This window comes from Dermatophagoides farinae, chromosome 1, assembly GCF_024713945.1.
Source record: "Dermatophagoides farinae isolate YC_2012a chromosome 1, ASM2471394v1, whole genome shotgun sequence".
Lineage (NCBI taxonomy): Eukaryota > Metazoa > Arthropoda > Arachnida > Sarcoptiformes > Pyroglyphidae > Dermatophagoides > Dermatophagoides farinae.
Genome location: NC_134677.1, coordinates 6270420 through 6843507, shown reverse-complemented (window position 1 = coordinate 6843507; position 573088 = coordinate 6270420). Strand labels below are relative to the sequence as shown.

At 29.9% G+C, this 573088-nt stretch overlaps 85 protein-coding genes across 137 annotated transcripts in view; 38 read left to right on the top strand and 47 right to left on the bottom strand.

The window, feature by feature from the left end:
• Positions 1-10544, bottom strand: part of Cals (calsyntenin 1) — a 22241-nt gene extending 11697 nt beyond the window's left edge. The window contains exons 1-2 of one of the 2 annotated variants that reach the window (XM_047054300.2): positions 10211-10544; positions 9356-10096 (exon numbers count right to left, since the gene is read on the bottom strand). In XM_047054300.2, the coding sequence (XP_046910256.2) occupies positions 9356-9503 (148 nt within the window). In that variant the 5' untranslated portion in view covers positions 9504-10096; positions 10211-10544. Of the gene's footprint in view, positions 1-9355 lie in introns of both variants that reach the window. The other variant, XM_047054299.2, reaches the window with a different exon arrangement.
• Positions 10545-11029: 485 nt separating this feature from the next.
• On the bottom strand, positions 11030-15741 carry LOC124491623 (cationic amino acid transporter 2). The gene is made up of 8 exons (XM_047054302.2): positions 13629-15741; positions 13479-13574; positions 13305-13403; positions 13193-13246; positions 12940-13095; positions 12646-12867; positions 11871-12584; positions 11030-11782 (listed from the first exon to the last, which is right to left on the bottom strand). Exons 1-8 carry the CDS (start codon positions 13744-13746, stop codon positions 11421-11423), a joined length of 1821 nt encoding a protein of 606 aa, XP_046910258.1. The 5' UTR covers positions 13747-15741; the 3' UTR covers positions 11030-11420.
• A 2-nt stretch (positions 15742-15743) lies between these two features.
• On the bottom strand, positions 15744-16934 carry Tpi (triose phosphate isomerase). Its single transcript, XM_047054305.2, has 4 exons — positions 16668-16934; positions 16406-16614; positions 16218-16350; positions 15744-16141 (listed from the first exon to the last, which is right to left on the bottom strand). The coding sequence occupies exons 1-4, from the start codon at positions 16774-16776 to the stop codon at positions 15849-15851; spliced, it is 744 nt and encodes a 247-aa protein (XP_046910261.1). The 5' UTR covers positions 16777-16934; the 3' UTR covers positions 15744-15848.
• Positions 16935-17101: 167 nt separating this feature from the next.
• LOC124491626 (gamma-glutamylcyclotransferase) lies at positions 17102-18119 on the bottom strand. Its single transcript, XM_047054306.2, has 3 exons — positions 17820-18119; positions 17578-17753; positions 17102-17517 (listed from the first exon to the last, which is right to left on the bottom strand). Exons 1-3 carry the CDS (start codon positions 17833-17835, stop codon positions 17179-17181), a joined length of 531 nt encoding a protein of 176 aa, XP_046910262.1. The 5' UTR covers positions 17836-18119; the 3' UTR covers positions 17102-17178.
• Positions 18120-18594: 475 nt separating this feature from the next.
• On the bottom strand, positions 18595-23429 carry LOC124491624 (uncharacterized). 2 transcript variants are annotated; one of them, XM_075728900.1, is made up of 6 exons: positions 21991-23429; positions 21709-21771; positions 21258-21583; positions 20378-20714; positions 20175-20329; positions 18595-20064 (listed from the first exon to the last, which is right to left on the bottom strand). In XM_075728900.1, exons 3-6 carry the CDS (start codon positions 21475-21477, stop codon positions 19496-19498), a joined length of 1281 nt encoding a protein of 426 aa, XP_075585015.1. In that variant the 5' UTR covers positions 21478-21583; positions 21709-21771; positions 21991-23429; the 3' UTR covers positions 18595-19495. The 2 variants fall into 2 exon arrangements, with proteins under 2 accessions (XP_075585015.1, XP_046910259.2); XM_047054303.2 differs by having other exon boundaries at positions 21258-21435; positions 21709-23429.
• A 324-nt stretch (positions 23430-23753) lies between these two features.
• Pcif1 (Phosphorylated CTD-interacting factor 1) lies at positions 23754-28839 on the bottom strand. The gene is made up of 7 exons (XM_075728884.1): positions 28504-28839; positions 28255-28364; positions 25599-27720; positions 25281-25540; positions 25039-25217; positions 24537-24945; positions 23754-24480 (listed from the first exon to the last, which is right to left on the bottom strand). Exons 3-7 carry the CDS (start codon positions 27718-27720, stop codon positions 24328-24330), a joined length of 3123 nt encoding a protein of 1040 aa, XP_075584999.1. The 5' UTR covers positions 28255-28364; positions 28504-28839; the 3' UTR covers positions 23754-24327.
• Positions 28840-28946: 107 nt separating this feature from the next.
• Positions 28947-33313, bottom strand: LOC124491484 (uncharacterized). The gene is made up of 3 exons (XM_075728892.1): positions 30641-33313; positions 30365-30557; positions 28947-30291 (listed from the first exon to the last, which is right to left on the bottom strand). Exons 1-3 carry the CDS (start codon positions 30900-30902, stop codon positions 29055-29057), a joined length of 1692 nt encoding a protein of 563 aa, XP_075585007.1. The 5' UTR covers positions 30903-33313; the 3' UTR covers positions 28947-29054.
• Positions 33314-33323: 10 nt separating this feature from the next.
• On the bottom strand, positions 33324-39754 carry LOC124492283 (alpha-Mannosidase class II b). 3 transcript variants are annotated; one of them, XM_075728879.1, is made up of 4 exons: positions 37827-39754; positions 36852-37024; positions 36274-36703; positions 33324-36162 (listed from the first exon to the last, which is right to left on the bottom strand). In XM_075728879.1, exons 1-4 carry the CDS (start codon positions 38226-38228, stop codon positions 33721-33723), a joined length of 3447 nt encoding a protein of 1148 aa, XP_075584994.1. In that variant the 5' UTR covers positions 38229-39754; the 3' UTR covers positions 33324-33720. The 3 variants fall into 3 exon arrangements, with proteins under 3 accessions (XP_075584994.1, XP_075584995.1, XP_046911096.2); XM_075728880.1 differs by having other exon boundaries at positions 33324-36703; positions 37827-37983; positions 38110-39754; XM_047055140.2 differs by having other exon boundaries at positions 33324-36703.
• Positions 39755-40201: 447 nt separating this feature from the next.
• Positions 40202-50498, bottom strand: Phb2 (prohibitin 2). The gene is made up of 9 exons (XM_047055148.2): positions 50264-50498; positions 50120-50201; positions 49559-50057; positions 49001-49152; positions 41412-41555; positions 41234-41340; positions 41124-41148; positions 40847-41058; positions 40202-40760 (listed from the first exon to the last, which is right to left on the bottom strand). Exons 1-9 carry the CDS (start codon positions 50391-50393, stop codon positions 40426-40428), a joined length of 1686 nt encoding a protein of 561 aa, XP_046911104.2. The 5' UTR covers positions 50394-50498; the 3' UTR covers positions 40202-40425.
• LOC124492281 (nonsense-mediated mRNA decay factor SMG8) lies at positions 41814-45754 on the bottom strand. Its single transcript, XM_047055139.2, has 6 exons — positions 45566-45754; positions 45324-45510; positions 45142-45267; positions 42997-45079; positions 42762-42939; positions 41814-42696 (listed from the first exon to the last, which is right to left on the bottom strand). Exons 1-6 carry the CDS (start codon positions 45703-45705, stop codon positions 42369-42371), a joined length of 3042 nt encoding a protein of 1013 aa, XP_046911095.2. The 5' UTR covers positions 45706-45754; the 3' UTR covers positions 41814-42368.
• Positions 46198-49196, top strand: LOC124492284 (kelch-like protein 17). The gene is made up of 4 exons (XM_047055141.2): positions 46198-46924; positions 46975-47943; positions 48008-48189; positions 48258-49196. The coding sequence occupies exons 1-4, from the start codon at positions 46705-46707 to the stop codon at positions 48750-48752; spliced, it is 1866 nt and encodes a 621-aa protein (XP_046911097.1). The 5' UTR covers positions 46198-46704; the 3' UTR covers positions 48753-49196.
• A 16-nt stretch (positions 50499-50514) lies between the features above and the next one.
• Rpn7 (regulatory particle non-ATPase 7) lies at positions 50515-54926 on the top strand. Of its 2 annotated transcripts, XM_047055150.2 has the most exons (3): positions 50515-50795; positions 50852-51378; positions 54175-54926. In XM_047055150.2, exons 1-3 carry the CDS (start codon positions 50585-50587, stop codon positions 54862-54864), a joined length of 1428 nt encoding a protein of 475 aa, XP_046911106.2. In that variant the 5' UTR covers positions 50515-50584; the 3' UTR covers positions 54865-54926. The 2 variants fall into 2 exon arrangements, with proteins under 2 accessions (XP_046911106.2, XP_046911103.1); XM_047055147.2 differs by lacking the exons at positions 50515-50795; positions 50852-51378 and adding an exon at positions 53529-53802 and having other exon boundaries at positions 53863-54926.
• On the bottom strand, positions 51475-53444 carry RanBPM (Ran-binding protein M). Of its 2 annotated transcripts, XM_047055143.2 has the most exons (2): positions 53304-53421; positions 51475-53234 (listed from the first exon to the last, which is right to left on the bottom strand). In XM_047055143.2, the coding sequence occupies exon 2, from the start codon at positions 53218-53220 to the stop codon at positions 51721-51723; it is 1500 nt and encodes a 499-aa protein (XP_046911099.1). In that variant the 5' UTR covers positions 53221-53234; positions 53304-53421; the 3' UTR covers positions 51475-51720. The 2 variants fall into 2 exon arrangements, with proteins under 2 accessions (XP_046911099.1, XP_046911098.1); XM_047055142.2 differs by having other exon boundaries at positions 51475-53444.
• Positions 54918-56810, bottom strand: LOC124492286 (uncharacterized). Its single transcript, XM_047055145.2, has 3 exons — positions 56584-56810; positions 55798-56496; positions 54918-55727 (listed from the first exon to the last, which is right to left on the bottom strand). The coding sequence occupies exons 2-3, from the start codon at positions 56408-56410 to the stop codon at positions 55105-55107; spliced, it is 1236 nt and encodes a 411-aa protein (XP_046911101.2). The 5' UTR covers positions 56411-56496; positions 56584-56810; the 3' UTR covers positions 54918-55104.
• A 123-nt stretch (positions 56811-56933) lies between these two features.
• Positions 56934-58963, top strand: Rai1 (Rat1 Interacting Protein 1). Its single transcript, XM_047054279.2, has 2 exons — positions 56934-57366; positions 57416-58963. Exons 1-2 carry the CDS (start codon positions 57351-57353, stop codon positions 58597-58599), a joined length of 1200 nt encoding a protein of 399 aa, XP_046910235.2. The 5' UTR covers positions 56934-57350; the 3' UTR covers positions 58600-58963.
• On the bottom strand, positions 57634-61989 carry LOC124491603 (alkaline phosphatase, germ cell type). 2 transcript variants are annotated; one of them, XM_075728810.1, is made up of 6 exons: positions 61877-61989; positions 60071-60321; positions 59834-60014; positions 58982-59779; positions 58852-58920; positions 57634-58767 (listed from the first exon to the last, which is right to left on the bottom strand). In XM_075728810.1, the coding sequence occupies exons 2-6, from the start codon at positions 60176-60178 to the stop codon at positions 58568-58570; spliced, it is 1356 nt and encodes a 451-aa protein (XP_075584925.1). In that variant the 5' UTR covers positions 60179-60321; positions 61877-61989; the 3' UTR covers positions 57634-58567. The 2 variants fall into 2 exon arrangements, with proteins under 2 accessions (XP_075584925.1, XP_046910234.2); XM_047054278.2 differs by lacking the exon at positions 61877-61989 and having other exon boundaries at positions 58487-58767; positions 60071-60403.
• LOC124491605 (carbohydrate sulfotransferase 1) lies at positions 60821-62154 on the top strand. Its single transcript, XM_047054280.2, has 2 exons — positions 60821-61547; positions 61612-62154. Exons 1-2 carry the CDS (start codon positions 60944-60946, stop codon positions 62151-62153), a joined length of 1146 nt encoding a protein of 381 aa, XP_046910236.2. The 5' UTR covers positions 60821-60943; the 3' UTR covers position 62154.
• A 242-nt stretch (positions 62155-62396) lies between these two features.
• LOC124492735 (uncharacterized) lies at positions 62397-63782 on the top strand. The gene is made up of 4 exons (XM_047055714.2): positions 62397-62817; positions 62877-63018; positions 63090-63365; positions 63431-63782. Exons 1-4 carry the CDS (start codon positions 62760-62762, stop codon positions 63669-63671), a joined length of 717 nt encoding a protein of 238 aa, XP_046911670.1. The 5' UTR covers positions 62397-62759; the 3' UTR covers positions 63672-63782.
• On the bottom strand, positions 63724-65955 carry LOC124492732 (uncharacterized). The gene is given in 7 exon segments (XM_047055711.2): positions 63724-64324; positions 64378-64587; positions 64649-64831; positions 64895-65194; positions 65253-65634; positions 65636-65698; positions 65750-65955. Coding segments are annotated over 7 exon segments (1635 nt in total). The 5' UTR covers positions 65768-65955; the 3' UTR covers positions 63724-63845.
• Positions 65956-66027: 72 nt separating this feature from the next.
• LOC124492736 (uncharacterized) lies at positions 66028-67385 on the top strand. Its single transcript, XM_047055715.2, has 4 exons — positions 66028-66189; positions 66243-66386; positions 66434-66605; positions 66673-67385. Exons 1-4 carry the CDS (start codon positions 66175-66177, stop codon positions 66882-66884), a joined length of 543 nt encoding a protein of 180 aa, XP_046911671.2. The 5' UTR covers positions 66028-66174; the 3' UTR covers positions 66885-67385.
• A 163-nt stretch (positions 67386-67548) lies between these two features.
• sesB (stress-sensitive B) lies at positions 67549-69400 on the top strand. The gene is made up of 4 exons (XM_075728861.1): positions 67549-67891; positions 68139-68324; positions 68390-68779; positions 68845-69400. The coding sequence occupies exons 2-4, from the start codon at positions 68168-68170 to the stop codon at positions 69195-69197; spliced, it is 900 nt and encodes a 299-aa protein (XP_075584976.1). The 5' UTR covers positions 67549-67891; positions 68139-68167; the 3' UTR covers positions 69198-69400.
• On the bottom strand, positions 69322-73321 carry LOC124492731 (S phase cyclin A-associated protein in the endoplasmic reticulum). Its single transcript, XM_047055710.2, has 8 exons — positions 72911-73321; positions 72693-72849; positions 70799-72638; positions 70555-70739; positions 70091-70490; positions 69885-70037; positions 69532-69784; positions 69322-69464 (listed from the first exon to the last, which is right to left on the bottom strand). The coding sequence occupies exons 1-8, from the start codon at positions 73251-73253 to the stop codon at positions 69382-69384; spliced, it is 3414 nt and encodes a 1137-aa protein (XP_046911666.1). The 5' UTR covers positions 73254-73321; the 3' UTR covers positions 69322-69381.
• Positions 73322-73470: 149 nt separating this feature from the next.
• Positions 73471-76734, bottom strand: LOC124492733 (succinyl-CoA:acetate/propanoyl-CoA:succinate CoA transferase). The gene is made up of 4 exons (XM_047055712.2): positions 76132-76734; positions 74491-75180; positions 74173-74418; positions 73471-74085 (listed from the first exon to the last, which is right to left on the bottom strand). Exons 1-4 carry the CDS (start codon positions 76307-76309, stop codon positions 73769-73771), a joined length of 1431 nt encoding a protein of 476 aa, XP_046911668.1. The 5' UTR covers positions 76310-76734; the 3' UTR covers positions 73471-73768.
• A 4527-nt stretch (positions 76735-81261) lies between these two features.
• Positions 81262-84463, top strand: LOC124491461 (uncharacterized). The gene has a single exon (XM_047054100.2). It carries the CDS (start codon positions 81659-81661, stop codon positions 84200-84202), a length of 2544 nt encoding a protein of 847 aa, XP_046910056.2. The 5' UTR covers positions 81262-81658; the 3' UTR covers positions 84203-84463.
• Positions 84464-85810: 1347 nt separating this feature from the next.
• On the top strand, positions 85811-87907 carry LOC124491474 (uncharacterized). Its single transcript, XM_047054117.2, has 2 exons — positions 85811-86875; positions 86940-87907. Exons 1-2 carry the CDS (start codon positions 86414-86416, stop codon positions 87312-87314), a joined length of 837 nt encoding a protein of 278 aa, XP_046910073.1. The 5' UTR covers positions 85811-86413; the 3' UTR covers positions 87315-87907.
• On the bottom strand, positions 87851-90431 carry LOC124491471 (mitochondrial intermediate peptidase). The gene is made up of 3 exons (XM_047054115.2): positions 90277-90431; positions 88742-90213; positions 87851-88687 (listed from the first exon to the last, which is right to left on the bottom strand). The coding sequence occupies exons 2-3, from the start codon at positions 90066-90068 to the stop codon at positions 87939-87941; spliced, it is 2076 nt and encodes a 691-aa protein (XP_046910071.1). The 5' UTR covers positions 90069-90213; positions 90277-90431; the 3' UTR covers positions 87851-87938.
• Positions 90432-90500: 69 nt separating this feature from the next.
• LOC124491473 (uncharacterized) lies at positions 90501-93252 on the bottom strand. Its single transcript, XM_047054116.2, has 5 exons — positions 92490-93252; positions 92259-92417; positions 91981-92181; positions 91618-91920; positions 90501-91554 (listed from the first exon to the last, which is right to left on the bottom strand). The coding sequence occupies exons 1-5, from the start codon at positions 92676-92678 to the stop codon at positions 90700-90702; spliced, it is 1707 nt and encodes a 568-aa protein (XP_046910072.1). The 5' UTR covers positions 92679-93252; the 3' UTR covers positions 90501-90699.
• A 432-nt stretch (positions 93253-93684) lies between these two features.
• LOC124491892 (uncharacterized) lies at positions 93685-102875 on the bottom strand. Of its 2 annotated transcripts, none has more exons than XM_047054606.2 (8): positions 102327-102875; positions 95643-102264; positions 95454-95575; positions 95233-95408; positions 95008-95174; positions 94724-94942; positions 94573-94659; positions 93685-94492 (listed from the first exon to the last, which is right to left on the bottom strand). In XM_047054606.2, exons 2-8 carry the CDS (start codon positions 100101-100103, stop codon positions 94442-94444), a joined length of 5283 nt encoding a protein of 1760 aa, XP_046910562.2. In that variant the 5' UTR covers positions 100104-102264; positions 102327-102875; the 3' UTR covers positions 93685-94441. The 2 variants fall into 2 exon arrangements, with proteins under 2 accessions (XP_046910562.2, XP_046910563.2); XM_047054607.2 differs by having other exon boundaries at positions 95233-95393.
• Positions 102876-106028: 3153 nt separating this feature from the next.
• Positions 106029-121770, top strand: LOC124491717 (serine/threonine-protein kinase BRSK2). Of its 2 annotated transcripts, none has more exons than XM_047054412.2 (17): positions 106029-107246; positions 112255-112349; positions 112423-112508; positions 112572-112712; positions 112828-112978; positions 114146-114173; positions 114357-114397; positions 114682-114828; positions 116156-116190; positions 116431-116482; positions 118137-118249; positions 118651-118757; positions 119081-119183; positions 119269-119664; positions 119728-119923; positions 119981-120203; positions 120267-121770. In XM_047054412.2, exons 1-17 carry the CDS (start codon positions 107150-107152, stop codon positions 120689-120691), a joined length of 2436 nt encoding a protein of 811 aa, XP_046910368.1. In that variant the 5' UTR covers positions 106029-107149; the 3' UTR covers positions 120692-121770. The 2 variants fall into 2 exon arrangements, with proteins under 2 accessions (XP_046910368.1, XP_075584846.1); XM_075728731.1 differs by lacking the exon at positions 106029-107246 and adding an exon at positions 111973-112119.
• LOC124493134 (cysteine and glycine-rich protein 2) lies at positions 121741-123703 on the bottom strand. 3 transcript variants are annotated; one of them, XM_075728738.1, is made up of 7 exons: positions 123489-123662; positions 123072-123220; positions 122756-122888; positions 122582-122690; positions 122326-122519; positions 122118-122252; positions 121741-122036 (listed from the first exon to the last, which is right to left on the bottom strand). In XM_075728738.1, exons 3-7 carry the CDS (start codon positions 122847-122849, stop codon positions 121930-121932), a joined length of 639 nt encoding a protein of 212 aa, XP_075584853.1. In that variant the 5' UTR covers positions 122850-122888; positions 123072-123220; positions 123489-123662; the 3' UTR covers positions 121741-121929. The 3 variants fall into 3 exon arrangements, with proteins under 3 accessions (XP_075584853.1, XP_046912164.1, XP_046912165.1); XM_047056208.2 differs by lacking the exon at positions 123072-123220 and having other exon boundaries at positions 123489-123703; XM_047056209.2 differs by lacking the exon at positions 123489-123662 and having other exon boundaries at positions 123072-123451.
• Positions 123704-123786: 83 nt separating this feature from the next.
• LOC124493178 (uncharacterized) lies at positions 123787-127238 on the bottom strand. The gene is made up of 2 exons (XM_047056256.2): positions 126192-127238; positions 123787-126128 (listed from the first exon to the last, which is right to left on the bottom strand). The coding sequence occupies exons 1-2, from the start codon at positions 127236-127238 to the stop codon at positions 123840-123842; spliced, it is 3336 nt and encodes a 1111-aa protein (XP_046912212.2). The 3' UTR covers positions 123787-123839.
• A 203-nt stretch (positions 127239-127441) lies between these two features.
• On the top strand, positions 127442-138867 carry LOC124492956 (uncharacterized). Of its 8 annotated transcripts, XM_075728707.1 has the most exons (8): positions 135933-135998; positions 136057-136105; positions 136568-136670; positions 136733-136956; positions 137034-137482; positions 137589-137683; positions 137790-137823; positions 137901-138867. In XM_075728707.1, exons 5-8 carry the CDS (start codon positions 137067-137069, stop codon positions 138289-138291), a joined length of 936 nt encoding a protein of 311 aa, XP_075584822.1. In that variant the 5' UTR covers positions 135933-135998; positions 136057-136105; positions 136568-136670; positions 136733-136956; positions 137034-137066; the 3' UTR covers positions 138292-138867. The 8 variants fall into 8 exon arrangements, with proteins under 8 accessions (XP_075584833.1, XP_075584821.1, XP_075584830.1 ...); XM_075728718.1 differs by lacking the exons at positions 135933-135998; positions 136057-136105 and adding an exon at positions 127442-128012 and having other exon boundaries at positions 136568-136661; XM_075728706.1 differs by lacking the exons at positions 135933-135998; positions 136057-136105 and adding an exon at positions 127442-128012.
• A 2940-nt stretch (positions 138868-141807) lies between these two features.
• Positions 141808-144304, top strand: LOC124491596 (uncharacterized). The gene is made up of 3 exons (XM_047054270.2): positions 141808-142333; positions 142436-142559; positions 142673-144304. The coding sequence occupies exons 1-3, from the start codon at positions 141936-141938 to the stop codon at positions 143135-143137; spliced, it is 987 nt and encodes a 328-aa protein (XP_046910226.2). The 5' UTR covers positions 141808-141935; the 3' UTR covers positions 143138-144304.
• Positions 144305-147667: 3363 nt separating this feature from the next.
• On the bottom strand, positions 147668-153219 carry LOC124491597 (LIM domain only protein 3). The gene is made up of 3 exons (XM_047054271.2): positions 152785-153219; positions 149141-149266; positions 147668-148203 (listed from the first exon to the last, which is right to left on the bottom strand). The coding sequence occupies exons 1-3, from the start codon at positions 153045-153047 to the stop codon at positions 147828-147830; spliced, it is 765 nt and encodes a 254-aa protein (XP_046910227.1). The 5' UTR covers positions 153048-153219; the 3' UTR covers positions 147668-147827.
• A 4643-nt stretch (positions 153220-157862) lies between these two features.
• Positions 157863-160975, top strand: IntS11 (integrator complex subunit 11). Its single transcript, XM_075728691.1, has 6 exons — positions 157863-158147; positions 158612-158811; positions 158873-158970; positions 159030-159215; positions 159267-160703; positions 160773-160975. Exons 2-6 carry the CDS (start codon positions 158784-158786, stop codon positions 160842-160844), a joined length of 1821 nt encoding a protein of 606 aa, XP_075584806.1. The 5' UTR covers positions 157863-158147; positions 158612-158783; the 3' UTR covers positions 160845-160975.
• Positions 160755-163051, bottom strand: LOC124491792 (uncharacterized). Its single transcript, XM_047054490.2, has 6 exons — positions 162535-163051; positions 162227-162481; positions 162099-162173; positions 161887-162029; positions 161656-161824; positions 160755-161595 (listed from the first exon to the last, which is right to left on the bottom strand). The coding sequence occupies exons 1-6, from the start codon at positions 162599-162601 to the stop codon at positions 160943-160945; spliced, it is 1362 nt and encodes a 453-aa protein (XP_046910446.2). The 5' UTR covers positions 162602-163051; the 3' UTR covers positions 160755-160942.
• A 147-nt stretch (positions 163052-163198) lies between these two features.
• On the bottom strand, positions 163199-173807 carry LOC124491362 (uncharacterized). 3 transcript variants are annotated; one of them, XM_075728686.1, is made up of 3 exons: positions 173100-173485; positions 171958-172626; positions 163199-168959 (listed from the first exon to the last, which is right to left on the bottom strand). In XM_075728686.1, the coding sequence occupies exon 3, from the start codon at positions 168840-168842 to the stop codon at positions 164622-164624; it is 4221 nt and encodes a 1406-aa protein (XP_075584801.1). In that variant the 5' UTR covers positions 168843-168959; positions 171958-172626; positions 173100-173485; the 3' UTR covers positions 163199-164621. The 3 variants fall into 3 exon arrangements, with proteins under 3 accessions (XP_075584801.1, XP_075584799.1, XP_075584802.1); XM_075728684.1 differs by having other exon boundaries at positions 171958-173807; XM_075728687.1 differs by lacking the exons at positions 171958-172626; positions 173100-173485 and adding an exon at positions 169025-169337.
• A 706-nt stretch (positions 173808-174513) lies between these two features.
• Positions 174514-177381, bottom strand: MAN1 (LEM domain-containing inner nuclear membrane protein MAN1). Its single transcript, XM_047056145.2, has 2 exons — positions 176770-177381; positions 174514-176703 (listed from the first exon to the last, which is right to left on the bottom strand). Exons 1-2 carry the CDS (start codon positions 177202-177204, stop codon positions 174679-174681), a joined length of 2460 nt encoding a protein of 819 aa, XP_046912101.1. The 5' UTR covers positions 177205-177381; the 3' UTR covers positions 174514-174678.
• A 237-nt stretch (positions 177382-177618) lies between these two features.
• On the bottom strand, positions 177619-178921 carry LOC124491421 (alpha-2-macroglobulin receptor-associated protein). The gene is made up of 2 exons (XM_047054055.2): positions 178683-178921; positions 177619-178626 (listed from the first exon to the last, which is right to left on the bottom strand). The coding sequence occupies exons 1-2, from the start codon at positions 178842-178844 to the stop codon at positions 177748-177750; spliced, it is 1041 nt and encodes a 346-aa protein (XP_046910011.2). The 5' UTR covers positions 178845-178921; the 3' UTR covers positions 177619-177747.
• Positions 178922-178990: 69 nt separating this feature from the next.
• Positions 178991-182252, bottom strand: l(3)80Fg (dnaJ homolog subfamily C member 16 l(3)80Fg). 2 transcript variants are annotated; one of them, XM_047055945.2, is made up of 7 exons: positions 181774-182252; positions 181652-181718; positions 180122-181593; positions 179986-180060; positions 179769-179930; positions 179507-179708; positions 178991-179439 (listed from the first exon to the last, which is right to left on the bottom strand). In XM_047055945.2, exons 1-7 carry the CDS (start codon positions 181920-181922, stop codon positions 179161-179163), a joined length of 2406 nt encoding a protein of 801 aa, XP_046911901.1. In that variant the 5' UTR covers positions 181923-182252; the 3' UTR covers positions 178991-179160. The 2 variants fall into 2 exon arrangements, with proteins under 2 accessions (XP_046911901.1, XP_075584769.1); XM_075728654.1 differs by having other exon boundaries at positions 179769-179927; positions 181774-181928.
• A 36-nt stretch (positions 182253-182288) lies between these two features.
• tun (N-terminal glutamine amidase tungus) lies at positions 182289-183094 on the top strand. Its single transcript, XM_047055949.2, has 3 exons — positions 182289-182361; positions 182418-182517; positions 182582-183094. Exons 1-3 carry the CDS (start codon positions 182303-182305, stop codon positions 183026-183028), a joined length of 606 nt encoding a protein of 201 aa, XP_046911905.1. The 5' UTR covers positions 182289-182302; the 3' UTR covers positions 183029-183094.
• LOC124492926 (mitochondrial import receptor subunit TOM40 homolog 1) lies at positions 183005-184523 on the bottom strand. The gene is made up of 3 exons (XM_047055947.2): positions 184092-184523; positions 183449-184032; positions 183005-183385 (listed from the first exon to the last, which is right to left on the bottom strand). Exons 1-3 carry the CDS (start codon positions 184258-184260, stop codon positions 183149-183151), a joined length of 990 nt encoding a protein of 329 aa, XP_046911903.1. The 5' UTR covers positions 184261-184523; the 3' UTR covers positions 183005-183148.
• A 1316-nt stretch (positions 184524-185839) lies between these two features.
• tsr (Cofilin/actin-depolymerizing factor homolog tsr) lies at positions 185840-188245 on the top strand. 2 transcript variants are annotated; one of them, XM_047055953.2, is made up of 4 exons: positions 185840-186243; positions 187240-187341; positions 187409-187587; positions 187649-188245. In XM_047055953.2, exons 1-4 carry the CDS (start codon positions 186241-186243, stop codon positions 187809-187811), a joined length of 447 nt encoding a protein of 148 aa, XP_046911909.1. In that variant the 5' UTR covers positions 185840-186240; the 3' UTR covers positions 187812-188245. The 2 variants fall into 2 exon arrangements, with proteins under 2 accessions (XP_046911909.1, XP_046911910.1); XM_047055954.2 differs by lacking the exon at positions 185840-186243 and adding an exon at positions 186493-186635.
• On the bottom strand, positions 187648-189741 carry LOC124492925 (MYG1 protein C27H6.8). The gene is made up of 2 exons (XM_047055946.2): positions 188908-189741; positions 187648-188843 (listed from the first exon to the last, which is right to left on the bottom strand). Exons 1-2 carry the CDS (start codon positions 189479-189481, stop codon positions 188248-188250), a joined length of 1170 nt encoding a protein of 389 aa, XP_046911902.1. The 5' UTR covers positions 189482-189741; the 3' UTR covers positions 187648-188247.
• A 647-nt stretch (positions 189742-190388) lies between these two features.
• On the top strand, positions 190389-196978 carry wdb (serine/threonine-protein phosphatase regulatory subunit widerborst). Of its 3 annotated transcripts, XM_075734191.1 has the most exons (10): positions 190389-191567; positions 192909-193346; positions 193428-193747; positions 193815-194011; positions 194087-194281; positions 194344-194534; positions 194596-194704; positions 194764-194988; positions 195047-195276; positions 195339-196978. In XM_075734191.1, exons 3-10 carry the CDS (start codon positions 193594-193596, stop codon positions 195703-195705), a joined length of 1668 nt encoding a protein of 555 aa, XP_075590306.1. In that variant the 5' UTR covers positions 190389-191567; positions 192909-193346; positions 193428-193593; the 3' UTR covers positions 195706-196978. The 3 variants fall into 3 exon arrangements, with proteins under 3 accessions (XP_075590306.1, XP_075590299.1, XP_075590290.1); XM_075734184.1 differs by lacking the exon at positions 190389-191567 and adding an exon at positions 191647-192695 and having other exon boundaries at positions 192909-193747; XM_075734175.1 differs by lacking the exon at positions 190389-191567 and adding an exon at positions 192568-192673 and having other exon boundaries at positions 192909-193747.
• A 1151-nt stretch (positions 196979-198129) lies between these two features.
• On the bottom strand, positions 198130-215945 carry LOC124491589 (uncharacterized). The gene is made up of 7 exons (XM_047054262.2): positions 215811-215945; positions 215675-215746; positions 209881-210828; positions 202231-202498; positions 201026-201149; positions 199242-199425; positions 198130-199148 (listed from the first exon to the last, which is right to left on the bottom strand). Exons 1-7 carry the CDS (start codon positions 215887-215889, stop codon positions 198355-198357), a joined length of 2469 nt encoding a protein of 822 aa, XP_046910218.2. The 5' UTR covers positions 215890-215945; the 3' UTR covers positions 198130-198354.
• ND-SGDH (NADH dehydrogenase (ubiquinone) SGDH subunit) lies at positions 215125-216882 on the top strand. The gene is made up of 3 exons (XM_047054265.2): positions 215125-216158; positions 216217-216428; positions 216488-216882. Exons 1-3 carry the CDS (start codon positions 216095-216097, stop codon positions 216758-216760), a joined length of 549 nt encoding a protein of 182 aa, XP_046910221.1. The 5' UTR covers positions 215125-216094; the 3' UTR covers positions 216761-216882.
• A 10909-nt stretch (positions 216883-227791) lies between these two features.
• LOC124492307 (uncharacterized) lies at positions 227792-238993 on the top strand. The gene is made up of 5 exons (XM_075735138.1): positions 227792-229121; positions 233688-233858; positions 234435-234889; positions 237825-237942; positions 238033-238993. The coding sequence occupies exons 1-5, from the start codon at positions 228197-228199 to the stop codon at positions 238680-238682; spliced, it is 2319 nt and encodes a 772-aa protein (XP_075591253.1). The 5' UTR covers positions 227792-228196; the 3' UTR covers positions 238683-238993.
• Positions 238994-244587: 5594 nt separating this feature from the next.
• Positions 244588-245649, top strand: LOC124492305 (casein kinase I). The gene is made up of 2 exons (XM_047055168.2): positions 244588-245061; positions 245127-245649. Exons 1-2 carry the CDS (start codon positions 244598-244600, stop codon positions 245647-245649), a joined length of 987 nt encoding a protein of 328 aa, XP_046911124.1. The 5' UTR covers positions 244588-244597.
• Positions 245019-247046, bottom strand: stas (Transmembrane protein stas). The gene is made up of 5 exons (XM_047055169.2): positions 246606-247046; positions 246418-246546; positions 246270-246363; positions 245968-246211; positions 245019-245906 (listed from the first exon to the last, which is right to left on the bottom strand). The coding sequence occupies exons 1-5, from the start codon at positions 246755-246757 to the stop codon at positions 245731-245733; spliced, it is 795 nt and encodes a 264-aa protein (XP_046911125.1). The 5' UTR covers positions 246758-247046; the 3' UTR covers positions 245019-245730.
• On the bottom strand, positions 247029-251495 carry LOC124492301 (1-phosphatidylinositol 4,5-bisphosphate phosphodiesterase gamma-1). The gene is made up of 10 exons (XM_047055162.2): positions 250937-251495; positions 250728-250875; positions 250102-250670; positions 248729-250032; positions 248375-248668; positions 248222-248324; positions 247793-248157; positions 247626-247740; positions 247320-247573; positions 247029-247248 (listed from the first exon to the last, which is right to left on the bottom strand). Exons 1-10 carry the CDS (start codon positions 251268-251270, stop codon positions 247174-247176), a joined length of 3561 nt encoding a protein of 1186 aa, XP_046911118.2. The 5' UTR covers positions 251271-251495; the 3' UTR covers positions 247029-247173.
• Vps52 (vacuolar protein sorting 52) lies at positions 247380-253916 on the top strand. Of its 2 annotated transcripts, none has more exons than XM_075732458.1 (3): positions 247380-247511; positions 251754-253207; positions 253266-253916. In XM_075732458.1, the coding sequence occupies exons 1-3, from the start codon at positions 247499-247501 to the stop codon at positions 253815-253817; spliced, it is 2019 nt and encodes a 672-aa protein (XP_075588573.1). In that variant the 5' UTR covers positions 247380-247498; the 3' UTR covers positions 253818-253916. The 2 variants fall into 2 exon arrangements, with proteins under 2 accessions (XP_075588573.1, XP_046911122.2); XM_047055166.2 differs by lacking the exon at positions 247380-247511 and adding an exon at positions 251591-251697.
• On the bottom strand, positions 253822-262556 carry LOC124492303 (uncharacterized). 2 transcript variants are annotated; one of them, XM_047055165.2, is made up of 6 exons: positions 261310-262556; positions 255606-255883; positions 255283-255540; positions 254821-255211; positions 254383-254751; positions 253822-254325 (listed from the first exon to the last, which is right to left on the bottom strand). In XM_047055165.2, exons 1-6 carry the CDS (start codon positions 261917-261919, stop codon positions 253994-253996), a joined length of 2238 nt encoding a protein of 745 aa, XP_046911121.2. In that variant the 5' UTR covers positions 261920-262556; the 3' UTR covers positions 253822-253993. The 2 variants fall into 2 exon arrangements, with proteins under 2 accessions (XP_046911121.2, XP_046911119.2); XM_047055163.2 differs by lacking the exon at positions 261310-262556 and adding an exon at positions 257428-258899.
• Positions 262557-263107: 551 nt separating this feature from the next.
• LOC124491922 (uncharacterized protein KIAA0513) lies at positions 263108-265650 on the top strand. Its single transcript, XM_047054645.2, has 4 exons — positions 263108-263843; positions 263918-265048; positions 265119-265213; positions 265297-265650. Exons 2-4 carry the CDS (start codon positions 264018-264020, stop codon positions 265359-265361), a joined length of 1191 nt encoding a protein of 396 aa, XP_046910601.2. The 5' UTR covers positions 263108-263843; positions 263918-264017; the 3' UTR covers positions 265362-265650.
• LOC124491923 (calcium and integrin-binding family member 2) lies at positions 265575-266924 on the bottom strand. 2 transcript variants are annotated; one of them, XM_047054646.2, is made up of 6 exons: positions 266776-266924; positions 266419-266489; positions 266328-266362; positions 266008-266273; positions 265753-265948; positions 265575-265672 (listed from the first exon to the last, which is right to left on the bottom strand). In XM_047054646.2, the coding sequence occupies exons 2-6, from the start codon at positions 266467-266469 to the stop codon at positions 265651-265653; spliced, it is 570 nt and encodes a 189-aa protein (XP_046910602.1). In that variant the 5' UTR covers positions 266470-266489; positions 266776-266924; the 3' UTR covers positions 265575-265650. The 2 variants fall into 2 exon arrangements, with proteins under 2 accessions (XP_046910602.1, XP_075591458.1); XM_075735343.1 differs by having other exon boundaries at positions 266419-266923.
• A 183-nt stretch (positions 266925-267107) lies between these two features.
• Positions 267108-288306, top strand: kis (chromodomain helicase DNA binding protein kismet). Of its 2 annotated transcripts, XM_047054636.2 has the most exons (11): positions 267108-268232; positions 268401-268428; positions 273256-273730; positions 273786-279558; positions 279620-279808; positions 279871-280345; positions 280516-282182; positions 282375-285732; positions 285790-285933; positions 285995-286108; positions 286172-288306. In XM_047054636.2, exons 3-11 carry the CDS (start codon positions 273697-273699, stop codon positions 287504-287506), a joined length of 13089 nt encoding a protein of 4362 aa, XP_046910592.2. In that variant the 5' UTR covers positions 267108-268232; positions 268401-268428; positions 273256-273696; the 3' UTR covers positions 287507-288306. The 2 variants fall into 2 exon arrangements, with proteins under 2 accessions (XP_046910592.2, XP_046910591.2); XM_047054635.2 differs by having other exon boundaries at positions 267108-268428.
• Positions 288281-291558, bottom strand: sbm (L-type amino acid transporter sobremesa). The gene is made up of 12 exons (XM_047054642.2): positions 291178-291558; positions 290889-291110; positions 290730-290831; positions 290425-290667; positions 290133-290358; positions 289900-290068; positions 289742-289817; positions 289629-289656; positions 289461-289570; positions 289267-289409; positions 289029-289200; positions 288281-288952 (listed from the first exon to the last, which is right to left on the bottom strand). The coding sequence occupies exons 2-12, from the start codon at positions 290893-290895 to the stop codon at positions 288840-288842; spliced, it is 1389 nt and encodes a 462-aa protein (XP_046910598.1). The 5' UTR covers positions 290896-291110; positions 291178-291558; the 3' UTR covers positions 288281-288839.
• An 8-nt stretch (positions 291559-291566) lies between these two features.
• On the top strand, positions 291567-293503 carry pasi1 (septate junction component pasiflora 1). Of its 2 annotated transcripts, XM_047054648.2 has the most exons (4): positions 291567-291630; positions 291766-292974; positions 293044-293145; positions 293208-293503. In XM_047054648.2, the coding sequence occupies exons 2-4, from the start codon at positions 292696-292698 to the stop codon at positions 293340-293342; spliced, it is 516 nt and encodes a 171-aa protein (XP_046910604.1). In that variant the 5' UTR covers positions 291567-291630; positions 291766-292695; the 3' UTR covers positions 293343-293503. The 2 variants fall into 2 exon arrangements, with proteins under 2 accessions (XP_046910604.1, XP_046910603.1); XM_047054647.2 differs by lacking the exon at positions 291567-291630 and having other exon boundaries at positions 291691-292974.
• Positions 293504-293527: 24 nt separating this feature from the next.
• Positions 293528-295270, top strand: Wwox (WW domain-containing oxidoreductase). The gene is made up of 8 exons (XM_047054644.2): positions 293528-293640; positions 293696-293740; positions 293797-293922; positions 293981-294278; positions 294341-294429; positions 294481-294705; positions 294767-294974; positions 295037-295270. The coding sequence occupies exons 1-8, from the start codon at positions 293591-293593 to the stop codon at positions 295223-295225; spliced, it is 1230 nt and encodes a 409-aa protein (XP_046910600.2). The 5' UTR covers positions 293528-293590; the 3' UTR covers positions 295226-295270.
• Positions 295271-295331: 61 nt separating this feature from the next.
• Rbbp5 (retinoblastoma binding protein 5) lies at positions 295332-297050 on the top strand. 2 transcript variants are annotated; one of them, XM_047054641.2, is made up of 3 exons: positions 295332-295764; positions 295825-296641; positions 296704-297050. In XM_047054641.2, exons 1-3 carry the CDS (start codon positions 295332-295334, stop codon positions 296924-296926), a joined length of 1473 nt encoding a protein of 490 aa, XP_046910597.1. In that variant the 3' UTR covers positions 296927-297050. The 2 variants fall into 2 exon arrangements, with proteins under 2 accessions (XP_046910597.1, XP_075588109.1); XM_075731994.1 differs by having other exon boundaries at positions 295332-296641.
• A 6880-nt stretch (positions 297051-303930) lies between these two features.
• LOC124491917 (uncharacterized) lies at positions 303931-310640 on the bottom strand. Of its 4 annotated transcripts, XM_075731944.1 has the most exons (3): positions 309958-310640; positions 304508-306269; positions 303931-304429 (listed from the first exon to the last, which is right to left on the bottom strand). In XM_075731944.1, the coding sequence occupies exons 1-3, from the start codon at positions 309973-309975 to the stop codon at positions 304425-304427; spliced, it is 1785 nt and encodes a 594-aa protein (XP_075588059.1). In that variant the 5' UTR covers positions 309976-310640; the 3' UTR covers positions 303931-304424. The 4 variants fall into 4 exon arrangements, with proteins under 4 accessions (XP_075588059.1, XP_046910593.1, XP_046910594.1 ...); XM_047054637.2 differs by having other exon boundaries at positions 303982-306269; XM_047054638.2 differs by lacking the exon at positions 309958-310640 and adding an exon at positions 308789-309201 and having other exon boundaries at positions 303982-306269.
• Positions 310641-320288: 9648 nt separating this feature from the next.
• On the bottom strand, positions 320289-341688 carry LOC124491610 (uncharacterized). 4 transcript variants are annotated; one of them, XM_075731538.1, is made up of 13 exons: positions 340719-341688; positions 340124-340384; positions 334883-336034; positions 329911-330101; positions 329709-329841; positions 328668-328777; positions 323295-325584; positions 322648-323235; positions 322377-322584; positions 322221-322314; positions 321369-322162; positions 321117-321293; positions 320289-321063 (listed from the first exon to the last, which is right to left on the bottom strand). In XM_075731538.1, the coding sequence occupies exons 3-12, from the start codon at positions 335889-335891 to the stop codon at positions 321170-321172; spliced, it is 5541 nt and encodes a 1846-aa protein (XP_075587653.1). In that variant the 5' UTR covers positions 335892-336034; positions 340124-340384; positions 340719-341688; the 3' UTR covers positions 320289-321063; positions 321117-321169. The 4 variants fall into 4 exon arrangements, with proteins under 4 accessions (XP_075587653.1, XP_075587610.1, XP_075587698.1 ...); XM_075731495.1 differs by having other exon boundaries at positions 340124-341268; positions 341453-341670; XM_075731583.1 differs by lacking the exon at positions 340124-340384 and having other exon boundaries at positions 341128-341688.
• A 7904-nt stretch (positions 341689-349592) lies between these two features.
• CYLD (ubiquitin carboxyl-terminal hydrolase CYLD) lies at positions 349593-359914 on the bottom strand. 3 transcript variants are annotated; one of them, XM_075730995.1, is made up of 6 exons: positions 359663-359914; positions 358591-359351; positions 357058-358516; positions 356906-356985; positions 356768-356819; positions 356220-356635 (listed from the first exon to the last, which is right to left on the bottom strand). In XM_075730995.1, the coding sequence occupies exons 2-6, from the start codon at positions 359300-359302 to the stop codon at positions 356500-356502; spliced, it is 2439 nt and encodes an 812-aa protein (XP_075587110.1). In that variant the 5' UTR covers positions 359303-359351; positions 359663-359914; the 3' UTR covers positions 356220-356499. The 3 variants fall into 3 exon arrangements, with proteins under 3 accessions (XP_075587172.1, XP_075587110.1, XP_046910733.2); XM_075731057.1 differs by lacking the exons at positions 356220-356635; positions 359663-359914 and adding an exon at positions 349593-350743 and having other exon boundaries at positions 358591-359651; XM_047054777.2 differs by lacking the exon at positions 359663-359914 and having other exon boundaries at positions 358591-359651.
• On the top strand, positions 351167-356255 carry Maf1 (repressor of RNA polymerase III transcription Maf1). 2 transcript variants are annotated; one of them, XM_075731298.1, is made up of 7 exons: positions 351172-351359; positions 351419-352151; positions 352281-352412; positions 354089-354251; positions 354976-355103; positions 355178-355294; positions 355378-356255. In XM_075731298.1, the coding sequence occupies exons 2-7, from the start codon at positions 352069-352071 to the stop codon at positions 355454-355456; spliced, it is 702 nt and encodes a 233-aa protein (XP_075587413.1). In that variant the 5' UTR covers positions 351172-351359; positions 351419-352068; the 3' UTR covers positions 355457-356255. The 2 variants fall into 2 exon arrangements, with proteins under 2 accessions (XP_046910739.1, XP_075587413.1); XM_047054783.2 differs by having other exon boundaries at positions 351167-352151.
• A 107-nt stretch (positions 359915-360021) lies between the features above and the next one.
• Positions 360022-360868, bottom strand: LOC124492025 (superoxide dismutase [Cu-Zn] A). The gene has a single exon (XM_047054784.2). It carries the CDS (start codon positions 360866-360868, stop codon positions 360173-360175), a length of 696 nt encoding a protein of 231 aa, XP_046910740.1. The 3' UTR covers positions 360022-360172.
• A 422-nt stretch (positions 360869-361290) lies between these two features.
• S1P (membrane-bound transcription factor site-1 protease) lies at positions 361291-365198 on the top strand. The gene is made up of 3 exons (XM_047054776.2): positions 361291-361621; positions 361675-363448; positions 363505-365198. Exons 1-3 carry the CDS (start codon positions 361468-361470, stop codon positions 364787-364789), a joined length of 3213 nt encoding a protein of 1070 aa, XP_046910732.2. The 5' UTR covers positions 361291-361467; the 3' UTR covers positions 364790-365198.
• A 1405-nt stretch (positions 365199-366603) lies between these two features.
• Fhos (Formin homology 2 domain containing) lies at positions 366604-401626 on the top strand. Of its 2 annotated transcripts, XM_047054771.2 has the most exons (14): positions 366604-366871; positions 367876-370606; positions 370757-370987; positions 388041-388168; positions 392739-392797; positions 396825-396892; positions 396949-397054; positions 397125-397219; positions 397294-397405; positions 397472-399309; positions 399503-399511; positions 399587-400597; positions 400658-401000; positions 401073-401626. In XM_047054771.2, the coding sequence occupies exons 2-14, from the start codon at positions 367925-367927 to the stop codon at positions 401144-401146; spliced, it is 6756 nt and encodes a 2251-aa protein (XP_046910727.2). In that variant the 5' UTR covers positions 366604-366871; positions 367876-367924; the 3' UTR covers positions 401147-401626. The 2 variants fall into 2 exon arrangements, with proteins under 2 accessions (XP_046910727.2, XP_046910728.2); XM_047054772.2 differs by lacking the exon at positions 399503-399511.
• Positions 401627-401727: 101 nt separating this feature from the next.
• LOC124492022 (uncharacterized) lies at positions 401728-404899 on the top strand. 2 transcript variants are annotated; one of them, XM_075731181.1, is made up of 5 exons: positions 401728-401959; positions 402026-402056; positions 402112-403656; positions 403723-403982; positions 404046-404899. In XM_075731181.1, exons 1-5 carry the CDS (start codon positions 401828-401830, stop codon positions 404178-404180), a joined length of 2103 nt encoding a protein of 700 aa, XP_075587296.1. In that variant the 5' UTR covers positions 401728-401827; the 3' UTR covers positions 404181-404899. The 2 variants fall into 2 exon arrangements, with proteins under 2 accessions (XP_075587296.1, XP_046910736.1); XM_047054780.2 differs by having other exon boundaries at positions 403714-403982.
• Positions 404820-407129, bottom strand: Cyt-b5 (Cytochrome b5). Its single transcript, XM_047054785.2, has 5 exons — positions 406579-407129; positions 406385-406514; positions 406199-406327; positions 406095-406124; positions 404820-405281 (listed from the first exon to the last, which is right to left on the bottom strand). The coding sequence occupies exons 2-5, from the start codon at positions 406499-406501 to the stop codon at positions 405147-405149; spliced, it is 411 nt and encodes a 136-aa protein (XP_046910741.1). The 5' UTR covers positions 406502-406514; positions 406579-407129; the 3' UTR covers positions 404820-405146.
• A 269-nt stretch (positions 407130-407398) lies between these two features.
• Positions 407399-409418, bottom strand: LOC124492023 (uncharacterized). The gene is made up of 5 exons (XM_075735236.1): positions 409169-409418; positions 408769-409100; positions 408507-408706; positions 408365-408448; positions 407399-408303 (listed from the first exon to the last, which is right to left on the bottom strand). The coding sequence occupies exons 1-5, from the start codon at positions 409196-409198 to the stop codon at positions 407606-407608; spliced, it is 1344 nt and encodes a 447-aa protein (XP_075591351.1). The 5' UTR covers positions 409199-409418; the 3' UTR covers positions 407399-407605.
• A 246-nt stretch (positions 409419-409664) lies between these two features.
• On the top strand, positions 409665-414020 carry LOC124493072 (major facilitator superfamily domain-containing protein 6). Its single transcript, XM_047056130.2, has 7 exons — positions 409665-409798; positions 409849-410188; positions 410253-410632; positions 410702-411058; positions 411121-412110; positions 412169-412330; positions 412397-414020. The coding sequence occupies exons 3-7, from the start codon at positions 410260-410262 to the stop codon at positions 412741-412743; spliced, it is 2229 nt and encodes a 742-aa protein (XP_046912086.1). The 5' UTR covers positions 409665-409798; positions 409849-410188; positions 410253-410259; the 3' UTR covers positions 412744-414020.
• A 787-nt stretch (positions 414021-414807) lies between these two features.
• LOC124491791 (low choriolytic enzyme) lies at positions 414808-417370 on the top strand. Its single transcript, XM_047054489.2, has 4 exons — positions 414808-415482; positions 415900-416111; positions 416202-416565; positions 416627-417370. Exons 1-4 carry the CDS (start codon positions 415413-415415, stop codon positions 417187-417189), a joined length of 1209 nt encoding a protein of 402 aa, XP_046910445.2. The 5' UTR covers positions 414808-415412; the 3' UTR covers positions 417190-417370.
• Positions 417371-419108: 1738 nt separating this feature from the next.
• LOC124493209 (hydroxylysine kinase) lies at positions 419109-421536 on the top strand. Its single transcript, XM_047056288.2, has 2 exons — positions 419109-419710; positions 419831-421536. Exon 2 carries the CDS (start codon positions 419854-419856, stop codon positions 420991-420993), a length of 1140 nt encoding a protein of 379 aa, XP_046912244.2. The 5' UTR covers positions 419109-419710; positions 419831-419853; the 3' UTR covers positions 420994-421536.
• Positions 421537-424727: 3191 nt separating this feature from the next.
• LOC124492151 (uncharacterized) lies at positions 424728-447660 on the top strand. Of its 6 annotated transcripts, none has more exons than XM_075730447.1 (23): positions 424728-425057; positions 430602-431031; positions 431110-432692; positions 432782-432983; positions 433042-433256; positions 433307-433902; positions 434042-434434; positions 434518-434912; positions 434989-435149; positions 435231-435690; positions 435754-436446; positions 436540-436871; positions 436974-437036; positions 438955-439197; positions 439278-439679; positions 440093-440555; positions 440802-441002; positions 441096-441276; positions 441343-441435; positions 441523-443531; positions 443587-445550; positions 445612-445770; positions 445848-447660. In XM_075730447.1, exons 2-23 carry the CDS (start codon positions 430602-430604, stop codon positions 447279-447281), a joined length of 12672 nt encoding a protein of 4223 aa, XP_075586562.1. In that variant the 5' UTR covers positions 424728-425057; the 3' UTR covers positions 447282-447660. The 6 variants fall into 6 exon arrangements, with proteins under 6 accessions (XP_075586562.1, XP_075586557.1, XP_075586552.1 ...); XM_075730442.1 differs by lacking the exon at positions 424728-425057 and adding an exon at positions 425746-425904; XM_075730437.1 differs by lacking the exon at positions 424728-425057 and adding an exon at positions 425746-425904 and having other exon boundaries at positions 430480-431031.
• Positions 447661-447907: 247 nt separating this feature from the next.
• Positions 447908-450157, top strand: Tpst (tyrosylprotein sulfotransferase). Its single transcript, XM_047054967.2, has 4 exons — positions 447908-448643; positions 448718-449227; positions 449284-449459; positions 449520-450157. The coding sequence occupies exons 1-4, from the start codon at positions 448503-448505 to the stop codon at positions 449887-449889; spliced, it is 1197 nt and encodes a 398-aa protein (XP_046910923.1). The 5' UTR covers positions 447908-448502; the 3' UTR covers positions 449890-450157.
• A 145-nt stretch (positions 450158-450302) lies between these two features.
• Med (Smad/Smad4 homolog Medea) lies at positions 450303-453039 on the top strand. 2 transcript variants are annotated; one of them, XM_047054965.2, is made up of 5 exons: positions 450303-451254; positions 451330-451485; positions 451550-452281; positions 452339-452602; positions 452665-453039. In XM_047054965.2, exons 1-5 carry the CDS (start codon positions 450627-450629, stop codon positions 452877-452879), a joined length of 1995 nt encoding a protein of 664 aa, XP_046910921.1. In that variant the 5' UTR covers positions 450303-450626; the 3' UTR covers positions 452880-453039. The 2 variants fall into 2 exon arrangements, with proteins under 2 accessions (XP_046910921.1, XP_075586612.1); XM_075730497.1 differs by having other exon boundaries at positions 450519-451485.
• A 100-nt stretch (positions 453040-453139) lies between these two features.
• Positions 453140-453873, top strand: LOC124492160 (cytidine deaminase). Its single transcript, XM_047054970.2, has 3 exons — positions 453140-453366; positions 453430-453599; positions 453673-453873. Exons 1-3 carry the CDS (start codon positions 453231-453233, stop codon positions 453817-453819), a joined length of 453 nt encoding a protein of 150 aa, XP_046910926.1. The 5' UTR covers positions 453140-453230; the 3' UTR covers positions 453820-453873.
• Positions 453874-454469: 596 nt separating this feature from the next.
• eEF5 (eukaryotic translation elongation factor 5) lies at positions 454470-455822 on the top strand. Of its 3 annotated transcripts, none has more exons than XM_075730537.1 (4): positions 454470-454745; positions 454816-455168; positions 455231-455362; positions 455470-455822. In XM_075730537.1, exons 2-4 carry the CDS (start codon positions 454899-454901, stop codon positions 455530-455532), a joined length of 465 nt encoding a protein of 154 aa, XP_075586652.1. In that variant the 5' UTR covers positions 454470-454745; positions 454816-454898; the 3' UTR covers positions 455533-455822. The 3 variants fall into 3 exon arrangements, with proteins under 3 accessions (XP_075586652.1, XP_046910925.1, XP_046910924.1); XM_047054969.2 differs by having other exon boundaries at positions 454474-454745; positions 454835-455168; positions 455231-455368; XM_047054968.2 differs by having other exon boundaries at positions 454476-454745; positions 455231-455368.
• Positions 455823-455946: 124 nt separating this feature from the next.
• On the top strand, positions 455947-459898 carry LOC124492154 (arf-GAP with coiled-coil, ANK repeat and PH domain-containing protein 2). Of its 3 annotated transcripts, none has more exons than XM_047054963.2 (10): positions 455947-456295; positions 456367-456445; positions 456909-457005; positions 457064-457121; positions 457183-457241; positions 457304-457706; positions 457759-457854; positions 457908-459415; positions 459473-459583; positions 459648-459898. In XM_047054963.2, the coding sequence occupies exons 3-10, from the start codon at positions 456953-456955 to the stop codon at positions 459793-459795; spliced, it is 2436 nt and encodes an 811-aa protein (XP_046910919.1). In that variant the 5' UTR covers positions 455947-456295; positions 456367-456445; positions 456909-456952; the 3' UTR covers positions 459796-459898. The 3 variants fall into 3 exon arrangements, with proteins under 3 accessions (XP_046910919.1, XP_046910918.1, XP_075586601.1); XM_047054962.2 differs by having other exon boundaries at positions 456636-457005; XM_075730486.1 differs by having other exon boundaries at positions 456571-457005.
• Positions 459891-460238, bottom strand: LOC124491787 (E3 ubiquitin-protein ligase RNF180). Its single transcript, XM_047054486.1, has one exon. The coding sequence runs from the start codon at positions 460236-460238 to the stop codon at positions 459891-459893; it is 348 nt and encodes a 115-aa protein (XP_046910442.1).
• An 800-nt stretch (positions 460239-461038) lies between these two features.
• LOC142597484 (uncharacterized) lies at positions 461039-462387 on the bottom strand. Its single transcript, XM_075730516.1, has 2 exons — positions 462088-462387; positions 461039-462022 (listed from the first exon to the last, which is right to left on the bottom strand). The coding sequence occupies exons 1-2, from the start codon at positions 462116-462118 to the stop codon at positions 461109-461111; spliced, it is 945 nt and encodes a 314-aa protein (XP_075586631.1). The 5' UTR covers positions 462119-462387; the 3' UTR covers positions 461039-461108.
• An 86-nt stretch (positions 462388-462473) lies between these two features.
• mio (GATOR complex protein mio) lies at positions 462474-466054 on the bottom strand. The gene is made up of 9 exons (XM_047054961.2): positions 465683-466054; positions 465384-465611; positions 465003-465329; positions 464714-464942; positions 464401-464663; positions 464088-464350; positions 463491-464031; positions 463363-463428; positions 462474-463300 (listed from the first exon to the last, which is right to left on the bottom strand). Exons 1-9 carry the CDS (start codon positions 465914-465916, stop codon positions 462548-462550), a joined length of 2904 nt encoding a protein of 967 aa, XP_046910917.1. The 5' UTR covers positions 465917-466054; the 3' UTR covers positions 462474-462547.
• A 13-nt stretch (positions 466055-466067) lies between these two features.
• LOC124492157 (uncharacterized) lies at positions 466068-469029 on the bottom strand. Its single transcript, XM_047054966.2, has 3 exons — positions 467938-469029; positions 467823-467885; positions 466068-467759 (listed from the first exon to the last, which is right to left on the bottom strand). The coding sequence occupies exons 1-3, from the start codon at positions 468023-468025 to the stop codon at positions 466180-466182; spliced, it is 1731 nt and encodes a 576-aa protein (XP_046910922.1). The 5' UTR covers positions 468026-469029; the 3' UTR covers positions 466068-466179.
• Positions 469030-469328: 299 nt separating this feature from the next.
• LOC124492155 (uncharacterized) lies at positions 469329-484943 on the bottom strand. 2 transcript variants are annotated; one of them, XM_075730489.1, is made up of 3 exons: positions 483938-484943; positions 480382-481604; positions 469329-471060 (listed from the first exon to the last, which is right to left on the bottom strand). In XM_075730489.1, the coding sequence occupies exons 2-3, from the start codon at positions 481169-481171 to the stop codon at positions 469580-469582; spliced, it is 2271 nt and encodes a 756-aa protein (XP_075586604.1). In that variant the 5' UTR covers positions 481172-481604; positions 483938-484943; the 3' UTR covers positions 469329-469579. The 2 variants fall into 2 exon arrangements, with proteins under 2 accessions (XP_075586604.1, XP_075586609.1); XM_075730494.1 differs by having other exon boundaries at positions 480382-481256.
• A 337-nt stretch (positions 484944-485280) lies between these two features.
• Eph (Eph receptor tyrosine kinase) lies at positions 485281-564348 on the bottom strand. Its single transcript, XM_047054124.2, has 19 exons — positions 562977-564348; positions 500428-500507; positions 500164-500344; positions 499935-500083; positions 499322-499652; positions 498593-498748; positions 498216-498518; positions 496946-496996; positions 494454-494704; positions 493758-493839; positions 492161-492275; positions 491115-491197; positions 489662-489706; positions 488804-489213; positions 486959-487057; positions 486773-486883; positions 486513-486707; positions 486290-486438; positions 485281-486220 (listed from the first exon to the last, which is right to left on the bottom strand). The coding sequence occupies exons 1-19, from the start codon at positions 563575-563577 to the stop codon at positions 485950-485952; spliced, it is 3663 nt and encodes a 1220-aa protein (XP_046910080.1). The 5' UTR covers positions 563578-564348; the 3' UTR covers positions 485281-485949.
• Between the last annotated feature and the right edge of the window lie 8740 nt (positions 564349-573088).

Here is a 573088-nt window from a genome sequence, read left to right as displayed (position 1 = left end):
GTGTGTGTGTGTGTGTCGATGATCAAGTCATCGATATATATCAAATTCTAATAGGATCATAATCATTGTAAAGAAAGAATAAATGAATGAAAAAATATAGAGAAAATAAGATGATTTTGTTGTTTGTTGAAAATCAAGCAGAATTTCTACAGAAAAAAAAAGATTGAAAGTAACAATGAGATTATTTTTAAACGAAAGAATTCAGTCAGTTCATACCATAAGGATCATCATCATCGTAATCATCAACTATAAATAATAATAAAAAATTATTATTATTATTATCAAAATGAACTCTGTAACACAACAATGATGATGAGGTCAAATGTAATCATAATAATAATGATGGTAATAATAAAAATAAAAATTCAACATCAAAACCAATAGAGTGGAATATTGTGATGATGATGATGATCAAAATTAATCGAATTAAATGCATGATGATAATAAAAAAAAAATAGCGACATCAACATCATCATCATCATCAACAACATCACCGTCATTATTATCATAATCATCATTGTTAAAGTGCAATTTAAGTTGATTTTTCTATCTCTCATTTTGGTTATTATGTGCTGTTTTTTTTGTCTTGATTATTAAAAATGACGAATGCAGCAGCAATACATATGTAGATAACGGAATTTGGTATTCGAAATGTAAATGAAAATAGGGGTGAACAAAAAGAAACCGCGTTTCTAATAGACTTTTATTTTTATTCTTATTATTTAAAGTCACATTTCTTTTTTTTGTTGTTGTTGTTCATTTGGTTTTCAAAATTTGGTTTCCATCATTTGATGATAATGATGGCTGACAGTGAGACAGCATTTCATTCATTATGGATTCTATTATTCTAAAATTCAAATAAATATTAGTACAATATTGTATGGCATCCTATCTTATTCTATTTTTTTTTCAACACATATATATGATTTAAATAATCAACATCAATAATATTTGTATGTGTGTGTGTGTGTGTATGCGTGTATATAGCCATTAAAAGAGGCCAAACGAATTTATTTGTTTTCAAGATGATGACGATGATGATAACAAGAAAACAAAAAAACTAAACTAACCGACAAGAATATCGAATACAATAGAATATAGAAATATGATATGTGTATTGTTATTATGATTCAGTGAAACCATCATCATCAATGTGGAAAAATAAAAAGACACACGCAATTTCGAGAATGAAATGAAAAAGAATTGACAATAGTAATGGCCCTATGACTTTCACATTGAGAATAATTTTTCATTCATTCATTCATTTTTTTTTTTTTTTGATTCCGTATGTATGTATGTTTTTTTTCTATCTATTTTTTTTGGTTTTAATTTCATCATCATCATTATTCTCATTGAAAATTGTATTTCTATTATAGTGAATAGGTCATCTAATTGTAATGAGATTGAACACACACACACATACACACAAAGAGAGAGAGAGAGAGCCCAAAAAAAGACACCATGACCATATAATAACCAAGTACCAGAATTGATGTGTGTGTGTGTGTGTGTGTGTGTGGTAATCATTATGTGTATAAATTGTGAAAATGGAACAATTCCATGAGATATTTTTTTTTTCGTTTATTTGACAATACAACACGCTATCCAGACACTACTCATTCTAACAACACATACATATGACATATCACAGGAAAAATAAAAGAAGAACGAATATGGATAGAAAAGGATGTGCCTTATTCTCAATTTTAATTGGATCTTTGCCGAACATACACACACACACACACACATACACAATATCCCAATCGGCTGCATTTCAACAACAACAACAACAGCAATAATAAAAACAACTTTTTTTTTGGTACGAAAGTCATCGCCATTCATTTTATAGAGAATAGATTGATTATGATGATGATGATGATGATGATGATGATGATGATGATGATGAACTCGAACCAAAAACAAAAAAAAAATTGTCCGGCATTTCTCAAATACCAATCTTCATTTATTCTATTGAAAACATATTGAATGGTGAAAAAATTCCAATCGAGATTCTTTGCAAACAAACAAACAAACAAATACACTCATACACATACACACACACACACACACTTGGAATTGAATTACAAAGTTGTCATTGCTCTTTTTTTTCTGTTAATCAATGATATTCTCATTATTATTATCATCATTGAATTTGATGTTGTTGTTGTTGTTGATAATGTAGTTTGCTGTTTTATTTTTTTTCATTGGAATTAATTTTTCATTTGCCATCATTCAAACATATATAACACAAAAACATTGAACCAAATAAATATATAATAATCATATGGGCCAATGTGTTTTTGGTTTTTCTTTCAAAAAAAAAAAAAAAAACAAAAAATGTGCTAACTAACTAAAATTCCATTGAATTCAGATAAAATTCACACTAATAATTCGTTTTTTTTCACAAACTAATAATAAGGATAAGTGTTTAGTAATGATGATGATGATAATGATGATATCGTAGTGATGATTGCATCAATTGTTGCAATGAAATGTGAAACTATTTATCTGGAAAATAACGAGAGATAGAGAGAGAGAGAGAGAGAGAGAGAGAGAATAATAATTCTTTGACTTTTCTTTTTTTTCTAAAATAAATTGTCTGATTCTTTTGCGATTCTTATTGTTGTTGTTGTTGTTGCTATACAGAATCTTGTTCTATTGTATCTGTTACAATTTTTTTTCAAGAGAAAAAAGAAAAAAGGATTCTATAATAATGTTCAAGCCAAATTCAACACAATATATTGATGTCAATGATGTATGTATGTGTGTGCGTGGGTGGCGGTGGTTTCAGATGAGTTGATGTTACATATTCTAAAGTTTATATGAAATAGCAATGGAATATTATTATTATTTTTTTTAAAAAAAGCAATAAAAAAACGATTCATAACATATGTTGTGTAATAAGGATCACATATAAAATCTGAAGCCATGTAAAAAGTCACGAAATTGTTATCGATTTAATTATCCATTATTATTAATATATATGATGAAAAATGGTTCCTCTATCAATACAAGTAGTATATCGAAACAACACACACACACACACACACACACAACTTGTAATGATGATAATTTTCCGTTTTTTTTTTTGTTAGTTTTCGTATCCTCTTCTTCTTCATATTCTTCATTCATTCGATCGTCAACAATCAACCAAGATGATAATCTGATCTTATCATTATATTATCCTCATTATCGATTGTTTTATTATAGATATATGTAACAACAGGCCTGATATTATGATCATAAGGCTATTTGCCAATAGCAAAAAAAAAAAACAACAATAACAAATTATTGATGTGAAAACAAATTCTATTTGGATTGAAGTTGAATTCTGGTGCTATTGAAATTCTTGCATACACCTTTGGGATAGAAAGTACAAATAATATTTGCTTGATGATGATGATGATACTGATGATATTGCTGTTATCATATTAATCTACCAATTAATTATTATTTTCCATTCATTCATTCATTCATTCACTTTTTTTTGTTTAATTTCAGAGTGATTATGATTGTGATGAAGAAATGAATGCCACACACACACACACACACACACACACACACACCCATACAAGGATTATTTACTTTTTTTTGTTGTATATATGCATCATTATACACTTAATCCTGAAGCACAATTGTTTTTTTTATTCTTTTTTTGTCTTTTTTTTCTCCGATTCTTTTTTTCATTTATTTTTTTTCTCCTTCCATATTCAATGATTATGATCACAATAATCAAAAACAAAATGAGAGAGAGAGAGAGAGAGAGAGAGAGAGAGAGAGAGAGAGAGAGAGAGAGAGAGAATAATTCATTCATCGTACTTTCTTACATTTTTTTATTGTTACGCAAACATATTATAAATTTTTTTTCTGTTTTTTTTGTCTGCAATTCTAACCCGAAAAAAAACAATGACGCAAATGAGAAAAAAAATATGAACTGGAAAAAGATAATTGTGTGCGTGTGTGTGTGTATTATATTCAATTCATTTTCCAAAATTTGTCTCCTGGATTCATAATAATAATAATAATAATATCACATGACAATGGCAACTGGAATTGTGTGATAAACAAAATAAATGACTGGATTAAATGGAGGAAGACCTCACAAACTTCCAATATGATCAAATAAATAACTCCGTTTTAATTATCAATAATTATCTATATTGATTTGCATCTGGCACCATCAATATGACTTTGCCATCAAAGGAAAAATTATTGATTGATTCATGATCCATTATAAATATAAATACTAAGAATCTAGTAAAATAAACAATGTGGTTTATTATTTGTGTTTGTTCACACTTTATTTATTCGTGGCTATATATCTCTATTCAATCTTAAACGAAAAGAAATTCATAAAATTCAGGAAATCATCATAGGAAATGGGCCACAATATGAACAAATACAACATTTAGAATATACAAAGAATAATGAATAAATAGACAAATACTAACCGAACGACAACGAAAAAAAACAACAGCAAAAAACAAATCAAAAGAGAAAAAAAATGATTTAGCCATTATCATCATGATAATCAAATGGTTTTTTATGTATAAAGATTGTATCCAATTTTGAATATTTATATATGAAAAGACATAAGATTTTATGGGCAACAAAAAAAATGACTATCATAATCATCATCATCAAACAACAATAGCAGCTATAACATTTCCTGTATAACAATGATAATAAATAAAACAAAATAAACGACAAACAATAAGCCTGAACCATATCTTCTTGTTTTTTTTTTTGAATAAAGCCTACTACTACTACTACCACTATTCTTGACTAAAAAACATTTAGGTATCTAGATTCATAGAGAAAAAAAAATTAAAACCAACCTCTATAGCCACAACAAACGCAAACTACACAAATTTTGATTAAATACTTGATTGCCAACTATGAATGAAAAACTTGTGTGTATGTGTGTGTGTGTTCCAAACCCAATATGACGCCCAATATATGATAAAAAAGAACTAACCAAACCAAAATAGTGTTTAGACAATTCGTTTGACACAAATGTGTATGTAGGGGAATAATAATCAAAAAAAATGGAGGGAGAAAAAAGTTTTTTTTTTGATTAACAATCATCAAAAAAAGAACATTACCGAAAAAAAAGTTTTTAAACATTTTCTAATAAAAAAAAAACATAAGGAATTTTTTTTTTCTAATTTTGGTACAAATATTCTGCACATTCTGGTGTCCGGCATTATTCATAACTGGTAATTAATTAATTTATCAATCGAGTTGATTATATTCGGTCGATTTCCAGATGAAATTATTTTTGTTTCCAAATTTTCCAAATATAATATTATTCATGATATTAACAAAAATTTTAAATTTTGAAAGAAAAAAAAAATAACTAAAATGATCAAATTATTGTTATATATACACTGTATAATTAAAACAGAAGCTAAATTGTTAGAAAAACATTTCATTTAATTAAATTCCAAAAATGAAAGTAATTGTTTGTGATTACCAGTTACCAGAAGATGATGAAAATGATGATGATAGGGCAATGGGCAACATGTGTACACACGATATATTAATACAATCGATATTGTAAGTGCATTCCATCAAATGGAAAACATAGAAAAGAATCACACACACACACACACACAACACACACACACACACACACACAAAAAAAACTATTTAAAAGTTGAATTTTTTTTTTGTTTCATTCTTTTACCACTGTGTAAATCGAAATAAAATGGCCACCTTTATATCTATTGAGAAGTTTTTTTTTAAAAAAAAGAAAAAAGAAAATTCTTTTCCAAATGAAAAGTCAAAGCTTGTAATTCTTGCCACAAGTTTTTATCACTTTTTTTTCATTTATTCACTTGACACTTGAACACACACACACACACATATATATATATAAATTTGAGCTTTTGGAACAAGAAAAAAAAACTTTTATTTTTTTTTCGATTCATTCATTCATTCACATTCATTATACATCTCAAAAAAGTAATGATTGTCAGGCTGTGTGTATGTGAAAATATTAGAAAAGGGACCAAAATCTATTGAAAAGTTTTTTCCCTTCACCCTCATACATATCACTATCAATTCAATTCAGTTTCATAATTCAATGTTGTCACCATAAACAATGCAAAAAAAAAGAATAGAGAAAAAAAATTAGACACATGTGATTTCCAAATTGAGGATCAAAAAAAAAAAACATTGAAACTGAAAACTTAAGGGAAAAAAATAAGTATATGAAAGCCATTTGTTTCTTTTCATTCATTCATTTGGATCGTAAATAATAAACGAAACGAAACAAACAAAAAATAAATAAATAAATAAGAATCGAATGAATGATTCCGAATGAAACAACGAAAACTAAAGAAAAAAAAATAATTTCAAATAATGAAAAACAACAACAACAACAACAACAATAACAACAAAGACAATGAATGAATGAAATGAAATCTGAACCCATCAGCCGAAATCAAAATCAATTTAGGTGTACAATTTATTATTAGAATGTGTTATTGTTCAATGAAAAAAAAATTTTTTCTTTCATACACATAGCTAAATGGGAATTATTTGAAGAATCAATGACTACGTCAACAGAAATTTTTTTTTTTAATTTTGAAACTTATAGATTCTAGGCAATTTTTTTTTTCATCATCTTCATGAATAGTTAATATACAAACACAGGCACAAATACAGAGGAAAAGTGAATGAATGAAATACAAAGAACAAATATAACCATCGATGGTTTGAATGGAGCAATCCAAAAAAGAAAAAAAAATAATTCAAGATAACTATTTATCTATGTTTAATATATATTTATCGATTCTACGATCAAACCTACAGGGCCTTCTACTGACACACACACATACAGTGGAAACATTTGTGCTCTACATCATCATATTTGAAAGCTTTTTTTTCCGTATGATCAAATGATTTTCAATTTATATAATTAATTCAATTATATAATTCAGGCTCCTAAGTCACAAACACACCCATACGAAACATAGTAGGGGGAAAAAAATTGTTTTGAATTGAAAAAAACAACAAAAATCAATATTTTGTGTTTGAAAAATAGTTAGTTATAATAACAATAACAATACACACATATAGCTATCATATGACGATAATGATATATATGAGCCCCATGAAATAAAATTGACACAAACACACACACACACACATATGGAAAACGATTCTTCTTCCAAGTTTTTTTTATAACATATGGATATAAAGAATTTATTTTCAACAAAATCACAGCCGTTCCAATCAGAAAAAAAAGATATAGAAAGATTTATTATTATTATTGTTATTATCGCCAATAGGTCGTCAATTCTTTCAATACAAACACAAGACACACACAGAGAAAAACAACGATAAAAGTCGTTGATTGAAAAAAATGAGAATTCCGTATCTCACACAACGGTAAACTATAAACATACAAAGCTAGTAAACGTAAATGTAATAGTAAAAAAAAGAAGAAAAAACTGCCTCAAGTTATCATTTTTTTTTTGGTATAAATATATTCACTTTTTATCCAAACACAACGCCTAGAAAAAAAAATTCAGAAAAAAAGTCAACAACAGAAAAAAACGTCATTATATAATTTGTTGGATCAAAACAAAAAAAAACCAAATATACCAAATAAGAAATTCATTAGCAACTTATATATACACACACACCTCTCTTCAAGAAAAGAAAAGATTTTGGGATAAAAGTTTTTTTTTCCAGTTTTCGTAATTCAACACCTGAATTCAACACATTAATGGGTCATATATATTCGGCGAAATGTCTATTTTTATGTTAATGGATTAACCAAAAAAAAAAAAAAAAAAATTCCAATAATATTTGTATTGCCTTGAAGTCATTGACAATGAAAAACAAACAAATAACAAGCAGAAAATATTGTTTTCCAAAAAAAAAAAAAAATCGTCGTCATCATCATCATCATGGTTGGAATTATTAAATGTAACATATCTATACTAATGAAAGAATCGAACACATCTGCAAAAACAGCAAAAAAAAAAATAAACGAAATGAAATTCTTGTTTTATTTTTAAGCTAATGTAGAAATATTTTCACTTAACTTCACATTCATAGTCATTTTATTCTAAACAAAAATTCATTGCAACCAAATGATTTAGGTGAAAACGACAAACTTCATGACGAATCATTGGCTAAACACATAAAAATAATGTTCTAACATTAACTAGATAAAAATGGCAACTAAACAAATTTTCAAACGAATGACAATTCTATTATAGTGACATTCAACTCTGACTTTGACAACGAATGAGGAATGAATTCGATGTACCAAAATAATTTTTTTTTTCTCTCTCTCTCTCTTTATTCTCATTCATACATGTGTGTATGATTTTTATGGTTTTATTTAGTGTTGTTTCTAATAATGAATGAATAAATCAACGACGACAATAATGATAATGAAGATGGTAACAACGACAACAGCAAAAGCAACGTAAATAACCGAAAGGACATTGTTGAGTGATGATGATGATGATGATGATGAAAAAGCAAAAAAAAAAACAAATGAAAATGACAACAACAACAAAAAAAACCACGAATTAAGCAAAGAAAAACGGAATAAGAATCTTTAATCTTTTGAATTTCAAATGTTTTCCATTTAATTCAATGGTTAACAACAACAATAAAACAGAACCGTTTATCATCGATTCAATCGATCAATTTGATTTTGATCGTATCCGATCATCATCATCATCGAAATCTGTTATTTATCGATAAATTTGATTATCAATTGAATGAAAAAAAAAGTTTTTTTTCCATTTATATATGTGTGTGTGTGCGTGTGTGTGGGTTGCGTTCCATTTCAAATCGATTCAAAATGATATGATGATGATCAATTCATTTTTCCGGTCTCTATGGATATTGTCTGAAAAATGTTGTTGTTGTCGTTGTGTGATAGTAAAAAAAAAACTATAATGCCCAAAAAAATGAAGAAAAAAATGGTTACCATCGAAACAATGAAATATGAGTTAAGAAAGGAAAAAAAACCGCAGACCAAATATAATAATAATCAAGCTAACAAGAAATAATAATTCAAACAAGCTCATCATATTATATGGGGGAAGCAAAAAAAAAAAAAAAAAATAGCATGCCATATATGTTCAAATAACGAAATGGAAATGATTTAAAGAGAATGGATTTCCATTAACGGTAAATTCCATTGTTGAAGAAATTGTCATGTTCATGTTCATGTTCAAAAAATTTCTGTAATCAACAATAATAACAACAAAAAAAGGGATAAAGATTTTATGATTTTGTGTTCATTTGATTCGAATGTTTATTTTTTTTTTATATAAAAGAATAATGAAACCGATAGAAAATTAACAACAACAACACTTACCCTTGTTGAAGGCTAACGAAGATTCCACAAAGATAAGTGAAATGATAGCAAGGCATTTAGTTATCATTAGCCAATTTCTGCCACCATGATGATGATGATGATGATGATGGCTATAATCATCACGATGAATATGATGATATGATTTCATCTTGGATCGATTATTATTGTTATCTTGATTTGATGTTACCAATACATATACGTATATGAATTATGACTCTTCTCAAAAAAAAAAAAAAATGATGATAATGAATAATAATGATAATCACAGGCTTATTCACAAATTCGGAAAATGTTGAAAGCCCGTGAATCCCCCAAATCAAAAAAAAAAAAAAGATGTCAATTGATGATATTGATATTCAGACAAAATGTTGTAAAACAAAAAGTAATCATGTATCAATCAAAAAACGGTCAGTTAGAAAAAAAGAGCGATTATTCTAATCATCATAGATTATCATATGGAACAATGTTGAATCAGTCATCACCAAAAAAAAAAAAAAATAAAAAATAAAAACGGATGATTCTCTAAAAAAAGGGATTAACCACACACATAAACATACACACACACAACACACACACAACGATGAAGTGAAGAACAAACGAGTGAAACAAACATAAAATAGGAATAATATTATGGCCACTATAGTGGGCACGATCGAAACAGTGAAAAGAAAAACCGATGATAAAAGTGATGAATATTTTGTAGATTTATTTTTTCGGGCGAGAAGGTTCCAATTTATCAAGCTAGCCAATATAAATGCATAAAACACTTTTTTTATAGAGGAATACAAACGAACACATAAACGAATACTCAATGAGCCATCGTTTAAGTTAAAATCTAAATAGATCATAACATACCTATTACATTTACCACTTACACAGACACAAAAACATACAGTCAATCTATCGGGTCCTAGGACCAATCCAAAGAAGAGGCAAACAAACAATGAATGGAAACCGAATTTTATTGGATCGGTAATGGATCGGTTTGAGAATGTAAGCTATATGCATGTGTTTTGTGTTTATGTGTGTGTGTATGTTTTGGTCGATGAATCCGAAAAACCGAAATTTTGAAGCCAAGCGCAATCTCCGAAAAGAACAAGTTGGCCATAGAAGATCGTGATGAATGAAAAAATAGAACCGAAAGAGCGAATTTCAGCGGAATTTTTTTCTCTGGCATCTCTCACTCACTGTTTTCCATGTCTTTTTCTTGATGTAATCATCTCCCCCGCATTTTTTTTCGGTATATACACAAAACATTCATTCCGATAAAAAAAAATATGATGCTCGTATGTGTGTTACTCCTCCCATATTCCCACCCATTCATATTATTTTATACATCAATCGAATTTAACCATCGATGCCACATTGATTTGAAACTTGTGTATATATATATGTGTTATGTGTAATAAATTTTAGCCCCTATTTTTTCCCGTAAGCTATAGACACAGGCAAATAATAAAGAGAGATAGATAGATAGATAGAGCTAGTCCAAGTTGTCAGTCGAGGTTGTTTGAATTTTTTTTTCTTCTTCCTACTCTCGCCCTGGCTGATACTACCATGCATGGCAAGACGGTGTTGTGTGTGTGTGTGTGTGGGTGCTGATTTGAATTCAAATTCGGATCACCGTATTTGTTATCAATGCGCGAGCGTAAAGCTTTTTTTTCAAAAAAAAAGTTTTTTCAGTTTGCAAATTTTTATTTATATATATATGGTGGTTCCAACATTAGTGTCAATATTTCTTTAGCTTGGTTTACCTTATTTTTTTCCAAATCAAAAATAATACCACACTGATGACCTCTGATGTTCATTAAATGAAATTCTATATTGACCTAAGTCATCAGTTTTGTTTTTTGTTTTTGAAAAATTCATTAATTCTTTGATAGATAAAAAATGAATTATAAAATTTGTTTGACAATCATAAAGAACAACATTTCATAGAATTGATCAAATTTTTTTTTTTGGATAAATTTCATTTGTTTTTTTTTTGGTTGATTAATTAATTAATTAATTTTTTCTTTATTTAATCTTCTTTCGGTGGATGACTTGAACTTGTGTTTGAATGGATTTAATTCGCTGAATTCTGTCGAGCTTCATAACGTCTGGATCGTTCATTACTGTGCCATATACCATAGAAAAAATAGATAGATAATCCTATGGCCATCCAAATTGCAAATCGAATCCATGTTGTTGTTGACAATTTGAACATAAGATAAAAATTAACAAACATACTCAATATCGGTATCAATGGAACCCATGGAACCTGGAAAGAAAGTTTTTTTGTCGATCTTGGTTGCATGGCCAATGAAATAATTGAAAATACAAGCACAATGAATATGGCCAATATAATTATAAATGAATTTGTTTCCAATTCGACCAGACGATCTTCCAGGTATACCAACAATGCATCAAATATGATTAATACAGTTGCTATGTTAAAATATAAAATCGAGAACAAATGAAAATCATTAATCAAATTTTTTCATCAAATCAAATCAAACAAATGTTGAACACTTACTTATGAACATGACTAAATTAGTTGATATTCGTGATGTTTGAGCGCTAGCTTCTTTCATTCGATCTGTATTGAATAATTTAGCACACCATGATCGATTGTCAAATTTTTCATCTGAATTTTGATATTTTGATCGTAATGGTTTCATTTCGACTGTTATATTTCGATTGATATCATCATCGATATTATCGATTTCATGACTAAATCGTAAGATCAATACAGATATTGAGACCAATGTGTATGCTAACAATGTACCAATGGACATCATATCGGCTAGTTCTTTAACATCGAATAAAGCTGCCATCGCTCCAGCAAATATTCCGGAAATAAGTGTGGCTAAAATAGGTGTTTTAGTTCGTGGATTAATATCGGCAAATGATCGGAATATTACGCCATCACTGGCCATCGAATAAAGAACTCGTGGTAATGGAAACATTGCACCAAGTAAACTTGTTGAAAGACCTGTCAATGCTCCAATCGAAATGATCCATTTAGCTACTGGCCATCCTACATATTCAAAAACATATGGTAATGGTGCGCCTTTGGTTATCTCTTCAGTTTGAAGATAATAAGGTAACATCAAAGTTTGTACGGCCGAAATGCCAAAATAAGCCAAAAAGACGAATAACAATGACAAAACAATGCTTATTGGAATGGAACGTTGAGGATTTTTGGCTTCTTCACCAGTTGTGGCAATTACGTCAAATCCAATAAATGCTATTAAAATGTGAAATATTATCAACCTTGAACCAGAAATGTCATGTCATTGAAATCATACCATAAAAACAGGTGGCAGCTCCGGACATCATACCAGAAAATCCATAAGGCATAAATCCACCTTTGCCAGCATTTTCCGGGACTTCATCTTTTGATAGATTCCAGTTATGAAAATCGATATGAAAAGAACCAGCGATGACGACAAACAAGACAACCAATAGATTGATGCCAGTGAAAACAGAATTGAAACGTGTTGATTCTTTTACACCAATAACAAGCATAACTGTCATAATTAAATGTTACAATTATGAATGTCAATGTCAATCAATAACAATAATAATAAGGAAGAAATTACTTGTCAATGAGAATGTGATCAAAAATGCCAAAAAATCCGGATATGCTGAAAGTCCTGGAACATCGATCGGCATATAATAACGGAGATTGGCCTGTACAGTACCATTTACCAATGAATCGACATAATTGCTGTAACCTCGAGCCACAGAAGCCGTTCCTATTATTTCGTTTCCAGAATTTCCAATGAGAACAATGAAAAACATGTGTCATTTAATGATAATTTATTTTTTCATTTTCATAAGAAATATTATTACCGATCACATATTCGAGAACCAAATTCCAGCCAATAACGAATGCCATAAATTCGCCTTGAGAAAAAAAAACCAAAAATTACAATTAAAATAGCAAACCAATTTTAGTACATACCGACAGTCACATACGAATAAACATATGCAGAACCAGCTTTGGGAACTCTAGCACCGAATTCTGCATAACAAAGACCGGCAAAAACTGAGGCAATTGCAGCTAAAAGTCAAGAATAAAAATTATTATTTATTAATTCCATAAAAACAATGATAATGAATTACAAAGGCAACTTACCAATAAAAAATGAAATAGTAACAGCTGGACCAGATGTTCGGCTAGCAACATCGCCGGCCAACACATAGATTCCAAGACCAAGTGTACTACCGATTCCTTTGAAAAAAAAGAAAAAGAAATAAAATCAAATCAAATCAAATGATCACTTACCCAAAGCGGAAAGATCCAATGTGGTCAAACATCGGTCTAATCTTGTATTACTTATTTGCGATGAATCGATACGTTTACGTCGAAGTAATGATTTAATGAAATTTCTTAAGAAAATCATCTTGTCACACACATATACAGATAAATGGCGTTCTTGAATCCAAATGGTAAATGGACGCGCCAAATATTTTTTTTTTTTTTTGAATAAAAAACAACGAAAACGAGGACAGGAAATGATAATGATAAAATCAACAAGAGAAAAAACAAACAGCAACAAAACTATGAATGTGTGTGTGTGTTTGTGTGTAAGGCACAATCAGCAATTTGGGCGTATTCAAACGATATATATCAAATGAGAGTGATTGTCCAATAAAAATGATGGCATTTAATAAAGTTGATTGAAGCTTCTCTTTTTAGAAATTAGATTGCCAATTTTGATTCGATTTGAATTATGACAAAATTAAAATCACAATCTGATTCGATTCGTGTCAAATGAAATGCCTGAATGAACAAAACACGTAGTCATAGATTCGAATAATTCGTATGTGTATAATGATGATAATGATGATGGTGGTGGTAATGATGGTAACGATGTATAAGAGATCAGAATCTTGTTTGTGTAATCAAACAAAAACAAAAAAAAGTTGATCGGATACAAAATCTCAAACAATTTCGAAAAAATTTTCTATACCAAGAAAAAAAAATTTGACTGACACATAAACACAGTCTGCTAACAACTCATTACCATGGCAAAAAAAAAATGAATAAGTGATTGAATGAATTCAAAGTATTGATAGTAATAATATAAAAAAAGCATTTGTATGGGCGTCGTTTGTGTCATAAAATATAATAATAATTCATATATCGTTCGAAATGAACAACAGGTAACACTAATTTTTTTTTCACAATTTAAAACAGCGGTGTTATGGTATATGCACAAAATGAATGAATGAATGAAATGGATGGTTTTTTTTTAAAAAAAATATTGAAATAATGTTTGGCGCGTTCTTGATACTATGGTTCTTCTTTTTTTTATGAACAGGTGGTGGTGATGGTGGTGATAATGGTGGTGGCCGCCCAACTTTTCACAACAATGGCAGCGTGAATAAAAACAACGATTATAATATGGTCATGATGATAATGATCTTGATGATGATGATGATGATTATATCAGAAAATGCTTGCTATATTTCTGAAGAAAAAAAAATTGTTAATTCACTGCACAGAAGAGAGAAAAATAAACTATTCATTCATTTTTTTTTTAATATTAATGCTGACAAGTAGCCAATGGATTTATATACACACGCATACATAAACACACACACACATACACACAAAGAAAAAATTTACAGATGGCCCATTGATGAAATGGACCTTGAGACAAATTATTTAAATTGTTTAATTGAATATATAGTTTACTATAATAACATAGATAGATGTATATAATATCATGGACTAAAGAGATTCAGATCACAATCGGGTAATATGGGCAGAAAATAATTTAACTTTATAGCTTTGGATGATGATTTGGATGATGATATTTCGTTTTTTAAATATATTATTAATTTTATGATGATGATCATTATCATCATCATCTCATCGGACTAAATATATTAGATCTAAATTGTAAATTGCAATCTTCTAAGAATGAATATGCGTGTACAGCCATGTGCTCATTCCATCCATCTCATCATCATCATCATCATAACTACATTTGTCTATATACCATCATCATTCTTGGAAAAAAAAATATATTACCAACAACACTAACCCGAACAAAATACGAACACAACACGTTTATTTCATGCTTGTCGAATGTTTTTTTTTTTTTAGTTCTAGTCTTGCGCGTCGTTCATTCTTTGGTGTTTATTCAAATATAATAACAATAACAACAATAATAAATGGCTGATGCAATTCTGGATGAATAGGAAATCATACAATTAAATTGGGACGGCAAAAATTGAGCAAGCGTACAATTTATAAATTCAAATTTCATTTACACACGTCCGATTATACCACATTGTTCTATATATGGTTCGTTTGCAATTCGGGAATTTGCACTCAAACAAACAATATAGAATTTTTTTACATTAGACAGATTTTCGAATTTTTCTAATGTTTTTATATATTTCACACACTAAACTAAAAGTGGATTTTTATTAATAATTCTTAATAATCGATTTCAATGGATTATTGGATATGAAAAAATTGAATTTTTATAAATTATTGACGAGCGTTAACAATTTGGACAAATTCCGGTTTCAATGATGCACCACCAACAAGAAAACCATCAACATCTGCTTGTGATGCCAATTCTTTGGCATTATTTGCCGTTACTGAACCACCATAAATGATTCGAATTGTTTCGGCAATTTGTGGTGAAACATTTTCAGAAAACCATTGTCGAAGTTTTTGATGAACTTCTTGTGCTTGTTGTGGACTGGCTGTTTTACCAGTACCAATGGCCCAAACCGGTTCATATGCAAGCACTACTTTAGACCAATCCTTGACATGTTCTGTTTAGTTTGGATCAAATAATTTAATTAAAATCATTTGTTTTTATTGAAAAAAAAGACAATCATATAATATTACTTGAAATAACTTGTGTTTGACGGAATACAACTTCAGTCGTCTTTCCGGCTTCCCTTTCCTCGAGAAGTTCACCAATACAAGCGATTACATGCAATCCTTCTTGAAGAGCGTGTTCAACTTTTTCACCAATCAACTATCATAAAATCGTTATATATTGATTATTGTGTTTAATTTTTATTTGAAATTACCTGATCACTTTCACCAAAAACATTTCGACGTTCACTGTGACCAAGAATGACCCATTCTGCTCCAACATCTTTGATCATGGCTGGACTTATTTCGCCAGTGAAAGCACCTTTAGGTACTTTATAACAATTTTGTGCAGCAACACCGATAGTCTTTGGCAATTTTTGTCGAACTTCGGCCATATAGATGCTTGGTACACCGACGACAACATCTATTAAACGAGAACATCAATGATAATCATAAGAAAAAACAACTACAACTAACCAGTATTCGGATCTAACGGTCCGTTTGACAATGTTTTTATGAGATCTTCGTTGGTCGCACGAGATCCATTCATTTTCCAATTACCACCGACGAAAAATTTTCGAACCATCTTTGACCGGTTGCTTTTTGATTGTTTAGCTGACTAATATAAAAATTTAATTGAAGTAAAAAAAATTAGCGACTTCAGTAACACCAAAAAAATAACAATCAGCTCGAATGATTAGCGCCGGCGTTTGACATTGAACGCATTGACTCATATCATCAATGTTTATAATTCTATGAATGGGAACTGCAGCGCCACATGGTTATCCGAAATACAAACCTTCGACGATTGATATTGGCCAGATTGATGGCACTTTGTCTTTTTGGAACTACTATTTGCCATTTTTTCCAAGTAAAGCATCTCCTACTTATATGAAGATTAAAATGCTTAATTCTTCTAAAACACGGGGAAAAAATTTGCCTTTTTATTTTCTAACAACAAAATTATTTGCTTAAAAATTTATTAATTCTAATTCTTGAGAAATTCATTCAATCCAGACGGGCCACATTCAATAATTCCATTATCCTTGAATGTTTTGATAACATTTTCGATATAATGTTCGGGTAAATTATTCTCTTTGGCACCCTTGATGATAATTTCTTTATATAGTCGACTTGGAATCGGTTCGTTTCCGTTGACATTGGCATAATTAGATTTCTGTACATACGTACGACATGTTATCATTGGTTGATCATTGGTTTCATATAGTTTTACTATGACTTCTATAGGATCATAGCCACATTCTTGTCGATCTAGATTATCAATGTCATCTTTGTCAAGTGTATAGACAGCACCATAAACGACACTCTTTGAATAAATATAAATTAATTAACATGATTTAAATAAATTGAAAGCAATAAGACATACATTCGAATCCTGTACAATATTAGCCGTTGCACCCTTCCATAATTGAGAATTACCAGCGAATGAAAGTTTAAATCCGGTCAATAATCCATTGGCATGTTTAGTTGCACTTTTATTGTTGATTCTCATTCGTTGAATGAGCAGATTCGAACCATAACAAAAATAGTAGACAAAATGTTCTTTTTTATGGAAAAAAAATTGCAAAGAATCCAGTAGAAATATTAAATAATCAATTCGAGACTTACTTGCGGCAGTTGGCATGTTTTTAAATAATTTAAAAAAATTCAATTATCCTACTCATTTGATGCCGTAATTTCTTAATTTTGTTTCGATCCTTTTCTGTTGTTTTCGTATTATCAATAAGATTGTTTTTTTTTGTATATTTGACATATAAAATTGAAAAGGACATTTGACAAACTAACCAGCTGTCAATCGATTTTTTTCTCCATTCACTTCAAATATTTTATGAGCTTTGAGATCCAGAAATTATAATGGAAATATGATATGATATTTGTCCTATTTTGACATCATTACATTGAATTACGCTTGAAATATCCTCATGAGGATTCTTTTGGCGTTTGCGCATAACGAATATATATGGTATTTATACATGTATATTACGATCATTTTCATGATCAAGTTTTTTTTCCGAATTTTCCAAACTTGAAAAAAGAATATCATTTCAATGACAATCATCATCATTTATATATAATACACACAGAAAATGTTAATTAAATTGATGTTTTTTCATCTGTGAATTAAAGTTTTATATCATAATAAATAATGGCTCCGGTTTGTTTGAAAGTTTTTTTTTTGGATCATTATTTTGATGGCCATTAGTTTTCATTTCATTCATTTGACTCAATTAAATTCAATGATGATGATGATTTTGTTATGTGGATCGATTGAAACATAAAAGTGCGAAAAGAAAAGAGAATTATATTTGATTAAGATCAACATTATCAACTGAATTATAATGAATATATAATATATAATATTATTCAGATGAGAATGGAAACAGATCTAGAAAACTTTTTTTTTCTTCTTTTGTTATAGAATAAATAAGTATATATCGAGAGTATAGTGAACTCTGAAAATGATGATAATGACAACGATAATAATAAACGTTTTTAACGTGCCACTAAAAACAAAGATTATTATTATTATTATTGTCAAAGATGTCATATATATAGAGTTGTCATTGAATTGAATGTAGTGTAATAAACAAAAAAAAAAATAGAAATAGCCAAAAAAAAAATTCAACATGTAAAAACAATAATAAAATGTGTAATGTCCATTTACATACATTTTTTTTTGAATTGTTATTTGATCATTTTTCTAAATATACAATAATAACAACAACAATAATAATAATGATGATGATAGGGTTGAACCAACCCTTTTCAGAGTAGGAAAAAAAATGTGTATTATATAATATGATGATGATGATGATGATTGAATTGACAGAGAAGAGAAAAAAAAACATTTTCTGTCATTATTTTCTGTTGATATTAATTACCTTTTGTGAATGAATGAGTTAATGTATAATGTGTGTGTGTGTGTATATATGATGTGGATAAAATAATTTGATTGCCTAAGTGTTTTATCATTATTTTTGAGTTTATGATTGGACAATTGAAAAAAATTGATTTGATTGATTGACTACAGATTATGAATTATGCTGTGAAAAAAAAATAGTGGAGAGGAGAGAAAGAAGAAAAAAAATTTTCAAGCTATAATTTCTTGACAATATAATTTATAGATTTATAATGACGAATTTTAATATTAGATTATAGCTATTTAATATGATGAAAAAAAAAAATTTTTTTTTGCTTCCTCCCTTTTTTCTCATTTTTTTTTCAAACAGCAGAAATGAATTGTGGACAAAAATGGAAAGAAAAATTTTTTTTTTTTTGGTCATTTATAGAACTGAAGTTGATGTGGACGGGACATTGTTGTTCACCTGGACAACCAATGATTTTAAATCTTCTGCACTTTTAACTTTTCTTGGCATATTTGGCTCTGGATATAATGAATTACGATGATATGGATTACCAACAAATACTGAATTCAATCTTGGCCTATATGCTGGATGATGATAGGTTGTTCCAGATGCACATTGATATAATTGACCACTTTCAATCATACGATTATGATGAAACATTATATCACGTTCAGGTATTAGACTACCACGGCTTTCTAATGAAATCATATTCGGTGGAACCGATGTACATGTATTCATTCGTGATGTTTTTGGATGTAATGAATGTATAGAATTGGGAAATGATTCTTTATATTGTGGTTGATATGGTTCAAGCATTCGTATCTTGCCCCATTTATTAAAAAAAATAAATATACAACCAATCCATGCGGCAATAACGATGACAACAATGACCACTTCATCTTCACGTACCATCATACCATCGGTCATTTCATCCGGATATGTGTGTATCGGACGATTTATGAACTTACGATGTGATCTACGTGTTTCTATTGAAATTTATTTGGAAAATTAAATCAAAAAACATCATCAATTGATAAGATATGAATTCATAAGGTGCTTAAAAAAGCAATAAAAGATTCCCATTTACATAACATACCATTATCGGGAGAAACAAATTGTACTAATCTACTTTGATTTGTTTGGCCTGTTTCGGATACTGCGTTTATTCTCAATGAATATTCTGTGCCCGGTTGTAGACGATCCAATGTTAGATTGGAAAAAAATGGCGGCACTTCTTGAATCACTCGATATCTGTTAAAAATGGCAGATAAATAAATGTTCAATTCATATTGAATGTACCTTGATCTAGATGGATGATAAATAATCTGAAATGATTGTAAGTGGCAATTTTTCAATGCTCGTCTATCATAACTCCAATGTATTCGAACTTCAGGTGGATACCATTGAATCAATACAACAGACATGTTAACAGGTCGTGGTAATACTATGATTTTTTTATCAACATTATCATCATCATCGGTTATATTCTTTGAAGGCAGTATTTGTGTGGATGTATGATTCATATTCAATCTTCTCGATGAATGATAATTATAATGATCATACCAATTTGAAAATTCTCCCAAATCATAGCTCAAATTGGTCGTTGATGTCGTCATCATTGTCGTTGCTATTGGAACTGTATCAAAGAAAGTGAAAAAAAAAATTTCCATCATAAATCAAATGGGTAAAAAAAAAATTTCAAACGAAAATAAAAAAAAATTAGAGTTAGTTTAAACGATAATTATTTCCAGACAATCGCAATCGGAATCACTTTTTTAGAATTCTCTATAAATGGTCATTTTCACACATGAACAAACGATGATCACATTAATTAATAACAATGAAACATATGAAGAATTATGTCCTCGAATGGCAATTCAATGGGTAAATAGAATGTTTAGAAGAATTTCATTTATGTAAAACTATTATGCAAACTACTTTATTCAATTTGGTTCATTTTTTTTTAATATTCTTAATGATTAATTTATAACATTGAAATGAATTGCATCCATGTGTGGCCATCTATATTAGTGAATGAAACAATTTTAAAAATTATATATATTTTTTTTCGCAGCATTCAAACACCATACTAATGAAAAACCAAAATAAATTATTCATTGAATAAAAAATGAACAAAAAAAAAATTTTTTTTTTTCATGCAAATTGTCCGAAATCAAACCTTGTGATTGTGCCAGATCAAATGTTGCCAATATTGAAACAATTATGAATAATAATTGTATTTTGAACAACATAATGATCGTTATGATCGATGAACGCGTCAATGTTAAACTGCCTAATAATGATGATATCCATGATGATGATGATGATGATAATATTATCGTTGATGGTGACATCACCTGATAATGACAATAACCAAACATAACGGTGAATTCATTCATTATAATTTCAGATTAAATCTTTTCTTCAGATTATGATGATTATAATAATTATTATTATATAGTTGGAAATCCATTAATATCTTTTCAAAAATTGAATTGTTTGTCACTGGGACAAAAAGAAAAAAAAATTCTTTTCTCATATATGATAAACAAAACAATAATAGGTCCAGGAAAAAAAACAAGGACATTTCATATCATAAAATGTATTTGATAATCATCAAATATTCATACTTGGCCACATTTAACACCATAAACAAACATATACACAAAATATTCATTCACAGTATAATAGAACTGACAAAAAAATAATGAGAAAGAGAGAGAGTGAAAATAATTTAGAATAATTGGCTTGACACATCGGCACATTCGAACAATGAGAATGAAAATCATCAAAAATTGATGATTATAATCATAATCATATATATATATTGTTCGTGCGTGCTCTACAGACTATAAATGATCATCATCATTATTCTTATATATGGCTATAATTGAAACATGATGAAAAATTACTTAAAGATTCTTAACAATAATAATAATAATAATAATCTATGATTATCTTAAATAATTGTAATAGTATAATAAACGTGATTGATTTGAAATTGATTTGATTGTAGTATAGTGTAGGTGTCTATTTTATTGATTAATGTTGATTTCCTTTTTTTTTGTTTTCATTTCTACAATAGAAATGATAGCGAGGCAATTTTTAAGGATGAACAAACAAACAAACAAAAGAATGAATCACGGATGAAAATGTAATGAAAAATGTATGATCAATCAATCAATTATTGTATGACGGTAATTTCAATCATGGCGATTTTTTTTATATTGGTGATTAAGATGTTTGTCGGTTTTTTTCGTGATTGTATATGATGGCAGTTTGATTGTACTCAATTCTCGATGCCATAATTCTTCAGATGTTTTCTTTTTGTTGTTGTCCATTACGTCTTAATCTTTTCATTGTCTTTTTTCATTTTCTATTACACACACACAAACGGAGAGAATCAGAGAATGTAACTAGATATTAGAAATAAAAACCCGAAACAAACACAAACACATATACACACACACACACATGCAATTCTTGTTTCTGACATTCGAATATATTCTAGGTCCTTTTTAATGATGAAGATGATGGTTGGTTGGTTAGTTAGTGGTAGGCCGATGGCATATACTACCACCGTACATAACGGTCGGTGGTATCAAATGCGATTGTCGATTGTTTTGTATGATAAAGAGAAATAAATGAAAAAGAGGATGGATATAGAGAATCAAATGATGGGATTCAAATTCTATTGGACGCGCGCGCATCATATTATTAATACACCCATACACCCATGTGCAAAACACAAACAAATTCATAAACGATCCGGATAGAATCATATAGGCCATTCGTCGTCGTCGTCGTCGTCATCATCATCATCATAATCAATCGTTAAATGTTTGCGACGACTTTCATAGTTGAATCTTTTATTTTTTCTATAGATTTTTGATGATTTTAATGAAACAAACTCCCGCGTTCCACATTTTATTTTAATTTTATATTCTCAACGACGGGCGACAACATTAACTACTACTTTTACTACTACTACTACTGCATTCATTGAATTCTATCCAAAAACTTTGGAAAACTTTATTTGATTTTCCAATCTTAATACAGACAAACATACATAAACAATTTTTGGCCCAAAATTACAATTGAAACAAAAAACCTAAAAAAGTCAGTCATCGTTTGTGTATATAAGCTTAAATGAAAAAATATAAAGCACAACTTTTGTGCAAAACTTGTATATATATCTTATTCATGTTTTGTTCATTTCTTTTCTTGATACAATATACATATTTGCATTGTATATGATTGTATAACAAACAAGTGAAATTTGAAATTTTTTTTTTGTTTGTTTGTCATTATGTCAAAGAAAATGGAATCACAGAATCACAGAGAGATTTATTCCGGTGAAATTATTATTATTATTATTAATGGAAAATGGCCCGAAAAAAAAATTAAATGGATAACTTTTGAGCATTTAAATTTTTGAAATCGAAAATAAAAAAATTACTACAATAATTGTGCATACCAAATGTATAATTGTGTTTGGAAATTTCACTCCCTCCCGAACAACAACTGAATGATCAAACATGATCAAAAATAATGGAAAAAATTTATGATTTATAGCGTGAATAATATGAATCATATTCAATATCGATCATTAAGATTCTAGTTCAATCAATTTTTTTTTCTCCTTTTATCGGCATGACGATCAATTACAATGATATGAAAAATTCTCCATTTTTTTTTATTATATTGTTATTATTATAAATGTACAAAATGAACAAAAAAAATTACATTAGTGGAGCATTTCAATGGAAAAAAAACAATGTTTACAGAAGTTTCATTATTAAAGAAGAGATTTCTTTTTTTTTCACGAAATTACAATTGTGATTTCAATAATAATAAATACAATAAGAAATGAAATGAAATGAATGAATGCAAAACAAAAAAAAAATTCAATGAAAATGGCCATATTTATAATATATAGTTGCAACCAAATGAAAATAGCTTTGAATTTAGATATGAAAAAAAAATCTTTTGAATTCCAGAATATATGATAATTATAATTGCGTGATGGAAAAAAAATACATAAGGCATATTTTACATAATGAAAACTAATCTATAAAAAAAATATATATCAGTTAAAATTGTGCCAACATGTTTGGGATGATGATGATGATGATGGAAAAAAAATCCAATAAACAATTGCCGTTTTGATATTATATTCACTTATTATCATCGATGAATAATATTGAAAACAGCAAAATAACAATAGAAAAAAAAACAACAAAACGAATTCAAATACCATTTGGACGAATTTCCGTTTCTGATTTTGGCTGTAATGCCATTGGTGGCTGTTGCTGTGTTTGTTGTGGATTTTGTTGTTGCTGCTGCTGCTGCTGTGTAGGATTAATATTGGTCGATGTAAATGATGGTGATACGATTGACAGCTGTAATTGTAAATGTTGTCAATAATTATAGAAATGAAATTATTGAAAATTATTACCTCTTTGTCACGGTCAAGTTTAAACGATTCGACAAGCTCTTCAACGCGTTCGGGTGTTGGGCCCCATTTTAGGAATCCCGCATCGTTTTGTAGAAAATAAACGATGGTATTATAAAGTGATTTTACATGAATTTCGTTTTGATTGCTGACATGCTGAAAACCATGCCTATATTCGTGTTCCGATGCTTGTACAGTCAAATGCATTCGTTTAAATTTATTGCTCTCTAGCCTGGAGATTATTTTCTCCGATATTTCCGGTTTTTCCTGAATGAATATGATAAAAGATAGTGGTTCCATTGAATTTTCCAATAATTTTTCAAAATGAGTTATAGTAGCATTGATCAAATCTTCCGAATCAGGAGGATTTGCTTGGAATGAACCAGAAATTGGATAAAAGTTGAGTATCGATCTGCAATATAACAAAAAAAAATTCAATAAAAAACAGGAAATCGGAACACAATCAATCAATCAATTAACAATAATAACATTATAAACAACTTACCCTCTTGAACCAAAATAACCATCAGTATCGGGAAAAATTGAACAATATTGTCGAAAATAACAATTCAAGGGTGATGCAAAACATTCAAAAGTTACACCAAAATGTTTGTTTAAAGCCCCAAAAACGGATAATGCAAGAGAATTCTGTGAGGGAAGGCCTTCATTCTTGTCGTAAAAACTCTATAATGGTAACAATTTATAATCAATCAAATTATGAATAAATTGAATTTAATCGTTTATCACCTGATATCGTTTTAAAAGACACCAAACACGTGTTAAGAAATAGTTAAATTTTCGGTCATCGCGACAATTGAAATAATATAACATTTCTAATTTTTGCAGATAATTGGTGTTCAGTCGTAAAATTTCAGCATTCTTACCACAACGAAGAATAACACTTTCTTTTTCGGTGATCATTAGTGTAGGAGGTAGTTTTGGACAAGGATACATAAGATAAGCTGAATAGCATGCAATCTTTTTATTGTTCATTCTCATGGAAAATTCTGTGAATAAGAAATAGAAATAGAATTAAAACAAATTCATAATAGTGTAATAATATACCTCTAAGATCTTCTTTTTTAGCCAATTCAAGATTCATTTCTCTTATTCGGCGAGCATATTCAGCCGAAACATGATATATTTTCAAACAAATCGCTTCAACAGATGATTTAGCCGCACCGACGATATGGGGTTGACATTGCCTCTTTAGATGTTCCAATCGTTCGATATAATCTTCAAATGTTGCATTTAATGTTTTCCTTATCCAATCGAATGCATCTTCTACATTCCATTTGACAATTTTTCGACTTTGACCCGAAACTGGATGTGCTTCGATTATTTTTTTTGCAGCTTCGGCATATTTAGATAATTGTTTACGAGCTTCACCACTGAATTTAGGTCGAACCAATTTGATTGGAATATCGCTCATGATTTCTCGATATAGTGAATTAGATAACTCATTTATACAATCTGATGGTAATATAGGATCACATCCTTTGTCGATAATTTTGCGTTCGAGAATCCATTTCGTAAAAGAATCTTTTGGAGGATCAATTGTCTGCCGAGTTCGACACAGCTCCCAATATTGTTGTCGTAGTTTGTGAACGCAATTATACCTGGCTAATTCAATGTCCGGATGAGGATGAAAATAGTAGAAAAACGATCCCTCCCAAATGTAACAATTGGGCTCAATTTCGAAATCAAATGGTCCGATCATAGTCTTCTTGTCATTGCTCATCACATCATTTTTATATTGAGCAAATGGAGTGAATGCAGGGTTAAGCGTTTGATAGATGGGTGGTGCTAAATGATCGGAATGAATTGGTGGCTGAAATTGACTGATTGGTGGATTATTAGCTGATTGTATTCCCAATGGATCGGTCATTGGATCATAAATGTTAGACAATTTAGGCATTTCCCAGATTGATTGATTTGTGTTTTTGTTATAGAAATAAAATCGTCCTTCACGTTTACTCCACACTTTTCGCCAACCTTGATGTAGTAATTCATTTGGTAAATCATGAGAAGGATCGTTAGCTAGGGTTGCTGCTGCTGACGCATTGTTTTGATTTTGTGGTGGTGAAAGCAATGATTGGTGGCCATGATGATGAAGTTGTGGCGTTGGTGGAACAGGGCCTGTTGGTGTCGTCGGAGAAACGGGTATATTGGCTAATGATGTTGGCCCACTGTTTATCTCATTAGCCATTGCATGGCCATGATGTTGCAAATGAGATGAAGTCGTATTGTAACTGGGCAACGATGTTGTCAAATGATTTGTACCGAATTGATTGTGTTGTATAGCTGTCGATACCGATGAAAATGCTGATGTGGATGATGATGAAATTAGATTCATATTGTTATTGTACAATGAACCGAGATAATTTTGTTCATTAGAATGATCAAAATGATAAGGAGCAGAATGATGATGATGATGATGATCATAGGATGATGATTTGGCAAGTGTAATTGGATTCTCTTCAAGCTTATTTAATGTTTCACCACTAATTTTATCAAATCCATATGTTAAGGAAATATCACTGGTGGCTTCGATACTTGTTTTTTTTACAGGTACTTGGATAATGGTGTTTAACATTTCATCATCTTTAGGTTCATCATAATTTTCATCAGCCAAATTATCCTCTTCCTCCGTTTCATCATCTTCAAACACTTGTTTTGCTTTTGGTCGGATTGTTTTCTTCTTTGAATTGGATTCCTTATCTTTATCCTTTTCTACATCTTTCAATTTGGGTTTTCTGCCACGTTTAGTGGTGGCAGATGATGGTTTCGAAACTTTTTGTGCTTTTTTTGGCTTTGATTTATTGGCTATCGAGGTTTTTCTATTATTCGTAGCGGTAATTTCATTTTTAACAAGTTTTTCTTCATTTTTATTATTAATCGATGTTTTTTTAGATTTTGATTCCGTTACTGTTTTGGATGTTTTGTTAGTTTTGACATTTGATTTGTTGGCTTTGGTCGTGTTTATTATGGGTGATGTTAATATATTAGCAGATTCATTCGATGATTTCGTCAATGTTTTTTCAATTATTTTTGTCGCTTTTGTTGCCGTCGTTGATGGACGACCTCTTCCACGGCCTTTTGATTTGGTAACATTGATTTTTTTATTGTTCGTCGTAGTCTTTCTAGGTTTTGGACTTGTTTCAGTTTTTCGACCCCTTTTAGCCATCTTTAGATAGTATGATCATGTCGAAAAAAATAGGAAAGAGAGAAAAAAAATTAGAATTTACAAATAAATTAAAACAATTAATTAATACATAAATAAATTATTATAAAATCGTAAAATACGATGCTATATTGTAGCGCATACACTTGTTGTTTATCATATTCGTCGACAACTTGTATTTCCTATGTCTATGTTTGTGTATCTATCTATGTATGCATGTGTGTGTGTGTGTGTGGCAATGTCCTTCGCAATACGAAAACAAAACCATTTTCATTTTGGCGCCATAAAATTTTTTTCACTTTTTTAAATTTAATAATTTTGATTTTTTTTCTGATATTTATATTGAAATGAATGCTGCCATCTATCATAGCTATAATCATTGATATGTAGATTTTTTTCATTTTAAATCTTAGATTCTATATATATTTTGACACATTGCTTTCATTAGAACAAATGATAATAGATAGAATTTGTGGATGACATTTTGAATTTTAATCAAAAAAAAAAAAAAAAAAAAATTTATATAATCAAACTTACCACTGAATTTTATTCATTTAATCAATTATAAAATGAAAGATGAAAAAGCCAACAAAAAAACATTTTAATTAATTTATTCAATTATTTTATTGCCAAGAAAATTTGGTTGCCTTAAAATGTTTTGATGGGAGAAATTTTTTTAAACAAAAAACCAAAATGAATCCCAAGATGGAAACAAAACACATATAGAATATATATGAAAACAAAAAGATAATTCTTGAATCAAAAAACGTACACATACAAAATTACCAATTTTCTTTTCGGATGTTTATTTATTATTTACTGTTTGTTTGTTTGTTTGTTGTGATGTTTATGTTCGATGTGATATTATGGCATACATCTTCATGTTGAGTAATCCACTATCATCAATGTATTATCATTATTATATCCAACAAGAAGCATATATAAATAATATATATAGCAGTATGGCGTCCATTGATTTCCATTGATTTCTTGAATTTGTATACATCAAATGCTCCTAGCAAATAAACACACAAAAAAAAACAAAGACAGTGTTTGTGTGACTCACGCGCATCACTCATCATTCCAACAGACACAAGGATGGATCCACGATTCTTTTTTGACTATCATGAAAATATTAATGAATATGCAACGTCATCTAGTGATAGATAATCGAATTGTTTAAATTAAAAAAAAAAAATTTTCATTTTTTAATTCAATTCATTTTGTTAAAATTTCTGTTCATAAAAAAATATATAGAAAAATTTGATTTTAAAAAAACCGAAAAAACATTTACAAAAGATTTGAGAGATTTAGTTTCTGTGCCATTTTTAGCCGCATTAATATCGTATTCTTGATGTTTTAGCCGATAGCCGTCTTCGTCCGGTAATAAATGTATTATCCGATGCTAATAATTTTGGCTGTTCATCGGCACAAACTGGACAACATTCACCTCTGATAAGAATTTTTTGACATCCTGGTGGTGATGGTTTACATTTTAATCGTTGACATTTATGTAGTCCATCTTTGCAACGACATTTTATGCAACTAATTTCACCATATGGATCAACTGCTGGATTCCATTCGTCACCATTTGCATAAATTTTTCCCCTGAAACGACAACTTCCTGTTGCAAGAGCTTGTTCAATATTATCATCATTCGATGCTTGGTCACTCATTGATTCCATTGATCTAGTCGATGCACGACATTTTTTACAACAGTCCATTGGATTTTCTCGATAAGCATCACGTTCTGCACATGGTAATGGTGGACATTCATTACGTTTGCATTCGATTTGTGCTAATTTAGTGCACATACATACTGTACATCGATCAAAACCAAATGGAGGTATGTATGGATGCCATCTTGATCCAATAAGATGAGATCGTTTTTCACCTTCAAAATAACATGATTGATTCCTTTTCGACGAATAATGAGCTAATTTGTTTTTACAAATGGGACAACATTGTCCAGGAACACGAATTTGTTCTTTACATCTGAGTTTTAGACAGATTTCGCTCTCACATTTAACACGACCACGTTGACAGAAACACATTTCACAATCATCATTGTGATTTTTCCATTGAGCACCTTCATCGTAGATCTGAGCTTCATAATAACATTTGTAATTGGAATTAATTGAATTCATCGATGGATATGCTGATTGATCCATCATTGCTTTACGATCTAATGAATTACGATCTTCATATGAAACAAATGAAGTTGCATTCAACATGTTTTGGAATATTTTATTCTTTCCAAATTCTCCTGATTCTAATAGTTCATAATAGAGATTTTGATCGTTCCACATTTCCTGTATAGCAGAATTGGCTGTATTATGTTTTCGTATCACACCGACCAATGAGGATTTCATATTAAAATCTTTGTTAAATGAAATTGAAATTTTCAGATGTCTATTACGAATCATGGCACGATATGGTTTTGGAACTTTTTTCCAAGAACCAAAAACAACATATTGATTATTTGATCCATTGCTTTTGTTACCGAGAACAATATATTCTTCAATGATTGTATCATCGAGATCTTGAAATCGTATATAAGTCGGTTTATGATGGCTAAAATTGTCATTAGGGAATTTCAATTAGACAAAAAAAATCAATCAATACAATGGTTTCATAGTATACTAACCTTGTAGTTTTAATAATGAACGCTAGCCGTTGTTTATTCAAATGGAAAAATGCTCTCGTTGTTGCAGTCATATTTGTCGGCGCTGTTGATGATTTTGATGAAAGAAGTGCATAGAATTTTTTACGAAAATTTTTCATAAGCAATGCTTCTTCCATTTTTTGACTAGCAATTAAATCTTCAATATTGTTAACATCTGATTAAGCGAAAAAAATGGAATTATTTGTCAGTTGGACTCATTATTATTATTGACAATAAACAATCGAAATTAATACAAACCTCCAGGACATGATTTACAGCAACGTTCAGGCAATAATACTGGATTGTTACAAGTAGGCTTTGGGCAATCATTTTTGAAATTTCTACAATGTACTTTGGCAACCACACGATTGTCACCTTCATTATTTTTTCTTTGCACAGCTATACATTCACAAAGAATACAATAATATACGCCGAATGGTTCGATGGTTGGTTTCCATTTTTCTCCAATCTCATAAACGTCTTTATCGAATACACATTCTATAAATGTGTTCATGATCATGATCACATAACAAACAAAAACATAGATTAACTAGGAATTAGTTTCTTATATTTTTTGTTAGTTTTTTTTATTGCATGAAACATAGGTACATTGACCTAACAACAAGTGTCAAACTGTGTGTGTGTGTGTGTGTGTGTGTGTTTGTGTTTGGTTGTCACAGATGCAACAGGTTAAAAAAAAAACATTTATTACTTACGAGTTTGTTGTGAAACTTTTGGTGCTACCACATAATCTTCCATTAACGGTAATTTAGCAGCAACATATTCTATATATTGATTTGACCATAAGATAGTTAACAGATAAATTTTTAATAACAAATTTATGAATAAAAATGCCATGTTTGTCTGGATTAAAATTTTTACGAATTCAGTAATCAAGTTCTTGAATGATGAATGGATTGATTTTTTTTTCGAAAAATTACACTTTTAATTCTGAAGCAAGAATTGAAATTTTCTCATGGATTGAGAATTTGTTTTTTTTAGTACAAGAAAAAATCCAAAATTGAATGTGGCAATACTTGTATAACTGTTGACCATTATCAATAACACTTTAGTCATCATATAAATTAGTACACTGACCATGTGGTGGTGGTGTTTATACATGATATATTCAAAACGAATGATCCATAAAAAAAACAGTAGTATTTTGTTAACATATTGGCCGATTACATTTGTCAGAAAAAAAACAGTAGCACACACACACACACAAGGTTCTAAATTAAAAAGGTCTTGTGTTTTGTTTCAAATTATCGTATTGTCGTTGTACGAACAAAAAAAAAAAAAAAAAAGAAAACAAGAAAAACTGATGAAAATCTATTCCAGATGACAATTGAATGAACAAAAAAAAAATGATGATTATTTACGCGGTTCAAACTAGATTCAAAAAATCAGATCTATTCCAAATAAAATGTAATATAAACGAAACCAAGTGTAATCAATGAATGCCACAAGTAAACTGAAAAAATGAAATGAACAACAACAAAACTGAACCGAAAATATTCAACAGGTATCAGAAATGTTAGTCATTGCTTACTTACGTTGACGATAATTTTCTTGGGTTGAATCATTGTTGTACACACACACACACACACACATTTATACACACACTTATGTACATATGACACACATATATACAGAATTATAGCTATAGTGTTTTCTGTAATGTTATAACGATTTAATCTTTAAATATGAATGGTAAAACACCATATATATTGTACAATATTATTTACCAATAATATCCAGCTTCGTATGAAAAGCGCGGATGGACCAAACGAAGAACCAAACAAATGGTAAATTTTTGGATGGTCCAAATGATATTATTATTGGCCCACAAGTTGGTAGTTTCAACCACCAAAAAAAAAAAAAAAAAAAAAAAAAAAAAAAAAAAAAGAAAAGCAGAAAAAAAGATTATTGCCCACAAAACTAACGATGAACATTAAGATCAATCGTCATTTCAATATAGGCGACTCAATCACTCTATACATTTATTTTGTGTTTAATATTTATTTACCGAAATCATTTTATTCGCGGTACCGGATGACGGAAACAATGGTTTCTCTCTCTCTCTCTCTCTCTTACCCTCTTTTTATTCAAAGAATTCTGATGACGGTCTCATAAAATTATTTGCTTAGAGCAAGCAAAACAAACGAAAAGATCACAAGTGAAGAAGAAAAAAAACTTGCGGTAACGATTAGAATGTTGACACAAGTAATTCAAAAAAAAAGAAGTTTTTTTGCAAATATAAAAAAGGGGTTCCGATTTTTTAAATTTTTCCTTTCAAATTCAAAAAAAAAAGAAAAATGGAAAAGTAGATCAACAAACAACGGGAGAAGTATGTGGTCAGATTCAGGAAAAAAAATTTATTTAATAAAAAAAAATTCAAACAAAAAAAACGTTGACCATCAAATTTTTTTTCCGTTCGTCTTTCCGGTCAAAATGTTCTAATGTGCATTACTTTTTGGCAGCAACAACAGCATTGGTGATTGTCACCTTTGTCCGATACATCATTCACACACACACACACCTGTGTGTGATTGTATGTAATTACAACTCATTAACCTACCTGATAGTTTAAGGCTGTGATTACGCGCAACTTTTTTTTCCTTTTTTTATTTTTCTTTTTAGAAACATGACACATTAACACACAAACCGAATGACCAAATTTTTTTTTTCAATGACCATTCGGTGTGTGTTTGTGTAATACATGTCGTTAGTCAAGAAGAAAATTTTTGCGCAGGTGTTCAATCAATTCTGTGTTTGTGTTTGTATATATGCATGGACAAGTGTGTTTTTGTGAATTCTTTGGTAGGTAAATGAAGAGAAAAAAAAATGTGTCAAACAACGAATAACGAATAATGCATTAACGAGTTGGTGAAACAACAACAATACCATCAGGAAAAAAATTGTTTTTTTTCAAATTGAATTTTTTTTCAAACTTTGTTTTATTATATTATTATTAAAAGAAGAAGAAAAAATATAGATATATTTAAAATCATTACATTACAACGACAATAAAAAAAACAGAGAGAGAGAGAAAGAGAAAAGTAGAAAACATGTGTTGATGACAAATCAATTAATATATGAGATCATTGGTGTATTGAATCAAAATATATATAAATATTTATGGTTATAATTGGTCAATATTTTAAAAAAAATCAACATAATTGATTAATAATGAGAATAATCTTATGGTACATTTTTTTTCTTGTTATATAATTATTATCACATTATTGAAGTCAAATAAGGCAGTTACTGTGTTAGTTAATGTAATATTATGGTTATTATGTAGTAGATATTTATATTCTTTTTATGCTTCATTACTAAAATGTTACATTATATGATTCCAATTGAAATGGTAGAATATTCATTTCCGAAATTGAGCTTATCATTTTATTTGAACATTTCATACCAGATAATAATGTTTTATGCATTGATGTTATACGTACATCATTGAATAGATGTGTTATTGATGATGATTTTGTTGGCAACAGGTTGTTGATAGTGCCAGATGATGATATAATCAATGGTGAATCGTGATCATCATAATTGTTATTGTTGTGATAATCACCACAAATATTATTGGGAATATAATCATCTAATGATGGCTCAATTGATGATTGTAACGAAACTCTATTGTGTAGTATCATTAAACTTGATTGTGATGGATGATTAAAATTATCATTGATTGGTAATGTACGTAAATTTAGAAGGAAATATCGACATAAACTATTCGGTGCGATTAAATAGCGATTTCGATAATATTTTTTTGTCGAACGTTTAGTCACCTCTTGTTCACTACGATATGAATACATTGTGATGGATGGATAATTTAGATATAACAATAATGAATCAGCTAATCGAGATAAAACTGGTGGTGATATTTTTCCGTTTGATGATGATGATGGACCATTGTTATGGTGAACATGTTCAAATACTAGCCAAAAATTTGATTGTGCAGGAATATTGTCCATTACGCCTTCACTAAGTCCTCGTTTATCATCATATAAAATACGACGATCAAGCATTATTTCAATTATTCCATTTTGTGGAGAAGTTACGCCATGTGAATGCGATGATAGTATGGAAAATCGACGTATTTCATCTTCAATAAATACGGCCGAAGTCATTGGATAATAATTGCCCTCGATGCCGATTGAATCAATGAAATGTCTTTCAAGCATCTGAAAACCATTCGAATCAACATAAAATGTACGATTGTACAAGGTTTTGTTTATTGTTTTCCTTTTTTCATCAAATCTATTGTCATAATTATCGTTGTTATTATTATTATTAATATGCGTACCAAGACGAATGACTATTTCTTGATTTTCATAATTAGCTTTATCTTCCAAATCAATCAACAGTTTCATTTCAATGGCGGCACCAATGTCGGATTTAATGTTGTACAATTTAATCGAATATGCAATATCAGTATAATTCACAATTATGGTCGAGCTTAGATGTCCTTTAAATAGATTAATGATTGGTGTTTGTGAAAAAAATAAATCTGGATATGGATTTTGATGAACAAATTTCAACAAATAAGCACCACTTCTTTTTGGCACTGAATTGTAAGCAATGAATGACATGTCAAAATATTCTGTCAAATTCTTTTGTTTAAAATGTATCTTTTCAATATACCCTCTGGCATTTAATGTGACCAACAGATAGTCATTTTCCAAATGAAAATTTTTAGTTGTTTCGAATAAAAATGCTTGATCATTTGAATGATTGATTCGTCCTGAATGATGTTTGAAAATGGTAACTTTTGGATCAAGGCTATCTTCATTTGTCAATATTTTATAATTTTTCACTGACAATGGATATAATTGATCGTAAAATTCAATTTCAAAAATTTTTGATGAAAATTTCGAACCATTTATGAATACTGGATTAATTTGAAATGGAATTTTTCTTTTATTTTCAATGTCTATAATCTGTATGAATGGATCATCAGCAAATATTTTGATTGATTCCGTTACTAATTGTGTATGTGAATTCAATACCAACAATCGTAGTCCATCCTGATCGGAGGGAACTTTAAGCACCAGTTGCTTGGTTATTGTACGCCAATTTGATCGATAAGATGTAGTGAAAATGAACTGTTCAGTATTATTGACATCGTTAAATGAATCGATATCTAAATTTAAATACTGCACTATTTTGGCCAAAGTAATCATCGTACTGTTGATAGAATGACTCAAACGTCTACCATAGTCTTCCATAACATAGTCTTTTGAAGTTCCTGTAATGCCATCATGATGTTGAAAGAGAGCCAAATTTTGTCTAGCATTAGAAATAATATTATATTCTCGATCAAGCAAAACATTTAAATAATTGGTTTTCCAACGTTGACGTAGAAAGTTTCTCGTAAGACTATAGAAAATCTCTGTCGACCGTAACAAATGTTGTAGTTCGCGACTCAATGATTTAAAATACGGACGTGTAGTAAAATAACCCGTCCAATAACTGGATATAGAATCCACATAAACATCGGCATAGGGCATAAAATCACCTTCCACTATCGGATAATTGTTTTGGTTGATGGGTAATCGGTCGTTGACAGTGGTAAAATAATCTTCAATCGTACCAAAAGTAATTTCCGTATCATTGAATTTTTTTCCATTCGAATTGATGTAGTCCATAAGTAGCATATAATTTTTATATTGTTGCTGCCATTCAATGTCGAAATTGTAGCGAAAATCATCACCAAGTAATACCAGAGCTACATTATGTGAAAATAACGATCCTAGTTTAGAATACTGTTTGATTATTTTTTTAGCTTTTGTTTCTAAATTGGTAGCATTTAATGGTGTTGCTGTAGATTCAGAATTTTCGCCATAAATTTTACGAAAATCAAATTCTAAACATACTTTATAATCTGGACCGCATGCATATTTGAAGCTATATAAATGTAATGGTGACATATGACATAATGGGAGACGATCGTTTTTATTTTGAAATGGTTGTTTCCAGAAAAAATTCAAATATTGTTGCTCTGATAGATATTTTTTCCATGCATGATGTGTTCGTTGAATGTAGATGTTTGAGATGCCAGATTTTTGTAATAAATAAGAAAATGTTGTCGAATGACCGAAAGGATCGACAGAAAAAGAGTTACGTAATGGAGTGTCAATTTTCAATTCAGTGCGAATAAATTGATGACCTTCAATCAATTGATCTATCATGTCGAAATAATGTGTGGTAGCTTCGTCGTTCATTACCCAACCACCAGTGACTATCTCCAATCGACTTTCATTCAATAATTTTCGTAAACTTTCTTTCATTTTGTTTGATGATAATCTAAAAAACCAAAAAGAGAGATAAATAAGTTCGTTGAATAAGGGAAAAAATATCAAGACTTCAATATAAATAAAAATCATCAATCAAATCAAAAAAAAAAAAAAAAAAACATTCATGCGAAAGAAAAAAAAAGAAAAATTTTGATTACCTATCCCACCAACGGGAAAAGAAAGACATTTCTGCCCACACAAATGTCATGTTTGGATATTTGTTTAGATTTTTAACCAGATTGTCTAATACATAGTATGTATAATGATAAAAATATTGATCATAGGTATTTAACCATCCTGGATCATTATGTGAATGTGGTACAATGATCACCTGTTGTTCGAAACAAAAAAAAAAAAAAAAAAATTTCAACATGATTTATTATTCATAATATTCATAATCATCTAGGATGCATCATAAATCAATAATATAATATATGTCGTCCATAATGATTATAAACAATAAAATAAGATATATATTAAATTCTATTCATAAATTTATATTTAGATATATGGCCTACGTTTTTATGTGCATGTTTATTAATAGAAATTATGAAAAAAAAATTATTGTGTCCATTTCTAGGCCGAAACATTGTTTTTTTTTTGTTTCGGTCGAGATTTTATCATCATCATCATTATTATCACGACATTATGATTATGCATTTTTATTTCATCATAGTTTTTTTTTCTAAATAGATATGAATATAAATTGAGCCTTTATTATAAATAGCTTAGAAAGCCAACAAAATTAAAATATTCGTATATATATTGTATATGCAGATAATTTGTTTCTTCACAATACAAAAAAATAAACATTCATGAGATTCGAAACAGAAAACATCTCATTTATACATCGAATACACTTGTACTTTACAATCAAATTGTATGATAATAAGGAAATGGAGCATCATTATAAAGCCAACTAAGACTATTAACTACAGACTAGTGTAGTGATGTATTCATTATTTATTTCTGGAAATAATTTCCATCTCCATGCTAATCATCATCATCATCATCATCATCATATTTTTCATATCATTATGACCTTGAGCGAATCAAGGTCACAAAAAAAATGAAAAAACTAAATAATATTGTAAAAGAAAAGAATTGCAAACACACACAAAAATTAAACATACCTTCAATGGGAATCGAGGATGTTGACTATTGAAACGTTGCTCCAATGTTTCGCTCCAGGTTTCATTATCATCATTGGATAATTGATTTAAAAGTATGGCAAATTCTTTATTTGTTTTGAGTACATCTTGCGAAAAATTTCGATTCAAAACATTCGGGCTATATTTATTATAATTATCATCATTTTGAGAAATATCATTTTTTATCACAAATGTATGATTATCATTGTTGTTGTTATTTTTATTATTATCTGTTACAATAGTTGGTGAATAATTTTGACCATACCTGCTATATGGTTGATTGATTGTTGAAAATTTAGCAAATATAAACGAATATATGAATATGATAAATATGGCCGGGAATAGTAGATATAAGAATATTATTCTTGGATTGCTTCGAGCCATTTTTTCGATATATATCAAAATCGATTATAACGGTAATCATTGACAAAGAAAATGAACGGTAAAATAAATTTAGCTGTTCATTGGCATCTATATCAATCGATAACGGGATTTTATCGTGTCACACAAAATATATTGATTTTCTATTTTTATTTGATTGTTCGAATTTTCGAATACAACGAAAACCAATTCGTAATGAACATGATGATTCAGCAGCTAATATATTTATTGAAACATTTGGCAAAATATATAAGTACACAGAAATTTAATAGTTTAACAAATGAACTAAATTGATCGTTGAATCGATTGAAAAGAAAAAAACGTGATGATTGTCGCCGTGATAGTCGTTGATTGGATACATGAATGATCATCATCAACATCATCGTAAATTTATAAATAAATCATCCACATTCATAAGCACATAAATTTGAACAGTCAATTGATGGTTATTGCAGCTAATCATTCATTCATTCATTCATTCAGAAAGATATAACAAAATAGTTTCGCGTTCAATATTGAATCCCCAAATAAAAAAAAAACTCATTTGAGGACGGAAAACAAATATACACATACATCCACGAAAACGAACAAAGCATACAACAACAACAACAACAAGTGCAACAACGACGAAATAATAATGAACAGAAAAAAAATGGATACGAGTACACCTATATATTTTTTTTATATGTATTGTTTAATGATTTTATCGAAGAGTCTTCAAACAATATAATGAATGAAATGAATGGCAAAAATTTTCTTTCAGGTTGGATTAGGATATGCTTTACCGTTATTTTTATTATGTTGGATTTTTTCTTTTTTTTTTAATGTTACCAACATCATCACAATCACATCACCATAATTGAACCATTATCATAGATTTATAGTTATCTCTCAATGATTTTGGATATCATATCACACAAACATTGATGACGATTATTATTTCAAGTGCATGAAAACATTATTATCATCTCCAATGGCTACTATTCACAGTTGTTCATTTAGAAAGACATCATCACATGCACAGGCACATTTGATTCCATAACTATATATGATCATGATGTTGATAATGATGACAAACTGATGAACAAAAAAAAAAAGATTCGGAAGAGAGTTAATGAAACATGATCACAATAACATTCATGATTAAAATGATAATGATATTATCAACACCGTGTATTTTAACATAAATAGATGTTATGCCAAGATGTTCAAACAAACAATGAAAAAAAACATCCAATGATTGATTCGTTATGGACAAAATCATCATCATATATAAAGGTGACCCGAAATATATTTTTTTTCTTCACTATTCAAATATTATTTCCTCACACATAAACACAAACAAACACACACACACACACACATGATCCACGAGGAAAATTCAACCAACCACCATGATGGACATAAAATCACACTAAATGCTGTTTATATTATGCTGAAACTTTTACGACGACGCTCAACAAACAACCACAGTATAGAAAAAAAAAATAAAGTCCAAAGAAATCGATTTCCATGAGAACTGGAATCTCTATACATTTAACAGACATATAACAATATGATGATGATCAAGCTTGAACATGCACATTTCGGGTTATCGTGATCTTCGTTTTATATATTTTTTCTTTTCTGGTTTTTTTTTTGGTTGGTTTAATAGTTTCTCTCTCTCTCTCTATCCCACTAACACACACACACACACACAATAGCAATATACAATGGCATTTTTAAATGTTTCATTATTGTAGGTGGAAATTTATTCGTTTCCTTGTTTGTGTGTATGTCAAAAATGCAAAATGTCAGTGGCCAAAATAAAAAATGAAAAACCAGATTTCAAATGGAAGAGATTTTATTTGTTTTTTATATATATAATGGATTTGTATTATTCATATCAGGTTTTTATTCAACATGCATATGTGACATTTAAAATGATTTTCGTTTTTTATTTTTTCTTTTATGATCAAAAAAAAAAAAAAAAAGAATTTAAACAACAATAATAATTTTATTCATTATGAAAGTACATCCATTTTGATATTATTGATGAAAAAAAAATACTGGATACAATTCACATTTGACACTAGAAATTTTTTTCTCTTATGAAACTATCGTTTACAAATTTTTTTTTTTTGCTTCAATCAATAACAAACAAACAAAATAAAATCTAACTCTTAACCAAAGAAAAAAAAACTTCAATATTATATAATAGTCAATATGGTGACACATCATTCAATTCGGAATCAGAAAGCATTACAAAATCTGAATCCGTTGATTCGGATGATTCATCAAAATGATTCTCATTGGTTTCATCGTCATTAATCATAAAACCTGATAATAAATTCTTTTTCGATGCCGTTGAACTTGATAATTCAAGGTTATTATCGTCCAAACTATTAGAATATTCGGTGGAAGAAACATTTAATGGCTGTTGTCCTTGTGTTGTTTGTTGATGTTCGTCGTCGCCAATATTGAATACAATTATTGCCAATGTATTTTTAGGTACAATGTGTGCCAAAAATCCGGGTGTTAAAAATAGTATTATAGCTGTTTACATATATGTATTTGACAATTGACAAACAATAAAGATGTAAATATAACATAATTTATTTAAAAAAAAAATTAAATCTTACCTGTTAAATATGTAATCAAAACGCCGGGAATAAAATGGCCAATATAATAGAAACAAAGAAAAAAGAACACTGAATAACAACAAAAAACTCCATGAGATTTTCTCCTAAACTCAATGATTCGATCAATGACATTTGTCATATATTGTTTTATTCTTGCAAAACATGATTTAATTTCCGGAGCACTCATTACATTAGGATTGACCGTCGTCCAGCTGATAATGATAATTATCAATGTGATTATTCGATAAACATTTTTTAAATAAATATCTACACACACCTTTCTTTAATTGGAACCGTAGGAGCTTTTTGTATTTGTAAATGAAAAAAAAATTTGATAAATTAGAAATAACCAAAGCAAAAAAAATGTGTATATAACACAAAACTTACCACGAATTTCTGGCCAAACATAACGGATCCACATTTCATAAAAATGATAACAGAATGCTAAAGTTGCCAATACCGATAATAAACGTGGTTGCCATAATACAACGATCCTTTCAGATGAAATATGATTGATTAAATGATTGACAACAACAACAACAAAAAAATTATTCAATATTTTTACCAATAAAAACAGGTAAAGGTGATCAATGCTAGAATTGAATCGCGTGGCTTCTCCCATATTAAAATACCTTGCAATGCGATTAATTGAGATTCGAAATTCGAGATCAAACTGAATGATGAAGATTGTGAATTTTGATTTTCATCACCATTATGCAATGATGGAATACGATTGCGAAATGAATTAACATTAAAAAATGATTGTACACGATTAACATCGATTCTATGAATAAGATTTTCAATTTTTTCATTAATAAAATTCTTTACATCCATGGTTGAAATTTAATAATATCTTGATGGGACTAGATGGACTTAAAAATTCACATTGCTAATCCAGACGAATTACATTGAATGAACTTGATAATGATGACGATCAAAAAAAAACAACAACAACAAACAACAAAAATTTCATTTGGCAGCAACAAAAAAAAAATATTTTTATTTATTATTTGTTCATTCAGCATAAAAATTATGGCAAATGTTTTGATCTTGTTGTTGACAATGTCTTTTAATTTTTTTGTTTATTGTTTCATGATATTTTGTCATTATCATTTAGTGATAGTGCGCATTTCTAATTCTTGATAATCAACATCATAAACAAAAAAAAAACAGAGCAAGAGTAAAAAGCAAGTTCCACACATACAATACTCTCGTGCTGACAACAATATTTTGTTCAAGGCAAAATCATATGATTCACACCAACGCAATTACATACATCACGCACACATGTACTTTGAGAGATTTTTTCCAAACGCGGGATTGCCTCTTAAAAAAAACGTCGTCACATGAATATATGGCAACATATACGATGTTCTCGATTTCACATAGGCCCATCTATATATTGATTTTGATATCGATGTCATAATCATATATATATAGAAAAATTTTGCGCGCAAATCACAAGTCCAAAAAACAAATCAAATGACAAAGTTCAAACATTTCTAAAGCGATTCATATATGATTATTTATGATAACGATGATGATGATGATTATGATGGCCAACAATTTGATCAGCAATACTATAACAACCTTTCAAAAGGCGACAATATGGTAATGGTTCTTTAGGAAAACTGAATGGTCCATCAATATCGGTACCATAAATCATTGGTAAACGTAATACCCAATATGTTGATTGAGTCAATCGAATTGGTTCTTTGTTTCCCGGATAAAACAAAAGACTTGCATTAGGTGTCACTTGAATCATAGGATTTAATGTCACATTAATTGGAGCTTTTGGTGTGACAATATGGATTCGCATCAACTGTGCAACACATGGTTTCGTTGAACGACTAGAAATATAAGAAACAGATTATCTTAGGTTTCATTTTTCAAATGGATTAGATTAGAGACAAACCTGCAAACACAATGCATATATAATGGCATATCATTCTTTGCAATTGATTCGGCCGTTTCTTTAAATTTGTATGTATTAGTCTTAAGGATTTGATCCGGTTTCGATGCAATAAATCGATGACCATTAAAACATTCGTACTCAACACCGATGAAAATTTTCACGGTGAATTGTGTTCCATCTATAAACATAAAAATGTAATTATTTTTTAATTTAACAATTGAGTTGGATTAAATACCTCTAACGGTTTTCTTATGTTTGATGCCGGGTGGACGTTTACCTTCCCAAAGAGGTGGCATATTTTTCCAATGTTGCAAAATAACTGTGACATTCCATGGTAACAAATAATGAGAACCCTTGACGAATCCTTGTTGATCTTGTATACCAAGATTATGTGAATAAATACTGGACGAACCGAAACAAACCAATGACCAAGAGGCATAACGAGATGGTAAATTATTATCTACACCCAACAATGTATGGATCATTGTTGGCAATGTTTTCAAGTCAAGTATCTCTTTAGTTGAAGATGAAGTTGTCGGAGAATGTTGCTCTTCGTTTAGGAATTCTTCATCATCATCATCTTCGTCGTCGTCGTCACTGAGGAATTCTTTTTCATTGGAAAATTCTTCGTCTTCTGCTATATCATCAGACGATTCTTCAGATTCACCATATTGTGAACTATCATTTTTATTATCGGTCGATTTTTCATTTGATTCATCATTTTCATTGGATCTTGAATTCTTAACATCATCGATGGCACTAAAGTCATTTTCATCGTTATTGAATGAAATAGAATCACCATTATTTGAAAGATTATCTATACTCAGTAGGATATCATTCTGTTGAGTTTCGCCAGAATCTTCCACATCTGCATCGTTCTTTTCATCAATATCCTCATATTCTACTTGAGATAGTACGGCATCGTTGAACGTTTTCATAAGTGGACTATCACGTAAATTTTCACTTTTAGTTCCAGTCATGTTCTGACTGGAACTTAAATTCTCTATCTCGACATTTGAGTCGTAGACATGAAATTTATATCTTGCTATATTACGACATGTGTGACATTTGTATCGCATTTTAAGATAAAAATCATAATTTGCCGCTTTGATTGTAAATGGATCTTCGCGATTTCCCTGACGGCGACCACAATCGCAAGCAGAAATCATTTTTATCATACTGTTATGCGGCATCACAGGAGCATTACTGCTGTTTTGGCTGGATTCGGCTACCGATCCTTCTGTTTCTGATGAAGGCTGGTCAGTGCAATAGTCATCATGTGGTAATCGATGAATTTTATTGGTACAATAATTTCCGGTAAGGCTCATTTCTTCACACATTTTATGGCCGTTGGTCCAATATGATGTACATTCATTTTGAATCATTTTGATGTACTTGTAAATGGCAGGACCTCTTGATTGCATTGTAAAATGTTGTAGAGTTAATAATAGTTTTCGTTCATGAGTTTCACGAGTATAATGTGACGGCAAATTGTCTTTGTAATAAATGACAGCATTCGCAACCATTTTGGAACATCTACCCTCAGAAAAACGATTATCGATGTCCAATGTTGAGTGGAGAGAATCTAAAATCTTTTGCAGATTCTTTGTTTTCTCGCTACTAATGCCTGGATATGTTTGCTTGAATAAAAGCTCTTTGAATGCTATGAATAATTTGAAAAATATCTTCACTTTGATGACCAATTCATTAGATTTCACAGAATCTTTTGAATTTTTCATAAGTAAATTAATGTGAGGCAAAATAAAATTTGAAAATGACAAATTTTCCTGTGCCATTTGCCGATATTGAGTTGAACAGTTTTCATCAATACCAAAATTATCATTCGAACAACGATTAAAAATTTTTTCAAAGAAATATTCATCATGATTGATTATTGTTGATGTTTTGGTTACGATAAAGACAAACGAATTCAATGATGGAATCGTAAACAACGAATTGATCAACCGAGTTTTACGAAATAGTTTGACAATCTGTTCTTCAAGTTGTTTGACATAGAATTTGATATTTGAATCATTTATGTAATCATATCCATTATACGCTTCAAAAATGAACAAGAGTTGTGGCATAAACATGTTTTTCATCATATTGCTTGAAACCTTATTGAAAGAGCTTAACATCTCTGAAACAAATGGCTGTAATTTGATTCTAGTCGAATCAATTATTCTCAACATGTTAATGCAACCAATGTCAAATCGAGGGGAAGGGTTCGTTATCATGACGATATTACTGACGTAGAAAATCATAAGTATTGATTTGAACAAATCGGTCAGCAGATTAGGCCACATAGTAAGAAAACCCTGAATAAGGCAATTTATTCTATTGGTAAGAATGTTGAAAATACGAATTCATTTTCATTTACCTTTTCGATGAATTGTTTTTCCAGGTCTTCAAAAATATCAAGTACGGCACATGTATCAAAAACTGAAGTCAAATGAAGAAGAATCATTCGGTTGTTTACATCATAGTATCCATCAATTTGTACGAACTATTGAAAAGGTAATTATCAATTAAAAATGATAGATAATGTTAGAAATAACTTACATCATCTTTCAATAATAAGCTTTTATCAAGAAGTTTAGAATTGAATAAATTTTGTTCAATCCATTCGGGAATACAGGCGGCTTTGGCATTGCAAGAATGTAGAGCAGATTTTCCAATGATTGAAACGATAGAAACACGATCTGATTTATCAGAAGTCGATTGATCTTCAATAAATTTCATAACATTTCTAATAAAATTTAAATAAATTAAAAACTTGAATTTATTATTCATCTCACACTTACTTTAAACTGGAATCTTCAACGGAGAAGAGAGAAAAATTTCTAGTAGAAGCAACGTATTTTTGCTTCGAATCATCATCATCTAAATTAAGTTGCGAATTCATCAAAGAATCTAAAAACTTAATTTCCGATTCGGACTTCATGTTGATGATTTGTTGATAAATATTGGATATTCTGCATGCAAAATAAAACACTATTGGAACCCAATGAATCCGATCGAGTTATTACAGAAATTTCATTGCACATGAGCTTTTTTGGCGCTTAAAACTTATATGGCAATAAAGTTTGACAAGGCCATTTATCTATTCATATCAAGGTTGTTTGAGCTAACATTTGTAGATAATGATAACGGAAATAATTCCTTGTTCGTTGTTGGGAAAAAAATGAACCAAATATCTACTATTTAAGAGTAGAGAATTAATGAGTTCCATTTTTAGATTGTCTGGAAATTTTATGATGATATATTAGTCACATGATCCATAACTTGTAATAGATGATGCTATATATTTTAATAATTTGTCTCGGAATCAAAATGGCATTGAAAAAAAACGACAGGCTATATATCATTGAATAAGTTGTGATACAATGTTTCGATATTGCATACACACAAAGATTTACCCAATTTGGGTGCTACTGGGGGCATTCACCTTGAATTCTAATGTAAAAGTGTATACTGTATTTGTTGATTCATTTGGTTGTTGTGTTGGATATTTGAAACTAAAATTGAATTCCCTATAGCTATAAAATCTAGACACCGCCTAGCCACGGTTTCTTTGTTGGTACTCACTCACTTTATGATGGGAATCATTCTGGTTCTATGGATATAAAGGCCTGGTTGTAATATAATGAATGCAAGAATAAATGTCGAGAATAATATGAGATAGTTGGAGAGACTCTTTATATAACAAGCATGTTGTAGAGAATTGTTGTCCTATAGAAAAAGATGTTTTACGTTACCATGGAGAAAATAAAATCATGCAGCCAGTCTTGAATCATCGAACCACGACATTCGAATTCATTTAACTTCGTGATATTTAAAGTAGCACGTTTTCTCATTTCTATTTCAACATTGACTAAAAAATTTTAAGTCCAAATAAAATACTGCCAACACCAATGATAATCATCGATAATAATCGATTTAAATGATGGAAAACTTGACCGGAAGTAGGGACAATATTTGCCATAATACTCAGATGAACTTTGAAGATACTAGTCACATATTCACGATTTTCACTGCAATGAACGAAATGCGAAAGATTGGTCAACTGTGTGATATCACTTTGGAAGTTGCTGGAACGAAAATCCTGGCTCATAAAGTGGTTCTGGCTGCTAACAGCGCATATTTCAATGCAATGTTTAACTGTAAGTAATGAATGAAAAAATTTACTTATCCTAAATTTAGTTATATTTAGCGGAAATGATAGAGAAAAGTATGTCTCATATTGAAATCCGTGAAATTGATCCGAACGCATTGAAATTATTGATCGAATTCATCTATACGGGTCAATTGACCATAACCGAAGCGAATGTTTTGAACTTACTACCGGCTTCAAGTTTATTACAATTAATGATTATTCGTGAAACATGCTGCCGATTCCTACTCAACCAATTGCATCCGTCTAATTGTTTAGGTATAAGAAAATTTGCTGATACTCACAGTTGTCAGGAACTTCAAGTTTGCTCGCTTAAATATGCTCTCGATAACTTCCAAGAAGTCTCATTGACTGAAGAATTTTTATCGCTTTCATATGAAGGCATAATTAGTCTAATTTCCGATAATCATTTAAATGTGGCCGACGAAGAAACTGTTTACGATGCGACCATTCGATGGATTAAACATGATTCTAAATCAAGAGAAATACATTTTCCCACCCTTCTAAGTCATGTTAGATTGCCATTGATTGAACGAAATTTTTTGATCAACCAAATACTAGCAGAACCATTTGTTCGTGAAAATAATCAAGCTAAAGATTTAGTCATTGAAGCCATGAAATATCATCTTAGTTTTGAAAATCGTTCAGGCAATTCTCCTCGAACTCAACATCGAAAACCGGATGGTTTGACTGAATTTATTTTTGCGATTGGAGGTGGTTCACTTTTTACCACTCATAATGAATGTGAATTTTTTGATCCTAGGGATAATACTTGGCTCGAATTCACGCCCACTAATCAACGAAGATCTCGAGCTGGTGTTACTTGTTTGCATAGATATATTTATGTCATTGGAGGATATAATAATGGATCAAAGACATTGTCTTCTGCAGAGTTTTTTGACCCTTTAACAAATGTTTGGACCGATACTACTGCAATGGGAACCAAACGTAGTTGTCATGGAGTTGCCGAACTCAACAACATTATTTATGCAGTCGGTGGATATGATGGTAGCTGTAATTTCCAAATACACAATTATTTTATAAAAAAATGAATTTTTTTCTTTAAATCTAGGAATCAATTGTTTGAGCAGTGCAGAACGATTTGATCCTTTAATATCAGCTTGGTTTTCGGTCAATTCATTGGAAATCAAACGTCGTTATACCAGATTATTGGCATTGAATGGCAGTTTATACGTGGTTGGAGGATTTGATGGAGCTAATCATTTGGCTTCAGTAGAACGTTATGATCCCAGGGTATTACATTATTGAATTATAAATTTAGATTGATGCTAAAATCCATCCTTCCTTTATTGTTTCTATAGGAAGGAAAATGGATAGCAGTTGCACCGATGTTAAGCCGACGAAGTAGTTGTGGTGCAACTGTCATGGATAACAAGATTTATGTTGCCGGTGGCAATGATGGAACATTGTGCATGTCCAGTGCCCAACGATATGATCCAGTGCGAAATGCTTGGGAGAATATATCATCAATGCAAAATCGACGAAGCACTCATGAATTAGTCGAAATCAATGGATTACTTTATGCTCTAGGCGGAAATGATGGCAGCAATAGTTTGAATACAGTTGAATTCTACACACCCGAAGATAACAAATGGTCAATGAATAATTCAATGATTTTACGACGAAGTGGCCTAGGAGCTGTTAAACTTGAATGTTGTGATCTACGAAATTCATTAACCGATTCATCAAATCTGGAAAAGTCTTCGCCATATTCTTCCCTCATTTCGACAAAATCTTTGGATCTTAATTTCAAAGAAAGTAATGTTAGTAACAGTGATGATAATAAACCAATTTAATGACAACCATTAGTTAGATAAAATGATGAGAAATGCACAAATTACGAAGTAAAAAAATCAAAATTAGATTTTTTATTAATATTTTTGTTGTAGAAAAAAAAATCTAACACATTATTTTTGTAGCTAATGATTCAGACAATGAATAGAACTGATATTTTTTCATTTCATTATTTTGCAAAAAATATTTAATTGAATTCTGACTAATTTGATTTGTTTATTTTTTGCCCTGAATTTCTGACGGTTTAATATCGAAATCTTTGCTTGCAATGTTCAATAACAATGATTGAGCATCCAGATAAACTCGGTTCTGTGATTGTGAAATCGTCTCGGCAATGTGTTGGGCGGCACGAATTTTTCTCAATTTGAGATAACCAGGATTCTTGGAAATTGCTTCACCTAAGTAAAATCGGAAAAAAATAGAGCTCAGGAAAATAAAAAGAAAAATTGGAATGATTTGATTGATTCTATTGCAAACATGGTCATCAGATTACTAAAGAATTAAAGAATCATTTTTGATTAATTTTTTTCCTATCTAAATGTTTATCAATCTTATTGAACCATAGCTAGAATGCTTCATAAATAACTATATGTACTCATTCTAACAGAACCATTTGGTTCAGATTGATGATAAATTGTAGTCTGCCCTTTACAGCATCAAAATTGATTAAATCCTACGGTTTTGACGCCAAGATATCAGACCTCAAATCAGAAAGATGAGCTATGAAAAAATGCCATTAAAGTTCATCATTAAAGACCATTATAGTAAATAAAATCATTAAAAATCGTAATAATTGTGAAAAGGATATCATTCGAGCGGCTTCGGCTTCACCCTCAGCTTGTACAATCTTTTGTTGTTTTTCCTGTATCGCTTTTTCTACTAAAAATTGGGCACGTTGAGCTTCTTGTTGGGCAACTTGTTTAGCTTCGACAGCATGTGAATATTCTTTTCCAAAACTCAATTCGGTAAGAGAAACATCATCCAGAATAATATGGAAATCTTTTGCACGATCAATTAATTGTTTTCGAACCAGAAGGGATACTTGTTGACGTTGAGTGATCAATTGTGAGGCATTGAATTTGGCCACAACACTTTTCAAAACTTCATTACAAATCGAAGGCAAAACACGTTCATCAAAATCAGTGCCCAAAACCCGATATATATGTGGAAGTTTTAAAGCATCCGGACGAGCCAGAACACGCAATGAAATATTAACCATCTGCAAATCTTTACTACCAGTCGGTGAAGAATATTGTTGTGGCTTTGATCGAATATCATAAATGATAGGCCATTGAAACCAAGGAATGCTATTGGTTAAAAAAAATTATTTTAGCTTGTGTATAAAATTTTTTAATATTTTAAAATTTACCGAAAATGCAATCCTTCAGAGTAAACACCCTGTTGAACACCACCTAGACGGCTGAAAATTATCGCTCGATGACCACCATCAACTAATCAGAATGATAAAATTTTAAATTAAATCAACGAAACAAAAAAATTGAATTAGCCAAACCTGTATAAACGGATTGAGTTGCAGCATAACCAAGGCCACCAGCGGCTAACAATAATTTGGCACCAAGGCCAAGACCGGATGGGGTTTTACCGCCAAATTTTCCCATGAAATCACCAAGTTTTTCAGCCATAATTAGTGAAGATCAATAATTAAAAAGAAAACGAGCAAAAAAATTGTCAAAGGACAGAATGTGAAATGCTTCAAGATGTGATGAAATTGGGAACATGTGTTCATCAAATAATGTTCAAATAGAACGTATCCCGAAGGGGGACATGCCTTTCTTTTGAACCAAAATAACAATTTTTGCTAATTTACAAAAAAATGGCATCCTTATTAAAAATACGATTTTTGATTCAAAGAAAATTTTTGAATTCAACCGCAAAATTTCTGAGCAGTAAATCTTCTGCTGTTGCAAGTACATCCGGACAAGAATCTGCCGATTTGATGGAATTAAGTTCGGAAGAAATAAATAAACGATTAATGACTTTTTTTGATCTTCCCGACAATTGGATTAAAGAAGAGGTTAAATCTGGTAATCAAATGAATCGTTATCAATCGATTTAAATAATTAATTATTCATTTGAATAGGTCGAGGTTGGCGAATCGAAGAACTTCGTATCAAAAGTAATAGTGATTTACATAAATTATGGTACATATTATATAAAGAACGAAACATGTTAATGACAATGGAACAGGCTGCTAAAGATGAAGTGGAAAACATGGTTAGTCCAGAAAGATTGGTTAAAGTTGAAGATAGTATGAAGAATATTGAAGAAGTCATAAAAGAAAGAAATCGAGCTTACTGGCAGCTTGAAGTTGGTGACAGTAGCCCGGTTGAAAGGCGTCGAGTTTTTCGTCGCGATATATTTGGTCGTTGGAGAATGATTGCCTGTTCGGAACATTTAATACCATATTGGATGAACAGTGAATGGAGAAAATTCAATGCTCCTGGTTTCGGTGCCGATGTTATCAATTTTAATCGACGTTTCAATGAGATTCAACTAAATCGTCGAATGTCACAGTTATTGAAACAACAATTCTATTGTCGACAATTACTGAAACGATTTCCAAATATTGATCTGGATCATCTACAGGAACGATTTCCCGATATCGATATTAAGCATATAAAAGATAATAACGATGAATATACTCTTCAAAATCGAATTTCGCGATTTAATCAAATTTTTTATCATAAAAAGAAAGATATTTAAGTAACTTTGATTTTTTTTCATTTAATATTCAAACTTCTGTATAATTATTACATATTGTGTAATATTAATTTTATCAATAGAAATATTGAGATGATTTTTTTTAATTACAAAAAAGAATCCCAGTTTGTTTACACTGAGAGTAATTAAAAGCAAAATGTCAAAAAAAAAGAAAAAAATTTTTTGCAAATGATTACAAAAGACTATCGACGATGATTATGATGATGATGATGATGATTACAAAGCTGATCAAATATTATCCATAATCCAAGCACCACAATAATTATTCAAACCTATTAATGCTTTTGTATGCTTTATCACTGTTTCGATTGCTACTTTTTGCGTACCCGAATTAAGATTGACTATGGCATTGTTTAATCTTTGACAGACGGTTTCACGATCTAAATGATTCAAGTATTTAGTAGCTTCATTGGGATCAGAGAATGCAATAAAAAACCATGCCTCTTCTAACATTTTCTTATTGATCTCTTTCGATGCTGAATCGGCATCCAATTTTTGTGCCAAAGAATTCAATTCTTTACCAAACATTAGAATCATTTTGAAACGATCAATATTATCATTGGACGAGTGAATATTATTCGATGTGTGATTTACATCATTATTATGCACCAAATTATCCTCTGATTGATTGTTGAAATTATTAACTGGTAGATCTTCATTATCATCAGAATTCATGTCTAATTCCATTTTCATTTCCGAGTTTCCATTACAATCATTGCCATTGGCTGAAAAGGGAAGATCATCGTTTCCACATACAAATTCGATAAATTGTCGACATTTCAAGGCGAATAAAAGATTATGATTATCTTGCAACACTGTTGGATAAAGTCGATTTGTTGTTTGAATAGCCTCGCCGATCTTACCACTCAATACTAATTGTTGTATTTTGAGCCTTTGTTTTACGTTCTGAATGTTTTCATTAAACGGTATTTTGGTATATTCCGAAAAGACTTGTGCTGTAGAACAATAACCATTATGTATGAGCCATGATTGTACCAAATGATGGATCATCGGTTGCCATTCAGTGTGATTTACTGGGAAAAGATTTATACAAGATGTTACTTTATTTCTTAACTTGAATATGTCTTGTTCGATATCATAACAAAATGGCTTGATACCGAAATTTGCTTCCAATTCTTCACCAGGCGTTTGAAGGCCAACTGTTGGAAACAATGATACTTGAGGCAAATCCACAAAAGCAACTCCAAGATTTTGGCCATTTTTAGTGTAGAAACAAAGATTTTCGATTAGATTATAGCCACAACCGATTGTATCACCTGTGGTGAATGTGGGTCCATAAGGTTGACCAGTACCGGAGCTATTGAACGAATGTCCATCATCACCATGATAACCATATGACTGTTTGTCCCAACCAGGTAAACGATGCATATTAACACCTTGAGCTGCCAGACCAATACCCATGTATCCATCACGACCCTTTGAAATGATTTTGACTTCATAATAATAAAGTAGACATGATAGAGGTACAGGATTTGAAGCTCGAATAGCAGCCGCATCTTTATGAGTTTTGCCCACACCCTTATAAAGAACTTTGAGACCATCTTCCGACAATGTTATATAATTGGCTTTATCTTTGGAAGACCATTGTTTCGGTATCTGATCTAGATCAGTATATGGATAAAGTTTTTTCAGCCGACCAATCTGTTCAGCATTAAGATGATTGGGCAGATTGACGGGCGATGATGATCTAGATGATGATGAATCCATGACCAACTCTCGCACTAAAGGATTATTCGACATTAAATCTATTAGATTATTATTCAAAGATTTTTTTTTTAAAATTAAACAACCGAAACGCTGATGATGTAACTATTATTTATTGTTTTAAAATTCCAAATTATAATAAATATAAAATACACTTATTATAACGAGATCACAAACAACAAGAAGCGTAGCTGTCTATTGTTCCGAGTATTTTTCTTTTGTTGACTGCTACTTTATTGCAATAATGATGTCGTTGCTGGTGATTTTTGGTGAATATGTGCATATAGATTTTATGAACAGCTTCCATTTATCAAACTTCGCTGAATCATTTTCGATTGAGTCTTTTAATTTTATTTTTTTTTTTTTTTTTTTGATTTATTTTTTTATAAATTCTTGTTCAAAAGCGATCCATAAGTATAAACAAAAATGCCAGCCGAAAATCTAGAAGATGAAAGCTTAGCTAAAAATCCAAATTTGGAACTATCACAATGGCTTTTCTTATTAACCATTGAAGATAATGCATCAATTCGACAAAATCTTATGGATGCTATCACTCAAAATGACATGGCACCTTTCTATAAAATGGTCAGTTTTTTAACCAGTTTTATCTTACATAATTTTATCTGATTACTTTTTTATTAAAAGGTTTGTGAAACTTTAAAATGGCCAATTAACGAAGAACTTTACGAAAAAATGAAAAAGAAGAATGATGAAAAAATTAAAGAATTTGATTTTGCTATTGAAGATGCGGAAAAAAATCTGGGTGAAATGGAAGTTCGTGAAGCTAATCTGGCCAAAGCCGAATACTATAGTATGATTGGCGATAAAGAAAATACAATGTCTGCTTTTCGAAAAACCTACGATAAAACAGTGTCGTTGGGCCATCGTTTAGATTTATTGTTTCACATTATCCGTATTGGTCTTTTTTATTTGGATCATAAATTGATTTCTATCAACATTGAAAAAGCAAAAGAACTCATTGAAGAAGGTGGTGATTGGGATCGTCGAAATCGATTACGTGTCTATCAAGGTTTCTATTGCATCACCATTCGTGATTTTCAACAAGCTGCATCACTTTTTTTGGACACAATTTCAACGTTCACTTGCTATGAACTTTGTGATTACAAAACGTTTGTAGCCTATACTGTTATTACGGCCATGATTTCTTTGCCTAGAGTTCAACTCCGAAAAAATGTCATAAAAGGTGCTGAAATTTTGGAAGTACTTCACGGAAATCCCGAACTTCGCGAATTTCTATTTTCGCTATACGAATGCAATTACAGTAAATTTTTTGAGAAACTTTGCTGGATCGAATACTTTATGAAAAAAGATCGATTGTTTCAGCCACATTATCGTTTTTATATTCGTGAAATGCGTATTCTTGCCTATAATCAATTATTGGAATCGTATCGAAGTTTGGAACTAAAATATATGGCCGATGCTTTTGGTGTCACTGTCAATTTCATCGATCAGGAATTGGCTCGTTTTATTGCTGCTGGAAGACTTTTCTGTAAGATCGATAAGGTGAACGGTATTGTCGAGACCAATCGGCCGGATGCCAAAAATCATCAGTATCAGGCATGTATCAAACATGGCGATATTCTATTAAATCGTATTCAAAAACTTAGCCGTGTCATCAATATATGAAAATGACACAGAAAATTTTATCTAAATAATAATAATAAAATAAAATATATAAATTTTCCAAAGATATACAATTTTTATTATATCCATTCATGGAGAGAAAAAAAAGAAACAATCTTTGAATAAAGTCATGTATCACAGTGGTGATTTTCAAGAAGAAAAGAATTGAAGTTTGGCCAGCTTTGAAATAAAATGTTTTGGCTATTCTTCAATACCAACAACATAAGAAATTTATGCTAATTTTTACTGATAACTGTTTCTTTTGATAATCTGGACGGTTCTGTTCTGATCATTAGATTGTTGAATATTTGAATTGTTGTTGTTGGCTTTTTTCAAAGCTTTTAAGGCCCTATTTACAATGAAACAATCTTTAAGCCATTCTTTTGCTTGATCCGGATCGGATTTTTCTTTCGTTACTGTTGTTGTTAGAGCTGATGATGATGGTTCAGCAATTGTAGTTAAGAATTCATTCATATCATATTGATAGCCATTCGTATGAATTTCCATTGATTGTTGATTTTGCTTGTTATTATTGCTATCATTAGAATCCACACATTTTGACAATAGTACTTGTTGTTGGATGGTTTGATCAACCGATGTCGAATGCACCAAACTAGATTGTGGTTGTTGTTGCTGTTGCAGGATACTAACCTGATTAGTACCATTATGAACAATACCAATTATCTGACAATTATTATTAATCAAATGAGTAGGCTGATGATTTAGAATGGTTTCGTTTTGATCAGTCATCGCTATTCCTGTAAGTACGGTCTGTGCACTGATGTTATTGTCCAAGGCAATGATTTCGCATTCTTGCTCTTCCTGAGGTTGTTGTTGTGGAACTTCTTCATATTCAACATTAGTAGCTATGTAATAATTAATATAAGAATTTTATTATACAATTTATTTCAGTTATTTTAATTTTTTTTAGCTTACCTTCATATGAAGAGTCAATTGGAGAGGTATAGAATAGTTGATGATTATTTGAAGATGCAACCTGTAAGCTTAGATTAGGTTGACAAATATTCTGTGAATTTTGTTGTTGTGGTATTAATATGCATTCATTTTGATTGGCTATCAATATTGTCGACGGTACTAATACGCTGACATTTGGAAAAGTTGCGGCAGCTACCTGATAAGAGCCAACAAGATCGTTGTTTGTGGGCAAAATCATTTGTACAGGTTCGGCAACTGTCGTTTTTTGTACAAGGGTTGATGTATGATGTTCATTAATGAAACCATTTGATACTTGTAAATTTTGTGTCGGTAATAAAACAATTTGTGCAGTCTGCGACATTGTATTATTTAGTTGATCTCGTTGTTGATGATTATTGTGAAATCCAACATCCAAATGATTCTCTTGGCTATGATTCACAGGATTAGCGGCAATCAAAGTGATTCCATAAGGATCAGCAATTGTCGCTGTTGTATGAATATCGTTGTTTTGTTGTCGTTGATGAATGTGATGTCGTTGTTGTTGATTATGATTTTGGTGATGACGATGATAATGATGATGATGATGATGGCCAATATAACGATTATTGGGCATAGTATAATTTAATTAAAAAAAATTGATCGACGACTTTATTGTTGTCGATATATTCCACATGAACAGGTATTCATTCATTGGTAAATCTAAATTGAATAAAAAAATCATAAAGACCTTATAATAACTATATATATTATATGGTTAATGAAAATTCAGAATCATTCGAGTCATACCGTATACATTTGAATGATTAAATCAATTTTTTCATAACAAAAACAATAGAATTGCAAGCCAAGAATATATCAATTATAATTCAAGTATATCAAATAATATACACCCACCACCAATACAATAAACATGACATAGCTTTGTATTCGAATTTTTGTTTATTAAATATATTTTTGTTTAGATGTGATATATGAATTACATGATGACTTGTAAACAATTAATTTTTTGTCTTTTCTTACACACACACACACACACTATATATATCACCAAAATATTGGTATATTTATTTTTTTCTGCTAGCACACACACTGTTTATATATATATATATTGAGAGAGAAAGGGGGGAATATAGATTTTTTTTTGTTGTATATAATGCGTGTGATGAAATGAGCGAGAATGCCAGAAAAAATGAGCAATGTAATTGAATATATATACAAACTAGACACCGACTCTTTAATATTTTTCACTCATTTCTTCAGCCATTTGAATAGCTGCTAAGTGGAAAAATTTTCGTATTGTATACCAATACTGTCTCTCTATATACAGAGATATCCTTAATGGACATTAAATGATGATTCCACATGCTGGTTTATACAAATATGCTTCTTCTTTTTTTTCAAATTTTGATTTCATTTTTTTTTCGCCACAATAATCAAAATCGTGGACAATAAAGACTCTCTTGGAAAAAATAATATCTTTTTTCGGTGTTGATTAAAATTCGATAATAATAATTTATAAGAATAAGAACGTAAAGATATAACAATAAAAAAAAATGTCACCACTTAAAGGTAATAAATTTATTCTTATTTCAATTATCAATACTTACAATGATTCCAGAATTACAAGATACAAATTATGAAGATTTACCAAATCTTGAGCCAAATTTTATTGATTACCGTGTGAATAGCGCTTCGTTTCGAAAACCAGAAAAAATTGGCCATTTTTCCTCTGATTTGTATAAAAAAAATCGAACTAGAGAAATGCGATTCGATGAATCAAATTTGTCATATCTGGATCTTCCTCAGTCACTAGACTACCTTCAATTAGATTTGACCGAAGGATATGATCGTTTTAAACATATCAACTGGGCGAACCCTAGTATTGATAAATTGGATGAAATGCTTAAATGGATTTTAAAAAATCGTCATTTAATCGAAAGCGGTAATCAAGCTAAACCGCTGGATTTTGATTTCATCACTCAAAGAGGAGTATTTACAAGGATCATGTGTACGCCGATTGTGAGTGATGAATGGCATATTGGATTTTCTAAATTTAAAGGAACAATTTATATATGTCCATTTTTCAATGATCATGATGAAAATGAAAGCAATTTTGAGCGTTTAAATATGGCTTCTTATGGTGGTTATCGATTTGAGCATTATATAACCAAATCCAAACATCAAGATACAAGAATGTATGACAATAATTTTTCTCCTACATTACATGAATATTCTGCTTTGCTCAAATCAAAAATCCATTCTATGGCCAATCGGAACGGATATCATTCATTATTATATGTGGCCGAAATAGACTGTCTGGAAGACAAAGAACAAGATTCCACGCGTATGGAAAATTTTGTTGAAATAAAAACGACATCCAAAATTAATAGTCACATACAAGACGAAAATTTCCATCGTTATAAATCATGCAAATGGTGGGCTCAAAGTAAATTGGTAGCAATCGATCGAATAATTTGTGGATACAAAGAAAACAATCTTACCACAGTTACATCAATCGAAACATTGTATGTCGATGACATTGCAAGACGGGCCTTTCGAATTTGGGATTATAGAGATTGTTGGAATTTTCTAGACCATTTCCTAACATACGTACAGAATTTATTGAAAAATGAAAATGACCCTTCTAAGGTTTATCTGTTTAGCAAAGAACGAAATTCATCAACGATTACATGTAAAAAAGTGCTTTATTCTGGCAATCTTCTCATCATTCCTGATTGGTATGTCAATGCTTTCAAATGTGTAAATGATGTCAGAAAGAAAAACGAATCAAATGTGAAATGAATACGATCATAATAATTAGTGTCGAACATATCAACATTTTACATCCTGAACAATGTGGTTCATGTTCATAATCACCAATACAAGACGCAAATTCCATCAAATGAGCTATGTATGTTTGTTCTTGACTTCCTCTCAGTAAATTAGATCCTGGTCCTGTTGCATAAGCGGCTATTATACAAATTTCATAAAATAATTTACATATTCATTATTTTTGTATATATAAAAATGTATCATTGGAAAATTTTCATTTACCAACATCATCGCCTCCATGAGTAGCACTGTCCAATGGTACGGCCGATATTTGAGCAAAGTCAATTTGTTCTATGAATGTTATATAAATAATAAATTAAAAAATAATTTCATATTGAATTCTTAATCATACTGATTTCTTCTTCCGCATAATTTCTCGATTCTTTATATCCAGGTCCAGTTGAATAAATCAATGAGGTAAAATTTTTTCCATCTCTATCTGTATAATCACTAAATCCAAAAAGATCATTTGTCATTAACGAGCTGCCACTATGAGTAAAACTATGTGAATGATCTGCTGTGACAATGATTAACGTTTCTTTAAGATTGACCATTGATTGCGCTTTGATAATTGCCTTTTCAAATGCCAATAGATCATGTAATGAATAAAATGCTTGATTTGTATGATGAGCTTTATCGATTTTGGCACCTTCGACCATTAAAAAGAATCCATTTTTGTTCTTTTTTAGAATTTGCAATGCTGCTACAGTCATCTCTTCTATTGTCGGTTCAGTTTCGCTGGTATCGTTTTTTAATTCTTTATCGAATTTCATATGATTTTCACAAAATGATCCAAGCAAATAGTCAACTTTGTCATAATCGATCTCTGACAATTCTTGTTTTGTCGAAACAAATTCATAATGATGATGATTCGTTTGATTTCCCAATTTATATTGCCATTCTTCGAACAAATCACGATTATCTTCTCTTTTGCCAACTTCTTTTCCTTTTGGAAGAAAGTTTTTTCTTCCACCACCAAGCATTACTCGATATTCTGTATGATCTTCAATCAATTGTAGAGCAATATCTTTGCATTTATCATCATTTAAAGAAGATGAAGATTCATCATAACGACTTGAGACATGTGCATAGGTTGCCGCCGGTGTAGCATCGGTAATACTGGCCGTCGTAACAAATCCAACACTTTTACCTGTTGATTATTATTTCGAATGTTAGATGATTATAAATCGCTTTGAATAATTACCTGATTTGGCAGCTTTTTCAAAAACCGTTTCAACAATGTTTTCTTGTAACAATTCGCAATTTGTATCTTTATAATTAACGTTTCCATTCACACCGATCGTACCACGATTTGTTTTCACTCCAGTACAAAAAGCCGTTCCTGTTCCTGCCGAATCCGGAACTGCATAATCTATGTTGTATGTCTTTGATTCAAAAGTTTAGGCTTTGGTTACATTAATAAATTAATTGACAAACTCACCTGAATCAATGCCGTATGATCGAATTGTTCAAAAACTAGATGGTCATCATTTTTATTGGTAATTTGTCGTTTTAGTAATCGAGCTGCAGATATGGATGGCATACCCATTCCATCACCAAGGAAGATAATAACATTTTTAGCTTGTTTGATGTTGTCATCCGAAAGAAACGTTTTCGAATGGTACAATGCATTTCTACTCAATTCTCGCCAATATACAGGGTCCTTGTGATTTGAACAAGAAATCCAATTGACTAGAAAAAAACATAGATAAAAAAATAATGAAAAATTCATCATTAATTTGTTAATAATGATTAAATTACGTAAAAAAATGATTTAAAATCACCGAAGATTACCTATGAATTTATATATGTAAATATTTGATGAAAATGATAGCAATTAAATAATTAATATTATCATAAATAGTTATCAAAATAAAAAAAAATGATTTATATTTCATCACAGTGCTTAAAATAAAATGCGATACAATTTAATTCAATTAGATTTGATCAATTAAATGGTCATAAAATAATCAAAATTAAGATTCAAGAATTTTTTTTCTGGATCTGATTTAAAATTTTCAAAAATTATATTAATTTATACATGTAATAAAATAGTAATTAACGTAATCAAGCATTGAAAAAAATAATTGGTTTATTAAAAAAAATGTTACAATTTTTATTATCAAATAATACGTCGTCAATTTTTTTTTATTGTGCAATCAATTAATTCATATGAAATTCTGGTCGAATATCCAAGGTATGCTGATCAAATATTCAAAAAAAAAAATTGGATACAGTTGTTCAAACAACGAGCAATTATAATTTGCGACCTTGAAAATTTCAAAACCATTTTCGATCTAGTTATTGATCAAAAATGTTATGTTTTAGAGATAACTTTATACTTTCTGGTCGAAAATGTTTCAAATTAATTTTCGCTATTCCTATTTGTCTTTATTTGATGTACAGATTTCTTATGATTGAAAAACATGATGATAATCCAATCAAAAAATGTTTTGAACATTCAAATAATCCAGTCGACATTGATTTTAACCATAGTAAATTGGCAATGGATGGACTCAAAACTAATCATATGAAATTATTATTAATTTCTGAGGCACGAAGCGGTTCAACTTTTTTAGGTGATTTATTACACCATGCAATTGAATCCAGTTACTATAGTTTTGAACCACTTGTTGGCGTCCAACGCAATCCATACAACTATGAACAAATCATTGAAGATATTTTCAGCTGTCGATTTGATCTACGTTCATATCTAAAACCGCTGTACTGGAAGATTCAATATATGAAATGGAATCATTTGCTACTAAAAGCAATTGGTACAGATCAACATGAAAATAATATTCATTTGTTCAACAAGACCATTCATCAAATAACATGTCAATACAGTTCGGCAATAATTATCAAAACCATACGTTTTACAATGAAACATTTGTCTTCTTTAATGCTCTCTAAATCAAGTATGATAATTTATTTCGTATTACTAATTATTTAATAATTTTTTTTATATCAATTTTTTCATAGTGACTAATATAAAGGTAATCTTTCTCGTAAGAGATCCTAGAGCTGTAATGAGTTCTAGATATAAATTATCATGGTGTCATCATAGTGAAAATTGTACCGATTCTCGTGTATTATGTGATCGTATTCAGGCTAATATAGAGTCTTTGAAAATGATGAAAAATTTAATGAATAACATATCAATCGTATTAGTACGTTATGAAGATTTAATTGGTGATATTTGGCAAGCAACAGGTAAATTACTCAAATTCTTAGAAATCGTTCCTACCTATTCACTTGATCAATGGATAAAAAAACATACATCAACTGATGATGTACTACTAAATCCACATTCAACTTATAGAAATATCAAATCACAGCAGAAAATTGGATGGAGAGAAAATCTTTCATATGAAGATATAATTGACATACAATACGATTGTTCAGATGTAATGAATGATTTAGGCTATCGACTAACCAATTATCGTTCAATCAAATCGAAATTCCAAACCATTTTCGAGGTAGTTAAATTTGATTTTCCATTGAAAATTTATTCACTGCAATAAGAAAAATAAATTAACGAATGAAATAAATTGATGGATGATGGACTCATGCTGATGATATGACGACGGTATGTGTGATGTTGATGGCGGCGGCCAGTTTTCAGTTGCGTTTCCTTAAAATAAACCTGTTTAAAAGAAAATGAAATCATGGCAAACACCCTATAATGTATACTTTTCTTTCTACATATGCTTGTATATATGAAATACTTAAATGTCAATATTCTTTTAAATACCAATTCAAGTTTATTATCAACATGGTTTCCAGTTACGAATGAATGAAACAAAAACAAATATTTGTTGTAACAAAAAAAAAATTCAACTCATTTGATTCGACCAACAACAAGATTGAAAAAGAGTTAGTTAGAAATGATGATTTCGATGATTGTTTTTTTCCAACAAATTTCAAATTAAAATCTATTATTATTATCACCTTTTTCAATGTCGATTCTCAAGGAAATCGATTAATTATAATACGATTAAATATCAATAAGTTGTCAAAAGTGGAATAAAAACGACAAAGACAACAATTCACTATTTAAAGTTTGCTTTGTGATTAATTTTTTTTTGTTTCAACGCTGTGTTGTCTTACCTTTGATTTTCTCAACGAATATGACGAAATTTTATTGGACCATTTCATTGGTCATAATCTTGGCATTGATTTTGCATGGTAAATTGTTGATCTTTTTTTCCTTGAAATATCTTTCATTCTTATGTCATTGGTTTAAGTTCATGGCCATAGAGAGAAGAAAAGCTATGAAGAAGAATGTGAAAATGAAGAGGAAATGGTCGAAATATGTGGCCGAGATTTTCTCATTTATACAAATGAAACAATGGCATCAACAGAAGCTGAAATGGATACATTTTGCCGGTTGTTATCAATAATGTTTTCTTGGTTCTAAATCTTATTGACATTTTTTTCTATATTGTAATTAAAAATAGAATCTACAAAGAAAAAGAAAGATGCCTTCGTGACCATTCTAACAAATGCCTTTCTCATTCGGCTAATCAAGCAATCATGGAATTAATTCGAACCATATCGAACAAGAATAGGATAATTTGTTCAAGTAAACAACGACGAAATGTACAGATTCGTGCCAATCATTGTTTAAATCAACAACGTTTACAGCGACCAAATTTTTGTTACAATGGCTTTGTTCAACGAATTCATGGTATTCATCAATATAGTCAAGAGGAAAAGATTCCAATCATTTGTTGGTAAGAATTTCGAAAGGATAAGAATCAAAATTTTTAAAATAATCTCTTAATAATTTTATCATTAGCAACTATCATGAATTTTTGACCTGTCTACGAAATCAGCTAAAATCATGCGCTCATAACTTGATCAATAATTTATTGAAATTGATACAAAATTATTCTGGTGAAACGTTAAACTATGTTTGTCGTGAATATCGAAATTCAAACAAATGTCAGAATAATGGCATGATCAACGACGATAATGTCATAAATGAAGCTAGACCAAAGACATTTTTTTCATTATTGGTAAAAATTTATCTATCTTAGTTAATTATCAATTTAATGGCTTGAAAATGGTATATAATGGCATATTAAAATGTGTGTATTTTTGATTTATTATATAATAATAATCTTATTTTACAAGAAAAAAAATAAAAACGCCAAAGAGGAGGAAAGAATGATTCAGATAAATGTTTCGATAAAAAAAATTCATTTAGCAAATCAATTCATTTTCCTTCGTTTGAACCGAGAAGATCTAGTATGATTTGCTATTCCTTCTTTTACATCATCATTATTATCATCATCATCATAGTTTTTTTCATTATCATCATCATGTTCACAGTGATTGGAATTGACATGTTCATTGATATTAGTATCGTTAATATTATTCTCGGATTCATCTGTGGTAGCATGTTTGACGGTAGATAATTCTGCTGGATAATCTCCTTCATCCACATCCTCTTCATCGTCATCGTCATCATCATCATCTTCTTTCAAATGTTGAGATTCATCTTCATAATAATCGCCATCCTCATTATTGGTAGACGATTTTTGTGTTGATCGCGTCATCTCGATATTTATACGGGATTTAACATCATCAGGTATATCTTCGCATTTATATAGAAGATGTAATCGAAATTTAGTGACATTTTTGGAAGAATAAAGTTTTTTGCAATAATTGCATTCGTATTGTTGACGCCCTATTTTTCGAAAATAATTATGAAAATGATTAGCAATATTAGATAATACTCACCTTGAAATGTGATCATTGAGAAATGCTTCCAAATTGGTATTTTGATTTGTGTCCAAGTTTTTAATGGGGATTCATAAAACGAATTGTTAATTTTGTGCCTTATATTTAACGGTATTTTATCACATCTTTCAAGAAGATGTTCTCGGCATTTGGTGGCATTTTTGTTGGCATAATTCATACAACAATAGATACATTGTATGACAGTTTTGTCTTGAACGAATAATAATTATGTTAAATTTTTATTTTACATATATAACCAAAAATTATTTACCATCGTCGTTAATGATGCAAAAATGTTCCCAGATCGTAGAACGTTTTTGTTTGTTGTAAGATTCAATATATTCTTGACTGAATGTCGATCGCATTTTGATTCGTACGTCCTCATCTATCTTACGACATTTGAATGCTAAATGTTCTCGACATTTGGTTGCATTTCGTGACGAATATTCAATACCTGATGTTCAATATCAGATTTTAATGAAATTATAACGAATTGAATTGCATAAATAATACTTACCACAAAAGATGCAATTGATTGTGGTTTTACCATCTTTTTCAGAATTAACGAAATAATTCCAAACAGTATATTTTGAACCACTTGGCGGAGAATTGTAACGTCGAGCCTTTGTGGTTTTGATTTCATCGGGTGCCTTGTCACATTTTTCATTAATATGTTCCCGACATTTGTGTGCATTCATGCATTCATAAACGAAACATTTTCCGCAAAAATTACATTCAATATTCTTTTCTCCATCAGTATCTACCAATATGGTAAAATGGTTCCAAATGGCAGCTCGTTTTTCGACTTTTGAAGGAACTTTTTTGGAAAAAAAAGAATGAATTTTGAGTTTAAAATGTTTTCGCTTTTGTATTACCAGGATCGTCAGTGACAATCAACACTCTTCGTCGTTTATTGGACAGTTCGTTAAATTTTATATTACATTCGTCGACAAGATTGTAACATAGTTGTATTTTTCGTTGCAAATCATCCATCTCTCGTTTGTCTGGTTCATCAACGGATTTTACCATATCAAGTCGTAATATTAATTCAATCAATTTAGCCTGATGTTGTACTTGCGATTGTAAAATGGAAAATTTTTCCTGAGTTGCAGTCAATTCTTTTTTGAGATTTTCATTTTCAGCGATCAGATTATGTGAATCTTTTAAAAATTCATCATCATCTTGTACTATGCGATTGTAATATCCTAACTGTATATTCGAATTATCATCAATGGCTATGATTTCATCATTGTTTTCCACTGATGACAATGTTTTCTTCAATACCATCTTCATTTTGGTTGCTAAATTCTTCGACTTTTATCTGAAAAAAAATCTATTGCATTAGAAACCTCAATATATATCTTATCATTACCGTAATATTTTTATCCATGTTAACGTTATCTGATGAAAATTTTAATTCATTGCTAGTAACAAAATAAAATGACAATAATTTATTTTCGTAGTTTTAATTGTAACGATTGTATGGTGAATAAGAAACTTGACCAGAATCGAATTCCCGCTATTTGAAAAAATTCAATTAAACTTCTGAGATGTTTCCGAAAAATTTTGGTGTGGAAAGGTTCGCGTGAAAACTGCTCAAAAAAAAATCACAAACATTGCTCTGGCAAAAAAGTGTTGTAGCTTTTGGCAATAGAATTTTTTTCGTCTATACAAAAATGACGTGTCTGGATGAATATTTTATTCGAATTTTAGAATTAAATTTTTTTAAAAAATAATTAATTGTTTTCTTTCTGAAATTATTTAAAGTGTAATAAAAAAAATTAACATATTTATCCAATGGAATCACAACAGGTATTTATAACAATGAATTGATTTTCTATTATTCTAGTTTGTTTTTTTTCAAGGAATCAAATTTTGATTATATTATCCAAAAATTTATCTCTATTCTTCGCCAAAATGATCATTCATCATATATTTGTCCTCAAAAAGAATTGGTTTGTTTCTGTGAACGTAATTTCCATATGACAGACTTAGATGTGATTGAACCGGTAAGTGTCATCCTTTTCTGTTATTTTATCTCATTATTTCTCATTAGTTTATTCGTCAAATGAATTATTATTCCCATATTGATATCGATGCGGAAACTGATGAAAATGAAATATCACAAAGACTGTCATCTTTTAATCTGGATGATAATTTCAAACAGGCAATTGTAAAGAATTTATTGGCCATGAAATTAGATAAAAAACACCTACAAAAGTCACAAGGTAATTAATTTTGCTACTAGTTCACTGCCACAATTCTATCTCTTTCTTATTTTTTTATCATCAACAGAACTGATCACTACAGTCAAACATGTTGAATGTGAACGTCTAGAAACGCAAGATAATCCATTCCGAATTAATTTCCATACATACAATCCTAATGATGATGGTAATTCTGAATCAAATGGACAACTGTCTTTTGTTATGAATCGAGAACAAATGACGAGTATCTGTAATGAAATGGACAAAATTCGTCAGCAATTATTCCATTCGGTGGGATAAAAAAAAATGATCATGCTCTTTTTTAACATGATTGACTTGTTTGATCGGGTTGTTTGCTTTGTCACTAACACACACAGACAGATATTATACGATATAATCATCATCTTTACATCATGAATTACACACATTCTATCCATCCATATGAATTCTTTACAATTACTATTCAATTGTTAAATATCCGATTACTTTCTAGTCGGTTGGTAAATGTCATGCCACACATTTTTATACGCAAGTTCTGACATTCAAAACGGAATAAGGGCTAAGTTTATTTTTAAAATCTTTTTCCTTTTGATTTCCTCAACAAATCATTTTTCAAGACTTCCCAATTGGATAGTGGCCAGAAAGCTTCATACACAATACATTATATACTATCAAGACAAAAAAAACAATTAGGTCATGATCATTTTATCAATTAAAAGAAAAAAAAATTCAAATGAAAAATGTTTAAAAGAATTACATTTTTTCTGATATGACAAAATAAATTCAAAAATTAAAACCATGATGACTTTAATTTCATCAATTTTTTTTTACTCATTAACTTTGCATAACTAAGATGCATTATGATAAATGCCAATGAATCAAATCAGTATTAGAAGACTTTAATTTTTTATTTTAGTGTTGAAATTGGTAAAATTTTCATTTCCATGCCCGATTGATACGATATTTCTGATGGCGCATGATCGACATTGATTCAATGGTCTTGTGGTGGTATTGAAGGTGGTGGTGGTGGTTGGTTTGGTTTGGTTTGTTTCACGAGCTATCCGTTCGCATGTGTGTGTGTGTGTATGGTATGGCTATGAGATGAAAGCATGCATCACATTGTGAATGACACTGAATGCCCTTCAACGTACTTTTTTTTTAAATGCAACTCACCAGAAAAAAAAAATTTCTTTACAAATCAGTTAGTGTTCATTCAGTATCGCCTTCTGTCCTTTCCGTCGCCGGTTGGTCTTTTATTTGTGTGTGTGTCTGTGTGTGTATATATTGTGTTTTTTTTTTATTTGAAGGTAAAATAAAGACAAACTCTTTTTTAATAAACATCATTCAATTGCCTTAAATTATACGAGTCATATCGACATTCACATCCATACCCTAAACTCATTCAGATATACACACACACACACACCGCCACTAACATTCACATTTTCCCATTCATTTTGTAGCCATACAAAACACATTAGCACTATCAGTGATTGTTAAATTTAAAAAATTTCCGCTCATATTTCGTTCCAAATTTTTCTTCTTGATTTATAGTTTAAAATATACCGATTGAATAATTCAAAATGCCATTCGACGCTACATCATTTGCCAAGGATTTTATTGCCGGTGGTGTTTCGGCCGCTATCTCAAAAACTGCAGTAGCCCCAATCGAACGTGTTAAGCTTTTGCTTCAAGTTCAACATGCATCCAAGCAAATCACTGAAGAGCAACGTTATAAAGGTATGATAATGATGAAACTTTTGATTTCTTTTGTTAATAAAATATTTTAACCCTTTAAAAATCAGGTATCATTGATGCTTTCGTTCGAATCCCAAAAGAACAAGGATTCCTTTCACTGTGGAGAGGCAACTTGGCCAACGTCATTCGATATTTCCCCACACAAGCTTTGAACTTTGCGTTCAAGGATAAATTCAAGCAAATGTTCTTGGATGGTGTCGATAAGAAAAAACAATTCTGGCGATATTTTGCCGGCAATTTAGCTTCTGGTGGTGCAGCTGGCGCTTCTTCACTTTGCTTTGTATATCCACTTGACTTTGCTCGTACTCGTCTTGCTGCCGATATCGGCAAGGGACCAAACGAACGACAATTCAAAGGTCTTGGCGATTGTCTCATCAAAGTCTTCAAAAGTGATGGTTTGATTGGTTTATATCGAGGATTCGGCGTCTCTGTTCAAGGTGATTTTCGGCTATAAATAGGCTTAATTATTGTAGCCAATGTACTCATTTTTTTCAATTTTTAGGTATCATTATCTACCGAGCTGCATACTTCGGTTTCTTCGATACTGCTAAAGGAATGTTGCCAGATCCGAAGAACACACCAATCGTTATTTCCTGGATGATTGCTCAGGCTGTAACAACCGTTTCTGGTATTATTTCCTATCCATTCGATACTGTACGACGACGTATGATGATGCAATCAGGTCTTTCGGCTAAAGAAAGAATGTACAAAAATACTGCTCACTGTTGGGTGACAATTGCCAAAACTGAAGGCTCAAAAGCTTTCTTCAAAGGCGCTTTGTCAAACGTTTTCCGTGGTACGGGTGGTGCATTCGTCCTTGTGCTTTATGATGAAATCAAAGCTCTTATTGTCTAAAATCAACTGGATGGATTGGTCTGTATGGAATCGTGGGCAAATGTTTAATTTTGTGCGAAAATAGTGAACAACCTGTTTAGTTTTTTTTTAAAGAAAGATTCATTTAGGAACACCATCTCTATAATTTCCTCATTTAAATTATTTTAAATTTTAATAAATTCCGAAAAAAATATACAAATAAAAATTATCTAAAACGTTCGAAATATGATTTTGCTTCGATCCATTTGTGTTTAGGAAATCGTATCGTTAATGACCATTTTTTGCTGACTAGATTTTAAAACATCCAATATGTAGCATTATTAGATGAGGAAAAAATATTAAATGCCATGCTTACTTATATTATTCTCTCGCCGATCACTATCCAATTGATCCAATTGATTGTTCACAATTTCCTGATCGATAAATTTCGACAACATTGTCGTAGACATTTCCTGTTTCAAAATGTTCAGATTATCATTATTGTTATAACAGCACACGATCAACGTGGGAAAAAGAATCTGTTTCAAACGATTATCGCTAAAATAGTCGAATGGCAGTGAACATAATTGTTGTACTACCGTAGGCCTTTGTCCCGATTGCAGCAATGTCTAATATATTTAATGAAATAAATGATTGATTGATAAATAAATAAAATAAAATGTCGTCATCGCTAAATGATCATGCATAATGCACATGAGATACACTCACTTGATTATCATTATTAAGAACGACAAAATTTCCAATCAACAAAATGACTTCATTGAGCAAATCTGAATTGCTTAGATGATGTGAACAGTACCATATCAAATAGCTACAAATGTGTCGTATTTGCAGCGATAGTCCTTCACTTCCTAAAATCGACTGAGATAATATCAACATTTTAGATTAGTGGAATAAGATTTTCTGATCTATACCTGAATCAAATTAATATCAAGTAATATTAAGTAGTTGAAAAAACGAATTATTTCCAACGTAACATTCAACGTATGATCTGGAACAATTGGAGGCACATTTTCATCACGAACAGGGGCACCAGAATGTAATAGAAATCCATACAGTAACGATACGGTACCACAAAGTTGAGTGACTTTAAGCGTTAACATGAATTGTGTTCCATCGTGTTGCAAATTGACGCCATACGCAATCGCATGGAAATCGTCTGATGATGATAAGTTGAGCAATTTGGCCAAAGAACTAGAAAATGTGATTATCTGTTTAATAAACAATGATTGTTGTGGCAATTCATTGATCGAACCACGAAATGATGTTAAAATCATGGAAAGTTTGTCCACGACTCCTATGAGCACCAGATAACTATGCATTTATATAAAATGGAAAAATAACAAATTACGATTATCATGTAATGAATCAAATTTACTTAATTATTTCTTTGAGATGTGTTCGAATAAATCGTGTTGTTTCATCATCATTATCATAGTTGCATGAATAATAGGCAAAAATCTGATCAAAGGATGTAGAGAATAGTTCGCATAATGAACCGACCACAGAATCATAAGGAAACGACATCACATTGGAATTATTATTGTTGCTGTTAACGCATAGCTAGAAAAAATTTAGGCATGATAAAATCGTTTATTGTATAAGATAAGATAATTGCTTACATTGATACGATGATAAAAAATCTCTTGAACGGTGATAATATTTTGTGATCGGAAAAAATACCTGCAGATTCTAAAATCTGATTGACATAGTCGTCTATATAAAGCGATCAATTTGTTATTGGCATTGTCAGTCAATGATGTTGGTCGTTCAGCAGAACTGTTCAATATCCGTGAAAGAATTTTGGTGAATAACAAAAGTCCACCACTTCTATAAAAATAAAGAATATGTGATGAATCCTTCTTGAATAATTTATCTAATTCGAATAAGAATCGCTCAAAACTACGAATCATATCTATGGGCCATTGACCACTGATCCTGTCATTCGAATTCAATGCACCAAGATCTTTGATTATTTTGGCTAATTTTTGTTTTGAATCTTTCGAAATATTTTCAACTTCAGAAATGCGAACATCCTTTTCAAGATCAAATGTCTTCTCAAAGTCCATAGCTCTATTTGCCAATTTTTGTTTGAGTTTTTTTGATTTTTTCTTCGCTTGTTTCAATTTTTCGCTATCACAATCTTGGAATGATTTCAGAAAATCATCATTGCCATCACCAAGAGTTTGAGCATCAATTATAAATTTTAAATTGAAATTTTCCAATTCCTCTGGACTGGGAATTTTTCCCTCATTTTGTTCGATAATAGCATCATTGTGTCGTTTACCCCTCAAATGTCCAAACAGATAAACTTCCGATTTGATAATTATCTTGCAGAGGGCACACATTTTAACCGTATCATAAGGCACACAGACTAATGCCTCATCACTGGTACTTGAAGATTTTTTTACCGATAGTTCTAATGCTTTCTGACGAATCTGTTCCATATTTTCTTCATGTCTACGTTTGCTTTCCTCTTGTTTGGCCAGAATCTTTTTCTGTAGTTCTTCTTTTTCGGCAGCATGCAATGCATTTAACGCTGATATCTTGGATTTCCGATCCAACTCTTTTTGAAACGCTAATTCAAGACGTTCTTTCTCCTTTTCCTGAAATTGACGTTGGATTTTCATTACTTTAAGTTTCCTTTGTTCTTTAAGCTTTTCAATTCTGGCCTGTTTTTCGGCTTCAATTGCTTTTCGTCTTTCTTCGAATGCTTTTTCTTTCGATGCTTTTTCTTCCAATTTCCTTTGTCGTTCTTCTTGTAAATCTTGTAATCTGGATTCATAGACTTTTTCTTTGCTAAAAATTTCGTGCTTTTTCGTATCCGCTTCCAATGAATTTATGAACAATATCTCACTAACTTTTTCATCTTCATCATGAGCTTTTCGAACAATTTTATTTATCTGTTCTTGTCGTTTTTTACCCGCTCTTTGTAATCTCATCTCCATGGATAATCTCAGCTGCATTTGTTGTTCTTCTTTTTGTGCTTTAATTTCTTCCACTTTTTTGAATATATCTTTGAATTTTTCGGCTCTTTTTTCCAATAACTTTTCCCTTGCTTCTTGTGCTTTTGCTTGCTTTTCTTCTTGCTTTTTCAACGTATCACCAACAGGTCGACGCCGTGATGGTGATGAGAATTTTTCATGAAGCTTAAGAACACGACATGGTGCGCGATTATCGCCGATCATATTACCACTGTCCATTCGATCGTTATGATGAACGAACAAATTAGCATTATGTTTACTTGTTGAGTTATCATTATGATCAATTATTTTCAATTCAGTGACCTTGTTTCGTTGTCGATAACGGACAACTTGAAAGCCATCATCATCGAGTTTTGATGAACTAATATTGGGCATACTATAGCGATGATTTTGGCCAGTATTGGAAACTGTATCTTTTTTAATCACGTGTTTCATATCACTTTGATTGTCCGAATGAACACTGGACATAAGGCCATTGCTAAAAAAGACATTTTTAAAAACAAGGCTTTTTATAATAAACAAAGAATAATACCCATTGTCATAATTAGAAAGTAACGTTTCAAAAGTATCGGATTTGGTGAGCAAACTCTCATCAATCTGGGAATGTGATATCGTATCCTCATCATTATTATTTTTAACAGCATCAATTTTTTCCTTAAGCTCTTCATTATTCTGGTTAAATCCTTTAGCTGATTTGAATAGTTTTGTTTTTTTTGTTAGAAAAAGATTTTGTCACAATTTTCAACTTACTTTTTTCGTCATTCAGATAACATGAAAAGAGCGATTTTTCGGGTAACCGTTTACGTACTTCCCATGAAACTGAACTTGGTCGCTGTGGTGTAGATTCAAGATCTTTGTTCAATTTTAACCATTCAATCAATGATTCAAAATCACGAATATGATTCTGTAGATTGAGAATCACTTCACGACATTCATCAATGGATTCATCCTCTTCACAATTCTGATATATTTCATCAATAATACGATTTAGATGATCAAATAAAAATGTCCAATAACGTGAACGACGTTCAAAATTTCTTGTTCGTCCTAATGATGCCGAACGTGTACGATTGATCGATTCCAATTTTACCATTATGATTAAAGAATTTGAAATTTATTTACAGATCATTCTGTGATCAGCTGATTATATATGACAACAGAAGGACGTGGCGCTATAGTTCGCGAACAATGCATAAACATGTACATTGAATTTTTTCTTGTGAAAATTTTTAATCAATTCAATAATCGATGGATTTTGTTTTCAATTTAATAATCATAGAATTAATATAATATATTATATAGATAGATTATTTTCTCTTGTTTATAAATTTTACATTTTTAATTAAGATAAATATCAAAATCAGATCAGATTTTTATTTTTTTTTTAACGGGATGAAAACAGAGGCAGACAAATTGCACAATTCATTTTTGTTTTTCTTTTTCGTTAGTTGTTTTGACATGTTAAAATTACTAAAATACTGTACACATATAGTTAGTTAACGTGAGAATTCAAAAATGTACTAAACATTATAATAAATGTAACGGATCTGTTTTCAAATGTAATTTTTCCAACGTTGACCTGCTCAATTCCTTGAAATTTTTTTTTGTTTAATCTGGCGATGGCATACATTTGAGTCGTTCGAATGCACCACGTTCTAGGGCTTCACGATGATCCGGATGTGCAATCTGTATGAGGGCATGGGCACGTTGTCGATAATTCTTACCAAAGAGATGAGCTATGCCATATTCCGTGACCAAATAATGCATATGAGCACGAGTGGTTACAATACTAGCACCAGGTTTTAGGTTAATGCAGATTTTTGATTCATTTTTTCTAGTAACCGAAGACATAGCAAGAATAGCTTTTCCTTTACCATCTAAACCTTTGGCAGCACCACGTAAAAAGTCAACTTGACCTCCAAAACCTAAATGAATGCGATATAAAAACACATACATTGATGGCGAAAATTATTCAATAATTTATCATTATCACTTCTGATTAATTTTGATACCTGAATATACACGTGTGCCGATGGAATCAGCACAAACCTGACCAAGGATATCGACTTCAATACACGAATTGATGGCAGTCACTTTGGGATTTTGGGCAATGTTGAATTCATCATTAACATAATCGATTCCCATCATCACAACGAAAGGATTGTTATCCACAAATTGGTATAATTTTTTCGATCCAATCAGAAACGATGCCGTTATTCGTCCAGTTTGTAATTTCTTTTCAGAATTAGTAATTACGCCTATTATTATGTTCAAATAAAGGATTGAGCAACAAGTGTTATTGAGTTTATACAATTGAGTTTCAATTATACCTTTGTTACATAGATCGACAACGCCATCAGAAAACATTTCTGAATGGATGCCAAGATTTTTGTGATTGACCAAATCGGCTAGTACAGCGTCCGGAATGGCACCGATACCCATCTGCATAGTAGCACCATCTTCCACAAGATTAGCGGCAATTAATTGTCCAATTTTTTTCTCTGTATCTGTCAAGTTTTTCGGTGCATGATCCGGCAATGGAATCGGTCCATCAACCAAAGAATCGAAATGTGATGTATGTACGATTGAATGGCCAAATGTTCGTGGCATATGTTTGTTCACCTGACCGATAATATGTTTTGAATGCATCAATGCAGCACGTGCAACATCGCATGAAGTTCCCAATGAATGATAGCCATGTTCATCAGCCGGTGAAATAGATACCATAGCAACATCAGGTTGGATTATACCTCGATAAAAAAGTTTTGGAATTTCACCCAGAAAAATTGGAGTGAAATCAGCACGGCCAGAATTGATCGCCTCACGTGAATTAGCACCAGTGAATAATGAATTGGAACGGAATATTCCTTCAAATTCAGGAGCATTGTATTCGCCAGCACCTTCTGTATGTATATGATGGACACGAACATCTTTCAATTTATTCTTTTTACCATGTTCAGCCAATGCAGGTACAAGTGCTCTTGGTGTTGCAGCAGCACCATGGATAAATACATGATCACCTATATAATTTTTATGATGAATATTGATGATTGTTTCAAAATTAAAAACAACAAAAAAAAATTTGAATGAAAATTAAGTTTTCACAATTTCATATCATTTCATTATTCATGTCATTTATCACCATTTTTATTTTTATTACTATTATAATACTCTCATTGATGATTATTATTATAACGACAATTCAAGGGCTTTCAAGTTAGATTTATTTCTCAAGCCAACAATATGTGGTCATATAATGATTGTGTGGCAATTTAAAACATGGTTAATCGTGTGCAGAATGTAACAAGTTTTGCCTCAATTTTTTCAATCAAAATTTATATTAAAAAAGGAAAAAAACGAAAATTCGTAGGTAGGGGTTAATGTGCATTAGGTCATTCGCAATATGAAAAACATTTTTATTTTTTTCCATCTAAGAAATAAATATAGTTGATGATGATGCTAGGTGAACTATTTTCCTTATACAAACAGAGTAAAATGATCATCATTAGCAGGAAGAGTTTCATTCGAATTATTTCGTATTCTCAATGTGTTCGAAGGTCGAAACGTTGATTCAACCTGCTGCTAAGTTTACCGTTAAGGATCGATTACATGGCAATATATTCATGGCATATAAAAAATAAACGTTCTTTTTTTTGAAAGTCACGAACATTATTTTATGAGTAAATTAGAGCAATGGAATTTGGCATAAAATTGTATTCGAAATAAAAAAAAACTAAATAAGAACCAAATGTTTGAGAATGATTGATCATTTTTGTTGTTCATGTTCCATTCATATAAATGGCCTTGATCATCATCATCATTCATATCATCACAAAAATGATGCTAAATACGTATGAATGAAATACAGAAGACAAGAACATAATAAAATTAATTAAAAACCCTAAACATATTTTATGGACATTTAAATACGAATTGAAACTATGATTGCATTAATGGATGTTTATACGTACCAGATTTAACAACGGATACAGCTTCATCGGCGGTCATCATTTTCGGATGCCGTCCAGGTATCGGATGTGTAGGTTCATTTGTATAGCTATGAAATTGACATCGGTTCATCATCAATGGCATCCATTGTGATTTTTGATGTTGTTGTTGTAGACGAATAAAATGTCTCAAAAATGTCATTTTAATAATTTGACTACACTAAAGCATTGAAGAAAATTTGAAAATTTTCAATTAGAGGACAGCGGTCGTTCTGTTGTTGCCTATTGGATGTTTGTACTTGAATTTTTTGTTTTCTATTTCAGGCGTCGTTTACTAACATACGTTGTTAGTTGTACGTAACATTAAACGAAAATGTTCAGAGAATTAAGAGCAGCAAATCAACGATACAATCAAAATATTATCAATTAAGCCTGCGCAGACATGTTTTTCACATAAATAACGTTACCGAATTAAATTAAAAAACCAAAAAAAAAAAATTTATACTTATACATCGAACTTTGAAGATAATACAAGTAAAGAAAATATGCCGATATCATCGCTATTATCGTCTTTTCATATCATACAAGTATATTTTTTCATCAGAAAATCAACTTGTCGTCTCCATGGATAAATGTTTTGTCCACAGATCAATCAATCAATCAATCAATTGATTGATTGATTGATGATTCGATCTTTGATCTATTAATCAATGACAAGCATTTTTTGTCATTTATCCATCATAAATGATTTGTTATTCATTCAGGTTTTTTTTCCTGAGAATAGAAGTGCAAAAATATTTGAAAATTTTGATCTGGAATTAAGATGCAAATTTGGTTATTTATTTCCGGATATGTTTTACATCACCACAATATAATTATTAACACTTCTGGGCAATTTATGGGAAAATCATCATCAAATGAAATTGACAATTAAGGAACTTGATATTTTTTTTTTTTTTTTTTTGAAAATTTCAAATGTTGAAGATGCTGACGTTTGGAAAATATTTCCTGTTATTCATCTGAAATGTTTAAATGGGGAGGAGAAATAAAATATAAAAAAAACAATTTTATTTTACTTGTTGACATGTATGTTTAATTTTTCATGAAAATTATGAATGATATTGGAATTTTTTTTTTTCGTTTCTTTTTACATTTAATTTAATATATATATAGGAAAACATCAATACACAAAAGACATTCGAATCGGATTTTGTTCAATCGCTAATCATCATCGATCGATTTGATTATTGATCATTCACATTGCCTTTGGCTTTCGGATTGATTTAATGTTAATTAACTTTTTTTTAATCATTTTACTTTTGGATTTTTTTTTGTGTGTTAACCCTGCTAATGCTGTTCCAGTAATGATAAATGAAAAAGAAATTTTTTTTTTTTTGAATACAAGAAAACAATCTAGTCCGTCTTGGACATAATGGAACGGCATTGGAATTATTCAAAATATTAAGTAAAGATATTAATCCTTTTCTGATGAGAATCTATTTTCAATTTTATACATTGTTGTTCTTTTTTTTTACTTGTTAATTTCGTTGTTAAAATTGAAAAATATATTGTTTTTGAAGCTTATAAATCAAGGATTTCGGATGGGTTTTTTCATATTTCTTTTCAATTGATTGCATTGATTTTTTAGTTTTCAACAAAAAAGATTAATTAATTATTAAAATATGATATGATAACAGATTTTTTCCCACCATCATTCATTTTCAATGTATTTTTTTTTCTTCAAAGTTCATCGGTCATTTTTGCACAAACAACCGACAAAAATTCAATCAGCCTTTCATGATTGTTTATTGATTGATTTAAATTAGATTTCAACATCAAGAAAAAAAAAACATTTCGTTATCCTTACAAGTGATCCAATATTGATCTAGTTTAATCAGGTCGTGCAGATAAAATGAATGCAATAAAAAAACAAAACTTTTATTTTCAAGATAAAAAAAAACAATTTAATTGAAAAAAAAGGAAAATCAATTTATTCAATATACTTGTATGATCATATATAATCAATTGTATCAATAATAAAACGTTAAAACAGAGCAATAATAACAACTTTGTGTAATTTTTCTTGATTTTTGATTATCAGTTTTTTTTGGAGGGGGGGAATGAAACGAAACAGATGAGGACATATAGGGATCTTTTATAAATTTTCTTACAAAATCAAATTGAAAACAAAAAACAACAAATAAAAAATTTGTTGTTTTCTGTTTGAAATATGAAAATTTCGAAAAATAGTTACATTATTCAAATTTTTTTTTATTTTACTGCTTTTCAATAGAAATAGCAACAACAACAACAACAACAATAACAACAAGGATAGAAAGGTCAATAAATTTATGACAATTTCAATTAAAATGAAATTGTTGATTTATCTTTTTTGTTGTGGCTGTTGTTATCTTGGTCATGAGAGGAAATGTCATAACTGTGTGTACAAAAGTATTTTTTTTTTTATTAGAAAAAAATTATAATTTTTGTTCGTCGACATTGCAGATTGTCAAAGTAATTTTTTTTTCGTATGTAAAAACATTTCATTTCATTATAATTTTTTGTTTGATTGATTCATTTATCACCATTTATTCTATATTGATATATTGATAATGATCAACATTAACATCATCATCATTATCATCGTCGTCATATTGCTAAGGTTAATTATCATTGTTGTTTAGTTATAGTCAAAACTGTTGCTGTGGAAAACGTGTATTTTCCAAAGCTCGATCGTATCGTATAAGTTTGGATTGTTTTTGATTTTTGATTTTTTTTTTTTTGATGGACAATATAGAAGCATGGTTGTCTTGTTGTTGTATGACATACACCAAGAGAAGAAGAGAAAAATCCAATACAAGACTGATGATCCGAATCCTGTCCATCAAAAAAAAAACGAAAAAAAAATCGCCATGATGATGAACTAGGTCAGATGATCCAAAAACAAAAACAAAAAAAAATTAAACTAGAGTAGGATTTTTTTTGTTTTGTTTTTTTTTATTTTTATTTCTCGCTGTTGTGTTGTGTTGGATCAGGATTTATTCATTCATTCATAATAAAAAGAATTTGTTTTTCATGATGATGTTTTTGTTGGCATTTTATTTTTTAAATTTTGTATTTTTTTTGGATTTGTTTGTGATTCAATAATCACGCGCTTATAATAAATTGTAATTCATTTATTTTGTTTCGCACATTTAAGCCAATTAATTTTTTTTTTTTGCTACAAGGTGTTGATTTTCGACAAAATAAATTGGTATTGAACAAATTAATTGATCATGAAAATTATCAGATAGATAGTCAATGTTATCACGAATAGATATATTCTTCATGATAATTTTAATTTTTGGAGAAAACAAAATATCAGTTAATGTTCATTAATTATGATGATGATCATTGTGTAATCACAATGATTTCGCAAACAATAATTACAATTTAACCAAAAATGGAAAACAAAAATTCATATAATTAACAATAACGACATTCGACAATCCTTGCAATTGAATTCATCATCATCATCATCATCATCCATGGTCAACCAAAATAAATCAGATCAGAAACAAACAAACAAAAAAAAATAATGGGATCAAAACATAATGATGAGCTATCGATGTATCGTTTTTTTTACATTTGAATTTTTCACAAAAGAGAAAAAAAAACAACGACAACAACGAAAAAAAAATTGATGGATCACGGAGTAACAAATGTCGAAGTAAATAAATTTATCAAGACATCAATCGATATCAATCTTTGTATATCATAGTTATTGTCATGTTGTTACCATTATTATAAATAATGTTCGTTAAGTTTCTCGTTTTCTGTGTGTGTGTGTGAAGCTATTAATTATAATTATGTTCAAAAATGAATTAAGAGGATGGCATACATCTTTTTTTTTCTTTTGACTAGCCATTGTTGCTAATAATATTCTATACACATTTACATCGGTATTTGTTGTTGTTGTTGTTGTTCTCACCATTTTTTTTTAATTCTCTTTTTTTTATAAAATTTTTTTTTTCAATGAGAAAATTTTTGTACTGAATCGAATCAAATCAGTGATGATCGAAAAGGTAAAAAAAACGTTACCATTTTGCACAAATGTCTGTTTGGGCATGATGATGATGATGATGATGATAATGAAAGATGGATGAATGAATGAATGAATTGGCAGCTTGAAGAGACTTGGAAATTTTTTTTTTTTTTTTTGTATTTTGAAACATGCAGACTGATTTATTTTCTCTTACAAGAGAAAAAAAGAAATGAATGAATGGATGGATACTTATATGAAGTTGATAATATGAAATAAATTTACAAAAGTTTCGCCATTCGCACAATAATAAATTAGCAAAAAAAAAAAAAAATAAAAAATAAGTTAATCTACATTTTTCATTTGATTCCATTACATCTTTTTTGGACTTTTTTTTCTCTCTCTCATAATATTCATCTGTCTTTTTTGTTTTGTTTTGTTTGTTAAACGATGGTGATGGTGATGGTGGTTATGATATTCACATTGATTTAGTTTTGTTTTTTTTTCGAATTTTTATTTTCTTCTCCCCCCACCCACAACACCACTGAATTCCATATTGTTTTATCATCAAATGAAAAATCAATCAAAATTAAAAAAAAATTTTGTTTTGCTCTCATTTTTTTTTCTCCGATTTCGAAACTAACTTTTATATTCGACAATTCGTAGCCATTCTATTGGATCTATGTGTGTGTGTGTTCAATGTGATCATTATTCATACTTGTGAAGATTTGTTCGTTTTATTCGTTGCTAAAGACCATCATTCAGAGGGAAAAAAAAGATCTTGAATATAAATGAAAAGAGATAATCTTGAAACAAGACAACAAACAAGATGAAAATTATTTCGTTTTTGTCATCGTAATGAACAAAAAAGGAAAAAACATCACTATCATTTTATTTTATTTTTTTTTCGTCCTGTTTATATTAAATTATAAATTATTATGAATTTTTGTTTTCATCCATTTCCTCTCACGATGGTGATCTTTTAAAATAACAGTTCGATCGTTTTTCAATAATTTATTCGACAATCATAAAAAGTGTGTGTGTGTGTGTGTGTGTGTGTGTGTATGTGTATCATTGATGAAATAATCCTCTCTTTCCATTGATCATAGAACAAGGAGAGAGAGAGTGAGAGTGAGAGGGAAAGGAAGAAAGAAAAATTTACGAAGAAAAATTTTGTGATTTTTCATACCGAATACCTTGCTCTTGAATCGATTCAAATTACATCGTGTGTAGTGGATTATTCGTTTTTTTTTGTTTATGATCAATGAAGAAATGTTTTTTTTTCTGTGACAAAATTGAATCAAATTTAATGAAATAATTTTTTTTTCATATTCACATTAACGATTCTTTGTGAACAATCAATGTTCAATGTCAATGTAATTTATATTGATTGTGATTGTTTCTGCACAATTATCAGCCATACTTTGCTATTATTTCAATAATTAATCGACTAGTCTAAAGTGAATCGATTATTTATTATTACAATTTGTTATTTTTCTATGAAATATTTTTTGATCATTTGCCAACAAAATGTCCAACATTCACCATCCATTTTATTATAATGACAAATTCGTAATGATATTTTGTTTGTTATTATTGTCATCATGCAAAAATGGACTGTCACAATCATTTACAGCATTTGATGCAAATCGAACTTTACCGCTTTTATCATCGCCAACATTCACATCATCATTTAATTCCAACCGAACATCTTCACCACAGTTTCAATTACCAACAACATTACCAATATCAGAATCACAACCATTGTCAAAATCGAATGCCATTGAATATTTTCAATCATTATTTCAAAAGGCTATTCCGTTAAATCTAAATCGTGAACAAACGAAAATATTTTTAATAGCTCCTGCAAATAATACGACAAACGACTCGAATGTGCCATTATCAGCTTCAAATGATAATATTCTATTCGAGGGGATCGGTCAACCGATTGAAAGAAAAAAATCTTACTATTTTTTGATTCCAAACGAGCAGATTACAGGACGAAGTGTAACCGGCGGTGATCAATCAGCCGCACCACAAATAGTATCTGATAAAATAGCTCATAACTATCAATTAGAAACTTTGGACAATAGTTTATCGCAAAATTTTACCGGTACAGAGTTAAATTCGAATCGTAATTTCTCTTTGTTAACCGAAGAAAGTCGTACAAGTGGCAATGATTCACATCCCATATCTAATCCATTTGCATCAGCCCCATATCGAAGTTCTAACGATGTTATTGAAAGTTTAATTCAAAATATATTCAGTGATTTAACTCTTCAATCGTTGCCACCCGAAGAGGTTTTATTTGGCAAACTTCCCGAACGTGATCCACAAAAACAACTTGATCCAGCGATAATATTTGGAAATAGAACACAACCAGAGCAACAGCCACCAATTGAATTCAATCAACCACGGCAAGTCGAACCTGAATCACAGTTTCAAACGCAGCCTTCACCACAATTACCACTTCAACCTGCTTCTCAATTCCATCCACAACCGGAAACACAATTACAACCACAACCTGAATCACAGTTCCAAAAACAGCTTTCACCACAATTACCACTTCAACCTGCTTCTCAATTCCATCCACAACCGGAAACACAATTACAACCACAACCTGTACCACAGTTCCAAACACAGCCTTCATCACAATTACCACTTCAACCTGCTTATCAATTCAATCAACAACCGGCAACACAATTACAACCACAACCTGCACCACAGTTTCAAACACAATTGCCATCACCACCACCACCACCACAGCTGCAAGAAGTTGACTTCCGCCAACCACCAACAACACCAATACTTACAAATTATAGCCTTGGAAATTTGGACATTAACAATCGAAGTCTCAATAATACTTTAACTGTGAATCAACAAGGATTCATCAGCAGCAACGACATCTTCAATAACAATTATACCTTAAATCAAGGTTATAATCGTAATTTTAAGCCTAATCATGGCAATTACACTTTTGATCGAGAAAATTTTACTTTTGTTCGGAATGTTAACAATTTGCCATCTCTTCAACAACATAATGGCTTTACAAACAATTTCACATTGAATAACAATTACAATTTAACCAATTCAAATAATTACAAATCATTCGAACCGGTTCGACACGCAACTGTTTCATTTAATTTATCCTCATTTCAATTTCCACCGATTCCTCCCCGATATCAAGCTGGTGTTGAATATAGTGAAACTGATGAAATGCCCAATGTGACGGATCAAGATTTATTCGTAGAACTGAATCGAATTCAGGAGCCATCTGTATCAGTCACGAAACCAGAACCAATATCTAGGTTCGCTACAACGGATGTTCCACGAACCATTCCCACCACATTTAATGATGAAATTAAAGCAACAACATTACCGATAGATTATGATCAATTGCAAAACAATCAACAACAACAACAACAATTAGTAACAGGAAAAATTCAAGCACAAACATTTTTCCCATCAACGCCTATTCCTCGTGGACAAACAGTTCAATTTCATAGCCAAAGAGTGACACATGTTGCTCCAGCATCACATTCAAAAGAAATTTCAAATGGAAATTTAGCTTATCAAAAGCTGAATATAAGCCGTTACAATAATTATTTCAATAACAATTACTATGCTCCATATGAAAATACAAATTATCCAATTTACAATTCGCCAACTGTTTCCGGTTCCACGAATGAATACTACAAGTATAATATATCTGGTAATAATTTTGTCAAAACATATCCGACCACATTACAACATCGATCATCGATATCAACAATGCAAACGAATCGACCATCGACAACAACATTAGTTCCAAAAAATCCATTTCTAAACAAACAACAATCAACACAACAGCAATCAACAGGTTCACTAACGACATATAGATATAGTTCCATTTCACAGCGATCCAAATCACGACCAACAATGGGAATAAATCCAACAACAACAAAACCAGAGCCACCATCATTACGAACTGTGGCTGTACCGATGGTTATGATACCAACCGAAATAGCCGATAGACTTGTCAATATAATTTCATTGCCAAATTATAAATTTTATCTTGGTAAAAAAACTGGTTGATCTGTTTGCTATAAATTCAAGAGAAAAACAAAATCATCACCATTCATTAATTATTTTCATTTCCAATATTTTATCTTGATATTCATATATACAATTATTTTCAGCAAAAAAAAAAAAATATAAAAAAAAATTTCTATATTGCAAAATGTACAAGAAAAAAAATCACAATAATAATAATTTATATATGTTTCTCATTATCATCATTGTGGCAATCACAATGAAATTGAAACTTTCGAAATTCATTTCAAAAAAAAAAAAAACAAAATCATGGATGTACACCACACACACACACACCACAAATAATATATAATAATAGTCATCATAATTATCATCAGTTTGACCATAATCAACATACAATAGAAAAATTTTTAGTCACCCAATGATTTATATCTCTATTTATTGGCTTGTATGCAAATATATTTTTAGAATGGTCAAAAAAAACAAAATGAATTAATTAATTAATCCATCCACCATATTTTCTAGGCTATTGTTATTTTTTAAATGAGCAAAACAACCGATCTCAATGATAGGTAAAAATCAATGATAATTGATTTCGACCACTATTGTAAATTAGAATGGATGGTCACTTGTAAGGTCAATGTATTTTTTTGACAGGTAGTTTGACTTGTTCATATATTTTGTTGCATATGTGTATTCAAAGGGGAGAATGATTGAATTTTTAATCGTGAAAAGATTGCATGACACTTTATACTCTTATGATGATGATGCCATAGATTGAACACGTCATCTTCCATCTATATTAGTGTGTGTGTGTGTGTGATGATTACATATATTGTGGTATAAATTGCATTTTTAATATTTGAATCAATGCAATATATTCGTCATTTCTTTTCGGTTATATTAAATTGAAAATGCAGCTGTTGCTAAGTGTGTGGTGGTGTCTTTGTATTTTGTTTGTGAATTGAATTATATTGTATATGGCAAGAAAAAAAAATTTAGTATCGCAACTGACTGATTGTCAAGTATAGGATTTTCATTTTTTTTTCCTGTTGGATCAGGTAATCATAATACCAGACAAGACCAGACTAGGCCATGCATGGAAAAACCAGAAAATGATGATGTTACAATAATAATGAAACGACGATTTGGCGCGCATAAGCAAGCGCGGTTTTTTCTGCTGCAGCATTCGTTTATTTTTTTTTTTTTATCAAAGAATGAAAAACAATTGCATCAAAGATTGAAAAATAGAGGTGGAGTTGCCTTCATCGTAGTGGTGATCATGAGAATCAACTAAAAAAAAAATCTCTATAGTCACAATAAACAAAACGTTAATTTAATCATATCGTTTTCATCATGTTTTTATGATATAGGTGGTATGCTTTAATAAAATCTTTCTCATTGTGACTATAACATTAACTCTTATAAACATTAATGCCACTACTACAACACAACAACAATTCACAATTTCGCATTATTACAAAAAGGAAAAAAATTTGTAAAGCGTAAGTAGCACAAATTTTAAAGGGGAAGCATTTGATGTTAGTTTGAAAATAAAATTCTCACTTTCACTGTACATTTCTCACCCTCGAATGAGGAGGCTATTTTTCTCTGTGTGTAATGTATACAAAACTAAAAGGAAAATAAATTAGATGATGATGATGATGAATAACTCGAACTACCCCAACCAACCACAAATGAACTGAATAAAACGAAAAAAAAATACGACCGTTTTACGGTATACCGCCACCAATTACCACCTCCATGCACAATTTCCATTGAAAACGTACTAATATCAGCAAATGAACAACAGCGTCAGCATTATCCAGACCAAAGAATAATAGTTGTACCACGAAGCTGATTTTTCTGATATTTTTATGTGTATTGTCGCCGTTATCGACTATTTTCATCTTTAATTTGATTCTAATTTTGTATTTTTATGTTTATTTATTGTTGTCACTGAAATATAACCATTTTGTGACAAAAATCAATTCGTTGAATCGGTCATTATTATTATTTAACGATTATTTGAAAGTTTTTTCAGTTGCATCTGATAACAATAATAATAATAAATTTCAATCATCAATACAATTACCATTGTAGTGGCAAAAGATTTCTAACGAGCTTGAATCACATCATCACCATTCTTTATATCTTCATTTTTTTTTTGTTTAAATTTTTTGTTAACCCGTGTGTCACTATTAAAACCGGTCCAAAATTAATCCCCAAGCGATCGCAGAAATTGAAGCACTCATGGAACTATCAGCGGTGGGAGAACGGGTCTTCGCCGCGGAGTGTATCTTGAAAAAACGAACAAGAAAGAATAGGGTTGAATATCTTGTCAAATGGCGAGGATGGTCACAAAAATACAATACATGGGAACCAACAGAAAATATATTAGATCATCGATTAATCGATTCATTCAATAAAGCACAGAAAAGACGGGCAAACAAAGCCAATCGTCGTGGTAAATCATCAAGCACCACATCGACAGCAAATGAAACGAATCCTTCATCGGCTAGCGCTGAGACCAACCATAAAAATAGCCAGGATGGATCCTCTCGCAAAAGCTCGACAGCAAAAGAGACGACATATAATAAGAGAAAATCATTATCGGATAAGTCTTCCACACAAGCAAAAGTATCCAAATTGAAAAGTGATCGAACAATCGACAATAGTGATCAAGTAGATTCTACAGATGCCGATTATGATGATGTAAGTATAATTACAATTCCTGAATATGTTTAAAATAGTAATCAATTTCAATGTTTTATAATAGTCAAATTCTGGTGAAACGTCATTTGATAAACAGGATAATAACAATAAAAATGAAATCAGCAAACAGCAACCAACAAAAATTATCAAAGAAAATGATGATGAACCTCCAGAGTGTCCAAACCAAACCAATAACGTTAAAGAACAACAAGTGCCCAAATCAAATTTTTCGATTGGACCGCCACCGGAATTTTGGCGCCGGCAAAATAAGATCGTTGATCACATTATGGTAACCGATGTAACAGAAAATGATTGTACTATAACCGTTCGTGAATGCAGAACTCCTCAAGGATTTTTTAAAGAAAGAACAGAAATGAAAAGCATCGCTGTATCAACAACAGATTCGATAACCAGTCTAAAATCGGCAAATATTCATTGAAAAAGACAAAAATTCAGCTTGGATTTATCATTGGCTTTCATCTGGTTTATTGTAACTTTACCAACTAAATAATGAGAAGGGAGTATTCAATTTTTTCTCATTATTTAATTTAATTCACATTCACAATTGTTCATAATTCGATTTATATTCATTTAAATATCACAGAGATTTAGTCAAAAAAAAATCTCTATTTTTGTAAAATATTCACTAAAAAAATGGAATCGCCAAAATACTATAATGATAATTACTATTTTCCTGTTCTAGAATTCTGGATAGATCTATATCTAAAACCGATTAGTTATTCTGGGTTATTTCATTTTACATAAATACACAGGCGAAAAAAACATTATCGGTATTTAATTATTGAATTTTAATTTTGCACACACACACACACACACATGCATACATATTCTAAAATTTGTTATTTCCTGTCAATCAATTATTCAATTTTGCATTCATTGACTTTGTTGATAATACATGCAAGCCTGATCACATACTCAAGCGAGAAAAAAAATCTATTTAATTACGAGCATTGATTATGATAATTGTAAAATAATAAAATTCAGATAATGTTTTATTTTTTAAAAAAGAAATAATCGTTCTTATTGTTACTACTATATAAATTTAACACAATTCATTCGATTCAATATTATTAATCAATGATTTAGCTAAGTAATTTGCACTTATCGTTTCATTTAAAATGGATTCAACAATCTCTTTTGGGGGTTTACCGCCACCATGTGCAAGGACTTGATCATGATAAGTTTGACCCGCAATAGAGGAAAATGGATCGTTTATAAACAGTTTGTTCCAAATAGAATTTGCGACAGCTTTCGATACAAGATAGGAATAGTATTTAGCTCCATAACCAATCAAATGACCAAATCGCAATTGCCATGATGTGTTCGATATGTTTGGTATGCCGTAGTATTGATTCTGTATCATATTCAGAACATCGGTCGTATTATTACAGCCTTTTATTGGATTCTCACTGTGATATAATTGATCTAAGGCCGAGTAGAAAACCTGCAATTGTAAATCACTTGAATTGAACAAATGTTTGGAAGTGATCCAGCTGCGTAAAAGATTCTCTGGAATAGATTTTCCGGTTTGATAATGCTTGGCGAATTTAGATACAACACGTGGATCATTAGCGAAATGCTCCATTAATATTGAGGGTACTTCAGCTAAATCTGTTGAACATCTTGTTCCGGTAATATGTTGATATGGTGTCCTGGCCAACATTGAATGCATGGCATGACCCATTTCATGAAATAAATTATCGACCATTGATGGTGATAACAATGTAGGCGATGATGTGGTAGCGTTGGGAAAATTTAGAAACACTACGACTATCGGCAATTGATATTCTCCTGAAATAATTAAAGGATTATTAATCTATGACAAAACTTTTTAGATAAGCTTACCATTTGGCAGATCACATCCACCTTGAATAGTAAAATGACAATCGTTATATGGTTTATTGGGTCGCACGAAGAAATCACAATAAATATGACCCAAAGTTTTGCTGGTCTTTTGATCGTTAACTGCCAATTTGATCACCGATGGATGCCACAAATCTTCTTGAGTAGTGTCACTAATTTTTAATTCTACATTGAATATTGATTGAAAAATCAAATCTAAACCTTCCATGCAACTGCCTATCGAAAAATACGGACTAGATTGAGTGATATCATGGCCAAACTTTTTAATCTTATGATTTTGCGTATAATAAGGCACATCCCATTGCATCAACTGAGCTGATGGATCACCAGTTTCTTCTGACTTTAATTTAAGCATATAATTGAAATCAGCTTCGGATTTATGGCGTATTATTGTATTGACAGTATCAATTAGATTCCAGACAATCTCCGGGCTTCCCGCAATGCTACCATTAATAGCTCTATGAGCGAATGAATTAAATCCACAAATCTTAGCCAATTTAAGCCGAGAGTAAATCAATTCCATTAAAAGTTGTTCTTGATGATCGTCATATTGAAGGAATTGTTTGAACGAAATTTCACGAAGTTGAGCGTCATTCGATTCATTTTGCAGACCTGAGATGACTATCTTATTGTTATCAATAGGAAAATATTTCCACAAGTGCTCTGGAATTTCTTTTTTGAAAACGATTCGTGGTTTAGTCGTACCGTACATGAAATATGTTCCAACGTGAAGAATATGTTCATTTAAACGGACAACTTCATTACGAACATTTTCGTCCAAATGTATACCACATTGTTCAAAGTCAAAAAGAAAAAGTTTAGTCACATAATCATCGGTAGGCGTTGTCGGTACGATATCACCATTTTGAACAACATTTGATAACGAGTTATAGAGTATTCGATTCGTATTCAATCTTTCAACTTCAGCATTAATTTCGATGCTAGCTTGTTCAGCTGCATTGGTATAGTTACGGTCAGGATGTGCAATTCGAATAAACTCGGCAAGATCAGCAACCTTACAAAGTGAATTAGATAATTCATCAAATATATGCACCATTTTTCGGTTTCGTTTATCGGAAGTGGCTTCATTCACTAAACTTTGGGCTCGTGTAATGGCATTTTGGCGGAAAATATAGAATCCATTAAAGTCGGCCAAAACTTGATGGCCAAAAAGACCTTTATGATATTTTATCTGTGGTACAACCTTTGAATGTTGAGTTAAATTATTAAGTTGATTGCTTAATGAAGTGAAATTGGATACATGACGATTGTTAACTATGAAATTTGACCAGCGATTCAAACGTATCATTGCTTCGATTTTTGATAGATTTCAGCTATTTCTACTAAAGTTTGTTTAGGATTTTTTGTTCTCTTTAATGAATCTTTAATTTGTTGTCGTTCTTCCCCTTTGGGCGAATATGGGCAAATACCAAAAAATTTACGAAGGTCATATACTTGATTCCAAAAATTAGTACAGCTTTTGTAATTGGCAATTTCTTGTTCGCAATGATCTTTACCTTTGGATTCTTGACACTTTAGGGAAATGAGCGATTCGTCATAGCAAGGATTTAGATCACGAAGTCGTTGAGAAGCACGGTTTTTTTTCTTAATTGTTTCCATGAAATAAAATTATCAACTATTCCTATTATTTTTATAATTATATTCAATCATCATATCATCATATGTTTTATTATTCATACAGACAACTTAAAATCAAAGACAACCATTCAAAACAAACGTATTAGAATTTACAACAGAATTTTTATTTATTTATTTTTTGTTTAAAAAATCGTAAAAATGAATACCAAAGGGAATCATTCGCAATCATCATCATTTTTATGGTTTGAGCAATACCAACTTTCTGTTTTAGATGTAGATATATATTACACTTCATTTTCATCGTAAAATTATGATTTCAAAGCAAATGTAGCACTTGGTCCTTATGGTTGTTGCTGTTGTTGATTGCTAATATTCGGATTGTAATGATTACGATTCATTCCATTTCCACGGTCGTTTGAACCACGATATGAACCACGACCACCACCATTTTGGCGAATTAATGGTCGATTTGTTCCATTGTAATTATTCACTGGATTAACTTGATGTCCACCGCCGCCACCACCGTTAAAATAGCCACCGAAATTTTTAGGATTATTTGGACGACCACCTCGGAAAGATGAACCTCCTCTTCCGCCACTACCACCTCGACCGCGATAATTTGATCGTTTCTGGTAACCGCCATGACCGTTGATTATTTGAGATGAATCGACATTCGTGTTCATTTTGTTGATGGAATCATTATCTTGCTGACTAGTTGTGTCTCCACCATTCAAATTTTCAGGTTTTTCCACATTTTCCGATTGCTCAATTTTTCCGTTCATTGGACCATTGAATTTATTAGTGGAATCTTGATGATCTTGAGGATGTTGTTCAGCTGAATTACAAGCCATCATATCTGTAAATGAAACCTGGTTACTGGAAACCACAGGAACAGCCTGATCGAAAATTGGAACTTTGTTAGAAATGAAGTAGTTCTGATTACTAAATGTTTGTGAAGGGATCGATCCAACGGCTTGGTGGATAAGTAAAGGTGAATATTCTATTGCTGTATTGTTTGCAGGGAGAAAATTAACAGGACAATTTCCATTCGTAAAAGGTGGATAAGCGAATCCGGATGCGATAACAGCAGGATCTTTTTGCAAATCAGTTTCAACTTGTGGTTTAGCTGATCCGGTGGATGATGATCGGATCGGATTTTCGGCATTCACATCTGTTACTTGTAGTTTGTCGTTGGTCTTGCAAGAAAAATGATACATAATGAAATAATGAAACGTTTTTTAATCTGGAAAAATAGTTACCTTTGATTGAGATTCGTTATTAGAGACATCAGCAACCTTAACATCAGAACAATCAACATTGTTTGAATCAACTGTCGGTTCGTCTGATATTTCCAGTTTCGGTGTAGATTGAATGTTTTCGAGATATTTATTCTCGATAATTTTGATACAAAATTCCTTCATTTCCAAATGAGTGATACCATTCGAGAATTCTTTCTTACTACCGTCTAGTATCAGATGAACTTTTTCGGCATATTCGTCAAGATCAGCATTCGAATCGTTTGCCAAATTTTCTAAGGCATCAACATGTTTATCATCCAACCGCTAAATTGTATCATGAAAAATTACAAATCAAACACACAAATGAACAAAAGTAAATCTTACCATAGTAGTGGTGACATTATCATTATCACCGCTACTCGATGATGAATCCTCTTGTTTGTTATGTTGTTTGAGATATGTGACACAAGGCAAAATTTTCTGAATACGAAGAAATAACTTGATTCGTTCCAATTCAGCTTGGTTTCTTTCGATCAATTTGTCCTGTTGTTCCTTTTTTTGCTGTTTCTTTTGTTGTTTGGCATACTATGAAAAAAATTAATAAATCAAATTAGTAAATAAACGAATAAAATGAAATTTTTCTTAATGTCATGATTCATTACATCATTGAGACTATCGGAAATGTTTTTATTGATTTCTTTAAGCATGTCAATCATTTCGACAACGGAATCGAGTTTTTTCAAGGCTTCAATTTGATCCTTTTGTAAAAGTTCTTTTTCTTCTTGTTTTTCAGCCAAAACTTTGAGTTCGAGCAAACGAGACTTTTATTCGAAAATTAAAAAAAAGAAAAATATTAGAAATTAGGAAAAAAATCAAATATAGTGATTGTTCACCTTTCGTTTTTCCAGATTACGAATCTTTTTCTCGATTATGGTATTAGCAATTTTGGTAGGATCTTGAGCAGCATTAACATTATTATTGTTGCTGCTATTGTTTGCGACAATCTTGCTGTTCTGCTGTGGTTGTTGTTGATCACCACCAGATCCAACATTGATCCGTTCAACTTTGGCAGCGGCAGGCATTATTATGGGTGATAATTACGATTACGATATGAATTGTTTTCAGAAAATGATAATCAAATTTTTCGGTTAAAATTGCCAAATGAAAGTGTACAGTACTCTATAAAACTGACAGAATAACTTTTGTTTTGTTATCAATAATAAGTGGTGGAATTTTTATTTTGTTACAAAAGCAAATTGTTTGATGAATGAACGAAAGATTGGGCTTATTGTAATGATGATGAAATGTAACAAGAAAAAATCAGAAGCAAAAGACGAACAAAAAAGTTTAGAATTGATATTTTTTTATAAGGATGGATTTAACAATTTTGTTTTTCAATAAATTTTTAATTTAGAACTTGAATTTATATAAATATTGATTATTGTTTCGATCTTATAAAACGATAAATGACGAAATATGACGAACAAAAAGTGATAACTACATGAGAAATGTGAGTCTTTCTATTCTTTTGTTGAGGTGTTGGTTGATTCAATGGTGTGTTTTTTAGTGAAATGAAAAACGACAACGACGACGACGATGAAACGACAACGAAAATGATGATAATAATAGTGATCGGCGAGACTAACAACCAAATAGGAGACCAAATACACACACCTGACATAGAGACAAACACGCATACATTTTCACTCATTGATAATCAGACTGTTCGAACAAATCCATGTATTTACTTTGATAAATGCCACTAGTAAATGAAATGATTTTTTTTTTCATCATCCATTTCTATTAGAATGATGATGATGATGAGATATATAAAAAGGCAACGTGTTTTATAGCTACCATTGATGTGAATAGATGTCGCTACTTATTTTTTTTTGAAAAACTTTCATAAATTCGACATATTAGAATTTTGAATTGATTGAAATAGAAACATATTTTTTTTATCAATCTATATTTAGTTCGTGGGCGTTTCCTTTATCTCACAAATACAACATACCTAAATCATATTTTTAATGGTCATGAGTGTAATCGCATTTCCATCAATAATGATGATGATGATGATGAATGAAATTTCAAAGAAAAAAAAATTTATTGTTTGCTCAGTTTTTTTTAATGAAATCATCAAAATGATGAAACAAAAGCAACAAGTATATATGTAACAAAGCATATAGATTATATATGTGATCATTGTTGTATATACGATATATAATATGTAATCTATTTATATACGAAACAAATACAAAAAAAAATTCTATATAGAATGATTGTGTGTGTGTATGTGTGGGTGGGGTATGTGTTTGTGATCAAATCAATTAATTACAAAATCATAATAATTATTAATAAAATCGAATTTCAAATATAGATTTGACATTGATGATGAGATTTGCACATGCACCTGGCTCTAATATATAAATGTTATAATTCTCTCTATAAAATGATGATGATGATCGGTATACACAAAATATGGCTGTTTTTTTATAGAGCTATTTACAAGAATTAATTCTTTGAATATTTTTTGCATATAGAAAAAGTATTCTTATGTAATATAGAAAAAAAACAAGTTGTCGTTGTAAGAAATTGTATACCTGTAAATGAAGAGTGTTCGAGATGAAATTTTGGTTTTAGAACAATTGATCGGATATTATCGATTTCTTATGAAGCCAGTTTATGACAACAAATTGGTATATATCAGTGATAATTGAATTGAATGAATAAGGCATATGCTGGAATATGACTATAAAAAGGGTCACCTCAATAAAAGTTGAACAAACTAGCCTAAAGTGACATGTTGCCAGGTTCTTTAATTTGGGAAGAAGCGGTCAAGCGTTCAACATTGACTGTCACAAGTATAGAGTAAAGTTTCAAGCTCTTGAAACATCTAAATTATCAATAGAAAGAATATTTAAAAAGAGATTAAAAATTTCTTTAAATTTGTTCAAAAAAAAAATCAATACAAACTTTTTTCATCCAAACATTATCTTGAAGGCATTCGTGTAGAATTATATGTGATTCTTTATTGGCATCCTTGCTTTGAATTTCCTCAACCTGTTATTGAATTTCAAGATTATCACAAGTGAATATAATGAAGTAAATTTAGGAAAATGCTTACTTTTGCTTTGCATAACAGGAAAAAATTCAATCTATGATGATATAATTTGGAATAAAGGAAAATTTTCTCTGTACAACTATCACATGCAGCAATTTTAACTTTTTTATTATCGGCAGCTGCAGCAACGATAGTATCATGAGATAATTTTTCTAAAGTATCACGATTATATGGTTCACCATCAAAATACAGTATTTTGGTACTCCAATTGTCGTGGCATGACTGTTTTTTAAATAAAAGAAATTCAATATTGTATAAAAAACACTAATCACAACTAAATGACATACACGACATCGAAGGTCTCCAACATTATTCTGCTTATTGATCTGTATGTTGGAATATGTTTCGAAATTCTTAAGTATAACACTATCCCATTTGATTTTGGCGATAAAACGTGACCTTCGTGTATGACAAACTTCTTCGATTGTCTGCATATGTGATAGGAAATATTCATCTGTTTATGAAGAAGATAAGATTGGTATTAATAATAAAAATCAAGCAGAAATCATTACCATTTTCTTTGACAATTTCGGCAATGAAATTCGGATCCAATGCCTGACTGATCAATGTCTGAATTAAAACTTCAAAATTTTCCACATAAGTGGTAACGTTCGATGGTGATGAATCCGTTGGCAACGAATTGTTCTCCTTTTCATTAAAACTTGAAGCATCTCTGTGAAGAGAATGACTAAAAATTATTATTGTTTGAAATTAAATTTCTTGTTTCAATTACCTTTCATTTTTGTTTCTAGTGAGACCTATTTTTTCTACCACAATTCTTGTTCGATTACATCCCATAATTCTCACATCTAGGCCTAAATATTTTTGTCTCACTGTAGGATTCCATGCAGAATACTTGGTAATTGAAAAAAATGAGAATTAAATTCAATATAAGAGATAAGAAATTTAATTTAATTTTTACCGATGAAGTATTAATATAGATGGTGATTCCATTCTGTTCTGATGGTTCGAATCTTTGCAAAAGACTTTTGCCTTCTATACGCCAAATGACGGGCAATTCCAAGTGTGATTCTTCTTCAGCGACAACAAAATCACCTGTTCGCATCAAACCTTCGCGGATAGTTGAAATCTTTTTATCTTGAGATCTTCGACGGGATGAATTCGGGCTACAACCGGTCGCTGTAGTTGTCGTGTTACTAGTAGTCGAACTGGCAACACTTTGCGTATTCAAAGCTATGAAAGACTGGGCTGTTAATGATGGAATCGGAGTAGGATTTGCTGGATGTATCGAAATCAAAACAGCGTTGGTCATAGGAGACACTTGATATGGTTGAACAGAATGACCTTGATTGACAATCAATGTTGGAGCCACATTTGTCAATGTCGTGGGATTCACAGCCGAAGGTTTAGCTGCATTCAAACATTGAGAAGCGTTGAAAAGATTTGGCGATAGCAATGCTTGCTGCTGATTGGCATTGTTTGTGACCAATGATACTCTGGGTTTAGTTGTAATAGCTTGCGCTAGGTTCGATAGATCATTCTTCACTTTTGCAGCTACAGGTGTTGTCGCCATTTTATTTGCAGATGTTGATGACGGTGAAGGTAATAACGGTTTATTTTCTGATGATTGATTTTTCAATAGTTTTTTGTTTGACAAATCTTTTTTGTTGCAATTATTTTTCGGTTTCAATTGTGGCTGCTGATGTGAAATGGGAAGTTTTTTAGTGTTAATACTAGTCATTTTTAAAGAGTTTTGAATATTAGATATAATTTGATTCGATATGTCTTTAGGAGCTATTGGAATTGATTTGTCATTTATTGTTTTTGATGATAAAGAGGAAAAAGAATCTGAAGATAATATAGGCAATGATTTTAATGCGGTCATCGTTGTGGATGCTGTTGTTGGGATATTTTTGTTACAATTTTCTTTCACTTCAGAACATGATGAAATTTTTGGTTTATTATCCAACGATGGAAGTGGCTTTACATTATTTTTAGCCAGTTTCTTATCAGTTTTACCACTTTTAACAGATTTTTTATCTTCATTTTTAGATAGCGTAATCAAATTTTTGTCATTAACTTCAAAGTTAGAGCATTCTTTTTTCTTATTGTTGCCATTCTGAGTGCTGGTAAATTTTTTCTTTTCGTTCTTATTCTTCGAAAGACTATTTTTCGTGGTAGACATTATTGACGATAACACAGGGAGAATGAGACCAAGCGATTGATTTTCATTAGCGAGATTGATGATTGATTTGGTGCTATCATCATAATTTGTTGAGGATATTTTTTGTGTATTGACTGTTCTGGCTTTTTTCGATTTCAACACTATATTATCTTGTTTATCTTTATCTGTAGCCGATGGTGGACAATTACCATTCGAATTTAACTCAACAGGACTATTTTTATTTTTTTCCGTTTTTTTCGATTTTCGGTCATTCAAGTGGCTACGAGATTTAGATTTATTATTGATGTCGGGCAAATTTTCTTTTTTTGATTTTTTCTTAATGTTTGCATCATCTTTATTATTATGATTATTATTTTCTGCATCTAATTTACGTTTATTTGTCAAAGTTTTAGGTTTTTGCCGTTGTTTTGTCTCATTCGATTGATTTTCGGGGCAACCTTTTGTGGTGGAATCTAAATGAGTATTTGTCGAAGAGGATTTGGATGATGATTTTCGAGATTGTGAATTTGATGTGGACGTTTTCAGCGAAGATGGCAATGCTGATAAAACTTTTGACGTAGAAAGTTGATCTTTTGGTACCTGTTGAATAGATGAATCTTGATCGATTTGTTTCGAAGAATGAGCGACTGGAACAGCAGAGATGACTTTTCCTTCAATAAATTCATTTTTACAATCCGCACTTATTGAAGCATCAGCCTGATGATTGACTGGAGATTCTTTAAAGTTACTCTTGAGAAATTCATCAACATCTCTGAATTGATTGTCAGGATCTTCATCCGTGCCTGAAATAGTCATTGATGGTTGTGAAGATGGAGATTTATTCGATTGATGATGAAACTCAACCGTTGGCAATGAATGATCATCAAAAAGGCTCTTTTGTATTTTATCGAACGTTGTACCATTAGCAACATCAGCGTGTTCTTGTACGGTCGTTTCTAACGATTGATTCGAAGATTTAAATGTAGATTCCATCAAGGCAATTTTCGAATTGTCATTCATTAAAGGTGCCAGATCGGATAGGAAGCTATCAGCATTACTATTACCATGTTGATGATGGTGATGATCATCGCTTGTCAACGTTGTATTTCTGTCAGTCGTTTGTACAACTTCAAGTGGCATCAATTCCGTTTCAGTATCACCAGATTTATCCACTGTCGGCAAATGACATTCAGTTTTTGGTAATGAATCTATTAATGATTCGATTGAGTTACCACAGTTCATGACAACATTAGTTGCAGGTGCCACAGTTGTTGATCCTGATTCATTGTCAATTACTCGGCTATCGGTTATAGTATCATGACTAGATTCTTGATAGGTCATGGTAGTAATCTGCTGCTGCTGATTTCCATAGTTATCACTACTTTTATCATTTTGTATTACAACTACTGCTGCTGATGTTGATGTTGTCGGGGTTGTCGATGTTGTAGCTGGAATGAAATTCAATTCATCCATTGTAGTTTCGAATGAAACAGCTTCTGGTTCCAAAGTATTATTCATGTTCATAGTTTGGACAATATTTGATGGTTGCTGTTGCTTTGAATGTGGCGATGGCCGCTGTTGGTGCAGTTCACCGTCATATAGATCAACATTATCGACGATTGGTTGTATCACAGATTCGAAGCTTAAATTGAAATTATCTTTTTCACTATCATCCTCATCATCATCATCTTCGTCATCATCATCGTCTTCATCATCGACAACACCATCATCATCATTTTGGTGCTGTAAATATTCCCTATTTTTATTATTTTCATGGCATATCAGAAGAGAATTATTCGATGATTGTCGATGTCGGACATCCGGTTCTTTTGAACAAGAGGATATTTCCGTTTTGGATGTTTCCGGATATGAATTATGACCAAATGAATTCTCAGAATTTGATTCTGAATAATTAGTAAAATCATAAGAAGTTAGTGTAGATGTTTGATCATCCATCTGAAGCTTTATTGTTGATGATGTTTGATTGGTTGTTGATGCCAATTGTCCAACGACTGTCGTCGAATCTTTATTGGAATCAACATAATTCGTATAACTAGTCGTTTCAACTGAATCATTAGAAGACATCGATGTTACGGATGTTCCATTATTTATGGAATAATACTGTGGAGATTTATAAGCATTATTATCCAACACATTTGAAGTATACAAATTTGGAGAGCTTTGTTGTTGTCGTTGACTTGAATTAGTTTGCTGTTGAGATGCTTGCTGTGCTGCAGCGGCCACCATGCAGGAACTGAAATTCGGTAAACTGTCCGACATATTATTAGTACCATCAATATTATTGTTAACTTGTTTAGGTGATATTTGTGAACCACAAGAACTTGTCGATTTATTGTAATCATTTCGTCCATACGATTGATGGCTCATATTACTCGACATGGAATTATTTGAAAATGGTGATAATTCTTCATTCGAATTGCAACGAGAATTCGAATGACCAACACTACTTGGTGGCGTTGGATAACCAGGTGTCGGTGTAGGAGTTTGTGAAACATTTCCCATCGTCGTTGTCGTTGTCTGAAATGGCGGTGCTGAATTTGGTGTTCCATAATTTGAATATTCTGGACCAGTACCACCACCATTAGTAGCATTATTTTGAATATTTTGTGAACCATTTGTTGTTGTTGTACTTAGAGCACATGAAGAATTAATGCTGGAATGACTAGAATTGGACGTACTCGACCGGGTTTGTTGAAAAGGTGAGTGTACAGAAAGATTTGTTGTAACTGGACTTGGATAATTATAATTGTATGTATCATTCGTTACGATCGATGGCTGTTGTTGTTGACCATGGCCACTATGAGTACTGGCCACCGATGAACAACGTGAATGTGATGTGCCATTATTATTATTGCATAAAATTGTATTGTTATTACTATTGGTATTTGTTTGGCTAGCCAAACAGCAATTATTTCCATTGATATTGGCCACTGGCGTTGGTGTGCAAGAATTTGTCGAACTGGCTACAAATTCTGGTTGATATAAATCGTTTAATTTATTATTGTTGACTTTTTGCGATAATGTACTTTTTCGTGTTTTCGATGATGATTTACTCGATGTGGATGATGATGTATGTTGTGGTTGTGGCTGTTGCTGCTGATGATTAGGATAAACATTGTTGGTTTCAGAAATACATGGAGAATAGACATCATCATTAAAGAATAAGTTCGAATGATGATGCGTTTTGAATGGATTAGAATTCATTGGAAAATCATCTGCATGATGAGGATGTGTCATCGATGAAATAAATATGATGACGGATAATTGAGAAAACTCTGTTGATGATGATTTGTTGATCCCCGCTTGAAGTTTGTTGCAGTTTGTGTTGGATAATCTGAAGATTGATGATAACAATTGCTACCATTATGATGATGATGATTATGTGCAGCTGCTGCGGCAGCTGCATAAGCATTGTTCATCGCGGTCGAAGACATGTATTGCTGATGATGAGCATGAGATGCGGTTGAATCTGGTTTATGATTCACATTATTCGCTGTATGTAGCTGCTGTTGTTGCTGTTGCGATGAATGATTATAATGGTGATGTTGTTGCTGTTGGAACGCTGCATATTCAGTATTCTGCTGCTGATGATGATGGTGGATAGCCTGAGCGGCCGCTAAACAAGCTGCTGTATAATGATCATGAGCTTGAGCTGCTGCTTGAGCAAACTTGGCGCCCAAATCAGATGGATCAACAAGCGAATTCTGGTGTTTATGATGATAATTGTGACTATTACGATGCGTAGAATTCATCGATGATGATAGATTTTGCATTAGATCATATTTTGATTGAAGAGGAGCTTGAGGGTGAATATTAGGAAACGAATGTGATAATGCTGCCGTTGATGATGAATTACCATTTTGGTATGTTTGTTGATGATTATTTGTATTTAGTGAATTGGTAGTACTATTATTCATATTCTGATTATTAGCACTTTTATTATTATTATTGTGATGAGATTTGTTCGATGACAAATGTTGATTAGATGTTGTTGACAAATTGACTTTATTCGTATTTGAAGGACAGGTGGGCAAACCATGTGGAGTCATACAGTTGGATAACGATGGGTTTAGATTCTTTGAATAAACGCGCGATGAACTTGTATCAATCACATTGTCTGGCGTTACTGCACCATTCATCATGTGGCCATGTTGTTGCTGTTGTTGTTGTTGTTGTTGTTGATGATGATGATGATGATCAAACACATGTCCATTGTTATTTGGAAAATTTTGTGCATGGTGCCATCCATTTGTTGGCGGTTGTAATGAATGTGGGCAGAAAAATCCATTATGATAATCTCTTAATGAAGGTGCACTATCCATACAGGAATCAGTGGATGTTGCATGCATATTATTCATTCCTTTGGCCGTTGTTTTCGTGGATTGTAGTTGTTCGACAGGCGTTGATCCATTGACACCACTTTTATAATTGGACGAATTGTCAGCGACATTTGACTTGTTATTCATTGTCATAGCAGTATGATCCATGAATCCCAAATCCGAAGCCATCGATGATAAATATTGATTTGCTGTGGATTTTGACGTTTGTGATTGTTGATGGGCAGCAAACGATGCAGCGGCGGCCGCTGCTGCGGCAAAATTGGGATCATAAACTCCTGAATGATGATGTGGGGGTGGCAAATGACCTGTAGAAACAAATGGATTTGAATTGAATGATGGCACATTCGAAGCTGCATTATCTGTATGGCCATTTATATCATATGAAGATGATGATGAAGAATTGTCAACATGATTTGTGTACTGCTGCTGCCTTGAATTTGGAAACAACCATGGGGAACAATTTGAAGATCTATAATGATGGCTATTTATAAATGATTGATGATTATGATCAACACAGGTTGCTGAATTCATTGTTTTTGTTCCATATTGATTCATTTGATGTTGTTGTTTTTGGCTTGTTTTGGTCGTATTACAGATATTTAGATTTTTAGCCGGCTGCTGTTGACAATTATTTGATGGAAGCGTATTAACACTGGCGGCGGCAACGGCAGCAGCAGCCATGTGATGATGCAGACCATTTCTGTTTTGAGTCATCATCTGTTGTGATTGACAAACAGCATTATTCATCAATTGTTGATTTCTTGTCGCCGTCGTTGTTGATGATGCCACTTGTCGTAGATGACTATAAGGATCCATCCATCTAGATGGATCCATGATCGATATTGTTCCGATTGATTGGATGTTTCAATCAAATTGGAACAAAGTGATTATTTATTATGATGATGATGATGATGATAATGATCTTTTTGCCAAATCGTTTTTGTTTGGCTTTGTTTTCAAATCATTCATTTCTGGTGAAATCTTGTTTATTATATTCTTATTATTATTGTTGTTGTTTGCTCTGTTGTTAACGATATATTCTTGTTGTCAATAGTCAGCTGTTCAACAGGCAAAAATATAAAACAATAAATTAATCTCATAAAATAAATTTTAAACTTACTGATGATGATTTAAATATATGATAAAAATTGATAATTGATAAATAACAAATCAATTGATTGATTTAAATATAAACGAATTATAATGGAAAATTGATGATATCGATTCGTTGTCACACATACACATTTAGCAGATGCATGTTGATGCAAAAAAAAATCAACAAATCATTCAAGATATGCAATGTCCGTATGGGGACGAAAAAAAACAATTTAATTGACAATGACGAATTGAATGAATGAATGAATTTTAAGATATATAAAAAAAATTAATTTATTTTTTTTCTGAATCAGAAAAACAAGAATCAAAATTGGTCGAATGATAAGATAATGATTTTGTTTCCTTTTTTCTTATATAAAATATTCGATATATTTTGGATACACTACAAATAAAAAAAACATATCATCAATAATCATCATAATCAATAATAATAAACAACAAATATCGAGTGTAATAAAAATATTCAATGTCGAAGACCAATTCACCATCCAATTATATTATATATTGGTGCATATATAAACACTGTGTATGTGATGATGATGATGATAACAACAATTGCCTTATGTCTGTGTGTATAAAGTGAGAATTCGGCAGTGATTGCCCTCCCCTATTTTATTATCAATTCTATTACGGTCACAATCAATTACGTTGATCAATGTATTATTCTAGTTGATGGATAATATTATGGAAACCAATGATGATTCATTCAACATAAATATGAACGTCTTCCTTTTAACGTGGAATATTATTTTTTTACAATGTGACTAAAACATTTTTTCGTACGTCGAGGAAGAGAAAAATATATGAATCAATATACGAAACTTTGGAGAGGGAGAGTGGATACTCGCGATACTCGCTCAAGTCGAAACAAGACGACAACCAACAGGGATGACTTATATCGAATGAAATGAAATGTGAAAAAGAGGAGAGAGAGCCCGCGTCAACAACAATAATCGGCAATATTCACATAGTATGTAATTACTAATTGTGTATGTGTGTGTGTTTTGTATGAGCATCCACAATCAGATAGCTTCCTTTTCAATTTTCCTTTATGTTTGTGTACAAAAATTCCCAATATATAATAAATATAAATAAATATTGGACCTCAATTGCAATTTCGTTGTCATCATCAACAACAACAACAACAGAGCACAAAACATAAAAGATAAAAGATCCTGTGGTATAGTGGAACATGGATGCTATGCTTTTGTGAATGAGCGAAAAAAAAAGATTTTGTTTTTCATTTTCATCATTATATTTTTTTTTTCTTTGCGCCTTCTACCAATTTTCTGGTTTTTTTTTCTATAGACACACACACAAACACATTACGCATCATATTTTCACATCATCATCATATCACATTTTGTCGCGACGGTGAAATTTTATGTTCACCATGTCGACACAAAAAATACATAATAATAATAATGAAATGATGATGATAATAAAGTATATACTAAATACACGAGCCATGACACGCGTCATCAAAATGGAGGGAATGATAAGATGAGTGAGGGTGGGACGTAGTTGGAGGATGCACGGTAAGAATGAGAGAGGGGTGATGGTTGCAATTCCATTGGTGTTAGGTAACAAATAAATAAATATCACATCTCGCATCCTCTTACAGCAAGAAAAAAACGAAACAAAAAAAAAGATGCTCACTCTCAGGATTCTTACTGCATTGCTCCTTTGCTCATTATTGATCTATATGCTGTCTTGTAAAAAAAAAATCTGGCTTTTACATTCGATTTCATTTTCGTTGTTCGATTCTATTTTTTTCAATTTAATTTTCAATCGTGAAATGAATTGAATTTCATTTTCTTTTCTGTTTGTTGGCTTGCGCATTTTTTTCCTTTTTAATTTTGGATTTTTTTCCGGATTCTTTTCAAAATTTTGTTCATAGTGGTTCTTTGTCCTTACAAAATAAAAATCCCAAACTCAATAATAAATAAATAAGAAAAAAAACTAGACATGGTGATGACCACAAATTACATTGATGAGTAACAAACTTTTGAACAATATTCCATTCGTATCAATCAAATCTAATGGCGCATGACAGCAAATTCTTGTTGAATAAATTAATGAATGAATGTGGAAGGATCAAAAGAAATAGAAAAAAAATCTTACGAGACAGATTCATTCATTCATTCATTTATGAATAAAAAGATTTTTACTGAATAAAAAGGTCAGCAACAACAGCAGGATATCGTCGCTTCTTTTTTTTATCCTACACTTATTCCTGTCTCATTATTATTTGTGTATGTGTAAATGATTTGATGGTTGATTTGTTGTTGTTTAAGATTGAGAAGTTCAACACAGGTCAGGACATTATTATACACAATAATCGAACGAATGGTCATTCATAAGAAGCCTCACCCGCCCGCCCTCGCGATTATAATTAAATACAATTTTTGATTCTTAAATCGCCATAGCCAAAGAACTGGTTTTTTTCTACATCAGGAATTCTTCATTCAGATCTTGAAAAATGATTGATATGTGATATTTGATGATTATGATATGATGGAATAATAATAGTAGTAGTAGTAGAGTAGTAGTAAAGATGCAAACAGGTCATCTTTTATTATTAAAAAAAAACAAGAACATCCGATTGCAAATTTGTACAAATCTAATATTTCCGAAATATTAATCAAAAAAAAAATGGTAATGATGATGTATAATGGAAAATCAAGTTTTTTTTTCATTATTAATCAAATAATAGAAATTTTTTCCAAATCACAAAGATAGATGGCGTACATGTTGTCAACGATAGAATTGATGGAATTTGGAATTTTGAAAAATTATTTTCATCATATTGGCACCACCACTTCCTTATAGTTGTGGTGGTCGCAATCGTCATCATATTTGTTGTTGTTGTTGTTGCTGTTGTTATGCACATTCAATTTGAATTTAGGAATTTGGGCGTGTTCATTCTTGTTTTTTTTCTTGATGGTTCCAAAATAGAATAATATGCCAACTAAGTATCAACTGACATTCAATATTCTGATCCATGAAAGTGTTGACCATGAACAACTGCTATCAGTTTAAGCTATATATATCATGTGTGTGTGTTTGTGTTTGTCATGCAGCCTTGGTTTTAACGGTAACAATTCTTTTTTTTTGGAACTCAAACATGTTTGACGTGTAGCCCAATATATTCATTGGAACACACATGAAGAGAAAGAATAAGGACCGGGAAGGGAAAGTAAATCGAGAATATCATACAGAATGTGGTAGTGGTCGTGGAAGATATTGATTTTTTTTTTTTTGTTTTGCTTTACCACTTATGTTGTCCATTCACAATATTGCTTTCATTTGGTTGGTTTCGACCTCAAAAAAAAAACATTGAAAAAAATTATAGTATACTATGATCATGAACGATCTGTATTCGTTTGAAACGTTCTTATTCTGTATGTCTGTGTATTCTAATATTAGGGATGACATTTGGAAAAAGATGAAAAAATTCCAAATTCAGAATACGGGACGCATCAATATTACATATACACACACACACACACACACACACACATTGATTGAATCCTTATCAAAACTGCTACCACAATCATCACCACCGCTACCGCCACAACTACATTAAGAATAGTTTTTTTTTGGAACACCCGAATAACATTTTTCTATTCTACTTCTCGATTCTTTTTCGATTTCAATTCGGAAAAAAAGAATTGTTCTTTTTTACCTCTAAACACGGCGACACTGATGATGACGACAGCAACAACAACAACAACAACAACAATGACACAATGATGAGTTTTAATATTTTTTTTATTTGTCCGGTATTCGTGTGGACAATCTACACTAGACAACAAATACAAATAGAGGAAGAAGAATCAAGAAATAAAGAAAAAAAATTACATGCTACACCTTCTCTTCTTTGCTCTTTCGATGACCGAAAAAAAATTTGAAGAAAACGCGAAAACCATGATAACTAACTGTACACATACAAAGGCTCAAGTCTTATAATAAAATTAAATGTGAGAACAAAAATCAAAGACTAAACGGTCAATACGAATGTTTGTCATCATCATTAAATCGTGAAATAAATAGTGTGATCAAATCATCGTCATCATCATCATCAAATCTCAAATCAATATTTGTAAGATTTGCCACCCATTTTCATTTCTCATTTCTTGGAATAATTTCTCAGATCAATCATCCATGTCAACTACATTTTTTTATGTCATTTCAATCATCTTCGGTCGATGATTTTCCGTCATTTGTGATGATAATAATAATGATGATGATGATGATTAAAATGTTCAATGTGTGAATATTATGACATAATGCTCAAATAAACAAACAAAACAAAACAAAACAAAACGAAAAAGTAATTGACACCAAAGAATTCTATTTTTATTATTAAAAACTGTATCTGTAGACAAAATAAATAATGAATGTATTGGAAATATTTTCGAAATTCAAACATGAATACAACAACAGCGATTGAATGTCAACATCATTTAATTCATCATCATCATGGTGATGATTTCTTCGTTTCTCATCATTATTCAATTTATCGATTCATATTGATTACATCTTTGACCAATAAGAAACAGGAAAAAAATTGAATATTCTTCACATCTTGCTTGCTCTTGTTTTTTTTCTCTCGAATAATTCATATTGAAAACAACAGAAAAAAAATCGAATGATCAGCATATAGTGAGCTTGTGTGCAATGCCCTCACAGTTGTGATTATTTTTATTTTTTTTGTAAAAAAAAGAAATATTTTTCCTCTCCCATTATTCCTCTCAAATCGAATTCAAATTGAGAATATTCGCCAAAACAAAAAAAAAATCAAACAAACAAACGAAAGCTAAAATGTCGACCAGAGATGCCAATACTCAAGATCATCATCATGTCTATCAATATGTTGGGCCATATCGGTTGGAAAAAACATTGGGCAAAGGACAGACAGGCAAGTTTGAATCGGAAACAATTTTCGAAATTCTATTTGATTTCAAATACTTTTTCTTTAAATTCATTTTTCTGTTTGTTTTGTTTGATGATGTTGATCGACATCATCATTTTCATAAGAAATAAATGAATTGATGAAATGGTTTTGCAAATTTTCCATGGTTCATTCTCGAAATTCTAATTTAATTTTATCAATACACCATCACACAAAAAAAATGTGTTTGCCTGAAGCTCTTTTTTAGACCTTCGGGACATTTTTTCTCACTATCCATTTCTTTCTTATTAACTAGCAACCATAGTTTGGTATATAACAATTAGAATTCAAACAGTTCGAGCGATAAATTTAATCTTTTTATTCTTTTAGAAAATTCTATTATTTCGGGCAATATATATAGTTCATCTTTCATCTCTTCAATCTAAAAATTCAATTTTGATCGATCCATGTTATCATTTTCATTGAGATAGACAGATTACTGTTATAGCTGAAATATTTGATTCTGAAAAAAATGATCAATACATGTAATAATCCTATAAAGAGAGTTCAACTAAAAAAAAAAATTTCGTTCATTGTCATAATTCGTATAATGATGACAATGATAAAATCCCATGTTGAAACAAAGACAATTTAACAAACTATTCCAATGAATACATTAACACAATGTAATGAACAATGGCTAGATTGAATTTTTCGGACAAAAATAAATAGAAATTACTGGAAAATAATCAAATTACTAAAACTATGGCCGGAGCCAATTTGACCAAAACGACCATAGACCATAGAATTGAAATGATGACGATGAAAGCATCATTGTTGTTGTTTTTGTAGAATTACTTTATGACACGAAATCTTGACATTTATTCTGGGAAATTTTTTTCGTTTTTGAAATTCACAATAGAATGTGAGATTTTTTCTTTACTCTGAATATACCGTGTTATGGCATGCATACACAATTTACAATAAATTCTTAATTTCTTTTCAATCATAAATAGTAAAATTAAGAATTTTCCATCGTTTTTTTACAATGGTTAAATTTTTACTTAATAAATAAAGATATTAATCCCATCAATTTCATTTGAAATAGCTGTCCATTAAATTCTTATATTAAACCAATCTTCAAGTTTTCTTTTCTTTTCTTTTTTTTTGGTGTGAATTTGGCATGTGTATGTATTCAATTGTAATCTATCCATTCTCATTTAATTCAACAGCGATCACACGCACACTTACATCCATCCTTACATCCTTACATTATGAACAAAAAAAACAAAAACGCATACAAATTCGAATATCAATACAAGTTTTCTAGCTAAAAATAATAAGATCATCCATAGGCTTAATAATTATATTAAACTAAAAGCAACATCAACAACAACAATGGAAAAAAAGGCAAGAATAGTGTATTAACCCAGAAACAAAACAAAACAAAACAAAAAAAAGTTCAATACAAATTCTCTTGAGAAATTCAATTTGTTTTTGTCAAGTATGAGCTACTAATTCTGTATATATGGTCACTATATATTCGTACATTTGAAAAGGATTTTTATTAGGATCGATTGTCGTCAAAACATAACAAAAAACATACACATTCACATTGAATGGTTGTGACATTTTTTTTTTTGGCCATTTATGTGCCTCCTTTTTGGATTTCAAATCTACAATATATCCTTATCATCATTTGAAATGAAAATAAAATGAAAAAGAAAATTATTTTTATCCCAATAACAAACAAACAAACAGGACGATGATGAAAAAAAAAGTTTGACATGATCAACATTTGATCAGTTTATACTTTTCTTTTTCTTTTTTTTTTTTGCTGGTGATAGACGATTCTATTATTCGATTGAAATTTTATCCATTTCTGATGATGATGGATTTTACATTTTTTTTGTTCATGTTTTTTTTCACTGTTATTCAAAAAAAAAAAAAAATTCAACATTGTCTCTTGAGGTTGAATATATGGATGGAGAAAAAAAACAAATTATAATGTAGAAATGACATTCACTAAAGTTGGTGTGTCTTTGGTCTTAATCACAGCCATTTTCTTTGTTGTGTGTGCGTTTGTGCGGTTATAAAATATTAATCAGGTATAAAAAAGCTTAATAAAAAGCTTCGTATATGTCATCGATATGTTATTATATAATGATGAGCAGCAGCATTGAGAGTTGAAAAAAAGCATTGAATGAATGAATGTGAATGAAAATCAAATTTGGCCAATCAGCTTTTTTTCTGATTACGATGATGAGAATGAAATTTTTATTCGTTATGTCTGGTTGTTGTTGTTGTTATTTTATTATTAAAATTCTGAATCAACGTTGCGAGAAACAACACAACATAAAAGTAATACGGAATATAAGTATACAGTATAACCACCCCATTATTCATGTTCCTTTGCCCTTCCAAAATAAAAAAAAAACCAAAAATGATACCATTAATCGAGCTCACAAATCCCGTTCTTGTTTTTGTCTTTCTTATTTTCTGGCCTGTTAATTAATTGAGCACGCAAAAACACTGGGATTTTTTTTGCTGTTGTTTCCAAAGCATTCAATGGCTGTCGTAATCATCATCATCATACGGATGCCCATCATTGGATCATGGATGAATCCATGAACGAATGTTCTATCACGGAAATTTGATAACCTAGGTGATTGTGGTGGTGGCAGTGGCAGTGTTGTCCATGTTGCCCATAGTGTCATAAAAATTGAATTTTTTTTTTCATTCTCGCTGATTCTTAATATCTGAGAAATTGGAAGCAAAAAAAAACAAAATGATTTCTCATCATCCGACAATCATGATGAGAAATAATGATGAAAGATAACAAACAAATAAACAAACCGACTATGATTAACAAAATTGAGTAATATCAAGTGGAAAAAAAATGAAATTTTCTTTTTTGTTGTTGTTGGTATCTTATTTCAATTATTGTATAATATTATCCACAGGAAATGATTTCTTCCTTTTGTTGTCGTTGTTGTTTTTTTGTTGTATACAGAAAAGTTGATGCCAACAACAACAAAAAAATTTTTGAAGCATAAAAAAAACATCTCCTTTATGCATAAATCCGAATGGTTGAAGAAATCTATTTTCTTCCAAATAGATGGAATCTAACAATGTTTAAAAACTTTTTCTTTACGATTTTCGCTTGGTTTCATATTCTATGTGCGTGCATGTGTGTGTGTAGTGTTTGCGAGTTGACGAGTGATTTTATACATAAAGGAAAAGGTGTTTTTGATGGACATACAGATATACATGCACTCATTTTATATAATTCCATATAATTGTATTTGTTATGTTTGTATTGTTCTATAGAAACAAAAAAAAATGTAGAAAAAAATAATGAATAAAACTTGCCTGACAATGTTACCATTGCCATTGCCAAGGCCCGTATTCTTTTTTCCATTTTCATTTATAAATTTCGCTGATGTTTGCTTGATTACTTTTTTTTGCCTTCATCATCATCATCATCATCATCATCATCGTTGATTCAAATTCTCTAATCATAATTATTACAATCATCACAATATTGTTAATGTTTGAATTTTTCTTTTCTAGCTTTATTAGAAAATACCGTGTGAAATATACTATTTTTGTAATTAATTAAATACATCGTTTCGTTTTAATACGCTTCAAAAGAGTTGTATTCGATGTAGAGAAAAAAAATTATATTTTCTATCCATGCTGGCCTTTTAATTCAAATACACTGAGTATTAGGCGCCGGCGTTCAAAAATGATGATCATGATGATGATGATGAAGATCCAAATTTTGGTTTTCTCCCATAGTCTTTTTTTGTTGTTTGATATCATTGATGTTATTTCACATGCATCACATTCTCATATTCTGATCAATCTTGGTGTGGTTCATTTTTTTTCTTTTTTTTTTTTTGCTTGACTATGCTCGAAGCTTTATTCTCGAATCGATTTTCTTCTTTTTTTTTTCTTTCCTTCTGTTGTTGCCTCCCTTTCTCTCTTGATTATTCTGGATCGTGATCTTTTTTTTTGTCTTCACTATCACAATTGATGTAGATGTGGATGTGTGTGTATATATGCCTGTATATATTTGTGAATGAACTGAATGAAGCAAACTGATCCAATAATATAAACATTGATATAAATTATAATTTTCATGTTGACACTATACATACACACATACACACACACAAGAAGAGAACCAGTGAGAAAAGAGTGTCCAAAAGATCCAACAACAACAACAACAACAATATAATGTGAAAAAAAGTTAGCGATAGTCATTCACTACGATTACTGATTAATGGATTCGGCCCAATCTTCTTTCAAAGATTCTTGTTTTTCATTTGGTTGTTGGCGAACCAAAAAAAAAAAAAAAAAGAATAAAAATAAAAATAAATAAATAAAATGACAATCAAGTTAAAGTTAGCCACCCGTTTTAAATATAGAATAGAATAGATAGCCCAAACTCATCACATAGATTTGATAAGAGGACACACACACACACATATTGAAAAAAAAACTCATATTGTCCATACTGATAGTTGGTTGTGGTCTTAATAATAATAACAATGATGATGATAATAATAATCATCGACACCATTTAGACACCCAAAAAAACTATCATTTGAAAAAGAATTGGTAGAAAAAAAAGATCGATTTGATAATGAATTATTAAAAAGTTATTGATTTTCAATGGTGTAGACCAATTTTTTTTTATTTCTCGGTTCATTCAACAAAACACACACAACATTACTGACACAATCAAAGAGTAGTAGAGACAGGCAAGAAAAAAATCGAAATAAAGTTTCGCTTAAATTGAACAAAACTATTTTTTTTTCTTTATTGTAACTCATTATCAAGTTATTGAATTAGATTCTAGTTTGTGTCTGTGTAGTAGTAGTAGTAGTAGTAGGTAGTTTCAATTCTGTTTTACCCATAATTACTTAATGAAGAATTTGGGTTTTTTTATTCTCGTATTGATTGAAAATTTTTTTTAATCAATTTCGTGTTTTTGTTCTATTTTCTGATTTTATTCTATTCATTCTAGGTCTAGTCAAATTGGGCGTTCATTGTGTGACGGGTAAAAAAGTAGCCATCAAAATTGTTAATCGGGAAAAACTTTCCGAAAGTGTCCTACAAAAGGTTTGTTCATCATTCATTCATTCATTCATTCATTCATTTATGACTGATTAATTTGCATTCGTTTTATATTTAGGTGGAAAGAGAAATTGCCATCATGAAATTGATTGAACATCCACATGTTCTTCATTTATATGATGTATATGAGAATAAAAAATATTTGTAAGTTTTTCACAAAATTTTGCCATTTATTTATCAATAATTAGAATATGTCATATATATTAGATATTTGATGTTGGAACATGTCAGTGGTGGTGAACTATTCGACTATCTTGTCAAAAAAGGACGCCTTACACCGAAAGAGGCTCGAAGATTTTTTCGTCAAATCATTTCGGCACTTGATTTCTGTCATAGTCATTTAATCTGGTATGTTTTCATTATTTTTGTTCTGATGAAAAAAAATAGAGAAAAAACTCAATTTAATAACAATTTTTTTTATTTTATTTTTACTTTATTTTTTCAATTCTCATTGCACACATAGCCACAGAGATTTAAAACCTGAAAATCTATTATTGGATGAAAAGAATAACATTAAAATTGCCGATTTCGGTATGGCATCATTACAAATCGATGGTTCAATGTTGGAAACATCTTGTGGAAGTCCTCATTATGCTTCGCCTGAAATCATAAGGGTTTGTATTATTATTATTATAACCATTATGATTATAACAATAGAAACAATTCCGTACAAAACTGAAAATGAAATGAACCAACACATTATCATCCTTTTCTTATTTTTTATACTAAAAAAATTCTTAATACCATATATTCTCATTCGATTGGCGTTCTTATAATAGTAATAGTAGTTGGTCTGTATATCAGGAAAAAAATAAATGTTATTACAATTGATGATGTTGCCTTCTTTTTTTTCCCCGAAACACATCGAAATCCATCCATATTGATGCATTTCGATGTGTGTGTGTGTATGTCCACCCTAATGGTAATATCTTTCTTTTGCTCCCCCCATACACACACACGACCTTAATAGCCTTTTCTAGGCATCTAAGCCACCATCAATGATTATTATTATTTTGGATCATTGTGGATCATGCTAGCCACACATTGACATTATGATTATTTTTTTTTTTTTTTTTGTATATAAAATGATACGGTCAGATTGGCCCCATACAAAAGCTAAATGTTTATATTTACGATGTTGTTGTTTTTTTTTTTTTTTTTTTTTTTGTTTGATGATGTCAAAACAATTAATTATGACGAATCATACCATCGGCATTAATGAAATGTCAATAGTTTTTTTTCGTGGTTATTGTTGTTGTTGTTGTTTTTCGATAGAATTACATTACACTATACTTTTCATCATATGAATCATTGAACCATAACTAAATACAACGACAACAACAACAACAACAAAACGGAAATAAAATACAATAAAGAAAAAGAAATAAATAGAAAAAAAATTCAAATAATTTATCTAAATGTTCATGAAAGAAAATGAAAAAAAATGATTTAAATTGAAGAATAAAAAAAATTCCGATCACGATATATGAAAATGGTGATCCATTTTTGTGATCACAATATATGCATGTGATATAATATGCCTCGTTATTCGAATGAATAAATGAATCATTTGTACAATGATGATGATGACGACGACAACAACAACAAAACGCCCATTTTATTGTCCAATAGCAGATGAGAGTGAGAGAAAGAAAAAAAACACCAATTATCAAATACAATGACCAACTAAACTGAACGAAACCGAACAAAACTGTTGTCCAAAGTCAAACTGGCCCATTAATAATTTCTTTCTTTTCATTTTCTCATTTTTTTCCCTATAGGGTGAAAAATATGACGGAAGGCAAGCAGGTGAGTGTTTTCAATGTTCAATATATGTTAATTTAGTACATGAATGTGTGTTTGTGTGTGTGTGGTGACGATTATGTAGTTGTCGTATAGAATTTTTGTTTTTTTTTTCGTTACATAATTGGAATAACTGATCATTTCATTCATTCATTTTATATTCTTTGTTTCATTTTGTCATCATCATAGATGTATGGTCAGTCGGAGTCATTCTATATGCTCTTCTTGTGGTAATGATAATTTTTTTTTTGTTTCTTTCTCACTGATGATAATAATGATGATTGCATTTTTTGTTTCTTCATCTGATTCTGATAAATTTTCATATACATGTTTTTGATTCGACAACGACAACGACAATAACTATCAACATTCATCGGGCATGCAATTGACATCTGTTTAATTCTCAATTTTCCATTCACTCTATTCCTGTCATTTCATTTCATTTTTTTTCATTTTTCATCATCATCACCATCATCATGGTTTTTGTTCAATAATATCTTCCGTTAAAACACAGGGTGCCTTACCATTTGATGATGATAATCTACGACAACTATTAGAAAAAGTTAAACGTGGAACATTTCATATACCACACTTTGTGCCTCCCGAATGCCAAGATTTGCTTCGACGAATGATTGAAGTAGACGCCAACAAACGTATTACGGTAAGTGATTGTTATTATATTTGTTTGTTTGTCTGTTTCTCTTGTTTTTTTTTCTCGATTCCAATAACTGCACATGTGTCATTCGTTCCAAAAAGAATTATTTCTTTTCTGATGATGATAATAATAATGCTATTCGTCGGATTTTTTTTTTAATTTTTTTTTTTTTTTTGCTGACAACAAGAATCCGAATAGTAGTTAAGATAGACGATAAACATGTACATTGAATGTGAATGGTCGTTGAGTTTTATACATAACGACAACAACAACAACAACAACAACAACAACAACAGCATACAAGAGAGAATGATGAAGGAAATGACAATAATAATGATGATTGTATGAATACATACCATGTGTGAATGTATAGATAAAAACAATCACATTAATTAACATAACATTTCTTCGCTTAATTTGGTTTGGACAATGGTCATATATAAAGTAATGTTCTTGAATCAAATCGAACATACAGTAGTAGATCAATATATAATGGTCAATGAACAGAACATTTGTCTAACATGACAATAGCAACAACAATATATTCACTTTTCTTATATCCATTCTAATGGTATTATTGTTTGGCCTTTGGACAAGAGCATTTTTTTTTGAACAGATCAGATTCTTTTTTCCTAGTTATTCTTGTTCAATTAATTGTTTGGATTCCATCTTATTCCACAATCACAATGTGTGTATCTGTGTTTAGATTTAAATAGTGAGTAAGTGGAAAAAAAACACTGAATACCTTAAATTCCAGATATAATTCAAACAAATTTATTCTATAGGAATTTAACAGGAATCAATTGTGTAAATTTTTTTTTTGTTGTTTGTTTGTTTAGAAAGTGTTGGCAGTTTATTGACCAAATATTTTATTTTCTTCATCATCGTTATATATATTTTTTTCCGGTTAGATTTATCTTGAATTACGAATTTTGTACAAATAAATAAACGAAACTGAACAATAACGAAAAAAGAGAGAGAAAGAAATAGAGAAATTGAAATAATAATAGAAAAAAAAACAAGAATTATAGCCAAGCTTACTCAATGATCATTAGAACAAAAAAAAACTAGAATTGTCTATAGTAAACAAACAAATGTAAAAAAAAGAAATGAATAAATAAATAAAAAAAAAAACGCTGACATTTGCACACGATAATTGTTTTTCATTCGGTTCAAAAAACTTTGAATTAAAATTCGGTGGTACCACAGCAAAAAAAAAATCCGTGCGTCAGTATATATATTCCATTTCAATTCGATTCGAACATTAATCATGTCATTCATTTTATTGATTTTTTTTCACACATTTTCTTTTTTAAATATTTGATTTACACAGCTTTCCGAAGTGATACGCCATCCTTGGGTTACAGCGTAAGTGTTTTTTGTTTGTCAATAAATATAAATGTTAATGTTAATAATAACCATTTGTCATAATGATGTTAATAATAATCTATTTTTTCGATCAATGTTTACTATCGATTCAATTTTCTTCATTTTTTTGATGATATTTAATCACTTGAATTATCAATAAATTTGATTCATTTATAATGACGGCTAAATTCCATGCTTGCAAACATCATCATCATCATCATTATCATTGGCAAAAAAAAGTGGCAGCAAAAATGAGCTTGAATTAGAATTACCAATGAAAGAAATCGTTCAGGTATGTGTACCAATTATTTTTATTTCTATGTATGTGTATGTATGAAAGAAAAATCAATGTTACTTCACATCAAATTTTCAGTCTCTGTATGTTTACATTGGAGATTATGAATGAATCAGTTAATACAAAAGAAAAGTTTTTTTTTCCCCATTCTAAACCCTTTTGGTGATTGAAAATCCTTTTTTTTCTATCGTTACCATCAATTAAAAGATTGTCTGCTTTTTTTTTGTTTAAAAAATGGTGGTTTGTTTCTATTTTCTATAAAATATGTAATACTATTACATAAAAATTCTATTGAAAAGATTAAAAATTATGAAAATGGATCAAACATAAACCTCCTCTCGAGTTTGTCATTCATTCATTTTTTTTTAATAATTCAACAACAACAACAAAAACAACACATTTACTATATATGAAAATATAGTGAAAAGCTACTTTTTCTATTTTATATTTATATAACTTGTTTCCAGGATCGAAATGGGCCAAATTTTCAGTTTCGCCAATGCCTAGTCACACAGACACACACACACACACACAAACACATTACCACTCAACGAAAGTGAAAAAAAAAGAAAAGAAAATCGAATCGAATCCCAATGTGCTTTCAGAAAAAAAGTGACTAAACAAAAAATTTGTTTTTTTTTATTTTATTTCATTTCAAAGTCATGAAATTTATTTTTTTTCAGAATATAGAATTTCATCATTATATATTTTTTTTTCATTCATATATGAATGATGATATATGGTGAAAAAAAAAACATTAAAAAAAAGAAGAAGCAAGCCGAAGAACAGTTTATTTTGTTTGTATATACAATATATATTGATATAGTAATTTCTTCGTTTCTATTATTTGATGATGATCTTGGATCGTGTTGAATTTAGTGATTTAGTCAGTCGTCTTTTTTTTCATTTTTTTTCAAAAAAAAAAAAAAAAAATATTAATATATCGTATACATTGCATGGCATAGACGATTATGATGATGAGAGCTTATGCAAATTTATAAATGAATTTTTTTTTCGCCGTTGTGTGTGCAATATACACGCTTTAGGATATAAAATGAATATTTGAAAAGAATTTTTTTTTTACAATAGTCATCCATCTTTAATGGTTGCGATCGAATATATAAAGTATCGAAAAAATTATAACCAATAATAGACACGACCAGATTAAAACCTTTAAAAATGATCCATAATTTTGTATGTGTTTAGAATGAATTATCGTTATGTAAGGAGAAATTTTTACCAAAATTTGATTCTTTTCATTGAATATTGAAATACATTATATATATAGTGTAATGGAATTTGTGTGATTCATTCAATGAATATTCTCAATGCTTTTTAATTTTTTCAATTTGAAATGGATAAACATCTATTTCTGGGTCGAAAGAAAGAGAAATTCATTATCGTTATTTTTTATTTCTGGAAATGTTTTAATAAATTAAAAAGAATCACGTTCAAGAATATCTTTGAATGTGAAAAAAAAGCGATTCGAATTTGTATAATTGGAATAATTAATGGATTTTTTTTTTTTGCTTTATTTCTTTTCACGTTTCCTGCCAACCACATTATTTTCTTCGTTGATCTTGAAATCAAATCCTATTGACAACAAACAAACAAAAAAAAAACAACCACTACATCGATAACAATCACATAGACACATATAACAACTTCGGTGGAAGAATTGGATCCCGATGTATTGAACAATATGACTTCACTTGGCTGTTTCAAAGACAAGGAAAAGCTTTTAAGAGAGCTACTCAGTATTAAGTATGAAAATCACCGCCCATGTTTTCTTTATATTTTGCCTTTTTCCCATTTCCCTATATATTGAATTGAAATCGGACAAAAATGTGAATGAACTAGAATCTTGGTTAGTTTTGAATGAATGAATGAATGAATATAATTACAAAACAATGAAAAAAAAATAGATAGATAAAAAGAACCTGTCCATTTTTCAACACCATGCCAACAACAACAGCCAAGAATTTATCATAAACCCTGTACCACCATATTATCCACAACAAACAAATGTTGGATAATAATTCATCTATAAAATATATTTCTTTTATTTACTAACCAAAAAAAAAATTCCATTTTTTTTTCTATGCTTGTATGGTTCTTGTCACGATGCTAATAATAATAATAATAATAACAACAAAATCTTATAGCCATAACACCGAAAAAGTAATATATTTCCTTTTGTTGGATCGTAAACGACGAAAACCATCATATGAAGATGAGACTGAATGCATTATCAGGAATCGTTCCGAATCAGGTACGTTGATGTTGTTGAAAGAATTTTTTTTCCATCTTTTACACTTTGTTCGTTATGTTATGTTTTTTCATAACAATGTCATTCAGTCCTTTAGTGATTGAATTTTTCGTGTTTGTGTGTGTGTGTGTGTTTTGTATGTTTGTGCCGATGTTTGTCATGGCACCCATTTTTTATGTAATTCATACATACATATAGAGACTTTATGTGTGCTCACTCATTAATCACCATTCATTTTGTTTCTTATTTTTTCGACATTTTTTTTTACGCCGTTGCTTTTATGTTGACCGGTTCTATTTTTTTGCAAATACTACATAAAACGATAGCCGATCCACCAAGAAAAAGAGTAGATACACGTCCTAGTAAGTCATATCGAACAGAAATGTTGGCTAATGGATCACCGATTGCGCCACGACGATTTCCATACGGGTATGTTGTTGTATATATGCTTATCATCATTGCATTTATTTCGATTTTTTTCTTACTTTTTTTTCTCTGGATATGGATTCTTTAGAATCAATAGTTATTCAAGTACCAAAGTGTATATTAATTGTACACCGAATAGAAGTTTTAATCGACGTAATGGCAACATGACTACCGCTAACGATCCTATGATTACTAATAATAATAATAACACTACTACTACTAATAATAATAATACTAATCACCATACACCACATCGTCATCCATCACATCATCCGGGTGTACATCCGCCGCATCATGATTCGACAAACAATTTACTAGTGTCACCATTAAATTGTCCCAAAACACCACATCATATTAACAACAACAACAACAACAATAGTAACGATGAATTGGGTGTCAATACATCACCAGTGTCGCCGATATCACAGCCTTATTGGAAATCACGCCTGAATACACTAAAGAATAGTTTCCTTGGTACACCAAGGTTTGATTCGATTCATCATTTCACTACTTTCAGAATATCTAATAACTTTTTTTATTCTTATAGATTTCATCGACGTGCGAAAATGCAAATTCCACTATACGAAGATGTTGCATTGGCAACTGAGCCTACACCTGATATGACTAAAAAATCTTGGTTCGGTAATTTAATGGGCAACGAACGAGAAGAAACACATGTTTTGCTGATAAAAGATAAACCATTGTCGGTTATCAAAGCTGATCTTATTCACACCTTTCTTTCGGTTAGTATCTATACATTAATTAAATTATTCAATTTTCTTTCAATTTCGTATATTCAGGTACCAGATTTAAGTCATACAGTATTATCACCCATGTCATTTCGCTTGGATTATCGTCGACCAGGTGGCACGACATCAATGTTTCAAAGAAATATTCGAATCCAAGTTGATATTGCATGTGCCACACCTCCATCCAATGATGGTTCAATTCCATCGCCAAATTTCGATACTAGCGCCATTGAAAGGCCGACAATTTATTGTATTACATTCACGTTAATATCCGGTAAGTTTTTATGAATATTTTTTTTTTATTCAAATTTAATTTGAAAATCTGATTGCAAAACAGGGCCAGTGAGAAGGTTTAGGAGAATATGTGAACATATATCAAGCTATATTCTTGGCCGTCGATCGACATCAGCACCACGATCACCAAGAATGAGTCGTCGACCCACACGTGAACTCAGTGATACAAGTTCCTGTGGATCATGTGCATCGGACAGTCTGTCACCAACGCCAACACATCTTCATATATCGGAAGATACAATAAGTCTAGCAGCAGCTGTTGTCAATAGCAGTACTAATAATTTAACGGGAGCCTTATCCAGATGTAAATCGGATCAAGATGCCAATAAGGACTTATTCAAACGTGAAGTTAAATTGTTGGAACGACGAGCAACACAAACAGATAGTACAGGAGTTCCAAGAATAATAAACATTGCCAATGGAAGACGATTGTCATTGGAACCCAAACTACATACTGATAATGTGTAGCTTGCCTGCCTAATCAATGATCCGTAATAGATGAGAAATGAAAAATTTATCGACCAATTCTTTTTGAATTCATACATTCCATTCACTCATTCACATTCTCTTTCTCATATAAGAAAAAAAAAGAATCTCTCGTCTGTTATATATATATATCGATTTCAATTTACGTACAACGTATATATGTCTAATAAATAAATCAACCATGTGCTTTTGAATCCAGACAAAAAAAAATGCCTCTCACATATATACATACACGAAAACACAAACACATTTACACACACAAACACACACACAAAATTCAAAAACAAACTAGAAGAAATTTCTAATTTAGTCCATCGATTTTGATTGAATATGATTATAAATAGAATGCAAAAAAAATAACGAAAAGACCATCATCATCATCATCATCAGCTATTTCAAACCACATATTTCAGAATCAATACCCCGCCTTGCCAATACTAAATGTTGAAAATGGAATATTATCATGAATTATTTTGAAAAAAAAGTGATACCTATTGTAATATTTACATTCCATTGCAAAGATAAAAATTCATCACATAACCGAACAAAAACCACAAACTGATTTTAAAATCAAAAAAAAAAATTTGCAATTCAATTTTTTTTGAATGAGCATAGTATATGTGTGTGTGTGTGTTATCTTTATCTTTATAATAATTTGATTCTTAATCGTAATAATATATAAAAGTGACCGACCGAATGATGAAAACATAACGGAGAAAAAAATTTTGTCAAATCATTCTGTGTCAACATTTTGTCAAATTATCATCATCATGAACTTTGGAACAACTTACAGTTTGCAAACTCAGAATCAAACATCTGATTTATTGCGAAAAAAGCGATTTTTTTTTTTGTTTTTTTTTCTTAATTCATTGTTACACACACGTCGTCTAATCTACTTTTTCGTCATCATTAATGAAATTATAATGTCTCTCTCTCTCTTTGTGTACAACCTACCTACTTACCTGGAAATTGTATTTTTTCAAATTTTGTGCAAAAATATAATAATAATAATAATAATAAAATGAAAAAAATTTTTCTTTCTGAAAATTTTATGGCAAAAATATTAATGGTCAAATTCAGTTATGTAAACTCGTTAATAACATTTCAATGGCAAAATATGTAAATTTGGCAAAAAAAATTTTTTTTTTTTTTGATCATATATTTACTTTATCCATATATGGGGATTTTTCAACCATCTATATAATATTGGTGAAATTCCATTATACCGTTTGTTGACTATCGGTTGTAGCTGCTGCTGCTGCCTCTATCGGTGCCGTTATATGGCCATGTCCATAATATTTTGGACCATAAAGTTTGGCATAACAAGCTGGAATGAAAATTGAAAATTTAGTAATTGAATTGGATGTTTTTTTTAATATAAAGGAAAAAATAAATTGATTGAACTAACTTTTACAATAGATATCACTTTCACGTTCACATAGAGTGGTTGTATCCAAACGTTTATTGCATTCTTTACAGGTAAAACAGGTACTTTTATGCCATGCATAACCACCTCCCATCATTTTTTCGGCCATATAAACGGCTATTTTTTGAATGGAATTTTTTTTTTCATTTAAAAAGTTTTCTAAATGTAACCAAATCCTAAATATAAGTACCTTTGTTACAACGTGGACAAATGTCTGCACCACCGAATTTAAATACTTTTCCACCACCATTACTTTGTGAAATTGGAGCTGCTTTTTTTGGAGCGACGAATGCCTGAGCAGTCGATGGAATGTTTGATGTTGGCGGTTCATTAGTACATTTCTCTCCAGTGAACATTGACAGTGTTCCAGAACCTTGACCGTACCTTTAAAAATTAGATTTGGAATAAAAATAGTAGTAAAAGAATAATAAATATAGTAACCATACCCATATCCTTTGGGTCCAAACAAACGGCCATAACATTGTTTACAATATATTTCACTATCATGTTCAGTCAAACTTCCACTGTCCAATCTTCTTTTACATTCTTTGTTGGCTAAAAAAAAGACATTCATTAATAACAGAGTTAGGAGGGGTATAGGGTTTCATATTTCCGCTTACCACATACGAAACAAGAATTATGGAAACTTTTTCCAATTGCTTTTTTCTCTTCGTTGAAATATACAGTCTTGCTACAACGGGCACAGATCGCCATTTTGTATATTTTTGATGTTTATTTGGTTATTGGCCTGAGCTATTCACGATCAAATGACAATGCAATAATATATAATAATTAATATGGTTAATAAATAATAAAAATATATGATGATATTTGTGTGGTGACAAATCAGAAAATATACAATGATTTCTATAGAAAATATTGGAAAAATGTGAATTCTGATAACAAATCAGTAAAGATGAGCGCAAAGTTACTAACAAATCACTGTCGATATGATAGCTATTGAAAACGACTTCAAACAATGAAATAGACCGTCGTGGCAATATTTGATGATCGTTAACAATGATGATGGGTATAGCCGTCAAAAAAAAAGCCAAATAAGGAGGATATACGATGATGATTCCAATCTGTAAAAAAAAAGCCACAACTGATCACTATCTCTAGATAGCATATATGCAAACAAAAACAATTAATAATGGCAGACAATTCCTACACGTTAATGATATTTTTCTTTCCGCATAAAAACAATTTTTTTTCTGGCTAATTATATTCATTTAAATCATAAGTGTAACAAACAAAATGTCAAAATGGATTTATCAATTAATAGAAATCATATCAAACAGGTGGTTTGTCGAATCATTTAATCTACAAAATTTTTGATAATTTTAAACCTACTTTTGTTGATGATAAAATAATATATATACGATGAAGATGAGAGGTAGAAGTAACACACAAACACACACTCAAAGAAAAAACCAGGAACTCCAATGACAAAATCGAAATTTTTGAGTGAAAAAAAAACCTTGAAAAAAATTGCGAATTCGTTGGATACTCGTCGTCGCGTGGATGGGCGAGTTTATACCCAAAACAAATACACACCACTTGTTATAATGCAATTTCGAAATTCCATATTTTCGCGACATCTATCGAAATTCGATTGAAATTAATACAATTCACAACTTTTGGCACAAAATTTTTTAAAATCATCATCATTTTTATTTAATTTTCTTTTTTTTTAAAATTGAATCAATTGGATTCAATGCTTTTCAATTTGTTTACAAATTGTTTATTGATTTGACGTCGAAAATTTTTCGGCAATGAATTGATGGCTTGTAAAATATCGGTTTTAATATTTTCCGATGTTTTCAATGAAAATATATCGATGACCATCAATACTTGGATGTACAAATTAATAATCTTGATTTCGTTTTGTTGAGATTTTTTCAACGTTTCCAACAATTCACGTTGATATTTTTCACCAAATTCAATTAATCGTGACTCTGTTTTTTGATCATCACTAATACGTTTCAAAATTCCTTCAAGTATATCTAAGGCAATACAACGTTTGAATGGCCGTACTTTGTCGTCGGAAGAAAATTGATTAATAATTTCAAAAAATGAACTGTCAAAAAAGTTTTCTCGGTATAATTGTGGTATGATTGTTTTAAAAACTTCAGGCTTGATTTCATTATGGGCACGCTTAAAGAAATTAAGTAAATTTCGTTCTATGTGTTCATGGAAAAATTCCAGATCATTTTCGGACAAATGGTTTCGAGATAAAGACAAGAGCCATGATGTTAATGCGATAAACGATTTTTGCAGATCCATATTTTTACATTTGCATTGTAATTCTAGTAACACTGTTAGTAAATTTTCAAAATCATCTTTTGCAATTTTTTCGTTTTCAATGAAGACTGGATTAGTTTTAGAAATTTGTTGTAGCAATTGCTGACATTTATTGTTCAATGCAGTCAAATTCTTCGATGAATGATTGGATTTGAGAAAATTGAAAATATTCGTCAAAATTGTGAATACGATTTCAACTGAAAGTTTAGGATGATGGTCGATTAATATTTTAATAAGATCTAACACACGAAGTTTGAATGATTTGATCATTGAAGCTTTTTCCGCTTGTCGTTTTTTTTCGCCATATTTTTGCTTGAAAACCTGAGCTAAAGATTCATCCAATTTGAACATTTCACTATCACTCAAAACTTCATCGGAATCATCTCCATCATCGTCATGTTCAGCCGCTGAACCCAATGCTTTGAGGACATTCTTTTTGAATTCATCATCAACTGGCTCTGTATCATCTTCCAATACGTCATCATCTTCATCGTCATCCTCATCAGTATCAACAATCTGATCAGTAGTTTCCATTTCACCATCACCATCATCATCATCATCGTCTTCCTCATCATCCATATCTTCATCTTCAAACTCAATCGTTCCATCATTTACAAATGCTTCATTAAGACTTTGTATTCCAATTGGACTTATGAATGGAACCAGATATTTGAATGTCATTAGGATAATATTTTTTGTAGATTTTGATTTAGTAATCAAAGAGATTAAAAGGTCAACAAGTACATCCGACCAAAGAGGATCGCTTGATTTTTCTTTTGGATTTTTGTCGGAAAATGCTCGATTAAAGCATTCATTGAAATCAGGCAAAATGGTTTGTATATCGGATAAATTTTCAAATGATTCGATTAGGAAATGAAGATAAAATAAACGAAAAACGTAGCATTTATTTTCTTCGGTTTTGATGGAGTCGAATTTTTCGTTGATTTCCAATAATACCTCTCGGAATTTTTTCATTGAAATTTGTTTGTTTACTAATTCCAATTTTTTATCTTTAATCAAAACCATTATAAAATCTTTTAGTTGAGTCAGCATTTCTATTTGGTTTGCAAGTTTGTTTTTGAAAGTAATGGAACCAGAATTGGTTGACACAGTAGATGATATGGCATATAAATGAACAATAACATTTTGAAATGAACTTTTAAACTGTCGGCGAAGTTTTTCACTTATTGGATATTTGAATCTTTTCAATTTTTCTCCACTATCATTGTCCAATATTAAATCTTCCGAAAATCGTTCAAAATATGTAAAGACAAGAAAAATTTTGCAATTTTTCATTAAAAATTCATCATCACCCGTATAACATTTCAATAGGTGTGTTATTTGTTGTAGACAACGTACACGATAAAAATCACTGGCCACAACGTTGTCCTGTTTGATCATCAAATCCATTAGAATCGATATCCATTCTTTGATCGAATCATTACTAAAATTTTTCAGAATATTAAACAATAATTTTGATCGCGATAATTCATCAAAATTTATCGATCCAGGTTTTTCAATAAAACATCGGGCAAATTCAATCTGCAAACTAGTTTGATCTTTGATTTTCAATGAATAATTTTCAAGTCGATTACAAAAAACCAATGCAGCTTTGTTCAATGGGTGTTGTTTATTCGATAACGTTTGAATAAGAAGTCGAATCACGGTGGGCGATAGAATAGTTTTGATCTGTAATTTTAATTTTTTCAATATGATAAATTTTTAAAAGAAACAAATTCAACAAACACTTACCTGAGAATGGTGTGATACATTGTCCAGCATGATTGGAATAATGTCAAATCCTAATGATGTCTTTACCATGTCAACTTTGAAAATTCCCTCAATCAATTTGGCAAAATATTCATCCAAATTGTTGCCGTCGATTTGTTTGATTAAGACAGTAAATAATTCTATGATTGGATGAATATTTGGCTGAAATTTACTCGTTTCTTTAATCAATTTGATTATGTTCGTGAAATCTTTGCTATTGGATTTGTAGACGTTTTTCACTATATATTCTTTAGACAATTTAAATCTTTGAAAACATAACAGTATAAGATAGGTTTTGAATAGCATATTGCCATGTTCATCCATTTTCATGAGCCGATCAACCACGATTTCTTGAAACAATTCCTTGTCATCAGAAAATATTTCGTAAAAGCTATTCATCAATGAACAAACAATAATTTCGACATAATCTTTCTTGCAGCCAATCAAGAATAAATTTTCAAAGAGTTTCGTAATTATTTCTTTATCTGTGTCATTAGTGATTCGTTTGCTTTTCAACAAACAACTAATGAACAAAGTCCAGGCTATTGTTAGCTCAGAATCGAAATCACTTTTGAAATGGCCAAATTCTTTTTCAGCAATCTTGATAACATCGGCTACATCGGTATGTTCAGGAAAATGTTGCAATAATTCTGTTAATAAAATACAGAATCCGTGTCGAGAAAATTCACGGCTTGATGTAAGACCACGAATCAGACGATCCAAACAATATGATAAATCATTATATTGATTATTGGAAATTTGTTTGGTTAAATTCTGAACAATTATTTGAACGCTACGACAACGACGTTCTTCGGACGATCCGGATAGATGCCAAAAATGATCAAGAATAATCTGATTACAATTGGCATTGGATTTTCGGCCATCTGAATCATTTTTTTTCTTGACAAGTTTCATAATTATAACAAATTTTAAAAAATATTTATATATTTCGAATCCAATTCTTGAAAATATCACACACACGTGTGTTGGGATACAATCGATATTATCGTATTCGTGGATGGTTGCCATCTATCGATAAAAAAATACATTATTCATTGGTGAAAAATTCCTGCTTTGTTATTCTCATCACTATCAATCTTTCGATTTTTTTTTTGGACTGACTCTGTTGCTCTCTCACTTTCTCTCACTACACAATTGTATATGGTACAAATGATATATATTGGAAAAATTTAATTGAACAAAAAGGAAGACGTATTGTTCATCGGATAGTTAGTCGTGATTGGACTATGGTCGTGTTTGGTTCATCAGATGTGTGTGTGTGTGTATGCGTTCTCTTATCGGTTTTTTTTCCGAAAAAGTAACGGCGAAGTTTTCAAACACAACTAACGTAACGAAAATTATTTGTTCGGTCGGAATCTAATTAGTTTGAATGAAGCACTTTGATGAAACAAATTTTGTGTTTACACAACAATCCCGATTAATTGGTTTGAACATCATTCAATGTCTCTGGTTTATACTTATATGTATTGTTGCTATGTGTTTGTATTGAAGTCTGTCTGTGTATGTCATCATCATCATTATTTTAATGATCATCAACCATACGAACAAAACAACAACAGCCAAAGACATCTTGAAATTTTTTACAATATATGTTACTAAAATGAAACATTTGTTTACTGATTATGATCCAGAATCTGGTGAAATTTCATTATTATATAAAAAAAAACAAAATTATAATTGTAGAAATATTCATTTTGACAACGACAACAATCTTGACATAATCATCATCATCATCATATTCTCTTTGTTGCCATCGAATTATCATCATTTTGAATTAAATAGGCAAGTGAAATTTTTTTTAATTAAAATTTTTATCCCATTTTTTTGCAAACAAATTGACTAACACACACACACAGACACAGACAAACAAATGAATTATTCGATTTCCGTCATTGAATGAAAAATGCACGCTGATTAATTTGAAAATAGTTAACGGGAAATTGATTAAATAATTTTTTTTATTTTTTTTTTTGTTTGACAAATTACAAATGTCTAGTTTTTTTTCGAGAAATATTGAACCCAAGGTCGATGCAATGATTATCGATCATCATCATCATTATTTGACAAATTTTTTCTGTTATTGTCATTGTTTTGGAGAAAGTTTCCTTTTCCTTCTTTTTTTTGAATTTGTAAAAAACAAGTTTGTTTCCCATATAATGATGATGATTATTATTAATTTGTGAAATAATTTTTTCATTATTATGAATTGCAAATAGGTATTGTTAATGAAAAAAAAACTAATCATAATTTCTTGTCAAAATCAGCTAGTACATACATATATAGAAATTAATCAAAGTGACAATTGTTTGCCATTTTTTACACCTCATCTAATTCATTTGAAATGACACAATACACACACACACACACATTTAGATAAATGGATAGATAATACCTATAGAATTTTTTTTTCCTTTTCCATAGCTTTATTTTCGTCGTTATTATGTATTTCCGAACATCTTTTATCTGTTCATGTGCGTGTGTAATATAAAATACCCGAATGACGCCAGTCATCCGAATATACATAACATTTCAGTAAAGTTGGAAAAGAAAAAAAAAGTTAATTAAGATTCACACACATACACACACACACACAAAAACATACCAAAGCAAATTTTTTTTTCTCATTACTTTTCTTCATATGATTTGATAGTGTTTTTTTTTTCTTTTGGTCGTAATTGAAAAAAAATTGCAATTATTTGCTGATTTGCATAATTGAATATAATATATATTTTCGTTATTATTTTCGGTAGTTGTTTGTTTGTTATTATAATTGTCATTGTCGTTATTCGATAGTAAATGTCAATGTCGATGTTGGTTTTCACCGTCGTCGTCGTCGTCGTCGTTGTTGTTGTTGTTGTTGATCAGGCTACCATTGATAAATTGCATTGGATAATATCGTCTAGAAAAGAAAAACTAAGAATGGTGACAAAAAAAATGCCATATAATGGAATTAAATTTTACTCATCATCTTTGTATAATATATCAAAAGTAATCTATTTAATATATCCAATTACCGATTTGTATTCGTGAATGTCTTTTTTTTGTCATTTTATTTTTCTTACTTAACTGTCAATCAATAAATTTGTCACATAATTTTTTTTTCTTCTTAATTCACCAAATTCCAAATGTTTCATTCATTTTAGGCAAATTCATCATTATAATCATATTGTCTTGATTATGCAGAATGAAATTTTCGTCTATTTCATTATGGATTTCCATCATCATCATCATTATGTTTCGAGTTTCATTTTTTTCTACTTTTTTTCCTTTTGTCTATGTGTGTGTGTGTGGTAGTTATTTTTGGGCAAATTAATTGACATTTTTTTTTTGAATTGTCGTTATACAACTGTTATCAATGTATATTTATGAACCAAATGAATTATTGATTCATTCATGCAAAATTACTTTTATGTTCATAATAATAATCATCATCATCGTCATTTGTTTTTGTTTTGGGGGTGGGAAGGTGGAGGAGATAGAAGGAAAAGTTGAGTGATATACTGAAGTTGAAACATCTTATTTCTTGAGCTTGAATATTATGAAAGAAATGGAACCACACATTTGTTTTCGATTCTTGTTTTTCAAAAACTATGAAAAAGTTTTTTTGCTGATATGATGTTGAAGTTTACGATTTTTTTATATGAGCCCTAAAACGCACTAATTAATTAAGGTTGTACTTGTTCTTTACTTCTCTTTTTTTTTTGATTCTTTTCATTTATTCGTTTCATATGATCATCATCATTTTAATGATAATAATGATTTTTTTTTTGGCTAGTACAGTGATACAGTGATCATGATATGAACTTGTTCAATCACTTTTTGAATGATGATAATATTTTTTTTCCTCTTACCATTGAATAAGGAAAATTTAATTGCCACTTTATTATATATAATATGATCTGGAAGAAAGTCAACGTCAACGTCGATGCTGTCATCGTCATTCTAACACACACACACACACACACACACATGTACCAAATACATCTGGAAGCTTAATTGAATCCATAATTGTCCAATTATTGATCCAAAAGTAGGAAAAAAAACGAAACTTTCTTGGTCTCTACGTCGGTTTCTATGTGAGTGTTTACTTAATAATCTATTATTATTATATCTACCATCCTCATGTTAATAATTGAATATAAAATGTACGTATCAAATTCACTATTCATTTGTACGACAATATAATATTATAATAGAAATAACAATTGTGAAGAAAGTTGGATTTTTTTTCCCTGTTTTCTTCTGTTCTGTTTAGGACATTCACAATTTGTCGTCATTTATATTTATCGGTTGACAATGGTGGGCAACAACTCTGCTAATTTATATTACTACTGTTACTATTATTATCTTTGTTATATTATATTCACATTCATTTTTTTTTTCGTTTCAATGTTTGTATTTGTTAAATATTTGTTGTTGTTGTTGTTTCTCAGCTTTGTAGCTGTGTGTGTGTGTGTGTGTGTGGAAAACAAAGAGAAAATAAAAAAAAAAATTCTATTACATTACAAATTGGACTTTCGATCATAGATATCATTTTGGATGACAGAAATTGAAATGAAATTAGTAGATGAAAAAAAAATGACACACCTTTGGGCAAAATAAAAACAAAAAGATGACATTGACACTTGTGAATAATAATAGTAAATGAATGGTTCCATTATTTTTTTTGGTTATTACTTGAAAAAAAAAAATTTTTTTTTGGCATTTCAATTCGATTCGTACATCATTCTTAATTTTATGAAATTCTAACATACAGATTACAATACTCCCACACACACACACACACACACACACACACACAGATAAAGTTACAAACAATTCGAATATATGAACATGATGATGAATATAAAAAATTCAACAATGAATCAATATAAATGCCATGAAAAAACAAAATTGAATTGATTGGTTTGTTTTTTTTTTCTTTTGTTTTCGATTCAAATATATATATACGGTATTTATATTTATATAAATATAAATAAATTCATGTGCATGTTTCGTTTTGATAAATTGACAGTTTGTGCAAAAGAATAAAAAAAAACATATAAAAACAGTGCTAAATTTGAATTTGGTACATTTCTCTGACAATCAAAATGGATCAAATAATAGTGGATAAATATTGAAAAAAATTTTATGCACACACACACACACGCACACACACATTTAAGGCATAATCTTTATATATATGAAACATTGAAATTTTCTTTTTCCTTTTTTTTGTATGATAATAATAAATATTCTGGATCAATTCTGTTCGATTACCGATTCGAATTTGTGTACACAACCCATATATATTATATACACATTTTATTTTGTGTATTCAATTTTGGGTATTATTTCAATTATTTCTCTTTTTTCTTTGGTGAAAACGGAAACAAGAATTTTTAAAATTCCTATTATCATTGGATTGGATCTAAAATAAGCCCTCAAAAAAAAATTCAAATTCTGTCATTCTGTTTTTAATCCATCGATTGCCATTATTGTACAATAAGTCAGTTTTGAATTTATATTTGAATAACGTACATTTCTTGTTTCGCCAAAATTTCAACTATTAATAATAATAATAATAATGAAAAAAAATCATGATAAAAAATTGATAAAACATATGATTAATCATTCTGTTCATTGTGAAAGAGAGAAAAAAAAGAGACCATAGATGAATATTCATTCATTTCTTTTTAATGTTTATGTCATGTCTAATGTTTCATTTTCATATTGTCATTGTGTGTGTGTGTGTGGAGGAGTTTTTTTTTGGGAAAAAAAATTATTGAAAACGAAAATTATAATCACATTAACCAACCAACCAACCAACCAAACGAATGTGAATGACTTTTTTTTCCTTCCTTTTATATTATATATATACATCCAGTGATTCATTGCAATTTTTTTTCTCTGTTTCGTTCGTTTGTTTGTTTGGTCCCCGAAAATCCCCCCCCCCCCGAATGCTGATCATAAAGTGATTGAGAAAGAGAAAGAGAGAGAGATAATCGAAGCTAATCTAGCATGTCAATTCTATAGAGCAAGCTATAACTTGAATAAATTGAATGAATGAATGAACGAACGAACGAATGTGATCGGATTCGATCCAGCCTGTTTGCACACACACACACACACACACACACACACGTGTTTGGTATATGATCATTTTTGGTTGTTTGATTTTCCCATTTTCCTCTTCATTATGTGTGTGTGTTTGTTTGTTCCAGACTTATTTTTCAATTAAAATGCTATATATAAAAAAAATGTCGAATAATAACAGAACATTGTGTGTATGTATAAGTGAAATTTGAGAACCAAAACGAGCTAGTTGGAATTTTCTTTTTTTTTTTTGTTTGAAACAATTAATTTCAATTCATCTCATTCAATGATCTCATAGTCTGTGTATGTGTTTTTTTTTCATTTCAGAAAAAAAATTGACCGATATGATCAGTTTTTCTCTTCTGATAAGAAAAATTTATCCCATATGACACACACACACACTGTGTGTATAGTTTATAATTTGTGATAATTTTTCAATCGATATCGAGCCCTAAAATTTGGTAAGTAATTTGAGCCACTGAAAAATGAATTAACCCAAAGAAAAATCAATTCTAAATGAATGACAGATAAAATTGACCGATTGTATTTGAAAAAAAAACTTGAATTGGTCAATTGACGAACATGATGAACATCACACATTGCCATCATCTCATAAACTTATAGGTCTTATATATTAGAGTTTAATGTCTTTTGGTGAAATGTTTTGTACAATATTTCATTCAGGCATTATATAATATATATTCTTTCAGATATGAATCAACTGTTATATTATAACTTTCAAAATATAATGAAAAATATTTCTGAATAACATAAACGTATATATAGATTTTTTTTGTTTGCTCCATCACATGTTCGAATATGATGGCGGCAGCGGTGATGATTGTTGTTGTTGTTGTTATAATCTACTTAATGATGCGTGAAATTAGTGAAATTGGTCTCTTGATGTGAACATCATGGCACAATAACCAATGATGATGATGATGATGATGGAAAAGTGCCTTCCATTTTTATTTGGCCTCATAGGAACCGGAGCCAGTTTTTCTTCTTTCATATACTATGGCAATGAAAGTTATGGACTTTTTTTTACATTTTTCCACATCATCATCATCAAAGTTATTGAATTTTATTTTAATTTTTTTTCACATTTCATTAAATATAAATTTTTTTTCCACTAATCATCATCATCATCATCATCATTATAATCATAGTAAAGTTATATGTAATTTCATTTCCGTCCATCTTCAAATGTTTGTTTTATACTGACAAACTGAAAGCACAAAGATGGCTCATTTGTTTCATTTATTTTTTTATATTTATGCATATTATATGAATTTAACTGGCATTTTTGATTTCTCTCCACGGACAATATATTTACTATACTATATTGGATAGATGATATTTTTTTTTTTGAATCTAACCAACCAGAACTATACAAAACTACACAACATACAACGTCCAAACATTAAGTATTAAAAATTCATACACACATATACACACACACACATTGAATAAACACACGACGACTTTTCAATCTATTTCAAAAAAAAAACACACACACAGTATTAAATAGTGCGAAAGAATTTAATATCTTTCTAACGATGTGCATTTGACAGCCAACTTTTTTTTCATCCATATTTACCAAAAAAAAAAAAAACTAGAATTCATAACATCATGACCATCAATGTGTTGGAAACATCATATATATATAATAATATAATATTCGACTCAACCACTTTACAATCATCGTTACTTCAATATGAAACGAAACATAACATAAAGAATGTATAGTAGTAATAGTAAACTCATAGAGATTCACTTCAATCATTCTTATCAGAGATTCATGTTGGTCTAGTTTCTTTTTTTTTCACCATTCAATTTTTGGCATTCGATATATATTTTTCAAATGTTTTGTTAGATTATATTGTATTATTATTATTGCCGTTGTTATGGCCAACAAAATGCTCGAATTTGTTCAAAGAAATGAAAAATGAGAAAAAAAACGAATGAAGAATGGATGAATGAATTCTTAATCGATTTCTTGTTTGTTTGTCTGCTGTCTCGAATAGAATAAAATTCGATTCAATTCAAAAAATTCTTCAACAGCGACGACATCCTAATTCGATTTTAAAAACTCAATCTCATCATCGTCGTTGTTGGTTGTTGTCGTTGGTGAACTTTTTTTTCCACTTCTACCCTCCATAATATATATATAGATGAAATTAATTTTGTTTTTTTTCCGTTTTATTCTTGACGATACACAACTTATTACTTACTGCAATTGGACAACGATGGATAGTAATTTGTGAAAAAAAAATAATAATATCAATATCAATATCAAATAATATATGTTGAAGTGTGAGTAAAGAATATATATACGGAATAAGAGAAAACAATCACAATGGCCATAAATGATATGCCAAAAACATACGGTCCAGAATCATTCAACCATTATTATTATTATTATTATAACCAAAATTCACCAATGTCATGAAAGACAATTTATATTGTTTTTATAATATTGAACAAAACAAAAAATATTGGATTATTATTGTTCATGTTCTTTACTCGTGGTGTTTGTGTTTTATGAATGTGCATGTACTGATGAAACATTGGAAACGGTTTTTTTTTTTTTTTTTTTTTTTTGATTGACATGAACAAAAACGCAACACACACACTCACACACGATTCTGTCATTTTCTATCGATTGGTGAATTTTTTTTTCTGTCCTCGATTCTTTTATTCCAAGAAAAAAAATGAACGAAACTTTTATATATATAATTCACATTTGGAATCATTTGTGTTTTTTCTTTTTCAAAATTGCATAATTCTGACACTTAATGTTTTGGAAAAAACAATTCAAATCAAATCAAAGCACGCAATAATTTGAAGAAAACAAATTGAAAAAATAACAGTAAAAGTAAATCAAGATGAAAAAAAAACTTGAACATTAATTTAATAATAATAGAATAGAATGTATATATTAGAATCAATGGAAAGAAGAAGGAGAAGAAAAAAAGAAAAACTAGGGGTGAATGCGTATTGAATATTTTTTTTTTCAAGGCGTTAAAAATGACTATATGGGTATTATTAAAATAATATTAAAACAGTGAAAATGAATGAAACATGGGATGGGAAATTGTGCTCAAAAATGAAATGTATGTATGTATGTATGAATGAATGAATGAATGAAAATTAATTTAGAAAAAAAAATATTAGAAAGATTAGATTGAATGTTGTTATATATATTGTGTGTATGTGTCAGTAAAGCAAAAGTGATTGTGCCAATCTTTTTTTTTCATATATACGATGATATGATCTTCATTCATATAGTGATGATGATGATGATGCTATTAAATGATGAAGATGATGATGATGCCTAATCTGATTACAAATTCTCTTCTTTTCTTTCGTTTTTTATTTATTTATTATATGGGTTTTAGTGTATGATGAGATTTTTTTTTGTTCCCTGTTCACCATGATGAACAAAAAACTTTTCAACCATTCATGGCCAATGATGCTCTTTTGGTCGCCTAAAATGCGATTAAGTGTGAAAATAAAAGAAAAAGAAAATTGTATTGAAATTTGTTTGCTTCCACATGACGCGTTGATTCATTTAATGTTTTACTATTATTATTATATAGTGTAAATCTTTTCAAATCTTTTCTTTTTTTTCCCTTAAAATGAATGAATTGATCATAAAAGTTATATGTAGTATGTGATGATATAATAATGGTATGATGATATAACTTTTGATTTTGTTTTCACTTATTCTAAAATTTCACATTTACAGTATCATTGACTTGTTATATATTGTGTGTGTGGGAACATCCTTTGTAAAAGTAATTTGATTGCTTTCATTATCATCATCACCATCATCATAATCATTATAGTATCGGATTTGATTGGATTGAATCACGTTTTCTGGATCCAAAATTCTTTTTTTTTTGCCACTGCCTTTTTCAATATATATCGATTATGTTGCTATTATTTTATTTGATTTTTTTCTATCGTTCATTCGTGTTTTTCAATTTTGATATTATGACCAGACCGACACTTATTTTTGATTTAATCAATAATAATATGTGTTTTGGGGTGTAAGGCCTAAAAGTTTGAAAAAAAATAATAATAAGATCTTACTATTGAACCGTTTCAGGATCGCCAATGTGTGTGTGTGTGTGTATCGGATTATTGTTTGCCTCTTTTTTTTTCTCTTCCAATTTCATTATATTCTTTTTGCCTGTATTGTAAGATGGCCATAATAATAATAATGAATGTGTATTTTTTTTCTTGTTCAATAACAGCAGCAGATTTTCTCGGATTTTCTTTTCATTTCATCACTGTGTAACATTACAATACCTCGACAAAGACAACGACAATTTTCATTCATTACATTTTGTAAATTAAGTAAAAAAAATAATGAATTGTCATCCACTTTATTCATTCATTTTCATTTATTTTCGTAACAGTAAGAAACTGATGACGTTCAAATCAAATTGTATCGAAAAAATACGTGCAAATTACTTTAGGATGATTGGTTTTGTATTTGTCGCTGGATTTGAAATTGCCATTTTTTCTTCTGTCGTGTCTATCTATATGTGCCCATCAATTTTTTCCAATTTGTTCAATTCTACAATTGACTACGTATTGTTCTATATTGGATCTAATTAAAAATAGTTTACTTCACTAACTTGTGAGTATTGTCTGTGTGTAACGTTTGAATGAATAAAATAATGAATGATTGAATTTGATTCCAATTAAAATGAATAGAATAGAATTTCATCACATTGGATTTATTATTTGATGGAAATAAAATCATCATCAAACATGGGCTTTCATCATCATCACCATCATCATCATCATCAAAATAATTCCAACTCACAACATAATCATAATCATCGTTCATCGAATCATCGAATAATGACGAATTCGTTGATTAGTACGAACAATAGCAACAATCATAACAATACGGTAGTGGCCGCCAATAATAATAATATTGGTTCGACGACGACAAATAATTGCCAATTATTGATGCCGATGGGATCCAATTGTGCTGCATGCCATAAACCAATACGTGAACGTTTCCTTCTCAAAGCACTCGATCAATTATGGCATGAAGATTGTCTCAAATGTTCCTGTTGTGATTGTCGTCTTGGTGAAGTTGGTTCAACATTATTCACAAAAGCTAATCTAATATTGTGCAAACGTGATTACCTGAGGTAAACATAATTGCCATTTTCTATTGTGGTATTATATGCTTTCTATGTCCATTTGCAAAAAAGCTTATTCATTAATTCGATGATGATTCATTTCATTCAATTTTAGATTATTTGGAGCGACAGGAATGTGTTCAGCATGTAACAAAATTATACCAGCATTCGAAATGGTCATGAGAGTCCATGGTGATCGAGTTTATCATCGTTAGTATAATAATAAATGAAATTATTTTTCTATTTTCTTTCTCTATCCAATCCACAAACATTAATCATCGTTTCCATTTTCTGATTCATATATATATATTTGCAGTTGAATGTTTTCAATGTAGCCAATGCAATCATCGGTAATTGTTGTTTTGATAATATTATGGATATATTCTAATTTCCATTATCATTATTATTATTATTATTATCCATCTAGATTCTGTATTGGAGATCGTTTTCATCTTTATGATAATCGTATACTTTGTGAATATGATTTCGAAGAAATGCTAGTGTTTGGTGGCGGTAATAATGGCAATGCAACGGCCACTAGCAATAGCAATAAAATATCCATAAATAATAATCATATAGATAAATTGGTTAAACAAACGGAATCAACATTGGCATCATTTTCATCATCATCATCGTCAACCGCAGGTTCAGTAGTATCAACTTCGGGTCCAGTAGCTATTGCCGGAACATCGACAACACAATCAAATCAAACAGCACAAGTAGCAGCTCAACAAGCGATTAATCCATCTTCAAATCATGCTGATGATGGTTCCAGTGGTTATGGAAGTCCTGATTCTTTACTCAGTGATGGAAGATGAATGGATGAATTTTTCTTTTGATAATAAAAACCCAAATTGAAATTATCCATAGATCTTTTATCTGTTGAATGTTATGAAAAAAAAATATCCTGCAATTGATTTCAACTATAATGAATAGAAAAAAATTATTCTTTGAAATATATCAGCGCCATCTCTCTGTCAGGAAACAAAGAACTTATATTTGAAATTTTTTTTTATCCAAAATGCGCGCTTCATTTTCCTCAAACAAAATGAATCTACTAATATTTATTAAGAATATTGGTACGATATTTTTGAAAAACATAAAATTCTACAACACAAACAAAAATTAAATTCGGTAAATTTTATTATTATTACTTTATTATTGAAACACACACACAAAAATACCGTTGCACGCCAATCAAATTAATCACATACAAAATGAATGAAAAAAAACGAGAAAAAACAACTAAAAAATGGCACATTCATGTTCATGGAATTCATTCATTCATTTGATGATCATCAGATTCATTTACAATGAACTGACTCTTGATGAAACAAAAAATAATAATAATAATCTTTTGCTAATTAAAATAAAACTTTAAAATGAGTAGCAAACATACAGTGGAAAAAAGGCACGAATGTAATGAAAAACCGGGGTTAGAAAGGATACATTCATACAAAAACACCCAATCACCTTTATTTGGGTGTTGTGTGAATGTGTTTAATGTATGTGTGTCTGTGTGTCTGTGTGCTTTTTCCAATTTTTAATCATGTCCTTTTGTCGATTGTTCTGGTCTTGGCCATCATCATCTAGTTTCAGCATCATCAACAACAAAAGGGACGTGCGCCAAAATTCACATTGGACTAGGCGAAAAGAAAGAAAAATTTCACATATGAACTATTTCTCGCATTTTTTACATTAAAAAATTTTTGCCCCTTTTTCTTCATTCAATCCCTATTTTCTATTTTTTTTTTTTTTCGTATCGTTCGTCGTTAGCATTACAAACTCACACTTCAGTGATAAATGCTGTTCAAAACTTAATTAACAAAAGTTTATTATGTAATTTAATTAACAATATTTTTAATTAAGTTTTTTTCCCCCCACTGTTTTTTGCTTTATTCCAATTCTCATCATCATCATCATCATCATCCTCATGTGCATCCGTTTCAACCAATTTTTGCCATAAAATTAAATCCAAATCTAAATTAACTATTTTTTAAATATCAATTTATTTTGTTCTTTGTCTTTTGCTCTCACACTATCTCACACACACATTATATGTGGTGAATGACAGCCAATTTTTTTACTTTTGTTTTTTTTCACAGCCATAAATATTGTTTGTTAATGTTGTTGGCCGTTTTTTTTTTCGTTTTTCCGTTATTTTTTGCACGATTATTGATTAAAACACACACACACACACACAGACGCACGAATAAACGAATGAAATGAACGAACGAACCGACAGGAAGAAAAAAAACATCAACTATAGTAGGACATGGAAAAATTAATAATCGAGGGTAGCAAAAAGGATTCTTTCAATTCAATTTCACTATTTTTTGGTTTTATATTTATTCATTCATTAATTCAATCAATAGACGTCATCGTCATTATCATCATCATTATCGCCTTTTTGGTTCGATTAATAATAGATTGTAAATTAATTTCGAATTGTTAACCGATGAATGATGAAGGAAGAGAAGGAGAATGAAAAAAAACGAACGAAATCGATATTTTCAATATTCTTTTCATGATTCATTCGATTCTATGGTGATACTGAAAAAAATGAGTGTGTGTGTGAGAGAAAAAGAGAGGGATAAAGACTCACATGTCGATGATGATGATGATACACACACATACACATTAAAGGATGGACAGAATTTTTTTCACTAATGGTATTACACACACACATTAACAAACAAAACAAAAAAGAATTTTTTTTCTCCCTTAAAAATGACTGATAAATTTTTTTTTTCTTGATCAAATAAAATGAAGAGAAACAAGAGAATAAAAAAAAAATTGAGCTGATAAGAGCACATACCACATCTGTGTATAGATGAATGGATGTCGTGTGACAATATTTAAAGTAATGGGAAAATTATGCGACAATTTTTTTTCTTGCACATTTATTCACATCATCATCATCATCATTATGATTATTATTATTATATTGAAGAATAATAAACGATCGGTATATGATCTGTCCATTGTTATTCACCCCATCATCATCATCAGCATCGGTTTGTGGCTTTCAATCTTTGAGATTCTGCTTTTTATTTTTCTTTTTCTTTTTTATTCTACACACAAAACAGTAACAGTAGAATTATTAGAATAATAATGATTACAGTTATTGATTTGGCCATCATCTAGCGGTATTAATTCTTATCGTCATTTTTTTTCGAACCATTCATTCATTTATTCATTCATCCATCTAACGATTCATTGTCATATATTCTGAATTAATATGATGATGATAATAATGATAAAAAAAATAGTAATGCATATAGAATGTTTTTAAAAATTGTTAAATATCGTCCATTTAACGATGCATCATTTTTATCGATTTGAATCTAAAAGCATAGAATGAATATATATGAATCATAAATGACATAAATATTAATAAATTCCACAATATGTTGATTTCAAAGCAATGGACAATGTACCAAATAACGAAAAAAAAAGAGAGACAAAAATCAATGGACCAAAGCAGATAAATAATTATCCCACATCGATGATGATGATGATGATTACTGAAAATGAATTCATAATCTGACAATGCACTGAATGAAAAATTATGAAATCAAATATATAAAAATAAAGCTCACTCACTGGATTTTTTCTAACACCCCCGTCGTATACCCTCATCAACCGACAACACAAAAAAAAATTATTATTTGTTCATTCTTTTTTGTCCTATTCATTTATTTATTCATCAGTTTTTAACTAGCAAAAAAAAAAGCTTTATCTCCAAGTTTTAGCCTCATTAACTCATTGTTTTTTTTCATTTGTTCATTTGTGCAATTTTTTTTTATTCTTCATCATCATAATGCCGTTGCTTTTCTGTACAAAGTGTCAAATCCTGTGTAGTTTCATCATCATAGTAATTAGCCCAATAGCCCATTTGGCCAGCAGCAGCATCATCATCAGCATCAGCATTGGCCATTCGGTTTTAATTATACAAAAAATACTTTTAGCAAAATTGATTTAATACTGCTGCTGTTTTTTTTTCACTTTGCATTACAACCAATGGACACCGAACAACAACAACAACATCAAGAAAAACTAACGACAACCATGTAGATTCACCACCCCTCTACCACCCCTTTGATAGAATGACAGTGGTATTTTAATTTTCCAATTATTAATACTACTGAGATATCAGCGACAACCAGAACCCAGCAAAAGAGAATGAGAGGGAGAGAGACAGTGAAAAAAAATCATCGGTATTAGAGAAGCGCCGGCGCATCGGAACTATATCTGTTGTATTCCAGAATTCAATGTATCCTTTAGATTTTTGTTGCCTATAAATAAGGCAACATTTTTGAATTCTATATTTCATTCGTATGCACAAGGTCCACGTGTGGTCCATACACACAAACACACACACACACACATTACGATAATTTTGGTCATTTCGGTCTGTTGCGTTCTTTAATGAATTTTTTTCTATAATTACAATCGATCTATGATACAAATACCAAAAATGACATCAAATGAACATTTTACCGGCAGTGGATCATCGTCATCATCATCATCATCATCACGAAATAGATCATCATCAACACAACAGCAGAATGGTTCAAATACTTCAAGTAGTTCATCATCAAACATATCAACCAATTCGGGAACAAAATCATCGAAATTTATTACAAATCATCAACAACAACAACAACCTAAATCATCACCACCAAAATGTTATGGATGTCATAAACCAATATTGGATAGATATTTTCTCAAAGCTCTAGATCAAATATGGCATGAAGATTGTCTTAAATGTTCGTGTTGTAATTGTCGTCTAGGAGAAATTGGTTCAACATTATTCACTAAAGCTGATCTTATTCTATGTAAACGAGATTATCTTAGGTAAGTTGAATGAATAAAAAAAAATTCCAAACATTTTTCTGATAATCTTATCATAAATAATCATGATCTTATCGAATCTAAATATAATTTATTTTTAAAAAGAATGTTTGGCGCCACTGGATTCTGTTCATTATGTAATAAACAAATTCCAGCATTCGAAATGGTCATGCGAGCAAGAGGTAATGTTTATCATCTGGAATGTTTCAAATGTGAAGCCTGTAATCATGTATGTATTCAATTTTCCAAAGATTATTGATCTATTTGTTTGGTTTATATTGAAAAAAAACGAATCAAAAATTCTTTTTTGTTATATTATTTTTTTATTTTCAATATCTATAGAGATTTTGTGTTGGTGATCGATTCTATTTGCATGATAATAAAATATTATGTGAATATGATTATGAAGAGCAGATGGCATTGAATCAAATTCATCAACAACAACAACAGCAGCAACAACAACAACAAATACATCCATATTATCATACCTTAACGAATATAACAGCAACCGAATTACACCCACCATTGCAACAACAACAACCACCACCATCATCATTTCCATCAATTTTATCAAAATCTCCTGCTCATCATCATCAACATCAACATCATCATCATCATCGTCAACATCAGCCAATGCAACATGATCCATCAATATTAAATCAATCTACACTTCTTGATTTATCGGATTGTAAGATGAAAATTAAAAATTATTTAACACCATCACCACCATCACAACAACCTCTACCATCAGCATCAACGGTTGGCTCATCAACAACGATGCTAAATAATGGACCAAATGGATTCTAAGACAACATAATAATAATCATTGTTTTTGAATCAATCCTTCTTTTTTTCATTATAGTTGTTGTTGTTGTTTTTATTCATCATTCAACTTGAATCCTACGGACTTTGAATGGGGAAAAAAATCATAATGAACCCTTTAACATAACATTTATTTTGGCCGGAATAAACCGGGTTTCTTTTTTTTTGGCTTCAATCTCATTTTTTCCTTTTAAATTGAATATAGAAAAATGTTCGAAATAAACGTTTATATCATTTTAGAAATAATTTGATGATGACTTTATCATCCTAATGTTCTGTAACGTGTGTCAGTCGGTTGGTCAATTGAATTTTTTTTTTTTTTTTTGATATTCTATGTGTTGTGTGCGTGTGTACATCGTATACATCGTATTCAATGAAAAACACTTGAATTTTTTGTCTTGTATCCAACCACATTATTTAATCAAATAAGCGTAAAGATAAAACTTGAATTTGGTCATTTTGTAAACTTGATTCCGGTTGGTTTGTTTCAAAAATGAAAAAAAAAATTGTTCTATAACTGATTCTATAAGTCAATCTATGCATTACGCACAATGATCTACCATTTATTTTCAGTGTCCTTTTTGGTATTTTTTTTTCTTCGCAGTCAGATTGGAACATCAATGGAAAATGAGAAACAAATTTTTCTGTTTTTTTCCCCCTGAAAAAATGGAACATGTCCACTCAGATTAAATATTATTATGAAGTAAGCGAAATATAAACGAAAAACAAAGTAATACAGTGAATGAAAACATTTTCAAAGCTTTTCAAAATTATTTGTCCTCATCGTTTATTATTATTATTATTATTATCTTTTACATCATTTTTCGATCATTTCAAAGTAAAACGATCATTTTTACGTACCTATTCAGTCGACACATTATAGTGTTTTCAAATAAAAAAATGGAGAAAAAAAAATTTAATGCATTATTTGTGTTCGATTTAGAAACAATTAACCAGAATCAAAAGTAAAATACATGGATACACAAACATGCATCATGATTTAACATCCATTGTCAATGAATGTTAAATGATAATTATTTAATACGTTAAAATATCAATGTTGAATTGAGACAACAACAACAACAACTACAAAAAAAAATTGGATTGAATAAATAAGAAGAACAAAGCAGGAAAAAAATTTCAACAACAAAATTTAAGTAAAAATCGATGTTAAAGTAGAGAGAGAGAGAAAAAAAAAATTAAACAAAGCTTTCTCTTTTGATTTAGCTATTTTTTTTCCCATTTCATCGTCATCGGTATTAATTTGTTCCTGAAACCAGAAAAAAAAGCTAAAAAACTTTCTTCTCACATACAAATGATTGGTTGGTTATCACTCATCTAGGTTATGTGTTTCCGTTCATATGTTTTTTGTATGTGTCGAATATCATTGCGATTGGTGCTTATTCGCTGTCAGCTTATTACATGATCTTTCCATTTGTTTCAGAAAAAAAAAAATTTTCGTTGCTCATCTTCATTGAGCTTTTTTCTCGTCTTTTATTCGGAAACATTTGGATAGGCAGAAAATGAAAATTCTTTACACTCAACAAACAGTAAATGTGTCTGGGTTTGTAGGTGAAAGCCAATCTCTTAATTCAGTTTCTTTGTTTTTTTTTTTTTTTTTTTTTTTTTGGTGCCATTAACGACAATGGAGAACAATAATAAATTCAGTAAAAAAAAGTATTGAAAGTAAGAATTGAAGAATAAAAAACTTCTACAGCACTATCAAAAACTAAAGAATAGCGTGATTGAATGGTTTTTTTTTGAATTTACAATTTGAATCAAAGAATAATCGACCCAAATGAAAATTTTTTTCTTTAAACAGTATCTATGACTGAAAAATATCCAGGATTCTTACCGCCTTCTTGATGATTCTCAAATGTAATGAATTTGATTACAGTGATTAAAGTTAATTATCATAATGTTCATTATTTAATTAAATATATCCATCTATTCTTTATTGTATACTGTATATATATATTGTTATTAATAACACAAATGGATGAGAACGTTTGCTAATCCACTAAAACAGTGATTTTCAACTGTTGGTCTTGGGGAAGAATCTTTGATAATCATGATAATAATAAATAATATCGTTCAAGACATTCGATTCGATTAATATTGAACATCAATCTTCTAATTGCTTGTACCACCACCAACAATAACAACAAAAGTAACAAAAAAAAAATGATGGTAAAAATTAATGAATGTTTTACCCTCATATAAACATGCAAAAAAAAGACCTTTATGGACAACATAGACATAAATGGAGATATATACAAAGGGGGACATCATCATCATCATCATCATCATCATCATAAATGATGATTTTATGCGCGTATGTATTCATGGTTTATGTTTATATAAATTAAATTTATTTAATCACAAATCAGAATATATATGTTATACATACACACACACACACACATATTGCCGCTTTTGATATCTTCTTGCTATATCTATGTATTTTTTTTACATTCTTCTTCGTCTTCTTTAGGTTTCTGATGAATTCGTGTGGCCGTCATTATTATGAAAGATTCCGATCCAAATTCTCTATTTCTTTGGGGTTTTTTTTCATCCAAAAAAAAAAGAAATCCATTTTTATGATTAAATTTTTTTTTCATTTGCCTGTTGTTCTCTTTGTATTATTATTGTTTTTTTTTTGTACTGCCCAGAATGATTGTTCGTAATGTTGTTGTTGTTGTTGTTGTTGTAAAAAAAATCACTCATTATTGAATGGGATAGATAGATGGATTTTTTTTTGTTGGCATTTTGAGTTCAAACAACAACAACGACAACAGTTCATTTTTAAATAGACTTCATCTTAATGCTTATCATTGATTGGGAAAAAGGTGTGTGCGTGTTTTTACTTAATTTATCTTTAATAAAAATAAATAAAATCCAATATAAATAATCGTTGCTAATTCGTTTTCTGTTTAGATTTCCCCATTAACAAGACAAACGCAAGAATAATTTATCCAATTTCTAATTATATACTATTTATATGTGAATAGTTTTTTTTTATCAACTTTTTCTTCATTCATATATATATACAATGTGTCAATTTTTTATCATAAATTTTTTTTTTCATTTGTTAAGGATCCACCAACATCAAACATCAATATCTGATAAAGAGAAACGACAATCAAAAAAAAAAAAAAAAAAAAAAAAAAAAAACGAAATCATCATGAATGAAAAAGAAATTGTCATGTAATGGTCAAAATATTATATACAAGTGTTTGTTATTGTTATTATTATCGGTGTAATGATAAAAAAAAACTATTGCATTGACGATGATTTCTTAATATATAAACTCTAAATGTTTAGATGATGATGTCATTCATACATACAATATACACTTATTCCATTCTATTCATTCATTCATTCACTTATTCCAACAACAGTATCAAACATTGAATGAAATGAATCAATGAATGGGAAAAAAATATAGTCCAACAACAACAAAACGAGATAAGAGTTTTATGGTCTTTTTTTTTTTTTTTTTTTTTTGGTTATATGGTGTATGAATCGATGTCATTTTGGTGAATCGACGACAAAAAATCATGAAAATCAACAAAAAAAAAGGAAAGAAATAACATTGGATAACACAACTAGATATATGGGCACCAAACTTTTAAATACACACACACACACACACACACACCATCGAAGGAGAACAATTAGAATCGTATCATTGAATGTTTTTTTTTCTTTTTCCAGTGCATTGTATATATTTCGATATATCAATTGACATGCATTTGTTGAAGAAGCGACCAAACATTAACGACATCAAAATCGACATAGACATCATAATCATCATCATCATCATCATCATTTAGGGTTTAGCTCTTATCGCAAACGAACGCGGCATTTATTTCCATTCCTTTGTTCATTCATATCATTTTAAAAAAAAAAACTATTGGCTCCTTATGAGTGAATATGATGATGAAGGCGAATTGCCGCCGGACGCGTGCTTAATCGGATGTGGTGAGCTTTTTAGTTTCCGCCATAAGGTTAATGATTAAATTTTGAGATAAATTCTCTCTCTCTCTCTTTCTCTTATGGTTTATGTATCAAACATTGGATTTTTGTTTGCCCATTATATATGCGATACAGTTTATTTTCCCTCTTTCTCTCTCTCTCTCTCTCTCTCTCTCTCTCTCTTTCTCCTTTTTTCACGGAGTTTGCGATCGATTTTGTTCATTCATTTTCATTTGCCCCACATTAAATAGAAATTCGATTCGATTCATTTTATTTTCAAAACATTTGATTCGGGTCAGTTTTTCGGGAATAAATGGTTATAGCTGTTTATTATCAATGATTGGAAATGTATCATCATTTGTGACTTTATTCCGGTTCATTTCAAACATTATTCATTAAATTGACGGCCGATAAGATAAGCGTAAATGTCTATAATAATGACCAATGTCCACTAAATATATGATGGCTATTCATTTATATATATCAAGAATTAAGTTTAGAAAAAAAAAGTTCAGAAAAAACGATAATGAACAACAATTTTAGATATCCAGTTTTATTTTTTTTTTATTATTGTCAATAATGATTTTTTTTAGTGGATTAAAAAAAGATCAACAACAACTTTAGTAATTGAAAAAAAAAATTCTTTGATGATTGTGCATAGCATTAAGAAAAGAGAATTTTGAATAATACAACCATATCAATGATCGAATGGTGAATCTCCACTTCCGTAACCGCTACTTGCATCACATAATTCACCATCCATTTTGTTAGGGTGTTGTTGTTGTTGTTGCGGTGGTGGTGGTGGTGGCTGTTGATGATGATGATTGTGTGTAATATTCATATTATTATTATGATAAGGATGAGCTTGTTGTAGTTGTTGTTGTTGATGATGAGATGTTGTCGATGTTGGCTGTAATGATGATGATGATTGAATCGTTTGCTGTTGATGCCGTTGCATTAAATCATTTAAATGATTACTTCGTGATAGATTGGCAAATAACATTCTTTCTTCATAATCATATTCGCATAGAATTTTATTCTCATATAAATAGAATCGATCACCAACACAGAATCTGTGTGAATTTTGTAATATATATGAAAAAAAAACAAAGAAAGAGAAATCAAGAAAAGAATGAATGAAGGAATATTGGCAAACACAAACAATTATTATCATTATTACATAATCATAACTATTGATATATAAGGTCAGAATATCCAAAAAAATAAAAATATAACAGGCATACAATACTAAAATTATTATTTTCCAAAAGTGTATTCAATCATTTTTTTAGTTCATCTTGACATTTTATCTTTCTTGTCATCATCATAATATTTTAATGTGTGTGTGTGTGTATGCATACGATATATTAGTTTATTATATATATATAATGCAATGTAATTCATTTATATTGGATTCGAATGAAGACAAAGCCAAAACATACACAAAAAATAGACACGAATAGAAAGAATCCAATATACTTGATTGACGATTTCGATAATAGGGATATATTGTTCCATTATAAACACTTAGACACATATATACACAACATGTACACGACATCTACACTTTAATTCTTTAATATACATCAAACCATATCCTCATCATCATCATCATCATCGTCGTCGTCGTCGTTTTACATTTTTTTTTCTATAATTTGATTGAGTTTGACAATATATCAAAGCTTTTGGTTTTGTAGGGTTGGCCTTTATGATGATGATGATGATAATGATAATATAGACGTAGTGGCCAGGCAATATACGCTAATTGATTTGCTCTACATTATTATTTTTTTTTTCATAGATTGATATATATTATTATATATTATATATATAGTTTTTATGTCTTGTTTGTTCGTTTATTTCGAATGTATTAGAAAAAAAAAAATAATAATTATAATCGACTATATGGTAAAATCAATTAGTGGATTCATTTTTTTTTCTTGTATATCCATTTTTTATGAGAAATAAATTACATCATATCATATCATAATATAAATATTCTATACTTACTTTTGATGACATTGAAAACAGGAAAAACATTCCAAATGATAAACATTGGATTTAGCTCTCATGACCATCTCAAAACCGGGTATTGTTTTATTACATGCTGAACAAAAACCAGTGTTTCCAAATAATCTAAAATAAGAATAATAATGAGAAAATGATGAAAAATTTTTTTGAACAAGAAAAAAAAATTATACATTTTGGAATCTATAGAATTGGGAAACAAACAATTTAAATTGTTACCAATTACTCGGGAATAAAATGCAAAAACTTTGAAAAAAAAATTCTGGATGAATGAACAAGGCAAGAAAAGGGAAGAGAAAGAGAAAAAGCAAGAGAGGATATCAAGAAGAGAATAATATTTCATTTATTTTCGATTAATAAAAAAAAATAATAATAATAGATAAATAGAAAAAAAAATTATTCTGTTATTCTGAATGAATGGGTCATTTCCATATATATATTCTAATTTTAATTTTGTGTTCGTCGTACACAAATTATAATGAATGTGAAAAAAAAGAGACTGAGAGAGATGATTATATATTATTATTATTATTACTGGTATAAGTATGCATTTATATAATCATGCAATAAATATATACTCTTCATGATTATATCACAAATACATATGATATACACACACACACTTATCCCTTTTTTTTACATATCAGTTAGTTTGTTGTGTGCAATTTTAATTAAATTAATTATTAATAGTTTCATTTGAATATATAGCTATACAGCTAAATAAATTTTTTGAACAAATGAGAATGAATGATTGCCACTAAATGTGAATATGAGGCTTCCGAACACACATACACACACACAACAAAAATAGGAAAATGGAATAAAAACCACACACGGATATAGAAAGAGAATAGAACGGGAATTTTTTTTTTTTTTTTTTTTTGAAGCAATCAGTATCAGTGCACACAACCGCGTGGACCCAGGGTCTAAATGAGTATTTTTTTTTCGTTCATTGTTTGTTATCGTATTATATATTTGTATATATATAAATGGGAACCATAGTCAGAATTATTAATTGTCATGCTGCATATATATAAGGATGATGATGATGATGATTATGTTGCTGTTGCTGTCAAAAATAATTAGCGATATGGTTGGTGGCCATGGTAGTAGTGGTGGTGGTGGTGGTTGGGGGGCAATCGGTGTCGGTATATGAAAGATATTTAATAGGAGAAAAAAAAATCCTGTTATTCGCATAGTTTCAAGAAAAAAAAAATTCATTTCAATGTTGATGATTATAATGATTATAATGGGCTCCTCTATAGTCTTTCTGTCCCCCCCCCATCACACACACACACACATATATATATAAAAACAAAAAAAAAACAGCAGCAAATAGATTATGCACTATGGCCATATAGATATTATATTATATTATACGAGTCTAATTGTCTTGTAAAAAAAATCGAGTAAACGAAACTATTTTCAATGTACTAAATGTGTCCTGGTATTCTGGTTCACTATTTTTTTTCTCTCTCTCTCTCTCTCTCTAGTTGGTCGGTTATTCATTCTCATTACCGTTTTAGTTGTCGTGAGTATTCATTCATTCGTCGTTGTCAAATTAGAATTATTATCATCATTATTATTATTAGTATTATTTGGACGAAGAAAATTATGAATTATTATTAGTAGAAGAAGAAGAAGAAGCAAATTTAATTATGAATCCCCGAGACACATACACTGATGATGATGATGATGGTTCTGTAGTTTTACGACAAGCCTAATTTAATGCCCTTTTTGGTTCTGTTATATTTTTTTTTTTTAGTTTGAATTGGCGTACATATGATGACTTTTATCTTTATTATCATTTGATAATGATAGTGATGGTGATCATTTTGTAAAGTTTATTCTGATATTTATTCAAAAAAAAATTTTTTTTTTGTCGAATTTAATCGAAAGTCTAGACTTTGAATCGATTAATTCGTTTATTATAATTATATAATCAAGTAAATTTGAACAACTGAATAATGAATTCGTCTTCTTGGTAACATAATAGAAAAGCGTCCGCACACGTTTAACAATATATTTTCTCATGCCACGTGTTCAGTATATATTACGTGTGCAGCGGTTTTTGTTTGAATTCCTTAGCCACTATAGAAAATTAATTTCAATTTTACAAAGTGCAATCGATTTTCCACACACACACACACACACACACAAAAAAAATGGCAGATGTCCTGATCCAATGGCAACCGATATGCTCATATTGATGGAAATACAAATTCAATTTTTATTTTATTTTTTTTCCCCATTCAATACAATACACTCATTCAATTAATCTAATTGAATGTTGAATTGATTCATTCACTCTAGATGAAAAAAAATAACAGAATCACATCATGGATTATGAATTCTGGATCGTTTTTCATTCAACGAATAATTTATTTTTTTTATAAATGAATGGCTCATTTATTCAAAAAAAAAAAATTTCAAATTTTTAATACCACTTTAAAAAAAACAAAAATAATTTTCTCAAATAGATGGAAATGATTTTCAAATATAGAAAAAAAAATTTCAGATTCGATTAAATTTTTTTTTTGTTCCAACACTGTGCATAACAACAATTTGCATCATGTCACATGTTGTTGAAACTTATAATTAATCAAAAGTTGAATATAATTCTACACTCCACCTCTTTATATTATTATATAATGGAATGAAGTAGTAGTTTTTTTTTGTTTTGTTTCACTGGTAGAATCCATCGAAAACTTGTTTTAAATTTTTGCCCATTACACTTTTTTTTCTTGATCATCATCATCATCATCATCATTGCTCCGCATCTATCCTATGTTCATATATCTATTCATTTGGTATCCTATATATATATTCATATTATTAAACTAATTAAAAGTTTAATCAAGCCAAAACTAATTATAACTAACCAACAAAGTCAATTCTATCTATGCTTGCAAGATTGCTTTAGTAGTATTTTACAAGAATAACAAGAATCATAGCATGATAAAAGAAGAAGAGAGGGATAAAAAAAAACGCTGATGTCCAAACGCTATGAGATCAGACACACACTGGATGAATTGAATGAAGAGTTTCAATTAAAATTTGAAAAAAAGTTTGCTTTTCTTTTCACTCAATATGTGTGTGTGTATCTGTGTCTGAGTGTGTGTGTGTGTGTGTGTGTGTTGGTGTCATGTATATGGCACACTAATTAAAATAAAGTCAAACTTGAATACTTGAATATATATTCACATTGTGCTATAATAATAAAGAATGAATGAATTGCCAGATTGAGTCACGGGAATACTACGCTTTTCACTATTTCGTGCTCTTTTTTTTGGTCCGTTATTATCATCATAACGTTTAATTAAATAGAAAGCATTTTTTTTTTCTATAGCTGGATTTGTAACTGATTCAAAAAGATGTATGATGATGATACAAATGAAATGAATGTGTGTCTGTGTGTGTGTGTGTGTGCGTGTGTATAAGTTTAGAGGATACAATGAATTCATTATGATTCTTTCGCTACAACATGTTTATACATAATCTATGTTTCATAGTTCATCATTTCTCTTTTATTCATTCTTTTTATGGCAGTGAATTTAAATGAAAATTAACAAAATTTGCAATGTGGATGATAAAAAGTAAAAAAAAAATAAAAATATTTCTCTTACCTTAGATAATCTCGTTTACATAGAATTAGATTTGCTTTAGTGAATAATGTTGATCCAACTTCACCAAGTCGACAATCACAGCAAGAACATTTAAGACAATCTTCATGCCAATATTGATCCAATGCTTTAAGTAGATATCGTTCACGTATCGGTTTATGACAATTAAAACATTCAGCTGGTGTAGATGATGATGATTGTGTCGTATTATTGTTAACAATATTAACCGATCGTGACACTTGTTTCTGTTTACTATTACCAGCCATTTTTTTTTTGCAGAAAAAAAACAAATTAAATCACCAAAATACAAGAATAAATTGAATAGAATGAATAATAATATGATATAAACAATAAATAACGTTTGGCGCGCGTAAAAATTTCCAATACGATCTGCTTTATAACGAACTGGGTTAGATGTTCTATGGCCAATGAGATTCTGGCTGTTCACTTTTTTTTCATATGCATGATGAAAATACAATCCGAATATTTAAAAAAAAAATTCCATCTGCTACTGCTAGTGGTATTGAATATTATGTGCAACAACAAAAATTTGAAGATTTACGGAAGTGGCATATCATTAATAGAAATGGGTCCTAGCATGCTTGGCGCATTAAAATCAATCGCATAGACGCATATTGTTGTGTAGATGAAAATTTTTTTTTTTCATTTCATGGATTCTGTTTATATATAGAAAACATTCGGGACATTATACCAGATATACTAATATCATAAACAAGAAGAAAAAGTTTTTATTTCAATTAGATTATTATATTAGACCATTATTTGTAGTATGTGTGTGTGTGTGTATCTGTAGCGTTATAAGTGGCAATCATCTTGATTACTATTTATATGCAGTGAATTTTCTTTTTTTTTGTTCCCTTTTTCAAATATAGAAAAATTCTTCATTTAGAAATGTATGTAATGTTATAGAAAGAGAGAGAGAGAAAAAAAGCGGCAACGTCTCCTTGTTTCATGATCCATTACAAATTATTATTATATTAAATTGGATTGGATTGGATTGTATCCAATGGATGAATGAAATCTATCTATGTATGTATGATTTAAAGAAATTGCATAAGTATATGAATGGATAAAGAAAAGGAAACATGGTTCATTTCATGTTTGTATTATTAACAGTCACGGATATACTACTTGACGTATGCGGAACCAAATATCTACACATACACACACACACACACACACACACATTGAATATGAATATATCAAATCGACCAATCAATTTTTTTTTTTGAATCCAATGATATTGATTTGCCTTCCAGTGGTAAATATATCCAAACAATCGAAAAAAAATTGATGAACAGAATCTATACTACTATATATTGTATTATATAATAGCAAACACTACATATAATAATAAAACATTTTTTCTTTTGGATATATATCATATGAATTGAAACCATCATATTAACAATCCATATTTTTTTTTTATTATTGCCCTCCACATTATTGTGCATATAGTTGATGCGTTGTTGTATCCGATTCTACAAATTTTTTTTCTTTTTTTCAACAGATCTGCATTCAATTGTTGTTGTTGTTGTTGTTATTATTATCGTTATTATATTGACCCTTAACAAGCTCATTTGTTCATATTATTTTTTTGGATTTTTTATTCTTCTGGTTTCTGGCCAACACTAACGATCCGTAGGATTTTTTTTTCTTTTTCCTCAATGAAACTTTGACATATATTATATCAACTAACGAATGGACAGAACAAAAAAAAATTCCAAAAAATTATTTGAACTAAAAGCTTGATACAACCAAATTAATTATTATGATTATCATTGAGTAATTGAGCTTCTTTCTCGATATCACTTCAGAAAAACATCCTAATAATTATTATTATTATACCAGTTATGATGAAAATGGCCCCGATGTAGAATAAATCTCAAACAAACAAAAAAAAAATCCATTTCCTAAATAAAACAATTCAAAAAAGGGCAATACAAATGGAAAAAAAATGTCAATTTACAAATTAAACTCGATTGATGATTCTATGTACTAGAAGAAGAAGAGAAAAATTCCCTTCTATATTAATACAAAGTTTAATTTGAATTATTCTTTTAGTAGTCATCATCGCCATCATCATCATCATCATCATTATAATCATCATCGGTTGAATTGAATACAGAACAGAATCCAAACCGAATACGAGTCAATTTGATAACGAAGCAATTTGTAATTTTAGTTATTGTCCCTAATCAAGCTAAATAGGCTTGTTGTTGTTGTTGTTATTGTTGTTGTCTGTATTCACAGTCACTATTTCGTTTGTCCCGTTGTTATATAACATCTTAAACAAATTATTACCATGTGTGTGTGTTTTTTTTGTATGTTGGTCGTTGCCATACAGCCATTGTATTATACAATATTGTATTGTATTTATCAAAAGCTATAACTGGCCACAAAATGCATTACTATAATTAACTGAGGCCCATATACTGATATATGAGTCCTAGCTATTATTATTATGGATGTCTGAGTGTGTGTGTGTTCTATCGGTCGATCCGTTATAACCTTTTTTGTCGTTGTCATTATTCGTCATCACTGACATTCAACTCCTCAATCTATTTGTATGAATAAATAAATGGAAAAGAAAAATACATGAGATCCCATTATTGACTAGACCATTTTTTTTTTGTTTTGTTTAATCCATTTGGGATAATTTGGTTTCACATTCATTCATTCATTCTGTGTTTGATTTGAATTCACTATTTTTTTTTTGTTGTAGAAGCAATACATTTGAACCAAGTGTATGAATATATCAACACAAGTTTAATTAAAATCAAATTTTCATTTCACTATTTCCAAAAAAAAGAAGGAAAAAAAAGTTCACCTTAAACTTATCAACAACCAACAAAACAATGTTATTTGACAATAGTGAAAATATTACAATCAATTTATTATTATTATTATTGCGAATTTTTCCATAACAACAAATTTGATTGGTTTTGGCATTTTTTTTTCTCATTTGATGTAATATGAAGCATTAACATCATTATTATTGGGATAATAATAATCGAATTTGTGATTAGCCAATCAATTATTAACATATATCCAATATATAGTAGCATTGAATTGTCAAAGTGATAATAATGGTCATTGAAAGCATAAGATAACAGTATAAGTTATTTATTATACAAGAAAAGTGAATCAAATCAAAGTCATAAGATTTAGCATAGATTTTAGTTTAAATGTTAATTTATCAATACACACACATGTCCGGTTACAATTTGCAATTCTATTTTACCCGGGCTAAAAAAACAACGAAAAAAAAACTTGAACAAACACAAGGGCCATTAGTAGAAAAAGGTCCCGAAAAAAAAGGTTCATTGCTTATATATGCATGCATGTAATGTGTGAATATTTGGATATCAGTTTATTATACAAGTTTTTTTTAATACAAATATACTTTTTATACTATATATGTATGTATATTTGAAATGCATTACATTTAGAATTTTTTTTTATATAATCAGTATACTATGGAATAGGGAGCAAAAAAAAGCATCAATAAAGACAAATCAAACGCGAAAAGCATTCGACAACGACGACGACGACGACGACCCAAGCAATGATGATGATGACGAGAATACACATTTATCTAATAAAGCAACGACGAAATGCACTTAAATTGAAATAAAATCTTTTTAATGTACTTTGGGCCAAACATTTGTTGTTGTTGGTGATGATGATGATGATGATGCTTTTGCTTTCATTTGTCGAATGTCGATGGGTGTGTGTGTGTATGTGTGTCTATGTCAATCCTTCGTCCAGAAAGAAAAAAAAAATAAAAGAGAAAAGGCATGAAAGATGCATTTAGGAATAATATGGTAATCTGTTTTATTATTTATCATCTTGGAACAAAACACACACTTTCACTTACACCATCATAACATAAACAGACCACACATAGTATGGTAACGAGAGAGAAAAAAAAACTTTATTTTGGATCAGTTTTTTTTTTTGGCAATGATGCCATTATAAGTTAAAATTAGAATGAAAAAATGCTGATGGACATAACATACGGGTATTATTGATTGGTATCATCATCATAAAATCATCATCATCATCATAAAATCATCATCATCATCATAAAATCATTACAATTAATCGATCGAATGGATAAATGATTCGAATAATTAAATCAATCATTAATGTATTGATCATAGAGGAACTATAATTATAAAAAAAAAATATTGATCAATCGATTGGCAGAGACACACACACACACGCACACAAACGGCAACGGGATGGTTATTTGCGAATGACAAATTAGATTTATTAGAAATTGAATATCACCATTATCGGTGATATTATCTTTTTCGAAAAATTTTTCAGGTTTCTATTCGAGCTATTTATAAAAATTACGCCCAATGTAATATCAATTTATAAAATTAAATTTTTCCAATTTTTCACATAATATATATACATTTTCAAGAATTGAATAAACGAATAAATAATGAACGAATAAAAAAAAAAATATCCATGAAAACGGCGGAGACAACATTTCAATTTAATAACGTTTTTTTTTTATTCAAGAATCAAAATTGTTGAAACCGATTAATAATCGTAGTAGCTTTTTCCATTGATGATTGTATATATTCAAATGCATATAATAATGTGAATATATTGGAAAAATGAAAATATCGTCAACCAAAAAAAAAAAAAAAAAATTATTATTGTTTGGCATGTGTGTAGAGCAGTTAGATTAAATTTTTTTTTCACTTTTTTTTTGTTGATGATGATTATTATGATGATTATGATGACAAAAAACATTGAATACAAAAAAAAATAGAATTGATGGTAAAAGCAATTTTCGAATGAATTGTTGGGCGCCATTTGTGTGGATATCATCATCATCATCATCATCATCATAATTCACAATCAAACATTATTGATTATTACAAATTTATTCGTTCCATAAAACGTTCGATTTATTTATTATATATAGCGAAAACTAGAATGAAAAATAAAGAAAAAAAACTTTTAGATTTTTTTTTGTTCTTGATACAACGTCATCGAAATTAATCCATATTCAAAGACAATGTATTATTAAATGAAATTTACATTTAACTTTAAACGAACATCGATACTCCATTTATACATTGTTGTTCAGATATATTTTCATATATAAATCAAAGTTTGCCACAATTTAGTGTGGCTAATGTTGCCAGAATTTTTTTTTTTGTTTTGTTTGCAAACGAATCGTATTGATGAAACGAAAATAACATGAATGAAAAAAAATAACAAAATTTTTGCCACTCTGGAATTTTTTTTCTTTGTTTCTTCAATAAATTTTGATTATATTGAATGTGTATTGAAGAAAAACATCAAACATAAATGGAATGGTAATGTATATTGAGATAAGTTAATAAATGGGCAAATCATGCCATTACCATTAAAACAATAAAAAAAAGAGAATACATTACGATTGTCATCGTTGTAGGTGTGTGTTTGTGAATGATGTGGAACAATGATTCAGTATTCCAAATAGTGCAAATAGATCCATGATTTCTAAAAAAGCCGATATAGCTTTTTTTTATTACACCTTGATATGGTGCTAACACATTTTATCGTCATTTTCTTCGAACAATATTATTATGATGGTTAATTTTATAAATAATAAACATTTCAACAATATATGATCATTAGCCTCATATGTTCGAAAATCGTATCGAATATGAAATTGCTTATCTTTTTCAAGCAAAAAAAAAAACAGAATATTAAACACTTGAGGCCATATTTTCATTCCATCGTTCATTAACTATCCGATAGAATCTATTCATACATCGCGCTAATGTCTTTTCTTCAGTTAATATTCGAATTTGGAATGTGAACAAGGCTCATTTTTATACGCTATCGCGATACAATCGATACCGAAATATCAAAACAAAGCCAAACATTTTGCCGGTCATAGAATCTGAATTATTATTGTTTATATATTTTTTGGACATGAATTGAGCTTGGAATTTGAAAACCCAATAATGTCAGACATAAAGATCACGCCATTGGGTATGTTGATGATTTATAAATCTAATTAATTCGATTCTAAACGATATTATTTCCCATCCAGGTGCTGGTCAAGATGTTGGAAGAAGTTGTATTTTGGTCACAATCGGTTCTCAAAGAGTCATGTTGGACTGTGGAATGCACATGGGATACAATGATCAGGTTTTTTACGAAAAATTCCTTTGAAAAATTTTGTAATTATCGTTGTTTTTTTTGAATAGCGACGATTTCCCGATTTTTCCTATGTCAGTAATGAAGAAAGTTTGGATTCTTATCTTGATTGTGTTATAATTTCACATTTTCACTTGGATCATTGTGGTGCTTTACCATACATGACAGAAATGGTTGGATATAAAGGACCAATCTATATGACTCATCCAACAAAAGCTATTTGTCCAATTTTATTGGTCAGTTATCAAACTTATACAATTTATAAGCTCTAATTTTTTAAATTTTAGGAAGATTTCCGTAAAATCACGGTTGAACGGAAAGGAGAAACAAATTTCTTCACATCACAAATGATTAAAGATTGCATGCGAAAAGTTATTCCTGTGAATCTTCATGAAACTGTCAAAGTAAATGATGAATTGGAAATTAAAGCATATTATGCTGGCCATGTTTTAGGAGCTGCAATGTTTCATATAAAATCTGGACAGCATTCCTTAGTCTATACTGGAGATTATAACATGACCCCTGATCGTCATTTAGGTAGTGCTTGGATTGATAAATGTCGACCAGATGTCCTTATAACAGAAAGCACTTATGCAACCACTATTCGTGATTCCAAAAGATGTCGTGAAAGAGATTTTTTGATGAAAGTTCATGAATGCATCGAACGTGGTGGCAAAGTTTTAATTCCTGTATTTGCTCTTGGACGAGCTCAAGAATTGTGTATTCTATTGGAAACTTATTGGGACCGAATGAATCTTAAGACACCAATATATTTCGCAGTTGGTCTTACTGAAAAAGCAACAAATTATTACAAGCTTTTTATTCCTTGGACTAATCAAAAGATTAAGAAAACTTTTGTTAAACGTAATATGTTTGAATTTCGACATATCAAACCATTCGATAGGGCATATGCAGATAATAAAGAACCGATGGTTGTATTTGCTACGCCTGGAATGTTACATGCTGGCCTGTCTTTGCAATTGTTTCGAAAATGGGCTCCTGATCCAAATAACATGGTCATAATGCCTGGTTATTGTGTAGCTGGCACTGTTGGTTATCGTTTGTTGAATGGCGCCAAAAAAATTGAATTTGAAAACAAACAATTTGTCGACGTTAAATTACAGGTTCGTTATATGTCATTCAGTGCTCATGCCGATGCAAAAGGTATAATGACATTGATCAATCAATGTGAACCAAAAAATGTCGTACTGGTTCATGGTGAAGCTTCTAAAATGGCCTTCTTACATGGAAAGATCAAAAATGAATTCCATATTGATTGCTACTATCCAGCGAATGGTGAAACAATAAATATTGATATTCCGATCTCACAGGCTGTTGATGTAGATGTTAACTTTCTAAAACGAACAATTACTTCTGGAATTTCTGATCCGAAAAGACAGAAATTAATGCATGGAACATTAAAAATTGATAGCAATAATTCTACTCTCTTATGTAGTAAAGATGAATTCGAACAATATGGAATTAAACCATTTAATATAACATTTAAAACTTATATTAAGTTGGAAAAAGAACAATCCGATTTGCTATCAACTGAAGAAATAACACAGGTTATCTATGAAAAATTGAAAAGCAAACTTAGTGATCAACATGTGATAAACAAACCTAACGAAACTGAAGTACTAATTTCTCAAGTTTTAATTCAAGTTCAACCAAACGAATACAATCAAAGTAATAAAGACATCATCATTAAATGGCCAGAAGAGGTATGGTTTTTTTTCTCATTAAAAGTATAATAATTATATTAATTTTAATTCTTTTTCATTATAATACAGGACGAAGCATTGGGAAGTTTTCTTTTGAATTACATACAAGGATTAAATCGATGTTTTTACAGTACCAAGTGATTCATTGATTCTTTTTCATCATCATTATATTGAACACAAGTTGATAAAAATTTGACTTTTACATGTCAAAATATGTTTTAATCATTATAATAAAATCATTATGCTTCACTTGTTGAGCTGTCATCATTCAAGATTTTTCTTTGATTATATCGATTTAATTCTTTACGAATTTCTTTAACAATTGATTGCGTTTCTTCGCTTAGTTTTATTTCCAAAATATTTGGATGTTTGTGCGTCTCTTGGATTGTTTCACGGCTATGAATATAACTGATTCGATCATAATCAGAATTATGGCGACCAGTTACATTGCTATTATAATGGACCGGTATGAATTGCTGTTTAACGTTATTTGATACTGATGATGATGATGATATACGTTTGGGAAAAGTTTGCCAAGTCTTGGTTGCTGACTGTAATGTCGAATAATCATATTGGCTGCTTTTATCGATTTTTTTGATTTCTGTACCAGAAAATGATGCTGCAAGATCATCAGTGCTTGATGCAACACTATTCCAATTAATGTGTTCATTTAATCTTTGTACTGATGAACTATTGGCAGGCAATGATCTGCTAATCTCTTGATTAATGTTTTCAATCCAATCTTCACGATCTTTTCTACACATACAAAAATAAAGACAAAATGTACAAAACAGTAGTAGTAATAATAAGCCAAGAATAATCAACATGGATGTCAAATTAATCCAATTGATTTGAGCTGTATTTGCTTCAGATGTATTCTTCACATTGTAGGCTGAAAAAAAAATTAAAATAAAGATTAAACAATGTGAAAATGGTGATGATACAATTTTACCTTCGACTTTAGTTATAACAGGAAACCCTGTTAAATTATGAATGAGATCGGCCGGTATTAACGTCATCAAATTGTTGACGTCTTCGTATGACATCAAAGTTCCATTCTTTCTTAGATTATAAATAATTTCGATTGTTTCCTTTTTTTCATCGATTATTATATGTTGAATCTTTTTTTTTACGGGCAAAATAATTTATTAAAAGATTTCAATGGATATGCAATTATACATACATTAAGCTCAAGAAAATCCTGTTCAAAATTGTCTTGTTTCTGTAATCCGTATTCATAGACTTTTATCAATTTATTTTGAAAATGTTTGGTTAAATTTTCTTTGGTTATATTCAATGATGATGATTTATCCAGATAATGCAAGCCTAATTTATAATTTGAATTTTTTTTTATTATTATTATACAGTTTATGGTAAAAAAATTATTCAATTTACTTGTTTTAATAAGATAAGGTTCCGCTTCCGTAATATTTATCGAATTATTTTCATCTTTCGTACAATTAGCTGATTCTATAAAAGAAATCCGTTAAGTTATAGAAGTAATAAAAGTAAAAATTTTTCACCTGTTCGATTATGGATTATATTTGAAGTAGTCACCGATGAAGGTAAAATTGTTGTTAAATTTGGTATAGTTTGAATGATGCTAGGTGTAGTTAGTGTTGATTCTGATGGAAATTGATTAAATACTGAATATGGAAAATCGATAAAAGAGCCATTTTCGGAAAAAGAATGATTCGGTTGATCATAGTAAAATTCAAAATCCAATTTTGGCCATTTACGGCGAAAATTTTCCACACAATTTCCTGTACAGTTTGACTCTAAATTGATTGTAATAAGGTATCATTAGTTGAAAAATTTTATTATAGCTTACCATACGAATAGGTGTAGAATGAAAAAATAATTAAAAACTTCAACAGAGAAATATAATAATAAAGCATATTTATTGTTTAAAAATGGCCAAAAAAAATGATGATCAAAATAAAATTTTATTTATATTCGAACACAATGAATAAATCCATGCGATTGTAGGATGCTTTTTGATGATTGCGATGAAATGCTCGTTGTTCAACATGTCACATTCATGACAATTGTTTAACCGACAGGTGATTATCATAATAAATAAATATGAATCCTGAAAAGATAACGTTGGCATTGGGTGCTCTATTGTCATCATTATCAACCAGTTTTTATGGATGAATTCGGATGAATGACTTGAGTAACACAGCCACACCATCAATAGAGTAAATACGTTCGACGGAACCAAAATTCAACTATGAATCATCTATAGATGGTTAAACCTAAATGTAAACAAAATCGGACTTTATTATAATTCACACATAGTGCACACCTGTGCACGTTTTTTTTTTTTTGGATTTTCGGAGATTCATTGTTTTGTTTTGTTTTTTTTTTTTTGTCAATCGAAATGAATACTATGGAAACAAGAATTTATTTATAACACGGGCGTTGCGCTAATAAAATTATTGGTTAGAAATTTTTTCTAATGAATGAATACACTCGATTCGATTGAAATGGATTGAATGAAAAAAAATTCAATTTTATTAATTGATTATTATTAAAATTAAATTAATTTGAAATATTGATACAAACTAATTTGATTCATTTTATTTTATGAAAAAAAAATTTTTTCAATGGGTGTGTCTGTTTATTTGTTTGTTTTCATTCTATCATGACCAACAACAACAACAACAACAACGGCAACAGCAATAACAACGAGAACAATCATAAATTAGAAAAAAAAAACTCAGATCATCATTTAGGTTGACACCTTTATTATCATTATTATCATTATTATCATCATCATCATCATCATTATGTACAAAACAGGAAAAAGAAAAAACATCAAATGTTCAACAATGAGAATTGAATTGCAACAAAAAAAAACTTTTTTTTTGTGTTCATTCGAACATTCGATCAAATTTTTTTTTTTTTTTGGCAACAACAGCGATAACGTGTTGGATCGATCATCACAATGTGTGTGTGTGTTTGTTTGTGTATCTTTGCGGGGGGTTTAGTTTCATGATGATAAAAGAGAAAATGTCTTTTTTGTTTGTTTGTTCCGATTGACAAATGTCAATCCGAAAATTTGAAATATTCCGGCATGTTGAAATGAAATTATTTGTTTTCTCAATAAAACTTAAACTTTATATAATAAACTACAGCCAATACATTTCGAGTATGTATGCATATAATGGATGTGTGTGTGTGTGTGTATGTTTTGTCATTATCGAAAAAGATACGAATGAAAAAGAAATTCATAATAATAATCATTAACAATTTTATCACGTGATGAACAATGAGTTTTACATCGATTGATTATAACTATATAGGAATCATCATCATCATCATTGTATGTAAGTTTGAATGGATGTGTGTAATTAATTTGTCCTAACTAATCGATGTGAATATAGAGTACAATTGTAGCGATAGAAGAGAAAGAAAAAAAAACTCAACGACAACAAATGAATGAAAACAAAACAAAATTCTGGTGAAAAAAAAAGAAAACACTAATCATCGTCATTTAGATGAAACATTATCATTATCAATTATATTAATAATTTTTTTTTGCAGACAAAAAGAAAGAAACGAGAGCAAAAAAATATCAAAGATATTTTATATCAAAGAGATTCTAAGATTCTGAAAAAAAGTTAGAGACTTAGATTTGCATTTTATTTTTTTTTTTGTGATGAGAAGAAAAGGTGTGTTTGTTGTGAGAGAGAGAGAGAAAGAGAGATAATGGTGGGCGATCATATTAAAACTGACAGCAGAAAAAATAAATCACAATTTTTGTTTTTTAGAAAAAAAAGAGAATGAATGACCAATACTGAAAAGCACATCAAACACACAACCATTCGCCATACATTTCGAGCTTATTTTGAAAATCATATTCAATTATTTTATACTCATTATATTTATATTTATTTATGGCAAAAAATTTGTTTAAACATTCAAAGAATAATAAACTACATCAGTATTGGATTTATTCTCCGATGAATTGACTAGGTTTGTTTTGCTAGAATCGAGATGTTGTTTTTTAGTGGACAACATCGATTCATTAGCATTTATTGTACTCTGGTTGTTATGATTGTTAGTAATAGGATGATTTGGTGAAAATGCTGCTTGCTGATGTTGTTGTTGTTGTTGAGGCACACGTTTTGATTCATCATGATTCTGTTGTGTCGATTGAGCACGCGAAGCAATCTGAACATGTTGAGCGATCAATTTAGGCTGATGCAAAGAATTTGTTTGTTGTTGATGTTGTTGTTGTTGTTGTTGTTGTTGCTGCTGCTGCTGCTGTCTTTCCATCGTTTTTTGCAGATGAAGTTTTAATTGATCACGAGAAAATGCTACAGCAGGACCATTTAACATGCTTGCATCAATTATTCGTACAATTTCATGCTGTGTGGCTGTTGGGCCACCAATTTCCGGTGCACCACCAGTGTGTATGGCAATCTTTTGTGCTTGAGACAGTTGTCGAGGAAGTGTCTGTGATTTAACTTGTATTTGTGCAATGTTTGCTTGTTGCGCATTTAGAATATTCTTGTTATTGTTTGGTGTGACATGCATATCGTCGATTTTCTTTACAATAGAAATCATATGCGGATGCTGTGATGGATTATTTGCATGATTGATTTGCATGAATTGAGGATGTTGTTGTAGATTTTTTGGTAGTGTAGAGCAAGATGCTATCGTTGCTGGTTTCTCTACATAGATCGGATGATTAGTCACTTGACGAATGGTTGCATTGTTTGACGTCGTATTCAATCCGGATTGTGTTTTTACATTAAGTTGTTTAATGATTTCATTAGATTGGCCAAATTTTGGTCGTATTCCTCTAACTGATGGACGTCGAGCAAATCCAAATGTTGGATCATCATCTTCAGTGAACGAATATCGTTTCTTTATCCTTTCAGTGCGTTGATGTTCTTGCTGAACAAACGCCTCTAATTCATCTTTTTCTTCGGCTGATTGATCACAATTTTCATTTATTTTGTTTTGATTTGAACGTGTATCATCTTTTCTGATCAATACTTGTGGATAAGCATAAAGGCCATCACGACGACGAATCTCACTTGGATCAGGGAATTGAGTATGATGATTTTGTTGAATATTATCACCACTAGCAAAATGATGTGCACGTATCGTTTGACGAATTTGTACGTTTGGTGGTGCCGCGTAGGCCATCACTGTTGGATGTTTTTGTTGTACATAACAATGGTATGGTGGAACTGGAGGTTGTTTATGTTGAGGATGATGTAGTTGCATGATTCGTGGTGCCAATAAAGTCGCACCTTGTGGTACAATTATACGACGAACAGGTACGGTATTGGGTTGTGTAGCATCTATAGATGAATTCGGTACGACTATTTGAGCTTGCTGTATGATAGTTGCTGTTGTTGGTTTTGGTATGACGTTGATTGTTTGGTTGGTATTGTTGTTAGATAGAGATGATGAATTTGTTACCATTGATGATGCGGATGATGATGATGATGTTGTGGATGAACCGGATGGTGAGGAACCAGAAACATTCGATGATGACGGCGGTGGTGGCTGTACCGATGAGATCGTATAACTGCCTAATTGATTACTGACTAACAACTTTGGATTATAAATGATCGATGCTGTGCTATTGGTTCCTCCATTCGCAGTATTTGCAGATGTTGGAGCAGCTTGAACAATATATTGAACAGGACGAATAGTGCTCACTCCGTTCATTCCTGGTTGGATCACTGCATATGGATAACGATAGATGACTTGACCCGGTCGTAATGTTGTTGTTCCTGGATTGTTGACAATGCAAATATGCTGCTGGCCGGTGGCCATACGTGGAGAAACATTGTTGGCATGATCAACAGGGTGACCGGATATGTTCGAATAAGTAGCGTTCATGTTTACATTAGATTCGTTTGGAGAAAAATTAACACTATTAGAACTTTTATTGTTATCTGGAATCGAAATATGAATCTGCTGGACTGTTGTTGATGATGGATTTGGCGAATTGGAATTTTTTGAAACAGTTCCAAACTGTTCGTGATTCATTAAATTGGTTGTGGATGATGATGATGACGAAGAAACTGGAGAATTTGAGTTGGGCGATGTTTGTGATTTGATCTGTTGAATGTTGGCCGAAGTGGATATCAACAATGGTAATGTTTGAGAATTTTGTTGAGCTGTAGGACATGAAACCGTTGGTGGCACCAATGATGACGATGATGATGATGCGCTCGACAACGATGATGATGATGATGTTCGATTCGTTTCTAATATGGCATAACAGGGCAGAGGCATCAAATTGTTTGATGATATAACGGCATGCTGTTGCTGCAGAATCGGACCACCGCCATTAGTAATACCAATAAATTTGTTGCCGGCTGTCATTGGTGGTGCATTGACTTGCATGTTTACTGTAACAGAATTGGCAACTTCATTTTGATTAAATGTTTGGTTTTTGTTATTATAGTTTGGAAGATTTTGTTGTTGCTGTTGTTCCATTATTTTTTCGTAGAACAAAATATTTTGTTTGAAATTCTGTTGTCTATTTTCTGTTGTTGTCGAAGGCGTTGCATTTATGGTTTGATTATCATTATCATTATTATTATTATTATTGTTATTGTTGTTACTTGTACTATTGGAAAATTCATTATCACTGTTTTTACTATCTTCTGAACTTGATGTACTTAAACGATTTTCGAAATTCTTTACTTGATTTGCAACCAATGAATTGCCATTTATTTTGTTCGAAAGCAATTCGCCCGTGTTTTCATATAATGCTTCATTGATTAAATTATTATTTTTGCTGTTATTTTGATTTTTTACCGAATCTTGAGAATCTGAACCAGATGATGAACTGTTGTTATTTGTTGTAACAGTAGAAGATAACGGTGAAGCACCACAGTTGACCATCTGGGTGATTACGCTGATCTCTCTGTGACAAGGCTGTAAATTTTCATAAATGTTTTCATTATTTGTAATGGAGTTATCGTTCGGTGGTGTTTGTTTGACTGATTCAAGATGAAAAGTTTTGTTTTGATTAATCAAAATTATAGTATCTTGTGAGGTAATACTCGAATCACTGGCAAGATCCTGTAGAGATCCATTGGGACTAGAATCAACGCAACAAACTTCATCATCATCTTCATTAATATTGCCTGCTGAATCAAGAAAATATGAATTGAGATGATGAACAGGAAAATCTGCCGAACTGAGATTTTCTTCATAATTATTGACTGTATCGAATTCATTTTCTTCATCATTGCCATTTGTTGGCCGCGAACCATTATTAGATTGAGATTCGGGTAATGTTACTTGACTGCCGATAGCTTGAAGAATATCATCCTCTTTTAGTACACCAATAATTTGTTCTTCTTCTAAACTATCAAGATTATTATTCAATATCATCGATTGCCATTTAGAATTTTGATTCTGATCAAATGCATGATTATTCAATTTATTCCCAGAATAAATTTCCGAATTTCTAATGCTGTCTTTGGAATCATTTTCACTATCATCATCGTCGTCAATAAAATCAAAAGTGACTTCATTACGAAATACGTTTAATGAATTGGCAATGAAATCCCTATAATCGGGCGGTGGTTCGAATGTCAGCAAATCTTGATATTCAGCTGGAGGATCATACATAAACGATTGAAATTCCATTAAATTCACATCTGGTTTTAGTGCTATAATCTGTGGCATTTGATTATCTGGCATTTCATAGCAAAACACCTGCATCGTTTCGCTAAATTTCACTCGTTTATTATGTGATTTGATAAAATCTTGTGTTGGATCAATTTTCTTTTTTAGAAGTGATTTGAGTGATCTTTTACCATCACTTAAATCACTTTTGACATCGATACCCGAAGTTGATAATGTTGTATTTTTGGTAGATGAGCTCGTTGATGATGATGTCGTTGTCGTAACCGAATGATCACTTTGATCATCACTATTTTCACTATTTTTCTGTGAGCAAGACATTTTTGTAGTTTGCTGTTTTGAATTGATTTCAATAATGGTCAATTCATTATCGTTACAATTATTATTTTTTGATTGGCAACAACGTTGTTGGCCATTCGTTTCATTATTTTCACATTGATTTGTTGTTGTCAAAGATGTTGTTGAAGATGATGTCAAATTGTTGCTATGACATGGATGATCAGTCATCGTTTTCTGATGATGATCAATTCATTCCTGGAATTATATTCACACAACTTTTGACATATATTATTTTAGGCCAACTACGATGTCATGACCAAGGGAAAATTTTCGTCGGAAAAAAACCTGAAATCAAACAGAAAAAGAAAATATTTAATTACTATTGAAAACTGCATCACTCAATCACTCACACGCACACCAACAAACGAAAGCCCTACAAAGCATGTGATATAATTTCGATAATGATGACAGGTAATTTCTAATGATGATCATCAGACGGATATCTAAATTGAACTATTTTCGGACGATGATATGAAATCAAATTTCACGCTTTCTCTTTTTTGAAAATTGTAAATTGGTTGTCCCACATTTTTCAAATGATGTCCGATCGGATCATAGGCTGACTCTTCTTTTTTTTTTAATTTTTGTGTGTGTGTGTGATCACTCTTTCTTCGTTCTAATTTATAAATTATCATGGAATTCAGAATGGTAAATGAAAGTACATTGAATGATTGAAAATGATGAACACTGAAAAAATTGAAATTTAGCACATAAGAGAAAAAAAAACTTTTCAAACTATTTAATCGATTCTATTGTCTTGAATATCGAAGCATCGATTGAAAAAAAAGTGAGCGCACATGCAAATGTACTCATTTAGAAAATTTAGAAAAAAAAACGAAAAAAAAATTTACAGTGTATTTGCCGGCAAAGGTTATTTTTATATGTAAAATTGCTATGCTATCAATTTTTTTTTTGGTAACGGTAATAATGTAATGGAAAAAAAACTAATCAATAGTCCTATAGTCGAGGTAATATTTTCGAAAGAAAAAGAAAATATTATATAACCTCTAATACTTTTCTGACACACTATATATTGAATATTGAAACAAAATGAAAAGAGAACGATCAACAAGTTGAATGAATCGTTTGTTTCTATATGATGATAATCATTTTCACAGTTTGAATGTGTAATAAACAGATTGATGATGATCTACTTTGTTGAATCTTTTTTCATTAAGATTCGCATTTTTGTTGTTGTCATTTTTGTTTTTCACGGTATAAATGGAAAAATTGGATCAAAAATGAAAGAAAAGGAATGATTGACTAATGATGATCAAAATATAACTAGAGGTAAATTGAAAATTGTAATAACATTTATATTTAAGAAAAAGGTGATCGAATGAATGAATGAATGAACAAATGGAATGCATTCATTCGAATAGAAACAAATAAAACAAAAGTTTCCGGTCATATTTTGTTTCATTTATACAATGACCACCGGAAACCGGTAGACATCAAATTAGTATTGTAATAAACATTTACAAATAAACACTTTTCTACTTTAATCATCATATATAAATATAATAGTAAAAAGGGAAAAAAAATCTAAAAATTTTTTTTTCTTTTTGACAAAATACGACATCTGTTTAATAATAATTTTGTTGTTCATTATTCAGATGACAAATGTGTCCATACATGCATGGCGAAACCACATTGATTAATGTCATTCAAGGTGGACAGTCAGTATTTCATTCATTCACATTATCTATTTCAGTTATTTATTTATTTTAATATATCTATTGTGGTGGCGTGATAGATTTTTTTTCCAGTCTCGAATTTTATCATTTAGAAAATGATATGTTATATATGTGTATTGTGCAACAAAAAAAAAATTTTTTTCTTTCTTTTTCAGAAACATCACCTGAATGAAGTTTGAATGATTGAATTGTATTGAATTCAATACTGAATGAAATGAAATGTAAAGAGAATTTAACGGCACATGACCGTGTTTGTTGGAGAGATTTGAAAATGACAACATTTCTCATTTCTGAATAAATTGACTAAGATGAGAAAGAAAAGGAAATAATAATAATTTTAAATTGGTGCCAAAAATCCAGCCAGAAAAAAAATATTTGAAAATATGGCGAATAAAAAAAGTGAGTAAATTTTTTTCTTTCTTTCGAATCTCTTTTATCGTCATATGTTTTAGTCTGATTTTTTTTTTCGTTGAATTTAAATGTGAAAATAAACGGGTTACGATTTTTTTTGTCTGTTTGAGGCGGCAGGTGTTTCTCGTTTTTTTCATTCATTCATTCAATTCCGCCCCATTATAAAGGTGTACGAACACAACTTTTTGCCAATTGATTCGTATTATTTTGTTTTGTTCATTCATATCGTAATCATTATTATCATCATTATGATTAAGCTAAAAAAATAACCATTGATGATGATGATGCGGACTTAATGAATGAATGAATATATGATTCGCACGAAAAATAATTACACAGACAACAACAACTAACGGCAGTAATAGTAATATTTAAAAAAAAAACAAACCAAAACACTGACATTGCAACGCAGAAAACACATTTCTGGAATGATGAACAAATTTAACATGCTAAATAGAGAATTGAAAAAAAATAATTCAACAAAAAAAAACAACCACATCATGGACAGCCTGAATATATTTGCGAGATATATAATAATGATGATAATGGATAATGGAAAAAACAACATTTTGTGTTTTTTTTTCTCTCATTTAACTGATCACGCAATTCTGTTTCGATTATTGAATTTCATGATCATCATAGAAATTGTTATTTTTTTTATATATAAAAAAAATCTGTCTCATTTGTCTATTTTTTTTGGATACATCATACATCGGCATATCCGTCAGTCAAATGGAAAAAAAACAATGGTTTTGTTTGATGTTTTTTTTTTCATGCGTTCAAAAAATGACGACAAAAGAAATTTTGATCAAATGGCTTTTATTGTTATTATTATTATTCGCCGACAAGAAAAAATAAAAAAAAAAATTTTTTTTTCTTTCTTTCTTTTCATTTTGTGGTTTTATTTACACGCTGCTAACATGATCATGTTTCATGTGTATATACATTCTTGATTTGTACTTTGTATTTACGATCATAATGTCATTGTATACAAAGAAACCTTTTTCACAATTTATTTTTTTTTTTTTGCTTCGAAGAAAGCTCTTTTTTTTCTTGATCGGAAGTTATAATAGATACGAATTTATCACATTGAAATAGATAAGACGAGAGCTTTGTCTGTATTGTTATTTGAGTGAGTTTTTTTTTGTTCAATGAAAAAAAAAACAATAACTTACCTGATGATTTGAATGAAAATAGAATTTGGAAGACACTTGGAATGATGTAAAAAAAAAATTATTCTTTTTTTTCGTTTGCTATTATAATATAACACAGAATTTAAGAATGGCAAGAAATTTTTATCGTATTTTGGGACAATGGGATAATGGAGGGGTGATGGTGGTGGGAATATTGAGTGTTGGCGTTTTCTTTTTTTTTTTTTTTGATGATGATGAAAACCAGAAAAGGAAGTAGAATCGATGTCGAAATAAAAGTATTTGAAAAGAAATATTGCTTTGGTGGTTCGAAAAACACTTTTGAGAATGGAATATTATATTATATTATCGGGAGAAATTTGTGAATAAATTTATAAGAATAATCATCATTTTTTTTTCGTAGTGGTCATAACATTAGATTGGCCAATTGGAAAAAACAAAGCAAAAAAAAACAAACAATTGTCCAACAATAAAACAACAACAACGATAATAATGATAATGATAATAATAATGGCAAAGACGATATAGAATTCAACAAATAATGGATAGAATCGATGTGTTCGAATTGAGTTTTCTAATCACGTAAATGAATATAGTGATGTATTATTATTATTATTAGTAAACACAATGACAATGATGATAAGAAATAAAGAAGATGATGATAACGAAGAAGAATTTAATAATTTGATGATTCTAACCAATGATGGGTGGATTTAACGATTTTGGAATATATAATATTGATGTTGATTAAATGATATTGTTGTTGTAATAACAAACATTATATATTTCAAATATAAGAAAAATTTATGAAACAAATAGCCAAATATTTATAAAATCAAGAATAGAATAATAGAATAATATTTGGAATGATGTGATATTTATGTTGGTGATAATAAACGATCGTTTGTTTGTTTGTTTGATTGATTGATTGATTGATAGATTGTTCATCAATGAATGAATTGAATTTCGATATCAAATCATCAAACACACAAATAAATAAACAAATTGTATAAATGTGAATGAATAAACGAGCCGGGAAAATTGAATTATTTTTTTTTGCTTTGATCAACATGAGAGAACAAGAACATTCAGCCATCCATTCATTCATTCATTTATTCAATAAACCAAACAAGACTGATTAATGCAGAGAAAAACAAAATTCTCACAAGGGGGTCATATAGAGGAAGACATGAATCTTCAAAATGATGATGATCGATTCACATTTAAAAAACATTGAATTTGACATTACACTTTATTGAACAAAAGAATGGGCGAGATGCAAAAAAAAAAATCTAAACACAATCAATCCAAACGTGCATTATACACACACACACGAGAAAATAAGAACGAAATGAAAAAAAAGAGTAAAAACGGATGATGATGATGGTAAAGGTGGTTAAAGACTTGGCTTCAAAATTTTTCGAGTTTCTCTCTTTTTCGGTGTTTTTTTTTCTTGTTCATCTATGATCTCTTATCATTGAATTGTTGGCTGAATAGGCCAACAAATAACAATACAATCAACATCATCAACATCTTTGTGAATGAATTCTTGTATATTTCTTCATAATGACAACAGCAGTAACAACAACAACAAAAAAAATACACACATACTTGGAGCTCAGAGCCCGAGCCAAAAAAAAAAAGTTCATAGTGAGAAAGAGAAACCATTTCTAGCTTTCGTCTGATATTTTTGGAGACATACAAACACACACACACACACACACACGTAAAGAATCTTCGGCAACATCGGTGTATAAGCAACATACCAAACACTCATATCTTTATGGCGGTTAGTGGCCGAACGATATTTTTTGGTTGATTTTTTTTTTTTTTTTTTTGGAACACACACACCACCACATATAATATTCGTCAATGAATATCGTGCGAATACCACTTCTACTTCGATGATGAATGAAGATGGTGGAAGCAGAAAATACTTCGACATATGCACACACACACACACACCATTGATGGCATGTGTGTGTGTTCGTATTTATATATATTTCTAGTATTAGTGTATAGAGACAAGCAAGTTCCTCGGTCCGGGTTGTATTTATATGTGCATTTATATATTTGTATATTAATGTAAAGGTCGCTATCTCCATCATCGTCTATCTAATCTGGTTTGGTTTAGCTTCGTCGACTGGTTGAGATGATAATGGTCGACGAACAAAATTGCCTACATCACAGAATCGATGATGATGTCTGCATCTTTCGGCAAATTGTAGCAATCCAATGTTCGTATAAGCATCAGGTCGTGAGGTGCGCATGAATCACTGAAGCCATAACAACTACCAATAAATGCCGTCATCATTGGTAATAGCATATAATATTGAATGTGCATTACATCAATTTATAATTTCCGAACACACACACACACACACAAAAAAACCAAGAACATCGATCTCAATCCTCCTACGATGAATTTGTCGTATCTTTATTCTCGATCTGTCGATTGAGAATTTCTTCGGTCATGCACTCAATACACGCTTGCGCTTTATCATTCTTCCTTGTGGTTATGTAATAGACTTAAAATGAAATCCAAATTAATACTCATTTGCATCAAACATACCAAATACATTTACACATTTTCAAAAATATTTATTAAGATTAAAGTGAATATAATGATTGTGTTCAAGAAGAAACAGCTAAGCCAACTGATGATGGGTATAATAAAAAGGAGAATTTATGTGGATTATTACACCTGATGTTTAATCGTCAAAATCCTTTATCGTGGTCGTATATTCATTCAATTGATGTGATTTGTAATGGCGTATCCATATATCGGGCATGAGGAAATCGTTGATAGTATCGATCTTCTTTAAGGAATTTTACACTGACCAATTTCTTTTCGCACCACCATCCATGTAATGCATGGAAAGCATTTGTAGCTCCAATCATTGAGCCACATTTAAGAAATACCAAACCTTCATTGGTACTATCATCGATTTCAATGTGAACAATATCATGTTGACCATTTTCAGAAGTAGTAGCCGTTTTTTCCAATATGGTATTCTTAACTTTTTTGCTCCAATTCGAATCGACGTATTGAGCTTCTTTTTCGAAAATGTTTCTAATCTTCAAAAAACGGGTCAATGCCTGAAAATTTTTGTTTCGATTAATATCGGGAAAATGTGATAGTTCCATGGATTCATTATTCGACGATTGATTAGCTTTATTGTTGGAGAAAGCAAACGCTTGTCCTTGCCATTCAACGCCACCAATTTTCTGTGTTTGTGAAGAAGCAGGAGCCGGAAAGTCGCCGTCATTTTCACTATCAGTAACATACGGACTATTGGTTGTCGCAATCCATTTCCACGCTTTGAATTCTTCACCATCGATTTCCTTGAACACAACTTTGACGCGAGAATCCGAATTTTCAATTTGCTTTACAACTTTATCCCAAACTCGTTTATATTTAGAGCTTTTCTTTTCAGCTGGCGATAATAACGTGTCACGGATATGTAACACAGGCATTGATTGTGGCTCGTCTGGTGATTGCAATAGTTCTACAGATTTTTCAATCAAATCGTACACGAGTTCTTGTTCTTGAAGTTCAAGATTTTTGCTATAACGATAATAGAGAAGAAATATGGCGCCAAATAAACTAGTAGCCAATGTTGAAATTATGATCCAAAAGTTCGAGTTCCAGAAAAATTTTAATGAACATTGAATTGGCAAATTTACATTATAATTTGGCATCAATTTTAGTTCGAACGGGAAATGATCGTCAACTTGGATGTTCCATGCCGTATTAAGTTTGATCAATTTGAATGCATTGGACATATCATACGTGAACAACTCTTTTGCATTCATTTGACGCTGACTTTCATCACGTGGAATCGATGAAGACAACGAGTCAATCTTTGTTTGTATATCTTTTTCAAAATCACTTTTCTTGAATGTGAAACTGGTTATTTCTGGCAGGACTCTTTTGTTTGATGATGATTCACAATAAGACTCATAAACATGTTTGTCAATAAAGCTTTTGATTTCTTTGATTATATTTAATGCGGGCTTTTTATCACTTTCATACGATAGGCAATTTACTTTAGGATCGTCATCGTTTTGATTACAAATAGGCGCCAATAATTTACTTTTGTCTTCGATGAATGCATAATCGGTCAAATCCAAATTATATCTTGAAGTGTGGGTGAATTTTGAGTAGAAATAAATGGAGAAAATAACAACAAAAAAGATGATAACAAACATCAATAAAGCCCAAGAGATGTAATTAGATGATGTTGAAAAATTCGCCGTAACGTCTTTTTTTTGAGATGGCCACAATTTACGTTTCATGTTCTGGAACAATGATGTGAATACCCATGTGAATGAACGTTTGTTTGCAGTATGTCGGGCACGTCCCAATCCTGGACGATGATTCAACAACACTTGACATATCTTATCTTTTTTGTATGATTGTTCTGTATCAGATTCGCTGTCGCTATAGTTTAACAATGATGTATTACTTTTATGAATGTCGAATAAGGTTGATTTGGTTGTGACGGTTGAACGACGAATTGGTGCTCGACTTAAACTTGAAATCGGTCGATAGGTTTGATTCTCTGTTACTCTAGGCATTGTGATACCAGAAATTTTATATGAATTCGGAGTATTTAGAGTAGGCTTGACCATTTCATTTGTATCATCATTGTCATCCGAACTTTCAGAGGAGAGGTCATTTAGGCTAGAATTTGTAGAGTGTGAAATTCCAAAACTTTTTGTAGATTTCTTATTTAAGGATGGCTGTTTTAAAGTTTTCTGTACTTCCTATTGAATAGAAATAAAAAATTAACTTTTAATTAGGGTCTCACCAATGAATGATGTAATCATTACCTTGAATGTTTCGATGGCTTCAATCTCTTCGTCACTGATTATTTGTCGTCGTGGTGAATTAGGTTGAGGAGATTGTTTTCGTGTTGTCGATCTTCTAATTTCCATAGTCGGTCGAATGGTTTCAACTGAAGAAATGTCTTCATCGCGAATATTTGAAACATCTCGAACATGATCATTACGATGATTGTCACCATTCATGATGCCCGAATATTCATGTTGATCATCGTTCATTGAACCATTATTGAATGTACCATTTGTTTCATTCGAATTATTGGTGGACCTCTCATTCTCTAATTTTATAAGCATTTTCAAAAGAATACGTCGGGTTTGTGTTGTTACCGGACCACATTGAACATTGTGATCATTGATAAGCCGACGGCGAATCTCTTCGTCGGATATATTCATATCAATTGATGGTGGTAGTTCGTTGGCCATTACTGGACACGATGATTTTAATCGATGAAAATAAAAAATCAGCAAAAAACGAATTTGGTGAAAGGTGTTGACAAAAGAAAAATGTACTTCCACTAACCATCAAAAAGCACAATCACAATGCTTATTGGTCATTGTTGAAAAGCAACGAATAAACAAGAGGCTTTTTTGTTACCCATTACAGTCACAATTATAATCTTTACCTATATTTATACTTTTCAGTTAAAAGTAGTAGAATTAAAACATGATACACAATAAATGTAGTAGAAGCATTGTTTGAATGAAAAAAGAATCCATTTAGTTATGTATTGTGACTGATGCTGAGTTTTCAAAAGATTTGTAATGTCCAAAAATGTCAGTACAAATAATATATTTTCATTTTAGCCGGTGACTGGATTAATTTTCATATTGATATAATTGCGAAATGGTTCGAATATATTTTATTTTTGAAAAAAAAATTTTACCAATAAGAAATACATAGAAAAAAAATATTAATTAACACATTAATCAACACATTCAATGACTTTGATTTTAGATTTCTGATGATTATAATTCGGAATGTTTATTCAGAATTGTTTCCTCCAGTTGTTGATGCAATTTTTTAACATGACCATCCAATTCTTTCACTCGATTTTCGATATGTTTGTCTAGATTTTTTTCGGAAGAATTTTCATCCCTTTCATCGACATTTTTGTTTTGTTTTTTAAGATTGCGCGTTTGTAGTTGACCGGAAAAATAGTTTAATTTTTTGATTCGATTTTGAAAATGTAACAATTTTTCTTTCAATTCAGTTAATTCATTTGTATTGAATTCGGATTTAAGAGCCAATTGCCATAATTTGGCAGCTTGTATTTCATCAAATTCTCCTTTGAATTTGATATCTTTATCATAAACCATGTTGCTAATACGTTTATATTCCTCTTTGAGTTCTAAATGTTTTTGCTGAATTTTTTCATTCATTTCTTCATTTTGAGATTGCCTGGCAATTGGATTCATTGGATCAATATGATTATCGAGGACATCGTCATGGTATAAATGATTTTCTCGTTTTTCAAGATTCTGGTCGATTAGTCGATGATATTCATGTAATTGATTTTCAAAACTTTTCAATTCTTCTTTCAGAATTGTCAATTCTTGTTCATTCAGATCCAATTTGTGAACTTTTTTCCAAAGATCTTCGAGTTTTTTATCTGAAAACACTTGTTTATTTTCTACAGTAGATGATGTAGTAGTGTCATTTATCGACATGGAATCGGTTTCCAGACCATATTTGTTCAAAATCATTCGCAATTGACGTCGAACTTCGGCCTCCTTTATTCCATCTGGATCTCGATTTTCTGCTTTTATTTTTTTCAATTCTATTTCCGATATATCCTGATGTTTCAGATCATCCATAAGTTTTGATAATTCTATCGTTTCAAGTTTCTAAAAAATTTTAAATTATAATAAATTTAAAATCATTATTATTTGTTAAAACTTACTTGATTAGCTTGATTCCAAAGAATATTCAATTTTTGCATTCGAAATGGTTTATCTGATCTATAACCATCATTATTAGCTTCTTTAGAATATTTATTATTCATAGCCATAATGGTCATAGAACAAGATAAAATTATGATGAATTTTGCTTGTAAATAATTCATTTTTTTTTTGTTAAATTAATCGAATGTTATCAACAAAATCTAATCATGTGTTGCAGCTTCAACAAGCCAAAATTGTATGGATTGATTGACACGAACTATTTGAGAGGGAAACAATAAATTGGAATGTGAAAAAATTATCAAGATGATTTCGATTTTATTTTATTTTTATTTTTTTTAAATCTAAAATCAATCAATACAATAATACAACAAACTTTAAATGCAATAAATATGATAATAATAATATTTACAAGATTAAATTCATTCATAAGTAATCAATGAAATATGATACAACAACAATAGATAATTGTGTTTCATTTTATTTCATATGTTCAGGCCAAAAATTTATATAATAACGTGTAGTACTTCCATCAAATAATTTATCCAACCAATTTGGTAGGCCATTTAGCAGATTATTTTCAAAAATAACATCATCATTTTCATTATTAATCGATGATAGATCCGATACGTTATTACTATTATTATTGGTAGGATTGTGATTTCGCACCAACATACCAGATTCAACATCAGATTCTTCACCCGAATTTTCATTTGCTTCATTTAAGCCAAGAAATTCTCCATTTTCTTCCATTCGTCGCTATCAACGATAAAAATCAAGTAAATTAAAAAATCAAATATTAGTAGCTATATAAAATTTATATTACCAATGCAATATTATTTTCCGGATGTTTTGCATGAAAGACGCAAAAATATTTTCGAAATCCATTAATCGAAATAACTGTTCCGATACAATTTTTAGGATTGATATTCAATTCTCGTTCACCACCAAGTGTTTGTAATAAAAGTTTTTTGTACCAATCAATATTTTTTTCCACCAAAAGAAAGGCAAACATTAGAGTTTTGTTCCTAGATAAATAAAAAAAAAGTTGAAAAAACCCGAAAAAACAAAGTACAAAAACTACATACTTCCTGTATGGATATACAGCTTTATAAAATTGCGGTAACAATTTAGATTTCGAAGAATTATCACAAAGAAGCACAATAGTTCGACATCCAGGCTTAAGCAAACGAATCATACCATTATACGTTTCTCCTCTCAATTCGTGAATACTTAATTTGCAATCACTCCTTTAAAAGGGAACATATGGATAAAAATTTCTCAAAATTAATGCATTGAAAATACCTAGGTTTTGATGATCCAGGAACTTGACGGCCCATTTTTCGATATTTTTCTCTTATGGATTCTTCTTCAATTTTCCTATGAAGTAAACATATTGAAACGTTTTGAGTTGTACTAGAAAACATATTTAAATACATACATGAAATATGTCATAACATAGCCGATGAATATGATAAAGATGATGGAAAAAACGACAGATAAAATTGGTGTCGGATCGGTTCGTGAAATATTGTCGCTTAAATTCTCGGTTACCAATAGTAATCTTTTAACTATACGTGCAAACAGACTTTTTGCAGATTCATCAGTTAGTGAATTGATTTTAGCACTATAAGTAAATTGGGCGGCATTTTGCGATAATCGAGTCATAAGAAGATTCAATTTTTGTTTCGTTTCATTAATATAAGTCGAATCGACAAAGTCCCATTCATTGTTTAACCATTCATAAAAGGCTTGATTTGATTCTTTTCGCCATAAAATGACCACATGAATACCACGATTAATATTGACTTTTTTGCTTAAGCCAATATTCGTCAATGATTTGATCAATTCAGCTTGTTTCTCCCGATAAATGTACATGAAACGGAATCGGTCTTTAGGGAAATCGTTTTCCTTCATGAATGCTCTCATTGCATGAAATTTTCGTTTATTATCTTCTTTTTCACCCGATACAAGCATCACACAAAGTTTTGCACGTGATGGCAAACTAGCCACTGGACATAAATGATCGAATACAGTTTGAGAGGTGACTCTGGGTAGAAATAAGTATTTGTTTGAATCCAATACATCTTTCATGATTTGAGTTTTCAGCTCAGAAACGGAAAGACTAGCAGTTGGACTATTAATATCTTCATTAAATACGAGCATCGAATTCATCTTCGGATCAATATGATAACGTCTCAATACTTCATTGGTATTAGCATCATCCGTCTTTACATGACCGAAAGCGATTCGTTCATGGAAATAGAATGCGATTAGAACATAACGAAGTCGAATAATACGATCAGGATTGGCGAACAATACCCGTACTTTGTTATCTTTCCAACCGCTTAAAAATTCGTAGTAATTATTATTATTTATTTCGATAATCAAATCTTTTGGTAAAGATCTTTTGATAAAACCAATCATTGTAGACAGGGAAATTTCCGATTCTCTAAATGGTCTTATATCACCATCTATTAACGATATAATATAAGGCAATGATCGAACGCCAATCTTTCGGGTTAAAGCAATTTCATGTTGTGAATGGACTGTACAGAAACCGACTCCCACTGCCTCTAATTCGCCCACCAATCTTCGAAGCACTTGTTCTACTTGAATACAAGGAACACATAGATCACCATAAAAGACTAGAATGTAAGGTGTAGTGTAACTTTGCGGTAAAATTGTGTTTTCATATGCTCGATGAGTTATTGAATGTTTGCGAAAATAACTACCACTATTGAATGTAAATCGGAAATTTCGGCCATCATTGGAATCGAAAAAAGTGTCGAATGTATCAAAATCAAAACGATTGAAACCACTACGATAATCAGATTTATGTTTGAAATTTGGCGAATCTTCCGTTTGTCCGGTTCGATCATAAAGACGTTTTCTTTCCGGATCCATGAGGATCTGATTAATACAAAACTTGATTACTAATACGTCGCTTCATATATAATTTTCCACTTACCTCATAAGCTTTGTTGAGTTCTATAAATTTTTCTTGGGCATCATTATTTTGGTTTTTATCAGGATGGCTATGAGAAATTTGAAATTAATTGACATTATCGACAAGCATGAAAAATTACTAACTATTTTTTAGCCAAATTTTTGAATGATTTTTTAATCTCAGCTATCGTTGCTGATTTAGGTACTTCGAGAACACGATATGGATTTAAGGCAAGACATATCGTCAATAAACAATAAATAATTGTTAATGTAAACCAAATAAATTGATTCATCTTTTAAAAGGATCTAATGATGAGATGAAATCCAGAAAGAAGCTATAAAGACAAAATTAAGAAAATTATTATTGATCGCTAGTTTGATTGTCTAGAAATCAAATGGTTTAGGGTCCAAACCAACTACTACAGGACTAGCAAAACATTTTTTACAATCATGGTAAATAAGTGTTTCGTTATATACTAAAACAAAATCGGGTCGATCTTTTTCAGCTCTAATAATAATCTCGAATTGCACAGAATCGAAAATAAAAAGTGTCTATAGAATTTTATTTGCAAATCAGACTAAACGAAAATTGAAAACTTTTTATATTCTATCGACATTGTCATGTGGAAATAGGATTCTCGTTATTTGTATAAAAACGGTTGAAGCCAAGAATATGATGGATTTATTCAAATTTTTAGACTACAAACAGTTAATTTATACACCTTTTTATTGGTAAAAATTTTAATAGAAAAATTCTATTTTTTAAATTTAATTTTTTTAATCATTAGTGAGGAGAATATTTGGAAATTATGCGAACATATTCAACAGAAAGAACCCGAATTATTAAAAAATTGCTTTGTAGTTTTCATATCAAACGATATCGAAAAAGTATGATCCATGGATATGATGAATTCAAGTTATATGATTGATTAAAGCAATTTATTATTTACAGGTATTACTATGGGCACAGAAAATTGGAAATCCTGATCACAATTATCACGTAATCTGGGACTATCATGTAATTTTAATTTACTATAACACGGACGATGATGATGATGATATGGCTGTTGTTTTTGATTATGATACCATTTTGCCGTTTCCATGTTCATTCAATGATTATCAAAACAGTGTACTTCGACGTTATGATTATATAAATTCCAAGTATGATTGTAAATTTCGAATTATAATGGCCGAACAATATTTAAGAACATTTTCATCTGATCGATCTCGAATGAAAGATTCGAATGGAAAATTTATTCAACCACCTCCCGAATATCCTTGCATACAAACATCCACTGAATCGAACAATCTTAATGATTTCATATCGATGAATATGCAAACATTTTGCATTGGACAAGTAATGGATTTGGATCAGTTACGAAAAAAATTCTCTAAATGATTTATTTTGTTTCAGAAAAAAATAATCCTAATAATCGATTCATAATAAATGTTACAATTGTGTTAATGTTTCCAACTGTTAATGGGTTTTTCCAATGATAAATTCGTAACAAAAAAAAAATTATCCAACATAAAGACCAAGACCGACGCGTGTTTGTGCTTTGACATGATTGATCATACCGCTAAACATCAATGTAAATGGCAATGGCAGTAGCTTTTTCTCAAACACACAGCCAACATTCCAATTTGTATCGACAAGTCCTCTGAAGACAAAATTTGATTTAGGCAAATCGATTTGGTAACCAAATGATGCTGTACTATCCGGTTCAGCTAGATTTGTTTCCACTTGGACGCCAACCTTGTGTTTGTTTGATTATGATATTATTTAGTGATAATCAATTAAAATAAAGTTATATTTTACCTGCAAATATTCATTCTTTTTTTGATAATAACACAATTGAACACTGTTATTGTTGATTGTTCCACTGACAATATAATTGTTTGGTGATGTATAACGGCCAGCAACAGACAATATCGAATGGGCTAAATTAGAATTATATTGACAGACCATTTCAGCTCCCATCGAAAGTTTACTGGTTACGTTATGTAAATAGCTGAAAACAGTCAAACCGGAATTTCTAACAGGATCAATATTGCTCAATGCCATTGAGGCAGTATATTCTGGTGCAAGATAATCAGTTATCAATTGTGATGCAACACATTTTGAATTTTGAAATTGAGCCGCAACATTAAGTCGTAAACGTTCACCCAACAAATGTATGATACGAGAGTTTAGATTGCCATTTGGATCGATTTCACCAAAAAATATTGGAAAAGCTTCCGATGGAGAAATTTGTTTTGTTCCAATATATGTAGCACCGAAACGGTAACCAGGTGGTTGAATACTACCTGTGCTCATTATAATATTGTGACTGATTTGAAAATGATTGCTCAACATTTTGTTGACCACAACTTTGCTACCATCGAATGTCATTGGAAAGACATCTAATCGAGAATATCGTTATCAATAAGATGAATGAAATAAATAAAATAAAACATTTAACCTTTGCATTTCCTATGAAGTTCTTCCATTGATCCAGGATTATTATTATTGAGAACATTTTTAATAGATTGATTATTGGTCTCAGATAATTGTTTAGGATCGGGAATAATTTCGGTTTGTCCAGGTGATACTGGTGGTAAAGGCATTGATGATGCAAAAACATTACCCATGATGATTAAATTATTTGACAAAAGATAATAGGAATCGAATGATTAACACAAATGGACATAGAAACCAAATCAGACGTATTTCACAAAGATCACATGTGTGCACATAGGAAAAAAGCTATCGATGGTGAGTGTGTGTGGGAGAAAAAATACGCTTGCTAAAATATGGTTGTGTATGTGTGTGTGTATATAAATGTGCTTTCTGGTGTTCATAATGGACGATACAAATATATGGTATTGTATCCAATGACGAAAGTCATTGATGAATTGTGATCATCATACAATTATTCATCATCATAGACGATTTGTTCGCTAAGTTTTTTCGTGACATAAGCAAAAAAAAAAAAAACAAAACATACAGACACAATAGGTCATTCCATTGATGATTCATGATCATCATTATAATAGAAAAATTGAATTTAATCGAATTTTATTTATCAATTCATGAATTATTTAGAAATAATCAATACATTTTGCATCATTATTTCATCAACAAGTATTATATTTACCCGGTGTACTTGAAAAAAAAATATCCGCGCGATAATTTCAAACAAACCACACACAAATACACGTACACGGACATCAAGGATGTAAAGGCAATGTCTAAAGAAATATATGAAACATGTTACGGTAATATCCAATTACCGCTACTGATTTTTTTTTTGCCATTCAGCAGTATGGTAAGAACAAATACATATATTATTATGATGATGATTGGCTGCAATGAGGAATGAGTATAAAGAAAAAAATTATTACCTTAAATAGCAATATATTGGTTTGTCTTGTATCCTTTATTCTTTATAGTGTTTTTTATAAACAAACCAGAAAAAAAACACATCATTGAACATCAATAGAAAAACAAATCAACCACCATTATCATTGTTGATTAATTGTAACACATTGTAAAGATTCGATAAAGATCCGGGTTATATATTTTTGGAACAATGGAATTAATTAATTAATTTGAATTAATTAAAAATGATTACAATCGTATTTTGGATAAATAAATAATTTATTTAATAATCCATATATGGAAATTGAAAAAAAAACAAAATAATTTTACAATCATTGATTAATCATTTTCATAATCATGTTGTATATATCCAATCGAATCGAATCCAATTATAATTGATTGCAATTTTGTATTTGTTTTTTTTTTTTTTTTTTTTTTGATAAAAAAAAATTCTAATACGTCATATCAGTTAGGGCCAACGTTTCATTATAAACAAAAAAAAAATAATCAACAAAAAGGATGGATGACAATTCATAATTTTCATACGCATGTGTGGATTGGGTGGTTACGCCCGCACTAAGTATTTTTTTTTTATTTTGCCGGTATATCTTGCTACAGTGCTGCCCCTTTAGTGAATTATATTCTATCATCATCATCATCATCATCACCTTTGTTTAGTTTATACAAAAAAAATGACTAATTTAGATTGCTAGACGTTCAAAGCGAAAGCACATTTCTATTTGGTGATTCAACCAAATGGTTACAACGATAAAGGCAAGCCAATTGAAATCACCACCACCACCACCACCACAACCACCACCAGCAGCAGCAGCACAAATATTATTACATTAGTCAGAATACACATATATATAATCACACACATCCAAAAAATCCATCTTTGTGTTGTTTTTTTTCTCATTTTTCTATTAACCACCCTAATCAGCAATTGTATATCGTTCGTTGTCGTTGATATATTAATTTTCATTGGATTTTTTCGTTTTATTTTTTATTTTTGTCATCGCTTTGTTCGAAAAGATTCTTTTCGATTTTTTCATTCTGTTTGTTTGTTTGTGTGTGTATGTGTGTGTGTTTTTCCGGATAAAAGCCAAATTCGGCATTCTTGTTTGTCTTTTTTTCAACGTTTGTACGTTTTCAGCTTTTTATTTTCTTTGACAAGTTTAAATTTCCGAATTCATCTTTAATTTGAATTTTTTTTTCGTGAATATTAATAAGACAAAGAAAAATCAAAAATGGTAAGTGTTTTTTTTCTGATAAAATATAACAATTGTCAATGATTATAAATTTATGTTTCTGGATCGTCAATGATGATGATGATTATGATTTGAAATTCGAATTTGATTGACATTAACCCAACACACACAATACACACGCACGTATGCAAAGATAGCAGCCACGGTCTCTATATCACATATAATTCAGTATAGCACTCAATTATTAGCTTGTTATGTGTATTATCCACCAAATGGTTTGGCCAATATTGCCGACGCCCTCAGTACATTAGTCGTTTATAATTTTGCGGCTGTTTCTGTATCTTTTGCCTCTTTTCATTTTTGTTTATCGTCAATTTCCACATTTTTTCATCATTATTTGAATTGCTGAATTTTTTTTATATCAGAAAAAAATGGTAGGCAATATTTTTCAATCCTTTGTAAATTATCAGAGAATTTAAATTGATCGATTTATTGTATCTTATAAAATTCTTTTTCCCTTCGATATAAAAAAAATATCCAATGACGATTGTGATGTCACCATTGTGTGTGTTACCATGAAGAATAATTATTACATTTTTACATACCAACAAACTTGATATGTAATGCAAAGTTTGTTCGTTTTTTGTGTGTTTGCTGCTTATATGAAAAGAATTTAACTTTATTTGCAGCAAGAATCTTGCTCTAATTATTATTATTTATACGCCTTAATCCATCCCACTCGGATTGATTTGTTTTGCCATTCTAAATTTGGATATGTGTGTAATATATAATCGGGCCAAGATCGTGGTTAAAACATCGCGGCAAAAAAAGCAAAATATTTACATTGAATAGGAGTGCCTGACATATTCAAATACCATACGGCAACAATCATGGAATCGATTGCTTCAACATGTTAAATTGGGCGCATGTTTCAAATGACAGTTACATTTACGCATACACTTTTTCTTTTTTTTTTGTATTGTTGCACGTGTTGATATTAATTCTATCTTTTTTTCATTTCATTCAATTATCATTTAGGCATCCGGAGTTACTGTCGCAACGGAAGCAAAAACGCTTTATGAAGAAGTGAAAAAAGATAAAAAATATCGTTACATCATCTATCACATCAAAGATGAACGAGTATGTATCTTTATATAATTGATTTTTTAAAATTATTATAATAAGGACTAATTGAATTTCTATTTAGGTTATTGAAGTTGAAACTACTGGCCCTCGTGATGCCACTTACAGTGATTTTGTAGCAAAATTGCAAGACTATAAAAATGAATGTCGTTATTGTGTGTTTGATTTTCCGGCCAACATTCCGGTCGAAGGTGGTGGAGAAAAAAGTAACATGAGTGTCGATCGTTTGGTATTGATGACCTGGTATGATATTCATATTTCATCATTGAACAAAGAATTAAAATCCACTAAATTTTTCTTTTAGGTGTCCGGAAAGTGCTAAAATAAAGCAAAAAATGCTTTACTCAAGTAGTTACGATGCATTGAAAAAAGCTCTTGTCGGTGTTTATAAATATGTCCAAGCTTGCGATTATGAAGAAGCATCGGAAGAAGCTATTGCTGAAGCTTTTCGAAAAGGTGGCAAATAGATGAATACACACAATCGAAAAATTGAAAATAATTCATCTCAATCTTCCCATAATAATAAAATTTTAATCTCTCAGCCACAACCAAACAGCCAACGACCATTGTGAAAAGCCGTTGTGATTTTGGATTTCTATTCTCTATATATTTTTCAACACTACTTATATACTATTTATATTTGAAACATAAATTTAGGCAAAAACATCGCTATAATCAAAGACCCTTTATTCGAATTTATTGTAATTCGAATCTAAATGTGCCCATCATTTCTGTTCGAACATTTAAGAATTTGGGTTGATAATAAAAAAAAACACCACCAAACATACATACATTGAATACAACAATCTAAATCCATTTACCACCATTTACATCTAAATTTCTAATAAAAAAAACAACGTGGCCGAAAAGTCATTAAATTTGAAATTTTTTAAAATAAAAATTTTAATTGTCAGAATTTTTCATTTTTTTACATTGTAAACTTTCGCGTGCCATTTGTAATGCTCCATCAATAGTTTGATTACCGCCAATAAATCCGGTTGAATGGACAAATGTACAACCCTCTATTTTGGAAATACGGCATATATCTGCAGATGGCAAACCTCTCCATTCGGCTTTGAGTGGATTACGTAATTCAAAACTTGATTCAGATATGGGTACGGCACGTATACGCCAACCATCATGATCCGGAAAGATGGCAAATGCTATCTGACCATCAACATTATTTTCTGATTCAATCTGAATTAAATGCTGTATCCACGGCAGACCAACATTGAGTACGACAATACGACCACTAGGATCATGTTCAAATCGTTTATTGAATGCTTCCATTACGATTTGTCGGGCTGGATACCAAGCATGTCCATAATAATTTACACATTCAACAAATTCTTGTCCACAAAGATCTACAGCTTTCAAGAAACGTTCATAAAGAATTTCGTGCGTTTCTTTTTCATTCCAATGAGGTTTAAGATTTGCAACACGTTGTGATAGATGAGTATGAATATGATAGACGGGTTCACCTTGGTACATATTAATGCCTATGATATAATATAAATAAATTATTATTATAAACAATTCATAATAATTATACCAATTAGTTACCATTATCAATTGCATCGACTTCTTTCACAAAATTTTCATAAACCATGTCAAAAATGATATCAGTTCGTTGTTCATCTTTGTTCCAATCTAATATGCGAGCCAAAATTTCGTGACCATAATGAGCGTAAATCAAACCAGCTGAACTTAGTTTAATATTGCCAATTTTGGGATTTTTCGCAGGAAATATATCCACTAAAGTCTTATCAAATGTTTTTTGATGATGATCAAATCGTTTAGAATTAGGATCATAAATACCGCCAACATCGACAACAATATCACATGAATTCAGTTCATTTGTTTCACGTGATCGAATGATTATGCCATTCTCAAATGATGGTAATTTCTTGATCATAAAACATGCTAACGATTCATCACAATGAAATGTACCATTATGAGTGCCTATTTTTATTATTTTCATACTGTTATCGGCAATGGTTGACATGACTACAAATGACTTTTGGTTGATTAATACAGGATTCAGTAATCGATGGGTAGTGAATAGGCCAAAAACCTCATGAGCATTTGACAGAGTTTTGAATGTTCGGTAGAATGCTTTACACGTGTTTAACCTCATTGCTATTTCTTCCAATGCTTGAATCAAGTTCCGAATTCGAGTACTTGCACCATATATACAAGATAGTTATTATTTCTATCAGTCTATAGTGCTTGGTTTTCCAGTGAATTGAAATTGTCAATCAATTCTGAAAATTTAAATAAATGAAATTAAGACTATAATTTAGCACTGATCAATCGTAAATACAATGATGATTGATTAACATTCATTTTTTTGTGTGGCCATTAATTTTTATATCCATTTATTGCCACATGTTGTTTACAAATTCATCAAACTATTTTACTGTATATATGAGAAATTCTATAGAAAATGTATTTACATACTTAAACTATCAAAAAAAAAAACAAATGATAATTTATCTCTATATCAAATTTTGAAGCAGAGGTTTTATTTTTTATTTATTTTTTTTTTGTATATTTTTATACAATTTGAATTCAATTCTTTAGTATTCTTTATTCATCATTCGTAATGTGGCTACTTGGATTTATTACATAATGTAATGGCTATAATGATATAACATGATTAGTAAAACTATCCATCAATCAGATTCACATATATATACCTCTACCATAAAACGTAAAGTGTGTAGAATTATAGAACCGCTTACACACACTAATCATATATATGATGATGATGATGATGATGATATTGAATATATGGATGGCCTATCCATGCCATGGCAATATTGTTTGAGTAAAAAATATATCTATCTTTGCCAAAGTATAATGTGTGTGTGGTGTGTGTGTGTGTGTGTGTGTGTGTAGAACGAAATGGAGGATGATGAGACGACCGATGATGCCGCCACCACACTAAACCATTTTCATACAATTTTTTTTTGCAGACACTTATACCGAGTGTGTGTTTGTATGTGTTATGTATTTTTTTGCCTGTGTGTGTGTGTGTGTGTGAATGTGAATGACAAAAGTGAAAGATTGTTAAAGAAAAAATAGTGTTAAGAGGGAGCCATCAAAAAATAAAAAAAGATAAAGAAACAGAGAAAGGGGGAGGCTTTATTATTATTATTATTATTCCCTATCATCATCATCATCATCATCATCATCATCATTATTATCATTATTTTTATTATTATCATCATTTTTTTCAATCATTTTTCATCACTATTCCACACTTCTCTGTTTGAGATTTTGATTGTTTTTGTTTTTTGTTTCTAATGAATTCCATCATTGATAAGAATAGAATTCAAGAATTTTAATCATGGATAAAAGACAATAACATTTCTGTCATCATCATCATGATTATCACCGATCCAGATACCTACCAATTCAATTGAAAACAAAAAAAAATACTACAAACAAATATTCAAGAATCGAAAAATTTTTTACAATGCACACATGGATTTATAAGCTATCCCTGTAGCTCAACCAATAATCATCAACAATCATCAGCTAATGATATTATTATTCTTTAACTCCAACAAGGAGAAAAAAATCCCAAATCCATCCAACCAACCAACCACCACCACCACCAACAACAACAACATTAACAACCGAAGCACTCTTACTCGATTTTATCATCATCATTACCAATATAGACACATTACAACCACCATACATTTGATTACATCCTCCTCGATCGTCATCCTTTCAATGTTATAAATTGAGAAACAAAAAAAAATTATTTTTATTTGTTTCCAACAAATTTCATTGTTGTTGTTGTGGTGATGATGATTATTATGATGATGATGATGATGATTGTTGTTGTTGTTGTACGTGTGTGATTAATCTATTTTAGCCTATTACATCTTTGGAATTTCGGTTTTGATTCATTAATTTTTTTTTTCGTCTGTTTGTGCGTATCGATTTCATGTGATTCACATTCTCATCTTCATCAACATCATCAGAATGATTACATATTGATGATATTGAAATTAAATTAATATTTTTTTTCGGTTCCGGCAAATTGAAATGCATCATTACTTCGTCATATCATCATCATCGTGGTAGCGTAATTTTTTTGCTACTGAATTTTATTCTCTTGGTTTTCATCATGTTTATAATATTATTACAATGGATTTTTGTAAATTGTTAAAAATTGTTTAGTGTTTTTTTTTTATTTCTACATTCAGGTAAACTCTTATTCTAAGTGAATTAATCCATTTTTTCCCTATATTTTCAGATTATATATGATTAACAGTTATAATGGTATTTTCTTTTTTTTTGAATTCGCACACGCACACATCGCATTTGATTTTATACGCCCGTCAAAAATTCACGATTCATCAATGATGACGAAATTATGATGACAGCATTTAATTTGATTTGATATTTACACCTTTTTATCGATTTCGATAATTTTTTTCCTTGTCATGTCGACAACAAATAATCCAACGATGAATGAAACAAATAAAGTGATGATGACAAATTAATGTGGTAAAAAAAATGTCATCAAATTTATTTTTACTGGCTTTGTTGTTGTTATCAATCGATCATAACACTATTCGATAATAACCACAATGTTAAGAATCTGAAAAAAAATCTGAAATTTAGTAAAAAAAAAAAAAGAAAATATTCTTGTAATTCAAACTGGTGTGTGTGTGTGTATGTTGTGGGAAATTATTCTTTCATATTTAATCATAATCATAATAATAAAAAAAGATATTTGTCACCGTTGCAATGAATGGAACTTTGGCTTCTTTTTTTGTTGCCTCTGCTTTTTTTTGCAGTTGCTCGTTTTTTTACATATTTTTTCTCATTTAGATTCAGGATTTTATAAACACATACATATATGCATGAATAAAACCAAAAACTTAATTTTTTATTTCTTGATGAATATCTCTTTTGAAAATACCAGAATCTTGAATCGATTTAACATGTCATTTATTGAATTGTAAAATCGATTCTTATGTGAACATTATGCCCAAAGCCAAAGTTTTACCGTTATCAATTTGGAAAAGAGAATAAAATGATAGGCAAACCTTTGATTCTTGTAATTCTGATTTATGCATTATTCTTTCACAAATAACCTAATTATTGGAATTTACTATTTAGTCTTTATGTTGAATTTTTCGTTCTTCTGTTTTGTGTGTGGGCCTGAATATGTTTGCTAAAGATTCTGGTTATTTTTGTATTGTGTGTTTGTATGTGGTTGAGAACTATGTATAGAACATGAAAATATCAAACAATCTACGGCAATGATTCTTGATGAATTTTGATGATGATGATGATAGCGGTGGTAAGAAGAAGCAGAATCTATTGTGAGTGTTTGTGTGTGTGTGTGTGTGTATGTTTGCATGTTTGATTCATTGAAAAAACACGCACACTTTTTATCACTCATTTTTTGTGTTTGTAAAAGAGTGTATATTCCCTTTGAATGTATATCAATGATAATATAGAGAAGAAAATAATTCCATTTCTGTTCCAAATTTCTAATCTGAGTTTTTTTTTGTTTTATTGAATTTTTTTTTTAGATTACGTTTGGATCTACGCATTATCATAATCATGATATATTCTTGAGTGACGAATTCAAATAAAACCGAATTGTTCAAAATATTTAAACAAAGAAGAATTCATCAAAATTTTCCTTGAAATAAAAAAGGAATGAAATCTTTCGACCAAATTGAAGAAATCGAAACCGGCCATTATTGAATTTTACTATTATCATCATCTTTGTACATCTGTGGAATGTGTGCTTTTTCTTCATTTTTTTTACAAATTAATTCCTTGAACATTTTGATTGAAAAATTACTGACCATCTCGAATCATCTATGATGATTCCGACGATGAAGATGTTGATAAAAACTTGAATTTTTTTTCGGAATTTTCATATTTTATCCAGTGTAAAATTGTATAGTGATTGAAAAAGAAAATCAGTTCATTAATCAAATACCGCTGTTTCTGTTGCTTCGGTATATTTCCACTTTTTCATTAATTTTTAATATATACCATTCATAATTTGAATTATCATCTAATTTGTTCATATTGAACAGAAAAGAAACGATATTGAAATTCTGCCATTTTCGAAAGAAAAAAACAAAACAACACAACATTTGCCTTACTTTTTACTGGATAAAAAATTGTGTATCCTGTCACATTTTTTTCATTAAAATTGAATATTTCATAAAACCAAACAACAACAACAACAAAAAAAGAAATATGGCTTCACATGCATCACTTTCACCGGCATTTGTCGACAAGATTGATCCATTCAAAAAAGGATCATTGAAAAGAAAACAAAAACGATCACAAGGCTCATCGCGATATCGTATAACTAGCGAGATTGAGTTGCAGCCATTACCTCTGTTAAAAGGTATGTTTGTATATGTTTCAAATAAAATTCAAATTAATTGATCCAATTTTTTAAACATTTAAAACAGATGTCGGTCCAGCCGAACAAGAAAGTTTATTCATTCGTAAATTAAGACAATGTTGTGTGGCCTTTGATTTCATGGATCCAGTTTCAGATCTAAAAGGAAAAGAAATCAAACGCGCAACATTGAATGAACTTGTTGATTATATTAGTGCCGGTAGAGGTGTTCTTACAGAGCCAGTCTATCCAGAAATAATTAAAATGGTAACGTTTTTTTTTCATATTTAATAATTTTTTTTAATTGCTGCTTATTAATAAAAAAAAATTACATAAAAATAGATATCTTGTAACTTGTTTCGGACGTTACCGCCTAGCGAGAATCCAGATTTCGATCCAGAAGAAGATGATCCTACATTAGAAGCAGCTTGGCCTCATCTACAGCTTGTCTATGAATTTGTATTGAGGTTTTTCGAATCACCTGATTTTCAACCGACGATAGGCAAAAAAGTTATCGATCAAAAATTTGTTCTACAAGTATGTAATTAAGTTAGATTTATTGGTTCCTGGAATTTATATTGATTTTATATTCGAAACAGCTTCTAGAATTGTTTGATAGTGAAGATCCGCGTGAAAGAGATTTCCTTAAGACTGTGTTACATAGAATTTATGGGAAATTTCTTGGGCTTCGCGCATTTATTCGTAAACAAATCAACAATATCTTCCTGAGGTTTATCTATGAAACCGAACATTTTAACGGTGTTGGAGAATTGCTTGAAATCTTGGGCAGGTATGATATTGATTACTGTTTTATTTTTTATTTTTATTTGACTAATAAATTTTTTGATTAGTATCATCAATGGCTTCGCGTTGCCTTTGAAAGCTGAACATAAACAGTTTTTGATCAAAGTTCTCATTCCGTTACATAAACCCAAATGTCTAGCATTATATCACGCTCAAGTAAGAATTCTCTGTTCTCTATTTCAATTGTAATAATTGGATATTTTTTCCCTCTATAGTTGGCTTATTGTGTTGTGCAATTTCTTGAAAAAGATTCATCATTAACAGAAAGCGTCATCAATGGTCTGCTTAAGTTTTGGCCAAAAACTTGTAGTCAAAAAGAAGTCATGTTTCTTGGCGAAATAGAAGAAATTCTCGATGTGATAGATCTTGTTCAATTCGACAAAATTCAAGTACCATTATTCAAGCAAATAGCAAAATGTGTTTCAAGTCCACATTTTCAAGTAAGATATTTTTTTTATTTTCTTAACAAACATTCCAATTTAAAAATAATTCACATAGGTTGCTGAACGAGCATTATTCTTCTGGAATAATGATTATATTATGAGCCTGATCGAAGAGAATACAAACGTTATCATGCCAATAATGTTTCCAGCATTATATCGTATTTCCAAAGAACATTGGAATCAGACAATTATCGCACTTGTATATAATGTTTTGAAAACTTTCATGGAACTAAATTCCAAATTGTTCGATGAGCTTACGGCCTCATATAAAGTTGAAAGACAAAAGTAAGTCTCATGTTCAATCGTTTTGTATTCATATCAAAATTTTATGGTCATTTATTTTATAGGGAAAAGATGAAAGAAAAAGAACGTGATGAATTATGGAAACGTTTAGAAGAATTAGAGCTGACTCATAAACAACAACGGCAACAGTCAGCACCACAAAATAATAATCAATCAATGGCCAATGATAATTCTTTATCTTCTTCTTTAACGTCAACATTATCAACGTATACATCAACGGCGACAACCAATAATCAAATATTAGTAAAATCTCCTATATTCTCTTCAACTTCTTTGCCATATTCTGCATCTTCATTATCGGCAACGACATCATCATCAACATCAAATAACAATAATTCTTCATCATCGAACCCTTTGAATTCATCGACAACACTTTCGAATTCTAACTCGAGTCATATGCAAGCTGCTTAATTATATATATAAATAATACACATCCACCACCCAACCAAACTCACATAAATTTTTTTTCGGTTGTTTCTATTTGTCTATTTGTAGACCCGTTTCTTTTTATGCTTCATTATTAATTATTGTTGGTCGAACATAACGCCATCAATTCATTGATGGTAGTATGAATGAAATAATTTTTGTATAAAAAACGTTTCACTATTATCAATTATTATTCATTTTATTATTTGATGAATTTATTCTTAACACACACATAACCGTTATAACAGAAAAATTCTTTAACATGCCCGTAACGTAACATCAAGATGTCAGAACTTTACTCAGCCAGTCAAGTCACAAACAATCATTCTATCAACCAACCAATCAATCACTCACTCAATTAGTCGGTCAGTGTTTTGAGTATTTTATGTTTTCTAAAATTTTGCATGATCGATAATTTCTTGTATTGATTTTTTTTTTAGTTTTTTTCTAAGAAATATTTTACCATCTGATCCGAAAAAAAATGAGAATCGTTTCATTTCAATTTTATGTAATTTTTTTCTCGTTTCCTATATTTTTTCCTCTTCTTTGTATGTCTCTAATTTAATAATACACAACCCATATTTTCTTCAGCCCCCACATATACTACCTACATACTCAAAACTTATGATCTGACATTTAAAGAATCTATAAATGTTTCTTGGTCACAACCAAAAGAAAAACGTGCATCAATTTTTTTCGATGATGATCATTTTCATTTTAAATCATGAATTGAATTATTTGACCACATACGGGCACGTGTTTTATCCTTCCCTCTTCCTTTTTCCTTCTTTCCCCCCCCCCAAAAAAAAGTTCAACATACACACACACACACACATACATTCACTTGCTCTCATACAAAGTGATATTAATTACACACCTACTTCCACCTTTTTGACAAACACATCACATCACAACTATATACATACAAACACATATATACCATATAAAATCAAAGAAAATGTAATGTCTCTGATTTCGTTCACTTGATTTCTCTCTTAATAATTTTTCTTTCTCGCTCTCGCTATACATATTGTGAATTTTATTCTTAATTTATACCTCTTTTTCTCACATTCATTCAAACACACACAGACAAACACAATCTTCGCTCCATTTCGATGATCATGCTCGCTGTCTCTATATATTTTATTATTATTATTATGAATAATTATGATTATTAGAAATCGTCGTTATTATTACATTTTTATCTGGATATAAATACAACAACAATAATAATAAAAATAAAAATAAGTGAAAGAAATTCAATTTTGTTTTAAAAATGAATTTTTTCAAAAAGAAAAAAAAATCATGCCAATGGATTCCACCGTCCATAGATGGCAGCTCTGTTTTTATCGATTAAAATAGCATTTTTTTTTTTGAATAATAAAAAAGTTTTTATCATTATCATCAGTCATTTATGGGTTTTGTAATATATCGGCCGAATAAAAACCAAATTATTTTGTTTTATATCCGAAATTGAAGTTATTTATTTATGATTTATTTTTTTTTGTCGCCTTTAAATGATAATGAAGGTTTCAGAATGATGATGATGATGATGATGATAGTTGACCTGTTTTGTAAATGGGAAAAAATCCCATTTGGGAATTTATTATTTGGTGATTCTCATCATTATATCATTGTAGTTTCATGATTGTCTGTAGGTGTGTGAAATGTGTTAACAGCTGTCATGATATTTTTTTTCAATTTCATTTATATCCCAATAGAGATCATAATAATGGGTGAAATAAAATAAACTGAATTCTATCATCATAAAAACCGGTCCTCTGATGATGATGACTTGTAGAATTTCCCTTGTTTTATTTTTGTCAAATTGAAAATCATTCTCCATGGAGTCATGCATTATGCCGAACTGATTCCACCAACAGTTTTTTTTTTGTTTTGTTTCTTTTTATTCTTCCTCCCCTCGTTTCACCGTTTTTACACCGATTACAACGTAACAAACTAAATGTGTTAATTTGTTAAATGTATCATTAATCACATCCCATTCGTGGTGGTAAACTACTATGTCAATGAAAATTTTCCGCTAAAATCATCATCATCATCACCTTTCTGTATTACATTCATTTCTCTTTCAACAACAACCATATGAAACAGAAAACCCGGTGAACCAAACAATTTGAAAACTTGCTAAACAATCATCAACATATATAAAATGAACAAAAAAAAAATTTCATTCGGGATTTGAATTAATTAATAATTGATAAAATGATGATTACATTTAAACAAATGCTTCAATGTCCAAATTATTATATACCATCAAAATGAAAAAGTAAAACAACAACAACAACAACATTCACATTGGAATTATAAAACACAATATACTATTATTATTTGTGTGGTCATCATAAATTAATTTACTTAATTAAATTAGCTTCAAATAGTGCCGAAAAAAGTACCAATATAAACCCAAACAATCAAACAAACAAACTATCAAAAAAAAAGAAAAAAGAAAATTCATTCGATTTACATCAAATATTTTTTTTTTGTTATCTTCATCATTGTTATGTATGTATACCTGGCGATTACTATTTTGATCAATGTAAATAAGTATTCTGGTTCTATCAATTCAGTTGACATTCAATATTTAGAATGTATAATTTTATACACTAAAATCAATCAACTTAAACTTGAAGCTCCTAAATTGTTACAAACAGAATTATTATTATTATTATTATTATTATTGATTGTATCTGTTTGATGACGAGAATTTGTTCTTGCTATAGAATTGAAATGATTATGAAGATTGTGATGATGATGACCACTCGACAAACCAATCATCATTGATTCATTAACCGTACGAATTGTTTGTTGTCCGCCCAATGATTCTGCACGACATTTAGCATATAAATCGATAAAATTCAATTGACTCGATGTTGGTACTTGTTGTTGTTGTTGTTGTGATGATGATGATTCAACAATATGATGGTGATTGCCGATTGAATTTACGTTCCATTTGTTTCGATGATGTTGTTCATTTTGTTGTTGTTGTTGGTGTTGCTGTGATCGATGATTATGATTCTCTCTACGTTGTTTTGTTGATTTGATTATTGTATCAGAATTTCTTTGACGTTTATTATTGCACTTTATCGATGACGATGAACTTTTGCCTACGACTTCAATCACTGATGATGTTGATGATGGTGATGATGGTGGCGATTTTCCATCACAAAAATTCAAACGAGATGATGATATTTGTCCACTAATGTTGTTAAGTTTATGTGGCGATGATCTAGGTGTATTTGGCCTACTTGTATCGCCACAAGAAATGTTACCACCATCACGAAGAAATTCACGATTACTATTTCCACCTCTACCATCGATATCATTATCATCATCATCGTCGTCGTCATCCGTTATATGGCCATAATCTTTGAGTTTATCGGCCGCTTCCAATGATTTTCGATGCATTCCTTTATAAATAAATGAATCGAATTTTAAAAATAATTTGTTATTCACGATGGTGTTAAATTTAATAAATAATGAGTAAAAAAAATGATACTTGCCTAGAAGCCATGGTGCACATGAATTACTTTCCTCACTATCACGGCTAGATTTCAATATACTTTCTGGCAATGGAAGTGAATGACGAACCATAGCACCATATAGACCATATTCGGCCATAATCGTGCTTTTACCCCAACATTTTTCAGTTTTCCTCCATTTGGCACGCCGATTTTGAAACCAAACCTAATAGATTCGAATAAATAACTTTGGTTACAAATCGTTTATGAATTTGATTTTTTTTCTATTTTTTTTTTTTTTTTGGATCCACCATGCATCAATGATCACCCAATGATGATGATGATGATCAAAACGAATTTAACGATCTAAGAGTTGAATCACTGAACATTTGTTGATGAAGTTGAAAGAGGATTAATAGCTTTGGTTGAATAAGAAAAAAAAATCCAAACTATACATGGAATTGTATACAATTTCATTGAGTATAGAGATTCTTTACCCCAAAACAAAATGTCGTTGAAAGCTAGACTAGGATGTGATTCGAATGTCAAATAAATATAATGTGCTTTTAATCTAATAATGAACCCAATGTTCATCGGTTGAAATATAAATATCAATTATGGGAGTATTTTTTTTTTCGTCTGTTGTGTTCCAACAAATGCCGAATATACTTTAGTGTTGAGCTTCATTTTTGCAAAAACTAATTTGCGATAGTTACGATCATTCATTCATTCATTGTGTATATTTTTTTTTTTGTTGAAACATTTGTTGTTTTGTTCGCGTATTCATTTCATTTCAACGATATACAATGAAAATTGTATTCCGATGACTAAATTGGTTTGACATTTATGGAGATAAACCATGCTTATAAACTATTAGGACAAACGTCAATTCAATTTATCATTGATGATAACATTAAATGACGAAAACTGACATTCAATGTGTAGAAAAACAAAAATTAATAATATTTTCATCTTCATTGAATGGATGAAAATTTTCTATGTGTTTTATTTGATCTTTTTATGTTTTCTAACCACAATGATCATAATAAATTTTTTGTTTGTTTGTATCGATCAATATTTTCCATTCTTTTTTTCATAACTGAAAAATATAATAAATTCTAATTTCCTTTTCAATTTATTGAATTTTTTTTTTTTTTGGTGATGATAATTTCTACTAATATCCATGAATTTTGTTTATTAAATTGATAATTGTAATTGAATTAACATTGTACTAACAGTTATTCTCATTATTTAATGGGTAGATTTAGAGGATTTAACCGTCTAACCACCAAACAAAAAAAACATTACAACTATAATCAACTGAACATCTTTGATTCGCATACTCAACAGAACAAATTCAAGCGCTATTTGTTTTTCACATAATCTCTTTTACATTTAGGTTTTTTTTTCTATTATTGTTGGTTTTATATATCATCATGATCATCATTGAAAGTCATCCATTTGAATCAAAATCGGCCCTTTCACTACTACTTATAGTAATATATTGTTACGAAAATAATAGCTTCATTTTTGGATCATTAAACAAACCACAATCAAATCAACTTTATCTGGTTTTTTTCAGAGCTAAACATCATCATGATGATGATTATTATTATTATTATTATCAACTACCCTTGTCTATCTTTCATATTTCGATTCTATCTTTGGTTGACAAATGGTTTTTTTTGACTAAATAAATCCAACAACACAATTGATCCATTGCATTTTAAGATTTTTCAAAAAATATCATTTTTTCCTCCTATCATTAAAGTGTTTATCGATTATTATGGATGAAAAGATTTAAGAAAATTATGAACAATGAATACCTGAATACGATCTTCGGGTAGATCCGTTTTTAACGATAACATTTCACGAGCATATACATCAGGATAATGTGCATCTTTGAATGCTTTTTCCAATTCTTCCAATTGATAACTAGTGAATATAGTGCTAGAAAATTTAATAAATAAATAAAATAAAATAAAATTACAAAGTTTTCAAAATGGTTGTTGTCGTTGTTGTAATTGGAACATATTGTGAATGATGATAAAAAAACGTGGTATAATTCTAGAATCAATAGATTCTTCTGAATTCTGTGTGTTATTATTGATCAAATAATTAGTGATTGTCTTCGAACTATGTTTTTTTTTGTTGTTCGTCTATCATTAATCTTTTATTCAATAGATGCCTTATGGCCAAACATTGTTATACAAATCAATGAATGATGATGATGATGATGATGATAGCTTCTACATTGACTTGTAGTTCCAAGTTAATTATTACGAGCAAATGATGCGGGTGTATACAGCACACCATTGTCATACACAGGCGTGTGCATTGTATGTGTCGCGTGTCCTGAGACATACAATTTTGGACAATAGTATGTTCGGGAACAATATGCTCTTATTATTATCATCATTATCATTATCATTGAAAAAAAGCTATCGATATTTCTTTCACATTATTTCTTTTTTTTTGAATGAATATAACAATGACAGCGTTATTCACTATCTGACAAGAATTTTTTTTTTGTTCAATTTCAACTGAATATTTGAAATCAGCTATGGTGCGGGTAGTAGGTGTCAGCCATTCACAATCAACCGATCTGAATTCATTCTATACATTATTGACAATAGATGTGTGTTTGTGTGTGTGTGTGTGTTCGGGGAACCCATTGTCACTTTAATCTTGTTTTTTTTCGATGATTGACAGTTTTAATTAGTGCTTTTTTTTGTAATATCATGATTTTTTTTGCATGCTCTTTCTTTCCATTGACTTGTTTGCTCATCATCATCATTATTATTAGGTTCGGCTACAGTGGATTGCAATGTTTTTCAATTTTTTGTACGTTCAATTAAACTAATTACTTATTACTTTATTCATTCATTTAATCATTTGAATGAACAATTGACTTTAGCCAACTAAAGTGAAATATAAATCAATTAATTAGATTACTAGATGCCAATATGAAAAAATGGAATTTTTTTGTTATATATGGTTGTGCGAAAATTTCTCTGCGAAAAACACTTACCGATGTCGGCGTTTTTTCTTCTTTTTTTTGCTACCATTACTACTGCCACCATTACCATTAACAACACCGGAAGCACTACCACTATTAGAAATAGCCACTGCTGCTGCTGCTGCTGCGGCTGCAGCTTGTAATTGAAGATGACCATTTGATTTAGAAACTACTACATCCAATGTTGAATGTTGATTTTGTTGTTGTTGATGATGATGATGATGATGATGTTGGTTAGCACTCGATGCTAAACGGGTAGCAAATTCATTGATAAAATTTCCTGTATAAAATATCATAGAAATAAAAGAAAAAATGTTAAAAAATAATCATAATAACTGTGTAATGAAAGACAATTGTTGTGAATTCTTTCCATTTCATTCATATATGAACCATAACGAATTTTTTAAATTCAAACTCTCTCTTTCTCTCTCCCTTTTTTTTCTAACTTGCAAACAAAAGAAATTGAATTTAATAAGTTCCTGTCTTTTCTCTTGTATTGGTTAGTGTTCATTTCGTTCATAGTCGTTTGATCGGTCGGAAGATTTTGCTATGAAAACAAAACAAAAAAAAAACAAGGCAAACAAATTCATTGGAATTTTTCCTGAATTAAATTCTATGATGCTTTGTATGTTTTAATTTTCATTAGAATTTTACCAATCCCGTCAAGAATGCTGCCAATGATGCTATTCGGCCAATCGTCGTATAATGGATATATAAAATGAATAAATAACCAATATATAAACCAAGTTAATGTGTTGAGCATTTTTTTTTTTTGGCCAAATAAAATAATTCCGAGATAGGAATTTTTATATGGGTGTGAGTGTACCACAATGAATTCAATCTAGGCAAAGAAAAAAATATATTCATAACGATTGGTGGTGGTGGTGGTGGTGGTGGCAGTGATGGGTGATAATTCAGTTAATATATTTAAACTTGGCTTTATTTTTTTTCCTGGTCCATCCACAATGTTTATTTGATGTGTGTGATGGCTGGGTTTTATTTTCTCTATAGTTTTTTTTTTAATAAGCGTACTTTATTATATCTAAGTCTAAACATTCCATTCCAAACACCACTATCATCATCATCATTGATCCAAATGTGAGATGCATGTGATTTATACAACATTAGCCTCTTATTTTATTGTTGTTGTTTGTTTGTTTTGCTCAATATGACATATTCATATTATATTATTATGATGACGTTCCATATTTTCATTTGATTACTCACATTACTATCACTACTGGCCGTCGATAATGGCCAAGTATTTTTTTTTTCTACTTCAATTTTATTTTGTTTTTTTTTCATTCGGACGGCGTCGAAAAAAAATTCCAACTATGCAACTTTCGTTTCTATATGGATTCACATAATCGTTTTGGCGTACTTGACAATACACATTCTTCATCGGCATTCACCATTAGATTTTATTCATACTTTTTATTCAATGAATATATGTTTTGATAAAAAAATATGAATGTGTTTATGTGATCATTTCAAGAGAAATCTTCGCTTTCTAACAACAACAACAAAAAAAATTTCGAACGCAATATCCGATGTTCATGGAACGATGATGATGATGATGATGATGATGATCAGAGAAATGCGTTTGCTTTGCATGACATAATGCGTTCCCTCTCAAATAGCTATTATAATTTATGATGTTTTAATAGCAAAATCTAAACTAATTTTCTTCGACAGATATAAATATATGTTTAACAAACTAATAAGTGATAATGATTGGAATTCAATTGATGGCCATCATCTTGTATTCGTGTGTGTTCCATTTGGAACTTTACCATATAACAAACAAATGAATATAATGATGTACAATCAGGCAATAAATATTCATACATTTTAAGGTGTGTACGGTGTTTTCGTTTTCATTTCATTTTTGGCTACTAAAAATTAATTATTTCGATCAAATCGATCGATAATCACGAATTTGCTGTTATATAATATTAATATTATACAAAAACAAAAAGTCAAATGTGTGCAAAAAGTCATTAGTTTTTTTTGCCTGCTCTTCTTTTAATATAGCCGGAAAATAGAAAAAAAAACCCACACTCATAACCATGACCAGACAGCTGATTCAGAATCTGTTTGATGATAGAAAAAAAACCTATTCGCCGTTCGATTCACAGTATTATTAGCATTATTCTTACACATGAACCAGGAATGAAATTTTCTTTTGCAAATCATACATTGAAATATTCATTGGTTTCTCCAACAACAACAACAACAGCAACAAAAATTAATATTAGCCACGAAAGTCATGAATGATTATTAATAGTCGTTTAAGAACACACACTAAAAATATTATTATTCTCTTTTATTCTAATAATGGACAAAAAAAAATTCCAATCTATCAAACTGACAAGCTATGGATGAAAACAGAATTCAGCTTAGTCTAATATGCGTGATATGATTTGGTTTGGTGGAACAATTTTTTTTTCTTGATAAAATCAATTCCAAAACCTAAAGAACCGAATATAACGATTAATGCGGTTAAACGGGCTAAAAACACATACAAACACACACACACACACACACACACAAATATATATCGTCGATCCGCTCGAGTGGATATAATCCGAATCGAATATAAAGCAACAACAAAAACTGAATGAATATTATTATCATAGATTGAACAATCATGATTATAATCATCATCATTATTTTATAAGCATTAAATCCGATTTGTTGTTGACCAACCAATAACGACACAAAAAAATGGAAAGAATGATAAAAAAAAATGTGAATAGTAAATTGAATTTTCACACAAACACAAAATAGTCATGCAATGGATAGTAAAATTATAACAAAACGATGCCATGATTGGTTATTATTATTAGACTTTCCAGGAACGTTACACGAAACTAAAATCCTATGTTTGCCATTTTATCATAATGTTCATATATATATATTGTCAAGCTAATAGTTCAATTTAATTTGTAATAATCAGCCAATTGTTCTATTTTTTTTTGTTGGGGAGAATTTGAAAGGAAAAGAGGGATTCTTGATAATCTATTTTTTTGAAGCTAACTATAATAAGAATTACAGTATGATTACGCCTTTGAATACAATTTAAATTGTTAATTCGGGCTTTAATAAATGGCAATGATCGATCATATCTGTGCACGCAAAATCAATTTATATATAGATTTATGTTTTTCTTGTTTTTTATCCTTGAATCTCATTCAATTTACATTGCTGACAATGTGTATATATTAATGATTATTTTTCATCTTCATTCAGCTAACTTGTTCAACATTTAGTGCATACATTCGGAATCAATTAGGTGTGTTTGTAGTACTTTACATACTTAAATACCTGTTCTATTTTGAATGTACACACACACACACACAAAAAAAAATTTTTATTTAGAATTCATGCATTTTGCATGCCTGAATTGGCTGCCAATCAAATTTATTTCATTGATGGAAATGATGAAAAAAAATACACTTGAATCGAATCAAATAAAAAAAAAAATTTTATTTACATCAACATCATAACCAATATTATTAAGGTAAAGTTATTAATCTACAGGTAACAAAAAAAACTGAAGATGACTGAATAAAACTAAATAAAACGATATTGAAACATGTTTAAATGAAACATTTCTCTCTCCTTCTCTCTTTTCCGTTTCTTTATTACCTGTTCATCGAACCATACTCATCGAATTGAGAGAAAAATGATGTTTCAAGTGTGTGTGTGTGTGTGTGTATGTGTGTGTTGATTTTCCACATAGTTTGCAATTCATTCATTCAAAATAATAATAATTATAAAAAAACGAGATAGAATCAAAAAAAAAGGCCAAAAAGTAACAAAACAACAACATCAAAGTTTTCAAAATTTCATCACTTGAAAAATCACCAATCAACGTGTGTGCATCTTAACACATCTCATTTCTCATTTCTCATTCACCATTTTGTTGTCATTCTAATTCATTCATTTATTATATCCATTCTTATGAGTAATGCACATCTCAAGAGATTTGAATTTGGTTGGTTGGTTGGTTGGTTGGCAAGCTTTATGAAATTAATTTCTATCAATGCATAACACATTACAATTCCTTGCTCTTGTTAAATTCATTATTCGTTACTCTCTGTCACTGTGTGTGTTAATGCCATGGTAAATATTTACACAAAATGTCTGCCAATTTTTTTTGTTTTGTTTTCTTTACCACTTGTTCACTATTGTCTTTATACGAACACTTTTTGTGTTTATGTATGTATGTTTCATTTTTTTTTCTTTCATTTATTTATTCATTTCATTTATTATCATTTTTTTCTCTGTAATCTGAAATGAACAGGCCATCAAAAAAAAAAAATTCAATTTAAAATCATTGACTTTACAATTGGACAAAACATATATATTATTGTTGGATGGATTAATATAAAAGAAAAAAATTGAAGTACAATTAACTAAATAACCAATCTAATAATTGTTGTCGATTGTATTGTATTGTATTGTAATCAATCAATCAATCAATTTCATTTTATTGATCGAATCAAAAAAAAAATGATTTCATCCGGGTATTTGATTACTAATTGATAATCTATGAAGATCGAACTTAATCATTGTTGTTGTTGTTATTGTTGTTGTTGTTTTTCACACATACAACAGTGGTCAAATTGAATTGGATTTTTTTTATTTTAGTTTTACAATTGTGAAAATGCATCCAATTCATATATGATCATTATGATCAAATAAAAAAAAAGAAAAGAAAAAGAATCAAGATGGCTTTTAGATGTCTATTGTTTAAAATTTTTATAATGAAAAACAAAAACTTTTGACAGAAAAGAGACCATTAAAAAAAAATCTTTTGATTTCATTTTCACAGAATTAAATGACATCGTCATCATCATCATCCGTTATTGTTCTTTCTCTCTTAGTGTGTGTGCGAGTATAATGACTCGAAAAACAAAACAAAAAAACTGTAAAAAAAAATGTTCAACCAAATTCTTAATGGATGATTTTTCAATTTTTTTCTTTTTTTTTACATCGGATAACTTTAGTTTTAGTTTTCATTCCAAATATAATGATGATGATGATGATGATGATGACTGAAAACCGTTTTCTTAATTGACCGATCATTGAATGATGGAACAAAAATAGTGTACAATGTAGACATTATTTATTATTGACTCGTTATATTGTCGTTGAGCATCACTTTTTTTTTCTTCATTTTCCATTCTAAAAGCATCTTTCTCTCTGTCTCTCTCTCATTTTCATTAATTGGATTGTTTCATCAATGGCCTATGGTCTTTTGTCTATTGTCATGATGATGGAAAGCATTCGTTTTTTAAAGAAAAATTTTTTCCATGCAAAAAAAATCAATAATTTAATTAATTTTTTTGTTTTGTTTTCAGTCTTTTATCATTTATATTAAATTCACTGCCATATGTATAAGAATTATCATCTTAGCCATATCAAGAGTGTAATTAATAAAGTAATTAATTAATTGAACACACACACACACACGAAATAAAATATAAGCCAAATAACAGCCAATAAAAGGTTAAAATGATTGTTATTCGTGTGCTATCACCATTATAACAGTAGCCATTATTATTATTATCACCATGAAAGTTGAAAATTTGCCAATTAATCAATTATTTTACAAAAAAAAATAAAATAATCGATCAATTGATTGATTGGTTGATACAAATTTGACAGGCGTATTATTGTAGTGAATGCGAATAGAATTTCGTTCAAAAGGCAAAGAATTTTTTTTTCTTCGCCCACAACTTCGCCATCGAGTGTACGCTAACAAAAAAAAAAATAACAAATCATTGTGTGTGTGTGTGTGTCGTGTATGTGTCAATCAGTAGTTGGTCGGTGATGATGGCCAATGTCAATAATAACAATAACATAACAATTGATTCAAATTATAACCGATCTTAACGAGAACAAGTCACTTAAAAGTCGATGAAGTTGATCGACAATAGAATTTTGTGAGTAAAATGAAAAAAAAGGAAAAAAAAATGTAAACATTGCTTGCCTCTACTGACATTCAGAGTTTCGATATTCAGCAGTCATTTTTATCATTATTATCATGATTATTATTTCGTGGTGATTGGCCGATATATAGTTTAGATCAATAGATAGATAGTTACTAAAGAATGACTATGATTTGACACCCGAATTTCAGTTAGATACACAGGCGCGTGTATATTTATAATAAAAAAAAAAATTGTACATCATGACCATCAGACTCTCATAGTGCGTATATGTGTGCCTTATCATTCAAATTCATCATCATTAAGAAAAATTCCGTATTTTGTATATTGAAAATTATAATTGACTAATAACTACTATACTAAAGAGTGTATGCAGCATTATTTTTTTTTCTCTTTCTTTTTTTCGTTCCAATTGAAGTGTGTGTGTGTGTTTGTGTGTGTACATGCCACATACTGTGTCATAGCATATTTTGGAATATTTGCTTTTGTCACTTGACTTGTATATACCATCATCATCATCATCATCATCTGTTCCATTCTATATATTTTCGAAAAATATAGCAGACAATGAACAGAATGATGAATTCAATGGAGTTCACACTTGCAAATTAGAAAAAAAAATATTTGAAAGCAGCTTGCAAATTAGACGCATAATCTTTCATTTTTTTTTCTTTGAATAAGACAAATTAATAATTTATATTTTGATAACGAATTTGAAATTGCCCAATCACCAATTGTGTGTCTGACATATTAATGGTTTATCATATTGACTACCGGTCATCATCATCATCATCATCAGTATTGATCATCATCATCAAAAATTATGACATGATGGTCACATGATTGTCAATGTCACTGTCCTTGTCATATTTATTTTTTTTTTTATTTGTATTGTTTGATTGTCTTGTCATACAACAAAGGCGTGCTATTGCTTTGGCCTTTTGTTGTTGTCGATGGATGAACTCAATGCACCAAGGACTTTATTTCTTGAATTCAACATAGGGCAAAAGAAACGAGATTCAAAAACACACGAGTTGACAAAGTTGAACAAAAAAACAACAACAATTTTGATTTGAATCAAATGTGACATTTATTCATTCATTCATTCATTCTATCTAGTAAATGTTCATTGATTTGCTATTTCACATTTATTCTATTGACTTTGACACGATTACTTGACTAAATTGTGAGTAAAGAGCGACACATTTAACTTAATTTGGATTGAATAGGTATTTAAATGATATTCAATCGAATGGTTTTGTTCAATATAAATTGAATATAAAATGAGTGAATGATCGAATTGAACAAAGAAAAAAAACATGTCATTTTCATTTTCATATTTGATTTCTTTTTTTTCTGAATATTAAACGGTGATGATGGTATTTTTTTTCCATTAACCATTCATTCAAAATGAATAAATGTTTTTGTCACCTTTTTTTCAAATCATCAATTTATAAAATGATTGAGGAAACAATGGAAAAGATAACAAAAAAAAAACATGAATACACTACAACAGAATGAATATCCTGTATTTAATAATATTCAAATAAATTTTAGATTTAGATCTAAATACAATGTTCATTGTACAAGTAAAGAAGCATTTATTTATGTTTCGGTTTACAAAAAAAAAATAATGATTGTCCACAAGTTTTTTTGTCACCATTAATTTTTAAGACCATCATCATCATATTATTAAACTTACCCGTGGAACAATTTTTGTCACCAAATTTTCCAATTTCATTTGTACCAAATGGATTGAATAGTGAAGTTGTACTGCTGTTGTTACCGATTCCTGCAAAAGAATTTTTAGTATTAGAAATTGCATTCGTTTGTTGATGTTGCTGTTGTTGTGGTTGCGATTGTTGTTGTTGTTGTTGTTGTTGTTGTTGCTGATGATGATGATGATGTTGATGAAATTGATGACCAACATGAGCCGACATGAATGCAGCAGCAGCGGCTGTTGAAGAATTAAAATATGATGGAATCGATGTTCCACGTTGAATTGTGGCTGATGATATTGGATGATCATTGATCGATTGACATACGGCAGCAACAGCAGCAGCAGTTGTAGCTGCAGCATCATTGTTACCAAAACAATTTGTTGTAGAATTTGCCACTGATGATGATGGCGGTGGTTGTGTTGACGTAACTGTTGATGACAATGATGATGAATGATGATGGCGCGAGGTTGGAAAATATATGGAGGAAAAATTCGTAGCCGAAACATTGGTCGTATTGACCAAATTATTCACATTAAATGATGAGGAACTATTATTATTTGTTGCTTGTAGTATCGATATCGATGATGTTGTCGGTGGAAAAATTCCTAACAATTTTGATGATGAAACAGCCGTACTATGTGAACCAACGGATATGCTACTATTGCTATGACTACTATGATTACTATGGCTACTTGCATGACTTGTATTCGATATTCTTGAATTATCATCTTCATCGTCATCATCATATTCATCTTCAGCATCGATATCATCATCTGTATGTGTATCCGATATTGTTGTCGATGTGTTTGTTGGACTACAAAGTTTTGACTTGGTTATTATTGATCCATTTCGATTATTAGTTTTGGTCGTAGTGGACAAACCAAGTAATTGATGTATAGCAAACGGTGATTGTTGGTATTGTTGTATAGCTCGTGATGATGATGATGATGAGGTGTTTATATTATTGCCTAATAATGATTTTGTTGTCGTTTCAATGGCAATGGTGTCTGTTGTAGTTGTAGTTTTTACCAATACGACTATTATTTGATGAATTCAGCATTTTTTACTGGATAATTTGTTATTCGTCGATTGTTTTCAATGTCGAGTGATTAACATCACAATTAAAATTAGGAACAGATTCCAATTCTTGGTTTGATAGTTAAGTAGCAATTAAGATCTCGTTCATACTCTTATGATAACAATAAGAAATAGGAAAAGATTTTTTTTTTTCGTTTTGTCGTGATCAATTCCGTTGAATAATGAGTAAATGGAAAAAATTGATTTCAAATGTTGGTTCGTCAGTTAATCAGTAAGATGGTTGTGATCAGCTAATGAGATCTATTTTTTTTTTTTTTTTTTGATCCATCTTCATCAAAAACTACTATTTCTATGATGTCCATGATGGTGGCTACAAATGAATGCTTGAAACAACTAGAAACAAACAATGAACAAAAAATGAAGAGTAGGCGAGTCATCATAATTGCCGCCTCTTGGGTGCTTGTTCGCATGTTCAAGATGAAACCAACACAACATACACAGTTAGTGAGAAAAAAAAAGAGAAAAAATAAATAGATAGAAATGAATGAAAGTAACGACAAAAAAAAAATCGTTCCAAATGATGATCTCGATCAAGTCGAACCAAAACCGAACAAGACAACAATCAACACTGTCAAATTGGCAACATGCTGTGTGAATGTGATGTGATGGAATAACAAAACAGAAAAAAAAGAGCTAAACACAAATACATAGCAACGCTAATTGAAATAGTGTTATACTGAACCAAAAAAAAAATAAATGAAAGAATCGAAGATTGAAATCATCGATTCAGTTAGTAAAAGCCCCCAAAAAAAAGTATCGCGCGCGTTTGTATTTTGAAATACAGTCAGAAAAAAAGGAATGCAAAAAAAGTAAGAAATGATGCGCACGATTGTTCAGTTTATGTAATAAAAAAATATAATTCACGAGTTGATGGATCGAAATTGGTTGTTTTTGATATTCATTCAAAGTTATTCGATCAAAAAAAAAATTTTTTTTTTTGTTTGAAAAATAAAATCAGTCAACGCACGCGTCTCAAAAACTAATATTGATTTGAATGGAAAGCTAGTGAAAGCTTAATTAAATTGAAAATCAACTAGATGATGAAAAATTTCATGCCATCGTCATCATTTTTAACAATGAGAAAAAGATTATAAAAAAAATTCTTCTGTAAAAGAATTTTAATTAAATAATAAATGAAATTTTCCAAAAAAAAAAAATTATGTTCATCATAAAAAAAGGGATAATGTTATGTGTAATGTGGGGTGATATGGCCACACAAAAATATCGAGTTAAATAAGGCTATAATTAATTATGGCCAAAAAAAAATCAACACCCAATTTTGATCCATAATAATAATAATAACAAATTTTTCTACAGTCGATTAATTGTGAGTTATTTACACATTTTCATTAATAGATGAAAATTATTTTTGATACAAATTTCAAATTCATTTTACTCCTATTAGTTGAAATTCTTTGTTTTTTTTTAAAAAAAAAATCATTTCATCGATATCTTTGGTTCAAATATTTTTCTTGTGATAATTTAATAATTATTTAATAGTTTTTTCTCCATTTTCATTCGTATATTTTAAACTACAAACGATGTAACAATGTTTGGCAAATACGAATTCGTCATCGATATTGGAATTGCTGTGGTATTTTTTTTTTTTAAATTGCCAATAATGTCCAACAATGTTTTTTTTTCGACTAGTTAGTTGGCTTACTGGTTGTTCATCATTTTGGCTGATAGCACCCATCACTTGTTTGGTCGAGAATCGAATAAAAAATTAGCCATTCATCGACCAATATATATGCATTTTTTCTGAATGGTTTTTTTTTTTTTGGTCATTGTATTGCCAATCATTGGGCGGGATTCCGTGATACAAAGGCGGAGCATGGCAATAAAATTGTTTATTTTTACTTGCTGCTAGCCATTGTATGTTTGCCTGTATTATAGTGTCAGAAGATTTCTCTTCAATTTTTTTTTTTGCTTTTGTGAATGATATTCAGTTCAGTTCAGCAACAAAAAAAAGGATACATGTGCAATAAATAAATGGTATATATATATATGTTGTCAACAAACATTGATTGTGCTAAAAGTAAAAAAAAAAAAATTTTTTTCATCATGCAAAAAGGAAATGCCATCATTTTTTTCAACTTCACGGCTGAAACACATAAATGTTCCAAAATTGAGCCAGAAGCATTATATATTATTATTATAACCAAGAACAATTCAATTTTTGTCGTTTATGGAGAAAAAAATTAGCACAAAAAAAAGAAATAGAGAATGTGTTGACTCAGTTTTTTTCCCCTGGTACACATACATATTCTTGTTGAAACGTTCCAATGCTAATGACGTTGGTGTTTGGACCATTTTGGTTGGCCATTGAATGTAATTTAAATTTTATTGAAAAATGCATCTCAAATTAAATGATTATTATTATTATTAGCGAAAGAAAAACACGTTCATCGTCATCTTTAATAATTCAATTTTTTTTATCATCATCATTTTTCCACCAAATTCAAATACATTCACAATATAACGTCATTGACATTGTGGATAACAATAATAGATGGAAAAAGGCGGAGTAAGGACAAAAAAAAAAAATGAATCTATCCATAATTTCAAAATTAATAATTACATCTAGTATAGCTTCGAGGATGAGTGGTAAATTTTTTTTCCCATTCTAATTATCGCCAATTTTCATTCTTCATACCATGTTTCGTTCTATTATATATATGGAGAGTGTCGAATGGTTGGAAGAAAAAAAAATTGATCGACGATATATATAAACGTTTTTTCGATTCAATCAATTCTGATTAAGCCCATGAAATGACAACTAATGCGAAGAAAGAGATAAAAAAAAATGACTGAATTTCATTGGTTGCCGTAGCCGTTATCAGCAATTCGCCTAATCGGATCTTCAAACTGTCAACATAACGGGGGCTTCAGCCAATATTAACAACAACAACAAACTATATGGCGACAGAGGTGATGAAACAACCAATGGTTGTTGCCTGCTTTTAGATGGCTGCTATAGCTACGTTGTTGTCATCCTACGAGGTTTTTTTTTTGTTGTATGCATGTCTTTAAATGACAATAGCTCAAATTAAATCTGACAATTCAACGTACGAAAACGATTATTATCATTGTGTTGAGTGAGAATAAAAGTGCTAAATTCTATGAAATTTTCCACAAAAGCACATATTTAGATAGTTTTATTATTTTGTTAAATCGTTCCCAATTTAAAACCATGGAGAAAAAGAACACACACACACACATGCACATATATAGTGAGAGATGATGGAGCAATGATTAAATATTTCATATATAAAGAGGTGATTGAAATTTCCGTTTCCTTGTGCTTTGTTTTAATGGTCTTGGTAGTGGAAAGCAATGGTATCCGGAAACAAAAATTAATTTATCATTTTGTTATATTTTGAAATGAATTATAATGACTGGATTCAATTAATGTTTTTTTTTGATGTAAATAGAATGAAATAAATAGAATGGAATGCTGTACAAAATGCTTGATGCTTAATAAGTAATTAATTATTTAAATAGACAACATTAGGTGTTAAGAAATCTTCGTGGAAACACAAACACAATTACAACAAATTATGCTACAACTTAATGATAATATAATCCCTAAAGTAATTAATTTGTATACTAATTAACGAACAAATTGTGTTATCATGTTATGTGTTTGAAATGAATTCGACCGTTAGATCGATTGATTGTTGTTTATATGTTTACATATGAAAATGATGATTAAATGGAAACTTTTCAATAATTGTTGATTTTATTTTTTTCATTTATAATTCTTCAAAATATCGTTAAATTATTTTTTCGTAAATTTTCAATATAAAAATTAATGATGATCATGATCTATAGATACACAACATTATCGCCATCTCATTTCTAAATTCAACACTAAATAGTATCCAATTTATGATGATGATGATGAATTGATACAATTTTTTAATTTTTTATTCTTATTATCATTTAAGATTTGTTCAATGGATCGTTGATCACGTTTGTTTGAGCTGGGAACTATTTATTTATTTATTTAAAACGTTGTAATTAGTATTTTTTCAAATTATAAATGGAAATATCTTTTTCTTACCCATGCCAAATTGTTGATTTGGTGTCGTAATTTTTGCTGCAGCTTCACCAACATCTAAACCAATTATATTAGCATATTTAAGCGTATAGCTTGTATTTGGTTCTGGATTTTTTCTTTTTTTTACATTCTTATCGTTATCAGTTTTGTTTTGCTCTAATTTCTGTAATTGAGAACGATATTTTTTGATAAATGAAAAAACTCATTACAAAATTCCATAAATTACCATTTTTTCATGTAATTCTTTAAGTTTTCTGTCATATACATCTTCACCATTACGAAGACAATCCAATTCTTCTTCAGTTGGTTTGAATTCTTTTTTATAGACAACACAGTGTCTATCAACATCTTCAACGCCGAATGAGTATACTATCAAATCATGTTTATCGGCAATATTGTGACTTTTTTTAAAAAAAAGAATCATTTTAGATCAAACATGAATCATTTGAATCAGACAACAAATTACTCACACAATAGTTCGATGTATTTTTGGCATAGTCTCAAATTCTATCTTTTCCATGTTACAATCATTGACAAATTTGATTAATCGTTGTTCGATCTATATTGAATAAATTAATCAAAATTAACTTTCATAACATATTGGCTATTAATACAAACATTAGAGCTAATCTTTTTTAATTTTTCTTTTTCCATTTCATTTATTTTCCTCAAAGTTTCTTGTTGTTCTAAAAAGAAAAAATTGAGTAAAAAAGATGATTTCATTATTTTTTTTTAATGTTCATAACAAACTTTTGATTAGAATCTCCTGTTTTGAACTAGTTTGTGGTGGCTTTTCCATTGAGTCAAGAATCGATCCAAGAAGATCCATTTTTTTTAAATTGTCTGTTAGACTTGAAAAAAAATTCACCAAAAATTATAATCCTGAACAATAAAACCGAAAATTTGTTAAAATCGCCAAAATAAAAATAATGAACCGATCAAGTCGAAATAGTGACTCTTAAATGTGACTTTTGCTGATTCTAGAATTTCAAGTCGCTCAATTAAATTTTATTGTTTTATCTTGGTAAATAAAGATGACCCTATTGAGTACTCTCAAAGTTTTGGCCAGAAATGGTGTGATTCGAGATTGTCAAAAAAGTAAGCAACAACTTTTATTTTAATAGTTATGTTGACAACCTTTTCTTTTTGACGATAGTATCGGTTCGATTCAGTGGTCATGGCCATAAAATGCACATTCAGCCATCACGATTTGTTTGGTCTACATTCAAAGATTATCTTCACTTCTATTTCATGCTTGGCGCAATCCCGTTAACTTTAATCACTGCTTATGCTAACATTGTTGTCGGAGATGCTGAATTAACCGATATTCCCGAAGGATATACACCCCATCATTGGGAATATTATAAGGTTGCTAAAATAATCAAAGTTAAATTATCATTAACATATTTTAAATTTGTCATTTATAGCATCCAATCACAAGATTTTTCGCCAAGTATTGTTTCCTAGATCGTGCACTTGCATACGAATCTAGTGTTTCAAAATTGGCCGAAGAATCAGAAAAAATTTTAATTCATAGAGTCAAACAACAACTAAAAATGATGATGGCCGAAAAAGCCGACAACAAAGCATGGTACTATACGGAAGTAGATCCAGCACAGAATCGTTGGTTGTTGGATAAATTTCGTACCATTGCATTTAAAACAGAGGGCATAAGCGATAGAGGTGAACTTGATGATTAAATTTTGTTTTAGATCAATTTATTATGAAAAAAATTCTGATTTTTTAAATTGTGAATGTAAATAAAGTAGATTTATCTGCTCATCCACTAGATGGCAGTTAATATGAGAAACGAAACGAAAAATGAATTATTTCCTCTTCGAATCCAATCATTCTCGATGAATTGCAAAACGACGAATGATTAATCCATGTGTTTATATAATGAATAATGAAGATGATGTGATTAATAAGGCTATCATCATCATCAAGTCATGATATAATTAATTATGGCCAATGAATAACCAAACAAGTTGAGATGAATTCAATTTTCGGTTTCGATGTAGCAACAAGACATAATATGTGTGTGTGTGTGTGTATATATAAAAATCAAATAATAATCAATGTCTTGGATAAGATGAAATTAATAATAAATAAGAATTTTAGCAAATAGTGATGAAACTAAATGAAAAAAAAATTGATGATCACAATCATGTTTTTTGTTATGAAATTAATTTTCATTTCACCAAAATAATTTTTCATTTGATAAAATGATGATGAGCACATTTTTTTTTGTAATTGTAACCATGGCTTATATTCATTGCATATACCTGTATGATGATAGCACGTATTTATCATGTATACTAAAATAGAATAAAACAAAAAAAAAATGATTCTCGTTTGGTTAATTGCAAATTCTGATCATGATTGCTTTGGTTTTTTTTGTTTTGTTTTTTGTTTTGTTTTCCCATGTTGTTATTCACTCATCATCATCATGAATATGATAAAGCTAAGAAGATAAATTACTAATTATTACATGGCTTTACATTGTAAATATTTAATTATACAAAATCTAACAAACAAACGAGAAAAAAAACCAAATCAAAAAAAAAAATCGCAAGGTAAATGAATATGATGATGAAAATTAATTAATTATCATCATCACAGTTATTTATTTGACCAAAAATAAAAAAAAAATAAAACATTGATAAAACGAAAGATCATCATCATCATCATTGTTGTTGTTGTGTTGCTTGCCAGTAGTAGTTAGGTTTTTAAGGTAGCTATGATGATTATGATTATGATCAAGAAAAAGGCAATGATGACCACACAGAACAAATCACAATAATGATAGTGAATGATGATGATGATCATCAATTCATTTTTTTTTCTTTGTTATATGAATAAGTTTAATATATATTTTCCTTCTCCTTGTCATAGTCAGTCCATTATCCAAACACACACACACACACCTCTATTTGAAAAAGCTTTACATTTGATTGGAAATATTCATTCACATGTGTGTGTAGGATCGATGTAATGATCGAATCAAACAACAATTTTTTCAACAAACAAACAAACAAATATTATTTTTTGAAAAATAATAAATTCAATGGCAATTATTTGACTCAATTTATTTTAAATGATTCATTGATTGAGTAATTTGTTCGTTCGTTTGTTTTTTTTTCAAAAAATTTCATCGTTTTGAATTCATTCATTCATCATCATCATCATCATAATTGAAACTAAACATATGTGGGCATATGAATGTAAATTTGTTTTTCATCATCATCATCATTATCATCATTGTTGAAAATGCCTTTTTTTATATAAAAAAAATGCACAGATAATTGTTTCGATTCAAAGTTTCTAAGTAGATTGTTTGATTTTATTCCCGAAGCTTTAGGTCTTTCTTCAACACACTATTAATAACAATTATCTGTAACATTATATCTGATGGCTCACCAAAAAAAAAAAAAAAAAATAAAAAAATGAAAATGAAAATGAAACACAAGGAAAATGTCCATAAAAAAAAGAGACCGAAGTGATCCAAAGCTACTTGTCGAGAGGAGCAAACGATTAAGTCAAATACTTAAATACATGTTTCAAAAACTATCCATCAATGTGTGTGTGTGTGTGTGTGTTTGAATGAATTTTTAAAAGTCCATTATGATGATGATGATGATGGCAATATAGCTTTTTTTTCTTGTTCATCATCATTGAAGTCTTCATTTTTTTTTTGTTTCTGTAATATATTCTGTTTAAAAACAAAAAAATAAAAAATAAAAATTATCTCTCTCCTAAATAAAGACATTATTTAGTGGCAATTATTCAAGTTGTCGATAGCAATTAACTTGCTGTTTTTTCTTTTCTTTTCTTTTTTTTCTTTCTCTCATAATCATGATATATAAAATGATGAATATTGTCGCCTATTCTATACATTCATTTTCATTTCACAGTACATGAATTCATTATAACAAACAACAACAACAGATTCGTCTTCTGATTTGATTATATATCAGAAAACATTTTTTTTTTCGGTCACAGTTGTTACAATCATTGTTGTATATATGAATCTAAAATGTATATGAGAGAAAGAGAGAGAAAGAAAACGATCCACTCACTAATCAAGTCAACACACACACACAGAATAATCGTTTAGTAATCAAATGGTTTAATACGTATACTTATATATAAAAAATAGAGAGAGAGAGTATGACTTACAAATTATCATGATGATGATGATCATCATTATTTTAACAATAAGTAAGTAGGATGATACACATAAAGCTTTGTATATATGTGTGTGTGTGTGTGTGTTTTTTTTTGCTACTGTTGTACGTATTTTGTACATTTCAACATCATGGTAAGTTTTTTTTTCTTGAATCTCCATGATGATGATGATGATGATGATATTGGATTTAAAATAACAACATTCATATAATTTTTTTTTTATTTTGAATTAATTAATGTCATTTTTTTTGTTATTTTAATTCCCCCGTCTACATGATTGATTTATGGTCATTTGAAAATATCATGACTTTTAAAACTATTATTATTCAAAGTTCTCAAGAATTTTTTTTTTGTTCTGTTCATATTCATTATTGGGAAAACAAAATTCATATACAAAACGGTATAATCCATTGTTTCTTCATTAATATCAATGTTTTCATTTGTAATTTATCATTTCTGGCTGATATCATCATTTTTTCTAATGATATTATAACGCCTACTATATTTAATATGTGAAAAAAATGAAAATTTTTCAGTGACCAAAAAAAACAACAACAACCTGTTGTTATAATTAGTCTAATTATCATTATTATCGTTCAGATTTTTTTTTCTCTTTCATTTTCGGTTACTGACATCAGAATGGTCACATCAAGTTGATGATTATCTAACATTATTATTAAATAAATTAAATCAAACAAGTGATGTTCATGTCTGTGATCATGTTTGTAATTTGTGTGTAAAAACTAACTACATTTGAAGACAAATAAACAACATTGACTAAACATTTGACAAGTTATCTTGTTGACAACATTGTTTCCAATAGTTGTTTCCAACATTTCGGTTATCCACATTGTAATGTGTTGTTGTTCTTGTTTCTTTTGTGTTTGTTCCAAATCGATACACATTCGATTGCAGAAAAAAAATGATTTATTCAAGGATTAATTGATTGTAATCATGATTTGATTTACCATTGACGATGTACGACAAAAAAAAACACACATACACACGATAACAAAAACCAAATCGGTCGATATTGGATCGGTTGTTTCCGTCAAGATTTGTCGGTTTGTTGTTGGGTGTCGATTATATTTGCATTTAAATGTTAGGACCCCAAATGATGATCTTCATGGCTTTTTTCATTCATTTGTATTTGGGGGTAGTCTATTGTTGGTGACAATTCATTTTTCCATCCCAATGTTACCGGTGACGACAAATGCTCTTCCATATAATAATAATAATAATAATAATGACACTAACACATTTAATGTGAACATTTTGACAATTCACGAGCCTCTTTCCTTTTCATTTTATGTTATGTATGTATGGTGTCAGCCACACACACACACAATTTTGATTGTGATTGCTGTTTTTGTTAGGAGGGTATTCTTCCACGTATATCAATTGAATTTGAAATGAATTGAATCACATTTGCTGCTTAAATGTGTGTGTGTGTGGGCAACCAAACAACACACAATTGTGATTTAAATTAGAATAAATGAATGAATGAATGAACAACAATGGTAAATGATCGTTTTTTTTTTTTGGTGAAAGGTTATTTTCATTTAATAATAATAATAATGATCATGATCAATGATTTTTTTTTTCATCACCATTATAAATGGACCATTATTATTTTTCCGCACATTACAGAAAAAAAAATTGATTGATGGTAACCAAGAAAAAAAGAAAAAAAAATGCTCGAAGGTGAATTATAATAATCAAACAAATATGATACAATAATAATAAATTGGTAACATTTGATCATCATTTGCCCATATATTGCCAATTCGGTATTATTGTTGAAATTTTTTCTTTTTTTTTCATGTTGAGATACATACATCGAATTGAACAAATACAATTACCTTGTTGTTTGTTATTGTTGTGGTGGTTGTTGTAATTGTTATTGGAACACACACACATTCAATCTGTTCATGAATCTTATTTTCTTTTCTTTTTTTTTCGTTATCATTATATTGTATTATTGTAGTTTTTTTTGTGATATAACAACCAAATAAACAAACTGGAAAAAAACCAATTACAAAACTAATTTTTCACCTTTGATCAAAATTCAATTCAATTAATTAAATGAAAAAAAAAATCACAAATAAACAACATTAGGATTTTTTTTAATCAAAAAAGATTTTATATAAAAAAATAAAATAAAGCCAGTATAATATACGTTTGTTGATTGAATTTTTTTATTTGTTTTTCATTCAGTTAAATTGAATTTATTATTTGAAAATTTTCTGTGGGCTTCTTAATGACCATAATAATCACCACCACCACCACCACCACCACTACATCGTTTAAAACCAAAAGCAACATTTAGTTAATATATATATAGATCCCGAGACAAGAATCAAATGTCCAAATCGGTCATGGGAACAACGACAATAACCAAATAAAAACTACAACCAGCAATGATTTTTTTTCTCTTTCAAACGATTATCCTTTTTTTTGCTGTTTTGTTTGTGAATGTAATCTGGTGCAGACTGTCGTAATCAGGTTATAAAATAAAAGTCAAATGATTTATTTGGTTATTATTATTATTATTACAAATTTTTTTTTCGGCACAATAAGAGTCTATCTTCATACATTCTTGCCATCAATCGTTAATATATTATTATTATTATATAAAATCTCATTGAATTTTTTTTTTGTCTGTTTCAAATATATGATGACCACAAATGTTCAAGACAAGTTCATGTGATCGTCATATTCCGTCGACGATTTTTTTTACCGCCCCTTTTTTTTGTTCAAAACGATAAACCAGAAAAAAATTAGACTTTTCATTTACAACACCATTTGACACACACACACACACACATATTTACAATCCCATAAATATAATCTGATACTCAATCAGTTCCATTGGAAAAATTGACATGAAAAAGGAATTTAGTGTGGCTGTCAAATTTCAAATTGTGAATTACTTATTATGTTACCAAAAAAAAAAAAAAAAATACCAAGCAGGTTTGAAGAGAGTGAGAATTTAGTAAATTCATGTGTTGTATACAAAAATACGTGTGTGTAACACGGTCGTTTCCTTTTTGGATTTTTCAATTAGGGAGAAAAAAATAAAGTCGTCGTCGTCGTCGTCATCATCGTCATCATTGTCGATCTAAATTAATTTGCCATGAAATTGGCCTCGATTCACATTGATATTGTATCATTATCGGGTTCGGTCGATAGTTTGGTTGGATTTATCAACGATAATAATATCCACCATGTCACCGTTTTTTTTTCTTTGCTCTTGAAAATTCATTTCGTCATGCTTTCGGTCAATGGATCCTAAAGAACAAAAAAGAAAATTTGGTACATGTTTTTCATGTGTTTGTGTGTGTGTGTGATTATTGTCCAATTGTTCATTGGTTTTATCTTTATCACCGTTTTAGTTTTAGTTTGATTTCAGTCAGTGTGAATATGATTTCTGAATCGATTTGAATCAAATTGATTGACCATGATATAACCCCGTACAAGATTTTTTTTGTTGTTGTCCTATCATTTTGGGCCGCTACAATTTGTCAATCGTAATGTCTTGATCTAATAATAATGATGATGATTATAATGCGATTATAACCACAATGAATGCATTTTTTTTTCTCTTTCCATCTGGATATGATACATTTTTGTGTATACTAATCTGACATTTTTATTGTCATTATTGCATATTGAACTCTCTCTATTATTTCATTTTTTTTTTCTTTTTAATTCTGATTTCATCATTATCAATTGTATACATGTTCAATTCATGAAAAAAAAAATGTTTTATTCAAACTCGTTCGTTGTTGTTGGTTGTTGCAAATAATGATGATAACTTAAAAAAAATTGAATGATGATAATGTAATTAAAAAAACACTAATTTTTTTTTCTCTCTAATAGAAAATCAACTTTTGTAATAAACATTATATTATATATATATAGTGTTAATGATAGCCATAGATAGTGAGTTGTTTTGATAATTGTTCAATCGTAGTAAATGGCCACGATGAAAAGAAAAAACGTGAGATGTTGAAGATGGCGATGAAAAAAAAATGTGAGGTGGGGAGGAAGAGAATATAATAATAATAAAATGAATGAGAAAATAATATTATCCTTTATGGTAATGGATAATCTAGTGATGTGATGATGAGTAGCATTAATGAATGAATGAATGGATTCAACATTTCATCACCATGCACACATACACACACACACATCCCAATGGATCACACTTTGGATATTATCATCATCATTGAATAAATGTAGCTCGACTAATTTATTATGGATCTATGCTAATGTTTTATAACACTTCTTTTTGGCCCATCATCATCATCATCATTGTTTTGGCATATCGAACACACCTTATTTTTTTTCTTCTTCTATTTTTGTTTTTCTTTAGAAAAAGTCTTCATTTTTTACATTCAAGAACACTTAATGCATATAAAAATTCAAATCAAGCAACAACAACAACAACAACATCGTTATAATGAACATGATGCTCATCTTCCTATTGCATTTATGAAGCTAATAATAATATAATCTAATCTAATATTTGAAATATTAGAGCAAAAAAAAAAATAAAATAAAATAATGCATACACACTCATTAATATAAAGATTTGTTTTTTCTTGTTTTTTTGTTTTTAAAAAAATTAGGATAATCTCACATTCAATATGGCAGAGAATATTCTCTCGGTTCAATTCATAAGTGTTCAAGATTTGCGAAATTTTTTTTTTTGCATATACATCTATCATTATGCTATATAGTAATTATGTTATAATCATTAATGATTATATTTTGAAAAAAGTAAAAAAAAAAAAATTTTTTCATCGTATTCAAGTAATTAACGCATGATATTTTTGGCGATGATAAAAAAAAATGATGATGGTGATGATGATCGTGAAATTTTTTTTGTTTTGTTTCACAACAAAATATAAAAACATTTCGTTTGAAATTGCTTAACAAATTAAATTAACACCAAAATTGATTAGCATTTAATCTTTTCATTCACATCGCTGAAATGGTTTCAGGTTTTGGATTTCCATCATCATCATCATCATCATCATCATCATCGTGTTTACGTCTATTTTTTTTAAGTTGTATATCATTTTTATCCATAAATTCATCTATTATTGTTATGTAAAAAAAAATAAATTATATACATGAATGAAATGAAACAAACAAATATAATAGGAAAAAAAACTGAAAAATTGATTGAAAGAAACAAATGAAAGATGAAAATGGATCAACACAAAACAACAACAACAATAGTGAACTCTGAAATGAACAACAAAGCGACAATCTAATATCAACAACAACAACAACAACAAAAAATGAACCAGTGAATTGTATTGTAAATTGAATTTATAAATGAACAAATGGATGGAAAATGAATTGAATTGAATGGAATTCATATACTACACCACCATGCATACACACACACACACAATAGTGTAAAGCACATAATGTAAGCTCAATGCAAATGAGCAGCATATGAATTGGAATAATAATAATAATAAAAAAACGATGGTCGACAGACAAATAGACAAAACGAAAAATTCATTCATACAAAAAAAAATGATACTAGATTTCTTTTTGTTGTTTGTTATTATTGTTTGTTGTTTGTTGTTGTTGTTGTTGTTGTTCGGTTGATCCATTGTTGTCGTTATTATTATCATTATTATTACAATATAGATATGCAAATTTGATATCCCTGTCAGTGTGTGTCTGTGTGTGTGTATGTTGACATAACCACAAAAATGATGATGATGATGATTATAATAATGGCAATAATAATTGCATATATGATGATGATGATGATGATGATGGACACAGATTGACAATTTCCATCTTTTGTATAATTTTTTTTTTATACTTCTTAGATTTCCACATATGTCTTTTCAATATATTTATGTGTGACAACAAAAACTCGTTTGTTTCATGAATCAAATGGTGGAAATTCATTTCAGAATCAATGTTTGAAATTAACACAACGGCCAAAATGATGGTATTCATCATCGACAATGATTTCCACCTTCGATATAATGATGATTGAAATTTCTTTTTTTCTTTCTACCCCCTTTTAGGTACACAAGAATAATATTCTTTCATGTTTTTAAGTTTTTCCTTTATTTGAATGACAAGTTCACTGATAGATGATCGATAAATTTATCCAATTTACCGAGTACATTTTTTTTCTTTCTTTTTTTTGGCTTTGTTATTCTTTTTTTTCAATTGTGAAATTCCAATAAAAATTAATTGCTTGTAAAGCCATTAAATTATTCTATGGCTATGGTCATGCTATATTGACCAATCAACCAGCGACAACCAGCTGAATCCAAAAGAGAGAGAGAGAGAGAGAGAGAGAGAGAGAGAGAGAGAGAGAGAGAGAGAGAGAGAGAGAGAGAGAGAGAGAGAGAGAGAGAGAGAGAGAGAGAGAGAGAGAGAGAGAGAGAGAGAGAGAGAGAGAGAGAGAGAGAGAGAGAGAGAGAGAGGAAAAAATCAAATTTCTATTGACCGATAAACAGTGGAAAAAAAAGTTATTGGGTTTATTCGGACGGTCGATTCTTTCGGTTGTCATCATCATCATCATCATAGTATCTGCAATTGACTGATGAAGTTTGCAATGATATGAGCAAGCACCATACACACACACACACACAATACAGAATATTTGATTCTTGTCATTTATATTGATGTTCAATATGTGTGTGTGTGTGTGTGTGTTTGCATGTGTATTTGAGAGTTGTTATTTGGTTGTTGTTGTTATTATTATTATTATTATTATTGTTGAAACCAATTGGGCCCATACACGTATCATAGATTTTTTTTTTAGTTTGTTCGGACAATCTTTATCATCATCATCATCATCATCATCTCCATCATGTTCACATCGTTTCAGCTCAATAACTTGCTTCATACAAATATATAGCCTGATCAGTGTCAAACACAGCTGACGCCAATTTTTTCGTTTTATTTTCGACATTCTTCGTTTTTTTTCCATCATCATCATCATCATCATATATATTTTCATTCGTTTCGTTTGAGATTTTTTTTTCTTTTTTTTTGTCGGGTTTCAATATACGGTCTCATTTATGTGTTCTTAATAATATTATTATTATTATTATGTGAATAATATAACTGTATTCTGTGCCTCTGCTTGAGTAAATTGATATAAGTATTATATCAAGCACAAACAATGTTTGGCTGTCGGGTTTTTTTTTCGATGTCGTATACAGTTGTTGTGCAAGGAAAAAGAAGAAGAAAAAAATAATTTCAAACATTCTGGTCTCTTTATTATATACCATAAATACATTGATCGGTGTTAAGATGAAATCATTTCTCTCTATCTGGACCATAACAATCTTTTTATTGATAATCATTATCTTTATATGATGTCCAATTCATTTTTTTTTCTTTTCTTTTCTTTTCTTATTGTCATTATTATTACATAATAATAATAACAATATTATTATCATCATTACTGTGAAAAACCAACATTGAATTGATCATTCACAAAAATTATTGAATGAAGAAGAATTCTATCTTTCATTCATTCATTCATTCATTCATTGATGCAAAAATGTAGTCAACAGCTGTGGAATTCTTTTTGTTATTTTTCGATGCTATTTTTTTCGTTATCCATTTTTTTCGCAAACTTTTCTTCATTCAAAACTGATTGATATTTTTATTTATTTTATAAACACGAATATAAATGGATTATCGACTGGAATATTTGTTATGGGTAAAATGAGAAAAAAAATGGCAATTACATCCAAAAAAAAAACAGTTTGATTAGCATATAAATTAATCGTAATTTAATTAAGTGATTAATTCATTGATTCACTGATTAATGGCATCATCATCAAATTTGTTTTTTTTTCTCTGCATTATTATTATTATTATTCTGAACGTTTTGTGGTTTATTAATAATGAAAGGATTTTTTTTTTCATTCATGTTCATATGATGATGATGATGATGATTATTATTATGCTCATGAACTAACTTATTCTTGTAGTATTTAGATTCATTGATATAGAATGAATGAATGAATGAATGGAATGGAATGACATGAATAAGTTACATTTCATGCACCATTATTATTATGGGGAAAAAAATATATATATTATATGTTTGATTTAAATATAATGGATGTGAATTATCACATTTATATGAATGTAATAAAAGCCAAATAGGCGCATATATCACACACACACACACACACACATACAAACAGGAATCCATAATAATAAAAGACGCGCACGTCACACGCCTTACTGATTTTCTCCAGCCTTGTATATTCAACGTTATTTTTTTTTGTTTCCCGTATATACTACTATTATTATTATTATTATTTGTACATGGTATATCTCAACTCTTGAACATTTTCAAATATCGTTGCTCCTGATTGGCTACCAAATGAATGTTGTAGGCCGATCTTGACTTTGTTTGGCGGGACTCTTTTTTTTCCAGTTTTTCTGTCTCGCTATATTTTTCTTGTTCATTCAATTCATTCACTCGATTCACAACTGCAATTATTATCATCATCATCATCATCATCATTGTAGTTTGGATACAATTGGCTACAGATGATGATGTTGTTGCTGGTCATGTTTGATGGTTGGTGGCTTTTTTTTCAATCGTTCATTTTATTCAGTCGTTAATTCAGATGAATGAATGTTGTTTTTTTTTGGAATCGAATTAGATGATGGATAAATTTTCGATGGATTTTTTTTAACGGCTTTTACTGTCACTGTTGATTTCGATGTGTAAATATTTTGTGTGTGTGTGTGTTTGCGTGTGTAATCAATGATATGTCTTGTGTTGATAATTAAATCTTAATAAATTATCCTTACGTTCACATTATTGATGATTAATAAATTTTACCACCCAAACAATCAATTTCCTTAACCAATATTATTTATCAAACAACAATAATAATAAAAAAAAACAAAACAAAAAAGTTATGGCTATGTTTCCACAATTTTTTACCCATCCATCTTTGTATCAAAATTTTTTCCGTGCAACATCATCAACAAATAATAATAATAATAATAATAATTCTTCATCACCAACAACAACATCATCTTCAGCAGCGGCTGCAACAGCGGCCAGTCTAAGTTTATCATCACAACTTGCATTATTAAGCAATTCTGGTGCTTTCACATCAAATGCATTCAATTCAACAGCATCAGCAGCTGCGGCTGCACATCTATTGTCGAATGCCGCGGCTGCCGCTGCCGCATCACATAATTCACAATTCTTTGTGGAGAATTTAATTCGTGATAGAGCGGCGGCAGCGGCTGCTGCTGCAGCTGTTGCTGCTGCAGTATCCAATAATTGTTCATCACCACCAAATCCAAATGTTCACCATTCTCATCCTCCACCACCTCATCATCATCATCTTCATCCACATCATCATAGAAATCCATTTGGTTTACGTTCAACAGATTTGAATCATCATCGGTTATTGTTAGCCAGTAATAATAATAATAAACATCAATCATTACAATCAACTAGTGAATATTCTCCAACAACGGGTAAATCCTATACAAATGATGAAATCAATGATGATTGTGATGATTTAGAATGTTGTGGTGATTATCATTCGGATGATCATTCAAATCTTTCATCACCTTCTATTATTAGTAATAATAATATCACCGCAGCAAATAATAATTCTTCAAAACAATTAAAATTCGGTGTTAATGCTATACTTGCATCCGATTGTAAATCATCATCTACAACCCCATCATCATCATCATCATCGTTGTCGACAACAACAACAACAACAACAACTATGACTTCTTCATCATCAACAACAACAACATCATCATCATCATCATTGGAAACAAAACATCATAATAAAAATATCAATACAAATAATAAAGGTAAGAAACAGACTACAATAATACAGGATAATGTAGAGAAAAGAGAGAGAAGAAAAAACCATTTAAGAAAATTAATTCATTTCACTTTGTAATAACTAAATTATTGAATCAAGCTGAATGAAAAAGAAAATTATCGTTTCTCTTATCTTATATTTAATCGATCGATATATTAATAGATGAGATAAAGACATTAACTCTAGCTGCCTACATGATTGACTGAACGATACGATGATGATGATGATGATGAAAAGAAGAAAATAATTTGTTTAATATTCATTACAAATAATTGTTATGGATTATTTTATTATCCAAAAATCCAATGGCACTAATCATCAATCGGTTATGATTACCAGTATGAGTAATCTGTATTATAATCTGACAAGTAAAATATCATGTCTGGTCTTGATTTTATTGAAGATTGTAGGTTGTTGATTCACTTGAATTGAAAGAATATATCGAAATTATTAGATGTTGAAAGTAATAATGAATGATTCATTTCTTTCATTTAATGTTACATCAACACACAAACACACACACACAAACTAATAATTACATTTAAATGTGGTGAAATTACGAATGATAAGAGAAAAGAGAAAAAAATGATTTAGAGGTAATGATTATATTATTATATCATGATGATCATCGTTATGTATTATTTAGAATGAGGCGTTGTTCAGTTGGTTTTTTTTTCTCGCCATCTATATTTACTGATTGGTGCCAATGATTTTTTTTTACCTCCAGTTTCTTTGTTTTAATAACATGAATATTAAATCATTTTCATTTGTTATTTGTCAATATTTTACCTTTTTTCAAACATGATAATCAATCAACAATTTGTAATGGATTCTGTTTCCATTTTTTTTTTAAATTTTGTTAGAATAATTTCCCCTTATTTAATATATAGTCATTATATTCATGAATGTTTTTTTTTTGTTTTGTTTTGTTTTATTCTATATAGTTGAAACAAACAATTTGTTTTTTTTCTGATTTGATTGCTTGATTGATTGATTGATTCATTTGGATAAAGAAAAAAAAACACGCCCACTTTTCTATAGAAATTTTTTTTCAAAAAAAAAATTTCCGATAATGATTATGATCATGATGATTATATATTTTGTTGTACATAATAATAATGATTATTATTATCATTATGAGCACCTTATGTATATATTAATGGTGAATTTTTTTTTGTTTCTCTTGTTTTGTTTCAATATTTTATATTCAAAAGCAATCAAGATCATTTTATTGATACAATTATGAATTGTGAATTATAAGCAATCATTTTTATTGTATTGTAATAATTGTATTATCTCTCTATACACACGCACATAATAATATGCATTTGATTTGATTTTCTGTGAAGTTTTTTTTTGTTGTTGTTGTATATATAAATGCTCATCATCATCATCATTATAACCGATTAGAAGCAATTAAAAGTCATTGGCTTTTTTGTTTCTTTGCATACCAAAAAAAAAAAAAAAAAAATTCATTCAGTCTTTGATTAATGTGTTTGAATGGCGGCAACAACACGATTTAGCTTAGCGAACTGAATTGACTGTACCTGCAATAGCAAACAACAGCAACAACAATCACATTTAAGCCATGTGCATCACCAATCTTACCGTAGTTAAGCTTTGGAGAAAAAAAAACTTTTTTTTTCACTCAACACAAACACACACACATCATATAACCTATAATTAAATGCTAATAAGCCAGCCAATGATGGTGACTTTTTTTTCTACTACAAAAAAAAAAATTTCAAATGATACTGGATAAAAAAAACACAAACACACTACTACAACCACATCACTATGCAACAGGCAAGTCAAATTAAGTCATTATATATATATACCCAGCATATACACACACAAAACATGCATATAAAGTTGTTTCAAGACTTGTCTATGTTGCTGCCATAAAAAAAAGCGTGCCATCAACCTAAACACACACACACACACACAACTAAACTACCCATCCAGATTTTGGGTAGATTAGATTGAATAGAATAGAAAATTTTCGTTTTTTTTTTCATTCTCCCATTATATTTTCACTAAACTTTACTTTGCTCTGCTATGCCAAAATCTGAAAAAAATTAAAAAAAAAATATTTTTCGCACGCAAGAATTTTTGATTTTTTTTTTGTTTTTCTCGTCTTCTCATCACTATCCTTTGTTCCGTTCTTGTTGTTGTTGTTTGAAACAAGAACCAAAAACAAAACAAAACAAAAAAATTTATTCAAGGTACCAGGTGAATGAAGAAAAAAAAAATGATGGTGATGAGAAAAACGATGAAATTTTTTTTCTTGCTTAGAAAAAAAAAGAGAAACAACAACAAAAATCTGACTAATTATCCCAATGCAAAAAAATGGTCGAAAGAAAAAAAATTGCAACAAAGACGATGACTATTTAGTATGGCCATGAAAGTGAACAAAATGCAAATATTCAAAAAATAGGAAACACCACCATCTCTTGATTTGATATATTCATTTATATATTGTTGAATTAGCAAATTATATTCAAATAATAATTGCGAGTGTGTGTGTGTGTTTGTGTCATATGAACAAGTTAATTTCAATATAATAAAATTATATAAAAAGGGAGAAAATACATTACAATCATCATATGGTCATATAATTCACCAGCTAAATCTGATCCCCCACCATTATCCTTATTGTTGTCTGAATGTGATTAATTAATGTTGAACAAGGAAAGAAAAACATCATCATCATCACCATCATCATTATACACATTAAATGATTAATCGATCAGACTAGGTAGATTTTACCTTTAGGCAGGTTTTTTTACATATCAACAACAACAACAGCAACAAAAAACAAACTATTGAAACCCAATATTGTCAACAATATTTGTAAACAACATCATGTAAAGTATTTATATGCAAAAAATGATCGACATATGATTACATTACAATAGTTGAAAAAAAATCGAAAACAAAACAAAACAAAACAAAACAAAACAAAAAATCGGCGGCAGGCTTTTAATGAATGAACGTGATCAAATCATCATCATCATCATCATCATCAACATCATAATCGATGATTAAAATTGTATTGTTTTAAACATTGTTTTCTTCTCTTTCCATTTTCTACATCATGTATGGATGGATGGATGATAATCATTTGCCAAATATTAACTACTATTACTACTACTACTACTATTATTTTTATATTAATTATGTTCTAAAATTTTTTTTTATGAGCATATAATGTCTATATTGAAACCATCGATTGGATTTTTCTCCCAATCATCATCATCATCATCAACAACAATAACATTATCGTGATCGTGATGCACGTTTTCATTCTGTTTATTATTGTTGATTCATATTGAGATTTATCTATCTATCTATCCAGTGGCGTTTTTTTTCTGACCATTTTGGCTTTAATCATTTTTTTTCTATATAAGTTTATAAGATACAAAACGATGACATGAAAATAAAACAAAAAAAAGCTTTGTTTTTCTTTTTGTTTTTTTCAATAATCAACCAAAAAGAAAAAAAACCATTTCATTTTGTTCGTTTGATGATCGTTTGATGAAAGATACCAATTAGAAGACAATATAGATGAACCATATGATGATGAGATTAATTAATGAGATTTTTTTTTTTGCTGTTTTTGTTTCGGATATATTTTTATGTTTTTTTTTTGTTTCCCTCATGATGTTCATGATTATGATCATCAATTCAATTGAAAAAAGCCTTCTGCTGCTGTTAAATGATCATCATCATCATCATCATGTTCTAATTGACTATTAATTATGATCATATCGAATATCGTCAGAAAAAAAATTAGAAATATGCGTGTCTAATTCGACAATGTATTTGATGAATCGTTAAGTTTTTTTTTCTTGTTTATCGACGAATATGATCAATGATGATGATGATGATGATGACAGACACATACATCTTTGTGTATTGTGTGATACAACACAAAAAAAATCGTTACATGCATTGCAAACATTTAATGTTTCAATGTTATAATAATAATATATGATGATGAAGCTCGATACATTTATTGATGCTCAAATCTTTTATTCAGTTGAGCGAAAAAAAACAAAAACAAAAAAAACAAACGATAATATCTATTCTTTTCCTTTCTATTGTTTGAACAATTATTGTTTTTCTTTTCCGTCAAATCACATGATCTAATTGTTGTAAAATGACGGGAATTTAACTTGTTGAACATCCAATACAATATATAAGTGTGTGTGTGTGTGTGTTTATGCTCGTGTTGTTCATTCATTAATTAGCTGTCATTTTTTGTTTTGTTTTGATGATTCAATTTTCAAGACACACACACATGATAGAAATACACATAATGGAAACCTCATATATTTTTTTCATTGATCGTGACAAGAACACTATAAAAAAAGAATCTTGAAAAGAAAAATTTACCTTTGCAGTTAGAATAATAATAAAATCGTTTATCGCTAATAATAATCTAAACTAAAATAAAATACACACACACACACAAGAATGATATTATATCGATTAATAAATGGCAATTTCTTTCTTTTTTTCACACACATACACACACAAACACACACAGATCGAAATGGATTGAAATCGAATGTCCCATCGTTTTATGCAAATGGCCTAAACAATAATAATAAATCATCACAATCATCACCCGTTTCAATCGTTTCATCAACAAATAATGCACACCGTCCTTTGATTGATTTTCATAATTTTTTCTCATCAAGATCATCATATTTAGTTGGTAAGTAATTTTTTTCCAATGTAAATAATGATAATAACAATAATAATAATATAATTCTCACAACATAAATCTGTAAAGAATTTTAATAAATAAAATGCAACTAGTATTTTACAATTCAATTGTCATTTAAATTTTTCTTACACAAACAAATTATCATCAAAAATTGAAATCTCTTCAAAAATAATTTTGCAATACATTTTTTTTTTTTTTTTTGGTCCATATTAGCAAACACAAAAACGTAAAACGAACACTTAATACGAAATGAATCTAATTTGCATTTTTATTACTTATCATTATTATTATCCTTTTTGCAATTGGCAATTAGAATAAATTGTAACGGTTAATATCAGTGTGTATATGTATGGAATAAATAAAAAAAAATTTTTTTTTTTAAACATTCAATGGTTTAAGTTTAATTGAATATACAATCAGTTTTTCAATGTTTGTTTGTCCTTCACGTGTCAAGGATCAATCACGCACAGCACACACACACACATACACAACTGTTATTTAGTTAATAATGTTAAATCTAAAGAATAATATTTTCATTTCCATTCATGCTGTCGTTGACAATAGGTTCAAATGCTGGTGGTGGTGGTGGTGGTGGATCATCAAGCACTTCGTCATCAAATGTGACGAGTACGGCCGTACAACAGCCGCCTCCATCATCCATATTAAATACGGTTACTGTAAATTCATCAACCAATGTCAGTCATCATCATCATCATCATCATCATCAAACATCAGCACAAAATGTTCTTGCAACAGCCGTACCATCATCATCATCAGTAACAGCAGCAGCATCAGTAACCAATCCATCATCAGTAGGTTTACGGCCATTGGCAAGCTTATCATTTGCTGCCGGTTTTCCATGGGCAACCCGAGGTAAACCACGAAGAGGAATGATGCGTCGTGCCGTATTTTCTGATGCCCAACGACAAGGCCTAGAGAAACGTTTTCAAATGCAAAAATATATTAGTAAACCAGATAGGAAAAAATTGGCCGAAAAACTTGGTTTAAAAGATTCACAAGTAAGTTTTTTTCGTCATTTTCATAGATTTATCAAAATATTTATACAATATGAACATGATCATCATCATCATATACGACATAATAATTACAATTAAGTTTTTTTTAAATCAAGTTTCAGTGCTTATTATTAAAAAGGATAGAGTTGAACAAAAAAAATTTCAAGCGAAAAAAACTAGTCCCAAATGAAAAAAATGAATCTTTAACATATAGTAGTATTGCACTTGCACATACAATACAGTGTACTAAAATTCTAAAGATTCAATACAAGTGATAATGTGATGCCTTTTGTGTTCTTTTTTTCATTTGATTTTTTTTTTCAATGGGCACTTGTGGCCTTGATATTTAACCAACATCTGGTGCCATCATCTGGAACACCACACACACATACAACATACACAATACCTATCATCACTATTCATCTGAAAGAATTCAAACTGCTGCCAAACTTAATCCAGTTTCTATTTTATTTATCTTTATATATATATATGAGTAAACAGTGTGAATGAAAATCGTATTTATATATATCCATTGTAAAATGATAATTTTTGTTGTTATTGTTTGGTACCACACACATACACACACATTTTTGATCTTTATAGATGTGTGGTAACATAATTTCGTAATGCCGCAGAAAAGATATCATACATTGATGATTACAGCGAAAAAAAAAATTTTTTTTTTTTTCGTTATCGATTGTTGAATTAGAATAATGGCAATAAAATGATAGAAAAAGAGAACTCGACAAGTTTTCATCTGAATCATCATCATCATCATCATCATCATCATCAACAACAACATCAACATCATCGAGTAATCGAATTCAATTTTAAACATAAAATCATTTAATCTAAATCTGTGTGCGTGTGTGATGATGATGATGATGATGATTCGTGTACAATTTATTCAATTCATTTCCATAGAAAACCATTACCTAATGCCATATTATTACGTTTTTATTTTCATTTTTTTTCTCTTCTATTTGATTTAAATATTCGATACAATATATGATGATGATGATGATGATGATGATGAACGAACCAAATGTCCTTATACCCAAACAAAAGAATCTAATGTTGATGATTTTTATTCGATTTTTGTAAGCAACACATGTACACACACACACACACACATCCCGCATACAGGATAGATAGATATATCTGAATAATAAAATGATTGTTCACATTACACACACACACACATACAAAAAAAAAGTACAACAACAAGAACGAAAAACAAGATGACAACGACAAGAACGGAATACTGAAAAAAAAACGAATCTAAATATGAATCTGAATTGAAATGAGAGAGAGAGAGAGAATTTGTTAGTCATACATACATACATTCAATTTAAGGCGTGATGTATGCATTTTTATAAATTGTACATGATTGTTTCTAAAAATCATTGCATTCATTGAATCAATTTCATCAATATTTTTCAATTGATGATCAAATCACATAATCATCATCATCATCTTTGTTTTTGATAATGATGATGGTGATTATGTAATTGATACGAATTTTTACATGATGATGATCTATATATATATATATAGTTTGATAATGTATGAATTATGCATCATCATAATCATTGAATTGATTCGAAATCAAAATTTTTTTTATTTTTATTTTTTGTACAATAATTTAGATGAATGATAATGATGTTAATAATGGCATGAAAATCATAGTTTGAAATTAAACTCGATACTAATTGAAGTCAATCACCATTTGACATTTAAATCATCATCATGTTCGCTGATAAAATGTCGAGCCAAATTTAATCTCTTTTTAATCGCTCAATTACACACACACACACACACACACATACACACACACACATGCATACAGACATTTATACTTTTAGTGTGCGTGATGCACATTCCAATTCTATAAAGATGAAGAAAAAAACCCAAAGACCCAAACCAAAAAAAAAAAAAAAAAAAAGACAAGCAACAGAAAAAAATAAGATTGATGGATGACAACAACATCAAGAAAAAACAACAACTGCGATGATGATGATGATGACGATGATGATGATAATATCATCGCACATCAAATCACACATTATAGATCCAATAAAATAAGTACAGAATGGAGAATGTGCAATAATTTCAACATTAAAATCATTTCCTATTCCATTTATCTCTATATATGAAAAATATATTAGATATTCTATATGTTTGCCAAAATAAATCGATTAGTTGATCGTTGCAACAACAACAACAACAAAAAATGGCTACATTAAACCACACAAAGACTGAAGAAAAAATTGGCAAAACAAAGAAGAAAAAAAAATTTTTTTTTTTTCATCAAAATTCTAGTTAACATCAAACATACAATGGATAGATAAAACTAGGCAATTGAAAAGAAATCAAAGTTTGACGTTAATTTTGTGGGTGTTATTTTATCATTGCTATTAAAGTGACGGTTACAGAATCATTGGTTCACAGAAAAAGAAGCATATTAAATATTTACTTGTGAAGCAAAAAAAAAAAAACGTTTCAAAGCTTTAGAGGAAAAAAATCCAATGACTCTTCTGGTACACTAAAATGTTATGTTATGTTTGTACACACATAAACACATAAATGGATGATGATGGACAATCATTGATGGTGAATGAATGTAAGAATGTCTACCATATGCTACATGGGTAATTTGATCCAAATATTCGTTTAACAAAAAAAAAATGGCAATATTGTAATTGTGTAAATTGTTTCTTATTGACTTTTATCTATCTTGAATTGCTTAAATTGATTTTTTTTTCTCAAAACTCTTATATGTCTCTCTTTTATATAGAATGACAAATGTTCTGTCGAGAATTTTTACTCTCTCTCTCGCTCTTCCGAATAAATCAATTTATTTTTGATATTGAAAGAGATCTTCAATAGTTATTATTGTAATGTTATTTTGTTTTTCATTTATTCCATTAAATTTTAGGTCAAAATATGGTTTCAAAATCGTCGTATGAAATGGCGAAATTCAAAAGAACGAGAACTTTTATCCAACGGTGGAACTAGAGAACAAACATTGCCAACAAAAAATAATCCAAATCCAGGTTGGTTTGTTATGATGATGTGATTATATTTTTTTTAAAATTCTAATTAAATGAATATCGTTACTGTTATTTTTCGAAAAATAAATCTAGATCTCAGCGATCCAATTTGTACAAAATCTGCATCATCCGTTTATGGTCGTGTTGGTTTGTATACGAATAGTAATTCATCATCATCAACATCTCATACGAAAAGTAGTAAATCAACAATGATATCATCAGCTATTCATAATGGTATAACGAATGATAAGAATTCTTCATCGCTCAAATCATCTGCATTCAAATCATCTTCTTCATCAACATCGATGACAAAAACAACAGTAACGAATACAAATTCTTTCTGTGATAGTATCAACAACAATAAAAAGAGTCATAATTTGTATTATAATATAGAAAACTATGCAAATAATAAGCCTAAATTATTCAGTATTAATAATCTGAATGAACATAGAAAATCACATTCGATGAACATACATCATCAGACATCAAGCGATAATAATAAAAATATTGATGACATACGTCATACGAATTCCGGCACAGAAGATTCAGAACATGATGATGAATATGATGAAAAATTAAGCAATTTTGAAGATAATCAAGATGAAATGGATGATGAAATGGATTATCATAGTGATGATGATGATGATCATCATCATCATCTTAATAATAATATCCATGATATCAATGATAATGATGATGATGATGACGATGACGAAGATTCGGAAATCAAAGTTGAAGATTGATCAATCAATAGAGCTTTCAAGCGTCACTAATTTCCGGATGTATTCCAAACAGACAGACACACACACACACACACACATTGCAAACTATAATTTGATCATCTAGTGATCTCTAATTTTTTTTTCTCACATCTATTCATTCAATTGTCATTAATATATATTATATAATCTCAACATTTATATTCAAATTTTCTTCCCAAAAAAAAAAAAAAATTATCAAGTAATAGAAATAATAATAATGATGATGATGATGATAATGAAAAAAAAAAAAAATCACGCGAATCATTATAATTAAAATATAAATTTGATCCTAATCATTATCATTGGGTGTTTCAAGTTTTTTCTTTTCCAATTTCTCCTCCTTCTTTTTCTTTTTTTTTTTGTATATAAACATCATTCATATGTGTATGCGTGTTTGTGTGTGTGTATTATGTATTTATAACGAATCACATTTCACAGAGAAACAAAAAAAACAATTGAAGAAACCAAACACATAATAATAATAATAATAATAATAATAATAATAATAATAATAATAATAATCAACAACCAAAACAAAATCAAGCCAAATTAATTCCATTATCGACACATGATCTGAATAAATTAATTTTGCTAAAGAACAAACATTGCTAAAAAAAAAAAGAACTACAAATACACATTAACAATGTAGTTTCCGACGTACACACACACACATACTATCAGACTCTATTAATTTCAATAGCTGATGATGATGATGATGATGAAAAATGGTCTGTAGTTAATTGTTAATGGAAACAACAACAGTACGGTATAGTCTTGAAGAACATTTGTGTGTGTGTGTGTTTAGTCGACCATCATCTAGTCGATAGTATAGAATCGACTTGAACCAAAAAGATTCGGGACGCAGACATATTCGAGGAAGGGAAAGGCATATGAAAAAAAAAAACGATACGCATGGTAACAGCTGTGTATTTCCTCTGTTGACTATTACCATCTTGATTACACACATCAGAATCAGTAGAAAAAAAAACATCGCAACTCGCAAACTCAATCGTTTTTTTTTCGTTGGTCGGTGATTCTTGCAATGGTGTTTTTTTTTCATCATCTTCATAATGATGATGATGATGATGATGATGTGTTCGTGGAAAAAAAAACTTCGAAGCAGTTATTTGCTAATTTTGTTTTTAAAAATTTCAATCTTTTTTTTACAGGGTTTGAAAACCAGAAAAAAAGTTGAAGTTGAGTGATGTGTGTTTATGTGATAATAACCAACAAGCATGATGTGTGAATTCAAAATTTATACACAAATATTTTCTTTTTTTCTGTTCAGAATTCTTTCTGAAATGATGATGATGATGATGATGGTGATGGTGATCAAGGTGGAATAACTTGACTAACACCACTATATTCATTGGTTTAAATTTGTTTTTTTTTCACAATTTTCGTCCTGTTTTTTTTTGGTTGAAAAATTTGTTTAAAAGTTTTTCATAAATATAATGCAATTGACACCAGAGTGTATACACACATATATGCACAGTATGTTATGGTAAAAGTCTAATGATTATAATGCATGAAAATTATTATTTTTTCATCGTTGAATATATCAAAAGTAATTAAATTTATTAAATATGCAACCAATGAAAAACCACAAGGTCTTGGCAGCCGTTACATTTTCATTTCATTCCATTCCATTCCATTCAATTCATTCATTCAAATATTCATTTTATTCACATTTTTATTATTATTAATATTAATAATAGTGGCTGTTTTTTTTTATCGGGTTGTACCCACTATTCTTGACAACGATGGTAACAAATTGAAATTGAATATATATGAATTCAAATCATTGGAATACAAATGCATTTACACACACACACTCACACACACATACACACACACCCGATATTTGAACCGAAACCAAAGGATTTTCAAATGAATGCAAGTTGAGGAGAGAGAGAGAAAGAGAAAAAAAAATTGAAAAAAAATTTTTCGCTTCGATTTTTTTTGCACACATATATTTTTTTGGGAAAAAACAAGAGGCGCGAAAGGATCATTGAATCAATCATTGACAACAAACATGACTTACTCACTTTTACACCAACGAAAAAAAAATCTATTAATATCCGGATTCTGTCATTCACTTTTGGCATTCACAATTGCTGATATTAATGGTTTCTTAAAGAGCGTTACGAGGGTTGTTCAATGTGTTGGCACACGTTTTTCACATGATTCAATCGAATATATTTATCGTTGATTTTTTTCGTTTTTCTGAATCGCCCGATAGTATTATAGCCACAAAAAAAATCGATACCGAAAAAAGGGTTTGAACTAAAATTGTGTCCCCCATCATCATCAAAGAAAAAAAAAAGAACGACACGCGTATATTTGTCAACTATTAGCGGTTTTTTTTCATCCGTTTCGATCCGATAAAACTTCACGCAGAATCCAATTAAATTCAAATCAACTTGGAGTTTTTTTTTTTTGATTTTTTTCTGGTTAAGTTCCGTATTCAAGTTGAAAATGCCATGCACACACACATACACACAAATATTTAAATGGAAAAAGATTGCTAATGGAAACAAGAATACAAAAAAAAAGTTCATCGATTCATTCATTTATTATATACAGTATGCCGGCAATATTTCATCATTCAAATTCAGTTCATACGAATTTTTTCGTTTTTGTTTTAATTATTTTATACGCAAACATTAATCTATGATTATTATTAACTATGTGAATCAGATTTTTTTTCCTCTAATATTAAAAAGACAATAAATGATTCAATGGTTCATATGATGATGATGATGATGGTTTTTATGGTATGATGAATTTTTTTTTCGGTATAAATTCCATTCACGAATCAAATGCATATGGATAGATAAAATAGCAATAATGATATATTTAAAAAATCAAACAATCTAAGCAATTTATGAGAAAAGATGGAAAAAAAGTGTCAACAATACGAGAATGAATGAATGAATGAATGAATAGACGAATGAATTGAATGAATCGATAATAATTTTATATTATAGATTTTTTTCTGGCTTCTCTTCCAATGAAATACGGAACATGTGTTTCCTATTATGATGATGATGGTGGTGATGAGCGAAAAAAAAAATTGCAAGGCAGCATTTGTTCACGACATTCAATGAGGCCATTATCACCACCACCAACGATTTGATCATCATCGTTTGTTTTTTGTTGTTATTGTTCATTGTCCATTGTCCATAACTATGTTATTGTTATTGTTATAGTTGGTTTTAATGATCAAAAATTGATGATCGTTTTTTTTTTTTTTTTTTTTTTTGGTTGTTGGGTACCATAAGAATCTCATTCATAAATGTAAAATACATTTACCAAAACAATAATGATTGTTCACCATATGTCAAATGTGTGCCATTAATCGATAATTGCCGTGTGTATGTGTGTGTTTTTATTTTATAAATAAAGAATGGCGACAAACATCATCATCATTGCTTGTAATAATCATTTTTATTCTGTAGTTATAATAATAATTTCCATTTTATCAAAATGATTATGATGATTGAATTATATGATCATCATCATGTATTGATAATTTAATAGAGCTAAGAAAAGAAAAGAAAGAAAAAATTCAATCAAATCAAAACTCATTCAACGATTATATTTCTTTATTATTATCATCATTATAATGGAATTTTGAGGTAAGAATGGAATGTATGAGAAAAAAAAAATTCAATTCTTTTCTCAATCATCGTATAATGAAATTATGGACCACATTACATTATCAAATTTCAAGAAAATCTTCATTCCCTAAAAACACTCATACACACACAGCCAGTGGCACCGTTGTGTTTTCAACATACGCACAAACACACACACACACACACGACCATTGAATATAACGGAATAAAAAAAAAGTAAAAAAAAAACTTTCATACCTGTCATAAGCACATGACGCACAATGTATTCACTATGTGGATCGCAATTGAAACTCGACTGAAACTATGAACGGTCGATCCAAAAATGTTTGAGAATTTTTTTTTCCATTGAGATTCGATTGTAAAAAAAAACACAAGCACCATCACAAGTTTGCATGTGATGTTGGGTACACTAGTTTTTTTTCTCTCAATCGCTATCAATCTATTCATTCATCGTATAATCGACTATTTATCCATATAAAGCCAATATAACAGTCATATAACCAGAAACTTGATATTATTGGTTTTTTTTATACATCGTTACATTGGAAATAATATCAGAAAAAAAATTTGGCTATCATGAAAAGAAAAGAAAATAAAAACAGAATCAATTCGATCGAATCAATTTCCAATCGATAGCAATCATTTTTTTTTTAATAATATTGTCACACATTATAATATTACAACAGGTCTTTTATTCTGGATTGATTTGTATCAAAAAAAGCAAAAAATTCATCTGAATTTTTTTTTTATTTTTGAAAAAAAATTCAATCCAGCTTAGTAAAGTAAAATAAAATTTTTTACATACACACACACATACAAAGAAAGAGGGAGAGAGAGAGAGAGAATTTATGATTTGACAGCCAGAATTTTATTTTATATGAAAATGTGAAATGACAAACACGACATGTGTTCTAGACATCATGATCATTGAATTCAGGAATTCAAGATTGGCAATTTCCTTTGTTTGTTTCAATTTGATATCGATTCGACATTATTCTTATTTTGGATTGTGATTAATAATAAATGTTTCAAAATGACCAAAACAAAAATAATAACAACAACAACAAAAAAACTCGTTTTACGATCCATTGATTTCATGTATCAAAATCAAACGAGTTTAGATATATATTAATTATTATTGTCAATTTAATAAATATAAATCGAGTTTTTTTTCTGTATTCGATTTCTGTTTTGTGTGTGTGTGGGCTATTTTCTCTTTCTGATTGTCTTCAGGGTCCAAGAATTTCATCATTGATACATACATGCAGACACACACACACACACACTCAAACTGGGCGGGCGGAAAAAGTAAATTAGTTTTGTCACCGAATAATGGAAGCACAATGCATATACTCTTAAATACGAATGGCAAACACACACACACACAATGTACAGATAGAAAGTCCAAAATCAAATCTGTCACTTGCAGATTTGGCCAAACAAACATTTTTTTTCCTCATTCTATTTATGAAAAAAAAAACAAAAATATGGAAACACTTTTGTGGATCGTTTGTTTTGCTTCGATTCTTTTTTTTCATCAGAAAAAAAAGAATCATTGATGACGATGATGATGATGATGATGATTATTATTATTATTGTGATAAGAGCCAGACGGCACTCATAACCATTCGGTTGTTTTATTTTTCATAAATGTGCATGCAACTAATACAATGGTTTATTAATGTTTATTATTTAACAACATTAGAAAATATGTTATTATTCCGGTTTTCTTTTTTCTTTTTTTTATTATGAGCTAAATGCTCAATAGAGACATATAACTTTTGTTCCAACTAATAATAATAATAATAATATCAATAACAATATTATTATAATAATAAACAGCGAAAAAAATGCAGCTACAATCATTCATTCAAGTATCGAAAATGAAAATCAACTCAAGAATCATGATCGTTTTTTTTTATTTTGGAACAACATACAACACACACACACCACCCGATCAGTATAACCACCGATGATTAATTAATGGACAGCTTGTTTAAACATATCTGTCGACAACATATATATATAAAAAAAATCGTCATCATAATATTACAACAATGGCGATCAATTTATTTCCAAGTAGCAGTCATAATGTTATCAAGTTTTATTGATTAATTTGTTATATGATGAAATAAATAGAGAATTCGATTCTATTCGATTATTATTTGGTTTATTAATAATCGTATTGGGTGTTATTTAAAACTTGATTTTTTTTCTATCGTAACAATTGTTAATGCGATCGGCAATAGTTTTACAATGTCTATGTCTTATGATTCAAATTCATGGTTGGAAGACGATTATGAACCGGTTAAGGTTGCCAATGGACAAGATATAAAACCAGACACAATAATTGGTGGTAATTTTAAAACTTTAGAAAAATTAGGATCAGGTTCATTTGGTCAAATTTTTCTTGGTCAAAACATTGATGGCCGTTCACCAAAAGTGGCGATAAAATTCGAGCCAAGCAAAGATCGAGGAGCACAATTGTCAAATGAATTGAAGATATATAAACTTCTACATGGCAAAGATGATCAAGTTATAGGCTTTCCAAAAGTGTTTTGGTTTGGTCAATGGTTTAGATACAATGTACTAGTTATCGAACTTTTGGGAAAAAATCTGGATGAAGTATTTCAATCATGCGGACAGAATTTCACAATCAAAACAATTTTATATCTGGTTTTACAATTATTAAATCGGTTTGAATTTATTCATAGCAAAAAGTAAGAGATAAAATTACAACAACTTTGAATATAAATAATGATTCTTCTAATATAAAAAAAACTAGTATTGCATACAGAGATGTAAAACCGGAAAATTTCCTTCTAGGTTATCCAGGATTAGCCAATCGTAATATTGTACATGTTGTAGATTTTGGTTTATCTAAAGAATTCATCGATCCCAATACTGGTCAGCATATTCCATTTCGGGAGGGAAAAAATTTGACTGGTACGGCTCGATATATGAGCATCAATGCACATTTTGGTATTGAACAATCAAGACGTGATGATCTTGAATCTTTGGGTCATTTGTTCATGTATTTTCTGCGTAAAGGTAAATTACCATGGTCTGGTTTGAAAGCATCCACTTTGAAAGAACGTTATCGTAAAATTGGCCATATAAAACAGACGACACCTCCGGAAAATCTATCCGAAGGTTATCCACGAGAGTTTGCCAATTTTTTGACATATACAAGATCTTTACGATTTGACCAACAACCAGATTATGATGAATGGAAAAAGAATTTTGGGAATCTATTCCGGAAATACAATGATGGTGTGAAATATGAATGGGAAGGGAAAATTGTTTAACTATGAAAAATGATCATCAAACAAAAATAAAATTATTTAGAAAATAAATACAAAAAATTAAATGTGTTCATGTTGAATGAGTTAAGGCTTTTTGAATTTATCAGCAAATATTCGTTTCAGAATGATGGGCGTCAAAGAAAGTAATGAGAATGCTAACAACATCATCATAGATTGAAAAGATATTATATTCGATGATGATGTTAGCTGGTATAAAGTTGTACCGGCATGGACGGCAATGAATGAAGGAGGTGCAACACCTATTAATGATTAAAAATTAAAAAATATTCGAATGCTTGATAAAATTACCATTGAACATACCTAAAAATGTTCCAATAAAAAATGTAGATAATGGAACATCAACAATGGGGGATGTTATATTTATAAACCAATTCGGTAAAAATGGCGTGATTCGCAGAAAAATCATATAGTAAAAGAGATGACTACGATGTTGATCGATTATGTTGGACAAAACGTTTGCTTTATCTGGCCAATATTTAATTATAAATGGTCTGCCACAGAGACATGAAAGTAAATAACATATCGATGCACCAACAGCAGAACACTGAAAATAAGAATGATTATTGTAAAATCTAGTCAAGAATTTTTTTAAAATTGCTTACGAAACAAACGGACAATAAAGCCAATGGTAATGGAAATAAATAACCAGACATAACACTCAAGAAAATTGAACCAGGAATGGCGAATGATTGCAAGCTTTATATTAATAAAATAAATTTTAAATAATTCAGGTTATAAATCAAAACTTACAAAATATAAGTGACAATGAAACCGAAAAGAACGACGTAAAAATATCGATCTTTGTACCCAGATAAAACGTTTCCCAAATTTTTGGCATCATCAATGTTCATAGGCAACTTGAAATGCTGCTTTTCATGACTGAAACAAGTGTGGATTAATAAATATTTTTAAATATTTAATCGATGCAAACAACTTACGGCTCTAGTTTGGGAAAATTAAGATAAACAATAAATAAAGACAAAGTTGATATCAAAATGATGGATAAAAGAAGAAGGCTAGAATTCTGTAACGAATCTTTACGATTTTGTGTTTCAGGACTTTGAACCGATGATGGTGATACATCGACCATGATTAAAATAATAATAATTCAGTATAATATCACAGTAGATTTTCTAAATAATAATAAAATTCTTTACTGACTATAAAACATAAATTAATAAATAAAAAATGAGCATTGTGATTTGATTCAAGAAACATAACAACACATGACCATAACAATTTGAATGCAGAACAATTCGTATTTAGAATTCTTGTCTGATATTCGCCGTTATATATGATAATTGCTTGAAAAGAATAAAAAATACTGAAAAGGGAAATAAAAAAGAAGAATCTAAACCCAATTTTCATAAAAAAAGATAAAATCAATTTTATTTTTCATAAAGGACGTGCAAAAGGTTGCAGGAATATTTTTTTCCGAAAAATTTTCCAATTAGATGAATTTGAATGAGAAATCACATTTCCAAGGCGGTATCATTTGTAATATGTTCATCGTGTTAGCAATTCATTTTCCAACCGTGATAAAAGTTCAATCGAATGATTTAGCTTTTCGACGCCTTCATCCTATGATTAATGATAAAAATTAATTTAATTAAAAATTGAATTAAAATTAATCTGATTTGTATCGTTTGTACTTTGACCGGAAAACTTTCGATATGAGCTAACAAAGTGGCCAGCTCAAGGTGTTCACTGTATTCATTTTTCAATCTTATACTTCGTAGTCCTTGTCGGATACAGGAAACAGGAAACGTAGCCTGACCTACCAAACTGCTTTCATCAAAATTATCTCGATGATAAACGACAAATCGTAATAATGAAATTTCCGGGTAAGTTATATGGAAAATAAATTGATTTCCATTTGTCCATGTTGGACATAAGCCATTATCGTCTGTAATTTATTTTGATTAATTGTTGATGATAATAATGATGATGATACTTACAAATTATATTTGTCGCATATTTTCTACAATCAAAATCGGCACCAATAACTTCGACTTCTACCGAAGGACTCAATATGTCTTTGATTAATTTTCTCAGATTTTTTGCACAAATTATCTACCATATTAATTTTATAATTAGAATAATAAAATATTAATGATAATCGTACTTTAACAGTGAGTACAATAGGTGAACAGCAATCGAGATCAACAGGTTTTACAAATGGATTATAGCTTTCACTTTTCATATACGATGGCATCAGAACATAACCACATTGACCGTTTTGTAAGAATTTTGCATGATTCAATTGCATCGGCTTATCTTTTGTCTGATAATTTAATGCAACCATTTGTATGCCACAATTCCACATCTGTATAGGATTATAATTAGATGAATATATCCGTGTTCCTTCTGGATAGACACGCATTAATCGATGGCGTGTAAAATTTATAATATTTTTATATTGGCTGCTGTTTAGATGTTTTTCAATTTTTGATTCACGAATCGAACACATCTCTCTGTAATTCGTAGTCTCTATGGAAAATTCATACTCGTTTTTTTAATCTATAGTTATGACATTTATTCAATTCATACATACTTCCATCATATCCAATTGAACAACAATATATGATTAAATCATTTAATTCAGGAGCGATCTTAAGAATTTGTCGTTTTGATGATTCTTTGTTTGAATTATTATTCTGATAAAGAGAAAAGCTGATTATTTGAATATTAATCCTATATTACTTACTTTAACTTTTTTATTAAGAATTTCTTGAATTTTTATCATCCAATCCTGACATTCGATTTCATCCTGTGCCATAAATATCATTGATCCAACTTTGAATGAATTCAATTCAGCTGGATACACTGATACGGTAACATTTTGATCAAGCTCAATCGAACACCAAGTTTCGATTTCATCCTGATTTTGATCATCCTCATTTTCTTCTTTCATTTCGTTATCAAAATATTGCAAATCTTTTGGCTCTTCCGTTGGAATGAGGCCATGTTCCATGTAGCTACTTTGAGATTCTGTTGGTTCCTGTTTGTGTTTTTAAAAAAAAAACACGTTAATATTCAAAATATCACTATCGTAACTTACTCCTCCTAGTATTCGAACATTTTCTTGTGTAGCTGGAAACAAAAGTTTTGTCTTCTTATAAAGCGGATGTTCCTCATAGAATTCAATTAGTTCAGTTAGACTTTCAAATTCTTCATTTCCAATCATATATAATCGGCCTTCTTTTTTGATTCGACAATGTTTAATAATGTTTTCAGCTCGAAATGAAATTGAAAATTGATTATCCTGTTGCTCGCTATGTCGGACAAGAAATGCACCATTATGTCGTAATCGTTTTAGAATATCTTCAGCTTCTTCTTTAGATAAATCCTTATAAAACCATGATCTATTTTCATGAGTATTTTCTTGTGGAGCAAAGTTACGTAAAAACAATTCTTGAAATTTGTCACTTTTCAATGGTTTTGTCTGATAGTAATCGATTAATTCGTACAGCGTATTGAAACTTATCAGATTATTTAGTCGAAAAGTTTTGATTTCATTATCAAGACAATCCAATTTGATTCTACTATGATGTACTTTGTTGTCGAATAAAAATGATAAAGTATAATCACCTGGATGTGTTTCACTTTCCCGTACTAAAAATGTTCCATCACCAAGATCTAAATGTTTTAAGAGAATTTTTTCGGCTTCTGATCTACCACCTTTTAGCTTACCATGAAACCAAGGTTCACCATAATGAAGTTCACTTTTGGGCGATCCACGTTTTGCTGAATAATTGTTTTCTTTGTTTCCTATTGTTCCGTATGATGTTTCATCATCACTTTCCTCTTCCTCTTCATCTTGATCATCATTTGTATCGAGAATATAATTTAATTTTTTATTTGTCAAAATGACAAAATGTTTCTTGAATCTTTTCTCATCGGCAGAGAATACAAGCAAATTTCCATATTTAATAGAATTACTGTATTCATTATAGTCATTTTCATTACGTTCTTTGAGTGATTTGATGGAACCAGCTTCACCAGGCACTTTGATTGAATTATTGAGGCTGCTTAATTCTTTTGTAGTATCAGAATCTAGTCTTCTTTTCTTATGTTTTATGATTATTTTTCGTTTTAATCGTTCAGGTGATGGTAAACAGGTTTCATTCAAATCTAATGGTTTTTTCAGCAAATAATCACCAAGAATTTCTTGTAGACATTGTGCCATAAATTTTTGTTGCTTTATACTACAATGATTCTCAATGGATAATATTACAGGATATGGCGAAACTTCGAATGCATGATCTCGAATGCTTTTAATGACATCGATAAATTGTATTCGCGTTGTTAATGTTCTGCCATGATAAATCAATGGTTTACCATCGGGTCCATCCCAACAATCCACTTGAGCATATGAAAATAATAATAATAATGTTATTGTTTAATGATTTTTTTCCAAAAATAAACACTCACATTCAATACATCGACAACCAAAACGCAAACATCGAATATAACATTCGACTGAAGATTCACTTTTGAATTGATCACCAGTCAAATATGTATTATGTGATGAAGCAATAAAATAATGATTAAGTGGTTGATTCATATCATGTGTAACATCACTGCAGAATTCATTCCAGACAGAATTTTCTTTCGAAAATAGATAATCAATAAATTCAATTCGAGTAAAATATGCTTGTGTTTCATAATGACGTAGTGCATCCAAAGAATTTCGAAAAACAATGTCGCTAATCTGTTGAAACGATATTTTGATCTTTTGTTCTTTGATGAAAAATTCTTTTAGCTCTTCGATGCTGATTTTTTTCGAATCATTTGAATATGATTGCAATAATAAATCCAGATATGATGAATCGAGAGAGGTTTGAATGTTATTAATTTTATTGTACAGTGTAACATATCCATCGTATTCCAGACAGCCAGTAAAATTTTGATCCACATCATAGAATAACTTTTTCAATTGACTGCTTGATAATTTCAGATGATGACGAGTGATGCAATGTTTTAAATCTTTTAGATAGATACTGAAAAAATTTATTGATAAAATCAAAATTGATTTTCTCTCCAATGGTTAATCTTACCCTTTACAATGTTGACATTGTGAAGAATATTCATCGAATTCTCGCTGTAATAGAATGTCAACTTGAACTCTAAACGGTGCCCATTCTGCAATGTTTTTTATATATTTAAACAAATTGCGAATTCTTTCTGGACAAATGTCGGCATCAGCTGCTCATACAGAAAAGTTCGTATCTATCAAAATGATATAAGAAACAATTCAACAACTTACCAATGCAATACAATTTTCGAAGGCAGAACTTTTTCCCATATAGAATGGCAAATGTTTTATTCTCAGACTTTTCACCATTTTCTTCGATAATGCGGACTTCTTGGATGTCTCTAAAATCGATACAACCTTCGAACTCTTCATATCCTGACATTGGTTTATACCATTCAAGTCGACACATCTCGAATCGAATGCAAAATTTTCGCTTTTCTAATCGTGATGATTTGCCTTCGATTTTTCTGCATGAAAAACCTTCACTTAGTCGACGAATTAATTCATGATCCAAGTGGCAATCATTTTTTGCAAACAAATAATCCTTGAAGACTGAACGATTCATGCTATTATCGTTTCACGTAATAATAACAAACATGATTTTTTTTCTCGATGTTGTTTTGACCATCTGTTTTGCTTGTATTTGATTTTGCTCATTTCCAGGGAATTTTCTAGCCAACCTATCGTACAAAGGCTGTTTTTATCTATTTCCGGTCGTTGTAGCTGACGATTCATCCTGTTGATCATTGTACAAGCTCAATAACAATCAGACTAGATTTAGGAACAAATTCAAATAACAGCAGCATTCATTTTAGTTACAGCCGCCTCATTTCGCGTTACTTGAGCTATGGATCAAAGTATCCAATTGTCTATCATATTGCGCACACTCCAGAAATGAGTGGATTCATGGATGTTTTTCTTGTCAAATGAATTTGGTCAAAACTTCCAACTAAACAACGAATAAATATTCAAAATGAATCTGGAGACTATTGGTAATTTTTTTTGTAACTAAATTTCTGTTTAAATACCATTTTTTAATCCATTATAGAACCAGCCATCGATTGTGATGAGGAAACGGTGAAAGAAATTCTTAATTCCAATATTGATTTAAGAGAATATTCTGCCAATGTTGAAAAATCTTTATCCGAATTGGAAAATAATACTATTGCTGGTTACATCAAGGAAGCTGATAACATTTCTGAATTGCATTTACAAATCACTGATAGTGATAAAATCTTGGAAAGATTAGAGGGAATGTTATGTGCTTTTCAGGCCGATCTTAGCAATATTTGTCAGGAGATATTATCATTGCAAGAATTGTCAGCTTCGTTGAATATACGTTTGAAGAACAAACAAGCCATTCGTAATCAAATGAGCGAATTCATTGATGATATAATTATTCCTGAATCCGTGATTAAACATATTGTCGATACTCCAGTTTGTGAGAAAGAATTCCTTGAACAATTGATCATTTTGGATCATAAAATTGCATTCGTCAAGGAGCAATCATTTCGTGAAGCAAAAGCTTGTGTTGATGTGATGGAAATATTGAACAATCTTAAATCGAAAGCTATTATCAAGATACGTGAATATATTCTGAAAAAGATTTCATCATGCAAAAAACCAATGACCAATTATCATATTGTTCAAAATGCTCTATTGAAGAATAAATTCTTTTTCAAATTTTTAGCTACACACGAAAGAGATATAGCAAGAGAAATACAAAATGAATACATCGATACGATGAGCAAAATTTACTTTTCATACTTCAAAGAATTTATTCATAAATCTACAAAAATGATGTATGAAGATCTACCCGATAAAGATGACTTAATGGGAAATGATGATTCTCATAAGGCCAATAAAATTTCAATATTTAACCTCAAATCCAATGTTGTTAAGCATCGGCCTAATATTTTTTCTTTGGGTGATAGAGAATCGTTGTTGACAATTGAACTTGAATCGCCATTGATTGTCGTGCATGCTGCAACTAAAAACGATATGAAATATCCATTGGAAAATGTTTTTCGTGAAATACAATACGCTTTTTTTGATCATGCTTGTCGTGAATATTTATTTATGAATGAATTTTTTATGGTCAATTCTAAAACATCACATGATTTATTTTATACGATTTTTGGAAAAACTTTGGATCTACTTTATAAGAATATTGATAGTCTCTTCTCTCAAAGTTATGATGCCATAGCGTTATTTGTTTGTTTGCACATAATTTATCGTTATCGAATATTATCGTTGAAACGTAACGTAATCGTATTGAGTCATTATTGGGAACGTGTTGTCAAGACTATATGGCCACAATTTGAACAAGTATTTTTGATGCACATTGAAAGCATAAAATTCTGTGATTTAATCAAGATAGCCACAATCGATATGAGACCTCATTATATTACCAGACGATTTGCTGAATTTTCCGCTGCTATTGTCACAATCAATGATACGTTTCCAGATGTTCGTGTTACTAATTTATTATCCATATTACAGGTAATGTTTATTCATTTTTTTAGGTATGAAATACTAATGTTTATTTTTATTTATATAGAACGAAGTTATGAATTTAATATTACGAATGTCAACCAAATTTTGTAAACCAAAAGAACAGTATGTTTTCATCATCAATAATTATGACACAATCTTGGGCGTCCTTTTGGAACGTAAAAAAGATGGATCAAATGAAGCCGAAACGATGAGAGAACAATTGAATAAAAAAATAATGGATTTTATTGAAGAAATGTTATATCCTCATTTTGGAGCTATGATTTCATTCGTTAAAGAATCCGAAGTGTTAACAGAAAAAAACGATACAGAATCGTTGAAACGATTGGAACCAAGAGTTGGGGATTTGATACAAAATTTCAACAATAATTGGCGACGATCATTGGAACAGGTTTCCAAAGATATAATGGCATCATTCACTAATTTCCGTAATGGAAATAACATTCAACAGATTGCCTTGACACAATTAGTGCAATATTATCATAAATTTCAGAAAATTGTCAGTCAACCACCATTCAGCAATAATCCTTTAAGAAGCGAACTGATCAATATTCATCAATTAATGGTTGAAGTGAAAAAATATAAAACGAATTTCTAATATCTTTATTGTTGGCTTTTTTCTTTTTCTATCCCAGCCCATTTCCGATATATTTTATTTATTTCGAAAATAAAATAAAGAATTCATATTCTGTAAAAATAATTCTAAGTTAATTTAGTATTTTGTAAATTTTTTACACAATTTTATACAAAACAAAAAAATCAGATTCATCATTCTTAGAATGGGTTGATTTCCGTATCGGTTATTTCACTTTTGAATGTTTGCACCGGTGGCGGTGGTGCGGATCGTAGATCATCTGTATTAATTAGACCAGATTGTTCTTGCCTGTTTATTTGCTGCATAATGTTTTCCACTTGTCCCAACATTTGTGCTCCATTAGCCATTGTTGGCTGATTTGATGATAATGGTGATTGTATTTGGGGAGCTTGTTGCTGTCCAAGACTGGATTGTTGTCTATTTTCACTTGGTTCTTGTGACATAATAACATTCACCACTTGAGACATGTTGGAAACCATATTGCTCATATTTGGCTCAGGGAATGTTTGCCCTTCAAATGGATCATTTGTTAATACACATTATTCGACATATAAAATAGATAACTTACTAGGATAAGCACCCTGCCATAGATGATTCCTTTGCCATTGTAATGGATCTGTTGGAGGAGGTGGAGGAAGATTGTTTTGAGCTGAATTGATATTTGATGCAGCCGGTGTTGTCGGAGCTAGATTAGTCGAACTGCTTAAAAGCATCTCCTGGATCAAATGATCGATGCTTAGTTTTCCTAATGCCTTGGCGAATTGTATCTGTTCAATCAATTGCCATGTGATACTCTGCAAAGATGGAAGTATCAACAAAAGCTCACCGAAACGTCCCCTTGAATTATATTGGCGATCGTTCACATAATCTTCCAGACAGATTTGTATTTGATGACGAACAATTTTTACTCTAGCTGAATCTTTTAAATTTTTCACAGCTTCTCACATCGAAAATAATTTCATTCAATATAAATAATATACAGTAAAAAAAATGTTGTAGTACTTACCAGGATCAAAAAATACAATTGCTTTTAAGCAAGCAAATTCATTGTCATCGATATTTACATCTTTCATAACTGCAACGATTTCGTCCAATATTCGACAACCTATTCGTGTGATCTCTTGATCTGGTGTAAGTCTAGGAATGATATGATCGTTTCCGAGTAGAAGAACATCTTTGAGTACTAATGATCGTTTCGAAAGGCCCAAAAGTAAATGTTCACCAGCATGAGCTTTCAACAGGGCAACCTGATCATCAATGTTTAGCTCAGTGAATGCCGGTATACATTTTGCCCATTCAACCAGTATCAATAATTGTTGTGTCATAGAATTTCCAATATCTTCAATGTTGGCTATTTTTTTCGATTGAAAATTTGTATCTGTTGGTGGAGAACAATTCTGCGGATTATTTGGACAAATGCGCATAATTTATTTTATTAATAGAATAAACTCGAATTATTATCCTTCACCTTCCTTGATGACATTTCAGCTTTGAGCAAAACAGCCAATGATGTTCCCGATGTTGTTTTGGTATCTTCATAACTAGGCCTACGGCAAGTAATTCGATCCCGTTCATTTTGAACCGCCTCTTTACGCATATCGGCACGAAAACATTTTTTCAAGCGACAATATCGACATTGGTTACGTTTATCTTTGTCAATGACACAATTGCGATTGAAACGGCATGTATACAGATGATTTTTTCTAACACTACGTCGAAAAAATCCCTAAAATTTATAATATAGTATATCAATTTAGACATTGTATTGTCAATATTGAACTTTAATTTTACCTTACAGCCATCACAGCTGAATGCTCCATAATGTTTTCCGGTAGCACGATCACCACAAATGGCGCATATCTGTGAATTTTGTATATGTTGTTGGCCGGAATTGTTGTTGTTATTATTATTTTCATTATTTGTCGTTGGTTGATTATTACCATTTCCATTACCATTCATATTGGCCATGTTGTTGCTCTGGTTGTTATCCGTCGAAGTTAAACCATTCGTATTCGTTGTCATATTGTTATTATTGTTAGCATTGCTATTGATAGAATCACATGTTGAATCTATATATGCAATAATGAACATTCAAATGGGGAAAAAAGAAAAAGAAAAAATGAAAGACAACATCAATGATAATGGTGATTATGATGTGATATTATAATAAACAACGAAACAAACAAAAAAAAATTTTGTTGCGGTGTTGGTCAAAGTTTTTTTCTATCCTTTTTTTCTGATATGTACGGATAATAATCGAGTTCTACGATAAAATTCTAGTCAATGTATTTGATAATGTACGACATGGAACATGTTTGTTTATGTTTTGTTTAATTTTTTTTTTTTGCTTTCTCTCCTTTCTGGCAGCATTTGTGATAAACCTAGATGATTACACGATACAGACCGAATTCTTTTCAGGTATTATATGAGAAAGTGATTAAAAAAAATTAACCTTCCGACAATCATAGACACACTCACTTATCCTTCTTTTTTTTCTACCAATGATGATGATGATGATGATAATAATAATAATAAGGCCAGACATAACAAAGTCAACGAAAATTTTCTTTCTCATCATCATCATCATCATCATCGAGGTTATTCTAACAATAAATTATATAAGCGGTAAATTAGTTTTATTTTTTTGTTTTGTTTGCAAACTACAACTTGAAAATTCTACCGGATAAATACTTTTGAATAATATTTCGTTCTCGGTTAAAACTTTGATTCAAGACAAAAAAAAACAAGAACAGAAGAAAAAAATTTTAAAAACAATATTAAACAGTTTCTTGAACTCCATGATTTGGAAATAAGAGGGTGGATTGTTTTTTTTTTTTGAATCTATAAAAAATTGATTTTTGACCGATCTTTCACTCTCACATTCAATTTTATTCGTCGATTTGAATTGGGAAATCCAAATTCTAATGCGTAATTATGAGTGAACAAAAAAAAACATAAACATTTTTACAAGAAATCTTCAAACCGTCGTCTTCTTCGTTTTCTTGAACAAGGACCTCAAAAAATTGTCGATCAAAACAATGCACATTCATTATTCGTGAACAACTTGTTTGATCTTCTGATCGTTAAAATAAATGAAAAGAATGGAATCATCATAAGATTTTTATATATGACAATCACCTTCATTATCATGTACCTAATGTTGCAATCATAATAATCATGAAATATGAAAAAAAATGATCGAAATTATTTATGCCAATTCAATTTTTATATTATATCAATAATGTGTTAATAATCAAACTTTCAACGCTGTAAATGTACTTATGTAGATGATTTTTTGAAAGAAAAAGGACAGAAAATTTCTTTTGCGGATCATTACGAACGATGATGTCGATAGCAAAACGGAACGGATTGATGTTGCAATTATCATATCAAATGAATTGTGGCTATCATTATTATTATTATTATTATCATCATCATAATCATCATCATCATCATAAAAATCGATGATCGTCACATGCTATAAAGTGGTTGCAAAGGTGGTGCACAACTAGATCTTTCGTTCTAATGATAATACGTTTTTCATTATTTTCACACACACACACACACACATAAAACTGAAAATTCCTTAAAAATAAGATTTAGAGATCAATACCGATATAATTATTTCTTATTTCATCTTTAATCTTTTGTTGTTGAATCATTCGAGCATTGTCCATTTTTTCACAGCCAGAAATATCATTTTTCTTATTATTATTATTGTTGCCAACCGAATCGACAATATCCATACAATCATCATTATTGTTGACAGAAACGGTGGATAATGATGGATTATTCCATATATCTTCATTTGATAAATTATAATAGATAGGGCCGCTATTGTAATCACTATTATTATTAGTAGCGTTGGCCATATATTCTGGTGAACTTTGCGATGAAACCATTGCATCATCATGTTCATTAATCGATTCCATTGATGAATTAATAGTTGAATTTAAATTGTTAAGACCGGAATAATCTACAGGACCGTTGCAGAAAAAATTTCCAGTCGTATCAGATAAATCTTGTTGTGGTGAACGAAACATTAGTGATGGGGGTTGTGGTGCATTAAAGTCTATTGGAAAATAATTATATGGTGATTGACTATTATTTCCACTGTATGTAGCGTTTGTTGACGCATACATAAACCGACACGCTGGTCCTTGCGTATGGGTCAACATTTTGATCCTTTGTACCACATTTGATTAAATTCGATCTGTTTCGAGGATTTTAAATGTATACACAGAAAAAAAAATGCACGATATAAATTCAATGTTGATTTTTGCCAAATGATATGTTGTTGTTCATAAAAACACACATATACCCACAAAACACTGAAATAAGATATGCAAAAGAATTACTTTAAATTGACAAAAAAAAATTTCACTTTTTTATAAAAATTAAAATAATATAGGAATAGGAATATATCTACTGAATGAGTATTGTTCAAATTGTGTCCAGATTGAATGTAGTCATCAAGAATCGATATTGGCTTAATATAGCCAATGATTTTGTTTCAATTGATTGACCAAATTTTGTGCCCATTAAGAAAATGTTGATGATGGAATGAAAAATTAAATATGTTTCAAAAAATCAATATACAAGATAAATTGACGATGACAGAGAAAAGAAGATATAGCTCAAATTTTCTTTTATTATTATTTTTTTTTTGATTTAGTCGACAAAAAAAAAATTTTTTTTTTCATTGATGTCGATTATTTCGTGCTTATCAAATCAATTGATGATGAGCATTTGAAAAACTTGAAGAAATTGAGCCATAATTTATATACGCATCCAATATAAATACAAATTCAAATATGATGATGATGATGATGGTAGGTGATGTTTAGATTGATGGATTGATGATGATGATGATGCGACCAACTCGCATTCGCTGACAATTGACGATGACGACGAAGAAGAATAACACTAAATTGCAATAGCTAAACTTCGCATCATACAAAGTAAATTATCGAGCTGCTGGTATTTTTTTTTTCTTTCTTTCTTTCGTTGTTTTGGTTTTGGATGTATGGCTACCAAAGCTGATAATAATAATATCTTCTCTTTCGTTTTATTTTCTTATTCAATAATATATAAATTTTATTTTAGCATATACTTATATATGTTGGTTTAAGATCGATGATAACTGGTCGACTTTAAATCACTGATGATGATGATAATGGTGATTTTGATAACGGTAAGCAACAGCGACGATAATATCGACAGCAATAATGATGATGATGAGTACGAGGGGAACAATTTATTTTAAAATGATGATGATGATGAACACTTTATAGTTTTGGATTACTAATTTTTTTTTTGTTACCGTATTATGAGAATTGATTTTTCTTTTCCATTTGGTTTTAATAATGATAATTAATTCTAATTTTTATTAATGGATTCGTTTTTTAATATTTGATTTTGGATTTTTTTCTTTCGAAAGAAAAACCTAACCCATGTTCAAGTACAAATGGACGCATTTCATTGATTTCATGGTTCATAATAGAACCTTGGAATCCTAGGAAAAAAAATAAGCAATAACACAAATTATTATCAAATACGATGTCGAATTCATAGTTCAAGTAAGTTTCCACATTATAAAAACACAACACATATTTATAGGATATCCATTGAAACTTGTTGAACAGTTTTAGTTCTATTTTTTTTTAAACTTTTAGCAACCATAAGCTGCTGGTGGATGGGTGAATGTACACCAATGAAACAAAGAATGGATGTGTCTGGATATGTTAGCCGTTCAAATGGCAGTCTATACACACACACACACACATCTATGACAGCCAATGGCTAAGTGAACACAACCTGTTTGTTGTAATGATGATGATGTTTGAGAATTTTTCTGTTTTTTTTTTTGTATTTTTTTTTATTCACTTTACTTCACAATCATTCAACTTTCGTTATAGAGCCAGATTCTTCTATTTTATATTTGTATGTATGGAATAGTTTTCGAATGAATGAATGAATGAATGAATGAATCGAAAATAAAAGAAACGAAAATTTCCATTTTGGATTTCATATCTACATAAGAAAAAAAAACTAAAATATGATTATTCATTGACAAGAAAACGTTTGAATTGGTGGTGGTCAAAACTGGTCAGATAAAATATACTTTAAATGCGATAGGCTAATCAAAGACCATATTTTTTCACTGATAATAAGCTAAGGTAAACAATCTTATATGATCAATAACTTATTTGACCATAGTCAATATGTATGCATGTATGTATGTATGTATTGTGCATATAAACATTAGGCGACGACGATGAACAAATTTACATAGCGACAATGTTGATAATATTTTTTTCTTGTTGTTGTTTTTTTTGGATGTTTGGTCAATACAGTGTGATATCGTTTGGTGGCCATACTGGTCAACAACATTCTAACAGATTTGACCGTCTTGATTATCATCAATCAATATTGGCCGCCTAAATTGTTCATTTATTATTAAAAAAAAAAAAAAAAATACAATGATCCTTGAAACGACTGTTACTGTTACTATTGTTGTATATTATTATTATCAAAGAAATTGTGGTGACGTGTGATATATTATATTAAAATGAAAACTCATAAATCGACCAAGTTCTTTGCCGATTGTTGTAAAAACAAAAATTAGACTTTAATTGAAATTATTAAAATTATTATATTATGACACACGCACGAATTATGGCTCAAATTTTTCTTTTTTTTTACAACATTGAACATTATTATCATCAGAAAATTAAATCAGGTGATGATGATCCGGATTTTTTTTTTACCATAATAATGATGAGGATTATAATAAAATTATTAAACCAATTTATAAAGCTAATAAAAAAAAGAATGTCAACGAAAAAAAAAATTGAATGCCAAGGATATGTAACGATGATTTGCATCCAAATATATTATTATTATTATTACTCTGACGATGACATTTTATCTTTATTTATATGTATCCATTAAGAATAAACACAGGGGATGGTTGGTGGTGGGGGGAAAAAAACACAGTTTTTCATTTCAAATGAAACTACAAAATAATCAACTTGTTTTGTTCACCACTGGTCCCCTTTTTTTTATTTTATTATTTTGTTTTTTTTTTCTTCGATGCAATCCGTGATTCCCTTTAATTAGTGATCGGTTCAATAGAAATTGGTTCGTTATCACTAAACCAATCAATTCATCATTCGATTTAATTTTTTGTTGTCGTTGTTGTTGTCGTTGTTGTTGATCGATTGATAAGTAATGATGACAATAATAAGCAAAATGTTTGCCAAAAAAAAAACTTGTAAGAGTATATAGCTTTTTTTGTTGATATTCACTATTTCTTTCGTGATACTTGATTTTTTTCTATCAATCAAAATTCACTCAAAATCAAAATCAAGATTTTTTTTCAAACACTTTTTGCATAAAGGAGCCACCTGGTGTTGGCCAATATAATTTTAAGTATCGCTTTTTTTTAGGAAAAAAAATGATCCCATATTTTTAGAGATGATAAGATACTCACGTTGTGACGATGATTGTGATGAAATGATTGATGAAGAATTCTGTTGTACAATCACTCCATGTATTTGTGATTGTGATTGTTGTATACCTGATGTTTGATGATGGATTAATGATTGTTGTTGTTGTTGTTGTTGTTGTTGATGATGATGATGTTGTTGTAGATTCTGAATATTATTATTATTATGATTAGCGCCAATATTCGTTGTCGTTGATGATGATTGATTGGTAATTTTATCAATCGATGATATTTGTTGCTGTTGTTGTTGATGATGTACATTGATTGGATTTGTATTTGTAATTATTGTTGTAGATTGCAGATTATTATTATTATTATTATTATTACGAAACTTAACATCATTCACGTTATTGGATCGTTGCTGTACAATTTGACAAATAGAAGTAGATAATGTTTGTGGTATTGCATTATGATAAGAATGAAGATGATATTGGTGTTGATTATTATTATTTAAAATTCTATCATTCTGTTGTTGTGATTGTGATTGATGAATAACGGCACCGGTTGATGTAATTGTTATGAATGTTGATGATGTTGAAGATGTCGATGATGATGGTGATGTTGGTGATGATGATGATGAAGTATCAATGTTCATTTCATTAGTTTTGACAATTTATTGGTTGAATATGGTTGGATGATTGTGTGGATAAAGATTGTCAATTTTCAAACAAAACAACAACAACAACAACAATCAGTCAATATATAATTCTAAATCGTCTGTAATCTATCCAAACACACTTTGTATTTTTCGTTTGATTAATTCAAATTAATGGTTCAAAGGTACATCTTACACAGACAAATACATGTAAACAAATTTCAAAGATATTGGTTGAATACAACGTGTAAAATGTCTTATTGATGATATTAGAATTATTTAAATGTATAAAATGTCAAATCAAAGCATGGATGGCGAGAATTCTTTTTTCATGAATTTTTTAAAAAATAATATTCGTGATTAAACTTGAATAGAAAATTTAGCACATTAATATGTCTTTTTCTTTTGTCATTCACTGATATATATTAAACGCCATGGCCACGCTGGTACAAACATCTAATATTTTAAATGATGTTGATGATGGTAATGATACTTGATACTATGATGGCGTCTGATGTTTATTCGTGGACGAAAATTTTTATTTTTTTTCCCTCATGATTGTGAAGATGTTTGGAAAGAAAGAAAAAAAATATGAAATCCATATATATCAATATAATCAATATCACTATCGATATCGTTGTCAACTTGGCGACTCATTTTGTTTCCGATTTCATTTTTTTTTTTCATTAATGATCGATCTGATGAGTGCCAATATTCTATATCAATTTTATCATAGAAATTATCATCATTCAATGTACTTTTTGTTTAACCTAATCTTTAAAAAAAAAATAATAATCGTAATCATCATAAACATTTTTTTTTCTCTGTGTCTTTGATCTCCCGATACGTTCTTTAAAAAAAACTATTACCAAAGAAAAAAAAAGAAAGCATCCAAGTTTTTTCTTCTTTTATCTTAATAATAATAGTTTTAATTGATAAAAAATTTCATTTGGGTTTTTTTCAAGTTTTTAACGATCAGATTATCTGTTACAAGATGGCGTAACTAGAGTTACATTGGTTGAATTTTTTTTTCTATATATCAACATTGGATACGAAAATTTTTTTTTTTCAATGTTTTTCTATGTTTACAATTTATATCCATTGGATACCGCGAAGAAAGAAGCAATTCGCGCATATTCAGATCAATATACACAATTGGATACAATATTTATCGATCGATCACGTATTACAGAAATACTCAACCTAACCACCCACACACACACACACACACACAATATACACGCGTTGACCTTTTTCATATGTCAGGAAGGAAATTTTGTTCATTTACTATAGTCGAAGGAAATGTAAAAAAAAAACGACACATATAGCCGGCGTTTAAATTGAATGTGACGTCAAAATCGTATATCCTTTAAATGAAAACGAAAAATGAAATTTTAGGAAATCCATCCATCCAAATGTACTAGATTCATATTTTTTTTCTCACATCACATAAAAATACACATTGCTCTGAATTCATGCTCTTCGATCTTTGATTTTGTTCCACAGTATTTAGGCCTAACCGAAACAAAATGATGGCAAATTTTTCTTGAAAATTTCATTTTCATCATTCTATAATTTCAGAGTGTGTTATACAAACCGTTCAGTGATACGAAATTTTGTGTTCTGTTTATTGCTATTACATCTCCGTGACGGATCAATTTTATTTTTTCTCGGCCAAAATTCTGCTCTATGTTTGATGGATTTTTCCATTCAATAAAAATTGTAATTTTGACATAAAAAATCATAGCCATCATGTTGATTTGTCAAACACCTGCATATATACCATCCTCGAGATCAACTTGATGATAAATAATTAAATTGAATTATAATTTTATTCACATAACGAAAAAACATACACCACTTTGAAATTGATTGAATGGATGATCACTAAGAGCCATTCAAAAACTCAACGACATTCAATCAGGTTAGATGAATGAATTTTTAAACAAAAAATTTTATATTCAATTTAATTCTATGAAATTGTTTATTTTCAAACAGTATATTAAACAAAACAAAAAAAATCAGTATCCAATGTCTTCCATATTTATAAATCATTCGAAAACATTTCTTTTGTGATTCAAGTGCATTCACCATAATAATGGATCGCCATAAATTACTTGATTCTTCAACGAATAAATTGAAAACATTTAAGGAAAATATTTTACATGGAATTTCTACTAAATGGGATTCCACATTCAATGAAAATGTTCAAAACAACCTGCAAAATAGCAATCGACGATTGAAAAAAAATCGTTCAATATATGGACAACCACAAATAAATTTGAATCAGTCAACAACAACGAATATGCAAAATTCACATCATTGGAAAAGTTTAGATTCATTGGATTTCAGTGAATGTAATCATAGTAGTATTGGTAGTAATTCAACATCATTATCCGATTTACGTACATTAGATTGTCAAAAAAATCAAGATTGGATTGTAAGTGATCTTGGTACCAGTGTTGAATCATTTGAAAATGATCAAGAACCATTCAGACGATGTTCATCAATGAATTCAAGCTCATCGGGATGTAGTGTAACCACAGAAAACCATGATGAATTATCTCGAGAGGCCAAATATTTTATGAAACAATTTGTGGAGAAAATTTTCACCAAATGTTCATCGATTAGTTTGGATGAAAAAGCTAAATTTGGTTATTATTCGCGAATGGAAAATGGTAGACTTTGGTTTGCTCGATTTATCAATAGAAAACGTAATGATAATAAATGTGTCCAAGAATCGACATTCTACAGTTTGGCCCAATATTTTGCCATCATTTTATTTGAATGTGCTGAATCTGATGATTTTACTCCAGCTAAAATATTGATGAATATGTGTTTCACTTATTATCATTATCAACCAAAAGCAACATCTACAATGGCCAATAATCGATGGTCAAGACATTCATCATTATCATCATCATCAGTTTCAATGCAAAACAACAAACAATATCTTTGTACTGTTTTACGTGATCAGCCAATTTGGAAATTGAAACGTTTCTGGAACGCTGCTTTCTTTGATGCAATCCAATGTGAACGAGCAAATTTCTATGAAAATAATCGTGAACAGCCAAATCATAAATATTATGATTGGCAATTTCATGCAAATTTAACTTTCGGTCAATTAGGGTAAGCAATTTATATTCATTCGATTTTATTTTTGATTTTGAAAATTTTTATTTTACTCATTAAAATTCAGCACCTTCACGCATAATATGAATTCATTTGGCCTATCTAAAGAATTTTGTTTAGAATTTCTACGAAAACAGAGTACAATTGCCAATATAACCGCTGGTAAGATTTTAGAAAAAAAATTCATCGATAGTACAGAATAGTAAATTTATAATGACTATTTATTTATTTTTTTAATTCTATAGAACAATTTAAGCTTCTACAGGATAATATTGAATCAATGTATAATGCTCAAAATACACGACGATGACCGGCAAATGCCTTAAAGGATTGAAGATTCTGAATTTCTTCTTATATTCATCATTCATGGATTAAATGTTAATTTCAAACATAAAGCGTTTTAGTTATAATCTCGAACGCTAGATGTCAGATTTTGTAGGAAAAATTTTTGAATCAAATGTATTTTCAGATATATTTATTATATTTATTTAAAAATTGAAATTTATACTATTTGTTAATCAACATTAGATTATTCTATTTTTATGTTATTAAATATGAATTGAATAAATCATCCAATAAAAATAAATAATCGATATGAATTAGATTCGCATATGGAATGTACTGTAAACAAACCGAAAGAAAAGTAAAGAATTAATTGATTGATACAGGAATAATATAATGCTATACTATATTTGACTCACTTGAGAAATTCTGGAGCTCTGCTGATGACATGTCGAAATTCAGAAAAAGAAATACATTTATCATCATCGATATCAGCCTCTTCGAGAACTTTTTCTCTTACAATGGATATTTCATCTTGGTTTAATTCATTTCGAGTTAATGCCTGTACGACTTGTTCAACATCATCACCATTGATCAATTGATCACCATTAAAATCTAATGTTAAATATTCAATCAATCAATCACTTATTCAATAAATTTCGATCAAATCAAACCGTATATTTTAAATGCATAGTAAAGTTTATTATCACGACTGGCATTTTCACTGAAAACGGAAAGCATATCGATAAAATCATCAAATGTTAGATTTCCAGTTCCATCATGTGAGAATACTTTGCAGATTCTTTCTTTGAATGGATTCTCTTTCAATTCGGCCATTTTGATAATTTTTTCCATTGGAATCGATATGGTATGAGGTTCATCTTTGGTCATAACGGCTGGTACAATTTTTGGATCTAATTCTCGAAATCGTTTATATACACTAATATTGTGCAATTGAAATCAAAGAATTTTGAAAAATTTTGAATAAACTTACGTGAGGATCTCTTGCCGTGTGAAATATGTACAATCCTATTGAAAATGTTTGATTCTTAATTTAAAAATGGATAGAAAAAAATAGTGAATACCTGATAGTTTTCCAATTGTTGGTCAGTAAATACGGCTACTTTGTTTCCCATTTTCTTCCTCAACTAACTAACTAAACGATTCCAAAAAAAATTTTTGATAAAAAAAACATTATCATTATCTACATTTTCCTTATATTATCATCATAATATTTAATAACAGAATTCGGATACAACGCCCATCATGGTGAAAATCATTTTTTTTTTTCGGAGTGAGAAAATAATCAGCAACTAAATCCTGAGCAATCTCTGTATGTATTTATATTATTCTGGCTAATATGCTAGATTCCTATGAAGTGGGGTTAGCATTTTGATCCTTAGTTTTTCATTGAAATTAATAATATAACAAAGCCAACACACTTTTGGACAATTTTTAGATTTGGAAAAATCCCCAAAATTAACTGAAGCGAATAAAACAAACAGAATCGTATTGAAAATAATCGAATGCGCGATAGATGATGGACCAAACGCAATGATGGATTCTCAATCATTCATTCTGAATTTGAATGAAACATGCGCCATTTTTTTCCATTCATCTTATCCACATCCAATTTCATTGCATTAAAACTAATAATAATAATAATCAGAATCAGAATATAATTCTGAATAAAAAAATTTTTTATTTAGAACTTGAAAAAAGTTGTCATTGCATTTGCCGCCAGTCAATAGCTTGTGTTTAAAGGTGAATGAATAGAGGAGGATGAGGAGAGGTAGGTGGGATAATTATTAATATCATGAACATTTCAGATTAGTGCTACTACCTAACTGTGTAGTAGTAGTATGAATGAGTGATACATTGAAATTAGAATTGATAGTGGTAGTAGTGGCGGTCGATGTATCATTTAAAGTCAAGTCCATTGTCCTGCTGCATAGGATGTAGCTGTATCCAATGATGATGATGATGATGATGATGACCGCAGCTGCAAAATAGCAGAGACAAAAGTAGATGGAGATGGCAGCACACATAAAAAGTGCCTTTGCTTGCTTCTTTCCGTGTGTATTGTAGAATGAACGAACAAATGATGCTGAGTCGTGTCGTGAGTCCAATGTTGTTTGTTCCAGAGTATGTTTGTAAAAACTTTAGTCGACTTGAACATGGCGGCTGGAACAAAAAAAAAAGCTGGCATTGTAGTAATCAATATAATAATAATAGTGAGTAAGCGAGAGAGACAATGACGACGACAATGATGATGACGTCTGGTTTGATGGTGTTGGTGCTTAATGCTTATGTTCTGCAGATGATGATGTTGATGTCGTTGATGATGATGACCACCACCATCGTCACCACAAATCTTTTTTAGATGATGAATTTTTTTTTTCGGTGTTACCCGAAATTTATAGTGAAGAAAAGACTAAATATTTGCGGAAGAAGTTTCAGAATTTAATTTGAATCTATTTCCAATTCGATTCAAGGATTGTTCATCATCATCATCATTCATCGATAAATTGCCAATATTGATTGATTGGTATATCATTTTCTATCAATGAATCCTGTATTGGACATTCAACATTGACAACAATCTAATCAGCAAATAATTGTCACATCATTTAATCATCAGATTATTAATGAAAAAAAATTTTCAAACAAAAAAATCAACGTGTTTTGTGTTTATTTTTGTGTTCGTTTACGTATTAAAACGATTATAGTAACATCATCATCATCATCAACTCAACGTTGAACCATCTTATTTCTTATTATCATCATTAAATTGAATTCAAGTGTGATATTTGGTCCAATCTTAATGCGAATAGGGATTTATACCCATTTCATACAATTTTTTTTTTAATTCGTGATTTGGTGTTGCCATTTTTAATGAGTACGTTTTTTTTCGTCATTCATTTATATATTTACCGGCAGCTGATAATTTAACATTCACGAGGTTGAAAGCAACGAACCTTGCCACAAATTATTTTCCTTATCACACTGTACTTTATTCTAATTCGTGTATTTAGCCAACATCATTGTTTTTTTTTTTTTGAATTAGGTGTTTGATAAATTGAAAATTTCTCTAGGTAGGTGTATTTTTATGTGTTTCTTGTTGAAAAAAACAATGGTTAATTCGTGTTTGTGTGCATCGGTGTATTCATCAAGAAGACTATACATAATGATCAGTGTGTCACTCAAGTACTCTGTCAATTTGATTGAATTTTTCTTTGATGTAATTCTTAACTGAGTGTGTAATTGTGTTTTGATTGCCTAATCAACATGTGCTCTTATATGTGTGATATGATTTTCATTTCAATCAATCATCAATAATTATCATCATCTATTTGATACTCATACAATCTTCATATTATCTAATAAAAATAAATGTCTAGTATCTGGTCTAGTGTTGATGTCTATTTTTATATTGGAAATCTCACGTCAAAATTGTGTTTTCATTGTTATTGCAATGTTTATGTTGAACTTTATCGATTCTTGAAACAATTTTTTGTTTGTTTCGATTATTTGAAAATAGTGTATGACTTAATCATCGAATTCATTTTATAAAATTCATGTCTGTGTGTGTGTGTGTATGTCTATTTTCAAGAAATCAATTTCTATTCTAATATATCCAAAGCCATTCGAAATCATGAGATTCCATTGATCCAGAAAATTTTAAGCAAAACCAGACGGCGAGATACAAAAAAAAATCATTGTGTTAATCCTAAAATGCCAATACAATATGATGTGGGCGATTCCTGTTAATATGGATTGAAAATAGGAATATTAATCTATCGATTGATGTGAAAAGGAGCTAGTATAAATGGCCAAAAGTATTCTGATGATCTGATGGTTATATTCTCTTTATGTATGGCCTTAAAATATGAATCGTCATACATTCACTCACCGTTTCAATCAAACATTCGAATATGTAAGATGGGAATAAATTGGCACTAAAGAAAGAGACAAAAAATAAAATAAAATAAACATGAATGTTAAAAAGATAAATCTATGTGTTTTGTATGCGATATATTCTTTTATTCTTTAACTTGTTGTAATAAAAACGCATAGAAAAAAAAATTGAGAACCATCATTTACTGAATAATCATCTATCGATACATAAACGTGTGAGAGTATTCTATAGCAGCCATTGTGGTGGTTTCCTATCTTGGGTTTTTTTTGCGATTCTGTTTGTATTTAAAAAACAAATCTTTCGTTTCTGGTTGTTGTGTGTTTGAAATATTTTTGAGTTTGTCGCCGGGCACTCTTGTCTTTTTGTATGTATATGAATGTGTGTGTGTGTTTTTGTGTGTTGTTGGCTGGTTGGTTGGTTGGTTGATCTATCGCTGGATCCAAGGCTATCTATAGATTCTTTATAATAATTTCTATATACAATGGAAAAAATAAACGATATGCTCGTTTTCTTTTTTTTTCTCCCATTCTTCTCATCCGTAGCTCCTATTTTCCGGTACATTTTGATTCGGTTTAATTTTTTTTTTCTCACACACTCGTGCCCTTTTTGTTTCTGAACACTATTCACACACAAATTCTTACATATATCACAAATAAGTAATCATTGAAGAGATGGCAAAAGAGAATTGAGAAATATAAAAAAAAATGGAGACAATAACGGTGTGTGTGTGGAAGAAACGTACCGATTTCAAATGAATACCAAGTAAGAATTATATTTATAGGAAAAAGTCGAAATAGTGAATCACCTATGATGGGTAAACCAAATCTAGAATATGGTATTATTATCTTTTTTTTATTTTTCATATCTAAAACATTTGACATTGACCATGAATATGATTTGCTGTGTGAATCAATAATTTTACCTGAATTTTTTTTGAATTGCAAAGCAAACTTGTGTTTAAGAGAATGAGAGAGAGAAAGAGAAAGAAAATCATTGGATGGAAGCCCCTTTTTTTCAATCGAATTGAATTAATTTCAAATCATCATCAATAAAAAGGATATGGAAGTTTGTTTTTTTTAATGATAAAAATGCTAGGTGTTGTATATATATGCAACGAAAGGAGTAGTATTCATAAATGAGACATGCATACACACACACACGGCAACCAACAACATTCTTTTCTTCTGTGTTGTTGTTGTCCAATAATCTTTTATTATTATTATCATTATTATTTTGGCTATATTTATTTCAATTCGAATTGAAGACAAAAAATATACAAAAAAAAATGAAATTGGCATTGTATGTCTATGTGGTGTGATCGTCGTGAGTTGTGATCCTCTCTTCCTTTGTCTTTTTTTTTCGTTTTCGTCTTCAATGATGATGATGATGATTTCCATTATATTCGTGTGCATGCGTGGCACATATTAAAAACTCTTCTTACGACATACGAATATACAACAACATACACACACACACACACACATATAACCAACAAACCGACCAGTAATTTTTTTTTTGTTCGTACAAACTTGCTTTTTCCGTTTGGTGTCGATCGTATTTTTTTTCTCAATGTATTTTTCTGTATGTATGTATGTGTGTTTGCTGAATGCACAATTGTCCTGAATGGTTGGTTGGTATGCTGGTTTTTTTTTGGTTAGTCTTTGTATACGGTTTTTTGTGTGTTTGTTTGTTGTGGACTCCCTATATGCTAAACGTATACGTGTATGTATGTTATATATTGAATGAGGTTGCTAGCTTGCTCATCACTCTTTTCTATGCTTATTCTATTGATGAGCTGTTTTATGTTGATTGTGTGATTGTTTTGTATTTCTTTTTAGGTATTTTATTTTTATTGGAAAAAAATGAATAGATCAAAAAAAATTTGATTTGAATTTAGACGACAATGATGATGTTGATGAAAAAAATGATGTGAAATTTTTTTTCCACACTATCTAAAACTTGATATTTGAGACTAATGGAATAGAGAAAGATGGAGAGGACAAAATATTTATCAAAAAAAAAAAAGAATTATTCCACAAATATCGCTTGTTTTCTTGAACGGTAATAAAATTCTATAATAATTATGGCAAAAAGATTTATAAATAAACGGTAAATTTAAAAAAAAATAATAAAGACACACATGCATACATATAGTTATTCCACTTCCGTGTTGTTGTTATTCACTTTTCGTCAATTTACTTCATCATAAAAACTGGATTATTATTACCTGGATGGCTGGATGGATGAATGGCTTGTTTAATTAATTTGTTGATTTGATTTAAATACGAATTTCTTTTGTCTATGTTTTTTGTTTTGTTGAACCAGATTCTTGTTGCCTTATTCTTTATGATGATTATGATTAGGAAATATATTTAATAGAAAATAAGGTATTGATTGTATCAAATAAATTTATATTGCACAATTGCACAATTTTTTTTTTGTTGTTGTTGTTGTAAAAATCCAAAAATCTATCCATCCTGACTGGATTGTCCATGATGATGAGGCCAGTATTTCCACTTTTATTTTAGAGCGAATTTATTGTGTGTGTGTGTGTAATGTAACAATGATTTCTTCTATTATATCTGGTTTAGGTTTCCATACAACAACCTCATTCATTTGCCATATTTTAATCGTACACATAGAATGATTCGATGATGATGATGATGGTCACCCCGTCATCAATATATATTATCTATCTCTTTATGTATATTATAATCTACAAAACACATTCAACAGACATCCATCCATTGTGTTGTGTGGAAAGATGTGTATGTATACACACACTCCCTGTCACATTCAGCAATTGAGCAAAATAAAAAAGTTATTATATATGATTAAAATGAATGAATTGAAAAGAGTGCAAATGTGAAATGATAGAAATTATTAAAAAAAAAAAAAATAAAGATATGAAATCACTCACATATTGATGGGAATTCGATTTTGTGATTTCATTGACACCATTAAACATTGATTATTAAACATTAATGTTTTCTCATTGTCATTTGAAATTCATATCTGATGATGAGTCAAAACATTGACAGCATTTCAAATTGGTCATTTTTAGAAAGAAAAATTTTTTTGTTTGTATATATTTTCTTTATTGTCAATCATTAATGATTGATAGAGGAAGTCGGAAAAAATTTATTTTTTTAACAACCCAAAAAAAAAAAAAATTTCGACACTAGATACTATACCACCACCAGCATACACCATCCAGATTTTTTTTTCAGACATCAACCACAGCTTGTTTTCAATCATGTATATTCAACCAAATTCTCAATGAATTGTAGCCAGGTAGCCACAATCAAGCCGCCACTATTCGTTAAGGTTCAATCATTTTTTCTTCGTTCATTCTCCTTTCTTAGTCTTTGTATTGAAAAGAAGGATACATAGATTTTTTTTTCTATGGCTGTCTTTTTTTCGTTCATTCGAATACTTAAAGAAGTCGATCTGGTTTGATCTTATTTGATGATGATGATGATGATGGTATTGATCATATAACCATTCTAATTGTAAGAATAATATCACAGAGTGACTGAGAGAAATTCTAAATAGTATATGGGTGTTGTAGCAGCAGCCACTGATGATCACCAATTCAAATCGAATTGTCCGTTGTCGCCGAATGGTAGTAGAATACTATCAAAATACGTTAGAAATTTTTTTTTTATTTTATTTTTCTTACCATATTGGCCATTTTTAACCCGAACAACTAAATGGCAAAAAAAACAACAACTACACATAGCCCAATGAAGAACGACCATATTTTTTCTTGTTGTTGTTGTTGTTGTTGTATCCGCAAATAAAACAGAAGACCAGGCAAATGGATAGATTTAGATTGTATGTGTGTATGTGTGTGTGAGAGAGAGAGATGCGCACATCACGGATGCTTTTATGGGATAGAATCTTGAATTTTCTCTCTATTAGTTTGTTGTTGTATATGTGGTTGCTCATCATTTTTTTTTTATTTATTTATTTTATATCCATCATTTTCTTAATTTTTTAGGTTCACTGAATTTTTCCTGGAATATGATAATATTGAATCCTTAATGGAAGTATTAATCAACGATAATATGGCCACATTTTATTAAAAAGTGAAGAATTTGAAATCATTTTTTTGCTACAATCACATGAATTATTTCAAAGCTATCAAATGACACGTTGACAAACATTATAAATCGCATTTTTTCCGAAATTTTTTTTCAATCAACAATTCATAATTCGAATTTTAATTCGAAAATAATAGATTTATGAAATTTATCGAAATGAATGATGAATTAATTTCTTCAAGTGCTCCATAATAAGCTTTTTATTTTTATTCTTCAGTGCAAAACAAGCCGGATAAAATTTAGGAATATAATTTTGGACACTTCAAGTTTTTTTGTTGTTTCGCTTGACCAACAACGATTGTTGGTCACTTTTTCAACCATAAATATCAATATCAATAATGGCCGACTATCAACTTCTTGGTGATACCTTTGGTAAGTGGATAATATTCTCATGTTAATTGATTGTGAACTAACTTATTATTTACAGGTTATCACCCTGGTTATGCTGCTGCAAATGCAGTTCAGAATCCAAGTCAACCACCAGGTCCTGGACAACCACCACCTGGATTAGGTTTAATGCCGCCTGGTAGTGTCGGACCAGTTCCAGGTCAACCGCCATACCATTCATTGCAAACACCGTCTGGATCTCAGCCCAGACCTGGTTATCCACAAACCAGTGATCCATTATCAATGTCAAACAAGCTACATCAAAGCTATCCTGGTTATGGTTCAGCAGCAACCCCTGCATCGATTAGTTCACAGTATTCACAAAGTTACATGCCACCCCCACCACCACATGGAGCGATGGATTCATATCCAGGTTTATCAATGAGTCAGGCTTCACATCTGGCAGCTTCAAGTGGTCACCATTCATTGGGCGGTTCGTACGGGCCACCACCCCCACATCAAGCGGCTATGATGGCAGCCCACCAATATACCGGTCAAAGATTACATTCACCTAGTTCGTTACATACGAGTGCTCGTCATCCGACAATGCCTTCACAATATTCACCTTACGCTTCATCATTACCTAATTCTTCATCTAGTTTTCATGGTGGCAGTAGTACGAGTGATTTGTGGTCGTCATCTGGTCAGACTCCAATGTCATCGCATTTGCAGCAATTTACTAATTTTCAAAGTCCATCACAGACTACCCCCGGAACAACGAACAACTCAGCACCGACCTCATCAACACTCAATTCGTTACATTCTAGTAGTTCGAGAAGTTCACAATTCACCGCTGGCAGTGATTATGGTACTTCCAGTTCAAGTAACCCTTACTTCCCTAACCACATGTCCAATGATCCATCATCAGCTTATTCTACTAGTTATGGAGCTGGAGCTACAGCTTCCGGCTCTCAATCTCAGCCACAACCACCACCACCATCATCTAGTTCGCGAAGTTCAAGTTCATCCAGAAGCCAACACCAGCAATATGGTAGCCAGCTTGGTTCCTACAACAATAGTTCGCAATCGACAACATCATCTCAACAATCGATCCAAACAACTATAGCTAATCCGGTAGCGGCAGCATCAGCTGTGAGCAATTCAGCTGCTTCGAGGTTCTCACACTATTCTTCATATGCTCCAAGTATATCATCTTACGATCCAGCAAGTCAAGCTCGATTGTCACCGTATTCTACGCCACCAACTAGTAGCAGTACGTCACAGACTCCGAACAGTCCACAATATCGTTCGGCCAGTGGTGGTGGTTATCAAACGGGCTCAACATCAACAGCACCTCAATTGCCGGTGAATAGTCCACGACGAACAACTGCCACATCACCATCAGGATCACCAATGCCGCCAACATCTCATACACCCGGTCCACCATCAGTTGGATCAAGTTCAACACAAAGTTCGAATCAAGGCTCTTCAGCATTTTCAACAAATCCTTCTAGCTCGAGCCATCATCTACCGAATTCGATTGGTTCAACGAGCGCTGGAAAACCATCCAGTCTTCAACAATTGGAACAAATGGTCATGCCCCATTTAGTTTCAGGAACCAGCAGCAATACTTCAACGACGACATCAAAATCGACAAACAGTTCTTCAAATAATTCGAATACGTTCTATTCATCGAATGCAAATTCATCACCAATATCACCATCTCAGTCACAATCTCAAAGTAAATTGTTTTCCCATTATTCATCATCCCCGTCGGCACCAAGCTCGCAATTTCCTTACCATCAATATTCACAACCAACTCCAACCCAACCAGGTGCAGGCAGTTGGCCACCGACCGCATCAGGTAGTCCTATGGCAGCTTCAAATACTCATACATTAAAATCAGTTGGACCTGGTGGTATGATGCAACCATCGTTAGTCCACAGTGCTCAACATTTATCGTCATCATCTGCATCGAATAAGTCACACTCGACGAGTGCTAACGATGGCAGTTTAATTACGCCACCATATTCATCATATAACAATTCAACATCAACAAATAAAGGATCAAATGATCTACCGGCCGAGAACAATGAATATTCGCAATCAACATATAACTCATCATCATCAAATTCACATTCATCATCATCATCATCATCGATACCCCATTCCATAACTCAAAGTAGTTACATGAATAGTTCCCTACCACCACCACCACCACCATCTTCGTATGATTCTATGTCCAGTCAACAATCAAAACAATCATCTTTAAAAAATGAAACATCATCAATGTATGATCATAATAAAAGCTCCCGTTCAGTGATTGATCCATTGTCAGGGGATCAATCACAAATCTCGAATTCCTATCATTCAATGATGCAATCATCAGCGTATGGCAGTCAATCAATGCCATATCCTAATCATTCTCGCTATGATCAACCACCACCTCATTCAATGCAATCAAGTCAATATGGTATCTCATCGGAGCTTTCAAATTCTTCATACAATACAGCCGATCATGATTCAGCTATGCTTTATGATCCGTACAATATTGATAATGGTCTCGGTATGCCTCCACATCAAACCATGTCCGAGTATCGAGAATCTCAAGCCAATCTACAACAATCTGGTGGCGTTCCACCGGACTATCCACCAGCCGATCCATATGCTGCCAATTTCGATGATTATGAAACAACCAGCAAAAGAAAGGGCAAAGGTCGGCCCAAAAAAGATAATGCAACTCCAAAAAAGGAACGCAAACCACGACAACCAAGATCTCAGTCAACACGAGGACGTGGTCGCGGTCGAGGTAGCAAAGCTATGATGGATCATATACCGTTACCTGGAATTATGTCTCATGAATATGGTGGATCACCGGTCAATTATGGTGGACCACCACCACCACCTTCATTAGGTACTGGTCCAGGTGTAAATGATTCAGTCGACATGTATGCTTCCAGCAATATGGACATGTATAGTGCACATCCATCAGTTCTAAGTTCTTCAGCATCCAAGGTGCCTTCGAATTCTATGTTACCTGTTACGCCGCCAACAATCAATTCATCAGTATTACCACATCAGCATCCACCACCGAATTCTGAATTAATATCCTCACCATATGGTTCTAAACCTACATCTATGCCAACAGTTCCATCATTGCCTCCAGTAAATCAAAACAGTAGTCATCATATGGCTACACCGCCATCATCAAACTCCATGAGTAGTCGATCGCCCATTCTACCAGTGTCATCAACTACAATACCACCATCGTCATTGCCACCACCACCACCACCACCACTACCACTACCACCACCTCCTCCTTCGTCGATATCTACTAATCGAACGAATTATGATTCTGTTCCAATGGCAGATAATTCATCATCATCATCATATAATTATGTTAATGATGAGCCTAAGGTGCCTACTGTTTCAAGTGATCAACAATTGTCTGGTCTGAATTGTTCATCAAGTCTACCCATTGTTTGTGATAATAAAGATTTGGTGAGCACTAATAGTAACAAAAATGAACAAACGATAAAATCGATAGTTTCAACTCATTATGAGGATTCCAATTTTTCAATTGATTCTGGATCGTCGACGTCTGATATGAATAAAGACAATATCATCAACCAATCTTCAGACCAGACTAGCCAAATAGCTTCTGTTCCAGTCGCCTCGTCGTCACTGCCAGCAGTTTCACTGGACTCCATAGACCGTAATGATATAGAAAAGCAAATGCCTCTTCCATCATTGCCACCGGTATCAATTCCTATGAATAATCATAATTCGTCTCAATCATCATCGATAGAAAATAATTATACTTCAGCAATGGCATCATCAACCGTTCCGTCGTCATCGGAAACAATGTGTACGTCTAGTTTTGAAAATGTTACAAAAGAACATGAAACTATAGCCACATCTAATGATCAACTTTCATCAGCAAGCAACAATTTCGATTCTAGTTATTCGTCAATTAAAACTTCAAACACAATGCATTCTATTCCAACGAATTCGAACCAGGTTGATCTTGACACTTCCATAAACAGTTTCACTGATGAAACAAGTATGCCGCATGATAACTATACATCATCAACACCGCTTCCTGAAAAACCAAAAAAGAAGAGGAAACCTAAGAAAACAGAAATTACTGACGATACGATTGATACAATTGACAATGAAAATGCCGATGGTGAACCAAAAACAAAAATAAAAAAGAAACGATCTAAAAAAATAAAACCTGAACAATCGATTGATGAAAATACATTGGTTTCGACGGATCTAGATGAAAAAACTCAATTCTCAACCTCAAATTTTGATATGAATAATTCAATCACAGATAATGAAGTCAAACCACCAAAACGAATACGACCAAAGAAAAAGAAATCACCCAAAATTGAAGAAAAATCCGATGTTACTGCAGTGGAAAACGAATCGCTTGTTTTGACTGATATCAATGGTGGTGAATCAACCAATGCCGACATAACACAAGTAGCAAGTACTGAAGAAGAAGTAATCAAAAAGCCTAAAGTCAAGAACAGGGCACCAAAAAGAAAGCTACCGAAATTGGCATTAAAACTTAAACACAGCAAAAAACGTCGACGCGGATTCGGATCACCAGACAATTCTGATTTAGAAAAGACACCACCACCTTCGCCTGGTCCTGAAGATGAATCAGCTATTCATAAGAGGAGATCAGCTCGTAACACGAAACGTCAACGATATAATGATGATATCGATTTGGATTTATCCGATGAGGAATTTATGCAAAAATCTAAAAACGATGATCAAAGTCAGGTGATGAATGTACAACTCACTGAAGACACAATGGTTGTGGAAAAAATATTGTCTAGTCGTATGGCCAAACGTGAACTGGAACTAGAACCTGGTGAAATGAATGATGCAGAAAGCAAAGAGCCAGTTTTTGTAGATGTGGAAGAATTTTATGTCAAATACAAAAATCTTTCATACTTGCATTGCGATTGGAAGACTGAAGAAGAATTGGAAAAAGGTGACAGGCGTATCATTCAGAAACTACGTCGTTATAAACAAAAGAAAGATATAAATGTTTTTGATTTTCTCGATGAAGAACCATTTAATCCTGATTATGTAGAAGTTGATCGAATCTTAGATGTAAACGAAATCGAAGAAATCATAGAAGAAGAAATCAATGTTCCACAAGAGGAATTAGCAGATAATGATGAACAAAAAAATGAACCGAAACCTGACTTAAGTGTCAATAATGAAAAAATGGATGTCGATGAGAAACCATCTGATTCTGAGGTCAAGAGCGATGATAAAGTTACATCAGATTCATCAATCAAAGAAGAAAAATTAGTTTCAGAAGTTGTTGTTGATGAGAACAAATCAAATGATGAATCAGTTAAAAACAAGGACGAAGTCGACAATAAAGAATCGATCCCGGATGTTGAAGTTGAAAATATGGAAACTAACGAAATCGAATCTAAACCAAATGAAATTAAAGAATCTCAGGAATCGTCTGAAGAAATATCCGAATCAATTAATTCAAAAGAAGAAGAAAAAGAAAATAAGCTGGTAACGAACGAACCAAAAAAGGAACGTAAACGAATCATCAAGAAAACGAAAATTGTTCGCCACTATTTGGTCAAATGGAGAGGATTGTCATATGAAGAAAGTACCTGGGAATTGGAAGACGATATCGATGATCGAGCAAAGATTGAACAATTCTGGAAATTTCGTGAACCACCACCAAAAAGTGAATGGAAAATCAAAAAGAAGCCCAAAGCCAGTGAATGGAAGAAAGTGGAACAATCTCCAACTTATAAAAATGGTAACACTCTTCGAGAATATCAATTAGAAGGTGTCAATTGGCTAAGTTTTTGTTGGCACAATGGGTATGTACAAATTTAGACAATACACATAAATCAAAATCTGATCGATTAAAATCCAATTTAGACAAAACTGTATCTTAGCCGATGAGATGGGTCTTGGAAAAACCATTCAATCCATTACCTTTATCCAAGAAATGGTTCGCTATGGAGTTCCATATCCATATTTGGTCATTGCACCATTATCGACAATCGGCAATTGGCAAAGAGAATTTGAAACTTGGACAGATTTAAATGTTGTCACCTATCATGGAAGGTATGATCATAAATTTTAAGCGATTCAATTCTATAAATTTCTAACAATTTTTTTCACAATAGTTCTCCTAGCCGTAATATGCTTCAAGATTATGAAATGTATTACAAAAATGAAAAAAATGAACGCATACCTAATGTATACAAATTTCAAGTGATGATCACCACATTCGAAGTGATTTTGACAGATTGCCTTGAATTGAGCAGCATCAAATGGGTTGCATGCATCATTGATGAAGCCCATCGACTTAAAAATCGCAATTGTAAACTTTTAGAAGGATTACTTATGTTGGCAATTGATCATCGTGTCCTTTTGACTGGTACACCATTGCAAAACAATGTCGAAGAATTGTTTAGCCTTCTTCATTTCCTTGAGCCATCACAATTCACTTCGAATGAAAATTTTATGGCTGAATTCGGTGATCTCAAGACAGAAGCTCAGGTAGATAAACTCAAAGCTATTCTTAAACCAATGATGCTTCGTAGACTAAAAGAAGACGTGGAAAAATCTTTGGCGCCTAAAGAAGAAACAATCATTGAGGTATGTATCTATTTGAAAATCTCTTAAATTATAATAATCATCTGATGTCTCAAAAGTAAACGTTCGGATTAATTTTTGATGAGATTTATTTTCTGATTATTAATCATAATAACAAGATAATGAAAAGAATTCGTGAAAAACCTTCTAATTTGTGTTCTTTTTCCTTTTAGGTCGAATTGACAAACGTACAGAAAAAATATTATCGCGCCATTTTAGAACGGAATTTTCAATTTCTTAGCAAAGGTGGTACCTATGCTAACATTCCTAATCTTATGAATACAGTGATGGAACTACGAAAATGTTGCATTCATCCGTTTTTGATCAATGGTGCTGAAGAGCAAATATTGCAAGAATTTCGCAGTACTCATGCTGATGAATCAACATTGAATGCAATCATACAAGCATCTGGTAAATTAGTTCTTATCGATAAGTTGCTTCCTCGACTCAAAGAAAATGGCCACCGCGTGTTAATTTTTTCACAAATGGTTCGTTGTTTGGACATCCTCGAAGATTATCTCTGTCAAAAACGTTATCCATTTGAACGAATTGATGGAAGGGTTCGCGGTAATTTACGTCAAGCTGCCATTGATCGATTCAGCAAACCCGATTCAGACAGATTCGTGTTTCTATTATGTACGCGAGCTGGTGGTTTGGGTATCAACTTGACAGCCGCCGATACTGTCATCATTTTTGATTCAGATTGGAATCCTCAAAATGATCTTCAAGCACAAGCTCGTTGTCATCGTATTGGCCAGAAAAAATCGGTTAAAGTTTATAGATTGATTTGTCGAAACACTTATGAACGAGAAATGTTTGACCGCGCCAGCCTGAAGCTTGGTCTTGATAAAGCTGTATTGCAATCAATCAATGCTCAGAAAAATCTGACTGCAGAAAATCAATTGAGCAAAAAAGAAATTGAAGATCTACTCCGTAAAGGTGCCTACGGTGCTTTGATGGAAGACGATGCAGCTGGCGACAAATTCTGTGAAGAAGATATCGACATGATACTGCAAAGACGGACTACCAAGATTGTTATCGAAAGCGAAGGAAAGGGTTCCACTTTCTCTAAAGCTTCATTCGCTACTTCTGATAATCGAACCGACATTGAAATTGACGATCCTAATTTCTGGGAGAAATGGGCCAAAAAAGCCAATTTTGATGTAGATGAATTGAAGACCCGGAATGAATTGATTGTTCAAGAACCTCGAAGAAGAACACAAACTAAACGTTTTGGTGCTGATGATGCTGTACTGGATATTTCCGAGCTTGACACTTCGACCGATGAAGAAGAGGCTATATCATCTAGAACACGTGGAAGTCGTAACCGAGTACCTAGTGGCAAAAAGAAACGCAAAGGTCGATTTTATGATCCAGAACACGATGAAGATTATGCTCAAGAAATAGGATTCGGATGGACACGCTCAGAATTCTTCAAAGTGGAAAAAGGTCTTCTTACATTTGGTTGGGGAAGATGGGATGAATGTGTCATGCTAGCGAAATTCAAACGAAATCTATCACAAGTTGATGTTGAAGATATTTCTAGAGTGATATTGTTATTTTCCCTCCAAAATTACAAAGGTGATGAAAAAGTTAAATCATTCATTTTGGATCTTATTACTCCACCATCAGAAAAGAGTGAGTCGTCTGATTCGAATACTAAACCATCGTCAGAAAATGAATTATGCAAAAGTCGACGATCGAAAAAGAACAAAGGAATAATTAAACCGATTTGTGAAGAATTGGAAACTTTAGATTGGGCCAAAAGTGAAAAATATAATCCAGACATTCAAATGATTGATGAAACATATCGAAAACATTTGTTACGACATGCTAATAAGTAAGTAATTTTCATTTAATTTAACCACAATCCGATTTGATATAGGATGAATTTTGCCATGCTAATACTGAGGCATTTTGGTATGCTAAATGAGTACAACTTTTTCTCATTTTTACTGATTTTTCTATCTTTTTAACAAAATCATCATTCCAAACATTCAAAACATCTAATTTTTGTTCTCATTTTTTCCAGAATTCTTTTACGTGTGCGACTATTGTCCTACATCAAAAGTGAAATTATTGGCGATCTTCATGAAAAAGTATTCAACAGTCTTCATGTTAGAGATATACCGCTTCCATATTGTCAACCTGATTGTGATCCACCTGCGCCCTGGTGGAACGAAGAAGCTGATAAATCTTTGATTATTGGTGTTTACAAACATGGTTATGATCGTTACAATTTAATGCGACAAGATCAAGCTTTGTGTTTTTTGGTACTTTGTGGTCCACCTGATGGTGCAGCCTTATTAGCAGAAATTACATCTGAAGATGATGTGGTAAAAATGGACGATGATGATGAACCAGATACTCCAGCTACTCCTGCTACACCGGCTCAAGAACCCAAAGATGATAAAACTGATAAAATCAAGGAAAGTGATGATGCTAAAGAGAAAGATTCCAAAGAACCACAACAAACGCAACAACAACAGCTGCAACAACAACCAGAACAAAATTATCTACCATTTCCAACATCTTCTGAAATGAATAATCGTCTCCGTCGTTTGGTCACTTGTTATCAACGAAGTTTCAAGAAAGAAGAAGCCCGAATCGCTCAAAAAGCTCGACATATGCAACGTTTGGAAAGATTGGAAAAGTTTGAAGCTGCCATTAGAGAACGTGAAAATAAAAAACGTGAACAAGCTCAAAAGAAATGGTCTCGAAGAGAAGAATCAGATTTCTATCGGGTTGTCTCTTCTTTTGGTATCGAATATAACAAAAAGACTGATGCATTTGATTGGACTCGATTCCGGATGTATGCCAAATTGGAAAAGAAATTGGATGAAACTTTGACGGAATACTTTAAAGCTTTCCACGCTATGTGTAAAAAAGTAGTTGGTCGACGATTGACAGAAGATGAAGAAAATCTACCAATCAGTGTTGATCCCATTACTGAAGAACGAGCCAATCGATGTCTGGCTAGAATCGAACTTTTGAACAAAGTTCGAGATGAAATTCTCAGTCATCCAGAATTGAATGAACGACTCAAACTTTGTCAAACACAATTAGATTTGCCCGAATGGTGGGTCTGTGGCAAACACGATAAAGATTTATTGATAGGTGCCGCCAAATATGGACTTAATCGTTTGGACTATAATCTAATGAATGATACCGAACTTTCATTCATTGAGATCGTTAGAAATTTTGAAGCACAGACAGCAGCCGAAGAAAAAGCTGCCAATGAAAAAGCCGGATTTGAAATGGAAATACGATCCATCCTAAATAATGTGATTGATAAAATTTCAAAACAATTTGAAGATCAGGAATCTACATCTGAAGTAGATTTGGAAAAAAGTGAATTGAAAGAAATAAAGCCACTTATTACATCATCAGAATCTGACATATCTTCGACGTATATTCGTCCTCAATTGAAATGGCCCCGAGATCGTGTGTTGCAAATTCGATTGGAAAATGTTTGCTTAGCGGTTGAAAAGAATGAATGGCCAACATTTAGAAGCATTGCTACTGTGATGCCTCATTCAAACAATACGCCAAGTATAACAACAGCCGATAGCTCACCACGGCCAAGTACACCATGTAGTTTATCCAGTGCTAGCCAAGAGCCGACACCACATCCAACACCTGATCATACACCTCGTCATGAAACGCAATCTCCATTTACTCCAAGTGAATATTTTTATCCACCAAACACCGCCGCACCACCAGGACAAATGATCAATAATTTTGATGATTCCAATAAAAAACGAAGACGTCGCCGCAGACGTTTCGAAATGGACAACGAAAAAACAAAATTGCATAGCTTGCTCAATGCAAATTTGGATCAGACTCATAACCAATCAACATCGAATATCAATAATAGCAAAATGAATCCACTAATGATAACGTCCAGTTCACATATTCCACCTATACAAAATAATCCGAATACTTTTGCTTCATCATTGTTCAAAAATACTAAAACGACTAATTCATTATTGAATAACATACCATCACAATTTTTGACGCCATTGCTCAATAATTTGCCATTCAATATTCGTTCAACGCTTCGTGAGGAACTGTTAAATGATGAAAAAGCCGCATCGATTTTATTTGGACCATCATTCCAATCGACTTTAGCAGCAGCAGTGGCCAATGTTTCCAAAGCACAAGCCGCCAAATCTAATGTTTCTGGAAATGCTGTCATTGCTGGACTAGAAACAACTTCAACAACATCAAAAGGAGGCATCCTTCAATCTGGACCTCCTCCGGCGCATCAAAGTTCATCCAGAAATGCTCTTTCATTAGGATCATTAGATTTAACATCAAAATTCAAATCAGCAACGAGTGCAGTTTTGGAAAAAACAAGTGTCCAATCAAATCGTCCTAATATACCTGCTCCATATCCAGCTCATAAACAACCTCTTAAGAATCCTAATGAAAAAGCTGATGTTCTTGATTTGAGTTCAGTTCCATGTAAAAGTGGACCAAGTAATAACAGATCCAGCTCGATGGCTAATTTGCTAAGCCAGACATTGAAGAAATCAAATTTTCCAGATACACCAGCAGCATCAGTTGCTAATCCTAGTAATCTACCCGTTAGTACTGGTAAAAAGAGAGGAAAGACTGGAAGTAGAATCGATGCCCTGGCTTTAAATTTACAAGCCAAAAAAATGATGGAAGAAGTTAAACATGTGGACAATCCTGCCGGATCCAATAGAGCGTCTGCATTGTCAAATAAATTTTCAACACAACAACAACAACAACAGTCCACGTCTACTGCTGTCACTTCCTCTGTTCATACTCCATCAACTAGTAATTTATCTAGGAATTTGTTCAATGAAAAAGACTTGTTGGCTGCATTCACTAGTCTTTCATCTCAACAGCAGCATGATAAACGCCAATCGAATACTTTGTTTGATGAATTGTCAAAATCACCATTATTCCATTCGGTTAAGAAAAATACTTTGGCTAATCTGACTCAACAAACCTCATCTGCAACATCTTCAAGTGTTTCATCTAGCGTCAACACTATGGGAACAAAAAAACCATTGGCAGCTAGTGATGTCAGCAAAGCATATTACAACATGATGGAATCATTTAAATTATTGAGCAAACAACCTCCGCCATCAAAGCAAATACCATCAACATCATCATCATCATCCGGAAGCGATAAGAATCCTTTGCTTGACCCCAAAGCCAATATGATGAAACAGAATCTCAAAGCTCTTCTGGAAGAAAATCCCGAACTTTTATCTCAAAGTTCTACATTTCTTTCGATTTTCAATAACCCACTGTTTGCTCAAAGTTTGTCACAAGGATCCAATCAATCGGCATTGAATTCTGCCGCCAATGTAACACAACAGTCACATTTGCCTCCACCACCACCAATTCCTAGTGTAAGTATCATTAGAATAAGGTAATGAAACATATTCAAAACTTGTCCCATTTTCTAGGTTGATGACAAAACAAAGAATACACGATCCAGTAAGCGGACTCGTGCTCAATTCGAAGCTCAATCTTCACCATCAACATCTTCACATAACAATGGCGGTGATGAATTAATGGCCAAACGATCGCTAATGAATGTTTCTGGCATGGTATGTCTTTTTTCTTTTTCTTATTTATTTTTTTACCAATAATTTCCGTTTTATATCCTAGTCATCATTAATTGATCCCAAAAAGTATCTTTCATCATTATTGGAAAAAAATAATGCTGATTTAAAGAATCTTATGAAAGATAAGTCTACTACTCAAGCACCATTTAAAACACCGGTAAATGTTTTTTTATTCACCTTGTATTCGCTTATTAATTTTTTGGTTATTATTGTATTACAGTCAGTATCACCCAGTAGTTCATCGTCGATTCGTACTCGTACAAGCGACAAACGTGCTTCACAGACACCTAGTTCTTCAACGTCAACTAGAACCAGTAATCCCAGTTTTGCTAACATGAATGCATCAAATCTGTTGAATAATCTTTCATTGACTGCTGCTGCAGCCGCTACAACCGGATCATCAAGCAAACAGCATCAGCAAGCAGCTTCTTCACTTCTGGCCAACACCTATGTCAATGCTTTGAATGCGACCGGCAAGTCCAATCCTAATTTTGCAAATTTCGCCAATTTGGGTTTCAACAATAACATGCTTTCTGGACTTCCATCAATGAAAATGTTTTTGGATGCTGCTGCGGCCGCCGCTGCAGCAGTTTCAAAAGCAACTTCCTCAACAAATACAACAAGCACAAGCAGTACAGTGACCTGCACTACTCCAGCATCCACAACAACGTCAACAACACCATCATTATCTTCATTTGCCAATCTATTTGGCATAAATAATCCATTGTTTAATTTTTCAAATTTTTCCAATCTGGCCAATCTCAACCAATCTGCTAATAAGAAAGATGGACCACTAGGCAATGTTGATTTCGCATCTTTTGCAAACAGTTTAGCATCTTCTGCTTCCACTAATTTGAATACTGGTGTGACAGATGATAAGGCAAAATCATCTGGTAAAAATTCGTCAACTTCTGGTAACAACAGTAAGGGTAACAAAAACCCTTTGAATTCGACGGCAGCTAACATGCTCGGTTCATCTGGCTTACCTTCGGCATCATTGCCGTTTTTGTACTCGAATCCAAATTTCCCAATGCCTTCTTTGTATCCAATGAATTTTGGTCTCACATCTCCCTTTCTCAATAATCCCAACTTGATGAATGGTTTGGCCAATTTTTCCAACGTATTCACATCAACAACCAGCACACCGACATCAAGTTCTAATGTAAATCCAAAAAGCAAGCTCTCATCATCGTTAACGAATAAAGGAAACAGTAAATCTTCAATGAAATCGTCAAACACATCCGGTACATCTGGACACTCGTTAGCCAGTGGTCTTTTGACAAGTCCAGCTGGTGTACATTCTACCAGCGCTGCAGCGGCAGCTGCTACTATGGATTCCGATGATGAAAGCCTCAAATCATTAATGGCTAATGAAGATGAGGAAGATCTTAATGGCGAATTCGAAAGAGATACACCAGAAAAGAATATCGCTAAGACCAGAAACGCTAGCAAACGTAATCGATCGGCAAAACAATCTTCGACATCATTATCCAATACAACGGTATCATCAAAAGATTATAAAAGTAATCGCAAATCAGCTGCTACCTCAAAATGAACCATATTGCACTATACATGAACATGGATAATTTGACTGAACTATTGATCTTAATTCGTATTTATTGAAACAAAAATTATATTACTGCATATTTTGTAAACATCAAATTCAATTGTGATATTTTCGGCATGATTTTTTTTTATTAATTCATCCCTCTTTCATACATAGTTGAGATTGTCTATTACATTACACATTTATTATTCAAATTAGCGAGATTTGTTTTGTGATATCTGCTGAGCCAATTCTGACAAATACAAAAAAAACAAAGATGATTGTATTTAAAAAAATAATATTATAAAGATCCTGACAAGATCTTATCTTTGACTGGAAATATTTCATACACCCTGACCCCCCATCCTCATTACACAACAACACAGCCCTAATTTAGCATAAATTTTCACCATTAAAAAAAAGTATCATCATCAATCATCATACCGATTTGTAAAAAAAAAATCAATTCACCTTGCATGGCAACCTCACGTTTATTATCATAATGATCACCTCGTTTTCAGAAACAAAAATCACATATTCTCATCGAGCCATGAAAATTTGTAGTATTTCAATTCGTGTTTTTAAATTTTTAAATTTGTAAATATAATTCATGTAATGCACATTGATTTAAAATAATAATAATTTGATGATCCAATCAATTTCAAATCACAAGATTTCTTTATAAACAAAAACAATTGATGAATACAGAAAAAAAAATACAAACAAACATTTATAAAAGTATATATCACTTTCATAAATATTATATTATTGATTATTGATATTATTAAATGATAATTATTATTATGAAACAATCAATTTCTTGAAATTTAATTGAAGCACTTTTTTTATTTAAAAAAAATGAAGTTTTTTTTTAATAAAAAAAAACTCATTTCAAACAAAATTGGATAGAATTTGAAAATATTGTTTTCACACTCAATGTCTGCCCACTTCCATTTTTATTTTATTTTCGATCATTGTCATTGTATTAATTTTTTTTTTATTTCATCGATTGTGACAAATTATTAATGATTTTTATTATTAAAATTTATACGATAAGATACGATTCGTTTTTTAGTTTTTTGTCTGTCTGAATGAATGAATACAAAAAAAAAAATCTTATTATATTCAACGAAAAATAATATATATTCGAGAAAAGTGATAAATATTTTGTTCTTTATGAAATGAAAATAAAAACACAAAGAAATAATTTCGGATCTTCTTTTTTTTCAAAATGGACAACAGCAATATTTTTGTTTTGGATCGATTGATTGATAACAAAAAAAAATAATCGATTATCATATTGAAAATAAAATGTTGCTAAAAATACATTTTCATTTTTTTTTCATTCTTCCGGTTGATTTGATTCTTGTAATTCTTCTTCGTCAGGTGAACTTTCTGGAACATATTCACATGGGACAGCTTTGAAAATCAATTGAGTCGTCCATGTAATGATATCTAAAAAGTATCGAAAAAAAATTGTTAATAATAATGAAATGACAATAATGTGATTAGGAATAATGTTACAACTCACTAAGTAAACGTTGACATTTAACTTTATATTTTACAAATGGAACATAGACCAACAATCCTGAAACGATATATAACGTTGCATATAGATATTCTATTTGTGGATTCTGTATAATTGGCCCAATAACTAAATATATCGATATCAGGAAAACAATTATTGGCAATGATAAGTGCACCTGTATATGTAACAAAATAAATGATAACAACACCAATAACAATATTTTCAAATATATATATTCTACCTTATAAGGACGAAATTTTTCTTTATATGGAGATTTATAGCGAAGAATGATCAAAGCTAACATGGTTGCACCATAAAATAACCAAGCAGTAAAGCTGAAAAAATCTATCAAACTCTCAATATTGCTAGGCAGGATTAAAAGAACTTTGAATGGAATATAAATAATCGAACAATTAATTATCATTATCATCTTACTAGAAAGAAATGCATTGAAAACCAGAGCAGGTGATGGAGTGTATCGTTTCATATCGATATAAGATAGGACATCAATTAAATGTCCTTCTCGTGCTGCTGCGAATGCTAGTCTGATAAACGAAAATAAAATTATTGAGTAAAAATAGATTAATTTTTTGGCGTGAATACCTTCCACTAGTGAAACAAGAACCATTGCCTAAAAAAATGAATTTAAAAAAAAGAATTTTAAAATTTTTTTTATTAAAAATTAATTAAATTAATTAATTAATTAAATTATTTGCCTGCTCCAAATGAAGAAAATGCTACTGAAATCGGTATAATGATTGATGCGAATCCAAGAATTTGATTTCCCCATGTCTTTTTGTGTTTTTTTTTTTAATAAAATAATAAATTAGACGATATAATTTAGTCAAAAAAAAAAAAAAAAAATGATACTTGCCACAGCAACAGCATCCGACATCAATATATCCTCAGTCGACATAACACTCATGTAAGATATGTTTACCAATACATAACATAAAGTTACAATTGGTATCCCACAAATGATTGCCAACGGTAAATTGCGGTATGGATTAATCAATTCTTCAGTAACATAATTTAGGTTATTCCTATTGAAACAAAAGTGATAGATCAATGAGATTCAATAATCATATTTAACAAAAAAAAACGAACCATCCATCATATGCCCAAAGACCGCTATAAAATGCTGTAGCAATATCCGAAATTTCATATTTTGAGCCTTCAAAACCTTTGGAAATGTATTCAGTATGTCCTTGGAATATATGGACAATTCCGCCACAAATAATGATGATGATTGCTAATAATTTGGCAGCAGTGAATATGTTCTGAGTGCTTGTGGCCAAATTAACGCTATAACAATTTACGTATGTTATGGTTACTACATATTTAGTAATTATTGCAATGAAATTATTTTGATTGATCATATTTATTATATAAAACATACCAATAAAAAATATTGCTATCAATTTGATAGCAAAGTTATTGGGCTGACATTCTGGAAAGAAAGGCTGAACAACATATTCGCTAAGGGTCAGACAAATGATTGACAACATTGATGGCTTTAGAACAAAAACTGATATCCAGGAAAACAGAAATGCTAATAAACCACCAAACGATTCGAGAATATATGAATATTCTGCACCAGATTTCGTGATCAATGTACCAAGTTCGGCATAGCAAAGGGCTCCTGAAAAATTTAAAGTTTTTCAAAAATATTATTTGTTTGACAAAGTTCACTAAATAATTTACCAAGTAAAGAAATCAGACCAGAACCAATCCATACGATTAGACTCATTCCAACTGAACCAGATCGTTCAAGTACTCCTTTTGGTGATACAAATATACCGCTTCCTAGTTAGGATTTAGAATCAATAATCCAGTTAATGAATTATTTGCATGATAAAATACCAATCATGGTGCCCACAATGAGGGCTGTTCCACTGATAAATCCAACTCGACGTTTGAGACCGACGATCGATACATCTCCTTCCGAAAAATTTCTAGCATTGCTAAGAAATGATCCAAAATGATTGTTGTTTTTCACCGTTTTATTTTTTTCATCTGCAATTTTAATTTTTTCTTTGTTCGATGTCGTGGGATGAGCATGACCGAGATCTCCATTTGAAGCCACTACATAATATGAGTCAAAAATAAACAATTTTTAACTGATTATATTATAACCGTTGCACGCACTTACGGTTATTTTTTATTGTAGGAAAAAAAATTTCAACACAATTTAATGAAAGAAATAAAGACAAAAACAAAACTTGTACGCAAAACGAAGCAAATACGTTTTTTTTCACTCAAAAGGACAATTCAAATGTGTCGAATTCGGACAATAATCAATAATTTATTTGTTTTGTTTTTTTTCTTGATTGAAGTATGAAAAAACGTGCGCAAAGCGAATTGAATGAAATAACCTAAAGCACTCAACGTGTTCTGAATCGAATGAAATGAAACAACCATTTAATGTAACGTTAGAATTGTGATGATGTTTAATATTATCATCATCATCATCATCATCAGAATCGTAGTCATAGTTTTTCTGGACTCCATTAAGGATAGTAGCAGCTCATACAATAAAAGCTCCTCCAATCTATTTCCTAACGGAATATTCTCATGCGCAAATTTATGTTTGCCATCACTTTCTGTATGTCGTTGGTATAGTCCATGAGAAATTCTATATTTCAAATACAAGTACAAAAAAAATCACAACATAGACATTGCCTTGATCGCATAGTTTATTTTTTGATTTTTATTTTTTTCCATTCATTCTCTTTTACAGAATCTTTTTTCTTATCATAGCATTCATGTGACGTGAATCCATGAGATATATGACGCCCAAGACAGAATGTTGCCTATTTCATCAGGTTGATTGAATTACCAGAATTCAATAGCAAACGCTACAAGTTTTTTTCTCTGAAAATGACAGGCCAATTTTTCTTTTAAAATACCAATTTTTAAATGTAAAAAAGGAATAAAATTCCAATGTATTTTATTTTTATTATTTCTATTGTTCAAAATGTCTTTTTGGTCATAATGTCTCGGTGCTTTTGTGTGTATATGATATGTTTAAATTGTGTATTACGTGATCATCGTCACAGAAGTATGAATATTTTTGAGCCGGTTATCGAAGATTCGCGCGTTCAATCTCATGTATTTCTCAATGCCAAATATTCGATGGAAAATTGCATTGAAATATCATTGAATGTGCCTCGCCTTTACTTTTAGTTGAATTTTTGATTTTTTCCCCATTCTTCACAAACACACGCACAGGCATCTACCGAAACTTGTTCTCTTTCGATTCGTGGGGCAACCCATTTTAGCTATTATTATTTCCATGGTAGCGAGAGCGCGAGGCCAATCCACGACGACAACAACAACAACAACAAATACAAATACAAATACACAAACACACATAAGGCTTATACGATACCCTTTGGTAAACTTTTATTGCAAATGTCCAATAGCACAGGGTGAAATGTGAAAACTTTTTTGATTTTCATAGCTAGAACCATGATCTTTTATGCAACAATTGTGTTTATTCATTTGATTATTTTATCATATAAATCATCGATCAGATCGATCCATCAACTTTTTTAAACTTTTATTCAAGTTTTAAATTGTTATTTCGCACGAACAAAGTGTAAATTTGAATAGTGGCAATATTTTTTTGATCATATCGATTTGTTGATTACTACAACATCAACCAACAATGTTAAAACGGTGTTGGGCACCTTGTTTTACGCTCAATTCTGGATATCTTGCTCTTGAAAAAGGATCCAAATTAATTACATATTATACGGCAACGATACATATCTTGTTCTTATTCTATGGCATCTATTTACTGATGGGAGGCCAATCCGATGCATTTTTTTCACCATTCTTCGAATTTAGCCGTAAAGATACTAATATTTTGGCATTCCTATTCATCGCTTATTGCATTTTCTATCTGATATTCTGTTCGATTGGATTGATTCATGCAATTCACACGGTAATTAATCATTTGTATGAGAAAAAATAGAAATGAAAATGATTTTCTAAATAAAATTTCATTCCTTAGGAGACACGTTTCTTCTTTCTTCCATGGCTTTATTTTTCGTTATTCGAGATTCTATTTTTAGCTTCATTTGGCTCATTTCTACTTTATCGTTACTATCATAATGTTAGTTACATTAGTTTTTTACGCCAATACTAATTACATTTCATTTTTTTTATTGCAAACAGGAATGGTCATTATTTGCATTCATCATTATTTGGGCCGTTGTTGGATATCATTCCTATTTATATACCATTATCCTGTCATTGTATTATTATATCAAAAAACTTCAGGAACCTAATTTTATCGAAATATACAACTAAAAAAAAATAATCATGTCCATTCATTTAATATTTTGATTCCATTATTACCTCTAATCATTTCGGCGCCATTTTTTTATACAAACACTAATTTTATTTTATTTAATTTATACTCAACATTATTTTTACATCTGATTTTCGAATAAATTCTTTTCAAAACAAAATACCTAGTCTAGCCATATTGGGTGGATATAGAATGGAATGCTGAATGTTTGATCTGAATTTGTATTTACAGAATTTTATATTCAATCATGAATTCACTACTTCCAGACAGTGATAGTGAAGATGACTTGCCACAAGGGTAGATGTTTTGTTATTTATTGATAATATAATTTCTCATCATTATCTTTGATCAGGTGGGAGCAAAAAGTTTCGCTCACCAATCGTGTTTACTATCTAAAGTAAGATTTAATATGACTTTAAAATTTTATGTAATATATGACCATCATCTAAATAGCAATAAAACCAAAACTACACAATGGAACCATCCGATAAGTGGCAAAAAGAAAGCTGTGAGTGGAAAACTACCGGAAGGTTGGCAACGCAAATTCGATGATGATGGAAATCATGTTCTCTATTACAAGTAAATTAAATTCAATGTATTTGATAAATAAATTTCATAATTTAATTTCAAAAAAAAGTATCAACACTCATCAAGCCACTTATACTGATCCTCGATTAGGATCGGCATTTGAGGTTATGGATTATCGAGGCATTCCAGCTATGGCAAGAAATAAAGAATTGGGACCTAATAGTACTACTGAAGATGTATTGGAAAAAGCCGATCTTTCTGGTGAAATTGCCATTGTAACTGGTGCCAATAGTGGTATTGGTTTTGAAACAGCTAAATCTTTAGCATTGCATGGAGCACATGTAATCATGGCCTGTCGCGATTCATCAAAAGCTCATCAAGCTATCGATAAAATTCGCTCATGTAAAGTAATTGTCTCAATTTTTTAAATTCGATAATTTGAATTTAATTTTTTTATTATTATAAATAGGAAGAAGCTAAATTGACTTTTCTCAAATGTGATCTATCTAGCTTTTCAAGTGTCAAACAATGCTGCGATCTTTTTTCAAAAATGAACCTGTATGTATCAAAAATCAATCGATCAACTTAACAGTGAATGTTTATATTTAGGAAATTGGATATTCTTATTTTGAATGCTGCAGTTAATGAATTGCCTTACACTTTGACTGAAAATGGTATTGAAACAACATTCCAGGTTAATCATCTTGGGCATTTTTACATGGTTCGTTTGTTAGAAAAAAAATTAATTCAATCTTCCACGAGGATTGTTTTTGTTTCATCTGAGAGTCATCGATTTAGTACGCTGAATAAAGAAAATGTTGACCAAGATTGGAGGCAAGAAAATTTCATTCAATATTTTTTCGATTTCATCAATTAAATTTTCTTATTCTTATAGTCCGTCTAATTTCATATCTTTCATGGCATATAACGATTCAAAATTGTGCAACATTTTGACAGCTCAGTATTTACATAGACGTTTATGCAAGCATAATGTAACCGTTGTAAGTTGTCATCCGGGAAATCTGGTTTACACAAATCTTCAACGATATTGGTGGCTGTTACGTGTATTATATTTTCTGTTCAGTCCTTTCACCAAATCTGCGGTAAGATATAAAATTCGATCAAATTCATTCGAGTTCAAAATCGTTTTTTTTTAAATTCAAAGAACCAAGGAGCTTCAACAGTAATATTCTGTGCTGTTACAGATGAAATTAGAGATATTGGTGGTCTTTATTTCAATAATTGCCAAGAATGTGAACCATCAGAAAAGGCTCAAGATTCGGAATTAGCTGATTTATTAGCCGATAAAAGTAATAGAATGATTGATTTTGCAATGAATTTTGAATCTAAATGAAAATATCGATAGTGTACAATCGATAGTAATAAATTTTCTTCAACACGATTCATTTTGGTTGAATTGATTTGAAGAATTTTAATTTCAATATATAAATTCACCAATCATGAATCTTGAATTGCTTGAACAATTTGGACAAAATTATCCAGAAGAATTTGACGGTGTTCTTGATTGTTTTGCAACAGCTACAAGTGTTGCTTTTAACCGAAGAGGTTCCGTGTTGGCTGTAGGTTGTAACGATGGCCTTGTTTTCATCTGGGATTTTTTGACTCGCGGTGTGGCCAAAATGATTACAGCACACGTTTTACCGGTTACTTCATTATCTTGGTCTCGAAACGGGAAACTATTAGCAACTTCTTCCAACGATTGTTATGTTTACGTTTGGGATGTTTTAAAATCTCAACCAATCATTAGATGGCATCTCAACACTTGTGTTTCATCTGTCCAGTTTTCTCCACGAAATCATCATATTCTCCTCATACATTCAATGAAGCAACCATCTCATTTGGTTCAATATCAAATTTCGCCAGACGGTACAGGTATTAATTATTTTATCATCAAAATTATGAATTTACTTAAACATTTTGTTCATTTTTTAGCAAAATCAATCGCCCATTCAAAAATACCTCATGATGAAGAATCCGAATTCGATGTAGTTTCTTCATTTGATCGAAGAGGTGAATACGTGTTTTCTGGCAACACCAAAGGTCGAATACAAGTAATTCGTTTGGAAAAGGGTAGCATCAATTTTTCTGTCGTCACATCCTTCAGAGTTTCCAATACTGCAATCAAACAAATAGAGTTCGCGCCTAAAAATAAAAACATCTTTTTGGTCAATAGTGCCGATCGAATCATTCGAGTTTACGATTCAGCTATTATACTTGCTAATGACCCAGCTAATACCAAAAGCCGTAAAGGAAATAATATTGTGGCGGGAAATGATTCAAAACTTGATCCAGAGCCTATTCAAAAATTACAGGACTTAGTTAATAGGACAACCTGGAAGAAATGTTGTTTTTCCGGTGGAACCGAGTCTGATTACATTTGTGCCGGTTCTTCTCGGCAAAATTCTTTGTACATTTGGGAACGTAATGTCGGAACTCTATTGAAGATTTTACATGGCACTAAAGGAGAAGTTGTCTGCGATGTAATATGGCATCCAATACGACCGGTAATTGTTTCCATTGCAAGTGGAGTTGTATCTATTTGGTCTCAAGCTCAAATTGAAAACTGGTCTGCATTTGCTCCCGATTTCAAAGAATTAGAAGAAAACATTGAATACGAAGAAAAAGAATCCGAATTCGATGATTATGATGAAGATAAAGAAGATCCTAACAAAGATATGGGTGCCACAGACGAAGAAGATGCCGTAATCGATGTTGTCACTCCACACAGTAATGATGTATTCCTTAGCAGGTATGTTTTTTATTAGAAAATCAAATAAAAAAGTTTACATTTCAATTTTTAACTTTAATTAGTGATGAAGAACAAGAAGATCGTGATGCATTGGTATATTTTCCCATCTCAGTTGATATGGAGAATGTGGAATTAGATGCGGGCGAAGAAAACTTTTTCGATGAAACAGTGCTTTCCAATGTTTCGAATATTGAGAATAATCATCGAGAACATAGGCGACAAACGATGACTCGTTCTGATGTTTCAAACATTGATCGTAATAATGTCTGTACAGTTCAAATTTGAACCAAATAATCACGAAAAATTGTTAGAAACACTTATCATTACATAACTTTTGTATCTAAATGAACGTATTCATATAAACATTAATTCACGTATAAAACATTGAATAATAAAATTAAAAAAAAAATTCTGATCAAAAAAAAAATCAATCAAGGATGATTAATTTGCGTTCATTTCAATTATCATTGTAAAATGTGTGTATATTTGCAAGATAACATAGCGAAAAAAGGTCACGACAAATGATGCTGATTATCGATTAACAATTAACACCCAATGAAGTTTACATCATGAGTTCTACTATAAAAGAGCAAAATAAAATTTGCAACACTATACTGTTGCAGTAGTTATGAGAGCATCATCATCATTAATTTAAATGTTCTTGGTTGCGATTAATAGTTGGATGGACATACATTGTCATTGTCTCGAGAGAGAGAGAGAGAGAGAGAGTGAATCCCAGTTCATTACAAACTATGTATATGTGTTTGTTAATGTGTGTGTCCATTCACACATCACTAGAATCAAGTACTAATTAATCTATTGTTACAGAATTGTGCATCGTGTATGGTGTGTCCGATACATTTTCCGATTTCTCATTTGAATTCCGAAATGAATTTTTTTCTTTCTAATGTCATCATGTGCATCAATTTCTTTTTATTTGTTGTCGATCCATTAGAGCTAATGATATTGATATGTGCATCGATTTCTTTTTATTTGTTGTCGATCCATTAGAGCTAATGATATTGATATACAAAGAAATTTTTGTTCATTCACTGATGATAATGATGATGATGATCATCTACAAACAATTATGAACAAATTCATATTAAGTGAATATAATCGAATAAACCATTCGAATAGAATGTCTTACGCTTCAATGGTGATTGTGAATAATCATTGATGATAAGTTGATGGAAATACATAAAATGAGCACATATACATCATCAAAAATTGTCATCATGACCATCATCATCAATGTTCATGAAATACAACAAATTTCATTAGTATCAATCAATGATAATCTAATTTTGAAAGAAAATTTGCCATTGCACAAGAGAATTTGTCGCCCGTTTTCTGATCTAGAATTAAAAAAAAAACATACTTGTGCATAGTGAATCTTAACATTTTTTTTATTATTATTATTAATCCACATCAAAACAACAGCACCAATGAGAGTTTTTTTTTAGTCGTGTCATTTTCATTTATGATCGCTCCCTTGTTGATGTTACATACGAAATGACAAAGTTTTTTTATCTCTATTATGCAATCACAATAATTTACATATATGAGGCATTCTGAATTTGGACGACTCATCTTTGTTTTTTTTTTGTTTTATTACAACATTTGAAATTACGAACGCGTGTTTCATTTGAAAATGAAAAGAAAGACTCATATTTTTTTTATTATAATGTCATGGTTGTTTTGGTTGTTATTGTTATTATTATTTTTTTTTTATAAACGAACCTCAACATTGACTAAACATTGACTAACCAAACTAATTTGTGGTTTGAAGTGATTAAATTGTTGAATACTGATTTCCATTGATATTTACATAAAAAATAACAAGTATTTTTGTATTCGTGATTCTATATACTAAATAAATGGAATTTGAGAAAAAAATTCACTGAATAATGTACACACACATTGTGTTTGCTTGAAAAATTATCAATAAAATTCATATTTTTATTATTATTTCATCAACACAATTTACACAATTGTGTTTTGCTCAACAGAAAAAAAAGGAATTTTAATATTCAATTGAAATTCTAATATTTAGTTGAATATTTATTGACATAATGGATCAGATTTTCATTCTTTTTTTCTCTCTCACCTAATTCATATTATGTTATGGGCACGTATGACCCTCAATTCCGCAAGAATGATTTCTGAAAAAAGGGTAATGTATGTGCATCAAATTCTGTTTGAAAGTTTTGCCCAACTATGTTAGTATACTCAATCATCATTATTATTATGTTGTTGATTCAAGTAGATATATTGGATTATTGGTTGTTCGACAACGATTAGATTCACGATGTATGTTTTCAATGTGTATACTGTGAATCGATTCAATTGAATTTTTAGCGAAACAATTTTTCTGTGTACGCTGAAAATCTTTACATTTAAAAGTTTAGTTTTTTTTTCTTTTTCTTTTCACGTTCCGGTACGGTGCCGATTTTTTTTGTATATGGCAAAACATTTCGAATTCTATACCAAATATAACGCTAGATGATGATTATTAATCACACACTCACACACACACACACATAAACTGAATTCGCAATTCTTTTAAAATTTATAAATTCATTTCATTTAAATGTTTTTGAATCTAGCCGGAATAGTAAATGTCGGAAGTGAATCAATATAATTTCGTATATTTATGTCTATTTTCAATTTGTTGTTGTATATCATCATCATCATCACCAATAAACATCCTTATGATGATGATGATGGTTCGACACATTTGCATGAACTTCTTTTTGAGATGGATATAATACAAAGAAAATCATTTGTCTGTCTGTCTGTTTGTTTCTCATTTAATGTTTAATGTTTTCGGTATTGGTGTTGATGGTTTGAAGAGGATGTTATAAAGAATCCTACTGAATTTGTTATAAATCTGTTCATTCATAAAACTGGAAAAAACAACAAACAATTGTATTCACGTTTTTTCTTCAATTCCTTACCATAATAGTTTGATTATAATGAATCAAAATCGTGTGTGGTTAATTCTTAGTTTTTATTTCGAGCTACTGATCTTGTTTGTCGTTATGAATTTTATTTATTTTTTTTTTCATTCTGAAAAAATCATTTGGTTCATTTAACATCACACTATTAAGATGATTATGAATCAAATGGTGGTAGTTGTGTTGGTGGTGGGTGGGTGACTGTCACATCGAATGACATTATTCATCATCCTGGTTATTGATTCGTTTTGTTTTAGAGAATTGAGGAAAAAAAATATACCACAATAGTCAATATATTTTTGTATTTTTTTTATTTTTATTTCCAAACAATTGTTCAAATATAAAAAAAATCGAAGTCTATTTTTTTTCTTTTTTGAACTAACAGAAAAAAAATCCAAGATTTTGCTAGTCATGTCATTAGGATATATATATGATTTACTGTTGTTATATTATTTACAATGAAAAATTTCTTTCCAACAATGTACCAACACCAAACATTTGACACCAATGGTACCATTATTATTATTAATAAATGGATGTGAAGATCATTTGTCCAATTCCAACCAGATTGGATTACTCTTGAAAAATTATGCGAATTAAAACTATGGACCCGGCGTGCACACATACATACATAGAAAAAAATAAATATAAAACCGATGTGACATCGAAATTTTTTTTTTTATTATTCTGATACAATACAACAATTCTTTTATTTCAATGAATCAATTCTATATGTTGGAATTGTAACCGTATGCGTACGTGTGTGTGTCTATTAGACACATTTAAAAACAAGAATAGAGAGAGATTAATTTTCGACCGGGATTAACATTAACAAATAACAGCAAGCACCAACAATGGAAATGGTAACAAAAACCGTGAATCGAAATATATACGCTCGATTCAATAGTTGAATGAATGAATATTTTTTTTCTTTTTTCCCCCCCAACCGCCAGTTTGTTTGTTATTTTTCGTAATATGGTTTCCCATTTCAGATTTTGCAGTTCGTCTTCATTTTATTTCATGAAACAGATTGTATCATATGGTACATTTCCAAGTTGTTTTTATTTTTATTGTAAGTAATTTACACCAATTTTAATTTAACCACCAAAAAAAAAAATAAAATATGTTTCTATATTTGGTGGTTATCATAAATGTGTGGATTGTTCTCACCAATAAATACGTGATTTGACTATCAGTTGAAGAATCATGTAGCATAGGGTCGATCATAAGTGACAAATTTTTTTTTCTTCTATTTTTTTTTTTTTTTTTTTGCTGTTACTGTCATTTAATCTGGTTGCCAAAAAAAAAAAAAAATATTCGATCAGGCATTGGAATCGTCTTTATGGATAAAAATTTTCAAAAACATATGAAATTTCTTTTGTTTTAATGATAATCAAAGTATAGAATACTTTTATATGTGGAATTTTACCCAGAATTTGAATGACTGTTCAAATTTCACAATGATGATTGATAATCATATATTTTTTTCATGATAAAAAAAAAATATTAATTTTTCCACCATTATGCTCTATTATTTTCATCACATAATAATGATTATAATAATAAGGCGTAGGCTAAATGATAAGAAAATAGAAGTTAGACATAATTAGTGATAATAATATTCGTTGTTTATAAAAAAAAGCCAAACAATCAATTCTCTTGCCATTTAATTGTCCATTTTGTGTGTGTGTGTGTGTGGTTAGATCAGTTGACGGTTTGTTGTCATCATCATCATCATCATCATCATTATAATTGATCCTTGATCATCATATAGTTATTTGTAGCTTATAGCTATGAATTAATGGGAGATTCATTCATTCATTTTTTTTTTTGGTTGTTTATTATTATTGTTGATATAATAGTTGATTATATAACAATATATATATAGTCAAATGCTTGTTTTCGATGATTGACGTGCAGATAAATTAAACACATAAACACACACACACACACATACAAATGACTAGGTGAACCAGAATCGACCATTCGCTTGGGAATCAGGATCGGTTTTTTTTTGTCGTCAAGAGATTTTCATTTTTTATTTGATGTATTTTTTTTTTACTGAACACCACCACGCCATACACGAACATTTATAATAATAATGATAATAATAATACGGCAGTAAATGAATACACAATTGTTGTTGTTGTTGTTGTTTTTTTTTTTTTTTTTTTTTGGTTGACGACAACGACCCTGAAGAATGAATAAGAAAACTGGCAAAGCAAACTAATTTAATCGTCGAAAAGTTATATTTAGTGTGTATGTGTCTGTGTACCGTAATAATTTGCCGTATTGTTAGTAGTATTTTTCAGGGTATTTTTCCGTATATTTCATGAAAAATTCAGAAAAAAATACATCTCGTATAAAATGCATGTCGTCTTTATCGTTGTAGTTGTCGTTTTTTCATGTGTATTTTTTTCACGGCTCTCATGGGTAAATAATATTGCATTACATAACAAAAATCGATTTGACAGTTGATGAAAATGGTCTGGATTTGTTTTCTGGTGGTAATTTTTTTGTGGTTTTTTTCCCGTTATTATTATTATATATATAAGACGTTCATTGGAAAGAAAAAAAGAGAATTTTCTCATTAGCATAGCTTTTTTTTTGGAAAAAAAGTGTGTATTATACTCATAAACATATTGCGGTAAATACAGACAAACAAGTTTATCGTTCATTAACAGTGGTTTTATCTGTGTTTGGAAATTAATTCTATTATCATTATTTTCTGTATAAAATAATAATATCAATACACATTTGATTCTGTGATCAACGCCGATTTTGTGAATACTAAACCAATGAAAATTAGTTTTACTAATAAACCTAATGATGATCATCATTTATTTCCTCTTCTATCTTTATCTTTGTTGAGTGTGTGTGTGTGTGTCTGCTTACATGCATTAATTTGAATGTGTAGAAAATAATTAGGATCAAAAGCTTAAAGCCACAATTCATTTCATTTTACCGATATAGAAAAACAAAGAACGAATATTCACTAACAAATTTTTTTTTGTTTAGCTCTAATTTTCAATCCTTTTAATACACAATATTGTTATTGGTTTGTTTAAACAAAAAAAAATTTTTTTTTTTTACACCAACCAAATGTCGATAGCTGTGATTATATCGATTTCATTTTCCAAACTAAAAATCCAAACCATCACCAATATTGAATGAACAACTTACATCTAATTGATCGTAATCAAAACCCCAAAAATAGTAAAAATGATACGATTCTTGGATGGACTTGCACGGTCTTTGAACACTCAAATTCAATCGGACAAACTGGCATAGCTATCTATTTATCTATCTATCTATGTAGCCCTCGTGTGTGTGTGTGTGTGTGTGCGATATGCTTGCATTGGAACCATCGAGCTTTAAAAACAAGCCAATTTCAATATGTGATGATCTAGCAATTTTTTTCATCACTCGCTCACATGTTTTTCTTTCCTATTGTTTTTTTTTGTTCTTCATTCATTCATTCTTGGATATTTTTTTCCTGTATTCTCAGTCTTGGGCCTTCAATTTTTTTTATATTTTTTTTTGTTCATTCGATGTTTTTGTGTCTCATTAATATCAACGCTCTACGCATCTATTCGTTCATTTTTTTTCTGAACTAAATTCTTGAAATCGATTCTATATTCGACTTGTATATGTTTGTGTGTTAACACTATGGTCCATTTTTATTCTTTTAATGTTTCGAAACATTTGAGCATAACAGAGGCAGCAGAAGCAACGATCACAGGACGATAAAAAAAAAGTTTATTTTTGTCCTTTTTTCCACTATTCATCCTATTTGTCTCTTGGAACACTTTTGGAATATGTTTTTTTTATTGCCATTTTTTTGCATCAAACATTCACCATGATATTTGTACAATATATGTTTGTCCCCATTGTCTGTCCTCCAATCATATATGATGTAGAGTTGTGGAACCAAAAAAAAAAATTAATCACATGCTAATTTTTACTGTTTAATTATAACACAATGAAACAATTTTTTTTTTTGAATACCGATCATTTAATTGTCATTTATTCATTCATTCATTCATTTTTTATTTTTTGCTCATTGAAACAAAACATCCTTGTCCATGTGTAAACGTATGTGATGGAAATTCTGTGTTATTCACACAGAGACACACACACACACATTGGTTGAAAGTTTTTTTTTTAATTAAAACATATATTCATATTATATGTCCATTGGAAAAAAAATTGATGCGACAAAAAAAATGGTGAACATTTTTTTTTTGCAATCTGCTACAACTTTTTTTTTCATTTATGTTTCAAATCGTTGATCGTGTTACCATGTTGAATGAATGAATTTTAACAAAGTTTTTTTTTTCTTAATCATTTATTTGGTTACCAAAGAAAAAAAAATCAATAAATTATCAATTTAATTAATCAATTAATTGGATAATAAATATAAATCAAAATCAAGACAAATAAAATTGTTTTTTTTTCTTAAAAAAAAATTGGTCGTTTTAAACAACGGAAACAACAAAAAGAAAAGCAAAAAAAAACATCAGAAAAGAAACAAAAACAAATAAAGAAAATTCTTATGGCTGCCTATTATATTTATAATACACCAAGAACAATGGATAATCAAAAAGGAAATTTTTTTTTTGTTTCAAGCCTTTTTTTAAAGCTAGAGAAAGATAGAGACAAAAGAGAAGAGAAAGAGAGAGATCAAACGTCAATATTGTTTCAGATTTGACCGTGTTTTGTTTTATCATTTGATGGATTGGATGAATTATTGTTTGGTTTTTCTGTAATCTGTGGTGGGCATTGTTTTTTTTTCGACTGAATCGATATCCATCAAATTGTATTTAGACTGAAAATCAATAATAATGATAGAAGAAGATTTAGCCATTATAATCATAAAGGATTGAAGAATTTGGTGTTGTATTACCGCTTGATGAACTTGAACATTCATGATGAGCTTCATTAGAATTTGGTGTTCCCGATGTAGTGCTAACCACTTGCTGTCCAACCGATTGATGATGATGTGATGATTCATGTGATGAATAATGATGATGGGCATTTAAATGATGTGCTATTGTATCATTTAAATGTGGATGATATTGCGCACAATATTTAATTTTTTGGCTTAAATTCTTATTCTCTTCTCGTAAGGTAACATTTTCCATTTGGCATGAATTCAATCTCATCTGTAATGTTTGCTTCTCGGCAATAAGATCTTTAAGTTGATCCTCAAGATTTCTACGTTGTTCCATACGTTTTGTGCGACAATTTTGTGCATAGCCACGATTTTTCAATGTTCGTCTTTTGGCTTTTACTTTACCGATAGCTTCTTTGGTTAGTCCATTCAATTTTTTGTTAAGCTCACGTACCGATAGATGTATAAGTTGAGTATCATCAATATCACAATTTGTTGATCTAATAGAGCTATTATTACTTGTTGATGTATTGAATTCATTGCTAACATTAGATTCACTACTTTGACTCGAATCATTACTGGTTCGACTATCATTACTACTAGCGCTACTATTGCTATTATTACTATTGCTTCCGTTACTAATGCTTTTGGTATGGTGATGATTATGATGATTATGATGCGTTGTGGTCGTTTCATTGTTAATTTTTGTTGACACTAAATGACGATTACTATTTTGATGGTCACTATTGATGGAAAATTGATTATTGCCAGTATTGTTATTGGTATTCGCTGCTGCTGATCCAGACATCAAATGATGATGATGATGATGGTGGTGGCTAATCGGATACGGATATGTATTAGCATTATCATTCATGTGTGGATGTGAATGCATCATTGTATGCATTGCCGCTGTACTTTGTGGTGAATGATTCAATGATTGAACACCATGGCCATGACCTGATAATGTGTTACCATTTTGTAAGATGTGCAAATCATGTGAACTATGATGATGTGCTGTCAGATGTGATGGATGTGTGCCTGCTAGTTGATTTCCCGGTGGTGCTGTATCGCCATGAATCGGATTTGAATCAATCGAGCTCATTCCACCACCATTCATGAAAATATTGTTACTGTGAACAAGCCGATTGTGCACCCCATTAGCCATTGGATTCATGTAACTATTGTGTGCTGAAATGTCCAAATAGTCTCGTTTCATTGATGACGACATCCAACTTGAATCTATCTCTGATCCTGTTTGACCCCGTAAATCTAATGGACCATCTGGTGCACCACTTAGAAGTCCATTGTTGCTCCTAAATGCAAGCCATGGCATATTGTGGCTTTCTTCAACAAAACTCATCCTATTGCTTGGATCAATCATTGCTGGAGTGATAATCGGTGTGGCCATATTCGAACTGGAAATGGATGTGAATGCTGATGCCGTTTCAATAGGTGAATGTCGCATTGGTGTGGTGGTGTTCAAAGAATTATCGGTCGAATTCATTGTTGTTAGTTGCGAATGTTTATGATGATCATTTAAATTATTGTGAATATTATTATGTACCATACTATTCCCGTTGACCATATTATTGCACGATGTCTGTGACATTGATGTTTGATTAACACATGCTAATACATTGCCTAAATGTTGATCCATTTTATTCACTACTGATAGTTTATGGATATTTGTTGATGGTTCTTCGAATGCATTCAAATCAATATTGGCTAATTCCTGCATATAATCTTCTGATGATAGATTGCCAACAGCTTCCATCTATAAAACAAATTAAAAAAAACAACAATAAACACATGTTTATAAATTTTAAAAATTGACAAAATTTTAATGATATAATCTTGTGATTACATAATAAATGCTGATTCAATATTCGTCTAGTTATCATTCAAATCATCATGACATAACATTATGTTAGATACGACATATTATCTTAGGTAAATGAATCCATCTATCTTTAGATCAACGAGGATATAATATTTCCTGATGATAGTCTCAAAGTTATGGCCAATTGTAATCAAAAAAAAAAAAAAAAAAAACTTTTACACCGAGTTTGTGCAAAAGGAGGTACCTAAAAGTTCAACCTTCTTTTAGTAAAAGATATCGGCCTACTTGCCGGATCCTTGGTTTGTTCCTAAGTTATTTTTCTGGTAAGAAAGATGCGTCGTTCAAATCACATTCGTTTATGTATGTGTGAGTGTGTATGTGAAAGCAGCCATATATAATGATAATCTGTTCATTCCTATGTGTGTGTATTGTGTATATATATGTGAATTGTCGATTTTGTGAACACAATTTTATTCGCATGGTAAAGAATGAGGACTACAATTAGTATAGTAGTTATATTATACAATGACGTATATAACGGGCGTCGGGCGACATAAGACATTCTATGATTCACACGAATATATATACACACACACACACACAAAAAAATTCTGCTTGTAGGCTGGTTGTCGTCTCTTAACAGAATCAATGTGTGCATGTATTATATGCTTTATGTTATATACAGACAGAATCGATGATGATCACAGTGTAACTGAGCAATTCATCCATTCTTTTTCATTCTAATTGTCATTTTGATTATTTTCCTCACATTCGTTTTATTCACATATATGTGTTGTATATGCGCAATTTTAATTTTGATTTTTTTTTATTCTCACCATTCTCTCTCTCACTTTTTCTATTGTATCGGCCCACCTCAAACATCGCCAACAGTATTCATCATCACCATCATCATTTTATTATTATAAATGTTTGTATATATGTTATATATTTGAAAAATAAATAGATAATGGATGGATGGATGGCCGTTTCAAGCGCAAACTCAATCACGCAAGACGGCATTTTTATATCACACATACACACATACATAACAAGTTTGAAATTTCGCACTTTCTCTCTCTCTCTCTCTCTCTCTCTTGGCCTTTATCTTTGTCAAAACATGAAATATAGGTTCAACCATCATTCATTTATTTTTTAATATTTTCACACTCCTACACAAACACCATACACCAAAACATTTTGTCATTCATCTCTAATTGAGCTCATTATAAGTTCATTTGCATATTTGTTTGTCATCTTGTGTCTATGTGTGTGTGTGTGTGTGTGTATTTACATATATGATGTGAATGTTCAATCATATTGCAAAATCACAAATATGTAAATCAATGTGTTTGATTGAATTATTTGAATTTAGAAATTTTAAATTTTCATATATATTTTCAATCAAAATTAATCAATTGAAACTTTGATTTTTTTTTCTATTTCGGGTGAAAAAAAAGTTTGCGAAAAAAAAAATTCTCATTTTGAATTGTCAAATTCTTCAACAGCATCACTCGAATTGCACGTATACGTTAGTCAGAATTTCTTTAAAAAAAAATTCATGTTTTTTTCATTGAAATTAAAAAATCATGAATTCATTCATTCATATTCAAAAATTCTGTATAAAAGAATTCAAGTGCAAATTTTCACTTCATAACAAAAAAAAAAAATATTTGTTTATCACATAAATCGGAAGTAATAGTTCAAATGTTACAGAAACTTTAAAGTGGCCAGCTTAGTTCAATAAATAGTAACAAAGAAAAAAAAACAACAAAATCAGGATTTATAAATCAAGTGTGATCAAGTGAAAAAACAAATATTAAACAATTTTTTTTTAGAGCGAGAAAATGACAACAACAACAATTGAAAATTGAAAGAATAAATGAGCGACTTTTTTTTCGAACAAATCCCTAGTAGAATTGATTCAATTCAAGCGATAAAAATAAAGTAAGTGGTGAATGATGAAAGAAAGAAAGAAAGAAAAAAAAAGATTTCAACTTGAGATTTTGTTTGTTCACACTCATTTTTTTTTTACGTACGAAACATACGTACTTTACACACTCGGAAAAAAAAGAACAGTAATGATTCTTTATGTTTGTCAAATCTTTGTGAATTCTTTTATCAGAGAAAGTAATTCTGTATGTTGTCAAACTTTTTTTTAAAAATGTAAAAATCATGTACCATATAAACACACACGCACACACACACACTGACAAACGAATATACATGAACGAACGAAAAGGTCAAATCAATGATCTGATCAATGGCCATCAGTGATTTATTATCCCGTGGAAACCAAACGTTTTTGTTTGATAGCAAAACATTTTCATCCATTTTTTTTTTTTGAAAATAATAATTTAGAATTTATTTCACGAGATTCCAAATTGTTTTTTTTTCCATACTACTGTTCACATTTTTGTATATTTTCATAAGCACGTTTTTTTTCAAATACTTACAAATCAATGCCGTCATATGCGAATCACGTATTAAGTGACAACGACAATAATAATGGTAATGTTTGGATGTCTCATTTTAGCTGTCAGCTGATGATGATGATGATGATGATATTATCAAACACATAGACATATCACATTAGAAAAAGACAGAAACATATTTTGAATTAAGAATAATTCAAAATTTGAAAAAATTGTCACGATACACATAAAATCATAATGATCATTTTTTTTTTGAATTTCAATTTAATTTAATTGAAAATTGATTTTAATTTTTTTTTCTAATTTAAAATTCAATGATTAAAAGTTGACACAAGTTTTTGGAAGATAAATTTCTTTTATATAAGCAAAAAAAAAATAGAGAAAATTCTTAAAAGTATAAAAACCAGATTTTCTTAGATATAAACATACACATACGCACGAAAAAAAGGAAGAAAAAAAAAGGGGGGGGGGGGGAAAAAGGAGGGAAAAAAAAAAAAAAGGGGGGAAGAAAGACACATACATAGCCAACAAGTTGACGGCTTGGATGCTAACAATAGACTGATGGAGATGTCGACGAGTGAGTAATTCGAATGAATCAAGAATTTGAAAAATAAATAATACCGACAAAGAAGACGTTTAGTTGTTCAACGTTGTGAATATTGAAGAATTCGATTATATTCATTTATTTTTACATCATTCAACTTTTCATTGTACAGAATTTGTATTTAAAATTTCAAATCAACTATTTACATGTTGATTATTCTATGGTGGCTACCTGTGTCTTGAAAAAAAAATTTATAACGAATGTAAATGCATATGTTATTGCATAAACATATCGATTCTGTGTCTAAATACTAAATGGTCCATGAAGCCATTTTGGAACTTGAATCGAGATCGACATGCCACAAGATTCCGATACGCGTGTGTGGGTGCGCGCGCTTACATATCATTCATCTATCCACCAGTCTAATCATCCATTCATTTGGTTCATAAACAAATATATAACGGTTAGTCTTTATCTGTTTTTCTATATATAATATATATTTGGTCAGTGTCATAAAAGGCGGTACCATATTTTGACATTTTCATATCGTTTGCAATAAAACAGAAAGATTTGACATAGTGTGCATTCATTCATTCAAAAGTTGTAAGCATCAAAAAAAAAAATTTCAGTAAAAAGGATTATTTACCTTAATTTGAGAATGCATGATGATCAATCGGGTATTGAGATCGATGTAGAATTGTCTTTTTTTTTAGATTGTTGTTACTTATAGTATGAATTTTTTTTACAGTTGAAATTTGATGAATTAATTCACACAATATACAATGAGATTAAATAAATATGATGATTATGATTATGATGATGATAATTCATATATATAAATTAAAATTCTATTTACTACTGAGGTATTGTTGATTATTAATGACGACCAATGATTAATATGATTGAAAAGTTGGCTTTTTAAATAAGTTCATGATCACCATCACCATCACCATCATCATCATCAACATCACCATAATCATGATAATCATTTATGCTATGCTATGATATGCAATGGGTACTTATGATGATGGATATTCATCATGATCAATGTTGATGATGATGATGATGATGATCGAAATCCAATTGTTAAAGTAGTTATATAAAAACTGGGTATATGTTTTTTGAAATGTGCAAGTAGAAAGGGAAATACATTATCGAATCGAAATTTTTTTTTTCTCTTGTTTCATTGGATACTTAGTGATTTACATCATGCAATATGATGTTGATATATGTCAAATGAAGCCATCATATATTCATATCCATATCTTTATTAATATGTTGAAGCAAATGTATTATTTCTATGCATATTTGACATTGGACATACACAATGGAAACAAAAATCCAAACGGAAATTCAAAAAATTCTGATGAAAAAAAAAATTAAAAACAAGAAAAAACTTTGATTCAAAAAAAAACCTAAACACAATATTTGAAAACATGAAAAAAAAATTATTGAAAACAAGATCGTCTTTTACACACACACATATACCAAATCGTTTGAATAATAAACGTCTAACATTCAAATGAAGCACTGCTATACATTCATTTCTGGTATCTTCTTATCTTTAACGATAAATAATCAAATAAACTATCGAAATGTTAGCCTTTGACGCCCAAAATGATAAGTGATTAGAATTTTTTTTTTGTTTATGTGTGTGTATGTAGCTTATTTTTCACTAACAATTTCAAATATAACTGTATTTGATTGGAAAAAAAACAAAAAAAACAAAAGAAAATATCAAAGTTTTTTCGGTTAAAAAAACAACAAAAAGAAAATGGGTGGAAAAAAATGATTAAAAATGAAAATCTTTTAATATTAGCCATAAAGGATTGACATACATTCGATTTGTTTTAGTTTTTGTTAACTGTTTACTTCACACACACACTCACACAATTCAATTCCTGAATCTTAAAATCAATCATTTCAGATAAATGATTCGATTCGTTTCATTATATCAACATATTTTTTTTTGTTACAGTGTACTGTTACTATGTCACATTTTTTTTGTTCATGTTATTCAATTGAAATGTTTTTCCATGAATTTTGCAAATGTATTTATTTTATTTCATTCCCTATGATCATAACATTTTTTTAGAATGATTATAATCCAGTTGCATTTATTTTTACAGCGTGTGCATGTGAGAAGATAATCGATCGATAGATTTTTTTTTTCACTTTCTTTCCAACTACGATCATGATAATTATGATGATGATGATGGTGGGGGTGGTGGTGGTTGTGTCGGTGGTGGTGGTCAAGTTCGTGGCAGGTTCTCACTTTTCCTTTCGAAATGTTTCAATTTTATCTTTCTGGTTGTTTTAAAACATTTTTCCTGATAATAGTATCCAGATCTAAATATTTCTCTTGGTTTTACAAGTTTACCGATCAACTTGCGATAATAACCAGAAATAAATGTGTATGTATGTGTGTGTGTGTGTGCGTGCCAATGGTATATTTTCCTGATAGATCAAACAGAGAATCAATGAGCATCACAAACGAGCGAGTTAAGTTATCAATTTGCTGAAGTTTGCAAATCTTGCTTTTCATTCATTTTTGTTTCGCTATTTTGTGTGTGTGTGTGTGTGTGTGTGTGTTGGTTCGTTGTTGTTTGATTTTTTCTTTCTTCTTATTCTTATTGGCTGATTTTTTTTCCATATATCGATTCAAATATTTTTTTTTTGGTCATAAATCTATTAGCTACAGCATAGCATAGCTTATATTTGTAATATAGCCCATAAGATTAAAAGCAAAGGCTTTTTGATATGATTTTTTTCCCCTTTCTATGTTCATGATCTATGTTGTCACAATCGGCATTGATTATTGAATTAATTTTTGTTTTTTTGTTTTTGTTTTTGTCCCATAGTTTTAATACAAATGTATCTTTTTTTCACAAACATTGTATCTATGCTTAAACTTTGAAGCCATCAGAAGAAGTAATCAATTTATTTACTAAAAATAAATTTCATAATTTCTTATTTTGATTGACGATTATGGTTTGATACAATTTGTGGTTGATTGAATTCAACTGTATTTTCCGGTTTTTTTTTCATCATCATTGTCAATTGCCATGCAATGGCTGTGTTTGCATCAATAATGACCTTTGATTTTTTCTCTCGCTTTCTTCTCTGGTTAAGCTAACCACAAGCAATAGCCAGCCTGATCTGTGAAAAAAAATAAGGCCAATAAATCAAATGGTCCAATTTTGGTGAAATCAAAATTCAAAACATATTTTCCATATATGATAATTTTTTTTTCTTTTGACTATTCAATTCTTGGAACACACACACACACACACACATACATACACACATTAAATTTGTCGATAAATGATCGAAACAAAATGAAATTATATATGCTACAGCATACTGAACAGCAGCCGTTTTATACAATATCAGAACATACGAAAAAAAAATGATGCAGAACGACAGCAGAAAAAAAAATCAAATAAAATTGAAAAAACACAAAAAAAAAATAAATTCAATTTTAAAATCGCAAAAAAAACATGAAATTTTTTTCAATACCATAAAAAGGTGGAGATAATTCGTATTTCACGAACAGTGAATGGCGTTCAAAGTTTTGTTTTGTTCTTGTTTTTCATTTAGATTCTATCTGTGGTCAATTTTTTGCAAAAAAAAAAATGAAATGCGACATTTTGATGGGTACCAAATGGCGGCTAAATTTATGATGTGTCGATGTTTATCACCACGTACACAAACACACACACATACATACAAAATCAAGGAAAACAAAAAACAGATAAACATGTTTTTGGATAGAAAAAAAATCGCTCAAAAGATTTATTGTTAAGTTTCAAACCAACTTATGGATAAACATTCAATTTATATTTTGAATTCAAGTTTTAAGCTTCAATTGATTGAAAATAAGCAAACAAAAAAAAAATTCAATTTATATGAAATTATGAAATCATTTTTGAAATAGATGAAATCAATTGGAATGGGAAAAAAATTCAAGTTGAATGCATGGATATTCTGGAATTTCAGGCTCGATCTTTGCTCTCTGACCGATGACCGCCAATAATCGCTGTTGTTCAACTGTGAAACTGAAAATCTTTTTTCTTTAAACAGAATAACGCTTCATCGAAACTTGTGCACATCAAAAAATTATTCACCAAAAACCAAATAGTTGAAAAAAAACAAAATTCATATTTACCAAATACTTGATTCAATATTCTATAGTAGCCATATACTATTTCGAAATTTACACTTGACGATTTTCCGCTGTCATATAATGCTGCTTGTTCTTTTCCTGTTTATTTGACCGATAAAAAAAGATGATTTTTTATGATTTAAAAAAAATATAAATTGTTTGCTTCGCTGATTAATAGTTATTGAATTTGTTCAAAGAATTTCAAAGGAATTTATTCCACACATCGCTAATGTGTGTGTGTGTTTGTGATGCACATGGCGTTAAGGAACTTATTGTATTTTGTTAATGTGTGTATCGATTCTAAAAGTAATTAAATTTAAGCATCATTTTAGCTTCATCGATTTTAAGTGTATTGTAAAATAAAACAATCAGGTGACAAGAAATCAGCAAAAAATTTGTGAATTGATCGTAAATTTTTGTTTTGTTTTGTTTTGTTTTTATTTTGTTTTTATTTCATATAGTTACATTTCAAATATTCTAGCTGCCATACCTTCCGGTTGAGTGCACAGATTCTTAAAATAAGTATGTATGTATATGTTTTCTCAGAATTAAAATAAACAAAATAGAAAATGATGGTTAGCTTTTTTTCCTCCTATTCATTTTTGAATGATGATAGGGGGAGGAGGTAGTATTTTCCTCGAATTTTTTTTTCTTTTAACCATTTATCTAATCGTATGATCAAAAAAAAAAGAAAATTAAATTGATCGATTCAATATCACACAGTGTATTGATTTTTCTTTTACACATTCCATTTCAGTATTGATTTGTATCAATAAAATTATCATAAAGAATCAGTTTCGCTTTTTTTTATACTTTCGATCTATGATCTTAAATACAATCATTCGAGCTTTGTCAGCGCTTTAAGCTTATTGACAGTTATTGGAGCATTTTTTTTTTAATTATAACTTTCCATCATAATGATGATGTTGTTTTTGTTTTTGTTGTCAACGAAAATCATATGTCATTGAGATTCGAAATTTTTTTTCTCCTGATTTTATTTTGATGTTATTATTATAACATGTTAATTATCATCATCATACCAGTTTTCATTTTATATTGGATGTGAAAAGTGAATTTTTTCTTTTTTTTTTTGACCAAACATGAACTATTAATAGTGTAGAATCATATATGGTCGTAGAAAACAAATGTTTTTCCATTTTTTTTTTCGTGCCGGTCCATTAAATTTTTATGGCCATAATAAGTAATATTTTTGTTTAAAGGATTCCATAATATATAACGGCATATCATAGGCGATACAAAGCAGAGCAAAAAAAAACCTAAAGCAATCCAAACTTAATTATTCATTGTCGTTGTCAAATCAATTCTTTAAACAAAAAAAAATAAAATAAAATTAATGTGAAAATAACGATAATGGTGATGATGATGATGATGATGAAAAAAATGGCGATGATGGCGATAAATATGAGCTTATATCATATGATGATAATGATGTGAACCGTGTGAACAAAAAAAAAAAATTTTTTTTTTTCATTTACACACACACACACACACAAACATAGAATATGAATGAACAATTTAAATGTAATGTAATGTGAATTACTATTTTTGTTATAGCAAAGAAAAAATAAATGCCAGAATACTATCAGTATTTATAGAGAGAGAGAGAGAGAGAGAGAGAGAGAGAGAGAGAGAGAGAGAGAGAGAGAGAGAGAGAGAGAGAGAGAGAGAGAGAGAGAGATACAAATAAATATTCACACATAATTCATAATGATGATTCCGATACATACATCATGTTTATGTGTCGTATTTTTTTTTTTTTTTTTTCGTCAAAAACTAACTATAGTGTATTTGTGAACATTCAAATGTAGTAAATTAATTTTTTGTTTGTTTGTTTGTTTCGCTTTAGTTTTGTACAGATGTTTTATTCAATAACTCGGATAGAGTGTTTGAGATGAAATTTTTTCCCTCTCTCTCTCTATATCTATAGCTAGGATCAATTTTAATGAGCTAGATCAATATATAAATCGGCCTTTGTAAATTCAATTTCTGACCATAATGTTTTCACCATTATTTGTTTGTTTGATTATTTTATTTTCAAAGTTTTTTTTGTTTGTGATGATAAAAATTTTTTATTGATCAAAAATGATCAGATGATAGAATTACATTTATTGTTTTTGTTCATATCATCAAATACAAGATAACAACAAATAAATAATGCAAATAATATTGTTTTTTATTTTCTCCGTCGATAATGACAACGACGATTTCAACAATGACAATTATAATCATTTGACAAAGATTTATACACATTTTGTGGTCGCCGCCATCGACGTCGTCATCTTCAATGAATGTATGTGTGTGTGTGTAAGAGGAGAATGACAAACATCAAACAAACAAACAAGCCAGAGAAAAAAAAATGACGGAATTATATGATGATGACGAACGAACGTGTATGATCCATATAGCAATAGAGTAATGTATTAACATTTCTATAGAGAGTCACAAAAATAAGAAAGCAAAATTGAACCAAAAAAAAAATAGAATACAACCGCCAGATGACATAAAAATAGAATTGAAAAATGCATCAATCCAAAAAAAAGTATTATTATTATCGTTATTGTTGTCACAATTGGCATTATATGCACAAAAATGTGAATGTGTACTCATATACACACACACACACAATAAGTATTGTCTTATGACTTCATCATCATCATCATCATGATTGTGATTCTTCATTTAATACATATCTTTGATGACAATGTCGATATGGTTAGTAGAGCGTTTCCTCGTTTTTTTTTCTTTCATTCATTTTTACATTCTGTTTTTGTGTCTGGATCATTGGTTTGTTTTCAAAATGGATTTGTCGTTGAGGATTTTTTTTCGAATGAAAAAAAAAATTTTTTTTTGGCCACCACCATCACCACAAAGATGGATCGAATTACTTTTGTTGTCTATCAAATGTCTACAATTCATTTATTCATTGTTGTTGTCATATTTTTTTTTTGTTTCGGAAAAAAAACAATGACAATTATGAAAAAGAAAATGATACTTTGATTTTATTCGATTTTGTTAATTAACTCGTCAGAAAACAAAAAAAAATATAAACAATCACATATCGTTTTTCCAATATGTCATTCATCATTTGATTTTTTTTCATTTGAAATATAAAACTCATTGATGACAACAACAAAAAAAACATTGACCATCATAATAGAATTATGAACAAATCTATGGGTTTATGAATGAAAAGATTTCAATAATAATACGATTTCTTGTCAGAACATTCTGTTTCTCCCCCCTTCATTTCGATATATAATATTCATTGATTCATTCATTCATTCATACGATTACTTACATATGCTGTCGAAATCCATTTAGAAAGATCGGAAGTCGCTAAATGCAATAGGATTTTCTCTGATTTTTTTTTCTTTTGATTCCAAGTATTTTTCTCCAAGTAGTTTTCGTAAATTTAATTGAACAACGTAGTCACCACCACCAACACTACTATCATCGTCATCATCATCATCATCATCGACATAGTCATTGAATACAATCTAATTTTAATTCCATTTCCATTCAGTAAAAACTAGTCATTCATTCTTTCAGTTAGTCAGTCAGTCATTCAATGTGTTTAGACAGGCCGCCACACAGTAGACACTGGTATTTGTCTCTGTGCATTGCACACTATGTACATAGCCAATCGCATATGCTAAAATGATACACTTTTTGGGATCATTGACGAGAGGAGGGAAAAAATGGAGGGCAAGAAGGAAAAGAATCTCACTTACAATTTTTTTTCCATGGTTATATTTCAGTGTTATTCACTATCATCGCTAAAACTATTCATTCAAATTGAAGTCTTTTCATGAGAAATTAGACGCAAGCCAAAACAAAAGATTATATTTATGGTAATGAATGATATATCTAAACACACACACACACATTTGGATAAAGTTCTGGGAGAACGAAAATAACAAAAAAAAACTGTCATAAAACCATTATTCCGGGATGAATTCCGTAATCATTGATGCGACCGAATGAAATTGACAGCTACATATGATGATGAAATTGACTAAATTCGTTTTTGATTTAAATTTTTGTTTTGTTTGAAAAAAAAATCTTTCACTTGAATAGATTTCATTCCTTTATGGATAGAATATTTTCAATCCACCTTCCTGATTCAGGTTAAATTTGTCGAGAATAATTTTGATCAAGATATGATGGGATGATAAAACACAAATGTGAACCATATCAAATTGTAATTCTATGTTCATATCTAGATTCGTTTCGTTTTCATCATCGTCATTTCATGTCATCATCATGATCATCATCATCGTCATTGTCGTCGTCGCTGAGTAGAATGAAATGTATTTTAATTAACATACAATGTTTCTTCCTACCAAACTTCCTAATGATTCAATTTAGTTCATCTTAGTTGAATCATTATCGTCTGCATTGATTGTCGTCGTCTTTGTCGTCGTTGCTTTCATCATCACAATATATAATGTTCGCTCATCAAGTTAGACACTTTTAAATTATCCCACCAATTTGTCACATCAAAGTCAGAATTTAGAACTTATGCACATTACATTTATTCATTATTGTTGTATGAATATAATGTGGTTACATAATCATTCACAAGTAAAAGTTATTTAAATTTTGACTTTTGGATAAATTTCATAGATAACTTGCCCTCATAATCATTGGAATATAATCATCATTTTGTTTTTATATTCAGAAATATTCTATCGTATGAATACAATTATTGGCAGCTAGACAAACAATTTATTCGATTCTTGGCATTATAATACTTAGCCTAAGAATACAACTTTTTTTTTGTTTGTTAGAATTATTGTTGTTTTTGACTAGAATTTAGTATTGCATTGTTTCTGCTGTATAGCTAGAAAATTCACATCGATCACTATTGTCCAATTGTTTTTATGGTATACATAAATGAATTGTATAAATAACGACAATGTGATGAGAGGGCCTAAAGTAAAGTCAGTCTAAAAGTGAAATTATAATAATTAGATAGATGAACCACACAAGTTGTTGTTGTTGTTAGTATTGACGATATTAGTATAGAGATACCACAAATTGAATTTCAGTTTCAAAAAAAAAGACAAAAGATCATCTTTGTCTCCAACATGTATCAGTGGACGTTTTTGTTTATTTGAATCATAGAACACACACATACATACACAAATACACTACGTATATAAGCTTCTATTTTTCCATCTAAATGATAGTAAATTATTGTAGGGATTTCCTTTCAACCCTAAAGAAAAGTTTTTCTTTTTTGACTATTCTATCCTTTCGTTTTTGGACAACTTTATTCTAATTATGTCTATAAATATGTGGCATCCATTCACCACAGCAAGCAAACGGACATCATTAGACCACAAAACTACTAAATGAAAATGATCTCATTGTTCTCATGTATGTGAAGAAAAGAATTATTCATCCTCTCAATACTTTTCGATTCATTTATCCATCCATCCATCCATCTATCCAACTACCAACCGATCGACCAATTTTTGTTTTATTTTCCGATTCTGACCAACCAAATAATAATAATATAATAAAAATAATCTTTCTTGTTGAACAAAACCGATATGGCCAATATAATAATCATAACCAATTCATTCTGGTTCATTCATTCATTCATTCATTTTGATCAATAAGCTTCGATAGGCTTTTTATAAACTAATAAATCAATATTCTGATGTTCAAAACAAATTATATTTTTCCATGAGAAATGGAATATTCTTAATAGTATTGCATAGTATTACAATGAGCAATATATTAAATATTTTACGCTGAAATTATTTCATTCCATATATACAAATGTAACGAGAAATAATAATGGAAAATCTATTGCTATTGTATCGGATTTATTTGTGTTTTTGTGTGTGTGTGTGTTTGATCGATTCTCAAATAAAAAAAGGCATTCTTTCATATTTTCATTAATAATGTCCAATTTGCCTTTTTTTTGCCTATTTTTTTTACAATATATTATTCAGACATTCGGAGATGTGTTCAGATTTATAGAATTCATGTATTTTTTTCAAGAATTTTTTTTCTCTGTAGGATATATGTAGCATTCCGTATATTATATTGTTTCAAAATATTCTTGAGGATTAAAATTTGAAAAATTTTAAAATTTCAATTTGAATGACCATTTAAATGCAAAATTTTTTTTTGTTTGATGAATGCAACGTGCTTGAAAACAATTCATGTTGACATGAGGACAATGTCGTTGTTCAAGTGAAGTTCAATAATCTAATTTCATTACAATGCTGATACATTGAAAAATAATAAATATATTGAAGTTTTAATCAAATTTATTTGCACTAAGATGTTGGCCTCGTCTGCCAGTGGTCACTTTATTTCGTTAAAACAAATTTCATTTTGCTTCCAGGCATAAAATTCTATTGATATTCTATATCCCTTATTGTTATTCAGAATTTGAAAAAAAAATATCAAATTGCTATTTGAAATTCATCTCGCGATCGAAACTAATTTGTATGAATGTATATATTGTTATTATGACCGAATAGTCTGATTCATTAGGCACAAGTGTGTTTGTATGTTTTTAACAAACAAGCTGCTTGACCATTATTTTTTTCTGAATAAATCAATCAATCAATCTATAATGATTACAGAATATAGATTCGTTGATCTTTTTACTAATAAATTTTGGATGGATAAAGAGTCTTATACAGTAATACAGTAATACTATATTATTACTGTACTTGAATCGAATTGACTGTTCGATATAACTGTATTCTGGAGATTTATCTGCCATCTTTTGACAGTAGGTGGAAAAATAATGTGAAGATTAAAACTTGGCGGAAAATATGAGTGATTTTATTTTTTGATTTATATAATGTTGATGATGATAATTTTCCATTTATAAAAATAGAATGAATATATTTTTTTGTGGGAGTTGTGTTCGTGTTTTTTTTCCATAGGAAATAAAATCAACAAATTCAACAAACAAAAAAAAAACAATTTCAATCGATTATGCAAACAATATAGATGATAGAATAATATAATGATATATATTGTGAATGAATGATGATTTCACTAATAATAGTTGACAACAATGTATAAATAATGAATATCGAAAATCAAAACAATATGGTAAACAATTATTCTTTCATTTTTGTCTACAATAAATACTTTGTTTTTGGATGATTTAAATGTCATATAATATGTTCCACTTGTAATGAATATAGAATATTTTTGTGCCTAAATAAGTGGAATATAATATGTAAAAATGATAGCAACATATTGACGCAATGATCATAATGATTTAGAACCATCTTCAGTAACAATGAACCGGAAAAATATATATATTTGGCTATAGAAAAAGTTTGAAGAAAGACGTTTGGTTTTCATATTTCAGCAATGTTATGTTGGGATTTCGTGATTTCATTCTCATTGAGAATCATTACAAAAGGCACCTGGTTCAACCGATTTTTTTTTGTTTTGTTTGGTTTTCGTACACGTTGTAGCGTTGATCAAACATTATATGTAATTATTCTTCAAGTTATATCACATCAGTTGTGCTACATAAAATCTATGATGATCCAATATGGCCATTTTTCAGAAATTTTTCTAAATATATGAAAATCATTAGATTAATAATTATTCCATATTAAAGTAAATACCTGAATGAATGACAATTCATTTTTTTTATTGCAATTGTTTTTATTATTATTATTCATTCCAATGGATGTTGTTTTTCAAGGTAATCATTAATTTCCTTATTTTCAAATGCACTATCACAAGCTGGACATTTTATTTGATCTTGTTCATTTAATTCAATCGAATTTTGCAAGCAATTACTGTATCAATAAAAAAAATATTATGAAGTTAATTAGAAACCATAATAAAGACAGAATAATGTTTGATATAAATACCGGCAATAGGTGTGATTGCATTTTTTCAAGATAATGATGTCTCGCATATCAATTTGTTTCAGACATTTAAGACATTCAAATTGTTCAATCAGATGATGGTCTTTTCCATTCTGATTAGTGGTAATTTTGGAATGCTGTTGATCGTCATGTTCATTGTCTTCATCATATTCTTCAAGTTCTTCTTCATTTTCTTCCTCTACTCTAGGCAACATTTCATTGACAAAATTCAAACTTTCAAATACGAGCTCATTTTTATATGGAGGTGCACCAGTTTCTTGATAGAAAAAACTTTTGGCTGAGTTTGTTGGAAAATTCTGCTCACTCGAAGTGGTGTGAATAGTTTCATTGAAACTAGTTCGAGATGAAACGCTATTTAGCGCATCGAAATCCAATGATGCTAATGGATTTTGAATGTAATTTATTGTTGATTTTTCATCATTCACTAATTGAACATGAGCTTTGTTATCGGATATTTCTTCCGTTGAATATGGTGGCAGCTCGTCGGTTGGTCTTAACGACTCATAAATACTATCATCATCTTTTTCGAAAAGATCACCATTAGTTTCTGTTGTTTCATTATCCATTAATTTACAATCAGACGTTTCAGCCAATGTTGAAGATTGATTCAAAGTGTATTCTTTTTCATTCTCATCCAACATTTTGATTTGAAGAAATATTGGACATCCAGAATGAGTGATACCATATGAAGATAAAGAAGCATCCATGTTTATGGCCAAGTTTTTACCAAAAATCCATTGTTGCAATTCTCCGGGGACATCAAATTCTTTTTCCACCTTTGATAGATTTAAATTCAAAGAAATGAATAGTTTATGATATCGATAGACAAATTACCTTTATTTTTAGCATTTTTACAGTCATTGATGGATATAGCTGAAATGGAATGGGTCCTTTGTGAGATATTTTATCCTCAATATAAAGATATGTTCTATATATTTGTAATTTAAAAAATGAACACATTTTATTACCGAATCGATAGTTAAAACTTACACTATTGGAGAATCGCAACCAGATATAATGTCACATTGACCTGGAGCAAATTTTCCAGTTAAAGAGCAATTAACCTTTTTAAAAGCAAGCTCTTTAGCTAGAACAGCAGCTCTTTGATGATCGCCATTAGCGATAGCGATTTCCAATTGTGATAAGAGACATCTTGACCATGAATAGTCATTTTTATTGCCAAATTCGTTAGGAACATCTAATAAAATTTAATACAATTCTTATAGCTAGAATCATAAAAATTGAATTGAATAATACTAACCATTAAAAGTCGACATACAATCTGTAGATTTTTTCAATGTTTCTGACGAAAAATGATGGTTCACAGGAAACGTTTGCATCAAACTATGACTTTGAGCACTTTTGAATAATTTTTCAGTGCTTATTGTCGACCGATCTGATTGTATCGAATCTTCAAGCGAATCTTTTTTCCCGTTACCAATGACATCAGTACATGGTCTGTTGAATTTTGTGATTAGAGGAGGTGCCCATATATTCATTGGAGAAAGATGATTTTTCAATGGATTATTCAAAGTGATCATTTCATTTGTAGTACGTATTGCCGATGGTGTTTCAGATAATGTGGAATTTGAAGAAGATAATGATGATAATGAATGATCAGATGTGCTACTAGTTAGCCAAACGTTTGAACATTTTTTCTCTGCAGCAAAATACAATGGATTCGCGGCTGTTGATGAACAATATTCATTATGCAGAGTACATGCATATTGATGGCGACAATCTTTCCGATGATTTCGATATCTTAATGTCCTACATCGACAATGTTTATGTTTACAACGGCGTGAAAATTTTTCGGGAGAATTTTTAAAACTCGTTTGACAAAATACATCTATGGAAAAAAAATTCAAGATAAATGTTCAAGTCATGATAAAGCATATCAAATTTTACCTTTTAAATTATGCGATACTGGTTCGTTACTATGATGAGATTTTGAATCATCTATTTGATCATTGTGAATATATTCGACTACAGTTGTCGCACTGGTTGTGTTGGTCAAAGAACCATCCGACATAACGCGTATCAATTCAAAATTGTTCATCTCATTTAAAAGATTATCAATAGTTTCTTTTCCATTTTTTGAATGTTCTGTTGTTGATTTTCGTAGTTGGAAATCATTTTTCTTAAAACGAACACTGTGCTTAGGGCTGAGCAATGCATTAGTAAGATTACTAATCAATTCAGTATCTGTTTTGCAATCACATAGATCATCGACTAATAGCACGTCACATAATTCTCGTTCTGGACATGGAATAGATTTATCATTTTTCTGATTTTCAGTCAATGTAGCTAAATATTCTTTCCAATGAAAAACACAACATGTGTATTTAGCAAATGGCATGGATTTACTTCTACTTATACTTGGTGATGAATTTTGTATTTGATTAGATTCCAATCGTTTAGTCTCAGCATTCATTGTACATCCGAAAACTTTTAAAGGATCAAATGTTTTCTCTGGAAGCATGGGTAAAATATCTTTCTCAAGTAATTCTTTACCACACAACGGAATCTCATATATAGATTCAATATCGTCCTTTCTAATATTCGATTTATCATCAATTTCATCAGAAACTTCGAGTCTATTTTTTTTCGATTCATCAATGTCTAATTTATTTGAAATCACTTCTTGTAAATTGACTTCGCTTCGGTACGATGGTAATGCATTAATTAAATTTTTCATATTCAATTGTTTATGCTCAGACAATGATCGAACCAGATTTGGCGGGTGTTGAATAGGGCTTTTTGTTACGATAACTTGTGCTTTAGAGCTACAATTTGTCGTTAAACTAGAATTCGAAAGACTTTGGGGAAAAGAATTACATGAAGTGGATACGGCATCATTATTTGACATAGGACTACTGGAACATTCTGTTCGTTGTCGATAATTGTTACCAGTTTTGGGCGGTTTTGGAGCCGGTCCTTTATTACGCCTTCGACGTGGTGATTGAAAATTTTCACTACTAGCATAATTAGATGTTCGTTTATCGCTCGATTCTGTACGAGTATTTCTTTGTGTGCTACTGCTACTACTATTTGTTATCTCTTCCGAAATATGTCCATCAATATGATGTTGTTGCATCATTTCAGTCATGCGATAAGGCGAACTTTTTGAAGCATAAAAATTCGTTTTTGAATTACATGGATGAAATCGAGGTGAAAAGGCCGTTGTTAATGATTGTGATTGTGAAGCCAAAAGGGGGTTTTGAAGAGGAAGAGAAGGAGGAGGAGGTAATGGGGAAGGATGTCCATCATTGATTTGCTGATGAGAGATATCCGATGAAAGACTGTTGTTTTGTTGAGTATTTGGAACACTACTTGGAATGTCGATATTATAGCTGGTATCAGTGGAACTTAATCCAAGCCTTTGTATTGGCCTGTTTTTTCTTACTTTTCTATTTTCATGATGATGATGATGTGGATGAGCCTCTTGTGGGTGATAATCATGATGATGTTTATCGGGAAATTTACGCCTCCTCATATGACTCCGATCTGCTGGTTTATTTATTTTGTTGTTATTACGTTTTTCTGAATGTGATTTTATCGATTTTAGCCGTAATGAATTTGCTAAAAAGCAAGCCACAAGTGAACGAAAGCCTTGTTTATTATTTGCTTTAGCATTCGAATCAAGACTTCTTTCCGTCTCGGAATCGATATCCGATTCATCAGTTAATACTGAACGACCAATATAAATATCAGCTACTGAACTGCTCGACGGAAGACTTGATATTGAAAGATCCGACCCGGTACGTTCAAGAAGGGCAGAATCTAACTGTTCACGCTGAAAATTGGGTGAAGAATCGGCATTTTGTTGCTTTGTTGATGATGATTTTTTCATCAATATTTCCGGTTCTTTAATCTGATGCATAGTGATGGATGAATGAGTGATCGTAGATTTACGTTGGTGAATGATTTCCGTTGGTACCGTTCTCAATGAGCTGATTACTTCACTATGTCTCCAACTGGCACCAGGTTCCTTGATTGGTTCGGATGCTGTAGCCAGATCTTCACCACCACAGCACATACTTGCATGAGGTTTGCTTGAAAAATGGCACATATGGGCCATATCTTCGGTCCATCGTTTGCCTTTAGGTTTTCTTGTTTTGCAAATGTGAGCACATGGATGATTACAACTATGACATTGACAATGTCGATTGTTTGGTGAATGTACATCGTGTCCAACCTATTGGTAATATATAAAATTTAGAATATTAATTAAAAAAAATGTTCAAGAAAAAAGAAAAATTTAAAGAATTTTGTAAATAAATTATTCGCCATCCATTGATGTCGATAGATGGCGTTATTGCGATATTTTTTTTCTTTTTTTTTTTTTTGATTCGTAGTGATTCCGGTTCATTGAAGTGAATAATAATTTTTCATCTCATTCATTACGGTGACTTGGTCCAAACACACACATTTTTCATTTTATACATTAATGAGACAATTCTATTTTAATTATTTCATTCATTATCAATAACTCTATCATTATTATTATTTATTTTTATATTGAACTAAAACACTTAATAATAACTTTCAATTATCAATCTAAAGGGTTTTCTCATTATTATAATTATAATAGCGTCAATGTGTTCATTAATGTAATTTACCAGTTGTTATATTCCATCATACAAAAAAAAAAATTAGAAAGAGAAAGAAAAAAAATTCAATCTTGTTGAATACTGCTGTAATGTTGATGTGTAATGTAGAAAATAATCGCTATTACACTTTTGTGAACTGTTAATGACATGTTTTTTGACTGTAGTTTTTTTTAATCCTTTTTTTTGGAACCAGAATTATTATGTTTTTTTTTCGTTAAAACGGAAAGGAAAAAAAGTTTCTTTTCGGTGTTATTCACACACACACCATAAACTTTTCAAAAAAAAAGAAAAAGAAAAATCTTTTTCTTTCAAACATATGTGTAATAAGGCGATTTTCCAATTTTCAAAATGAAAAAAATATGAAAAAAAACTAAAATAAAATGAAAGAATTAAAAATAGTATAGAGTTCATCTTTTAATGGGTTCATTCAGAATTTTACACTTTTTATAATATAAAAAAAAATAACATAACATGATCATGATCATCATCTCACAAACAAACAAACACAATTCCAAGTGATAATTATTCTAGACCATTCGTTTACGATGTTAATGTAAATGAATACAAGATTAAAAGCTTTAGAATTTTTTTTTTAATGTTCCATGAACACTTTTATCACTGCTTAATATATATATATAATATAATGATGATGATGAAATGTGTAATGTAAGATTCAATATGACCACACTTGAAACTAACCAGAAAAAAAACAATAATAAAATTCTTTATACACAAGAATCGTATTGGTTATAGAATTTAGAATATAACAAAACAACAACAATAATAATGTGACTTTTTTCTTAAGGAAAAAAAGAATTTTTATTTTTTATTTTACATGAATTCTATTAATTTATCAATACGCTATTACTTGGTTGAAATATTTCCCTTACATTTGAACGAATGGAGAAAAAAAAGAACATTTAGATCAATGGTCATTCATTGTTGTGTGTTGTATTTGTGGAAAACGACAACCGACGAAAATAAATAAATAAAGTCCAAACATAAATATCACATAATAATGATAAAAATAAACATGGACAAACGCAAACGAGGAAAAAATAGAAAAATAAATAGAAAATAAAAATAAAAAATGCGATTCTTTTTTTTTCTCTCTCTCTCGAACAAACGGATGAATGTTTGCCAAAAAAGAAAAAAATGAAGATGGCAGAAAAAAAAATTTTATACAACAAGAATATCCAGTGATAGAAAATCGCAATGACCATATTGTCACAATTATAATAATAATAATAGTGACCAATTGTAAAATGTTCAATTTCCAATGAAATTGCAATCTTAATACAGTTTCCGGAATGTAAATATATGATGTTTGTATGTATGTGTGTTTACTTTATTTCGATTCTTATTCTCCGAAGAAAAAAAAACCAAATTCATTCATTTTATTTTTTATGATGATTATTAAACAGGAAACACAAACACACATTATTGTCTCTACTATATATATTTAATTCCATCTCCAAATGAGCAAGAAATTCTCCAAAAACAAAAAAAACAACTAAAATATAACAATGTCTTAATTTTGATAGTCAATATTACCATTTTTTGTTGTTGTTATTGATTATAGAAGGGATCATAAAAGAATCAAACGTTGATAATGCAAACACATTCACCAACACACATACACAGAGCGGAAGAGAAAGAGAAAGAAATGAATAGATAAACACAAACAAGATGAATCTGAAAGGATTAATTAATTAAGCAATGGAAATTTGTAACACCCACAACAATACAATGATAAAGTTGAATAGAAAGAATAACATAACACTTTTTAAAATGAAAATGATTATTAACTCTTGATATAATGAATATTATATCGTAAATAATGTTCATATTGGAAACATTGATAGATAATAACTGAACAGTGTTTGGTTGGTTACCGCCAAACTTATAGGCATCTTGTTTAGCGAATGCGCATCAAGTAAATGAGAAAAAAAAGTGAAAAAGAAAAAATTCTACATTCTTCATTCTCATTCTCATTCATCCAGGATGTTTTTTTTTGGCCCGTTGTACGCATACACGAATATTTCATATATCGTTTTTCCATTATATCTCAACGAAATCGGTCTCGTCTATCAATCTATCTATCTATCTATCTATCTATTGGACCATCCATCTTTCTATCAAAATATTTTCGATTCAGTTTTTTTTACTACTTTAATTTTTTTTCTACTGCTTTGCTTATAAACATCCAGACACAAACACTCCTACACCACATTCACCCATAGGAATTTATCATTCAAAGATGATCTATTGATTACAATTAATAAATTCTAGCAATAATAATAAAATTAGAAACGAAATGGTATGTCAAGGAAAATAAAAATTTGTGTATTAATTTTCTGTGGAAAATTAATGCATACAAAATGAGAAAGAGAGAAAAAAACCAGAAAAAAAGACATATATCAATGAAAATCAAAAAAAAAATCCTCATCATTTTCGGCAATGAATGAGAAAAATAAATGTTAGACATGATGATACACACACACCCACCCCATTCCCCACACACACACAGACATATAGATATGACAAATATTTAATTGGACCACGTCGAATCAAAAAAAAAAGAATAAGATGATGATGTTGATATAAAGTATAAAAAAAATACCAGAAAAAAAATAAATAAATGAAAAAAAAACGAAACGATACATACGTGATGAGGAGCATTGAGGTAGCAATGTGGAACCGTTGTTGTTGGTGAACGTTGTATGCTAATTAACTGGCCAGGTTTCAATTGAACTGACATTCGTGATAACATTGTACCTATTTTTAATGAACAAATTAGATATATGATAGTATGTGTGAGATAGTTAGTGATATTAAACATTTGTGTTGAAAATGCATAACTATATGAATAAATACTAAAATAATTTATTCACAAAAACAACAAAAAATGATGTGAAAGTGAAATGAAGGGGGTGGATGGATTCCGAAAACAAAACAAAAAAATTTGATTCCTATCATTAGTAACTGATACTGAATTTTGTGGAAATTTTCAAATTTTTTATGCATAATAAATTCTAAAAATTATAAAATTTTCTATCAAACTTTCGATTCTAGTTTCATTTTCAATTTAAAGGTTATATTATTGTTTTTATGCTAATACACATATTGTTAATATTCGTCGATTTCAATGTGGAAAGAAAAAAATTTCCAATATTTTTCGATTTTCATAATGATTCAACACATAAAAGTATTGGCAAACTTTGTTTTTTTTTGTTACCCGTTACAAAAATCATTTGAGCATAAAGTGTGGAGTGGAAAAAAAATCGAATGCTTACTCCTTTCGAAATTTTCTTTATTTTTTTTTGCAATAATGTTTCAAATTTAATAGAACAGAATTGTGAAAGAGGTAACGATGATGGAGATTAAGTCAAATTGAAAATGTAAATTATCGGCTTAAATATTGCGGGAATAAAAATGTGCTTTCACAATAAGATACGGCAAATATTGTGTGCATCTGTATGCTATGTAAGACCTATTTATGTAAATGAATTCTACCAAAACAACAACAACAACAACAATGAAAATATAAAGACTAGAACATCTAAGTCAAAAGTTTTGAAGAAAAAATTCTGACAGTTAAAGTTGTTATTATCAAAACTATCAATCAGTTACGCTTGAAATAACATCATTGTTTTTCTGTTTTTTTTGTTTTTGTTTTAATGTGATGTGAAAAGAATTGATTTCTTACCTGATCTAGGTCTGCCAGCATAATTATCGACTTTTGTCAATTCGGATATGGGTAAAAATTTGGCAAAATTTTCTTTGGCAACAAAATATCGTCTTCCATCGACAGTTCCATCACCGGATCCGATCGCATTATCCTTGTTTGATGAATTAAAAAAAAAATTTTGCAATTTTTCATTTCAATTCAATATATATATACAACTTACGAATTCGATGCCAACGGTCCAATCATTTGATATCTGTGGCATACGTCCAATCCATCTGACAATACCGAATTCTGGACCTGATGATTTAACCCACGCAACTCTTTCGCCCAATGAAAGAGTTGGTGCAATCGGCTCAGCAAACAGAGGATCATCAGACGATGAGCTTTCATCCGGTGCTGTTGGACTTAAAACTATTAGGCATTAAAATGTTCATACCGATTGCAAAAAAAACGGTAAAAGAGAAAGAGACAGAAAGATAAAAAAAAAATAGTATAAAGTTAGAGACATTACAGTAAATACGATAATTTAATATGTCACTCGGGAAATTCAGAACAGAACAGAATAACCATAGATTGTATGGATGATGATGGTATAGAGGAAAAAATAAATAGCAACACACACACACACACCAACCAGCCAAGTGAAAACAAAACAAGCAAAAAAAATAAAATAAAAAATAAAAGCAAAAGTATATGAAACATCATCATAGTCAATGTATGTACAAGGACCAGAAAATCTGTATAACTTTTTTTTTTGTCTAATAAAGCTTAAATGGTTTCGTTTCGAAATATATTATTGGCTTTAATTATACTATAATATGTATGTGTTTGTATAAAATGCCATTCAAAAAAAAAACAAATAAATGGTTAATGGGGAAAGAAAAAAAAGAGATGGATAGCAATAGATACAAGTAGGCAAGTCAAATGATAGAAAAAAAAAACAAAAACAACAAAATGAAACACTTGGATGATAATAAAGTTTTTTCTTCCAATGCTTGAATATGATATTTAAACAAGAGAAACAAAAATTCCTATTTTGGCTTTTATGAATAAAAAAAAACAAAATTCCAAATATCATGGCTATCATGACAGTTTCTTTCAAATCAGGAAAATCTATTGTTATATTAGCTTAATTAGTTGATGATACATAATAATTTATGTACACACACACACACACACACACACACACACAAAGAAACATAACTTTGAATGCGACAAAAACGTTTGGAATGAATGAAAACAAAGACAAAACAAAGACAAAACAAAAAAAAATCTCAAAGACGATTCATACAGAATGATTTTATATCCAGGATATTTATATCGTAAAAGATTGATCAATTCGAAAATGAATGGAAATATAGAAAGAAATAAGTAGAAAAAGTATTAGTATCACATTTAGACATTTGAACATATTCCAAATTAATTCTGTGATAGTTTTTTGACTGGAAATCTATAGAGAAATCTATCTTTCTTGTTATTGAATCAAATAGAATACAAGAACACACACTCACACACACACAGATAACCATCACATTTCTAATTCGAATTCTTTATGTGAAATCACAAAAAACGACGGGAAATAAAAAGAAAAAAAAGCAAACAAGAGTATTAAGTAGCAATCGATCATTTGATTTTGGATAATTCTGCCAATGGATGCACAAAGAATCAAACACCATTTAGCTATGCCACAAAATTCAAAACTTGCTTGAAAATTTTGTTTATTTGTGTGAGTAGACCTTTTTTTGTCATACACAAAAAAAACCCAACACACATTGAAACTATAGTCAAAAATCGAATGTCCCAAATGGGACTTTATATTTCTTATGAAAGAATAACAGGAAATTTGTATGATTTTGTGTGAAGAACAAAAAAATAGCAAAATCAAAAAAAAACCGAACCGGGAAAAAATCGAAATAAATTGATTCATAATCAATTGACCTGAACGGCAATAAATGATTAGATTTTTTTTATGTTCATCAAATAATGTCTCTCCGATAGTTACGATGTTAGATAACATGACATCAAATGAATGAATAAATGACTGAATGGATGATGGTTTGAATGAATGAAACGCTCCAAAATAAAAATAAAAAAATATCTAGAAATCATTGAATTACAATATTCAACGTTCAGTTAAGCGTTTCAATCATTGCCACCCGCACAAGCACACATCAAGAATTGACAATCAATTGAAGGAATTTCAATAATGAAAAGAAAGTGAAACTTTTTTCTCTTTTTTTTTATCTAGCAAAAAAAAAGATCAAAGATCTTGTATTTTATAAGAAATTAAAAAAAATCGATGACAAGAAAAAAAATTCATTTCATTTCTGGTTTTTTTTTCATTTTGAAAAAGATACGAAAATTGAAAAGTGTTAAAAAAATGACATTTCATGACATTTTACAATCCGTTTTATTATATAAGTGGCTAGAAATTTGATCAAATCTACAACACACACACACACACACACACACAAACGCACATACATATTAATAGATCATTTTTTTTGCCCAATTTTGTGCTAAGCCAAAGTAAAGAACATGAAATTGCCCTAATTTTTAGCCATTGATTGCAGCTCATTGTGTGTGTGTGAGTGGTATCTGAATCAAATCACATCCTGAAAAACAACTCAAAGAATTGAATAAAAGAGACTAAAATAAATGAACAGAAAGAGAATTTCAAAAAAAAACCAGATAGAAAACTAATTCCAAATGAGAATATGACTGGCTAGACGAGTATGTGTGTTTGTTGACGGGCACACCACAATCGTACAATAAATGATTGTCATCATCATCATCATCATAAGAAAAAGAAAGAATACAAGGAATTTTTTTTTCATTCTTTTAAGATATGAATTCTAAGAATATTTTCATTTGATGCGATTATTTTCGACGATGATGATGATGATGATGATGATGAATAAGAAGAAAACAACAACTATGGCCAACCAATTTGATAATTTTGATATAAGAAAACACCATACATACATATACGCATACAAATGCATACACACACACACACACACACACACGTACTAAAGAATAACCAAGAATGAGAAAGGGCAATCAAGTAATGATGATATATGAAAGATATTACATACACATGCACAACAATCTACAAACCAATGTCCATGTGTCTTATGTGTCTAGAATACTGATCAGTAATAATTCCAGGGCACTGGTAAGTTTCACATCACACACACAACAACAACAACAACAGCAACAACAAACACACTCAAAGACAAACATTCCAAAAGACTAATGTCCATACATATACCATCAAAAAAAAAAAAAAAAAAATCACGGCCGATTTGTCTTCTATATTTACGGAACATTCATACATGCAGAGATAGCTATTTAGTTGAATTTTTTTTTTCGCTTCGTGATTCTATTCTTCGTAATAATATAAAAAAAGACAATGTTTTTTTTTTTAAAAAAAGTAAAGCAATGAATGTTATTCTAAATGGATTTAAAGAGAAATGATTCAAATGATTCAAATGAAAGACTAGTAGTAGTCCTGTATTATCATCATTTTTGATAAAACTATATCAAATAATTGTAATTACAATGACAATCATAACAACAACAACAACAACAACAAAAAAACAACAATGGCAATGATAAAAGATCATAAAAATTATGCCAGACATGTTCATGTATGTTCACCGATGTGAACATTTATATAATAAATATGGAATCAAGTATTCTTAAAGGTACATAAGAATTAGTTCATAGATTCTATTTCTTTCTTGTGGATATGTGTGATTGTTTATTATCGAATTTTCCAAAAGAATGAATGAACATCTTGAATATAAATATAAATGTATGACAACAACAACAACAACAACAAAAAATCGACTTGTTTACTATTAAATTTATTCCATATGTCCAAAATTCTGGATCTAAGAATCATGATAAAAACAGAAAAAAATATTCATCTGGATGTGGTCAGATATCTCTCTCGATTTTGAAATCACATAATGAGTTCAGTTTTGCTTTCCAAGTTAGTGAAGTTGAACCGTGTGTGTGTATGTGTGTGCAAAAAAATCTGTCATTCTATGCCTGGTTCTTAACTGGTATTTTTTTTTGTCGATAATTGGTATGTTTTATGTCCTTATAGCCAACAAAAGAAAAAAAAATAAAGCAAACATCACCCACACGCAAAAATTCTAGCTCAAGTGGAAATGGAAATTTTAGCTTTTAGAAAAAGAAAATAAATATAGAGAAAAAACTTGGTTTCGTATGAAATTCAATCTAGTAATGATGATAAGGAATTTAACCATCTGAGCACCAAACATTAAAGAATTCAATTTTATATTTATTATTATAATAATTATTGGCATGAAAATTCATTCTGTTGAGAATGAAGATGATGATGACCCGGACCGAAATTCTAGAAACTATATGATCAATCTATAAAATCATCAGCATGATAATAGCGGGAATAAATTTTAATTTATAATTTTTTTTTTTTGGAAACACCAAAAATAATTTGCCATTCATTCATTTAATCATCATCATATTTCACAATATATTCTATGGATTCAATTCAATCATTATCCAATTTTTTCATCGATTATTATGATTATTATTGATTGTATCTCATTAAAATTATGGCACAACGACAAAAGCAAATTTGGACCGAAAAAAAATGAACAAGATCGAGATCGATGGAATGTGTGTGTGTGTATTTGTGAAAAAAGTTTAATCTTAATAAAATTTTTTAAAAAAAAGATAAACATTCACACCAACATCTAGATAGACAATCAATGTGAAAAAAATTGATTGAAAACCTTTTGTTAATAGACTTTAATCAATATTTTTTTAAAAAAATTAATATAAAACTCAAGATATGAAAATCCTATAAACGTATGATGATTTTTGGTATTCAAGGCCAAAGTTATTATATCAAAAAAAAGACAAATAATGTGTTCCATATGTGAATTTCATACATTCTTTGGAGGCCCGTTTTTTTCTGGTATGAGAGAAAAACTTTTTATCAAAAAAAAATCCAAAATATGAAAACAACAAACATTCCAATGTAAACAGCTAAAAATAATGAAAAACTATTATGGCAATATGGCTGATTTTCATTCTCCATAAACCAGAATATTTCATGATGATGTTAATTTTGTTGATTAATAATGATGATGGAATGGAGAAAAAAAATAAGACAAAAAAAAAATTCAACCAACCTGAAAGTAGTTGTCCAAATGTACTTTGACGTTTTTTGGCCAAATATGAAGGCAATGCACGTACATCGATACTATGCCGTGCACGGCGAAACGATGAATTGAAGAATGGTGTTATCGGTGGTTTACTTAATGTTGCTAGCTTTGCAGGTAATGATGGAAGATCATTCAGATGATAGGATTCACTTGTCGTTGTTGATGTTGATGAATCACATGATTCTTTTACCATACGTAATGGTGTATGTTGATGTTGTTGTTTTTTGGTATTTTTTTCCGAATTAAAATGATCACCATGTCGCAACATAGATGAGACGGCTATCGATTTTCTTTTAGATTTTAAAAAATTTGCTGTTATATTCATCTGGGAATGTAACTTATGACTTAGATAATCTGGTATACTACCGCTGCTATTTGTACGGCTAACAGCACCACCAACATTATCAGATTCTTGATGTTTTGATTGATTAGTTGTATATTTTGATGATGACAAAAGAGGTGGTGGTGGCGGTGGCGTTGGCGGCGGCGTTATCGATAATGGTGGTGATGGTGGTGGTGGTGGTAATGGTAATTCATCTTCATTCAAACTTTTCTCATCCAATATATGATGAGATATTGGACTTTTTTCATTCGTATGCCCTGGAACAATGGATGTATCCAGTAATGGCAATGTATTTGGTGGTGGTTTCTTTAAATTCGGTATGTTTGGACTATCCAAATGTTGTTGTTGATGTGTTTTTGTTATTGTTGTTGATGATGATGATGATGGCATTGACAACCTATTCTTATTATTCTTAGCAACATCAGCAACCGATTCATTAATACTGAATGATACTGAATGGCTAGAGGATCGAGGCGATAGTCTCTTGGGCGATGATAATAATGATGATGATGCATATAGGTGATGAGTGATTACTTCCCGTTGATCATTAATATTTCCATCACCATCACCGCTACCACCTTGTGATGTATCGGATAAATATTTTCCACTATCGGCATTTCCCGAAACATTCATCACGCCGTTTTTGTTATTGTTGTCTGTTTGTAATGATTTGTCTGTGAAATTACATCGCAATATTGATAAATTGATTGAGTTGAAGAGTATAACTATATGAATGAAAATAACATTGATTTCTGTCGATGAAAAAATAAGTCAGCCTATTAAATTCATGGATCGATTGGAAAGAAAAATGGAAAAAAACCATGAAAATCGAATTAGAATCTAAAAAATGGTCTTTTTTTTGTTATTAGATCTATCTATAATTTTATAGGTCATGCAATTCATGATTTTTTTTTTTGTAAAAACAAAAAATAAAGTTTCTGCTTTTTCTTCCTGGATAAGATAACTTGCGATTCTTGAATTTTTCCTTCTTTTTTTTGCCTTGATGGCTGCCACTGCCTGTATGTGATATAATGGCTAACTGAGTGGCAAGGAAAAAAAATTAGAGAGAGGAAAAAGTCGACAAGCAAACACAAAACGATCACAAAATTTTAGCCACATTAGGGTGTGGGAGGCACAAGAAAAAAAAATCTAATCCTCAATCAATCAAAACTTATCAATAAATCAATAATTGTATAACGAGAATATCGTTGAAAAAACAATAAGAGTTAAGTTGCAAGTTGAACAATTTTCATTGATGGAGAAAGCAGAAAAATAAGAAAATTTCATATAGCTCACAAAATCATATCGTCTCGACATCATCATCATCATCATCATCATACACTCTCTATAAACTCAGCGATTTTTAGATGAGTTAATTTTATATCAAAAAAATTTATCGATCATCAAACAAAATTCTTCCTCTCTCGCTCTCTTTCACTCACCATTGTTTGTTCACTTTGAATCTTTAATAGTAGAAATTGAGATTTTGACGACTTGAGAATTTTTTTTTTCACCCATCCAACAACACTTATGATCATTTCTTTGGAAAGAATGATGCGTATTTTTAAGCTATATTTTACCCGCCATCTCGTGTATAGAATCAGAAATGAATTTTAAATGATTTTTTTCTTTTTGAATATACTTTAATAAAATACAATAATAACAATATACTACGTCAGCATTTTTTTTGTTGTTATTTCCCAATGAACTCATGGATGACAAAATGATGATAACATTGACGTGTATACAGAGGGTTATATGAATAACGGGGGTGGATGAAAAAGATGGTTTGATCATACACGTTTGGAATCGATAGGCGAGAACCAAACGAACGAACGAACGAACGAACGAAAAAAAATGATTGCGTGTCTCGACAATTGACTCGATTTGATTTGATCATCACCATCTAGTTAAACTGAATGAACAATAATGATGATGATGATGATGATGGCGTTGTGTCTTCAACGGCAGTGACGACAATCAATGCCTCACCTAACATTTCTCCGCCTCATCATCATATCCTGCAATTGAGCTTTTTGTGTTTTGTAGAATTTCCTTAATAATCAGATGAACAGGAGAAAAAACCGAATCGAACTCGAATCCAAATCGATTAATTATTGATAACTATCATGAATTCGTCGTCAAATTTTATTCATACAACAATAACAACAAGTTTCAACAACATGAACAACACGATGACGACAGAGAAAACATGTATATATTAAAAAAAATAAACATAAAAAATGTAAAAAAAAGTAATTAGAATAAATAGACTAAATTATGACAAATTTAACACAGAGGCAGACAAATGTTCACACATACACAGACAATATCTCTAGTTCTGGTTGAATAATCGTAAATATCATAAACAAAATTATGCAACTATGTATGGATCGATCAATTATTCATTGGAAAAATTTTGTTCATCGAAATAATATTCTCCAAGAATTGCTCAATCAACAACAACAACAACAACAGCAAAACTATGATAAAATAATGAAATGAAAATGCATTTTTTCCATTCGTTTCACAATGTGTGGAAATTGATAACCAGTCAACCAAGTGAACGCCAAGAAAAAAAAACGCCAACAACAAAGAGAAATGGCTATGCCTTTATAACCAGTGATCATTTGGAATTTCACGATCGAATATTTGAACATTGGCATCATTTATATCTATAGAGATTGATCAATGTATTTTTTTTCGTTCTCTTCTCTATGGTAGAGAGACACAACAGAAAAAAAACTGATTTCAATTTAATCTTGGAGATAAGAAATTTTTTTTTTTCGTTCAAGATTTATACGAAATAAAACGGAAGAAATTCATCGATTATTCAAGTTATTTTTTGGTTGTTGTGTTAGATATATGTAAAAAAAAGAAGCACACAGAAGACATTAAAATTGATCAATTTCTTTTTTTTTCGGCTGGCTTTACATATAAGAGTATCATTTATATATATTCGACCATTTTTGTATTGATATTCTGATACACGCCCATTAGATGGTAAAAAGTAGGTGGATGATATTTAGCTTTTAATGGAAATTTTTACATTTTCATATCAATACATTTATTGCCGGTGGTTTTTACTGACCATTCACTTTCATTCTCACTTGTAATACTTTCATAGCTCTCCAATGAAGATTAATTACATTATAACAGTTGAAATTTTTTATGTTTGTATACAGTACAAAAAAATATTGTCAATGATTCTATAATGATGGAAAATAAAACGATTCGATTTTTGTTTTTGTCAACAATAATGATTGCCATACAATTGCCCTTGGATACGAGAAAAAAAAGCCGAAATATATAAAAAAAAATCGAAAAACACTGAATGGTCCAGCTGCGTCCAAATCAAGTGAATTTTTTTTTTGAATAACAAAAAAAACTGACTGACCAATAGACAAAATATTTTAGTTTGTGTGTGTAAGTGTGTGTGAGATAAATAAAAAGAAACCAAGACCATTTAGTTATAGTATTCTGATGATAAAAGTATATGCGCAATCAAAACTGAAAAAATAACATGAACATAATGATGACAACCAATGTGGATAATTGGTTCATTGTAATTATTCATATATTTTTATGGACTATCAATAAATTCATGGCCATAAATGATTACCAATTTTTTTGAGAGTGTTATCACATTGATAATAGCCATGGTGGTGTGATAATCGAAGTATTGTAATAATAATAATAAGAAATAAATAGTTTCACCGGAAAATTCCAAATAATTGGTTCCCCTGAATACAATTGTGTCAACTGGGATATATAATCATAGTGGACAGAAAAATAAAACTCTCATTATTATTTGAAATCTAAATCGGGTACGAGAAAAAAAAATGTATCGATGATGATGGGGGTGTAATTATTATCATCATTATAATCATTATCGATATTGCATAAAACATGGTGGACATTGAAATTATAGCCAACCAAAAAATAAAAGCAAAACACACACACACTATATCAGGATACTAATGATGCTGATGATGGTTGATTGCATCTGAAAAGAAAAAGATTTTATGTTCGATGGGGCAAGTATAAAATAATTATTATCACTACAATATACAAGCACATTGTATATGAGAAAAAAAAATACCACTATGATGTGTGTGATATATAAGATATAAAGTTGATGTTTAATGTTAATAACGGTTAGTGGTTTTAGCTGGTAACACACTATTTATTCGTTAGTGTTTTTTTCATTTCCTTTCTCAATGATTCAATTCATTGTTACATGTTTTCATTATTTTTTTCTGGTTTCTTATTTTGTTTTTATAGCCAATTATTTACTGGACACATTGTGGACAAGCTTTTTTTTCAAAGCTTCGACATTGATCATGTTTTTTGTTTTGTTTTTTTTTGTGTGTGTGTGGTTTCGTGTACGTTCATTTTTTTCATGTGTAGAAAAAAAACTTTTACAGTTATTCTTTATTATTAAGAATAACAACAACTACAAACAACAACAACAACATATCTTCTCAATATTAAGGAATATCATAAGAACAAACTACCAAAAGATATCATCATCACCTAATAATAATCCAACTAGTAATTGTAGTGAGAAAGTAATAAATATAAATGGATGATCAAGACTAAAAAAAACAAACAAAACACAACAAAACAAGAATAATAATAATGAGGTTCAGTAAAATAAACGAGAAAAAAAAATTATCCAGAATATTACTCACCATTGCTGACAAGAATTAACTAAATAGAATAGAATAAGATTCTTCAATATCAATCAATAAATCATATACCAAATACAAAAATGTACAAGTATAATTTTAAAAAGTTATACAGACAAAATGAATTATATCGCAAATAATAATGATTGGAAAGTAATAAAATTCATTACTTACAAATTTAAAATGAATGATGATGATGATAATGGTGATCATGATGATGAAAGACATTGGTTAAGTCAACAAATGTATCATGTCATTATTATTATTATTATCATCATCATTCTTGTATGAATTTATTATCTGATGGTCTCATTGATGATTATGATCAAACGAAAAAATTTGATCATGAATCTATTTTATCACAGGTTTTTAACAAATACTTTTTGTTTTTCTTGTTTGTTTGTTTGTTTGCTTCATTACTTTCCAAGTACGAGACTAATATTTACAAAAAAAAAAAATTCAATTATTGGGCGAGGCATTTTTGTTTTATCAAAAAAAGAAAAAAAAATCAAATTGGATTATAATGATGATGAAAGCAATGGAAGCGAAAAAAATTCGATCATGATGATAATGAATGATTGAAAGAAAAGGACAACATTGAAAATGATGGAATTTGATTTGTATCGATGATGATGATGATGATGATCATAATGATGAAAAGTTTTGAATTTTTTTTTTTTTTGGCTGACAAATTATGCGTGTGGGTGTGCAATCAATTTGAGCTTACACTAGCAAAAACATTTACACATAAATACGCTCATTAACTTACGAATTAAATCCGATTAAATGTTTTCATTTTCGATGATTTTAATTTTTTTTATATTTATGGTCATGTATCGGCGATATATCACAATTTAATGCCAGAAAAAAAGTCACCAATCAAATATGTATTAAAACTAGATTATTATCACTCTTGACTACTGACAATAGTGATGATGATGATGATGATGATGATAGTGATAGAGAATATTGATGTTTGTACAACAATCAAAACTATTTTATCTTATTCTTGATCGCTTATTTGCTAAATTCAATGTTGTTGAATACTATTCTGAACCGAAACGTAAACATTATGCATGTCCTGTGTTTGCATTTACATTTGACCAAGAATTTTGTTTGCGTTATGTCAATAGAGATTGGTACAATTCTCAAATCAAAAAAGATTAACGAAAACTTACAGACTCTTATGTTTTCGGTATTCAAATATGCATCATACACTAACAACATCCAGTCATTATGTCCGGAAATCACCAAACATTATACATTGCATCAAAGACTGGCCATTAAATTTCACTCAAGAATCAATATATATATATGGCCTATAGAATAATCATTATTCATGGAGGAATTAATATGAACAAGATGAGAAAACAAAAAAAAATTAAAACAACATCGAACACTAATGACAAAAAAAGTTGAAAGACCGATGTTGATTATGATGATAATCAATTGATGAAAAAGAACATTTATGGAAGAAATATGAGAAAAAAAAGTTAACCAAACCAAAAAAAACCTTGTTTTAATAAATGATTTGTTGTCGTCGATCGTGATCAGATGTTTTTTTTCACCGATCCATGAATAAAGATACTATGATGAACGTGATTATTATGATCATTTTTTTCAGAAGAATTTGCTTTCAAAATAAATTTCAAAATTATTTTGCCCACTATGAATAATAATAATGGTAAAAAAATCGACTATATTCTTACACACCCACACACATACATACACACAAAATTTCATTCGATGCAAAAAAAAACATCAGAGTATGGTTTATAATAAATGAAAAAAAATGTGTAAACACAACACACACACACATATTCGGTATTTTTTTTTTCTCTGGTTAGTGGATCATGGATCCTTTTAACCGTCGTGGTGGCCGCGTCGGCGCTATTTGTTGGTTGTTATAAATTCTGGACCACTATCATTACCACAACCACCACGGCCACCATCATCACCACTATCACAATCAACAACAATAACAACATGAAATTCAACCAATACTAACAACAAGAATTGCAATGACTGTAACGAAAATAATATAACCTTAACATTATACAATCGTTCAATCATGATACCCACAGACAAAAAGGCTATATTTTACCCTTCTCGTTTGATAGAAAATTCTATCTATTTTTTCCCTAGTTTTTCTATATCTACACGAATATATAATCCAATATTTTTTTTTGGGTAGATCCATTCCATTTTTGATATTTTTTTCAAATAGTGGTATTCTAGTGGTATTACCATCCAAGAATGTAGAATGTGAATACACAGAAAAAAAGTACTAACTAACGGTTCTTGTTTGTTCTTTCTCATTTCGTTTTTGTTGGTCATGATTCATTTGGGAATCCGGCTGAACAATGCACAACGTATACACATCACATCACATGTACACAGTTTTAATGGATATAGAATGAAAAGTACAAGAAAAATATTTGTGACTCTTTTGCTTTTTTTTTTTGCTCGAATGTGGAGCAGAATAAAGTTATTTCTCACATAAAACATGTGAAAAATCTTTGGTTCGTTCTCCATTTTGCCAAATCATGAATAAGAGAAGAATAAAAATAAGAGGCAAACGAATTTTAAATCAAATTCAATGGATATAACTTCAGTCATTTTTCTGTAGCTTTAAAACCAACAGAATAAATTTTTTCATCGACCAGAAACAAGAATCAAAAAAAAAAAATAGTGAACTTAACGGAACAGTAAAGCATCGAAAGTGTCACATTATGTGTAAGCGTTTATTCAAAGGGGTTATGTAATTGTGAATGAATGAGTCCTGTAAGGCAAGAATATATCCTAGACACACAATATATTATTATTGCAATGATAAAGATCAATTTCACATGCGTATTTCAATGGCATATACATGCTAACACATTCTTAATGTGGCTATAGAATAATTTTTTGTAGTTCACAAAGCACATGTAATGTAAAGTGAAAGCACAAAAAAAATGAGGATGATTGCTTTAAATGTCCAAAACGCTGGACATTGAACACCCATCAAAACAACATCCATACACATGCTAAGTATTAGTAAAACCGTATGTGTATAATAATTCATGACCGAACGGACAAAAGAATTCAATTGGTCAATATTTTATACAAAATGTACTCGCACATGTGATAATTTTTTTTCTTTGAAAATTTTAAAACTTGCTTCAATCAAGCAAAAAAAAAAATATTGTAAAATTTCGAACAAAGTACAAATCTGAACCCAACAATGGCTGAAGAAAAAAATTGTTGATGCGCAAATCATATTCCAGAACCAAAGTGGAACAAAAAAAAATTTCACGCACACACACACACACACACACATTGACACATCATATGTCAATTTTAATTTTTTCATACATTCATTCTTTTTCGGTGAATATAAGCTGAAAAAAAATTCCGAGATTTATAACAATTCTTATTCGGAAATTTACTTCCCTTGGGTCTTGGAGACAGAATTATTATTATTATTATTATAATTGTTGTTGTTGTTGATGTTGATGTTAGGCTTAAGAAATAAAAGAGGAAAAGCGTTCGTTTCCTGCCAACGAAAAAAAAAATACAATAAACTTGTTAATATATGAGAATATTTTCCACATTTTTTTCATGCCAAGAGTTTTAATTTCAATGGAAAAATAAATTTCATACACACACGTACACAAATATTGGAAACTTGTGATGCAAAAAAAATGAGAATCGGCCTTGGATTTATTTATTTATTTATTTTTTTGGACAACATGATCATTATAATGATTTTAATGAGTTTAATCAATTTGAAACTAATAATACAGGAATCTTGGTACAAAGTTTACAATTCGATGATTTTTCATTTGATTTTAGTCCCTGGGAAGGCAATCAACCAGAAATAAAAACAAATGCAGATAACGGTAGTAGTGAAAAAAAAACTTGCACAAAATGAAGATTTTAGATCAATTCATGCATATTCGTGTGAAGATTCTCTCTCTCACTCTCTCTCTCATCATTGTCATTATTATTATTATTATTATGATCATCATCATCATCATCAAAATCATCACATCAGATGACAAAGACAGGAATTCATTCAAACATATATATATGATAATAAAGACCAAGGCAGTAAACATATTCGTTGCATGTTAATACATGCACACATACACACACATAGACAACACATCATATTATCATTCAACAAGAATAGAAAATATACAACATAAACAACAATTCATTCATTCTTTTCGCTTATTTTTTGTTTTGTTTTCATTGTTATTCTATCGGTCGAACAATATAACAGAACCAAAACGAAAGAATTGAAGGAAAAAAAACGATAGAACAAGAAGAAAGAGAAATAGACAGAAAAAACGGATCTCATCATTTTCAAACCATGTTGTTTCACTTGATATCCGTTCTTTTTGTCGTTTTTTTTTCTATTTTCTCACTCTATACACCGTTTTGTGCTAATTTTGCAATGAGAAACCCATTTCTTTACTTTCTCTTGAATTGTTGTTTTTATTTTATTTTATTTTATTTTTTTTGTTGCTGTTCAGCATGAACATGGTTTTTTTGTTGATGTTCTTCAACCATTTTTTTTACTTGAATGTACAGATGAAAAGATTCTTTTTTTGGAAAAAAATCAACGCCTATGTTTAGTTAAAGTCTAGCCTGACAATCATCATCATCATCATCATCATGATCATCATGATCATTGCTATTGCCATCAACATTATCATTTTTTTTTTCTACCATGAGAATATCGTGTGTGTGTGACATTTGGTATAGGCAATTTGTTAAAAAAAAGTATAATGTGTGTGTGTGTAAGAGAGAGAGAGAGAGAGAGAGAGAGAGAGAGAGAGAGAGAGAGAGAGAGAGAGAGAGAGAGAGAGAGAGAGAGAGAGAGAGAGAGAGAGAGAGAGAGAGAGAGAGAGAGAGAGAGAGAGAGAGAGAGAGAGAGAGAGAGAGAGAGAGAGAGAGAGAGAGAGCAATAAAAAAGGATGTTATGAAAACATCCATATATATAGACGGTCATTTTCATCACGATTACATACAAATACAATAGTAATCATCATCATAATCATCATAATCGTTTATTTTTCGATTTGAAATGAACAATGTAATATTCAATGAAACAAAATCACCAAGTCTGATCATCATTATTAATTCTTTGTTTTCCAAAGGATTCAATCATTATCATTACCATTATTATCATCAATGAACAATAATAATGGAATGGATATAATGATTATGATTATATAATTATAAAAGTTCTAGTCTAGAATAATTATTTGTCAAATTTGTAAATATTGGTTAATTTATTCCGGAAATGAAAAATAATTATAGGAAACAAGAATTAGCAACAGAAAAGAAAAATGAATCGGATAAATTATAATTTCCAAAAGGAAAAGAAAATTCAACAAAAAATTGAAAATCAAGAAATGAAATGATGAAAATGAAAAAAAAGGCCAAAAGTAATCACCATCATCATCATTAATAGCCATAGTCATTTCATTATTTGATATTGGCTACATATTGTTTGACAATGTTAAAAACAGATATCAATTTTTTTCTTTCAAAAAAGAAAATCAATCGAATGAATAGTAACACAAACGATCTATTGATCTATATAAATGAAAAAAAACGTAAAATTCTTGTTATAGTTTGGTTAATCATATTTTCAATAAATAAGAGAAAAAAAATAGAAAAATAAAAATATTCAACGGAAAAAAATGAAATAAAATATAAAATTATTGTGTTTGTTATTGATACTATTTGTATCTTGTTTAGTTACAACTTGAATATATGCTAGTCTGTGATGAACAAATTCTTTTGTGTGTGAGAAAAAAATTCTTTCTTCTACCACATTTTCTATTTCTAGCGAATAAGTCAATACATGGAAAAAATTGGAAAAAAAGAACGGAAATAGATGAAGAAAAATCTTCTAGATTTCTTCTAGTACTGGCATTCATACATACAAATTCTGTATTTCCTTGCCAATGTGAAAACTTGCAAAATAAAATAAAATAAAATAAAATAACGATTCTTTTCATTTGGCTTTATATACATCTTTTTTCTCTTTATAAAAAAAACAACTTCAATTGCGTTTAGTTTTATTGTTATTATTATTATTATTATTATTATAGACCCTATAGGCGTATTCATTCATTTTTGGAACAACAACAAAACCAACAACAAATGTAGTTTGATGTGCTGCTTGCAAGGTTGTTGTCTAGAGTGTTGCAAGTGTGGAATTGAATTTTTTATTTTTTTTTTTCTTTTCTTTCTATTTTTTTTTCTCATCTTATTGTTGATCACTTCTCAAGAATAGTGATGAGCCAAATATGTTCAACATTAGTGTATGTGTGTGTGTGTGCGTATATATTATTTGTATGCTGACTAGCTATAATTTTTATTCATTTCAATTCAATGTTAATAAGAGAATAAGTGAAAAAAAGACAATTATGATTCGGTCAGCAAACACAATGATGACCATATATTTATCATCACATCGATTATGATGATGCCTTTAGAATCTAAATTTTTTTTCTAAAAAAATGTTTAATTTGACCTAATGATTGAATGTCTACAGTTGACAGATAGTAAATGCCATAATTATATCCATATATTATATATGGTAGACATAAAATGAAAATTTTTGTGTGAAAAAAATTGCATGAATTTTCATTAAGAATAATTATGAAAATAATGACAAAAAAAATAGGGATGTAACCTAAGAGAAACATCTAATTTGTCTCGAGAGAAAATCCGTCACAAAATGATCTCAAAAGTAACAGTGAAACAAAAAAAAAAGAATTTGACAATGATCACACCCAAACGGCCAAAGTTTTTTTTTTTGGAACGATTGATCGGTTATTCGATGATGAATAAATGGCGTGATTCTGTTATACATTCCAAATACAGATTATCATCAATAGATCAAAAAAGGAAACAGGCTAACAATCAAACAACCATCACTCACAAATGTGTGTGTGTGTGTGTATGTGTATGGGTGATATATAACAACAAATAATATGAAAACAAAAGAACAATGTAGACGAAAAAAAACTTGACGAAGAAATTAATTCTTTTTGAGAAAATTTAATTATTCAAATTTCTGGTAACGAAATGAAAAAGAAAGGAAATGCTGGCTGATGCCAAAGACATACATTATAACTTTGCTTCCATAGAGAATCAAAATAACAAAAAAAAAAAATTCAAACTCGTCTCATGACAGTTCGTTATTATTTTTGTTTCATTTGTTTCCTTGTCTAACATTTGAATCCTTTTCATTCTGTATTTTTTTTTCTCTTGTTGTTGTTGGCATTTGGTTGGTTATCGTTTTCCTTTTTTTAAAAAAAATAAGACCAATGAGTCAGCTAGCGAGCAAGTCTTTTTTTCAAGAACATTCAATTGAACCAAAGAGAAAATCAAAAAAAAAAAAAAAAAAATTAAAACAAAAGAACAAAGTCAAGCAACGCAGTAATTCACTGCTGTTATTTTTTTTTCTTTCTGTTAAATTCTGTACGTGTCCAATTTTTTTTTTAAAGAACCAAAATGAGAAAAAAAAATTATTCGAAATTTAATTTAGAATGTGAAAGAAAAAAAAAATTTGTGTCATCATCGTAGCTAACTATTATATATTGTGTATATGTATCATTTTGATTTCAATTTCATTTTTTTTTTGGTCTTTGTTCGCCATCATTATTATTATTTGCCAATCTATGGATGGAATGTGTACAATATCGTATGAAGAATAATGAAAAAAAAAATTCTATGGTTGCAATGTATTGGACTAATAAGATTTTTGTGTGTTTAGAATGGAAAGCAATATATATATTGTAATTGTAATATAAAGTACTTCAGTTTTTTTTTTACTCAAATTCCATCTAAAAATCTTATGATGATCTTTTTATTTGAATCAAAAATAATTTGCTTGAAGAGCTTTGTATATGATTAACTAAATTAGTTGAATGAACTTTTTTTTTCTTCTTCTTCTTCTTCGTTCAAGAACATTCGTGGATATGAATATAATGAATGAGAATTGGGTTTGATGGTTGCATAGCCATATGTGGGATGTCTTTTTTTTTCGTAATCAAATTTTGAATCATGTGCAATAGGATTTTTTTTAACAATCAAACAACGATTACACAATACATCGATACGAATTTGGATTTATGAATGTAAAAAATTCAATTGATGACTAGTGGAAAAAAAAGATGGCCAAAAAAAATGTCAATCACATACGCATCACAAAATGACGGATTCGATGAACAGAAACGTAATTTTTCATTTGAATCTGTTTTCAATGAATATAATGAATGAATGAATGCAAAAAAAACATAATCGGTAATTGACATTTCGATTATTTCATTCCAGATCAATCATTTTCAACAATCAATATTGTTTATATATAAATTTTTTTTTGGCTTTGTATCATTAGTTTCAAATTATTGCTATGATATAACCATTGTTGTTGCTATGTGAATCATCATCATGTATTTATATGTTAAATAATTTAGAAATGGAAAATAACAAATCTTATCCAACAAAAAATCAGTCGGTGATGTGTGTTTGTGTGAAATCATATATACAATATATATGAATATATATACCATTTTCATTTGATTATTTTGAAAAAATATTTTTATTTTTTTCATCTCCAACAACAACGATATTGTTGTTATTGGCGGTAAAGTCTACATTTTATTCCCGTTATTTTTTCCATTGTTGAATGAATGAATGGATGGATAGCTGTTTGGTTATCAATTACCATCACCATCAAGATTTTTTTTGGCTGATATTTTGACGATGTCAATGTGTGTGTGTGTGTGTCGGTTGGCATGTCACTTATCATCATCATCCTACAGCATTTTTTGTTGTTGTTGTCGAAAAAGATTCTATCTCTCTAATATAGTTTTTAGCTTAGTTGTTGACAAGATTCGTGTGTTTGTAAGTATTGTAAACGTTGAAAGAATGAAACAATTTTGTATTTCTATAACTAAGAAATACCAAATGAAATGAATTGTATTAGAACAAAAACAACATGGAAAATGGCAAAGCAAGAAAAAAAAATCTAGAAATGATGATTTTGGATCATCATCATCATCATCATCATCATTTTTTCAGAGGGATGCTTTTTTTAAAAAATACATCTTGTATGCCTGTCTATCTATCTATCTATCTATCCATAATATATCTGTCGTTTCATTTGAAAGAATAAGCAAAAAAAAAATATATAAAGAAATCAGAATCCAACACGACATGGAATGTCAAAACAAAAATACGAACAAAAAACAAAACAAAACAAAAAAAATCAATTACTTTGTTTCAAAGCAAAGTGATCCATAATACGATCCAAACTACTAAAAAACACAAACATTGTGTGCGTTATTCGTTTTCTTTTCTATTTTTTTTTTGTTTGTTTACAAAAAAAAAAAAAAATATTGAGCAAATAGCGAAAAAAAATTGAATCGTTTACCATCGATTGCCTATCATCATTTCAATCTATAATCGAACTTTTATCCATAAGAAACTTAACAAAAAAAAAAATTTAAAATACAATAACGATGATGATGATGGATCAAAAGAATTGTCATCATCATTATAATTTAATGTTGCAATTGAAAATCCATTATTTATCCCTCAGCATCATTTTTTTCTCTCTGTATTTCTACGGAATCACTTGAAATTATTTATTTATTTAAAATTGGTATTTTAAAAATGGAAAAAAATCAAGAATCAATTTTCGGAAACAAGAGAAAAAAAATGGTAATAATTTAATGCATTTTGCAATTGACAATTGCAATTATGTACAAGATGGAGATGGGGGAAAAAAAAGTTTTCCAATATGCATTTCTATACTAATTTTTTTTTTTGTAAACCTGATCTTTCGAATCAAGTTTGGTCAAAAGAAAAATTGGATGATTTTTTGATTATATAAAAAAAATCCAGTGAAGTCATGTAAAGAAGAAAAAAAAATATTGCAGTGTCTCGATTAACGATGACAATTCTTTACAATACTATAATCGTTAACCAGAAAATAGAAAAAGAATGCAAACTCAAGAAACAAAAAACCTAACATAACATTTTTTTTTTGTTACTTTTTGTTGATTTCACATTCCGTGCTTAATGATACTCACTGATGATGATGACCATCACCAGTGATTCTTGCTTACAAATCGACATAAAATTAATTCAATTTGCGGAAATGTTATCTGTTTTCTTTGAATACAGTTTCTTTAGTGGTGTGGTAAGATTCTGTATGTGTGTGTGTGTGTGTGTCGGGTTGATCCAAAAACAAATACACATTATGATGATAATGATTTCGAATGAACAAAGAATTAATATGACATGTTCACGATGTCTTGATTTACAATTCAAGTAATAGGAAAAAAATAACAATAAAAAACAAGAGAGAAAAATAAAATACATTCGAATGAGAATATCATACAACTCTTGCTTCATCAATGAATTATATAACAAAACAAGAAAAAACGTATCAAAAATGGTAACATTTTGTGTGTGTGTGTGTTCAAGACAAAATTCATTCAAGCAACGTTAACATACACAAATTTAAATCTTATTTTCAAATGATGATTATTTGAATGGAATTGATCAGAATGGGTTTAATCAACGTTTTACGTTATATTCATGTATGTGGAAAAAAAACAGATATTCTTTTCTTAAAAAAGGAATGAGGACAGGAAATTGTTTTTCATTGTTGATGTTATTGTTAAAATGAATTAATCGATGCTGAAATGTTCATTGAAACGATTTATCCGATTGAATTCCGATCATAGTGATGAGGGTGATCAAACAACAACACTAAAAAAAAAAAAAAATAAAACTAGAATCAGTTTCTAAATCAATCAGAATCAAAAAAAAAACAACAACAAAAAACTTATCTATTATTAAGCTGTCAGTCAAATGAGTTAAAATGAAAAAAAAGGATTCCCATGAATAGAAATGAATCGGAATGATCAGTGGTAATTTAGAAGGAAAATTTTTGGAATTAAAAAATAATAATATAATAATAATAATAATAAATAAGATCGATTCATCAAAATCGATTGATTGATCGATTATTTTTCGAATATAAAAATAAAATAAAAAGCGCGCGCGCATTTCCTTATCATCGCAATATATAGTGAATGAATTATGACTGAAACCATTTTCATACGATGCATCACTGTTTGATTTGAATTCATTCTAAACGTCTGTTCATATGTTGCAAGTAATTGATATTGTTTACAATTTACAAGAGCCTTAGCAACAGCTATTTTCTATTGTTAACGTTCTCATTGTGGATGATTTTTTTTTGTTCTCATTGTTTTGTTGTTTATTACGTTCTCTAATTTTTTTTTTACTGGTGATATTTACGTGGTGAATTACAATTCGATGATCCGGGGCACCTCTGTTATTATGCTTATTATCATCAATGGTCAGATAAAATCTTAATTTTTTGAATCAAAAATAAAGTTTTTTTTTCGTCGAAAATAGAACCAACCAATGAATAAAGTGAGTGAGTGAGTAAGAGAGAAAATATAAGGATCAGCGACTCAAGGTCAAAAAACAATGTTATCATATCCTTGAATTTTCTCACTTGAGTATCCAAGTTTTTTTGTTGCCATAAATTAAATCTTCACCGATACATCATCTCATCATCGATTGACACATCTATTTACATTTTGAAACGCATATTAGTTTATTAGTTTTCAAAACAACTATCATCATTTTTGTATCGAAAAGTTCGTAAAATATTTTGTTTCTGTCATTTTTTTTTGTTTTGAAAATTATTCAAATGGTCTATTCGAATTCATATTGTTCATCTTCATCATCATTACAATTATCATCCATTATTATAAAATATCAGGCTGAATTGAATAATTTTCGAAAGAAACCAAAATGGCATTGCCATTTCGATATAACAGTTCATCCTAAAAGTGTACGAAAAAACTGTGTCACCTTGTTTTGTTTTGTATGATTGTCCTTCAAATTCTATCAACTATATCTTCAACTCATTTGTTTTGTGCTTATTATTATTATTATTATTTGTTTATTTTCTCGACGATTATACTTGACGTTGGCTCTTCGTTCGATTCAAAACAATACTTAATTCTCTAATCATTGACGCATTTAATATTAATAAGATGAAGTTTTTGGAACATTCTCATTTCGAAGCTCTTAATTCAGCATTGAATTTTGATGCTGGCGTATATCAGATTGTTGGAAGGTTATTATTCTTGTCATTGTCTTTTTGATTAATGTTGTTTTTGTAATTTCTAATTTATTTGTTAATTTTTCTTTCTGTTTCTTACCCAATTTTCATGTCTTATTTATGGAATCTGAAAAATTAATATAGACTGGAAAGTTATTCATGTAAATTGGTGGCCAGTGAAAAACGTCTCTTCAAGTTGATGAATGCTGCCGATGGTCTTAGTCCGAATGATTTAGAAGTACTTTCACCACCGGAATCTGGATCTTTTAACAGCAGGTGAGCTTGGACAATGATAACAAAGTTTCAGCAACGGATACTTGCTTGGTTAATTTCATAATATATATTCTTTTGGCTTTTCCCGATCATTACACTCGATTCGAAGATTGAATTCTCTATATTGCTCTAGTCACAAAAAAACTATTCCTAAAAGTTTCCTTATTATTCTATTTTTTTTTTTTTTTTTTTTTGGTTGTCTTCGCATCCATCACATTTCATAGTCGTATATTTCATTTTCATTTGTGTTCTTACTCCCTCCTCGATGATCTATAACAAAGTTTTCAAACAAACAAAAAAATTCTATTGGGTTAAGAATATTTGGCTATTCGCCTATAAGTTGGTCATTCTAATCTCAAATTGCTTTTCTTCAATTACCACACACACACACACACACACACACATTCAATTACTAGTTCCCAGTTAACCTGAGTTTATATAGGATAGTTCTAAGGAATTTAGACCAAAGAATTTCTTCATCATGTGTAGTAGACATCTCGATGAAAAGAACAAGCCAAAATAGATAAACCTGGTTATCTGAAAATACATCATATACCATAACGTATAGTATTAATAATGATAATCGAAAAAAAATAACAAAGAATTCAAACAAAACGGAAAAAGCAAAACAAAACAAAACAAAAAATTTCATCTATACGAATGTTTCATGACAAAGTTATCACTATCAATTCAATTTGATTGTATTATTGAAAAAGTGCAGAATTTTTATAAACGAAAACTTGGACATATATACCAGACAGAAAAAAAAATATTTAATTGATTTCTTTATGAGCTTGAATAGAGAGAAATAGAAAAAAAACGGAAATATATTGATCAAATCCTGTTTGTCTATCTATGGATATTATTCCTGAATGACTGACTATTTTTTCCACTTTGTTGTTGTTGTTGTTGTTGTTCGTGCCAAAAGCTTAATTATGATTGTTACAAACAAACAAAAAAAAGATAGAAAATGAAAAAAAACTGTGAGATTAGTAATGAAAAACAATTTTCAATTTCTTATACACATTGATTGTTTTATATATTTAGGCTAAACACATTCACTTTTATATAATAAATAACAATTGTTTTCATTTTCTCACACATAAATTAACGAATTATATATTGAATTCTTTGCACTTGAACAAACAAGAATATATATATTTAACCTGATAACCATCTTTTTCATTTATCAATAAAAAATTGATGGAATTTTTCTTTTGTTGTTTTTCACTTTTTTTTCATTTCACAATAGATAATGGAAGCTAGGATTGGTATATAGTTGTATTATTTTACTCATTCAATTCTGGAACAAAAAATTCTGTTTTAATTTCTTTTTTTTTCTTTAATCGCTGTGTATATGACCAGAATTGTTCATAGGAATCTACACTATAATAATGAAAGGGAAATTCTCTCATTTTTTTTATCATATGATGATGATGTTAATAAAGTTTGATATGTACATTTCATTTTATATATTCTTGATTTTGAAATTTGATCCTGTTGATGAAAAATGAAATTGGATCACTTTTTCTCTTTTTTTTTTTTTTTTGGTTGGCGGCAATGTGAACATCAAATCCAATAGAAATTCTGTCATTTTCAATTCTATATTTATTCGCATTTATTTATTCATCTAATATTTTATTGCATTCATTTTTTTTCACACTTTTTTTTCATGACAGATTCGATTCATTCACCGATTCAGAATTTCAATACACACCAGCATCGATGATCAGCCGAAAAACTTTATTCTATTTGATTGCTACATTGAACGCTTCATTCAATCCGGATTATGATTTCAGTAATTGCCGTGCTGAAGAATTTAGCCGTGAACCAAGTGTAAAGGTATTATTATTAATCATTCATTTTTATTATATACATTTTAACAATAGCAAGAATATTTGAAACAGAAGAAAAAAGCAAATCTGTCCTGGATCATCAATTTTTTCATTTATTATAATGGAAATTTGTTCTATTCATAAGAAATATGATTTCGATGATGGTCACACAATATTAAAGCTTACACTGTGAATTTTTTTTTTCTTCTTTCACTCAAAGCTCAATGTGTTAAACAGTAGCCGAATGTACATGTTGAAAAATAATACATGCATTACAGATTGTCAATTAGATTGTGTTTTTTTACCATATATAAATCGTAGAATATATAACTAATAATAAATATGGTCGTTAATCTTCATGTGTTTTTGTTTTCCATTTCATTGGAATTTTCGCTGGTTCGGCATTTTTTTCGTTTCATTTGATTGTTTTAGCCAAAATAGTAGTACTCCAGAATAGAATAAAAATCAATCGTTTTTAAGTGTTAGTTTTTAAATTGAAAAATTTTAAATTAATTGAATGTATCACTCAATCACATTATATCGTAAAGGCTAAAGTTTAAAGCTTTCAAAACATTTTAGCAAAGAAAAAACAATATATTATTATTATTATTATTATTTCACCGCTACGGAGCAATGATCACCATTAATTATCTCAATTTTATTTCGTTGCTCATTTCAAAAAACACTATTATTCATTATTATTATTATTTTTTTTTGTCACTGATATTTAGCATGTAATGGATGCTGTGGATTCGACATTTTTCAGTTCATCGGCAAGACAAGAATACAATGAAATGAAATCACAGCTTTGGTCGGCAATCGATAGTCATATTAGTCTATCAGATTGTGAAATCTATCGGTATGTAAATTTTACATTTTATTCATTCAATGGGCAAAATGTTCAACATTAATCTTTTGTTTTATTTTTTTTAGTTTTAATTCGGATTCAAATTTCGATCCATGGGATGATTGTTCCATATGGGCTTATTATTATTTTTTCTATTCGAAAAAACTTAAACGAATCGTATTCTTTACCTATCGTGCTGTTCGGTATGTACAATGCATATAATCACGTACTTTACATTGATTTCGATTTTTGTTTTTTTTTCTCGTTTTCATTATCTTTTCTACAGGAATGACGATCATGCCAATCAGCCAGATGACATGTTTAACGACACTGGATACACATCGTTCGATATTGAAATAATATAAAGCCACGAATATTGGCCATAAATTTTCATCATTGTCAAATAAACACATAACCACACTTACACCAAGCAGATAGATATGAATACATTGAATTTCATACATAGTGAAAAACTATGAAAAAAAACCTAACACACACGCCTCTTATATGAAAAAAAAACAACCAGGGAAAAGAAAAAATATCTAAATTCTTTTACAAATCATAGAAATTTGATCTCATCCAACCCACATACAAATACATCACCTTCTCTTCGTTTCGTTTTCTATCATCATTTTCACAATTCCTATGGTTATGTGTGTATATTTTGACTTTGGTCACCTTATAATAATAATAATATATACGTTATCTCGATTTGCTCCACTCTCATCTATTTGTACGATGAGTATAATCAATCACTTGATAACTGGAAATATACCTCTTTTATTTTTTTTTTTCCTGTTTGTTTCCAATCACAGTATATGAATACATTTGATATGCAAACACATTAAAATTAATATTCTCATGAATAATAATATAAATGTGAATGAAATAATATGGAAATACATAACTCTTTTTTTCTGTTTCCATGTATCGTATATTATAATAAACACATATATTCATGTTATTATGTTATATTATTTTTATATTTCATGTAAATAAATGTATTCAAATTATACATATGCAAAAAAAAACAAAAACAAATACATCTTGATCTTTGTCATTTTCATTTGAAAATCCATATATATTCATTTTATGATAATCAATCATTAATAATAAATCAACCAGTGATTTGAGAATAAACAATATTTTAATCATATTGAAAAATATTTTCATTTTTGTTTTCTAATCAAAGTAATAATAAGTCGATTATATTATTGATTAATAATCACACAATTTCATTTCATTTTTATTTTTAATAAGTCGAAATAGAATAAATTTTTTTCCATGATTTTTTGTTCGTTTTTGGGTGGGATTTTTTTTTTAAATCGTAGTGATAAAAATATTGCACAATTGTGGATAAGATGTTCATGTTTATATCAATTATTATCAATGGTGATGATGATTGTCATCATCTATAATGTGATGCTTCAGATGAATAAAAACAAATATAAGCATCAGAGAAAAAACGCTTGGCCAATTCGGGGATCAATTTATCATCACGATTTTTTTGTAGAAAATTTTGTCCATCTTCATTCATCCACCATCTGTGCATTTCATTTGAAATTTGTTTCACAAAATTGTAACAATAACAATTTAACAACCATAAAATATAGAGATAGAGAGAACATATAGAATTATTTTTTTATTAATATGAAAAAAACAAAAAATTGACTTACTTTAAATCCGGAAATTCGACAACCTCTGGTATGTTGTAACCATTCTGTTCACCTGTACAATTGCAATGAATTATAATAAAATTTATAGATGAAATGAATTGTATTCAATAATTCATTCATATTTTTTTCATGCCATACCTTTTCTATCGGCCATACTATCGAAAAAACACCAAGGACTGTCAGGTTCAGTTCCACATTTAACAAATGAAACATAATGACTATATAAATTTTTGAGATAATTTGTCATGAGAAAAAATGATTCCTAAGTAAATATAAAGCAATTTCAATACCTTGTTTCAATGCAAAGTACAGCAAACAATTCCATTGTTACTCGTGGTATGTTTGTATGATTTTGAAGCATAGTAAATTCCATAGGAACATTTAATCTTATTGTCTTGTGTTTGATGCGTTTTTTATGTGTACTATGAGTTTTTTCCATACATATCATACAGAATGCTATTGAATCAAGACCATCACCGAATTTTCCAAAACAATCTTTGCATTCGAATTGAGCCAGTTCACCACATATTATACATTGTCGAGGAGAATTGTCCAGAACATTAGTTATGTCTAAATTTAAACTAGGAACTATTTTCGGATACATTTTGAAATCGCGACCAAAACGTGGCATTTGTATCATTAGGCATGATGGAACTTCGCGTAGTTTTATATCTGATGCTAAAAATGATTGATCGAACAGCTGCTGAACGTTTGGCAATTGAAGATTTTCATCTTTTTCTAGAAATAGTTGATAAAATAATGATTCTAGACCGGAACTCAGTTTCAGGAAAGGATCCGTTTTCAATATCTCATTTAGGAGCAAATTTATGAATTCTTCAGGATCTTTTTCTTCGCTGGTCAATCCTCGTACCGAGCTTATCTTCTCTAACAATTGTCGAAGATGCATTACCCTGTCAGCTCGTACATATAGATTCGACCGTAGCGGATTGACAATCTCTTCTTTGAGAATGCGTTGAACTTCATTATATTCTTGTATGTCGTTTGAACGTTTGGGACGATAAAGTAGGCTATCAAAAATTGAACTAAATGAAAACATTGCGAACAAAGTAGCATCTAAATAACAGGAATTATGGTGGCCTTGAATGCCACGATTTTTGCCGCAAAGACGGTGTAAATCTGCAGTAGTTAATGGTGTTATGTCACCCAAAACTGTTGGACAATCAATCGATCCAAAATGACTAGAATCATATTGTTTTTCATTCAAAAGTGAGCTACCATTTTCCACACAAGCAGCAGAACTATGATAGAAACGGCTATCTTTTGAACATTCATTCAAAGGAACAAAATAAGCTTTATTAATTGAACAATCAAAATATCTTCGACCATTTAATGTTCCATCGGTTAAACCAGCGATTTCATCTTCAAGTTCTATTCCAGCTACAACATCTTTGAAACGTTTGTTCGATTTTCTAATCGAATCAATTCTATAGTCTATATCGTTTTTAAGAAAACCAAGCCATCGAATAACTCCGTGATATGATGCAGAATTTATGACCACTTCAACCACTGAACCAATCTCAAACAATTCATCGTCTTCAGATGATTCTTGATTTTCTTCAATAGTTATACCGTTATTGATTTTTTTAGGGCTAGGTACATTTATTTTACGTTGATCACATTCCATTTTATCAAAATTGTTTTTGTTATTCACAAATTCTTCTGTCCTATTACATGAATTTGTAATTGATCGTGATGAATTATGCAATCCAAATGTTGGATATTCATTGGCTATATAATGTTAATGATAGAACAGGAAGAAATTAAAAAAAAATGAAATGAAAATGAGTTATTGAATTGCTTACATTTTGATGGGCTAGATTTGTCGAAATCGGCATCAGATGAGAGAATTTTTGGCTGAATTACATTATTAGTAAAATTTAATTCAGCTAAATCAGTGGAAATGTAATCAATAGTGGATGATGAATGATGACCAATATTGTCAGAAAATTTACTATGCTTTTCTAAATTATCATTATTATTCATTGAATCTTTATTAAGATTATTGTGATAAAACTCATTCGTATAGAATTTGGAAGTTTCAGTCTTTTTCGTTCGTTTTGGCTTTAATGGAGGCATGAGAATGGTATCGTTTTTACTGCTGCTGCTGCTTGTGTTGTTGTTGATATGGTTTCCAATATAATCATTAGCTCTTATCAAGCCGGCGATAGGCACTAATGATGCATGATTCATTCTGGTCTGAAACAGCTGATATTCATGATATAATCCTGTACCAGAACCTATTGGATTCACAAAATCTACACCAGCCATCCATTCATTACCAACATCTGGTAATTTTCCTAACCATTTGACAACACCGTATTCTGGACCATCATCACTAATCCAGACGACTTTGTCGCCCAATTTTAAAGAAGGTGCAGCAGTACCATCCGAACATATTTCATCCAAAAAACGTGGTCTGTATATTCGATGAGACGATGATGATGATGATGATGAATATGAAGATGATGCTTGATGCGAATTAATCAATGGCTGATAACCATTATTTGAAGGCATTTTAGTCGATTAATAAGAATTTGTTCAATTTAAAAATCGTGAATATTAGCTTCATTATTCGAGTATTATTATTCGAGTGTTTTCGTTGGTTTTTTTTTAAATATGGTAAAAATTAAGTAGAGAAATTTTTTTACATCTTCCTTACAAGAATTTTAGTTCGTTGATTATATTGACGAGAATATAAACAAAACAATAAAAACAATAACAATGTAACGCTATTTACGAATCAGGTAAATGTTTAAAAACGTAGTGAAAACAATTAAACAATCGATCGATTATGATTATGATTTTTCAATTCAATAGTAAATTGTTGGAAATGGTTTGAAAAAATTTTGTGATTGTGTAAAACAAATATTACACATTTTTACAAGTACATATTTGGAAATGAGCCCACGATGGCGATGTTGTCTACTCAATCCTACGCACAAACATATAATCGTTTTGAAGGTCGTATTTATCATTTGTTGTAATAAAGAAATTGGCTCCATATGAAATACCAATTTTTCATATCTTTCTCCAAAGTTTATTGATCGTATCATTTTCAATGATCTGGAAAAAAATTTAATGATGAATCATTACCCTGGTAGAATGGAGTGAATCCTTATTAAAATTGATTTTCTTTTCAAGGATCATGAGACATTGTTGTCTGGATACATAATGTCTCTTGGAGATACAATCAAAATCTATATTTAAAACACGTCGTGAATCTCATCTATACCGACTATTGCATAGTTTTTTTTTTGTTTATCATTGCTGATTTTATGACGCACATTGCTAAGCATTTTGCAAACAAACTTTATTTATATTGATACAAGAATGTGATATTCATTTTTAATGTATTGTAACATCATGGTCAGAACATATATATATTCAACCGATGCTTACGAATTTTATTGTACCACAGCCAAGTCTTCCTCCAGAATTTCCCGTTTTGCGACTTTCATGATTTAAACCCATTCCTAGATCATCAGGTCGTTGATGAATAACTAATGAACGCTCAATAACACTATATTTTCCACGTAACGATAATTTTGGATTAGTCACATGAAATCTGCTGAATCCAAGTCCATCAGCGACAAGATTGCCAAAATCCCCAACATGTGACTGTACAGAAAATGGTGACCCATGATTCTCTCTAGTCGGATTGTAATGTTCACCGGCACTTTCACAATCACCAGTCACACGATATTCGTGGACATGGAAACCGTGTTTAGAGAAGGGATAGAGACCTTTGACAATACCGGAAACCAGAGTTGGTCCAGAACCAACTTGAACCAAACGTACAATGCCATTGACTTGGCCACGAATTAAAGTGACAGCTTTAATCATCATTGATCCATGATCTTTGTCAGCACCAGTAAATGCAGCTACTGGTTGAGAAATTTCTGCACCACCATCATCGGGACCATAATCTAGACTGGTATCGATGTTTAAATCTTTTATATCAAGATCTTCAAATGTTGGCAATTGAATTTGATTGGCGATTCCCATAAAGATGAGACAACAAATAATTGAATAAATGGCCAAATGGATGAAACACTTATTGAAAATTCGTATTAGAGCCATCGCGAAAAGGTTCGCATTCAAAAGCAAACTGGACAGAACATGATTTTGGTTTAACACGTTGATTTACGTTTTCTCTATCTAATATATTAAACCATAATGGTAGCCATTTCATTCATTGAATCAATGTCAAACATAATCTGTTGTAGTTAACGGATATGAAAATATGAAAAACAAATTACGACAAAACATAATTCAAGCGTAACCAACAAAAAAAAACATTGCAAAAATCTTAAGTATATAATGATAATATAAATAGTTTAATATGATTGCACGTGTACGTAGAACGGAAAACACAATAAAGTGTAATTTAGCCATTCATGTTGGAATAAAAAAAAACGTCGGAAACAAAATAGTGAAAGAAAAAACGGATATATTCCATTGATGATTGTAATAATAAAAGTTAAAAATAAAGGAATTTAAAAGATGTGCCATCATACATTGTTTATGAATGAAAAATTAGTATCACGTGTTTCAATGATTATTTGTTTTGAAAATGAATATTCTTTGGTTCCAATTGAAACAAGCAAAAAATTCCTCATTAAAAATAATTATCATGAATCTGATGTCTTTTATATCGATTTTAATATTCCATCTTTAGAATGTTTATCTCAAAATATCTATTCCTTCATATATTGATCCTTTCAGAACTATTAATTCTGGACACCTGTCGATCATTTTCATTAAGTGATACATTTGATCTTCCAATTGATATATACGTGGAAAACAGTTTCAATAGTGATATTATTAATAATGGTAAAAAAATCTAACCAACTTTGACAGTATCTTTAATTTGATTTTAATTGCAGAATTCATCATAACTTTCAATCACCTGTATAAATCCTCAACTCGATATAATTTTATTAAAGCTTCATTTGCTCAAGCTGGAATAAATGATGAAAGTTGGTCGATTCTCCAACGAATCAATGAAGCCAATAAATATCCAAGTGATTTTGATGTGATTCATTTTGTAAATTTATCTATACCATTGGAATGGTTTGTGAAAACCGTGCGAAATCACCGAAAGATAAAAAATATTACACCACAAAGAAAAATTATTCGTACTCTCAAATTTGTAAATATTTCCCAAACTAATCATAATCAACGATTTAGTCAATCAAGTTTTGATAATATAAATTATAGTGATACAAGAAGACGATTGTTGCGTACAATACCCCGACAGATAAGTAATGTACTTCAAGCAGACAAACTATGGAATTTGGGAATCACTGGTACCGGTGTTAAAGTCGCTGTATTTGATACTGGTTTATCTCTTAACCATAAGCATTTTAAGAAGATAAAAGAACGAACAAATTGGACGAATGAAAAAACTTTGGATGATGGCCTTGGTCATGGAACTTTTGTGGCCGGTGTGATTGCTAGTAGTCGAGAATGTTTGGGTTTTGCACCTGACGCTGAACTTCATATTTTTCGAGTCTTTACCAACAAACAAGTTTCATATACCTCATGGTTTTTGGATGCATTTAATTATGCCATATTGAAAAAAATTAATATCTTGAATCTGAGCATTGGTGGACCTGATTTTATGGATACGCCTTTTGTTGATAAGGTATGGGAACTTACAGCCAATAATGTTATCATGGTTTCAGCCATTGGTAATGATGGTCCTCTTTATGGTACGCTGAATAATCCTGCTGATCAAATGGATGTTATCGGTGTTGGTGGAATCGACTTTGATGATCAAATTGCCAGATTTTCTTCCCGTGGAATGACAACTTGGGAATTGCCTCAAGGTTATGGAAGAGTCAAACCAGACATTGTTACTTATGGAGCCTATGTTCGTGGATCAAATATTAATGGCGGATGTCGTGTTCTCTCTGGAACATCGGTCGCTTCTCCAGTCGTAGCTGGTGCTATCACTTTAGTGATGAGCGGTGTTCTTCACATGGGAGATCTTATTAATCCGGCGAGTATGAAACAGGCACTCATTCATTCTGCTCATAGGATACCGAATGCTCCTATTTTTGAACAAGGTGCTGGTAAACTTGATCTCGTTAGAGCCTATCATATTCTACGATATTATATACCTCAAGCATCTTTATATCCAAATTATATCGATTTCACTGAATGTCCTTATATGTGGCCATATTGTAGCCAGCCATTATATCATGGAGCAGTTCCAATCATTGTAAATGTTACTATATTAAATGGTATGGGCGTCACTGGATTCATCAACAAACGACCTCAATGGCATCCTTATAGCGGCTTTAATGGACATTATCTAGACGTTGCAATTTCATACACAGATATACTTTGGCCTTGGTCTGGATGGATAGCTCTTCATTTATCTGTGTCATCATTCGCTTCCGATTGGGAAGGCATTGTTCGAGGACATATCTCCCTTACTGTTGAATCATCTGCAGAAAATGTTGAGAATAATAATAGCACCTTAACTAGTGAATTAATCTTGCCAATAAAAGTAAAAATCATCCCTACTCCACCAAGAAATAAACGAATTCTTTGGGATCAATTCCATAATCTACGTTATCCGCCAGGTTATTTTCCTCGTGATGATCTTCGAATAAAATATGATCCCCTTGATTGGAATGCTGATCATATTCAGTAAGTTTTTCTTTTAATTTTATTCAGCTAAGTTAATTTTCATTTTTTTCTTATAGCACGAATTTTCGTGAAATGTATCAACACCTTAGATCGAATGGCTATTACCTGGAAGTTTTAGGCCAACCTTTCATTTGTTTTGATGCCAAACAATATGGCGCGTTATTAATTGTTGATCCAGAGGAAGAATTTTTTCCCGAAGAAATCGAAAAACTTGGCAAAGATTACTTTGAAAATGGTTTATCGTTAATTATATTTGCCGATTGGTACAATGTGGAAGTTATGCAGAAAGTTAAATTTTTTGACGAAAACACCAGACAATGGTGGCTACCAGTTACTGGTGGTGCTAACATACCGGCTTTGAACGATTTACTAGTCCATTGGAATGTTACTTTAGGTGAACAAGTTTTTGAAGGGAATTTTAAGCTTGGATCACATGAAATGTATTATGCATCTGGGACGAGTATCATTGATTATCCGAAAGAAAATTTTATTGTAATACATCGTGATCTCATCAACCAAGGTTTGGAAATATCGAATGAAAACAATAAAGAAAGAAAGAAAAAAACAGAACAAGCGGCCATACTGGGAATGCATAGAAATTTATCTAATCGTAAAATTGGTCGCTTTTCAATCTATGGTGATTCAAATTGTCTTGATCAGGCACATCAACAAAAAGATTGTTTTTGGATGCTTGATGCTTTATTACAATTTGCTACTACTGGACAAGTGCCGACATTTATTGAAAAGGAAAAACAATCTGATACTATGATGCAATCACATATTGAAAATTTTATTGTACATAATTTTCAATTGAGTCGTACACAACCGATCAAACCTAAACGATTAAAAGAAAATCAATTGTATAAATATTCAAAAGTAATTGATCAATCATCAAAATTCGTTCCTATTCAGAAATGTATAAAGATCGTGTATGAAAAACAACAAATGTTGAATATTAGTTCAGATGAAAAATTACCTAAATCACCAAAGCTATTGTTGTCTGCTAATATTGATGATGCTGATGATGATGATGATAGTGATAAACTTGTCGAATCGTCATTCATGAAGAAAATCTTTTCGAAAGATGACCGTCATAGATTGGACAACAGAATGAAACACGATAAATCTATGAACAATGATTGGCCAGATTCGAAAATGGCTCAAATATTCAACGGTAACAATGGCATACAACAAAAACAGAGATCATCTAATACTTCCGATGTTAATTATCAATTCTATTCGATCATGATTATCTCGATATTTGTGTCCATTTTTTTATTCAAAAAATTGATTCTAAAGCGAAGATTTCCATCATTCATTCATCTCAGACATTTTCGTTAGTTCATTGAGTTCATTCATTTTATCGATCAAGTAATAATCGTATATGAAAAAAATACATAAAAAAACAAAAAAAAGTTCGTTGTCATTTAGTCATGATTCGTTGAATTATTATTCAAAGCCATTAACATTTTGTTATTCGATCATTCATCATTTAAATAAAATTCTCAACAATATCAACAACAAGCAAGCAAATTACGAAACAAATTATTCTTTTTCTGACATTCGATACATCATCATCATCATCATGTACCGTCCATAAGTGTGAAAATCTTTTCGGATATGTTTTCCGGAATGTAGCAATCGACAAGGGCGATGACAATTCAATTTGTTGTAATATATCATGTAACTAAATTTAAATATAAAGAATAATGCAAATAAATGTTTTTGTTTTGATGCAAATTTTTTAAGGTATACAAAGGGTAATGATCAACGACAAAATGAATAAATAATGATTATTGTTTTTTGTTTTGTTGTTTGATTATAAATTCAATAAAAAAACGTTTTGAAATATTGCCAAAATGCAAATTGTTTAAATTCCGATATTCAAATAACGATCTGATATATGATACAGTGTATACCATTTGGTATGAATCATTATAATCATAGCTTTCATCCAAGGTTATCCAAACTTTACGGATTATAAAAAAAAAATTAGATTTAGAGCATCTGGAGAATCTAGTCCATATAATAATTATAATTATATAATAAACAGCTATTGAAGACAAAGAATGAATATTAAAAAAAAACAAACATCATGTCATCACGTTTTATGAATCTCATCGTCTGAAATAAGAGAAAAATACAAGAAAAAAATCAATACATGACTTGTGAATGAATGAAAATTGAAATTATAATGTATATTTTGTGTGTGTGTATTGTATTTCAACATTTTTATTATTGTAGCATTTCAATGGTATGGCTTGTTGTTTTGGCACCAATGTTATAAGAGCCAAAGTGAAAGAAAAAATCATTTCTTTCTACTTTGACGCTAAATTTAGTTCCTGTTCACTGTTGTTCACACAATCAAATTCACTGTGTTGTATATGAAAAACAAAAATTCGTGCGCACCAGGAAAAGATCATTTGAAAAAAAAGCAATGAATGTAAATAATTCGTTCATTCATTTTGGTTATTCGATTCAGATCAGTACTTTCGTTGAAAATTCAACCCACACATAATCACGCCCGCCAAATATGATTTTTATATGTGTATTTGACAATAAATCTGAAATAATTCATCATCAACAATATGATAAAATGTTCACATAATATGGATAAAGGAAAAGGAAACAATATCATGGTGAAATTATTTTGTCAGAATGAGAAATTGATTTGTCCGCTTCTAGCAAACTAGTTAATAATAAATTGCTAAAGTTTTCATTTCATTTCGAATAGTTCAATACACAAGAATCTGGTTGCCAAGATTTTCCAATTGATTCATTTTAAATGTTTAAAACTTGATGAAAAACTCATAACAAATCAATGAATGGGATTATAATCAACGATCGGTGTCATAAAGACGGTGTGGTAATAATTATTTTCAAGACCGTTAAAAGTGATTTTTATGTTGATGATGGGAATGGCTTTTTTTTTGGCAGTAGCAACCCCTTTTTTGTGTGAAACAAATATACATCCTAAATCTTTAAGATACAGACAAATAAAAACTGACTCACTTGACTATCAATGAAGATGATGATAATTCTATAGGAGGTTCATGGATGCTAGCTTTTTTTTTGCCAAGCTCACATACTACATTTTGTCGATGATAAATTCTGTCTGGTAGAATGAACAAAACGCAACCATCATTCTGATGTTTAAGCTCAAGAATGTTCTGATAACGATATGTTGCCGACGATATATATTTGTCGAATGTTGAGTACGGTGATTGTCACACTCTGTTTGTCATTGGTTTTAATCTATCTTTATTTTCATATGTGATATTCGAATGCTGTTTTTTAGCAAAGAAAATTTGTGATAAGAAAATTTTAATACGAATTCATTTCTATTTGTTGTCCATCTTATAGTGATCGTTTTTTTTTGTTTTGTTTTAAACCTTGAATATTTTTCATCTCATTCATTTTAAGGTAAATCTTTTTTTTCATCTAATTTTGCTTTGTTTCATTTTTTTTCTTTGCTTACACATTGTATAAATCTATCTCATTCCAGACCCTTAAGAATCAAATCAATCATCATATGTAAATTAGCTGATTGATTTATTTTTTTTCGTCAAGGCTTTTGTAATTTAAATCGCAATCGATCAACATATTGATCATCAAAATCAACAAAAAAAAACATTTTCTTTTTTTAGTTCTAGATACATTTCATGAATGATAAATATTGGTCATTGCTTCTGTTGTTTGCAAATTAGTTTTTTTTAAATCCTAAAATCGTGTCTATCCATTTTTTTTCTTTTGTCCATTTGCTATTCATGTCGTGTCACACAATCAATTCACACTCAACAACAACAACAACAACAACTGAAAAAAAACACTACAATCAACTAGTCGTGATTGTAGTGAATAATTTTTAATATTTCCTATAGTCATACAATATAAATTGTAACATTGTTGAGAAAAAAAAAATTCACATTCAAACAACAATGGTCATTATCTATTCTAATATCTGTATGAGTATTAGGTCCAAAATAAGATGTCCGTTTGTTGACCCTCAACTATACAACTGTTTCATGTTCATAATTAATTTCCATTTGATAACAATTGTCTGATTATTTTCTCACTAAAGAATTCCAAGAATTACGTGGATTGCACTTGTATTTGTATTTTTTTTTTTCATTAAAATAACAAATAAATGAAAGTATAGATGAGAAAAACGTGTGTGCAACTACTATTTTCTATTATTATCATCTTTTCATGCAAAAAAAACAATAATTACAATGGATTCATTCACAATGTATTCACGTTGCCCAGGATAATAATCATGTTTGAATGTGAATTTTTTTTTCTAAATAAAAATAAAAAAAAACAAAAAAATTCATGAATTTAAAATTATGCTTATAACAACTGTCGATAGATGGCCATGCATTATAATTAACCAATCCTATTAATTATGTTTATAAATTAAAAAATAGGGCGGAGGGCATTCATTTCATACGATTATTATTTCCTGAAAAATCGAAAATGTCATTGAATAAAACACGTTTAGATTTTTATGCTAATAAACATCATAAAATCAAATCGAGAACAAAACCACCATCAGCATACACTGGATCGGCTTTATCATCTACTACCAATTCAACAAATCAATGTAATAATGATCCTAAAAGTTTGTTATTATCATCTGTGGAAAATATAACTGGTATTGCAAGCAAATCGAATATAAATACATCTTGTCCAGGTACAAAAATCCAAATTCATAATCCAATCCATTATACACCAACAGCATCATCATCATCATCATCAACGTTTGGCAGTAGCTATCGACCACATCTTTCATCATTAGGTTCAAATAACTCGAATAATTCAACTTATAATGGTGTCACAAATAAACCTAGTCGTTTTGTACGACATTCTGGTCCTGGTCGCTCGATTCGAGCTCAATCATTATTATCCACAGTAAAAGTTTCCAAACACTCATTAGGTCCGTCGACAAAATCAATTGTAGCAAAAACATCAAACACTAGTAACTATGAAATTAATGAATCAACAGATGATAGTGAACATCATTATCGTGTGGAAATGATTTCTCGTAGCACATCACCAACGCGACCAACATCATCAAAAATTATTGACACCGACGCACAGAATAATGGTGACAGTATCATCGTGGAGAACGACGACAACGACAATAACGATCCTGATGATGGCAGAGGCTCCAATCATGATGATGAACAACAAAAAGTTCATCAGAGTCGATGTTCTATTTGTAGTGTTGAACGAATATTCGTAGATCGACCTAAAAAGTGTATTTTTGGCATTCAAAAATGTCATCAAGCAATACAAACAACAGCAATGAATAGTGATGAAGATTTAAATTCAAATTCTTTGAATGATCTGTCGTCTTCATGTTCATCATCAACATCCTATTCAACAGTAAAATATGATAATACAGACGGCATTCGTTCCAGGCCAACTAGCAATAGTCAACAGAATGAATATTCTCGTTTCTCATCGTCATCATCATCTTCATTAATTAATAAGAATAACAAAAACAATCGTTATTCGCATCTGATGTGCAATACAATCAGAACGACAAATCGTTTTGCGTCAGCACCTGTAATAGCACGATCATCGTTAAACAGGAATAATACAACTCAATATAAGACAAAATTTGGCACACAAACACCATCATCATCATCATCATCATCATCTACATTGCTAATAAGTGGAAGAAAAAATCAAAATTTTATAGTAGAAAAAAGTTCATTAAAAGTTTTATCAAAAAATGGACAATCAATGTCAAATGACAATGTTCAAGATTTCGATAAATCATCATCATCATCATCATCATCAACATCATCCATCAGCATTCATCGACCTCTTTCTCCAACACAATTGATTGCCGTAAATAATTGTCAAAGTATCAACCAGGAATCATCATCAGCTTTCAATAATGATAGTCATCAAATTACTTCATTGATCACTGAATTGTATAATGATGATGATGATGATAGCTCGGAACTAAATAGTTTGAATTCGAATCATAGTCGTGTGGATTCAACAAAAAACTGTCCAATTCCAACGAGTGATTATGATGATGATAATAATAATAATAATAGCGAGATTATCCAACAACAACAACAAATTTCATCATCATCATCATCATCAGCATCATTGTCGTCGGCAATTTCACCAATCCAAAAGCAAAATTCAGGAAGCTATGATAATATAAATTTGTTGACCATTATTAAATTAGATAATAATTCACTGGAACGAAGTGCATCGGCCGAACCATTGTCCTGCTCAAGAAATTTAACCAACAATTCAAATGATAAAACTCGTTCATCATCATCATCATCATCATCATCAGCAACACCATCCGTGTCCTCAATGTCAACAGACAACGATTATGATGTTGCCGACCGAATAATTATGAATGAAACTAAATCAACTACAACAAAAAATGATAGTAGTGAAAACGAAGACGATACGTATGAAGATGCATCGGAAAATTATGATGATGATGATGATGATGAATGTAACAATACGTTCACAATACGATTGTCAAGTGCCCAATCAAATCGGACAGTGATTAGTTGTGATTCGTTCATTGATGATAATGATGATCAAGATGGCTACAATCTGAATGATAAAAAACTAAACATAAACAATGTTGTCCATGATGATGAACAAAAAAATGATGAAATAGAAATTGACAATGCTATTACTTGTATACAGAATGAAGTGACCAGTTTAAAAGAGAGTAGCCATTCATTGATTCATTCATCAAGTAATAGTTTTAATAATAATAATAATAATAATAATAGTGGTAGTAATCATTCAAGTCAAGATTCAATCAATTCTTTAGGCAATTCAACAATGGTCAATGGTGAAACGATGATGGATAATAATAATAATAATAATAAAAATGATTTAAATGTATTACAACAGCCACAACGTCAGCAAGAATTAAATGATTTTATCAGCAAATGTAAAGACATTGATGAAATGATTGGGCCAATTACACCGACAAGCCCAAACTATTTTCAAGCACTACGTAAATTTAAATTTGAAAATGTTCGTGAAAAATTTGAACAACAGCAACAAGATAATAATAACAGTAGCAATGGTAACGGCAAAACTGTTTCAATTGATGCATCACATGTCCGAGTACATTGTCCTAACAAGCCAATGCATTCGACTGTAAGTACATTCTATTCTATTCAACAACCTTGATTATGATGAATTCATTCAATTTTTTTTTCTCTTCATACCTTTAATTGATTTTCTATTCTTATATCACACAATGATTAAAATCATCATGATCATCACCATGATTGTTTCAATTAATAGGTCGAATTTCTCACTGAAGAAATCGATTCGTCGGTTGTACGAATTCGTGAAAACAAAGCATTATCAGGTCATTTGTCCAAAGTGTTTGATGATGTTGAAAAGAATTATACACGAAAACAGTCAACAATATCTGCCAATCATAGCCATAATAATGATAATATCAATGATTCTATCGAACAATTCTATTCGTCTTCGATCAATGGAAATCATCAGCAACAGCAATCATCATCAGTAAGTAGATAGACAATTTTTTCATCATTTATCTAAAATTGGATATATTCATGTGCGATTTTTATTTGTTTGTCAATGGATACATTAATTAATCGTTGATTGTATGTTTGTGTGTGTGTGTGTAGATTTTTCTCATTGATCAATCAGCGATGATGATCATTGTTTGTTGTTGATAACTTACAATAAACGTTTTTTTGCAACATTCAACTGAAAAAAAACAAATAGAAATAGTTTTTTTCAGTTTATTTAACTATTTGATGAAGAAAAAAAAATGAATGAATGAACGTCTGACCATCGATTGACCGATCATCATCATCGAATGATGACAATAATTAGCTCCGTTTTTTTAATAGTTTGGGTCGATCATAATCATCATCAATTGTATTCGTATCGAGAAAAAAAAATCATTGACCGATGAATGAAATTTAAATGGCCAGTTAGTTCATTTATTTTTTCAAATTTTTTGTTGTTGTTGTTGTTGTTGTTCATTCCATCAGTTTTTCCTTCATCCTCGGGCTATTAATATTGATGATAATCGACAATAAATTTGATAATCAATGAACAACAAACTCTAGATTTGAGACGAAATTTTTTTCGTTCTTTGTTCCAAATCCTTAATAGAAATGAACACTACATTTGTGTGTGGTTGAACAATTTTTTTTTCTTTGACAGATTCCTATTCTCTTGTATTCAAATGTGTGTGTGTGTGTGTGTTTGGAAATTACTTTTACTTTATTTTCAGATCAAACAATAATTTATTTATTCAAACTTGTTTGCACATCTTTTACGTTCTTATTATCTCTATGATCATCATTTTTATTTTATTTTTTTTTATAAAAAAAAGATCATGGCTTAAACGGCTAGACAAAATAACGTTTGGAATAAAATTTACGACTTTTTCGATACCAATAATATTGGTAATGATGATCCAAAAAGTCATAACGTACAGTAAAGTTAATTTCACTCTCACTACTACTACTGTCAATCAATATCGTTTGCCTTGTATGTTTGATGGCACAATCAAAATTAGTCAATCCATCATTCATAGTAGTAGGACCCTTGATCTTGATGTTCTAGATTCTTGAAAATTTTCTTTTTCTTTGACATTATCAATCAATAGATAAAACAGCAGCAGCAGCAGCAGCAGCAACGACAACAAGTAGGATGAAAAATTAGGACACAACAACAACTTATGATGATGATGATGATTAGACATTTTAGACCTTGATTTTGTTGGATTTATTTATTTATTATCCACACAAACACAAATACAAACACCTGTTCAACAATAATGTATGGCCCCCTGCTGTAGTATTCTTAATATGATTCTTTTTTCCGCGAATATTATTTTGGTCACATTTAGGTTTTTACAGATTTGCATACTTTAAACTTTTTTTTTCTTTTCCTTTTTCTTCATTTTTTCTCCCCAGGTAATTAGATTGCATAATATGGACGGTAATAAATATGTCTGTCTCTGTCTCGATTTGTTTCTTTATATGTGATGATAACCAAATTTTTTTTTTTTTTTTTGATATTTGTTACGTAATCTTTTTTCCATTCAAAACAATTTATTGGTGAATTTTGTTTTTTTTTTTTTTTTTTGAAAAAAGGAAAATTTTTTTCGAAATCTACATTCATACTATCATCATTATAAATGTCGATATATTAGAGAAATAATAATGAAAAAAATGCCTTAAAGCCACCACCATCACATTGCGGATCTAATTAATTTCCGACCAGAACAACCGAATTGTATTGAGAATAAAAAAAAGTAGAAAAGAAAAAAAAATTCATTCACTATCTGACCGATATGAACTTGATTAAACTTTGTACCTATACTAAACACACATTTACTTGTCATTTTTTTTGTTCATGGTCAGGGTGTATCTACAGTTTGACCATTCATTTAACACACACACACACAAAACACACTTTGAATCACCTTTGACCGACGCTACCATTATTCAAACGAACATTCCATGGACCTGTATATAAAAATGTTTGTCTTAGAGACAAAAGATGTTTCCTAACAACACTAATAATAATAATAATAACCAAAGAACAAAAAAGAGAATTAGAATCAAGTTCTTATATAACAATTTATAGCAATGGTAGTCATATTTCATCATCACATAAGAATGATGATGATGATGATGATGGTGATGGCATGCTACTTGGCCACTTTGTCCATTCTTCTTCTTTTTAAGTTTTTTTTCTTTTCTTTTCTATTCTACCGCCTACCGCGTAAATGAATGAATGAATGAATAAATCGACGGTGTTCGTATTCTTTTTTTTTCTTTTGATATCGCGTTGTTGTTCATGTTGATTTCATTTCATTTTTTTTTATCATTATTATTATCCATACCATTGTTATTGGTGATGATGGAGTACATTTTTTTTTTTTTTTTTTTTGATTATAAATATAAAAATCTTTACATCGTATGATGATGATGATGATGATACCAAAAGGTAAAGTGGAATAAAAAAAATTCATCTCTCATGATTGGTGGTCATATAAACATTTTTGTTATCTTGCATATAAAAAGATGCTTCTTATTTTCATCACTTTTTTTTGTTCGTTGTTTTTTTCAGTTTGGGAAATTTTTTTCTGTCTGCATACGTATATATTATATAATGCAAAGCAAAGAATATGTCTCCAGTCTTGATAGTTACCTTAGATTAGTCATTATTACGTGAATGAAACGTGTGAATTGAATGAAACGAACAATTCGTACACCTGTATGTATGGTTAAACGGCTATGTAAAATTAACTGAATGAATGGAATATGACTGCAGTAAATAATTTTGAATAAGAATTTGCTTTTTGTTCCTGTTTATGTGTGTAATGATTTTAGCTTTTTTTTCATGAAAAAAATTTTATTACCATTTTGACCATCATTTTGCAAGTGGTAAGTGGCCGCCATTCTTTGAATCATTAATTTTTTTTATTTGAATTTTTTTTCCCAAAAGACAAGTCTTCAATCTTATGAACAGAACGGAACAGAACAGAACAGTGCAGAAAACCCTGTAGGTGATGATGATGATGTTGATTATTTATCTTTTTTTTAGAAAAAAAAGAAGAATTTATTTTTTTTATATTAAATTTGTTGTGATTTCAGCCGAAATTCTCATCATTAAATACCATTCTATTGCCAGTTTACTAGTTGACCAAGTTTTTTTTCCCTTTTTCTTCATTTCCATTGTTTTTTTTTTCATAATTCCAATTCTTTTTATCTAAATGAAAAATGATCGATCGAATTTATTTTTTTTTTTTTCGTTGTTGATAATTCATTGCAAATGGACACATCATTCATCAATCATCATCATCAGCCATCCGAAGCCATAGAGGTTGAAAGAATTTTTTTTTCTTGTGGTAGTCGAATCATCAGTAGTTTAAAGCAGAAATTTTTTTTTTTTTTTTTTTTGTTGATGCAAATTTACATTTCACCCAAGTGCAAATATTTTTTTTTTTATGAATCATATCCATTTTCATTTTTTTTGTTATCAATAGTCATTGATTATTATAGTGATGATGATGATGATGATAATGATAATGATTGCAATGTATATCAAATATTATCATTATTCTATCTATCTATCAGAGGCCAAAAAAAACAAAAATTGTATCGGTCATGGCTATTATAATGATGATGATGATAATATCGTTTTATTCATATCTGAAAATAATGTATTCATATTTATCATCATAAGTTCTGATTTACTCTTTTATATTTTTTTCGTTCCCATTGTATTTTTTTTGTCATTGTTGTTGTTGTTGTTGTTGTTGTTGTAAATTTCATCCGATTTATTTTAATTCCACTTTCCTCGATGAAATGAAAGAAGAAGAAGAAGAGAAAAAAATTTTATTCATTCATTTATTATCTTTACAAACGCAAATAATGTATTTATATAAATGTATAATCAAGGATGTATTAGTTAGTTTTTGCCGAAATAAATAGTTTATATTTTGTTTGTGTGTGAGAGAGAGAAAGGAAAACATAAAACTTATCGAATCTCAGCAGTGTTTGAGAAAACACAAGAGTTGTTTAATCAAAAAAAAAAAAAAAATTCTCGCAAATATAATGAAAATAGCGTTTTTATTTTAAATATTTAAAGATATTGTATATAATAGGATGCGATTATAATAAGATTTTTGTTTCTGTTTTTCTCTTCATTTTCTTTTCCCTTGATTTTGAAAAACGAATTTGTTCGATTTATTATATTGTCTCTTTATAAGTAAAAAAAAAAGAAATGATTCAAAACAAACTCCTTGACCATCGTGGCATATAATCAGATTGATGATGATTATCACCTCATCAAATACATAATACTTGCAGTATTTTTTTTATATATGTAATTGATGTCGATTAATGTCGATCATCATCATCATCATCATTATCATCAATATTACTATGATAAAATTGTTTGTCGTTTGAATTGTTGATTTGTGTAATAATGAAACAAAAAACAATTCGATCAATGATTTGAAAACAAGCCCATAACCAAAAAAAAATACATCTCCCATTGTTTTCTCTTTCTAATAAATTTTGCAATTCAAAATGTATCGATTAATTTATAGTTTGTCGATCAATAGTTATATTCAACTGAAAATTATTATTGATTCGATCAACTTGTATTTCATCAATTCATTCAATCATTAATTGTATCATTGATAATTATTATTAGTCAATAGAATATAATAGTATTCGATGATGGGTGTTGTCCGCTCATTCATTTATTCATTCATTTACCAAAGAACTTTATTTTGAATTTTTTCCCCTCGAAGAATCTATTTAGGATAATGTTATTTTAAAATCAAAACCATTACAATGAAATAAACATGGGAAATTTTTCATTTTTTTTTTTTTCATTCACCCACCGCCGTTGTCATTTGTCTGTAAATGTTTTTGATTTTTTTGTTTTGTTTTGTTTTGTTATTGTTGTCGAATTATGATTGTGGAAAAATATTTTTTTTTCCAAAAATAATGATGATTATGATACAAGAAGGATAATAATAATAATAATAATAAAACGGAAAGCCAAAAATGTCACCGATTTTGTCATTGTATGTTGTTTGGTCAGCAATCTGACAATAATAAGATCAACCACCTCTCGTACACCGTGAACAAAGAAAAAGATAAAACATATGTTAATTAACATTAACGACAACGACAACGACAACTGGCCATTTGGTTATATTTTCCCTTGTTTTGTTCCATTTTAATTATGAAATTTTTTTTTTGTTTCATATATGATGATAGTGTTTGTTTGACAAATTTAATTGCAATCTTAATCATCGTATAGAATCATTATTATGATGATCATGGTAATAATAATAACATGAGGAAAAGGATAATGTTTTTCGTTTTTTTTTTGGTACCTCATTTCTTTTTCTATTCGATTGTTCGCATAATTTTGTTGTTGTTGTTGACAAAAAAAACCGATAAGACAAGTTGCGAAAAAAATAGGAAGCAAAAAATTGGTAAACAGGAATTATCAAGTTATTATGGAGATTATTTAGGATTAAAACAAATCTCCGGGTCTTTTAATCTGTTGGTGCTCGTGCTCGCTCGTGTTTAAGATCATCAATTGTTTTTTTTTTGTTTGTTTGTTTGTTTTTTTTGCTCAATTGTCCACTGTTGGTGTTCTATTTTTAGAGAGAGAAAAAAAACGGAAAAAATCTATACCGTTAATTAATTGTTCATTGTATTTTTTTTTATAATAATCATCATAATGATAATGATGATGATGATGATGATGATAATTTTCCAAGTGAAATTGATCAAAATTAACATCTGAAAATAAATGAATGAATGAGTGAAAAAAAAACCAGAAATTTTGAAAATGAAAATAGATGTTTTGAAAATTTCAAAAAAAAAAAACATTGTCCGGCTTTGGTGTCATCATCATCATCAAAATGGAATTTCTCAGTGATCAAATAATGAAGATTGAAATGTATCTTGTTGTTGTTGATGTAGTTGTATGGTGAACAATAATGACTATGATGATGATGATGACAATTTCCGAAATCAACACATGTTTACTATTATCATTCATAGATATACCCGAATGATAATAATAAAAAAAAAATCTAAAAGACAGCGCCCTAAAATTTAGATTATTCAACTTTTTGTCGATGTTGTTGTTGTTGTTGTTGATTTGTTTTGTTTCTGCAGGTCTTGCCTGTTTTTTTTCATCTATCTATTTAATGTTTCATTTCATTTCATTTCATTTCGTTTCATTTGTTTGTTTTATCATTATACACACACACACATACACACGAATGAATTATGTTGAAAATTTCATGTAATATGAAGACAAATGATAAAGTATGAGAAGAAAAAAAATCAAAAGAAATATATCCATTTTTTGTTTCCCATTTTGTTTTGTTTTGTATCTCAATTAACTGTATTTTAGTTTTTTTTATATATTGTAAGTTTTTTTTCAGATACAATTTGAATGAATTGACGAATGATTATGATGATGATGAAAGAAATGAAATTATATAAGATAACACCGGTCACATCATCATTATCATCATCAATTGAATCAAACTTGTTTTTTTTTCTTTTCATCATATGGCCAGGCGTCAAAAATGAAGAGAAAAAAATACATTAACATTCTAACTACGGATGTATGTTGGTTGGTTAATACCGAGGAGAGGATATAACGAATCGTCAAATCGCACCTAAGTGTTTTTTGTTTTTGTTTTTGTTTTGTTTGTGTTGTTTTATATAACACTCCAATATATACAATTTGGCTCTAATTAATTCATCGCCATTATCGATCAAAAAAAAAAAAAAAAAAATGGAGAAATAACATTTCACCTCTCCATCCTTGATCTTTTTTTTTTGTTCTTTGTTTTGCTTCCAACGTCAATGTTGTTGTTGTCGTCGTCGTCGTTGATTTGGTAATTTGTGATGGAATAATCATCGCCAAGTAATCAATTGGATTTTTTTTTTCTTCTGACAAATATATCGAATCAACTTCAAACATATTGAGATATGAAAAATACAAGTCAATCAATCAGTATATGTCTATCTGTCGGTTAAATTGTTATTTTTTTTAATATATATAGGAAGGAAGGCGATGATGGATGTTTCTATGTTTCGTAATTTTTTCCCAAACACAGATTGATTGATTCTTTCATTGATTGACTTATCACAACACAACGTAATTCAAATCAATAAATCAATTTATTTACTGTTATCTGTATGTATATTTTGGTTAACATTTTCAATTGGAATGTAACTTTTTCATTATTGTTTTGACATCGCTAATTATTACAATATATGGGAAAAAATTTCTATGATTAACCCATTCGATAGTGATGATTATGATTCGAATTTTTTGTTGTCACCTAACAACAACAACAACAACAACAAAAAGTAGATTCACCAGAAAGAATGAATGAATGAAGAATTCATTTTCTTTTCCTCTCCTTCACCACAACATTCTCTCCATGTTCGATTCGATTACTATGAATGATATTTTTATTTTTATTATTATTTTTTTGTATTTCATCACTGTTTTGTGAGAGTTTTCTCTTTCTCTTTTTTCTTGTTTTTTTTTGTTGCTCTTTTTTTCAAATATTATTTTACATTTTACATTCAATATATTCTCCCTATTCATACGTACACACATAAAAAGAACAAGAGCAAAAAGTCAGCAGCAGCAGCAGCAGCAGCAGTTAGCAATACAAAAAAACCCGAAAAATCTCGTCTGTCTCAATAGTCAGTTTTTTTTTAGAGACAGGATTCTCGGCAGTTGTGTGTATACACAAACACATACATACCACACAGTCATCTGTTTGTCGACATTTCTAATACTCTGATTATTTGATGCTGTTGTCATACATTGGCTACGGATACAATCTTTGTCGTCGTCGTCGTCGTCGTTGTTCATATTGAAGCCTGATTTCATTCATTCTCAATTGGCCAAATGATGATTATTTCAAGATAGATGAGAGAAAACAGAAAAAAAAATCTCACATGGTTTTTTGTTCGGTTGTCTGTTTTTTTTTTTTTTTTAGTTTACTTCTATTCGTCAGGTAAATCGGTGACAATTGACTCCTTGGTGACGCGATTGTGTGTGTGACTCCATGACAACCGATTATTATAATTACCACCAGAATTTCATTCATTTTATTTGTTTGTTTGTTTGTTTGTTTTTGGCATATGTAAAATTTTTAAATTCGTTTGGGAGGGGCCTTGTGTGTGTGTGTTTTTATTGATTGTAGCATTTCATTGCAATGTTTCAATGATGTCATCATCATCATCATCATCTTCATTCGAATAGAAATTGTCATCATTTTCAAAAAAAGTTTTCAATTTAAATTTTTCTTCTTTCATCATCATCATCATCATCAACAGTAAATGTCTATTTATTATCATCAATTAATGTGATTGTCAATGAAACCTGTACATTATCAACAAAAATTTATTCTGATATTTTTCGTTATAATAACAATAATAATAATCTGTACATCTGGTTCATTTGTTGTGTTTGGCAATAGTAACGATTGCCATGGTTAATGACAAGTTTGATCATTTGATCAATTCCATATATATCAACCAACCCTCATTACCACTTAATCGTCATCATTAACAAAAATTCAAACCAATCATCGTGTGCCTTTTTTTATTATTCAGAAACGTTAATCGAACGTCATCACATCATTTACATGCTATATGTTGGATAGCAATTTTGTTTTTAAGAAAAAATTCTTTGATTCAAAAAAAATTTTAATCAATCTGACGTTTTTGCAACGTAATTCAATCAATGTGTTTTTGTGTATGGTGGTTTGTCACGTTTGATGAGTGAATGTACAGAAATAATGTGAATGAATGATAGTTCATTGCTGTGTCGTCCATTGTGATTGACTAATTGCAACCTAGTTTTTTTTTGTTTCTTTTTATTGCTAATGTGAATTCTTGGTTGATGATAATGATGGAATCCAGCCAGGATCCCAACAACACTGATGTCGGTATTGCTACCAAAATGGCATTGATGGCCATGTCGGCAACATCAACAACATTAACATGTAAAGTGCAATACATGAATGACATTGACCCGTTTAGGGCTTGTACCAAATTTCCTGAGCCAACTAGACCGCCATTATTTACATTCAATGTGAATATACCATTGATTAAACAGATTGCTGCTGTTCATCGTCTATTGAAAGCTCCACATAGGGTTCGTAATTTTATCCATAATACCTTTCTATCATTTTTGTTATTGTTAATGATGATGATAATAAATAATAACATCAAAAAACATCATTACATTAGATTGATTTACACATTGAGATTGAGAATGATGAAAAAAAATCCGTTTTTATACTCATTCATTCAAAAATGTCTTTGTAATATATATACAGATAATTTATTTTAATTAATGATTATCACGGTTAATCATATTATTATTATTATTATTATTATTCCGATGCTTATACCATCACCACACCAACGAGGTGTTAGTATGAAATCAAATATTATTTATTATTATTATCAATATTTTATATATATGAACCTAGGTAGGTTCAACTGATTGAATGACTGACTGACTGAATGACCGACTAACATTGACCTTGTTTTTTTTTTACTTTTAAACTTTTCATACACACACAATCGCACCTCTGGGTCATCATAATCATCATCATCATCATCATCATCATAATAATAATCATTGTTGGTGTTTCTGTTTCTGGTTTTTGTTTTCTTTACTATATCTATTCGATATATATGGAATATAATACACCACAGAATGTACTCATCATCATCATCATCATTGGTTTAGTTTTTTTTTTCTTTACTTGTTTTATTTGTAACTTTGGAAAAGTATTCTTCATTTCAAAGAAAGCAATACTGATAATAATAATAATAATGATGATGATCATAATAGATGGATAGAAATAAAGTAATAGGTACAATGATGATGATGATGATGGTTATCATGATCATAATCACTGCCATGAACAACAACAACAACAACAGAAAAAAAACTGATTCACTCTTAACTTCATTGTTTTGTGTGTATTTATTGGTATATACCTAAGTTGAACAACAACAACAAAAAAAAGTATTCGAATTTTAGGTGCGTACACATAACTGTAAACTTTTTCTTCCATTTTTTTTCCTCTTGGATTATAATGATGATCATCATACTGACCGAGTTGGGTCGAATGTATTTAGTTTTGATAATGATGTTTTTTTTTCTTGTCTTCATCGTTCATCAAACACAGGGATGAAAATGTAAGTCAAGTACATCACAAAATCAAACAACAACAACAACAAGAAAAAAATTAATAGCGATAATAATAATAATCAGATAATAGATGGTCGAGTTTAAGGTATAGGATATCTATGGTTCAAAAAACAAAAACAAATTTTTTTTTCTTGAAAAATAAAGAAAATGGCCAATTATTATCATTACTATCATCATCATAATCATAATCATTATCATAACTTGCCAAAAAAAAAAAAAAAATGAAAAAAGAGCCAAAATATTCCTTTCTTGATCAGGTTCTTTTTTTTTGGCGAGATATTGTAACCATTTTGGTATGGATTTTTTTTTATTCATTATAGTTTTTTCTTTATTCAAGTTTTTATTTTTACCTGGTTACATCCATTAACCTTTGATTGGTATAACGGTTTACCATCACCATGAACATCATCATCATCATCATCAGGCTCCATTATATTGACGTCATTAAGCTCATCTTGGTATTTTTTTTTCTTTCTCAATTTTTTTTTTCACTTGATTTTCTTCGATGTTTGTGTATGTTCATATTACAAGTTCTACCAATAGAAATATATATTGAGGAATCGAGTACCTCATCCATATTTATAAGGATGAGGTACTTCCTGACTAAATCTTTCTTTCTCTCTCTCTCTCTCTCTCTCTCTCTCTCTCTCTCTCTCTCTCTCTCTCTCTCTCTCTCTCTCTCTCTCTCTCTCTCTCTCTCTCTCTCTCTCTCTATTCTCTTTGTACATATGTACCTTGAACACTTGGAGATTTTAGGTTGATATGTCTGTTTTTTTATTTGATGATGATTTAAGCATACCTACACCAATTTGCCTTATTTTTTCAAACTTGGCCTTTTCATCAATTCGATTTTTTTTGTTTAAATTCAAAGCCACCGGGTTAGAAGGCCAAAGAATGAGATAGAGAGAGAGAGAGAGAACGAAAAAAGTAGATTCGGGTGAATCGAAATGAAATGAATCCATTCAATTTTCATTACATAGTTATAAATTTTTAAAAATAAGAATTTCACCTACTTGTCAATCGGTTAGAAATAAAGGAGTAGAAGGTGTGTAATTGGTAATTATAATATTTAATATAATTCAAAACCATCGTTGATGTTTAATCAACAGGTATTTTTTTTTATTCAATCAGTCATATCGAATGTATAATAATACCACGTTTAATTTGATTGGACTTTGTTTGTCATTGATATTCGTTGATGTTTATAAAATCCTTCTTTTTACACCGATGATGATGATGACGATGTTTTTTGTTATGATATTTCAGTTAGATTTTGACTTGTTATTTCTGTATTACTGATTATATTCTATCATCATCATCATTGTCATTTATGTGTCGTTCACTAACTGAATGCTGTTGTTCATAGAAAATAAAAATTTTCTAGCCTAAACAACATTGATACAATAACAACAACAACAACAAAAACATCATTCATCAATCGTATGTGTTCATGTGTCTCATTTCCGAATTTTGGTGATCATTTTTCCTTTCCAAATTTTCTACTTTTTTTAACTCTATTTATTTGTTGTTTACTGACTTATTGACTGATTGGATGCTACGGTATCAGAATGTATGTATGTTTTTTCATTCTAATACAAATGCCATTGATATTTTGGCTGTTGGTTTGTTGATTTCGTTTCAAGCCCAACAACAGCAACAACAACAACAACAACAACGACTACGACGAATAAAATGAAATGATTTATTCATGTTTACGAAATCATTGATTTTCAAACTGGTTTTATTTGCCTATATGTTCATGGTGAATTGGTGATATATACAAAAAAAAAATAAACCAACTCAAAATACATCGTCAATAGCTCAATTTATCAATTTAGCGTTTAAATATATCCGTAAATCCTTCCTTATAATAATAATAGCAAAACAAACACAATGATGAAGTAGAGAAACAAAATGTCGTAAAAGAAAAATTCAAGATCAAGTACACATTTTTTTTCCTTGATTCTTCTTTTTTTTTGAAAAAAAACTTGACTTTAACTCAAAAACTCAGACCAATTGGCAATGAAGAAATGGTAAATAATAACAATCCCCTAACCCCCATAATATCTTTTCAAATGTTCGTGTGTGGGCTCCGGATTTTTTTTTGTTTCAGAAAAAAAGAATTCTAAAAAAGAATTATTCTTTCAGAGTTTTTTTTCTTAGTGTTTCCGTTATTTTTATCATTACATTTATCGATGACATATGCAATAATTCCATATATTTGATGACTAACGATTTGATTTTTTAACAAACAATCAACAAGTGCATATACGCAAATCATTCTTGTTTTATTTTATTTTCTCTGTTGTTGTTAATAGTTGTCGTTTCTAATGATGTTGTGTATTATTATTATATCACATGTTTACCCAAAATGTTTATCATCGTCATCATATTAATGGATGGATACCGTTTATGGAGCCAATTAGATTTTTTTTTCCAAAATATTTTTGTATTTTTTGTTGAAAAGTAGCAACCAAATAAATCTAAAAAATGGTATCGTATCGATTTGTGGTGTTACCAATTATTGACATTGATAATTTATGACGTCTACTTATCAAATATTGACAATTCATTCATTATTTGTTTACAATAATTTTTATTTCATAATGCAATTGCATTCCAAAAATCCAGAAACTTTTTTTTTGGTATAATTGTCGTTTTTTTTGATGGTTGATAATAAATAGAAAAGAATCGATTTTTGTCACAAATATTGAATGAATGGAAAACAAAACAAAACAAAACAAAACCAAAAAATTCAAATGCAATTAATTTATTGGCAAAACGCGCCGAAGCATAATTCACAATTCATTACCACACACACACACACACAAACATAAAAATCGAATCAAATTTCCGAATAATGTCATCGTTTTTTTTTGTTATTGTATTCAATTGCTAATGAATTTTTATCAATGATGATGATCACAAGCATGCATACACACACAGACACACATACATAGACATCATAATCATCAAATTCAATACAAGGGTGAATTGGTGTGTGTGTGTGTGTTTGTTTGTTGTAAAATAGAATGGTTGGTTGGCAGTTCTTATTGTTGAATTTTTTTTTCTGATGATTAAAACAAAACAAAACAAAACAAAAAATATGGAAAAAAAATTCGTGACTCATTCATTTATCTGGATGACTTTGACTATGTTGTGTGCAACAGGTGAATGAATGGATGAATGAATTTTGCCATGAATGACGCCGTCATGTTATATGTGTGATACATACGAACATCTGTATATTATGTGTCGATTTGATTTGAAAAGATAAATCTTTTTTTCATAATAAATAAATAAATAAATATATATATAACGAATCTGGCATTGTATCAATAATTTTTTGATTTGTTTTTTTCTGGTGAATGGTGATGAAGAAGAATAATAATCATACATATATCAATTAACACATGGAACATCTGTTTTTTTTTGTTATTATATTGTTCTATTTGTTCAAATGTGTTCAATGATTACATGTGTTGATGATGATGGTTATTGAATCATCAATTGGTTAGTTTGATTTTAAATAATTAAATTGTTCATTTTGTTTCACATTTTAATTATTACATCACCATATTGTTCCATTAATTTAAATCAAATATTTGATCCTTTTTTTGTTCCGTTTAATCTGATCATATCTAATCGTGACGGATTTTTTATTTTATTTTTGTTTGAATAATATCACCGTCGTTTAGTTTTACCTGGCTAAATAAAGAGATATTCATCGACACGATTAATCTGGCTATTTTTTTTATTTGTATTTATGTTGTTTTTTTTGCATTACAAATTTTTTTTGTATATGATAATAATCATATTATAAACATTTATTATACAAGGAAGAAATTGTAAGAATTGATGCTGAAGCCTGATAATAATAATAACCTTTTACCTGCATACATTTGTTTATTTATTTATCCATTTGTTTGTTTTTATTTTCACTATATAATAATAATAATATTAATATTATATATGGTAAACTTACACTCATTTTGAAAGAATGATGATGATGAGATACGCCAACGATGTTGTTATGTGAGATGAAAAGGATTATATATAGCCAAATATATATCGGTCGACCATGATTGTTTTCCTATTTTGCTTGTTTTATCCCCCACTTTATATATGTATTAGATACATTTTACCAGAATGATATGGATTCAATTGAATTTTGATTGAATGAACTGAATATATGTTATCGTCATCATAATACATTGATTGATATGGATGTAACTGATATATATAGATAGATATGATTTGTTTAATCTTGATGTTTTTTGTTTTGTTTGGTTGTCCGACTTCATAGGTTTTGTTAACGAAGGTTTCGTGGGTAGTTAGACGAATAGGAAGAAGCCATTCTTTGTCGTTCTCTTTTTTTTAAAGAAATGATGGCACCTTAATTTATTGTGTCGGTGTTGATTTTCCTATCGTTGTCATCGTTAATTAATAGCCCTTCTTGTAATGGTTTGTATGTATGTGTGTTGGCGTTTCTTTTCGGTCAATTGATCTGTGTACCCTATATAAAATTTTACCGCTTTTAACAGTTAGTATTCAGGAAAATACAAATTAAATGTCAAATCAATGAATGTTCAAGTATTACTATCATGATGATAATCATGACAGCCACTATATTTCTCGGTATTGTGTCTGTTTGAATTATGTTCCTGTTATGGTGATAACTCGTTTTATTACCGATCATCGTCATCTGAATTTCATATACCCCCTTTTCTTTCAATGCTAATGTTAATCATTTGGCGTACCACGTTACCCATCGTAGATGTGGGTAGGAAACAGAAACTCTTTAAAAAAGAAAAAAAAACATTGGTCAGTGAGAGAAAGACCATGAGATATCCATAATACAAAATTTTACAAATGTACATATGATTCGTTGATCTAGACTAGAACCGACAGACCGTTTTGGATTGATCGTCGTCGTCGTTGTTTATCCTCTGGCAATCTTGAAGCTAACTGGACCGTTGTCTAACAGTTGTATTAAGTCAGATGGTTGGTTGGTCGATCACTGTCTCATTATTATGCCAAATTTCTTCATATATCATCATCATCATCATCATCATCATTCGAAAACATTCCTTTACTTAACTGAATATCTAATATTCAACCTGAATAGAAGAGTATATTCTTTTCCACTATTTTCACGTTTGTCATGATTTGACTATTTATTTGTCCCATTTACCATCTGAATCATTAAAATTGATTGTGGAGAAACAAAAAACAAACCAAACTCAAAGATTTTCTTCATAGACATTTTGATTCATTTTTTATTATTGAAATGATGATATATTCATTTACGAAAAAAAATTGAATAAATAAATGATTGAACATGACTGACGACCCTTACGTTGTTTATGGTTTTTCAATACATCTGTGGTCAGTAAATACCACTCAGTAATGTATAATGGTGGATAAGGGAAAAAAATTTAAACTTTGAATAATGACACCAATTTCCAACTCTAATTAACATCACGCTTTTTTCACAACGAAAAAAAAAACATTTTCATTCTGACAACCGTTTCGTATGTATATATGGTGGCCATCATGATTTGGAATTCGCATTTTTTCTATTTGTTTTCCAGTATAAATTTGTTTTATCTGTTAGGTTTTTGTTAGTTGGCTTGTTGTCTGAATGGCCAATAACAAAATGCCCGAATAACTATTCACATTAGCCATTGGATTTTTTTCTGTGTGTTTATTCGATGGTCATAATATCTTTATCTTTATGTTTTCTAATGAAGTAAATTCAACGTGGACCTTTGGATTTCGGCCATGTTGAATGGAAAAAAGGGAAAATTTCTTGCTAAAAAAAATGATATCAAGATTTTCATTAGTTTCATTCTGCAGTATGAATTTTAAATTGCGACAATAAAATTCGGATCTATTTTTTTTTCTTATTCATTCTTCCTTATTATTGTGATTGTGATGATAATCAAATCAAATCAAGATCAAAATCATTAAGAAAAAAAAATGCACAAGAAAAATCATAAGAGAAAAGTTTATTGCAAAACCAGCTGATTATATTGGAATTTTTTTTCTTTGAGATTTGATCGGATGAGGTCAAAGGCAAGCAAATTCGATTTATGTGCAAATTTATATATGACCCAATCTTTGGTCAAATATAATCAGTTTGTTATGTAGTATTTGTTGTTGTTGTTGTTGTTGTGTGGTGAATATTATTTATTTATTTTTCTTTATCTAACATGCAGCAGAAGCCGTGATTTTGAACTCCCTTCTTGTTTTTTCTTTGGAGGCTACCCATTTGTATGATGATGATGATGATAATGTATGATGAGAGATGTGTTGATTTGATTTAGCCTTCGTTTTTTTTGGTACAGCCTGATACAAAAGATTGCCTAATAAATTCGTGTCAGTCGAATGAAATTCATTTCAAAGTTGGAAACGAAAAAAATACCTGTTGTCGCTTTCACCTAATTTATACGATTTTTCACATGTCAGATTAGGGTAGTTTGTTGTATATGATGATGGGAAGAATAACCTGGATGAAGAGAGCAGAAATGATGATGATGATGATGATCACAGAAAGCGAAACGAAAATATCCAAGTAAACCGGTTCAGTGAATGATGATTTTTTTTCTTATTTCTGGATTCTCAGAATTTTCAATTAACTTTGTACGTGAAAATCTCATTGAATATAACCGAAATTTTTTTTCTAATACAAATTGGATTGTTCGATTTTTTTTTCTTATGAAATTCAATTGTTTTTTTAAATTTAATTTCAAATCTTTTTTTTCCTATTTTTTTAATGATCTAGCTTGAAGATTGTACATTTCAATTATATAAATTTAACATCGAAACAAATGAATGTGAATATGGAAATTATATTGATCTGGAGATGAATATCGATGAACAAAATGAAGAATTGGATGGCTTCTTATCAAGGTGAGTGATTTGATTTGATTTTTTCGAAATCTTTTTTTTTTTTTTTTGATTTGATTTGATTTGATTTGATTGGATCAACTCACACACAAACACACTTATTGTACGTTTAAAAAAGATTCGATCTTATAATATAGAAGACATATTTAGGACTTGATCGAGTTTGAATGATTTTTGAATTATCTTTCTTTCTTTCTTTCTGCAATGTATGTGTGTGTGTGTGTGTGTGTGAATACATCATCATCATATGTCATCTTCCTGGCATATTATCGTAAGACGTCCAGTTATAGTATGTTATTCATTTGCGATTATCGGTTTCAATCATTTTGATTATATATGAATCATTTCTTCCTTTTTGCTCAAATCTCTGTCTATGTGTGTGTGTGTGTGTGTGTGTTTATGTTCTTCACGCTTCACTGTCAGTGATTTTTTCTTGAATTGAATTTGAAAATTCCAAAAATATTTTTTTTTCTACATACTATACTTTGTAGAAAAAATAAGATTTTTTTTCTATTTTATTGTTGTTTGTGTGTGTGTGCATTGTATTCAATTCGAAATTTTGAAAACATGTATGCAATGATATCATTTGAAATCGTTCAATCTATATAATAATAATAATAGAAATGAATAATGGATAATCTGATAATGTTTTGGATTCAAAAAAAAATGATTTTCCATAGTAATCAAATGATCAAATAATCGATTATTTTCAATCATCGATTATTCACTATTTAACAATATATGATAAGGTTAGATTTACCAATTTGAGAATATGAAAATTTTTTTTTTGCTTTAAAATATCAATGATGATATATCTAGACACACATATCTTTAACCTTGATGTAAAATTCAAACAAAAAGTATCATCATGCAACAGTTTGGTAGTGTTTTTTTTTCGTTTATACAATACAAAACTATCATTATATGTGAAAAAATAAAGGAGTGATTTTTTTTCTTCACATGATGATGATGATGATGATTTGCCATTATTATAAATTTTAACCAACAAAATATGGATGGGTGAATGGTCAGCCAAAAGTTGGTATATAAATAGAAAAAGATCTGTTCAACATAATATCATCAATTGTTATCTGTTCTAGATGAAACTCAATACACACATTTCATTATTCGAATAATTCATTTTTTTTTTCTCAATCTATCTCTATGGGGTGCATGATGATGATCATCATCATCATCGCCCATGACCACGATGATTATCATCAATAATCAATGTTTGTAAGTGTATAAGTTATTTATTTTTGTTCGAATAATGGTATCATCCAATAATATTGCATAATTTAGGCAATATTAAAATTACGACATATATATTTCTGAATGTTTGTATGTTTGTTGTATACAGTTAATATATTATATGTGATATATGATTTCATGAACAAATCATCATGTGAATAGCCAAAATTTTTCTATAGTCACAAAATCACCTGTATATATGATCATTAATTTGGACGATTATCATTGTAATGTTCATTTGAAATGATGATGCTAATATTGTGATTATCTTAGTTTGCCAAAACGTGACAGTGAGACATCATTATATTATGGCAATAGTGAAAATTTATTCGGAAGAAAACAAATCTGAATAACATTATCACACATATACACACACACACACACACACACTGATGTTGACTGACTGAAAATCGATTTAATCATATCATTGGGTCAATTTTTCATCACCATTAACAACATCAAGCACAATTGCTTATAATCCATGCTTTAAATAGAGTGTGTATTTGTTTGCTTGTAACGATGGTTTGAAAATTTTTCCTCTCGTTCTCATAATGTTTATATTTTTAATATTTTAATAGACTGATTATTAGGAAAAAAAACAACAACAAAAAATCAGCATGAATACAAAGAAAAAAAATGTCGATCCATTGTGTATTGGGATTTTTGTTTTTCACATCCACACACTTTAAATAGGAAATTCGTATATGGAAAAAGAAACAAAAACAAATGTCAAGTGATAAATTTTACCTTGATTGAGGATGATGATATTTATCGTGTCGTTTAACGGTGATAATGATGATGATGATGAAGGTGCCAATATATAATATTGCAAAAAAAAACGAAACAATTTGGCCGACAGCTGAATGTTCGGACACTTTCTAAGAAGTGAAAAACAAAAAATAAAAAAAAAATACAATCGCAAAACATTTATTGTATTGATCAGTGTGTTGTGTTCGTTTGATTATTATGAATGAATGATAATCATTTTTCCATACTTGAAAATTGAATTTCCATACAATTTTCCTTCTAACAAACGATGGCCATCATATATAATAATTGGTCCATTCAATCGTTTCCATTCCCGATCATATTGTTTGACCAAAAACGGTCTTTGTTTTTTTTTATATTAAAATCGTTTACTTGGTCATCATCACCATGGTGCAAACAAATCATCATCATCATCATTTCGATATTTACAGATCATTGAAGAAAAATAAACTCATCACATCCATCTATCCGTCTGTGACGTTTCTAACGTTCATGAACTTGAACATTTTTTTCTCCTTTCATTTCATTTTTTTTTTACTATCTTCATAGATTGTGTTGAATTGTTACACAATGTTTAATGGCTATTGTTTTCAATGATTGGGTCATGTGAAATTGTATCGGTGTAGATGATGATGATGATAGGATAGGAATGTGTATTATAATTTTAAGATTTGGCGTCATCATCACCATAGTAGTTTTATGTGGATCAAAAAAACTTTAACCAAAAAAAAAATAATCGAATCGAAAATACATTTTTATAGAGTTTTTTTCTTGATTTTTACGGAAACGGAAATAAAACAATCATAATCAATGGAATCATGTATCATGGATAGATAGAAATCCTGTTAATGTCTTACTCTTGTCTTTGTCACATTCTCATCGTTATTTATATGAATGTTGGCAACCCAATAAGCAATTGCAACAAGTTCTCACGCAAGGACAAACACACACACACACACGGAGAGAGAGAGGGAGATTCAAATTCAGATCATTGAGAAAAAAAAATTCATTCTTGTCCCCGTTTGTTGGTTTGTTGTTGTGTTTTAATTTCGTTTTTGAATCGCTTCAACGGGCGCCAAGTTTTTTTTCTTTTTTCAACTATAGGATTTTTTTTTTGTTGAAAAATCAAGCCAATAATAAATGATAGTTTAGATTAATGTTATTCGGCAGCAATATATATACAAATAGTCGTCACCAGTTGAACACTTGAATTTTTTTTTCTTTAAAAAAAGATCATTGTTATTCTCCATTTGTGTGTGTGTGTGTGTGAGTTCTTATCCGGCCAATGACCTGATCCAATACATTCATCATTAACCAAAAAAATTTTTGGCTTTCCTTTCATGATGATGATTTTTATTTCTTTTTTTTGCCTTTGACTTTTGAACTTAAATAAATGTTACTCTTTGTTGTTGTTGTTGTTGCTGTTTTGGTAGTTGGTAGGTTGTCATTATTTGTAGCAAGACAAAAGAAACACCATAGGAACCGGTTAGGACCAATGGGTTAACTCACACGCATCACAGGGAGACACCATCACCATGATGATTATGATGGACAAAAACAACCGTCCTTTGTTTTTCATTACCTTTTTTTATCTATCATTATTATTATCATCATTTGACAATATATGCGTATTCATTCTAACATGGAATTTTTCAGATTTTTTTTATCTTGTTTTCTTTTTTTTCTTGATAGTCGATATATAGTTACAATTAAATGCTTATTATTATTCTTGTTTTTTCTTATCACTCATTCCATACACGAACAAAATCTGTCTATACAATCATTTATCACATTCAATGATGTATATCTTCGTACATCATCATCATAGTCATAATCATTCATTCATTCATTCATCGATCAATCAATCAATCTTTCTATCTAATAGTTTCATCAATATTTTATCAAGGTAATTTAATGTCGATTATCAATACAATCAATACTTCATAATAATAATAATGATAATATTAAACATCCATGAAGTATCATCATTATAAAAAAAACTAGATAACATGTAGAGAGAGAGAAAAAAAAATATTACGAAAATGATGATGATGATGATGATGATGAATTGCTTTATTCCAACCGAATGATTGGATTCGGATGGTATATGATGTCCACCTTGTATTTTTTTTTAATGTCAAAGTCAATTTTTCTTTGCAAGATTAAATGGCCAAAAAAAAAATAGAAAACATGTTTCCTCTATGTTCATTACATACCTGAAGGCCATTTCAGTTTTTTTTTCTTGTCGTGTGTGATGCGACCTTTGATGATGCGGAAGGTAGATCTAGCTAAATTTTCGAATGGGTGATAGAGGAATATATAGACTTTTCGGTTTTCTGAATATGTGTTTAATGTTGTTTTTCATTATATAATGTATATTACCGAAATAGATATGAAGAATTGATGTATTTAGAAATTTAAATTATCATCATTTTTTTTCTTAAAAATTTTCTCTAAAAAAATTAGTACCTTTGAAATAAACTAAAAATTTAAATTTTTTACTGATTTGTTTCCTTTATTTTTTTTCTTCTTTTTCCCCCCGAATAAAAAACAGTCGCAAGAATGCGGTCATTTTACGAACCAAACTATCGGTACGCGTTCATGCTATTATTGGTAAGTGTTGACTGAATTTTCTTTTCTTTTTTTTTAAAAAAAAAACCTATTTATAATCACACATTCCGTAACCAACAAATAAAAATGATGGATCATTTTCACATGAATTGAAAATGGACCAAACAAACAACAACAAAACGAATGAGAACATTTCAAATGTAGATCAATGAAAAACAAAAATTCGTTTTTCTCGAAATAAAAAAATAAATTCACTACGTTCATTTCACATTTTACATCAAATTAAATCAGATATGTTCTCATTTTATTTAAGATATGAAATTATTCCAGATTATACTTTTCGTTTTAAGTCAATCAATTAAATGTTTGCTCTAAATCACATGTATATACCCCTGCTGATTGACCACCACTTATGAAAAGATTTTAAAGTTTTTAAGAAAAAAAAATACGATATAATCATCATCCTCCTCATTATTATTATTATTAATTATATTCTCATCAATGTATCTTTTCATCATCATCATCATCATCTATCTGATTGAATGAATGAATGAAATGTGACTCTTATCTTTACCATCGGTGAATCTATCTTTATTTTACATCATTTTGCCGGTATCATCATCGTACCGTTTAATTTTGTTGTTGTTGTTGTTGTTGAATTGATGATGAAAAAAAAAATTACAACTAGGGTCGTACTGTCGAAAATGTCATTCCCATCATCGTTTTTTTTCTCTATCTCAGTTTTTTAATAAGCTTTTCGCAGTATTATACAAGCCATTTTTTTTTGATGATCGAAGACCATCATCATCATCATCAACATCATTACTATCATCAATGGTCATGATGGTTAAATACATGATCGATTGCCTATTTAATGTTTATTAGTTTTTTAGTTTTATACAATTGTACCTTGTTACTGATTTCTGAAATGATCATTTTTTTTAATATCGACAAGCATAATGTCCGATATGATCACCATACACACGCACACACACACACACACATTATCTGATTCATTCCGAATGAAGATAAATGTCTTTTTAGTTGCTTCAACTGTACTACATTTGTATTATTAATAATAATGGACAAAAAAGATATATAATTCACGAAATACATGTGTGTGTGTGTGTGTGTGTGTGTTTACAATATTTTTCATATTTTTTCTCATTAGTTGACTTAATGAAATATATATAAAGTATATGATACGCATTTTTAATTAACAAGCTTTGTACAGATTTTTTTTTTATTTTTCTTCCTTTCTACTTTTATTTCTTATCCAATTTTTCATTCATAATCGCATTTATAACACACATTTTGTCGTCCCATTGTTTAAGGGTGTTGTTATGATATTTAGCCAAGATAATTATCATTGGCATTAGATTTTATATGAAAAATGTATCTTTATTTCATGCACACACACACATTCATGTTTAGACACCATAAATTGCTACGAAAAATGTACCATATTTTGTTCCTGTCATAAGATATGTTTGTTTTGTTTTTTTTTGGCAAGCTTCCTGTTCCTCGACATATATGGTCATTGGTGAACAATTCATCCATCCATCCATCCATTCATCTATTGGATTCGATCCATATGACAATAGCTCAAACAATATCAAATTTCTTTTCATATATAATATTTAAAAGGAAAAAAAAATCAAATCAATTTGATTGTTTAGGAAATCAAAACCAAAAAAAAAAAAAAAAAAAAGAAAAAATAGCTACATTGTTCGTTAGTTGCCATCATGAAATGATGGCTAAAAAAATGATAAAATCAATCATTTTATTCGAGAAATAAAAAAAAAATTTCCCCTGCCTACTATTCTGGTTCTCATCATTTGTATTCAATGTGATTCAATCTATAGATTGTTAGTCTAATCAATTTTTAAAATCTATTATTACTACAACCACCATCACTATCATCATTTCATCATCAACATCATCGTTGTTGGTAGGTTAGTTGGCCATTTGTTGGAATCCGTATGTTTATGTGAATATGCATTCACGATCTTGTAGCAAGCCGACATTTTTTATTTTATTTCTGGGAGCGTTATAGTTGATGCAAATGCCAATCTATACATACATTACCTGTATATGTACACATGCCACACAAACTGCAACAAAATATTCAAACTATAAAAATCAACTGCTGTTGTTGTTGCTGTAGTAATTTCATTCCAACTAAACACCTTGGCAGCTATGATTTTTTTTCTTTTTTTGTTTTGTTTTGTTTTGTTTGAATGGAATGTTCAATTTGTTTTTTTTTAGATAATAACAAAATGTCGAATATATTGATGTGAATGAAGGTGTTATATATGAACAAACAAAAAGGTTCATTTTAGGTTTTTTCCCATCCATCCAAAAAAAAAAAAAAAAAAAATTCATTCAAATTGAATAGGATTTTTTCCCATTTTTTTTTTGATTTATTTGCTCCTCATTCATTTATTCGATCGTGCTACTGGAACTGACGAAAAAAAAAATTGAATGCATAAAATATAATAACAATCAATTATTTTGGATATCGAATTACAAATGAACACAAACACCTAATGATGATGATTTATATTAATCGTCTAATTAAGCTTTCCAGCTTTAAAGATTAAACGTGCAACCAAATTAATAGCCAATTTTTCTTTTCCAATGCTTAATTGAATTTTTGGCATCATTTCCAACACCGAACAATAAAAACTGATAATGATACTGATTAATCATTGATAACAGATTGATCAAAACACATTTTATTTTGTTGATGAATTTAATCAACACACAATCGGTCAAAACTTGATGAAATGATTTGCGATATGATAAGTATGATAATTTATTGATCATATCATGGCCACTTTTTTTATGATATTATGTTCGCTTACATCGGCTCCTCATCCTTCACATACATAGATCAAACTAAATTTCCTCATTTCTATTATATAATTATGATTGCTTTCCATGATACAGAACAATTTGTCATATATAAACAATTTATATATCACATCACAAAGCTAAACTAACTGTTTTCTGTTATTAAAATGAACCCTATTGTTTCTAGTTGGATTGTTTTTCAATTTTATTTTTTCTGATCATCTTTGTTTCTAAAACAACTAAAAAAAAAAATGATCACTATTGTTCTATTTTAGTTGATGATTGGTTTTATTCTTCATAAGATAATTGAAATTATTTGAGCTAAGAAAAAATAGCAATTTCTGGTAACATGTGTTGTATCTGTTTGTTCTTTTGTTGATTTCATTATTGTTATATTGGTAATTTTCGTTGGTTTTTATTAATTTTCAATCTTTCTATAATTTATTAATATAGAATTTCATTGTCTGATTTTGGATTTTTTGATAACATTTTTTTTTTTTTTGAAAATTTAAACATTATTGCAAATATAGATTTCATTGTGTTTTTTTTTCATTTCGAACAATAAAAATGATTATTAGCTATACAACAAAGATCTGCTCTAACTGCTTTGAAGTTTTATGCGAATAATTTTATCTGGACATTTGAAATCAAAAAAAAAAAAAAAAAAAAAAAAAAATATTTGCGCGGTTCATGATGATTGACGTTGTCGACCCAAACAACAACGAAATAAAAATGTGTGAATCTGATTTTGTTGTTTGATTCATTTCATTATGATAATGGTGATGATGATGATGATGATGATTAAAAACAATAATAATTACCTTGTCATCATATTGCACGAGTTTGTTCGCAGGTCGTCCAACAAATCGTGTTAATGGTCTGTATAGATTAATGTAAAATTTGTTGATAAAGAAATCATGATCTACGGAAACTTTTTTTTTCTTCATTCATTTTGTTGTCTGTACTGACATTGTTGTTGATGATGTGGCTAATTAACACTGTTTGGATATTAGCATCTTTGCTTGTTAAACCAATTGTTGTTTCAAAATGAAACGAATGTTGTTGTTAATAAGACAATTATGAATCACGGAATCCAACCGGACCCGGATAAACGCATATTCCTCTTTAATTTTTTTCTCTAAAATTTCTAATTAAATCACAATCTAATATTTGATCATGTATTTTCTATTATGGATTCCATTTATTATTACAGAAAAACTTTTAAACTCTTCAGGAAAAGAATTACGTCGTGCATTGTTCTCTTTAAAGCAGATATTTCAGGTACGTACAATGATCATTAATAAGTTCAATTCATAATGTTTTTTTTTATATTTTAGTATGACAAAGATCTAGTACACGAATTTGTCCGTAATGATGGTCTAGCTTGTTTAATCAAAGTTGGATCCGAAGCCGATCAAAACTATCAAAACTATATACTCAGAGGTAAATTATTCGTTTTATTATCTATGATGATTACAATGATGATAATATCGACAATTCATTATTACAATAGCACTTGGCCAACTAATGCTTTATGTTGATGGTATGAATGGTGTAATCGAACATCCGGAAACCATACAATGGCTTTATTCGTTGATCTCTTCAGAAGTAAGCTAATCTATCCTTCTATTTTTGTTATTACTTTACTACAACAACAACAAAAAAAATTTTATCATTTTCAGTATCGATTGGTGGTTAAAACCGCATTTAAATTATTATTAGTCTTTGTGGAGTATGTCGATAGTAATTGTCTGATATTGATCAATAGCATCCATCAAATTGACAGCGAAAGAGGTATGAATATAGTTTATATAAAAATTTTTGATAAAAGAATTACCGAAATTATTGTTCATTCAACAGGTGTTAAGCCATGGAACAATATAATGAGCATTTTGAACGAAAAAGATTCGGCCGATATCGAACTATTAATCTTTTCAATGACATTAATCAACAAAACATTGAATGGCCTACCGGATCAAGATACTTATTACGATGTTTGTGATGCATTGGAAGAACAAGGAATCGAACGAATCATTCAGCATTACATGTCAAAACATGGTACAGATCGTGATTTGTTGCAACAGTTCCGTATTTACGAAGCCGTTCTAAGACTTGAAGACGGTGATGATGACGGTAATGGTATACCAGCCGATTCTAGACATATTCCTCGAAATAGAAAAACAAACAACAATAACAATGAAGACCGCCGTAAAAGTAAACGTCATTCAATTGACATGGTTAAACAATCTTTTCCTGTTAAAAATAGCCAAAGCAATGGAACATCACAATTTATTCGATTTAATAACAAGTCAATTTCATCATCAAATTCATCTTTCACCAATAAGAAAACTTTCTATAATTTGCCTCCAAATGTCAATCCATCCATGGTATCAAATGGATTTGATGAAATCAACATCAATCTCAAGAAAAGAGATTTTCGTTCAAAAAGTTTAGCTCGAGAACATGAGATTCACAATCAACGTTCGAGTATTTCTTCCTGCAGTAGTGCCGATTCATATGGATCGTATGCTAGCTACGGCAGTTATGTTAGTAATGAAGATACCAAAACAGCAACTTTGATCGATCCGCTTAAAAATCTAGATTCACCTTCTATAGATAGTAATGAGGATGATACCGATCGTAGTTTGGATTTGAACAGTCGAAGTTCGAATCACACTGAATCATCTGATGAAATGTTGAAGCCTCATGATTTTGATGGTTCACAAGAATCGTTCAATCTATGGGAGACTACCAAAAAATCTGTGTTGAATCATGGATATCATCAGACAAATGGCGATGCATCTTCAGGGTTATCTCGTCAACCAAGCTTAAAGGAAAGAAAAACGTGGATGTTATCACTGATGTATGGCAAAGCCAATGGAGATGATGCACCTAAATCACCAAACTATGTAAAGCCTCCAGCTCCGATTCCAACTGCATCTACTGGACTTTGGAATGGAAATGGAAAATCTGATATAGTTTCACCTTCACCTACTGTCATCAATGATCTCCTGAATTTAAATAAATCAACCGAATCAGTCAAATGTTTGAAAGAAAAATTTATTCAACAGACCACACAGTCAGACAGTAATCTCGCCCCCAAGATAATCCATCCAAAAGAACAAATAACCGATAAAATTACCAACAATTTTGAACAATGGGAGAAAATGGTCCATCAAATGTCTCGTCCTCTAGTCATTAATGATATGGATTTCACCGATCTTGTTGACGATGATGACACCGATATCTGTAATCCCATTGCTAATGTTATTGTTCCTAATTGTGGACCTCCACCGCCTCCTCCAATGTTATCATTAAATGGTTCGAATCCTCCTCCGCCTCCGATTATGATGATGTCACCGCCACCACCACCACTACCAATGTCATCTGGAGGTTGTCTGCCACCACCACCGCCACCTCCAAGATTCAATGGACCCGGTTTAGGTAATTGGTCTTCGATTAATAATGGTCGTAACACAAATACACCATCACCACCTATTCCCCCAGATTCTAAATCTTCACAAAACAAAAACAAAAAAACGATAAAATTATTCTGGAAAGAAGTAAAAGAAGATAAATCACTTTTGAGTAGAATAATAAAGAAAAAGACCATTTGGGATGAAATCAAAAATGTATCTGTTGATACCGAGAAATTGGAAACTCTTTTTGAAAGTCGTACCAAAGAACTAATGAACAAGGTAAGTCTATTTATCGAGATTTCTTTGAAAATGATACCACTTCAAATAATTTTCGATCTATTTTTTATTATAACTCTTGTAAACTTAATCACAAATCGTGAATCTGATGGCTTCTAACGTGTGGCACACTTAATAATATGCTTCTGCTAATAATCATTAATTTACTTATTGTCAATCTATCTATTATTAATAGGGATTTGATGTAAGATTAATTTAGCTTATTTAAACCATTTGAATTAATTAATAATTTGATTGTTTTTTCTTGTATATTCGACAGAAAACTCAAGATGCTAATAAAAAAAATGAAATCCTTGTACTCGACACCAAACGTTCCAATGCGATCAATATTGGAATGACTAAACTACCTCCTCCAAGAGCAATAAAAACTGCCATACTCAAAATGGATCAATCAATCATGAATAGGGAAGGCATTGAGAAAATTCTAACAACTATGATGCCTACAGAAGAGGAAAAGAATAAAATTATGGAAGCTGAGATGAATAATCCGGATATACCATTAGGGCAAGCCGAATCATTTTTGATGACACTATCTTCAATCACTGCTCTCGAAGCTAGACTTCGTTTGTGGGCATTTAGATTGGATTATGAACAAATGGAACGAGAAGTAGCTGAACCATTAATGGATTTGAAACAAGCAATTCATGAACTTGAAAAAAGTGAAACTTTTAAAATTATTCTTGGAACACTTAGATCAATCGGAAGTTTTTTAAATGGATCCGATGTGAAAGGGTTTCAAATCGATTACCTGGCCAAAGTTCCAGAAATCAAAGATACCATTCATAAGCATTCTTTGTTGCATCATTTGGTTCAAATGATCATGGAAAAATTTCCAAATACCTCAAATCTATACTCGGAATTAGGAGCTGTATCACGTGCCTCTAAGGTCGATTTTGATGATTTAGGAAAAAATCTTCACAAAATGGAACAAGATTGCAAACAATCTTGGGAACATTTAAAAGTTATTTCTAAATTTGATGGATCAAGTCCGATGAAGAATAAAATGACAGAATTTTTAACTGATTGTGCTCAACGTATTATTGTACTGGAAATCATTCATCGTCGTATAATGAATCGATTTAAAAAATTTCTCGTCTTTTTGGGAATGCCTTCAAATGCGATCAAAGAGAATAAACCAAATCATTTGTTGAAGATTATAAGCGAATTCGCTTTGGAATATCGAACTACTCGAGAACGAGTTAGAGAACAAATCGAAAAGAAAGCAAATCATCGTGAAAGAAATAAAACCAGAGGCAAAATGATTACTGAGGTATCTATCAGTTCTATTATTATTTACAATTTCAATGTTAATTTTTTTTCAAATGAGCAGTTGGACAAATTCAAAGCTAAAGAACATGCCGAATCTGATTTGGAGCGAATTCTCAAAACTGGGGGTGAGACACAATTTGATAATGGTAACGTAACAAAATGGGGAACTTTACCCGGAACAAAATTACGACGTCCATCTACTGGTTCGATGACTAATCTTGTAATTAATGGTAATGGTTCTGGTCCAAGAGGAATACATTCATACCGACATAGTGTTCATGTTGAATCTTATGGTGAGGCTGACGATGAAATACTCGAAAGCTTGGTACGATCGACAACTCAACAACCTGTTAGAGCTCAAGAGAAAAATCGACGAAAAGCTCGCTATGGAGAACGGAAATCGTGTATGTTTTTTTTTGTTTGTAACAAAAATAAGATGATTTAACAAATATATTTGTTTTTAATCTATCAAATAGTGCGACGAACACTTAGAGGAAATCTTGATCTATCGGAAGAGGAACGAATGATGCTGTCAGCTATTACCACATAATGATTGCTTGTTTGTTATACCAATTCATACATTTGAATCAAATTATTTATTTTCATGGAATACTGTGATCTCAAAATGATAACAGCTAAAAAAATGGTTTTTACGCGTCCACATTGGTCTTTAAATCTAATAAATAGACACCGAATTTATTATTGTAACAACTTATAAAAATTTTCGGACTAAATTATGGACTAAATTCTATTCTAGTCACACAACCAATTCAAATACGAATCGAAACTGATTCAAACACTCTATTTAACCGAAACATCAAAATCATTTGCCTCAAATCATCTCACAGAAACACACAAGAGAATACATTTTGTTGACAAATTTTAATTATATTTATTCCTACAAATAATGTTTAGCTCTACATTTCGCTTTTACTCTAATTTTTATATAAATTGATATATAATACAAAACAATTAATTAATATTTTCATTCAGATTCCTTTCAATTTCGAAATAAAATTTTTTCAATATATTATTTATTTGTACTTTTCATTTTATTCAATATTGAAATTCAAATTCAATACCATGAGAATAAAGGCGTCCATTGTGTCCTATCATTTATTAACGGTACATGAGGCATGTTGTTTATTGTTTGCTCTTTTCGCTATGCGGCTCAATTTTTGATTTTGAATCTTTAATCAAATGTGTTTGGAAAATTATATTATTTATCATCATGTCGGATAATATTTTGATTGATGGTAAACCTTTAAATACTTTAAGGGTAGTCGATTTGAAAGAAGAACTCAGAAAACGTGGCATTCGTAGTTCGGGTACAAAATCTCAGCTTCAACAATTATTGTTAACGGTTTGTCATTAACATATTCGATTTTTTTTTTATTAATCTTGATGTTTTTCTTTTGTAAAATATTAGGCTCTACATTCAACAAATCAACCCGATCAAGGTATGTGAAATCAATTTTTTTTATATAGCATTATATGACTAGATTTTGTTGATAGAATCTGCGATTACCGATGAAGCCGAACCAATAAAAAATGCCATTGAACCACCAGAAAAAATTGACGATTCTATAGTCAATGATAATTCTAATTCTAAAAGTATTGATAGTACCGAGAAATTTGCTTCAATATCCATTAATGAAGAAAAAGAAACCATCAAATTGACTATTCGTTCGAGTCCCAGAAAACAAGAGCCAGTACAGCAACAAGATTCTGAAAGTGAAGCATCACAAAGCGATGTTACTGATTCAGACAGTGAACAGCAAAACAAGAATGACATTGTTAACACTAGCCAAAATGAAATTGCACCGCCTTTAATAGAACCAGAGAACAAAACAGAATCGAAAGCCGATAATACTGAAGAAAAGTCATCCGAGCAAGTAACTCAAGAAATTAAACCTCAAAATAGTCATGATGAACAGGAGGCAAAACTAGAGCAACCGAAAATCGATGAATGTAAAATTGAAAGTCAACCAATAACGAAAATTGAAGAAAGTTCGAAAAATGAAATCGAAATTAAATCAGATGATTCTAAAAGTCGAACTTCAATACTAAAAAATAGAATGGCCACACAAAAATCGATAGAAGGACCTAGTGGTAAGCCTGTTCAGAAGAAACGACGCTGGGGAAGTTCGCAAACAAACGAATCATCAGTATTGAAAAAAGGAATCTCGAGCGATGAGCTTAAACAACTGATAAATGATTCAATGATGGACAATGATCAGCCTGTCATCAAGGTGAGTAAATCAAGCGAAGACAAAACATTCTTTAGCAATAAAACTGATGAACCACCACAACAACAAAAATCGGTTGAAGTGACTGAAATGGAAATAAAAAAGGTAGACATTTCATTTAAAAACAACGTTGTAGAAATGTCTCAAGTAGCAACACCGCAAAAAGAAAATGGTAATATTGAAGAGAATGATCAACGATCAGTTTGTCCTGCCAAGAATCCCGAGTCGACAGTCTTGTTTATAACAGGCTTGGTTCGACCATATACTTTGATGCAGTTGAAAAAATTGTTGAATAGTGTTGGTCAAATTGATGAGGAAAAGTTTTGGATAGATAAAATCAAATCCAAATGTTATGCAACTTATTCGAGTGTCGATGAAGCTGTCAAGACTCGTGAAAACTTACATAATCTTAAATGGCCACAATCAAGCCCGAAAAATCTTTGTGTCGAATTCGCTACACTTGAAGACATTGATCGATGTCTTCATCCAGAAAATTACGAAGATCTTCCTATGAAAAACGTCGATAAAAATTCTTCATCAATCGCTCAAAATAAAGGAAAATATGACATCATCATGAAGGAACCTAAAGTTGAAACATTTGGTAAAACCAACGACAAATCTGAAAGTATTGCTGCTCGTGGGAACATTCGCGAATGGGATCGAGATAAAGTTGCTGTTAAAGTCAGTCGACACGAAGAAAAAGAAAAAAATGATGATGACAATCAGCGACAATTAAAAAAACATAAAGATGAATCTCCATCTGAACATCATCATCACCACCATTATCGTGATAAGCCTGCGAAAACAACAGGTAAGTGATTTGCAAAAAATTGTTGAAAGATTTAAAAATGATTAATGTGCATCATAGAAAAATTAGAGAAAAAAGAAGAACTATCAAATCAACGTAATCAGGAACCAAGAAGCGAATCACCTATGAATTCGCTTGAAGATTTATTCAGGAAAACAAAAACGATTCCATATATCTATTGGTTGCCATTAACTGATGAACAAGCATTGGAAAGAGAAAAACATCGTAATCAATTGGAAAAAGAACGTGAAGCTAGAATATCACAGCGTATGGAAATGCCTACACGAAGATCTTCACCACCCCCTCCTCCACCTATGTTTCGTGATATGGTGAGTATTTTTTATCGACAAGACAGTCATATATCATATCGGTATTTTTTTATTTGTTCTTAGCATCGTGGTCGAAGAACTTCCCCTACAAATTTTCGTCGCAAGCCTTCTTATAGTCCTGTATACCGACGAAATCTATCACGATATTCACGATCTCGTTCTCCTGATCGTCGTCGATTTTCACCCCGTAGAAGATAAGTTGATTCATCAATTTTGATTTCATCGGTCCCTATTATTTTTTTGGGTCATTCAAAGGCCATTGAAAGATGGAGAAAAAAATATTTATATATTTTGAAGCCTAATCATTAATCGACCATCCTTATTCATATTTTCGTTCGGTGTTTCTTGATCATTTTTATTTCGATAAATATCCAGCTTTTTGATTTAAACTGATAGGGTTTGATTAATAATAAATCAGGGAAAGGGAAAATTCTAGGTAGCGAAAGAATTAGTAGGCTACTTTTTTTCTGACCTAAAAAAATTCAGGCTATCTCAAAGGGGATTATACTTTAGCATTAGGTTTTCAAGTTTTCTTTTGCAGATCTGTCTTCTCTCTTTCTCCCTCTTTCTCAAAATTTATCAGATAATCAACAATATTGGAAGCGGTTTGGAAAATCACATCAATGCTGGAAACATTTTGATACATCCCATTATCATCATCATCATCGTTAGCATCGATTTCATTATCAAACAGAAACAGCTAATCACTTGAACTTGAATTTTATTTGAACAAAAATATTGGCAACAAATGTATTTTTGTACTTATTAAATGCAACAAAAGTACAATTTTTGACCGAGCGAAAAAAATAGCAAAAACAACTTGGATCATCATTATCATTTTCAACATTACAATATTTTTCTTTATTGGATTAATTATAAAAAAAATAAAAATTTCATTATTATCATTTAGTATTTATTTTATTATTGATTTGAATATTTTTCAACAAATTTTTTTCTGTTTTATACAACAAATGTCGTAATAATCTTGAAAAACAATGGTAATTAGAATATTTCTAATGACAATTTTTTTTCCTGAATTTCGCCAATGATGATAATTTCATTAATAATTGTGAATTAGTAGAGATAAAAATAAAGTTGGCTTTGCTTTTAGTATTCATTGTGCTTGTTTTTCTTCTATATAGGTATGATGATTTGAACAACTGTTTATTTGTTTGAACCAAAATAGCCCATTCGATATAAAACTATAGGAACCAATGCAATAACAATAGAAATCGTCCAGGTCATCCAATCGCTTGAATTGCCATTGTTTTTCGGATCGGACCATGAAATTGTCTTTTCCTAAAAAAAATTCAATCATTGATTGATTGATTGAATATGTATAGATGGACATATGGATATATATGTAATTATTTTATATTATATTATTAACAACTTTGGGTAATACAGCAACAACAACAACAACAAAAATGATTTTGAAACATATTCATTCCTATATTGCTATTAATATTTCTCACATTCTCTTTTATATACTCTCGAATTGACGATAAGATATGATTTTTGGATATTTAAAAAAAATATTTTAATTTTTTTTCTTGTTTTTTTTAAAAAAAAACTATATAATCTTGAATTGTTTAATATTTTTTAAAAAAATAGATAGTCACATCTCACGAATCGATAGTAGTAGATAGAATGAATTACAGTCATCCTAAATGACAATACAGTTCTTTTTGCCTGGTCCACCGTTATTAGGTTTCTAATTTTTTTTTCAAATATAATCCAGTTATATCATTTCATAATGTTGAAAAATGAAAGATGTTGTGAAGTGTGAAGTAAGCAAAAAAAAAACAAAAACGGGCAAGGTAAGATGATAACAAAAAACAAAGTTAGTCATTTGCAAAATGTTTTTCACTTTTGTTTGTGAAATGAAATATTTTTAAAAGACCAATTAGAAACACATGCATGATCATAATCAATGAATATTTGAATCAAAAAAAAACCCTATGACAAAAATATTTCACACATCCCCCCCACCCAATATAACTATTGTTCTCACGGAAATTATAATTGTTAATCAAATAATATAATATTAATCGATAATGTTAGAGTTCCATAAGGAAAAAAAATGACATGCAAAACATATATGTTGCTCACCTCAACTTTTTTTGTTTTCTTTTTATCCGCCTATAAAAAAAAATGAGAACAAGGAAAAATAAATTTATTGTCCTCAATGATATGATAAAATTTTTCACACATACCTCACATAATTCACCAATTTTATATTTTTTCATAATATCTCTAGCATCGGTAGAATGGCCCACATCTTCGAATGATTCGGTTGCATCTTTACCGGCTTGTTCGATTAGAACTTCTTCGCCACCTGGATGCTGAATTTTTTTTTAAATTTATATTGAAAACCAATATTCGAAAAAAAAATAACAAACCTCATCAAGGAATGGAGTCACATCATAAACGCAATCATGGATAATGATCCAAACGGATTTCTTTTCATTATGTTCGGCAACTTCAGTCAATGTAAAAGTTTTGATTTCTTCAGCCATTTTATTCAGTTGTCTTAATGAAAGTTAAAAGAATCATAAAAATTTTGCTAGACAAAAAAATCATATTTCAAACATACCTTTTATGATTATTAATATGAACCAAAAATGAACCAGAAAAAAATAATGTTTATATATGAATCGATTCGATATATTTCAATTGGGTACTTCAAAATCACTCAATCAATCAAATAGGAAAGTGATTACTATTTGTAAGTAATATATCTTATTAATGTAAGCTTTTCAATTTAATCGAAAAAAATAATGATGATGATTTCTTTGATCACAAGTATTAAAGCAGATTTAACAATATATGAATCTAAATGTAAATTATCTTACTATTACTACTACCGAATATATCGTCAACAAATATCAGACGCAAGTTCGACGCAGTCGTCATATGTACGTGTCATGTTGCCATTTGGTTTCCAGTTTGAACATTGAAAAATGATGATGATTTTTTTTCTCTCTATGATTACTATTTTTCTTTTTATTATTTAATATACATCAGCGCCAGTACATGTACATGCATGCATGTTTGTGAAATTAAATATAATCAAAAAAAAACTGGTTACACTGCACCGAGAGAACAAAATTTTTGTGAAGCGTAAGTAGCTCAAATTTTGATGGGAAAGCATTTGGTATTAGTTTGAAAATAAAATTCTTACTTTCGCTGCACATTTCTCACCCTCAAATGAGGAGGCTATTTTTCCCTGTGTGAGGCGAGATGTTAGACGATGGGAGGAGAAATTGTTGAAATACTGTTGCATAAGAAATTATGCCCGATTTATACATCGAAAGTGAAAACCAAAAAGTGAATATAATAACACAATATTTAATTGGAAAATTGTCAAATCCTTTCTGAGTTGATGATCAAAATCACGTTTAAATAATTAAAGTCATTTTTATCGAAATTATTGATAACTCAATTTTTAATTGTTTCAATTTGCAAACATTAACATGAAATGAATAGTTTCTGAAAAATATGAATTGTGGGAGTATTTTTTTGTGGGTTTTTGTTTGAATTTATATACAAAAATAAAAATTCTGTAATGAAATACCAATGGTGTATCACATGTCTTATATCAGCAATTGGATTTGTAATTATCATGGTGACTGTCGATCAATTTCAGGAGCTGTAGGCTGTGCTACCTGTTGTTGTTGTTGTTGTTGCTGTCGGTAACGTGGATGAGTCAATTCTGGTTTTTCCCGTATAATATCCAACAATTCTTTCACTTCTTTTTCCACCTTTAAGTTGAAAACAATGTCACAGAATTCGAAATAAATGCCAAATGACTCGGTGTCGGAATATCGCATATCATATAAAACAACTTGATCAACTTTTGATGGTTTACAACAGAAATATAGCGATAGGAATAAGGTTGCCACAACGGTAGTTACAATAACAGCCATTAACCAATAAATATCTGTATTGGCTTTGGTTGAATGAAGACCAAACCATAATGAAACAAGAATGGTGTTCTCAATGAATACTATGAATAAAAATCGCATTGGACGTTGTTTTTCTTTCAAATAAAACATGTAAGGCCACATGACCAATGATGGAAGACCAAAGAAAAAGAAAATCAATACAGCGGTACTAAAACCTCTTTTCTTCGAACGATCAGCTTGTGTATCCATTTCCTCCAATGCTTCCATTGCGATCTTATAAACCCAAATGGTGAAACCAATAACATGAACTAAACACAAGACAACGATCCATTGTTTGATGATAATAGCGGCCAAAGCAAACACTAAAATACGACTTGCGAACATTGAAGTCCATCCTACTAAAGATAAGAAACCTAGATATAATTCAAAACAGTTCTCATTAGAATTAATCATAAATCCATAAATCATGAATACCAGTCAGAATTCCATCATCTCTTCGGCGAATGGCAATGAGCATGGAAAAAATGGACAAAGCAGAACCGATTACTTCTCCAATGACTGAAAAGTGAAATGAAAATGTAAAAATAATGTAAAAATTAAAAAAAAAAAATCTTACTAAATGAATATTTGTTGTTTGTTTCGACTGACAGAATGTAAATCTGCATGACTACTTGAATGAATCCGGCATAGAAATCTTCGAAAAATTCTAACGTTTCTGCATTACGATTTACGAAAAAAAAATTTTCCTTTTCATCATCTTTTGCTTGCCGGAAAGAGCAAAGATTTTGAGATGAAAAATATAGCCCATCCAGATATCTATTATGAAGAGAAAAAAAAGAATGCTTGTGGCTAATTTAGGAAATAATTTTCTTAAATACCTTTTCATTTGCCATGGAATCAATAATAATCCATTTACAAATTTAGTAATGATGGCTTTTGCATTGAAATTTTCATTCTTGATAAATTCGGCAAAACTTTGATAAATGGCGAATATCATTGATGGAAGTATCAAGCAAAGTAATGAAATTATTTCAAAATATAGCGCATGTTCAGAATGATATGTATTAACAGCTCCAAAATCTTGGTAAATCTTATTCAAATAGATTATCAATCGACAAAGAGATTGTAAGAATATTCGCTGAAACAATGTTCTCGACCAGAACCCCATGTTTTTTCGACGCGTTGAAGTTCTATTTGGTTGTAACGGCCTCTATTGAACAAACGGAAAAAGGAAAATAAAAAAAAATCAAAATCACGACAATTATATTTACACACAACCTCACTATCAGGAACATCTTGAATTTCCATGATAAACGATTGTATCACTATTTTGAATAAAATTTTTAGAGGTAGAAAAATTTTCTATGAAAATCAATACAAAGGATATCAGTTTTGTTTTTCAAAATCCCGCAAGAATATACACGCAGCTGCCAGTAATTCAATATGTATTTCCATATACGGATTTTTTTTTGTTTTTGTTAGTTTTAACGTGTAAAACCACAGCTCTTTCAACATAGGCATCAGTTGCACAAGTTTGGATAATTGTTGCTCAATAAAGAGAGTGAGAAATACACAAATGTAGACATCAATGATGACGCCCAAAATATCTATTGCGATAACAATATACAGGATCCTGTTTTGAATGCTATCAACGCTACATCAAGTTAAACTAAAAAAAAATTTTATCATTGAAATGAATTGTTTTTGATTGAAACGACTTTGAATAATAACGTTATTATTTATTATTATTTTTTCGATTTGTAGATGACATTTTGTATTTTTTTTTTTTTTTTTGTTATACAATTCTATATCCAATTACGATTTTATCATTGGATCAATCAATATAATAAAATCGAAAATTCTCCGGTAGTACAAACCCTATTTAGTTTTTTGAAAAATTTATACCATGTAAGTTGTCTGATAAATTCTTTGATATTTTTGTAATGTATATATTGCAGAATCGCTCAATTCTATTACATTTCATCGTGTTATTGATTAAAGTTTCGACACTGAATTACATTCGAAAAAAATAACGCGCCGGTGCCAATTCTGTGAATTATATATAATTGAATCAGCTCTAGTTCGATAACAAAATGAGAAGCTCAAAGGTTGACGCGAGTGTTCCAGCCGATCGATTTTTCAAAGGAGTCTGTGTTGATGCGATTGTGGCCGTCGGAAATAAAAAGGCATCATCACTACTGGGTCACTTTCATCAGGTGTATATGAAGCATTTGTTTCCAACTTGATAAATCCATTGTGATAATTCAATCACATCAATAATTGTAGCTTATCAATTCAGTAAGCAAAAATTATGGATAGGATTAAATGAATTTTAACCTAGCTTTAATTATGTCTATTTTAGTTTAAAAATGAGCAGCCAATTTCCTCGTGGACAGTATGAGGATCCATCGACGATTATGGATTCATCATTATCTGGTCAATGGACTTCAGCACAAGAGCAGCAAGCCTCAACAAGTAATCCCGAACAAACTCAAACGATCCTAATTGATAATTCGGGTGGTGGTGCAACTGTAACTGTAGCTGCAAGTCGAAGACAGGGCGAAAGACTGCCACCATTTTCATTCATCACTAACCCGACAATAAATCAAATCTTGATTCAAATTAATCCTGATTTATTCATATCTAAACTGTTTTACTTTTTCTTCTATTCTGCATTTGGATCATTATTCCCATTGATGGCAGTTTATTTCAAACAACTTGGCATGAATCCAATACAAGCAGGTAAGATATTTTTAGGCTTTTTATTTCTGTCAACACTAATCAAATTCTAATTGTCAATTTTCAATACAGGAACATTAGTCGGTATAAGGCCATTCGTGGAATTCATTGCAGCACCATTTTGGTCTTCCATAGCCGATCGTTTTCATAAATCCAAAGTTATACTGCTATTCTCATTAGGCTGTTGGATCGTGTTCACTTTTGCGATGGCTTTTATTCGTCCACCTGCATCGGCTTGTGTAATATTCAATGAAACACATCATATATTATATACACCGTACAGTGAAACACCGGAAGAGGAGGTATATGACGATGCCTCATCATTATGGCCTACAACAGAAGAAAACATTCCAAATAGTTCGGTTATATCGAATTCTATTAATGAATTCGATACATTGGTTAGTTATCAAAATTTCCGCATGAAAAGAGGTTTGTACTTATTCATTCGACGATATATGGTTGAATAATTCTTATATTATCACACGATATAGATGTTTCTGAAAATATTAAACATAAATTACCACCAAACCATGTCGTGGGAAAATCTCCATTGACCGTTGAATATACACTGAATTATAATCAAGAGAAGCATGTAACATATTTATCACCTCCATTCTCCACAGTAGTTTACAAGCTTGAAGATGTGAAAGAAGTGTTTTTTCTTCTCTTGTTATTGATAGTCTTGTTAGAATTTTTAAGTGCTCCAGCCATTACATTGGCCGATAGTGCTACATTGGACTATTTGGGTGAAGATACTGACAAATATGGTCAGCAGCGAATGTATGGATCATTTGGCTGGGGCATCACCATGTTGTTGGTAGGCATGGCTTTAGATAATTCGACAAAATTTAAAGATCATCCGTGTGGACCACATAGTGGCGAGCGAAATTATGTCACTTGCTTTTCGATTTTTGCTTTTCTAATGTCATGCACTTTATTGATAGCTACCAAATTCAAATTTGAAGAATCACCCGAATATTCAAATGAAATTCAATTGAATTCATATGAAAATGAGCCTGGTCCGAAACCATGGCAAAATACTGCTCCGGCTATCAACATACCAAAAGAGTTTCAAGACAAAAAACGAAAAGAAGAATTCATTGATCGCTGGAAGAGCGCTGTATTCGCACAACGAACCAGAACATTGCCCAGTTGGGTTGCTGTATTGCGATCGATGAACAATTCGCGTAAATTGGCTTTTTTATTGGTCACTTGGTTGATGGGATTTGGTGTTGGATTAGTTTTTACGTTTTTGTTCTGGCACCTACAAGATCTTGGTGGAACCCCGACGCTTTATGGTTATGCTTCGGTGATCAACCACATATCGGAAATTGGGGCTTATTTCTTCAGTATTAATTTAATACAACGTTTTGGCCATACTAAAGTGTTGTGCTTTGGTTTACTTTGTAATACTTTTCGTTTCATTTATATTTCTTGGCTCGATAATCCTTGGTGGGTTTTGCCTCTTGAACTTATCCAAGGTTAGTTGACCTAGTCATCATAACTGATAAACTAATCATTTTCCAACATTGATAACAGGAGTTACTCATGCAACAGTTTGGGCAGCTGCTTGCAGTTACATGACACAAAATACTGAACTTGAACTTCGTTCTTCTGCTCAAGGTGTAATGCAAGGCATTTATCAAGGACTAGGAAGAGGAAGTGGTTCACTTCTCGGTGGTGTTATTATACATCGTTTCGGTAACAAGAAATTTTTTTCTCTTTCTCGTTCAATAGATTTAATCAATTTAACATTTTGAATTTCAGGTTCTAGAATTACTTTTTTCCTCTATGGTCTAATTTGTGCCGCATTTTTAGGATTGTTTGTTCATGTGAACTATTACCGCAAAAATCAAGGTTACAAATTTGAGGAAGAAATTACTGAAGATCCAATGATCATGATCAATGATTCAAGTGCTTTAGCACCACACGGTGTACCCACTAATCCGATTGCTCGTTCGGTTTCACGACAAAATGTTGACCATCCCGAAAATCATCTCCAACAATCACAACCGGCGAACAATCGAATGGCAACCAATTTAAATCCAAGCGATAACGATAATGTTGCCTCCAACTCATATGAAACTTGGGACCCAAATGCAGCTTGGAATTGATAGTTTGATCTATGATTCAATCTGAACGACCAAAATGGACCAATCGATTAGTATTCTTTTTCCTATTATGAAACACAAAAGTCAAAATGTTTATTAAGGTTGTGAATTAAGTGACTTTGAGATAATTTTATTTTCATCCCCATTCATTGATAATATATCGTTGTCCATCTAAACCATAGCTTTCATTACCAATGATATTAATCTTTGAACTCTCCCGTGATTGGTAATTTACTCTTGTTGTTTCAAACAAAACTAATTTAATCCATTACTTTGAGAAATAGTTATGATTAGATGATTGTTTTCAGGGTTTCTTTTTATTTTCCGTTTCTGACCAAAGATTTTAACGTCAAAAAAATTTTGAACAAATTTTGCAACCAAAACATATCTTTCTCTTTCAAATTACTCTCTCTTTCTCTGAATGAATTGAAACAAAACTACATGATACTATTGCAAAAATTTGGTTGTGTTTGCCACATCTTCACATAACAGCCTCATATCATTCATCATTCTAATTACTTTTAATATTATCATCAATATATAGAGGATAATTGTAAATTTGTTTCGTCACCAAGAAAAAGCGCAAAAAAACAAATTTTATGCATGATTGAATTTCAATTTTAACTCGTTTGTTGCATTGATATATAAGAATCATATTATAATCACTTGAATTGGAGAAATTAATGTTTTTATGATATTTTGGTTGCTTACAACATTCATTCATTCATTCACTCATTCATGTGGATTCATTGTTCAACAACAAACAAACGAAAAATATATGGATGAGGGGACGATAAAAGTAAAAAACAAAGAAAAAAAATATTTTCAAAATACAATACACGTGTTATGTAATGTTTCACCTAGTTTTATCTACGCCCAAATGTGTGTATAGAATACAATAGAGTTTTCATTCTACAAAAAAGGTTTGCCATGACTAATTTTTTTTTCGTTTTTCTTCTTACTGAATCGATTGATCCAAAATTGATTTAAATTGAAATGACTGAACATCGAATACACTCACTCAAACATAATATACACACGGAAATGAACATTATTATTGTCCATATGCTTTCATTTAACATATAATTCATTCATTACATATTATGTAATAACTCTTTCGAAATCAAACAACACTATTTGCATTGTATTGTTTCTTGTATTGCTTTATTCATGTTTTTGTGTTTTCTTCTCTCTATCTTTTTTTTTTTTTTTTTGTTCTTGGCCTAAACAATATATGAACCATAATTATCAAATAATAAATATCAATAAAGAAAAAAAAAGTGTCATGTCATCCGTCTTTTTTATCCTACATCCTATTATATTCTAAGTCATCGTTTTTGATGATGTGATAGTTTAAAACTCAACACAACACATCATATTTCTAACATGTTGGCAAACATGGATCGATTGTTTAATAAATAATAAATTTCCCGGTGTTTCTGTATTCTATTAAACTCTTGAAACGATGATGATGATGATGATGACTATGATAAAATTATTATATTATTATTATATATAAATCATTAATTAATTAACAACAAAGAAATGAAAGTTTGGAAATCATAACTCAATTGAATGATTTTCGAAACAACAATTGTCACATAGAATTTTGGTTATTATCTTTGTTTTCTATATTTTGTTGATAATAATTTTTTCGGGCCATACTCTTTTGATGTGTAGAGAGAAATTATTATCAAATCTCGTGAAATGATCACGATTGAGATTTGACACCTTGACACCGACTTAAATAAATTAATTTGGAACAATTTATGAAAAAAAAACAAAAACAAAAACAAAAAATTGAAATGAGCTTTCATTGAATTGGCATTGGTACTTATATGATTGTAAAATATTTTAGGCGAGAAAAAAAATCATAGAGTTCATGTTATCTCTCAACGTAAACGAAAGTGCATATGGTGAAGGAAAGAAAAGAAAAACCATCAAAGACAATTCGGTTGCAACCGATTACAAGTACAAAGAACAAAAAAAAAAAAGAAAGATCATGTCAGCAAGTTTCTCTTTTATTTTTTTTTCATCTCTGTCATTATTCGGGAATAAACAAACGGACCCAAATCGTTACTCTATTTTTCTCTTGTATTTTATTTTGTTTCAAAATCTATTATTGACCCGAAATGTCACCAATGATACTTTGTCACAAAAAATTGATGTCAAAGTATATCACTGTCTGTGTCTAGCTGTTGGTCGAAAATACGAACAAATAAACAGTTACAACCAAATAACAACAAACTCGACTAAACACAAAAATATTTAATGAAATCAAACAAATATTACTTGTTTATCCAAATGGGAACATAGTCGAATTGATCGTTGATGGGATTGGTGGCGATGATTTTTTTCCTTCATCTATTTGGCTCTCATATTTTTTGTTTTATATGTGTGATATATTGTTTCTGAAACGAATCTGATGACATGATATTCGATAATAATCTTGTTTGGCCATTTTTGTCATTTTCATCATCATCACCGTCATCATCATCATCATCATCATCATCATCATCATAATCATTCCATCATTGCTTCATCATTTATTCAATCAAATATTCGACAGTATTTGATACTGATTTGTTGGAAACAATTCCAAAATTTTCATCGTGCCTTGAATTGTTTGTTTGAATTCTGCTTTGTTTTTTTTCTAATTTAACCGTTACACTATGCGAATGCTAGTCTTTCACACAATCGCCATTCTGTTAGTGATTGTTCCAACTAATTCCTATCGAAAAGGTAAAAAAAATTTTAAAAATTCATGTATTATGATAATGAACGTTCAACAATCTGCAACTAATTTTCAAAAGAAAGATACACAAATAAAATTGAATGTTTTGTTAACCTGGATAACAGGCACCTATTAATTAGGGTTTTCATTTTGTTCGTTGCTGTAGTAATTATATCTTTTGAATAATTTTCAAAATTAACTATTCAATGCAAGTATACATATTTTTTTCAGGTAGTTCCAAAAATTTACCTATCTATCCTATGATCTAATTCAATAAATGAGGTACACTTGATCTGTATTGTCTATTAGCCATATAGTGATAGCAATGATGAATGTTCATACATTTCATGTGCGTTACTTAATAAGCTTTTAAAATCTGTAACAAAAATAATCTTATTCAAAGTTTCATCCATCAATGACGATAGTGAGACGTTTTCATCAACAAAACAACATTGTTAACAGTGCTGCTGCTGTTGACACTACTTTTTTATTGCCCGATGATTTTTATCGTGCAAAGAACATGTCATTTAGTGAAATGGAACCAAAAGCTTCAGTTATAATGCCGTTAAATGATCCAGAGATGCATTATACTTATTATGAAGGTGATATGATGATACAAGAAAGTGATGAGAAAAAGGTAAGTGAAAAAATTTCAAAAATATAGTTATTTTACCTATTTGAAAAATGAAAATAATAATAGTAATCAATCAATTACCAATCATAATAGATTTCATTGTATACGGCGAAAAGATGGCCTTATGGTCGTATTCCTTATGTTATGGAAAATAAATTTACCGATGATGAACGAGCTGCTATTGCTCGAGGTATGATGATACTACAAGAAAGGACATGTATACGTTTTGTACCGAAAAAACCAAACGATCATGATTACGTGCTCATCAAACGTGGTCCAGGATGTGCGGCACATGTCGGTAAAATTGGTGGACAACAATGGGTAATACTTGGACAAGGTTGCTATGGCATCGAAACGGTTACGCATGAACTAATGCATTCTGTGGGTTTCATTCATGAACAATCACGCCCAGACAGAGATGAACATGTTGAAATTGTTTGGAACAATATTAAACCAAGTGAGTATATTTTTTTCTGACAATATTAATTGTTTTGATTTGAACAAATTTTTTTTTCTAGCCGCTAAACGAAATTTTCGTAAACATGAATCCGATTATTTGGCTGATAATGGATTTCCTTACGATCTAATGTCTGTCATGCATTATCGTCAATATGCATTCTCAAAGAATCGTAAACCAACCATCCTTCCAAAACGTCCTGTGCCCTATTTACGATGTCGAGGGCTTGATTGTCCATCCGAATTAGATATATCTAAAATTAATTTCCTTTACAAATGTCATAAGAAAGATGATTTTGAAGATAATTACATCGATGATGCCATTGATGATAATGAAATTGATATTGATGAAAATACATTTGAATCAAATAACCATAATCATCGACAAATTAATCCACATTTTAATCAATTTGGTCATCATCATAGAAATCATTTTAGGAATTATAATAATCAATTACCTCAAGAAATGCAACCGATAGCTGATACGTCACCACCATATGCACAACGAAACAGACTTCGCCATCTATTACTTGATTCACCTCGATCATCGATTGCCCATTTTAATTCTCCAAATATACCTTATGTTTCAATGTTTCATTCATTCATTCCAACCACTCTGATTTAATATGGCAAGAATCTATATTTTTATATTAATTGATTGAGAGTAGTTCGTTTGTAAATATATGCATGCAACTACACACTTATAATTAGGTTCATATATATCTTTTGTGTTACAAAATTTTGTATTTATTATGGTTTCAACAATCAAATAGGATAAAAATTCAAAGGATATTTTTATTTTCAAACAAGATTATTATTATTTTCCGTCAAGAATCGGTCATATGGAATGAAAAATTCATTCAATAATGATTTCACTGTTATTTGATCACAAATTTACTATTGCATAACTCTCTGTGCGTGATTAGAGTAGCTGATCAAATTAGCTCAACTGTTTTGGTAAATCAACTTGTTAGATTCAAAATGAATATAGCATTTTTCATGTATAAAAAGAAAAAAGAGAGTGAACTGGAAAAAAAGTTTTTTTTTCTCAGAATAAACCACCACAGAATCTAAATTGCAATACAAATTTCTATTGAATATTTGTTTGGGTTTACCACTTTATTTTCAGTGGAAATTTTTTGTTTCGTTTGTTTTTCACCATTCTCATGTATATTGCAACGAATCATTCAGTGAGAAAATATTGTGACAAACATTGAACAAAACATGAAAAATTGTTACATGATATTTTATTAGATTCAGATATAAAACAAATGATAATAGACAGGATGTGTGTTAGAATTGGTTCAATTTTCAGCTTTTTTCCCAACAAACAAAAAAGATAAAATAAATAAAAAAAAGATGATTCTACCAGATAATGTTCAGATCCATGTACATAGACATCAAACATTCAGGTATATATAGATAAATAAATGGTAATGGATGTTCCCTCCTTACCCGTGATGAACCATAAAAAACCGAATAGAATTAAAGAAAAAAACTCTACTTTCTATTTTTCTCTTTTTTGTTTTGTTCAACCATGTGTAATATGTTGAAAAACGAGATGTTTGGGAGGAGGACAAGGTATAGAACTTTGAATTTTGAAACAAAACAAAACAAAAAATCCATTCAAACGCACAATCCAATTCAAGTTTTTCTTTTTCATTATTCTTCTTGGTTTTTTTTCCAGAAATTTCATTCATTCATATTTTTAACTTTCATCTATTGAATCAAAACAAAAAGATAATAAATAGAAACTTTTTGAAAATTTTATTCATATTGTATGTGTGTGTGTGTGTGTGTGTGAATATATGTAATTTCATCAAAAATAGCTTGTTTGTTTGTTAATATTATGGAATTGGATGCATTAGTTTATGCATATGTTGTTTGTTTGATAATAATTTTAATCAAAATTTCATTAAAATTTTTGGCTTTGTTTTTTTTTTTTGGTGGTTATATTCACTGCATAGATGTTTGAATATGTGAATACATTGTTTACATGGATACGAAACAACAAGGAAACAATGAGAGAAATGAATTGCCATGAAATTTTACATTATTACTATGGTTGGAACTTTTTTTTAATATGAACAGATTCATTTTCCATATATTCCTGATGAAAAATTGATCTAGAGAAAAAAAGTTTATAAAATTTTTCTAGTTTATTTCGTAAAAATCTTATTGTTTAACGAAAAAGAAAAACGAATTTCTCAATTCATCATTGTAACTATATAATAATCTAGTTTCATTATTATCAATGATTAGATATGTTAATGTTTGATGTTCAGACAGTAAAATTAGATCATCCTAATATGATAAATTATCACATGACATTTACCAAACACATCTATGATCATATAATTTTATATTGTCAATGTTTAATAAGGATATTGGTCGAATTCCATATTATTTCTTATTAATATCACTATTATCAATACACCAACGCATATTTGTCAATTGAAATTGATATATTCGGATATATGGCCAAATAGTTAACAATCGTATTATCGAAAATTTGAATGTCATATTTAGGATACATGTTAGAAAGGAAGATAGAAATACACACACACACAGACAAGAACATGGTTAATATACTCTTTATATTCATTATGCTTTTACATCAAGTTAGTCGATCCTTATCATTTGAACAATAGAGAAAAAAAAACCTCTACTCTATAAGGATTTCAAAAAGCAAATAAACAGAATATATACTAACAAAACAGAAAGAGAGTCGAAACGATATTTTTTTTATAGGGAACAGAAAACAGAAAAAAACAAGCAATTTTGGATCACAAAAATACTGTAATGCTCTGATGATAGATTTTTTAGAAAGAAAAATGTTAAGATGCTTTTGTATTGTTGTTTTCTTTTTATTGCATGCATCATTTTGATTTTTTGTTCTTACATCGTTGTTTTTGGTTGATATACTATTGCTTGCTAATAGTGTCGTCGTCATCATCATCATCATCATCATCATCATTGTAATTTTTTATTATACTTCAATATTATATCGTTGAAGGAACCCTTATTTTTTTTATTCTATTATTACACAATAAATGGTGTACAATGTGTATGTGAAGAATAGTGCACGAAATGAATTTTAAGTCGTCATTCTTACCATTCTCGACAAGTTTATATATAAACAGCTTGTATGTCTTATGTATATTCATGCACATAAAATGATTTTTATTCTATTATAATGATGATCTCCGATCTATTCCGATTGTTTCCATATATAAATATCTTTTCTATTCTATTCTATAATATAGATAAATTATTTACAACACTCCAAATGATGAACATGGAACAACAACAACAACAACAACAACAACAACAACATGGCGAACAGAACGAACAAACAAAACCACCATTACTTGGTGATCAAGATATAATCACTTTGTGTGCAACATACTACGACATCCATGTTGAACGTGTTAAAGAATTGAATAGTTATGATGATCGTAATTATATTGTCCACACTAGTAATGGCGATAAATTCGTGCTAAAAATGACTAATTCTTATGATAGCGAACAGCCCGGTCTATTGAATGGTCAAAATAATATGATTCTTTTTCTTTCAAGCCAAAATTTCAATGTTCCATGTCCAATCAAGAATATCCATGGAGATTATTTGGCGCGTATTCAATTACCCATGAATAATCCTGTCAATCCGGCGAAAACTTTTGCAATCCGTCTATTCGCTTATGTGGATGGAATTATTCTATATAACGTACCGATTGAACGACAATTACTTATTGGTTGTGGCCAATTTCTGGCCCGTATCGATTTGGCATTAGAAAAATTTGATGATAAAGTTATACGTACGAGAAAATTTTTCTGGAGTCTAGCAAATGTTCCAAAACTGTATGATTATCTTAACTATATAAAAATTCCTTCTCGAAATGAATTAGTTTTAAAATGTGTAAAAGATTTTGAACAAATAATTGTATCGTCATTGGATTCGATGAAACAATCATATTTGCATGGAGATTTCAATGAACAGAACATTATTGTTCGCAAAATCGATAATGCATACCAAATATATGGACTTATTGACTTTGGCGACATATTCTATGGGCCTCGTATATATGATATAGCAATTTTCATTGCTTATGTTATGTTATTAGACACTGATTTCGATTGCATTCTAGAAGCTCCAAAGTTTGTACTACAAGGCTATTGTAGTCTAATATCGTTGGACAATCAAGATATTAACAATATATTAATCTGTGCCCGAGCGCGAATTGCTCAATCACTCACTTTGGGGGCCTATACACATTCATTTCAGCCAGACAATGAATATTTATTGACAACAGCCAAAAAAGGTTGGTCCATATTGGAACGATTATGTAGTTTTGATGATGATCAAAAACAATTGATCAAACATTGGATGGACGCGGCAAACATATCCAAAACAACAGCTAAAAACTAGCTAAGAAATGAAAACATAGCTAATCATCATCATTATTAATGTAGTTGAACACACATACACATTTAAACAAATATAATTCTATGCTGAAAATGTCCAATAATCTTACTGTTTTTTTTCATATTTATTCTTCATACGTGTTGGTCATTTTGATGGAACATCGGCCACAATTTTTTTTTTGCTTATTTGTTTGGTAGGATAAGGCATCATCCATGTTATTCCATCTCATGATAATTGTATTGTCTGTTAATGGTAACCAATTTTATGGAGCAGATTTTTTATATCCATAATTGTATAACAAAACCCCCCCCAATAACAGCAATAGTGTATGATTGAAGAAAATTTGTGACCATTTGATCCAATCCGATAATCATCATTCTTCTGGATAAATGATCAAATCAGTCGAATGCTAAAAAAACTACAAAAGCATACACAAGCAAATTCTGTGAATTTTTTTTCATGATGAAAAAATTATATCAAAAATGGCATTTAATTATAAATTTTTTTTTCAAAATCAGCAAAAAATTAAATTTTTTTCCCTCTATATTTGATAATAATAAAATGAAATAAAATCGAACCACCATTTTTAGGTTGGCTGAAAATTCGTGAAAAAATTATTTACTTTTCTAATTGATTTTTTTTTTAAATCATCTTATCTGTTGTTGTTGTTGTTTCATTTCTTGTTGCCGTTAGCATCACCATTTAACAAAATATGATCATTCATCCGTTGGACACCTTCAAAAACAAATTGCATCTGCTTATTTTTTTCACTTTTTATTCTCACTCATTTTTCATCGTCGGTCACAAGAAGAAACTAATAGAAAAAAAAATTCATTCTTCCCCAGGGACATATGACACTGTACAATGTATGTGTCTGCATTTATTTTGTAATAAAGAAATTTTTTCCATTTAAACTATTGTTGATTAAAAAAACTTAAATCTTCTGTCATTTTATCAAATAAACACACACACACACACACACACACGAGCAGACAAACACAGAAAAAAAATACAATGTGAAACACTTGATCTATTCTTTTCGGAAAGAGAAACACAATTTGGACAACCACAATGACATTTCTGACTGGTGAAATTTTTGTTGCTATTTTGCTTACCAATGATAATAATAAAAAAAAAGAGAAACGAAAAAAAAAATTCAAGCGTTCTCTAATTGGACGACAAAAAACGAACAAATTTTCATTAAGTCAATGACAATTTTTTTTTCTTCTTCACGGTGTTTATAAATGATGGCGATGTTGTTACTGGTGATGACGAATAGATAGATGGATGAACGATATAATCTTGAATTATTTAAATAATACAAACCAATCGGGTAGTTAGTTAAAGGTCGTGCAATGCATACATGCATAGCATTAATCCATCTGTTTGTTATTAGTGAATAAGTTTGTTTGACCAACAATCGAATTGAGTTTTTTTTTCTGTTTTGTTTTTTTTTTTTTTTTTTGGTGAAACAAAACAAATTGATTGCCATACATTTTGAAAATCAAACAAAAAAGTTTTTTTTTGCCAATTATATTCTAACCATAGATGAGCATATGTTCAATTCGGTAAATCTATTGCCATTTTTCCCCCAGTATTTTCCTCTTTTAATGTGTCTGTATTTACCTAATTTTCAATGAATGAATGAATGAAAGAATGATCAGAATAAGGAAATTCTAGCATTATTCAGAATCGACAAACTGCATCCGTTTAGAAATGAAAAATGCGGAAAAAATTTTAAAAATAAAAAAAAAATGTTCCGGTGCATTGATTTATGTGGGACTGGATGGGGGGAGGAATGAGGGTGAATACTTGAATTTTATTTTTTATTTTTTGGTTTTTCTTTTTTTCCATTTTCTTTTTACATTGTATGCACTAAAACAAGTATGAAAGAATTATTTCTGGATATATCAAAATTCATCCCATATACCAAAAATATCAAAGATGACGATTTGTGGCATTTGAAATGTTACTAAATAATAATAATAATAAAGGCTAAAAGATTATCACAAACCAACAACCACAGACGGAAATATAGATTTACTTACAAATATTACATTGGAAGCAATAATAATAATAATACGAAAGCTCAAACATTTTATATAATCCGATCAATATAGATTGTATATGATTAATTAATGTTTGTATTTTATGTTTGAATCCATCTTGATAGTGTTGTTGAACGAATTTTCGGTTTTTTTTCTGTTGTTGTTGTTGTTTGTTGTTGTTCATTGGAAAACACATTTCCGTTATCAATCAAAACGATCTTGTCTGTATCACACATAAGCATCATTTGAGTCCATATCGCTTGAATCAATATTTGACTCTCTATTCATTTTTTTTCTAGTTCTATTATATACACATACGCCCATATGCCAATCGTTTCATCATTGACTAATACATAGATGTTTTTGTTGATTTGATTCGAACCACCACTAAACGTTCAGCTATATGGAAACAAAATCAAAATCAAAATCAAAAAAAAAAACTGAGAATGGCAACTGAAAAAAAATCGATCTGTCAGTATTTTCTTTTGTAATTTGTATTTGTTTACATCGAAGATGAACTTTTATTTTTTTTTCTCTGTTGTTTTAATGAATGCAAAAAGATGGAAAGAAAGAAAAAAAAATTTCTTAAATTCCAATGTTTGGCCATGGTATAAACCATACCGCAATTCACACACAATAATTAGAATAAATGAATGAATATCAATAAAAATGTTTATAATACACGGGTTGAATTGGATACCGATTTTCATATATTGAAAAAAATGCACACCCACGCACACACACACATACATACGCATTGAATAGTTTTTTTTCAAGTTTAGATTACCCGAATAAAACTAATTATAAAACGGACGAGGGAAAAATAACTGGAAAGAAATTAAATGAGACAGTGTGGAATTTTTTTTTTGTTTTTCTTTGATTAGACTTTTACACACACACACACACAAGCGAAGCGAGTTGTTATTTATTCTTTTCAGTTTTTTTTTCTTTACTCTCGTACGTTTTCTGATTGGTAATGTCATTGTTTTCGTATTCTTCTAAACAGAAGCTAACAAGACGATTTCAAATGAAATACCACTGATTATTATCATTGCTAATTTGCTATATTTGGATGTCGGTCATTTGGAAAATTGTTTACTTTTTTCCGATGTAGATGTGGATACAAACAACAGCAATATTGGTCAAAACAAAAAAAAATATTGAATATTCCGGTATATTTTTGTTTTTCAATGTTTGTGTGTATCTTATTTTTATTATTTTACTTTTTTCCCTGTTTTTTTTTATTTTCGTTCATTTTGTTGTTCATGCGTTGCCTTGAATTGGCGCGCAGAAGCGTCTAGGATATCGAATAATAATAATAATAATATAAGTCTTGTCATGTATAAGGCTTCAATTTATAACACAGAAAGAGAATCCCAGAACCGGAGAAAATAAAACCAATATCAAAGGCAGTAGTAGTCTACCGATTTAAGTTGTTGTTATTGTTATTGTTAATGTTACTGTTGCTTTCGAAATTTTGGGGTATTCGAAAGATTGACGCCTCTATGGTAATACAAATGCACACACACACACAAACATTCATCCAAGATAGAGGATCCTGGTTGATCAGTTACATGGCTTGGGCAAAAAACCCTAGAGAGTGAGAGCTTCTCTCTCTCTCTCTCTTTCACTTTCTCTTTCATTGGCACAGACGGTTCAAGAACTTTGTTGCAATTATCACATAGACATTGAACATAAAAGCGGCAAATGTTGACTTGGCGCCTTTATTCTTGAAATATATTCTTTCTAATATTGTTTTTTATATTTTTTTTATCTTTCATTTTTTTCTCTATTCCGGATATCTAAGATAGTGTTTGATGATGATCGGTGGTTTGTTCGAATCTGTTCATTCAAGTTGTATCAATTTTTTTTCGTAACTTTTTATCCCTTAAAATGTGAATAAATAAATATTGTGTGTCTGTGTATGTGTTCTATCCATTTATTTTTCTATGTGTTTGTGCCGAATTTATGATCAACATCAACATAAATCGACAATCAAAGAAGAATTATTGAAAAAAGGTAGAATCATTTATTTATTTTTTTTGTCATTCCACATTATTATTGATTAACATGAAAAAAAAATATTTTCTTGATATTTGAAAGTGATATATACAGAAAAAAATGATTTGTGATGTAAAAATGTGAAATTCATACATTATCGTGATGTTTGATGGACGGAGAAAAAAATTCGATCAATTTTTTTTTGTGTTGTTGATGATGATCACCATCAATGAGATCATTTTACATTAACCATCATCCGAACGGTAATTCTAGTGCTTATTTGTTGTCAATGTGGTGTGTGTGTGTATGTGTTTGTGTTTGATATTTCAATTATTTATCAATGAACTAATATGCTGCCAATTGAAGTTTTCCGTTGTAGAAATAGCCAAAATATAATATCCTCAAATGAAAAGAGGCAAAAAAAAAGATTCTTTTCATTTTTTTTTTCATTGAGAATTTTTTTTGGTTATTTCTACAGATGAAGGGATGGAAAACCCTTCACATGATCATCATACGAATCTGATCATCATAATATATAACCATCATCAATGAGTAGGCAAGTAATTAATGTGTTTGTAGAATAGATTCTTGAACATTTCATTATATCGATTTCAGTATTCTATTACTATTCGAATGATTGTTATTTTTTTTGTTTTCACTTCATTGGTTATGCTTGTCTTCACCAGCAGCAGAAGCAGCAGCATTATTAATATAATTACATCTCTGTTTTATCTCATCAATGAATATATAATTTTTCTTCTTGATACAATTGATTTATAATCGAGCTATCATCATCATCATCATCATCGTAGTCGTCTGTCAATGAATCTTCAAATTCTACTAAATAAATATCCAAATAGTAGATGTATGTTGTATATGTATTGATTATTTCATGTGATATGCTGCTACATTTACATATTTATTTTTTTTCATTTATTTTTTTGTTTATTTATTGGATTCAATTCAATCATTCAGTTTATGGTTAGTTTTTGTTCTTCATGATGAAGAAAAATGATAAATGCAAATGAATATCCAATGAAATTCTATTCAATTATGATTATTAGTTTATATATACATCAATAATAATAGTTGAATAATGATAATACATCATTATTGTATCGAATAATGTATATATCGATATGATATATTATTGATATTGGGTTCATATTGTTTTTTCATGATAATCAATTAAATTGATAATGAATTAGAAAGAAAAAAAGCTCGAATTTTTTGTATTCTTTTTCTATTTTTATTCTTAATACACGAATTCATTTCATAAATTCAAATTGGAACACGCAGGAACTATTAATTAATATTTTATTCATAGAATATTATTTCAAAATCATGAAATCTTTAGTGGGGCCATCCCAGAAATTTATGGGTATAATGGTGAAAAAAATTTTGAATTTTTTTTTTAAATTTAATTTACTCATCATCGCCGTCGTCACTCTTTTGTTTTATTTTAATGAATAGTGGTTAATGGTTGCCAAGAGACACTCATCGATGGTGTGTACCAAGAAACAAAAATGAAAAAAAAATCCTAAAACTTTTACCACGATCGATGGAATTTTTAACCAAACCACCCTTAATATTAGCTTGAGTGTACCAGTTTTTGTTTTCTAATTATCCAATTATATACATGTTTGCTTGTCACTAAAAAGTGACATAGAATCACTGAAATGAAATGAAAAAAAAATATTATTATTATTAACAATATATAATGATATCAAAAATGAAAAGTTGATTGAAAGGACGAAAAATATTTTTGCAAACTGCGAATCAACATTTTTTTGTTGTTGTTGTTGTTGTTGATGAAACCATCATACTCATCATCATTATTGTATCATCGTTAGGTTGACATTAAATTTCAACTCAGGTCTAATAAACAAACTTGGAATAAATAAATGAATGAATCAATTATCATTATATGAACATCGAATAAACACACACACACACACACACGTATATGATCAAAAGTCAATATAGGAATTTGTTGTCATAATATTGTGATATAACAACAAATAATCCACTTTGACTATTGAAAACATTATTGAAAATAGAAAGTCGTCGTCTTTTTTTTGTCAATTTTTTCGAAATATATTCTTTGAATTATGTCAAACACTATGCACGTCTGTTCTTGTTTGCTTCAAGTATATAAAGACAACAACAAAAATAACTTATAAACATTTTAGAAATTGATTGATTGGTTTTTTCAATATTAGATAGATAGACAGATATAGATAGATATAATAGCGCTAAACAAAACAAAACAAAAAAGACTATGAGATCTTTTTTCTTCTAAATGTTATTATCTTGTATATCCAATTTGCATAGAAATAAGTATTTTGTTTTTTTGTTTCTTTTTTTTTTGTTTGGTTATTGTATTCGATAACTGATTGAAAACTTTTTTTTTCCATTGAAAAGTGTTTTGAAAGATTATAGTCGGAAGTGAACTTTTTTTGTTTTGTTTTCACCACTAAACCAAAGGAAAAAAAATCTAACTAAATTGATAGCTTTTTATTGGATGATGAAGAATATTCCGTATAGCAATTGTTTCAGTTATTTAATGTGATGTATGTGTTTCTTCTTTGCATCATGAGAATTTATTATTTTGAAAGATTTCAATTGTTGGTCATTGATTAATTGAGTTTTTTTTCATATACCAGGATTCAATTCAATTTCTTTTTGCGTTTCAAGTTTCTATGGATATTGGGTACAGTTTTTTTTAGTTAAAATCCTCTTTAAAAAAATACTTTTCAATGTTGAAAATATTTTTTTTTCAATGAATTAAATTTTCTATGATTTTTAATTTTTTTTACATGAAGGAAAGCGGTTTTTTTCTGTTGATTTACTTTAAACTTGTTTATCATTTTTCATCATATATATATATGTTATTAATACATAAACTAATGTAACTGGAAAAAGATTCTCTCAACGGAGTTGAGAAAAAAAAATTGGTAAACTTTTTACTTTAATAACTAAACATATGAAGAGAATTATACTGCATGAATGGTTAAGAACACATAGATCAACATATATGAAAAAGAATAAATGGATGAATGGAAACCAAAAAAAAAAAAAAAAATTAGGAATGATCATCAATGCAGAAGAATCATAAATATTTGTTATTATACAATATCCATCAAAGTAAGAAAAAACCGTAGTTTAGCTGTTGTTGTGTGAGAATAAAAATCATTTCTTCAAAGAAAAAAAAATACCAATATCATTCTATTGTCACTTGGAACGACAATATATTTTCCAATTTTTGCGTTATTGGCGATTTTTGTTCACACACATAACAAACAGTCAGCCTGTAACACAAAATTGGGTTACTTGAATGGTTATTATACGTTCATTCATCTATTCATCGTCATTCATACATTCATTAAAATCCAACTTAGAATCCAATCATCTTTAGCATCATACATACACACGCACACACACACACACAATGATTCACCTCTGTATGGGTCGATTCATATTAAACATTCGACATACCGATTTACCGGAAAATAAAACAAAAAAAAAATACTGGAATCACACAAGAAAGAAAAGAAATGTCAAATGCAGTCAAAGAATATGAAGATTTTTTTTTCATTTCATTTCTCGTTCATCTTTTTTTTTTTTTGCCTGACAGCCCTGGGAAAATAAATCTAATTTTGACGGTGATTCATTCTGATGAAGAAATTGGAAAAAAAACTATATTAAAGATTCATCATGTAATACGCCATTATCGCATAATCATAGGTATTTGATTAAACATTGAACATAAAAAGTTTTTTTTGTCTTGTTTTCACACCTTGTTGAAGATTTCGTATGAAACAACAACAACAACAACAACCAACTAATTTTATGAAAATTTAGTTTATCCTTCTTAGTAAAATTTTTCTGTATTGAATTTGTTTTTGTCAACGATGTTATGTGGAATAAAATAGAAGCAAAAGAAAAATGATTTGAATATACCTTAATTACCATAATCTAGGATTTAACTATGTATATGTTTAAGTAGAATTTAGAATTTATTCGAAACATGTGTATGTGTGTGTGTGTATGCGAGATTTCATTAAAAATCAATGACATTTCGGATATTCTAGTGTAAAAAGAAATCAATTTTGATCTTGCATGGTGTTATGTGTATGGATTTAATATGATATAACAAAACAAGGAAAAAAACAAAATCAATTGATCCAACTATGAACAAGATTTATTTTCATATGAAAAAACCTCCCCCTCTGTTTTTTTTTTATCTGATGAAGTGCATTTGTCAATTGTTACCGAATTACATCATCCAACAATAAGGGGCCTGAAGCTGTATTAAAGAAAAAAAACACCTATTAATATAAATTCTATGCTTAAAGATATAGCAGTGTGTGTGTGTGTGAGTGTGAATTTCGAACTCTGTAATTTTTTTTTTAATTCTTAATGAAAGAGAGAAAGATAATAAAATTCTCGTCCTCTTTGGAATAAGATCGAACAAATTTATACATTATTCTTTCCATTTAGGAATAGAAGAAAGAACGGAAACTACTTAGCTAAAATAGAGTATTTTTAATAAATGAAATTTCATTCTATATTTGACACTAACTGCCACTAATCACGCTATTGTTTGTTTGGAATATAATATTGGCAATGGTTAATAGGAAAAAAGGGGCGGTGGTAGTCATGTCTTGAGGTTTTTTTTTGGTTGGTTAGGTTTATTGGTTGTTTTGGTGAAAATAACCGAAAATTGTCGTCATCACCATCATCATTGCTTTTATATTTATATGCCTATTAGATTGGGAATCTTCCTCCTACTTTTTCATTCTTATTCTACATTTTCAACCAAACAAAACTTTCATATATTTCGATCTTCATTGGTACGATTTTATAAACATACATACAACAAGTACACGTACGTAGCAAACAAAGTCGATTTTTTCATTACCTTCATATTCTTTGGTTGACTAGAACAGCCATTCATTTAAACAAAACATTATATCTTAGAAAAGAATGGCCAGATAAAAAAAAACTAGGACATTTTAAATCGATTCTGGTCGATATTGATTAAAGGGACATAGAAAAACGTAGAGAGAGAGACAATGCCTAAATTGAACACAAGAGACCGAGAAAAGAATAGACTTCATTATTCTATTGCACAAAAGGTCATAAATATTGAAACAAACAATCTACTGAATATATCTTAAAAAATAAAGTTATTCAAATAATGAAATTTATTCAATTAGAACAAAGAGCAAATAAAATCCACATATTACATAATAATATGATTTAGTAGCCATTAAATGTTTTTGGGTTAGGTCAATGATGAGAAATGATTTGTCAAAATTGTTTGAAACTTGCTTTTAATATATATAAAGTAATAAATATAAATCCAATAAACTAACAGAATTTTCATTCATTGTTTATTTTTGAAACTTTCATGTTCTTTTCATTATTTTTACAGACCAAAGAAGATGGTTTAGAAACTTTTTGTTGAAGAATTTTTTTTCTTTGTAAAAAAAATAAATAGCTTTATGAAATGATGTGGACTGAATGTTTTCTCTCTTCAAATTAAATTCCTGACAGATGACTATCAATGTTCTAATGCATCGATCAAATGAAAAAAATCAATTTTTTATTGTTGATGAAAATGATTTCAACAAATGTCACCATCATCATCATCATCGACAAATATTGTTGCCGCTGCTGTTTCCATCATCAACGTTGGTCATCATATTAAGAATCATTATCATATACGATTCTGATCAAATTTTTAATATTGCAAACAAAATGGACAAACAAAAACACAATGAAAAGAATGAATCTAGAATAAAAATTACACAATCACTAGATAAATGCAAAGCACCACAAGAATTGTCAATCTCATTGATTGGTACAAACAACACCCGTATAGCCATAGAAACCAATAAGTCTTCCGATGAACAACATTTTTTTAATCATTCAAAACCCGAAATTGGAAAAATACAATCATCGTCCACGTTGAGCGTCAATGCAGGTAACTAACATTAATTGAAATTTTACAAATGCTTCAATGCACAATTGAAATAACAATTTTACTGACTGTAATATATAGGGGTCAACAAGAATCCACATACGGTATCTATATTATCAATATCAAGACACAACAGTCAGGCATCTTCTATCAATGATATAAATTATGAAACGGAACAATTATTGGAAAAAGCAATTCGCCATAATGATGTGAAATTGGTTTCAAGAATTCTTGAGCTATATGATGATAGTAAAAATGAATCACTAGACAAAACGAGCTTGACAGGAAAAAAGCCATCATCATCATCATCATCATTTCAGAAAGATGATAAAATTGAAAGGCCAGTATTGAAAACGCAGGTCGCTATCAATGAACAAAATTTTTTTCATGGTCAATCTAGCTCCATAGATGATGTTGAAAGTGTTTCCATCTTTTCTAATGTACTTCATCTAGCAATTGAAAATAATGCTTATGATGTCATTTTATTTTTATTAAAACATCGAATTGATCCGAATAATCCGGGTAAAACTAGCTGTCATACAGAATGCTTTCGACGTTCAAGAAATACTAGTGTGGATAGTCAAGATCATTTGCTATATTCAAATTTTAAAAATATTCAATCAACAAGCTGTGAGCCATTAATACGTTCACCATCGATTCGATCGGCTAATTTACCGTTGCTATTAAATCCGAATATAGTAAGCACACCGAAAATGCCCTCATTTCAATCAATGCAATCGAATCAATGTTCCATAAATAGTGAGCCATACAATTTTAATAGCCGTCGGTCGTCAACCAAAAGTGCCAAAATAATACAGATCCGTTCAGAAATATCGAAAGATCGAAAAACTGTTCATATTTGTTCGGATGGTACTCATATAACTTATGATGAGGAATACAATCGAGAGAAATTGTTCACATTACCTCCAATATTTTTGGCTGTTGCGTTAAATAATTCGGTTATTCTTCGAGAACTAATATCATATGGAGCAGATGTGAATTTGATGGACGGCCATGGCGTGACACCGTTACATTTATGTTTGTGTCAACAGCATATTTCTCGAGCTTGTTTACGATTGCTTATTCATTCTGGAGCTAAATTGAGAACTAAAAATAATCAAAATGTTGCTCCAATTGATCTGGTAGATTATCCATTTTCCAATGAAGTTATACAAATGCAAAAGACCATTATTGATGAATCATTTGAACAATTATTGCTTGGATCAACTGATGATGGTAAACAAGATTCTATTTTGTTTGTTAAACATAGAAAAAATTCAAAGACGACTCCATTAAAAACGGCGAACAATTTAGCATCGACATCAAAACGTTTATTTCTCAAAGATAATAGCACAGATTCTTATACAAATGGAACAAATCTTGCCAAATTTTTTGAGACAAAAATTATGAAAAATGAAACTAGAAAGAAAAATTTCCCTTTCACAACCAAACAATCCAGTAAAGAAGCAACTACCCTAGGCCAAGAAGATATATTACTTTCGGAAACTCGGCCAAAAATTGTGTCTAGAAAAAGTATCACTAATAGTGTTGCTTCTAATTCCACATTATTATTGTCAATATCACCAGGATCTATTGGACATAAACGAAGTTTTGCCATTGATTCACAGGGTGATAAAATTTCTGCATTGAAATCATTTCAGAATGTAAGTCTATCTAATTGACATTTATAATGACAATTGTCCAAATGTTTTTTTTTCTACTCTTATTTTCCAATTACACAATTTTTGAAAAGTTGTCGCAATCAACATTACAATTGTCTGGTGATAATAACATTGATAATAATCAACCACAGACTTCAACTAATCATCATCATCATACAAGTTTTGGAGCTCGTTATTTATTTGGACGACGACGTAGTGGGGAAGAAAATGCAAAAAATCATTTGAAAATTGTTCAAGCTTTGTCAAATCGTACAACAACCACTCATGGTATAGGTAAATTTGTACAATGTTAAACACTAATAATAATCGAATAGCTTACGACTATTTTTAGATGAAAATAAGAATAATAATGAAGAATTAAATATTAAACGATTACAAGATTCAATCGAAACATTATATAAAATGGCATCAAATATTGAGTGTATTCCAAACATTATCTGTTGTCTACAAAAATACTTGCCAGAAATAGTTGCAAAGAATGAACAACAAAATATTCTATCCATACTTCATGATAGCCTATCTAAACTTTTACAAAAAGCATTACAGGTAAGCATACATTCTAGGAACAAGTAATTAATTCAACTGTTATCAATTAGACTATCATAGAAAATTTTTCTATGGAAAAGAAGAAAATTATTCACAATAAACTAAAACAACCGAATCAAAGTATCGATTCATGTGGAACAAATAATGAATTAGCAGATAATTTGGACGAAATTGAAATTATTATGATTATTCGATTAAAGCAGCAATTGGCAAGTCAATTGTGTAGCCTTATTGATTGTGCTTTTCATTGCCTAAAAAGTGGGCAAACATTTCAATATACTTCACTATTGATAATCAATAAAATTATTGATGCTTTTGTTCGTTACGAAACTTTTGCTTCACCACTTGATTTTGATTATATTTATGAAGAAAATATAGAGAACAAAAAAAAAGATGTGGAAAAAGAATCGGGTAAATCGTCATTGATATTTAGTCATGAAGAACCTGCCGGGAGTGATAATAAACACACAACGGCAGCCATACAATTTAGCAAACATATCAAACATTTACGTCTTCACGAACCATTCCATTTCATGCAGAAGAATCCTAGCAATAACAATAAAAATCATGACAAAAGCCATCATTCGAAATCTGAAACAGAAAAAGATTCTATTGAACAACCTTCGGCAACAAACGTCATACAAAAGTGAGCGTTTTTATAGTATTTATATATAATTTTTTTATGATATAAATTTTGAAATCAAATTATCGTATTATATATTTTTTTCTCTATTCTTTGTGTGTTTATTTCGATTTTCTTTTGTCTCGTGTGTTTTTTTTCATAGCTTCGAGACAAAAAATTTGATTTTCTGGGTCAAAAATGTTCATTTATCATCAAAAACCAAACAAAATCAACAGAAAAAGTTGAAATTAATTTCCGAAACATTAAAAAATACACCAACAACTACAACAACAACGGGCAAAATGACGAAAAATGATGATACAAATTTTCAACAATATTTAAACCGAAAAAATAACAATAATATCCATGATGATACAAAAAACAATGTTGTCGAAAGATTTTCGGATGACAGCACCGTTAAAAGCTTTAATGTTCAAACATTTATCACAATTTTGTCTCATAAAGGATTAGATCTTTTGCTCAATGTATTAAATAATGCTATTACATTACATAAACGTTTTTCCGAATCAAAACAATTGTGCATCCCAAGTAAAAGGTACAACTTTTTATATATATATATATACAGACAAAAAATACGTTTTTAAAAAAACTGTGAAATATTTCAATATTCCACCACAGATGTCGCAATTGTTTATATCATTGCCTTCAAATTCTTTCAGCACGGGCTATTTTATATACAAGTCAGAATGATGATGCACAAAAAAGATTAATTGAAGAGGGTCCCCTAAAGGTTCTGATTTCATCCATCGATTCTACCAACGATCCACAGTTAATTTGTTTGACATTACAAACAATTGCAAACATTTCTATCAATCCTAACAATCATCAACGTTTGATTGATGCCAACATTGCCGATACATTAATGCAGCTAATATTGCCATCGGATGAATGGTTCTACACGAATCACAGCACAAAGTATGCTAAATTTGTAAAACACCAAGCCGCTCGAATAATGGTCTACCTTGGTCTTGAGAAGAGATTGCGAAACAAAGTTTATTTATTCGATTTGATGGGTAATTCAATCCATTTAATAACTTAAGGCTACAACAACAATCGATTAATCATACATACATTTTGTTTTAAATTCAGATGATTCCAATTGGCATTCACCTTCAAACAATTCAGCTGAAGACAGTTACATAATACAAACGTCGATAGCCCCGAGCGTCGTTTTTTCCGAAACATTTCCACAAATTTTGATAGGATGTTCGGTGGAAAATATCGTCGTAGATTTAATCAAAAAAATCGAAGTATTACGTTCATGTTTACAATAAAAGAAAAATGTAATTATCGCTACTAATGTATTTGCATTTTTTTTATATTGTATTTAGGATAAATTGATCAATGGAGAAGATAGTCTTTGTATAGATCCATTAAATGACGAAACAATGAATTGTTTGATGGATGGATTCCAGAACAATACCATGAAAGATTCCTGTCCACCAGCTATTCAAGTTGATATGCCTTCCGGTCTAATCACTAATCATCATACCACAAATCATCCTAATTGTTTCTTTTACTTATCCACATTACCAATGACTTTACCTCCGATAATCTTATTAAGGGTACTTCAACATCGAATGTTTGGCGCTATTTCTTATTGGACATGGCAATCTCGTGCTAGCGTTGCCTCTTCGGCTACCAGTTCATATGAATGTTATCGTTCCCGTGCCAATTCGAATGCTAGTAATTGTAATTTCCCTAATCTCAAACAAAATATCGATTGGCATTGTTCCAATTCTAGCCTATCACCGAATCGAATCGATTTAGAAAGACGAATGTCAGCAAAAGGCCAGTATTGATGATATTTGATTATTGAATATATGTTTATTTCAACTACTTTTAATTATTCAGGTCTTTCAGAAAATTATCGATTAACTCCACAAAACTCTTTTCCATTGGGAACAAAAAGTCCAATGTCAGATTGTCTGTCGACAGTAAGTCGTAATAATAGTCAAACAACAGCACATAGGCTATCTATACAACGATCGTCTATACAACGGGCATCATTAGTCGAACAGCAACTACAATCACATGCCAATGAATTAGATACACCGTTCATTCATCAACATTCTCATCAGTATAAACAATCCAATAAAAATCAGCATACATTTTCCATTGATGGAACTAATCCCAATCCAAATAATTCAATTGATAATTCTGATGCCGAAGAAGCATATATAATTTCCTTTCAACGCGAATTACAAAATTTACCCAAATCTCCGGTGCTTATTTGTGAAAATTCAAATCAAAATTCTACCGTTAATGATTCGGTTACAAACATCATTAGAGAAACATTCGAAAATGTAGGTAATCCATTCAAACGACCGCGATCATGCAGTGTTCCAAGAATAACATTAGAAAATTTTCCTACCGTTCTACTTCATTTGCCTAAGAATCCGATTTCACAAACGCAACAACAACAACAGCAAGAGAAAAACCAGCCGCCATGTTCAACATCATCATTATCGAGAATGAATGCAAATTGTAAAAGTTCACAAACTGCTGCCATCGATATTCGTTGTAATAATCAAATATTCAATTTCAGTAATTGTCTATGATTATTATCTTAAAAGCATGAACAACAAATGAAACATATTTTTATTTTTTTATTATTATTTGTTCTATTGAAACATTTAGATCATACAAGCCCAAACTTATCACCATTAAAACATTCGTTCAAAAATCTTAGCGAAAGTCCCAATTCATGTGGATGCAGTTCACATCGTACGACTTCGACCAGAACGGCTTCACGATCCGGTTCCACTGGCCAGGTTATTAATGAATGGATTATGCCCAACATACATAAAGCGATAATGAAGCTGATTATCGATTGGATCAATATTTGTCCAGACGATTTTCACCAATCTGCTTTTCGACGTGAATTTATTGAATTTCTAAATCGAGTCTCTGCTATGGGTGAACAATATCGTTGGTTTTGTGAAGAGATTCGCTATCTAGCAATTATTAATGTAACTATATATATACTCACCATATATTCAATAAATGATGTTTGTTGTTTTTTCTTTTTTTTTCTTTGTTCAACATTACTATTCAATTTTTTGAAAAAAAAGGAATCGGAAACACTCACTGAGCCGCCATCTATAGATGAACAAATCAACAAAGATTATAAAATGGTAAATTTTTTTTTGAATTTTTTCACTAATGATTTGAATTAATGGAATGAAGATGAGGGGAAATTGAACGAAAAAATGAAAGGAAAAAAAGTTTTCATTATATTATTTTAATATTTACAGATGGTAATTGAAGAATTTTTTGTTACTGACGATGTACCAGGAATATTCAATAGGCACGCAAAGAATTTCAAAGAAAATGTCAATATTTTTCGAAAAAAAACTTATATCAAAATAGGTTCCGAATCATTTGAAAAATTCACAATTCTTCTATTTCTTTGCATTTTTTTTTCTCTCACATTGAAAATTGTATGAAATAAGCTATAGGAATTCATTTTTTTTTTTGAATTTATTAACAAAAAAAAAAAATTCTTGGCTTCTATTACATTATTCACTTCTTTATTATTCCTATCAAAACAACCAATAGCCTAAGCAAAAGGCAACAAAAATGAATTTTTTCCATACAATGTCTATATGTATGTACGTGTGTAAATGTATTGAAAAAAAATAAGAAAATTTTTTCTTTTCAATACATACATAGAAAATAAAAAAGAAAATTTGTCGTCATGACAGGAAAAAATAGAATTTACTCATTTTTGTCGTTACCATCACGCACTCATATTATCGATAAGAATAGAAGTAGAAACACCATAACAGAATAACCATCTTCACCTTGTAAGCCATGAAATATTATAACGAAAATAATATCATATCCATATCATTTTGCTGAATAATATTTAAACAAAACAAAATGATCGAGAATATTTCTCACACTTTATCCAGGTTTTCATGGTTATACATTGGTTGTTCGCTGTTGGTGTTTTTCCATCACTGCAATCACTAATTGATTAGCTTTCATCAGTCATTCATTTATTTTCATCAAATGTTTGTATGTGTCTGTTTTATGTTTCAATGGCAGAATATTTGGAACAGAAAAAAAATGAGAAAAAAATTCCAATAATAACTCTTCTATTACAATTGGATGAATGAATGGATAAGAAATTGAATATTTTCAATATTGGCCGCTGTGCTAGATGATGATGATGGTTGATTGGTTACTTATGGATGTAACTGTTACGACTAACGGCCCCTTTTCTCTGAATCCCAAAAATAAAATGATCAATTTTTGACGTGTTTTGGCTTCACATTTTTTTTTTTTTTTTTTGATTATGATGATCGTTTTGTGAATGTATGAAGTTCAAGCTAGATTATGGTATGATGAACAACAGCCAAAACACATAACTCTCTCTTTCTCTGTTTCAACTACGAAATATTAACGAAATAAAAACCATTATTACATATAAACAGAAATATATTATATAATCGATGGTATAATATAAGAATACTTATGTATATAATGATGGTTGAAGCAATGGCGCCTGTCGCCTTCAAGAGAAACCGACGCAGCCGCCTTTTGGACCAACATTATTTTCATGTTGCCAGTGTTTCATTTTCATTCGTTTTGATTCATGTTCATTCAGTTCAGTATATCTTGTCAAACTTATCTATGATATATCAACATAGATGATGACGATGATAATGATGTCTTAATCGTGGATATTACCAGTGCAAAAAAAATACTTTGAACTAGAGATTAATATTCCGAACAGTGTTTGAACAATTTAATTTTGTTGAATGGCCATTGGCCATTACTAATAATGGCAAATTATTAGTGTTTTTTTGAAATTTTTTGTTCGAGAAAAAAAAATTCATATCGAGAATTTTTTCGTTAGATTTCAAACTTTGAATACATTATTATTTGATGTTGATGTTGTCATCGTTAGTTCATTATGAAATAAAGTGAAACTTTTTTTTTGCCATTATGAACAAATGAATTTCACATTTTTTTTTGTTTTTTTTTAACATGTTCGTTTCTATATTGTTATATTCTTTTTTTTTGTTTCTGTTCTTGGCCTAACAGCTTCAAAAACTGATTCTTAGTGGACAGTTGCCATGTTCAAAAGAGGAAGCGGTCACGTTGGCCGTGATACAATTACGTATTGAGGAAACATCACCACCGTTAAACAAAACAACAGTGATCGACAATGAATCAGATCATCATACACATCATGAGAACATTATTGGACAATCTTCATCATCAATGTTGAATACATCGACATCATTATTGGGAGAAAAATTACGACCCATCAGTGAAAATGTAAAAGTGAGTTTGGTAAAGTGAGAATAGTAAAAAAGAATGAAGAAAAATTCGTAACTTGAAAAAAAACATTATGTTGATTCCAGGAAAATCCTTTAACGCTTTCGGGTAAATTTATTCGTGTTACATCTGCAACATCAACGACTGGCAAATCAGCATCAATTCCAGCATCATCAGCTATGTCTTCATCTTTTGATGAAAATGATGAAGAAGAAAATGATCAAAATGCCACTACTAATAAGGCCAATGATCCGATTTTCAAATTCAACAATATGAATCGCATTCTTTATAATAATAATAATACTAATAATAATAATAATAACAGTAACAATATTCTACAAACATTTTCAAATAAGACAACAAACCGCATATTTAAATGGATGTCAATCAATTGGAATGATCGTGATTATGATTTCAGTTCAATCGATGCTCGTCGATATTTGCCACCAATCTATCAAAGTAGTAAAAATATTGCCAAAACAATACGAGTAAGTCAATTGAATAAAAATTGAACATGAAAAAAAAACATTTCCATTGTATTACAATAGTGAATAGTGATGGTTTTTAATTTTAATGAAAAATTATTCTCCGTTTCAAATCAAATAGTATTGCTTCCGGTTTTTTTTTCTATGTTTGTAATGATGTTGAATAATACAAATCAAATATTTTGAAAACAGTGCGTTTTTCACATTTACTTTTTTTCATTATGAACACAAAAGAATCTCATATTTTATGGTTGAAAATAAATTAATCATCGGTCTTGATTTTCATTTGAATTCTTTCCACTTTTTAAATAGTCAATGATTTCTAGGATTTTTTTTCTTTTTTTTCATCATTTTTGTATCTTTTTATGTCTCATTACGTTTTTTGTTTTATTTTTTTTTTCATTGAATAAAAATAGGAACAGAAGCGTAAATTATTCCATACATCCGTTTATGAAAGTGAACAACAGTTGAAAAAACTTTACATACAAACTTGTAAACGTTTGCCTGCATATGGTTGTCAATTATTCCAAGTGAAAGAACTGCTTCATGGCCGTACGAATAGACGTGCAACACGATTACTTGGCATTTGTTTGGATCGTATCGTACTACTTGATTGTAATACATTACAATTGGCTAAAACACAACCAACAAATAATCTACAGCAATGGCGTACTGGTGGTGGCCGTTCGCATGATCGTTTAGTATTGGAATTTCGTGGTACACAATGGTCGTTCATCGCACCATCACATAATAGTTTACGTGCTATCGGCACCGTTTTATGGGAAATATTACAATGTGTTGATTCATCTTTTCTAGATACATTGATAGCGAATGAATCACGGTATGGTACCAATAATAATAACAATCCTTGTTGTAAAGGTATGAAATTGTTTTTGTTGTTTTATCATTTTCTATTTGTATGATTGAAAGAAATAGAATGGGAACAAACCCTGATTAAGTGTGATTAACTGAATGTATGTCGGATTTCCAATTAATCATGATTTGTTTTTGTCATTCATCGGTGTTGTTATTGTTTCCAATTCTGGATTCTAATCTAATTTATAATTATTTTTTGTTTCACTATTCTATTCTCTTTAACCAACGACGTCAATGATGGAAAAACAGATAATTCCAAATTGAGCAATAACAATTCAATGACTACAGACAATAGTGTAGGTTCGAATGGCAAAATGAAAAGGCGTTTTCGCGATGAACTATTAGGTTTGGAATCAATTTTGCATTTTCCTGAAGAAGTGGCCCTTTGTCTTGCTCAAGTTGAATATGATTTATTTTATAATATTCAGCCAGTCCATTATATTCGACAAGGTTTGTTTTGTTCTCTTCTTTTTTATTTCTTCCTATTACTATATGTTTGACACCATTTTTCACACCCATTTAATTTTTGTTTTGCTCTAACAGTCACATTAGATCTTAGCGCCCAAATTTCTAGTACCGGTGAAGATGATTCACAAAACAAACAATCAGTTGACAATGACGGTATGCCAACAGCCCTTACCGTTGAGGATCTGATTGAACGTTTTCATGAGGTATCTTCCTGGATCACACAACTCATAATTTCACAACCAACACATGAAATGAGGTAGGATGAAATAAAAATCTTTAATTTGGAATCAAAATAAATTTTAATTAAAAAAAATAAATTCAGGAAAGCATTTTTGTCATGTATAATGAGAGTAGTACAAACATGTTGGAATATGGGAAATTTCAATTCAGCCGTTGAAATACTAGCCGGATTAAAGTAAATATATATATTTTAGGATTCCATCATTGAAATTGAATAGTGTAAAAAATGTTTCATTTTGATTTTCAAATTTTTGTTTTTTAGATCAGAAAAATTAAAACCCTTTTGGTTGTCTATAGAACAAAAAGATGATCTTCACCTGTGCCATAAATTATCAAAAATTTTGCTTACGTTGAATGAACCATCCGATGAATATAAAGAAGCCGTTATAAAAGCATTGGACATTCCACATTCACAAGTGATTCCATTCTTTGGAGCTTTTTTATTTGATCTAAAAAATGTCCTTAAACGTTTACCAAGCCTGATTGTTTTATTAAATGAACATGCAAACAATTATCGGGATTCAATTGAATCTAATCATCATCAACCTAGAATTGAAACAATTTCCGATTTTAATGGCGATAATAATTATATGTCACGCATCGGTGTAGGAGGCATCATCAATATGGAAAAAATGTACAAAGCTCATCAAGTTATGGACAATCTGCGTACATTTCATATACATTCAATTCGACGAAACCAATTACTGACAACGATAAATCAAACGTCTAACATTACATCAAATGAATCAGCTATGTTGGCAATCAATGCAAACGAAACACGATACGACAATAGAAACAGCCAAGAAGAAACATCATCTTGTAACATTAAATCTAATGCAATGATTGAAAGAAATAATTCTGCCGACTTGAATGCTCCAAAATCGTTAATTAAAAAAGAAAATGATGACCTTTATTTGATTGATATGAATTCTTTTATTCCCATACAATCGATGCGTCGATCACACGGAATTAGTTTTATACCATTTGATCATCATATGATCGACTATCATGTATTACAGGTAATGCATCATGGTACAACAATTATTCATTATGAAGAAGATGGTGGCCGTTCATCCATGGTCTACATTAAACTAGAACAAAGCAATTCAATGATTGTATGGTGCAAGCCTTTTTGGAGCACCTCTTTCAGGTCAAGTGGTAATACACCTCAAGATTATCAGCTATCATATGACATTGAAGATTTTATTCTACCTGGTATATCATTGAAATATGAAACTAAAGAACCAGCATTAATTGGTCTTGAAGAAGGATTCTTGGATTTAATGTACCTGAAAGATGTATTCATAAGTACAGCTAGTGTTGATTTATCAATGATTGGAAGACGTCATGGTTTAATGGATTCAATATTTGCTGATCCTAATAACAATTATAGTATTAAATTGTTATTTGGTCAGAATTTGAGTGATAATCGAACGACCGAATTTATAGCACCAAAAATGACATTATCAATATGGGCAGAAGGTTTAAAAAGTATTTTGAAATTATTACAAAATCAAAAAAAATTAACTGATCAAAGAATTTCATGGTTGAAAGAAAAATATCTTCAAGCCTATTATGAAGAATCTGTTTGCAAAGGACCAACACCCGCTGAAGCAATACGAGTGTTTGGCGGACGTAAATGGACAGTAGATACAATGGGATCTAGCTATCAATCGTTGCAAACAGATTCGTCAATAAATAAATTCAACAATATTAATAAAAATCGAAAGAAAAAGACAGGAACAAGTTTCTCTGTAAATCGTGAATTTAGCAATCGATCACAATTGTCTATAAATTCATCACCGGATACTTTTCTGAATCATTGCCGCAGTGATCATTCGACACCAACACACAATTTTAGATCTTCCAATTTGTCGACACAAATTCATGCCGAATCTGATCAAAATGTGAACAATTCACAAAGTAGTTTTGAAGATAATTTTATCGTTTCTGATACAATTCATATAAGAAGTAATACATTGGCCGGTGGTAATTATCATCGTTCACAAATTCAAACAACACAGCTCACATCACAATATCAGGAAAAATATTGTAAACGTAACATTTCAACATTTTTGGATTCATTTGGTGCATCACTCAAAGTGCCACAAAAATCTCGTACCACATCAACCAATTCGAATGTCGAATGCCGTTCAGTTATCACTCATTCAGCCAATTTGTCTTTTTTCGAATATTCTGAACTATTTCGATCATTCTATATTTGTATTCGTCGTGACATCAAAGATATATTCGAACAAATTGCAACAAAAAGTATGTTTGTATTTTGAATTCATTGTTTAATTCTTTTTTTTCTACTTGATGATAGGCGATGTTTATGCAATCAGAGAAATCAAAAGTAATCCATCAAGAAAAGAATCTTTAGCTAAAAATAGCAAGGAGATTTCATCAAATACTACTACTAATAATAATAATAACGACAAAAGAAAATTTATCGGCCTTTTGACACGTAATAGTTCCATACATCTGACAAACGACTATAATAAGAATCGTATTTTTGATGCAATTTCGGCTGCCAGTATTGTGACTAACAGTGCTGGAATCGATTCATTGAATACATCAATTTTAACTGCTGATGATTTTCATTCATTTATAACTACTTATCAATGTGAATCATACACAATGGATGATGTTATAAAATTGATAGAAATGCATGAGCCTAATACATCATTACGTACAAGACATTGTTTTTCATTTGAAGGATTTGCTTGCTATCTTATGGATAAAGATAATTTTGCATATACACCAGAATTAATTCAAACTGATGAAGAAGATATGAACTATCCTTTGTCACATTATTATTGTGCAACTAGTCATAATACCTATCTAACTGGCCATCAATTAAAAGGAGAATCTTCTGTTGAACTATACAGTCAAGTTCTATTAACAGGTTGTCGTTGTGTCGAATTAGATTGTTGGGATGGTGATGACGGAATGCCAGTAATATATCATGGCCATACATTGACATCTAAAATACCATTCAAAAAAGTTGTCGAAACAATCAATGAGAAAGCTTTTGTAGCATCTCCATATCCAGTGATACTTTCGGTTGAGAATCATTGTTCATTACAGCAACAAGCTAGAATGGCACAAATATTCGTGCTTGTTTTTGGTGAGAAATTAGTGACCAGATTTTTATTTGAAAGCGATTATGCTGATGATCCTCGTTTACCATCACCGAATCAATTAAAATATAGAATTTTGATTAAGAATAAAAAATTACGAGCTCCATTGTTACACTTAGCGAATCAACGAATGCGAGTGAGTTTAGTGCATAGTAAATCGATCAATGATCGAGCCAATAGTTTGGTAAGCAATACAAGCACCGGTTCATTCAATGATGATGATGATGATGAATATGATGATGAAGATGATGATGAAGATGTGGAAGAATTGTTACCAATGTCTCTCTCGACAAGCATCGGAACATCACCGGAAAAAAGAACCGGATTAAGTGAAAAAGACACTCCAAGAATTCAACGACAAATTAGATCAATTCGATCTGAATCTTCATATCCTGAATGTGATAACAATATATTTAATTCTCCATTGCACAATAAATCAGCTCGTAAATCGAGTAGTCAAATAGCACCTGAACTTTCAGATTTGGTCATTTATTGTCAAGCAATAAAATTTCACAGTCTTCGTTCGGGAAATAATGCTTCGATAAGTGTTAGCCCCACAAATTCAGTAATGGCAACGCCGGTATGTAAAAAAATTACATCACGTAAACTGATGTCTACAAATACAATGAGCACTAGTATTCAATCAAATCAAAATCTTTTATCAGTAACGGATTCGATCAAATTAAAAGATGAATCCTCCCGAGAACTGAATAATTTGTCACCAATTTATCAAGTTGCCAATACAAACCAAGGGCTGAATAAACGACCAAATTCAACAGCACCTTGCTATCAAGTGGCCTCAATCAACGAAAATACTGCGAAAAAATTATGTCGAAAAAATCCCTTGACTGTTATAGCACATACTGAAAGTCAGATTATGAGGACATATCCGACCGGAATGCGAATCGATTCTTCCAATTTTAATCCCGTTATATTCTGGGCATTTGGCATACAAAATGTAGCGCTTAATTATCAGACAGTCGACACGGCTCTTCAGATATATTCTGCAATGTTTGAACAAAATGGTGGATGTGGATATGTATTGAAATCGAGAGTGATGCGAGATAAATACCATATGATGTATGGACGATTTAATCCCTGGGACAAAGAATTTGATGGTTTACATACAATCAATTTAACAATAACAGTAAGTGTTTATATTCATATTCAAGAAACAAATTACGCATGCATGTTTTTAATGTTTGCAGATAATATCTGGTCAATATGTTTGTCCGAATACAAACACTGGTAGTCCACAGGTTGAAGTAGAAACCATAGGAATTCCGGTTGATTGCAATAGGCAACGAACTAAAATTGTGCAACGTAATTCTCTAAATCCTATTTGGAATGATACTTTTCGATTTCGGGTATATATTCATTTCATATATTTAGTTAATTTTATTGATATTAATTATCACCAATTTATTTTTTCTTTTAATTCAAGATAAAATTTGTTGATCTAGTTTTTCTACGTATAACTGTAACTGATGTAACATTGAATCAGATGGTGGCTCAAATTACATTACCAGTGAAATGTCTACGTCAAGGCTATCGACATTTGCGATTAAGAAGTATTTTAAATCAAAATCAACCATTATCTACATTGTTCATCTATTCAAATTATGAGGAAGAAGGCCTTGATATTCAATCCGATACATCGACTGATCAATTACAAATGTCTAAGAATAATAAGTTATCAAGAATTGATTTGAATAAATTGGATTTGACCAAAATCGAGCCAATCATCACATCATCGGTGAAACGGCGCATGTTTTTCCTAGTCGTTCATGGTGTGATACCTGAAGAATCATCAACCATTTTAAAAATAACACAAGATAGTACTGTTAATGATGTTATCGCTCAAGCATTGTACAAAGCGAATAAACCAAATGAAAGTGTCAATGATTATGTCCTGCTCGAAGAAGTGAACAAAGGTTGGGAAAAAAATCGTCCAAGTGATAGAAGCGCATTAACGCAACGAATTCTCGATCCAAATGAAAGGCCATTAGAGGCTCAGAATAATTGGAAAGGTGATGGAAAATTTATTCTGAAGAGATTAGCCGATGATCCAAGCACTAGAGCATGGATGACAACAATTCGATCGGCTTCAGCGCATAAAGAATATACCAATTCTTCTGAAAAGGAAATTTCAGGTGAATGGGAAGAAAATAAACGAGATGAAAATGAAACATTTTTAGTTTGCATCTATAATGTAAGCAAAGATCAACCTTATACGATATTGAAATCATTGGTGACCAGTACAGCACAGAATATTATTACGCAAGCATTACATAAAGCACATCGAAGTGAAGATTCTAAAAAATTTGTTCTTGTTGAAGAGATTGAAAATTTCATTGATACTCAACTGAACGAACCAAAATTGAATAAAAATTGTATAAGCTATCGACGTGTATTGGAAGATGATGAGAATATTTATAATGTACAAACACAATGGAAAAATAAGGGAAAATTTGAATTGAAATATCGTTCAGACATAACGGCTAATGATAATACTGTAGCGAAAATGCCATTAACTCGTCAAAGTGCCCGTTATTCAATACAATTGAATACACGGGATTCATTACGAAAATTATCACGAATGCATCGAACATATTCAAAGCATTTTCATCGAAAAGAATCGGATGATTCATTACAACGATCAACAAATCAATCAAATCAAGAAAAGCCGGTAACAAATCCAAATATTATCACTATGAACAATCAATCCAGACAAGTACATAGCGATGGTGAATTATCATCGGATATCGATGAACGAACTGGAAGTAGTACTATGAATGAAACAAATATGAGTTCATTTAGTCGGCTGAAAAGACTTTCAATGAAACGATTAAAAAAGCTTGGCAATGTCAGTAAATAACATCTATATCTTCTATCAACGATATATATCATATATCAACGATAAAATAAATTGTTTTAATAATAATGATGATAATTGATTTATTGAAATGTAATACAAACAAGCATATTTGACATTTGCGATTTTTGCAATTGATCCATTTACATATCACAAACACACACACATTGACGACGAAATTGAAAATTGAAATTATCTTTGATTCGAATGGTCGTATTGCCTGGTGATTGTTTTTTTTTTTTTTTTTGCTATTGTATTTTTTCTTATATTTTTATTTTTATGTATGTACGCGCATAATTTATTTGCTCTCTGCTCTCGATTTTATCGGAAAATGGATTATATATGAAATATATAATTAAAAAATATTTGATTTTTTTTTTCTTTCATTGGTGTTGTGTTGAAAAGTTTATTTTGGTTTTTTGTTTATAATAACTATCTGTTAAAAGGATTATGTTCATTTATATAATTCACTTTTTTAAAATAATGAACGTGTTTGGCATTTAAAATTAGATGATGAACACCACTGTGGATAACATCATCATAATTATCATGATCATCGAATAAAATGATGATGATAAGTTGGCTAATTTTATTACCGAAACAGATCGACACATCATCAATATATATTTTGGGTGCTATTAGTTTGATATTTTTATTTTATTATTTTATTCTAATTAATTTTTCTACGTGCAAAAAAAATATGTATTGTGGAAAGAATTTAATTTCATATAACAAGAAAGTTTCCATGGAAACGGATTTTTTTTTTTGTGAAAAATGTTTCTGTTGTTTTTGTTTTTGTGTGTGTGCGTCTGTTTTATTTAGCATGATGCTATATAAATCGTAAAGATAAATTGAATGAATTTTGTTTTCTGATGTTTCAAACCAAAGAAAAACAGTAAAAAAAAATGAATCAAAATGTTTGACATTTATCAATAAATCTACCAAAAATAATATTCATCAATTATTGATCGTTTTTATTTTCTTTGTAACAGTGTTACGAGCATTTTTCATTATTGTTTCGAATGATCATGTAGTTCCATATTATTATAATCAATTTCTATCCTTATATGAATTGCTTTTTATGGAAAATCAATTCAACTTTATTTGGTTTTAAAAAAATTGGCAGCTCAATTGCAATCATTTTTTTATGTTAATATCTATAATCGACAAATATATTCAATATATTAATTTGATAAATGCTTTAATTATTCACTCAAGAAAAAAATGTTCGTACCGAATATTCGAAGACAACCTTTGTACATATTCATCTTGTGTCAAATCATCTTTTTCATATTGTATTATACATTTCAAAATCCGAATTGCATTTTTAGCCCAAAACCTGATTATGAATGGATCTCATCCGAAGTAATTTCACGAAATATAAATCAAAAGTCAATGAAATCGATCAATTAATTTTATTTATTCATTCATTTCTTTAGAAGTATGTTTCCATCGATGGAAAACAAAAACATCTTTATGATCACAATATGCCACTGATATTTATCGGTGGTATGCCTCGAAGCGGTACAACACTATTAAGAGTTTTATTGGATGCCCATCCAGACATTCGTTGTGGTGAAGAAACTCGAGTCATTCCACGAATACTCAGCAATCGTCAATCGTGGTTGAAAGCACCATTCGAGTCGAAACGATTACAAGAAGCTGGTATCACTACCGAGGTTCTTGATTCAGCGATACGGGCATTTATTTTAGAAATCATTGTTCGACATGGAAAACCAGCTTCACGCCTTTGTAACAAAGATCCTTTTACACTTCGTTCAGCCACTTATTTGCAGTATCTTTTTCCAAATTCCAAATTTATTTTTATGGTTCGTGATGGTCGAGCAGTTGTTCATTCCATCATATCACGTAAAGTCACGATCTCCGGTTTCGATTTGAATGATTATCGAGATTGTTTAAAAAAATGGAACACAGCCATGACTCATATGGTAAGAGACACGATATTGGTAATTTCCGAATTAATTTCTTTTAACCTGATTAATAGTATGAACAATGCAACAAATTGGGACCAGAAAAATGTTTTCATGTCTACTATGAACAACTTGTGTTGAATCCCACAAAATGGATGCATAAGATATTGGATTTTCTTGATGTTCCATGGAACAGCACCGTATTACATCATGAAAAATTAGTTGAAATGGGTGATATTTCTCTTTCCAAGTATGTGATAATACAACAAATTGAGGAAAAATTTTATTAATTGACCATTGTTTTTCATAGGCTTGAAAGATCTACTGATCAAGTGATTAAACCTATCAATTTAGAAGCTCTATCAAAATGGGTTGGCCACATACCAGATGATGTTGTGGCCAATATGCACAAGATTGCACCTATGTTGAAAAAATTGGGATACGATCCATTCGCTAATCCACCTAATTATGGTGAACCAGACCCATTAGTAAAAGAAAAAATGGATGAATTGGACAAGAACAAACAGCATTGGGATAATGTACAAAAACATGTCGTTGAATTACGAAATGAAATCCGACAGCATATCATAAACAAGAGCTCTTCTCATCATCATCAATCAATGATTCAGCAACAACAAAAACATTTAAACGAAGACAACAAATCATCAAATTCTAGATGATAAAAGAATCGGCAGCTAAATAAATTACCTCAGCCAAAACAAAACAATTACATCTAGCTTCAAAAAAAAAAAATTCTATTCCCAAATAGTGATTCTTTGGGTTCGTCTTTGTATACAGCAAACATTTTTTTTCACTGATATTGGTGCCGTCATATTATGAATTGATTGTTTTTTCTATTTATTATTTTTTATTTACATTGTTGATTTATCAATATTCCTCAATTACCTAATAAATAATGATATAATATATTGTTGTAATATATTTTTTAAATTATTAGAATCTCTATTTCATATTTTAAAAAAGGGTTAAAAATATTCCGACATGTCATCTATGTTGATCACACTTTGATGATGATCCAGAGCCAGTCAGTTTGTTTCTGCAATTTTTCTTTTGCTTTCTTGCAATGGCCATTATGCTCCTGCTAATCATCTTTGCGTCAATTCTTGCGTTATATTTTCTTAAATTGTTAATATATACACATCTACTATTGGCATGCCAAAAATTGGCATTATAAAGTTGTTCGTCATCATTCACGTGATTTTTGGCAATTCCGATCTATGCTTCCAGCAGTGTGACTTTGACTGTACAAATTTTTTCCCATTTTTTATGTACTTATTTTTGATGCTTCTTCTTCACTCATGAGTTTCGAGGGTGATTTTGTCTTCTATTCTTGGTACTCTCTACCATTCATTATTACAAAACATTCATTACAAGTATCAACCATCCTCTGTAAACAATGATGAATGATCCATGTAATGATTTGTCTTCGGCTGCTGGTCCACCATTACCACCTGTCCCACCATCATTGAAAATGCCGCATTCAATGAATTCTGCTAATGTTATGTATCCAGGAACAACGGCAGCTAGTCATCAGATTAATAATAACCAGATGTCACTTCAGATGAATATCTTGAATAAAGGTTTAGTCCCTGTCAATCCAGTAATTCCGCCTCCTCAAGTTCCAACAAATGTACCATACTCATCCACATCGGGATCGACTAATGGCCCATCGAATGCTGGACCATCATCATCATTACCGTCATCGAGGCCTACCTCAGCGGATGCTTGTCATTCAATAGTACATTCGTTGATGTGTCATAGACAAGGTGGTGAATCAGAAAGTTTTGCTAAACGAGCGATTGAATCTCTTGTTAAAAAATTGAAAGAAAAACGCGATGAACTTGATTCTCTCATCACGGCCATCACAACTAATGGTTCTATACATACGAAATGTGTGACCATCCAAAGGACATTAGATGGTCGTCTACAGGTTGCTGGACGAAAAGGTTTCCCTCATGTGATCTATGCTCGTATTTGGCGTTGGCCTGATTTACATAAAAATGAATTAAAACATGTCAAAACATGTAAGTTTTTCACTTTTTATTTTTATAAAATACACAATAGATATATAATTTTAACAAATTTTCAATGTACAATAGGTCAATATGCATTCGAATTAAAATGCGATTTCGTTTGCGTTAATCCTTACCATTATGAACGCGTGGTATCACCTGGACTGGATCTATCCAGTCTTACACTAACTAGCAATGAAGATGACAATCAACCAAATATAAGCAATGATTACCTTGTTGCTGGTACATTTACCTTTAATTATTTTCTAACAAAGCCTATATATTAAATTTTCAATTATATTTTCAGGCCCCTCAGTATCGAATGTGGTTCAACATTATCCTCAACAGAATCAAATAGGAAAATCTACTGATAAGAATTCATATCTATCTTCAACATCTCATTTTACGCAATCAGCACATTATAATGATAGACCTCCTACTAACAATAATATTGCTGATTATAGCCAACAGTCCAACATAAAGATCAAAACAGAGATTGAACCTTTATCATCTCAACGGATGAACAATGGACAGAATGCGAATACTTCTCCAATTCAAACAAACTCAACTGCTCATCTTCATCAAAAGATTCCACCTTCAATCGGCAGTCATCATGCCAATCAAATCGCTGCCCAAATGCCTCCACCATCCACTAACATGTCATATTCTGGTACTTCAGATGTTCCAAATGGGCAAGAACATTCGACACACAATGGAGACGTCGCTGGAATGGCCTCTCATATGGAATATTGGCCACAAGAAATGAATAATTCGCAAATAATACCACGTAATGCAACAAGTAACATCTCTCAAAATATGCCGTTATCAAATCAGCCATTGCCAGAATATTGGTGTTCGATCGCTTATTTTGAGCTTGATCAACACGTTGGAGAAACTTTTAAAGTTCCTTCAAACTTTAATTCTGTTACTATTGATGGATATGTTGATCCAAGTGGTGGCAATCGTTTCTGTTTGGGAGCACTTTCCAACGTTCATCGTGCTGAACCAAGCGAAAAAGCTCGTTTGCATATAGGCAAAGGTATTTATATGTTTGATTAATTATCATTTAATTCATAATATAATTCGATTTTATTAGGTGTTAAGCTTGATCTTCAAGGAGAAGGAGACGTTTACCTAAGTTGTCTGTCCGATCATTCTGTTTTTTTACAAAGTTACTATCTGGATCGTGAGGCTGGTCGACAACCAGGAGATGCTGTTCACAAGATTTATCCAGAAACATTGATAAAAGTTTTTGATCTTAAACAATGTTACCGTCAAATGGAACAACAAGCCAGTGATGCACACAACATTGCCAAAGCTAGAGCAGCTGCTGTTGTGGGTGTACAAGGAACTAATCTAGGTATATTGTATCATCGATCAAATGAAATTATCTTTATTCACTAAATCACTTGTTTTTTTCAGCTTTTCCAGCATCCGCATCTGGAATCGGTGTTGATGATCTTAGAAGATTGTGTATTCTACGCTTATCATTTGTCAAAGGTTGGGGCCCCGATTATCCAAGAAAAACGATCAAAGAGACACCTTGTTGGATTGAGATACATCTTCATCGTGCTCTACAACTTTTAGATGAAGTATTACACCGAATTCCTTTTCAAGATTCTCATGCAAATGAATGAATTATAAGCATGGATAATTCATTTTAAAAATTGATATAAAAACATTTTATTTCTCTGATTTGCAAATTTTTCAACAACAAAAAAAAATCATTGATTTTTCTCTCTTTTCATAATAATAATTTCTTAATGACAAATAATAAACTTGAACATTCATTCTCGATATCTAATGGATTTTATTTGATATGAAATGAATGATTGGCAAATGCTATGTGAAATAGATGCAAAAAAAAAATTTCTAGGCCACTAGTTGCTCGCTCAATGACTATAGCAAATGAATAAACGATGTTCGTTTTTCTTTTGCTAAAAAAATTTCACTGTTTGATGAATAGATTTTTCATTTTGCTATAAAATATGATGATGATCACTAAAGAAGAAATCCTAAATTTAATCCAAATTGCTCGTAATTCTTTAGTTTATAGCTATTGTCCTTATAGCCATTTTCCTGTCGCATGTGCATTACTTTGTCATGATGACACCATCTATACAGGTAAAATTGATCACGATAATATAATTTTTTAAAGATTGATTATTATTTATTTATATCACACAGGATGTAATGTTGAGAATGCAGCTTATTTTGGTTCGATCTGTGCTGAACGTACGGCCATTGTAAAAGCTGTTTCAAGTGGCCATAGAAAATTCAGAGCAATAGCTATTACATCGAATCTAATGAATGATATCTGTGCACCTTGTGGTAATTGTCGCCAATTCATGGTAGAGGTAAATGATGAAAAAATATTCGACAATGACAAAGCATCAAATGATTTAATAATTTTGTTGTATCTATCTATAGTTTGGTAAAGATCTGATTGTAATACTGGCCAATCACAATAATGATGAGTACAAACAATACACTATCAATGACTTGTTGCCTCATTCGTTTGGACCTGAAAATCTTACGGATTATTACAAATTAATAGCAAAATCATCATCATCATAATCATAATCATTGAAATATAATCATAAATAAAGAATCAATATTCTTGCGAATGGATTTCTAATAATTATTCTATTAATTACAAATATATTAGATTAAAATTGAATTAGAATTGAGATTTTCGAATCATGTCATCTATGACTGTGGCAAATTTTCTACACTAAAAGGAAACTGTACTGACACATGAACGGTTCAAAGGTTCAACGAGCTCCCGAATGCTGCCACTACAACAAAATCCCCAAACGTTTATGAATGTTTTATTTTGAAGCAAAAAAAATTTCAAGGGTTAAAAATTTTAAAATTAATTTCCATGATGATGATGACAAATGACTAAGAAGCAATAATATAAAAATAATATTATTAGTTATATGAATTGTGAAAAAAAACGATGAAAATTTATCAATAACAATCGATAGTGATTTGATTCATCGATGATTATAATAACAACATTAATTAACGGTGGCGCCAGACGTATGGCTTCCTTTTATTTTCCAATATTTTTTCAGCGGCTAAGGAGGTGGCGACACCTTCTCACATGACTGTAAATGTGTGTGAGTGTGTATGTGTGTGTAACAACGTGTACTGATTTTTTTTAGCTATTTCTTTTAGATCTATCATTTATGAACGGCATCAATCGTCGGGTACCACGCACGCAGCAAGTCATATCATAATCATTGTCGAACTTTGCTTGCATTTTGATCGTTGTGTTTGTGTGTGTGTGTGTTTTGTATGTGTATGTGTATGTGTATGCATTGTCCAACCAGAAGAAGCCAGCTATCCATCCATCCACATACCATAAGAAGAACCACGCCGTCGCGCACCTCTTCTCATTTCATTTGTTCATTGTTCTTGTTGGCTCTGTTTCTTGTTTTTTTTCACCCCTTATCGGCATTATTTTAGTTCCAGAATTCATATCATTAAATTTACCGGTAAGTAGACTAGTTATAATAAGAAAAATGAATCTTAATTTCAATATTTATCTCAAAATCATTTAATTAGAATTGTTTTCGCTATCAAGTTTTGTTAGCAATTTTTCTCCGGACCTTGATCAATTTTTTTTAAATTTGTAACAATAGAAAATCATGGATGAAGGTGACGATTATTCGGCCGCTAATGCAGGTGCATCAAAAACCTATCCAGTACAATGTTCATCACTTCGTAAAAACGGTTTTGTCATGATCAAAGGTCGTCCATGTAAAGTCATGGAAATGAGTACCTCAAAGACTGGTAAACATGGTCATGCTAAAGTACATCTTGTTGGTTTAGATATTTTTACCAATAAAAAATATGAAGATATTTGCCCCTCAACTCATAACATTGATGTACCAAATGTTTCTCGCAATGATTTCCAAGTATGAATTTTTTTTCCATTATTGAGCTCCATGACTAACGTATTTATTTCCACACCTTACAGCTTATTGATGTTAGTGACGATGGATTCGTAACACTTATGAATGATAAAGGCGATACTCGTGATGATCTTCGTCTTCCAGAAGCAGAACTTGGTCAAAAGATTCGAGAAGAATTTGGCAAAGACGACACCACTGTCATCGTAAGTCAAATTTATAGATATAGAAATTGGTGCAATTCATGCTCAATAACGGTGACTAATGTTTTAATTTTTTTTTTCACACAAACACACACCATTCTTAGGTTACCGTCATGTCTGCTGTCGATGAAGAGGCTATAATCGCTTGCAAGAACACTACCAACTAAATCGAATGTGGATGAATGATGATGATGGAAATTAAGAAGAAAAAGCCAATGAAATGAAAGATATATAATTTTTATTATTTAAGATAATTCTTTTTTATTTACAATTATTTCATTACATACCAGACATTGCTTACAATTTGTAGTATGTTATGTTGGGTGTGAATACACATTGAAATGATTGTAATCTGAATGAGAGATGAAAAAACTTTATAAATGAAAAATTAAGAAAAAAATATGATTTATAAAAAAAATAAAATGCTAAATCTATGATGGATTTTTTTTTATAAAAATTTTTACTTGTCAAATTATTTTTTGATTCTTCATTTTTTTCCATATATGATTCTATTTCGATTATTATTCTGATCGTTAAGCAATTTTAAAATTAAAAATTAAATTAGATGCTTGCTCGATTCAATTGTATTTCCTTGTATATACTTGTTGATTCTCTGTAATACCAGATGGAACTAAGATCGACTTTGATGATTATTTTTGAGTTAATATGTTGCTATATTTGTTACGGAGAAAAGTATAAAAAATTTAATGTCCATTGTCGCAATCTTGCTTTTTTAGCTTTAATATACAGTGAAGCTACCATTTTAAACCATTTGATGATGATGATTGTTACCATTAAACTGTGTATTCATAAATAAACAACAACAATCATCAACATAAAATCGTCATCATCGTTGAACAACAAAAGAATTTCATCAACAATCAAGTCGAAGCTATGACCATATGAACGATTAACTCTATACTCTATTGAGTAATGTTTAATGTTAATTTTAAAACTACTTTCGCTATAATTTTTTTTTCTCTTTATGTATACACTTGTAGCTTGGGTTTTATTCGTATATCTTTGCGAACAATACGGAAGACAATATATTAGCTTGAGAACATCAACAACATCACAGAGGTAACTAATATTAACTATGTTATTGTTCATATTGCTTTTTTTGTATATTGTCCGTTGCCAATGTCCTGTCAATCGGTCGATATGCGTTTTCTATATTCAATCGGTTGATCGATTTGGTTAATTAGTTTTCTGCATGAATAAATTGCTACAAACAAAATATATATTTTCAATGAATGTATTTACCATTCAGATCCCTAAACGAAACCAATTTGGATAAGATTCATTGGATTAACAAAGAATCATTTGTGCATCGATTTCGAAAAAAAATGTATTCACTACTATCAATGCTGAATAAAATTATCTGACAAATATACTGTTGGCATTAAATGCTTCTGTGTCCAATATAAGCATAGACCGACAAACATAAACAAACAGCCCCCCGAAATTGTTCCTTATCGTTACAAAAATTGTAGTTGATTTTTTTCCTTTGTTTTTCCTGTAAATCACCATTTTATTTGGTCAGCCTGTTCAATTTCGAGTCAAGTAATTGTGTGTTTATATAAAACTATGGATACGATTGTCGATCCTGTGGAATCGTTGCGTGATTCACCACAATTCAGGTAATTTTAAAGAATTTTATTTATTCTCTTAAGATTTATTTTTTTTTTCTCATTAAAGGATCACATTGGATAAATATGAATCACAAATTGATCTTTTTGAAAAAACAATTACTGAAGTAAGCGAATCCTTTTAAATGATTACAAATTCGAAATCTAATTGACTTGATATGAATTTAGGTATTGAAACAATGTTCATCGATGATTGAAATAGGCAAACAATACAATCGAGTTAAACAGTTAGTATCTTCTAAAATTCTCGACAAACTTTCAGATAACAATTTGTCAATTTCTCCACCAGTAATTTTCTTTCATCATTGGTTAATCTCTGTCATTGTTTCAATGATGAACCCGATATATCCAAATTGATTAGTCGTTTTATTGAGCCATTATATGAAATAAATAAATACGAAAATATCCTCAATGAACAACATAACCAAAAATTTCAAGAAAATCTTTCCACTTTTCTACATAGTGATATCGGCACGATCAAAGAATTAAAACGACGTTTTCAGAAACGTAGCGATGATCTAGATCTGGTATTCACACGCCATTCACAAATACCAAAGAGTAAACAATCAGAATGGAAAGATGCATGCAACATGTTAACAGCTACGAAATCTTGTTTTCAGCATTTAACATTGGACTATGTTGCTCAATTAACATTGTTTGTTAGTAGAAGAAGACATATTGTTCTTGATTCAGTAAGTTCCAATTCTTTAAGTATTGATATTCATTTCATCATTCATTTCACAGTTATTGGCATTAAGTACAGCCCACGGAACACATTTTCATCAAGCGTATGAAACGTTTGACGACAGGAAAGACTTCAATTCAGAAATTGCCAGTCATGTGAGTTATTCGATAATAAATAGAATAATCACTAAATATTTTCTATTTTATAGCTGATAAAGTTGCATTCGGAGAGTAACAAATTGGAAAAATCTTTGAACAATCGACATCATTTAGTTCAACAACATGAAGCAGTCCCGCCTTTAATTCGTAATGGTGAGACAATTCGTATCGAGGGTTATCTGTTTAAACGAACCTCGAGTACATTCAAATCATGGAATCGTCGCTGGTTCATAGTTCAGAATCACCAATTAGTTTATCAGAAACGGTCAAATGAAAAAGAATTGGTTGTCATGGAAGAAGATCTTCGACTTTGTAATGCTCGTCCTGCTGTTGAAATCGATAGAAGATTCTGTTTTGAAGTTATGTCCCCAACAAAAAGCCACATACTTCAAGCCGAATCTGAAGAATCTTGTAAACAGTGGTTGGCTGCTTTACAAGCTGGTATCGATGCTGCTTATAGCAGTAATCGTACATCTGATTCAACTCTGACTAATAATAAAAGAAATAGTTCTACTTACCTCGAATCATCCTCGTTAGATTCTGTGTGTACCAATACATCCACGAATAGTAATGGGTCTAATCCGACTCAAACCATTGCGAACAATACAACTATCTACACGAATCCCAACATATCATCCTCCACTTCAAACCACGTTTCCTCTAGATCTGATGCGACAAAAATTTTCTTCATAGCTGGTAATGATAAATGTGCTGATTGTGGTTGTAACGATCCCGTATGGGCAAGTATTAATCTTGGCATTACTTTATGCATCGAATGTTCGGGTGTCCATCGGTCATTGGGAGTTCATGTTAGTAAGGTACGATCACTCACTTTGGATCATCTTGATTCGGAACAAATTCAAGTGATGCTTGGTTTGGGCAACACTGTCATCAACAAAATATACCTTCAGAAATGGCCATTGTTGGAATTACAGAATGTTGAACATAATGATTGTAATTCAAGCGAAGATTCTACAGAATTAAATTCCGAATCTCTGTCAAGTGAGCAACGGGAAAATGAGAATCTCTTATCCGTACCACCGAATCAACCAAATACTCAAGTTGTTCTGGAAGAAATCAGTCCGAAAAGTGATCGTAATAAACGTGAAAGATGGATAAAAGCCAAATATCTTGACAAACTATTTGTCAATAAAAAAATAAATATCGATTCAACCAAAGACAAAAACAATATGTTTGATGTAGATTTTAATTATATTAGTAATTTTCAGTCTAAGATACTCCACTTTATGGCAAATCAGAATTCGAATGATTATGAAAATTCAAATCAAATTGATTTAAGCGGTTATTGTTTCAACTTGTTACTTTATGAAGCATCTGCTCAAAATGATTTGAAAGCAATGGCATACGCATTAGCAGCAGGTGCTTCAATCAATTGGCAAAATCCCGAAGATCATAATCGGACACCATTATTTCGGGCTGTTTCCAAAGGAACGATGACCACTTCGGAATATTTGCTTTTGAATGGAGCCAAATGTAATATTCAAGACGATAGCGGATGTACCCCGTTACATCATGCTACTCGAAATTCAAACACTGGGTAAATGTATTGTTATTATGATTCATTTTTTTCATATTTTTTCATCCAATATTCTAGACAAGTGTGCCTACTTTTGAAACGTGGAGCCGACCCGTCGATCAAAAATCAAATAAAAGAGGATGCTTTGTCGATAGCATTGGATAAAGCTTGTGCCGATATTGTCACAGTGTATGTATATTGGATGAGGTTAAAAATTCTTATATAAGCAATAATTATTATACTTTTTTCATAGCTTGCGTTTGAAAAAATTGAAAGATGAAATGAGAAACGATGAACTCGGTTCTCAAAGCGATGATACATTCAACGAAGTTGTCCGAGATTTCTCACGTTACCAAATCATGTCCGAATCATCGTCGAAGCAGAATGAAGATCCTCATTAATGATGAAAAATTGTGATATAAATTGTAAAAAATTGAATACGATTTGATATAAAATGGAATTTATTTGATATAATAATTATTAAAATGAATTTTTTTTACGGGACATCCACTTTGCTTCGATTAAACTGTATGGGTGGTAATTGATATTTACCACAATGACAGAATTCAGCATTGATAAAATTGTAACAACCAACACGAGCTTTACAATTGTTGGTTGGACAAGTCAATCGTCCTTTGATCCATTCACCGACATCAATTTGTTCTTGAATCCATTGTTCGTTGATTTTTCGATCATCCACAAATATCACATTCGATGATCGATCATAACATTCATTCTGTTGATCATCACTAACATTAATTAATTTTTCATTATGACATGTAATTGTAGATTCTTTAGAAAATAAACAACATCTGCATTTGCGACATCGATAATTATTGGACATTTTAATGATTAAAAAACAGGAACATTTTTTTCTAACCAAAAATGCGTTTGAGCTACGTTGCATTCAAACATAACGTATACACAATGAAGAATTATACAAAAAAAAAATTGAAAAAAACTAATTTTATTTATTCATCAATCGACCAGTCACATTGTTAAACACGGTTATACAAATTGTGTACGATTTGTTACCACAATTGAAAAGCCTATGATCTTTTCTCAATAATTAATTAGAGGAATTGTTAGCAATTTAGAATTTCGGGCGAGGATGTTCATAATTCTGGTGATCGATAGATGAAAGATATTTGAATTGCTTTTTCTCGTATGCTTGTTGTGTTTCGAAATTTTTCAATACCCGAACATCCGGTCCGCTTATTTGATGGTATGATTGATAAATGGCCAAACTGGGACCGACCAAAAAAGCAAGAAACGCTACCGGCCATACATGATAAGCTTTGACACCGTCCCGAATAAATTGTTTGAAACCAGACATGTTCTACGATGGATCAAAGACAATTAAAACAAATGATAAATATTATTCGAAGGACAGATTTACTTGTTGGAAAATAAAGTTTCGATTTCGATTAGAAAGATTTTTGAAGATTGAAAATAATAACAGTGAATTTATTGTCTACTCAACCAAACAAAATAAGACAACATACAACATAGGTCAAACGAAAAAGACCGGTTTATATGCTGAAAGTTGTATACAATAGTATAAAATTTCGAATCATATTTATATTATTATTACATTTATGAATCAATCTAAAATTCTTATTCAATTTTTTTGAACTAAGTATATCAAATTTAATTAAGTAATTTTAATTAAGCAATATTATCGAGTGAATATTGAAAAAATGAGCAAATTGAATCACATTTTTTTCTTCGTTATGGTTCGTGATACCGGACAAATGGATTTTTTCATAGAAAGACACTGAGATAATGAATTCACAAAATTTTTCCCATTACATGTTTTCGAATTAACAAATTTTTCATTCTTCATATGATCACATTTAAATTCAGTTTGGCATTCCAGTTTTCTTTGTAAACCTAAATTTTGGAAAAATTCTCTTTCACATTCGTAGTCAATTTCAAAATCAGCCATCGATGGTCGTATTTTTATATCCAAATCATTTTTACCATCGGCAAAAGCTTTTCGTTGCATATTTTTACATCGATGTTGAATAAAATGATCAAAAGTGACAAATTTTTTCCAACACGATAAACAACAAAAATGGAAATATTTTTTGTTCACTTTTAAACGAGTAAGAATGACATCAGAATCTTTAGTCTTCATGAACAGAAAATTATGAACAATGCGATAATGAGATTGTAGTTTTTCCTCTTCGCGTGCAATTCTTTTTTTACAAATTTTGCAACGAATCCATATAGGAGAGGTTAATTGTTTTATCTGCTTTTTATTCGCAGAATCAAGAATGATTGTATCACAATCAAATGTCGTTGCAAATTGAGAATGATCACCAGAACATGGTTTATTAAGAGTTCTCAACAATCTCTTTGTCGAACGGCTGGATCTTGGTTTAGTAATTTGCGAATCATTTTTATTAGTTTTTAATGAATGAAATTTTCTTCTATTACTTGAGGGTTGAATCACGATTTTCTCCGTCACATCTTCAATGTTTATAATTCTAGCATTTCTGATATTTTCTTTGGGCGTTGAGATATAATTGATAGAGATATTTTCTGATTCATCCAAAATAGGACTGAATTTTCGAATCTTAAGTTTATTTGCAAATGTTGATGAATGCTGAAATGACGATGGTCCTAAAAACAAAAAAGTTTATTGAAAAAGAAATTGAGAATTTAAAGATTTTAATTTAAAATCTAACCGATATTAATAGAAATACAGTCTTCAAACATGATTTTTCCGATATATTGGAAATTTATATTCAATGATGATCAACAGGTTGCTGAATATTATAAATGTATTTCACAACTGAATAAAAAAAATGGATAAAAGCCAAATATTTTGACAAGCTATTTGTCAACAAAAGAATTAATATTGAAATTCAACCAGAGGCAAAAACAATATGTTTGATGTAGATTTTAATTATATCAGTAATTTTCGTTCACGTACATTATTTGAAGACAATATGCATTGCTCGAAATTACAAACGAGCCAATAATACAGTTTGCGCACACTCGTCTTGTAAGCGGATTATTTAAAAAAAAAATAATCACAATGAATTTCAAAATGAAAGCTCAAAAAACAATATTGAATAAAAACGATTGAATTTATTTGATAGTCAATAAACATTAATATAATCACAGAAATAAAAATTTTTGTACTTAATATATAGGTCGAGCATTGGAATCTAAACACATGCATTTACATTTACAGCCAGCAACTGGGCATAATGTATTCTCCGTGAACCATTCGAGAAGATGTACAGAATGACCACCATGTCGACATGTTTGGCACCAAGTAAACCAAGATGAAAATGGTGATAATTTGCGATTACTTTTCTCTAGAATGAAACCAGAACGCCAATGAATACCGGCTGGCGTGCCCAATTGTGTAAGACATAGTGAACATCGTGGTAATGTCTTGCCACAACTGGAACAGCTACATATTCTTAATTTATTCGATGATGAATTGGCACTAGAAGCTCTGTTGTATTGATGGTGAGAAATTGGTGGTGGATGTGATATTGGTGATTTGGTATTGGAATCATTGTGAGTATATGTAGATATCGGCGATCGACAATAATTACAGACGATATAGATTTGTTGTCGTGGTTCTTCCGAATAATTCAGACTATCATACCATTTTAAATCGAATTGAGCTCGAACATTCCACAATCGCCAACAGTCGAGTAATTGCTTGTAGTTATCAATCCAAGTTTTTACAATTGGGATTTTACAAAGAGAATGTGGTAATGTCCATAATAAAATTAAACTGATCGTTTGAACATCGCTAGTGCTTTCGATGTACCTTCTAAATAATTCTAATCCATCTTCAGTTAGTCCAGTAAACAAAATTGCTCGTAAATCATTTTTTTCAAATAAATTGTTTTGTACTCGAATTAAAAAATCGACCAACTGAAAAATAGAATAAAATTTATAAATGATGAGCGTAAAAAAATTTGCAAAAACATTTATACCTCTGTGTCAGGTAAATAAAGACATGCAAATGCCACACGATCAGCAATATCTAACTTTTCATCGTTCTTGTAGGATAAAAAAAATGTCAATTTCTATACAACAACAGGAACATTATTGGAAGACTTACGATAATTTCGCTGTATTTTCCTGCATCCGAATTCGAATCAACTGAGACAAAATTGAAAATAGCTTTGATGCATGGATCATCGAGTTTAGGTTTCAATTTAGAGCATATATCTTCCCAAATGTATAGATTTCCATTCGATTTATCTAGCCGATCAACATTAGCGATGAATGTTGATAAAGCCAAAGCTATGGCGTTCAATGAAACTGCTTTATCAGCTTGTTTGCCATTAGAATGGAGATCATTAGATTTATGATTATTACAAGAATTTTTGTTGGCAAAATCTGATGCACGGTTTAAATATTCAATAGCTTCACTGACTCTTCCATTAAAAACCATAATGGCTGCAAGCCGAGTGTAATTATGTTCATTTTCGTTAGTCGAAATGAAATAATTACATGGAATATTGGGATCCAATTTAGGTGTAATAGTTAATTCATCAAAATCAAAAGATGGGGCAAAACTGGTAGGAGAATATCTATCACTCCAGCCGCAATATTGAAGAGCTTTAGCTCTCCCAAAACTGATGTAGATTTCTTTTTTACTTCAGGTTTAAAAGCTTAAATTAAAAATATGAAAATCAATAATTTTTATCATTACCTTAAAGCCATTGGAAAATTGGTGGGAAAAATAAGTTCACTAGAATGCAAAAGTTTTTTTGGAGATTCTTTTCCGAAAAGAATGCCCATAATTCCAAAGAATCGCTCTGTATTACGAACGGAAAAAATATCGTATGTAATTTCGTCATTGCTCGATTTCATAGGTTGGTTTTTCTGATCATTTCTGTTTAGATGCATGAAAATCCATTTCCAAACAAAATAAAGGGGACTATCTTTGCAAAACATTTGCCATAATTTATCAACCTATGGAAAAATGGTTAAAATCAGGATTAAAGCAGTCTAAAAAAATATACCGAAAGGCCATAACCGTCGATAGCTAATTTACGCATACGAACAGCAATGTCATCAATCTCCTTATAAATTGAATCTCTTGAATCGATGCATTGTAATATTTTTTTGCCATGAGTCCAAATTATCTCGGAGATAGGTGACCAATTAAGCGTGATTCGATCGACTACTTTGAAATCTCTGATCACGCCATTAGAAGTGATGACTGTCATCTGAAACTCGTTAGTTGGATGCCAAGAAAAAGACGATAAGATTTGAGAATTGTTCACTGAAAAAAATATAAGAATCTTAGATTAAAAAATTCGTTGAAAGTGTTACCTTCGAACGGAGTAATATCGCGTTTTAAAATAGATGGTTCGGGAAGTTCATTGAAATTTGTATATTGTTTGTGGTCATACAATCTTATACTGTTAGTGTCTTTCAATAATGCAGCCAATATATTGGAACGGGTAGGACACCATTCCAATTTGACAAAACTTGAAGGTTCAGGTCCTATTGTGACAAGAGGACTTTCGAAAAATCGCAAATCCCAAACATAAATATAATTCTATAAAGAATGATTATAAAATGTATTTGAAGACTCATATGAATGATTGAGTTTACTTACTTCGAAAAACGAAGCAAAACGATAGTCAGAATGAGTATCTGGGGTTATACCGTAAACTCCTTTGGTAGAGGCGCAATGGCCTTGATTAGACGATTCTTTGGCATCTATCAATTTAATATGTTTGTTGTTCATGCCGCAAATAAGAGAACGGTTTCGAAACCATCTGAGAGAATGAACTTGATCATTAAGAGCAGATTGGTATAACGGTTTGGTTGTTCCAGATATAGTTGCACTTTGGGCAGCTTGATTGTAATTGATTCCAGTGTGAGCGATATCCCAGATCATTACAGAATAATCATTTTTATTACGTTCAAAACCAGAGGCCAACTAAAAAAAAAGCAAATGAGTTAAAATTCATTACAACAACAAATTATCATTCACCAGGTTATTGTCGATTTGACAAAAATCCAAAGCATTACATGAACGAGGATATTCTTGTATGAATTCTTTTCCTACTACATTTGAATGATGGTATCCTGCATCCGATTCTTTTCCAGTCGAATTAGAGCTTGAATCGAATGAATTCAAAACGATTTTGCCGTTTTGATATCCCAAAGCATATAAAACATCGGCACCATGTTTGAGTAATCGATTATTGCATGCCATTGACTATATTACATACATTTATCAGAATAAATATAAAATGAAACGAAATAATCTGATAATGAGCTAAAACCAACCTTAATTCGGAAGGCAAATTCGGAACGGAATTCAGATTTAGAAGTGAGAATTTGTGAAAAACTTAATTCAGATAATTTAATTCCGCCAAACATTTGAGGTAATTCAGTGAATGTGTCCACAACATATAATTTTAATTCATTGCCGAATGTAACAAATCTGTCGGGATATAGTGACCATATTAGATCGGTATTGGCCATGGACATGATTTTTGAATCTTCTGCTAATATCGCCATTTTGTAGTTAAATGACTAACAATTATTAAATTGTTTTTTTGTTAAAAACTAGATTGATACATTATGCTGTAAAACACATGTCTTTTGTCAAAACAAAAAAGTGACCAAACATTACATCATTCACAATGTACGTGTATGAAAGAATGCAGATTTTTTATAATAATATTTTATTATTATTTAATTCAAAATCAATCAATCAAAAAATTTATTCGAAAAAAGTGATAACAATCAAAAAACAATTAATTAATAATCAATAAGGAAAATCACTGTGTCTTGCAGCCATCTTGTTTGTTCATTTTTCTCTGCGGCTTATCTAATGATGGCATACGCCATTGTCCTTGAACAGGAGCATTATTTGTCGATGATTGGTCATTGGCTGTCAATGGATGAATGCCTAATGAATCATTGTATTGGCGATTAGGGTGCTGTGGATGATGTGGTGGTAATAAATTATTCGATGTTCTACTTCGGATGGATTCTTTCCAGATCTGATGATCTGGATCAACATTTGTTGTTGTGGGTTTATAATTATGTATCAGCGACATATCACGGGGAGGCAGTGGTGGAGCATAATCGTCGGATTTTTGTTGTTGTTGATTATATAAATTTCGATTCTCAGAGCTAGCATTTGATGATCGAGATGATGATGTACATGTAGATGGGGTATTTCGAATATATCCACTAGTCATTCTAGATGTTGAATGTAGTTTTTCCAAAGAATCTCGATATGATCGATGTGTAGGTTGAAAAGTTGGTGATCCAGTTTTATTTACGAATTCAACCCTGTCATCATTATCATCATCGTCCACGCAAGACTCTGTAAGGTTCCCTTGTGACGAGGAACTTTGTGATTGTTTAAGGCGACGTTTATAAGTTGGATCCAAATCAATAGCAATATTATGAAAGCTTTGAGCTAATGTTGTTTCCGAAAATTCACTCATTACATTGTATGGTTCTTCATATGTTTGATCATGTGGTGATGTAAGATGATTTTCCGGAATATCATAATCATTTTCAACTTTACCTGTTTCAATCGATGTACTCTCCAATGAAGTGACTGGTGTGGAAGTACGTTGGTAATTACGATCTTCTTTTCGTAGATCAACACGAAAATTTGAATTCTGATCACATGATTGATTCAAACGTTGATTATTCCTGAGTTTTTCCTTAATTTTTTTATAACGTTCTTTCTCCATTTTTTGCAACATTTTAGCTATTTCAAAATCTTGCTGCTCAATTAATACTAATTTTTCTTTTTCTGGATTTCGACTTCGTTTCAATTCCTGGTGTTGAAGTAATTGAGCAATTTCAGCATCTTGTTCTTCTAGAAAAAGTTTGAGCTCTTCTGGATTGAGGCCAGGTGGTGGAGGCATACAGAATTCTGAAAGATCTAATTCTTGTTCATCTTCAGTCATGATTCGGTGATTTTTCGATCGAGCATATCGATCTAATGTTTTTTGGTTGATATTCGCTTGTTGTTCATGAGGATTTTCCTTTTCTAGTGAACGAAAATCTGTACCGATTTGCGCTGATAATCGTTCTACTTGTTGCTTTTCCTTTTCGATTCTTTTTCGAACTTGTTTAGCCTTTTCTTTTTCCATTAATTTTTTAGCCAATTTAGCATCAGCTTCTTCGGCTGCCTTTTTTGCTTCTTCCTCTTCCATTAATAATCGATGTTCGATTTTTCGAGCCATCTTTTCATCGTGATCAATTTGTTCCTGAAGAAAATGTTTATATTTTCGTTGAGCTTCCAGAATTTCATGCTGCTGTAAATGTTTGGCTAATGGAATGTCTTTACGGACCAATTGATTTTTCGTTCGATTTTCATTGTAATGTTGTTCAACTTGAGATGATAAATATTTCAATTTTAATAAAACAATACTCTAACTTGATTAAATTTACTTACTTTCTTTATTTTGTAATTGATATGCAAGATTCTCATCTTCGAGGATAAGCCATTCTTTACAAACTAAAAAATTCAAGATAAATATGAGATCTATTAATAAATTATAAAATTTTACCTTTACCAACACGACCTTCTGGAATGTTGGTTACATCTTTACTGTTTGACGGTTGATCCGAAATAGATTTTATTTGACAATCAGCCATAGTTGTTGATAATTAAGCAGCTCATTTACATTTGTTGTATATATGAAAATTTACAAACAAGATGATTTATTATAATGGAGATAGGAAAAAAATACAAACGAGTGATCACACTAAATGGATTAAATTTCATTAAAATGATTCAAGTGACATCGATGTCCATAGTTTTGACAATCAAACAGGAAAATCTGAATGGTTGTTTGTACACTTTTAACTAATAACAATGATTACAACAATTTTATGATCGTATAATGCACGTATTCAAAGACCAGTATAACAAAGGCTATGACCACTTTGGTATGTTTGTTTCTTTGACGACGTTCGACGAACGAACAAAATTTCTCTTTTCGAAGCTGAATAGCTTGTGTCAACTTATCTGCAATAAAGCGCGCGTTGCGTGGTTTCTTGTTTCAAGACACACAATTCGATTGCTTCGCCTACGAGTACGGATCACAACAACAAAAAAACTCCTCTGAAACAACTTGGATGATTCACAACCAATGAATTTCGACAACTACGACGACAACAACAAAAAACTTGATTCGGCTATGAACGCTCCATAAAAAAAAACCTGCTTCATCAGGTTATCTTCATTACCTTGTCAAACTATTTGCCTTGTATCATATATCTATGGCAATCATGAATGAGCAACAATCATTTCAGACTACATTAAAATTTTATTTCATTCAATTCAATTTTTTTCGGTTTATATACAATTGTTGATCAAATATCACATTCATTATTTGTATTGTAGAGTATTCTAATATTCATAATTGAGTTCAATTCTATATTGTATACAATTACCAATTTACTGATTTTTCAATATAAATCATTCAATTTCAAAATAAAAGTATACGTATCCACAATTTTGTGATACAAATATAATCGATGGAAGAAAATCGATGAATTCGCCTGTCGCCAGCTTTATATATTGTGTTTATTTTTTCAATCATAAAATCAAAAAATTGGCTCAACGGTTTTTATTTTCAGTACCAAATTCAATCTAATCATTCAAAAATGGTCTGCATATCCTGTTTTATTGCACCAATCGTTCTGTTTATTTGGTATAAATTCATTTATCCGATTCTACAACCATTGATTGATCGATGGATCGGTAATTATCAATTACCACAACCATTTGCAAATCTTTCTTGTCCATTGCCCGAGAAAAAGAATGCCGATAAAAAATTAGAATGCCCAACACAAACGACATCTGATTCAATATCTGGCGATGAAATAGAATCTACCAAAAAGATTTCTTAATCATACCAATCTGTGCAAAAAAAAAATGAATTGGACCAAATTCTAAATAAAAAACTTTATTTGTTATCATTACAAGAAATCCAAGATTTGTTGTGTTATTTGTAAATCCTTTTTTTTAATGAGAAAATGTAGCCGACTAGTCTAAGTAATAATAATAATAAAATAAACCACAATTATTGGAAAAATAATAAAAAAAATTGACTACTAAAAATATCGCCACATATAAGGCAATATTTTTTTTTTCATTATTACATTCAACAATCGATATTTAACCATTGTGAACTGATTCAATGATCAAATGATTGTCGATTGATGATCCATTGCTTTTCGACAATTGAACAACCACTTGATTATTCGAGCATTACGTTCGACGACAGATGGTCCATTATGAAAGTTGGCCAACAGATTTGTACATGAACGAGATGATGCTAGGTTTTGTTGATGAAGCATCAGATTTTCGAATGTCAATTTCGAAGTACTGCCTCCATGATGATGAAAAATTCTTCTTCGTTTGCTATTATGGGTATGACTGAATGATGGTTCATCAACCGATAGTTGACTTGATGAATTAAAACTAGAAAATTCATTCGAAATTGTCGATTTACTTGAGTTTGAATCATCGTAACTTGGATAAATCATTTCATTGTTGTGATGATTTTTTACATTATAATTATCCTTATTATTATTAGTATGATGATGCATTTTTCTTTTCATTGAATCATCATTGGATGAGAAGCTTATATTCCGTTCATTTCGTTTAGTTTCCATTCGGTTATCGTTATTATTCTGTTGAAGATTAGAATTCAAACATAGATTTTTGAATAATCGGTCAATGTCCTGTTCTTTTGGATTAGAATGATTGTTCAAAAATCTTTGATTATTTGATAATGGAGATATGTCCGATTTAGATCTCATTACAGAAGTTGATAGATTTAAATTTTCTTCTTGTTTCCAATCATCACAGATAGATGGCAGCTGTGATGGAAAATTTGTAAACTTATTTTCTTTTTTCAATGATGATGATGATAATAATAATTCATCGTTAATTCTTTTCATTTTTTCTGGTGAAGATGAAATGTTATATGGTTCGGAAAATATAGAACATAATGATGATGATGATGATGTGGTGGTTGTGGTGGTTTTCGTGGATTGTGTTGCTGATGATGACGAATGAGATGATGATGATGATGATGATGATGACGAGCCTATGTATTTAAGTTCTGCCCGATAGATATCATTTTGTTGTATGATTAAATCATCGGATTCACAGTTACTTCGTGGATCATCATTTTTTGTTATAATAACATCTTTTGAAATCCGGTTAGGCTGGATAGTTTCGCCAATCATGTTATCCAAACTAATCAATTCTCTTAATTGCAATTCCAAATTGCTAGTACCACCTGTTGAATTTTCAGATAATTTAGGACTGATTCGTTTTTTGACCAGATTATTTTGATCTGATTGTTTTTTAATTTTATTCAAATGACTATTGATTTTAGTGATTAAACTTCTATTATCCGAATTGTTTGAACCATGATGAATTTCAGTTATCAATGAATTCGATAATGAATTAGTTGTTTGCTTTGATCGAATTAAACTAGTAGCTGTAGATGTTTCCATTTGAACAATTGATTGAAATGGTGATTGCCGTTCTCCATAATCCAATCTATCTGATTGATTAATAAAACGATTGATCGTCATATCCGATGGCATACGGCCAATGTATTTGCCTTTCGATTCGGCTAGACGTTCGGAAGCACTTTTTCGTCTTATTACTTTGGATAGAAACAAAAAAAAATGAAACAAAAAGAAAAACAAAAAGAAATTAATTAAAAATTTTGAATTTTTTTCATTTCTCATTTTTGAAATATGAATAAATTTTTCCTGATCATATCGTTTTTTTTCCAAACAATTCATCTGATAAAAAGAAATAAAAAGTGACAGAAAAAAAACAATAAGAAGAAAAAAAAAATATCTATAGTATGTGTATCATCATCATCATAGAACGAAAAATGATCATTTTGACATCAAGCTTGATTAATATTATCATCAAAGTCGGTGAAAAAATGGACCTTATTTTTGGGTTATGATGATGATGTTTTTTTTAAGAAAAAAAAACTTTGATCATTGTCTCAAAATGAAACCATTATCCTCTATGTATATTCGTATATAAAACAATCGGTCTACACACACACACACAGTTTAACGATTTCGTTCCTAATTGATGTATATATCAATAGAACTAACTGGTAGTTCAACAATCATTTTAAAACTATCACTTTAGATTACGTACACATGTATAGACGAAAAAAAAATATCCATTATATTTGAAAAAAAGTGAATGGAAAACAAGAAAATGAGATGTTCCAAGAAAATATATATACAGAAATTATTTTCACTAAAAAAAAGTGAAGGAGAAAAAAATGGCCACACACAAAAAAAACAAGTTATTGTCTCAAAGTATCATGAAAAATGATTTCATCATCATCATCATCATCGTCATCAACAACAACAATGACAACAGTGATGCTATAGCATCAGTTATTGGGATTGAATAATGACAAAAAAAAATGTCGGAATTCATTGAGATTCAAAATGAAGAACTTAAAAAACTTAAATTCGTTATCATTATCATTATAGACTACTACTGTACCTATAGATATCGGTCTATTGTGTTTGTGTTTATGTTTGTGCATGTGTTAGAATAAGGTAACAAGAAATAATATAATATTTTCTTTTCAAAGAATTCATCATCGTTCTCCTTTTTTTCGTTTTTTTTTTGTAGTTTATTTTGTATTGTTTGTGGTGAGACTACATTCTTATCTATGAATTTGATCATCAAGTACCATCGTTGAAAGTTTTTTTTTTTGGTCGGTCGGTCGGTCCATGATGATGATGATGATTGCGATGATGAGGTGAGATTCGGTGAAGAAAATGAAAGATATCTGAAAAAAATAAAAGACTTTTCGGGATAAATATAATGGACAAATATGGCGTAAAAATATGAAGCTACCCGACTGCTGCCAGGTTTTTTTTCCTTTTTATTTTTTGTTTGTCAAGAGGTGTGAGAAGAAAAGATGAGGAGATGAGATGAGAGAAAAAATGAAAAAGATTCAGGTGATGCTCGGTGAAATGTGGTCGAACAACAAACCAACAAACCAAAAAGACAATACTATAAGCATCATGATGATGATGGAAGAAGACAAGGTCAATTCGACCAATAAATCAAACAATCACGCTGGAAAAGGCGAATGAATATTACGTAAAAAAAATAAATAAAGGTAAACCTCTCTCTCTCTCCCTTTCTCATATACACTCTTAAACAAATTTAAAGCAGAGGGAGTGAGTGAAAGATAGAGGTAAATCGCCAATTCAAAAGCCTTGTCCATTTTTTTCTTTCTTGATTTCTGATGAGCTTAAAATAGCATCAAAATTCTACAATTATATATACACCAATTTCTATGATCAGAAATTATTTACGGGGATATATACGATATGAACAAAAAAAAACCACCGACACATTTAAATCTAATTCAACATCATCATCATCATCATTGCATATATTGATCAAATGGATAGTTATCAACCATTTGCTTGCCCAGGTAAAAAACGAAAAATTGCATAATCATGTTAATCACTATTATAAGGCCTATTTATATTTCACGTATTTCAATGCTAAGGTTCATTTTAGTTTTTTTTTACTGTTTTCATTATGGATGGATTATCTAACTTTAGATATAATCAAGTCGATGATGTTTTTTCTTTTATGTCGATTATCACCATTTCATTTATTTATTGTAAATAGTGGCATTAACTGTGATGGTTGTCGATCTAGTCATCATGCACACACTAAACATAAATGATAATATATTGATCGCCACCATCAACAACAAAAACAAAAAAAAATCCTTAAAACTAAAGTTAAGTAACAAAAATCCACCTGTTCATCTAAACATTAATTGTTTATGAATCAATGTGTGTGTGTGTGTATTTACACTATACACATGTTGGAGCAGGTTGTAATGTTTTTTCTTTCAAGTCGGTCAATCTAATTTTATTCGACACTCGAATGAATGAGTTACGATGATTATGATGATGATGATACAAGGATCTATTCTATCCTTCTTTTTGTTCTTGTTCTTGTTCTTGTTCTTGTTCATGTTCATCATCATCATCATCATCACTCCTTTTTCCTCGATTAACGGTACTATAAAATCTACAAACTTGAATAAAATGATGAATCATTGAAAAAAAACCGTCAATCGGGAATCATTTAAGTAACATTATTAGTAGAGAAAAAAATCAGTGTCCGGATTGAATACAATTGATTGATTGATATAAGATGATGAAACGATTTCTATCGGCTGTCATCGATTATTAGTATTTTAGTAGAAAAAATCGATGTTAACATGAAACTTTTGTCTGAAAAAAAGATGTTTCCTTTAATCCATGGAAAAATAAGTTGTCGTTTTTTTTATGTAAAAGTTTGCCCATCTTTTTTGAGATAGAAAGGTATCCATATCCTCATCATCATCATTATTATCATCGTCAATCGATAACAACGACATCAACAATATCATAGCAGGAAAAACGGAAATATTTCATACAAGTGGCAATCATTTTTTTTTCTTTGGAATGATACAGTAGTTGATAGTAAGATATATTACACAAGATTGATGTGTGTATGTGTTAGTTGCGTGTGTATTAAATGAAACAACATTGTGATGAATGATGAACAACAAGAAAATCCGATCAGGATCTTCCTTTTTAAGGATCATCGGGTTTTTATTTATATGTATGTGAACAATTTGGCAATCAACAACTTTGAAAAGAAAATTCAATGAACATACCAGAAGCAGTTGAAATGATAACGACAAAATTGATTTACTTCGTTTGATCAAAAAAAAGTGTGTTTGTGTGCGAAAAAAAACTAATCAAGAACCGATGGCTTTATTTTATGGCTATAATTGATAGGATTCACATTTTCTTTGAGATTGAACTATATAACGGCCAAAGGAACAAATGAAATTGATGAAATGAAATGAAATATAATGATATGACAGCTATTTTGCTTCGGGTTAAAATGGAAAAAAAACAATTTTGTAGCCATTTAAAAATTGAAAATGAAACGACTAAAACGATCAAAATTGAATGAAAATCATAAGGAAAAACAGAAGCATATGTTTGTGATTTAAATTACGGATCAAATGATTGAAAATGACTGAAGAGTAAAATAAATGAAAGAATTGTAAAATTATCTTTAGAGCTCAAACACGCATAAATACACACAGTTGATATGAATTGAAATCTAAATTGTGACAACAACAACAACAACAACCAGGATGAAAAACAAAAATGTTGAATATATAAGCTAGTTCCGGCTTGTAAAAAAATTGTCTTTTATTTAGATTACCGGACTGTATATTGTTTGTAATCGACCGACCGAGCAAGCAAATACCAATTCTGATAATGATGATGATGATGATGATGATGATAATGATGGTGGTCATATGACATACATTGCCATTCATTACAAGTGTCATTCAAAGCAACAGGTGCTGGTATATATTTTTACAACATTTTCAAAATACAACAAAGAATATGAATGAGCTGAATAGTTTTTAGTTATATAAAATAGGGCCGTAACTTGAACCGAAAAATTGTTCAACCGATTCATTGGTTGACTATAATTTGCAATTTAAATTTAAAAATTTCTTTTTTCTCCCTTATTCTTCATTATTCGCCCCATATTCGGTCATCATGTCAGAAAAAGCTGCTGTTATCTTTAAATAATAATACAGAACAAAAAAAAGAAGAAAAGGGTACCGGGTGGTTTTCGGTGAAATCTGCCCCCAAAAAAATTTTTTTAAAATGTTATTTATTGATGATGATGATTGTTTTTCCAGATACAATTAATTGATTGATTCTGAAAATATCAAAGTATTTGGTATGTCAAAAATCCGGAAATCCAACAATCTATGGAGTTCTTGATTATTATGTATGGTGTTCATTATGTAAGTCTAATATTGCATTTTCAACTAAAAACATCCTAGGCAATGTATTCATGGATTTTATTGTTCATGTATTAAAATGTGTATGATAAGAATCAATTTTTGAATCAACCAATTATCACCAGGTTGTTTGATAGTGGATAAGCCAACGAAATCATGAAATAGCCCTGGAACTGATTGTCTATTATTGATAAGAATAATTATCGAAAAAAGAACAGTATCATTCAACCATCTGAAATGACCGAATAAGGCAAATCCAAAGTTATTTTTCATTTTCATCGATTGCCAGACTACACACATTATGACGCTGATGATTGCTTTAAATGTTAAAAATCATAAAATCGATGATGTACAGATCAGATGTGATGCGGAGAATCATAAAACCTAATGCCTGCCATGTTTCAATCTGTTCTGCATCAACATATGACACAACAATGTCAACATCAATCAAGATGAAATCAAGTGGTGCAAAAAAATGTATCATTACCATTGAATAACAATTCATTTACATTGAACACCATCACTTAATGGTGAACATCATAAACACTTACGTTGTGGATATCAATGATGAACTCCATAGACTTACATTGAAAAAATGGATTTCAAACATGTTCCACCAAATATTTTTCTTTGATATTTTCAAAATAGAATGTTGATTAGATCAGTTTTATCATGAGATTGAGGCATATCATAAAGATCCGGAAAAATATTTTACCGGAAGTTGCTGGACCATTACTAAAAATTATTTCGCAAATGGACATTTTCAACCACTCTTGATAATTGTTACAGTTATTGATTGAAATTCAAAACAATTTTTATTATGAGCAATCATTTTCAACCATTCATGTTGTCAAATATAAGAAAGTTTTTTTTTGTTTGTTTGTTTGTGTTTGATTCGGAATCATAACTGATTGACTATTATCATAAGCATAATTATCATATCATCAAATGACCGAATAAGGCAGATAATTTTTTTTTCTCTTCTATGATGATAATGGTGGCCATGATGATGTCAAAGGGATATCAAAAACCTATGATTTTTTTTCATCAATATGACGGATATCAAAAAAAAAGCATGAAAGATGAAAATTATTATTGATCAAAACAATCGTCAAATTATGCATTATCAAATATGAAATATTAAAATAATAATAATAACAAAAGCAAAAAAAATATATGTAGAACAACTAATTTTTTTTTATTGAAACATGGTAAACTTTGAAGGTGGGGAACCACCGCATCACCGATCATCATCATCATCATCAGGGACCATCGTCATAATTGTGTTGTGTGCAAAAATAAAAACAACAAACAAAAACTAGGCCAATGAACATGTCAAATGGAATGCAACCCGTGTTTATTGAAATGCATATGTATATATATTTTATGAATTTATGCAATGATGAACATCATCATCAAATTACCATTTGAATTTCATTCTTTTTTTTATCTAGGTTTTCTATATATACTGGTTATGTTCAGTCGATCATCATCATCATCATCATTATATTGTTGTTGTGTTGTGCTGATGATAATGATGATGAAAAGTAAAAATTTAAATAAATGAAAAAAAAAATGTTTTTTTTACCCATTCATTTTAATTCAATCGCTTGAAATCATCATCATCATCATCGTGTACATAAAAGGATGTTTCAAGGGATCATTTGTTTTTCACGTAAACATCCTTAGTCATCATCATCATCATATTATGATTTCAAAATGTAATTTGAAGCATGTTTCAGTTTCAGGAACGCAAAAAAAAATTTTTTTTTCAACTAAAATTGAATAGTGTGAATTTTTTTCACTCAACATGGCAATGTTGATCAACAAGTGACAATAGTGATCATTTGGCGTGCATATATAGTTGGATATAGTGAAAAAATTAATAGGCTTATTATTATGACATGGCCGCCATTGATGTTCATTTACATTTTATATAGTGAAATGTGGAATTAATTCTTGTATGTGTAAATCTAACTACCGTTTGATGATTATTAGGATTATAATGATGATGATGATGATGATGATGGTGATGGTGAAGGCAATTAAAACGAATGAACATAGAAAAAGTAATTAAATTAAGAAACAATGACAAAAAAAAATAAGAATAGGAAAAGTTTTCAGCAATTGAAATGGAAATGGTGGGAAAAATTATTTTGAATGTAATGATCATATTTATTCATGTATATCTAGTCAAATTGTGGATGCATTGAAAATTTTGTATGAAGAAAACAAAAAATATGAATATGAAATGATTATTTTTAGATCAAAACTTGAAACTTGATTTTTAGAACTACATTTTAGAATGAGAAAAAAAAGAATTCAAAATGAGATATCAAAAATGTCGCACCCAATATAATATAAATGATTTATGTGTGTGTGTGTAGGTGTCATATATAATTTAGCTAATAAAATTTAAAAATAAAAAAAAATTTGAAAAAAAACAAATCGATTTACATCAAATGAATTTATTAAGTTGTATGGATGGAGAAAAAAAAATGAAATGAAATAATTTAAGCAGCTAACTTGTTAGTTGATTTTTCGTATATTCATTTACCATATCTAGTTGTTGACCAATGTCGATGATTGTGTTGTCCAATTGGCCTCAGTTTGATTTGATTTTGAATTAAAATATATGTGTACACAGAGGTCAATCAATGCAATAACATCAACAAGACAGATGCATCAAAATTTTCTTTTTTTTGTCAGTCTATGGATAAGAGAAAAAAAATTGTTTTTCTTTTTAACATAATTGAATTGAATCGATGTTGTTGTTGTTGTTGATGGACAGCGGAAAAATTTGATAGCACTCAAACAACAACAACAGCAACACCTTAAACTTCAGAACAATATCCTCGTCAATATTGTTGGCTATAATTTAATGTGTTCCATTATCTTTGGCAATTTATGATGCTAACAAATGCAGTCAAATCTACGACAATAATGAATAATAATAATAAAAAAAAACATTCAGACAAACGATAGTTATGGATTAATATTTTTTTTTCATCTTTTATCCTTATTATATTTTCAAGAAAGGAAAAGAAAAGAAAAATCATCATCAATAGGGAAAACAAAACAACAACAATAGAAACAAAATCATAAAAATCAATCACAAAACATTTTTTAAAAAAGATGATTGACAATCGATGGATGTTCTAATTATGGATGTTCCAATCAATTATTGTGCGAAAAGTAGAATCAATGCCAAATCGATAAAAGTATTGAAAATGGTAATAAAAAAATGAATTCATTGGTATTCAATGATAAACAAACAAACAAACAAACAAAATAGTTATCTAGATTCTAGTTATAGTATTTGATTAATTGGATATAGATTTCAAATATTAATAAATGTCTGTTGTTTTTATTAATATTTCTTGAAAAAAAAAAATGAAAATACATACAAACGACGATGATGTCGATGGTGGTGATGATGATGATGATGATGATGAAATCATTTCCGTATGTTAAACAAAAAAAAAAACAAAATGAAACAAAAACAAAACAAAGCATATTTATATTGAATTGGAAAATTGGAACACTTAAATTGTATTTTCTATCGAACATCATGATGATGATGGTGATGATGATGATGATGAATGAAAAAACCATTCATCACCGATCCGCTGACACGAGACTTGTATCCATATTACATAAAAAGACATACACACAATCCATTATTATCATCAAATGGATGGGGAAAAATTAATTTCTTCTTTTCTTTCCATCGACAACATGATGATGATAATGATCATTATCATAATAATTATCATCAAGATTCAATCAATTATTATTATAAAATGGAAAATTAATCGACACGGATCGGATATAAACAAATGTTCGACTTGACATGGGGGAAAAGAAGTAAAAAAAAAATAGACTAAATAACCCGTACGTGGATAGATCAATAGCATACATTGCAGGTAAGTAGTGTCAAACCACCAACTGTGTATATATAAAAAGTATAAGCCATTTCATGTTTGTGTGATTGAATGTTGATGCTGGTGATAATAATAATAATTATCATTATCATCATCATCATCATCATGATGTAATTCTTTATCTCTAGCCTTAGTTTAATTTGCCAACAATACACATTTGATGTTATTTTTTTTCAATTTTAATTTTTCACAAACAACAGACATTAGTCGAACAAGTTTGCTACAAGTTGAATGATGATTCGACTAACTAACTAACCAACCAACCAACCAACCAACCGTACCCAAATGTATGTTTTATAACATACAGCTGGCATATATTATATTTTATTTATTATCCTATTTAGTTATGAAGATTTTATTTTTAGATCCATTATAAACAAGATTGATACATTCATTTGGCAAAATGTTAGTGTTATAATATTATTTTTCATCATTTTAGTTGGATAAAATGATGAAATAAATGAATGAATGAAGATACATATTTGGAAAAAACCTTGTTCAATGTTATTCAAGTGAATGACTGAAATTTATCATTGAAAAAATGAAAATTAAAATCCCTTGAATTTTTGTTTCTAATTATGTGAAATAATCATGATTTAATTAAATTATCTTGTCTGTAATAGGAAAAAAACAAACCATGACAAGTAACAATTATTAAATTAAATTCAAAAATTTTTTTTTCTTGTTGATGATGATGATGATGATGACCAACTTCCGTTAAGTCAATGACGATTATGAAAAAGATATGACCTGTAAATCAAATTCATTAATACATATCATGGTAGAAGATGCATAGAATGCGAAAAAATTATCCTCAACAACAAGTGAAGAGAAAACTATTTTAGAAAATAAACGAAACTTGTTTGAACTAATATAATAATTTGATATAATGTGGATGTCAAAGAATGTTTCATAACAGTGATAACGATCAGAGAATAGGAGGCCAGAAAAAAATAAATAAATTATTGGGATGAAGAATTCAACCAATTGAGAAAAGTTATAATTACCGTACCACGATATACCGGATCAATATTTTTTTTTATTGAAAAGATATTCATTTATCAAACCAAAAAATGCACAAAAAAATGTGCTAACATATTTTGGAAGAATATGAAGAATAAACAGAAAAAGAAAAACTTACATGTCACGTTTGGCCGTGAGCAATAGCTGGCCGTAAAACTTCGTGAAGATCTTAGTGGTGATGATGATGATGATATTGACGGTAGTGGTTGCTGCTGAATAGTAATCTGCTTCTTGATATTCGTGTTGATTTGTTGCTGCGGTTGATATTTTGTGGCCGAATGAATTCGGTTTTCTCTGTTGTCCTTATATGATGTATTGATCGCTGTTGATGATGATTGAGGCTGATATTTTTGATTATCAGAGGAGATGACAACGACAGGTTGTTGTGGATTAGTAGCCATCATTGATAATGTTCTATTATTGCTTATTACTAACGACGATGATGTTTGATGAGATGATTTTTGTTTTGGAATGATTTCCTTTGATAATGTTGATGACTTAGGAGATGATTTAAGTGTCGATATTGACGAATCGATTCGTTGTTGATCGAACAAAACTGGTTGTTGGTTTCTTTTCGAATCATTACCATTAAATTTTGTTCTATACATTGGATTGAAAACTAACGTGTTCAATGATTGGTTATTCGGATTCGTATAGACTAAATTGGTCAATCGATTGATCGCTGATGATGACGATGATGTAACTGCAATACAATTATTGGATTGATTATACGTATGTTTTGTTGATGTTGTAGATAAATATGGATCACAATAACTTGTTGTTGATGATGAATAATCATCAGCCACTAATTCAATGGCTGAATCATAGAATTCATTCGGACTTATATTCATTGATGATGGCCTAATGATGGCCATCATTGGTGATTGTTGTTGTTCAATAAAAGTCATTATTCAGTATAAAATTATGATTAACGTAACATTATTATATAATCATAATAATAATCCATCTACACAAAACCATAGGAAAAAATCACTACAAATAAAATTCTGTTTATTGGTTTGTTGCTTTGTTGTTGCTTGTCTATTAATTGTGAATAATGAAAGATGATTTGTCAAAAGAAGAAGAAAAAGTTGAAAAATGAATCCATATATAGAAACGAAATCGTGACAAAGGCATAGTCTTGAATGACAATATATATTGATTGCAAGTTGAGAATGAATGAAAAATGAAAAAAAAATGTTTATTGACCAATGGAATAAAAAAGGATGAATATGAAATGCAAATTGTATATGGATTATAAGGAAATTTTTTTTTCTTTGTTTTCCTCCAAAACAACTATATATTTTAAGTTCCAAAATTATGATGATTACGATGTACTATCTATACGAAGAGTGAGAAATACAAACACAAATGTAATAACAGATTAAATGTAAATAAATAAATGAATGAAATACAAATGCGATTCGGAAAAATTTGTTCGGTCCAATGATTTTTCATGTTATTATTGTAAGTTATGAAATTTTGTAAACAACAACAACAACAACAACAAAATTCTCATAAAAAAAATTGTTCTATTCTTGGAAAGTGAAAATCAACACACATCTATGGTTTGGTGTAATTGAAAAATTTTTTTTAATGCTTTTTCTGCTTTCTAATCTATTACATACACTGTGTGATCATCACAATAAGATGAATGATGATGTTTTTTATTTCCTTTTTTTTCTATGGCCAATATATATTTGGAAAATGAATAAATATCGCTACTTGTGTTGATTAATAAAAGTTGATTTTTTTTTCTCGCTTGTTGGATTTGATAAAAATCAAGTTGAAGCAAGGCTGAACAGAAAAAAAAAATTGCCAAACTTTAAATACTAAACAACGAAATGAGGACATTCACAGGTTAGTGTTAACTTTTCAGTATAAAAAAAATGTGTGTTTATGTGTGATCATCATATAACAGGATGCAAAGAAACAAGTGACAAATTTTTTTGTTTTCCTACAAAACATTGATATATACCGGAAAAACCAGTATTATTTGGTAAAAAGAATATGAAAAACAAAACAAAACAAAAAAAAATCTAATCCTAAAATTGATGATATAAACACAATCAAATTATGACGATAAATATTATATAATGATAATCATAACTTAAATATATAAATAAATGTCGATTATAGCCAACTTGATTCAAATCAATTCAAGTTCGCCTTAACGAACAAAAAAAAATCGTGAATACAAAAAAAATGAATGGACAAAAGAAAAGAAAAAAAAACAAAAAGAAAATATTTGATTATTTCTTTCGATCTATCAGTGTGTATTGAAAGATGGATAATACAAATGGTAATCATCATCGTCAAATAATGAAAGAATGATGATGAATAGACCATCGATCGAATGAATCAATTGTTATATGCGTGTATATGTGCATAAAACATTGATCCAACATTTCCATCAATCAAATTATTGACATAATTCGTATAAAGTAAAATCATAGTTGGCTAGCCGTTATCTAACAAACAATAACAAAAAAAAAACAGAAAAACTACGACAATAACAACATTGAAACTATTTATTCGATTGGTTATTTTGTATATACTATTCTGTTTTGTTGTTTTGGTTGTTCTTATTGTCATTGTGATTAGCTATTGCTAAAAAGGTAAATGGACAATGTCTTTAGATGATGATGAGGATGATTAAGTACATTGAACTGAAATGGCGATAGATCAATAAATGATCACATACAGTGATTAAGATAACTGTTCCAGAAAAAATGATCTGAATGACAGGAACAAAGCTATGCAGGTAATAATCATCATCAAATTGGTCGGTTGGTTATTCGGTGGGCATATTTTGCTTGCTATGTAGATATAATCTTTGTAGAGATACGATGGATAATGAAGAGATTCAAATAGATTTAGATAGATGATTGAATACTTGATCGATCTATTAAAACAACAACAAACTCTGACCAATCATTGAATGGATTGAACTTGATAATAAACAAGAAGAGAAGATGTTATTCAATTTAATTTAACCATGATCAAATTGGTCAAATTCATGATTTACAATTTTAGATGAAAATAAAAACTGTTAGAAAACATATTACTAGTTTCTAAGATAAAACAGATCATCATCAGGATCGATTCGACGAGAAGTAGATACAAATGGTCAAACGAACACTGAAGTAGTAAACACATGGACATTGAATGAAAAAAATGAGAAAAAATACATTTCTTTCAGGATTTTCATTTGTCTTAGATTTTATGATGTGACACACAATATGTACACAGCAATAGCAACGGCATTATTAGTCCAAGTACGGGCCCATATCAATTAGTTTTGCCAACGATTTGGAACGTGACTTTAGTTAAACACGTGCCATTCTCATCAGAAAAAAAATAGCGTGTGGGTCAGAATGAATCAACTAATCTATTAGATCTGAAGAATAATGATGAAGGGCATCTGGCATTGATTATTAGGCTGGGACAAATGTGATAGCAAACTAAAACCGAATGTCATTTACCATGACATATGTGTGTGTGTGTGTGTGTGTGCGACATGCGAAACATATTATCAATATTCGGAATGGTAAATGAAATGGTTGAATGGCCACCAACCGATGTATGATTTTAATCAATCGTATCATTGGCAAACAAAATATGTAGTATATGTATATAATTGAACAATGAATCCAATACAAATTGTTACTTACCGAAAAAAAAGTAAAGCCAAAAAAGAAATGTATAAAATCCAAATAACGATAGAAATTGGAATAAAAACCAGGTTGAACGTCATGAAATCAATCGTCAATGATATTATAACCGATTTTAATGACAAACTTTTATGTAGTTTTTTTCTCCGTTAGCAAAAAAAAAAATGATGATCGATTTGAAATCATGCATTTCAAATATGCGAGAAAACGAATGAACACAAACGTACGAGCGTTGTTGTACAAACAACAATTTTGAGAAGAGCGGATTTTTTATTTTTTTTTTTCGTTGACTAAAATTGGCCAAAATGTTCCGGATAAATATTTACTTTTTTGTTCAACTTTGAATGACGACGAAGAGACTGGAAAAAAACTGAGTTTATTGTTACTGTTGTTTATTTATTCCAATTTTAGCATATATCGATTGGTGTTATATATCCGACGATTTGGCTGATCAAACATTTATTATATTGATCATAATCAATATAATAACATTGTCTGTTTGAAGATTAATTCGTATGAATTCATTATGATGGATAACAAAAGCACAAATTTAAATATATCCATGCACAACAATCACATTAAATAGAATTTCAATTAAAAATGTTCAATTCAGAAAAATGAATTTAATAATCAAATGGCAATAAGCGAAAATCATTTATTGATCAAGCCATCTGATATGGATGTATTATTATTATTGAATCTGAGCGATGGCCATCACTTTTTGTTGCAGTTGTTGTTGTTGTGATCATCATCATCGTCATTGTGGTTGTTGTTGTTGTTGTTGAACAGCGAAAGTGTCGAAATTTGAAGCCAGAAAAAAATGTTCTCGAAGTAGTATGCATGCAACAGATCCTCGAAGTGTTTAGAATACATGCATGTATGCAATCTGTAATAGTTCGAGGTTGTCTGTTGGATGGTTGGTCGGTTGGTTATTCGGTGGGCATAAAATGCTTTCCTTCTCTTTCTCTCTCTCTCTTTCTCATCTCATTCTTCGTGATTGTATCCCCAACTTGTTCGATTGCTCTTTCATTCTCTTTCTCTCTTTCGTCGTAATGATATCCACTGCTGTTGCTTATTGATGAATCCATGATGAGAACAGCAAATACACATTGTACAAATGAAACCTTTGAATTTTCCGCCATCCAGTGATACTAGAGGATAGATATTTTTGAAAAACAAAAAAAAATTAAAATGGACATGGCCTCCATGTTGATGATTATAAAAGCAATATATAAACTTGTTGAGCCACTTTAATTCCGAATATTTTAATATCAATGAACAAATTTAAATTATTCAGAAAATAATGATATAAATGTGACTCCCTCTTTCGACACAAAATCAAATTAACACAATATTTGAGCTTTTTATTATATTATTTTAAATGTAAAATGGATTTTTTCTTTATAATTCTTTTCCGAAATTACAATTATCATTATATCATATTATATACAGAGCAAAAATTATTCATATTCGTAAACGAATGTTATTATTATTTACAAAATTACAATACTACAAACAAATATCTTCGACCGCTTATATGTATGATACAAAAGTATTTGATACAATGAAAAGAAAAACGAAAAAAAAAGAAATTTATAATTGAAAAAAAAATAAATATGAGAACATTTAAAATTAAATGAATAACAAACAATAATGATGGTGGTGATGATGATGATGATGATAATAAGCAAGATTGATGTTTGTTTTTACTACAGACTTGGCATTCATTATCGAGAATTTATTGAGATTAGATTAGATTCTAGTGAACAATATTCGATTCCAGATACAATGATTGTTCCAAGAATGAAAATGAAAATGATGATGATGATGAGTTTTTTTTTAATTTCACAACATCAATCAAAATCAAATCAATGAATATAACAGAAATAGAAAAAAAATGAATGAGAAAAAAAATCACAATTGTAATTGGCATTTGAATTGTTTTGTTTCATCGAAGTTCGGATTTTTTGTTTTAGTTTTCAAAATACTACTCCTATATTTTCTTGTGTGTATCAAACAAGAAAACCTTCCGGTGAACCAATACTATTTTGAGCTCGTAATGAAAAGATACTATTCATTATTTTTTTCTGATGACTTGGAATATCAATACCAATGGTTAATAAATCCTGTGGGCTTAATCGTGCTACAGCAGGCAGGTTATTGATACCAGCATGTTCAAAATTGATCTGATATCTGGACATTTTAATGCTTGCCAACCATTCATAAAATGATTTGAATTGTATCACATCGGGTATGGAAGTTTGCTCGATGAATGGATCCACTCTGTTTTTTTTTAAAAAAAGAAAGAATAAATGAATTTTCACATTCCTTTCATATAATTGACATAAATACCTTGTCATTTGTTGAGCTAACTTCATTAGATTCTCTGGACATTTGGCCAGTTTGTCCAATGTTTTTACAATTTGTGTAAATGTTGGACGATTAGAACGATCTTTTTGCCATGATTCTAACATTAATTGATAGACAGCATCAGGACAATCCTGAATGAATTAAAAATGAATAGATAGATTATTAATAGAATCAATGTTATTGAAAAGACAAATTATTAACATACAATTGGCGGAGGAAGTCGATATCCTTTTTCAATACTTTTGATTACATCTTGATTAGACCAATTCCAATATGGTCTTTCACCATAAGACATTACTTCCCAACAAACGATACCAAAACTCCAAACATCTGATGCAGATGTGAATTTGCGGAAAGCGATCGCTTCGGGAGCTGTCCATCTGACTGGTATTTTACCACCCTGTCAATAAATTAAATTCAATTTATTATTATCCGAATCAAAAAAAAAAATAAAGAATCACATACTCTTGTGGTGTATGCTCCTTCGGTAGCGCTTTCAATTTCTCGTGAAAGACCGAAATCGGCAATTTTACAAACTAATGATGAATTCACAAGAACATTTCGAGCGGCCAAATCCTATTTAATAAGTAAATATTTTTTTTATGTAAAATTAATCATCATTTCAATATACTTTGATCGCTTAAAACATACCCTATGAACATAATTCATTGTGGATAAATATTCCATACCAGATGCGATTCCCCGTAACATGCCAATCAACTGTAATATGGTGAACTTTCCTTCGTTCGCCTGTTCATCGACAACAAATAACAAAGAGTAAAAAAAAAAATTGAACATCCAAACGATTAGAATGAATTTTCTTTTTTTTCGGTATATATTGATTTTAGAAATCATTTTTATTTTTATTTTCTATGTTTGTCAAGTAATAAATCATATTCGTTATACAAATGAAGAAGAAAAAAGAAGAAAAAAAAGCTATTATCTAGTTCAATTTTTTTTTATTCCATTATTAAATTCATAACCAGTTTGGCGATGATTTTTTCTTTCATTTTTTCCCATTCAAATCAAACAAATTATACTTGTCAGCGACCTGTATTCATATTCGAATATATGTTGTATAAGGTGTGCATGGGTAAATGGATAATTGTCGGCTCATAGACACACACATTCATTGTTTGCATAATATTAAACACAAGCGATTAACTCCTTTATATAATACAATACATATAAATACTTATAGTGAATAAAATTTATGTTGAAAAAAAAGAAATATTCGGTTATAGTAGCTCTAAACGATAATGATGATGATGATGATGATGATGAAACCAACAAATGCAAACATACGGAAAAAAATTCAAATATATCACAGATGAGAATTAAAGCTCATTATTATAACGAATAATAATTTGAAAAATGGGTAGACCCAAAATTCTTTATGTATTACTGTTGGAGGCTAATGATCGAATGAGGAATTAACCAGGTGGACTATTTGATCAATAATTAATGAAAATAAATTTGGGAATACAGATAGATATATGAACAACATTATGAATGGCAATGAAGGTAAATATTATTATTCCATAATGGCCATTTACGAGCCGAAAGAATTTTCGAAAATCCCGCATACTGGGCGCGAACTATGGTATGACGCAGATAATACGATACTCGATGCGCAGATTCATCAAGTCAAGAAATGAAAAAAATTGGCTAACAAAACATTAATGGCATTTCATCGGAATTTGTCATGTTATTGTCCTTTGGTTTGTGTCTGTGTGTGCAACACGAGAAATAATATGAAAAATCGAGATAGAAAAAAAAAGAATCGAAACAATATGATTGCCGTTCCTGAATCTTGGGTTCAGGGAGACTCGAATCCAGACGATTCAAACGAGGGACGATCCGTGAATTTGAAAGAATTTTCTTCAAGTAACGTTTTTTTATTGAATGCTTATGTGTATTATATTGACAATCATCATCATCATCATCACCATTCAAGGTTCTAGAATCGAAATTCTATTGTATAATAATGTTTGTAGTATGTGGTGTGTGTTTGCGTTTCGTAAAATCTATAGTATATCGGCCCTTGATAGTTTTTTTTTTTTTTTGGGTGATCAAGTATATAATAACAATAAAATTTCGGAAAAGAATATATTTTCGGTTTTTTTTATATGTGATGTAAATGTATTCTCCATCATCTCCAATAACAAACATTGTAAGCCAAGCCAGGGCATATATATTAAATTGAGTTCATAAATTATAGAATGATCGTTTAGTTTATATTCGGAAAATATCGGGAAAAAAGTCAAGGATATATAATAATTTAAAGAATGAAAAAAAAACTAGAATGATAAATTAGAACCAATATGTTAATCTGAATGAGCAATAACCAATGGATAATTTGAATGCATTAGGTTTTTTTCCTGAAATCATATTGTTGAATTTTTTTTTGATATATCGAGCAAAAAACTAACATTTTCGATTCGAATATTCAAAGAAAATTATTAACGTATTTTTTTGTTAATGATAATAACTTACTCTTAGAAATGCATCTAATGATCCATGTTCCATATATTCGGTAATAATCATAATTGGATTCGTTTTGGTCACAACGCCTTGTAAATAGATGACATTTGAATGATCAAATTGGCCCATAATTGAAGCTTCAGTAAGGAAATCTAATCGTGGCTTTTCGGCAGTGGTCGGTTTCAATGTTTTAATCGCAACAGTAACTTCAGATTTTCCCGGTATTTTTAGCTTTCCACGACAAACATCACCAAATTCTCCGCCACCAATAATAGCCTCAATAGTTATGTGTGAAGCATCAATTTCTTTCGTAAATTCTTTGACCGCTTGATTTGGATCTTCATATGTATGTGGATCAACATAGGATCGTGATGTAGCACAATTGGTAAATAAAGGAGTGGCCACCGAAAATGTTGAATTGACTATTATTTAGGACATAGAAATAGAACCAAAACAAATAAAAATCAATAAAACCGATTTCAAAATTGAATGATGCGGAATGGAATTTGAATCGTTCGTTTCATTCGATAAGAGCATTAAAGGAATGAAAATAAATTCTTTACGAAAAAAAAAATCAAATAAAATCCTGAAATCCAATATGGACACATTTTTTTTTTGCTTACACATATAAAATAATGAAAACTAAACTATTGAGGTTAGCATAATAGGATTGAATGAATGTTGGAAACTAATTCACAAAATGAATATGCAATGAATGAATAATGCTTTAGCTAATAACACACTCAATTACAAAATTATTAAACACAATATAATCGGATTAATAATGTGCATGTGCATTTCCTGTGACTTAATTTCATAATAATTTGATAAATTTTTTTTTTCATTTCAACAAATGCAATAAATACTTACATCTTGGTGTTGGAACAATAGGTGCGTGATCAAATGTCGAAACGACTAAAGAATAAAATCAGAAAAAAATGGAGAGAGAACAAAAAATTGATTGAAAAATGTGTTCACGTAGAATATAAAAATCAAATTTTTTTTTCTTTTATGACAATCAAAATTCAAATGATGATTCAAATTGAACAAAAAACTTTTTTTCACTGTTTTGTTTTGATCGAAACAAATTATGTGTCACATAGTGGTGGACATTTGAAGAAATTCGATCACAAAAGAAAATGATATTCACGAAAAAAAAACAATCAGAAAAAATTAGCATCAAAACAAAAAGTGATGAGCAAGTGTTTTCATGTAAATTAAATTATATCATTGTCATACACACACACACAAAAAACACAAGAATTCGATACGGTTATATATTGTCAAAAATTGACCAATTTTTTTTTATTTTCGAATTTCCTTTGTATTTATTCGGAATAAATATTGTCTATATATTCGATTGATTCTTAATAATAGTGTGTATGTGTGTGTGTGTAAAGTGAAAAAAAAACCATTTGCCGACAAACTCGATGAACATCGCATAAGTAAATGGCTGTATGGCATTCCATCACTTTTTTTTCTATCCTATATGAGTAATATAATGGAAAATTAGATATGCTCAAGCAAGCGAAAGAATCCAAGATGGCCATACAAAATTTACAAACACACACATACATACATATAGAGACAACAACAAAAACTTCTTGGATTCTTTGACTCGTTTATTTCATTTTCAAACAAACAAATAGCAATAGTCATCTATTTTTGTATGTATGTATGTATGTGTTTTTACCAAGTTTGAACATGGTTCCTCTTTTTCTGTTTGTTTGTTTGTTTGTTTGTAAAAGCTGTGGCACTGAAAATTCTTTCTCGATTTCGGTAGAATCAAAGAATAATAATAATAATAATAATGATGATGACGATGGCTCAGCTGGCAACGGTGTGCAATCAAGTCTAATGGACCATATATTCTATTGATGTGTGTTTGTGTGTGTATATAATGTATCCCCCGATCATCGACAAACGCGGCTTAATATATTTTTATCCAAATACATTGTATGACTGATTATATTATAGATGAGAACAGCATAAATTCTAAAGATACACACACATAGAAATACATTTTTATTATCGTAAGCTATTTCTATAAAGAAACATATGAAAATAAGTTAAAGATAAAAAGAATACTTGTAATCCGATATATACATAATATAATGATTATAAGTGTTCATCAAGAATCTAATGATGATTCATAATAATCGAAAAAAAACCGTATGCAAAAATATCATTTTACCTAATGATGATCATCAACAATATTCAGATGATAAATAATATAAAAAACAATAAATTCATTTTTATTCAATTCAAATCATTCAAATGAATCATCATGAAAGATAAAAAAAAGGAAAAAAAATTTACTTACGTTTTTTGCCCTCCATACCACAGCTACGATATTCCAATGTATCACAGTCGGATGGTTGTTTTTTATTGCAATCTTCATTGTTTCTATACAAATGAATAATAAAATAAAAACAAAATATAATTAAGACAATATCACATTTACACATCTATACAAATACAAAAATCAATATTATCATCAAGTTAATATTAATCATTTATTGATTAATGATGATCACACAACATCATATGATGACAATCATAAAAGATTAATGGAAACATTATGAAATTCTATATAAATTATATTATTACAATCGTAATAAAAAAAATTCCTATAAATGACAATTGAATGGATCGATTTCAAATGATAATAATAATAATCATCATCATCGAATTTTAACCAGAATCGAAATAATATCCAAGATGCTTAATGCTACTTGAAAATATTAGATGGTTAAAATTTCTAATTTTTGTGTGTCTGTGCATGACGGTGAGGCAGCAATTTTTTTTCTCTAAATCTACGATTCTTCTAGTCCCAAAAGAATAGTTTGTAATGAAAGAGATCAACAAGAAAAAAAACAGGCTATCTATAAGGGGTAAATTGTATCATATAAAATGTTTTTACGAATAAGCGAATTTATTTTCGTTAGATTTCTAATCAAATTAAATGGAATTTGGCTTTATCATTTTTTTTTCTTTCATTTATTTTTGGAATGGTTAAAACTGCTGCAAATATTGTGTTTTTTTTTGGGCAAAGGTTATCACATGAATTGAAAGTGAAAATCAGAAAAAAATGTGTTGATACTGTGATTTCGATCCAAAATCGAAAATTTCAAAATGAATCATTATAAGATAAGTGTTTCTGGAAAAAAAATCATCAAAACATCTCCGGAGAGTTATAACTACCTTTCTATTAGTTTCTTTAAATCATATATAAACACATACACATTGATCAATTTTTGTTTTATTAAAAGAAAAAGAAATTGATTTCAGAAGTTCAAATCGTAATTTTCTGCAGGTTACCTATAGATGGCGTTACTAATTCTCTTTTTAATTATTTTTTCTACTTACTTTTTCAAATAGAATAGAACCAAACTAATGATAAATGTGACGATGACAATCAATAGGATGACACCAACAATGATTATACGTGTTTGGACGGATTCATTGTCACCGGAAATATATGCTATATATTATTATAAAAATTGAAAGTAAAGAATAATAATAAAAAAATAATTAAAAATTAATTTAGAAAAAAAAAATTTCATATATTCATTATGTCATATATAGAAAAACAACAAAATTTTTCATTAGAAAAAAAAGATGAAATCTGTCTTCTCATTTTTCAGCCATTCACATTAATTGATTTTTGCAAACTATTTTTTTTAAAAAAAATATAACACACGAACACACACAAGAATTATAGACAATAATATATAGTCGTTGTACTATGAAGCTTAAGAATCATTAACTTAATGACCTTTTTTTCAACTAAATTAACTTTAAAAGATTGAATATTCTTCCTACTAGATATACTTTGGAAAGATGAAAGAATATGGATGATATGGTCTCATATTTCTTTTCAATTGTTTGTTCATTCAAAACTCATTTTTCAAAAAAAAAAAAAAAAACAAAAAACACAACCACTGTGTTCTGGAATTTTTTTCATTTTGTTTTGTTCACTTTGTTAATAGATTTATATCGATAGATAGATTCAATTCACAGAGATTGAATTATTATAATTTTTGGGAGAATTCCTGTTGCTTTTGCAAAAAAAAAATGGATGATGCCAATAATAATGAATCGACCAGCGAGACAAACGAAATAGAATAATAAAATAAAACTATGTAAAATCTATTGAATGGATGATGATGATAATAATAATAAAAAGACAACAAAGGCTTGACCATGGAAGTTGGATTCATTAGTGAGAGAAAAAAAAAGAGAAAAGAAATCCACAACGGAAACAAAGAAATAAAATTTGGTGTGAAGTTGGCTGAAACATTCATTCATAGTCACGTGCTGATTGATTGATATGAAAAAAAGGCGATAGAAGTAGACAATGAAACAAGAACAACAACAAAAACAATGAACCAAGAGATAAAAGTTTGATTCAATTCAATTCAATTCAATCAGACATACACACACATATATACAAACATATACAATCAGTCTGTAATGCCTGTTCATTGGGGTACAAGAAGACGTTCAATAAAGAAGATTAACAATAAATAAATAATTAATCGAATTAAATATCGTCGTGTCAAAATCGATGCGTCGAAAGCTTATACAAACATATACATCGCCTTCATATGGAATTGAATTGAATATAAAGAATGGAAAAAAAGTACAAGACGATGACCACTACAATTTATAAATTATTGAATTGAATAGAAATAGACAATAAAACAATTTCTTTTGTTGTATACGAGAATGACTCGTTGACATGTGGTCACATACATACACACACACACACTGATATACAGAAAATCTGATTCGAAAAATGGTTCTATTCAAAATCCTTTATGATGATTAAAATAAACTAGAATTCGAATGGCTTATTTATTTGATGAGAAAGAAGAAAATTCAATGGCTTTAGTGGTGAACTTGAAAATGGGAATGAGAAAATAAAAACATCCAGATAAATGGTGAAATGAAATTAACGTACCAGGATTAGCGAGACGTTGTCCAGTCATTTTCATCATTGGTTTACTGAATTCGCTCCAACCAGTTTTTGTTCGGCTACGGATCTGTAAATAGAAAAAAAAATAAAAATAAATTAATCAAATAAATCCAGAATATCAAATGCTAATTCGGATAATAATGATCAAGACATTAACCGATTTTTTTGAACAAAAAATACTTTACAAAATTCGTTAAATTACTGTCCGAATCATTAAAAGAAAAAAATGAATTATGAAGATGATGAAATTAAAAGTTAAACCTACATTTTGGGGAAAGAAAAGAAATCTCAACATATTTTCTATTCTCTACACTCATACACACACACAGATGCACATACACAATTTATTGAATTTAAACTCAGTGAAGCGTTTCAATTTCATTTATTTATTCTACTTTTATAGTGAAGTGAAACGAAAAATTTTTTACTAAAATAGATTTGTCTAATGGTCAGAATCGGATGGTCCTAATGGACCGACACTGACGACCAGAAATACTCGAACATTTTTTTTACTAAGAAAAAAAGAAGCAAAACACAAAATTCTTTTCAAATATTTTTTTCAATTGACTGAATGTCTTTCCGTTTCCGAAAAAACCCCACCAATTTAAAGAGAAAAAAATTTCATTTAATTTTGAATTTTTTTTCCCTAGTAAATCATTTCAAATATCAATAAATTCTTACCTGAAAAGTATATTCAGTTTGTGGTTTCAAACCGGTAATGGTCGTTTCAAATTGATCTTTGGAAATTAAAATTGAAGAACTATTTCTTTCGATATCATTCGAATGATAACGTAATTCATATGCAGTTATTTCATTGGCTGGATCATTATTGCTATTGTCATTTGGATTACGTTTCCATGCAAGCGATATTTGTGTTCCATCAGCAGATGTGATACGTAATATTGGCGGATAGATAGTTGTCGCTGGTAAAGCTGAAAATGATAAAATAGAGAATTTGATTAGTACAAAATTCAATAATTAGAATTTGAGATGTAACAAAAAAATAGTAGTAGTAGTAGTAGTAACATTTGGCCACTATAGATTTGATTTGGTTTTTGTTATTCAAATTATTCAAATGAGAACCAACATAACGGATTCGTATGAAACAAGTCAGATTACTTTTAATATGAATGCTAATTAAATATTGTGAAAAGAGATTTAACCAATGTAGTCCGAGTGGAAAAAAATAACAACAACAGCAAATCTTATTTTTTTTTTTTTTTTTTGGAAATAGTGATGGAACAGGGGAAATACAATACAACAAGGGAAAAAATGTATGTAATTTGCATAACTCATTTTTACTGCATGTAATACATTACTATGGATTCAATTTGGTTATGGGTATAGTTTTTTTCCGATAGGATTGATGTGAAAAACAAAAACAGAACAAAAAAATGAGAAGAGTTTATTCCTCATGAATCGTGATGTATAACTTTAATTAGACCAACAATGTATGTCTGTGTGTTCGATTCTCCATCTTCATCATCATCATCATCATCATCATTTTTTCCATTCATTTATTCAGATCGTCGACGGCCAATTAATCTCTATATTAAAATTTGACATGCAAATTGTGTTGCCCTTGTATGTTTGTGTGTACACAAAATAAATAAATGAAATAACCTGTTAAACCTATTTCATCAAGGATATTATATTGTTATATATACGATATTGATTAAATGTTAAGCTTGACGAAACAGCAAAAAAAAAGAAAAGAAAATTGGGCTAAGATTTTGTGTGTTTTCTCATCTTATTTCCATGTTTTCATTTTATTATTATTGTAGAAAAGATTGATCAACATGCAAATTTGGATTAGTTTTCGGATTGTGTGCATGCAATTCGCCTTTCATGATCATTATTAATATTCTGTGTGTGTGTGTTATGCCAATTTTTCAAATGTTTAAATCATCATTCAGAACACACACACACACACACACATGTACAGAGTTTCGTAATAATGAAGAAGTGGATCAGAATGTTTAATCATAATTAATCTATTTCGACTATGAAATGAAACATTCATCATAGAATATATGCTGAAATCTGGATTATTCAAAACGAATCGCCGTGCATATGTGTGTGTATGTGTTTCTAACAAGAAAAAAAATAGAAACTTCATTTTCACTATAACGAAAGAAAAAGAAAAAAAAATAAAACATCTAATGATGACAACGAATGATGCGATTGGAAATTTTTTTCCTATTTGTGCCAAAATAAAAGAAAAATAATAATAAATTCCAAGTAGAACTAGAAGAATTTGCTATAACAAATAGCTAACGAACTGAACAAATACTCTAAACACACACACACACACATACACACAATCATCATCATTATCATTTTAGTCAATAAATTCTTGTGAAGAAAATGAAAGCGAATGAAGAATGGGAAGAAAGAAGCCATTTTCAAACGGGAACATTTTTTTTTTGCAAAAAAAAGTTGAATTTTAAATTCTACACATTGCATTTCGTTTGAAACGGTAATGAACACAACAATGACGATGTTGATGATGTTGACGAAACAAAAAAAGAAAGAACGAATGAAGAAAAAAAAATCGAACAAAATGATGATGATGGTATGTGAGGAAATGATTAAAGACTATAGTTATATCAACAAACGGCATTACTACTACTACTACTATTACTATGAAGGGACACTGAACCAAAATACGAATTGAACTCGCGATCCATGATCGACATCATCATAATGAAAACAAGCGAATAGAAAAATTTATTAGCATTTAGCCCGAAGATAAATTTTTATTCCGGGCGTCTTTTTTTCTGGTTCATTTCTTCAGCTCATAACAATGGAATGGAAAACATAAAAAAAAATAAAAAATAAATATATATGAATTTTATGTAGCAAACAAAAAAAAATTCTAATTTCATTTTTTTTCTGTATCTAATCCACAATAAGAATTTCGATAGAATTCATATATTTATTCATTTTTTGTATGTGTGACCTCTAATAAGAATCAAGAATAAGCATTAGTAAATGAAGGCCAAAATATAGAATCAATTGTCAATTTTCAATATGAAATTAATTATGATCACGTTAGATAAGTAGATTCTCTCAATTTTTCACTTTATTCATCTACGCATATAATACATCTACAAAACCATCTTTATTATATGAGTAAAAAGTTGTGAATGAAAATTAATGATGGCACTTACCGTTATATTTTTGTCCCGAACTGTCTTCCGTGATAACCAATGAAATGTATCCTAATAATAATAGATAAAAAAAATAGAAAAGCATGGGGTGTGAAAGAGCAACAACAACAACAAAAAAAATATCTATGATAAGAATGATAATGAATGAATGGCCGAGAGAATAATACCCATCGATTTGATAGGGAATATATTCGTGAATATACACATGACATGTGATTGTTTTTGTGTTAACGGATCTATCTATTATTTTCCTGTACATTTTCTTTGGAATCCAAAAAAAATAATGAAAACAAAACATTTCGTTTGTTTGTTTTTCAACAATAAATATCGGTATTGTCAACTGTAAATTAGCAATTTGTCTACTAAAAGAGTATATATTTGTTTATAAAAGAGAGTAATGTATATAAAAGATTTGAAATTGGCCAAAAATCACCAAGGAAAATAATAGCAACTTGATTATTTTTTATATATAAATATAGTTTAACTGTCACCAAGTTCATCAACAATTCGGTTTTTTTTTGGTTAATACTATACTGATTGAGAAAGAAAAAACAACAGGCTTGATCCATTAATTATTCTTTCTTGCTGTCTCTTTTTTTCCACTCTCTCGTTCACTCTTCGAAAACAACAAAGAGATTCATTCTATTCTACTGTGAATACGAAAAAGTAAATGTGATTTGAAATCAAAACACACACACACACACACACAAAGCACACGATAACGACATCAAAAAGAGAAAAACGACATGTCATTTTGTTCGAAATGATTCTGATTCTACTGTTTTCAACCAATAATGCTACCATATGACTAGACTTGAAAAAAAAGTGAGAATATTGATACCCCATTATAAGCATTAGCAAGAAGCTTCTACAGAGATTGTGTTGGCATTCAATGTCAAATTATAATTAAAATTTATTGCAATTAGACTTTCGAAAACAACAGAATCGATGTGCAATTTTGATGAACAATAAATTAGTCATCTCCCTTTGTGTGTGATTCCTAAACACATCAAATCCTAAATGCGATTCTCATTTTAGCCATTTTCTTCCAATTTCATCTATGGTTTAGAGTCTAAACTTGATGGCGAATAATTGCCTATAAAATCCTAAAATGTAAACAAAACAGTGATCCAGAAAATCATTGATGATTATGATATAGCTAGATCATAATGGACTATTCCCTTATTTAATGGTTCAATTTAGGTGAATGGCAAGTGAAAAAAAAATATAAAACTAAAATTGGCCACATTCACGTTTTGATTTTGCCTACCTGAGGCTTCGGTAGTAGCTGTTATTTCCACAAATTGGCTACTATCATAACCGGAAACACCATTCTCAGCATAAACTTGAAATCTATATGAAGTCATTGGATTTAGACCAGAGATGACTACTCTAGTATCGTTGATAGTCTCTTGTGAAGGAACATAGTTGGTAGATGATGGACAGTAATCGCAACTAATACGATAAACGGTATCGTTTCGACCGCCCAAAAATTTCGGTTTATTCCAAGTCAAAATGACCGTTGATTGATCCAAAAAATTTATTGTCAGATTTTGTGGTGATGATGGCGGTTCTGAAAAAAATGAGATAAGAGAAAAGTTTGAATTTTTAATAATTCATCATGAATGGCCATTATTATATACATACGTGTACATGGAATCCATTTGGGATCTTTGGGTGCTCGATAGTAACCAGCATCACAACGACATTCAGTCGAACCATGATATGATGATTTGCTATGAGCTGGACATGGCTGACATAATTCATCACCAACGATTGGTTTGAATTTTCCAGGCGAACAAACTGAAATTATTATAGCGAAAAAAAACAAAAACACATGTGATTAGAATCAAGAGCAATTAGTCGAAAGGAAGTTGGCCGATGTTTCGCTATTATCTCGACATTTAAATTAGCATTTATATAGCTCATTCAAAAAACAGAAACAAGCAAAGCACAAGAAAAAGATGCAGATCACGAAAAAGATTCATTTAAGGTCGTATATTTTTACGATTCATATGGACAATCGATAGCAGTATGGCGAACCCTGCCAATATGGAAAACGATTATGAGAAAAAAACCGATTCGATTGAAAATTTTCATTTATAATTTCTATTTGACCAATGTAAGCAAATGATGGTAATTACGAACAAACTGACAGATGTCTATGATTGATTGCTTAATCGATTTTAAAATGAATAAAGCGCAATTCGAATCGTAGATATTATTATGACATCAAATCGTTGTACACTACACATACGCATAGAATGTTGAGGATTAATCATCGACAAGAACAATTAAATGCAAATTTAAATTTGGTTGGCCAATTTTAATTGAGATATCCAACCTGATGACAATCATAATTGGTTGAAAACTCACCTTGACATGACTGTCCCATTGGTTCATATCCAGGCATACATTTACATCCACCCGAGGGCAATGTCCAATTTCCATCTCCTTTACATAATAATCTGGGAATCTCTACTTGTTGTGAATTAGCAACACAAACACCATCCGTTTCAACTATTGTAGTTAATTCTCGGCCAGTAGGTGTCTCCGGATAGAATGCAAAATTAGTTGTGATATTTGGACAGGTTATGTAAAAGATTTTGATCGCTATGATTGATAGACAGGCTCCTTGATCTCGGAATGCAAAGTAGACACCTTTTTTAGTCACTGGAACGCTTCGTATTTCGGTGTTGATTATCACCTGCATCGAATATATAAAATGAAAGAAAAAGAGAGTTAGATAATGTGTAAGATCCATTAATAACAATTTTCTAATCAAGATTATGTAATTTTTCCTCTAGTTTCAATGTTAAACATGTTCGATGATAAATGGAGTGTTAATTTTCTGTTCTATTGAATGTATTAGTCTACACGCAACAGTGACACTGTGATTCATGAATTCAAAGTCTTTTTCGCCCAATTCTGAACATGGTTTATGTAATAATAACTTGAATCATAAACATTCATCGAATTGAATACAGACCTCGCTATTTGAAGTAAAACGTCCTTCATCAGCTGCAATACGATCAATAAGCTTGTAGGATTCTGGTTCCCATGGTGGTGGTTCTTTGTTAAGACCATCATGTTCGTAATAAAGTAACGAAAAAGTTTCTTTACATGAAAGTGCCATTCCTAGATACAAAAAAAATGTATTGTTTGAGCAAAATTGTTTATTTTTAATTAGAAAAATATTTTTTTGTGACACTTCCTACCTGGAAATAGATTGCAATCACGCATACTAAATTTAATTTCGATATAGATTCTATTTGCATTATGTCTTTCGATAAATGGCGTCCATAGCCAATTATTAACATTATTATAGGCAACATCGCATACAACATATGAACGCCAATTTATGCCTTGCTCGAAATTTGTAAAGCTCTCTTCAACCCACTAAATAAATAAATAAAAAAATCAATAAATAAAAAAAAGATTACGCATCAAATATTGATTTTTTTTATGAAAATAAAACTTACGCCAGGTGTCCGTGCCTGTGGCCCGTATGGAAGACGAGTCCAGTCTAGTGAACTTTCTTGTGTGGTATCCAACAGGATCACTGAAAAGATTTTTATTTATACGTGCCAGGGGTTTAGTGAGCAATGAAAACAACAACAAAAAAAAATCAGAAAAAAAATGAAAGTTAGTAAGCAATTTAGCGATAAAAATCGAAAAAAATGACAGGACAATCATCATCATCATCATTATTATTGAACACATCATATGGCTAACATTAATTATTCAATATGATGAAAGAAAAATGTATGTATTACAATGTAAAAAATACAAAAATATTAACTTAAAATATGAAGTCAATTTGAGAAAAAAAAAGTTTAAAGTTTATAATATTCGTTGAACCTTAATCGTATGGCATTGAATTTGTGGATCAATCCAAATTTAAATCAATCAATTATTTATAAAATACATTTTGGTCTATAGAATAAATGATGAAATCCATTTGACAAACACGAATGATTTGTTTGATTATCCATTCGATAAAAACATCTGTGAGATAATTTTTTTTTTTGTTTGGTTCAATAAAAATGATTGTGATTATTATTTCGATAACAATTTTTGTTATGAATAAATTATGGTTAATAATGGCCATTTCAACCTAATCAAAGCATGTAGTGTGCATGTAGTGTTGTTCTATCTATAAAAAACAAACTTTTGAATCATCTCCACTTTCCTTTATCATTTTGAACAACCAAGCAACAACAATATCAAATCAAAGTTTTTCTCTTCCTAATCGACCAGATCTATTTATGTTGAAACATAATTGATTGAAGGTATGTGCGTAGATTTAGGAAAAATTAGTGTTAAAACAAAACATTTTACCATACGTTAAAGATCAACACACATTATTTAAATGTTCAAACATTCCATGCAAATATAATAAATGGTAATTAAAATAAAAGAAAAAAAGGGCAAACAATCATGATTATGATCGTGTATATTGAATGGAATGAGGAAGGTGGAGGCCAACAACAAAAAAAATTCCATTTTGAAGCCTAAATGGCAAAGTTTTCTTTGTTTTCTCTTCCCGTTTTCCTATCATCACCCACCATTCATACAATTATGATCACTTTTTTTTGTTTGGTTTTTTTCTCTGTAACCCTTTCTTTGTCTAGAGGTTATATTATCGGGGGTTAATTAAAATTTTATTATTTGCACGCTACGATAGACAAAATCATTCTATCTTTCCATTAATATCCATAGAAAATGAAAGAATGGAAAAAAAAGTTCAATAGAAACAAAATTAAACCCTAATCTTTTGGGTAATTAAAGAACTTTATATATCGAATTGAATAAATATACGGTGGCTATGTTATTTATTATGATCATCAAATTGTTATAATCTATGTCTGTTCAAAGACAAATCAAATTTAAATTGATAATAAAGTGAATTATATCAGCCACCTCTTTTAAATATAAAACAATGATGAAAACTACATATAAGGCAAGTAGAAAGCGAGAGAGAGAAAGAGAGAGAAGAAAAACGCAATAAATCACGATGGCGTTGAAAATCGTATTTGATGAAAGAAATGAATGAATGAATGAATGAATAAACGATAGTTGATGATAGCATTTAAAGACTATTGAAATGATGCAAAAAAACATAACGAAAACATCATCAACAACAGCTAGAATTCTAATCAGTGTGTGTGTATGGTGGAATTTTATTGTGCGTAAAAATACTATATGCATTCGGTACAATTCATTCCATTGTCAGTGTATGTTAATGTAGTGTGCACAAGAAGAATATTGTGGATCTTGATCCAAAAAGAGACTAATGATTTTTTTTTTACTTCTCTCTCTCTCCCTTTGGTTAGAATGCTTTTCATCAACAAACTTCTGCCATTGGTGTTAAGCTACTGACTTTAGTCATGTTGTTGTTGTTGCTGTTCATTAATTTGGTCTTCTTCGTCAACATCAACGAAAAACAGAGTGGGGCCAAGAATAAATATAAAAAAAATAAAAAGTTTTTTGATTGCAACCAAATGATCCAATGGGCCCTCAACATAGTTTTTTTGTTTTGTTTTCAACAACAACAAATTCAAATCGATCCTTATGCCCATCATTCCAACACACACACACACACATAAAAAAAGATACGGCTTCTTCATGCTGATGTTATGAATTTCTCAACTTTCATGATAAAAGTCAAATAGTACTTTTAAGCTATTTTATTGTGTTTCTGTGTGTGTGTGGCAAAGTTTTTTTTTTTTTTTTTTTTTTTTTTGTTTGTTATTTTTCATCATAAGGGCGTATATATATATTGTAAAAACCACAATCAAATTAGTAGACATCCAAAAAAAATAGAGGGATCTGGTTCAACTATTCTATGGCCTCAGCTTTTTTTTCATTTTCATTTTGATTCTGGAGAAAAAAAAAATATTCGAAACTCTATGATAATAAAACTCTGTATATTCTAGAGCTATTCGAAATAAATATAAACAAAAAAAAAAATAAATAACCAGGGCCATAGTCTTACATTGAAATTTGTTCAATCGTTCAATATTCAAGATTAAAAGTATATTTTCTTCATTTTCTTTTGAAGAAGAATAAAAAAGAAAAGATCGAATGACGAGAATGAAAAAAAAAATCGAAACAGAGCATAAATTTTCTCACAAACAACAATACAACGAATCGTATTCATACCGAAACATACACACACACACAATCGATTCGATGATATTGTTATACACATATATAAAATGACGACGATAGAGTTGATGTGTTGAACTAGCTATCGAATATTGAATTTTTATTTAAATCTTTGAAGAAAAGTTAAATGCCAAAATCAATTTATTTTATTGAATTTTTTGCAAACAAAGAAAAAACCTATATATGAACATCAAAACATTTTCTTTTTTTTCGTTTGTTTGTTTCTTTTACAACCACGATTCGGGGATTAAGAATAAAAATGACAAATTCAACGACAAGAATATTCAACATAATTATCCAGACAATGAAAAAAAAAAGAATTAGAACAAAGTTCAAGTACCTAAAGACGCCTACTAAAATGTTGGTTCAAACAAGAAGAAAAAAAAATGTCAACCAAACATCAATAAATAATGTGTGTAATATACAGGAAAAAAAATATTCATTCACAAGAATTCTCACCGAATGAGAAAAAAAAACTTGGCAATACAGCATTGATGATGGATAACAAAACATAAATGTTTATATTCATCAACATCATCATAATCATAATCATTATGAAGATGTCATGATTATCTTTTCAATTTTTGATTGAACATATTTTTTTTCTTCCTAAAAATCGGCTTAAACTTAAATTCTATTTATACACACACACACACACACACTTGTCTACAAGCTTGGTATGGCACCATAAAAATAATTCGTTTTGAAACAAATTCATCTACCATAAGAATAAATTTTTACACTTAAAAAAAATTGTAACAGATACAAATTAGCTTCAAGATTATGGTGTGTGTGTGTGTTTGTATGTGTGTATGTTCCAAAGAATCAAACATTATTGATGCCTAATTATTTCATTTAAACGAAACATATGTGTAAAAAAAGTGTATACATTTTTTAAATGGATACACACACACACACCCATTTTCATGACGATATTTTTGCACAGAATTTTACATCACATAAATCATCAAAAATGACATTTTGACACATTCGAAAAATAGATTATTGATACCACACACACACACACACAACACTATTTTTGGAGGAATTTTCTATTTTCATATACATTTTTGTTTTAAGCAAGCATTATTTTTGTACTATAGTTTATGATGATGATGGAAGTTCGAAGAGATCGATTATAAATGTGAAAAAATGATCATCAAAATATCCGATTAAATTGGTTTTTTTTTCTTTATAATGGACAGATAAACAAATGTGAAATCAAATTGAAGTCGATTTATGATGATGATGATGATGATGACGATGTTGGTATCATTAATTTACATTAGGAAGGCTTTTTTTCTATGGAAAACACTTATAACGGTGCATTAGCCAATCTTTCGTCTTTGAGACAACGAATTGAATAAATCCAGAACTTGTTTTAGTGACAATTTATTTTTACATTGAACCAACTATGTATGTAACCAATATACATAGTAGTAAGGCAGACATAATTTCATGAAGATAAATTGTAATTTTCTTTCTCTTTCAATCATATATGGTCCATTTTTTTTTTTTTGCTAACAAATCGGAAATCATAGTGAACGGTAAACACGTATTTTTTTGATTTTCCTGCTTCATCCTGCCAGCCAGGCACGGGTATAGATCGGAAAATAATCCATCAAAGATACAATCAAATTTAAATGAAAGTCTTTCCTGGTGTATGAATGAACCGTATATTTGGCCATACACTGTATTAACTTGATCAAACATTTTTTTTTTCGTATGACCAAAATGATTGAATGAATGAATGAATGGGATGGTCATTCATCGTTATAGACAAATGAAATACCATTTTTTTTTTATTTAGAAACGAGAAATAGATGACGATGGATGGCAAGGGCAAAAATAATTCAATTCTTTTAGACCAAAACAACAACAAAAAAGAAGAATGGAACAGTAGAATGTTTGTTTGTGATTACTTTTTTTTTCATTTTGGCCATTGGTTTAACTTTCAATACAAAATTCATTGTATTGGTAGACAAATCAATCCACAAAGTGAATAAAAAAAAAGAGAAATAGACTCGTCCAATAGAATGTGCCAATGTTTTATAGCCATCGAATCATTTTATTATATACCAAATAATAATACTAATATATAAAGATTCTTTACTATTGCAATTTATCGTAATCATCGTCATCATCATCATCATCATGGTTGGTAATAACTTCGAAAAGTAAAACAGAAAAAAAACATAAAAAAGCAGATTTCAATGGATCATCATCATCAGCATCATCATTGTTGTTGGTGTTGTCATTATTATGACAACGACGACGACAACGACGCCGACCATGATGATGATGATTATGAGGATTCAATAAAGAATGAGCTTCATTCATTCATTCATTCATTTTTCATTCAATGTTTATGTGTATTTATACCTGGATTTTTTGGTAATATAAATAACGTGGATGATGATGCAATACAATCTGAATTGTTTTTACAAATAATAGATGGAAATGATCTGTTTTAAAATGTTATGTTTGAGGAAGCAATTTTTTTTATTTCAACTTATTACACACACTTAGTCAATGAAATCAAGTTATTGATATTGACTGCGTATGTCGATTTGTTCCATTTTGATTTTCGAATAAAAAAAAAGTAGATAAAAATCGTTGAAAAAAAAATAAAATATAAGAAGATTTATGAAAAAGAAAATAAACATCCTGCTGTCTGTCTGTTTTTTTTTTTTTTTTTTTTGTTGCCGTCGTTGTTGTTTTTTTGTTTGTGTTCCAGAATCAAAGATATCGATTTTGAATTGATATGTAAATTTCGTTTTCGTTTTCTTTTTCTTTTTTTTTGTTGTTCGTAATTTTTACTACTTTTTTTTCATCATCACTTTATTCAACAAAATGAAAAATCCGTTTCGCCTCTGTCAACGACGATCCACAAAGTCCAGAATGTGTGTGTGTGTGTGTGTAGGAACTTATTTTTTTTTCTATAGTTCACTACCGACATTAGCAAGTGACTAATGACAAAAGTATCGTTCAAAATTCATTCCATTCATCGAGATAAAAAAAGAGAGAGAGAGAAGAAAAATCAAGATATACGAGAATAATAAGAATGTGTCGCTCAACTTGATTCATATATATATATTGGTTAGTATATAATATACAAAAATACAACATGGATCTTTTATGTATGTATATATATATATAATCTACTGAGACATTGATTAACGAGCACTCAAAACATTCCCATTGCATATTATATTCATTCTTCTTAACTTATCCGACTTGAACCAAATGAATGAAAGAGAAAAAAAAATTTGCTTTGAACACCAACACATAAATGCAGGCAAACATCAATATATATGATATGTATCATAGTCGGGCCACATCAACCAAACAAGTGATCATAGTCATCAATGAAAAAAAAAATTGCAATGAGCTTTACTATGGATCAAAATTCTATACAACAAACATCATCATAGTCAGCCATATCAAAGTAAATTATTTTCACATACAAACAAACATTTCTTGATCAAAAAAAAAAGATGAAAATTCTACTTCCCTATCATAAACTCATCATCATTGAAGTCAATCCTATACATTTATATCGAAAAAGTTTTCTTTTCTTACTACAAGAATCATATATATTATATTCAGTAGAAGAAGCAGAAGCAAAATACCAGTAATTGGTTGAACAAACTTTAACAACAACAACAACAACAACAACTAACCAGGCAGCCAAAAAAAAGATGATAATCACAACTTTATATTGCGAATTTTTAAAGGTAAAAAAAATTATGATAATTGGAACGTTTTTTTTTTCTCTGAATATCATTACAAGGTACATTACATCAGAAAAGCATCTATATCTATATTCGCCTCCACTATTTTTTTTTTTTTTTTTTTGATTCACATTCATTTGAAACGATGCAATACCAGTTTATGGATAAAATCTGTCAATCATCCTCTAGAATGTAGGTGGTGGAAACAAGCCATCATCATTATAATCATCAATTTTTTTTTTTTTTGATTCACATTCATTTGAAACGATGCAATACCAGTTTATGGATAAAATCTGTCAATCATCCTCTAGAATGTAGGTGGTGGAAACAAGCCATCATCATTATAATCATCAATTTAATTGAAGTTTAAAAAAAAATTGAAAAAAAATTCATTGAATATGAACAACAACAACATAAATATTGGACAAACAGGGGGAGATGGTGTAGTATAAATTACTTAACAATTATGTTTGTACAATATTTATAAGAGTAACAACAACAAATATGATGACAGATAAAGATGAGATAATAACAACAATAACAATACAATTTGTTTGTCAACGAATGACGAGTTTATTTCATTTCATCATTCAGAATTATCATCTTTTTTTCTGATGATCATGTCTGAATGATAATGTTGTTGTTGTTGTTGATCATCATGTAATGGTTAGTATACTTTATTTTGCCAAATTCATTTCATAATTCTGTTTGTAAATGTATATATAAAAAAAAAGTTTTCTTTTAATGAACAACCAAGACTAATCACATGATGATGAGTAATAATAAATAAATAGAATTAAATTATTAAATCCATATGATGATGATAATATTGGCTGATATATATATATGTTTTTGGATATATGAATATGGCCACCGTCACATTAACGCCAACGCAAACTTTTTTTTCTATAAAATTATTATTATTCTATGTTACGAATGTTTAAAAAAAAAAATATTTAAAGTATATTTGAATCGGTGAATATATTTTTTTTTCGTACACCAATTTTCTATCTCGAAACCACTTGATAAATTTTTTTTGTTGTTGTTGTTGAAGTGAATCTTCAATTTATAACGAAAAAAAAAATAATGGAACCAACCGACGACAATAATGAACCTTTCTCTCTCTCACACACACACACACACACATAATAACACGACGATGATGAAGATTTTATCAAAATCTCGATATATACGTACGAGTAATATGTTTTCCGTTTATATTCTTTGAATGGAAACAACATGGCTAAAAAAATTGAACTGAAACTGTTCATTTTATTTTCTAGTTCAATTTCATTTCAAGTTTTAGTTTGATTCTGATGTTGTTATATTATGGTATTATTATTGTTATTGCCATTGATGATAAGTATACTCGACAATCGAAACAAAAGGATCAATATATCTTTTACACATACATACAAAAAAACACACACACACACATGTTTATAGACTTATAATTCTCAATCATCATCATCATCATCATCATTGGATTAGATTGGATCGTATCGTTTAATTCATGTTCAATTCGTTTCGAGATTTTGTTTTTTGTTGTTGTTGTTGTTGTTGATGTTATTTTGAACATAAAATGAAAAAATCCAATCACACATTGAAGTACAGTTGGCCAACCACTGCCATCACCATCATCATAATCATCATCATCATCATCATATTATCTTCTAACAGGGGAGAAAATAAAAAAAAAATTAAACATTCAAAAAACGTTTCAATAATTCAATTCGTCCAGAGAAAAAAAAATTTTTGAGGCCATAAAAAAATTACACAAAGTTCTATTGTCATGCAAATTAGCCTCAAATGCAATTTCTACACATCTTTGGCAAATCAAACGAACAAACTGGCACCAATCGCGCCATATTTGTCAAAATATTAATTAGATTAAGAACAGGATAGTTGAAATGACGAAATTTTGATTTTTTTTTCATCTCCATCTCTCCTGAAATCTGGTAATTTATTTCATTTCTAACGAAAAAATCAGTGGCTTTTGTGTGAATTTCGAATACGAATAGAAAGTGATACTGGAACAAGTAAATGTGTCGAATTTTAATGTAACAAATGATCAATGGTGTGGTTCGGAGATAATGAATCCGTCGTATATATATACACACACACACACACACAATCTTAATTTGCCATTCACACTGTTTAGTATCTGTCATCAATCAAATGTATGGCCAGCAGCTAAAAAAGGATAATCATTATTGATAAAACATATTTTTTTCTCTTAAATAAACTATGGCCATGCCGCATCCATTCTGGTGAATTATATTATATTACATATGAGAAATACAATATAAATGGCCTTCAACAGGCAATATGATTTATGAATTCTCATTTATGATCAAAAGCAGTCGAAAACACGTGCTGGACAATCATTTGTACAAATGATAAAATTACGAATCATCTAGATCAAAAGTATAGACGTTTTATTGAAATAATAACAGTGTTTGTATATAACAACAAACAGCGGTTGTAATTTACAAACACAATCTGTTTGTATTTGTGCGTACGTTTTTTTTTTCTTTGGTTAAGATTTTCGATCTGGATGATTAGATCGTCCACAATTTAGTCACACAGTATTCTACTTGATTAGGTTTGGTTATCAATTTCTAAATGATAATATGAATGGTCAATAAGTATAAGCTTCAAAAATAGAAAGTATAATTTGATTAGGTTTTCGATTTTTTTCATGATAAGGCAAAAAAAAATTCCAGGCATCAATGGTTTGCTGCATCAATTCGATCACTTTCGATCCATGTAACGACTGTTACATTTGTACATCTGTATCACCCACAAGAACTGACGACTTTTAATGCACTTTTAATGTTTAAATGAATGAGGAAAATTCTGACCATAAACAGATGAAGAAATCAGGCTTTAATATCCAAAAAACAACATGAGGTCTGAATGAATGTAATGGAGTCGTTCGTGAGAGAATCTGGTACATGATAAGAGAATATTTAGCCATTACTATTCCCTTGTATATTTGTAATTGTTCATATTGAGCAATGTTTAATTGCTGCTAATTGAAATTGAAAAAGGATAGAAACATATGATGTGGATGTATGTTGTGAAATGAGTGAAGTGTATCAAAAACGAACAAATATTACATCCAAACGTCAAAGCATGTATGTAGTGATTTTTTTTTTGATTGGAAATCTTTTCGATTCTAATGAAGTTGGTTAGTTGTTCTTGTGAAATTATATTATAATATCAAGAAATAAACGAAATCAAAAAAAAAAACAAAAATGATTAATGTTGTGTCAAGAAAGAGAAAATGATTTTGCCATATTGTGTGACATAGTCGAATTCTGTTGATTGAAATACATTTGACAGGAAACGGATATAGTAAAAAAAGCGAGTCTGGAGGCAATCAATAATGAACAAATCAACTATGAACTATGGTCTGAGAAACCTCAGCAGGAGGAATTGTGATGATAATATGATATAAATATATGGTCATTTTGAATGGGTTTTCAATGTTTTGATGATTCATGCATGGAATGTGAATACATTGGTCAAAGTTGATTAGACAAAGGCCGATTATCATCACCAAATAAATATCAAGCCACATATTGTCTCCACAAGCGGTAATGTTGTTGCTATCGTATCAATAGTTTTAAAAAAACAGGCTATATCTGTCCAGAGAATGGAGACCCCAACCAAAAAAAAATAATCGAGATCGAGATAATTCGTTTTATTCAATGGATGTACGTTTAATTTCAATGGATCAACAAATACAATTTCTCTCTAATCGAATCTGATACAAGTGCACCGGATGGATTTCATTCTTTTTTTCTTCTATTTATTCCTTATTCATTTGGATAAACCAAAATGAGATCGGTCATTAGTGGGCAAACACAAAAACGCAAGCACTCGTACACGAACCATATGAATTGAATAACGAGAGAAAAAAAAATTTACTTTTAAAACATCAACATCATACAGTATACATATTCTTTGTGTGTGTGTGTGTGAGTGTGTGTATGTGACACTGGCAATGATTGGTTCGATTTCCAACAAAAGAATCATTGGGTTTCACACACACATGGCATTAATAGTGGCCTTATTATTACTTAAATGAAAAGTATAGCTTTTTCCATCAAAGTTATAACTAATTCCCGATTGAATTAGCCCCGAGAACGCAATAGATCAGTTCAATAACACATTGAACCAAAAAAAAAAAAAAAAAATACTAACTAAAGTTGGCAAGAATATTGAATCGTGTGAGCGAAAAAAAACCAACGAATAGTCGACAATGTGTAAGTGGACTATGACTATTATTATTATTATTATTATTATAAGCATTTTTAGTTTTGAGCTGAATTTTGGTTTGAACAACAACAACAACAACAAAGAAAAAAATTAATCAAACTTCTAATATAACAGCCTAAATATTAATAAAACGAAAAGTAAAGCTAAGGGAATAATTGCCCCGTTTGTTCCAAAAAAAAAAAATATTCCAGTTTTGAAGTGAAATGTCCAATTATTTCGACAATCTCATTGAAGAAAAAAAAAGTTGTTGAATAATAAAAATTTGAATAATTGAACAAAACAACTAACAAAGAATTCAAACAGAAAAAATGTATCGTAAAATTAATCACTACCAAAAAAAAAAGAGTTGCTCATCCATCCATCTGTGGATATAAGAGGCATATATAATAAATGGCTTGAACAAAATAAAATGAGAGAAAAAAAACAAATAATGATTAAGCCAAGTTTTTTTTCTCCAATTCTAAGATGCAACAATTTAATGTTAAGCCCTTGTACATAGCCAGAAGCAGCCATGCAATTAAGGCGTGCAATCATAAGAAGAAAAAGAAGAAAAAAAAACCTGAAGAAAAAGAATATGAATAAAAAAAAAAAAAAAAGTCAAAATCATAGCTAACGAGCTGATGATTGGTGTGGGAATTCGTGTGTCTGACTGCCTATCATTCGGCTGTTTGGTTGGCTGGCTGAAATTGTTGATAGGATGCACGACTGATTATTATGCTAAGATTGCAGAAAAAAAATACTAAAAAAAAAAAAATCTAAAAACATTGAATGAATGAACAATGAACAACAACAAACTGCCTACAAAATTTTTTTTGTTTTGTTTTTTTTTATAATTCGAGGCTTATGTATTATTATTATTATTATTATATAAAAACGATATACATACAATGCAATAATTCAATAATTTTCATGGTTTGTTTCATAGTCATCATCATAAGGCTTTAATCATCATTCACATCTGCATAACAATCACCATTCTATGATATGTATGGATCATTTCAATACATATATAGTAAACAATGATGGTTCGTGATAGAACCAGTGGGACCATGTTAACAAATTAACACACACACACACAAACAAACACAAAGCAAACAGAATATAGATACACGGGAAAAATCATGATCATCGTTTTGAGAAAAAAAAAAGAAAAATGGCACAAAAAGACAAATAAACAAACGAATGAACGTAGTAATAATTAATCGTCAGCTGCCGAAATAGAGAAAAAATCCAACTGAAGCAAAAAATTAAACAAAAAATCAGTTGTTATTCAATAGAAAAATGTAGAGCAAATTATTTTTCATTCTTTTAGCTAGAATTTTTTCTTCTTTTTTTTTATTTTGTTTTGTTTTGTTTCTGCTGTACAAGCAAATAATAATAATGATAATTTGGGTGGATTAATTGAAAAATATCCATGTTTGGTGGACATTTTTTTTAGTTTATTTCCTGTCTATTGTACATATGTTTGTGTGTGTGTGTGTGTCGAATACTCGATCAAGATATTGAATAGAATGAAAAAAAAATTGTGATAGGGAATGAATGAAAAAACATGGTAGCTAGACAAACATCGATTTCACCAACAACAATGAAAACTAGTAATTCGGTAATAAAGAACAAAACCAGAAAAAAAACAGAAGACAAAACAAAACAAAAAATCGATCCATATTGAACCAAAACAATAAAAATGTATGATCGGGTTTCCTACTTATTTTTTTTTTCGTTTCTCTTATAATACTACTGGTTGTCCAGTAAATTGTTTCAATTGTGATGATGATGATGATGATGATGATAACTATGGAATTCATCTACTATCCACAAATTGGTATCGTTGGTGTTTATGTTATGTGTTTCATTCGATTGATCGATATTCAATATAAATGAATGAAACAAAATGAGAATACAGACATTGTTTATACTATGCTGGGATGGCCAACATAATTGTTGACCAATAACAATAATTTCGATTATCTATAAAATGCGGGATACCGCTTAATGTGTATAAATTTGACCATACTGTCGAAAAAAACAGCAGTAGCAGTATAAAATATTGACAATCGAAAGACAATCCATCTCATTCAAGAGAATATTTAATTAGTTGAAAATAATTAAAGCTTAAAAGCTTTGAAGAATTCAAATTAAGTAGCCATTTCGTTGAACGCACATCCATTCGTCTCACATTTATTATGAAAAAAAAACATGAGTGCAGGAAAATAATGTCAAAGACACATACCTGTAAACAAGAAAGAAAAAAAAAGAAATAAATTAAAAAAATATTCCAAGAATTTTTTTCTGAAAAAATAAAAAACACTAAAAGTTTCATACGATCTTGGTGTAGGAAGAAGAATGAATAAAAGGAAAAAAAATTCAAGTGTTTTATTTTGCATCATTTTTTTTTGAATGAAAGAAATTCTTGTGCTGTTCATCATCATCTACAGTGTTTGCATTATGTTTGATAATTAAAATTGAATATATAGTTAATTGAATAAAGAATCATACTTTATCATTAATGAATAAATTCTGTGAAAATGGGAGAAAAATAAAAAAAAAAACATAATCAGTTGGTGGTCGCGGACAAACTTGCTTGCAATGGATTGGAAAGTAATGGTGGTAATAAATCTAACTTGACAACACTTTTTTTATATTATACACAGGATAAATGAAACAAAAAAAAATTATTAATAATTAAGATAATCAAAAGACATTGTTCATTATTGTCAGAGTAATTCATTTGTTCAATGTTTCAGTGAGATTTTCTTTTATTTTTTTTGCAAATATTTTTCGGTCATTAAATTAATTTTGAAAAGTAAAGTTAGTTACAACATTGAATAAATAATACAAAACATACGTTGACGTTTAGACATGTCGATGATTGATTTCATTTTTCATTTTATTCCTGTATACTTTGTGTGTATTTCCATGATTTCAATATTTGGACAATGATGACAACAACAACAAAACGCGGGAAAAGTACAGAAAAATTATTGATTAACATTACCTCTAATTAGTGGAGATGACCACCAGCGAGATTATTTTCTCGGCCTATTCCATCATCATTACAATCATTATCTGAAATGTGCAGGTGTATATATATGCAATTCATCTTTAGACATTACATTTGGGTTTGATTTAAACAAACAAACAAATAAATAAACAAACAAGCATACTAACAAGTATTGGCAGAAAAAAAAATTGGCAACGAAAAACTTTCTCCACCTCCTCTTCCTTCGTTTTATTATTTCTCATCAAACATTTCATTTCAGCCATTTCAACAAACGATTAGGATAATTATTGGCCTGACCAAATCATCAATATAGAATTATAGAGAATGAATGTGTGTGTGTATGCGTGCGTTGTCATATGTGGCCCCAGTCAACAACATCGTACACAAGTACAACATTTAGAATGGTAATTAATAATCGGACAAGTAAAATTTTCATGTAAAAGTGAAAGAAAAAATCAAAACAAGAATTTTTCAATATAAGAACTGCCGACAGCCGGATAAGTATTTTTTTTTATTTTTGTTCATGTTCATCATTCATTCCATTGGTTGACAATGAAAATCAAAAGAAAAAACGATGAGAAATGGCAAAAAAAATTCTTTCATTTGTTAACTTGTTATCATGAACATCATCATCAGTTTATTTCTATGTTCTTGTTTTAGTAGATAGATATGATCATCATCATCATGTGAATAAATGAAATAAGAAAACAAAAAACATAATACTAATCCGAAAGGTATATTAAGAATGTTAATCATTTCGAATGTATAGAATTCGTGATCGTTGGTAATATAATGGGTGTTTGATTTTCTCTATATGGATAGTAACGATTGTTGATGTGATCATCATCATCATCATCATCATCATTCCATTCCATTTCATTTCATTTTCTTCATTTTCAATTCCTTTTGTTTGATTCGAATGACATGGCCTTTTACACACATATACTAATGACAGTGGCCGAATAAAAAAAATTATGTGTTCTCTTTATTGTTGTTGTTGAATGTGGTTTTCGTTTTTCTTTAACCAAAACAATGATTTTTTTTTCACCATCCACCACTAACAAGCATATCATTTTCATCATCATTGTTATTATCAAGTTTACAATTGCGATTTAGAATCATATTTATATCAAGAAAAAAAAAAGAATGGCAACAATCAATTGTCCGTAATAATAGTTCACTATATAACTATACTATATCTATGCAAGGCAATACGGGATGACAGGTTTTCTCTCTGTCCATCGTTTGACAGATAGCTATCAATTCTTTAACGATCTTGAAAAAATTTTTTTTTTGCCTTCTTCAAATTGAACAAGATAAAGATAAAGATAGATAGAATAAAATGATCATTTATAAATCGAATGAAATAAAAACGAATGTCCAGTGAAAGTCATAATGATACCAGCATGTGTATGAAATGTAATGTATTATTTTGTTTTTCTCTTCATTTGATCGGATAAGAATTGGCCATTTGTTTTTTCCACTTTGATAATCTGATAAAATCGTTTTCAAAAATTTTAAAATCCCTTTCTCCCCCCCACCACCAATTTCATATCATGAATTTTAACCATAAATATACAAAAGAAAAATCCTTACATATAGTTGACTAATTGAATCGTTAACACATTTATATAAAATTTCTACTGGAAAAAAAATTTTTTCAAGATGTTTTCAATGCCTGATAAATTATCATAGCAAATAACGCGGAAAAAAAAGACCAATCAAACAATAATGCTTTTTGATTTTCTTTTCTCGTTTTCAGAATTAAATAAATATATATGGTTCATATAATAATATTCATCCGTACTAATCAAACACATTTAACAACTTGAAATGATTCGGTATTTAAAATAGACGAAAATAAAGCACCTTATATGAATTCATACTAATAATAATAAACACCGAAAACATGATGATGATGATGATGATAATGATAAAAATTATTCAATAGACCATAAGATTTGAATGTATTCATAAGCATAATCATAAGTATTGTATTGAATGTATTTTCGAACAAAAAATAAACATAACACTCAAAATGATTTTAGTCATTCATCATCAAAAAAAAAGTTGCGACACACAATGTGTTTGCATTAAATATCAAGAGAGAAGAAGAGAGAGAGTGTGTGTGTGTGTAAAGAAGAAAAATCTCCCAAGAATCCATATCGAATCTTTTCTCACCATCATCATCATCATCATCTTGTATGTTTGTTCAAACATGATGAAGGTGATGATGAATCGAATTGAAAAAAAACAATGGCGGCTTCCATAGAAAGAAATAGAGAGAAAAAGAGAAAGACAAAAGCCATCATTGTATTCGGATTGGCCTAGTTATTATAATTATTATTAAAGTTAGGTATTTCAGTAATGAAATACAACAAAAAAAAATAATGCATTCATAGGTATTAAGACAATGATTGATTTGAAAGCAAATTCAACAATAATAAAATGAAATGAAATGAAAAAAACTCAAATTTTGCCTAATAATAATACACATATTGTAATTACTGGATAATCAAATATGTAAATAATAATAATAATAATGCCGAAACAAAACAAAACAAAAAACACCGAATAAATCCATATCAATATCATTTGGCTTCCAAATTCGAGGTTTTTTCTTTTCTTTTGTTTCCTATTCATTAATGTCTATCAATAATGTTGTTACTTTCTTTTTCCCCCACCTGAAACACTGTTATTTCCTCTATTAAATCTATGTATAAAATAGATGTGAACAAAAAAAAATTAATAACAGTTGCCATGAAACAGTATTGAATCTTTTAATAAAAGAAACAACGAACTAACAAGAAGAAAACAATGCTTTCAATGAAAAACAACAAAGCAAAAAACAAATTTGCAATCACATTATCAACACATCGATAGATTGTCGATTTATTTTGATGACATTATTATCCTAAATAATAAAACAAAAATATCCACATATCTTTTTCTTGAGAGAAAAAAAAGCCATTGACGTTGAGGCTTATAGCAAAAAGAAGAAAAAAAATGTCGCCATGACAAATAAAAACAAAAAAAAAACAATAGATACATTCTCTTTATGTACAAGACAAATAGTTGAATCATTATTATATAATAGAAAAAAAACTTTAAATGATGATTATCATCATTGATGATAAAACGGGTTTTTTTAAACAACGAAATAGATTTCAAAGATGAAATGATATGAAATGAAATGAACCATTTTTACTTTGTAGGACAGTTGAAAAAATCATTAAAACAAAGAAAAAAAAATACAAAATCGATAGGCATAAAGATTGCCGAAACGATATGCTGATCAAGAGATAATCTTTTTTTTTTATTTGAGGTTAATGAAAATCAGTATTCAAAAAAAAAAAAAAAAATAGAGAAAAATGGGAAAGTGTGCAAACTATGATGATATGATGATGATGATGATGATCAAAAAGGAATACTTTGGATCGTGTTCGACCTAATCCCGTAATATTATGACATAAATGTGATGGGGCTTGATTTTTTTGAATCGATTTGCAACATCGAAAAAAAATGGATCGATCCAGTTATTATTCCATGATCGAAACCAAATAATAAAAAACGGAAGCAAATGACTAAGATGAGGTTGCGATAAAGATGTGATATTGATCAATAAATCAAATGTCGTGCTACCGTTTTATAAAAGTTTGAAAGAATCAAAAAGTGTGAAGAAAAAAAAGGAGAAAGTTTCATCAAATTTCAATTTGAACCAATAGCCCATTGTGTCTAAATATGAAGCATTTTCTATTTAGCCTTTATTAAACAACTGTCAGTTATCTTATCTTTTGTAGTTTTGAATGAATTTTTTTGCGATGCAGACATTTTCAATAGCCACAGAAAAAAAATCTAACAATTGGTGAATCGTGAGCGATTTAGTGAAAAGATTCTACATAATAGAAACTTGTAATATACAAGATAAGATATCCCAATTCAGGATTTGAACTTAATATAGAGAGAGTTATAATGAATTTGCACATTTTGTATTGGTGAAGAAATGTCAAAAATCCTTTAACATTTAAAATAATCAACTATCAGCATTCAATTCTATTGATGGTTTCAATTGATAAATAAATAGTTGACAAGATGACCATTATTCGAATTAAACAATAATTATGGCTCAATAATAGTTATCGGGATAAAATTAAACTCATCATTTGATTGTAAAAAAATGATAATGGTACAATTATTTTCATCAAATTATTATTATTGTTCAATTGAAAGATAACAAAAAAAAACCAAATGAAGAAAAATAATTCCCTACAACCAATTCATTGTCTGGTTTGAACACACTCACACACACACACACACATATATGTGTATACACACAAATAAATACAGTGATACTTCGGATAATGATAAGAATTCGTTCCATGACGATTCATTCGTTTCAACCAACGTTAAACGAGGTGTTATTGTACATAGATATAGCATACAAACAGACGTTTTGTTTCATGGAACACGATGACAACGGTTTTTGGTCTCTCTCTCTCTCTCTCCATTTATGTATTAGTTGGTTGATTGAATCTTTCATTGTCTGTGAAAAGACAAGAGACAATTAATGGTAAAACAAGAAAAAAAATTCTATTGTCACCCATTTGTCGTTTAGAAAATTGTTGAAAGAAAAGAAAAAGAATTCAGAACAAAACTGACTTCAATGCGAAAGCTAAATTGTTCAAAGAATGATGATGATGATGAAAAAATAATACGGACTACGGAAAATGTGGAAATTCAAATACATATATGAACCTTGGTTGTATGATAAAAGAATTGTGTTTATTTTCTGTCTGCTCTTTGTGTTCCTATCTATGTAATTTGAATTTGATTCTGTGAATCGTCAGTCATTCTATCATAATCATAGAAATACATGATTTGTTTGTCATTCATGGTAATGTTGATAGTAAAAAAAAACCCAAATATGTAACGATTTGACTAAGGTTTTTGTTGTAATGATGATTGAAAAATAAAAAAAATTTCTATAATGAAAAAGGTCAATAAAAAAAAAACATTGCCTTGTTTTTAATTATTTTGATGATCATTGCTCAGTTGATACAAGAAGACAAATCGTAACCAAGTTAAATCTAATGAGAAATTACATTATCATCAATATAATATAAGTGAGAGAAACAAGAAAAATGGTAATCAAGATTGTAAAATGTTTTTTTTTTCCTTTTTGCATTCAAACTGTTTGCGCATTTGATCAAATAAACTTTGAATGATGATGATTATCATCATCATCATCATATTATTATTATCGTCGTTAAATATATTTACAATTATGGCTGTTAAATAATAAACACAGAGTTTTAAATTCTATTTTTATATTTTATTATTGAAATCAATAAACAGAAAAAAAAATTGTCATGATTATAATCACCTAGCCATACAATTATCATCATCATCATCAGCAGCATATCGTTCAAGAGAGAGTATCGAATCAACATTTTGAAAATGGTCATCAAATTCTCTATGTATGTTTCATTTATTCATTGCCAACAATATTTTTACTCATAGAAAAGTGAAGAAATTTGACAAGTCATTATCAAAGTTAATAAATCTATCGTTTAAAAGAAAGTGATCGGTATAAAAAAAAATTCAATGATAGATGTGGTAAGTGGTAAGATATAACAAACAAAACAAAGCCAAAAAAAAAATGCAAATGATCATTTGAAATACTATCAATCCAACCATCAATCCAGTCAGTCATTCATTCATCTCCGGTTCTCTGATTCAACTATTTTCTTTAGGGGATGAAAAAAAAAGATCAAGAATGAGATTGTGATCAGATCAGATCAGATATATTTTCTCTTAACGAAGATGACAACAGCTGTAGAATGGTATATTTGCCCATCGAAATTCGTTTAGTTGTCAAAAACAACAAAAAACAAACAAACATGCCCAATGATACTAACCAATAATGACAACCAATAAAAACGTAAACAAGAAGAAATCGAAGCCAACGAAGATGGATTAGCATTTTATTTGTATGTATGTGTGTGTGTGTGTGTGTGTGTGTAGTTGGTTTTGTTCATTTTGACTATACACGTATCATCCAGTATCTTGAATTTTCTGCTGCGTTTTGTTTGCATATGTTAATTGAAAAAGACAAAAAAAGTGAGTGAGATAGAACTGACTAGACTAGAGACGATGAAATTAATCTTCAAGACATGCAGTACATATTGCGCTGCAAGATTTTTTTTTTTTTTTGTTTCTTCGGAATCACTATATCATGAATTGGCTACTAGATTCTATAGTTTTGATCACTCATTGATGATGGTGGTTAATGTTAGCTTTGTAGTTGTTATTTGGTGGACGAAAATACAACAACACAGTTTTCAGCAATTGCCAAAATTTAAATGACGACCATAACAGAGAAAAAAAAAATATATCTATCCTGCTGAGTTATTGGGGTCCACATTACATTGGTGTGTATGTGTGGGGATCACAACTGAGGTATTTTGAGTACGTAGTTGTCTTCGATCCAAATTTTTTATGTTCAGAGTTCGTGTACAAACTTTGAAATAAACGAAAATGATTTATATATTGAAAATATATTGTCTATTTTCTGTCAATGTACAAGCCATCATCATCATGGCCACAACAGCAATCGAATGAACAATTCAAATATTCGAATCGTTCATATTTTATTGGAATATAAAGATTTTTTTTGATTTGATCATCAATGGTATTCAAGTCACATATTCAATTCGATAATCGTTTCAAATCGTTATGCTATGAATCACATACAAAAAAACAAACTAATTGTACAAATGTATACCCGGAATTGAATCCATTGTTGAATGCATCCTGCATAAATTGTTTATACGATTTGTTGTCGAGTTAGGCGGTCCACTTGCCAGAAATAAATTGAAGCTGACCAAATGGAGAATAGAAAACTATCGCATGATGGTGGAAAAAAAATGATTTTTCATATTTCTCGACTATCACACAATCTTCTGTGGTCTTCATCGATCCGTGGTAATGAAGTTTCAAGTGAAAAAAAAACTGAACATCATTTGCCTCTTTCTTTTCTGTTGGAAATCAATGACAACGGCTGTATGGCTATCGTCAATGATTTCATTTGGAGACAAAAAAAAACAAACAAACAAACAAACAAAAATCAAATGACTTTTTGATTTCACCACATTGTCCGCAACATATAAGAAAAAAATTCATCGAATTTAAAAACTATCGAAGAGATAAAAGCATTGGCTAAAGCGAAGTGGTGGCAATAAAGTTAGCAAGAGCAATGGTGAATGAATCCAAAAATAATTCCATAGTTACAATGACAATGACGATAAGTCGCCATTGTATGAGGATCAGAAATAGAAAGGAACAAAAAAGAGACAATAAAATTTATAATTAAAATTAATGTCACTTCCTATGTAATGAAAAGCAAAACATAAGAGCTTTAACATCCAGATTGAAAGAATAAAAACGATTTAAACACACGAAAGAATAATCGTGATTGGAAGAAACTCAATGTGTCGTCATCATCATCATCAGTATTCCTTGTTTAGGACATTATATTTATTTTTTTCTTGTTGATGATGATCATCATCGTAAGAGTTCGGGAAACGAAGGAATAAGTAACTTGAAAGACATATGAACAAATTAATAAAAATCTTTCATTGATTTTTTTTTACAGGATGGAGGATAATGATATAAATCACAAGCAAACAAAATGGCAAACATAGCCAAATTCTATGGGTAAGTAAATCTTATAACAAACCAGCCATTCGTTTGAAAAAAGCTAAAAATGAAAAAAAAAGAAAACAAAAGCTATATAAACGTTGTCATAAACTTAAGTCGGTTTCTGACATTGAATTTATGACGTGTGTGTGTGTGTGTGTGTGCTGATCGGATTCACAGGAAAATACCCAGACATACGAAATTAATTCCCCGATGGTCCGCATCAGAAAAGAAAATCAAATAAAACAAAATAGAAAGATGAATTGCATTATTGATCAATACTGAAATGAAATAACAAAGAAACATTTCGATAAGATTTTCGTAGCTTAAATTGAATATATATGAATTTACGATTTGTTCATGTATCGATCGATCCACCATTCATTTCTTTGTTTAATCGAAATTAATTTTATTTTTTTTTCAATATCGAAAAAAAATCTATTGAAAATTATTTGAAATGACAAACATTTTGTATTTATTCATGAATCATGAGTGGATGAAATTTTTTTTTTAAATTGTAGTCGGAAATTCGAGTGATTGAAAAAAAAAATAATAATTTATCATTCGATTTGAAAAACCCGATTAATTGATTTGAATGGCAAAATCTTTCAACAGTTCGTGCTATGAATAATTTCTCAATGAAAAATTGTTTTCTCGTTAGCCATACATCAAACATGAAGATCGTGAGTTTCATTAAATGGACAACATCATAGAAATTATAACAAACTTTCTATATCGATTGGCTTTCGATAATAATTAGAAAAAAAGGTGTATCCATGTAGCTTTTCAATTAGCAATTTATTCAATTGGGTGCATGATAAAGCGTGATTTCGTGGCTAACGAATATTCGTGCCTACTAAATAGCACGTAACAATTTGTCAAAAAAAAATTATTCAATTATAGCTTATTGAAACATCTTTTTTTTGGGGAGATTCATCATCAGAGTCTGGTTACCGACAATATAAAAATAGATAAAAACGGATGTAGTGAATTTTTTGAGATTCATTTAAATGATTTTATGCGAACCTAAAGCAATGATTTCCGTGATCTTTGAATAATATACAAGAAAATAGATGATCATACAAACACACACAATCATCATTATCATCTCCATTATTATCATTGTCTGAATAAGTAGAGAAAAAAAAATAATTCCAATTGTGCATGAGAATCAAGTGTGAAGTTGAAAATTGAATATGTCATAAATAACACGGCGAAATGATGTGTGTGTGTGTGTGTGTGGTTGGTCAATTTATTTTCATTTATTTTCATGATTCCAAACATATCTAAGATATGGATGAGATAAAGTACGAAATGAATGAATGTTGGTGCAGCAATGAAATGAACAAAAAAAGATTGTTGGTTGTTGTTGTTGTAAATTGAAATTTTTTGTATTAACCGGTTAGCATAACACTCCATAGAATAGGTGATTCAAAAATAATAATAATAATAATGATGATGACAACAAGATTGAAATGAATGGAGATTGTTTTTTCGACCGATGATGATGATGAAGGGCCGAAAGAAAAAAAAATACTAAACTAGGATTGCATGTTTGGATTTAAATGAAGTAATCAATCAAAAAAAAAGATGTAGACTAAATTCGTTGGTTGAGAATTTTTTTTTTTGTACATCAAATGAATGGCGATGAATGAATGAAATGGTAAAGTTGTTGACAGTCGTCGATTTCTCTGATATTTTGTAAATGTGTGTGTGTGCGTGTGATTCATTTGAAAAGCCAAAATTCATTAGCATCCATGGGCATCCATCCATCAATTCATTTGATTCATGCATGCATGAATCCTATCCGAATTCATTAAAACATCGATGAATAATGTGGATAAAAAATCATCTAAAGAGAAAAATTTTCTTGGAATCATCGATAATCAGAAAAAAATACTCTCAAAAAGTTTATCAGTATTTTATAATCATTACATAACGGTATGTTTGATAAGAATTTTGTGACATTTACAAACTGAACTTTTTTCAAAATCAACAAACAAAAAATGCTATGAATTCAGTGATTTTCAAAGATCACTCTAAAACTTTGTGAAGTTTATCAACATTTTTTTTTCGTTTTAGTTTTCTCACGAATTACTTAAAACAACGAGAAAGAAAATATGAGTCAAATTTTTTTTTGTTGTTGAAAAAAGATTGCCTTGTCCATCTGTAAATTAAACAAAACGAAAAAAAATTTGGCACAAATTCAATTCTTCTATACTGTTGAGACTCAATGTAAATTCACAAATCAAGAAAAAAAACGAACACACACACACACAGAGAATGACAGCTAAGATCAAATCTAGTCTGTCATTCTTCTATGATTCACATCATGATTAGAACATTCAACAGTAATCATCATCAACAGAACATCATGTCCATCAGATTGTTATGAATTTTCTGGTTGTTATTCTTTTTTTTTCTTCTTCATGAAAAAATTTTAACTGATTGTTGATATATTGAAAAAACTGAATGAATAAATGAATGTGTGAGGTCTACTATCAAATGTATCTATACATAGATGATCATTCATTCATCAAGACAGTAGGAATCGGATATGTCATATATATAATCTATGTCCCATAGTTATGCCATATAAACCATAATGCAACAACAACAACAACAAAGACTTGATATTCATTACGTGTGTGTGTGTGTGTGTGCTTTGGTATATATGTGATATAGTGAGAAAAAATCTAAATGAATAGAAAAAAAAATTTGTATGAATGAATAAAATGTAGCCAATAATCATTAAAAGTTAACTTCATTCATGTATATTCTAATTAAAGTAATAATAATGAATATATTATATTCATAGCTTTGTGTCGAAGAAAAAAAAAATCAGATACAAGCAAATCATCATCATATAATAAGTGATAGCTACCACAAACCCACCGATATATATATACACACACATCGTCTATGGTCATCATACAATTAAAACTTAAATGATGTCATTTTTAAAATGTGAATCCATTATTGTATCGCGTGGGATACATACGAACAATGACAATAATGATGTAAATATTTTTTCATCCATAGAATCTTGTGGTTATAGAAATTAGGATGAACAAAAACAACAACAAAAACTGGACATTAGATAAAATAAAAAATAAAAAAAAAACATTTACATTTTGTGTGTATGTATGTTTCATTGAATTCTATTCACAACCACAACTGCTGAATAAAAACCAAAAAAAAAAAAAAAAAAAAATCATTTTTAAAATTACCAGAAAAAAAGAAGCAATAATAATAACAATAAGATTAAAGTCAATTTTACATTTATGTAAATTTTATGCATTTTTAAAAACAACACGCATATATTGCTAAATGGATTCCTAGAAATCATCATTAAGAATAATTATGATGATGATAATAATAATATTAGAATATTCACGAGAACAGATAGAACCACATGAAATAATTCTGGTAAAATAAAAAAATGTAAACGGAAATTGCTAGCAAAGTGAATGAAAAAATATATTTGAAATTGAATGCCCTGAAGTGATGAACCAATATAATCAAAATGAATTTGAAGAATGAAAGAATAATAAACAAGGTCATCTGGATCGAAGGTATGATATACGAATAATAATAACAAAACTAAACTAAACAATCAATTCCCCTGTGGATTACATTGTAAATTTCATAATGTAAAAAAAAGTAATAAAAAAATTTCAATCAAAATTTAAAACTAGTTTACATTTGGCTACAAAGATGATGTTTACCATTATTAATAATGAAAGAACAAGAACAGAAAACATCAAATAAAAAGGGTTGATGATTATAATTGGCAAATAAGTGGATAATCATTAATGATACGGAGCTCATTGTTAATAAAGATGATAAAGTGTTTCCTCGTACATATAATGTTCATTCACCAGAATTAATATCCAAAATGTATGCATACTGGTTCTTTTTTTACAACTATAGTATATAAAATAATGATGACTAAAGGATAATAGCGAATTTCGTTTAATGATAAGTATGATTAGTATTCAAATTTTGGCAAACTCGCATACACACAAACAATCATTTACTCGAGAAACCAAAATGAAACATTGTGAGCATTATACAAACACACAAAGTGTACAAAATAAATATTTCGCAAAAAAAAAACACACACACAGACACACAGCAGATTTTTCTTAATGGACTTTTATATACGTAATGAGAAACAATAATACAAAAAAAACTGACTAGAGTCAATAAACAATCGACTATCCCGCTCATCACGGATAATCATTTGGATTTTGAAACCTTTAAAAAAATTTTAAATTCCATCCATTGAAATATAGAGAAAAAAGTAATGACATCTTTATTGTTTGAGCGGGAAAAAAGATTTTTATTTGTTATTGTAAACAATTTTGACCAATGAAATCGAAATAACCATGATGATGATGATGATGATAACAACGAAACTAATCTTGATCAGATAACCTGATCGGTTACTTGTGTTTAGATAAATAAGTGTGTTTGTGTGTGCATCAATGTCGATTTTGATTAGTTAAATGAGCGATCAACATTTTTTTTTTGATGATTTAAAGTTGGTAAATGAATGATAGACTCGAATATTGATGATGATGATGATACGGCTATGAAATCATCATCTCTTTACAGAAAAAAATAATTGTTGTTGTTGTTGGAATTATTAAAACAACTGGTTTTCTTTGGGTTGTTGTTAACCGAAAAAAAAGAGAAAAGAAAGAAATATCTCTCACTATAACCAGAGTGAATCGTCGACATGGTTGATGGTTCAGGTTTCTCATCAAATGAATGCCATCAATTTTGCGAATTGATAATGATTGAACAGCAATCTTGAATAGAGTGAATAATGAATCGAGAGAGTGAGAAAGATAGAGATAAAGTTCAGAGGATCGGATAGGAAAGGTGAATTTTGAGCATAAATATGGGGAGAGAAAAAAAACGATGACAAGAATCATCATAGAGCCTAAAGCGAAAGAAATGGGCAAAAAAAACGTGAATAATGAAGATGATGAAAACTTTTAGACATCAACTCATCATCATCGTTTTCATCGTCATTATGGGTACAAGATAGAATATTACATACATTCATTCGAATGTGAAAGAAAAAAAAACACAAGAAACATTCATCTAACAAACTGATAAAGAGCTGTTGAAAGCTTAAATACATGACTTGTTTGTCTCCAATATCATCTAATGGATCTAATAGCATCATTTTTACATACACACACAATACACGTTTATTTTCTATTTACTTTTTAATCATGAGAATTATATGATAGAGAATTTGATATGTAAACATTGCAAAAGTCTAGATAGAAAAAAAAAATTATCGTTTATTTGATTTTGATTATTATAAAAAAAAAATTTCAAGTAAAAACAATAATGATATTAATGATCAGAATAATTAAGATAGAAGAAGATGTATTAATGAATGCAATATTTGTCTATGAACATCATCTAACAAAGTTCAATATATATTATTTAAAATGGTAAATATTAATAAAACAAAACAAAAAAAAAAATAAAATAAAAATGTAAGACACATAGCACGCAATAAGAAGATCTATTTAATCCTGTGTTTCAATGTTGGTCAACGACCATCATCACCAACTATCATCATCATCATCATCTAGATTCTAACCCATTTGGTGGTCATTAATCATCAAGAGAGAAAAAAAAATTCTTTCATTGGCCTATTGAATAATTTTCTTTTGTTCTTGTTTCTAATATAATCTAATTTGGCGCCCATCATCATCATCATCATCATAATCATAATCATAATCATCATCATTGAAAATCCGGTACAATCAACACTAAGGATTGATGCGAAATCATCATTAACATCATCATCATCATCATCGGAATTAGTGATCAATAATTTAGAATAACATCATAGAACAAATCACATCTTTGATTCGGCTATCACAATATGTTCATCCTGATGTATTAACAGTGAACAATCATTGCGTGAGAGAAACAATGAAAAATTCTTTTTGAAAATTTTTCCTTTTTCCATTTTCTAAATGGACAACTTCATTGAATTCGGGTAGAAAAAAAATATAGTACGAACAAAAAAAAAAGAAAAACACAAATGTTTGGTTGACATCTGCCATCCAGAAAACATTAGACCTCAATGTTCCATACGTGGAGCGAAAAAGAGCGAAAAAAATAACGAATCAAACAAAGAATTGAGAATGAAAAATAAAAATCTAACAGAAAAAATGAGTGTGTAATGGCGTAATGAGAGTGAGAAAGAAAACTATTGTCGTCGGTGTTGATGATGGAAAAACAAAACGGCTGCAAAAATTAAGCTGACAAATTGGCTACAGTTACAAAAATGTGTATGTGTGTGTGTGTTTGAATCAGAATCGTTATGAGAGTGAAAGTGATGGTAAAGTAAAGAGAATTTTCCAATTTGGAAACATAACATTGTTCACACTTTATGTTCATTGTGTTTGTTAGTATGTTAAGGATGGATGCTATTAATTTCAAAGCTCAACACATATGCACACACACACACACACAAATGAACACTTACATACTAGGATTCTATGCTCATAAAATCATAGGAATCTATTCTCTATTCACCAGTTGTTGTTGTTGTTGTTGTCATTATGGTGGATATATAATTTTTTTTCTGTTGCTTTGATGATTGGCATTGCCATTGTTTCTTAATCTATATATACATGTCTGCATGATGAGGATGATATGTTGTCGTCCAACGAAAAAAAAAATCAACATGATACTATTAATGAATGAATGTTGGATACTAGATTCATGTTTGAAAAAAAAACAAACAAATTAACTAAAAATAACGTTCATTTTTAATCTTTAGAGAGACTTAATAAGAAGGAAGAATAGTGTTAAAGATTCTGATATGTGTGAAAAGAATTTTTAATGTTTCCGGCTGCTATTCATTTCGATTTATTTGATACGAACAAATGATAATAATGAAAAACAAAAAAGAAAACCAATTAAATTTTCTTTCCAATACATGTAGATAGTGATGAGAGATGAGAATATGAATATCTAAAATAGATTCATTATTATTGGAATAATCCAAAAATTCTTGGTTCATATTCATGGACAACAACAGCTAATAATATCAATATATCATAATAAAAAAAAGAATGGATCAGCCGATCTATTTAGTCATAGATTGGTCAGTCAGTATAGTATAATTGATTGAAAAAAATGAACCAAGAATAAATCACAGATTCTGTTAGGTCATTATTACCAATAATGTCATATATTTGGTGCAGTATATATTAAACAAAAAAAACTGCTACAAAATAGGCTACAATAATAAATGCCAATTAAAAACAAAGGTTATAACAATGATGATGAGAACGATCCGTAACGGATACCCACAAACGAATCAGACCGACCATTGGTGTCCTGCTATTGTTGTTTGTGTGTATGTACGACATGATCACCCCACAAAAAAAAATATTCACATGGATACATTTCATATTTTTTTCCACCAATGATAAATAGACCTTGACTAAATGATGAAAAGAAGACATACCGTGATAATAGTTGTTTCATGTAATTTCCCCTTCTCTTTCACATTCTTCTCTTTATTCGAAAAAAAATGAACAGGAGCCAATGGATCTTCATGGCGACTATGATTATTATTATCCATGGCTATTTTTACGCTCATTTCATAGAAGCATTCAAACGTGTCGATCTCTTTACGAATTCATTATTAATCGTAAAAGAAAGGCTAATTCATATGTTACATTCTCTTTCGAAATTTTTTTTCCATATTTCTTTGGTTGAATTGGAAAAAAATATATATTCTATACATTTTTGCAATTAGCCTAAATTCAAATGTTTTTTTTTTTTTGAAAAGAAATTCTTTTTTGGCTGCTGATGTTATGATGTTATGATGATGATTCTTGACGACGACGACGACGACGACAATCCAAATGTAATACAATATATAATGTCTGTTCGCACTATAATTTTGTTAAAGGATTTCATAAGAATGACTAAGAGTTTTCTTATAATAAAGGGAAACTCTTTTTTCTCTTTAATTTCAAATGAAAAAAAAACAGTAAAATGCATTATTACATCAATAATAATAATAATAATAAGTGCTTTTTTTCAACAACGACAGCAACCATAGAAAAAAATTTGTGGATAATTCACAGGCCGTTGTTACTTGAAAAGAATGGCCATATTCTTCATATTCATGTATATAGTTTGCATCATTTGCATCCGTTTTGGATATTTGCATATGTATTAATTAAAAACTCAATGGATATATGCACAAATTTTTTGGTTCTATCGTTGAATGTTTTGTGTTCGTATCGAGTTACAACAAAAAAAAATAAAATAAAATAAACCAAAAACAAACTTAAGATTCATATGCATCAATTTAGATTTGAGATCCAGAAAAAAAGGACCCAAGTGAATGGAGAACATCTTGAAAACATTACAATTAAATTGTTATAGACATAAACCACAAAAAGAAAAAGGAATCGAATTACCGAATATATAAGGCTTATAAAAAGAAGGATTATTTGCTATCTGTATTGAATGGGGAAACATTAATTAAGCCAAAGAAACAAAATCATATGATGACAGACTGTTATTGTTGATCATACACACAAAACACATGGTTACTATGGATAGTGAAAGAAAAATTCTGGACTAAATATTTGTAAAAAGAAATTTAGAATAAAAATTAAGCTGATCTGGTCATAGATAGTTGGAAACAATTTGTAAACTCTATTTTTAGTGATCATAAGAAAGACACATTTGGCACACTGGTGAGAGAAAGAGAATCGCAATACCAAGTTTAAATAGAAAATTTTTTTTTTGGCATTATCTTTTTTCTTTTACCAGTGTCCCCAATTTTTGTATATGTGTATATTGTGTCTTCAATGTTGTCCACCACAAATCGTTTATTATCATTCGAGTTGAAGATATATTTATAATTCCAGACATACACGCGATGGACAAATCGTGAATTTGCGTCAATGTGCGTGCATAAGAAAAATTCATCATTTGACAGAAAACCCTAAAAAATGAATGAATGAATGAAATGAGATGATTTGAACTTGTGATATCAACGATACTAAACGAAAACAACCAAAAAAAAGAAAACACATGGATAAAAAACCAAAAAGATAGAGAGAAAAAATGAAAAAAAAAGATTTAATTTTTAATATTGGTGACATAATCGCACAAATATAGACACCAAATTCACATTTAACACATTTAATAAATCTTGAGCCAATTTTCTTTTCTGACTGTTCAATGACAATTTCAGGATAGAAATTTCTGGACTGTGTGACAGAAATAATAGAGTGAAAGATAATAACGGAATTACTCAATTTATAATAAAGATCATCATTGACATCATGGACAATGCAACTTATGGCTTGGTTGTTATTACAATCATTAAAATTGGTCATATATATATAACGGTATACATGAAAACGGGTATACATCACACCATTCCAATCATCTATAGAATATAAATGGCTTTGAAACTGCTATTAGCTGTTAGCAAAAATCATTTATTAAAAAGTGATAAAGAGGAAAAAAAATTTGTTTTTGGCTAATTTGGCAAATTTGTTTTGAAATGAAAGGAAAAAAAAGAAATAACGATCAATGAGCTTGAAAATTGTCAAATACAGAACAATACACACACACACACAAACACACGTATGTAGGATTCAATGCGTTTGTAATACAGTACAAACTTTGTATGTGATCGATTTCATGGCAAATATTAGTATGCGATCGAGATTGAATGAAAGGAAATGGTCACCGGGTATTTATTGTGTAGTGAGAAAAATAAAACAAAATGAAAAAATGGTACGCATGGTACGTTTTTACAACTAGAGCATTCAGATTTCAATTCAAGAAAAAAAAATGAAAAAGGCAATGTATAAGAGGGGAAGAAATGCAAAAAAAAAAGATTGGTCAATTTTTCAACACCATGCAAATGATCTTCGACAATTGAATAGTGTGAAATTCAATGAATGAATGAATAGATTTGTGATAATACATTCACAAACACAGCTGCATATGAATTGTATTAATGTTAATATCGACCATTGTGATGGTGACGGTGTGGAAAAAAGCGATTTCAATGAAGAAGAAAACAAGAATGAGAATGAAAAGAAAAATTACGCACATACCATATTAACACCTTTGATCAATGCAAACCGAATTGTATTGAATTGAATTTTGAATTAACAATTGAACATAATGCTCCTTAGTACAAAAATAAACTAAGGCAATTTTCATGTCATTCATTGAACAGTTATCAGAACGGTCAAAACGGCACACACACACACACAGATGGACGAATTCTAATTGAGTTAAATTGATTGGAATTTTTTTCCTGGTACCAGATATAAAAATGAGTACATCGAAATTTGAGTAAACCAAGCGAAACAAGTAACATAACATTATGTATACCGACAAAAATTTGGATTATGATTTTCATCATATTCGCATGATGATGGTGAAAAATTGTGTTTGGTAAAAAACGATTGAATTTTCAAATTTTTGTTTGTTTGTTTGCAAAGAAAATAATGAGGTAAACACAACTATTATTCAGAAAATGGTTACTCCACGATCGATTGATTGATTCATCGATCGAATTGATCAAGGTAACAAATATATGGATAAATGGCAATGAAATAATTAGCCGATTTAATAGTAAAGGTTTCAAATGACCTAACAACAATATTATCTGGTGTAAAATGTGAAATCTTTTTCTTTTTTTTATCTCTTCATCATGATATGATATAATATCATAAAAAAAGTTAAAGCCACTGGATATAATTAGAATAAGATCATGTGTGTGTGTGTGTGTGATGCACGACAATTAAAGATAATTTATCGATTATGAGCATTTTAAAGATTATAATATTCTTAATGCTTTGATATAAAACGAATAAATTCTTTTGAAGTATTTGAGATCCTCCTTTTTGTGGCTATCGTTGGTTAAAAGCCATGATGATGATCAAACTGAACTGGATTTTTTTTGTTGTTGTTGTTTTTTTTCATTTCTGTATCCAGACAACTAATAACAGCTTTAACTTCATATAACGCAGTATAAGAGTAAAAAAAATCAAAAAAAACCCTGTACGATTTAAAATAAAATCATCTAGCAAAAGATTATTAGTGCCAATCCAAATTTTCGTTTTCAAGTCAAAGAAATCCGAGCAAAAAAAAAATCATCTGGCTTTAAGGAAAAAAAGTGACCGGATTCAAAATTCAAATTGAATATGAATTGAAAAAACAAACACATCACTTGCATGATTCATGGTAATCCATATTATGTTAGCAATAAAAAATGAATAAATTTTTTTTTCAATTCGGTCATAGTCATCGTTATATGATAATCTGTAATATGGTAAAGGTGGCGACATTGAATAGTCAAGCAAATTGATTGATCAAAAATCAATAGAACGTAGTGGTTAAAATATCCAAATAATAATTATAAAAATAACAATAGTCTCAAAATGATTCAAAATGAATTGAATCATATAATTTCAAATTGACAAATTTTGATTCTCTTATTAAAAACATCGATAAACTACAAACAATGATAAATAATAATGCCAATCATCATAACATAATACAATGAGCCCCATAAAAAAAAGACTTGAATAAACAGAAAAACAAATGATATTCGTCCATCTTTTTTTTTGGATCGATTATATTATTTTTGATGATGATGGAAACATAAAAATAATATAATGTTCAGCAAGTGAAATCCATTGAATATTGTCTCGGTGTGTCCATGTAGGTAATAGCCAAAGAGAATTGAACATTTTTCATTTTCTTTCCCATTATACAAAAAAAAAATTCATCGTCGTGTCCATTTCAATTGGACAATGCTATTCATTTCATTCATTCAAATAACAGTGGCAAATAACAATCGACAAAAATATAAAAAAAAGGGAAAAAAGTAAACATGGCATAAATAATCATGATGATGATGATGATAAACGTAAAGAAATGAAAGATTTTTATACTGGACCATGTTGGTGTATATTAAATAAATGTTGTAGGAAAATATTTTATTTACCAATCGCAATGTTTGGACCAAGGCATAGAACAACAACAACAACAAAAATCTTTGTATAAGTGTCTATGTGAGAGAGTGTGAATGAGACCCGAAAAAAAGAAAAACGATAATAAAGAAAGAAAGAAAGAAACCAGGCTATATTGAATTGAAATGAGAAAAAAAAATAAATCGAACTTTGAGCCACTATTTTTTTTTGGGTTGTTGTTTTTGTAGAGTGGGGGAAGATATTGATGTTCCAATGTTTATCCATCATCATTTCAGGTTCTATTGAAAGTTTGATTTTTTGATTTGTATGTCTATCTGTCTAAAGTGTCTGTATGTGTATATTGTATGTGTGTGTGTGTATTTATTGGAACATTTGTTTAAACATTTCTTTTTCATTCTATTTTTTCTTTTGCTTTTTCTTTGGACAAACATTGTTTGCCCAATTGTTTGTATGACGACGACGACGACGACGGCTATCATCATTCACATCAACATCATCTTGATCGCTTCATAAACATAATGGAAAATTCTGATAACTCTGTTTTTTCTTTTCCTTTTTCTGTTTTTTTTCATTTCTGTGTTTTTTTTTCTATTTGCTATATTTTTTTTCGTATAATTAAAACATTTTTGAGTGGAGAAACCAAATTCTGAATCTTTATATATTAAGAATCTGTGTTATTTTGGAAACAAACAAACAAACAAACACAAAAAGAGCAAATAATAGAAATGTAGATTCTATTTGTGGGCACATATATATATATAATGAATAAATGAATAGAGGCAGCAACAACAAAAAAAAAATTAAACGAAACGAAACATGATCTTGTGTGTGTGTGACACATATGCATGTAATGTTGAATTTTGTATTCATTTTGGTTGAACACCTGATTTAATAATGCCAATGCTTTGAATTTGAATCAATGGGAAAAATAAGCTATTGATGGGTGGCGTTTCAAGCAAATTTTTTTCTCATTTTTTTCATGTATACAATGGAATTTCAAAGAAAAGAACAATCCAATGTCCACCGCAGGCGTCAAAATGATTTTGTCAATCTAGTTTTTTTTCACTTGTTTAAATTTGACTGCAATTTGCACATACATGTAAGCATAAAATCGATTCTAAAGATTTGAATCAATTTTTTTTCAAACCAGGTTTCAAAAAACAAGATATTAAAAAAATAAAATCTTGTTCAATGTTTTTCTTCTTGAAAACTACATTAATTTCATTAGGAATAGGAATTTTTTTCTTTTTCTCTTTCTCAGTGGCCACAAAATGGACAAAATTTATTTTATCTCTTTGGCTGAAATCAACCGTTGAACACCAACACCAAATATACATGCAAACATTACATAGCTTTCATCAACATTTTTTTTCTCGAATCATAATCAACATTATCAAATGCGTACCCGATTTTTTATCTATTCCATTTGTGGTCACATATGCACGAATTAATGTAAATGGTCAATATAGAACGATAGAATCATACATATAAACATAGCATAATTATTTTATCATTTTTTTTCTACCATTCGTATATGTTTTGTAAAAACGATAAGAACGAAAAAAAACGAAACACAAACATTTACCATAATCAGAAAATGGTGGTGGCAAAAATGCAATTACTAAATGAGTATTTCAAGTAAATGATGGCAAGATAAAGATACATAGATTATTCTTTATTATATTCTCTGCTCATATAGAGTATTCTACTATTTTCTTTATAAACATACAATGGCCATATGGTCCGGTTATAATATTAGTAATGATAATAATTGTCTGTGGACATCCAAAAGAAAGCCCGAAAATGATTATGATGATGATCATGATTTTTATCATCAAATACAGTTTGAATTATTATCATCGTTGTCAAAGTTGACGACGTATTTACAAGACAACAACCATCATCATCAATAACAACAATGGGTCCGAAAAAAACACTTTCGAATGCATTATATCGAGTGTGTGAAGACCTTTGTCACTGTTTTTTCTTCTGTTTGTTTGTTCATCTTTATGTGCATTAAATATATGAAAACGCCTATCGATATGCATCTTGAATTAAAAGCCAAAGACTCAAGAATAAGTGGAAAATAAGAAAAGGTGGCCGAAAAATGTCGATATCGATATTATTATCATCATCATCATCATCGAAATCATTCGACAAAATGTTCAAGTATTTTTACGTAATATAAACACACACATATAAATGGTAATTTGGTTTAATCATCCATTCAGGCAGACAGACAGACTGACTGACAGACACGTTATCACCAATTTTATCCTATGGTTATTTTATCGTTTTGGAGAATTCGTTTTTCTTTTCCTTCTTAGAAAGAAGAGATTTTTGCTTGTCACTTATTCTCGATATTATTTTCTGTCTTTTGGTTATAGTTATGAAGGGGGAGGAGAGTTCTTTACGAAAAAAAAGAAGACAAGTAATTAGCCAAATCATCATCAACATCATCAACAACGAGAAATCCGAACATCTTGAGAGATAATTTTGCAATTAGATATTTGTCAAGTAGGAGCCAAAAAACACTCCATACATACAAAAACATCCTATGAACAAGATATTGACCATTATCGTTTGCTTCAAATGTTCAATCATAATTTTTGTCTTTATTTTTTCAAAAAAAAAAAAAATAAATAAATAAATAAATAGTGACCATTAAACATGTGTGTGCCATGCCGCCAGACAATCCACCGATTGTGAATAAATAAAAAAATATCTTTTTTTTTGGTGGTTGTTAATTGCTATATTTGAAGATTATTCAATAATCATTCATTTGTGGATCCAAGTGCCCGGATGCCATAAACTGTAGCTAATCGATGTTAAAAGTGATGATGATTATAATTGAAATAATTAATATTTATATTCAATTTCAATTAAAGAATGAAAAATTACTTTGGCACCGGTTACAAGGCGGATGGGAAACAAACAACAAAAAAAAATATTGAAAAAGGTGATGATGGATGACTGATGATGATGATGATGATGAAAAATTGGAAAGAAAAAAAGTAAACATTTTGAAATTATAGATACACAAGTATGAGATGCTAATGACATATCACGACGTCATGTCAAAGTTCATCATCAAATCCTAAATTGACCTTGTACTTTTATGTGTTGAGAAAAAAAGTTCAATGAATGAACTTTAACTTTGGATGATGATGAAAGAATCTCTCACTTGGCTCTAACATACTACCTGATTATCATTGAATCAAATGAATATACCGTTCATCAACGATTGATTATAAGTCAAATATTGGCGAAATTCAAAATCTGTAATGCATCATGCTGTGCAAATCGTGCGAATAAAGGAATTTTTTTTCTTCATCATTCAGCAAATCGACAAGTCTTTCAGATCAAACATCGAATCAGTAGGTCTATCATCTCAAAAAGCTGGCTTAATTTTATTTTAGTTTGTTGTCGAAAAAAAGATATTTGAATGCCGATTAACTGATTGGATCCAATAGCTAAAAATTGAATGATAATGAAAAAGAATTCACAACCATAAATCAAAACTGATCATCAGGAATAAATTAAATAATAAAAAAAAATGCAATCAAATTCAAAGAAACCAATCAAATCAGATTCATTTTGAACGAACGAATAAGTCTTGACAAAAAGGCTTATAATAATAATAATAATAAAAATTTTCAATAAATGAAAATTTGTTAACGAACACATCAATAATATAATACTTGTACACTCTGTGAGTGTGTACAAAAGTGCAAAAATAATTTTAAAAAAAATTAAAGATTGCTTCGTTAACAAAAAAAAATCGCTTCTGTTTATTATTATTGTACACAATTTGATGATAGGCAATGAACATCAAACATTATGGATCGAATGTAAAGATGCACACAATGGTCCAAATATTAATAAAAATAACCAGAGGTGGTCAAGAATTTCGCCATGAACAAACATAAAAAGAGAGAGAGAGAGAGAAACTACCAATACAAATCCTGAATTAAATCACATCTTTCCCCATTATTTGATTCTCATTTTTTTTTGATTCGTTTATTGTTGATGTTCATTAATGGCAATCCTCAAAACATCATCAAATGTCTTATTTTTTTTATCGGCATATATATTGGGTTTTTTTTCGTTTTTTTTTCATTTCTCACAGATAGGTTTTAGCCAAGATAAAGATGATGATGATCAAATAGACACACACACACACACACGCAAACATGGATTGGTCTTTTTCTATTCTTTTCTTTTTTTTCTCATCTTGACATTGATAGCAAAAAAAAGATGATCAAATGAAAAAAATGATGGTTCAATAGTGTTAATATGAGAAGAGCAAACAATAAAATAAGCAAACGAAAAAAAATACCAAAAAATAATTCAAGATATTTAGATCTAGTGAATAGTTAAAATAGTAGTAGAGAATGGTAAACATGAGCATACAAAAAAAAAATTCAACCGCCAAAAAATTGTTTGTTTCCTTGTCTTTTTTTTCCATACATACATTCATTCATGTCGGCTAATTCACAAACTCACTATTTGGTCATCATATCGTATCATGCTGGTTTTTTCATGACGATCGACAACAACAACAAATAACGACGATGATGATGATGACGACGAATGTTGATGAAAAAAAAAAAATAAAATAAAACAAACTTTAACCATTTTGAAATGGTAATTAACCGATCTTCATCGTCGTATTTTCTTTTTCAATATATTCACAGTTTACAATTTTTTGGTATTTCTGTTTTTAAAAAATACAATTGTAAATGATACGAAAACGAAATGAGAGAACTCCAAAATGACTACCTGTTTAATAGAAAAAAAAACAGTCAACCAATTGCTACCATAGCAATCTTACAACAACATCATCAGCAAAGGATTTCGACAATAAAGATGATCATCGATGAAAATGATGGCTAACGACTTTGACTTGTTGCACATCAGGATTGATCCTCCTTTTATGCAATGTGAATGTTGTTGACCCTTCTTTAGTTTGTCGTTTCTGTTGTCATCATATCCACATACACATACACACACACACCAACAACAAGCTTCCCAGGTATTTGCTTTTTTATACTAAAAATTTTTATTTTTTGACAGAAATCTTGTAAATTATTTTTGTTTTTGTATGTCGCCAACATATATGTAGTTTAAAACAATTCAAAACTAAGTATTAGCATACATACATATTTGATATTGTTACGATCATACTTTGTCATCAACATGAGAGAGGAAAAAAAATTTTCATTTTTTTTCTCTTGAATGTCAAGGTGTCAACTCAATAATAATAATGATGATAATTTGACCCAGAAAAATTAAATTTTAAACAAGCTATGGATGATCAACATGATTATCATCATAATGACGATATAATGACAAAATGGACTTTGAAAGCCAGATTTTCATAAAAGATGAATGTGTAAACATATAAAAAAAATGTTCATTTACGATCTTCATCATGGACAACATTCAAAAAAAAATCGATCCGACCTATAGGTTGATAAGAGCATTGACATCAAAGGATTCACAATTTTTTTTTGTTCCTGTTTTTTTATTCATTAGTGAACCCAAAGATTTTTTTTAAAGCAAAGGTGATGGAAATCAACTTTGACATTTTATTTGATATGAAAATCTCTGTATACTTGTTTTTCATCAACATTCGGATTATAAATCCCATCATATGACATTTGGATCAAATTGAATTAAATCAAATCTAAAGATTATTAAATTTTGAAAATGAAACTACAGAAAACAAAATAATATCATCACTAAATGGGATTGTCTTGTATGATTCATTTAAATCAAGTAATAACAGAAATTAATTACTGTATTGCTCTTTTTTTGTTGTACACAATTCAATCCATTCCTATATTTTTTTTTTGCTGTCATCAAAAGCCATAAAAATATAATTTTGTGGAAAAACAAAACAAAGTATTGCACACACACACACAGTGTGATAACAAAAATTGATCAATCAGAAAATGAATGAAAAAAAATGATTAATCCATCCAAAATCCAATTTGAATTCAAAAATCAAATCTCAAAAAAAAAGAAAAAGAAAACGGATATTATATATCAATTTCACACAACAAACATTCAAACACATATACAGTCAAATTGTCATGATCCAATTAAAATCGGCTTATAAATACCGCACACTTGTGAAAAACGGAAATTTCAAAATTCGAAATTATATAAGAATCACGCATAGATTATGATGATTATGACGGCCGCTCAAAAAAAATGTCAACAATATCAAAGTTTTTTTTCTGTGTAGTTAAAATTGAAGCTTACTATCATCATATCATTCGTGAATGCCATACATATCATATATTTTCACATTCTATGTGACATATCATATGAGTATAAGTAATATTGTTGCGTCATTCATGCGAACCAAGTGGTCGTTGCCAATATATATGCACGGACAATTTACATAAACCAATATGACAGACATTTTTGATGACAACAACGACAACAACAACAACAACAACAAGAGCGATTGCAAAAAGACTCGACACCGAAAAATTAATTCAGAAAAAAGTCATAGCCTAGGCCCGGGTTTTATATTCGGTTCGGTTGACAACCCGACCAAGCGCGAATATGCCTACACACATATAAAGCATGTCGTACCAACCAAATAAATGATGGTGGCAACGATGGTAACGATGATGATGATGATAAAAGTTTTGTTTGATCAAAAAAAATTTCTTACTTTTCTTCATGACTTTAGATTCTCAATAGATTTCTCTAAAAAAAACAAAAAATACGCCCATTTTACCGAAAACTGAAAAAAAATTCAACAAAACAAAACAAAAAAATTAAAGTTTTTTCCATCCCCTATACCCCTGGATTGGATGCAACAAAAAAAAAGTTTTTAGAATATAAACCTGAATAGTAGGAAACTAAAAATAAGTGAACAACTAAAATAAAATGGGCTGAAAAAAGACGAACAACAAGGGGACCAAGTAAACTTTGGGCCAGTCAAACGCCACACATATAAGTGTGTATTTGTGTATGATTTGTCGCATTGATCGCTTTAAAAGTAAAGAATGCAACATTTGGCAATGAAAGCTTGTCAACTCGACAATTTTCTGCTTCTCTGTGTTCATACATCAACTATAACAACAACAACAACAACAACAACAACAACGGCTAAACGACGAAAGAAGGAAGAAAATCAAAATCAAAAATTTCGCCTAGTATGCAATGTAATAGTTTGAAACCCAAAGAACGAAAAAAAAGGCCTGTCAATATCGAATGAATCATAGTGCGTTTATTGTACCGATCCAATGAATGGCAGCCGTCTCAAACGTCTCAATACCTCGTTTGTTTCGACAAAAAAAAATTGTTCATTTTAGCTAGCTAGATTGACTTGAACCTGTCTTTTTTTTTGTTGCCAGAAATTTTTTTTTCTTTTTAGGATGAATATGAAAAATTGGTCGATTATAATGCAGTCGAGTATACCGAAATGATAATATAGACAAAACATCCGTTCAAGAAATATAAAGGCTTTAGCATACACAATTTGACAAATAATTTGAAGGTATTAAAACGTAGGATTTCAGTCATTCGAGCATAGATTGAAAATCATTTCCCGCTTTTGTCTGATCAATATATTGGTTTGTTTCCCGTAGCTTCCCCTCCATTTGTTTTGTTCATTGTGAAATAATAATAAAAATGAATGAAAAAAAATGAATAAGAAAATCGCATTCACACACACACACACACACAAACAATCAATCGATGAATGGACAATACAATTGTATATGGGGTAAGAAAATATAAAAGCTTAATCTTTTCATAATTGGACCGCGAAATTATTTCATTTATGGACTAAGCTAAAAAGTATTTTTCATTATTTTTTTTATTTTATAAAAGAAAATTGGCTACAAATAAATGAATTGAATTGGGATATAAAATAAAAATTGTAACCAACATTGATTTCATAAAATGACGGTCAACCTCATCGACCTTGTCATCTCTATTATATATTATATTATTATTGAAGATTATAAATACAAAATGGCACACAATGACATTTAAAATTTGACACAAATATATAATGATGTGAAATGTCAATTAAATTTTAGTAACAAAAAAAACAGTATACTTGACAGGTATAAATAAGACACATGTTTTTTTAGTTAATTTGGCTACAGAAAATTTTTGATTCATTCATTCATTTTTAAGAATATCAACAACAACAACAACAAAAAAGAATTTCCATTTAAAAAAAATATCAGTTTTGGAATAATGTCAAAACAAAAATAAAATAAATGAATGAATACACATTGGAATGTTTGTCATCATCAACTTACACATGCATCAGCTTTAGCTTTAGTTTGTTTTTTTTTTTTTTTTTTGGTTGAATAGAGAAAAGAAATTAATTTTAAATAAAATGAACCATGTCATTTTTGTTTTGGATTCATGTCGACGATATCGTCGTAATCGTCGAAAGTTGATCGACTGAAGAATTTTTCTTCACTTCATTTTTATTGTGGTGAATATATAGTAGAATAAAAGTTAAATTTTTTTTACACACTTCAAGTGTGTTTCTCGTTTGTCATACTGATGTGTCTCTAAATGATGATCTCTCTATACGAAATGTGATATAACGAAATAAACATTTTTTTTTCATTTAGAAAAAAAATGGGGGAAAATCTGTGATTCGATTATTTGTTACATACGAATCCAGTACAAGCAGCCAACCAACCAACCAACCTACAGAGCAAACAAATGAATGAAGTAGAAAATTGTCTGGGAGGCAAACATCGACCAGGCATGACCGTCATCATTTTTGGAATGGAATTTTTTAGCTGCCATTGTTCGGTTTGGTATTAAAAACTAAATACTATTGTTTTTCGTGATTCTACGTTCATTCCAATTCTATCAAAACACGATGGTCAATAATTATTTGTCGCCAAGTAAAGTTACAAGTAAAGCACCAAAGAAAGAAAGTTTGCTTAGCTATCAAAGCATCATAATTTTTATTTTTGTTTTGTTTTGTTTTGTCAGCAAGAAAATTGTGCTCACGGTCTTTTGGATCAGAGAGCTATTGGTATTCCCTAACAAAAACATCAGCAACAATCTAGATTTGATCAACGTTAGCGTGTATTCAGGCTAATGGAAAAAACTCAATAATATCTACTTCTAGTATACAAACGTACATTATTACGTATAGAAACAAGTAAGTTTGTCTAAAATTGTTTTACTATATGGTTTTTTTTGTGTATAATAAATTTGTAGACTCTATCTACTGATTGTGAAATGCTTGAATGAGTATTGTCGTCCAAATGAATTGGTAGCTTGCTAGCTATGAAATCCAATCATTGTCGTTGGTCGGTCAGTTAATTCTATATCCAGCACTATCATCATCATAATATATATAAATATTGGCCCATAAATTAAATGTGGACAAATAATATGAACCATCAGGGATACAAGCAAACTATACATACTATTGACAAAATCTAAATGCAACTCACATATACATTGGACAAGTTTTATTTGTGTGTGTGTGTGTATGTTGGATTTTATTATTACCAATTTATACAAGTATAAAACAAAGCAAGAACAAAAAAAAATTATGACCAAATTAGCTAATAATGTAGATATTATTTTGGTTTTTTTTTCGTACAAACATTTGTACAAACATGATGGCATACTACGGGATCTAACAAATCGATATTAACCATTCTATTATGATATTCTTCATCATGATCCTCAATTACGATATGTACAATCAATACAAACTGTTTGGACAGACAAATATGTGCCAAATTTATCAGAAAAAAAAATTCCACTAACCAATCATAACAACAAAATCATTATAATCGAATAAATTATCATGGCTGATGATCCATTTTTTTCGTGGATCATATTATTAATGAATCAATATATTACATGAATTGAATTTTTTTTATTGTTAATTAATTAACATTAATAAAATGAACAAACAAATGTTCAAACATTTGAGGCTCAGGTGTTGTAGTTGTATTTATTTCATATATCAATGCAATTACATACAGACACCATGACAAGTGAAAGGAATTTATAAATGATTCATCAAACAAACAAACAAAAAAAAAAGAAACAATAATGAAAGCTGAAAAAATTATAAAATTCAGGTTTAATTTATTTTCCCTGGGCAATATACAGACACACACACACAAAACACAAAATGAAATGATACAGGGACAAAAATATCGGTCTCATTTCATTAGAAATGTGAACATCAAATATTGAACACATACACACACACACACATCGTCATCAAGATGGACTGATTTCGATTAATTTTCTTCGTTTCAAAAAAAAAAAAAAAAAAAATAAATATATAACGGATCATTTCGGGGGTGGAGAAGGCAAACGATCATCATCATCATTAAACAATACGACAGTTTTTGTTTTTTCTGGGACAACGACAACAATAAGTCATTGATTAATGAACCAATTTTTTTTCTCTTTTTTTTCTCTCTCTCTCTTTGATGATATAGATCTTTGGAAATTATTTTCCTTTCGGATATTTTGTTGTTGTTGTTGTTTTTAAACTGAAACACGAACGATCATACATTTCAAAAAAATATAAAAAAAAAAATTTCAAGAGAGTTGTCACCAACAAGAAATGAAAAATTTTTATTTTTTGTTGAACTCCAAATCGTTTTCAATTTTTTTTTTTCATGGACAACGATGGATGGATAAATGGCAATGGAACTTTACTTTTTCTTTTTTTTTCTTATATCTGCCATTCCTATGTGATATAACATTAATCATGGATAGAATGATGGTTTGAATGTGTGTGCAGTTTTCTTTTATCACAAGTGGTTGCGCAGGTATCTTTTCTTACTTTCAATTTTAATAGTTGTTAATCAATGATGAAATATAGCCAAAAATTATAATAAGAATTCTATATCGCATCGTAATCAAGAAAAAAAAATGAAAAATAATGATGAGCTAGCTTATCACACGCACATATAACAGCTTGAAGCAATTCAAATGAATTCAATTCGCATCTCTCTATGGATGTTTCACATTTATGATGAAAAGATCAATATCAATATATGAATTTCAATAGTAGTATGAATTTTTTTTTATACCGAATGCAAATTTCAAATGTCTGATGGAATTCAATTTCAATTCAAATGAATTTCATCGTCATCATCATTGATGACAATATCATTTAATTATTAATAAAATTATGAAAAATATGGATAACGATAACGTAGACTTGATAGAGAATATCATCAACCAAATGATCAAAAACTAAAGGGCCATTGAATTTAAATTGACAATTTTTTCAACTTTCTATTCAATTTGACATTCAATCATGATTTTCATATGTGCATTTCATTATTAAATTGAATATGAAAATATATACTTGAACAAAATTTATTGCTATTGTCATGAATTTGATCAACAACAACAACAACAAAAAAATGGAAATGATGATGAGGCATAGATGAATAGATGTCAATTCCGTTTGATTCAATAAAAAAAAATGTTTTCAATTCCCATTCACAATTGTTTGTTTATCATACATTTGAGGATGATACTTATATGATACCACCTACCGGTAGCCCTTGGGCTAAATTATTATTATTAAGGTCGCTTGTCTTTTTAAGTTTTGATGTTTTGACTATCGTGAGTAGTTTTATTCATCCAATAAAATTCACAATATTATGCGATTCAAAACAATCATGTTCTGCATAGCAAACAGAAAAAAACAAAGACAAACATAAAATTTGCCTATTAAATTAATCTATTTGAATGTGGATGAAGAATATGATTTTATTTGTTTACAAAAAAAAACCAAAACAGAATGAAATGAGATTCAAATAAATTCTTGAGAATTCTTGTCTATGTCGACAAAATGCATATGAATGAACAACCAGTGCATTGAACTAGAATTTTACTTGATTTTCATTGATTTGATGACCATTTATATGCGAATTATTAGATGAAATTCATATGTATCATATAGCTTGTTATTATGAATTAAATCCGGATAAAGTGGACACACAAATATATGATATATTAAAAGTAAACATAAACACGCTTACACACTCATAAATAAATGATAGTGTGTCGTTTCGGACAGATCAATGATGATGATGATCAGGTGTGATCATTCAATGTTCACTATCATACATTTTGGATCCATCTATCTAACTTGATGATGATGATTATAAGGAACGTAAAGTAATCTGACTAAAATAAGATCATGTTTCTCATCATCATTCCTCATCTTTCTTCACCATCAATCCATCTTCGATGGATAATAGATATTAGATGGATACTAACCATGACCAACAGCAACAACCACTACTACCCATACAACAAAAATCCATTGCCAATGGTTTACATATGCTAGTCATGAGTTGACCTTTTTTCATCATCATCATCATTGATTCTTCATGGATGCTAGTGGCGATTTTGACCTTTGGCTTTTTTTCTAAATAATATATATCGATAAGAAGCCATGACCATTGGCTAGCACGCACAAATAAAGTGAAAGAGAGATTGGCGCAAAATTTTCTATGCATCAATGCAGACAAACAACTGGATAGGATAAAAATGATGATGATGATGGGACCAAATATTTTGCCATAAATCATATGCCATCAGTCAGGCGATGATCATCAAATTCATACAAACACACACACACACACAAACATGCATAGAGTATGAACCAAACCGAATACAAAAATGACTATTGGATTGGCAAATTTTCCAATCTTCGTTGTTGTTATTAACGAATGAAATAACAAAAACAGAAACAGAAAGCCAAGAAATCTGAAAAAAATAAAAAGATGAACAACTATGACCGTGTCTTATCAGTAATCAGAAATCTTTCAGAAAGTAGAAAGATCAACAACAACGGCAAAAGGTATACACGATCAATTGTTGTATAGAAGACCCGAAAGAAAGAGAGATCAAGTGCCATATTGGCTTTTTTTCTGTTGTTGTTGTTGTTTTTGTTGTTGGCAGCTCATCATCATGATCAACAAATTCGTGTTTAGGTGATGTTTGTTTTTTTTATTTCGTATTATTATTATTATTATATAATTCGTATAGCCGAACAAAATTCAAGACAGGCAAAAATCAAGATAATTCTTTTGTTTTTTTCCAGTTGTTGTTGTTGTTGCCCTCTAAATCTAATCACTAAGGTGAATCTTGATCCGGATTCATCATCATCATCATCTTGATCAGATGTAATATAATTAAAGAGCCACAATTAAAAAAAAGAAGCAAATATAAGAACACCATCAACATTTGACCATCCGACCGACCTATCTAGTTTATCTATCACTATGCTGTATATATAATATTCAACGTTTATTTAATTAAATTTCTATCTTTATCTCTAGATTTTTTTTCCACTTCATCATCATCATCATAACAACTCATCACCACTATCATCATCTTGTTCTCTTTCTTTTTTTTTGTCTTGGTTTCTTCTTATTATCATCTGGTTATCTTATACATATCGATATACATACACACCACCATTACCATTGATATTACCTTGATCTTGCTAAGATAGATTTGAAGGTGAAAAATTGGAGCGTACCTTTGAATTTGGCCATTCATTCGTTTATTATTCCTTATTATTATTTTCAGTTTAAATGACCAATTCAAACTGAATTTTTTTTTATCAGCTGCCATGACATGGTATGTTGTTCATGCATGCATGCAGGTCAGTTTAGCCTTTCATTTCATTTCATTTCACTCATTCATTATTCGGTCTTCATCGTTAATTAGTGCACGCTTTGTTGATTGATATTTTTAGTGAGGTAATTTTTCAACGTAAACAACACACAACACAAAAACACATGTGAATCAGGATAAGAATCATTGGTCAATGTCTAATTTTCTGACTGATATCTAAATGTTAGAAAGATAGATGAAAAGATGGATAGATCCATTCAATCATCATCATCATTATCATTGAATACATGTACCCAAACATTTCATTTTTATTTTGTCACCATAATAGTCATTTATACAAACTCAAATTGTCAGAATGTTGTTGGAAAGAGCAAATAATAAAAAAAAAATCTGAAGTATGTCCACACAACATTATGTGATTGTTCATTTTTTATTATTATTATCATTGTTCCACATGTATTAATACAAGATGACTAAAAGAAAAATAGACAATCCCGTCAATCTGCAAAATGATGTTGTTGATAATTATTATTTTCAATGTGATGCAGGAGGATTATCAATCCATTCGTTCATCCATCCGACGAATAAAAACAACAACAAAATCAATGAATAATAAGTCTTTCGTATGGTTGATGACTCTTGAATGGACGACTATTGAACACTTGAAAACAGAAAAGAAAAAACAAGAGCAAATTAATTGGAAAAAAAATTGCAATATGGCCCATTCAAATGTGGTCCCGGATAGTAAAAGTTTTCGAATGGCTCAATGATGGCCGGTCCCATATGATATACAGATGAATGATGAGTTTGAAAAGTTGCAAACCAATACAGACGTGATAACGACAATAACATGGACATTGATGATGATGGCGATGGCCCAACAAACAAATGAACAAACAAGCAAGCAAACAAACAAACAATAGGTTGACCATCATCTTAAGACTCATCAACATTGATAACGACAATAACAATGATATTTGATGATGAGGTGATGATCATAGATTTATTATTATTATTATTACATTTCATTGTATTGTGATTTGAAAGCATTCTATATGGAGACACGCACACGGCTCAAATCATGCAGATGGACATTATCGAGTAAAAAAACAAGAAAAAAAAATTATTTAAGATTACATAACACAATTTTTTTTTATTTTTTTTTTTACAAGAAACATTGAGATTCTAGTCATCATATCATCATAATAATGGACAGTGTTCGTGTGTGCTGATTACGATAGATATACATGTATATTCGGACAAACGAATATAAACCCGAAACATCATCATCATTATAATCATCATCATTGTTTCAAAATTTTTCATCTTATGAGAGAATAATTAGTTTTGGTTTATGTGTGTATTGTGTATGTATGATAAAATAGCAAAGATAATATCCAAAACAATTCATTGGACATTGTATTATACACATAGATACAAAGACAATGTCATTGTATGGTGAATGATTCGCATGGAAACGAATTTAAAATTAACTTGGCAAAAAACAGAAATTCATTCAATGCAATCAAATCGAGTACCGTGTGTGATTTTTTTCACATTTCCATAGGTAGAAATGGTAAGTGATGCGAATCAATGATCACTATCAGGACAAGGGGAACAGAAATTGAAACGAATTTGAACGAAGAATAGTGGTAGGCAATTCAAATCAATTGATTCGTAACCGAATGACGACAATCAACAATGACAATCGTCAATATGGACAACAAAATGATGATGATAATGATGAAGATAGAGGTCGAGAGCACGCAAAACAATAACACAGGTTCATGAAAACAATAAGCCCTTGAATTTTTTTTTTTGCCGAATTGAATCTTTAGTAGTTTACAATGGCCATACTAAAATTATATTCTCCGTTTTGTGAATCAAATTAAAAAAAATAAAAAAGAAAAAAAAAACAGGAAACAAGAATATATCATCAATGAAAGTAGAAATTGATGTTCAACTTTTTTTTACAAGCAAAAAAAAAATGAATGAATACTGCGGAAAAGTTTGCTGTTGACCGAATTTGCCTAACAAATGATGATGACGACGATGATGACACAACAGCAACATACAAATTTGAATGAGGATTGTTTGTTGAAATTATCCATTCATTCAATCATTCAGAACGGAACAACAACATTGGACAAAGATAAAAGTGGTAAAAGGCAATTTTTCATTCAAAAAAAAAAAAAAAAAAAATCCAACGAAGAATTTTTTCCTATTCAACAACTATTGAACAACATAAAAATAGTGAAAAAAATAAATAAATAAAAACTTTTATAGACGAAACAGATGCTTTTTTGAAAAAAAATATTGCATTGATTTGCGAATTTTTTTTTGTCGTAGGGTTGTGTGTAGTTGCTGATTTAGCTGAAAAAAAATTCAGGAAATCTAAAGTGATCCATCTTGATCACCGATCTGTGATTCCTTTCTGTTTTCTTTCATTACAAGATTTTTTTTTCTATTAGAACCGATTTTTCCGTTGTTTGGGTTTCGGATATGCAAAACAAATCAAGTTTATTTGTAGTATCTATATATAATATTCTGTATTAAACATATGAATTTCATCAGCTCATCTTCATTTGTTAAATTCATGTTAGTCTATCATGTCATCGATGTTAGTTTGGGAATGAAATACAATGTCAATAGTCAACTAGTTGTGTTGCTAGCTGCTGCTGCTGCATATTTGCAAAACATTCACTTTTATTCTATAATTCACCAGAATGAATAAATATGGCTGTATGTGATAAAGGCCTAGTTGAAAACGTATTACCAACGTTTCATTTCAAGTGAAAAAAATCTTCGTTTAAATGTCCAAAAAACAAAATGAAATCACTCATAATATAACCCATCAGACCAAAACAACCAAACAGTAAGCAATAGTAACATTTCAAATAAATGATGACAGTTACAAATTATTCGCTTCGTTCTGTGGGCCATTAAATCCAAAATAAATAAGTTGGATATTATTATGGCTACTACTACTGGCTAGTTATGTTAGTCTAGGAATTATATATTGGTGTAATGTAGTTGTTGTTGTTGTTGTATTTGAGTTTTGGTTTCATTACATTTTTTTTTATAATATTTGGTCATTCACTCTTTTTTTGGTCGGCATTTTGCTTGGTCGATCACACACAAACACATATGGACATACTTTTTGGATTTAAATATGTAGGCCACAAAAATATGTATGGTACAGAAAAAAAAACATTGTCGACATAGACTTTTGGGAACATTAAATCATAAGTCCCATGTTATGTATGTTTGTTTGTGTGTGTGTGATGTAGTGAAAAAAAAACACCCAAAGGAGAGCTAATATAAGAAGTAAAACTAATATTATTTCATAAATACATTCTTATATGGTGTGTATCTTTTTCTTCATCATCATCTTTTGAACAATTTATTAATATGTGTGTGTGCTTGAATACACATTTTGTTGATTCGAGGATTTATATATGATCAAAATAAAAAATAACGTTAATCACACACACACACACACTTAGACAAACAGATACAAGAAAAATGAAATGATAATTCTACTTTGTATATAATGACGGAAAACTTTGTTGTATATTGTATATGGATGTTATGAATGAAATAAAATTGAAATAAACAGAAATGGATGGACATTTAACAAATTTAAATGTTGATTATAATAATAATAATAATAATAATAATGATGATGATGATGAAAGATGTGTCGTTGTGATGATGATGATGACAGCGGTAAATACCATAAGTCATCATCTAAAATATACTGAGGATTCATTTGAAAAATAATAATAATAATAATAAAGAGCATCAATATGAAAATCGACAACGATGACAATAGTGTGTATGGACATAGACAATTGAATGGGCGAATCAATCAAACAAACAATCATCCATCATCAAATCATTTTGGTTATAATCATCCATTGACCAGGTCTGTATGATGATGGTAAATTGGAAAAAGGAAATTACCTTTTCTAGAAGATTTTCTCCTTTCTCTTTGATTTTTTTTTCATCTGTCATTCTAATATACCATTTTTTTTACTGTCAGCCGAATAAGTGAATGAAAGTGCAAACATCTGGATATAAGCGAGAAAAACGGAAAAAATCAAAAACTTTTTTCATGATGATGATGATGATCTCATCGAGAATCAATCATCACTTCATCATCAAAACAGGTGCTTGAATTTTTTTTCCTTATCCTTATCCAATAGATAATTTTAATTTTTTTTTATTATTAGATATTAGATCAGCACGAAAAACAAAACAACAACACTTGACATACAATAAATATCCACATGTTTAATGATGATGATGACAGGCACCCTTATTTTTTATCTTAATCATTAGTGAAACAATAATAATAAATTTTTTTTTCCAAAAAGAAATAGAATGGAAAAAAAAGGACAAAACTATTTACACAAAACATTTATGTAACCTTCAACTTACAAGACAATTCTATTCACCCGAATCGATTCGACAATTTTGATTTTCATTCAACCATTATATATATTACGTATAATACGACAATCAAATATTGATTAACAATAGTTTTTCTATATGACCAACTAATAGCTATGGAAAAAGTCAAAGATCCGAAATCAGAAGAAATAGAAATCACAAAACAGGATCTGAATCAACTTTGATTTTGTTTTTTCTTCATCTTTCATCCATTCAATCTATGTGTAGAGACAATATTCTATCAAGCTTAAATCGTGATGGCTAATGATGAGCAACATTCAATCATCTAACTTCTTATATACTACTGTAATATAGTAAAAAAAAAACAACCAGATCAGAAAACCGATAGGAAAAACTCATAGAGGTTATACAAAAAAGTTGATCAAAAACAACAAAATGTTGTTGATAGAAAATAATGACCATTCAGTCTAACAAAAAAAGAAAAAAAGAAGATGATGATGATGGTCTGAAAACTAATGATAATTTTAGTTTATCGGTGTATGAGTGAGTGAATGAATGATTTTAGATGATTCGAGGTGAAGTGAATACGATCCTATGTAAACATTGGATTCAGCCGTATAAACATCACCACCATCAAATTATCATCATCATCAAAAACAAGATTTGTTTTGTCTTGTATGAGTAGTATGAACTATGTATATGTGAATCTCAGGTAAGGAAAGAAAAAATTGATGATGAAAACTTCATAAACAACAACAATGGCCACGAATAATAATGCATACAAAACAAAACAAAACAAAAAAATCAATAATAATGACGATGATCGTTGGGGCCATATTAATAGGATAGTTTATGGGGAAAAAAATACCGCTTCAATATAAATATTCGATATCCAATGTGTAGATATATAAAATTTCATTTTGAGAATTTTTTTTTTGTTTCCATCATCATCATAACAAGAATAGAAAGGTCGAATGGTAATATTATGGTTTAGTCAATTCGTCTGTGTAATTTGATGTCTGAATGCTTATTTTGTTCAACTTGAAGTCAAATTCTTTGGTTTTTGATAGTTACGCGAGCTTGTTGTTTGGTTCTCTCGTTTGTTACACAAACGTTGTCAGGTCACGCAATCATATGGAAAAAATATGGATGCGCTCGTTGAACCTTGTCGTCTCCCCTGTCTAATAAACAAAAAACCTTAGAAAGATGAAGGTGTATACAAAATACAATGATTTGTTTTCTTTTTTATTTTGGTTTCATTGGCGGCATTCATATCCAAGCCAATTTGTTTAGAAACTTGTTCACACACATACATACATACACACACACACAGCATGTCATATTTTGTGGCATATGATATAATAAAAAATAAAATGAAGAGGGTAATGATCAAACCGCTTTCTTGTCACAACGAAAAAAAAATCAGATTTGAATTTGAAGTAAATCGATATATATAAACACATGCAAAAGACAAAAAAGACGTGATTTAGTTTAAAAGAAATTAAATGAAACCAATGAATTGCAAGATATACTATTTTTCTTTATTCGCATATCTATCTAACCATCTATATTTTTTTTTTTTTTTTACTATATGCCATACTTCCTTTAGTTTTAGCTCTCGATTGTTGGGTACTAATCTATTTAAGTAAGTCTCTTAGCAATTCTTTCATCATCTCTTCAAATTATAACCGTAGTGGATGGCAGCACCTCAACTTATAATGACAGTGAATGAATCGAACAAAAAAAGAGAGAGAGATTCAAGCATTCGGGTGAATTGATAAGTATGGTTAGGCATATTAATAAGCCTACGAAAAAAAACTAAACCATACCAAATGAAATGAAATGCATGATGATGATGATGGTGATGATGATGGCGATATAAACCGAAGAAAACTTTTTTTTTACGAGAATGTGAATGAACATTTGATACGATTAAGGAACCAACAGAACTACCATCACCATCACCACCACCACTACTACCATCATCATTATCATTATCATCATCATCATCATCATACTACCGCCAAAACGGTCTACTATTCTCTTGCTATGTGTTGATTGAGCTACCTCGAATATTATTTAAAGGTATTATTATTATTATTATTACACAAGAAGAATATGAAAACAAAAAAAAAAAAAATAAAATAAAAGAAGAAGAAACATTTAAACTATGATGCGAAACCAAAAAAAAAAAATCCTGCACCACACCCGTACAAAAATGTGATAAGGTGATGATGAGAATGATGATACTACTTTACATGCAAAAGCTTACAACATACGGAATCGATATGAGTAAAACAAAAAATTCTATCACTATCGTTTATTCAGGTTTTTTTTCTTTATCAATTTGCTCCTAGCAATCATCATCGTGGCGATGATTATGATAATAATAATAATAATAATACTGATGCTATTGATGCTATTCAACGATGTGGTAAATGATCATTCGATCAATGATGATGATGATGATGATGAGAATAATTTTGATAGAAAATTCGAATATTTTTTTTATTCGGAATGAATGAACATACGCCGGTAATCATTATCGCTGCACCACCATATAAAAGATTATTTAATGATATTGATACAATTATAACATGATATACATACACACAGAAAGAGAGAGAGAGAAAGAAAGACAGATAAACACAAATAAGCTAATTTGGTGGATGGCCACCGAAGTAAGCAACAACAACAACAACAACAACAACGCCCACGAATGTCAATAAATTTAGAGATACTACTCTATGGATCAAAGAAATGGCAAAGAAAAAAAATTCAAAATATAAAATTGAATAAATTCTTCGTTATTTTCTTTTCTTTTGAAAAAAAATAAATAAATCAGATATGTAAATGAGAAAACGAAATTTTAAATTTCTTGGAAAACCACCAAAAAAAAAAAAAAAAAAAAATTATATAAATAAATTACAACAGTGGCCAACAGAAATGATGATAATAACTACTACATTTTTTCTTCGTAATTTCAATGAAATCGACCGAATCATAAATATCATAGATATGAAGTGTGATGCAACAAAAAAAAAATGAAAAAGAAAAAAATATATTCAGCGATGACATTTGAAAATCACTTAATTAAATTGCCATAAAAGTGTGTGTGTATGTGGGCTTCAAAAATTTATGTAAAAAAACGAATTTCTTTTTTTTTTATTTTGGCTGACCAAATCGAATTTTTCCCTGAGATCTAATCATGATTGAATTTTTTTTTGTGAATTCAAACGGTGCGAATTTTTTTTCCCTTTTTTTCGCTATCTCTATCTTTCTTTCTCAAATACAGGCAAACACATTTGTGCATGACGAATTTGAAGAAAAAAATCCATTCAATAGAAAAAAAAAGATCAAATCATATCATACTATTCATTCATCATGAAGGTAGGCATCATCATCAACATCAACATTATGATTCGATCTGAATTGTTTTGATTATGTCAAAAATTGTCTTGTGTACCGTTGAATTGAAAAAGGCGAAAAAAATTTGCCTTACAATTCCGACAAAGAAAAGTACCGGTATGTGCGTGTGAGTCGGTATTGTATTATTGTATTCACCTTTCGCCTGAACATGATCAATCATAATCAATATCTAATGATGACCAGAAAATAAATTGGCGAAAAAAAAGAAGAAAGTTAATTAACTCGTTTCATCAATTGTTCGATTAAATAGTAACACAACAATGGGTACAAATAACACAAATCTTATTATTGGTCATCATCACCATCATTTGATAGATCGGGATCACCATGGCCATTGCCAATTTTATTCTATTATTTCGAAATTTTTATGATGATTTTTTTTCAACCAGAGTAATGTCACGAACTTTTTTTTTACCCGGAAAATAGAAAAAACCGGTCGTTGCAAACTGAATCCGTTGTTTTGGACTGTTTTTTTCCAACTCATCATCATCATCATCATAATAATCAATCCATTCAGTCATCCATAACGTTAAAACATATCGATCAAATGGCTGTCGAAAAAACATAATGGAAAACTTAAACAGTTCAATATAGTTTGGACAAATCGAATCGACTGACTTTTTTTTCGAAGAATCATAACTGATTGATCAGCAATAGCAAATAAACTTGAAAAAAAGGATTGTAAAAAGCTTGAATTCCATCATCGATTGTTCGGCATGGATGAATTCATTTCATTTGTTCAACCGAATGAACTAGCTTTTTTAGATAAAAAAACCAATTTTTAATCATTCACCACTTTTGGACATTTTCGGATAATGTTACCATCTTATGTGTAACGGAACTTGAAACAGAGGAATTGATATTCAAGTGATATCCATCATTGTTATTTTGATATTAATGTTCGATGTTACTGAATAGTAGAGATTCAATTAAATGATCAATCTGCTGTTGCCAACGGAAATGGAAATTCGAGTATGTCTCTTACTATCATCTATAGATCAGAAAAAACATCATATTGCATCATTCAACATCGTTATTATGAAATGATGTATGTGTGTGGGTAGAATAATTGTGCAAAAAAAAAAATTCAAAATGTCAGAAAAGCCACAGCACGTGTTTGCAGGACAAGGAAAGAAAAAAGAGAAAAAAAACGTCTCAACTACCATCACATTATGATCATTAAATGTAAATTTGATTTCATTGTTGGCATTTTATCATCATCATCATCATCATCGCTATAATGATGGCTATGGAAAATGAAATTTAAATTTTTGAACCATATGGGGTTGAAGTAAAAATGGATCGCAATTAACGATAAAAATTCAACCACATAACCATTTGGATCAGTGAAAACGATTCTCTCTGTTTTTAGGTTTTTATTTTTATGAAAATCATTATCATTCACAATCATCATCATTCAAACAAGTTCATGACAGGCTCGAGATATGATTTGATAATCATCATCATCATCATATGACCAACCACAACTATTTGCCCGTCATTATTCAAATGATCAAAAATATTTTGGTTTGAATGAATTTAATATGCACACCAATAATAATAAGCAATGAAGGATTGTCTCTCTCTCTCTCTCTCTCTCTTTCCGTTACCATAATGATCACTCTCATCATCATCATATAATACTATGTTATTATAACGGTGCGATGGACCACTCCAATTCATTTCAAGAAAAAAAAAAGAGTGAAAGAAAAGAGAAAGACACGTTCTCAATCAAATCAAATTTACTTTCACATCAACAATAAAACAACAACAGAGATTTATGCCATAATTATCAGAAAAATTATTCAAATTAAGCAATTAAGGCCAGAAAAAAAAGCAACAGCATCTACTTCAATGATAAAGTACACAGTATCTGACCAAAAAAAAAAAAAAAAAAAATGAAATTCCAAAAGACAAAACGTAATCATATGCATATGTCATCACAATCACGGATATATTTTTTTTATTTAATAAAGCATGCATCGGTTAACAAAGTGCGAAATTGAACTAATTCTTTTTTGTTTGCTGTATTTTCATCAAGAAAATTCGTGATCAGAGAACATAAACACTTTTACACACACACACACACATACTCAGGCATGGATCGAAAAGGGTCTTATCAAGAGAGTCTAATTCTTGGAAACAGAAATGCCATAGAATAAATCTTATCGAATTTCATATATACAAACAGAGACAAATAAATACGAAAGTATTCTCAAAATGTTTTTCAAAAGTTCCATTCTGGCATCACAACACACACACACACAAACAAACATTTCAAAGCTATATGCCGTGATACGATTACAACCGATGACGATGATGATGATGATGACGATGACGATGAGTCGATTATCGTAATTGTCCAAAATATAAGATCGAATTAAAGCTTTGATGGTTTTTTTTGGCCATTTTTATTTTTTACTATTTGTGGAACAAAACATTAGCTTTCTTTCTGCTGTTTTTTTTCTGGAAATCATCGAAAAAAATATCACTCAATTGGAACGTTAATACGCAGGAGAGAATGAGCAAAAAAAAAAACAGAATTGGTAAAAGCAATAAATAGTATTTTTCTGGTTTCAAGAAAAAAATTCTGAAAAAAAACAACAACGACAACGATCAAATGAATTCAACCATTGTGTCGACACATGAAAAATTGCCACTGACAATCGTTCAAAGATAGAAAGATAGAGAGAAAGAAAGGAAAATCCATCTAAAGCCATTTCATTCGGGATTCATTCAGCTCAATTCAGTTTATTCCTGTTGAGGTTGTTCCATAAACTGACAAACATACTTATTCGATCGATGATCAACAAACAAATGCAAGCATGTCTCAGATGTTGTTCTCAAAACTTGAATATAACGAAAATGACAATAGCATCGTCAATTGTATTCATGTGTTTGTGTTTGTGTATGTGTGTGTGTTCCAAATGTGATTGACGTGAATGATATTAGCCCATTAAAAACAAGCAAGCATTTGTATACAAACAAACACACATACAATTGATATAACCACGTATGAATTCATTTCATTGTCTTCATTAAATCAATTGATGATGATGATGATGATAATAATCATTTGATGGAAATGAAAATGACGTCTTCAACAACAACAAAAAAAATGTTAAATGTATATAATCATTGTCACGTTAAATTCTTTTTTATATTTAATCAATTATTCAAAGCTCGTCAAATGAACAATTTATTCATTTCAATTCATTCGATTTAGTTAGTCATAAAAAAAAATTTTTTGGTAGCAAATGTATATAAGGTTTCCTTATTATTCACGAAATCGAAATTAATGCAAAGAATTGAAGAAGAAGAAAGAAAAATTCAAACTAAAACAAATATTTTCATTTCTGATTGTCGTTTAAGACCTAGAGACATTGAAACGTATAATAAATTAAACAACGACCATGATGATGATGATGACGACCGGACGTCGTCTGATCTTTTTGGTCATTCATTCTATACAAACAATAACAACAACAACAACAGCAAAAAATTTCCTCGTTAAACATATAATGTGGTGGGGCTAGCATGGCAAATGGTTTCGAATTTTAAACGAGGTGTAATTAAAGTTATGATATACTTCTAAACGATAGGAAAAGCAAATAATAAAATGGTACCATTTCGGACGATTGTATGATGGAACAACAACCAAAAAATAGTTTACAAACCTACAAAAAAAACGGATCGAATGATGTGTGTTTGTGTGTATATATATGAAAGTATGTGGAATACACCTTATTCTTGAAAAACAAACTAAAGGTTAGAGTTCGTATGAAAATGTGTGCATGTAATTCAACTCTCTTTGTATTTCGGTGGTTTTTCTTATTTTTTTTTCAAATCGGTCAAATCAACATGTAGCCATCATAATTCATTCGGCCGACCAAGTTATTATTTTAGTTTGGACAGTGTGGATAGAAACGTACATATTCGCGTCTCCCAATTTCATTCACCACCACCATTCAACCTTGTTGACTGACTGCTCAACTTGTTGTTGTTGTTTTGGTTTACATTCACCAAACCACGTTCGATTAGTCAAAAAAAAACTAGATTTTGACCAGATATAGCAACAACAACAACAACTAAAAAAATGACAGGCTCTAATGATTGGATGAGAACGAAGGCAATAGTAATTGATCAAGCTTCAAATCGTTGTAATGGGTCAATCGGAGACCCTTAAGATACGTTCAAAAATGAATGAACAACTAGGAAAAAATTGTTATAATGAAAAAAAACCTAGCCAAACCTAAGGAACCAAAACATATAAATTCGATGTATTGAATAAAAAATTTGGACATGTCTTGTTAGTGGCTACAAGTGAATGAATGAGAAAGAAGACACCTTGTTGGTCGGTCGAACTGGCCAAAAACAATCTGGTGATTGCAATTTGAAACTACTACCACCGCTAACAATCATACACCATTCTGACCATAGACAATGATGATGATGATGATGATGATCAACCATCCAGCCGTCTGTATGGATTCGATCATTCAAGTCATTCATTCATTGAATTCAATTCATTGTGATGAACAACAATGATTGGTTCATGTTTAGTTCTACATTACATTACCATCATGTATATGGAATATGAAATTGAGTAAAAAAAAATGCCAAACAAGACAGGGCAAATTACAACCTAATAGTTGACTACAAACAAGATAGATATTCACCAATAACAACAAAAGACACATTCATGACAGGTTAGTGTGTGTGTGTGTGTTTGTTTTTTTTTTCTCTTTGAAATTCATTTCATTCAATTCTGTAGTATTCCATTTCCATCAAATAATCTAATGGTAATGCATCCTACAAAAAAATATATATTTATGCACAATTGTCAAATATTATCACCCATTGATTTTTATTCATAATAGCTCTTATTCTCATATAACGATATACCATTACGGATACGATCTCATCAAAATCAAATAACACTTGGATAATTTCGAATTGAAATTGGTGACAGGGAAATTCAAAAAACCCATTTACATGACGCCAATATTTGACAATCAATCCGACAAGAATATTGGAGAAAAAAAAAACAAAAAAAACTATAGTTCATCAACCAATGAACCGATCAGTCATCTTATTACAGTCGAATAGATTCAGAATGGCAAAAAAAAGTGACTAGAAACAGATGAACAGCTTGAGAAATAATCAACAAAAAAAAAAAAAAAAATCATTCCATTCTGGCCTCTATCCATCCATATTCGTTGTGTTTATGTTTTTCAGTTGTTATATGTTGAAGATGGATCGCGGCTCAACGGTTCAATGAGTCGAAAAATGGCCATCATCATCATCATCATCATCATTGTCGTTAGCCGCTTTTGGCCAACACACGCACACACACACACAAAAAAGACAATAACATCCCATTCTTCTTACATCATTCATTCATTATAAACATCATCATCATAGTATTTATTTGTAAACCAAGAATATACATCAACAATGAACTTGATTGGTCAAAGCAAAATGACAAAAAAAAACAATCCTTATACGATGACCTTTGGTCTGAACACAACAAAGTTTTTTCTGTAGTAAATAATCAAAAACGAATACATTTGATGAATCGTCAATGTTACAATTTTAATTATGACTCCAAAACAACGAAACAATAACAAGAAAAAAAGACGTGATTCTCCCATCGTATTCTATGATGATGAGTGAATGATGAATAGTAAAAAATCATTACATTCTGTCCAAAACGATGATGATGAGAAATGATAAGAGAATTCTCATTTTTTTTTACTTTGAAAAGAGCAAAACAAAAAAATCCGATTACGATAGTCGATGACAATCCTTCTTGTCTTTTTGTATCATCAACATTGTAGTCATCGTCGTCGTCGTCGTCGTCAAGATTGTCAACAATCATTGCAAACATCATCATCATCATCATCATCATCAACAGCAACAACTAAAACAAATAGAAAAAAATCCCAAATGTCTCCATTCGGTCTCATCATCATCATCATCATCATCATCAACATTTTGATTTCATCATTTTCATTTTTCTTTCTCTCTATCTCTCCCATATCTTTCATATTTTACTTGTATGATCTAAACCAAGAAAGCGGCGTATACAAAACAAAACATTAATTATTATTAAAGATAAACACACAATATTATTATTGGCGTAAAAAATAAACTCAATTCTCATCACATACACACATTGTATTCTTGTAAGATTGGCATTTATACAATTGCCATCTAAAGAGTTTTTTTTTCATTTCCAAACAAAAAATGATTGTATCATCATCATCATTATTATTATTGTATCTCGATACATCAACTTGAGATAAATAAATAAAAAAAAGAAGAAGAATATTGCTAACGAATCATGATTTCATTTTTTTTCTTTCATATACTGACTAATAATATCATTGCTGTTGTTGTTCATTTTTGATTTAATTAATTCACTTTTTTTTCCATCATCTTATACAAGTGAGTAATATATATTCTTCCGTTCTTATTCTATTCACACAGTGACACATCACACAAATCTCTTTCTAACAACAACAACAACAATAAGAAGTAATGTATAACGAAAAAAAAAATTAAGGAAATCCAGAAAAAAAAGAGAAAATGAAAGCTTTTTTTTCTGTACGAGACACAATTAGTCTCAGTTGTGCAATATTCGAATGTTTTTTTTTGATGATGATGATGATGATGATCATTATTATTATTATGATGGTTGATGCTGATTTAGTTGAATAGTTTCATCATCATCATCATCAACATCAATATCATTCGTTTTTTGGTCGGTCGACAGTTGATCAACCAAAAAAAAAATGACGGTATGTATGAAGCCCAGTATGTCAGTAGAAAGAATGCCACTGTTTATACTGTGATTTGAATGATTTATTTATAACAAATGATGATGATGATCATCATTATTATTATTATTATTATTATAACGGTTATGGTAAACGCACATTCTGACAACGATGATCATGATCAGTATGATGACTACGATCATGATGATGACAACATGGTTTGAAACCAAAAAAAAGAAAAAAAAATTATGACTTAAACACAATAAAACCATAATGGCATCAACAACATTTAGGTACAAATGTATGAAATGTCCATGTCTAAAAAAATGTTTGGAAAAATGTAAGCATGTTTCAAATGTCTGTTTCGGGTGTTGATGATGATCCCCGGCATTATACACACACACACACACATACAAACAAATACAAACCACTTATTGGTTTTGTCGTTATGTGTTATCTTGTCATTGACCGAATCCAGAAACACACACATACAAATGCAAACATAGGAAACAAACCGATGCCCATGTGTCTAATATAAACTGACAATCTAAGAAAATGCAGTAGAGAAAAACTAAAATAAAATAAAAATGGACAATCGACACAAGAAGGATGTATGACCAATCATTTTTTCAATTCATTGTGATGTGTGCGCTTTTTCGGAGTTGAAACACGCCATTATTGAAACGGAAATTTAGCAATTTTTTTTCTGTCCAACGATAATAAGTATATGAAAACTTAATTTTTCAATAGATCAATTGCATTTTGAAAACCAAGATCGAATAAAACTTAAAGTATTGATATATATATATAAAAAAAGAAATGAAATGCTACCTTGTCTGGCTGATGATGACTGTATGGTAGTTGTGAGCAATGTTGTTAACAATACCATTATAATAATCGGTAATGTTATCGTTGATTTGGGCATTTTGGCATTTTGAGCTAGAATAGATTTTCGAATAATGACATTTTTATGGAACACTATTGAATGATGAGGTGTGGCTGATGTTGATTTCATTGATGATGATGTGATTGAGGAAGACGATGATGATGATGAACTAGTAGTTGCGGTTGATGATAATTTCATCGTGATGATGATATTTTTGATTGAAGTGATTGGATCAAATGGTGAACGCCCAGTTGTCACCATCGAATTGAATGATGAGGATGATGACAATAATAGATCTTGTTGAGACGATGAAATTTTGGTCGCCGTTGTTTTATTGTATGAATCAAATGATAAATCACATTTCACATCGCTATGGATGGCCAATTTATTTGATAATAGCTGATTTGGATGGATGTTTGTTGTTGTTGTGGATGATGATGATGATGATGATTCTGCTCTATGAAGCAGCAATGAGCACGTTTCATCATATTCAATAGGCTCATTTACATTGTCGATATTATTCAGATCAACCTCAGCAGTAATCATGATGATGTTTTGCTTTGGATGAAATCAAAGAATTCAAAAAAAGGGAGAAAAAATTCGACAAATGGTTACGGGAGAAAAAGCTATGAAAAATTTCATCGAAATCTAATCATTCATTCATACAGAAAAAAAAATGTAATGGATCAATTCGATATGGATCATGAGGACCATGAAATTGATACATTGATTCACAAATACAACAAGAATGGAAGAAAGTGGTGAGGAAGCAAAAAGATGACTGTATGTAAATCATCAGATCGACCGATACCATTTACGCACACACACACACAAAACACACAAAACACACTGATTTACACCAACACTTTTCATTCATTGACACAAACACCAACAACATTTACTCAATTAGTCGACACGAATATCATCATAATCATCATCAACATTATTTGATGGATGAATCCATTCCATTATTTTTTTGGATTGATTGAATGATGAAAAACCAAAACAACAATAATAACAAAACTAATATATGATGATGAAAACGACAAAATTGAACACGAAAACTTTTTTACTTGACACACATCGAATGTAAGATGAAAACATAGATGGACACAATGATAATGATTGAATACAGAGACAATGAATATGGAATTTAACTAAATTGAGCTTAATATATATCGGTATAAAGAAATCGAAGTTTTAGAGAATTAAGAGAACAGACAGATGATAATGATTAATAGAAAATCGAAATTGGCCGCAAATTTTACGAACAGGACTAAACACAACCATTGTCACTATACGACTAACTTCAAAATCGGTCCATGTACAATGGACACACAAACATATAAAGAAGTAGATCTTGGACACAGACGATTTTTAAATAGTAGTGGTATTGAAATGAAATGGATCCGTTTCAAAAGAGAATGAATCCACCGCCTTTTTCTCTTCATATTATTGCTTATATCAAAGATAAACTGTGGTAGCAGTATGTGATTCAATTATACAATTTTTTTTTGGAATGTATTTATCCACGATCCATAACAGCGACATCTATGGATCGATCTGGTTAATAAATTTTTTATTTTTACCTATCTTATCACTCCCAAATTTGTTTATTCATCTAAACGTCCCCTTAGGTGTCATTTTTTTTGTATTTTGGAATGTGATAAAATAAAAATCTTTACTCAACATTCTGATCACTATGATGATACCTTCATTATTGTATGGCCTCTGGTCTTTGGATACTCATTTCTTTTCCTTTTGGTCAATGGCTTTATTGAAAAATGCCGATGACAACGCCCTATCACCATCAAATATAGATAGAGATATAAGATTCTGATCCAAGTTTTTTTTCCTGTTCCCTACTTCAATTCAAACTGGTAGCTAAAAAAAAAATACGAATATGATGATGACGTGACTTGCATTTGGTTTATTTGTTCATTCCTTTCATTTCCGATCAGTTTTTTTTTTCTCAATTCAACTATTCGAATCACTATTTGATTGTAATTATCTTCTTGTTTTTTCCAATTGGTATTCGTCGATTGTATTATTTTACAATGCAATAGTAATTTCGATGGATGAAAAATTTTTCAATCAGAAAATTCTTCCGATTTCAAATTCTACTCATTGTCTATTGTTTTCGATGACACAGCAACACACACACACACACATCCTTTGAGCGGAAAGAACAGAATTACTCACTCACATCGGTATCGGGATTAAATTTTTTTTTCAAGTATATAAAGTATATTTCCAATGTTACCTGGTTATAATCTACCAATCATCATTTTTTTCTATTGTAATTTGAGAACAAAACAACAAACAAACAAACAAAAATCAAGATCAGATCAATATCTTCACCAATTGTTTTCCATTTATTCTTGATATTATTATTTATTATCTTGTAAGTTTATTTGGCAAGATTTTTTCTTTCTTTCTTATGAACCTCATCATCATCATGTCCTTTATATGATGAATATAATATATCCTGTCCATCCATTTGTTCTATCTTTATTTATTTGACCTAGCTACCAAATCGAACATCATCACCGCACCTTTTATTATTCAATTCGACAGATAAGTTTAGGTTTTTTTGTTTTGTTTTCTAGAGCGCCAACGACAACCATCATCATCAACTGCCTACCCATCTTATTATATTAATAATTAATCTTGATTTACTTCATCTGTTGTTGTTGTTGTTGTTGTTGTGGTAGGCCAAATCATCTTTTTCAACATCTGCATATTCATAACTAAATATCAACATTGGTAATTGTGGTGATGGTTGTTGTTGTTGTTGTTGTTGTTGTTGTTAGAATACATGCTGTCCATCAATCGATGATTGGAAACGTTTGCCCGGATTTAACTTCTCGTATACGATCCAATCATAATCTACATAGTTTTTTTTCTGGTTGTTTGTTTAGGCCAGCTAGTCGAAGAAAAAACAAGTCTTGCATACACACAGTGAAGAAAAATAATTAAACTGAATAATGTTTTAACGATTGGTACAGATGATTGATTTGACCGAAATCATTGACCAAAATTTTTTTTTCTTTGATTTTAGTTTCAAACAGCCATTGGCCATAACCATTCTAACGATTATTGAATGTAAACAACATGTTAATACACAACAAGAAGATCCATTATAAAATACATTAGCATAAAACGGAATGAATTGTTTGTTTTGTCCAATTCATAGTTAAAGCATAACGAATAATGAATGCATTCTGTTCATGATTCAGACCCATCGATTTATTGAATTGTCAGAATCAATCAGTTTGATTCGTGATGTATCTGTATGTGTGTATGTGTGTGTGTAAACATCCGTTATCATTGGTTACATTCTTCTTTATTTTTTTTTGTTTCTTTGCAAATAAATGCAGCAATAACAACAACACATTTTTACATTAAGCATCTCTTTGACAGTAAAACAAACCAAAGTATAAAAAATAAAAATACGGATTCATCATCATCATTATTTAGGTTTGGCCAGTTCTTTACCACAATTATATCTAGTACTAGTGTTGTCTAGTTGTCTATGCAAATCTCATCGTTTTGCAATCATAAATTTGGGCACAGTTGGTGGAACTCTAAACTTAATCCAACCATAGGCCAATTATGATGATGATGGTGATGATGAGGAACGATCAATACATTCTCGGTACATTTGTAAACAACATTCTTATTTTCTCATATTCCATTTTAGGTTGTTGTTGTTGATGATGATGATGATGATGATGATGTTTAGTATACTTGCATTACATAACATGGTATTAGTCTATATTGTATATCCACTGATGTTTGTACCATATAAATAGTTTTGTTTGCACACCTCTCTCTCTCTCTTTTTATTCCACTAAAAATAATTTTTTTTTCATTTTCTCCGATTAGATCGATTGTTACATAGAGTTCCAGCAGAAAAAAAAGAATCAAGAAAAACATTCTTCAGTATACAATGATTTTATCATGTTGGTTCCGAGAATTTTCTTCTTTTTTTCATATTTTCATTCATTCCATAAGTTTGCAACTTTTAACCAAATTACTTTTCACGCATACATAGTAGTAGTATGTTCATCACTACAAAGCTCTCTAGAGTAAATATTCCAAGATTATGAGATGATAAAAAAAAGGATTTTTATTTTTTTTTTCGGGGTTTTCAAAATAAAATAATAAAAAAAATATTCAACAAACTCGTACATGTTTGTATCAGTAGTTTGAATCTATTTTTTTTTTCATTCATTCATAATAAAGTAAACGACGATATGAATATAACTTTTTTTTTGTTGTTGCCTTGCTTTCGTTGTTCGTTCTTTCAATAACATATATATATATTGTTGGGTTAGATTGGTTAAATTCATAAATACACTAATATACACTACTTGTGTATACTACACGCACAAAAAAGATGTAGATAAAGATGAATAAAAATGGAACTGATAATTCAATCTTGATTTTCATTGATAAAACACACACACACATATATATACACACGCACACAGACATTTGGAAAGAGTTTTCTCTATTTTCATTCCTGATTCTAGTTTTTTCACTATCTATCTATCTATCTATCTTTCCGTCGGTTTATTCAATTAAAATGTGCAAACATTTACATATGGTGGCTACGATTGTGTTTTTGTGTGTGTGTGTGTGAGAGTGTTTTAGATTCCATAATCGGGTTCGAATTTTTTTTTTCGTATACAACCACAGAATTGAATTTTTTTTTATAAAGAAAATTGATCTTTCAAATAAAATATTGAAAGAATGAAAAAATGAAATTAAAAATCAAGTACAGGTTTTTTTTGTATTGAAAAATTTTAATTTTGATTAATTGATTTTTTTTCGACTCCCATTACTTCTATTAATTTATCATCATCATCGTCATAATAGGGTTATTATTAGATTTCATTGAATTTGATATAATTACTGTCCAAATTTCTATCTATTTCATAGTTTGAAAAAAATGTATCTCCAGACTGGATTCAAATCATTTATCTTCCATTTATTTATTTATTTTTCTCAAATTTTGGATTTTGAACATACACACATATTAATCAATGACAATTTCAATCATTTAATTTGTACCACCATGATCGTAAAGATGTATATCATACTTAGATGATTTACTTTTCTTTAAGAATTGATAAAAATACTTATCACCATTTTTTTTATTTATCACGATAAATTCAATATATATAAATATTCTCCATATGTACATTTTTGTTGACATTCAAGTATTATTGTGGCAAGGTTTATTGCACTGTTTATTACAGATACAACCCTGATATTTGTTTTTATTATTCCATATTCCATATCAATAATAAAAATAATTAACAAGCAATAATGTATTAGTAAGAATATATCGATAAAATAAATCGTATTTTCAATTGATTATTTCCTGGAAAGTATTTAGTGGTGAACATAATCTTGTCATCAATGATGTTTGTTCTTCATGCATGATGATAATAATATGCATTATGACATTTTTTTTTCATTACTCTCTCCACAAACATTTTATGGTATTGGTATGAATTTATATATACAATATGAATAATGGTTAATTATTAAAATCATTGTGGACATCAAACATGGCGTTTCCAAATAACCATAATCATTAGATACGTGTGTGTTTATAAGTGACCAAGTCAAGTAATAATAATACGTAATTATATGTGCTTGTTATTAACAACAATCCATTTGTGGACATTCATGGTGATACATGCTAATCGCATTTTAAATAGCTTCAAATTATTCTAAAAAAGACAGACACACACACACACACTGGTCGTTGATAACGAGATAACGGAAATGAAAATATACAATAAACTGGCAAACACAATGTTATTAATTACTATTTGATGTAGATGCAGAAACGCCCACCATTAAGAAGTGTTTGTTATATGTCACAATAATTCTGTATTCTACACCATTCATTCTGTGTTTTTTCTTCAATTGTAAATTCTACATATTGGCTGATTGATAACTATGCAAATGTCATTTGGTGTAAAAAAAATTGTCTATTGTATGTTTTTGTAACAAACAAACAAGCGAAAAAAAAATTCATTTCCGTTTTAGATTAGATTTTTTTTGTTGTTTGTAAAATTCAATTTTTCAAATGCTGAAATAATTTTCTCTTTACTTTTTCCTTTTTTTTCTGATTTAACTTGGCTCAAGAATTTCAGGGGAAAAATCATTTATTTGGAATTGTTAATTCTACGTGGAAAAATCTCATCAATCTTTTGGAGTGAGTGGGAGCAAAAATGAATGAAAGATAGAGAAAGAGAGACCAATAATCCAAATGAATAATTAGAATTCATCACCAATCGTCAAACATACATATAGAAAGACCGATATTAGCAGTCATCATTTTAAGGGGAGGAAATGAGACAGAAAGAGAAAGAGAAATAAAGAAAAAAAATGATGACGAAAACAAACAGGCTACCATCACCATTATAATTTCTAAAGCATAATGACCCCGTAATGAACTGAATAAATTGCAATCATAATGAAATGCCTGCTTCCATGGCTGTGGTGGTCGTACTGGTGGATAGGGTCAAATGATTAATTTGGATGATCAAATAGATTTATTTATGCCTTTGCAATGGGTATTATCATTTTAATGACCCAACAACGAACACAATGCAGCATCAAGTCGCGCGTGCTGCATATACAACCACTATGAGTTACGGTAGTTTCAACGAAATTTCAATCCTATGTTGAAACATTGAATAGTCCGGATCTATTGAAAATGACAATAGAACACATGCCAGGCGTGACATACACACACACACAAACATTATGACCATTTTAAATAGAAATTCTGAATCAAATTCAAAAATTCACAGTCAAAAAAAATTAACTTATTTTTCTCGATATTTAATTTTTATGAATAAATTAATTCATTTTTTAGATCAGTAAAGAAAAAAAAATTAAAACCAAAACGGCAACTCTATGGACGCCTCGAGGGATCATATGTGTAGATTTTTGTTTTATTAGGTGAGATACACTACCATTCACCATTCATTATGGCCACCATTCCAAAAAGTTAAGCCGATGATTAATGATGATGATGATGTTCGATAACCAAACGGTGGAAAAAAAACCTAAAAAACGAAAAACCATCCATTTCACGGATCCATTATTATTAATGAAATATTTTAATTAATTATTCGTGATTACTTCGTTGAATACTTCAACCTAATGATCGAGTCATTTGAATTTGAATTGGACAAGTCAATAACCGAACCATATGTGTGTTTTGAACAATTTTTTTTTCTTTTTGGGACTGTTTGAAAATCTTAATAATGACGATGTATGACCACACACATATATCCTTATCGTAAGCCATTATTATATCCATCATCACTAAACAAGTCTATATATTATCATCGTTTCAACTTCAAAATATCAATAATTGTGACATAGGAAAATAACACAGTTCTAAAGCAAACGCGTATAAGGTACGATTTGATTGACCGGAAAAAAAATATTTTTGACACACTTTTATTCATCCATGTTGTTTATGTGAAGTAAAAAAATTTTCCAACAATGATAAATATATGATGATTATTTCAAAGAAAAAAAATTTTCAATTTCTATCATCAAAATGATCAATCAACAATGAAATGGTTGAACAAATAAAATGACAGAATCAAAAACTTTTTATATTCAAAAAAAAAAAACTCAATAAGTTCATTAAACGGTATATGAATGAATGAATGAATTAGGAGAATGCCTTCAAGCAATATAAGAATGTAACCATGATCATCATCATAAATAAGCGTACCACCAAAGTTTACCATGATGATGATGATGACGATGATTAGTAGTGTGTGTGTGGTTCAGTTAGTTTCATTCTAATTAACTTTAATTAATGCTAATTAAACAAACAAACGAATAAAGAATGTGAAACTTCACTTTTTTGCTGGTATTGTTGATTTGTCTCGTTTGTCGTTGGCAAACAACAACAACAACAACAACAACACAATTGGCATGGGAGATTCTGAATAACAAAACGCATACACACACACACACACATATATATAGCCTATTGGATTAAACTCCATAGTGAATTGAACTAAATGATGAATGGTTGAAACTTACGAATATCAAACATCAAAATGATCGAAATAGAGTAAACATTAAACGCGTTTATGTCTTTTCATTCATTCGATTGAATTCAATTTATGTGTGTGTGTGTGGGTGTGTTTGTAGACAAACATAGAACAAGTTCAAATTCTTTTGTTTGTCTTTTTGGTTTTGAAAATAGAAATTTTGCCCACAGACAGTTTGTCCATTGTATTTCATATCTCTCTCTGTGTATGTGTGTGTGTGTGTGTGTGTATGTCTTGGAACAAATTTCTCATTATTTGATATTTTCTCAAATTCAAACTTTTTTCTTCACTTTATCTAGCCGGGAATTATTAGTGTAAACAACAATAAAAACAAGAAATTAAACTAATTTGCTAACCATATATATATCAGAGAATAGATTTTGAATTCACTTAAAACCAGAAAATGGGTTTTTTTCTGTCAGGAAAAAAATCAAGAATCATTATCATAGATCATATATACAGTATTATAAAATTGATAAATGATTCATCTTTCAGTCAATTGAATTCAAAGTAAATGATTATATAAGATGAGAGAGAGATATAGAGAAAACCTTGACTTTCTGATGAATGTGAATACTAGGATTAGGAAAAAAAAGATCGACAACAGTTTCATGTCAATCAAAAGGAAGCAAAAAATAAAAAATAAAAATTCGGATACGTTCATTACTGGCTGACTGTTGATGCAATTGTTGTATCATATATACTTTTCATATTGAAGTTTGATCCTGGATCTGAAACTTATCAGAAATAAAATGAATGAATGAATGAATGATCAAACGAATGAACGTCGTCCATTCACTTGGGATCATCATCATCATCATCATCATTGAAGCTTTATTGTGAATTGAATAGATGATGTTCACGTTTTCTTTCTTTTTTTTCACTTTCGTAAAATTCAACGATGCACGAAAGGAGAAAAGATGTCGCTCTGGATGATCGAATAGATTTGTTATATGTGTGAATGAATGAATTGTAAATGAATAATGTGTATGTGTGCCCTGTTGTGTCTGTTGATTTTGAAACACACATACACGCACAAATATTGGCACTTTTTTTTATTTAACGGAACAACATTCGTATATATGTACCGAAAATGAACGAACGTCATTCAAGCAGCAAAATAAATTACGAATTAAACTTTGCTTTCATTTTCTATATTTTTTTTCGATTTTTTCCCGTATTTGCCACCGTTATTATTGTTGTTGTTGTTGTTGTTGATATGTGTGTGTGTGTGTTTGCAACCGACAATGATGGAGAATCCTACGTGTTTAGTCAATTTAAGCAGCCATCTCTCATTCACTTCCTATGTGTATGAGTGTGTGTGTGTGTGTGTATGTGCTAAGCTTTATGATTCAGCTTTGTTTTTTTTTTTGTTGTTCAGACCAAATGTCTTGACGAAAATTTAACGAATTAGATTAGGTTAGATCAACATTTTTTTTTTTGGGTTGCCTGGTTTTTTTTTGTTTTTATTTTGTTTTCAATTGTCACGCCTCCCTAGAGAATGAGATTGAAGTGGAAACAGTACGAAAAACGTCAAACAATAGAATTTTCTTATGATCGTTTTTTTTTTTTTGGTTTGTAAAAATCCATAAACGTTCATAGGCAAAATATCCTCTTGAATCCATTCACATATATCAAACATACGCAAATATGAATGCTTAAATCCTGTTGAAAAAAATTGATTTTTAATAATAGTATATTTTTAATGGTCAAAATAAATGATATATAAATCTTTTAGTTAAATAGAAATAAAAATTTAAATTGTATTCCATTTAGTATGGCAAACACGTTATGATGGTTTGGAAGATTGATCGACGATCAACAACAACAAAAAAAAATGTGAAAACAAATGATGTGTCCATAGATAATTTAGAATGTGTGTGTATGTGTGGTTGTGTGTGGCACATAATATTCTTTTTCGGTTAAATTTCAATTTCAAGTGACCATTA

Bases quoted from the DNA above. Each gene is read 5' to 3' on its own strand.
- LOC124492281 (XM_047055139.2), bottom strand. From the start codon at position 45,705: ATGAAGTCCGAATCGGAAATTAAGTTTTTAGATTCTTTGATGAATTCG. The intron at 45,268-45,323 runs GTAAGTTATTTC...CCTTTTCAATAG, and splicing joins GCTTATTATTGAAAGATGAT to TTCGTACAAATTGATGGATA. The intron at 42,940-42,996 runs GTATTTAATCCA...TTATGTTTATAG, and splicing joins ACATAAGAAAACCGTTAGAG to ATGGAACACAATTCACCGTG.
- tsr (XM_047055953.2), top strand. The intron at 187,342-187,408 runs GTATGTATCTTT...ATTTCTATTTAG, and splicing joins ATCACATCAAAGATGAACGA to GTTATTGAAGTTGAAACTAC. The intron at 187,588-187,648 runs GTATGATATTCA...TTTTTCTTTTAG, and splicing joins CGTTTGGTATTGATGACCTG to GTGTCCGGAAAGTGCTAAAA.
- Phb2 (XM_047055148.2), bottom strand. From the start codon at position 50,393: ATGGCTGAAAAACTTGGTGATTTCATGGGAAAATTTGGCGGTAAAACC. The intron at 50,202-50,263 runs GTTTGGCTAATT...CATTCTGATTAG, and splicing joins AACTCAATCCGTTTATACAG to TTGATGGTGGTCATCGAGCG. The intron at 40,761-40,846 runs GTAAGATTTAAT...ATATGTAAACAG, and splicing joins TTTGATTACATATTTAACAG to CTATAATACTATTTTTAACA.
- LOC124491474 (XM_047054117.2), top strand. From the start codon at position 86,414: ATGGAACTATCAGCGGTGGGAGAACGGGTCTTCGCCGCGGAGTGTATC. The intron at 86,876-86,939 runs GTAAGTATAATT...GTTTTATAATAG, and splicing joins CAGATGCCGATTATGATGAT to TCAAATTCTGGTGAAACGTC.
- Tpi (XM_047054305.2), bottom strand. From the start codon at position 16,776: ATGGTTCGAAAATTTTTCGTCGGTGGTAATTGGAAAATGAATGGATCT. The intron at 16,615-16,667 runs GTTAGTTGTAGT...CTCGTTTAATAG, and splicing joins ACCGTTAGATCCGAATACTG to ATGTTGTCGTCGGTGTACCA. The intron at 16,351-16,405 runs GTAATTTCAAAT...ATTTTATGATAG, and splicing joins TTTTTGGTGAAAGTGATCAG to TTGATTGGTGAAAAAGTTGA.
- S1P (XM_047054776.2), top strand. From the start codon at position 361,468: ATGTTTATCTCAAAATATCTATTCCTTCATATATTGATCCTTTCAGAA. The intron at 361,622-361,674 runs GTAAAAAAATCT...TTTTAATTGCAG, and splicing joins TAGTGATATTATTAATAATG to AATTCATCATAACTTTCAAT. The intron at 363,449-363,504 runs GTAAGTTTTTCT...TTTTTCTTATAG, and splicing joins TGGAATGCTGATCATATTCA to CACGAATTTTCGTGAAATGT.
- LOC124492735 (XM_047055714.2), top strand. From the start codon at position 62,760: ATGACGAAATTTTATTGGACCATTTCATTGGTCATAATCTTGGCATTG. The intron at 62,818-62,876 runs GTAAATTGTTGA...CATTGGTTTAAG, and splicing joins CTTGGCATTGATTTTGCATG to TTCATGGCCATAGAGAGAAG. The intron at 63,019-63,089 runs GTTGTTATCAAT...AATTAAAAATAG, and splicing joins GAAATGGATACATTTTGCCG to AATCTACAAAGAAAAAGAAA.
- LOC124492022 (XM_047054780.2), top strand. From the start codon at position 401,828: ATGTCGGATAATATTTTGATTGATGGTAAACCTTTAAATACTTTAAGG. The intron at 401,960-402,025 runs GTTTGTCATTAA...GTAAAATATTAG, and splicing joins TTCAACAATTATTGTTAACG to GCTCTACATTCAACAAATCA. The intron at 403,983-404,045 runs GTGAGTATTTTT...ATTTGTTCTTAG, and splicing joins CACCTATGTTTCGTGATATG to CATCGTGGTCGAAGAACTTC.
- CYLD (XM_075730995.1), bottom strand. From the start codon at position 359,302: ATGCCTTCAAATAATGGTTATCAGCCATTGATTAATTCGCATCAAGCA. The intron at 356,986-357,057 runs GTATTGAAATTG...AAATTTATATAG, and splicing joins GTACTTTGCATTGAAACAAG to TCATTATGTTTCATTTGTTA. The intron at 356,636-356,767 runs GTAAGTCAATTT...TGAAATGCACAG, and splicing joins GTCGAATTTCCGGATTTAAA to ATGGTGGATGAATGAAGATG.
- LOC124492155 (XM_075730489.1), bottom strand. From the start codon at position 481,171: ATGACTTTTATTGAACAACAACAATCACCAATGATGGCCATCATTAGG. The intron at 471,061-480,381 runs GTAAGTTTTTCT...TTCTATCCAAAG, and splicing joins CTCACGGCCAAACGTGACAT to TAATAAGACGAAAAAGTGCT.
- LOC124491624 (XM_047054303.2), bottom strand. From the start codon at position 21,867: ATGATTTTCATTCTCATTGTTCGAATGTGCCGATGTGTCAAGCCAATT. The intron at 20,715-21,257 runs GTTTGATTTCGG...TCTTTGATACAG, and splicing joins TGATCTGGCACAATCACAAG to TTCCAATAGCAACGACAATG. The intron at 20,065-20,174 runs GTATGTTATGTA...AAATTTCAATAG, and splicing joins ATTTGTTTCTCCCGATAATG to AAACACGTAGATCACATCGT.
- LOC124491787 (XM_047054486.1), bottom strand. From the start codon at position 460,238: ATGTCCAATAATTATCGATGTCGCAAATGCAGATGTTGTTTATTTTCT.
- LOC124491461 (XM_047054100.2), top strand. From the start codon at position 81,659: ATGTCCAACATTCACCATCCATTTTATTATAATGACAAATTCGTAATG.
- LOC124491603 (XM_047054278.2), bottom strand. From the start codon at position 60,364: ATGATGAATTTTTCATTATTTTTTTATCTATGTTTTTTTCTAGTCAAT. The intron at 58,921-58,981 runs GTATGATTAAGA...TAACATTCATAG, and splicing joins TTATGCGGAAGAAGAAATCA to AACAAATTGACTTTGCTCAA. The intron at 58,768-58,851 runs GTAAATGAAAAT...TTTGTATAATAG, and splicing joins TCATGGAGGCGATGATGTTG to CCGCTTATGCAACAGGACCA.
- eEF5 (XM_047054969.2), top strand. From the start codon at position 454,899: ATGGATGAAGGTGACGATTATTCGGCCGCTAATGCAGGTGCATCAAAA. The intron at 455,169-455,230 runs GTATGAATTTTT...CACACCTTACAG, and splicing joins TTTCTCGCAATGATTTCCAA to CTTATTGATGTTAGTGACGA. The intron at 455,369-455,469 runs GTAAGTCAAATT...CACCATTCTTAG, and splicing joins AAGACGACACCACTGTCATC to GTTACCGTCATGTCTGCTGT.
- LOC124493134 (XM_047056208.2), bottom strand. From the start codon at position 122,849: ATGGCGATCTGTGCCCGTTGTAGCAAGACTGTATATTTCAACGAAGAG. The intron at 122,253-122,325 runs GTACTTATATTT...TTCAAAAAATAG, and splicing joins TTGTCCACGTTGTAACAAAG to CCGTTTATATGGCCGAAAAA. The intron at 122,037-122,117 runs GTTAGTTCAATC...TTTTCATTCCAG, and splicing joins AAGTGATATCTATTGTAAAA to CTTGTTATGCCAAACTTTAT.
- LOC124492736 (XM_047055715.2), top strand. The intron at 66,387-66,433 runs GTAAGTGTCATC...ATTTCTCATTAG, and splicing joins ACTTAGATGTGATTGAACCG to TTTATTCGTCAAATGAATTA. The intron at 66,606-66,672 runs GTAATTAATTTT...TATCATCAACAG, and splicing joins ACACCTACAAAAGTCACAAG to AACTGATCACTACAGTCAAA.
- IntS11 (XM_075728691.1), top strand. From the start codon at position 158,784: ATGTCAGACATAAAGATCACGCCATTGG. The intron at 158,812-158,872 runs GTATGTTGATGA...TTTCCCATCCAG, and splicing joins CATAAAGATCACGCCATTGG to GTGCTGGTCAAGATGTTGGA. The intron at 159,216-159,266 runs GTCAGTTATCAA...TTTAAATTTTAG, and splicing joins CTATTTGTCCAATTTTATTG to GAAGATTTCCGTAAAATCAC.
- kis (XM_047054636.2), top strand. From the start codon at position 273,697: ATGGCCGACTATCAACTTCTTGGTGATACCTTTG. The intron at 279,559-279,619 runs GTATGTACAAAT...AATCCAATTTAG, and splicing joins AGTTTTTGTTGGCACAATGG to ACAAAACTGTATCTTAGCCG. The intron at 279,809-279,870 runs GTATGATCATAA...TTTTCACAATAG, and splicing joins GTTGTCACCTATCATGGAAG to TTCTCCTAGCCGTAATATGC.
- LOC124492025 (XM_047054784.2), bottom strand. From the start codon at position 360,868: ATGGCTCTAATACGAATTTTCAATAAGTGTTTCATCCATTTGGCCATT.
- Wwox (XM_047054644.2), top strand. From the start codon at position 293,591: ATGAATTCACTACTTCCAGACAGTGATAGTGAAGATGACTTGCCACAA. The intron at 293,923-293,980 runs GTAAATTAAATT...TTCAAAAAAAAG, and splicing joins AATCATGTTCTCTATTACAA to TATCAACACTCATCAAGCCA. The intron at 294,975-295,036 runs GTAAGATATAAA...TTAAATTCAAAG, and splicing joins GTCCTTTCACCAAATCTGCG to AACCAAGGAGCTTCAACAGT.
- Vps52 (XM_047055166.2), top strand. The intron at 253,208-253,265 runs GTAATGTTTATT...TTATTTATATAG, and splicing joins ATTTATTATCCATATTACAG to AACGAAGTTATGAATTTAAT.
- LOC124493178 (XM_047056256.2), bottom strand. From the start codon at position 127,238: ATGGCAACCATCCACGAATACGATAATATCGATTGTATCCCAACACAC. The intron at 126,129-126,191 runs GTAAGTGTTTGT...TTAAAATTACAG, and splicing joins ATGTATCACACCATTCTCAG to ATCAAAACTATTCTATCGCC.
- Rpn7 (XM_047055150.2), top strand. From the start codon at position 50,585: ATGGCATCCTTATTAAAAATACGATTTTTGATTCAAAGAAAATTTTTG. The intron at 50,796-50,851 runs GTAATCAAATGA...TCATTTGAATAG, and splicing joins TAAAGAAGAGGTTAAATCTG to GTCGAGGTTGGCGAATCGAA. The intron at 51,379-54,174 runs ATTAAGCATATA...ATTTCTATCAAC, and splicing joins AACGATTTCCCGATATCGAT to ATTGAAAAAGCAAAAGAACT.
- Med (XM_075730497.1), top strand. From the start codon at position 450,627: ATGATGAATGATCCATGTAATGATTTGTCTTCGGCTGCTGGTCCACCA. The intron at 451,486-451,549 runs GTACATTTACCT...TTATATTTTCAG, and splicing joins CAATGATTACCTTGTTGCTG to GCCCCTCAGTATCGAATGTG. The intron at 452,282-452,338 runs GTATTTATATGT...CGATTTTATTAG, and splicing joins TCGTTTGCATATAGGCAAAG to GTGTTAAGCTTGATCTTCAA.
- Fhos (XM_047054771.2), top strand. From the start codon at position 367,925: ATGTCATTGAATAAAACACGTTTAGATTTTTATGCTAATAAACATCAT. The intron at 370,607-370,756 runs GTAAGTACATTC...TTCAATTAATAG, and splicing joins ACAAGCCAATGCATTCGACT to GTCGAATTTCTCACTGAAGA. The intron at 370,988-388,040 runs GTAAGTAGATAG...TTAATGATCTAG, and splicing joins AGCAACAGCAATCATCATCA to CTTGAAGATTGTACATTTCA.
- LOC124492283 (XM_047055140.2), bottom strand. From the start codon at position 38,228: ATGGCTCGAAGCAATCCAAGAATAATATTCTTATATCTACTATTCCCG. The intron at 37,025-37,826 runs GTATGTTTAATT...TTCGAACAACAG, and splicing joins ATCCTCGATTCCCATTGAAG to GTGATCATTGTACCACATTC. The intron at 36,704-36,851 runs GTAATCAAAATT...TTGGTTTTTTAG, and splicing joins TTTTCCCGTTGGTGGGATAG to ATTATCATCAAACAAAATGA.
- LOC124492307 (XM_075735138.1), top strand. From the start codon at position 228,197: ATGGCTATGTTTCCACAATTTTTTACCCATCCATCTTTGTATCAAAAT. The intron at 229,122-233,687 runs GTAAGAAACAGA...AAACACACACAG, and splicing joins TATCAATACAAATAATAAAG to ATCGAAATGGATTGAAATCG. The intron at 233,859-234,434 runs GTAAGTAATTTT...CGTTGACAATAG, and splicing joins AAGATCATCATATTTAGTTG to GTTCAAATGCTGGTGGTGGT.
- LOC124491605 (XM_047054280.2), top strand. From the start codon at position 60,944: ATGTTATGTTTTAGAGATAACTTTATACTTTCTGGTCGAAAATGTTTC. The intron at 61,548-61,611 runs GTATGATAATTT...ATTTTTTCATAG, and splicing joins TTTAATGCTCTCTAAATCAA to TGACTAATATAAAGGTAATC.
- LOC124491892 (XM_047054606.2), bottom strand. From the start codon at position 100,103: ATGACACATCCTCATCATGCAGATGATTTTCCAATGAATTCTAATCCA. The intron at 95,576-95,642 runs GTAAAAATTAAA...TCAATTACCAAG, and splicing joins TCTATATTAATACTTCATCG to TATTCTGCATGGAATCCTAC. The intron at 94,943-95,007 runs GTATGTCATTTA...TTTAAAAAACAG, and splicing joins TTGGAGACCTTCGATGTCGT to TCATGCCACGACAATTGGAG.
- LOC124492305 (XM_047055168.2), top strand. From the start codon at position 244,598: ATGTCTATGTCTTATGATTCAAATTCATGGTTGGAAGACGATTATGAA. The intron at 245,062-245,126 runs GTAAGAGATAAA...AAAAAAAACTAG, and splicing joins GAATTTATTCATAGCAAAAA to TATTGCATACAGAGATGTAA.
- LOC124492157 (XM_047054966.2), bottom strand. From the start codon at position 468,025: ATGGCTGATTGTCAAATAAAATCTATTTCGGATCAACCGTCAAACAGT. The intron at 467,886-467,937 runs GTAAAATTTTAT...TGAATTTTTTAG, and splicing joins AGAAGGTCGTGTTGGTAAAG to TTTGTAAAGAATGGCTTATC. The intron at 467,760-467,822 runs GTAAGTAAATTT...TATCATCTCAAG, and splicing joins TCAATTACAAAATAAAGAAA to TTGAACAACATTACAATGAA.
- LOC124491473 (XM_047054116.2), bottom strand. From the start codon at position 92,678: ATGCCTGCCGCTGCCAAAGTTGAACGGATCAATGTTGGATCTGGTGGT. The intron at 92,418-92,489 runs GTGAACAATCAC...TTCGAATAAAAG, and splicing joins GTAATCTGGAAAAACGAAAG to TCTCGTTTGCTCGAACTCAA. The intron at 91,921-91,980 runs GTAAGATTTACT...GATACAATTTAG, and splicing joins ATAATGTCACCACTACTATG to CGGTTGGATGATAAACATGT.
- LOC124492160 (XM_047054970.2), top strand. From the start codon at position 453,231: ATGATGATGATCACTAAAGAAGAAATCCTAAATTTAATCCAAATTGCT. The intron at 453,367-453,429 runs GTAAAATTGATC...TATATCACACAG, and splicing joins TGATGACACCATCTATACAG to GATGTAATGTTGAGAATGCA. The intron at 453,600-453,672 runs GTAAATGATGAA...ATCTATCTATAG, and splicing joins GTCGCCAATTCATGGTAGAG to TTTGGTAAAGATCTGATTGT.
- sesB (XM_075728861.1), top strand. From the start codon at position 68,168: ATGCCATTCGACGCTACATCATTTGCCAAGGATTTTATTGCCGGTGGT. The intron at 68,325-68,389 runs GTATGATAATGA...TTTAAAAATCAG, and splicing joins TGAAGAGCAACGTTATAAAG to GTATCATTGATGCTTTCGTT. The intron at 68,780-68,844 runs GTGATTTTCGGC...TTCAATTTTTAG, and splicing joins ATTCGGCGTCTCTGTTCAAG to GTATCATTATCTACCGAGCT.
- LOC124491791 (XM_047054489.2), top strand. From the start codon at position 415,413: ATGCGAATGCTAGTCTTTCACACAATCGCCATTCTGTTAGTGATTGTT. The intron at 416,112-416,201 runs GTAAGTGAAAAA...CAATCATAATAG, and splicing joins AAGAAAGTGATGAGAAAAAG to ATTTCATTGTATACGGCGAA. The intron at 416,566-416,626 runs GTGAGTATATTT...TTTTTTTTCTAG, and splicing joins TTGGAACAATATTAAACCAA to CCGCTAAACGAAATTTTCGT.
- LOC124492154 (XM_047054963.2), top strand. From the start codon at position 456,953: ATGGATACGATTGTCGATCCTGTGGAATCGTTGCGTGATTCACCACAA. The intron at 457,242-457,303 runs GTTAGTATCTTC...TTTCTCCACCAG, and splicing joins CAATACAATCGAGTTAAACA to TAATTTTCTTTCATCATTGG. The intron at 457,707-457,758 runs GTAAGTTCCAAT...TTCATTTCACAG, and splicing joins GACATATTGTTCTTGATTCA to TTATTGGCATTAAGTACAGC.
- LOC124492733 (XM_047055712.2), bottom strand. From the start codon at position 76,309: ATGACATTTTTGAGACATTTTATTCGTCTACAACAACAACATCAAAAA. The intron at 74,419-74,490 runs GTATAATTGAAA...ACATAATAATAG, and splicing joins TGTCGATCTATGTAACAAAG to GCGTAATTACTAATTCTGAA. The intron at 74,086-74,172 runs GTATCAAAATTA...GCATTCATTTAG, and splicing joins CGGCACACGTGTATATTCAG to GTTTTGGAGGTCAAGTTGAC.
- LOC124492284 (XM_047055141.2), top strand. From the start codon at position 46,705: ATGATGGAAAACTTGACCGGAAGTAGGGACAATATTTGCCATAATACT. The intron at 46,925-46,974 runs GTAAGTAATGAA...AGTTATATTTAG, and splicing joins TTTCAATGCAATGTTTAACT to CGGAAATGATAGAGAAAAGT. The intron at 47,944-48,007 runs GTAGCTGTAATT...CTTTAAATCTAG, and splicing joins TGCAGTCGGTGGATATGATG to GAATCAATTGTTTGAGCAGT.
- LOC142597484 (XM_075730516.1), bottom strand. From the start codon at position 462,118: ATGTTTGAAGACTGTATTTCTATTAATATCG. The intron at 462,023-462,087 runs GTTAGATTTTAA...TTTTGTTTTTAG, and splicing joins CTGTATTTCTATTAATATCG to GACCATCGTCATTTCAGCAT.
- LOC124491623 (XM_047054302.2), bottom strand. From the start codon at position 13,746: ATGATTTTCTTAAGAAATTTCATTAAATCATTACTTCGACGTAAACGT. The intron at 13,575-13,628 runs GTAAGTGATCAT...TTTTTTTCAAAG, and splicing joins ATTGGATCTTTCCGCTTTGG to GAATCGGTAGTACACTTGGT. The intron at 13,096-13,192 runs GTAATAATATTT...ACGAAATAATAG, and splicing joins GGTTCTCGAATATGTGATCG to GAACGGCTTCTGTGGCTCGA.
- LOC124492301 (XM_047055162.2), bottom strand. From the start codon at position 251,270: ATGAATCGTTCAGTCTTCAAGGATTATTTGTTTGCAAAAAATGATTGC. The intron at 250,876-250,936 runs GTAAGTTGTTGA...CTGTATGAGCAG, and splicing joins TCGAAAATTGTATTGCATTG to CTGATGCCGACATTTGTCCA. The intron at 248,158-248,221 runs GTATGTATGAAT...AATTTTCCATAG, and splicing joins TTCAATTGGATATGATGGAA to AGACTACGAATTACAGAGAG.
- LOC124491923 (XM_047054646.2), bottom strand. From the start codon at position 266,469: ATGGGAAACAAAGTAGCCGTATTTACTGACCAACAATTGGAAAACTAT. The intron at 266,274-266,327 runs GTAAGTTTATTC...GCACAATATTAG, and splicing joins ACACGGCAAGAGATCCTCAC to TGTATATAAACGATTTCGAG. The intron at 265,673-265,752 runs GTGAGTCAAATA...GTTTGTTTACAG, and splicing joins AGAGCTCCAGAATTTCTCAA to TACATTCCATATGCGAATCT.
- LOC124491484 (XM_075728892.1), bottom strand. From the start codon at position 30,902: ATGATCATGAACACATTTATAGAATGTGTATTCGATAAAGACGTTTAT. The intron at 30,558-30,640 runs GTTTGTATTAAT...TCGCTTAATCAG, and splicing joins CTGTAAATCATGTCCTGGAG to ATGTTAACAATATTGAAGAT. The intron at 30,292-30,364 runs GTTAGTATACTA...TGACAATTTTAG, and splicing joins TTCATTATTAAAACTACAAG to CCATCATAAACCGACTTATA.
- LOC124491589 (XM_047054262.2), bottom strand. From the start codon at position 215,889: ATGGATCTTCTTGGATCGATTCTTGACTCAATGGAAAAGCCACCACAA. The intron at 215,747-215,810 runs GTTTGTTATGAA...TTTTCTTTTTAG, and splicing joins ACAGGAGATTCTAATCAAAA to AACAACAAGAAACTTTGAGG. The intron at 202,499-209,880 runs GTAAGTTTAATA...TATTTTATACAG, and splicing joins TGACAAAAATTGTTCCACGG to GAAATTTTATCAATGAATTT.
- Eph (XM_047054124.2), bottom strand. From the start codon at position 563,577: ATGATTACTGCTGAGGTTGATCTGAATAATATCGACAATGTAAATGAG. The intron at 500,508-562,976 runs GTAGCATTTCAT...AAATCTTTTCAG, and splicing joins GTCATCATCAGCCAGACAAG to TGATCCTGTTGGATACCACA. The intron at 489,707-491,114 runs GTAAGTAAATTT...TTTATTCTTTAG, and splicing joins TGGTATGGAGGGCAAAAAAC to TCGTTTCGACATTTGATCAC.
- LOC124491596 (XM_047054270.2), top strand. From the start codon at position 141,936: ATGATACAAATACCAAAAATGACATCAAATGAACATTTTACCGGCAGT. The intron at 142,334-142,435 runs GTAAGTTGAATG...ATTTTTAAAAAG, and splicing joins TGTAAACGAGATTATCTTAG to AATGTTTGGCGCCACTGGAT. The intron at 142,560-142,672 runs GTATGTATTCAA...CAATATCTATAG, and splicing joins AATGTGAAGCCTGTAATCAT to AGATTTTGTGTTGGTGATCG.
- sbm (XM_047054642.2), bottom strand. The intron at 289,657-289,741 runs GCAAATAATTTA...TCATTTTTTTAG, and splicing joins ATTTTCTTCATTTGGAGCAG to GCAATGGTTCTTGTTTCACT. The intron at 289,571-289,628 runs GTATTCACGCCA...TTCGTTTATCAG, and splicing joins TCTTGTTTCACTAGTGGAAG to ACTAGCATTCGCAGCAGCAC.
- wdb (XM_075734191.1), top strand. From the start codon at position 193,594: ATGGCTTCACATGCATCACTTTCACCGGCATTTGTCGACAAGATTGAT. The intron at 194,012-194,086 runs GTAACGTTTTTT...ACATAAAAATAG, and splicing joins ATCCAGAAATAATTAAAATG to ATATCTTGTAACTTGTTTCG. The intron at 195,277-195,338 runs GTAAGTCTCATG...TTTATTTTATAG, and splicing joins TATAAAGTTGAAAGACAAAA to GGAAAAGATGAAAGAAAAAG.
- LOC124491362 (XM_075728684.1), bottom strand. From the start codon at position 168,842: ATGACTGATCATCCATGTCATAGCAACAATTTGACATCATCTTCAACA.
- LOC124492303 (XM_047055165.2), bottom strand. From the start codon at position 261,919: ATGAACATTGATACTTCATCATCATCATCACCAACATCACCATCATCA. The intron at 255,884-261,309 runs GTGAGTATCTTA...TTGCATATATAG, and splicing joins ATCACAATCATCGTCACAAC to ATTCAACATGTGATTCTATC. The intron at 254,752-254,820 runs GTAAGTACTACA...CGATGTGAGAAG, and splicing joins AATTGTATTTTTTGATCCTG to CTGTGAAAAATTTAAAAGAT.
- LOC124492956 (XM_075728718.1), top strand. From the start codon at position 137,067: ATGGAAATAAAATCATCATCAAACATGGGCTTTCATCATCATCACCAT. The intron at 137,684-137,789 runs GTTAGTATAATA...ATATATTTGCAG, and splicing joins TGGTGATCGAGTTTATCATC to TTGAATGTTTTCAATGTAGC. The intron at 137,824-137,900 runs GTAATTGTTGTT...TTATCCATCTAG, and splicing joins TGTAGCCAATGCAATCATCG to ATTCTGTATTGGAGATCGTT.
- MAN1 (XM_047056145.2), bottom strand. From the start codon at position 177,204: ATGGCCAACGAACTACCACCATCAATTGATATGAATATATCCGACGAA. The intron at 176,704-176,769 runs GTAATGATTACA...TCTATTCAATAG, and splicing joins AAGCCATCGAAACATTCAAG to GAAGTACAGAAAACTTTAAA.
- LOC124492926 (XM_047055947.2), bottom strand. From the start codon at position 184,260: ATGGGTAATGTTTTTGCATCATCAATGCCTTTACCACCAGTATCACCT. The intron at 184,033-184,091 runs GTTAAATGTTTT...ATTCTCGATTAG, and splicing joins ACTTCATAGGAAATGCAAAG to ATGTCTTTCCAATGACATTC. The intron at 183,386-183,448 runs GTAAAATATAAC...AACAAACACAAG, and splicing joins AAAAGAATGAATATTTGCAG to GTTGGCGTCCAAGTGGAAAC.
- Pcif1 (XM_075728884.1), bottom strand. From the start codon at position 27,720: ATGGCTAAAAGGGGTCGAAAAACTGAAACAAGTCCAAAACCTAGAAAG. The intron at 25,541-25,598 runs GTATATTATTAC...TCTTATTCACAG, and splicing joins TAAAAAAGAAGATCTTAGAG to AATTTTCCATGAGAATGAAC. The intron at 25,218-25,280 runs GTGATAAACGAT...TTACCATTATAG, and splicing joins GTCTTTTAAAACGATATCAG to AGTTTTTACGACAAGAATGA.
- LOC124492925 (XM_047055946.2), bottom strand. From the start codon at position 189,481: ATGAGGTTAAACACGTGTAAAGCATTCTACCGAACATTCAAAACTCTG. The intron at 188,844-188,907 runs GTAACTAATTGG...ATTATATCATAG, and splicing joins AGTCGATGCAATTGATAATG to GCATTAATATGTACCAAGGT.
- LOC124491792 (XM_047054490.2), bottom strand. From the start codon at position 162,601: ATGCTTTATTATTATATTTCTCTGTTGAAGTTTTTAATTATTTTTTCA. The intron at 162,482-162,534 runs GTAAGCTATAAT...CAATCAATTTAG, and splicing joins ATTCTACACCTATTCGTATG to AGTCAAACTGTACAGGAAAT. The intron at 161,825-161,886 runs GTATGTATAATT...GTAAAAAAAAAG, and splicing joins AGGATTTTCTTGAGCTTAAT to ATTCAACATATAATAATCGA.
- LOC124491421 (XM_047054055.2), bottom strand. From the start codon at position 178,844: ATGAATTATTTACAAGCAAAATTCATCATAATTTTATCTTGTTCTATG. The intron at 178,627-178,682 runs GTAAGTTTTAAC...AAAATTTTTTAG, and splicing joins TTTGGAATCAAGCTAATCAA to AAACTTGAAACGATAGAATT.
- LOC124492151 (XM_075730447.1), top strand. From the start codon at position 430,602: ATGACTATCAATGTTCTAATGCATCGATCAAATGAAAAAAATCAATTT. The intron at 434,913-434,988 runs GTAATTCAATCC...TTTTAAATTCAG, and splicing joins TTATTTATTCGATTTGATGG to ATGATTCCAATTGGCATTCA. The intron at 445,771-445,847 runs GTATATATTCAT...TTTTAATTCAAG, and splicing joins ATGATACTTTTCGATTTCGG to ATAAAATTTGTTGATCTAGT.
- LOC124493072 (XM_047056130.2), top strand. From the start codon at position 410,260: ATGAGCAGCCAATTTCCTCGTGGACAGTATGAGGATCCATCGACGATT. The intron at 410,633-410,701 runs GTAAGATATTTT...TTTTCAATACAG, and splicing joins CATGAATCCAATACAAGCAG to GAACATTAGTCGGTATAAGG. The intron at 412,111-412,168 runs GTTAGTTGACCT...CATTGATAACAG, and splicing joins GCCTCTTGAACTTATCCAAG to GAGTTACTCATGCAACAGTT.
- LOC124491922 (XM_047054645.2), top strand. From the start codon at position 264,018: ATGGATCGCCATAAATTACTTGATTCTTCAACGAATAAATTGAAAACA. The intron at 265,049-265,118 runs GTAAGCAATTTA...ATTAAAATTCAG, and splicing joins TTAACTTTCGGTCAATTAGG to CACCTTCACGCATAATATGA. The intron at 265,214-265,296 runs GTAAGATTTTAG...TTAATTCTATAG, and splicing joins AATTGCCAATATAACCGCTG to AACAATTTAAGCTTCTACAG.
- Rbbp5 (XM_075731994.1), top strand. From the start codon at position 295,332: ATGAATCTTGAATTGCTTGAACAATTTGGACAAAATTATCCAGAAGAA. The intron at 296,642-296,703 runs GTATGTTTTTTA...AACTTTAATTAG, and splicing joins AATGATGTATTCCTTAGCAG to TGATGAAGAACAAGAAGATC.
- LOC124491610 (XM_075731538.1), bottom strand. From the start codon at position 335,891: ATGAATGTTTCGGGAAATGCCGATAGTGGAAAATATTTATCCGATACA. The intron at 328,778-329,708 runs GTAAGAAATCAA...CATTAAAAATAG, and splicing joins TGCTGGCAGACCTAGATCAG to GTACAATGTTATCACGAATG. The intron at 325,585-328,667 runs GTATGTATCGTT...TATTACCAATAG, and splicing joins ACCTCAATGCTCCTCATCAC to GTTGGACACGATGTACATTC.
- LOC124491471 (XM_047054115.2), bottom strand. From the start codon at position 90,068: ATGATACGTTTGAATCGCTGGTCAAATTTCATAGTTAACAATCGTCAT. The intron at 88,688-88,741 runs GTAAGCTTATCT...TAATTATTTCAG, and splicing joins TGGATGTGATCTGCCAAATG to GAGAATATCAATTGCCGATA.
- LOC124491717 (XM_047054412.2), top strand. From the start codon at position 107,150: ATGTCGACCAGAGATGCCAATACTCAAGATCATCATCATGTCTATCAA. The intron at 114,398-114,681 runs GTAATGATAATT...GTTAAAACACAG, and splicing joins TTCTATATGCTCTTCTTGTG to GGTGCCTTACCATTTGATGA. The intron at 119,665-119,727 runs GTTTGATTCGAT...TTATTCTTATAG, and splicing joins AGTTTCCTTGGTACACCAAG to ATTTCATCGACGTGCGAAAA.
- pasi1 (XM_047054648.2), top strand. From the start codon at position 292,696: ATGTTAAAACGGTGTTGGGCACCTTGTTTTACGCTCAATTCTGGATAT. The intron at 292,975-293,043 runs GTAATTAATCAT...TTCATTCCTTAG, and splicing joins TGATTCATGCAATTCACACG to GAGACACGTTTCTTCTTTCT. The intron at 293,146-293,207 runs GTTAGTTACATT...TATTGCAAACAG, and splicing joins TTTATCGTTACTATCATAAT to GAATGGTCATTATTTGCATT.
- Tpst (XM_047054967.2), top strand. From the start codon at position 448,503: ATGTTCGTACCGAATATTCGAAGACAACCTTTGTACATATTCATCTTG. The intron at 448,644-448,717 runs GTAATTTCACGA...TCATTTCTTTAG, and splicing joins ATGAATGGATCTCATCCGAA to AAGTATGTTTCCATCGATGG. The intron at 449,228-449,283 runs GTAAGAGACACG...CCTGATTAATAG, and splicing joins ACACAGCCATGACTCATATG to TATGAACAATGCAACAAATT.
- LOC124491626 (XM_047054306.2), bottom strand. The intron at 17,518-17,577 runs GTATGTCTTATT...ATTTATTCAAAG, and splicing joins ATATTGTACAGGATTCGAAT to AGTGTCGTTTATGGTGCTGT.
- LOC124491597 (XM_047054271.2), bottom strand. From the start codon at position 153,047: ATGGCTGGTAATAGTAAACAGAAACAAGTGTCACGATCGGTTAATATT. The intron at 149,267-152,784 runs GTAAGAGAAATA...TTCTTATTTTAG, and splicing joins TGTAAACGAGATTATCTAAG to ATTATTTGGAAACACTGGTT. The intron at 148,204-149,140 runs GTAAGTATAGAA...AAATTCACACAG, and splicing joins TGTTTTCAATGTCATCAAAA to ATTCTGTGTTGGTGATCGAT.
- Cyt-b5 (XM_047054785.2), bottom strand. From the start codon at position 406,501: ATGGCTGAAGAAATCAAAACTTTTACATTGACTGAAGTTGCCGAACAT. The intron at 406,328-406,384 runs GTTTGTTATTTT...AAAAAAATTCAG, and splicing joins TGACTCCATTCCTTGATGAG to CATCCAGGTGGCGAAGAAGT. The intron at 406,125-406,198 runs GTATGTGTGAAA...TTTTTTTTATAG, and splicing joins AAATTGGTGAATTATGTGAG to GCGGATAAAAAGAAAACAAA.
- mio (XM_047054961.2), bottom strand. From the start codon at position 465,916: ATGGCGATATTAGCAGAAGATTCAAAAATCATGTCCATGGCCAATACC. The intron at 465,612-465,682 runs GTTGGTTTTAGC...TATGTAATATAG, and splicing joins AATTTGCCTTCCGAATTAAG to TCAATGGCATGCAATAATCG. The intron at 465,330-465,383 runs GTGAATGATAAT...CTTTTTTTTTAG, and splicing joins GTCAAATCGACAATAACCTG to TTGGCCTCTGGTTTTGAACG.
- LOC124493209 (XM_047056288.2), top strand. From the start codon at position 419,854: ATGATGAACATGGAACAACAACAACAACAACAACAACAACAACAACAT.
- Maf1 (XM_047054783.2), top strand. From the start codon at position 352,069: ATGAAGTTTTTGGAACATTCTCATTTCGAAGCTCTTAATTCAGCATTG. The intron at 352,413-354,088 runs GTGAGCTTGGAC...TTTTCATGACAG, and splicing joins TCTGGATCTTTTAACAGCAG to ATTCGATTCATTCACCGATT. The intron at 355,295-355,377 runs GTATGTACAATG...TCTTTTCTACAG, and splicing joins TTTACCTATCGTGCTGTTCG to GAATGACGATCATGCCAATC.
- tun (XM_047055949.2), top strand. From the start codon at position 182,303: ATGATGGATTTATTCAAATTTTTAGACTACAAACAGTTAATTTATACA. The intron at 182,362-182,417 runs GTAAAAATTTTA...TTTAATCATTAG, and splicing joins ATTTATACACCTTTTTATTG to TGAGGAGAATATTTGGAAAT. The intron at 182,518-182,581 runs GTATGATCCATG...TATTATTTACAG, and splicing joins TATCAAACGATATCGAAAAA to GTATTACTATGGGCACAGAA.
- ND-SGDH (XM_047054265.2), top strand. From the start codon at position 216,095: ATGACCCTATTGAGTACTCTCAAAGTTTTGGCCAGAAATGGTGTGATT. The intron at 216,159-216,216 runs GTAAGCAACAAC...TTTTGACGATAG, and splicing joins GATTCGAGATTGTCAAAAAA to TATCGGTTCGATTCAGTGGT. The intron at 216,429-216,487 runs GTTGCTAAAATA...TGTCATTTATAG, and splicing joins ATCATTGGGAATATTATAAG to CATCCAATCACAAGATTTTT.
- LOC124492731 (XM_047055710.2), bottom strand. From the start codon at position 73,253: ATGGTAAAATTGGAATCGATCAATCGTACACGTTCGGCATCATTAGGA. The intron at 72,850-72,910 runs GTAAGTTGAAAA...TATTCAAATCAG, and splicing joins TTATCTGAATGACGAAAAAA to CTAAAGGATTTAACCAGAAT. The intron at 70,038-70,090 runs GTATAGATCAGA...ATATTATCTCAG, and splicing joins TTGATATTAATTTGATTCAG to TCGATTTTAGGAAGTGAAGG.
- LOC124492023 (XM_075735236.1), bottom strand. From the start codon at position 409,198: ATGGAAATTCAAGATGTTCCTGATAGTGAG. The intron at 408,707-408,768 runs GTATTTAAGAAA...TCTTCATAATAG, and splicing joins ATTCCATGGCAAATGAAAAG to ATATCTGGATGGGCTATATT. The intron at 408,449-408,506 runs GTAAGATTTTTT...TTCACTTTTCAG, and splicing joins AAACAACAAATATTCATTTA to TCATTGGAGAAGTAATCGGT.
- LOC124492286 (XM_047055145.2), bottom strand. From the start codon at position 56,410: ATGCCCAATAATCGTTATATTGGCCATCATCATCATCATCATTATCAT. The intron at 55,728-55,797 runs GTAAGCTAAAAA...ATTATTACATAG, and splicing joins AATTGACTCTTCATATGAAG to CTACTAATGTTGAATATGAA.
- stas (XM_047055169.2), bottom strand. From the start codon at position 246,757: ATGGTCGATGTATCACCATCATCGGTTCAAAGTCCTGAAACACAAAAT. The intron at 246,364-246,417 runs GTAAGTTTTGAT...ATTAATATAAAG, and splicing joins TTCATTGTCACTTATATTTT to CTTGCAATCATTCGCCATTC. The intron at 245,907-245,967 runs GTATGTTCAATG...AATCATTAATAG, and splicing joins TTTTATTGGAACATTTTTAG to GTGTTGCACCTCCTTCATTC.
- RanBPM (XM_047055142.2), bottom strand. From the start codon at position 53,253: ATGTCGAATAATCCTTTAGTGCGAGAGTTGGTCATGGATTCATCATCA.